The 576,716-nt window shown below is 36.3% G+C and overlaps 3 protein-coding genes, 1 long non-coding RNA gene and 1 pseudogene across 13 annotated transcripts; 4 read left to right on the top strand and 1 right to left on the bottom strand.

The window, feature by feature from the left end:
* Positions 1-39,567: 39,567 nt before the first annotated feature.
* Positions 39,568-127,185, top strand: SCN7A (sodium voltage-gated channel alpha subunit 7). Of its 2 annotated transcripts, XM_055123089.1 has the most exons (25): positions 39,568-39,916; positions 63,619-63,857; positions 67,658-67,770; positions 69,787-69,876; positions 71,480-71,608; positions 73,236-73,324; positions 76,962-77,168; positions 80,930-80,999; positions 83,077-83,218; positions 87,127-87,330; positions 93,682-93,784; positions 94,644-94,882; positions 97,309-97,482; positions 99,533-99,889; positions 101,141-101,578; positions 105,630-105,735; positions 107,585-107,739; positions 109,052-109,225; positions 112,766-112,873; positions 114,773-115,051; positions 116,082-116,135; positions 117,784-117,921; positions 119,290-119,394; positions 120,832-121,102; positions 123,975-127,185. In XM_055123089.1, exons 1-25 carry the CDS (start codon positions 39,907-39,909, stop codon positions 125,030-125,032), a joined length of 5,052 nt encoding a protein of 1,683 aa, XP_054979064.1. In that variant the 5' UTR covers positions 39,568-39,906; the 3' UTR covers positions 125,033-127,185. The 2 variants fall into 2 exon arrangements, with proteins under 2 accessions (XP_054979064.1, XP_054979063.1); XM_055123088.1 differs by lacking the exons at positions 39,568-39,916; positions 69,787-69,876 and having other exon boundaries at positions 63,722-63,857; positions 67,658-67,762.
* Positions 88,169-88,297, top strand: LOC129400274 (U1 spliceosomal RNA; annotated as a pseudogene).
* A 28,488-nt stretch (positions 127,186-155,673) lies between the features above and the next one.
* SCN9A (sodium voltage-gated channel alpha subunit 9) lies at positions 155,674-337,742 on the top strand. The gene is made up of 27 exons (XM_055120290.1): positions 155,674-155,815; positions 225,487-225,794; positions 231,258-231,376; positions 232,873-232,962; positions 233,468-233,596; positions 235,970-236,061; positions 237,054-237,266; positions 241,889-241,952; positions 242,984-243,125; positions 245,072-245,278; positions 247,253-247,540; positions 249,270-249,608; positions 253,113-253,242; positions 255,965-256,203; positions 272,041-272,214; positions 273,459-273,815; positions 277,338-277,811; positions 292,811-292,931; positions 305,175-305,329; positions 309,975-310,148; positions 312,703-312,825; positions 317,215-317,496; positions 318,589-318,642; positions 319,598-319,735; positions 327,328-327,432; positions 329,240-329,510; positions 333,066-337,742. Exons 2-27 carry the CDS (start codon positions 225,537-225,539, stop codon positions 334,256-334,258), a joined length of 5,931 nt encoding a protein of 1,976 aa, XP_054976265.1. The 5' UTR covers positions 155,674-155,815; positions 225,487-225,536; the 3' UTR covers positions 334,259-337,742.
* On the bottom strand, positions 240,221-389,391 carry LOC129399652 (uncharacterized). Of its 4 annotated transcripts, XR_008627219.1 has the most exons (12): positions 389,025-389,391; positions 333,112-333,291; positions 331,167-331,303; positions 294,408-294,544; positions 283,630-283,890; positions 273,551-273,710; positions 254,206-254,398; positions 251,566-251,741; positions 250,683-250,828; positions 247,227-247,355; positions 241,825-241,984; positions 240,221-241,006 (listed from the first exon to the last, which is right to left on the bottom strand). It is a non-coding gene; the product is annotated as an uncharacterized LOC129399652 (long non-coding RNA). The 4 variants fall into 4 exon arrangements; XR_008627218.1 differs by lacking the exons at positions 240,221-241,006; positions 241,825-241,984 and having other exon boundaries at positions 245,331-247,355; XR_008627220.1 differs by lacking the exons at positions 240,221-241,006; positions 241,825-241,984; positions 254,206-254,398 and having other exon boundaries at positions 245,331-247,355.
* A 34-nt stretch (positions 389,392-389,425) lies between these two features.
* On the top strand, positions 389,426-557,315 carry SCN1A (sodium voltage-gated channel alpha subunit 1). 6 transcript variants are annotated; one of them, XM_055119683.1, is made up of 28 exons: positions 417,910-418,155; positions 418,921-419,001; positions 472,592-472,904; positions 488,213-488,333; positions 490,736-490,823; positions 493,205-493,333; positions 495,741-495,832; positions 497,086-497,355; positions 505,219-505,282; positions 505,813-505,954; positions 506,594-506,800; positions 508,248-508,529; positions 511,215-511,595; positions 512,977-513,109; positions 513,968-514,206; positions 515,514-515,687; positions 516,590-516,946; positions 518,233-518,715; positions 526,881-527,001; positions 529,543-529,697; positions 531,256-531,429; positions 535,974-536,096; positions 543,515-543,796; positions 545,990-546,043; positions 547,702-547,839; positions 549,750-549,854; positions 551,306-551,576; positions 554,066-557,315. In XM_055119683.1, exons 3-28 carry the CDS (start codon positions 472,641-472,643, stop codon positions 555,241-555,243), a joined length of 6,027 nt encoding a protein of 2,008 aa, XP_054975658.1. In that variant the 5' UTR covers positions 417,910-418,155; positions 418,921-419,001; positions 472,592-472,640; the 3' UTR covers positions 555,244-557,315. The 6 variants fall into 6 exon arrangements, with proteins under 6 accessions (XP_054975657.1, XP_054975658.1, XP_054975660.1 ...); XM_055119682.1 differs by lacking the exons at positions 417,910-418,155; positions 418,921-419,001 and adding an exon at positions 389,426-389,553; XM_055119685.1 differs by lacking the exon at positions 418,921-419,001 and having other exon boundaries at positions 511,215-511,511.
* Positions 557,316-576,716: the final 19,401 nt, after the last annotated feature.

Below are 576,716 nucleotides of genomic sequence, written 5' to 3'. Positions count from 1 at the left end.
ATGAATACAGATGATGCTACTCATTAGACCATGACTGAGACTTCTCCAATACTCAGAATATTAAATTGCTAAGCTGTCATTATAAAGTTTTTGTATACAGATCAAATCAATAAATCCAAAGCTTTAAAGAAGGGAAATAAAGGCTTGGAGAAGTGATTCATGGAGACAAGTGCTATTGCAGACATGCTTATTCCAAAGCAAATGAGAAAAATTGTTAAGAATGACAACTGAAAAAGGACTAGATTCATGGGACTATCACTTCAAATGCAGTTCAGAAGACTATATCTAAGAGAACCTTAAAATAAAATAAGTATGGTGCTAATAATTCAGAGCAGAGGAGAAAGATAACCAAGAATAACAAGCACAGGGTTATGAAACACAAATACTTCCAAATAGCAGGTATGAAAAAATAGGTACTCACTGAAATTTTAAAATTAAGATAATTTTTAGTCTGCATGACATAAGTCAAAGAAAGGATTACAGTATTTCTTATTATGCAAAAAAAACACAGAAACACAGTCCATGGAAGAGTTTCACTAAAACAACAAGTAAAAACATAGTAAGTAAGTTCCAAGACAGATGTCAAATGACAGATTCAGGAAGTTTCTTTTATATCTAATATCAATACATAAAAAAGACAACTAAGGATGTAATTGAGAAATAATATCTAAAGAGGTGAGCTAAAAATATTCCAGTGAGATATAAATCTTCAGCTGGAACATATACATGGAACAACAAGCAGGCTAAATATAATTAATCACTGTATTAACACATTGCAGTGATAAAATGGTAGTAGTACAGTAATAAATAGAAATACTACATAATTGGCAAAATAATATATAATGAAAAATAATTTCACATTTATAACTATATTAGGGGTGACTTCCTACCAGTTTTAATAAATTCAAATGCTTACTATTCCCCTTTTAATATAAAGTGTTAAATAAAATATTCATAACTCCAAATATAAAACATGGAATACTGGGACAGTTTTTCTTTTCCTTTCTTTTCTGGGTTTTCATTTTAGATTTTTTTAATTGACAGCCACATCTAGCATTGCTTAGGAATTATTCTGAACTTGTGATGCTGTGCTCAAGGGCTGCTCAAGGCTGTATGCTCAGGGAACCATATGCAGTTCCAGAGATTAAATTAGGGTCAGCCACCTGTAAGGCAACCATATTAATATATGTTCCAGGTTCTTTTCTTTTCTTTTCCCTTCTTATTTTGCTTTTCTTTTGAACCTCAATTTTAAAGTATTGTTAATGACACTCTAAAATGATAAAGCACAAGGTCATCGTCCATCTCTGTCAGTCTTAGTTTTCCCTTTCTTTCATAATTACTATTCTAGCTCCTTCAACCCATAGTAAATGTACTTGATATATATCCCTAAGTATAACTTTATAAAATATGTAAGTGGAGTTAGAGAGGTCATACAGAGGTTAAGCCATTCACCTTTCAAGTAGCCAGCTCTGATTCTTCCCCATCACTGTAGCAGGGACTACCAAAAGCAATCCCTGACTGAAGAGTCAGGAATAAATTCAGCACAGCTTTGTAAATGTGCTCATCCCACTCACTCCCAAATCGATATGTAGTAGTGTATTTTTTGATGATTTCCAGTTAAACTACATGGTGTAAATCTCATTTTGTTTTCTACTTTTCCTGCCCTATGATTATAACTCTTTCAGTACAACTGGAGCATGCTTACTCCTGCTATTTCATAATGAACGTAAGTAAACATCCACCACAGTTAAACATCCATCACATCTCTTAATGAGAGGCACTGAAGTTGCCACCAGCTCTATTACCACAATACAACAAACAACATCCTTGTCCTCAGACGCTCAGATGAGTCACACCCCAAGGATCACTCATATCTGATTTTAATATTTAGATGACACTACTTTGACTTAGATTTAAATCTAAAAGGAGTGGAGTCCCCAGTCCCCCATTCCGCCTGTGTAACTAATAAATTTCACTTTACTTTCACTTTACTTTGATTACATTCGGAGGTGGGAGGGTGGGGGGAGGAGGTATACTGTGATTCTTGGCGGTGGAATATGTGCACTGGTGAAGGGATTGGTGTTCAAGCTTTGTATAACTGAGACTTAAACCTGAAAGCTTTGTAACTTTCCACATGGTGATTCAATAAAAGAATAAATTAAAAATAAATAAATAAATAAATAAATAAATAAGAGATAAATAAGAGAGTCTCTTGCCCGCATGCCTGGCTGTCTTCCCCAGGGCTCCTCGGAGGGGATAGGCTCCAGCTTCCCTCCCCACCCCGAGCAGAGCTCCTGGCGGCTGAATGTGGGGGTCCCATCCTGTTCAGCAGGGAGGACCCTTTGTGGGGCTAAGGAGGAGACACAGCAGAATGAATAGACACAGAGCCAGAAGGAGGAGGAGAGAGAGAGAGTTTATTCTACTGCAGTTATAGTACTTATACCTCTCTGCTGGGAGGAGGTGGTATAGAATGCATGCTTAGACCCCCATAAGAACAGTAGTAAAATGCAGATCAGGCATGGGTGTTGGCTAGTGAGAAACAAATGGCAAAATGATAAGATCAGTAAGGTCAGCAGTGGCGACCAACCTTGTTACAGGAATCGCAAGTAAGCCTCTGCTTGACTAGAAGATAAGAACCAAGCTTGTAAAATGGCTCCCTACAGCTGAAGACCACCAGAACCTAGCTACAGCCATGCTCAAGGGCTCTCTCTACACATTTGGACAAGCCTCATGCATGAAGGTACCAGCAGAGGAACCCAGGAGTGTTTACTGGGTTCCCATCAACTGCCAACATCCAGAGACTTAAAAGCAAGCTCCCAGAAGCGATATATTTAGCCTACTTCTCCCTATGGGAGAAACTGGCAAGCTTCTGAGAGTTTCCTGCCCACATGGGACAGCCTTGCAAGCTTCCCATGGTGTATTCATATGCAAAATCCAGTAACAAGCTGGATCTCATTCCCCTGACCCTGAAGAGACCCCAGTGCAACATCATTAGGAGGGCCAAGTCGAGATAGACTTCTAAGATCTCAAGGAAAGGACAAAATGAGATGTTACTGACCCCGCCCAAGAAATTAGTGATTAACGGGATTTCTTGATTCATGAAATAAATAAAAATAAAAGGAGTGGAGTGGTGCTGAAATAGTAAAAAAACAAAAAGTTTTTTGCTTATGACAGCACATGAATTTTGTGGGACCAGGAGTGGAATGTTATGGTCTGAATTGAGTGCCTCCATACCGAAAAGCCATATACCCTAATGTGAGAAAACTGGGATGAATTTCTCCTTAAGAAATAATTATACTTCAGTGGGATCATGGAGTGTGACCCTTATAACAGAACCCTTGGAAGGAGCACCTGAGAACTTCATGACAGTGGCTATAAGCAGCATCAAGTGAGATTGATGGACTTTGTGTTTAAACATCATTTCTAGATGTATTCTGAAAAGAGAGGTGTTAAGTACAGTTTCTGTGATGTCTCAGAAAATTATTCACAGCAATGAAATCTGGGATCATTGAATACTTGTCTTGTAAAGGCTGGTCTTAACATTGAAAGAAAGTTTGCCTGCAAGAACAAAATTCATCCTTTTGACAGAAAATGTCCAAACATTATAAAATGGTACTTTGAAGAATATGTATTGGTTGATCAAATTATTCTTGAAAATGAAAAGAGTAGGAATAAATTTTTTGTCTTTGATTCTAAAATAATCTCTGACAGACTTCAACAAAATTACCAAAATCAACACAATTCACTTTAGCACTGGAAACTTCTAAAAAACTAGCAAGCAGATGTCAGAATATGATGTATTTTAATGAAAAATATTAATCTTGACTTAATGGGGATTTTATGATTCAACTGTTTCTTATAGCTGGATATGAACAGTCACAGTGATTCCTTTGAAGGTGGGTGAGATTAATGGGAAAGAATCATTCAATGGTATTGGAGAACTCGTATAGCATTTATATCCTAAAACAGGCTGTGTATTTGTGCCTACTGATTTAAAGGAAATAAGCAATATGAGTCACATATTACTCTATGGGGTCCTAGAATGGAATTAGATAGTGTTTTACTAATGAAGGAAAAAAATGAAGCTTCTCAGGGGCCATGTCAGATGTGGGGATCAACCTTGCTGCTATGCTTGTACAAGGAAAGTGTCTTAATTGCTCTACTATCTTTCCAGTCCTAGTTTTGTTTTTTATATAAGATTTTTGAAAAGTTTTTTTTTTTTTGAAAACCAAGTCTAGGAAGGAGAACTGAAGAAGAACAATTTATAGATGAATTTTAGAAGATAACAAATCCCTTCAGACAATGTGATAATTCCTACCTTTAGCTAAAAATGAAAATTTTTAAGCAGCTCTTCATAAATGCACTGTTGTAGAACTATCGTCCCATTGTTCATCGATTTGCTCGAGCGGGCACAAGTACCATCTCCATTGTGAGACTTATTACTGTTTTTAGCATATAGACTACACCACGGGTATCTTGCCAGGCTCTGCCGTGTAGGCGGGATACTCTCAGTAGCTTGCCAGGTTCTCCGAGAGGGATGGAGAGATCGAACTTGGATTGGCCATGTGCAAGGCAAACGCCCTACCTGCTGTGCTACTGTTCCAGCCCTTTTATCATAAATAAATAAATAAAGCCGATAGATATATGCATTTAATGCCAAAAGCAGTGCTTCATGAGAAAGAATTAAATACTTTTCATGAGAAATAATATATTGAAAGATTCCTAAAACCATCAAAGAAGTGTGAAGCATCATGGAAACATCTATAATGAGAGAAATAAGCAGAATAAAGATGTATCTGTGGAATTTTATGCAACAACAATTAATATTTCTGGTAAGATTTACAACAGTTGTCAACTATTGAGGTAAGTGACTAACAATTTTCCTAAGACATTGATTTAATCTCATGAGATACATCCTTCGGCCCCAAGACCTCTAATCATTTGCTTCAAGTGATAAACTGCGAGGGTGGTCATGCAAGAGCACCAGCTTTCCTGAGGGTCTGCCATGCGATTGCACAGTGGGTAAGGTGTTAGATTGCACAGTGGGTAAGGTGTTAGCCTTGCACGAGGCTGGCCTGGTTTTGATTCCTCCGTCCCTCTTGGAGAGCCAGCAAGTTACCAAGAGTATACCACCGGCATGGCAGAGCCTGGTAAGCTACCCGTGGCATATTCAATATGCCAAAAACAGTAACAACAAGTCTCACAATGGAGATGTTACTGGTGCCCGCTCGAGCAAATCAATGAACAAAGGGATGACAGTGCTACAGTGCTACAGATACATCCTTCATATTTCCAGAGTGAACATCTTGAACAATTAAGGACTTCATTCTAAAATCTTAAATATTCAAGTTAATTGTATCTTTGGTACATATGCAGTTACTAATTTTCCTTACTGATATTTTTGTCACATAACATCACACTTTCAGTACTTTTTTGAAATTTTATTCGTTTATCTATTTATTTGGTGGTGGGAAGGCTTCACAGGTTTTCTCATGGGCCACTTTTGGTGATTCTCCTGGCCACTCCTGGCCAACCAGGATAGTAGTTCAATTTGAAGATACAATAATTTGGTGCTTCTTGGGCCCTGAAATGTGGAGGATTACTAAAGCTAGGCCAGGTGTTTTCAGGGGCCTCCAAGGCTGCACCTGATAATGCTTCAGGGACCGTGTGTTTATACCAGGGATTGAGCCACTATAGACCAGAACCCTGTAACTCTGCAGCTCCAAGTTGCACAACCTTTATACATAATTATAAAGTAAACATCTAAATCTTCTAAATTTCAGAAAGTGTGAGTTGCTAGAGGGCTAAGAATTTGGTGCAAATGGTAGGGCATATGACATGCATGAGTGAGGCCCTGAGTAGCCATCCTACCTCCTCAGCACCAGTGTTACCCCACTCTTTTCACATCTCTGACCCCACCCTAGGAATTCCGTCACAGTAAAAAGAGTTATCATCATTTTTTGGGATGACAGAGTATTTGTTTTAGGACTACTGAAACTTTAACACATAATTTCTTCCCTTAGAGAACAGTTGGAGTATTCAGTCCTAGAGTTGAAGCTTAGAATTATAACCACTCAAGAAACATATCATCTATTTCCCTTGCCAGAATACTTGAATTTTCTATATAGAGGAATATTTAACTTTAATTCTTTAAGCTTTTAAATTCTTCCACATTTGTGTTTGTGTAATAGATTTTGAAGTGTCAGATTCCCTTTGCCTATTTTATAACCAATCTGAATCAAATATTTTGTACATTTTTGGTTTGCATTCTATCTTCTGAGAAATATTGAGACGCAAACTAACAGATTAGTTAGTGACTTAAAAACTTTCAGTGATTAAAAACTTGAGTTCCTTTTTATTTACTTAAACTTTTTTTTGTGTACAGCAGTTATACTTGCCTTGCACATGACCAACTGAGGTTTGTTCTATCCCCACACTCCATACAGTTTCTTAAACATCACCAGGAATGATTCTGAAAACAGAGCTATGATTAAGCCCCTGAATACCGCCAAGTGTGCCTCCCCCCAAAAAAAAGAAAAAGAAAAATCTCTTCTCTGTATTCCTTTCATCTTTTAACTAACAGCAATATAATCAACAATGAAATGTCTTACATTTCAATTTATTTTATAACTTTTAAAGAAATATTAGAGATTAACATTTAAAATCACCTCTTATGTTTAGCATATGAGGATCAATAAAATGGCACAATTATGAAAGCAACCAGTTGATGTGGTGGCAGGAACAAAAAGACTGGCGTCTCGTTCTCGAAACATTAAATGAAATTTTAGCACCACCTAGTGTTGGATAGGAAGATTATGTCTTGGAAATGTGAAATGGTTCTTAGAGCCATAATTGCAGCAAAGCAGAAGACTGGATACTGTGTCATGGCCGAAGAGTCAAAGCCATGATTACTGGCCTGAAAAAAAATAGTTATATTAAAGAATTTACCCCCACAATCAAACAATTTATGAAAAAAACTTTAAAGTGCAAATAAATACAGTTTATCTGCTTTAAAATAGAAAAGAGTGAGCAGGAAAGAAGCTCAGTGGCTAGAGAATATGCTTTCCACAGAGAAGGTTTGACCCTGGCACTGTGTCATACCCTGAGCACTAGGTAATTCTCAGGGTGTCAAGTGTGAAACCCCAATTATTTTTAAACAAAAATAAATTTAACTAAGAAGAGGATAATTTGAGAGAAACCCTGATTTCAAAGAAATAAGAAAGGGATGATGATTTAAGTCACAATGACAGTAATGCTTTGGGAATGAAGTCCACGCAGAGGCCAGGAATGTGGTCCTGTTTTTGAGTCCTGGAAAAACAAACGAACTATGTTTCCGTTTATGTAACTGACTATGTTTCTGTTTCCGATAACTGACTAAGTTAATTTAAATATTCTGCCTATGTGGCTGAATTTCATTGGATATGATAATAAGCTAGCTAATAAAAGAGGCTGAACAGGCTGCAGTGGATCACAATACCAGAGAGAGTTTGTGATCCTCCGTGAATCATTAATTTCTTTTGCATGCATATCTCAGTGCTTCAGACGGCCTAACCAAATGTACAACATCTGGCGCCCAATGTGGGGCTTGAACCCAGAACCCTGAGATTAAGAGTCTCATGTTCTACCTACTGAGAACTGTATGAACGTGTGATGTGATTGAACAACAGAACATTTGCCTTGTATGTGTAAAACCCTGGTTTAATTTTTGGCACTACAAAACCAGAAACACAAAAAAAATAAAAATTAAAAAAAAACCCATAAGGTGAAAGGAGAATACTTTGTAACAGAATCTAAAGCATAATAAAAACACAAAATTGAGAAAAAAAAATTGTTCCCTCACATTATTCCATTATTAAGAAAAATGAAAAAATTTGCATTTTAAATTATTAGATAAAAAGAATATGTCTAAAAAATGAGGAAACAAATTAGTAAAAATTAAAAAGACAACTATTTTTAGTAAGACAAAAAAATATAAAAAAACACGTTTCTATTTGTATCTACTTGATGGATCAAAGTAAATTATCATTTTAGGTTCATCTAGAATAAGTCTTCAAGATCTGGCAAATCAGAGGATACTTAATATCTTTTCATTATCATTTTATTAGTACATCAATACTCTAATTTTGAATTTTTGTGCTTGTGAAAACTCGAGTTAGGCCCTTTTGGTGCTCACATGTTCTTGCACAAGCAATATGCTTTTTGAGCTAGATGGTATCTAGTTCAGTAACAATTTCTTGATTTTGCCATTATTTTTCTTACAAGAAACCATCAACTACATATAAATAAATAAGTGTTACTGTGTATATATATATATATATGTTTAAAGAAAAAAAGTTATTGCAGATGGCTTTGACTTCTGAATTGTGCTTTCTGAACATGGGTTAAAATTAAATAACAATTTCATCAAGTAAATAGGCACCATTGAGTTAACTGAACATATAAGCAAGTTTTATTAAAAATAAACTTATTCAGCTGAGAATAATAATGATATAAAAGTTTTCACACAATTATTATTATATATGTTATAATCTTTTTTTAAAAAATTATTATTTTTTTAAATTTTATTGAATCACCATGGGATAATTACAAGCTTTCATGTTTAGGTTACAATCACATAATGATCCCATCCCTCCACCAGTGCACATTCCGCACCACCAGTATCCCCGGTATACTCCCCCATTCCCACCCTCCCCCTGCCTCCATGGCAGACAATATTCCCCATACACTCTCTCTCTACTTGTGGGCATTATAGTTTGCAACATAGACACTGAGAGGTCATCATGTTTGGTCCATTATCTACTTTTGGCACACATCTCCCATCCCGACTGATTCCTCCAGCCATCATTTTCTTAGTGATCCCTTCTCTATTCCATCTGCTTCTCCCCTCTGCTCATGAAGCAGGCTTTCAGCTATGGGGCAATCCTCCTGGCCCTTGTATCTACTGTCGTTGGGTGTCAGCCTCATGTGCAGTCCTTCTATATCTGTCCCTCTCTTCTGACTCATTTCACTTAGCATGATACTCTCCATGTCTATCCATTTATAAGCAAATGTCATGACTGCATCTCTCCTAACAGCTACATAGTGTTCCATTGTGTAAATGTACCAAAGTTTCTTTAACCAGTCATCTGTTTTAGGGCACTCGGGTTGTTTCCAGATTTTGGCGATTGTGAACAGTGCTGCAATGAATATATAGGCACACATGTCATTTCTACTGTGCTTTTTTGCATCCTTAGGATATATTCCCAGAAGTGGTATTGCAGGGTGATATGGAAGCTCAATTTTTAGTTTTTGAAGGACTGTCCATATTATTTTCCAGAAAGCCTGGACCAGTCGGCATTCCCACCAACAGTGAAACCCACAGAATGGTAAAGAATATTTACCCAATACCGATCAGATAAGGTATTAATATCCAGGATATACAAGACACTAGTAGAACTGTGAATAAGAAAAAGTAGAATCCCAATCCCATCAAAAAAATGGGGACAAGAAATGAACAGAAGTTTCCTCAAAAAAGGAATACAAATGACCTGAAGACACATGAAAAAATTCTCCACATTGCTAGTCACCAGGAAGATGCAAACCAAAACAACAATGAGATATCATCTTACACCACAGAGACTGGCACACATTCAAAAGAAAAAAAGCAACCAGTGCTGGTGTGGATGTGGGGAAAAAGGGACACTCTTTCACTGTTGGTGGGAATGCCGACTGGTCCAGCCTTTCTGAAAAACTATATGGATAGTCCTTCAAACACTAGAAATTGAGCTTCCATATCACCCCACAATACCACTTCTGGGAATATATCCCGAGGATGAAATAAAGCACAGTAGAAATGACATCTGTACCTATATATTCATTGCAGCACTGTTCACAATATCCAAAATCTGGAAACAACCCGAGTGCCCTAAAACAGATGGCTGGTTAAAGAAGCTTTGATACATCTACACAATGGAATACTATGCAGCTGTTAGGAGAGATGCAGTCATGACATTTGCTTATAAATGGATAGACATGGAGAGTATCATGCTAAGTGAAATGAGTCAGAAAGAGAGGGACAGACATAGGAGGACTGTACTCATTTGTGGAATATAGAATATCATCACATGAGGCTGACATCCAACAACAGTACATACAAGGGCCAGGAGGATTGCCCCATAGTTGGAAGCCTGCTTCATGAGCAGAGGGGAGAAGGCAGATGGAATAGAGAAGGGATCACTAAGAAAATGATGGCTGGAGGAATCAGTCGGAATGGGAGATGCATGCTGAAAGTAGATAATGGACCAAACATGATGACCTCTCAGTGTCTGTGTTGCAAGCCATAATGCCCAAAAGTATAGAGAGAGAGTATGGGGAATATTGTCTGCCATGGAGGCAGGGGGAGGGTGGGAATGGGAGAGTATACCGGGGATATTGGTGGTGGGGTGTAAAAAACTACGCACGCTCTTAGCATGCATAAGGGTGTGTACACATGCGGGCTCTCCGGGCAGCTTTGTCTCACCACCCTCGTTCGTTGCTCTGGAACCACTGTGTATGGGCTGGATCAGGATGGCCGTTGGCCAAGGATAGACAAAGGAAGAATGAGGACCAAGCTGGTTGCTGATTAGTTACCATTTATTCAGTCTTCCATCTTTCTCCTCTCCTGCACTCCTTAGCTCGGTCCTCTCTCTGGATCTACCACAGCTCTGTATTCTCTTTCACTTGTCTCTCCCCTTACTTGTCTCTCCAACCTTGCCCTCTAAGCTACACACAGCCAGGTAGCAAAATCAACATAAGAAAGCTTTTCCTGAGGGCTGTCAGGTTCAAAGGAAACACAACCTAGGGGTGTTCCAAAGCCCTTCCAGACTGCCAGTAGGCAAATACCTCTTAAGGAGCTTTTCTCCTTTCCTTAGTCCAAACACTTATTAACATCTTAATACTAGGTGTTTTTTTTTTGTATGGACATAGCAAGAGATATATTGAGGCTTGCAAGGCAGCTCTCCTGGCAACATCTTGCCACAGACTCAGACCACAGCACTCAGGCCAGATTAATCATTCCTAACCCTAGCAGGATCCAAATCTAGTTATCACTGTTTGAATCATGACAGCATTTGTCCATGACCAAGCTCTTAACTTATAGTTAAGCATTAGGTACTTTGGTCAGGCCCATCTCGATGCCAGTTAGAACACAACTCTCCTCTTGCCCTGGGTCTGTCCTGTCCCTTGTCGGGACATTGCTTTTGGGCTTGCTAAGAAGTAAGGGCAGCTGAGGCTTAGGTCGAGAGAACAGATGCCCAGGAGGAAAATATCACATAGAGTCAAATGACTCCCAGGTTACAAAAGCATAGCATTTGCTAAGTCTTCCTGTGTCCATACAAAAAGGACATTTCTCTGAATAAGCTATTCAAAGGACTCAAGGAAAAGAGAAAAACAATATTTACAAATCAACAAAACACAAAGAAAGAAGTTATAAATAAACACAGAGGAATGGGAGCACTGTGATGGGAGTTACCCAATAAACCTAAACTATCAGAGGCTATGTTATCCTACAGTGGGGAATGTGCACTGGTGGAGGGATGGGTGTTTTATCATTGTGTGATTGTAATCCAAACAAATCATCTCACAATGATTCAATAAAATTTTAAAAAACAAATAAAATAAAGATGCTTTTAGCTTCAATGTCATGGAGAGTTCTGCCTACATTTTCCTCTATGTACCTTATAGATTCATATCTCATATTGAGGTCTTTAATCCACTTTGATCTGACTCTTGTGCCTGGCATTAGACAGCGATCAGAGTTCATTTTTTTTGCAGGACGTTATCCAGTTTTTCCAGTACCAGTACTTGTTGAAGAGGCTTTCCTTGTTCCGCTTCACATTTCTTGCTTCTTTTTCAAAGATTAAGTGGTCATATATTTGGGGGTCAGTGATAGGATACTCAACTCTGTTCCATTGGTGTGAAGGTTTGTTTCTAGCCCAATACAATGCCGTTTTAATTACTACTGCTTTTGTAGCAGAGTTTGAAGTTGGGGAAGGTGATGCCACCCATCTTCTTTTTCCCAAGAATTGCTTTAGCTATTTGTGGTGGTATATTGTTCCATATGAATTTCAGGAATGTTTTGTCAGATGTCATAATCTTAAGTCTTTGTATAGATGAGACACTCTGAACAGTGTTTTGGTGTAATTTCTAATTTAATGCCTATACCAGTCTTGTAAAATGGTGACATTGCACTTTCCTAGATGAGGCAATATTGTTTAAACACTTAAGGCACTGGAAACTGAATTATTCACAGTTCTAATTAAAAAGTGGCAGTCTGAAATTTAAATTCATATCTGTTGAGTCAAAGTTCCAAACAGTTTCATAGCTGTTGAGATAAAGCCGCCATACACCAGCATATGAGGGCACTATTTCTGGGTTCTGTCAGCTGCTGGCATGCCCTGAATCACATTACCATGAAGTTATGATGCAAGCATTGTCATGTAGACAGCATGGGTTCAGCTATCTTTAGTCCTTTTGAAAAGAACTGAATCCTGGTGTTAGAGTAAATTGCAACTGGCTCCTGAGTAGGTTCCAGGGACTATGTGTAAAGTTAGTGCACAGCTCCATATGTTTTCTTCTGCCTTCTCTTTAGGCACAAGTAAGGGGTTAAAGAGGAAATTACCTGACTAATGCCTTCTTTATGTCTTAATTCTTCCCTGCCCCTAGCTATTCCCGCTATGTGTTTGACTATACCACATGCACTGAAATGTTAAAGGACTAATTAGAATAACTAGATTACCTTGGGCTCCTCCTGACTCTCTCCCCATTTACTTCATAGTAACACAAACACAGCAAATACTTACCCATGCAAAATTCAAGCAATTAAGAAATTAGGGTCAGAGACTGAGATCTCAATTTCTAGGCTCAAAAAGTCCCTGCTACACTCTTCAGTCCAACTTTACGAGGAGCATTGTAAGTCTATTTTAATACTTTCTGGCACCATGTCTGAACTTCAATTGGTTAAATTACCAGTGATAGAAAGAGTGATTAATTAGGCATATTCAAAATTCCTGATAATTAGAAGCCATCTAAATTACAGTACATGCCTGAAGCTAACTTGAGAGTAAGTCCAGGTTGTTTCTAAAATGTTCTCATCTGTCTAGAGACCTAAAGGCAGGGTAATTGTAAAACCTGCTGAACTTCCCCTTACTTGACAGCTCCTTAAGAGAAGTTCTAAAATGATCGAGTATAATGAAGTCAATAGAAGACTAACAAATTACAGTATGATTGTGAAACAGGCTGGAACTGAGCCTAATGAAACAAAGTGAAATTGCAAAGAACTGTGAAATGAATCACAAGGGTCAATGCCAGTCACCACTTAAATGAATTGTTCCACATGATGAACTTCATCTACAACATGTGATGATGGATGCAACAATAAGTACATACAAGAAGGGGTAGTTACCAACTCTTCTCTGTTTTTCTAGAGTTCAAATGCACATTTTTAAGTAAGCACCTTTCAACCTAACCACAAAAGTAGATTCTTTAGCAAAAATAAAGAAAGAAAATAATGGTGGCAGGCCAGTAAGTTATTGAGAGAAGGGAAAAAATTCACTTATCCACATTTTAGTGTACATTTTAAACGTGTCCTTACTTCAGAGTTCCAATTCTAAAAGTCTTACATAAGCCTATGTACGTCTCAGGACACTAATCAGAATTCTGCTTCCAGTCAATCAGGTACAAATAGCAGATTCTCTTGGCATCATCTAGTGAGATCACAGCCTAACGGTTTGCCCTCTACAATTCTTATGAAAGCAAAACATGAGGTTGTGAGCATTCTCCCTGTGTAAGTTTAGGTGAGAGGGATGTATGGCAAATACATTTCTTTTCTGAGTAACTTTGTAAACAGAAACTTACAAATAACACATCACATTATAAATTCAATCATAAGATACTTTAGAAATGCTCTTGGCTTATCTGTTGCATCAGTTATATAGAGAGAAGATAGTCCTTTATACTAGTCTGATATATTTGAATATAGAATTTTATAAAGATGTTGATATGCCCTTTATATTAGTCTGATATATTTGAATATAGTTATATAAAGATGTCAATATGCCAAAAACAGTAGCAACAAGTCTCACAATGGATGTTACTGGTGCCCGCTCAAGCAAATCAATAAACAATGGGATGACAGTGCTACAGTATAAATATGTTAATCCTTTCTGCTATTATTTTTATTGTTTTATTTTGGAGACACATCAGGATACTCGGTGTCTATTCTCAGCAAACTAATCTGAGGTCATTTCCCACCGTGTTCAGGGGACCACGTGGTACTGTGTTTCAGGCTTTCTGTATGCAAAACATATACTTCTGCCCTTTTATCTATCTCCCCAGACCTTTATTATTATAGTGTACATTGCATCAGCCTCGGAAAAGTTTTGATCAGTAGGTAGCTAGATTAGATGTAAGACAAATGGAAAAATATGAATATATATTGATTGTACACAGAAAGAAAAGTATTTGTATTGTGCGTAAGATTGTACAATAGTGGAAAATATACAATGTAAAATGTGCGTTCTATTTTATGATATGGATAAAAGTAGCAATTAAAGCACAGTAAAATGTAAACTTAAAAAATTGCTGGGAAACATTGATTTGAACAATATAATTTCAAGATACCTTAGATAGATGTAATAAGGTTTATATATTAAACTATAATGTGCTTGAAAATATCATTAGCCCTCAGAAGCTATTCTTTACTTTCAATAATACTGTACAATGAAATAAAAAGGTACTTTAAAAATTAGGCAGCCTTCTAAATCAATGATAATATGTGTTTACAGTTTTATTTCCCCTGTTCCCTGCTCTTACAATGAATTTCTTACTCTTCCAGAATAGTTTCAAAACTCCTCTAGTTCTGAATAACAACAATATATTGAAGGCACTTAAGTCATCTCTCAAAATTTTTTTATTTTTTTAACTTTAGAGTGTTAAAAGAATTGCTTTTATTGCCTCTGTCCTAGGCAGAATCAAAATAATTGACTTTGCTATGAATTATGTATGAGTTACAACTATCCTTTTCCAGATATGTAAAGGGTAGTAAGAGAAAATATTTAAAAGTACTTCACATTTAAAAATTTATAAATTGTATCTTTTTTACCAGCTTCATAATTATATTCTAGTCTGAGTTCACTCCTTTATAGGTACACTTTTATAAGCGTAGTTTCTAGGGTTTTTTCTTTCAAGGTTGTCCTCTGCCATTTTCCTAAAAATTATTTTTCTTTACACATGACACATCAATCATTTTGTTACTTCAACCCCTTAAATCATGCCATTTTATGCAATAATACATCAGTTGATCAATTCTCTCTCATTAGTTCTCTGAACCAATATTTCATTGGCCATTTTCTGAAATTTATGGTAGACACCATGGGAAGGAGAGTAGATCCTAACCCATTATTTCCTAGTCCTTACTGTAAAGACTATCTAAAATATCTTGCATAATCTTTTTCTTCTTTAAGGATTATATCCAGACTATAAACTCCCATACCTAATACATATGAAGATAAAGCTGGAAAAGGGTGTATGGGATTTGCTTTGCGTAGGCAATTCTCTTAGGAAATAATTATGGAAATAAAAAAGAATCAGGAATGACCAAGCAGTATAAGGTCTAGTTAAAGTGAAAAAAAAAAAATTTTCAAGAATATCTCTTTGTAAGAAAATGAGCCTGTGCTTTAGGCTTTTTATAATAGAGTAGTGATTAAAAATCGCTTTTGTGGGGCTGTAGCAATAACACAGTGGGTAGGATGTTTGCCTTGCATGTGGCCTACTCGGGTTCGATTCTCAGCATCCCATCCTGAGCACCGCCAGGAGTCATTCCTGAGTACAGAGACAGGAGTAACCCCTGTGCATTGCCGGGCATGATGCAAAAAAGCAAAAGCAAAAAGAAACAGTCGCTTTTGTTTGTGTCAAAGTTGTTAAATAATATTTCTTCCTGCAATGAAGTTATTGGACTGGAGCAATAGCACAGCGGGTAGGCTGTTTGCCTTGACCCGGGTTTAATTCCTCCGTCCCTCTTGGAGAGCCGGCAAGCTACCGAGATTATCCCGCCCACATGGCAGAGCCTGGCAAGCTACCTGTGGGGTATTCGATATGCCAAAAACAGTAAAACAATGAGTCTCACAATGGAGACGTTACTTGTGCCGACTCAAGCAAATCCATGAACAATGGGTACAACAGTGCTATGACAGTGCTACAATGAAGTTATTAATGAACTAAAATCATGTTTGTGTCTTGAGTTAGGTGCTTCAAATAGTCATTTAAAAAAAAGTAATATATATATACCCGGTGTATTGGTGGTGGAGAATGAGCACTGGTGGAGGAATGGGTGTTTGATCATTTTGAGACTGTAACCCAAACATGAAAGCTTATAACTATCTCACAGTGATTCAATAAAATTTAAAAAGTTAAAAAAATAAAAAATAATAACAATAAAAAAGAAAGAAATGACTAAAAGCAATATTGTTAGAAACAAATTTGAAAGATACTGGTGTAATTTCCTGCAACTGTATTTTTTTAATCTATATGTAATTACAAAATGCTTAGTGTTAGTTATCATAATCTACGCGATCTGTGCCTGCTATTCTATTTTATAACTATTATAATATTAAATTGATAGTTCTTTAAAAAAATGTAATCTAGGCTCTGGCTGCATTGTTTTTATTCAAGAGGAATACAATCAGATATATTTATGGTAAATTATTAATGTTGCAGTTTCTGTAATTTTTTTTAAAGTTGAGGGACTTAAGAGATTCAAGATGGTTGGTAAAACTCTGAATCTTAAGGTTGATTAAGGGAGGGAGCATAAACCATGCTAGGAACCAAATAAGGGGTGTGGCTATAGCAACTTCCTGGTAATTGGAGTGAGAAGAGACTGGAGAGGCAGAAAGATATCACAACATGAAGGGCCGTCAAATAGTTCAACCTCTCCAATCTTTTAAAAGTATTACCTGTTTTTTTTAAAACTCTTCACCCCTTCCCTTTTTTTTTGTTGTTCATGACATTGTAGTAGTGCCTGAGGATCACACACATGACTATGGTATCTGCACACCGTAGGTTGGGGTGACCAGAGATCACACATATGGAGTCAGTGATCACAATGGCAATGCCTGAACTGGGGACCAAACTCTTGCTCTCACTTATGCAAGGCAGTTGCTCTGTCACTGAGCTATACCCCTTGGCCCCAGTCATTTGAATATCAATAATTATTTTAGTCCTTTTATTTAGGAGTAATTGATTGATATAATGAATTCTAGCATGAAAGTATTCTTTTTCCAAATAGTTCAAAATAGAAGAAGTTTTGTGGATTAATAATAAGTCATTGCATTAAGACTACTGGGAACTAATAGTAGGTACAAGTGAATATATGTGGATTGGAATGTATATGTACTGAGGCAGGAGATAGCACAGTTAGATTCCCAGTACTACATGGTTCCATAAGCTCTGCATAGTGTGGCCTGGGTCTTCCTGGCACAGCAGCGCCAGTATGGCATCCTCAAACCCTTGCATTGAACTGCTAACTCAGTTTACCAAGAATTGCTGGTGGGATCCCTGAGTCTCCTGAGCACCTCTTAGAATCCCTCTTTCCAAAAACAAGAACATGTGTTTATCACTAGAAAGATAGTTAAAAGGGTAGGGACACATGGTTTGCAGGCAGAAAGCCCAGTTAAATTCCCAGCATTGTTATGGTCCCTTTTGCACCTCAAAGATCGACCCCTGAGTCCCACAGAAAGAAACACCATACTGGGGGCAATCCCCGAGCACCTCTGGGTTCGGTTCAAAAAACAAAAGCAAACTAAATGTATTTAAAGGCCATTTATGAAACCTTCAACAGTCTCTGTAATAACAATGGAACAAATCTGAGGGTCAAGGATAGGAAAATGTTGGGATGACCTCTACATTTCAGGCTTGTTAGTAGTTGAATTGACAGCAAACTGTTTTTTTGAAAAGACTAGAAAAGTCTTTGGCATTGGAGTTTTTTTGTTTATTACAAATTTCCTTATGGAAGCAGAATTTATGTAAGCAAACTCATTAATCTAGAGATTAGCCAAAGTACTGATTAACTATGAGCATATAATATTGAAATTTTCTATTACCGGTCTGACTTGATTGTGGTTTAAAGAAAAAGTTGTTTGTTGTGATCAAAGACGAAGAAAAATTTTATATAGTTTTTCTCCTTTCTGTTTTTTGCTTGTTGACATTACATAGAAAATCTTCTTTGTCATTTTCAAACTAATTTGCTTATGAATTTGAAAAGAAGGATTTTCTCTGACTCAACGGGAGATAGTATTTTGGACGATCAGTACAAATATATAGAGTAATCTTTCTCAAAAAAGAAATCTGATTTTTCAAATTTCATACATTTTTAAAGTCTGGGATACGTATCACAATAGAACATGGTAGATAAATAATCCCAATTAATTAATTGCTAAAAATAACTTATGTATTAAATTTAGAATCGATTAATATGATTAGCATTAATAACCAAAAGGAATACTCAAAGTTGATAATTATCAGCTTTACCAAAGCTAATAGTTCTATCTGAACACATGTTTTTCATGTTTCTTTAGCACATGCTAGAGCACACTCCATTGCTAGCCTTTCTTAGTATACTAGAATTTTATAATTCTCGGGAGTTATAAAATTTTGTGATGATGTAAAGTGGATCCCTTTTATGTAATTGCAAATGAAATTTGCTACACTGTAAATTCTATTTAGAAATAAAAATAAATAAATAGAAAAAAACAATATACTAGTTTTACTAGTTGCTTAACACTCCGTTATTATCCAAGTCACCTGTGAAACTGGATATTATGTTATATAAGAGGTAACTACTTCCAATTCCTTTTAGCCTCTCTGTTTAATCATATTTAGGAAATGGATTAGAATTTAACTTGTCACTTATGGCTCTTTTAGTAAAGCTTGGAAAGAGATGCTTTCCAATGCTCTTCCCTCGGCAGTCCCAGTGGGGCTGTGAGAAGTATTATGTTCTTCTGCCTCTTGGCATAGTATTCTAAGAAGATGGCAGTGCTTAGCCGAAACAGTTACATTAGGAAAAATGAGTACTTGGAAGAAGCCAGCATTGCTCTTCTTGAGCAATATTGGAAGGGAGCCTCTGTTTTCAATACGGAAAACAGAGCAGCGCTGCAGGGGAGTCTAAGCCAGAGCTGAGCCATTATGCCTGCAGGAAGCTGGGGGTAGGAGACCAGGGCAGACTAAGTGAAAAACCTCACTCTCCCAACAGGAAAAAGCAAATAACTGACAAGGACACATGAAAAAAAAACTCTTACTGAAGACACATTTGCTGCCAAACTAGAATAGCACAGCACTTTAATATGTGTAAGTGTTTGTTTAAGTTGTGAAGTTAAAAATGCAGATGTCTACACCCCACTCCAAGTCTACTAGATTTGCAGTAAATTCTTCAAGCTATTTTTATGAAAGCTGGCCTGTGACAAATATAAACGGACTCGATCTAAAAAGAAGAGGCTATCCACTGTAGATTAAATGTATAGACCATGGTTATTGGAGATAGTACAGAAGGTAGTGTATAGGTCTGGCATGTACCAGCCGTGGTTGGATCCTTTACATGGTTCCTGGAGGACAGCCCGGTGCAACCCTAGAGCCCCCACACTCCCTAAACACCACTGGGTATGGCCCTAGAGACCTTAGAGCACTGCCATCGTGGCTCAGGTAATCCCTAGCAGTACATCTTTTCAGGCTCAACATTGATCCTCTGGCCTGGTTTGCAGCCCTGGACCACTTGAGCATCACTCCAGGTCCAAAAGGAGCACAGGACCAGTAAAAAATCCACCTAGACTAAATACTTAGATAGGGGTGATTTTCCTTATGAGCCCTTAGCTCAGAATATAGTGTGTGCTCAATGACTGCTAAAGGTGGCAGTAGTCAAGGCAAGACTCTATTTTCGGTGACTCTGGTCCTGTGTGCTGCCTTTTAATAAATGCGTTTATCCTTTCAGAATGCTCTGGAGGCTGCCCCTCCCTCACTGCCACCCTCTGGAGCCATAGTACTGCTAGTCTAAGAGGATTGCCTTGCACATTGTCAAAGCTGGCATGATCTTAGGGGAGGAGGAAGAAGAGGAAGAGGAAAAGGAAAGAAGATGAAGGTGAATTATTGTTTTGGTTTTAGTTTTTGGGCCACGCCCGAAGATTCTCGGGAGTTATTCCTGGTTCTGTATTCAGGAATGGCCTGGCAGTGTTCAGGGGACCATATGGGATGTCAGGGATCATCTCAGTTCAGCTGCATGCTAGGCAACTTTCCTATCAGCTATACTCTTGCTCCAGCCCCAGATTTTTTGTTAAATCTCTGCCAATCCGGGAAAAAAACATTGTACTTTGAGTCCTATTTGACACTGTATTGTGCAATTTTCACAGTCAGAAGAAACATAAAGTTTTAATGAAGGCATAAGGTTTGCCTTGTGCCTAACACAATATCTGAAGTATAGCAGGCATTCTGCAAATATATGTTTACAAAATTAATGAAGAAATTCTCTCTCTGCTTGCCCTTGAATAATAAAATGAAAAAGGTCTAAATCAGGAATGGAGAACATCTGATCCATGGGCTCATAGATCATATGATCTGGCCCTGGTACATGACTAGACAGACATGTATGCTTTTCATTCACTTTCTACATGCCATCTGCCTGTATTTATGGTCCAAATATTATATTTTAAATATGCAAATGGCCAAGGAAAGAAAACAGTTTCCCCATGCCTGCACGGTGGGCAAGCCACACACAGTTATATCATCAGCACTCTGTAACCTTGTTTCCTTATAAAATAACCATGAATTATACAATAATGAAGTTGAGCCACATACTCTTGAGAGACCATTATCATCTCTGAATATCTAAGAATATCTAAGAATCTGATTTCTTCTGTTCTGTTTGCTTGTTTTATTTTTGTTTGGGAGACACACCTGATAGTGCTCAGGATTTACTCCAGGCTCTGCACTTAGGAATCACTCCTGGTGAACTGAAGGAGATCATATGGGTTCCAGGAACTGAACCCTGGTAGGCCATGTGAGCGTCAGGAGCCCTACCCACTGTACTATCTCTCTGGCCTCTCCTCTGTTCTTTATAATTAATTTGGACTGGAAGGGCAAAAAGAAGCTAAATTAATAAATGACATATTTGGCAATCTACATGACTATGTACATAAGCTGATTAGTTAATGAGGTAATGAGAAACGAATTGTTGTAGATGAGGAGTGAAAGTAAAATAAAGAGAAGGCGCACATAGACTCTGAAAATTAGATTTTAAATAAGGATTATTTCGAACATAGCAATTAAATTGAAAAAAGGCATAATTATCCATATCACCAAAATCACAGATGGGATGGAAATACACCTATCTGAATTAGAGAACTGTATAGCATCATGTCTCAATAAGGAAAGGTTTAATGAAACAAAGGGGAATGTGTGGAAGCAAGTACACTTTAGAGCAGATATGACTGATTTGAACACAAGGGGGCAGTACAACATTTTCTTATTTAAAATGCTATTGAAGGGAAAAATTATTTTGACACATTTTCAGTAACATTAACTCAATGTTCACCATCTGAAAAGACCCTTGAAGAATGTGTTGGGGGAATTTCTTAAGTACAAATGCACACAGTTAGTAAACATTTAAAATGGAATAATTATATTAAGTCCATAATTGTTTTTTGTTTTTTGTTTATTTGTTTGTTTTGGGGTCACACCTGGCAATGCATAGGTGTTACTCCTGGATCTGCACTCAGGAGTTACCCCTGGTGGTGCTCAGAGGACCATATGGGATTCTGGGAATCGAACCGGGTCGGCCGCGTGCAAGGTAAATGCTCTACCCACTGTGTTATTGCTCCAGCCCCCAAACTCATAATTGGTTTTAAGCTAACCTTGAGTCACTAATTCCTCAATTTAAACTAAAGGAGCTAATACTTACATGTCATGCAACAGCAAGTTATGATTTTTAAAATTAATATATAATTAACAAATAATATTGATTTAGGTAAACATCAAAGATTTTAAATGTGTGTGTACATAATGTATAATATGAACTGATCACCCTGAACAAAAACATCACATGTAGTTATAATTCTTTTTCTTGTGAGGAAAACATTTGTTATCATTATTAGGAACGAGACCACAATTTATTTCTCTATTTTGTTGAATCATAATTTATAAATAATAATAATAATTTCATGGACTGGAGTGATAGCACAGCAGGTAGGGCATTTGCCTTGCACAAAGTCGACCCTGGTTCGATTCCTCTGTCCCTCTCGGAGAGCCCAGATAACTACCAACAGTATCCTGCCCATGCGGCAGAGCCTGGCAAGCTACCCGTGGCATATTTGATGTGCCAAAAACAGTAACAACAAGTCTCACAATGGAAACATTACGGCTGCCTGCTTGAGCAAATTGATGAGCAACAAGATGACAGTGACAGTGACAGTGGCAATACTTTTGTGTGTATGACAATTATATGTAGTTACAATTATATCCATTATCTCCCAATATCTTATTTCATAACTGGAAATCTGTGCTTTTTGATATCTTTAACATTTAAATTAATTTACCCCATCCCTATCAACCACCATTCTATTTTCTGTATCTATTTTCCGTACCTATTTTCTGTGTCTATTAACCACCAGTATATTTTCTGTCTTTATCTTCGTCGTCTATGCACCAACATCCAACTACGATGAAGAAGAAATTGAGAAGTTCTACATGGAGCTGGAGAAATTCTATAAGAAGACCACACCTTCTACAAGATCATTGTCTATGATTTCAATGCCAAGATAGGACCGAGAAGGTCGCACAAAAAACTCCACATTGGGACCCATGGCCTAGAATGGAACAAACAGGGTGAGAGACTGTCTGAGTTCATCATGTTGACCAAGACCATCCATGGTAACTCGCAGTTCCAGAAGGTCGAATCTAAACGTTGGACATGGGAGTCTCCTGTGGACAGTTCCACAATGAAGTTGACCACATCATATTCAAATGAAGGTTTTGCCTGACTGATGTTGCTATTGTCCCAATGTACCAAGCGGGATCAGACCACTGTCTCCTTCGTACAAAATTCTACTTCATAGAGCATAAAGAAAGGAGTGCAAAGTTTAAGTTTAAGAAGAGAACTCCTAGAATGACCACAAACTGGAGCTCTTTGGCACTATTGCAGCAACTTGGAAAGATGCCGTTGTTGACAACATCAACAAGGAATACGATTGACTCATTCAGCACCTCCATGACTGCTTGAGAAATACAGAGAGTGGGAAAGCCACAAACAAACGCCAGTTTTTGGAAACTCTCGAGCTCATTTGCCAACATGGTTTGGCACGAGTCTCAGGCAAACACAAGCTAACGTCTGAGCTCGCAAGGAAGATCTCAAAGATAGAAGAGTAGCAGTGTTGGCTCATGTGGCAGAAGCCGGGAAAAGTATTTGCAACGCTCGTCTCTCCTTCACCAACTACAAGATAAGATGACTGCCCTCCGACATCCTGATGGATCCAGCACATCTACCAAAAGGGCAATTGAGAGGATTATTCACAACTTCTACTCAGATCCTCAACAGCCACGTCCACCTGCCCACATACCAAATTCTGCAGGATGGATATGTTGTTCCCAACGTCCTCCTTTCCGAAACCTAACACTGTCCCAAAACTATTTCGTCGGTAAAGACATATGCAGCACCCAGTCCAGACAAGGTCAGATCCGAACCACTGAAGAATCTGCCGCCAGTCCTCATCAATACACTGGCTCTGCTTTTCACATGTTACCTGTCTGAATGCAAGGTTCCGTCCCAATGGAAAACCAGCAGGACTGTTGTGTTCAACAAGAAGGGAGACATCCATGACATCGGCAACTATAGCCCGATCTGCCTGTTGTCCCTCGTCTACAAGCTGTTCACTTGAGTCGTCCTGAAGAATAAGCAAAACACTAGATGAAGGACAACCATGTGAGCAAGCCAGGTTTTGAACAGGATTCAGAACAATTGACCATATACACACGGTTACCAAGCTCATTGAGGTCTCGAGAGAGTTCAAGATGCCACTCTGTCTAACATTCATTAATTTAAAGGACTTTAATTTTGTTGAGACTGAAGTGGTCATCGTAGTCCTAGCCAAATAGGGCATTCAAACTCACTACATCAGTATCCTCCGTGAGCTGTATTACGAATTCACCACCAGGATCTCACCATTCAGGAAGTGATGATTGATGTAAAGAGAGGGGTTTAGTAGGGTGATGTCATTTTACCTAAACTCTTCAGTGCCACCCTCGAGAATGTCATGTGATGACTGGAATGGGAAGAAATGGGAGTGAAGATAGACAGTTGGCAACTACACTACCTTGTTTCACTGATGACATCATCATCATTCTAATAACATCAAACAATAGCCAAGTGGTACAAATGCTGGCCGACTTTGACCTCGAGTATGGAAAGGTTGGACTGCAGCTGAATCTCAGAAAAACAATGTTCATGAAAAATGAACTAATCCCTGATGTTCCATTTGCTCTCAACAGAACGAACATCTCCGATTGCAGCTGCTATGCATACGTGGGTCGAGAACTCAACATGAAGAATGACTTGGTACCAAAACTGAGGATGAGGAAGAGAGCAGCGTGGAATGCCTTCAAGATCATTGAAGAAGTGGTTAAGAGGATGAAGAAACTCCAGCTCTGGGTACATTTTTTAGACTCCATCATTTTTCCTGTACTAACATACGCCTCAGAGACCTGGGCCCTATGCAAAAAGGATGAGAATGCTATTAGGGTCTCCCAAAGAGGAATCAAAAGAGCTATGGTTGGAGTACCACGTTTCACTCAAGTGAGAGGAAGAATCTGGAGTTCTGACCTCCATTGATGATCAAGAATCAGTGACTCTGTCTCATTTGCCAAGGCATCAAAAAATCAAATGGGCCAGACATGTAATGCGATTTAGAGACGAGCGCTGGACTAGAGCTGTTATCAACTGGATTCCACAGAATGTCAAAAGACCACGTGGCCGCCCACCTACAAGATGATCAGACTTCTTCGTCAAAACCCTGAATGAACGTTTTGAGGCTCTTCATGTTCCTGGAGCGAGCAGATACCATTGGACTACACTAGCACACAACAGGGACAAATGGAGACATTACTGGTTTTGGATTACTGATACTTTAGTAATTAAGTCCACAGAAATTTATGCCAGAAGTCGCATCACTCCAAGCTCGTACCTCCGCTTAGTGGGCTCCATAAGATGGTGGTTGCCACACCACTGGGAAATGAAAGAAAGGCCGAGAGAAAAAAACCTTTCCCCTCCCGGGAAGGCAGGGGTCATAGCTTAGTTCACAGTCTAGAGGCATTTCTGCAAGAAGCTGCTGGGTGCCGAAAGTAGTCATTAGGCCTCAGGATCATGGTCTTTTAGGAGTAGAGGAGCCGTTCATGTGCAGCCACTCTCGGGGTCTCGGTCTGGGTGGAGAGCGGGCCAGTAACAGCCCCCCATCGAGAGATCTCCCTCGCACCCCCGTTTTTTGCTTTGTTTTAGTGTTGGGTTTTGGGACCACAGCAGCTGTCCTCAGAGATTATTCCCAATCTGCACTCAGGAATCATTTCTGGTGTGGCTTGGAGGACAGCTGATGGTCGAACACATGTGGGCAATGGGCAAGGCAAGCACTGTACTATCTCTCTAGCCCCATTTAAATATATATATACATGTATAAATATATATGTTTAATATATATATGTTTAAAATATAAATATATATGTATAAAAATATATAAATATGTATAGATGTATATATTAAAATGTCTAACATTAATTACATTTCTACCAAGGGTGCAACTCTTTCTCCACATCCTTGCCAACACAGATATTTCTTGACTTTTACACAAGATGAGAGGTGACACATTGCTGTGGTTTGGTTCTACATTTTCCTCATGATTAAAGATGTTGAGCAGTTTTTCATAGACCTGCTAGTCATTGCTTCTAGCAATTCTCAGGGGAACATATGCATTTGGGGATTGAACTCCTGTTGACCATGTTCAGGACATATGCCCTACACGGAACTCTGTCTCTTTCTCACTGGACATGTCTTTCACCTCTTATTCCTAGTCATTTTATTCTTTTTGATGTTATAAATGAAGCTTTAACTAATTCTTCTTTCTAATTAGTGAATAATAGGACACCAAGAGTTTATTGATTTTATTTTCTAAATCTTTACTTAATTTCTAACAATATTTTGTGAACACTCTAGAATTTTATATTTATAATATCATGTACCCATAATAATGGCAGCATTACTTATTCCTGCACAAAATGGATGTCATTTACTTATTTTTCTTACATGTGTCTCTGACTAGTACATCAGGTATTTTGTGGAATGAAAGCAGCAAGAGTAGGATTCCTTGAATTGATCTCAGTGGCCAAGCATTTGACTTTTCACTGTGAGTATCTTATTTGCTCTAGAGTTATCTAATAAGTGTTAATTACATTGAGATAAGTTTCTTGGACACTAGAGATTTCAGTGATAAAAAAAAATTTGAATTTTATCAAAATTTGTCCAACATCTAAGTCTATGAGTTTCTCAAAAGAATTTTTTCCCTCATTGTATACTTTTATATATTTATATATACATATTTGTATTATGTATATTTGTATAGTAGGCATATTTGCATTTTGTATAATGCATAATTTTATATGCTTTTGTATATTTTTATTCCTTACTGTATACATCATATTGATTGATTTGCAGATGTTGAAACTTATTTATTTATTTATTTATTTATTTATTTGGGTTTTGTGGCCACACCTACAATAAAAGTAGGCTGGAGGCTTACTCATAGTTCTCTGTTTAGAGAATAACCTTTCTTGACCACATGTGGTCCAGGAGATCAAACCTGTGTTGCCCATATTCAAGGCAAATGCCCTACCTGCTATGCTGTCTCTCAGGTCTCTGAACCCTATTTAATGAATTTAAGTTCATTACCATACATTATTCTTTCAAGAATCAGTAAAATCCAGTCTGCTATCTTCAGTTAATAATATTCAAAACTAATATCATAGGGATGTTGACTTCTAATTTTCTTTTCATATATATTTTTGTCTAGTTTTGATACTAAGGTAATATAAGTTATAAAAAATTAAATTTATGAAAGTTCCTTATTCTATTTTTTGAAAAGTTTTAGAAACAGAGTTTTTATTTTTCTTTTGTTTCTACTTTATTTTCTTTTGCTTTGACCTTCATTATTTCCTTTTAGAAACTTTGTGTTTCTTTTGTGTGGTGGGTTTTATTTTCCTTTTTTGGGCCAGTGGGGGGATTTTGGAGCTATTTATCAAGAGTTTTTATGTTTCTTAAGGTAAGCATTTATTGTTATGAACTTCCCTCTTAGAAGTGCTTAAACTGTATTTTCTTGAATAACATTCTACTTCCTTTGTGCAACTACTACTGGATAGATGCCAATAACTAATTGAGTGCTAATTCTCCTCTCCAGTATTCACAGTTCTTTAAATTTGAGAAAGAAAAAAATGGGAGGGATTATGTTTTCAGGAAATCAGCATATTTATATGGAGGAATCTAATTAAAATTTTAAAGTTAAAAGGCAGGAAAAAGCATTGAAGCTAACCAGCCATTCTGACTTCTTTATTTTTGTGGATGAAGCAACTGAGAAACAAAAATTTCTTTCAAAGTCCACACTCTCCAGTGATAGCCACTAGCTACATGTCAACATTGGAATTTTAATGAATTACAATAAGTGAAATTTTATACTAAATATTAACAAACCCTGATATATTTAACTGTTAATAGCTACATATGACTATTGAATGCTATATTTAACAGGCTGATATGGCACATTTCCTAAATGCAAAAGTTCTTTGAGATAGCAGTAGACTACAGAGTTAGTATTCAATCAGATATCTTCAGATCATGTGCAAGAAAATTTGAATTAGAAAAGGATGGTATCTGATCCAGAGACTTACAAATGAATCTCGGAACCAAGCAACTCACTGCAGAAATGTCTCCGGAGCCTAATTATTTAAAATTTTAGAATTACAGGACATCTCATATGAATTTTTTTCTAACTTTTTTGTTAAATCACTGTGAGATAGACTCTTACAGACATCTCATACTATTCATAACAAGAAATACAAAATAAACTTTCTAGCATCTGCCTGTGAGGCAGGATTGAGTGGTGGGGGGAAAGTTCAAAATAATGGTGGTAGAAAGGTGTAATGGTGGTGAGATTGGTATTGGAATATTGAATGCAATCAATGGTTATGAACAACTTTATGAAAATAGAATTTAAAAATTTTAAAAAAGTAAAAGGATGGTACCAGTAAACCCAAGTAATTATAAATCCAAGTAATAATAATATAATAGATATTGTCACTGTCACAGTCACTGTCATCCAGTTGCTCATTGATTTGCTGGAGCAGGCACCAGTTATGTCTCCATCGTGAGACTTGTTACTCTTTTTGGCTTATTGAATACCCCATGGGTAGCTTACCAGAATCTGTGGTGAGGGAGGGATACTCTAGTAGCTTGCAGGGCTATCCAAGAGGGATGGAGGAATCGAACCCGGGTTGGCAGCATGCAAGGCAAATACCCTATCTGCTGTGCTTTTGCTCCAGTTAGAAGATAGAAATTTTGTGTCAATCAATTCTAACTTTAAGAACTCCCCCCCAACTAATTTCTAAAATACCCCCTAACTTCCAGATTTTTTTTTAGTTCTGCATTTGTTTTTGTTTGTTTGTTAGTTTGTTTTTAACTGCCCTCAGCTATGCCCAGGGTTTACTCCAGTCTCTGTTCCCCAGTCTACTGGTGAGGCTTGAGGGATCACATATGATGTGAGGGATCAAACCTGGGTCTCATGCAAGACAAACAATTGATCTGTTGTAGGTTACTTGTCTCTCCAGCTTCAACTACTTCCCAGGTCTTAATATAGTATTGTGTATTTTTAGAAATGAAAAATAATTGTAATCAATAAAATTGTTAGACTGATAAAATTTAGTATTAATCTTATTAAAATATCCAAGTATAATTTGTGCAGCACAAACTTTGACTAATCACAGTACTGTGGTTTAATATTCCTATGTAAGTTTATTTAATTAAGATCAAAAGAGCTATGCAAAAAGAGAATTAGTGCAGTACAAGTTTAATCATTTTGATATATTTGGTCTATAGCTAATCTTATATTATTATTTTTACTTTATCATGAATAAGCACAGAGGGTAGGGAGTTTGCCTTGAACTCGGCCAACTTGGGTTCGATTCCTCTGTCCCTCTCAGAGAGCCCAGCAAGCTACCGAGAATATCCTGCCTGCTCGGCAGAGCCTGGCAAGCTACCTGTGGCATATTCGATATGCCAAAAACAGTAACACGTCTCACAATGGAGACATTACTGGTGCCTGCTCAAGCAAATCGATGAGCAATGGCACGACAGTGCTACGGTGCTACATGAATAATTATTTTCTGGCTTTTTCCAATGTGTTTAGAGCCATTTTTGTACTTTCTATTAAGTTGTCAAGATTCCTAGGATACCTAATTAAAGGATAATCCCATTTGCTTTCACCTCTCTATATTTTACTCTAAAGTAGAAAATAGTATTGTATTTAGAAATAGTATTGTTGCTCTCTTGTTGTTCTGACTATTCCTAAATAATATATAGTAAATAGCCCAATAACAGTAAAATATGACAGTCTTAAATATAAGTAATTACCTTATTAAAAAGCCCTATATTCATGACATTATTTGGTAATCCCAATGACTTTAACTTAGATTTTTTTGGGGGGGTTTTGGGTCACACCTGATGATGCACAGGGGTTCCTCCTCACTCTGCACTCATGAATTACTGCTGGTGGTGCTCAGGGGACTATATGGGATGCTGGGATTCAAACCCTGGTCAGCTGCGTGCAAGGCAAACGCCCTACACGTTGTGCTATCGCTCCAGCCCCCAACTTAGGTATGTTTTACAGATAAACATATGGAATGATTCTTGAAACACCCAAGGTGATAATGAGACATAGGGACAGTATATTCTCCACTTACTTAGAATATAGATTCTTCAAAGAAGATACAAGGTAAGCAGCTACTGAAGTGATTAATAGCAATCACAATTATAGAAAGCCCATAGCTTGGACAATTAACAAGACACAGCAAATGGTTACCTAAAGATTTAAAAATATAAAGGACAAATGAAGGAGAAATAGCAAAAAGGCACAAATGATTGAGATCCAGTGGGAGAAGCTGCCTTGAAAGGAAAATAGTTATTTAATTTTTGTTTGTATTACAGCTAGAGAAAAATATCTATTTTGTCATTTACAAATATTTCAGAGAACTAAATAGATGGTTAGACATTTATTTTAGCTGATATTGGATGTGCAAATTAAAACTGCATCAAGATCAGAATCATCTTTCATTGCCCTTTTCATGAAAGTACTCTTCAGGGATGGTTGTATAGCACTGATTCAACCCACATCAGTTGTTTTTATATGGCCAAGGAGACCACTATAATCATATGTCCTGGCATGGATTTATTTCATTTTTCCTAGAGGCAATACTTGGATAAATTGTCTTATTTTTCAACTGTTGGCTAAGTATTCTAACACTGTTCAACATTCAGTAAAAATACCATATGTATTCCACCTCCAGTATGTAATGAGTTTTCTTGGAGCCTAGTGTGCCTCTTGCATTCTGGCACATTTGTTCATATCATTAGGAAATGTCTTTGCATTTTTCATATGTTGAAATCCTTTTTATTAAATGCCAGAAAATTTTCTACATTGTTTCCTCCTTAGACTGCTCATTTTTTCCAATAAGTCTTGAGTAAGAATGAAAAGTGCATGGAAAATACATGTTTTAGAAATTTAATATCTAATAGAACACTAAACTAGAGATTACTTTTTCCTAGAAATTTGAATAAATACTGCATTGCTTTGTGTACTTCAATCATGTTATTTTACAATAATTGGCTTGGAGCTGGAGAGACAATATAAGAGTAGGGTGCTTTTCTTCCAGGTTCAATTCCTTATACTCTATGTAGTCCCTGGGCCACACCAGGAGTGATTCCTGAGGGCAGAGCCAGAAGTAAACCCTGAGCATTGCTGAGTAGACCAAAAACAATCACACAAAAAAGTCATTTACCATTTATGGGTAGCCTTTTTTATTTTTTGAATCAATAGACATTATCTTAGTGTCACTAGTTTTACTCTCAAGATCATTTTCCTACTTCAGACTCTAATACAGAATTTCACATAATATCTAGTTTCTATTCTTAGTCTCCTATAATCATTATAATTCCTTGATCTTTATTTCTCTTAATAACTTTTGAAGAGTGTTAACTAGTTGTTTTGCAGAATAACTCTCAAATGGGGTTTATTTAATGTGTTCTTGATATTAAATTAGATGTGTATATTTGATAAAATACCACAGAATAGGGATTGATGTATTCTTAGTACTTTCCAGGAGAAGCAGAATATCTTATTATTGGTAATGATAATTTACTATGATCATTTAGTAATATGATGAAGGTACAAGAACAGTACTTGGGAGTACTAGGAAGTAAAACTAGTGACACAAAGATAACAGTAAATGATCATTGTGTTGGTTTTGATAAGATATTTTATTATATCATTTCCCCCTTTCAACTAATACTTGTTTTATAACCAAAATTATGTGATTGTGGGATATCCTTTTAGTCATATTTTATCCCCAAATTATAATTAGTTTAGAACATTTTATTAATAAACGTACTGATAGTTAATTTAGAAAATTCCCATATTACTCCCAACAGTTTTCCCTGATATAACCATCTTATATAAGCATACATTTCTTACACTAGCAAAGCAAAATCAACACATATAGATGACAAACTACTATAAACTTAGATTTTTTTAAATTTTTGTTTTCATTTTGTGGTCACATCCAAAGGTGCTCAGGGGCTATACCTGGCTTGTGGGTTGCTCCTGGCTTTGTTTGGGGGACTCAATGGTGCTGGGGATCAAACCTGGTATTTCCATATAAAACATATACTGTAGACCTCTGAGTCATTTCTATTTCAGATTTCTTTAGTTCTAGAATTTATTCTAGAATCCTTTTTCTATTCCTCTATCTCATCCAGCCTGAAACATTAATAGTCACTTGTTGCATTCTTAGTCTGCTTTTGGATAGGACATTTTTAGAATTTTCCTATTTTGATGTCCTAAACAGCTTTGAGAAATAGTGGTCAGATATATTGAAGTCTTCTTTTCTCTATTGAAATGAGTCTGGTGTTATTTTCTTAGCTGGGATGAAGGGCTGGTGCAGGATGATCACAGAAGTACAGGGTTGTTTTCAATTAAGTCATATCAATATTGCATACTATGCGCAAGATCTCAACTGTTGATGACATTGATCTCCAACTGAGACAATAACTTGTTGGCTTTCTGCAACTGAAAATATTCTTTTTCTCCCTTTCCTTATTGCATGTTTTGGAAGAAAGTCTCTGCTCAGTCCACACTTAAAAGAATAAGGAGTTATGATCACTCTCTTTTAGTGTGGAGAAACTACATAAATTATTTAGAATTCTTCTGCATGGGAGATTTGTCTCTTCTCCCACATTTATTAATTTATTAAATTATTTATTTATATCAGCTTGGACTCATAGATAATTTATACTTTAGGTTATAATCCAACAGCTGCTTTATTTTGTTGCTCAAATTGTTCCAGCTTTGGCCATTACTAATTTTTAAAGCTTATTTCCATGTCCCTTTGCTTTGACAAAGCCTCATTAGTGTGAATTTTTTTTAGCACTACATTATTTTCTGTAACTACAAAATCATTTAGACTCAACTCGTATTTTTTTCTAAAATAAGCCATTTCTCAAAGGAAACGAGGTTGAACTTTTCTTGAAGAATTATATTAGATTTGATATTTGAGCAGTAGATATGCTTAGCATTCCTGATTTTAACTTTTTTTTCTTTTCAGCAAACTTAAGAATTTAAGATTGTACCTTTAGCCTAGTCTTCTAAAACGGCATGATCTGTCGTTTTCTTTTACTTGACGGACTGTTTTTTTATCTAAACTGATTTACTTGTAGGGTCATTTAATTAAGAAACATCCTTTAGGGGCCGGAGCGATAGCACAGCGGGTAGGGCGTTTGCCTTGCACGCGGCCGACCGGAGTTCGATCCCCGGCATCCCATACGGTCCCCCAAGCACTTCCAGGAGTAATTCCTGAGTGCAAAGCCAGGAGTAACCCCTGAGCATCGCTGGGTGTGACCCAAAAAGCAAAAAAAAAAAAAAAAAGAAACATCCTTTAAATCTGATAATCTTCTAGTATTATTTATTTGACAATTTACTTTCACTGCTTCTCTATTCTCTAAATTTTCTCTCAGTTAAAGCATAGAGATTAAACTTTATTTTCTAATTTCATTTTTACTAGCATATTCCAAAGATTTGACCTTTCCTCCTACTTATTATTTCCACATTCATCTCTATCATCATCACCATCTTCATCATCATCATCATCATCATCATCATCATCATCATCATCAACATCATCAACATTATCATCACCTCACTATATCTATGAAAAATTAATATTCCCAGATATCTTTTCTCTACTATTTCTACCTTAAAATAGTTAATTCTGTTCCTGTACCTTGATATATTTGCTCTTATTTTTCACATTCATTATATTGTCTTATGATTGTCTTCTACGTCTTGCTGTCTCTATTTCCATAGAATTATTTCTTTCAATGCCTGGGTCATGCTGAAAATATTGTCAAGTGTCCAAAGGATTCTTATTTCGTGATCACTAAATAATCAGTTGGATATGTTATACATTTTTATAATTTGTATAATATGTTATACATTTTTCATATTGAATGTTGGGGAAGTAAATCTTGTGTACAAGATGACTTCAACTAAGTGATCAGGAAGTCCCAGTGTTTTGTTGATGACACTAAAATTTCAACAACAATGGATCTATCCTGTGAGATAGGTCAAGTTTTTCCAGAGAATCTTCTAATATTACTTTTGAAGTGGCTTCCAAAATCCTGAGAGCAACTAAAGAATTTGGAAGAAAGGGTAAAGACGAGTGAGTAATTCAGTAAACAAGATTTTTAAATGTTGTAGTTCTCAATCTCTCGTTTCTCCTCTGAGTTTAAAGTTCTTGTTTAAAGCCCCTATGATTCATATTTTCCAGAGAACATATCCCCTACTTATGTTGAGTTTGAAGGCAGTTATCAGGGTCGGCAATAGCTGAACCTCCGCTGACCTAAGTTGTTCTCAAACAATTTCCTGTTTTTGCTCTCTGGTTATCTTGCCCACTTGCAAATTTCTTCAATTCTTAGATTTTTCTAGATAGGATTAGCTTTACTATTATCACTCTTACTCTTTAGAGGTAAGTATGTATTTTTGCTTTACTTAAAATGTTTTGTATTATTTTTCCTGAAAAATTATGCAAATTTCATATATCCATTTCAAATGTTTCATAGTTTCACTGAAGGTATAGGTGGCAATTATCTATCTTTTATACATTCTTACTTGAAAATTTGGGAAAAGGGACCAGAGAGATAGTTTTACAGATAGGGAAATTGCCTTGCACTTGGCTAACCCAAGTTCAATTCCTGGCACCCCATATTATTCCTTGAGTGCTGCTAAGAGTGACAGCTGAGTACAGAGCCAGAAGTGAGACCTGAGCACAGCGGGGTGTGGCCAAAAAAAGGAAAGAAAAAAAGGAAAGGACAGGAGAAGGGACAGGTGGGAAGAGGTTAGAAAAGAAAGGAGAGGAAAGAGAGGAGAAGAGAGAAGAGGAGGGGAACAAAGAGGAGGGGAGGAGAGGAAGAGGAGAAAGAAATTCAGCTGATTGCATTCTTACAGGGTTTTTGCCCACTTTTAGGTAGAAGAGCCTGATCATTTTGTAGGAAGAGCCTACGGTCTGTTCTTTTATTTCAGAGAATCATTTAAGACAAGCTTTTAATTTTATTTCTCTGGCTATTCAACCACTCTTTCTTGTTCTAGTTACTGATTTAGATATTCAAATTTTTATAGTTATGAAACTTGGACAGACTGAAGATTATAGTAAGGTATTCTTATATCTGTTCTAAGGAACTTAAACATAAATAGAAGCATGGTTAGAGTCATTATATTATATAGTTAAGACTAATGTTTCTAATTCAAATTAAATTTTTTTCATAAAATACAGGATTTTTTAAAACAAATCTTTGCAAATTTAGAAATAGAAAATGTTTTAAAAAGAAAACAGAAAGAAAATAAATGGCATTGAAAGTTTGCATTGGCCACAATTGGAATAGTAGCTACTATGTCTTCTCGAAAGCTACTTGACACATGAAACTGCCAGGAAATCAGAGAATAAGGGCCACTGAATGACTCAGTATTTTAGAAATTTAATTATGGACCTTAACATTTCATGTGACTTATCCTTTAGAGAAAAAGAGGATTTCTGGAAAAAAAAAAAAGATTTTATGACTTGAAACTTTGTTTCTTTGAAACTTTACCAGAAAGTGGGCCACAGACATAGTATAGTGGGAAGGGTGCTTGTCTTGCATGTATTCGACCTGGGTTTGAACCCTGGCATCCAATATAGTCTCCCCTGAGCATCACCAGGAATAATTCCTGGGTGCAGGGCCAGGAGTAACCCCTGACTGAGCATCTCAGGGTGTTACCCCAAAAAAGTAAAACAAAACAAAACAAAAAAAAACTTCTTAACCACTTTACCAGAAGGACACAATTTTCTTAGATTGAGGATATTTAAAATAGAGGATGGGGTCATCTAAAGGGAAATAGAAAAGAGAAAGAGTAAAAGAAAGGAAAACCTTTCAATGTTGAAACAGTGACATATATGCAAGAATAAATTCCTTTGCAAATTTACAGATTAAATTGAACATTAGTTAATCCATCACAGAAAATACTTATACCTGTCACTGATTCAAAAATTTAATAACAGATATATTTGTTCTGAAGATAAGACTATTCAGATTTGACAACAGGTAATTATTTAATCCTTTCAGTTGTTTCTTGGAACAAGAAGAGAAAATAATAATGACCATTCTCTCTAAAATAAATAACATCTTATGCTCAAATATCCTTTATATAAAATAGTATCCCAATCTGTGAGTATGAAATCAAGTATCTTATTGCCAGAGACATTGAAAATATCATATGTAACACTTCCTCTTCAAGAGATTTTTCCAACAATCTTGGAATGAGAGTCACCTCTGAAAACAATTTAAAACTTTGGAAGTTGGAGTATATACCAGCATTATACATTTTGGTTTATGGCAAAAATTTCAAAAATAAATGCATTTATCAGGTATAGTATTTTTGATTATATTTAATGAATATAAATAAACTATTTTTAAAATGTGGCTTTATAATTAATACAGTAGATTATAAACTTTGGCTGATGAAAGCATAACTAAGATCACTTTACTCTCACTTCTGTCTTGTTAGTATATTAGTGTTTTATTACCTTCATGGCAAGAATTATATAGATATAGGTATCTCATACGAATAATAAAGTTTTTTGAAACTAGAAGATAAATTATTATCAAAATAATGTTCCTTAGTATTAAGCAAATGCATTTGGTGGAATTATTAATAATAAAAAATTAAATATATATGACAATTCTACAAACCTCAGAGTATACTGGATTATAGAATAAAGGGTATGTTCCAGATGCTGCAAACCATAATTTTATGATTCTTTTAAAAATTTAAATATCCTTTAGTTAAAAACTAAAATTAGGCCAAACTTTAATAAAGAGGAAAAAGATTTTGTAGCCAGGAAAATTGTTCATATCAATGAATTGCAGAAATATTAAGGTGTTTAAATGTCAGTGTTTACGAAGAATAAAAGCAAATCAACAATAATTTTCATGTGTTCTGCATTCATATCATATTCATGGTACATGTACTAGAATTCTCCTCAGTATACAGCACATTCTTCCAGGAAGCACCTAGATAGGTGGAAACCTGTCGGTCACATCTTCAGCAAATTTATTGAATACTTATTCTTTTGCCACCTCCATTCTAAACACTTCCTTATAACAAGAACTTTACAAATCTGTGTTGTCAATCATCATGTGTGCTAGTGAAACAAGACCCCCCCCCAAAAAAAGCAATTGGTATTCAAAAATGCTAAAGTAGTTACTAGCTATGGCCAAGTATAAATTTGGAAATTTACAGCTACAGAAAGAGAAAACTGGGCTTACTGGGTATTTCATCCAAATTATTATCTATAGTGAAACAGATAAGGAAGTTGTTTAAAACAATAATAAGGGTTAAGATGGAAGAGAATTGGGGGAGGAATGATAGTATAGTGGGTAAAGTGTTTGCCTTGCACATGGCCAACCTGGGTTTGATCCCCTGCATCCCATATGGTCCCCCCAGCATCAGCAGGAGTAATTCCTGAGTGCAGAGCCAGGAGGAATCCCTGAACATTGCTGGATGTGGTCCAAAACCCAACAACAACAACGACAAATAAAGGAAGATGTCAACCAGAAAAAAATTCTTAATAAGAGAATGTTCACAAAGTCAGAAGATAATTACTAGACTGCCATAAAAGAAAAAAAGAGTGACTCACACAGGGGATAAAGTTTCAAAGGAAAAGTTTTAACTTTATTTTATATTTGTAAAGACTTGTTCTCTTGTCTTTTTATTTTCTTCTTTTTCCTTCTGACAATGGTTTACCAAAGAAAGACGTGATGATGTGGAATAGGAATAAAAACAGGACTATTAGTTCTCCTGGCACGGACATTTTGAGGTTAGAGTAAAGCAGGGTACAAAGCAAAGTAATTCCCCCAGAGGACTAGCTGATTCAAGTGTACTTTAGGATACACAGATGTAGAGCTTCTACCCACCTGAATAAATACTTGGGAAATATGACTTTTAATAAGTGACTATACAGTTCTTAAAGCAAACCTGTGGAAAATGAACAGCAGCTGGGGCCTCCCACCACACACCCTTCCCCTTGATGAAACATTCAATGGGCTCAGTCAGATCACCTCATCATTATAAATTCAATAATTGCCATGATTAATCAAATCTAAACTAGTAATATTATCTTATAGTGGTAGGAAAATGTCATTCCTGAACATCATAAAATAGTTCACAAATCAGTAGACAAATACAGTATCACTGTTTCGATAATTGATTTGTATATCATAGGATTAGCTGTTCTATACACAGATATATTAATGATAATATATTATTTTAGCTTTAAATATTTTAATTCAATTTTTAAAACAGTTAACTAAATATTAGATTTGAAAGTACTGATCGATGCTCAGAATTTTACTGACAAGGACTAGATAAGACAGGTTGCTCCAGAAAGTTCTTTTTAAGTTTCACTAGGAACTTCACTTCTATTAACTTGACACCACAAAATGTGGGAAAGAGAAATAGATCATACATTTGTTGTCTATTAAAAATAATCCAAAGAGTTGCTTCGCGCTATGAAATGACTAAGTTTTTAGGGATCATCATGGTATTCAGTTTCACGTTTTAATTCAGAAACATATTATGATGAGTTTTTGGATAAAATAATGTCTTGACAATTTTTTAAATCAATCCCAGGTGGAAGGAAGAATATGAATAAAATTAAGCTGGCTACATTGTGACAGTAGTTGAGACTGAGTACATAGGGACTTATTATACTCTTGTGATTTTATTTATGCTTTAGAAAATTTCCATAACAATGTGTAATTTAAACAAAGAAAATCTATATGCCTATTCTGTGAATTATCAATGGAGCATGCTGTCCCTAACCTGGTTTGCATAGAAACAATATGAAGTCGGTCTGCTTTCCTCGTGTCTGCTCTATGTATACCTTCAAAAATAAAATTGAAATCTCATAAATAAACATGAATTTAAAAATCTAGTCTTAATGGGCTGGAAGAATCTTTTTAAAGGAAAACTACTTCTTTTGAGCAAGGTAGGGTTATTAAATGAATGTTCTATGTTGTGGCAAATTTTCCAAACTCCCTTAGAGGAAGAAAGCCCATTCCTTTTCCCTTCATCCACAAACTATACCGTTGTGAACCAAAAAATACATCATTAAATTGCCCTGTTTCTTGTGTTTCAAATCAGTAGAATGGAAATGAAATTAGTGGTTCCAGTCCATTCTTTGTTACACAACTGCACCCCTCCCCAACACACACACACACACATTTCCAGATTTAAATACTGCTTGCGGACAATTGCCCCTAATAAGCTCTACTGGGGTAGCTAGGCAGAGATCAAGCTACTGAAGAGGTAAAGCAGAGTTTGCTACTACCCCCGTCCCCGCTCTGGGGTCCTAATCACGTATCTTTTCCCTCTCCTCTTAACTACCCAGCTAACCCTTCCTCTCTTCTCTTTCACGCGCCCCTGCCGACCTCACTCGGCATCCCCCTCCTCACTGTTCTGGCTCCTCTGTCCCCCTCCCTGCCCGGGCCGCTGGTGGAGACACCGCAGCTGCCGCCGCTGCCGCCGCCGCAGCCCCGCCGTGGCTGGTCTCTGTCAACATCACCCCGCCCACGCCCGGTCTGGATGCCGAAGTCGCGCGCTGGCCGGGAGATGCGAGGGGGAAAGGGTGGCGCAGCTGGGAGCGGGGAGGGGGCTGGGAAGCACACAAAAACAGCTTGCTAGAGGCGGGCGCGGCTCCACTACGCATCTGGCAGGAAGGGTCTTCGGGTCAGTGGCTGGGCAGCTGCCCAGGGCCACGGTTTCTAGAGGGCAGTACGGTGGGGCGCGTTTTCTGCGGAGCCGTCCTGGTCTGGGTGGGATCAGCTGGTGAAGGCATACACCAGCCTAGCAACACCTCCTAAGCAACCAGAGAGATCAGCAAAGAAAGAGAAGCCCAGGAAGAGAAAAGGTCTCTAAGGAGCCCTGTTTCTCCGACTTCTTTCAGGTGCTGGTGGAGACCCTTCCCATGGTGGCAAGTAAGTATCTTTTTTCTTGATCTGCATCCAATCCCAGGATGGTGTCAGCAGTCATAAACTGGCTACCAGTCTATCCCACCACCTGGCCTACCCCTCCTCACACACTGTTTTAGGGCTCCCAGCAAAAGGTTAAGATTCTGGGCATGAATTAAGAGCTTCTTCGAGAGCATCAGTGGTCTGCGGATGTTTGCTCTGCCCCTATATGTGATCAGCTCTGTTTTCTCATTCCACCAGGTAAGCTCCTGAAGCCATGATGCTCTGTTTGAAAAATTGCTGAAAACCTTGCATGATAATGACTTTTAGATTACGTGACACAATGACAAACTACCAGGAATAAAAGTTTATGCAGGATGAGGTATACTCCTAGAAATCTTATCGGGTGATTTCAAGATTATGCTATTCTTGTAAAAACACTCAGAATAAAACTAGAGGCATGGATGTGATGGAAAACAGTGTTCTCGGTCTAATTTGCTGGGTGTTTTGGTTTTATCTCCATCAACAGGTTTGTTGTTGCTGTTGTTTGCATTGTTTGGCTTTGCTAAATGCATGCCACCTGGAGGTCTTCCTTGAAAAGTGACATGTATTTATTGTGATTATGGTTATAGGATGCTTCTAACATTGGTCAGCAGGATACATGATGCACTCATGTGTGCATGCAGAACAGAACCCTATATGATGAACAGGATGGATCCAAGTTTACATATTGGCCAGAAAAACCTCTTGAAGTAGGAAAAGCATAGGTAGTGCTTTTGGTGGAAAATTTTTCTTCCTCTTATTCAGGAGAGTAGTAGGACAGTAGACTCTGAAATAAACAGGGTCCTGGGCACCATACCTGCTGTGAGCAGCTCAATTTAAAGTTTCTATAGTCCACCTATATGTTTTATAAATAGAATCATTAAGGCCCATATAAAGAAATTTTATGACATAATTAATGATGAGCTAGAAGTCTAAAGAAGAAGATTTTGGTATTTAGAACAATCAAATTTTATTCATATTTTTGTAAAAATGAAGTAAATTATTTAACTTTTGATTAAGCTGTTTAATATTTGTGAGTAATTCATCTGAAACTTACATGTACTGATTAGGATAAGTGACAAGGATTACATAAAGGATTTTGTGAAGGTACTATATATAACTGTTGCTTGTATAAGCAGTTGTACTGTGTTTTTGTCCACTTATCTCTATTCTAGCTCTCATTTTAATTCCAGTTTCAGTATAAAAATAAAAGAGGCTTTGACAAGCCTCCTACATGACAGTAGAGAAAGTGAATTACTTTAGGTACATGACTCTCATCACTTTTATAATTTAGAGTCAATTCTACACTGTAAACCTCCATCATTCCCAAATTGCATTCTTTGGCTAAGGAGTCATATCTAAACATTGCATATTCTCAAAATATATTTTACTTTTTCTCTTTAGTTTTATATTTTCTCTAATGTTCTTGGTATTTTAGGGATGAAACCATCAGGATTATTGTATCTGCTTGAAATGTTTTAGCCCACTAATAAAGAAAAAGTCAAAATTTAGGCACAAATATTCTTGACTACTGGAATTCACTAAAATCCAGAATTCCAGATACAGGTACTTCTTTTCCAGTGATATTTTTCAAACAATAGGAGGAAAACCTGAAATTTGACATAGGTTGAGAAGAAGGGAGCAACAGTTCCCAGATAACATGAGAAAATCCCAGTCTCCACAGCTACATATCAGTGTCCCTTGTAGAGCAGGAGGGTGAGCAGAGAGGAACTGGGCCTTCTGTCACTGGGTTCCGCACTTAGAAGGAACTCTGGTAGGATAATCGATAGACAATCGAATGATTTTCCCAGGTGGCATGCATACAGGTCTAATGTTGAGAAATGAAAAAAAAAATTCAATTCTTCACCTAACACCCCTCAGTCCCAGATCCCCAGTCATCTACTATCATTCAACACTAATTTATATAAACAGAACTCATTTCCTCCTGAGTTGGTCCAGTTCTCTTCTTTTGGTGTAAACTAAGCCGAGCAAGCAAAGGCTCAACTCTGTAATACTGAAAATGAAAATCTTTTGCGGTAAAAAGAAACTTTTCATCCAAGGAATTTTAAGGATAGTTTTCAACTGCCTTATCTTTCTTGACCCAGCTGATTTAATGATTTCCATGTATTTGTTTAACATTGTTTTTTATGTACTGGGCTTAATCTGATTATAATTCTAGGCTTACAGGAAAGCCCCAGTGACCTCAGCAAGCAAACATCCTTGTTGAAGGCACAGCATCTCTGACTGGGTTGACTCAGTCTGCGGCTGGCTGGGGATAACTAGCTCTGTGGACAGGTTCTTTATGTTGACATCCAGGTGCCAGACAAACTGTATCCAGCATTAACAAAAGCTGGATGGAAATGCTGAGACTAAGACCCAGGGATAACCTAATTTTAAAAGTCTGAGATAAAGATATTTGGCATGTAATTGAAAAGTAATATATTAAGGGTGCTGATTTGGGAACCATCTTTCCTAATTAAATTCATGGTGTTGAGAGGAATATTTCTTCCGTTATGATTCAAATGCCAGAGCAAGATTCCTTACCCACTAGTCTTTCAATGTATTCCACTCTCCCCAGACATGGTGTGTGTGTGTGTGTGTGTGTGTGTGTGTTTGTGTGTGTGTGTGTGTGTGAGAGAGAGAGAGAGAGACAGAGAGATAGAGAGACAGAGAGACAGAGAAACAGAGAGACAGAGACAGAGAGACAGAGAAAGAAAGAGAGCACAAATGAGAGATTGTATCCACAGCCCCATACATGCAAGATAGGTTTACATTACTAAGCTCTGTCCCTGACCATTACCAACCTCTAAAATTCACTGAGTTCTAAAAAGTGTCTAAGCTCCTGAAGATAGGCTATAATCTTGGCTATGACCATATCTATCTAGTCTTACCTTAATAAGTCACAAGGCTTCCCTCTACTTGCTTTCTTATTTGAAAACAAGTTCAGTGCCAGTGATTTGAAAAGCTCCATTTGTAAAGCTAATTTTTAGGGTGAGAAAAAAACATAAACTAAGCAATCAGGAGCAAATGTAATTAGTTACAAGAAGCCTCTGGGAGGTCTACTACTATGTTCTGGGATGTTTGAAAAATAAAGTATTCCACACACCTGGTAGCATCTAAAACTATAAGTCCAAATGTCTCATCATTGCTGATGAACACTAAATTATCACACTTATGGGGTGAGGCGATATCTCACGGGGTTGGAGTTCATGTTATCATTGGTCTTGACTTCAAGTTTGATCCCTGGCACTACAAGGCTCTCTGAGCATCACTGGATGTAGTGCAAGAGGTTTCCTGCCGAGACCACTGGGGTGGTCATGATGGACACTGGCCCAAGTAACATCACATATTGGGCCTGAGCTTTGAACCACCCAGCTGTGGGAGAACCCCTGAGGCCCCCTGAGCATTGCTTGGGAGGTCCTCCCCATTACTTGCCCCCAAGAAAAAACAAAGAAAGAGAAGTTAAGTGGATAACAATCTCTCCTTTGTATTCCTCTAACAGGGGCAACAGTACATTCCTCCTCTTGAACTCTCAAATGGCCTCTGACCAGATTCTTCTAGTCTAGAGTGTGAGTAATTTAGCTAGAGTCACAAGAACATTTTGTTCTGGGAAGGTTCTGGCCTTTCCCGACTTTCTTGTTTTGGTGGACCAGATAGGCACAATTTGGAAGATGTTATAATGGCTATAGAAATATAAGACCCTGCTAGTGAACCATGAGATTGCCAGAGAGAAGATTAAAGTGGGCATACTGAAAACCCCGGCAGCTTTCTTTTATGTTACTGATACCCTTCCCCATACCATTGTCTCACCAGTCCTAAAGGTTCACACTGGTGAAATTTCTTTTCCCACAAAGACGTACTGTCCTGCATCCTATACGATACTCTAGTGTCTACTGAGTTTCCCTTAGATTCATTTTAAAAAGAGAATTTGAAATTTTCAAATATATGCTATATGTGCAAACATAGCACAGTCTTGAAACCATGTTTTAAGACTGTGCTATATAATGCTTTTGTACAGAATTCTTTCCTTCAGTATAAGTTGTACTACTAAATATTTGTGACCCAAAATTTTCCTCCCGGGAAATAAAAAAGATCTTAAGATGTCAACTCCTGATTATTTTCATGATGCAAAGTTACCAAATGTGTAGAACAGATAAGATTTTCCTCTTTCAGTCTTGTGGTTGCTTATTTATATGCCATTTGTTTTCCTACTCTTTGAATCCAACGAATACCTGGATTACTCTTTTTAAGAAATATAGGCAAATCAAAATGGCAGTTCACATGTAAGCTTTTGTGAGTTACTTATTTGCAATTTGCTCTGCAAGATGACATATTCTAGGAATGTGTTGGTTGAAATTATCAGAGTGAGGGACTTGAGTCCAAAATTAAGTTAACATATTGAAAGCCAAAATAGTCTGACCTGGGAGCACAGTACAGCTGCAGGCAGAATCCAGGCCCAAGGACAAAGGACAAAAAGTCAATTAGCCTGGCAAGATAAACTGCCTGAGAGAAGTTAACAAGTAGGAGTCAGATAATCAAATCTAAACAGGAAAGAAGTAAGCAACTCAAGTGGAAAATAATCCCAAAGCAGAAGTAGTTTGAATATGAAGGCAACAGACAGCTGCAGAACTCCAGGTGCCATTTTGGACAATCTGCCCTTTATTACCAAGCCTTCAGTTTGTATTCTTTCCATTTCTGGATTTTAGTGCTAGGCATATGCTGTAAATTATGCTTAAAGAGATAGAAATATTAAGCATAAATAAACAGAATTAACTTCCCAATACCATTGCAGTCTCTCTTTCTAGAGAGATTATAATTATTGAGAGGGAAATAATTATTCTTGCACTAGCATATATAACAATGTATGTAATCCATGCAGCACTGTAGCACTATCTTCCCATTGTTCATCAATTTGCTCAAGCGGGCACCAGTAACGTCTCCACTGTGAGACTTGTTGTTACTGTTTTTGGCATATTGAGTACGCCATGGGTAGCTTGCCGGGCTCAGTCATGCGAGCGGGATACTCTCGGTAGCTTCCCGGGCTCTCCGAGAGGGATGGAGGAATTGAACCCGGGTTGGCTGCATGCAAGGAAAACGCCCTACCTGCTGTGCTATAGCTCTTTTATTCTCAACTCTACAGCTTTTACTCAATAATTTATTTGGGAAGTCTTCCCATGAAAATACAGTCATATCTGTCTCATTATATTTTATTACTGAATAGAAATCTATGTAAACAACACAATTGGAATTTAGTGTATTAACTCAGAGTATAATGTTTTATTGATTCTAGGTTTTGAATTAAAAATATTTGTGATTAACATATTTATAAAAGTAGACTTTTGAAACTTCAATAAGAATATTTATGGGCAGTTTCACTAACGTGCCAGTAAATAGATGCAACTTTATTTTATAAACTATTGTTAAATAGATCTTGAGGATAAGAAAGAAAAGCTCACTAAAATATGTTTAGGGTACCTATTGCTTACATATTTCATCTACCAAGTTTTTATCTCACTGAGAAGAATCTCAATTATGTATCTAGATCTTTACTGTTAAATTATTTTCATCTTTCAGAATGCCATTAATTTTATTATTTTTTCATCACTGACTCCTTCCTAAAGAATATATTTTTGTATCCTCCAAAATAAAATAAACAATGTATCTAATATGATTTGAATTCCAAACCCAGAAGAAATAAATGTTACATATAGCTCTACAGGAAAATTTCCATCAGAGAATATAGCTGTGAGTCATTATGGAATGTGAGAAAGATGAAATATATGCTACCATATAGAAGTGTAGTTACTCAACAGTGAACAAAATTTTCTAAATTGGTCACTTCACTCTGGTATGTGTAGTTTCTTTATTCTCTATAATGCATTGGTCAGTTTGCTATAGTTGATATAGATTCAATATTCTCTATAATATATTTGATGAAGGGAAAAAAGCTGTCTTTCCTTCATTTTTGCATGTAGTACACTCCAGCTCCAAGTTAACTTGTTTATCAACCTTGGCATTACTCTCATTCCTTTATTTCCTTACCATTATATGAATGTCATTGTTACATTGAGTTGATAAATTGTTCTTTCCTGATAAAGACATAATTATTTTCAAGATAATTTGGAGAATAAGTGAATTTCTTCCCTTTTCTTTTCTTTTTTGCAATTGATAATGATTGTTTTTATTGAATCACCGTGAGATACAGTTACAAAGCTTTCATGTTTGAGTTTCAGTCATACAGTGATCAAACACCAATCCCTCTGCCAGTGCACATTTTCCGCCACCAATGTCCCCAGTAAACCCCCGCCCCCATCCCATCCCTCTCTCTGCCACTATGGCAGACAATTTCCCCCACACTCTCTCTCTACTTTGGGGCATTGTGGTTTGCAATATAGATACTGAGAGGCTATCATATTTGGTCCTTTATCGACTTTTAGTACACATCACCCATCTAGAATTATCCCTCCAACCATCATTGATTTAGTGATCCCTTCTTTATTCCAGCTGCATACTTCTCCTTCCCACCCCGGCTCATGAGGCAGGCATTCTTTATTTTCTATTCTCTGTTCAAAGTGAAGTTACATTTGCGATATTATCCTTAGTCTATAGATCCATGTTTCTATTTTTTGTTCCATTAAAATATAACTGCCCTCCATAATTGGGCTGGAGCGTTAGCATAGTGGTTGGGCATTCGCCTTTCACACGGTCAACCTGTGTTCAATTCCTCCACCCCTCCAAGATACCGAGAGTATTGAGCCCGCATGGCAGAGCATGGCAAGCTACCCGTGGATATCGGATATGCCAAAAACAGTAACAATAAGTCTATCAATGAGAGACATTACTGGTGCCCGCTCGAACAAATCGATGAGCAACGGGATGACCCTCCATAATTAGTTAAATATATTTGAAGAATAGATACTATTTTACATAAAGCAAGACATTTTATATTTTTTTATTCAAATCAAGTTATTCGTTTCTCATTCTTAAACTCTAAGTCCCCAGAAAACATAGAAGTTTATGATTTAGATGTTTTTCTCTAAGGTTTCAATTCCCTAAAGTAGGAGAAGAAATTATTTGAGGGGGTTGTGATTGCCCTGGCCAGCCACTTTCTTCCATGTGCAGAAGTTGTATCCACAGCCTGACTACATTACTGGCAGACCCTGCTCTGGGAATCAGACTGAGGAACAGGGGAAGCAATAGGGCGTGGGAGGAAGGAGAGAGGAACACTGCACTAACTGCTGTCCCCCCCTTCTTCCCTGTCCTTCATTTCTCTAAGAAGATGCAGCTGCAATTGCTGATACCGAATGCTATCTACACACAGCCTCTTCCCTTGGAACTAAGATACAGAGAAGCCAAACATTGGTTCACTGATTGGGTGGCCATGTCATTCATCATCTAAATCAGGATGTTTTTGAAAAATAAAGAGAATGTCATTAATAATCCTCTCAAACTGTTCCCAGAACTCATGATTTCTAGTCACGCTACTTAACTGTGAGAATGAATATGTTGGAACAAGAGAAAAGAAATGAAAGGAAAATACAGGTCCATAAAGTTGAAAGGAACTAGGAGCAACAAGACAAGGTGGACTTCTCAAATATTTCTTTGACTTTAAACTTTAAAGCTGTTTTGTATCAGGACCTCTGTTATACAATAGTAGCATCTGTAAGATCATTTCCAAATTGGCACATAAAGAATGAAGAAATTTTTGAACAGTGAGAGAGGGGGTGCCTATAGAAGTAATAGGAATGTGAATCTATCACAGGAAGGATGCCGTAAAGCAGTTATTTTCTTCAGAAATTCTATTATGTCCTCCATCTCTCATATAAAAGATATAAATAAATATGTATATGATATAAAAGTATCCTGACTTAGGATATAATGAAAATGCTACACACATATATAATTGTGTCTGCTTGCTTTATAAAAGGTGGTTAGAATACAATGAACTATCAGGCAGAAGAATTTTCTTGTGTGACATGCTGCATTTGACTCATCTCAAGAGATCTCAGCCCAAGATATTTTGAAATTGTCAGTCTGGATTCGCCCACTGCTACATTATTAGCACTGTAGCACTGTCGTCCCATTGTTCATCGATTTGCTCAAGTGGACACCAGTAACGTCTCCATTGTGAGGCTTGTTGTTACTGTTTTTGGCGTATCAAATATGCAGAGCTTGCCAGGCTCTACCATGCAGGCGGGATACTCTCTTTAGCTTGCCGGGCTATCCGAGAGAGCGGAGGAATCGAACCCAAGTCGACTGTGTGCAAGGCAAACACCCTGCCCTCTGTGCTATCGCTACATTATTAATTTTCGCTACATTATTAATTTTATATAGTTTAAAAATTCATTAAAAATCTTGCACATTCAACCAGGATACTTATATTATGCAGTCTACAGTTAGCATAGTTCAAATCTGCTGTACATTGAAAATTTTTTTGCCTTCAACTCTAAATACCAGGACATTGGTCAGAGGTCACTAATCCAGTCCACTTGCTCCTGCCACTCCACTTAGAGGCCAAGAATACTGAATTGCAGATTTGACATTGTCATAGGTAAGCAGCCACCTAGGCTCTGTTATATTATGTAAATATATGCCAATCCAATTTTTATCCAGAGTCAGAGTCAGACTAGGTGCTAAAGGTTCATAGCTGACTTTATAACATGATTGGCTCAGAACTCTTCCATATGGTTATAGATTTAGGAATCTGTGGTTTGTGCATCTAAGAATTTAGTTGTATAACTCAGAAGTTAGATGAAAATGAAGTTTCATGAAACCCAACAGGTGAATTGTTGGATTTCAACTGCAGATGAAGAGGAAGATCAGGGAGATAATCTGGATCTAAACGGTCCTCAATAGCACTAGGAAGAAGACTGGTTCAAGCATAATGTGAAATCAGATTTTTATTTTCAGTGGAGTCTGTTGCTCCAAGAACTCCACTCTAAGATTGAAGACCAATTCCAAAATCCCCCATTACAATCCTTTAGGATGTGGAAAAGGTATTTTCATTCACTTGTTCAGAGCTAATGTGACACTGGTCAGGAATTCTTGGCCAAGAATCTAAGAAAACAGCTCTACCAGAAAAACAATTCTAAGATATAATTGGCTCTTTAACAATGTGCTCATTTTGTTGGGTAATAAGAGGTAATTAGTAGTCCCAGAGCCAACTTCATAAAGTTGTAGGGGTTTTGAGAACATCTGGAGAAATTTGGTACATTGAGTGTTTTCAAATGTTGGATTAGAACACTTTCCCAGAATTATTGGAAAGGAACCAAATTTTGTTGTTTTGGAAGACTTAAGAAGAAATAAGAAAGAAACAGTTGTACTTCTGGCTGTACCACTGCCTATTACCGCCATCACTGTCACTGTTTTATCACTTTTATAATATTTTGCATATTTATATTATCATATATTTATATTATATAACCTTTTTATATTTATGTTATGTTCATTATCATCTGTAATTATGCAAATAATTATCACTATTTTGTTATATTAACTATGTTAATGTAGTTATTATAATTATTATTAACTTTTATTAATATTGTTAGATGGGCTGGGGGCTGGAGCGATAGCACAGCGGTTGGGCGTTCGCCTTTCACGCGGCTAACCCGAGTTTGATTCTTCTGCCCCTCTCGGAGAGCCCAGCAAGCGACCAAGAGTATTGAGCCCACGCGGCAGAGCCTGGCAAGCTACCCGTGCGTATTGGATAGGCCAAAAACAGTAACAACAAGTCTCTCAATGAGAGATGTTACTGGTGCTTGCTCGAACATATCAATGAGCAATGGGATGACAGTGAGAGTGACAGTGACAGGTGGGCTGGAGTGACAGCACAGCAGGCAGGGCGTTTGCCTTGCACTTGGCCGACCTGGGTTCGATTCCTCTGCTCCTCTCGGGAAGCCTGGCAAGCTACCAAGAGTATCTCACCCGCATGGTAGAGCCTGGCAAGCTACCCATGGCGTATCTGATATGCCAAAAACAGTAACAACAAGTCTCACATGATTACGTTACTGATGCCCACTCGAGCAAATTGATAAGCAACAGGATGACAGTGATACAGTGATACAGTGAATATTGTTAGATAGGATCCATTGGGATACTATTCCATGTACTCTGCATTCTTTTTTGGTGTTCTAGCTGTCACTAACTTTTCCTTCTTTTCAGTTTGCCAGCAAATTTGTAATTAGGTACGGATAGAGAGACTTTGTTATCTAACTCAGGTTATTGTTCTCTTCTTCTATTGTACATATTCTCTGTGTCATTCTGAAGATAAATATCCCAGATTCTTCCTCTCAAAAGATAGACAATAGCTATTCACAAGTTAGTGTAAAGTTTAACAAATGTTCAAAAATTAAGGTCTACCAGTATCTTGGACTGGAGCGATAGCACAGTGGGTACGGAGTTTGCCTTGCACGTGGCCGACACAGGTTTGAGTCCTACCCTAACTCCATCTCTCTCAGAGAGCCTGGCAAGCTACAAGAGTATCCCGCTCACACAGCAGAGCCTGGTAAGCTACCCGTGGCATACTTGATTTGCCAAAAACAGTAACAACATGTCTTACAATGGAGACGTTACTGGTGCCCACTCAAGCAAATCGATGAACAATGGGATGACAGTGCTACATTGCTACCAGTATTGTAGATTATTTTATTTTCAGTCTTTTATCTATGAAAATCTAATGGTTTTCATAGATAAAAGAAGTTTCCTGGTTCTTTGTTTTCCAGTCTGTCTTTAATTGTACTTAAATTGTGACTAAGTTAATATTTCTAGCACTACTGCTTGGTAGTGTTCTTGTCATTAAGCACATGTTCCACAAAGAATGCTTTTTTATTATTTTAATGAATGAATATCAAAACCAAACACCTTATTTAAAGTTGTTCTATATCACACAACACATTGTAAGAGCATTTTTTTCTGTTTGCTGGGGGATGGGGCACAGTTTACACCCAACAGTGCTCAGGGCTTACTCCTGACTCTCTGTGTACAGGGATCACTCCTGAGAGTGATCAGGGAACCATTTGTGGTCCTGAAGATTGAACCAGGACAGCAGCATATGAGGCAAGTGTCTTGACCTCTGTACTCAGTCCCTGTAGTAACAATATTAAAAAAAATTGCTATTAAAATGTCAAAATTACAAATAAAAGTTACTATACAGGGAATACAGGGAAGATAGTTCCAAGGGCTAACATGGGCGCTTTGCGTATCTGAGACATGAGCCCAGTCCCTAGTATTGCATGGCACCCAGAGCAGTGTTAGATGTGGCCCCCAAACAAAAGAAAAATAAAATAAACAGCTGACTATATGTGAATATATACATTTTAATATATTTCTTATTTTGTGTTTATAGTTTAAGTATATAATTACATATGCAATTATTGAGAGATTTATTTGCTATAATTTTTTTCTGCAAGATAACATATTCCAATAATGAACTCCAAGGAGTCTACAAATCAACTAAGGAAGGAGAGAGTTGAGCAATCAGGAAATCTAAAGTCGCCAAAAAGCCCAGAGCTGGGACTCAAAGTAGGTCAGTCCTGGGTCAGGCACACATATAGAAGAGTCTCAGCCAAAATTGACTGAACTCTGGGCAGGACACCGTTGAAGAGAATTTGAGGACAAATGCCATAAAGCAACAGTCATCTAAGTGAGGAAATAATAAAATAAACTCGAGAGAAAGAAAAAGGATTGGAATAAAGAAAGTGATAGCTTCATTAGAGTAATGTGATACAAATACAAGAAGAATCCAAGAATAAAAATTAGTTACACAACAAATGGGCTGTGAAGCTGAAAAGAGTTTTGGAGACTGAACTGAGTGTATTCATGAGAGTATGTGAACACTTTTATCAATAATTAGGTCTGTCCATTTGCCTGCATTTCAGTCAGACCTCCTACAAATAAATATTTTACACTTATGACATTTTTATATATAAATAAATCTATATAAAACAAAGCTCCGGAAGCTTTTTAGACCTCTTATAATCTAGCACACTGATGAGCCTAAAGCAGAAAACATGTGTTTGGTTTTAATATACTTGCTCATATTCTTTGATATACATTCTCCATCCTTCTTGGAGAGCCTGGCAAGCAACTGAGAGTATCCAGCCCGCACGGAAGAGCCTGGCAAGCTTTCCATGGCATATTCAATATGTCAAATACAGTAACAATAGCAGATCTCATTCCCCTGACCATGAAAGAGCCTCCAGTCTTTGGGAAAGATGGGAGAGGTTGCTAAAATCTCAGGGCTCGGACGAATGGAGACGTTACTGGTGCCTGCTTGAACAAATTGGTGAACAACGGGATGAGAGTGATACAGTGATACACTTATGACATAGGTCATTAAGAAATAATTGTGACATGCTTTGAAGTAGATTTATGATAAGAATTATAACACCTCTGTTGAAACCTGACCAGACAGATCTGAGACTCCCTGATAGATGTTTTGCCATATCTACTAAGGAGCAGTCATTATTCATTAATTTTGAGTCTCCAAACTATATCCCAGGAAAAGAAAGTAAAGCAAGTGGGGTCAAGAGATAGTACAAGGCCAGAGTGATAGTATGGAGGTAGGGCACTTGCCTTGCATTTGGCTGACCTGGGTTCAGTCTCTGGCATCGAATAAGGTTCATTGAGACCACCAGGAGTGATCACTAGGAGTGATCCCACCAGGAGTGATCTTCTGGTAGAGCCAGAAGTATGCACTGAACACTGCTGGTGTGGCTTAGAAACCAAAGGGGGGAAAGATAAAAGAAGAGATACTGTAGCAGGTAAAGCACTTTCATGTGACTGACACAGGTTTGATCCTCTACACTATTTATGATCCCTGGAGTATACCAGGCATGATCCCTAAGCACTAACTCATGAGAACCAGAAGTAATATTTAAGCACAGCTGAGTGTGTGACTCAAATCTCCTCCATCCAAAAGATAATGGGAAGAGGAATAGGTAAGTTTGAGTATTTTTCCAGCATTTTAATGAACATAAAATTTACAAGCCTTAAGGAAACCTCTCATTTCTCACAAATAAATACACATATGTGTACACTTACAGTCTACTCAACAGAACAAAGTTTCCATCAAAGACAAATCACATAAGTGATTGTAGTCCTTATATAAGGCCTAGGTTTGCTTAAATCTATACTCTATAACATTTTTGCAATGAGTTGTTAGGGATTATCTGACAATGCATTTCTCAGAATGCATCCCTGGCTTTAAGTGATGTATATAGAATTCATTCACTCTTAAAGAATTACAGAGTTGGGGTACTGAATTCACTCTCCCCAACTTCATTTCAAATATACTGATTTCAACCTGAATCTTTATGCATATACATATTTTGTATATCTATTAAGTACATATTATATATAAGCATATATATTTGTTTTATTCAGATAATAAACCAGAACAAAGTAAATGTTATTAAAATAAAAATATATATTAGTAATACTTGTCTATTTCTATAAAGCACACAGTTTGTCAGTATAAATATCCAAATCCATGTTTCAAACAAATTTTCTTTTTTTGCTTTTTGGGTCACACCCAGCGATGTTCAGGGGTTACTCCTGGCTTTGCACCCAGGAATTACTCCTGGCGGTGCTTGGGGGACCATATGGGATGCCGGGGATCGAACCCGGGTCGGCCGCATGCAAGGAAAATGCCCTACCCACTGTGCTATCGCTCCTTTCAGGGATCAAACAAATTCTTAAATTTTTACTTTTGAATTATCAAACTCCCAAAATACAAAGCATTCTATTTTCCCTCTACCTCTAAATTAATACTTATCCCAGATTTCATATTCTTTATATGGTGTAACAAATATATATTCAAAACCTTACAACCCTTACTGTCAGAATCTGTGACACATACATATTGGTCAGAATAAACTACTAAGCATTTTAAGAGATATTAATAAGTACATAATTTCCTAGGTAACAATCATTTCAATCTTTAAAAAGTATTACATGTATATACTTAAAATCCATTTGGTCAAGGAAGCATAAAAACTTAATAACATCTTTTATGAAGATGTACTACGTATATATTTTCTTATCTGCTACAGCTGAATACATGCTTAGTGCATCTATTTTTAGCTATAAAATGTTATTTTTAGGGGCCGGAGCGATAGCACAGCAGGTAGGGCGTTTGCCTTGCATGCAGCCTACCCAGGTTCAATCCCCGGCATCCCGTATGGTCCCCCAAGCATTGCCAGGAGTAATTTCTGAGTGCAAAGTCAGGAGTAACTCCTGAGCATCGCTGGGTGTGACCAAAAAAGCAAAAAAAATGAATAAATAAATAAATAAACAAGTTATCTTTAGCAATCTTTTGCACATAGATATAAGTAGTAAGTTTCTGTTGCTCAATTTACTATGGTTTTAATTTAGAAAAGTAGTGACAGATTTCCTTCTATAAAAATGACTACCAATTTACTCTAACAAAAAGTGTTTATTAGAAAAATTGTTTCCTCACATCATGGCGCTTAATTTTACTCATCTAAAATTTCTGTTTTAACTTATGAAATAAATTGATAAAATTTTTATTTTATACATCTTTGCTTGCTTTTCACATTTTAATTTTATCCATCATTTTAAAATTTAAGCCATCTAAAACATATTTGGATACAATAGTGTATTGAGAGGCTGGAGAGATATAGCTAGCACAGCAGGTAGGGTAGCTTCCCTTGCATGCAAGCATTCTGGGTACAATTCTGTTGGCACCCCATTTTGTCCCCTAAGTACTGCCAGGAGTAAAAACTGAGCACCACCCAGTGTGGCCCTAAAGCCCAAATCAAAACCAAACCGAAACAAATCAGACAAAAAGTGTTTGAAACCAAGAGTAATGGAAACTAGTGCATTCTGAATCTCTCTATAAATGCTTCATAAACAATACAGCACAAAAAGAAAAACTGGATAGAAAGAAAGTTCAATGCGCTGCAACATGGTATGCATGCAGAAAGATTGATTCCATCCCCAGGACCAGATTGACTCCTAACATCGCTGGGAACAATCCCTGATCCAGGAGAAGCCCCAGAACACCACCATTGGATCACAAAAATCAGAAAAGAAAAAACAAAAATAGGATCCAAACCCCACACTGTCATCTTAGCTGAAAGACAGAAGCTGCCCAGACTCAAAATGCCTCATAAAGTAAAGCCAAATCCATTTGCACTCTCTCTCATGCCCCAAAGGCTCTATGAAAAATAGGGTCTAAATTTGATTTTAAATGATTGAAAGAAAATGCTAACTCTAATGGCAAAAGTACTGGGGGTGGAGGATAACACTTTACACAAACTTCCTTGTAGCCATCATTTTGATTTAACCAGTATGATTTGAAATAAAGTACAAGCCCTTATGTAGATTCTATATTATGCCAATGTTTCAAATTGTGTGTAATAACAAGTAACAAGATATGCCTGTGGGAAATGAAGCCACATGGTAGGTTAGAAGTCAATGCTCAGTAATCCTCAATCTTGGCATTTACAGAATTAAAAAGGTGAGGGTGGGGGGGTAGGATATGGGGAAAGAGTACCAATTTGCAGACAAGACAATGTCATTTGTCATGGCTTACCCAGAGTGCATCCATAATATATCCAATTAACAACAACAAAATAGGACTGTCTTTCACACTGATATCATTGCTGTCATTGTTCTCAGAATTCCTGAATGACGAATGAAAACTGCCAAATTTTGTCTCCCTTGCAAAAATGGGTTATATACTTCTCTTATTTTTGTGTCACTGTATCACTGCATCACTGTCATCCTGTTGCTCAGAGATTTGCTCAAGCAGGCACCAGTAACATCTCCATTGTGAGACTTGTTGTTAATTATTTTGGCATATCGAATATGTTACAGGTAGCTTGCCAGGCTCTGCCGTGCAGGTGGGATACTCTTGGTAGCTTGCCAGGCTTTCCGGACAGAGGAATCAAACCCAGGTCAGCCACGTGCAAGGCAAACACCCTACCCGCTGTACTATCGCTCCAGCCATTAAATCCAAATTATAAATCTTGATTGATGATTTTGATTGGTTTAGCCAGTGTCATGAGTTCACTCCTAGGTCCATCAGGCCCTGGAATGGTGATTGTTTACCTTAGCTAGCCCTTTCTCCTCAGTTTCAGGGAACTTACCAACATGAGTCATGAGCTACACAATATAAAATATATCTATCTTTTTCTGTTTTTCTCTCTCTATTTATAAGATCATCATCCTGTGCAGCAGCATCTCCCAAAATTAATGTCAATTATGCTTGTTCACCTTCAGTTTTACAAAATATTTGATTTTAACAACTTTTTCATTAAACAAATTCCCAGACTCTTCCACCTGACATCAACCTGTCATTTGTATCACTGTCAGCAATTTAGTGATACAAATTTGTAGGTAAGTTATCCCTTTATTTCTTTGGTTTATGGATATCTAGAGTAGCCAGACTGAGGTAATATTTACATTTGTCTTAAAAAGTTACAAGTTAAAAGCCCTTTTCCCAATGCAGTTCAAAGTATCCAAATTTAGATTCAGATGCTCCTGAGCTAAGATCTGTTCTTATTATCCTATTATTAGTATTCAAAAATGTACAAGTCTGGAAACTTACCAATATGTTTCTTTATTAGTGAAATGGCAAGAAATATGAAAACTTGAGATAACAGAATTAGAAACTTCAGGTCCAAGATCTCATAAATAATAGTCACTTAAATATGACTTAATATAATTGCTATAATTATTTGAATAGTATTATTCATGTTCAGATGCTTGGCATTACTTTGAAACTATTTTTGTAACAATATACCTACTTTCTTTATGTTGATTCTGGGTCCACTACTTGCAACTGATATTCAAAAGAAACGGCTTGTTCTTTAATCAACAAAATAAAATATTAGTACTGCTGGAATTTGTTAGAGTCTAAGCCTAGTTGAGTTTGATGCAATTCCTGCCAAAATATTACTTTAGCTATTCAATTTTTTAGAAAGGCAGTCTAATGGACAGATTAACTATTAATCATTTTTTTTAATTTTTAGGTTTTAACTGTATTAAAATCACTCACTGGAAAGCATAGTGCATGAGCCATATTTTATAAATTCCCCCACATAAGTGCTTTTACTGAATTATTATTTAATGATTAATAATTTACATTCTGCACTCAGCCATCTAGAAGTAGGATGAAAGCCAGTCCCATCTGATAAATCCTTACATCTTCTTTGTCATAACTCAGAAAACAGTGTTGTCTATTCAGTCATTCACCTAGTCAACAACCCAGAGTACGTTCATTCAGCATCAGCATTACTAGAAACATTTTCTGGGTTTAATTAAATTGTGAAGAAAATTAACACTGACAAAGTCAATACTATAATGTAGGTTTTCTGTACTTGACTATTTTAATCTTTATGTCTTTATAAACTTGGGATATGCACGAACTCTTCTAAAATTTATGTAGGAGGAAACCTGGGCTCTATCTATGAGATCTAAAAAGTAGCAGAATGAGAAACCAAAGATTGTTGTTCTATGAAGTGACAACACTCACACACACGCCCCCCCCCACACACACACACAGACACACCCCAGATGATTATGCAACAAGAAGTCTGATTAGCAAATATAATTTTGAAGCTTCAGCATTAGGCATCTAAAAAATATTTTCATTAATGGCAGCATCTTTGCAGTAACTTTACAATTTTACTATATATCCAATGTTAAAAACTGTAATATTTGCATACATGTTTAATAATGTTTTAGCTATTGGAATGGAGCTCTAAAATATAAGATATGAGAAACACTTTTGTTGTGATCTGAAACTACATATGTAAAAATGTTCTTTATATTTTTAACATTGTATACATTTACCTTAGCTAATAATTCCCCCATTTGTTATGTCCTCTGATATTCTGCGAAATTAAGCCCAGAGGTTTAGACTGGGACATTCTAAAATTACAAGGTCTCAACCAATCAATATTTGGATCCACTAAAATAATTCTGTCAACTTTGTCAACAGGCTATGCTTCTCAATTGCTAGTTACAGGGAAGGAGTAATACCAAATCAATTGGTTTCATTTCTTGAAGGCTATTTGAAAAGTGATGTAGTGTATTTAGCCAAATCCTTTCTGACATCAGTTCATTGATTCTAGTTTTTATTTTAAATAATAGATAAGTCTAATTTTTCTTCCACCTGAGAATCACTCGAAGCCAATAGTGCTCTAATGTGCTTGAGTCTTACTGCTCTGCTTGCTCTCTGTGTACTATTCTCATTTCTTCTGAATTGATAAATAGATGTTGTGATTTTTTAAATCAATATTCTAATTATGTTTGAAGTTCCTCCAGTTTATGTGCATTTGTGGTGTGATTACTGATTGCTACAGAATAGAGAGGCACTATATCCTCCATATTCCGTCAATACAGATAAAAGTTATATTAGCTTTCTTGGCAGACTTCAATCAGTATTGATCTATATTGTAGTTGCTATTAAGTAAAACTCCTTGGCATTTTTCTCTGTTCAAAAACCTGTTTCTTTAGTGCACTTATACAGATGGGTGTCCAAATTGAAAATTCTTGCAGTCACTCCTACTATATATATATATTCTATTTGATTTGTCAATTCTAAGACAAAAATTTCTTGTCCCCGTGCCTTGCTGTCTTCACTGGGGGTGGGTTGAGTTTCTCTCCCTGCCCCCAGCAGAGCTCTGGCAGCCGAAGACCTCCGGAACCCAGCCATAGCCATGCTCAAGGCCCCTCTCCACACGTTCAAACCAGCCTCACACATGAAGGAACCCGCAGAGGAACCCAGGTGTGCGGGACTTGGGGCTGAGATCTCCAAGTCTGCAAGGATTGGGACTGGGCCTCCTTTACTTAGATCCCCCATTTTCCAGTAGCTAGGTGGCCACACCCAGAAACTGCCCCTGGCGCTGTGTAATCCCATCAACAGCCAACATCCAGAGACTATAAAGCTAAGATTTCCGGATGACCTCTTCTAGCCTAATTCTCCTTCTTGGAGAACCTGGCAAGCTACCGAGGGTTTTCCTGCCTGCACATGAGAGCCTGGCAAGCTCCCCATGGCATATTCACATGTCAAATACAGTAACAATGATGGGGCTCATACTCCTGACCCTGAAAGAGCCTCTAATGCGGCACCATTGGGAAGAATGAGTAAAGAGAGGCTGCTAAAATCTCAGGACTAGGATGAATGGAGACGTTACTGAGCCCACTCGAGCAAATCAAGGATCAACGGGATGATAGTGATAGTGAAAAATCTTTTTACAATTAAATTATATTTATCAACATATCATGTGCCAATTGCTATCCCAGAAACTTTTAACCATATTATTTTATCTTATCTGTATTTAACCCAAAGATGAACATTAATACTTTGTCTTGGCGGCTATACCCAGCATTGTATGGAGGCTACTTCAGACTGCTCAGGACTTGCTTTTGGCTGTAGTTGGAAATCACGTGGTGCATGGAATCAAATGCCGGGTTCCCACAGGTGAAGAATGCAGTCCAGATATTTGAGCTATCTCCCTCGTTCTTGAATAATAAATTTTATTATTGAAGGTTCAATATTGTTGACTCATTTCAGTGAGACCTCTCAGAACAGTAACTGAATGTAGAAGGCAATAAAAACGACCTTCTGTCGTTTTGTAATTTTGTTTTATTTGTACTAGTACAAATATGCCTTGCAATCTTATAAGTATTAACAATATTAATAATGTTAATTTTTTCAAATGGTATTTGGAACAATAGTTTATTTTTATGCCTTTATTCTGCGAAGAGAGCTGTAAGAAGATACATGCATATTTTCCCATTCCATATTTCTGTCTTTAAAATTGTTTCACACTCTATTCTTGAACATCCCTTGAGGGACTTGGTCATAAGTAACATTGCTATTTTGTAATGTCTCTCTCTGGTTACGACTGAACCAAGGAAAAAAATTGTTTGATGTTGAACAGTTTTTTTTATCTAAATAAAAGGCTACAAGTAATCAATTAGGACATAAATTTAAAAATCAAGTGAAGTTGAAGCTATTCTTATGAGTTACTGAAAAAAAATTCTGTAGATAGAATGTCATAGAAATGAAAAACTCAGAAAACTGCGATACCATGAAAAGCATAAAGGAATCATTCTTATACTTAATTTTCAATTTCTATTGAAATTTCAGAGCACAGAAAAGGACTCTGTTAAACCTCCTTTAATATATTTGATATTTCAGTTGGTATATTTTATATCAATATTAAATATGCATAATATGTTAAGTAAATAGTGTTTTACTTAAACTAGTGGCTAGAGTTAACTTTTTCAGTGGTTGGCATTAATTAATCTTATTTTGTCTTATTTTTCATTGGTAGTCATAAACCAATTTATTAAACAACCTAATTTTACCCAACATTGGAAAGTTCTGGGGTAGAATTTGTATGTGTGTGTTGGGGTGTGTGTGTGTGTGTGTGTGTGGTGTGGTGTGTGATATTTTTGTCTTAGAAACATATAAAAAGGAATTCAGGTAAATCCAGTAATATAAGAGAAGAAATATATATGTTAAAAATACCACAATATCAAGAGGCTGGAGAGATAGCACAGCAGGTAGGGCATTTGCCTTGCACACGATCGACCCGGGTTCGATTTCCAGCATTCCATATGGTCCCCTGAGCACCACCAGGAGTAATTCCTGAGAGCAAAGCCAGGAGTAACCCCTGTGCATCACCAGATATGACCCAAAAAGCAAAAAAAATACCACAATAACAAGCACAAAAAGCTTTAATCTTAATTGCAATAATCAATTTGCAAGGATATTTAAGGGAGACCAATAAAGGATAATCAGCCAATAATCAGGTAGTCACTGAGTGATATCAGTTAAGCAGGCCCTTACAGGATTAAGCTAGAGAGAATTAACAAAATAACTCTGGCTTATGAGATGTAATAACATGTTTTGCCAGTGGGAAATTGATGTATGCAACTATATTTAATGATGATTCAATTGAGTATCCTATAGAAGAATGCACATTTCACTATTTTGTAGAAAAAATAGGGCTAAAATTTCAGAAAGACCACCAGATCAATGCAGCTAGGGATCTTTAATGAACAATACTTTAATGTTGTTTGTAAGCAATAGAAATTATGGAGATACTTAGAATCTTGTTTATATTTTCCCATGACAATAGAAAATTTTGTTAGTAATTTTCAAGGTAATAAAATTTGCTATTATTTTTTATTATAATGGCTAGAAGGAAGGAGGTGAATTCTAACCTAGAAGTGTGTGTGTGGGTGGGGGAGGCAGTGATATATATTCTACTCTCAATAATAAATTGCTAACTTTGGTTAGATTAACATTAGGTGACAGGAAAGAGCACTTTGGGAAACACGTGGTACATATCTGTTTTTTGGTCGTTAAAATTCCATGTTTGCCTATGTATTTTTAAAAAGTGAATATAATAGAGGAGGAATACATAACTTTAAAAGATCATCATCATCATCATCATCCTGTAGATCGTTGAATTTCTCGAGTGGTTTCAGTAATGTCTCCCTTCATCCTAGCCCTGAGATTTTAGAAGCCTCTCTTTACTCATCCTTTCCAACAGTGCCATATTGGAGGCTCTTTCAGGGTCAGGGGAATGAGACCCATCATTGTTACTGGTTTGGGCATATGAATACACCATGGGTAGTTTTCGAGACTCTCCCATGTGGGCAGGAAACTCTCGGTAGCTTGTCAGGTTCTCCCAGAGGGAGTACCTTCATGCGTGAGGCTCATCGGAACATGTGGAGAGGGGCCTTGAGCATGGCTGTGACTAGGCTTTGGAGGTCTTTGGCCACAGGAGCTCTTGTTTCCTTTCAGTGCCAGGGTAGCTTACCTCTTGCCCTGGGTCCATCCAGTCTCTTCGTCCGGACCCTTCTTTTGGAGTGCTAGGAACTAAGGGCAACTTACAAATTAACAGAGTCTGATTAGGGGAAAAAGCTGATTAATTGGTTGGGCTGGTTAACTTTAAAAGGTAGCAAAGTTAAATTTTGAGAAGAATAATTGAGTCAAGAAATTAATCCGATGGGGCTGGAGCGATAGTACAGTGGGTAGGGCATTTGCCTTGCATGCGGCCAACCCTGGTTCAATTCCCAGCATCCCATATGGTCCCCCGAGCACTGCCAGGCGTAATTGCTGAGTGCAGAGCCAGGAGTAACCCCTGTGCATTGCCAGGTGTGACCCAAAAAGAAAAAAAAGAAATTAATCCGAGCTGTAAGAAGAGATCCAGGAAGACTGAGTTTGAGAAAGAAAAGCCTATTAAATAGTTAAATATAGCTGAGAATAAACTGGATCTATCACCTCAAAATCTGTAGTTCCTTAGAATTCTTTTCTTTTGTTTTTTATATTTTTATTAGTGAATCACCATGAAGTACAGTTACAGACTTACAAACTTCCACGCTTACATTTCAGTCATACAATGGTCATGTATCCATCCCTCCACCAGTGCCCATTTTCCACCACCAATGGTCCCAGCATCCCTCCCACCATCCCCACTCCGATCCCCCTCCCCTCACCCCACCTCTGTGGCAGGGCATTCCCTTTTGCTCTCTCTCTTTCCTTTTGGGTGTTGTGGTTTGCAATAGAGGTATTAAGTGGCCATTACATCCAGTCTATAGTCTCCTTTCAGGGTGCATCTCCCATTCTGAGCATATCCTCCTAGCACCATTTACTTGGTGAACCCTTCTCTAACCTAACTGCCTTTTTCCCCAGTATGTGAGGACAGCTTTTAAACTGTGGAGTAATCCTCCCAGTATTTATCTTTAATAGTCTTGGGAGTTAGTCTCCCATTCTGTTACTTTATATTCCACAAATGAGTGAAATTTTTCTAACTTGGTCCCTCTCTTTGACTCTTTTTGCTTAACATGATACTTTCCATGTTGATCTATCTATATGTGAATTCATGACTTCATCTTTTCTTACAGTTGCACAGTATTTCATTGTGTAGATGTACCAGAGTTTCTTTAGCCAGTCATCTGTTCTCGGGCACTCGGGTTTTTTCCAGATTCTGGCTATTGTAAACAGTGCTGCAATGAACATACAAGTGCAGATGTCATTTCTACTATATTTTTCTGCATCTCTGGGATATATTCCTAGAAGTGGTATTGCTGGGTCAAATGGGAGCTCAATTTCTAATCTGTTGAGAATCGTCCATATTGTTTTCCAAAACAGTTGAGTCAGTTGGCATTCCCATCAACAGTAAAAGAGAATCCCTTTCTCCCCACATCCACGCCAACACTGGTTGCTTTTGTTCTTTTGGATGTGCCAATCTCTGTGGTGTGAGGTGATATCTCATTGTTGTATCGATCTACCTCTCCCTGATGATTAGTGATGAAGAGTATTTTTTCATGTGCCTTTTGGCCATTCGGATTTCTTCTTGGAGAAAGTTTCTGTTCATTTCATGGCCCAATTTTCTGTTGGGGTTCGACGTTTTCTTTTTGTAGAGTTCACCCAGTGCCTTGTAAATCCTTGACATCAGCCCCTTATCAGATGGGTATTATAAAAGTAAAAATGAAAGACATATTTTAATTTTAAAAAAGAATTCATGGGTGACTAAAAGAATCAGAATAAGCTACTCAACTCAAATTTCTACAAATTTCATAAATGTTTTAGAATGCAATTATTATGTTACACACATACATATGGTCTTATTTGTATAATTTACATCTTTATGTACTTATTTTATATGAAACTGAAGAAAATATTTTTCTTGCAGGTAAAAATTTAGAAATGGCTTCTCCAGAACCCACGGCTCTTGTGCCCTTTACTAGAGAGTCTCTTGAACAGATTAAACAGCATATTGCTAAAAAACGTGGTGAGGAACACAAAGAAAATTTAAAGCCAAATGTCGACTTGGAAGTTGGAAAAATGCTTCCATTTGTTTATGGAACTCTTCCTCAAGAAATTATATCAGAGCCCTTGGAAGATGTAGATCCATACTACAAGAATAAAAAGGTAAAGATTAATTAATTGAACTTATTGGCAATGCATCTTATTTTATTTTCCAATCCTGAAAAATATGTAAATGCAATGGAATTTTTTTAAAAAAGAAAACAAGTGATACATTATATGTCTGTTTTAACTACAAAATTGGATAAGGAATCTCACACATATGAAGATTTTTATCAGAATTGATGACCTGGTAAGTTACTTTGTTTGGGTTTACTCTACTTTGTAAGAGTCTATACTCATATGCCTTAATGCAGATTGTTTTATAGAAACATCACCATTGGTTCACTGAAGTTATTGGTTTTAAAATTTCTATGATATGTACAGTAATTTCAAATGTTAAACTTGTTGAGTTAACACAGTACTTGAATAAACAAAGTCAACCTATATTTTATTATTCTTTTTATTTATTCATTCATTCACATCTACCCAGAGAATGAATTGAAAATCCTAATAAATATTTCAACAATTCAAGAACAATCACAGACTATTAAAAATAGAATAATTTGTTTCGAGAAAGGCAGAAATCTTTTTGGAAAGATAAAATCAGAAAAATTTTCATTAAATAAAAATTAAATTATGACTTACAAAGCATTTCATATTTTAACAACACAAAGGAAAGGTCTCCTATGAAGTCAATAGAAGGATTAATTCTAAAATAGGAAAAAGACAAGGCACTGACAAAACTCAAATCCTGCAATTGTGTTGCAAATTGTGTGAAGTAAAATGCTTAAAATTGTTTGGAAGAGACAGATTCAGAAAGTTAATAAGGAAGTGAGTAGACCAGTCTCAAGTTTAGAGGCCTAGATTATAGGATTTCTTGAGAGAGATACTAATTTCAGAAGAAAGAGCGAAACCTGAATACTGAGTAAAATGACAGTTTTTAGCCTGGAAGAATCGTGTTACTAACAAAACGGGTAGAGAGAAGCCTATTGTGGACAAAATGTAATTTGATACTATTGGAAAACATTCACTGTTATTAGGATATACATATATGTGTACATGGATACATATATATATATATGTACACATACACACATTAAGGATAACAGCTCCAGTATTTGTGAGCCTCCATGTGTAAAATGTAAGCTTAGTTATAACACACTGGAAAAATCTTTGCAATATTTTAGTGAAAATGTGGGTTTTGCAGTTATTTTGCAATTATTTCAGCGTCTAACTTTTGCAATACTTAACATATAGCTATTGATGCAGCACAGTAACCCTAGAGGTCACTCTAACAGAGCAGAGTTTGAGTTCTCTCATCTGTGTGAAAACATTCTGGATAACCTAGATTTGTTATTGAAGACAAACTAAGGATTCTAAAATGCAAATGGAAAACACTGCGGATAAAAAATATTCTTATTAAAGAAGAGATTTATACTGAATTTTGGAACTATATTTAATTTAATAGCTTTAAAATGATAGCTCTGTAACTCTGTCGTCCCATTATTCATAGATTTGCTCGAGTGGGCACCAGTAACATCTCCATTGTGAGTCTTGTTACTATTTTTGGCATATCAAATACACCACAGGTAGCTTGCCAGTCTCTGCCGTGTGGGCGGGATACTCTCGGTAGCTTGCTGGGTTCTCCGAGAGGGGCAGAGGAATTGAACCTGGTTCGGCCACATGCAAGGCAAATGCCCTACCTGCTCTGTTTTTGCTCCAGCCCCTATAAAATGTCATTTAAATTGTTTTGAAATTAAGTATTTTCAGCATTTACACACTAACAGAAAATTATCATATCTGGATTTATTCCTTATTTCCCAAGACATAGTAACTGTCTAGTTATACATATATTACATTTTGTGTGACATTTGAGATTGTTCTAGAAAATACACAGAAAGCACATTTTTAACTAAACAAATCCATTTTTATTGACCCTGCAAAATTTTTTCTTGGATTTAAAATGGAGAGAAAAATAACTATGATACAAACTAAAAATTCCAGATATTGTTAACTAGTTGTTACCCAATTAATAGTTAATTGAGGGAAATCACAGCATAGCTTCCTTTCCATTTGGGACATAATTGATAAAATATCTATGAATATGTATTTCGATATTGTCTGTAAAACTAATTGCTATCAGTTTATGTAATATAAATACCAAGTTATGAAATCCATTCTGTATCACTGTATCACTGTCATCCCGTTCATCGATTTGCTCGAGCAGTCTCCATTCGTCTGAGCCCTGTATTTTAGCAGTCTCTCCTTACTCGTCTTTCCCAAAGACTGGAGACTTGTTCAGGATCAGGGGAACGATACCTGCTATTGTTACTGTATTTGGCATATCAAATATGCCACGGGGAGCACGCTAGGCTCTTCTGTGCAGGCGGGATACTCTCGGTAGCTTGCCAGGCTCTCCGAGAGGGATGGACTATGTATATCAGAGAATACAAGCAAGTATGTTAAAACCAAACACATGTGTCCAGCTTTAGGCACATCAGTGTGCTAGACCATAAGAGGTCTAAAAAGCTTCCAGGAGCTTTGTTTTAAAAAGAATATATACACAACACTACAGTATAGATTAGAGTATGCTCATTATATTATCATGCTATAAAATACTGTATCATTGCATTATATAGTATATTAAATACTGCAAGTTATAACTTATAATATTGCTATATATTTATGCACATACAATAAGGGAATTTTAAAAATAGATATGTATGGATATGATAGTTATATGGATTTATGTATAAAGAAACACTGCACTATAGCACTGTAGCACTGTCTTCCCATTGTTCATCAATTTGCTCAAGTGGGCACCAGCAATATCTCCATTGTGAGACTTGTTGTTACTGTTTTTGGCATACCGAATACGCCACAGGTAGCCTGCTAGGCTCTGTTGTGTGGGTGGGATACTCTAGGTAGCTTGCTGGGCTCTCCGAGAGGGACAGAGGAATTGAACCTAGCTCGGCCATGTGCAAGGCAAACACCCTACCCGCTGTACTACAGCTCCAGTCTAAAGAAACACAGAGGGGCTGGAGCAATAGCACAGCGGGTAGGGCATTTGCCTTGCAAGCAGATGACCCAAGTTCGATTCCCAGCATCCCATATGGTCCCCTGAGCACTGCCAGCGGTGGTTCCTGAGTGCAGAGCCAGGAGCAACTCCTGTGCATCACCAGGTGTGACCCAAAAAGCAAAAAAAAAAAAAAAGAAGAAGAAGCACTGCTATATAAAAAAGTTATTTTTTGTTGTATGTATAGTATAGACATTAACAAATATAGTATATCTCTCATTTTAAGGTATTTCTGATCATTACTAGTTTCGTTGCATTTTATCCCAACATATTACTTTAACTATATATATATAAATTTAATATTTAGATATGTTAATGTAAAATATGTACAAGTGAGGTCCTAAAACAAAGATGACAACAAATGGTTAATGTAATATTTCAATGAATCACATTGGTTTTGCTATTATAATTCCACATTTTATTTGCTCTGATATAAATTTAAATTATTTTGAACATTGTTTTCTAATTTGATCTTATTAAATAAATCTTCACAAGTCATTTGGTTTCTTCCAATTGCATTATTTCTTCAGAAAGACTTGAGGATTGGTGTATGGCAAATGTTTTTCTTAGCACATTGGCCAAAAAAACATCCATGTTTTGACATCCATGTCTTAAATAGGGTGGAGAATTTTTTTCCATTTGATTTAGTCTATAAAAGTATGTCAGAATATAAGCAAAGCAAACATATCTGTCAGAATTCATAACTAAAATCATCTTTGGCAATAAGTTACCTAATTATGTTATTATAGCATTTAGTTCTAATTTCACTGATTTTTCCCTCTTGCAGATTTTCATGATTTTAAATAAAAAGAGAACAATCTTCAGATTCAATGCCACCTGGTGCACATTGTCTCCTTTCAGTTCACTTAGAAAAACAGCTATTAAGATTTTGGTACATCCATATCCTTTTCTTTTGTCATTAGACTATACAAATTAAATGCAATTATTCTGTTCAAGTATTGTCACAGTCTTTGTTTCTTTTTAATTTGTATCTTATTTTAGGTTTTTTTGAAATCTGAATTTAACTGCACTGTGTTACTATTTGAAAATCCATTTAAGATATGTATTTATTTACTGTACATGTGTCAGTAGTAAAAATTAACACTTTAGCAATAGTAACCTGTTTCTTATTTTACAAATATACAAGTTTGCATACTTTGAAAATAGTGTTTTACAGCAACATTTCTGTATATGGCACCTTATGTCCTTCCCTAATAACACATAAATATTGATTTACATCCCATTCACACAGTAATGTTGGCTCAGCAACACTAAACTAATCATCCAAACCAAAACATTTTGTCAAGGCAGTGTTTTATAGAGACATAGTTTTAATCAAAAGATAACTTAAGTGGTCTGAAGTGCAACTAAGTGTAAAAGCACTTTTCTTGCATGTGTGAAGTCCTGAGTTCAAGCTGTAGCACAGTAAATTAACAACAGCAACAACAATAATGATATTTTTTTAAAAAGGACTGTATAAGCATAGTATATACTTTTAAAAGGTAATTGTAGTATTTGCAAAGAATAGTTTTCCAGTGCTCCAGTTTGGGGTTAACTTATCTTGAGCCAAAATTGGGGATGGAGTCCCTCAACATAAATTAGGGAAGCAACACAGATTTTCAGAGCTTGAAGTTTTTCCTATTTCCCTAAGGACAACAATGACAATGAATAAAATGGGATTATTGGGACTATTTTTTTAACAGAATTTATACAATAAATTCAATAATGATCACTTGGAAAAGTTAAGGTAATTCTTTCCTGCTTCAGTCATTAAGGACCCTGGGTTTGATAAGAGGAGGACAGAAGGGAGGAAGAAAGGGAGGGAGGGAAAAGGAGGCAAGGAGGGATGAAGAGAGATAGAGATGTAGTTTCCAAATGAATTCCAGAAGTTGCATGTTCAGAATTTTTAAAATATCTTTAACATTTTAAATTTCTTGGTTTTATTCCTTGCAAGATTTACATAAATACACTGCTTTAAGGTCCTGGTACAACTTATTTGTACCTCTTGAGACAACATTTGCTATTCTCTTTTGGTTTTAGTGTTCCATTTTAATTGCCATATGATTTTTACCTTACTATGTGGATTTAAAGAATATGTGTTCTGAGATGTGACCTGTTTAATTATTTAGTCTTCTTGTCACTAAAGGCAAAACTCAAAGGCACAATTGTTCATTTAATTCATAGTTTAAATTGGGTTTATGAATATGTAAACTAGTTGTGTCCAGTATCTTAATAATAAGGACAATATTTTCTCTTTTTAAAAAAATTTATTTATTTGTTAATTAGTGAGTCACAGTGAGGGTACAGTTACAGATTCACACAATTGCATGCATGTTTTTAGTAAGGACAATATTTTCAACAAGCTTTGGAATGGTTAGGCTTTAATGCAATGATCACTGTGGTTGTGACATTCTTTCTACCAAGATCTGTTTTAGAGAATGTTTATGGTGTTGTTTGTACACCACTTGATACAATATGTATTTAGGACAAGTTGTTCTGACATAGCTTTTCCATAAGGAAAATGCATTGGACAATAAGATCTGTGCTAAAGCGGACAGAATTCCTCTACAAGAAACTGTTCCCATTGACCACACTGGTGTTTATAGTTGTATGAAAAAAATCATCAAGGAGCATGCATAGTATCTATGGTTGGTATAAATGAGCAGAGAATGTGATGTCTGTCTACAAAGGAAAGAAAACAGAACTATTTTCAGTAGTCACAACACTAAGATACTATAGTAGTGATTACTTTTTCTGAAAATACATTTGAAAAGTTAATTCTTCATCCTCATTTCCAAAGACAAGAACATTTATTTTTGATATTTTAGAAAGCATACAATCTGATGTGCATGTATAGACTATAGAAACATATTTCCAACATTATTTATTGTACACTAGTCCTTGACAAAATGTTACATTATTTCGACTATTCATTTTAATTAGCGTCCTCATTGACTGTACATTTATGACCATGACTACATTGCCAAACTGGGGATCAACATTACAGTAAGTTTTAAAAAATTGTCATTTGTAATCTCTTACAGAACTATATGTAATGTATTATAACATAATACTTTATATATAACATATTATGACACTGTCTTTTAATATTTACATATGTGCACATGTATTTAATATTTATATATGTATATGTACATTTGATGGGACTCCAAGCAGTGCTTAGGGTGTTCAAGGGCTATTTATAGCAGCACTCAGTGAGCTGAACAAGATGGTTCAAGCAATGCACCAAGATCCCTCTGAGACCACCGGGAGTGATCCCTGAGTGCAAAGTCAGGAGTTTGCCCTAAGCACTGCTAAGTGTGGTCCCAAAACAAACAAACCAAAAAATACACCCCAATAATGCAGTTCTATTTAGTCTCAGTGGTACTGGGGACCATCTGGGCCATACCCAATGGTGCTCAGGTGTCTCCAGGCTTCACTGTACAATGCTTGATATGCAAGGCCTGCGACTAAATCAGGACCCTTCTCTTGAAAATTTGCTGCCTAATTTACTGTGCCATCTCCTCAACCTCACTGTGTATATTTATATACAGTGTTCATACATACATTTTATATATACTGTAATTATGATTTATCAAATGACGACAAATATGCATATGCATATATGTCAATTAGTTCCTTTTAACAATTTTTCCCCCTTTCATTATTTATATTTGGATTTTTAATGACACTATTTTCCAACATGTCAAATAAACATGATGTAAATGGTATTTATGTCTATGACTTCCTGCAAGGCAATATATTATTTTATTTTTTGTTTATTTATTTTGTTCTATGGCCACACCCAGTTGTATCTAGGGATATCTCCTGTCTGCTCAGGGATCATTCCTGACAGTGCTGGGAGATCATATTTGGTGTAGGAGATTAAACCTAGGTCAGATGTGTACAGGCAAGTGCCATACCCACTGTACTATTCCTCATCTTCCCTAATAAATAAATATAATACTGTATCACCATAAGTCATTGTATATGCAAACCAAATTACTTCCCTCTTTCCCTCCTTCCCTCCCTCCCGCCTTCCCTCCCTCCCTTCTTACCTCCCTCCCTCCCTCCCTCCCTCCCTCCCTCCCTCCCTCCCTCCCTCCCTCCCTTCCTTCCTTCCTTCCTTCCTTCCTTCCTTCCTTCCTTCCTTCCTTCCTTCCTTCCTTCCTTCCTTCCTTCCTTCCTTCCTTCCTCTTTTTTGGGCTACACCCAGCTATTTATGTCTTACTCTTGAACCACTCCTCAGGTATCATTCCTGGCAGGCTTGGAGGACCACGTTGGTGCTAGGTTAGAACACAGGCAGCTGCATGCAAAGCAAGCGCCTTATCCACTGTATTATCTATCTGATTTCTTGGTTAGCACTTTTTGGGGAAAAAAAAATGTTCCTCAAATTTCATGGTTAGCACTTTTTGAAACTTTGCCATAAGATATGCCTATCTTAAAGGCCTATCTTATAGGTAAAATAAAACCCCATACTATTGGTCAAAAGACAAAAGCTTTTTAAATTGCTCTCCAGTTGCTTGGTTATTAGGTTATCAAATATATTGTATTTCAGTTAACAGTGTATTATCCTACAGCTAAAAATTTGTATGAAAAAATTTTGCAGGACTACTTTGCTTGGAATTTACACATTTGAAATAATTATAAAACTCTCTGCAAGAGGCATGGGGGTAGGATCTTTCTATTTCTTTGGTGATCCATGGAACTGGCTTGATTTCATCATAACTTTCATTGAGTAAGTATTTCCTTAAGCCATAAATATTAAATAACATTCTAAATATAGGGTTCTTTTGAAAAAACATTTAGAATGACAGTTTTCTTTAAGTCATAATTCTTCAAATAAGATTAAAAAAATTAAAAGTGATAGTTCTATAAGGCAGCAAGTACTGACTGAACTTGTTTTCAAACATATACTATAGGGGCTGGAGTGATAGCACAGCGGGTAGGGCGTTTGCCTTGCACGCGGCCGACCCGGGTTCGATTCCCAGCATCCCATATGGTCCCCTGAGCACCGCCAGGGGTAATTCCTGAGTGCAGAGCCAGGAGTGACCCTTGTGCATCGCCAGGTGTGACCCAAAAAGCAAAAAAAAAAAAAAAAAAACATATACTATAAAAATGAAAGTAGAATTTCTATTTTTTGCTGCCTACAAAAATATATAGCTTGAGTTTTTCATTTAAAAGTAATTATTTCAAAAGAGCAGTAAATTTCCTGAAGATTTAGGAGAGACTTCTAGCATATTTCTGTCTCCATTCATCTAAAACCAAATACAGAAGATATTAGAGTAAGGTATTTTAAAAACACACACACACACAAACACACATAAGTGTTGTATTAAATTTTAAGAATGTATAATTACTGTTCACAATTTCTATTTTATGTGTAATTTTTATGATTTAGCAAATGACCACTGGCATTAAGCTACTGTTAAAAATAATATTTTATGTACAGACTTTCAATCTCTTTTTTAAAAAGATAGACCCCTCATAAAGTGCACAATAATTGCCATATTAAACAACAGATATATTAGTTAATGCTTTGAAATTAGTATCACTATGACTTCTATAATATGGTTTCTGTTGTTATTAATTTATACCTATGGTGTCCTAAATATGGGTCTGTTGATTATTAATTTAAAATAAATCAACTTGTTTAATTCTTGCAGAACCTCAGAATTGGTAAGTATTATCTCCATCTCACTGGAAAACTGAGAAAAGAATGATGAAATAATTGTTCTATGTCACATAGTAAATAGCACAGGACTACCACACTGGCAGAAGGGGCAGAGTCTGAACTCTTAACTCCTATCTACACCTCCTGTACTATAATCGCCATCATTTTTCATCATTGCCATGATTGCTACTGACAAAATTACCATCAACTGAAGTTTAAATAGCTAAAATGAAGGTTATTCATTTGTTTAATCTATGTATTTTTTCTTACTTTATCTTGATAAAATACTTATGAGTATAATATAAATTAAAAATAATCAAAATTTTGATCATACTTAGGGGAAATATTTGATTGCTTTATGAGTAGGTTCTTAAGAATGTAGAGCCAGAAATAAATATTATAGACTTAATATGATTTATGGGGTTGGAGCGATAGCACAGTGGGAGGGCGTTCGCCTTTCACTCGGCCGACCTGTGTTCGATTCCTCCACCCCTCTTGGAGAGCCCAGCAAACCAACCGAGAGTATCGAGCCCCTGCGACAGAGCCTGGCAAGCTACCCGTGGCATATTGGATATGCCAAATCCAATGAGAGATGTCACTGGTGCCCGCTCAAACAAATTGATGAGCAATGGGATGACAGTGACAGTGACAGTGAATATGATTTCTAAATAATTTTAATTTTGTTTCACAGACTAGCAATATATTCATTTCAAGAATTCTTTACAATGTTTATAATTGTGAGAAATTTGAGAATTTTGAAAATCATTCCTTTAAACCAAGGTAAGAAGTAACAATTGATTTTATTTTGTTCATTTGGTTTTATGTACTTTTATGATTAATTAAACAGCCATTATTGTTTGCAGATATATTAAGTTGAACAAAGTTCTCCTGTGAAATCAGTGAATTATCTGAAATTCAAATATATTTTAGTCATTCCAGGAAACACGGGAAAAAATACAGCATTTAACTTTTTGATTTGAACTGTACTCAGTTGTCATGGCAACACAATTTAAAGAGAAATTAAAATATAGTTTCTAGTTTTATTATATTTCTTATATCTTAAATATGAACTTATAACATTTTCCTTAGACTTTTAATATAGTAGTCTAAAGATATATTTGTTTTTCTTTTCCTTATTGCTTTAATAAACCATATAAGCTGAACAAAGCAGTATAAAATAATTAATTCTACTTTGTTCTGAATTCTTGAATAAGATACATCCCACATGCCATATAATTCAAGAGGTTAGGTTGAATAAGGTAAAGCTTTGACCAGCTGACTAAAGATGATAGCTTATAGCTCCCATTCCAGAAGATACCCCACAGAAATCACCAACCTTGTTAACACTAAAAGGAATAATAAAAACTAATTCCACTTAGAGATTTTGGTGGGAAGAAGCTGCTTGGATTATGAAATACTTGGATCTGTAAACTCAGAAGCAAGCAAGTATGATAAATGCTAATACTAGATTCCTCAGGCAACTTTCATCTGTAGGATCTAAAGTCTCTCACATGGATAAAATAAGTTCATGCTGTACAAAAACCAATTTTCTTAATTACATATGAGCTCTAAAATTTAACATGTAATTATTTCCTGTTTATCTGCTAGGTAAAAGTACAATAAAATACTCAACACTGGGAAGATTTTTATATATCTATATATTTAATTCTTTTATTGATTCACCATGTGGAAAGTTACAAAGCTTTCAGGTTTAAGTCTCAGTTAACAGTGGGAAGATTTAACTTAAAAAATTAATCCCAATGAAGTGTCATGGCATAGGTAATTGTATGTTTAATTTTAAAAGAAAGTGCTAATTTTCCAAAGCAGTTGTATCATTTAACACTTTCACCTTTCACCCACATTATAACATATATATACATACATATACATATGTATACATATATATACATATATATATATATATATATATATATATATATAGGCTGGAGTAATAGCGCAGTGGTAGGGCGGTAGGGCATTAGCCTTGCACGTGGCAGACCCAGGTTTCATTCCTCCGCCCTCTTGGAAAGCTCTGCAAGCTACCAAGAGTATCTCGCCCACACAGCAGAGCCTGGCAAGCTACCCGTGGCATATATAATATGCCAAAAACAGTAATAAGTCTCACAATGTAGATGTTACTGGTGCCCGCTCAAGATGAGCAATGGAATAACAGTGACAGACAGTGAAGTCTGAAGTTAAATCAACAAAGCGTGAATTTCAAATTATTGTTCTTATTGGGTAGCCAAACAGTAGAAATATTATGAATTAGAAGTTTGCAGCAAAAATATCTGTGGGTTGTTTTTGAATGAGAAACATATTTTGTATTTTAAGAAAGCATTGTATTGATGCAAACTGTTTGTTTAAGAACCTGGTAATTCAAATATTAAAATGAAAGTTAACTTGGATGAGTTTGACAGCACAGATCTCCTTTCATTACTGCATGACAAATGCCAATTATAAATAAGGTCAGACATGCTCTGTTGGGCCCCTCCACTCCCTCTGTTCATGTCTTTATAAAGATTTGAGTTTATTATTCCTGTAAATCTTTAAATATAACACAGAATACACATATTAGAAGATTTTCCGCTGCAATATTTTATGTTCTATCTTCTCCCTATCAGAGTTTATGTTTTTCTAAATAAAACTATTGACTGCACATGCTACAACCTATAAGTAGATGTAGGTTTACAGGTGTAGCTAATAATGCAAATATTTTTTCTTAATTGGTAGCTCCTTTTTTTCATTGCTATAGAAGGGCTTTTTATCTGTGTTCTAGCTGTATATTATCCTAGATGTCATATTTTCTTTAATTTGGGGGTTTGGTGCCACACCCATCAATGTTCAGTGGATACTCCTGGCTCTGCACTCAGGAATTATTCCTGACAGTGCTCAGGGGACTATATGAGATGGTAGGGATAGAACCTTAGATTGGTTGCATGCAAGGCAACCACCGTACCCTCTACTATCTCTCCAGCCCCACTGAGTCACATTTTTCTAATCTCAAAAGTAACTTTATTTAAATTATATCCTGTTAGACACAAGTAAGACATTTGAAAAGGCCATTAAAATTAGATTCTAATTTCTGGTGTGTATGTGTGTGTGTGTGTGTGTGTGGTGTGTTTGTGTGAAGCAAGAAAGTATTTATTAAAACTTATTTAGAAAGATATGAGGAGAAAAAAAGGGAGAAGTACATGTTTTAAAGAGAACACAGTCTTCTCCAGAGTGGAAAAAGGCAAGCAAAATAACAGAGAAGCAAGCAAGAAACATGTTTACGAGAAACCATGGGCTTGAAGAGCAAGTCTAGAGTCTAGTTTTTTACTGTTTGAATTAGACACTATTGTCTGTGTATTTTAGACAACAAAATTGAGGCATAAAATGTTTAGAACTTGGTCAGTGTCACAGAACTAGTATCATCTTCCCCTTTTAAATAAGTAGCTAATAAGACATCAAATATAAACATATAGCACTGCACTGTTGTAGCACTCTTGTCCCATTGTTTATCAATTTGCTCAAGCAGGCACCAGTAGCGTCTCTATTGTGAGACTTGTTGTTACTGTTTTTAGCATATCGAATACACCATGGGTAGCTTGCCAGGCATTCCGAGAGGGATGGAGGAATCGTACCCCAGTCGGCTGCGTGCAAGGCAAACTCACTTCCTGCTGTGCTATTGCTCCAGTCCAAACAAACATATACCAGAATAAAAAAGGGAGGAAAAAAAAAGGGAAGGAGGAATGAAAGCCAACAGTTTAATTTATTAAAGGCATTTTTTCTATTTTTTATGTTGTCTGAATTGAACCAGAATATTCTATTTATTAATTACAAAACTAGGTGTACTTAAAGCTCTCCTTAAGAATGAATTTTCAATACATAAGTATTTTTCATATCATTAAAATATTCATATTTTAGCTTCAAAAATTGAATTATTAAAAATTGTGAAAGTAATAATAAAGAATACTGCTTATTAAAATAGAACTTTATTGCCATAGTGATGGTTCCACAGGTAGGGCATTTGCCTTGCACACAGCTGACCTGTGTTCCACTCCCTATATCCCATATATTCTCCTGAGCATTGCCAGGAGTAATTCCTTATTCAAAGCCAGGAGTAACCCGTGAGTTTAGCCAGATGTGGCCCCAAAACAAACAAGCAAGCAGACTAACAAAAAGAACTTTATTGGTTTACCACTGGTTTAAATTCTTTATAAGTTTCAAGAATATAGCTGCACACATGTATACACAAATAATAAATCTAAAATCTTGCATTAGTTTGGGTTTTTGTTTATTATCTAAATAATAATTATCTATTATTAACAAAAATCTATTGGTTTATCTAAAATATATATTTGCCATGGAAAAAATTTTACTAATTCTACTTTAGAAAAAGTTTTTAAAAATCAAAACAACTTATTTCTCTTTTCAGGTATTAAGTCTTTTGTAAAGATCCTGATCAAATGTGTGAGGAAACTTAGTGGTGTTATTATCTTAAATCTGCTCTTTCTGCAAGTATTTTCTATAATTGGGATGGAATTCTTCATGGGTAAACTTACACATAAATGTTTTCGGTGGCCTAAAGAAAATGAAACTGAAAGTCTGCACAATAAAACTGGAAACCCATTTTATATTCGAGGTAAGAATCACTTGTCGTTCTATGTCAAGTGAAACTCCTTTTTTTGTTTTTGTTTTGATTTGAGAGCCACATTTCGCAGTGCTCAGGACTTACTCCTGGCTTTGCACTCAGGCATCACTCTTGGGTCTGCTCAAGGGGCCATATGGGGGGTAGAGGATTGATCCCTGGGTTGGCCTTTTGTAAATACTGCCTGCTATACTACCTGCTGTACTAATTGTTCCAGCTCCCAAATGAAAATGTTTTAATGGTAGATTATTCTTTATAGAAATGTTGAGTAACAATCATGACAAGTTCAGAAAAATAATCACGGCATGTTGAGTAAAATCAGAAATTTTGAATTATAATTAACTATTGAAACCACCAGAAATGTTGACTATAATCACAAGTTCAGAAAAACAATCATGACAAGTTCAGAGTAACAGTCATGACAATTTCAGGGGAAAAATCATATTTTTTGATTATGCTCAAGTATTAAGTTAGATCAGTTTCATTTATCAGAAGGAAAAAGTCCCAATTTAGACAGCTAAGTCAAAGTTGTATCCTTTACAAAATAAATATGGCCACAATTTTATTTGTAGTTTCACCAGAGGATGACCTTTGTAATACTATCTTTAGTAAAGTGGTTTGTTTAAAATATAACATAAATGAAAGTTTATTCATAAGTAATTTTTGTGCATTAAACATGGTCTCCATTACAGAAATTCTTACTTTGATTTCTATTATACAACCCACTTTAAATGTGTTCAAATTTTATTTTGGTGATTATTAGGTTCAAAATAGTTTAGATTAATAGAAATAATGCTAGATAAATATTACTTAACCCCTTCTTCATAAGGTATATAGATGCCTGATCATGTATCTTCGCAATAATTGCACAGATGACACATAAGTAATCCTCATCTCAAACAAGAAAACAGAAAAGCAGAAAAGCAGTAAATATTTCAACATACAGCATCCACTTGGTGATAAAGCTAGAATTTTGAAAGTTCAATCTGCCTTTAAATCCCATTCCTAATAATAATTTTTTAGGATAGTTTATTTTTGGCTAGAAGTTTTTAGAATCATGAGCATGTCAGTTCCACACCTAGCTTGGAGACTTTTCTCTAAGAAATCTAGCAATGTCTTGATCATGGTGTCTTTGTATAGTGCCCATCTGTTTTTCCCGAGTAGATTTTAATAATCTTTTCTTTTATGTTCACTAATAATTTAATAATGATGTGTCTTGGTATAGGCATTTTTGTATTTTGAAATCTGGGTATCATATATACATATATATACATATATATATATGCATGTATATTCCCTAAACTTCTATGTCTAGTTTTTGTTTGTTTGGGTTTGCTAAGATCTCAAGTATAATTTCTTTAAATAGGTGCTCTATTCCCTGGCTACATTCGTGTATTTCCATTATCCTTTTTTTTAATGCCATAGGGATTTCTTTGTTTTTTTAACATTTATTTCTCCTAATCCATTTGAGTCATTAGTGGAATTTTATCTTCAATTTCATTTATTATTTATCTATGAGAATGAGCCTGCTTGTTATACTTTCCATAGATTTTCATTTCATTCATAATGTTTTTAAAATTCCTCATCTCTGTTTGAACTTATCCAATACCTCTAATCTCTTTGGAGATGGTCTCCCTCTGTTCCTACACTTACTTTTTTTGTTGTTGATGTTTTGCTCTTTGCTAATGTTTTCTTTGATGCATTTCATTGATTACCTACATAATAGTTGTTTTAAATTTATTGTCTATTAGACTCCCCAATTTAGCATACTCAGATTGTTGGAGAATTGAATTTCTTTTGGGAGCTCTCAAACAGTGCTGAGACTTGGGAAAACCCCTGACAATTCTTGACAAAGCGGTTCTGTGCTAGGGCCTGAGGATGTGACTTTGCTCAGGGCTCTGAGGTGCTATTGATTTCCTGAGCCACCCCAGAAATTTAGAGGCTGCCAGACCTATACCTTGCAGTTGTCAGGGGTCTCTGAGGCTGCACCTGGCAATGCTTAGGGGCCCCTGCCAAGAATCAAGTCTAGGTTGGTTGCATGCTAGGTTTTCATTCTAACTGCCCCGGGAATTTTATTTCTTATTTATTTTGTCACATAAATTAGAGGTTTTGTGGATTTTTTTGTGGGGTGATAGTGCCACACCCAGCATTGCTCAAGGTTTACCCACAGCTCTAATCCAGGGATTATTCCTGGTGAATCTCACTGGACCACATAAGCTTCAAGGGATTGATTGAACCCAGGTTGGCTACATGCAAGGCAGACATCCTCTATACTCCCTCTCTGACCCCAGGATTTATCTTTAAAAAAAAAAAAAACATTTTGTGTGTGTTTCCAGTGAGAGAAATTGTGGTTCTAGTTTTGGATATTGAGTCTGTTTTTCGGGGTATTAAGCAGGAGAGGGCTGTTTTGTCAGGGGCTTCCTTCAGTCACCACTCTGTGGGGAGTACCAGTCTGTCTAAAGCTTCTCTTCTCTGGGATGACTCATTTTTTGTCTGAACTCAAACACCTATGGTACCAAAATTTTCCTCTGAAGTTTTAGCCACAGGTATATGCTGCCATTGCTGACTTGCTCTGGATACATACTACCTTGAATTTTCCAGTGAGATGTGGGGAAATGGGGCCTCATACGGTTTCATTCTCGACTGCCGAAAACACTGCTATTCCTTATCTGTCCAGAGCCCTTCCTATGAGTGACTGCATGAATATGTCTTTCATCTGTGAATGGGTTCCCTGGGAGTCCTGGAGACTAGCATGTTTCCAAAGTTTGGGTGGTAATTGAAGTCATAAGGTGTGTGTGTGGGGGGGGGGGGGAGGTGAGGGGGGGTGGTGATGGGTCTGCTGCACTATACCTGCTAAAATTCCTGGGACTTTATCTTTATAGTACCCAGTCTAATGCCACATGGGACCTTACTTTATAGTAGAGTTCACTGGGGTCCTAGAGACTTGGGTGTCCTCACACTTCTGGCTCCTTTCCTGCTAGGATCACAGCCTGAAGGACTCAGTTTGGCTAAATTGTAGGATCTGGTTAAATACCAGAGGCTATTGGGCTTTATCTAAGACCTTGAATCTGCAAGTGAAAGAGGATTCAGCCTGCCTCCTAACACTGCTAAATGAGATTGAATTAGTTGACACTACTGATTTCAGGTGGAGACTACATCTTTACCTGCTTAGAAAAGAAGTGCCCTGGAGTTCTAGATGCTTTCCTGCTCCCAAAGCCCCATCTCTCCCCCTTTTTAGTATAATTCATTCAGTCTCAGCATTCTGTTTTACTGAGGTTTTTGACAAGATCTCTGTATGACCTTTTCTCCCCTGCAACCAACATAACAAGTTTTGACCTCTTACTTTCAGAAATAACCAGAGATTTGATTAGAGGATTGGTATATCAAACACCCTGTGGTGATAAGCTAATGCAAATTACAGTCTATTCTGTCCCATTTTAATGGCTTTTCCCAGAATATCTGATCTCTAATTTTAAATGGGCTTCTCGCCTTTCAGTGCTGAGCTTTTTCAATTTGGTGACTGTGGAGTAGGTAGGTGAATGCCCAGAGGTCTTTTGGCCTGTTTGTTGGATGCTAGTATAATTTCTAGATTGAAAAAAAGGAGAGAGAAAGGGAGAGAAAGAAAAAAATAGGTTATATGTTCTTTCCTTTTCACTGCAGTGAGGCATAATTATCTTTATGCCAATCTAAATAAATCATAGTTATATTTTCTTCTCACTATGGCCTAAAGAATATTATTCTTCCTTATTTTTCAGAAACAAACAATTTTTATTACATGGAGGGAGAAACGTCTGCTCTTCTTTGTGGTAACAGGTCAGATGCAAGGTATGTATATATATTTCCAATGTACTTCTACAAGTCCATTGATAATAACTTTACTTCCATAAAGTTATTATCAGTTATCAGTCAAATTTATTGAACTATTTTTTTTGCTTTTGCTGACAGTTTTTATTTGATTGCATTATTTAATCAAAACTGCCGAGAAATGTAATTAATTACAGGGCTAGTGAGAATTATCAAAAAACAAACATTGCATTCTTTTCATTGATTAGAAGACTTTGGAGAAAAGAATTTTAAAATACGCCTTATTTTACTTACTTTAATGGCTTTTGGGGGCATAGAAATGGTCTCCCTAGCAGTGCTCAGCATCCTTGGGAGCCATTCCTAGGTTGAAATGGAACCTGGGTTGGCAGCATGCAAAGCAAGTGCCTTATCCACTGTACTATCTCTCTGGCCCCATAAAGATAAATTAATAAAAATCTTATTAAAAAAAATTCTGACTGGAGCAATAGCACAGCGGGTAGGCCATTTGCCTTGCACATGACTGACCTGGGATTGATTCCTCTGTCCCTCTCCAAGAGCTCGGCAAGCTACCGAGGGTATCCCACCCACATGGCAGAACCTAGAAAGCTACCCGTGGCGTATTCGATATGACAAAAACAGTAACAACGAGTCTCACAGTGGAGACATTACTGGTGCCCGCTCAAGCAAATTGATGAACAATGGCACGACAGTGCTACAGTGCTACAGTGCTAAACAAAAAATCATGTTTATAAGTAACTCTTTAGAAAAATGACACAATTTTCATATGTTGTCTTATAGTTTCAGATGGAGATATGGGAAACTGGAAATAGGGTCATTAGCAATGTTGTGACTGTGTAATTGTTACATTTCTCAGCTAAGATGAGTTGATAGTTATTCATAACATCAGGCTTTTCTCCTTCTGGGGTGGACATTGGCAAAAAGGCAATTGAGGTGGGTATAAGGAAGAAGAGTATGAATTTTGCAGTTTAGTTGTATTAGTATAATTGACATTTGTCTCTTGCTCATCTCCTTTATAGCCAGTTAATACTAAGCTGTCAATCTATTCACAAGCCTAAATTGGAAATTCAGCCCAGTGTGACAGTCTTATGCCATGTCAACTTTTTATAAATGAACATCCAAAACTCATAATGAAGGAATCTGGTCAAGAATAGTCAAAATCCATGCATACTGAAGATAAGCTAGTCTGGTACAGTCAGAATCAAAATGATATATTCAAAGATCAGAAGAGAAAATCATATAATGTTTTAGCAGTAGACACCACAATTTGCTGCATAGCAAACTATCCCAAAAGTTAATGCCTAAAATAAAAATTCACTTAGTTTGATTCTGTGAGTCATCACTTTAGCAAACCTCAGTGCATAAATATTTTTATACTTCACATTGTCTCACACTTCTTACCCACAAATATATTTAAAACAAGACCCCCAAAATAATGTGGGCAGAACTGGTTAAGAGTATAAATAGTGCTCATAGTGCAGGTAGAAAAAAAAGAAAAAAAAAGAGTATAAATAGAGGGAAATAGAATTAATGAGCCAAAAAGCAATAACTGACCATCTTATAATGTCTCAGTAGAGGAAAGTGTGAGAGACCCATGAAAAAAATGAAAAAATATTTTATCCAATTTTTCTACCAAAATATAAGTACTGCTTATAAATTATTAATAAAGTAAAAGTGTTTTCTCACAAATAATGGGACTGAAAGATTTGAGATGAGAAAATTTGAAAATAAAACGCTTAACTACTGCTGCTTAATTTTTGTGAGTGATTTTTCCATCAGCTACACTTTCATCTTAGGAAAGTGAAGTATTGGTTAATAAAGAAATCTTAAGAAAGACTTGAAAATAACCACTTGTGAGGTCATTTTTTATTTTAGCTTAATTAGTCCATGTTCACTTACATGGACTTAAAAATCAGACACGTTTGCAGCTTTTCTACTAGGAATTGTTTGAGGAGTTACTCTTTGTGGAAGAAGAATCTATTCATTTATTATTCATGGGCAAATGGTCTGCATTTGTGGTTTACTCGGAATCTGAATGTATAAGAGTAAGCAGATTTTTTAATTTCTTTTTCTTATTTAGTCAGTGTCCTGAGGGATATGTGTGTGTCAGTGCTGGCATGAATCCTGACTTCGGATATACAAATTTTGACAATTTTGGGTGGGCCCTCCTTGCCCTATTTCGTTTAATGACACAAGATTTCCCTGAATCACTTTATCATCAGGTAAGAATATAGAAAATCTTCCCTGCACACAGAAATGGTGTCATAAGCCATTATTCTAAACTAATGGTCAAATGTAATATGTAATATATGTATGTATATATGTACATATAATGTTTTTTAAAGGAATTACTTGTTCATTCAAATATAAATGCAAAAATTAATGCTCTCCCAATTTTATGTTTAACTTTTTAATAACTCATAGTCTGTAAGGATAAATAGATGGACTCTTTGGTGGGCATTGCAATGTCTGCTTGTTATTTGATAAGTCTTACAATGTAGACATAATCATACTTGAAAAGCTAAACCTTGCATTTTTTTCTATGCATAAGTGACTTCATTTAAGTAAACTGTATGTTTTCCCACATTTCCCTAAGGCTTCTTAATCAAATGAGATATTCTTTTTTTTTTAATTAGTGAATCACCGTACGGGTACAGTTACAGATTTACATATTTTTATGCTTGTGTTTCAATCATATAATGCTCGAGAATCCATCCCTCCACCAGTGCCCGTTCTCCACCACTGATGATCCCAGTATTCCTCCCACCCCTTCCATCCTACTCCCCCACCCCACCCCGCCCTTTTGTTCTCTCTCTCCTTTTGGGTGTTGTGGTTTGCAATAGGGGTATTGAGTGGCCATCGTGTTCACTCTCTAGTCTACTTTCGGCATGCATCTCCCATCCCGAGCAGGTCCTCCAGCCATATTTTGCTTGGTGTTCCCTTCTCTATATGAGCTGCCTTTTCCCCCACGCATGTGAGGCCAGCTTCCAAATCATGTAGCAAACCTCCTGGTACTTATTTCTACTATTCTTGGGTGTTAGTCTCCTATTCTGTTATTTTATATGCCACAGATGAGTGCGATCTTTCTCTGTCTATCTCTCTTTTTCTGACTCATTTCACTAAGCATGATACTTTCCATGTTGATCCACTTGTAAGCAAAGTTCATGACTTCATCTTTTCTAACAGCTGCATAGTATTCCATTGTGTAGATGTACCTTTTTTTCCGGCACTTGGGTTTTTTTCCAGAATCTGGCTATTATAAACAGTGCTGCGATGAACAGATAAGTGCAGATGTCATTTCGTCTATACTTTTTTGCCTCTCCAGGATATATTCCCAGAAGTGGTATATATATATATATATATATATATATATACACATATATATGTACATATATATGTACATATATATATGTATATAAGGTTCAAATTCAAAAAATAGTATTCTGGGGACAGAGCGATAGCATAATGGGTAGGGCATTTGCCTTGCACGTGACTAACCCAGGTTTGATCACCGGCATCTCATATGGTTCCCTACATATCACCAGTAGTAATTTCTGAGCACAGAGTCAGAAGTAATCCCTGAGCATCACTGAGTATGACCCAAAAAAGCCGAATAAATAAATATGTTTTCAAAAATAAAAATAAATAATATTTCATCTTTCTACTCTTATGTTTTATTCTGAGATAATATTTTTTATATTTTTCCATTAATATAAATATCAAATGCTTACCCCAAATTAATTAAATTGCTAGATTCACTCTTTTTAAAAATATGATTTTGATCACCATGATTTACTATACTGTCAATGATATGGTTTCATGTATAAAATGTTCCAGTACAATTCTCTCAGCCAGACCAGTCCCCTCCACCATTGTCACAGGGATCTTCCCTCAATCACTACCCTCACACAATATCTCACCACTGTGATAGGCTTACCTCTATAGGTCAGTTCTCAGATTCTATTGATTTTGTCCGTCTTCTATTCCTTCATTATTCTTCTTTATATCTCACTTATAAGAGATTTCTTTCTGTATCTGTCCCTCTCCCTCTGATTTCACGTAAAATGGTACCATTCAATTCTATTCAAGTAGAGGCAAATTGCATTATTTTCTCTTTTCTTAGAGAAAATTCTTGGCTAAGTAGTATTCTATTGTGTGTGTAATGACATAGTTTCTTTATTAATTTATCTGTTCTTAGACATTTGGATTGTTTCCATATTTTGGTTATTGTTAATAATGTTGTAATGAACATAGGAGGATAAATTTATTTCTTAATAGTTTTTGAGTCATTGGGATAGATACCGTGAAGTGAAATTATTGATTCATATGGAAACTTAATTTTAAATGAGAAGTATTTTTTTCTTTGGGAAGTGTTCATATAGTTTTCCCAAAAACCTGAATCAATCAATGTGCCCAGCATCAGTGAATGAAGTTTCTTTTTCCCAAATATTCATACCAAAGTGGTCCCCTCCCACCTTGTTTATGTGTCTTACTGTGGTGAGTTAATGTCTCACTGTTTTGGTTGTGTTTCCCTGATGAGTAGAGATGCAGAACATTTTTAAAAAATATACTATTGTTCATCATAAGTCTTCTTTGAGGAAGTATCTGTTCATCTCATCTTCTCATTTTTGGATGTGATTGATTAATTTTATTTTTGTTGTTTTATAAGTGCTTTATGTTTTTTAGTTATTAATCCTTTGTCAGATGAATAGTAGACAGATATTTCCTTCCTGTTTCAGGGGTGTGTTTTCATTATTGTCATTTTTTATTTTGTGGTGCAGAAGTTTCTTATTTGGTATGTCCCATTTTTTCATTTTAACTTCCATTTGGTTGGCCAATGACATCAAATTTTTGAAGATACCTCTAGAATCAATATTATGTAGGGTTCTGTCTATGTTATTCCCACTGTAACTTATGAATTTAGGTGTATTATCAAGGTCTTTACTTTCATTATTGGCATATAGACTGCTATGGATTTCCTAGTGCTGATTTTGTAGCTGATCATATTACTGTGGAAGCTTTGTTTTCTAGGATTTTTTGTAGTCTTTAGGGCTTTCTAAAATGCTGTGTATTTGTGGTAAATTCAATGGATTTTTGTTTGTTTGTTTTTGGTCTTTGGGCCACACCCGGAGGTGCTTGAGGCTTACTCCTGATTTTGCAGTATGTCCTAAATCACTCCTGGTGAGATTTTATTTTTAACTTTTTTAATTGAATCACTGTGAGATAGACCCTTACAAACCTGTTCATGATTGGATTTAAGTCATACAGTATTCCAACACCCATCCCTCCACCAGTGTACATTTTCCAGATACTCCTGGTCAGATTTGGGATAGTTTACCACTCCACACCCTGAAGAAGCTTTCTGAGGGATTTAAATGCGCACTGTTCTTTCCATTCTTTTCCAGACCTATTCCAATAAATTTTGCTGTTTCTGTTTTACTGTTATGAGCTCTAGATATGGATTTAAGGTGATTTTTAATATCATTAGTCTCACCTCTCCTCTTGGTGTAATTTAGGATTTTATGGTTTCCTATTACCACCACAGCCTTTTGAGGAGTTTTTTGTGGGACAGGTGGATGGAAGTAGAAATGTTTCTATCACCATGAAGTGCATAAGGGCACCAAGGCTACACTTCGGTCCACAACTTCACTACAGGAAGTATATATATGTATGCCCTGTGAGGTCTGAGGTAGAGGCTTTAACACAGTTCTGGAAACCCTGGGAAATGATTCAACCAGCAGAGTTGAAGATGTAACATCTAGCCAGCCATGTATTGACTAAAGAGTTAGAATCCTTCAAAATCAAGGGAGGAGATGATGAGGAGGAAGCAATAGGAAGATGCAGGTCTCAGTACATGATCATTGGTCTATTGATGTGCAGCCACTAAGATATAGAGAGGAGATAAGCAGCTTTGGACAGCCAGGATACCATAGGTCAAATGTGGAGGGGGCTAAGCAAAGGTATTATCCCGTCAAGCTGGCATTTGTGAATCCAACTTCAAGTTGGCACAGAAAGGGGATGAGTGCATGAAAGGGTAGAGGCAGGGGGATGAGTTTATTTTTCAATTACAAAGGGATAATATAGGAAAAGAAAATTTTATTCTCTCTCTTTTTTTAATACTTACCCTTAGATCCTTTATGCTACTGGAAAGATCTACATGGTATTTTTCATCGTGGTAAGTTTTTGGTTTGCCTTTTATTTGGCAAGTTTGTACTTAGGCAAAATTGTTAAGGCCTATGAAGAGGAAAAGCAGACAACTGCTGAAAAAGTGAAGACGTCTGGAACACTTCATCAGACCATGAAAGATTGTCAAGAAGAAAATGAAGCCTCTGAGGTAAACATTTTTTAATTGCTTCTTAGCATCACAGAATTTGAGTTATCTTCACAGATTTGAGGTCTAATGCTTTCTACAAGATGTTCAGTAGCTGTAAGTACATAATTAGAGAATCAGAGAGATAGTATTTGTTACCTTCTATTACCTTTTCAATGTATCACTGTATCACTGTCATCCCGTTGTCCATCAATTTGCTGGAGCGGACACCAGTAATGTCTCCATTTGTCCCTGTCGCATGCTAGTGTAGCCCAGGCATGTTGGGGGCTCTTTCAGAATTAGGGAAATTAGGACCGTTGTTGTTACTGTTTTTGGCATAATGAGTATGCCATGGGTAGCTTGCCAGGCTCTGCTGTGCAGACAGGATACTGTTGGTAGTTTGCCGGGCTCTCCAAGTGGGATGAAGGCTTTGGGGGCAGCCTTTCCAGGTGTTCCCGGTCTACCCGAGTCTACGGAATACAAGCTTTTGGTGACTGGCATGTTGTAATGATCTGCACACTGACTAACATGCATCTGCCTGTCTCTGGGCAGCATCTCGGACATTAGTGGCCTCAGGTTGATTTCTTTGAGGTTGATGGAGTTGCTCTGAGGTCATTTCTTCTGCCTTTGACTCACTTTACTCAGCATGATACCTTCTACTTCCATCCACATAGCAAGGAACTTCAGGTTTATATTTGAGTAGTAATCCACCATTTATATAAATTTCACAGTATATTTATCCTTGTGCTAATTCCAGGTCTTGGCTATTGTGGATTGTGTTTCGGCTTTTTGAGGGTGGCACCCCGTACCCGTCCCTCAGAGTGGCTGTGCACATTAGGCCCCGCCCCCGAAGAGGTCCTTCTTACTTCCTGGCAGGGGAGACACCATGATCACGAAGGTGGTTTTCACAGGGCGAGTCTTATCATTTTACCCTGGGTGTGCTGACCCCTGCGATTTTCCCAAATGTGGGAAATTCAACTGCATAATTCTCAATGTAAAGTAGTAAAAATGACCAATATTATAAAGGTTTCTTTAATACATACTTTTTTGTTCTAAAATGTAAATTGCATTCTAACCATGAAGAATGCAGTTTTTTTTTTTAGTTTGAGTTTTCTTAATCAAGGTATAGTTTATTGATTCAGACTTGCTTTAAACAGAAAATCAGAATCAACTTTGAAGAATTTCTGTTCTGCTCAGGTGTGGGAGGATAATTTATTAATCATTTTTTTTAGTGAAGTAAGATAGTTTCTAACAGAATGAAACTTTGCTTAGAAAGATGTGAAAGGAGTGAAATAGGGAAAATATATGTTCAATAGAGAACATGCACTTCTCCAGATAGTACAAGTAAGCAAAGACACATAGAGAAAAGCAAGCAAAATTTACATTCGAGGGGCTTAAAGAGAAGCCAGGAGTACTCATAATTAAAAAGCCATGAAGTGTAAATACCAACAATGAAGGTAAAAGTCACTTTACTGACTTTATAACATTTTAAAGGAAAATGTACACTCATGATACAGGTTATTCTTTTATGCATGGAATAATTAAATTCCTGATTAATAGAATGCAATAAATTTTTTCTATAGTATTTTAAGAGATAGTACAGGGCTTCATACACTGTCCTTGCATTTGGCAGACCCCAGTTAGATCCTGGCATTATATTTGGTTCACTAAGCATCGGCAGGAATAATTTCTGAGCACAGAGCCAGAATTAAGTTCTGAGCACCACTTGGTGTGGCAAACACCACCTCCCTCCCTCAATTTTCACTCCTCAGAGTTTAATAAAAAACTAATATACTAGAGTGGAGCTAGTTAATTTACTTTCACTGTATTACTGTCATCACTGTCATCCATTTGCTTGACCAGGCACCAGTAACGTCTCCATTGTGAGACTTTTTGTTACTGTTTTTCGCACATTGAATATCTGCCGGGATATCTGTGTGGGAGAGATACTCTTGGTAGCTTGACAGGCTTTGTGAGGGGGTGGAGGAATCGAATCCGGGTCGGCTGCATGCAAAGCAAACTCCCTACCTTCTGTGCTATTGCAATTTTTATAGTGAAACAAAATCATTTCATTGAAAGAAATTTACTTAGAGAAGTATGAGAAGACAGGAAGGGAGAGAGAGATAGAGGTGTATAGGAGAGAACACAGGCTTTTCCAGTATGGGAAAAAGACCCTCTCAGTTTTTAAAATTATGTTTGTATTTGGATTTACTTTTATATGTTAGCCTAATAATAAATGATTTGGTCTAGCAAATTTAGAAGTGTGGACAAATATATCAATGAATAAATTGTAAAAATTTATTTTTAAAAATCTAATTATCCTCCTGAAAGGAAGAACAGAGCCCATGTAAATAGCCAAAAATAAGTTCTTACATACACAAGACCTATAAATCTTCTACCTGTTTCTCCAACTGTGAAATAAAATATTTGAGGGAGGAAAAGGGAAATAGGTAGGAAACTTTTAAATAAGAAAAGTGAAAAGAGATTGGGGTGGTTGGTAGTATAGGACCAAGATACAATGTTGCATTATTATCTCATAAATGGAAGGGTAACTAAAAGATCACTATTGCCAAAGGTCCCTTCTGAGTCAAAAAAAAAGTTAATTTTTCCTACCTAAATAATCATTTCATTAGGTTATTATTAAAGAAGAAGCTCTAGAAAAAATAAATTTTCCCAAAAGTGGGACCTGAATGACATAATGAAGTATCATATCAAATGACTAGTAGATACTTGTCTCTGTGAGACCCAGAACATGCATACCATTGAAACAAGAAGCAATTATAGGCTGCATGAAGAAAACATGCATAAAAAATAGTCTATTGAGTATAACCATTATATCATTCATGAGTAAGTCACAGAAAAACAAATCACAGAAGCTTTCTGTCTCTAGATATGAGTCTGGGGTCCTTCAGATTGAATGATTACAGTCTAAATAGTATGTGGAATGTGTAATTTGTTTTGAAGTGGCATTTCAAATTCCAAGGCTACACAAAATGTATCCAAGAGCACAATACTTCTCTTATCCCAAGATGAGATACCCTATTAATCCACTTATGAAGAACTTGGAATATTTCCTGATTTCCCAATATCTCCATTCATTTGAATACTCTGGAACACAAAAGGCCTCTCTCAATTTTTAATTTAAAAATCTCTCAATTTAAAATATTTCTTTTCCTGAGAGAGTACTAGAACATTTTGTCATGCAAAGGTTTTCTGAAAAGTGAGAATGAAAATTATCTTTTTTGTAAATATGTGAACAGACAAACACACAAAAAGAAACACCAGGATTCAGAAAATTTTTAAATGCAACCTAGTAAATACCTTTAAATGACTGATCTGACTTAAAACTAGTGAGATTCAAATTCCAATGTGGAATTTACTGAGAGATTTCCTTGAATATTTATGTTCTTGCAATATGAGAAAGCACAGTTCTGTAATCTGAGAAATGTAAATTTTAATTCATTCCAGGCACTCAAAAAGGATACATATTTGCCAAATCTATCAACATTTCTTTATGTTTTGTTTTGGGGCCATATCCAGTTGTGCTCAGGACTTATTCCTGGCTCTGCACTTAGACTCACTCCTGGCAGGCTTGTGGAACCATATGGGCTGCCGAGGATCAAACCTGGGTAGACCATATGCAAGGCAAGTGCCCCATCCACTATACTATCTTTCTGGCCCAGATTAGATCTTTAGTAGTAAATTTACTATAGATGATTATTTGTAACAATAAACACTTAAACCTATGTATTGTAATAAACCAAAGCTACTTCATTAATAATTTTAAAATAGAGCAATGATTAAAAATATCAAATATATTTTATTAATTGTGAGATAGATACTGGATCCCTACTGGTTCAATACAGTATTCTCTACCATAAAAAAGGCAAAGAAAATGCCATCAAATGTTATAAAAGAGAAAAGCATGGTATTTGTTTCTAAGAGCTTAGAAGAGGTGTTAAAAGAGATTTTGCTGAAGAAATGAGAGTTGAGCTGAGAGCTGTTGAAAGATTCCAAAGCTTTATAAGAAGAAAGTAACAGGGTGGGTCAGATAATTTTAAAGGTAAGTATGGCTGCAGTAGAGAAATCAAGCCTGGATCCAAGAAGACTACGTCATATTTTTATCTGAAAAGTCTTGGAAGTTGTTAGAAATGTGACTGTGCTTTTTCTGTTAGAGCAGTTAGATGAAGTTGATAAGAAAAGTTAGATGAAGGGCTGGGAAGATAACACTTTGGGTTTGGCATTTGTCTTGCACAGGCTGATCCGGATTTGAACTTCAGAAGCACATATGGCCTCTAGAGCTTAACAGGAGTGATTCCTGAGCACAGAGCCAGGAGTAATGCCTGAGAACAGTCATGAGTGTCGCCTAGCCGCCTCCCCTCAAAAAAGAATTAAAAAGTAGATGAAGAATCTTTATGTCCTTCCCCATTGTAATCATAACATTAGATTATGTAAAATTCAGTCATATACCTTTCTTAGCCTTTAAACTACACCAAAGGGGTTATTGTTATGATTTTCAGTTTGCGCAACAAAGAGATTTAAAGCTAACTTTTTATGTTGCAATATTTTAAATCTCAATTGGTCTACAAATTAGGCAAATGTGTGGTTCATTAGTTTTATATCCTAAAGTGTATCAATAGTTCAAGTCAGATTAATGGAGAATTGTGCATTGACTATATTAAAAAGTATATAATACTTGTTATATTACTCTCCCCACTACACCCTCATCCACTCTAAACACAATTTTCACAAAATTGCTATTTGGTGTGATAACAACAAACACTGTAAATATTAGACCCTATCTACTTTAAGAATACAATGAAGGGTATTATTTACTATATCAGAAAGTATCATTTTATAAATATATACATGAAAATTTATGTCATGTTTTAATAATCAGGAAATTATGCCTTTTTGGTTTTTAACTCATGGAAATTTGAAATTAGCGCTGCACTGTAGCACTGTCGTCCTGTTGCTCATCGATTTGTTCAAGCGGGCACCAGTAACATCTCCATTGTGAGACTTGTTTTTACTGTTTTTGGCATATCAAATACACCAAAGGTAGCTTGCTAGGCTCTGCTGTGCGGGCAGGATACTCTCAGTAGCTTGTCAGGCTCTCCGAAAGTGACAGAGGAATCAAACCCTGATCAGCCGCATGCAAGGCAAATGCCTTACCTGCTGTGCTATCACTCCAATTATATTATGCAAACTTGAAAGTCAGCTAAAAATCTTCTCTGGAGTAATCATGGACTAAGAAAATGCTAGGTTCACATACTGAGATTCAACCTTACTCAAAAAATAAAGTTACAGATATCTGTAAAAGCTACAGAATTTGCTGATGGAATTCAGTAGGTAGAATAGTTGCATTTTACCACCTCTCATTCCAGTATTTATGACACTGGGAACTTAACTGTTTCTCAGACCTAAATATCTATTTAAATTATTGAGATAATAGCATATACTCTGATCCTCACTGACCCTTAAGAGCTTAAATTCAAATTAAAAATTGTTACCTGTCACTAGAGACATTTGGGACTTTTCTTGGTGTATAGGTGTATAGAACATGTGCCATCAAAATCAGAGTTAGAATCTTAAAGTACTTTTCCAACACTGGGTTATTTTTCACTCTGTTTAGTAAAAAAGAACTCAACAAAACATGATTTCTTTAAAATAATTACTTAACATTTTGTTTTTGCGGTCTAGTAATGTATAATACTGCTACTGGTGGTTTCCAATGCATATAATTCCAACACCACAACTATCATCAGTATATCTACCTCCTTTCCCCACCCCAATACCCCTCCTTTTCATCTTCCCCTCCACTAACTCAATAAAACAATTATGAAAGAGATGTGAGAACAAAATTCTATTGCTTTATGTAATAATATATCTTATAATAAAAAATGTTAAAGAATCCATTTAATTGCCTAATACTCATCAATATTTACTTCATCATTACAAAATGGGAAAATTCTGATTTGAAGAATTTACAAAATATTGAAAATATCTTCAATAGAAAAATAAAAGGTATTAGAGAACTACTGTTGTTCAATAGCCTGTTTGCCAGTTCAATGTTTCATAATACTAAGCTATACATTACTAAGCTACGCATTAATCCTTTGTCAAATCGGAGTGATTCATTAATGTTTTTCAGCCTTTGTTTCTTTTATAGCTGTCCTCATAGTATACAATAATTTATATGCATTACAACTCATTTTTATTCATTTACCAAGTAATTCTAAGTCAATTTAAAAATGCCTCTAGTATATGGAACAGGTGATAGAGAATAGAAAGTCTCCTGGAGGTGAGAATTAGCATTTTTTTAAAGTTTGTAATCCTTTGGCATTAGAATCACACACAAAAATTTCTTCTTAGACCAAGACCACGCAAATAGAAATGAAGAAAAGATCACCAACTTCCATGGCCACCTCTTTGGATATGAGTAGCATGGATGATACTACTCTTCAACATGAAAAGGGTAAAGTAAAAGAATATATATATTTAGATACTGTGGAAAGTAGTACTTATAATATTCAAATTAAAACAAATTCTAGGAGTGTCTGAATTTCATATTATAATAACCAAGATTTAGGAAACAAGCAAAGAATTTTAGGATGAACAATGCATAAAAATTCCCATAGGCTTGCTGCCTTAGCATTGGAAGGGACACAAAAGAGTTCTAAAGGATTTGTTCATTTGTTTAACCTTGAAGTAACAGATGTGTTACAATTTAAAATGAAGAGACTGGAGATAGTACTGAGGGTAGGGAGCTAGCCTTGCACACAGTCAACCAAGTTTTCCAGTCCTTGGCAGAACCCACATGGTCTCCTGAGCCCCACCAGGAGTGATCTCTGAGTGCAGAGCCAGAGACAAGCCCAGAGGACCTCTGCATGTGGCACACGCGCACACACACACACACAGACACACACACACAAACACACACACAGATTGGAATATATGGTATTAATATAATTGTTTTGTTTCTACACTTGTCTATGCTTTTATGACACATAACTAGTAACTCATTGTATAGATAACATGGACTTTGTTTTATAAGTCATAATACTATAAATTAATTTCATACTTGTTTTCTTGAGATATACTTCTTGGTTTTGCTTCTCATATACAATTTTTTTATTTCTTTGTCTAACTCAGCAAGCAGCAATAAAATAGAGAAAACTTACTTTCCCTATTGTTTTTTAACAAAGGTATTTCAATTTACTAATCCCAAATAAGGATTCTAGTTTGACTTCTCTGTGCATGTTAACAGTTACAATTTTCTATTTGTTAGAACTAAATTAATGTTTTTCTAATGTTTTTCTGTTTTTACTTTTCAGAACTTAAAAAATCCAGAAAAAGGTTGCCATTGTGCTGGTATAAATTTGCCAAAACTTTCTTGATCTGGGACTGTTCTCCTTGTTGGTTAAAATTAAAAGAGTTTACCCATAAGATTATAATGAACCCATTTACTGATCTTTTCCTTGTCATATGTATAATTCTAAACATATATTTTTTGGCCTTGGAACATTATCCAATGAGTGGAGAAACCACCAGTCTACTCAGCATTGGAAACCTGGTAAGACTATATTTAATATTATTTTCATTTACAATTTTAATACTCTTGTTATCATTCCTGGAACAATTTTTAAAGTGAAACACGTTCAAATGTATTGTATGAGTACTGGATGAAGTATTGTATTCTTGCATCTCCACCACACCATGCTCTGAAAATTTTTGAAAACTTGATTTTTCATCCAAAATACTGTGATTCACACAAACACTGTGATTTACAAAGTTGTTCATTATACAGTTGTTTCTAGCCTGTTCCAACACCACCAGTGTGACCTTCCTTCCACCAGTGTTCTCAGCTTCCCTCCCAATCTTACCTGCACACTTAGGTACATAACAAATTTACTTTATATTGCTTATTTCAACAGAAATTTAAAAAATTGCAAATATAGTTATCAGAAAATAAATCAGTAAGTGCCAATTTGTGACCACTATATGATTTTGTAAATAAGAAAATTAAAACCACTTAATACAATATAATAGAATGCCTATTCTTATTCACATAGATAAGTTTCAACTCTGAGTTGCCACTAACATGCACAGAGAAGTCAAAATAGGGCAGAAGTAAAATAACAGACACAAGTTTTGCACTGATTTTTGATTCCTGACAGCTATACCTGACCCTTAAATCATCTGTTTCACCTTTGATTGAGAATTATAACTTTCATACTCTATCTTTGAAATTTATCTCAAACTTTCCCCATACATTTCAAAAGACAAAATGTACTTTGTTAAAAACAAAAGTGGGATGGGTAGATAACTCAAATGGGATAGTACACATGCTTTGCATATAGAAGGCTCGAGTTTGATCCTAGTTCCACATAGTTTTAAAAAAAAACTGCTAGGTATGATTCCAGATTATTGTTGTAACCCCTCAACTCTGATAAAAGTGACCCCCAAACCAAAAGAAATATAAAAACAATGGGTCATTCAAGCAAACCAGGTTAGTTTTATTTGCTTTTATTCTTGATGTTGTTTAGATGCTTAACACTATTACAAACTATTATAAATTTTAACTTGTATATTGATATAATACCAAAAAGTAATTTAGTCATTTTTGTCAGTGTTTTCCAAGATATAATATTTATAGGCTTTTATCCCTTATTATTGAGTTATGTACATATATGCACCTTAGCAGATTCTTTTATTTTTTTGGGGGGGTCACATCTGGCAATGCACAAGGGTTACTCCACACTCAGGAATTACCCCTGGCGCTGCTCAGGGAACCATATGGGATGCTGGGAATCGAACCCAGGTCAGCTGGCCACATGCAAAGCAAATGCCCTACCCACGGTGCTATTGCTCCAGCCCCTTAACTGATTCTTTTATAATAAAAAATATCTTCAAATACACTTCTTATCATAATGACTAATATTTAAGACAAAAAACTTTTAAAACTCAAAGTCTGGAAGATTGCTCAAGTGATATCCTAGCATGCGCAGAGTCTCATCTTCAATCCCTATCACTGCATTTGTCCTAAGCATATGGCAAACTGTAGTGTTGGTGGCCCCAAGCACTGCAATCTGAGCACCAAACTGGCAGCTGACATCACAGATGTCACAGTGTCCCTGAAAGTGCCCCAGGCACTCAGAACACTGCTGGGTATTGCTCCCATAATAAAGAAGATTTCAGTTCTCAATTGTTTAACATTGTTTAATATTTTATGGGGGCTGGTGGGGATTGGCTATACCCAGTGATACATGGGAGCTACACCTGGTGTAGTACTAGGGGGTTGCTAATTGATGAAATGAATAGATCTATACAGTGACAGAGAATGAATCTGAGCCTTTTGCACAAAGCATGAATTCAACCCATTGAGCTTTCTCTCTAGCCTCACTGTCACTGTCATCTCATCAATTTGCTCAAGCGGGCACCAGTAACATCTCTCATTGTGAGACTTATTGTTACTGTTTGTGGCATATCCAATACACCATGGGTAGCTTGCCAGGCTCTGCCAGGCGGGTGCGATACTCTCGGTAACTTGCTGGGCTCTCTGAGAGGGGCAGAGGAATCGAACACAGATCAGCCAGGTGAAAGGCTAACGCCCTACTGCTGTGCTATCGCTGCAGCCCTAACAAATTTTTTTAATTTAAAATGTATGAGAATGGGACGGCGCAATAGTACAGTGGGTTGTGCAGTTATCTTGCTGACCTGGGCTCAATCCTTAGCATTCCATAGCGTCTACTGAGAACTGCTGGGATTTATTCATGTGGGCAGAGCCAGGAATAACTCCTGAGCATCACTGGTTGTGGTCCCCACACTACCCCCCAACAAAAAATTTTATAAGACTCTCTTTATAACACAGATTAAAAAAATAATCATATCTTTAAAAGCAACTATGAAGAATGTGACAGTGAAGTAATGTAATTTGTGTAGAAGTTTCTGAAAGAAATATTGGAGTCATTCTCACTCGTGTGTTTTGCTTTTCTTTAGGTTTTTCTTGGTGTTTTCACAGCAGAAATGGTTTTTAAAATCATTGCCATGCATCCATATGGGTATTTCAAAGTTCACTGGAACATTTTTGATAGCCTTGTTGTGTTCCATGGTTTAACAGAACTTTATCTAGTAAATATTTATGATTTGACTTATTTTCGAACATTCAGGCTGGTAAGTAGGATCCAAGATATAAATTTTATTTACTGAAAATTTAACTCAGTTTTTCAGATTTGAGTGAGAATCAGTATGTGTCTGTATGTGGAGGTCGAAAAAACTAAAGAAAAATTCCATTACAAAGGCATTGATGAAAATGTAATGCATTGATACATAGAATGATGTCACATAATGAAAGAATTAAGAGCAACTAAATAAGTTTGATCTTATCCTACTAATTCTTCAGAAATTTGTCTTAATACATATCCATAGCTTTGTGTTACTTATTGTTATAAAATGTAGGGAAGATCCAAGATAGAAATGTTTTTCTTTTTTAAAAATTTTATTTTATTGAATCACCGTGAGATAGTTACAAGCTTTCATGTTTGGATTAGAATCACACAATGATCAAACACCCATCCCTCCACCAGTGCATATTCCCCACCTCCGATATCCCGGGTATAGCCCCCTTTTCCCACCCTCCCCCTGCCTCTGTGGCAGACAATATTCCCCATACTCTCTCTACTTTTGGGCATTACGGCTTGCAACACAGACACTGAGAAGTCATTGTATTTGTTCTATTATCTACTTTTGGCATGCATATCCCATCCCAACTGGTTCCTCCAGCCACAAGATAGAAAATTTTAAAAAGAATGTGATAAAGGATAATATCAAAGATATTAGATAAAAGATAATTAAGTTTTGTGTTTATAAGTTTTATTTTACCCTCAAGTTCAGAAAATAAATTATGTACTAAAAATGATTTACAAACATGTAGCATATATAAAATGACATATGACTTTTATTTCACTAAATTCACTTCCATATTAGCAGCTAAGAATGTTATGCATACTTTGTGCTATACTAGTACAAATTAGAAAACCAGTGCTAAGAAGAGATATAGTCAGACTAAGCCTAGAATGTTTTGTCTGGACTCTAATGGAATGTGCAGACATTCTCAATATCATACAACAGATGTGGGAAAATATTCAGTGTATTGTAAACAGCACAAAAATTGTAGATGGTTGCCCTAAGAAATATTAACAAGTAAAATTAGGATAGCTTTATTAATATAACATTGAATGGGAACTCACAGATCAATAGGAGGGAATGAGTATCAAATTGGTGTAAAAATATAAACTGTTTGTTTTCCATTCTGAGAATGAAGAGATATGAGGTCATGTGGCCACAATAGTGGCCGCAAGGTTTTGGATTTCTGTATTTTAGTATTTTAGTAACTAAGTCCAGAGAAATTTCTGCTAGAACAGGTCTGACTTAAGCGGGGCGGGGGGGGGGGACTTCAAACAATAATAGTAAGTTTTTTGTTGAAATATTGAATGTAATCAAAGTAAAGAGACAGTAAAGTGAAATTTATCAGCTACACAGGCAGGGTGGGGGGCTGGGGGTTGGGGGGTTGGGGAGGAGGTTTACTTTGGTTCTTGGTGGTGGAATATGTGCACTGGTGAAGGGATGGGTGTTCGAGCATTGTGTAACTGAGACTTAAGCCTTAAAGCTTTGTAACTTTCCACAGAGATATTCAATAATAAAAGAAAATAATAAAAAATATTTAAAAACAAAAACAAAAAAAAGGTAAATAAAAAATGTATATATAAACTGTTGGGGCTGGAGCAGTAGTACAGTGGGTAGAGCATTTGCCTTGCACACGTCTGATCCAGGTTCGATCCCCAGCATCTTATATGGTTCCCCTGAGCCAGGGGTAATTCTTGAGTGCAAAGCCAGGTGTAAACCCTGTGCATTGCTGGATATGACCCAAAAAGCAATATATATATATGTATATATATACACACATATATATGTGTTTGTGTATATATATATGTGTGTGTATGTATATATATATTGCTATCTTAAGTATTATAAATTAAATAAATTGTTATTAATGCTAATTTAGTAATTTAATAATGCTCAGAACTGGATATTTCATTCAATGCTGCATACATGAATGTGTTTATTATTGACAGAAATTTTAATAGTTACTGATTATAAGTAGTTATTAGTTAAAGTCTTCTAACATTGGTTTTTTACTCTTGTTTTTATATTTCTCTATTAGTTACGAATTTTCAAGGTGGGGAAATATTGGCCAACATTTCAGATCTTGATGTGGACTCTTAATAACTCATTGGTGGCCTTGAAAGACTTGGTTCTCCTATTACTTATGTTCATGTTCTTTTCTGCTGTGATTGGCCTGAAGTTCTTTGGTTCTAGTTATGAAAGTTATATCTGCAACATAGATGAAGACTGTCAACTCCCACGCTGGCACATGAATGACTTTTTCCACTCCTACCTGAATGTATTCCGAATTGTTTGTGGAGAGTGGATAGAGACTTTATGGGATTGCTTTAAGGTTGCAAACATACCTTTTTGCCTTTCTTTTTACATGATGGTAATTTTAATTGGAAACTTATTGGTAAGTAATTTATGCTTTTAAGTTTTCATTGAAACTTTGGTGTAAAATCGTCAAATATTGTTACGATTTGAATTTATGAGGTCCAGTGGTTTATGTTATCCATTCTGATGGCTCTTGCCACTTGTGAGTACAGATCAGTTGAAAGATCAGTGACCCAGTTTTATATGAGCCACACATTAATATACACTGGATTTAAAGCCTTGCTCTGTCAAATACAAATTATTTCATCAATAATTTTTATCTTGAACACATTTTAAAATAATAGTGGTTTACATATTATGAAAACATTAGTAAAACAAATTTCACCTGTTTTATTTATACATATGTGACATACACTTTTTTGTTTGGCTCACACTGCTTATAGCTTGACTACTCAAAGTATCATTGGTATCCTTTAGCAAATAGTTCTGATGTGACTTCAGACCTCATTCTTAACCTATAGAATAAAATCTAAATGTTAACCATATTTATAGATATAGTTTAACAGTTTTAACTTCTTTGAAAAACAACTTACATAAGAACATTTTTCTCAGATCAATAAAAGACTCAATATCTTTCCTTTACCTATGAGTCAAAGATAACAAGTTCATCTCCCAAAAGACATTTAAAGAGTATGGGATAGATTCCATCCTATTAGTGCCTTTCTTCATCACTTCTGTTTCACCTTGGGCCTACCCCTGTCATATACTTACCAAATTGGCATATATTTATTTTTTTAAAATATATCACGAACTGGAGCGACAGCAGGTAGGACGTTTGCTTTGCATGCAGCCAACCTGGGTTCAATTCCAAGCACCCCAAATGGTCCCCCGAGCTCACCAGGAATGATTCTTGTGCAGAGTCAGGAGTAATGTCGAGCCTTACTGGCTATGGCCCCAAAACAAAACAAACAAACAAACAAAAGAAAATAAATTTCAAAAGCAAGACAAACATTTATTCTAATGTATAAGCTTGATATTTGAAATTTGTATTTGACACATATATAAAATACCATATTTGACATCTATGCCTTTTTACCCCCAATGAAGAACTAAATTGTATTCCATGATATGCTTGTCCTTAAGACATATATTTGGCTATAAATGCCCAGTATAGCTCATGATCCAGGGTAAGTACTGAAGAACATTGTGGTCCATACAGCTCTCAGATGTCACATAAGCTCATTTTATGAAATTTTATTGTTTGAAAGAGAACAAAAATATATATTCAATGATAATCATATATATAAATTTTACTTACTTTCTCATTTAGCTACTTTACCTGTTTATGGCATTGGTGTGCTCATTTAGTTCATACAAGGCTGCAACAACTGAAGTCAATGATGAAACAAAAAATCTCCAAATTGCAATGGCAAAGATTAAGAAAGGAATAAACTCTGTGCTGTCCAAAATATTATGCAAAAATCAAAATGCTTCAAAGAAGAAAATGGACAATGTAAATGAGGTATATGTTAAAGAGAATATTTCTGACCATACACTTTCTGAATTGAGCAACACCCAATCTTTCCTCAAAGATAAGGAAAAAGGCAGTGATGCAGAGAAAAACACAATGACTGAAAATGAGAGTCAATCACTTATCCCCAGCCCTAGCATCTCAGAATCTGTACCAATTGCTTCAGGAGAATCTGATATAGAAAATCTGGACAATAAGGAGGTTCAAAGCAAGTCGGGTGATGGAAGCAGCAAAGAGGTAAGCTATCTTAATATTATGATTGTGTAGTTTTCTAGCATTGTTTTTAATTGCAGTGAGCCAGTGCTGAAGTCCCAGTGAGATCAACCATTTAATCCTAGCTATACCACATCTGATATTTGTTCCAGATCAAGTAATAAACTTCCCCAATTTCAGTTTTTTCATTTGTAGAGTGAAGACTAAATCTATTTCTTTGAAGGGACAGAAGGATTAAGAAATAATTCATTACCATAGAATAATGCCCACTTACAATTATTGTTGTAGAGTTTAATGACTTATAGAAGCAGGTAGTATGAATGTAAAAAGAACTAAAAATATCTAAATTTCTAAATCATGTATTTTGGGAGAAATCATTAAACTCTGTAGAATTTTTTCATCTTTAAAATCTGAGATTGACTAGAAGAATACTAAGATGCTTGCCTTGCTTGCTAACTTCCCAGATTTTTGTCAATTTATTCCTGCAGCATATTACAAAATCTAATGGAATTGGACTAAAGAAATAAAGAAAAGTCTCTAGTTTGAACTGTATATCACTTGCAGCAGGATAGATATTTGTTCCAAGTTTCTAAAACATGTTCTACTAAGTGCAATTTCATTTTTCAAATTTGCCAGCAGTATAAAGTTTTAGTAGGGGATATAATGGAATGAAAATCTGCATATTTGGAGGTCACTTTAGTGCCTTAGCTCCATATTGAAACTCATTAGAAAATTATCTCAGCTCTCAATGAGGAAAGACAGACAATGAACCTTTCCAGGTCCCCAAAGTCCCCTGTACTATTTTTTTATAGATGTTTAGGAATTTGGTAGCTTCTGTATGTATTAACTTCTTATACAGACCCCTAATAAGAGTTGAATTTCATCTATTCAATGTCGTTTCAACTCCAGTGAAAAATTTTTGTTTTATACAAACATATTCACTCTTCCTCATGCCCAGTGTTTTCAGGTTCATTTTCTTTTAGTTAATATTACTACCGTTAAAAAAAAAGAAAATTCTTCTGTGACATACTTTTGTGTGTCCACTTCTCTTCATCCATCTCTGGGTAAAAGAGCTATTTATTATAATATACCTTATCAAGATAATTAATAATTCTTACCAGTGTTTATAGAAAGTATAGATATGAAAATATGTACAAATGATTCAACTTCATATACCTCTAAATACCTGTAAATATTGAGTTTGCAGGAGTTGCTATTCACACTATCTGGTCCTGAGTTCCACTCAATACTTATTTATATGTAATTGTTTCTTGTTTCATGCTATACAGACTTTTAAAGTAGTCTCTGATGATCTTTTGAATTTCTTTGGTTTCTGTTGTGATGTCCCCCTTTTCATTTCTCAGATGGTTTATTAGGGTTCTCTCTCTTTCTTTCTTTGTGAGTCTTGCTAGTGATTTTGCAATCTTGTTTATTTTCTAAATAAATAACGGAGTGATAGCACAAGGGGGTAGGGCGTTTGCTTTGCACACGGCCAACCCAGGTTCAATACGTCCATCCTTCTCAGAGAGCCTGGCAAGCTACCTGTGGCGTATTCAATATACCAAAAACAGCAACAAGTCTCACAATGGATGTTACTGGTGCCTGCTCAAGCAAATTGATGAATACGGGGGTGACAGTGACAGATTTCATGCAATTTTCCTTTTTTTCTTTTTAAAATTTTTTTAAATTAAAAAAATTAAATGAAACATCATAGATAGAATTACAGACTTACACACTTCTGTGATTACATTTCAGTCATACCATGGTCGAATACTCATCCCTCCACCAGTGCCCATTCTCCACCACCAATGTAAATTCAAGTGAGAACATTTTTTTCAAGTAATGGTAAAACATGTCAGTAGTATTATTGCTGCATGTACAAAGTCATGATTAACTTATCCTACAGAGTTTAGAACTATAGTCAAGAGCAGACTGGAGAGATGTGGTAGTGTTATAAGGATAAAACAATAGACAAACAATGATTGCACTCATTGCAGCATATAAAGACTAGTATGTTAATAGTAGCTAAAGACAGTAGAAACAAGAGCCAAGAGGACTTGTCCATGGTAAAAACCTTGTCACCAAGGGGAAGAGGGAATGCCGTTAGGACAAGGAAGGGACTGCTAGGACAATGATAGTTGGAAATGATCACTCTGGACACAAACTGAGTGCTGAAAGGAGGTAAAGTGATATGCATGATACCCTTTCAGTAACAGTATTGCAAACCACAGTGCCTAAAAGGAAAATAAGAGAGAGAGAGAGAGAGAGAGAGAGAGAGAGAGAGAGAGAGAGAGAGACTGGCAAAGAGGCAGGCTGAGGCTGGTGAGGCAGGGGAAGGCAGGAGGGAAACCAGATATTTAGGAAATGTGCAATGTGCACTGATGATGGGATGGGTGTTGGAACATTTTACATTGCATTACTGGGACTTGATCATGAGCAACTTTGCAACTGTATGTCTCAGTGATTCAATTTTTCAAAAGAAAACAATAATATCAACATTATTGTAAACTATGATGCTTCAAAAGAAAAAGTAGTGAAGAATGGGAGAGAATATGAGTTCCTACAGCTTTACTCTTTCATTGACCTGGCATCACTTTTCCAGCCTATTCTAGGCCATATTTCTCATATCAGTTCTTCATTTCACTTCAAAATAACCTAAAATCAATCCTGTTCTATGATGATACACAAGAGTGTCTGGACTGATTGAACATTAAAACTATGTGTATTTTGTACTTGTGTCTGTCTACTTTTTAGCATCAAGTAATTATCCTGATAGTGCATATATATTTGAAATATTATGTAGAGAATCTTGTGAATAACTTCAAGAAAGCTTGAGAATCCAAATCCTTTTTGAAATTAAAAATAGTTTATATATCTTTTAGCATAAGTGTTACTCATTGTCACTGTCATCCCGTTGCACATTGATTTGCTCAAGCAGGCACCAGTAAAATCTCCATTGTGAGATGTGTTGTTACTGTTTTTGGCATATCAAATACGCCACAGGTAGATTGCCAGGCTCTGCTTGGCAGAGATACTCTTGGTAGCTTGCTGGACTCTCTGAGAGGGGCAGAGGAATCAAATCTGGGTTGGCCACTTGTAAGACAAATGCCCTACGCATTGTGCTATCGCTCCATCCAGGGCTGTTAGCTTAATAAATAAGCTAACAGTTATTATTAGCTAATACATTTTATCAGCTAATAATTTTAATTTTAATTACTCCATTTAAATTAGACATTTTATTTATTTATTTTTATTGAATCACCATGTGGAAAATTACAATGCTTTCAGGCTTAAGTCTCAGTTACACAATGCTGAATCAACCATCCCTTCACCAGTGCACATATTCCACCACCAAAAAAACCCCAGTATACCTCCCATCCCCCATCCATCCACCCCCAACTGTGTAACTGATAAATTTCACTTTCCTTTCTCTTTACTTTGGTTAGATTCAATATTTCAACAAAAAGCTCACTATTATTGTTAGGAGTTCCCCACTAGAGTCAGACCTGCTGTAAAGAAATATGAAGTCTCTTCAACCGAGGCCGTGCGGTTTTGGACTTCTGTATTTTAGCAACTAAGTCCAGGGAAATTTCTTCCAGAAATTGGGTCATTGCAAGCTTGTATCTCTCATTAGTGGTCCTCATAATATGGCGGTCATCACACCCTTCACCCCCACTCCCCTGCAACACCTGGCAAGGAAAAGGTGAGAGAGAAAAACCTTTCCCCTCCTGGGCAGGCATGGGGCCATGGCTTAATTCTCAGTCTAGAGACATATCTGCAAGGAGCTGCCGGTACCAAAAGTAGTTTAGCTGGCCTCTGGAATCATGCTAGTGCAGCTGTGGTGAGGCCACACATGTGTGGCCTCTGGGATCACATCTTGGCCTAAATTAGACATTTTAAACTAATTTTTGAACTTAAACTCTCAAGATTATATCTTAATATCAACTACTAAATTAGCCTGAAGTTTTTAATTCTATTGGTAAGTTTTATGTATTTTTCTTATTTCTAAAAATAATATTAAACTTTTCCAAAATGTTAGCAAAAGTTTTCTTTTTGGTTGGATTTTACTTTTCAGAAGGTAAAACAAACCAGCTCATCAGAGTGCAGTACAGTTGATATAATTCTCTCTGAAGAAGAAGAAATACTCAATGAGCATGAGTTAGCAAAGCGTCTTAAAAAAGGTCAGAAAAATATATTTCTTTGGCATTTAAATTCCTCTTATTATTTTCTGTATAGAAACCTCTTAATATTTTCTTTGGCTTTAAAGAATTTATTAACATGTCTTAGGAGTACAGATACACGAATAGACGTATATGTATAGACCTGTATTGACACATAGACTATATATCTTGGTAGAAACACAATAAATATCAAAGAGAAAAAGTTAACATTTCAAAAATAGGGAAAAAGTTTTCCCTTGGGAGTTTAATGCAGTAAAGATTGTTAACTCTATAACTCGACAGCATGTGTTTAAGCCCTAGTCTCCCATTTGCTCTTTCTCACTGTTTTCTTAATTATGTCTTAATATATAATATAAGAATATTAAACTTAATAACAATAAGACTTAATAAGAGCTAATAATAACTCATGTGATTTAAAAATATATTATGTATATATTTATAATCTGAAAATAGAAAGAAAACAAAAAGATTTTTTAATTATACTGAATTATAATAATCAGTATTTTTACCATCCTATTTCATTAATCTGATTTACAGAAAGATTGATTGATTTAGCCGATGAAGAAAACAACTATGGACAATGTTAGATACATTGAAGATATTAATAATATTGTTAGAAAATTATATTTTTCATGCTGTAATTAATATTGAGTAAATGATGCAAACATTCAGTGTTAACTTTTATATTTATAATTATGTGGCTGTGTGCAGAGGGATAGACTATGATGAATGAAAAGAAAACATAGTTAAAATAGAATTATAAAAATATAAAGCTTGAAGTGAGATAAATTTTTCTTATGACTCATGAAATGGAGGCAGTATTTAAAATGCTCATTTGAAAATATTCTCTAACTCACAGAGAAATATAAACCAAATAATTGTCATACTTGATATTATACATGAACATTAAGAGATGTGTTTATAATAAATAGACTTATTGTAAAAAAGCATACATTTTGCCCATGACATAAAGTTAATATTTAAATACTATCAAAGTTATAAACACTCAAATCACTGAAAATTTTTAAAGTGAAAATTGGAAAATGTTCAATTTTAGAAATTGTATGTCTATGGCATAGAAGAAAACATTTATTTTTTTAACCAAAGATGACTTTAGGCAAAAAATTCTAAAAAGAAATATGATTACCTTAAATTCTATATACTTCAATTTCTTTATTTTTTTACCTGTTAATAACTCCCTTCTGAAGTTTTAAATTATTCACGTTAATCTTCTCCAACTGAAGGTAATCTTTAAATAAATGTATACCACACCTACAAAGTAATCAATTACACTAGCTACTTCCTTAAATATCAGAGTTCTCAATCTATGGCAGTTTGATGATTGGGATTAATTTAATTAATTAAAAATACTATACCTCTTAATATCTGATATACTTTTGTGTTTTTAAATGGTAATGTTTATTGACTCTCAGGAGGTGAATTTTTCAGACATTTTACTAAATGCGATTTTGAGAAGGTTTTGTGTGTGTGTGTACATCATAGGACTGGGAAATTGTTCTATTTTCAGACTGTTTTTTCTATTTCAGATTCTGTGGGTGAGGTAACATTCTAAATCATCCCAAACTTTCTCGTTTCTTTTTCCCTCCTACTAATACTGTACTAAATTAAATTTTTTCTTTTTATTTTTTTCTGTATTAAATTAAAAATACTTTTGATTCCTCAATGATTTTAGTGCTGCTATAGGGGTAAAATAGCATGCCTATATATGAGACACTATAAGTATTAGACTCAAAACATAAGAATTACTACAGTATATGATAGAAAGACTGTGATAATTATTTTTATGAATTCCTTGGATTTTTATTCTTAATAAGTTCATTCTTGACAGGATATGGACAACAATCTTCATCAGATCAAATCAATAAAAAAACCAAGAAAGGAAAAATTTGGCAGAATATAAGGAAAACCTGTTGCAAGATAGTAGAAAATAGCTTTTTTAAGTGTTTCATTGGCATTATCACTCTGGTTAGCACAGGTACTCTGGTAAGTAAAAGTACTTAATAGTTTTATAGAGGAGTATATCAGAAGATTGTCTATTTATAAAGAAATCACCAGGCCAATTATTTACTCAAGAATTCTTATTATAACACCAAATTTCATGTGTATTTTAGTTGGAAGGTACAAATCACAATTCAAAAATCTGTAAATATTTCATTGAATATTAAATAAATGATATAATTTTTAAATATGTGAAGAACAATAAGAAAAAGTCTGTTAATAGATATTTAAGTCTTGTTTTAATGAAGTTTTAAAGTTTAATAATATGCTCATATAAATTGCACACAGCCGATGCAGGTTCAATTCCTTTGTCCCTCTCGGCTAGCCCAGCAAGCTACCGAGAATATCCCACCTGCACTGCGGAACCTGGCAAGCTACCTGTGGCATATTCGATATGCCAAAAACAGTAACAGCAATTCTCACAATGGAGACATTACTGGTGCCCGCTCGAGCAAATGGATGAACAACAGGACAACAGTGCTACAGTGCTATTATACTAGTACTTTTCTACCTACTAAGTAATAATATAATTGATGCATAAGTTTCAAACAAATTTTGAATCAGAAATGTGCTTAACCATTGACCTAACAATTTTAATCCTTGGAAATTATAAATATCTGCACATGTATTAAATATAATTCAAGGCTACCCACTGAAGATTTGTTTCTCATAGAATAAGAAAGAACCAAAAGAGTGGTATACTAACTCTGTACATTTATTTATATTTATAAATTGTATTATATTCTCCCAAATTGCATAGTATAAACAGCTGACTACAGTAGGCAGAGTCACTTTTTCATCTTATTGAGATAATTCATATATAATAGAATTAATATATTTAATGTAAAAAATGGGCTGGAGCGATTGCACCGAGGTAGGGTGTTCGCCTTTCACACGGCTGACCCGTGTTCCATTCCTCTGCCCCTCTCGGAGAGCCTGGCAAGCTATCGAGAGTATCGAGTCCGCATGGCAGAGCCTGGCAAGCTACCCGTGGCGTATTGGATATGCCACAAACAGTAACAATAAGTCTCACAATGAGAGACATTACTGGTGCCCACTCGAACAAATCGATGAGCAACGGGATGACAGTGAATGTAAAAAATAAATTCTGCCACTAACTAATGATATTTGCTATTGCATCGACTAAAAATAACTCACGATGGATTGTATGAATAAATTCAAGAACAATAAACCAGTAATTGAAACAATAACCTGTCACGGAGAGGAGATTTTATTCCTCCATGCCACCAGAATTATTGTATAAATTATATGTCTTTAACTTTTTTTTAATCCACAGGCTTTGGAAGATATATACATTGATCAGAGAAAGACCATTAAAATCTTACTAGAATATGCTGACATGATCTTCACTTACATCTTCATTTTGGAAATGCTTCTGAAGTGGATGGCATATGGCTTTAAAGCCTATTTCAAAAATGCGTGGTACAGACTCGACTTCCTGGTTGTTGTTGTATGTATTTTAAAAACTTTCTAAAAGGTTATTTAACATATTCCTCCTTATTTGTCCTTATTCTGTTACTTCTCTATTATCTTATTTCTTCCTTTTTTCCTCTATACTTGTCTAATCACCAACATCCCATGTTTCCTTCTTTTGCCAAGTTTAACATCTACTCTTACTTTTCTTTCTAAAATTTAAAGAACTTGAGCTCTTTATTACTGGATTATTTTAACAGTTACCTATGAACCCACATTTGCAAATAAATGCATTACACAGTATCTTGAAATGCATTCATCCTAAAGTCTTTAGATTATTTTGCCACAATTTTAAAGCATATATTTAAAATTAGATCTTGACCTTCACACTGATACAAGCCCTCCAGACTTCTCATTAGTATCACGACAAAAAGGTTTCATGTGAATGTCTGCTTCCAGCACTGCACATATTTGTTCTATTCCCAACATTCAACCAAACTTTAATGTAAAATAGAAGATACTCTTGTTATGTATCCTCCTGAAACCATTCAATAAGAACCACATTTTATGAGTGTAAAAGCTATAGACTCTAATCAAATGTCTACAAATATTTACATGATGTAATTTTACCACTTGAATCTCTCCATTCCCCCTATCCCTAGTCCCTCAACTGTACTACCAGCACCGGGCTTCTTAAGTTCAGATGAACAAGTTTACAACATCTCAGGGACTTTGCACTTATTTTTTCTTTCACTTGAAATTTTTTACTGCTCACTTCATTCATGTCTTTCATGAAATAAACTGTTGAAATTAGATCTTTTCTCACTACTCCATTAAACTGTAGCCACTCCAGTGTTTTCCTTCTAGAATCTATTATGCAAAATAATTTATTCATTTATTTTGGTTTTTGCCTGTCATCTACCACTAAAAGATAAATTTTATTAGGGAAGATTTTTTTTTCTCACTTAAATTTCCTACTTTACCCACTGTACCCGAATCAATTTTTTTCTCGTTTTTTTTTTATTTATTTTCCCCTTATACTTTATAGAAACACTGTGATTTCCAAAATTGTTCGTGATGGGCGCTGGAGCAATAGCACAGCGGGTAGGGAGTTTGCCTTGCACGCGGCCAACCCGGGTTTGATTCCCAGCATTCCATATGGTCCCCCGAGCACCGTCAGGAGTAATTCCTGAGTACATGAGCCAGGAGTAACCCCTGTGCATCGCTGGGTGTGACCCAACCCCCCCCAAAAAAAATCAAAATTGTTCGTGATGATTTGCTTCAGGCATTCAATATTCTAACACCAATCCCACCACTATCACACCTTCCCTCCACCATTGTCTCCAATTTTCCCAAACACCCCTTAAGCCTACCTCCATAGTAGGTCTTCAATAATTTATTTCATATTGCAATTTATCAATAATTTGTTAACAGAATGATCAAAAAAATGTTTCCTTCCAAGAAAGTTAGATTATTTCACCATGGAGTCATTAAGTCCTTGTTTAAGAGATTGCCAAAATGTTGTTACAGGTTAAGCCTTCTGTGTTTACACTTTCTTAATAGGGATTGGCTGCCTTCTATATTATATTCCATCCAATACAGTGTGCTACTCTTATTTATCAGTGTTGTAAAAGTTAACATGTCACACAGCTGCATTTGTGGCTGCAAATGTACAAAAATTGTAACAGGCCAAAACAATTCTTATCACATAGTAAGTATTGAGAATTTTTGAATGAACAAATAACTCTATTTAATAAGCAATGTTTCAATGTATATACATTTAATATATATTCAATATGCAATGACTTACAGTATTTGATCTCTATATTATAAATTAATTATTGAAAATTAACTCCTCTTGTAAACAAACTGGATGTTTTCTTCTTTTGCCAAGTCTAACATCCACCCTTTTACTTTTCTTTCTAGAATTTAAAAAACTTGACCTCTTTATTCCTGGATTATTTTGACAGTTACCTATGAACCCACATTTGCAAATAAATCCATTACACAATATCTTGAAATGCATTCATCCTAAAGTCTTTAGATTATTTATGACTACTATACCTAGAACCAACCATCCTATTTCCTTCTCATAGCTCTTTTGTGCTTAGGGTTTACTCCTGGCTCTTAGCTTCTCGTGGGACTCTGGGGACCCTATGGGGTGCTGGGAATCAAACCTGGGTCAGCTGCATGACAAGCAAACACCCAATCTACTGTACTCTCTCTATTGCCCTTGATCATTGTTCTTTCATATCTATATTCCTCTATGCTTATGTAAACAAAACCCACTTTAAAGCTCACTTCAAAACAATTTCTTCAGCATAAGGATTATAGAAAGTAGAAACTCTTCATTTGAAGGCTATTCATGAAGAGAAGGATCAAAGTTTTCATTTGGAGGAAATATGAAGGGACAATGAAATAAATGTCAATCACTTTGTTACATCTTCATTAACATTTCTTATAAATTTGAAATATTTTATGCACTTATCTATATTCTAAAAATTACTCCTTGATGTCTCTTCTGAAATCCTTAAAATTTTATTTTAGCAATAATTACACATGGTTGCATATATAAAGATATCCATATTTTGTTTTGATAAATAATCACTAAACTATTAACATACTGCAAATTATCTAAATTTGATCCTTATTTCTGACCGAAAAAATAATAATTAGGGGTGGGAGCAGTAGCACAGCAGGTAGGGTGCTTGCCTTTCATGCAGCCAACCCAGCTTCGATTCCCAGCATCCATATGGTCCCCCAAGCACCACCAGGAATGATTCCTGAGTGCAGAGCCAGGATTAACACCTGAGCATCGCCGGTGTGATCCAAAAAGCAAATAATAATAATAATAATAATAATAATAATAATGATAAGTGGCAGAGAGCTAGCATAGGAGTTATGATGCTTGCCTTTAAACTACAGACTATGATTTGATCACTGACACTGCATATGATTACCTGAACACTGCCTGGAGCGATCCCAGAGCAAGGGCAGCAGTAAGCCCTGAACACTGACAGTTATGGCTAACTCTCCCCCACACACCACACATGCAAAAAAAAAAAAAAGCACTGAGCATTGTTCCTTGCTCACAAGTAGTCTCAAAGTTTTTTATCTAATGTTTCTATTAATAGCAAAAGTTATTGTTTTGTCCTTTCATGATTGATTTTTTTAATTTATTTTTATTTATTTGTTGAGTTTGGGAACACACCTGTTAGTGCTCAGGGGCTATTCCTGGCTCTATACTCAGGAATTTTTCCTGGCAGATCTTGGGGGACCATATGGGAGGTTGGGGATCAAACCCTGGTCAGCCTCATGAAAAGCAAGTGCCTTACTTCCTGTACTCTCACCCCAGCTGCTATGATTGATTCTTCATATAAAATTCTTACATGTTTCTGTAGATTATTAAGATATAATGAAATGTGTATTAAAAGATTTTTCAAATATTTCATGACATATAATTTTTATTTTATATTTTTATAACTTATATTTTATAATTTATAAAATGCATTTGTAATTGTATTATTATGTTTAAAATTAAATTATATTTTCTCTTGTTTTGCATGTATGTATCTAGGTCTTTTGTCTTAGCTTAATAGGCAAAACTCGGGAAGACCTAAAGCCACTTGCTTCCATTAAATTTCTTCGAGCACTAAGAGTCCTATCTCAGTTTGAAAAAATGAAGGTAAAAAAGTCTTTAATTCATAACTTTATGTTTAGAATCCCTAAGTTTTTATAAATAAACAAGTTTTCTTGCTCTCAAAATTATATCTTAACAATTTAATGCTAAAATTTTACATCCTATTACTTTAAAACATGGAACTATTTATTAGCTTTGCTTATTAAGATTTGAGTTCTGTATTGCTCTTCAAAATAAAAATCAAAACAGATAAGCAAAATTCCCTAATAGTGAAGAGAAAAACATGCTTTCAAATGTATTTTTTTGCAATAATTTTGCAATGCATTTTATTATCAATCCATTATTTTATATACTAAAAACAGCAATGTTGTTTGACATTTGTATGTCAATTAAAAAGCAATGCCATTCTCAAGTCACATGAGTATATGTGATTATTAGTGTGTTCTAGAATATTTTTTATCACAAATCACGAATCACGAAATCCTGTTGGTCGCCGAATTTCTTGAATGGTCTCAGTAACCTTTCCATCTGTCCTATCCCTGAGATTTTAGAAGCCTCTCTCTACTCGGCTTTCCCAACGATGTCATATTGGAAGCTCTTTCAGGGTTAAGGGAATGAGATCCAGCTTGTTACTGGCTTTGGCATATGAATACACCATGGGAAGCTTGCGAGGTTGTCCCATGAGGGCAGGAAGCTCTCAGTAGCTTGCTAGTTTCTCCCAGAGGGAGATGTATGTAGATTATAAGATATTGCTTCTGGGAGTTCGTTTTTAAGTCTCTAGATGTTGGCCGTTGATGGGATTACACACACCTGGGTTCCTCTGTCGGTACCTTCCTGCTTGAGGCTTGTGTGAACGTGTGGAGGGGGGCCTTGAGCATGGCTGTGGCTAGGTTCCAGTGGTCTTCAGCCACCAGGAGCTCTGCTCAGGGCGGGGAGGGAAGCTGGAGCCCATCCCCTCCAGGGGGCCCTGGGGAAGACAGCCAGCTGTGCGGGCAAGAGACTCTTTTTAAAAACTGATAAAAAATGAAACTAATGAAATAAAATTGAATTTTAAGAGAAATTGATTTTATTAAAGGGCTCACATCACGCATTACAAATTTACCAATCTTCTTTCCTCATTTTAAAGCCCCTTCTGCACAGTCTGAGGTAAATTATTAGGATGAACTATAAAATTGGCTATGCTCAATCTTTGGAGACTATAGGTGAAATCCTATGTAGCTCAGACAAATTTCAAAATAAAAGTATAACTATTTAAAAATGGATTATAAAATTAAAGTTAGAAGAAAATTGAAGAAATAAAATATTGCTGTTTTAAACTTTAGATGACAGAGTCATTTCTCAAACTTTTCACTTTACAGTGGCTCATGATTGAGCAATAATGGCTCAATAAGAGGTTTGACAATTTGAGATGTATTCATAGGCTCATTTATTGTTTGTTTAAGCAATCCCCTGTCTTGACTTTATTGAGCTACCTCTTGAGGTCATTCTTTTATCTTCCCCTTTATTGTCTCCTCATATATTTACAATCTCCAAGATATACTTCTAGGTGCCATTTCCTCTTATTTTAGATGCATACCAGATAACCTCAAACATACATATACATGGATTCTTATCATTTCTGGCTCAATACAAAAAGTTGACCAACATGTTGATGCAGTGAAGAAATTATTCATTCTAATATTTATATTAATCTGCTTTGTTAGCTTTTAGTGAATTTGGTGTACACTTTTTGTGAATATCTATATTTTTAATCTGTATTTTTATCAAAATTTAGGTTTATTTAGTCATTTTAGTACCATAGGTTAATTAATATATCTTTTTTCCTACTTTAAGTTGTTAACTTTGTTAACATAACTATGACATCATATTAACTAGTATTTCCAATTTAAATAAGAGTTTTGCATTTCTTAATTAACATTTATATTTCTGTTTTTAATATACCAGGTGGTTGTGAGAGCTTTGCTGAAGACAGCTTTACCTACTTTGAATGTGTTTTTGGTTTGCCTAATGACTTGGCTAACTTTTAGCATCATGGGTGTTCAGTTATTTGCTGGCAAGTTCTATAAATGCATTGACCCAAAAAGTGGGAAAATATATCCTTCATCCAAAGTCATGAATAAAAGTGAATGTGAAAGCCTCACGTATAATGAGTCAATGTCATGGAAGAATGCAAAACTGAACTTTGATAATGTTGGGAATGGTTTTCTTTCACTGCTTCAAGTAGTAAGTATACTTTTGATATTTTAATAAATTATTTGTTCATCTCTATTGTAGGCAAGTGTAAAGGACAACATGTGAATAATTTATAGCTCTAATCATAAAAATATTTTAGAGATTTTTAGTATATACATGTTATGTACCCTGCTATAACAATCTTACTTGGAGATGGAAGTTATAGGTAGTCCTTACTGTGCAGAGACAAAAGGAAATAAAGAATGGAGTGTCAAAGGAAATGGTAGTTGCTGTCAAAATTTTTTGTCCCAATCACTGAGTAATTAATAGAGTTCCAGTTCTTTGATTCAAAAACACTAAGAAGTATACTATTTCTGTGTGTATGTGTATTTTTGGTTTTGTTGTCCTTGTTATTACTTTATTCTATATAGTGTTTGAGGATTTGCTCCTCAATACTCCATCATGAGAATCATTGTTATCTCCTCCTTCGTAAAGCACATGTATGGTAGGAACTGTTAGATTTGCAAGTATTTTTTTTATATCTACTTTCCCATTTATCTAATATCTTTTTTTAGCTTTTTTTTTAAAAAAACACCATGGATTGCAAATTCATGTTTGGGTTTTGGGCATACAATGTCCCAACACCAATCCCTTCACCAGTATCCTATTTACTTAATATCTTAAACTGTTTAAAGTCATTAAATAAAAGACTTTTCAAAGCCTAAAAGACAACATAAATTTAACAATTAAAATAGTAAAGATCTTGGGGCTGGAACAATAGCACAGCGGGTAGGGTGTTTGCATGCGGCTGACCTGGGTTCGATTCCCAGAATCCCATATGGTCCCCTAAGCACTGCCAGGAGTAATTTCTGAGTGCAGAGCCAGGAGTAACCCCTCTGCATCGCCAGGTGTGACCCAAAAAAAGCAAAAAAAAAAAAAGAAAAAAGTAAAGATCTCAATTACACATATATTGAAATGTAATCAGTCTTACTACATATGCCTTAGTGTATTAATAAATATTAATGTTTTCTTGTTCTATGAAACATATGTCCATAAGAGTTAAATACATCATTTTTTATAGGCAACATTTAATGGATGGCTTGACATTATGAATTCAGCAGTTGATTCCATTGGTGTAAGTATAATATAAAATTAGAGCCAGTGTTAAGATTTAAACTGTTATATTTTTCTTTTTTATCAGTTTTATTAAAAATTAATTGATTTCAATAATTTTAATTTTAAAGTATACAGCATAGTTGTTTGATGTATTTTATAACATTGTTTTGGTAAGTTTGTTAACATCATTTATATAGATAATTTTTGTTTTCCATTTTTTATTTTGGTGGAACACTTCCTAAGTGATGTTCAGAGACCCAGGTCACTTCCAGTGAAACTTAGCTAACCAGATTACCAATTTCCATGTGATGGCTTGCACCCAGTGGTGCTTAGGAGCATTAAGGGCTTTACCTGGTGATGCTTTGATGATGCTCTGGAAATAATTTAGGTCAGGATCAAACCCATATGCATGTGTTCATAGAAATTTTAGCAAATTCTTGCTAAAATTTAAGAAGAAAAACAATTTAAGAAGAAAAAAGGGAAAATTATTTTTATAATAACTGCTCTCAAGATCCCATCTTCCACATGTGTGTATAAATTTATATACTTATATATTTGTATATATACATATATACATATGTTCCATATATATATGGAATCCCAGCAGCGCTCCCAATAAAATATGGTGTAAGGACCTTGTGTATGCAAGATGTATGCTCTACCCTTTAAAAATCTCTCAGGTCCCTCAAGATTTACCCATTAACAATTTTTCTATTATCATATAGCAATGTTAGCTATGGATGTTGTATGTACATTATATCCCTAGTACTATTTACCTCATATCTAGAAATTTCTGCTTTTTGACCATTTCTCTCCGTTTCCCTCTTTTTTCACCTTCTGCCTCTAGTAACCATGTGTCTGATATTTATACTCAAGAGTTTAAGATTTTTTTTGCCTTGTGTTTTAGGTTTTACATATAAGTGAAATCATACAGTGTTTTACAACATCTGACTTGTTACTGGATTTATAGAACCTAACAAACCAATAGAAAAAGAAACAACAAACCAATAGAAAAAGAAACTTTAAAATCCAAATAAAGCAATGTTATTTCTTTATAAAATAACAAATCAGACACACTGAAAATTATCACAGCGTGAACAGTTTCTTATTGTTATTATTTTACTAATTTTATATTTAAAAATGCCAACATCAGTGTTTTTCCTACTTTGTGTTATTTCATATAAGCATATATTTTAAAAACTACTTTAGAGCGCTTCTGACATACAGAAAAATGATAGAAAGGTCATGAGATTCCTTTGTCCGTCTGCTCTGACACATGCATAACCTTCTCAAATTATTTTTATCACTCACTGACTCAGTAGAATTTCTTCGCCAAAATAAACCTACAGGGATCAGGAATGTGGCTCAGCAGTAGAGCACATGCTTTTTATGTGTGACACCTTGAGTTCTGCTATCAGCATCACAAAAATGTTTAAAAAATAAAAACAGTAAAGAAGAATCCTACATTAATGCATCACCGTGACCTAAGCACCATATTACCTCAGTATTTGCTTGATGCTGTGTATTTGATGTGTGGGTTTACATCGGAATGAATTAGGACAAATGTGTATTGTTTATCAAACTGTCATGTGGAGTATTTTAATTACCCTAGAAGAATGTCTATACTCTGACATTTTTGTGCTAATTTTTTAACTTAACATTTTTAGGTAAATATGCAGCCTATCTTTGAAGTCAACTTGTATATGTATTGTTACTTTATCATCTTCATTATTATTGGATTATTTTTCCCTCTGAGTATGCTGACTGGTGCTATTGTTGCTAATTTCAATAAGCTTAAAATAAAGATAAGTATATTTATTTTTTCACCAATTCTTGGAAAATAACCCATATTTGCTTAACATCTTGCTCTTAAAAGTTTTAGATTAACCTATTTTTATATTAATCTACAGAATAATTGATTTTATATTGATATATATTAGTTAAGTAATTGTATTTGCATGGTTTTATATTTCCAAATATATAAGACAAATATATAAGTTTATAAGTTGCAAATAATGATGTGGTTAGAAGTATTTAATATGTATATATTTACTTTGCTGAATAAAACATGTAGGTAGAGAATGTTTTTCATTCTTTTTTCTGATGTATATCAAAATTTGTATTTCAGATGTGGGAATGGGAATAATGGTGCTGCATTTACTGCATTAGAAAACTAAAAAGTAAAACTAATACTTTTTGACTATCTTCACAAATATGTAGAGTTTATGAAAATGAAATCTTTTACTTTTACTCTCCAATATATTCAACTTCCTCAAGGGTCAAGACAAACATAGGTATCTTTGTCATGAAGATAGCTTTTTTTTCAAAGTAGAGAATCATCAACCTGATTGGATGTTTAAATAGAGGTGCTTGAAATGATTATTAAAGAAATCAAAGGCAGAACTGAACAACCCCTATTTCTTTCCATCTTCATACAAAGACTCCCTTCAGGGCTTCTACAGTCGCAAATGATGACAGAGTTATATATATATATGCTTACTTATGTTGATAAGAACTTATGTTACTTATGTTGATACCTATTTTATTAGGTGTCAGGAAAGCTTTCTTTAATAAAAAGTCTAAGAAATGAATAGTCATCAGAATTTAGCCCTGTATAGAATCTGGTAAACAAACCCAACATAAGTTACCTCTAACCGGATGGATTTAGAGAGATCAGTGATCAAATATGTCTTCCACTATATGTTCACTTCCTAAATCACTTTATATATTCAGTAGAAGATACTGAAGTTAGCTGTAGAAACACAATGATGAATAAGTCTGAAGGTGCTGTGAAGAAGTCAATATGATAATAGTAGAAAAGTATTTGACAAATAAGGCAATATGTGAATAGATGTTATGCTACATTACATATATTAAAGAATTTAGCCATAAACAAGATAACATATCTCTATACAGAGTTAAAATCTATAAAGAAATACAAATATTTAAACAGTAAATTTTAATATTGTATTATTAAGTGATTTCCATTATCAGTTGTGTCACATATATTCTATGTGTGTGTTGTGTAGATTTTGGGGTAGAAAGTCAGATATGTCAAACAAGATTTAGTTCATTACTGCTAAGCCTTTTTTGAATCATGAAATACTTGCCAAATATCCAAAAGAACATGGTAGAATTTAGATTAAATTTGATTGCAATATCTTTTTCTTTACCAGGAAGACTCAAATATCTTCATAACAGTAGGACAGAAGAAACAATACCGTTCACTGAAGAAGCTGATTCATGAAGACCCCGAAAAACTAGTACCCCGCCCACGGGTAAGGAAACATCTAAGTTTATAACGTTCCAAACTCTATCCCTTCACCAGTGTATTATGTGACTGAAACCCAATCATGAACAACTTTGTAACTGTGCATCTTATTATGATTCAATTAAAATTTTTCTGATTTTAAATCAAGAACAAACTTTAAAAGGAAATTAAAAATTAAAGAAAACACCTGATTTTTTTTTTTTTTTTTTTTTTTTTTTGCTTTTTGGGTCAATCCCGGCGATGCACAGGGGTCACTCCTAGCTCTGCACCCAGGAATTACCCCTGGCGGTGCTCAGGGGACCATATGGGATGCTGGGAATCGAAGGTGCTCAGGGGACCATATGGGATGCTGGGAATCGAATCCGGGTCGGCTGCGTGCAAGGCAAATGCCCTACCCACTGTGCTATCACACCAGCCCTGATTTTTTTGTTTTTCAGTTTCAAAAATCATATACCTTTATGTATATATTATCTTTTAAAAATCAAATATACTTTTTTTTTTGCTTTTTATTTGGTCACACCCAGCGATGCACAGGGATTACTCCTGGCTCTGCACTCAGGAATTACCCCTAGTGGTGCTCAGGGGACCATATGGGATGCTGGGAATTGAACCCAGGTCAGCCACATGTAACGCAAACACCCTACCTGCTGTGCTATCGCACCAGCCCCCAAAATTAAATATACTTTAAAAATTCTTTTGGGGTGAGAGGGAAACCTTTACTGCAATGCCTTGAGATCCAGGAGGCCTTCCCATGAGGCTTAGACTGGCCAGCACTCCAGCACTGACGCTAGTGCTCCAACCTGGTGCTGCACTGGGCTCATCAGCTTCTGCAGTGCAGGGGTTTCTCAGGACCACATCCGGTGGGACTCAAGGACCAGTGAAGTGCAAGAGATAGAATTAAAATATACACTCCAACCCTTTACACAATCCCCCAGACTTTATTTTGAAAATGTCCTATAATAAATGCTTTAAAAAAAGAATTATTAAATGTGTTCCTGGCAAGGATTTTGATGGTATTTTTTGTTTATTTATTTTAACTGGAGCAATAGCACAACGGGTAGGGTGTTTGCCTTACACAAGGCCGACTTGGGTTCGATTCCTCCATCGCTCTCAGAGAGCCCGGCAAGCTACCGAGAGTATCCCGCCAGCACGGCAGACCCTGGCAAGCTACCTGTGGCATATTCGATATGCCAAAAACAGTAACAAGTCTCACAATGGAGAAGTTACTGTGCCCGCTGGAGCAAATCAATGAACAACAGGAGGACAGTGCTACAGTGCTACATAAGCTAATCGTTTTGGTTTCATTAAACTTAGGCAATCATTTATTCTCCTGTTTATGCAAGGGGTGGAAATAATAAATTTAAAGAATGAGCATATGTACATGTGCATATACATGTGCACTTAACTCCTACTAATATTATTATACCTTTCTTCTTCCCCACAGAACAAATTCCGAGGATTGATCTTTGACTTAGTAACAAGTCAAGCTTTTAATATCATCATTATGATTCTTATCTTTGTCTATGCAATAGTACCTATGATACAAAGTTATAAACAGAGTACAAAGATGGACCTTGCTGTACTGTGGATTAACTTGGTTTTTATTGTGTTATACACTGGGGAGTGTGTGCTGAAGCTCATTGCTTTCCAATGCTACTATTTCACTAGTAGATGGAACGTTTTTGACTTTATGGTGGTCATTCTCTCTATTATAGGTAAGATCTTGTTTAGTCAACTTTTCATTTATAGTAATATTAATTTATGCAAGCACTTACAGTAAATGTTTTCTGAGATAGTGTTTCTTTATAAAAAAAATACATACAAGGGGGACTAGTTTTATTTCCAATAGAATGTTTTGTATTTTTGCATTCAAACACATACATACACCTGACAAATTCAAAAATATTTCTTTAATTAAATACATGTAGCATTCAACATGTCACCACATAAATGTTAGTTATCCTTTCATCCTCTTATGAACATATCTCAAAAAATATATTATTTTTCTAGGATGACACTTAAAGTATCTTTCAAGCACACTGTAGTTCTTACTTTCTACCATTTTACAACCACGTTTACAACCTTCACCACACCAGAGTATTAGGCATTAATTAATTTGTTTTGTTTTGTTTTTTGGGGGGTCACACCTGGAAATGCACAGGGGTCACTCCTGGCTCTGCACTCAGGAATTACCCCTGGCAGTGCTCAGGAGACCATATGGGATTCTGGGAATCGAACCCGGATCAGCCACGTGCAAGGCAAACGCCCTACCACTGTGCTATCACTCCAGCCCCAGGATTAATTAATTTGTTGTTAACTTGCTTTTACACTGAAAAATCAGTATTTTATTTAACAAATTACTTGAATTGCCCTTTTTGTGAATAGATGCTATGCTATATATACATTATTAAAAAATTTAGTAGTAAACAAGGTATACATATTTCTATGTATAATTTATAATCTATTGAGAAATTCAAGTATTTTAACAGTAAATTTTAATATTGTGCTACTAAATTTATAATAAGGGGCAAATAACAAAGTACTGACCAGCCCAGCCCAAGAGAGTAATGATTTATATTATCAGCAAGTAAATGTGAGAAAAAAACATAGAAGATGCAAAATCTATATAAGGAGCTATTGATCAATAAAGTTGCCAAGTACATAATCTAAAATTCAAGTGATTCAGTCAAAGAGAAATTTGCATATTGTCTGCCTCAACATATACTAGAATATAAGCTAAAGAATGGTCCCAATATTGGGACAGTTGTATAGGATTAAGTACTATTCTCTGTCTTAAGTGTGAACAATAGAATCTGTGCCCAATTGTTCTTCCAGAAAAGGAGAGCAGGAAGGAGAGAACTTTTCAGTCAAAGAGAACGTTTTTGAAATTGCAATTTCAGATGAGTTTGAAATTTAGCCATAATGGTGTATGATCAAAGTAAAATAAAAATTATTTTAAAATAAGAAATCCAAGCACTAAGAGTTTGTTACTAGAATGTATTGTTGATGTTAGATGTTGAGATGGAAAGGGAACCAATGAACCAAGTACTAGTCTCTGATGAGTGGGAATAATTAGATCTTAGAGCCAACAAAGAGAGGAAGCTCTTGTAGCTGAGTGTCATGGTCCACAAAGTTCGGAATGTTTTTTCCTTATGAAAATGTTAGTAAGAAAAAGTGCTTGAGAATCACATTTCAAAAACATTTACATAACCTTTCCTTTTCTATCCTGAGAAATAGGGAGAGGGAAATAATGTGCTTAATAGTTTTACAAGTTTATCGGCAGATAACTTTTTAGATTAGAGTGGAGATAAAAAGATTACTGATGTGGATGTAGAAGAAGAAAATCTGCTATTAATTGAGCATGCTTCCATGTAACTTAAGAATTTGAAATGTTGAAGAGAAATGAAAATATTCTGAAAATGAAATTTCAGAATATAAATTTTACTGAGTCACTGTAGAAATATGAAATAGATAAATAGATCATCAGAGAGAATCATATAATTGACAGTCCCTTAGTTGGCAGACATGGACATGATCCCACCAGATGCAGCAAATTTATGCCACCTCATTTAGCACTTCACTTCACTGGAGTTCTCTCCTTTCCCATCTTTTTTTTTTTTTTTGGGTTTTTGGGTCACACCCAGCGATGCTCAGGGGTTACTCCTGGCTTTGCACTCAGGAATTACTCCTGGCGGTGCTCGGGGGACCATATGGGATGCCGGGGATTGAACCCGGGTCGGCCGCGTGCAAGGCAAAAGCCCTACCCACTGTGCTAGCGCTCCGGCCCCCTTTCCCATCTTTTGAAGTAAAAATAAACCTATTTAGGGGACCAAACCAGCGTTGGCCTCATGCAGAGCAAGCACCATACCTCTTATACTATTTTTCTGCCCCCCTTAATATTATTTTCCTAATTATAGTTTCATTTTGTTTTATAGTAAAATCTTTAACTCCCACAGTTCTCCTATCTACCCACCAGTAACAGACAAGTTAGTTTGCCCAACTCATGTTGAAGTTTCCTATGATTCCAAATACTACTTACAAAATAATCTGTAAATCACTGAATGTTAGATATTTTTGCAGTTATATTTCTCAAAGGATATGTCTGCCTTACATTATAATTCATTCAAATGTTTGCCTCTAATCTGGATTACTCTGACTTTATAAAGACACAAGATATGCTATTTATACTTGCATTAAAATATTATTTTATTTTATTTATTTCATTTTTTATTTATCTCTATATTATTATGTATATGGAGAATGTTGGATTGAAGTAAATTACTTGTCTAACTGCAATCACAACACATATGACTACTCTCATCTTGTAGATTAAAGTCACCTTTGACCCCAAAATTATTTGATCTATGATATGCTCGTGATGATATAAATAATTATCTTTTATTTTTGCTAGATACACTAAATATGAACAAAATTAATATTTGTCCATCTTAAATTTTCAATATGCAGCAAATGTTACATGCCAAGGTTAATAAAATAATCATAGCATATAAAATACAAAATAATTTATATTTTTTCTAAATGCAAAATATTTTAACAATTCTGTTCCTTTATTTTTTCTAATTCAAGATGTGTTCTTGGTAGAATACAACTCTGAGACCTATATAATTTTGGAACTGATACTTTTATCACGGATCATCCACTTCCTGCGTCCTTCTAAAGGTCCACGGGTTTTAAATGAGCTTCTGCATCCTTTGATACTATCCCTCCCTGCATTGTTGAACATCAGTCTTCTCATCTTCCTGGTCATGTTTGTTTATGCAATTTTTGGAATGTACAATTTTGCTTATGTTAAAAAGGAGGCTGGAATTAATGATGTGTCCAACTTCGAGACCTTTGGCAGTAGTATGCTCTGCCTTTTCCAAGTTACAATATTTGCTGGCTGGGATGGGATGCTCAATGCAATATTCAACAGTAAATGGTCTGACTGTGACCCTGACAAAATAAATCCAGGGACTCAAGTTAGAGGAGATTGTGTTAACCCCTTGATTGGTATTATTTATTTTGTCAGCTACATTCTTATATCATGGTTGATCATTGTAAACATGTACATTGTTTTCCTAATGGAGTTTTTAAATATTGATTCTAAAAAAAATGGCAAGACATTGAGTGAAAGCGATTTTAGGAGATTCTTTCAAGTATGGAAGAGATATGATCCTGATAGGACCCAGTACATAGACTCCAGCAAGCTTTCAGACTTTGCAGCTGCTCTTGATCCTCCTCTTTTTATGGCAAAACCAAACAAGGGCCAGCTGGTTGCCATGGATCTTCCCATGGCTGCTGGGGATAGAATTCATTGCCTTGATATCTTACTTGCTTTGACAAAGCGAGTCGTGGGTCAAGATGGGAGGATGGAAAAAGTTCTTTCAGATATAGAATCAGAGTTTATGTTAGCCCACCCTTTTAAGATCACATATGAGCCAATTACAACGACTCTGAAACGGAAACAAGAGGCGGTCTCAGCAACCATCATTCAGCGTGCTTATAAAAGTTACCGTCTGAGACAAAATGACAAGAATACATCAGATATTCACATGATAGATGATGACAGGAAAGTTCCAAATACCAAAGAAGATGCTTTTTTTGACAAAATTGAAGAAAATACAACTATTCAAAGTCAGATTTAGTCCCATTATCATACCTTCCTATGTTCAGAGCTCCCACAAATGTTAAATCTTTAAATCAGTAATAAAAGCAACATTAAGAAAGTAAAGATATTTAGTAAAATGCTAACAAGACATGGAAGTTAGACTTATTTATGACTCGGTGTCAAATTCATTTTTTATTTTTTTATACTTAGTCTAACCAAGACATAATCCCACCAAGACAACTCCTTAATCTCTGCAATGAGTCAGAGTAAAAATTGTTTATAGAAAATGCAATTCTTGCGTTTTCGGGCTTAGGTAGTTTGCTTTTCTGGAGGATGAGAAAGGTGGAAATATTACAAAGGGGGCTTCCATATATTCAAGTTATCGGTAATAAAAGTTAGTTACAAATAAACAAGCATTTTCCTAATGTGATACTATGTTTATAAAAAAAAAGTGTAATGCTATTAAGTCCTAACCTTGCTAAGAGAGATGCCAACTGGCAAAGAAGATGGGCAGTTATTAAAAAGTATCTGAGATCAGTCACAGAGTCTCTTGGGCCAATTCAAACCACGTCTGAAAATACTAGAATCTGTTTTGTTTTATTTTCCTTGTTTATATCTTGGAACTAGTGCTGTTTAACTGTCTTGTGTTTCTGATTTCACAACTCCTTGCCTTGTCTACACCTGTACAACAATTCTTCAACATAAAAAAATTAATGAAAAATAATTATGCTCTACATTTTACTCATTCTTTTCTCATTTACACATTTTATTTTAAAAATATTCATTTACTACAATTATATAATGCAGAATATGTTATAGATTGAACTTTTATCTAATCAAAAATTTGATATCGTTTAACCATTTAGCCAAATATCTTATTAAGTATGTACGTTCAGGCAAATGCATGTCATAGTATGATATACAAGAGTCTACAGTTTAGTCTAAGGATTTTCACATTGACCTGATTTCTGTTTGAGAAATTGGCCATTTAGTATGTATATTCACTGTATTCTAGGGCTCCACTGAGCATCACCAGGAGTGACCCCTGAGCTCAGAGCCAGTAGAAAGCTTTAGCACTGCCACATAGGGCCCCTATGTCCACCCCAAAAGAAAATTATCACTTAAGGTTGAAGAGACCTGGGTTTGATCTCTATTATCCCATATGGTCCCCCTGGGACCACCAGGAGTAATTACTGAATGCAGAATCAGGAGTAACACCAGGCATCACAGGTGTGGCAAAAAAATATATTAATTAAAAAAACCACTAAAACCGAGGGGCTGTGAATTAGTTAAAAATGTAAGCTTGTTCTTCTTGGTCTTTTATATCATGAATATGTATAAATTACATTTCATTTTCTTGCTTATCTTATTAAGAGTTTATTTGTTTTTATCTCATATGCTTGCTTTGTAATATTTGCTAATTTCAAGTTCTTATAAAGTTTGAAAGTCCTAAATATTACTTTTCACTATGGAAATTGTTTTTAAAAGGTAGACCCAGTTTTTTTTTTTAATTCTTTTATAAAGTACAGTCACTTACCCAAGTAGCTTGAAATTCTGGTGTTTATTCATCTGTATAATGATTTATTTTAATGTGCCTACAAAACCCTAAATTTTTCAGAAAAAAAATTGTACACTGTTGGCTTTAATGACAGCTTTAAATATGTTGTATGGTATTCATTGTCACTTACAGTACTTGTATTTTATTATGAATGCATGATACTGAGCCTTAACTATTATAATCTAACAATTTCTGCTCTTCAGAAATTTATTTACTTGACCAAGATGCCTTTGGGGAATTCCCTAAGAAAATTTTAATTCCAAATTTTATTTCTACAAGTGTTCCTTCCCTTTCTCCTCCAAGTCTCCATTAAACAATGTGGACCAGTGAGGAATCAGTGTTAACTTGGTGATGTGGCAACAGTTGGTGCTTTATTGAAGCTTCTGGTTTTCTATTTCTTGTAAATGCTTTAATGTGGAAACTGCTTCAGATATTTAAACTGATTAATAATTTGCTTCTGTAAATTCAATAAAGGCCATAAACAGATTTCAGTTGGAAATTATAGCTTTTACTTATAAACATTATTTGCAAACACATCCAAATATTGTGTAAAGAATTATTTTTAACAGTCTTACAATATATTATAGTTTTTAGATACTATAGAGAAAAATAAATATAACGTATTGACCACTTATTAATTGTTTTGCTTTTTCTTTGGTAAGTTAGATTGTCAACATTGCATAAGAGCTTTTAAAAATTAGTCTTATATGAAATCTTATTTACGTAGGACCAAAATAAAGCTAGAAATATTTGCACATCTTTTAGAGACACTGTATTTTGTGAAATTCATTTTATATATTTTACCAAAGACTCCTATAAAATCCTTACACACTGACATGTGGTAAGCTTTTGTAAAATGTCAATCATTAACTCCTCTCGTCTGTGAATACAGTTCTATCTTTATTAACTTTAAAATCACAGATTTTACACAAATATGATATTTTTCTAATGACATTTTCTTAAAATGTCATCTGCATACTGAAAAACAAGGAAAGTGGACAGAAGAATTCAATTCAAATCCTAAGACTTGAAAAGAAGGCAATCAGTGTTACCGCCGAGGACAAAGGCCAATGAAGAAAATGTAGGTCACTACTGTTAAGTTCCCTAGTACAAAGATTAAAGGTAATGAGAGATAAAGAGAACACACCACTATAAAAACTCCATATTCCACAGATGGGCCACTGAACACTACCAGGAGTGACCCTTGAGCACAGAGCTATTAGGGTCCACCAGGGATAGAATGATACTTGCCCACTTTGGTAAGTGCAATATTCTTTATTTAGTAAACCCACTTAAATAATCACGCTGAGAAAATAATATTCCACCATTTCTGTTGCCTCACTTCCACATCTCAACCCCTCTGCTTGTTCCTCCACCCTTCCAAGTGAAGTTAAATTCCTAGCTGTCATCTCTCAGGCCTTTTTGGAAAAAGAAAGATCCCCCTCCCTTCCATCTGGTTGCCAGTAGCCTCCACAGTTGCCCATTATCATTTCAGCAATCCCTCCTCCACTTCTCGTGACCATGTAGCAGTTTTCCTCATCACATCTCACACTGTTCATTTTTTTTCTCCTGGGCCCTATTTTTAATTTTTTTCAATTGAATTACCCAATTCTGGCTATTGTGAACAGTGCTGCAATTGAACATGCAGATGTCATTTCTACTGTGCTTTTTTCAGCCTCAGGATATATTCCCAGAAGTGGTATTGCTGGGTCATATGGAAGCTCAATTTCTAGTTTTTTTAAGCAATGCCCACATTGTTTTTCAAAAAGGGTGGACCAGTCGGCATTCCCAGCAACAATGAAAGAGAGTCACTTTCTCCCCACATCAGCGCCAGAACTGGCTGTTCTTGTTCTTTTTGATGTGTGCCAGTCTCTGTGGTCATACTGCACAGTTGGTACCTCCTGTCACTGAGTAAAGACAGGCAGTGAAAGTAAAGCACAACACTCATCCTAATCCCTCAGAGATTCCTAGTGAGGCTAATTACAAAGATTTAGCCCTAGCATAGCAGGAACACAGCAAACACAGTGGGAAAGACATGGAGAAGCCACTAAGCTCAAGGAGCAAAAATAATAAGCATGAAAGACTCTACAGTACCAAATTCTCTGAGCTCTGTAAACTCTCAAGGAATCACTTTAGTGACAGCATGTTGAGGATGTTAAATGAGCTCAAAGAAACAATAGGACAGTTGTCAAAAAAGCAAAAGAACATATGAAAAGGGAAATGAGAAGACTACAACTGGAAGTAGCAAAAATGAGTATAGTAGGTGATATTTTGAAAAATCAATAGAGTGTCTTGAGCAGTAGAATAAGAAAAACTGAGGAAGAGAGTGGCAAAGTACAAGATGAGATTCAGGAAACTTCTAGGAAACAGAACATGAAAAAAAAAATCTATAAAGAAATTAGAACCATCAGTGTCCCTAAAGAATAGGAAGGGGTTCAATTTATTTAACTAGCATTTCCATACTAGTTAAAGAAATCATAGAAAAGAATTTCCCAAAGGTGAGGCGTGCAAACACCAAAATTCAAAAAGACCTAGTTTTCTACTTTTAATATTATTGATTTATGCTCTTTATTATTTCTTCCTTTCTGCTCATCTTATGTCTATTTTACTTTGTGTTTTCTATTTTCTTGACATAGAGTTAGATTATGAGACATAGAGAGAGACACAGAGAGACACACAGAGGGAAACAGAGAGAGAAAGAGAAACAGAGGGACAGAAAGAGAGAGACACCGGAGGAAACCGGGGACATTGGTTTGATTGTGAGAAGTGTACACTGGTGAAAGAACAGGGGCACAGGTGTTGGGACTTTGAATGAATGACTGAAACCAAATCATGAACAAGTTTATAACTGTGTATCTCACTGTGATTCAACATAAAAGAAGTTAGATTATTTATGTGTGACTCTTATCTATTCCTAATGTGTCAAACCAAGAACAAATTAATATAAAATAATTAAAAGTAGTTTGTGTAATCACCAGGTGACTAGGAAACTTCCGCAGCTCTCTCTCACCGCCTGCGTTCTGTGATCTCCAGCTGCTTCCCCACCCTGGCCAACTGATGCCATGGGCAGCCTAAGGAGGAAATGAGGGCTACGCTGGTTGGCGATTGGTTGCCATTTATTCCATTCTCCCCACAAGCCTGTTCCAATCTCACTAACTCCCCATTCTAGTCTCACTGTTCCTCATTCCTGTCTCCACTTGTCTCTCCCACTCATCTCTCCCAGCTCCAACTCGCTGCCCTGGTCACTCTCTAGTCTCTCTCCAACTCCCTGCATTGGGGGTAGCCACCATACCCTATCCCATAGCACAATCAACTTATGAAAGCCCTTCTTCCACTCAACAACGGCAAAGTACCACTTAGGGGTGTTTCTCTTCTCCTTAGTTCAATAACTTAATTAACATCTTAATTCTACTTCTTAATATTATTTTGTATGGACAAAGTAAGAGATACATTAAGCTTGTAGGGTGGCTCTCCTGGGGACATCTCACTATAGTTCTCAGACTACAGTGCTCAGGGCAGATACTTTTTTCCTAACTCTAGCAGGGTCCTAATCCCTCTGTTACTTTTTGGATCATGAGAGAATTTGTCCATGACCATGCTCTTAACTTATAGTTAAGTATTATGGCGCTTTGACCTGACCCACTTCGATACCAGGGTAGCTCACAGCGTGCCCTGGGTCCATCCAGTCCCTCATCAGGACCCTGCTTTTGGGGATCTTGGAAGTAAGGGCAACCGAGCCTTAAGTGGAGAAAAGAGATGCCCAGGAGTGAATATCATTCGAAGTCAATTAACTCCCAGTTACAAAAGCATAGCATTAACTGTTTTCTTCTGTCTATACAAAAAGGATATTGCTCTGAATAAACTATGCAAAGGACTTAAGAAGAAGAGAAACACAATATTTGCAATTTAACAGAGTCTGATTAGGAGATAAAGGTGATAAAATGGTTGGAGAAGTAGAGCACAAAGAAAGAGGCTACAAATAAACACAGAGGAATGAGAGCACTGTGATGGGAGTAACCCAATAAGCCAAAAATTGTGGCAAGGTAGAAAGGACAAACCAATGTTATCCTACAGTAGTTAATGCTACAACTTACATTAATAATGAAAATAAAGATACCAAAAATACTAAATTGGTATCACCATAGAAATTGATCTGGTTTTTGATCACACACACAAGTTTGCACAATATTAAGGAAAATTATTTTCTTGTTTCAGTCCGCTTCTTCCTTTTCTATTTCAATTTCAAAATATTTTAATTTTTTGCTGAGAAAATAACTTATTTACTGACACAGTCCATCCTGATTCCTTGAAAATCTGTCTCAAGGACACTGAAATTTATCACTCCCCAAACTCCTGGCCTATCCTGCAGAAACAGTCCAAAAGCAATTTCTGCAGTTAACACCATTTAGTGGCTTGTGATAATTAAAATTACAGATAATTCAACTCAGTGCAAATGTTTGAAATATTGCCATTAATAAATGCAAAATCTTAATGAGATAAAGGTTTATATCCTATCTTGGTATCATCTGTAATATAATATGGAACTTAGTCCTATTCTAAGTTTTTCCACAGCTGGGGAGTTTTTCTCTCCTACTTTGAATAAACTTTTCTATTTCTTTTGTTTTGTTTTATTTTGTTTTGTTATGGGGCCACACCTGGCTGTGCTCAGGGCTTACTCCTGGGTCTGTACTCAGGACTCACTCCTTGAATATTCCTGAGGCCTTACTGGGTGCCAGTGATCAAACCCTGGTTGGATGTGTTCAAGGCAAGTGCTTACCCACTGCACTACCTCTCCCACCCCTAAACTTTTTGAAAGAAAGGATGGGACAAAAGAAAGAATGAAATAGAGAAAGAAAAGATAGAAAGATATAAATGAAGAAAGATAAAAAGCAAGAAAGGAAGGAAGAAAGCAAAAAGAAAGGAGGAAAGAAAAAAGAAAGAAGGAAGGAAGGAAGGAAGGAAGGAAGGAAGGAAGGAAGGAAGGAAGGAAGGAAGGAAGGAAGGAAGGAAGGAAGGAAGGAAGGAAGGAAGGGAGGGAGGGAGGGAGGGAGGGAAGGAGGGAGGGAGGGAGGGAGGGAAGAAGGGAAGGAAGAAAGAAAGAAAGAAAGGAAGGAAGGAAGAAAGAAAGAAAGAAAGAAAGAAAGAAAGAAAGAAAGAAAGAAAGAAAGAAAGAAAGAAAGAAAGAAAGAAAGAAAGAAAGAAAGAAAGAAAGAAAGAAAGAAAGAGAAGGAAGAAAGAAAGAAAGAAAGAAAGAAAGAAAGAAAGAAAGAAAGAAAGAAAGAAAGAAAGAAAGAAAGAAAGAAAGAAAGAAAGAAAGAAAGAAAGAGAAGGAAGAAAGAAAGAAAGAGAAGGAAGAAAGAAAGAGAAGGAAGGGGGAGGGAGGGAGGGAAGGAAGGGAGGAAGGGAGAGAAGGATAAGTAGATTCTGTACTGGGTAGAGACTGGTTTTCAGGCACAACAAATGTTCATACATAGGCATGATCCTTGAACACTTCTTGGGTGTACCCCAGCACCTTCTCCCCTATAAATCTAGAGAAAAAAAAGAAGACTGTGTTTCAAATGACTACTTGTTCTGTAAAATTTGTTCTCACATTCTTCTATAATAATCATATTTCTGACTCTTAGATGCATGCCCTCTGGAATAAATATTACACTCACAACCTCTTAATTCAGCTAAGGCTGACCATATTACTATATCATTTTAGAAAATGTTCTTCATTAGGACATGGATAGAGAGTGGGTAATATAGAAACAAGCTACTATATCAATGCCCAATAAGCTATAAAACAGAAAAACAGTGAAAGAAAAAATTGTCATCTAAATTAGGCTATTAAAAAATAGAAATCTTTGAATACACTAAGATGATTTTCAGCAAACATTGTTCTAGCAATCTCATATTCTCCAGTCTTTAAATCTGAATAATTATTAATACTGTTAAAACAGAGACTATCAAAAACTAATGGAATATCTCATTAATAGGCTCCTTATTAATCCTATGGGTATTACAGGCCGTAGTTTCCAATTCTGCATTGACTTTCCATTTTTGCTCAACAAAATTCTCACCAGTATTACTCAACAACAACTAAATTGAAATTAAACTATCATAATCTTATAGAAAAAAAAATCAATGTGAAGTCAGAGTGCCTTTTTGGTTTTTTGTTTGTTTGTTTGTTTTTCCAGAGAAATACTTATTCAGAATTACGGGAAAACAAAACATTAAAGCATAGAAATACATTGAACACAAGCATCTTGTTTGTTCAGAAATCTTGAAAAAAAAATCTTGTTTCTACTTACCTGAGGTAGATTTAGGTTGGCACTGTTTCAGGAAAAAAATCCTTCCAGAAGTGACCTTCTAGTTTTGGGGACAGGCTCCCCAGAGGGCCTGCCCAACCTCAGGCTATGCTATCTGAACACTGACACCTTCCCCCCATGCTGGAAGTCCTCATTTATTTTATATCCTAAGCTCTGTTTGAGGGATGGACCATTCTCAATTTAAAGATCAGAGACAACATGAAAACTTGTAACTATATCTCATGGTGATTCGATAATAACAAATTCAAAATAAGATTGGAGACAATTTCCAGACAGATTAGTTTTATCATGTGGCTAATTCCTACGATGTGGGAAAAGAAACAGTTGATACTACTGGAAGAGTGAGAGTGCCTTTTTGACATTGTAGATATCATGATGTTTCAGTATGTGAGAGAGCCATCTTTTCTACATAGGTATTTCTTTTTAACTGCTATATCAATAATGCTTAATTATCTTGGTGAAGAAAACCATTCTGTGAACTGAGTGAAACTTAAGGAAAGGCAATGCATATTTAGAACAAGCAAGAATCTGTAATTGTAAAATCAGTTTGTTCAAAGGAGATATATAGATATATAGATATATATACATATATAGAGATATATATAGATGGAGATATATATAAAATGAAAATATAATTTATTTTTATTTTCCATCATAGAACATAGATAAGAACCATGACTAAGATACACACTTTCTTCTGATCCTTAAATTATTAAATACTCATCATATCCTCGATTGCTTTCAGAACAAAGTGTTCCATCTCTCCAATGTGTGTATTTTCTACTGCAGTGCAACCTAAGCAAAACCAGACAAGTGTCTGCTGGGATCTCTGTTGCTTCAGCATTTGATGCACACAGGAAAAGTCTCATGAATAATGCATAGTCATAAACAGGTGGTCATATCAAGATCTCTTCACTTAATGCTTTTCCCAAACAAACTCTGAGGAAAGTAATTGGATACCTTCACTAACAATTGATCTGTACAGGAAGAAAGTATGATTAAAAGCCTTGCACGACATCGATTGCATGTGCATTAGCTTGCATTGATCTGCATTCATCTCTATGGAAAACCCAAGTAAATTGTAACAATAACCAGAAGGTTAATGCTAAACAGAAATATAAAACATTAGAAAGCCACAAGTATAAAAATCTAAAGCATTTTTTCCATTGCAAAAGGTGTGAAAAAGCAAATGCAACCAATGAGACCACTGCATAATAGGGTAGGTAAGCACTAGTGAGAAAGTATCAAGTGTGGATGTATTTGGGTTGGAAGAGCTTATAGGCTATGAATACACTCTAGTCTATCTTCTTAACCTCAGTGACCAGAAACATTAGAAGACTTCAATCACCTTCCTGGAATCGCCATCACTAATATTCAATATGATCACATTACCTTTGCATTATTTTAGATGAAAAAAAATGGGAGCCTTTTCGTCCCAGTCATGGACTACATATTAAACTCACAATATTTCAACCTTTGTCTATTTGTGTCATGTACCTAGAACAATCATTAAAATAGAATAAAGTTAGTTGCTACTATTGGTAGGGGACTAAATGGCCCCCTGGTTTTCATATACTGAAGATGTAAACCTCTTGCATCTTTCACGTAAATATTCTTTGACGCCATAAGAAATGGTACTATAATATGCTATCATAACTATTCATTAATTATCATATTTAAAAAATCATATTATAAAGCTACTGAGAGTATCTCGCCCACACGGCAGAGCCTGCAAGCTACCGATGGCATATTTGATATGCCAAAAACAGTAACAAGTCTCACAATGGAGACGTTACTAGTGCCCACTCAAGCAAATCGAAAAGCAGCAGGATGACAGTGAAACAGTTATCATAAAATATTAACTCTTAGATGGTAATATTATAGCATTTTATCTTTTCTATATTTTATTTTGATGAGTATTCTTAATAAATCCTCTATTAACTTTTTCTAGTTACTTTTTCTCTCAACTGCAAATAGAGGTATTTGTCTATATTCAACAGAAATTTTATATTTCTGATTGTATGTGTAAAGCTTTATTTATATCATATGGCTATGGTCTGAATATTTTAGTTATTTATTTATCTCTTCTTGTTTAACATGTGAAATTTTTATATGCAAATGTGGCAGAGAAATATAAATTTTTAAGCTATCATTATTGTGAAAACAAATCCTTATTGAAGATAACCTTAAGCTTGTTTAAAATTAAAGTTTTAGTCTTCTAATTTTCATTTAGGAAAGACTACTATAGAAATTGTTATCTCACTGCAAACTGCTAGAAACAACCACAAAATAAATAAAATGAAATTTTTTTAGACTTTACACAATAAAAGCATTTCACTGAAATCTGACAGATGAGGTCCTGGGCCAACTATATTGAAGATTAGCCAACTAATCTTTAACCTATGTCTTCAATTTGCCCTCAATCTGTGTCAAGATTTGATCACAAAGTACTTATTTATACCTGACAAGAGTCTAAATCACAAAAGATTTCACACTTACTATTTCCACTTACTGTTTTGTGTCTAAAAACATAAAACATATGTGGGATAGCCTTAAAAATTATGAGAAATCATGGTTGGATATTTGTCTTACACATGCAGACCTTGATTCTATTCCCAAGAGTTCATATGGTCCCATGAGCACCTCAGGAGCTATCTCTAAATGCAGCCATGAACACCACTGGGTGTGGCTCGAAACAAATAAACAAAAAAATGAGAAATCTGTCTGGTAGAACTGAACTGTCCAAAGTGACCTAGCTGAGACTGGTCTGTATCAGTTAAGATTAGGCAGAACCTAGTCAACTTCTAGATAAGTAAGGAAACACAACATAGATCAGCAATGCCACCTACCCAATTCAGTAAATTACTGACTCTGGATATAAATGCTAGTTATCATGTGCCAGTAAGAATATTACATATTATTTTAGTCAGGCTGGAGCGATAGCACAGTGGTTCAGGCATTTGCCTTGCACGAGGCCAACCCAGGTTTGATTCCTCCACCCCTCTTGGACAGCCCGGCAAGCTACCGAGAGTATCTTGCTGGCATGGCAGAGCCTGGCAAGCTACCTGTGGCATGTTCGATATGCCAAAAACAGGAACAACAAGTTTCACAATGGAGACGTTACTGGTACCCGCTTGAGCAAATTGATGAGCAACGGGATGACAGTGACAGTGACAGTGATTATTTTAGACAGAAACAACTAGCAAAATAAGAGATCAAGTCTCACTGAGTAAGAATGACCACTCTTCTCTTCCAGACACTATTCTAGATGCTATAGTGGTCTTCAAAAAAGAAAACATTCTTGTATCTTATTTTAATCTCTTCATGCAATCAAGGATATAAAATTGATAAAAATCAAAATTAAAATGGAGCATTGATGGAGGGCAGTGAACTCTGAAAAGGGGATTGGTTTTGAAACGTTGTATTGCTGAGGCCTAATCATGAATAACTTTGTAATTCACTGTGACTTAATAAAAGAAATTGAAAAGAATAATTTTAAAAAGATACACCAGTAAGTTGTCTGAGGATTAGGGAGATAGTAGGTGGTTTGGAAACAATATTGGGGAAGGCGAGTGGTGGGGTACAAAGGCAAAATGCGAAAGGAGACAAAGTCCTTGCTCTGCAGAGATTACACTTGACTGAGGGATACAGGCTAAATATATGTATGTATCTGATATGTGTGTGCATGTTTGTCTACAAGACATTTTTAGATAGTGAAACCTTCGTGAACAAAATCAAGCTAGATAATATATTAGAGGCTAATTGGGAAATGTATGTTAGGCATACAGTAGACAAAAGAGAAGGGGACACTTTGGTGAGATTTCAATAGAGATTTGGGAACAAAGTATTTGTGCTCACACTTGAGTAACAAGAATTACTATGTGAAAATCTAAAGGCATCTTTAGGAAACATAAACAACAGTCCTAAGTAAGACTCAAGGCTGGACTCATCTGTTGAACCATATTCTGTAAAGAGGGATGTTCAAGATCAAACCACCAATATATATACATCAGTGTATCACTATCATTCCCTTGTTCATAGATTTGAGTGGGCGCCAGTAACATCTCCATTCATCCCAGCACTGAGATTTTAATTAATTAATTTATTTATTTATTTTGGTTTTTGAGTCACACTTGGCGATTCACAGGGGTTACTCCTGGCTCATGCACTCAGGAGTTACTCCTAGCTATGGTCAGGGGATCATATGGGATGCTGGGAATCAAACCCAGGTCAGTTGTGTGCAAGGCAAAGGCTCTACCCACTGTGCTATCACTCCAGCCCCACCAGCACTGAGATTTTAGCAGCCTCTCCTTACTCGTCTTTCCCAGTGATTGGAGGCTCTTTCAGGGTCAGGGGAAATGAGACCTGTTATTGTTACTGCTTTTGGCAAATCAAATATGCCATAGGGAGCTTGCGAGGCTCTGCCATGTGGGCGGGATACTCTCCGTAGCTTACCAGGGTCTCCGAGAGGTTTTATATATATATTTATATATATATATGTATACATATATATATTTGATTTTATGGAAAATGGGTAGGAAGTGTCTTATGATGTGTCCACAGCATGGCCTGGAGTGTGGTTGGTAGTGGAAGTTAGCTGCCGGGGCTGGGTCCCTTGGGTCAGGGACGGCTTTCACTCGCTACCCTCTGGAGTGCCCCAAAGTGGAAATAGTCTCTGACACGGAGTTCAGTGGCATGGATATGAGACCCTCATTTTATGTTCCCTTCTGGGAGAAGGAGCCGTGAGTTCTATTTGTTCTATTTATATATACATATGTATATATATATGTATATATATATATACATCGTACATAACATTTCCATCGTGAGACTTGATGTTACTGTTTTTTGGCATATCGAATACGCCACGGGTAGCTTGCCAGACTTTGCCGTGTGGGTGGATTACTCTCGGTAGCTTGCCTGACTCTCCGAGAGGGATAGAGGAATAAAAAAAAACCTGGGTTGGCCGCATGTAAGACAAACGCCCTATCTGCTGTGCTATCACTCCAGCCTCTTGATGGATTTTTTTTAATCTGCAAGAAGGTAAAGAACTTTAATGTGGTAAGGAATACAAGTATAAATATAGTAAGAGATAGGAAGACGTTCCCATCATTTAGGGAAATAAGCTATTTTTGGTTATAAACGTAAAGAAAGATGGAAACTAAGCTGAAAGATATATAGATATAATACAATATATATGACATTACAAATATGGTCTTTGCAAATGCAATTAAATTGAAATGATACCATAATTGATATTGATTAGGGTGTGCATGTATAAAAGGTGCTGTGATAAGATGGACACTAAGGCACCACATAAAAAGCATAAATACACAGAGGAAGAACTCCATAAAAGATTGATACTAAGAGATTCGTGTATAAGCCAACCAATGAATGCTCAGAATTGTTGGGAACCACTGGAAGCCCAAGGAGAGGCATATAATAATAAGGTTTGTTCTCAGGAATCATCACAAGAGACCATTCCTTCATTTCACCTTGATTTCAGACTTCTGGCCTCAAAAATGAGGGTATATATTTATATTATTAAAAGTCCATTAACTTGTGTTACTTTGGTATGTCAATCTTCAGAAAAGCATACATATCAGAGCAAATTTGATGAATCTTTCTTTCTCTCTTTTTTTTTCTGCTTTTTGGGTTACACCCAGTAATGCAGGGGTCACTCCTAGCTCTGCACTCAGGAATTACCCCTGGCCGTGCTCAGGGGACCATATGGGATGCTAGGAATTGAACCCGGGTCGGCTGCATGCAAGGCAAACATCCTACCACCTGTGCTATCACTCCAGCCCCGTTTTTTCTTTTTATTTTCCTGCTGCTTGGGTCACACCCAAGCTATGCTCAGGGGTTACTTCTGGCTCTGCACTCAAGAATTACTCCTGGCAGTTCTTGGGGGACCATGTGGGATGCTGGAGATTGAGCACGGGTCAGCCACATGCAAGGCAAATGCCCTACCTGCTGTACTATCACTCCAGCCTCTTGATGAATTTTTCAATCTGAAAGAAGGTCAAAAATCTTTAATGTGATAAGGGGTACAAGTATAAATATGGTAAGATATAGGAAGATGTTCCCATCATTTATGGAAATAAGCTATGTTTGGTTATAAAGGTAAAGAAAGATGAAAACAGGGGCTGGAGCGATAGCACAGCGGGTAGGGTGTTTGCCTTGCACGCGGCCGACCCGGGTTCTAATCCCAGCATCCCATATGGTCCCCTGAGCACCGCCAGGGGTAATTCCTGAGTGAAGAGTCAGGAGTAACCCCTGTGCATCGCTGGGTGTGACCCAAAAACAAACAAACAAAAAAGATGAAAACAAAAAAAAGAAAGATTAAAACAAAGCTAAAAGAAAGAAGGTATAATTAAATCAAGAAAAATTTTAAGCAAGGTATCTATGACATGAATAATTTTTCTACTTGTTACAATTGGAAATTAGTTTTTTTCCCCTGAATTCTTTACCATTCAGTGCAGTTAGAAGTTCATGAATCAAAAAAAGTATGTATAAAATAATAGTAAAATAATAGATAATGTTCTGCCACCGAGATGTGATCCCGGAGGCCGCACGCGTGCAACCCCTCTGCAGCTGCACGAGCATGACTCCAGAGGCCAGCTAAACTACTTTTGGTATGGGCAGCTTCTTGCACAATGTCTCCAGACTGAGAACTAAGCCACGGCCCCATGCCTGCCCAGGAGGGGAAAGGTATTTCTCTCTCTTGCTTCTTCCTTGCCTGTGGTGAAGGGCATGGCAACTGCCATATTATGACGACCACGAATAAGAGTTACAAGCTTGCAATGATCCAATATCTGGAAGAAATCTCCCTGGACTTAGTTGCTAAAGTACAGAAATCCAAAACCAGACCTCATATCTCTTCACAACAGGTCTGACTCTAGTGGGGTACTCCTAACAATAATAGTGAGGTTTTTGTTGAAATATTGAATGTAACCAAAGTAAAGAGAAAGTAAAGTGAAATTTATCAGTTATGGGGGGGTGGGAGGGGGGCGGGATGGGAGGTGTACTGTTTTTTTTTTTAATGGTGGTAGAATATGGGCACTGGTGAAGGGATGGTTGTTTCAGCATTGTATAATAGACTTAAACCTGAAAGCATTGTAATTCTCCACATGGTGATTCAATAAAACAAAAGTTTTATCATTAAAAAAATAATAGATAATATCTAAGTTCCCTAGCATACTATACAAGTCTCTCCGTGACATGTTTCTGCTTATCTTTTTTGTTTCATTTTAATTCATTTCCTGTCTCACTTAAAAGTCATACATCAGAATGTTATTATCTTAACGTTATTTTATTTCTGACTTTCATATAAGTGCAAATTGTTTGATAGAATATGTCTCACCCCTCACCAGTCCCATATTTACTTGTTTATTTCATTTAGCACTGTAGCACTGTCATCCCATTGTTCATTGATTTGCTCTTGCAGGCACCAGTAATGTCTTCATTGTGAGACTTATTGTTACTGTTTTTGGCATATCGAGTATGCCACGGGTAGCTTACCAGGCTCTGCTGTGTGGGCGAGACACTCTTGGTAGCTTGCCAGGGTCTCTGAGAGGGATGGAGGAATTGAACCCGGGTCGGCCATGTGCAAGGCAAACACCCTACCCACTGTGCTATTGCTCCAGTCCAAGGTAAATAAGTATGGTTTATTAAAATTTTTAAGTTGTTTCTCCATGGAAGTCCTCCAGTCTTATATAAGAAGCTTGCCTTGGAGGAGATGGGGCTCTGGGACGACTGGGAGAGAAGGGGACACTTGTGAGGGGGTGCTGAGAGACCGTGAGATGCAGGAAACCTTGTCATTAGCAGTATTATAAACCATGGTTTATTTCATTAATAGTTGAATTTCTTTTACTAGCATTCATTATCATTAAGGAATAGTAACAATTAAATACAGTACCCATTTATGGAGCTTTGATTTAGTAGGCCAGATTGAAAATGATTACAGTAATAACTATTACATCATATCATGAAAGGGAAGTTCAGTGCATAAGGCAGGGAAAATTGTTGCAAAGAATTGACTTCAAATTGAGAGAAAATGGATTCAAAAGTTGGAAAAGGCAATAAAGTGGTTTTCCAATTAAAAAAAAGTTGCACTACCAAAGACCCTTGAAATGAACAAGAGTGTTTCATATTCAGATGACTTCAAGGAAACTTCACTTTTTCTCTCGCTCTTCCTATCTTTTCTATGTTTCCCTCTGCCCCAGTTCTCTTCCCCTTTCATCCTTTGTTTTTCTCTCCATTCTAAAAAATAATAATGCAGCATCATTTATTATGTTTGTCTTAATTAATTAATTATAATTTATTTAAGTCCCTGTATATTTGTCTATATATAGGAATAATAAAAATACCTAGTTCCTGGACTTCAATGAAAATATAATGTGATGGTGTGCCAATTTATTGAATGCAAACATTATGACTACAGAGCACATCTAGTTAGCTATTATCTCTATATTTTTCCTTAAGCATTATCTATATGAATTACTTTGCAACGCCAGTGTTACTGTTTTTATATAAATATGGCATTATGCACTCACATGGACTAATCTAATCAGACAAAGCAGGTATTATTGATTCCAACATAAGATAAGCAAGGTCTAGAGTAATTAAGTAACTTTCTAATATTAAAATATTTCTTATATTAAAATTTCTTATAATCAACAAGTTTCCTTGCCTTTACAGTTTTGACTTTATTATTTATTTATTTATTTATTTATTTATTTATTCATTTGGTTACACTAGCACGCTGACAGGGACAAATGGAGACATTACTGAAGCAATTTGATGAGCAACAGGATGACAAGTGATACAAGTGATTTATTTATTTTGCTTACAGAGAAGGTTTCATCAGCAATGCTCAGGGGTTGCTCCTGTCTCTATGATCAGGAGTGACTCTTGATACTGCTCAGGGAACCATATGTCACCCAAGAGAATCCATGTGAGGTGAACTACATGCAGAGCAAGAATCTTGCTCACGTACTGTATCTCTCTAGGCATAGCCTATGCATTTGACATATAAAACTACAGTGCATTTTATCCTTTCAAAAAGTTAGTGATTTGATCTTCTTTTACAAAGAGAAAGATGCTTTTTAATACACACAATGAATACATATTTTTTTGGGGGGTCACACCCAGCGATGCTCAGGAATTAGTCCTGGTGGTGCTCAGGGGACCATATGGGATGCTGGGAATCTAACCTGGGTCGGCCGCATGCAAGGCAAATGCCCTCCTCGCTGTGCTATTGCTCCAGCCTCATGAATACATTTTTTAAGCTTTGTTTAGTATAGGGATTTTCAATTAAAATGCAGAAAAGAATTAAAAATCACATTATTCTACAGCTTGTTACTAGTAATACTACAAAGTAAAATTACAAGAGAAAGAGAGAAGAACAAAGTGATTGAGAAAAGAATGTTAATGGAAATATATATGTCTGTCAAAATGCTGTCATCTTGTTTTCAATTACTTGGAACTATAACATCCTTGTCAACTGAGCTCAAAGATACACATCACTTCCAATATGTATAAAATGGGAGGCTTCCAAAACCTACAGGACAGGTCATCAAAAGTTGTAATTGCTAGTGAGCATCATTTCTGTCTCATATTGCCATTCACTTCCATCTCCAGTTCCCATAAGGCTAATGCAGATGGTAATACCTTTAAGTATGGGCCAAGAGCTTAAGAGGACAGGAAAAGCAATAGTCTCGATTGCAATTCCCTAGATGTCTTGTTCAGTACTTATTTTTTTTGGATTGTGCCTAAATCAGAATTCTTTTGGCTGGATGCATATATCCGAGTATACGTCCCACCTCCCTTTAGAAAAAATTGCTATTGAAGCGCAGAATGTGACCAGTTCTCTGATAAGAACCTGGAGTACAATGTATCTGTTCCTATTAAAATTAGATCTTTTGTATATTCTCTAAGTTACAGAACACTTCTTTTTTTCATCTTCTTACAATATCTATAAAAAACTATAATAGAAATTGAATCTCCACATAAATAGTCATCAGTGCTGGCTCATGATAGGCCTGTGATTGTTATAAGTCCTGAGTTTTGATCTGTCCTCAACTTCACTATAAAAGAGATCACCTCCTCCTGCCTACAACCTTATTATAAATACCCACCTGTCTTGAAGGTTTCTGGAGTCTCCACATCTTAAACATTTATTCTGTTCCTCCCTGCTCTCCAATTTATATATTCTTAGAATTTCAGGGAAAAGTTTGGAAGACTGTCAAATACTGGAAGCTGAAGAATATTTTCTTCAAATATAAATGGTTTTTCCAGGAAATTATGGGGAAATTGATTCCACTTCCCTGAACACTTGCATGCAATAACACCTTCTGAGACAGTAATTAGCAATAAGGATTTGTGTGAAATGTTTTAGGGAAGTATTCTTAGCAATCACAGCTGAGAGGAGGCAAGGGTAGCAGTGTGGGCCAGAAACTGAACTGTGATGCAAGCAATTACAAAAGCAGCCTCAATCAATTAATAATTAATAAATATTGATATCATAATTAGTATCCAGGCAGAGAGACTAGGCCTTATGACCTTACATAGTAAGTTACTGGTCCTTTTTGGAGGGGTAAAACCTTGAGTAAACCTGAACCACTTCATAACTTGACTCTTCAGGCAATCCTCTAACTCCTATATAGGATTATAGCTATAAACCATTTTAAGAAATTTGTCTATCAGTCCTGAAGGAAAACGTCTTCATAAATTGAGAACTGTTGAGATAGCTCCCATGATTTGACCACATGCTCACATCCTTTGCTGGGCTTAGCACCCAGCACCTCATGGTCCCCCCAAATTCAGCCAGGAGTGACTCATGGGCTCAAAACACAGGTGCTTGGGCCTTTTAGGCTGTACTTGATCTGGGGATCTAATGTTAGTCAGCCATCAGCTGGCTCCTTAACTTATAGCACATTCAGACAATAAATATTAATGCCAAACAAAATGAACTATCAACAACTTAAAAGACTTGGAGTAACTTAAATATTACTAAATAAAATAAACTATATGCAAATACTACATAAATATGATTCCAATAATATTAAATTTTATAATAGACAAAACAATACAATAAAGAGATCAGTGACTGATGGTAGGGAGATGAGAGATAAATGAGCAGAACTAGAAAATTTGTCGCAGCAAATACTCTACATGATAAAAATAATGAAAATTATTATACATTTGTAAAAAACCATAGGATATAAAATAGCAAGAGTGTACTCTAAGGTAAACTATAAACTCCGGTGATAATGATATATCAATGTAAAATTACCTTTGATAAAAATTGTGCCATTTTGGTGAGTGATATCGGAAAAGGAAAGGTTATGCATGTATGGGGGTACAGAATATATGAAGTAATCTCTTAGCCTCCTTCTTAATGTTATTATGAATCTAAAATTACTCTAAAAAGTGTATTCCATCCCCGCCCCAGGCCAAAAAATTGAAAAGAGAAAATGAGATTCTTAAGTGACTGTATAAAATAGTCCACTCACTTTGAACACCAGGTGGCAGTAGACGTTGCATTTTTCAAAATGAAATGAGGGAGAAGAATTTTTTTTTTTCTTCTTTGGTCTCACCCAGCGATGCACAGGGGTCACTCCTGGCTCTGCACTCAGGAATCACCCCTGGCGGTGCTCAGGGGACCATATGGGATGCTGGGAATTGAACCCAGATCGGCTGCGTGCAAGGCAAATGCCGTACCCACTGTGCTATCACTCCAGCCCCAGAGAAGAAATTTTTGAATTTTGAATTTTGTGTCCACAAATTAATGGTGTAGGTGTCCATAGTGCAGTACATTAGTTTATCCTGAGTATCCTGGAAAAAACAGACACTTTTGCAATGTGGTAAAGGTAACTTCATAGTTGTATCTATGGCTTCTATTTATTCAAGTTATCTTTCCTAGCTCGAATCAAAGACAGTAATTGGACATTTATGTGATACCCACCCAAAGTAAGTGGGCATCATACAGAGAACAGGTGAACAATGATCCCTCATTTAGGAATATGTTTCATTGTAGAATATCCTATTTTAATTTCACTTTAAATTTTTCATTACAAAAGTACAAAAGGTTAGGGGGCTGGAACGATAGTATAGCAGGTAGGGTGTTTGCCTTGCACGTGGCCAACCCAAGTTGGATTCCCAGCATCCCATATAGTCCCCCCAGCACCGCCAGGAGTGATTCCTGACTGCAGAGCCAGGAGTAACCTCTGAGCATTGCTCGGTGTGACGATAATAATAATAATAGTACAAAAGGTTAGAGAAGAAAGATCTTCAACGTAGTTTAGTGAAAAAGTTTGCTACTCATGGAGGAGCAAACTAAGTAACTAAAAATAAGGAGAAAGGGTAGCAATTGGTAGATCTGGCAATGATTTTCTGTGTTATTTTTACTATAACACAGTGCAATCAAACTTTTTTAGCATATTCAATTTCAGTTGACAAATTAATTCATGATTAAAGTAAACTACTCATGTTTTTATTATGTCTATTTTGTAGTTTTACTTTTACTAAATTTTGTTTTCAATTCATAATTATAGCACAGCCCTACCAATATTTTCTAACATGTGCACAGTACTTTTATGAGACATAGGAAGGATAGTCCCCTGTGGAGATAACATATCTTGGGACTGAAGCACACACCTTCCAGAACCGTATTAATAAGGCTGCCATGCTGGCTCTTCATATGCTAGCTGTTGGCCTTAGAAATTGTTGAATAACCCCCATTTAGTTGCACAAAAAGTGTGAATTACAATATTGCTTACTTTCATTACAATGTGTGGATTAAATTGATCAAATAATTCAAGATTTTTTTCTGTTTTTAATATAGTTCTATTTATTTTTTAATTTTTTTAATTCTAGTTTAGTTTATAGGATGACAGTGGTCAAGTTTCTGGTATTGATGTTATCGCACACGCCCACCACTGAAGTGCCCACAGATTCCCCAATCCTGTCACCACTGGTCCAAAGTTCACTGCCTCTCATCCCCTGCCTCCATTATTTGTTGACTGACAGTTACATTTTAGTGCACACTGTTACCACCTTAGTGACAACCATGAGCTCTAACCCTTCCACCTCTGTTCCTGTGTTACTTCTTGCTAACCCATTCATTCCTCTCATCCCCTCTCCCCAAACCTGGCACTCAGACCCGAATTCCTGTATCAGGGTTAACTATCTATTAATATTACCAAATATGCCAACGATAAGTGAGATAATACCATATCAAATGAGTTTCAAAAACTAAGACTGTGGACTGAAGTGATAAAACAGAGGAGAGTCTATTTGCCTTGCACATAGTTGACCGTGGTTTGATTTTTAGCAGCCCTTATCATTCACCTAGCACCATGAGTAGTAATCGCTGAGTGCACAGCCAGGAGTAAGCCCTAAGCACTGCTGGGTTTGGCCTCAAAGCCAAAATATATTTAAAAAAAAAGTTGACTGGTACATATTAAAACTTCAACAACTGCTGCTCAACAATAATCTCATGGATAAGGGCCCAAATAATTTCAAGTTAAACCAATCTACTCTTCTGGATTTTTTAAAATACAAACCAGTCATTCAAATATTTAATATTACTTATCAGTAAATCTGTTCTTACTACATTTCCGATAATTTTACATTCTCAGAATATCAATATGTTTTTGAAGATTGTATTTAATTTTTAGATTCCAAAAACAAATTGCAAATTTTAAGTTTACCCATAACCTACCTATCCACTATTATGTTTTCACATTCAGTTTTTAAGACATCTAATTTCTCTCATCTTTTCTCATTGCTACAAAATATTGAAGATTTTTACTAAATTACTTCAGGTCATTTTATTTTAAAAGATACCACAGGCATCTAATACAGAAATTTGAGAGTATGAGATTAGAAAGATAAATATTAACTGATTGTTATTTGCATGATAGAAAAGTCTCAGCAAGAGAATTTTAAAGTAACTTACTAATAAATACTTAAAATAGGAAGGGGGGGTGTCAGGTTTTATAAACATGTCCTTAGAAACTCATTCAAATGCCTTTAATCTCTGGACCTGTGCAAACCTCCACAGCCTGACCTATCCTGTAGGTCTCTACATCATTTCAAATATTTTTAGATTTGGCTTTTGGGCTACACTCTGCTGTGCTCAGAACTTACACCTGGAAGTGCTGGAGAAATATATGTGTACTAGAGATCCAACCAGTTCAGCCACATGCCAAGCAAGTATTTTACCCTGAACACTATTATAGTTCTATTACTGTTTCTGGTGTTCATTCAGAGAGATTTTGTTCACAAACTGGGTCCATTTATTTCCTAGTTGCTTTGTCTTCAGATGTTCTATTCCTAGTTTTGTTTCAACATCAATGTTGGAAAGGGAGTAATACAAATTATGTCTAGGCCCAAGTAGCACGGTCACACTGTTGTCCTGTTGTTCATCAATTTGCTCGAGTGGGCACTCCATGAAATAAAAGAGGACATGAGGAAATGGAAACATATCCCCTCCTCATGGATAGGGAGAATCAACATTGTCAAAATGGCAATACTCCCCAAAGCATTATACAGATTCAATGCAATCCCTATAAGGATACCCATGACATTCTTCAAAGAAATGGATCAAGCAATCTTGAAATTCATATGGAACAATAAACGCCCACGGATAGCTAAAACAATTCTTGGGAAAAAGATGATGGGAAACATCACCCTCTCCAACCTTAAACTTTACTACAAAGCGGTAACAATTAAAACAGCATGGTACTGGAACAAAGGCAGAACTGCAGACCAATGGAACAGAGCAGAATATCCCTACACACAACCCATTTGTGTATGATCATCTCATCTTTGATAGGGGGGCAAGAAATGTGAAGTGTAGCAAAGAAAGCCTCTTCAACAAATGGTGCTGGCATAACTGGACAACCACATGCAAAAGAATGGGCTTAGACCTTGACCTGACACCATGCACAAAAATCAGATCAAAATGGATTAAAGACCTCAACATCAGACCAGAACCATAAGGTATATTGAAGACAAGGTTGGCAAAACCTTCCACGATATTGAAGATAAAGGTATCTTCAAAGATGACATGCAACTGGCCAACAAAGTGGAAACAGAGATAAACAAATGGGACTACATTAAACTAAAAAGCTTCTGCACCGCAAAAGATACAGTGACCAGAATATAAAGACAATCTACAGAATGGGAAAGGATATTCACCCAATCCCCATCCGATAAGGGGTTGATATCAAGGGTATATAAGACACTGGTTGAACTCTACGAGAAGAAAACATCCAACCCCATCAGAAAATGGAGCTAAGAAATGAACAGAATCTTTCCCAAGGAAGAGATACGAATGGCCAAAAGGCACATGAAAAAGTGCTCTACATCACTAATCATCAGGGAGATGCAGATCAAAACAACCAAGAGATACCACCTCATACCACAGAGACTGGCACACATCCAAAAGAACAAAAGCAACCGCTGTTGGAGAGGATGTGGGGAGAAAGGGACCCTTCTACACTGCTGGTGGGAATGCCGACTGGTTCAGCCCTTTTGGAAAACAATATGGACGATTCTCAAAAAATTAGAAATTGAGCTTCCATTTGATTCAGCAATACCAGTACTGGGAATATATCCTGGAGAAACAAAAAAGTATAGTCGAAATGACATCTGCACTTATATGTTCATTGTGGTACTGTTTACAATACCCAGAATCTGGAAAAAACCTGAGTGCCTGAGAACAGATGACTGGTTAAAGAAAGTTTGGTACATCTATACAATGGAATACTGGAATACTATGCAGCTGTTAGAAAAGATGAAGTCATGAACTTTGCATATAAGTGGATCAACATGGAAAGTATCATGCTAAGTGAAATGAGCCAGAAAGAAAGGGACAGACATAGAAAGATTACACTCATCTGTGGAATATAAAATAACAGAGTAGAAGACTTACTTCCAAGATTAGTAGTATATAATGCCAGGAGGTTGGCTCCATAGCTTGGAAGCGTGCCTCACATGTTGGTGGAAAGTCATACCAGATAAAGAAGGGAACACCAAGTAAAACGTGATTGGAGATCTGGCGAGGGGAGGGAGATTTGTGCTGAAAATAGACTAGAGTCTGAACATGACGGTCACTCAATGCCCCTGTTGCAAACCACAATGCCCAAAAGGAGAGAGAGAACAAATTGGAATGCCCTGCCACAGAGGCGAGGTGGGGTGGAGGGATGGGATCAGGGAGTGGGTGGGATACTGGCTTCATTGGTGGTGGAGAATGTACACTGGTGGAGGGATGGTTCTCTCGAACATTGCATGAGGGAAAAACAAGCACGAAAAGATGTGAATCTGTAACAGTACCCTCACTGTGACTCACTAAAAAAAAATTTGCTCGAGCGGGCACCAGTAACATCTCCATTCTGAGACTTGTAGTTACTGTTTTTGGCATATTGAATATGTTACCAGTAGCTTGCCAGGAGGGATACTCTTAGTAGCTTGTCAGGCTCTCCGAGAGGGATGGAGGAATAGAACCTGGGTCAGCCATGTGCAAGGCAAATGCCCTACCCTCTGTGCTATTGCTCCAGCCTAAGTAAAATCTAGAAAAATTTTATCTTGGTGCTTTCCACTCTGCCCTGCTCTGGCTATGGCTATATCTTCTCATACAACTACATAACTGCATCCAGACCCTGAGGGCTTGTCTCTGCTTCTCTCTGACAATCCCTGGCACAGTGTGCCACAAATTCCTGCTGACTCTGCTTATCAACTCAGGAATCCTATTTATTTATTTATGTATATATATATTTTTTCAACTCAGGAATCTTAAAGGGCTCATTCCAGGCTTTCCCTTCCCTGTGTTGTCGCTGGGAAAGTGCTTTCACGTAGTAAACTGGAAACAGCAAGTATTGTCAGGGATGTGGTAAAATACACACAAACAAAAACTCTCTTGCACTGCTGGTGGAAATATTGTCTTGTCTAGCTTAGCCTCTATAGAAAATAGTATGGAGACTCTCAAAGAAGTGAGAGAAAGCTTCAGTGTGAGCCAGTGATTCATATTCTTGTCATCTACCCCAAACCTATATTCATTGCAGTACCTAGTATAATAGCTAAGATATGGAAATAACCCATATGTCCAAAAACAAAGTATTGAATAATGATCAAATCTGGGATGGCCAAACTGGGATGTGGCTTGGGGTAATGAGGATGAAGATGTAGTTTAGAAGTGACATGGGTTCATTTGTGAAAGGTCTTGGGCACTTTGGTGATGGTGAATATAATAACTGCACTTTGAATCATATACTATTATACATTTAAAATCTAAAATACAACAATAAAAAATACACTGAGGAAAACACAAGCATAATTCTCTGAGAATTGAAAACACCTCTGAGAATTGACAACATTCTTTAGGAATTGACAACACTTCTGGGTCCTCAGAAGTGTTGTGGTGATTTGACCCCAATGGTATCATTTGTATCACTTGTCATTCCATTGATCTTCAATTTACTGGAGCAGGCGCCAGTAAGGTCTCCAAAGAGCTATACTAGGAGTATCACATTTCACTAAAGTGAGAGAAGGAATCACCGTGAGGGTACAGTTACAGATTTATACATTTTTGTGCTCATGTTTCCCCCATACAAAGTTCGAGAACCCATCCCTTCACCATTGCCCATTCTCCACCACCAGTAAACCCAGCGTCCCTCCCACCCTCCCCAGTCCCGTCTCCCCCCACCCCAAACTGCCACTATGGCAGGGTATTCCCTTTTGTTCTCTCTCTCTGATTAGGTGTTGTGGTTTGCAATAAAGGTGTTGAGTGGCCATTGCGTTCAGTCTCTAGTCTACATTTGGCACGTGTCACCCCTCCCCCACATGACCTCCGACCACATTTTACTTGGTGTTCCCTTCTCTGAGTTGCCCAGAATGAGAGACCAGCCTCCAAGCCAATTCCATATTATTTTCATATCATTCTCAACTCATCCTGAATCTATTTCCATTTAGCATCATGCCTAACAATTAACAAGTCTAATGAGTTTACTGTATCAAAATAGTATTTTGATTTGTTACTGATCTGCCTCTTTAAAACTTTGAGTAGCAGATTAGTATAGTCATGCTAATAAATTTTTTACGTTACCTTTTCCCTTTTTGCCTCAATCAGCCAGCACTATACTCTAATTCATCCTCTTGTGGAAGAAATATAAACTTGAAATACTCTGGTTTTTCTAGTTGTTCTGGATGTCCTAATTATTATTCTCAGACAGAATGGAATCATGATTATTCCCAGATAGAATGGATTCAAAATCAGAGGTCGGATATTTGAGGCTGAGGAAACTGTTTTTCTTCTCAGTTAACTGTATATCAGACAATTGATGAAGGGGAATTTCAAGGTGGTAAGAAACAAAAATTGCATCAAAAAAAATGCTGGGGCCAGAGAGCTAGTAAGCGATTAAGGGACAAGCATGTGAAAGACCAGGGTTCAAGCTGCAGCACCACATGGTGCCCAAGTAATGTGCTCTGGTCGTCCCCACTACTATAGTATTGGGCCTGAGTAGGCCTGAGCAACACTTCATCCTCAGGCTTTAGCACTTACCTGTTTGCTCTGTTTGGTGGAGAAGAGCAAAGTGGCTCTTTCGCCCCCTAGGCACTGCTTGGCAGCCTCCCCTTCCCCAATAAAATAATCAAAAGGGCTATTCCTTCTAGTGAAGTTGGGTTCTTCTTCCTAATTCAGCAAACAGTCAGAAACAGATGGTTACTTGACTATGCTGTACTCACTGAGTTATCCTAGATGACCAATTTCACTGGTCAGTGGAAATCCTTAGAAATGAAAAGTTACTTCTGAGATAGAATAGCCACTGTAAATGTGGAATATAAGTGCCCTACTCGGGGAAGGAATCAGGAAGCCTTGCCTCTCAGGGAAAAATATTCCCCGGTGCATTCACTGTGGAGGCTAATAATTATAACATTCTGTTATTATGTTAAGCAAACATCTTTGTTTGTACAAGGACTAGTGACGGTTGTACACTGTCCTTTAACATGTCAACATCACACCCCTTTCCATTTCTGATCAGTTCCTGTCTTTGATCATGTCTCAATTACTATGGAAATATAATACAGGGAATCTTAATATTTTTTCCAAAATATTTGTGTTAATAGACGCAGAATATCTCTAAAGGTCAGAACAGTGTGTCCCTGACCTATTGCAGCCTAACATCAACTGGAACCAAGAAATTCAGACAGAGGACTAAATGACCTATGTATGACTTCCAGTTTTACTGAAATACATTTTCTTTCTTTTCTTTTTTTTTTTAAATTAAAAGTATATGACAAAATCCAACATCCATTCATGAAAAAATTTCTTGACATCATTCTTTATTATTATTTTACTTTTTATTGAATCACAGTGAGATACACAGTTATGAGGTTGTTCATATTGGGTTTCAGTTATATAATGTTCCAACAACCATTCTTTTGTCAGTGTACATCTCCCACCAGGGAAAGTGTATATCAGACAATTGATGAAGGGGAATTTCAAGGTGGCAAGAAACAATAATTGCATCTGATCAAAAAATGCTGGGGTTAGAGAGCTAGTTTACTATTACAACGGTAGTATAATACATTTTCTTTTTTTTTTGAAACAATTTTACTAATCACTGTGAGATTACAAAGCTGTTCATGATTGAATTTCAATCATACAATATTCCAATACCCAGGTATAATACATTTTCATAGTAAAATCTATACTTATATATACCATGACAGCTTATATTGCTATGGCAACTCCAGAAAGTGACCAAAAATGGTTAGAATATGATTGGCACTTTGACTCCTGAACAGTTTTGACTCCAAAACATCACTCTTCTTTGAAATGGCATAAATATTTTACTCCTTACTAATTTATTCTATTTAATACCTGTAGGATAACATAGATTTAGGTAGTTTAGGTTTATTGGGTTACTCCCTTACAGTGCTCCTATTCCTCTTTGTTTATTTGTAGCTTCTTTCTTAGTGTTCTGTTGACTTGTAAATGTTTTTCTCTTCTCCTTGAGTCCTTTGCATAGTTTATTCATAGCAAGTGCTTTTTGTATGGACACAGGAAGACTTAAAAAATGTTATGCTTTTGTAACCTGGGAGTCATTTGACTCTACATGATATTTTCCTCCAGGGCATCTGTTCTCTTGACCTAAGCCTCAGCTGCCCTTACTTCCTAGCATCCCCAAAGCAGGGTCCCTACGTGGGACGAGAAGGACACAGGGCAAGTGGTGAGTTGTGTGCTACCCTGGCATTGAGATGGCCTGACCAAAGTGCCTAATGCTTAACTATAAGTTAAGAGCTTGATCATGGACAAATGCTGTCATGATCCAAACAGTGATAACTAGATTTGGTCCCTGCTAGGGTGAGGAATGATTAATCTGGCCTGAGTGCTGTGGTCTGAGCCTGTGGCAAGATGTTGCCAGGAGAGCTGCCTTGTAAGCCTCAATGTATCCCTTGCCATGTCCATACAAAAATAACTAGTATTAAGATGTTAATAAGTTCCTGGACCAAGGAAAAGAAAAAAACCTTAAGAGTGAGGAAGGGCTTTGGAATGCCCTGCCCTTAGGAAGGGCTTTCTTATGTTGATTTTGCTACCTGGCTGTTTGTAGCCTAGAGGGCAAGGTGGGAGAGAGAAGTAGGAGGAGGTGAGAGAGAAGCCAGAAAGAGGCAGCAGTAGATTGAGAGAGAGGCCGGAACTGGGAGTGCGGGAGATGAGAAAGATTGAAGATTGAATAAACGGTAACTGATCGAGCAACCAGTCTGGCCTTCTTCCTTCCCGTCGCCTGCCTTTGACCGACAGCACACACAGCGGTTTTGGGGCACCGAACACGGGCGGTGAGACAGAGCCTCCCAGAGAGCCCCAGAGTGCACTCGCCCCTTGGCGAGCCTTAGTTTTTTACAAATACCTACAATTGGACTGGAGTGATAGCATAGCGGAGAGGGCATTTGCTTTGCACAAGGCCCAGGTTCGATTCCTCCGTCCCTCTCAGAGATCCCAGCAAGCTACCGAGAGTATCCCGCCCACATGGCAGAGCCTGGCAAGTTACCTGTGGTGTATTCCAAATATGCCAAAAACAGCAATGACAACTTTCACAATAGAGACATTACTGGTGTCCACTTGAGCAAATCGATGAACAACGGGAAGACAGTGCTATAGTGCAGTGCTAAAACCTACAATATCAGAAATTCGCCTAGAAATCTCTAAAATATGCCCATAGTGATCCTTTGAATACACTTGCTGCTTAAAGTGTGTCCTGTCCTCTAATAAACCCTTTACTGTATTTTATTTCTGTGATTTGTGTTTGAAATTTTTCCTGTGTGTATCAAATGGACCCGGTCCTTGGATCGGGGCCTAAAAGCTTTATCCACGCTTCTTCAAGACCACATTTTACACATTTTAAGAAGATAAGAAGGGATTTAGGGTCCAAAGCCCCAGGGATTCAGCTCTCAAACTCAGAGGATAGTGGGAAAAGTTATCCCTGGGGCTTCCAGTCTTGTTTTCACCATTTTCATTTCCACAATTCAAGAAGTGGAAGCAAATACAATAGCTGCGAAATCCTGTTCCCTCATTTTATTTGAAAAGCCTTTTGTTTTTGTGCCACACCCAGTAGTACTCAAGACCCTGGGATCACTCCTGGAAAGCTCCGAGACCATATGGGGATCAAATCCGGGTCCCCTTATTATCTCTGCCGGCCCCCACGGGATCTGTCCTTTGAAAAGTCTTAAATGCAGAAATTTTTATTTTTCCTTCTGGTGAAAATGTTCTGATTGTAAGAAACATGACCCCAACAGGCTGCAATAGAGAACAGGCATACTGCAATAGAACACAACACACACACACACACACAACACACACACACACACACACACACACACACACACACACACACACACACACATAGCAAGAAGGCGCTTCAAAACATTTCTTTTCCACAGTGCCTGCGACTCAGTTCTGAAACTCAAGAACCCCAGTGGTCTCTGGAGCATCCTAATGAGCAAGCCCGAGGCAGCAGTTCCTCCCCACCCCGTCACTCCCGACAGCCTCACTCCACCTTCGAAAGAACAAGCTTTCTTTGCCTGGAAGACTCGACAACCGGATCGACGTATTATACCAAGAAGGAAAAAAAAAATCCCCGCCTAGAGACGGCACTTGAGCGCCACCGCAGCAATCTCCTGGGGGAAAGCCCGGGAGGCAAGAACCGATTCTCAGTCCCAAGCCCTCTGAGCCCGGGTCTCAGGAGGCCCAGCCTCTGCCTGAGGTCTCCACCTCCCCTGCTCGGAGTTCTGCACCCGCTCCCCACCAAGCCACGCTAAGTGGCTTCTCGGAAATTGTTGGCAGATTCTGCTGAGCCAGGAAGCGAGGAAGGGGTGATGGGGCCGGGCGGAGATGAGCAAAGGGCTCTAGGAGACACATACACACCCCACCCGATGGCATCGCCCCAACAAGCCGGTGGTCGGGACCCCCTTCCTCCGCCTGCTCCAAGCGCTCGGTGGAAGCCCGCCGCCCCGCCACCTCGGGGCCCCTGGAGGGAGGCAGGTGGGAGGGTGGGGACCCGGCGCGAAGGGCGGAGTGCAGGGAGCACCCGGGGCTCCGCAGCGCCGGAGGGCGGAGCTCAGCATCCCTGGGCGCGCCCGGGAAGGAGGGGCTCAGGCTCGGTGCAGGCCGGCTCCCCGGCTCGCGCGTCCTGCGTCTGCTTTGGCCAACCGCGCCGGCTGCGCTGCCTGGGACTGAGCTCGCTGCGGTCGCGCGCGGCTGGGAGTGGCAGGCGGCCGTGGAGCAACAGGAGCTCCCAGGAAAGAGAGAGAAAGCTGCGGCCGAGTGAGAACGCCGCGGGAGAGAGAAGCCGGGAGAGAGGAAGGGGTCCGAGAAGCCCGCGCCCGTCCCCCGGGGCCGGATTGTGCGGGTGCGCGGGGTGGGCATGCACGGCGGGCAAGGCTGCAAGTAAGTGCCTTTTCTCTTTGCTGCCGGGCGGCGGCCACCCCAGAAGCCACCAGCGTGGCTCCAGCTCGCCCCGGCCGCGCCACACCCACCCAGGCTTTCACACCTGCAGGGTTTTTTTTTTGTTTTTTTTTTTTTTGCCTCACCCCGGAGTTCACGCCACTTGCAGAGTGGAGGGGGGCAATTTGGAGCAGGGACGGCTCCCTGATTCGTGCCAGAGAAGCTGCACAACCAACTCTTTCTATTGCAGGCCGGTCCTGGGAGGGCTGGGAAGGTGTGAGTTGGTTTGCTGCCAAGGTTCTGAAAATGTGGCTCGGGGAGGCTGCTGGATCTGATGGTTGACTGTCGATTCTTTCTGGCTAACGGGGCAGAGGTGTTGGAGAAGTCCTGGTCCTTTTTCTTGACTAGCAGAAAGCGCGTGGTGTGTTTGACAGCGGTAAAGCCGAGGGTGTGCCCGGGCAGACCTGAGACTACTCGTGGGCACCGCGAAGAAGCGCCGCGCCCCTAGGAGCACACGACATAAACAATTAAGGCTGCGGAGCAGCTTTTCTCTAGAAAGGTTTATTGTTTATTTATTATATTTTTTAAATGAGTAAAAATGTTAGGGTGAAATCGGTTCAGATTCAAAATCATGTGAACTTTTGACCGACTTCAACTGAAGACCATTTAGTCTTGGAGAAGCTATTTTCATTACCTGTAGAGTTAAAGATTTAAAGAGAAACACAGGGTCACCGCTAGACACTTGGGTGTCAACTTTTGTGACTATAATAAATATTAAAAAGTAAACATTTTGCTAATTTGTTTTGCTGTTTGTGGCTTTTAAATTTGCAGCATTAATAGCAATTTATATCTTCTCAGGAGCTAAGAGTAAATTTTATATGAAAAGCTTAAGGGAATTTTTTCAAGTTCTCCACAGTAAAGAGCAAATCAACATAAGCATGCATTTTTGTCTCTTATTGATGCTGATGTTCAGTTCTTAACAGAAACATATCTTTTCTATTCCCCCCTCCTCTGTGGGTAGAAAAATTTCTTCCTCCCTCCCTTCCTCCCTCCCTCCCTTCCTTCCTTCCTTCCTTCCTTCCTTCCTTCCTTCCTTCCTTCCTTCCTTCCTTCCTTCCTTCCTTCCTTCCTTCCTTCCTTCCTTCCCTCCTTTGTTTTTGAATTAAAAATGTTTTACAAGTTTTGCTTTAACATCAATAAGATACACGTTAACATATATATAATCTGCAATTCAAGTCTGTTATTTAATTGCATATTATGATAAAGTTTTTACATTCCTTTCCCAATAGTCTTTTAAATTTTAAAGTGTAATTCACTTCTTTTTAAACTATGGGAAGTAGAATTTTAAAAATCTATTTATTTGAAAGTCACTTTTAATTTTTATCTATACAAGTAATTATGGTTGCTAGAATAGCTTATTCATGACAAAATGCTAGGCAAAATATGACCTTTGCTATAATGGAGGATTTTTCCTCTAAACCACTGCTAATTATTTTGCGTAAGATAGTTTCTGATAGTTAACATTGTGCACATTTGAATCCTCTTTTGGATGATTCGTTCAGAAGTGCACCACTGCATCATGAGCTGGTTGTAAATTTTTTAGAGGAAGGTATACCATGTAGTAGGATTCCTATGTTGCAGGCAGTGCTCACTGGGTACCTAATGCTTCTGCAAGGGAAACATGAGTCAGGTCAGGCTTTCTGCCAAGAACATCCCCTCTTGCCTCTGGTGTCTTCCAGTGCTCAGAGAATCATGGGAGCTCTCCTGTGTTCTTTGCTACCTGTTGCTGATGAGCTTTGCCAGAAAAAAAAAAAAATCAGAGGTGGAATTAGTGTTGTCCTAGTTGTCCTATGATCAACACACTTTCTCTCGCCGGGTGAAGAGCAGGGGCACAGAATCTTGTGTTCCACATGAATAATAAGTGATGTTTACTTAATTTCTTCTCCTGGTATATATATATGAAAGAGCATGTAACTAAAAAGATTTATGTGGGTATTTTTCTAAGATAAGGCATGACCCTGTTAAGTAGTTTAAAGGTCTATGACTATAAATAGATCATCCTAAATGTCACAATGGTGATATGATGATTTCCCTCCCTCCCCAAAACTATCTCAAAATTCTTTGCCCCATCTTTGTCATTGAAATCAGTTTCATGTTTCTCACCTTGTTTCCTAACAATGACTTCCCCCAACCCCTGTCCTACCAACTGGCTCCTGATTTCCCTGATTTTTACCTATACCCCTGTTAGAATACCCAGAGGCCCTATAGCTGGCCATATGGGGAAATGCTGCTGTAAACTGATGTCTCTGCCATCCATCTAGTATTGATTGTGCTTTTCCTCTGGGTAGCATTTCATCTCTCTCCAGTTCCTATTTTGGCCTATAAGGGTTTTGTTGTTGCTGTTGTTGATGTTTTAATTTAAATTTTTATCGAGTCATCATGAGATACACAGTTACAAAAGTGTTCATGATTGAGTTTCAGTCCTACAGTGTTTTATCAACCAACCCTTTCACCAGTGTAGATTTTCTACCACCAGTGTCCCCATTTTTCTTCCTGCCCCACCCCACCAGTCTGCCTCTATGACATTTTTCTTGACTCACTTCCTCTCTCTCTCCTTCCCTTCCTCTCTCTTCCTGCCTCTTTGTCCGTCCTTCCCTCACTCTCTTCCTCCCTCTTTCCATTTTTTTACATTGAGGCAGTATTTTACAGTATTGTGGTTTGAAATACTGTTACTAAAGGACATCATTCATATATCACTTTACCTCCTTTGAGCACTCAGGTCTGTCTTGTTCAGAATGATTTCCAAACATCAGTGTCATAGTGGTCCCTTCTCTGTCCTAACTGCACTCTGTCCACCCCCACTCATGTTAAGCTTCTTACCATTGATAGGGCTATGAGTTCTATTACTCAAATGTATAACTATACAGTTGTATTTATCAGATATATGTCTTCTGTGCCTAAGAACATTTATTGTCTCATAATGACATAGGAAAAAAATAAAGAATCACTTAAGTGCAGCATTAATAATCCCTTTATCATAGAGCTCATTCTGATCTTGATCCTTTCTTATCACCTCACTGCACCACATCATGCCCTCATTTATACTCAGACCCTCAGGGTCTTTCGTTGCTGGCATTTATTTCAGTTCATTTTGCATTTCCACATGCTGCTCTCAGTGTAATGTTTGAATCGTTGCTTGCTTATGCTCAATCTTTTCTTCCAGAGAGACATCATTCTTGATCAACTGCTCAAAAGTAGGGTGTTACTTGTTAACCCCTATCTTGGTACTTCATTTGTTGTCTTCAGATTGATTGCTATTTCAGGCAGGTATTTGTGAATTTACATATAGAATGGAATAAGTGGAGAGTCGGCAACTTTAATGTTGACTCAGCCTGGCAAGAGTATTAAGTGGGCTACTAGCTATCTGTGGGATTAGTAAGGTAGAAAGTCAGGCTCTTTTTAATTAGTGGAGATATAATTGATTTTTAACTGGTATGCAGCATGATTACTCAGTATTTGTTCATGAGCTTATCACCACAGCGTCTAGTTAACATCTATTACCAATACATGATTTCTATTACTGTAAGAAAGAACATCGGCCCAGGAAATATATGTATTTTCTGATTCAGTTTGTTTTTTATATTTGTTGAGCATCTGGTTTATTTATAATCCTGGTTATATGATTTTGGTGAAATAAACTGAAATACATATTTAGTAGTGCAGGCAATGCTATGTTCAAAAGGAAATGCACAATAATTTATTCTTCTGTTTGAGAAAGCTCCATGGGCTGAGCACATTCTTTGCTTATGGACGTGACAGGTCCAAGTTCTATTCCCCAGAGTATAGAACTGAGAGTAGCCCCCAGCACCACTGAGAATGGCCACCAAAAACAAACAAACAAAAAAAGTGCTTCTTAGGAAGGTCACCAGAGCTGAATTATAAAACACAGTTTGGAATTAGAAGGCTGCAGAGATAGCTTAACTGACTAAATGCATGCTGTGCCTATTTGAGGCTCAAATTCAATCTCTGGCACTGCATGGTCCCCTGAATACTCCGGGTATGACCCCTAAGCACTGAGTAGAGAGTAGCCCCTGAACATTGCTGACTATGATCCTTAAACAAAAAAAACAAACCACAAAAATGCCGAACCTCTCCACAAAAATTAGAGTACATAGGCTACTTTGACTTTAGTAGGGGTGACTCTGAGTATGTAGGGGACTAGGGGTGGGTGGTGGAGGTGAATGATAGATCACACAGCACTGCTCAGAAGCTATTCCTGGCTCTGTGCATGGAGACCTTAAGCATGCCAGAGCTTGGACTGTGGTCTGATCAAGGCAAGTGGCTTATTTTATACTATCTCTCTGGCCCTTAGTAAGTCAGACTCAAAAGAAAGAAAATGCTATCTTAATCTTCAAATCTGTATATTTTACCAAGAATATACTTGAGGGTCACTCAGTAATGGCTAAGTTCACAGTATTGTTTTATAATAAATATGAACTTACTGAATTACCTCACAAAGAGTAGTCAGAGGAGACTGAAGTCATAGATCAGGTACCGTTATCGTTCAAATTAGCATTTACATCAAATTTAATGGGCAGTTATGTTTCAGACCCTAACTATCAACTGGCAAAGGCTCAGAAAGACACCTGACTAATTCAAGATATATTAATATTTTGGGTTCAGGGTGGGATGGACTCAAATTTTTCATCTGTTAATGATGATCTCATATTAATACTAGAATTTTTATGCACCTATATGTGTACTTTGTACAGCAATAGTGCCTCTTCTTTTAAACTACACTAAAGATAGCAAAAATTAGTAACTTCACTATTAACTTTTGATGGAAATTTAGCTTTCAGTTTGGCAAGGAGCTTCAATTAATAGTTTTTGTCAACTCGTTTTTTTTCACTAAGAATTGGCAATATGTTTCTCAAACTGTTTTATGAATTATTACATGAGACTCTGGTACATTTGCTACTAAGGTGACAGAATGGGTTCATTACTTTGTGGTAGGGTATAATCCATGAAATAATTGTACATCATTCTATTTTAACTTATTTTTCACAAATAGTTTATAGCTTTCTTCTTTAGGTGATGTCAGAATATCACTTAAGATGGCAACATGATAGAATGGATAGCATAAGTTTTTATAAAATAATTTTTGCATGAGGATTTATGTGTGAGCATTCACAGAATATGGATAGACTACTTGTGTAGAATATGAGAGAATATTTTTTGAGTCCTGCCATCTTGCAAAATGAAATTTATTCAATGAAGGTTTAACTTAACTCTTCCTCTCTGCTTATTGGAAGGAAATGACCATAGGCAATATGGTAAGCCATCAGCTCTTGGCAGCAAAAGGGGGAATGAAGTTAGGAAGGTGGTGAGGAAAAATGCCAGATCATGAAGAGGCAGAAAGAGGGAATGCCTTAAACCATACCAGTAAATGTAATCTGCCACAGACACATTGGAGTTGAAAATCTATATAGACTGGAACTATTCTATATCTTTTTAATTCTTCTGAGAGAAGAGTTATTTATTATTTAAATCAGTGGTACCTAAAATTATTATGCCCACCACCTTTATTTGCATCTGAGGCTACTTCTCATCACCTCTGGATCATTCTAGCATTATTGAAAAGGGCATTATTGCTCACTTTGGGAATGACTGTTTTAAAGTAACCAGTGTATTTTAAATAAAAATATAATATTATAGTTTCTCACTAAGAGATAACTTTGGATTTTTAAAGTTATATAAGAGGGATAAAAACACCATAAATTGTTGTTAAAATATCTCTACTTTGTTTCATTGCTACTCATTATGATTTCCTTTTGTTCAGTCATGTGTTTGAGAGATTGCCATTATTGATCATGACTTTCTTTGAAATGTTTCCTTGGGTTTTTCATAATGCTCTCTGAATCATTTATCAAAAATACAGTAATACTTTAATTGCATCTGTGATTGCTTGCTTAGAAATTTAGGAGTGAGTACATTTACTATATAGCATTCTTATCAGTGGACATTCCCTGTCTGCAATGAATGCCTCTTATTCTTTTCTTTTTTGCTCTCTTATACCACATTTCCTAAATATATCTACATATCTCCCTCTGTATATCTACATACATACCTATATATAGATATATATACACATATATGTGAATATATATCCATATTTATGTTTAGTGACAGTAATGCAAATTTTTTTCAACTATCAAATCAATCTGTTAGTACAATAATTGGAAAATTGAACCTCTTAAAAATTACTAAACTTAGGTAGATGAACTGAGACATTTCTATATAGATTTTTTAAAAAAGTTTATTATTGTTTTTATTTTATTAAAGCACACTGCTTTACAAAGGTATTCATAAGTTGAGTGTTAGGCACCAATCCCACCATCAGTGTCAACACCCCTCCACCAGTGTCCCCAGATTTCTGCCCACCCACTCTCCCCAGCCTGCCACTTTGACAGGCGCATTTTTAAGTTTGATTATTGAAGTTTGGATCTAATGTTCTGTTGATTCTGTGGTTTAGATATGTAGCTATACCTTTCCACTATAGCACCTCCATATAGATTTTAAAATGAGATCTAAATTAAATCTATATGTTCTATGCATAACTAGATTCCTTATATCATCTGGTATTTCTAAAAAATAGGGGTGACTTACTGGATGTAGTATCTGTAAACTTTCACAAGTACTATAAGCTATATGCCTTGTAAGATTAGACATTTTTTAAAAATAGTATTGCCTTGTAGGCTTGTAATTTAGATTTTTAAAAAAAAGAAGTAAAATGTAGATATTAAAATCTGTGCAGAGGGGCTGGAGTAATAGCACAGCGGGTAGGGCGTTTGCCTTGCACGTGGCCGATCCGGGTTCGAATCCCAGCATCCCATATGGTCCCCTGAGCACCGCCAGGGGTAATTCCTGAGTGCATGAGCCAGGAATGACCCCTGTGCATTGCTGGGTGTGACCCAAAAAGCAAAAAAAAAAAAAAAAATCTGTGCAGAAAGAGAAATCATGGTAGTAAAAGTTAAATGATAATGAAGTAGCTCCTTATATATTGATTTAAATTCCACTAAATGATTATTCTTTCTAACCAAATGGCTGGTACATGAGATTTTTATAATTTTGTAAATTTTAAGGACAACTTATGAACAATATGTACAGTTAAATAAGATAAATAGAATATTTTCTTGATTATTTTCTCTGTATGATGATGTTAAAAACAAAACAAAACATTTCTTTAAAATATTTTGGAACCAAACTATATTAAATAGATGATTATTCATCACCTCTTCTGTCCCTGAACATTATACATTTTCTTGTTGCCTGGGCACCTACGATCATGGTGATTCTGGGAAAGGGAAAGAAAGTGACATCTCAGGGGTAAGCTGGAAACAAGACTCCAGAATTCCCTGAGATCATCTGAAAGAATTTCAGGAAAGAATAATTTTGGAATGGCTATGCAAAGAAGCTCTTTTGAAAATGGATATGACATTACCTCAATATATAAAAATCATCCTAATATATTCTTGTTCAAAGAACAGAGGAACTGGTTTGTGTTTCCATTAGGGGAGTGGAAAATGTCTTTTCTAAATACATTTCTTTCTCAACAAGCTGTCTTGGTCAACACTTTAACTCCTAAAGTGCAATTTCATTATTTATAAAGGTGGTAGCATCTGCTTCTAAAGGTTCTTGTACAAATTAGGTTTAATATAGATATTCAAAACATTGACTTTAGTGTATCTCACATACTAAGGTTTTTGATAAAGTTGACTAGATATTCTAAAATGTAATCTTAACATAATCACAATGCACATTCTGATTATTTTTCGACTATATAAAAGGTATAGCATCTGAAATAATTATTACTTTAAATTCCACTCAGATGACTACTAATAATGCAGCTTCTTCTTTACTGTTTTTTTAAATTTTATTTTTATAAAGGTGTTCACAATAAATCATTACATTTAATATTCGAACACCAATCCCACCATCATTGCACCTTCCCACCACCATATTTCAAATGTTTTCACCCCAAATCCCAAATATGCCTCCCAAAGCAGAACTGAACTTAATTTTGTATTGCTTGTTATGAATAATCCACTAAAAATGGTCCAATAAAGTTTCCTTAGAGGGAAGTTTATGGAGATTGTTATATTTCATCCTGGAGCCATTAAGCCATTGTATAAGATATTATTAACATGTTGTTAAAGCCAATCAAATGTTATGGGCTACTCTTAGTACAACAATGGTATAGAGTATGAGAGATCATTTTAGGAATTCTAAACTTTAGAATATGATTATAGTGCAGATTCACTCATGGATGAGGCCTATGCTGCTCTCTTCTGGGAGTTTTATTTTTGAGTCTCTGAATCATGGCCATTGGTAAGATTATAAGGCACCAGGGGCAGTTTGTGGGCATGACAGCCAAGCTACTGGTAAACTTGGGAGATGGGGGGGAGGAGGCCCATTCTCGCTCCAATTGAGCTTGGAGATTTCAGTCACAAGTCTGGAATACCTGGGTTTTTCTGCAAATTCACTCATGGGTGTAGCTCATCTGAGCCTGTGAGAGCACATGTGAGCATGGCAGCTATTGGGTTCTGGAGGTTTTTGGATGCCAGTGCTCTCTGTTGGGGCTGGGAGGGAAACTTAACCCGCCCTGCGTCGAGTTGCCCCAGTCAAGACAGCCTGACACAGAGTCAGGATGTCGCTTCTTTAGTATTTTTAAAGATACAGTTATGCATCTTTAATTTAAAACCATCTATTTGAAATAAAATATTCAATTAGATGATTAAAAGTAGTTTCTATGAAGTGTATCTTAAACATTCATTGCAGGAAAACATGGAAAGTGTTTAAAAATCAGAAATTTGTTGATTTTTTTTCCCTAATATTTGGAACTTGATCTCTCCAAATTCTACATGAATGGGGAGAACTTCTGTAGACACACTCTCTTATAACAACTATTCTCCCTTTTCATAGAAAAATTTCAAAAAAGAGAATATTATGACAATTCTCTATTACATATAAAATCAGATTTTCTGTGATTAACTCATCAGAAGTTGAATGTTAGATTTTTCTGTAGGCAGATGTGATATATTCAAGCCTCAAAGAGGTATTTTCCAATATGTCCATTCACTTCTTCCATTGATGATAGGTTATCAAAAGAATTCTGTAGAGCAAATATTAAAATTAAGTATAATAAATGTTAAAATTAAGTATAATAAATGACGCATTTTACCTTATTGTTTTCTTTAGCAATTCACAAGCCTACCTTACTTAGAAAAACAAAGTAAGAGGTGGACCGGGTAGTATCATGAAAATAATAAATGGATATATAATAGGAATGCTGTCATAAGGAAAAAGATATAGATAGGAAATTTTATATTTTGTTGTATGTTCATAGTGTCAGTAATTTAATAACTTTATAGATAACAGCTCTCCATATCTAGTAGTACACATACTAAGGCCTTTGCAAATACTAATTTTATATTTCTTTGTTGTTCAATGCTGAAAATTGAACTGAGGGGCCAAATACAAGCAAGTCCAGTACTCGACTGCTTTGCAACACCCCAGGCCCTGCAAATACTCTGTTTAATTTCCTATAGCTAGGCCTAAAGATGGTACAAAGGTTAAAGCACTTGCCCGGGCACCTGGCTAACCTGGGTAGATCCCAAGCACTTAATACAGCTCTCAAAGTACTATCAGTGGCCTCTGAGCACAGAGCCAAAAGTCAACTCTGAGCACCATCTAATGTGCTCCCCAACCAAAAAAAAAAAATTACACAACCACCCTTTGGATAAGAAAACAAAGGCTGGGCTTGAGAAATAGTTCAAGAGACTGATCTGTATATGTGCTTTCTGTTTGGAAGGCTAGGGTTCATTCCTGGTACCCTTGAACCCCAAGCACAGGGAAGTAACTTCTGACCATTGCTGGGTATGGACCGAAAGACATAGAAAGAAAGCTTGAAAGTTAAAAAAGTCACTTAAGTTTAAAAGTTAGAAAGTTAAAAAAAGAAAGATTAGAGCTAAATTTTCAACTGACCTGTATTAGGTTGGCATTAAGACCTATTTGGTTTGCCTCCAAAATGTGTAGGTCAGGTATTGGCATCTAAATTGGCATCAGGCAAGTCATGTTTGTAGAGAGACAGGACTTGGCTGAGTTCCCAAGTGCAATGCAAAAGGGATGTTGAGTCGCTCCAGGTATCTGTTAGAACTTCAGCATTACTATTCTCATCAATTATGTTTCCTGAAACTTAATATTAACTCTTCGTCTTTCTTTATTCACACAGCAAGTATTTATTTGGTACGTAATTCACTTATTCAGACACTATTTGATACATTGTAGAAACAACACTAAATACAAAAGTCTGAATACCTGTGGAGAAAAGTCTGTTGAGCTCTTTCCATTTTTATGATGGGCTTGTTTTTGTTGTTTAAGATTTCGTTTGTTTGTTATGGTGGTTATTGTTGAGTCTTGTGAATGGCTATGTATTACTTAGGTATTAGCCCTTTGTCAGTTATATGGTGTGGGAATATTTTTTTTCTCATTTTCTAAGATTTTTTTTTTCTTTAAAGAGAGGTTCTTTTCAGTGTAAAAACATTTTAGTCTGATTTAAATCCACTCATATATATATATTTTTTTGCCAATGGAATCCGATCACTGAAGATATTACTGATACCAATATCATGAAGCATTTGTCCTCTGTTTTCCTTATTTCCTTAATGTACTTGTTTTGTATTCAGGTCTAACATCTGAACTGTTCATCTATGTTTAGTTAACTTGTGTGCATAGTGTGATAGTAATCCAATTTCAATCCTTAGCAGATTATTTTCTTAATTTGAAAAAGAATGCAGCTCTATCTAAAGGTTTATACAGTTGTACCAGTACTACAAGACTGGCAACAAAACAAAATTTGGGAAGAGATGAAGTATGCCCTTTCAAGAAACTCTTTTGTTCTGGACTTGCTTCTGGACATATAGTAAATGTTTAGGAACTCTTCCTAATTTCCATGCAAAGCTAACTTTTTGTTTTTTGAGGATTTTATGTAAATGTTTTATATTTTCTTTCCATCTGTGATGGATTATATTCTTAGAAGTCCTCATTACTATCTGAAAAAAAAACATATACAGAAGCTATAATTGGTTTTAACTGAGAATATCATAAATGTTTAAACTTCTTCGTTGAATTGTAAGTCTTTTTTTTTTGGTATTGTGGATCTTATCAAATGTGTGATTTAAAAATATTTTGTCTGCTCTCTAAGCTACTTTTCACTTTCTGATCATGAGCTCTGATGCACACACAGCAAAAAATTTAATTTGGGTGCCAGACAGATTGTACAGCTGGTAAGATGCTTGCCTTGCATGCAGCTGACCCAGATTCAGTCCCTGGCACCACATATGGTCCCCTGACCCCTGTCTGGAATGATCCTCAAGTGTAAAGACAGGTATAAGCCTTGCTGAGCACACTGGGTATGGTCCAAAAATAAAACATCCCCTCAAATAATTTAAGTTTGATGAAACCCAATTTATCAACTTTTTTTTCTTTTCTTTTCTTTGGCTTTTTGGGTCACATCCTGTGGTGCACAGGGGTTACTCCTGGCTTTGCACTCAGGAATTACTCCTGGCAGTGCTCAGGGGACCATATGGGATGCTGGGAATCAAATCCTGGTCGGCCGCTTGCAAGGCAAACGCCCTACCTACTGTGCTATCACTCCAGCTTTAACTTTTTTACCCACTGTACTATCACGCCAGCCCCAACTTTATTTTCTTTGGTAACATTTAAGATACCAAATTCAGCATCTTAATAAAGATTTTTTCCTCTTGTTTTCTTTTTATTGTTTGGCCACTGTCACTGTCACTGTAATCTCATTGCTCATCGATTTGTTCGAGCGGGCACCAGTAACGTCTCTCATTGAGAGACTTATTGTTTCTGTTTTTGGCATATCCAGTATGCACGGGTAGCTTGCCAGGCTCTCGAGAGGGGCGGAAGAATCGAATTCGGGTCGGCCACGTGAAAGGCGAACGCCCAACCGCTGTGCTATCTTTTTGATGTTTATGTTTAGGTCAAGCAATTGGTAATTCTTTCAAATCATCTAAACTTTGTAGCGTCTTAACTGTCTCCAACTTCCCTTTACTCATTGCTTCCAGAAATCTGGTATTCTACTCCAAAGTTTTCAAAGTTTTATTGCTCTCAACATTTACCTTCTTTTTTTTTTTTTTTTTTGCTTTTTGGATCACACCTGGCGATGCACAGGGGTTACTCCTGGCTCTGCACTGAGGAATCACTCCAGGCCGTGCTCAGGGGACCATGTGGAATGCTGGGAATCTAACCCAGTTGGCCGAGGGCAAGGCAAAGGCCCTACCCACTGTGCTATTGCTACAGCCCCTTACTGTAAAAAACTAAGGCTCGCCGAGGGGCCACTCTCGGGCTCTCAGGGCGGCTCTGTCTCACCATCCGAGTTCGGTGCTGTGGAACTGCAGTGTGTGGGCTGGATCGGGACAGTCGGCAGTCAAGGAAAGGCGAAGGAAGAACGAGGACCAAGCTAGTTGCTGATTAGTTACCGTTTATTCAATCTTCCATCCTTCTTATCTCCCGCACTCCCAGCTCCATCCTCTCTCTGGATCAACTGCTGCTTCTTTCTGGCTTCTCTGTCTCCTCCTCCTTCTCTCTCCCACCTTGTCTTCTAGGCTACACCCAGCCAGGTAGCAAAATCAACATAAGAAAGCCCTTCCTGAGGGCAGGGCATTCCAAAGCCCTTCCTCACTCTTAAGGTTTTTTTCTTTTCCTTAGTCCAGGAACTTATTAACATCTTAATACTAGTTATTTTTGTATGGACATAGCAAGGGATATATTGAGGCTTGCAAGGCAGCTCTCCTGGCAACATCTTGCCACAGGCTCAGACCACAGCACTCAGGCCAGATTAATCATTCCTCACCCTAGCAGGGTCCAAATCTAGTTATCACTGTTTGGATCATGACAGCATTTGTCCATGATCAAGCTCTTAACTTATAGTTAAGCATTAGGCACTTTGGTCAGGCCCATCTCAATGCCAGGGTAGCACACAACTCACCACTTGCCCTGGGTCCTTCTCATCCCACGTAGGGACCCTGCTTTGGGGATGCTAGGAAGTAAGGGCAGCTGAGGCTTAGGTCAAGAGAACAGATGCCCTGGAGGAAAATATCATGTAGAGTCAAATGACTCCCAGGTTACAAAAGCATAACATTTGTTAAGTCTTCCTATGTCCATACAAAAAGCACTTGCTATGAATAAACAATGCAAAGGACTCAAGGAGAAGAGAAAAACATTATTTACAAGTCAACAGAACACTAAGAAAGAAGCTACAAATAAACAAAGAGGAATAGGAGCACTGTAAGGGAGTAACCCAATAAACCTAAACTACCTGAGTCTATGTTATCCTACACATTACCTTCATTTTAAATTATCTTTATATAATTTCTTTTCTTGTATGCTGGGCTTCTTAAATTGTTGAAAGTGTGTATAAGCAATTAAGGTGATTCCTGTTGTACAAAGAATTTTATCTATTCACATTCTCCAGTTACCCAGTAGGGCTATTTATCCTTTTGAGTAATTCCGTTGAAAATCATTTGAGTTTAGTCCCTTCCTGTAAAGTTTAGGAGTCTGATTCTATGCTAGCTGTTTAATAGATTCAGAAACTCTCTATCGTTTGATCTCAGATGTAAGATGAGCTGACTAATTTAAGCAAGAATTCAGTCTTGCTACAGTTGTCTCTTCCTTCAGAGTAGCACAATATTTTACTTGGAGAATGCTTAAATGGGTAAACAAATGAGAAAAAAAAAAAGACTGCCTTACTCTTTAACTATCTAGTAAATCAAGGACTTTGACTTCTTAGACTCTATTAGTTTTTTAAAAACAAATTTTAAAAAACTCCCCTTCCTTTAATACTTAATGAAGCCACGGATTTTTTTAAAATCAATTTGTTAGGAGTATTTTTAGAAGAGCTTGCTATTGAGAACTGAAGTTTGAAGATTAAAGTTTGTGTCATAAATATTTCTTGTTCCATTAGATAGTCCTGTGGAGGCTAAGTCCCATCGGTAGTACCTTTCCCCTTGGGTAGCTACCGGTGGATGAAAACGGTGACTATTTATGGGAACTCAAGGTCACTGTGTATGGCTTATATTGTCATGAAAATACATGACACATTTTGTTAATAAATGGTACAATGTGATATCTGGAACCATAAGTAAAAGAAATAAAATCTGAAATCTACATTAAACACTTTTGTTATTGAATTAATATATAATCATTTTTGCTTAAGCCCTCCCTTTGTCTTGGAATCCAAGTTCCCTTCTTTCAGAAATTATCACCAAGAGCCACCAAAGAACCTTACTCTGAGAATGTGAAACTCGGTTTATTTCTTGGGGAACCCAACAGAGCTTGTGACTCCAAGGCGGGGTCCTGCACAAAGGCGAGAGTTGTGTTTTATAGAATATCTGGTGGGGGGCTGGGTCCTTTGCTGACAGCTGGCAGGTGGGTACAGAGGCAGAAAGTCCCGAGCATATTACTCTGCAAAGCAGGCTTTGGGCCACTTCAAGGACACTCTGAGCATCTGCTGTGGACATGGAGCAAGATTACGTCAAAGATGTTCTAAGTGCGTGTTGTAGTGCAGGTGCAACAATTTGTCTTCGGCAGCTCTTATTTCCATGGTTGTTCATGCTGGGAGGAGGCGAAACAGGGGTCTATTTACCCCGCCATCCTGATCAAACATTTTCTAGTATGTAAGTTCAAGGACGTTTATAAATTATTTTCTTTTTTCTTTCCATTTACTTGGAAGTCTGTGGTCACTAACCAATTTTGAATCTTTGCCACAATTGTCAGCTTATTTTTGTCCGCTATGAGATTCTAGAACGTTTGTCTCAAAATGGTACAAAATAAGAAATTATTCATTCGTTTTACAAATAGTTAGACCTTTCATTTTAAATATTTCAAAGCCACAACTTCAAAAAGAGAGAACATTTCAGTTTTATATGTTGTTTCATTATATTTTCAGATTAAGGTCAGAATTACTAAATACCTTAGCCAAAATGATAGTCCTTAACTCTGAGAGAAAGACATGCAACATAGGAAGTCTTTTTTTGCTATGAACATGTTTGTCTGCAAAGGCTTATTTTTGTTTTTGTTTTGGAGCCACATTAAGGGGTGTCAAGATTTATTCCTGGCTCTGCACTCAGGCATCACTCCTGACAGGCTTAGAGGACCATTTATGGTGCTGGGGAACCAACCCAGGTCAGCTGCAGGCAAGTCAAGTGTCTTATCTGCTGTACTGTTGCTCTGGTTCCCGCAAAGGCTTGTTTTTAAGGTCATGTAGTTTATTCCATAGAACTTTATCACCCCTACATGAGTTTTTACTTAAAAGCTTCTTTAAAACTTTTTTAAAAATGTAATTCAAGAATCGTGGTTCACAAAGTTATTGATAGTTGAGTTTTAGGCATACAGTATTCTAACCCCAACCCCACCACCAGTGTTAACTTCCCTTCACCAGTGTTTCCATATTCCATCTCCCCTACACGTGCCACCTTGACGGGCACATTATGATGTTTTGTGGTTGCAACTTTGATCTCATATTTTCAGTGTTGTTGAGCCTGTGCTTTGGATGTGTAGCTATACCACTATACCATATCACCACTGTAATCAAAGCCGTGACCCCTGTTCCTTCATTAATTCCCTTTATCATCTTCTTCCTTCCCTCCTTGATTTTTTTCCCTTTTCTTTCCTTCTCCTCCTTTCACTCTACCTTTTACTCTAGGGTCCAGTGTGATCTAGGCAGCCCACCTTTACTGCATTACATTTTCCATTCAGTTCTTTATACCACAGATAAGTGAAATCATCCTGTGTTTTCTTTCTTTTTCTGGCTTACTTCACTCAACTTGATATCTTATAGTTTCAACCAGGTTGCAGCAAATTGCATAATTTTATTCTTCATTGCAGCTGCATAGTATTCCACTTAATTTTTTTTAGGATCATGCACGGACACTTACACACACACACACACACACACACACACACACAATTTTCTTTTTGGCAGTATAAATTCTAAAAATATTTAACACCCAAATCTTAAAAGTAAATTACCACTTTACTCGGCAATGGCTACAAATATTCAAAAAGAACTTTTTGGCATGAAATAGGTTTCCATATTATTCCAAATTCTTTGGGGTTTTGTTTTGTTTTTGTTTGGGGACTTTACCTGGTTGTGCTTACCCCCAGCTCTGTTCTCAGGTATGTCTCCTGATATACTCTGAGGGCTATATATAGTGCCTGAGACTAAACTCTGGTCAGCCTCATGAAGGCACATCCTTGCTCTTAGTACAATCTGGCTGGCTCCCAATTGCTTTGTTTATAAAATCTTTAAAAACTTTATGTTTGTGTTTAACAAAGCTTCCCGGATTTATTATTTTATCACCATTTTAAAAACACCCTCCAGAATATCTCTGGGTCTGGCCCCCAAACCAAAACTAAAGCAAAACCAAACAACAACAAAAGCAATACATCCTTCATTCAGTGTGCTGTATGGACAAACAAGTTTTACGTTGGTACCAGCTAAAGCTTTGTGTGTGGCATATACTGCCATCTGTTGGTAGAAAGTAGTAGTGTAGTCTTGGTTTTGAAATGTTCACTTTTGTTTTAATCTCTAGGAATCTTAAACATGCAAAATAAATTTATAAAGAGATTGATCATTAGTAGTTAGTAATTAATAATTATCAATCATTAATAATAATTCTTATAACTTTTTGTTTTCCTATTCAGAAAGCCAGTTTTAGTGAGGTTTAACTCATGCAGGACATACTCTCAAATGTTGTAGAGATGGGATTTGAATCCAGGTAGCTCTTACTCTGCAGCCAGAAACTTAACTCTGTGTCTGTCTTTCTGCCTTTACCCTCCCCTCCCCTCCGCTCCTCTTCCCTCCCCTTCTCTCTTCCTCTTCTCTCTTCCCTTTCCTCCCTTCCTTGCCCTCCCCTCCATGCCCTGCCCCTCCTCCCCTCCTCTCTATCTTCCTCCTCTCCTTTCTCTTTTCCTCCCCTCTCCCCACCTCCTCTCCTTTCCTTTGTGTTTCCTTACCTAAAGGTGTTGGCCATACTCTATAGTGCTCAGGGTTTACTCCTGTCTCTATATGCTCTACATATGGTCTGGACTGAAGAAGTTCGGGGGACCATATGTAGTGCTCAGTCAGATGTGTGCAAGGCAGATGCCCAGCCTGCTGTAGTATCTTTCTAGCTCTGTTTTCCTATTTTCATACAAATCTGCATTTTAGGTTAAACACATGTGTATATTAGGGAAAAAATTAAAAACATGTACATATAGTCTCGATGTAATATTTTAGCGGAGTTTTACTTTTCTTTACCTCCAAATAGTTTGTCACTTGTGATTTGCAATATATATTTTGGGTAGTCCTGTAGGCACTGTCATCCCATTGTTCATCGATTTGCCCAAGTGGGCTCCAGTAGTGTCTCCATTGTGAGACTTGTTACTGTTTTTGGCATATCGAATACACCATGGGTAGCTTGCCAGGCTCTGCTATATGGGTGGGATACTCTCAGTAGCTTGTCGGGCTCTCTGAGAGGGACGGTGGAATAGAACCCAGGTCAGGTTGGCTGCATGCAAGGCAAATGCCCTACCTGCTGTGCTATGGGTAAGTGTATAATAATCTTTTTATTTATTTATTTTATTCATTTATTTTTTAAAATTAATAGTTTATTTTTAATTAGTGAGTCAACGTGAGGGTACAGTTACAGATTTATACATTTTTGTGCTCATGTTTCTCCCTTACAAAGTTTGATAACCCATCCCTTCACCAGTGCCCATTCTCCACCACCAGTAAACCCAACACCCAACATCCCTCCCCCCCTTCCCAGTCCCGTCTCCCCTCACCCCACACTGCCACTATGGCAGGGTATTCCCTTTTGTTCTCTCTCTCTGATTAGGTGTTGTGGTTTGCAATAAAGGTGTTGAGTGGCCATTGTTTTCAGTCTCTAGTCTATATAAGGCTCGCATCATCTTTCCCCCACATGACCTCCAACCACATTTTACTTGGTGTTCCCTTCTCTGAGTTGCCCAGAATGAGAGACCAGCCTCCAAGCCATGGAGACAACCTCCTGGTACTTATTTCTACTATTCTTGGGTATTAGTCTCATAGTCTATTATTCTATATTCCACAGATGAGTGCAATCTTTCTATGTCTGTCTCTCTCTTTCTGACTCATTTCACTTAGCATAATACTTTCCATGCTGATCCACTTATTTGCAAACATCATGACCTCATTCTTTCTAACAGCTGCATAGTATTCCATTGTATAGATGTACCAGAGTTTCTTCAACCAGTCATCTGTTCTAGGGCACTTGGGTTTTTTCCAGATTCTGGCTATTGTAAACAGTGCTGCGATGAACATATAAGTGCAGATATCATTTCGACTATACTTTTTTGGCTTCTCTGGGATATATTCCCAGCAGTGGTATTGCTGGGTCAAATGGGAGCTCAACCTCTAGTTTTTTGAGAATCGTCCATATTGTTTTCCAAAAGCGCTGAACTAGCCGGCATTCCCATCAGCAGTGTAGAAGGGTCTCATTCTCCCCACATCCTCTCCAACAGCGGTTGCTTTTGTTCTTTTGGATGTGTGCTAGCCTCTGTGGTGTGAGGTGGTATCTCATGGTTGTTTTGATCTGCATCTCTCTGATGATTAGTGATGTAGAGCACTTTTTCATGTGCCTTTTGGCCATTCGTATCTCTTCCTTGATAAAGTTTCTGTTCATTTCTTCGCCCCATTTTTTGATGCGGTTGGATGTTTTCTTCTTGTAGAGTTCAACCAGTGCTTTATGTAAATCTTGTTATTTATTTAGCCTAAGTACTGTTAAAGATACGTTACAGAACTGGTTTCTGTTCAATATGACATATGAGAGATTTTCATAGTGTCACAGAGCTAGTGATATCTTATAATCAGGGAATCCAACTTCCTGATATCAAAACTTTCATGCTCTTTAGCCTAATCTGTGTTAATATGTTATGGGAGATTGATAAATAAATATCAAAGAATGAAAAATGCAACACGAACAATACTTTTTAAAAACAGTGAAGGACCTCTTCTATGGCATACTTTAGTGACCCAGAGGCTATTTAAGTGTAATGGTTTTGTCCTCAAGAAGGGATTTTGTCCTCAAGAAATAGAGAGCAGATTTAAGAAATACTTTTTCCTTTTTCTTCATGCGTTATGTATAGAATAGAATGTATGCATTTTTTAAATTACAAAATGTAAACATGTTGAGGCCGGAGAGAGAGAGATTTCAGTGGTTAAGACACTGGCCTTGCATGTGACTGACCCGGGTTTGATCCTCGGCAACACATATAACCCCCTATACCTTACCAGGAGGATCCCAGAGCATGAGCTAGGAGTAAGCACTGAGCACAGCTGGATGTAGTCCAAACAGAAAAACGAAAAGATTTCTTAAAAAAAAATCATCGTGCTAGCAATCCTGATAATAATCCTCACCCCCAACAATACACTTTTTGATATTATAAACCTTAATTTTTATGAACTTGAGGAACATTATACCTTGTAAAGCCATGTTTTTTATAAATTATAGACAACTTTTATCTGAAAGATGTTTAAAGATATTTTTCCATAATGTGATTGAGGCTAGAGGGCATTATGTTAAAGTGAAATAAGTCAGAGGGAGGACAAGTATTGATATAAATGTGCTATATTAAGGAACAAAGATAGGGAATAGACACTATCTAATAATAACAAACCCTTGGACTTTGACTACAGAACTGAGGTTACTAAGAGGTAGGAGGAAAAATGGGAATGGTGAAGGATGAGGAGGATATCTAGAAGTTACTTAAGGACAGTGGAGGAAGAAAGGTCCTTGGCACTTAGGTAGTCATAGAGTAGAAGTAATTTTGTACACCAAAACCATTAATTTAGCATGAATTACCATGTTACTCAGAGTTGAAGAAAGAAAATACCTAGGCTGTAATTTCAGGGTTTATAAAAAGCTTATATTTTAGTATTTTCCCCTATCAATCCAAAAATATATTTTAACTACCTATCTGCTATTCTAAACTATAAAATTGTCATTTAAAACCATAAGATTTTTTGCATAATAGTTGCTCCAAAAATATTAACTTCTGTAAAAAGCTGAGTTTTAAATTTTGAAGTGATCCCTTTTGAAATAATTAGACTAGAGTTTGTAATCCCAAATTGTGCACCTTTGGAAATAGTAATCATTTTAAGAATGTATTGATATGACTAAATATGAAGGATGTAATGGTAAGATTTTAGTGATAAAGGACTTAATTTAGATATTGTTATAATATTTAGTTCATAAATTATATGTTTTATTTGTTCTGGGTAGAGCCGGCAAGCTACTGAGAGTATCCCGCCCTCACAGCAGAGCCTGGCAAGCTACCTGTGGCGTATTCGATATGCCAAAAATAGTAATAATAGGTCTCATTCCCCTGACTCTGAAAGAGCCTCCAATCCTTGGGAAAGACGAGTAAGGAGAGGCTACAAAAATCTCAGGGCTGAGTATAATAGAGACATTACTGGTGCCCGCTCAAGTAAATCGATGAACAATGGGATGACAGTGATACAATGATTTGTTTGGGGTCCACACCCAGTAGTCCTCAGAGGCTGATCCTGACGCTGAGTTCTAACAGTGCTCAGAGAACCAGAGACATAGGTGGGGATCAAACTGGAGATGGCTGCATGCAAGGTGCACTTACCGTGTCTCTGGCCCATAAATGATGCACTTAACATTAGGTTTCTAAATTGGGTAACCAAGTTAAATACATTTTTTTTTCTATAGGGATCACAAGTTCTGGGTGGGGGAAGCATGTGCCACAGGAAACCCGACTCATGTCCTCACACATGCTAAGCTTCTTCTCAACCATTAAGCTTATCTTTTTGACCCTCAGCCACATTAATGATGTACTTTGTTTTTATGATCTAGAGAAAAATACTTAAAAAGGAGTCATAATACATAAAGATGGCATTTCTTTTTAGTTTGACTCATAAATTTGCTACAATCCCAGTAAAAGTAAGATTCTGTCCTTTGACATTAGTTAACCTGTGTTTAATTATTTGGACATTATACATAAAGAAAGAATAATCTTTAGTATGGTATCTGTTCATTAGCTGAGTGTAAGATAACACAAAGTATAGAGGTAGGTATAATTTCATATGAGAATAATACCAAATAGGTACGAAGTTTCTAGTTAATGAGTGGTGTTCTTGGCATCCATTAACTCTGGATAAAGATCTAATCTAGATATTTATGTTACGACTTAATTCAGGCTGGATATGTTTCTGGTTGGTCACATGTTTAAAATATAAGTCACAAAGAATAAATATCGATGAAAACATATAGGGTTTTAAAATTTTAGTGGTGGCCACACTAGTGAGATTTTAGGGCCCCCAAGCTAAGCCCCTGGGTACTGGTAGTGAAGAGAGGGCCAAGTGGTGACTGGGATTGAACCCAGAGCATTGAATCAACTTGTACCACATCCATTACTAAAACTATATAAAGTTTCATTTTGATTTTTGTTTGGGGGGCTCTGCCTGACAGTGCTCAAGTGCTTCCGTCTAGCCCAGTGCTTGGAGGTTGTTCCTGGTAGACTTGGGAGACAGGTGTAGGGACTCAACCTAGGCCTCTTTATTCAAGACATGTCCTCCTTCGCTTTGAACTATCTCTTCCCAAATGTCAAATACATTTTTAAATATTGAATTAGATTTTTTCTTCCCCCAAAGGTGAAACAAAGTCCAATAGGCATTAGGGAAAGGATTACTGAAATAATTTAATAAAAAAGAAAATGCTTGAGGGGAAATATTCACCATATACCAAAAGAAATGCAAAAGAGCAAAAATATTTACATCCTATGCCACACAAGACTAAACGCATTATATTAAACTCCTAATTTAGTTGAGAAAAGACTAATAGCCCATTATAAAAATGGGCAAAGGCATTTTACAAAAACGAAAGCAAGCTCAAATGGTTTGTAAGTTTATGATAAGAATAAACTGCATCAGTCATAAGAGAAAATGCAAATTTAAATAATAGGAAGTTACTATTTTTCACTTTTAAAATGAAAAATATGAAAACAATTTTTTATAAATTTGTGTTGATGGTTTGCACAAACAAACCTGGACTTCCTTCATGTAGAACATGTGCTCAGTCAGAGCTCTCTGACCCAGGTAATACTCTTAAGTAACAGAGCATCTTGTAAAGCCAGTCTATTAGGTTATCTACGTGAAACAAACAAAAAAAAACTAATAAGTATGTGAGTGTTCATAATAAGTCAAGGGTGGGTACACAAGGAATTGACATCAGTATTTACTTCCAGATTAAGAATTTCCCAGTGTGATTGAGAAATGGGAACAAACTGCTTTTCATTGTCCATGTTTCTGTGTCTTCTCCCTGTATTCATTCTTCAAAAATAAATATGACTGCTACTGGAAGGGGGGGAATAATAAGCTTGCAGTTTTGATCCAATAGTTCAATGTAAAATTGTTCTGTTTTTATAGCACTAAGAAGTCAGAGGCAGATGATGATAATCAAATAAGGATCCCCAGTATGTCTGGAATAAATGTGACCAAATGCATGATGGCCATAAGAGTACTTTGCCAGTCATAATATAAAGTTCATGTTATAATTAGCCACATTCAGCTGAATTAAAATTTACTTCAGGGAATTCCAAGTGCATGAAAATTTGTTTGCATCCACAAAAATATTGACCCAGGGGCCGGAGCGATAGCACAGCGGGTAGGGCGTCTGCCTTGCACGCGGCCGACCCGGGTTCGATCCCCGGCATCCCATATGGTCCCCCAAGCACTGCCAGGAGTAATTCCTGAGTGCAAAGCCAGGAGTAACCCCTGAGCATTGCTGGGTGTGACCCAAAAAGCAAAAAAAAAAAAAAATATTGACCCAAATGCTGAGAAAAAAGGTAAAAGTTAAATTGGATAGTTCTATTTTGAGATAAAATAAGCAACTTCTCTTAGTCTCAGATAAGACCCTAGGAATAATGTGAATATTTTATTTATAGATCTACATTACCCCAAAATATATCTCCTCTTATTCTTATACAAAAACACTCCTTGTACACTAAGGGGAAAAATCTGTATGCACAAAAGTCTTGAATTTTAAATTAATGGTAACTGTAGTTCCTTTAAATAGAAATAACACTGATTAAAAAAAGTTTCCCAATGGGAAAAAAAAAGGTGACAACTGGCAAATGAATAAACAAACTTTTGTGAAGTGAATCACTGTTTAATACCAGATACAACCATAAAATTCCTTCTTTTTTAAAAAAAAATAGAATAAAGACCAATAAAATAAACATTTACTACAAAAGATTTCTAATGCAATTTAGAAATGTTCCATGGAATGAAATCTGGGGGGACGTATACCTGGTGGTGCTCAGGGGCTACTCCTGACAGTGCATGGGGGAACATGTGCCAGGATTGAACCAAGGCCTCCTGTAGGCAAAGCATGTGCTTCAGCCCTGGCCCTGGAGTACATATTCTATTTTTATTTTATTATGATTATTTTTTTGAAATGCACATGGAAAAATCTTCTAATGAGGTTGGGAAGCATTTTCAAAATGATGATAATAAATTCTAGCAGAGATGGTCATTGAAATGTTTATGCTTCTGTTGCTGAATGGAACATAAACTTTTATATTGTTTCTGAAATTATTTTGCCTGTTGTCATTGTCATTGTTATCCCATTGCTCATCTATTTGCTCGAGCAGGCACCAGTAGCATCTTCATTTTGAGACTTATTACTGTTTTGGCATATTGAATAAGCCACGGGTAGCTTGCCAGTCTCTGCCGTGCGGGCGGGATACTCTCGGTAGCTTGCCAGGCTCTCCGAGAGGGATGGAGGAATCAAACCCCGGTCGGCATTGTGCAAGGCAAATGCCCTACCACTGTGCTATCGCTCAAGCCCTATTTTGGCTATATGTATATTATATATATAATATATATATATGCACACCTATATATGTAGTAAAAGGCAAGGGAGATAGTTCAGGGGTTAGGATGATTGCCTTGTATGGGGCCCAGGCTTGACCGTGGCACCACATGATCTCTCAGATCATTGAGGTAGGCCTGAAGGGACCAGAGCATCACAGGCTTTAGCTGTAACACTGAATCACTGGCCTCGTGGGCTAAGAGTGTCCCTGGAGCACTCTGAGTACTTCTCTGAGTACCCCCAAAATACTAAAAATAAAATAAATATTTTAAAGTACCATAGGCAAGTTTTTGGAATATTTTCATTTAAAATAGGTATGGTTTTTAATATTGTCAAAATTTTCTCCACCGTAGCACTATCATCTTATTGTTCTTCGATTTGCTCCAGCGGGCACCAGTAACATTTCCATTGTGAGACTTGTTGTTACTGTTTTTGGCATATCGAATACACCAGGGGTAACTTGCCAGGCTCTGCCATGTGGGCAGGATACTCTTCGGTAACTTGTCTGGCTCTCTGAGAGGAATGGAGGAATTAAGCCCAGGTTGGCCGTGTGCAAGGCAAACACCTTATCCACTGTGCTGTCACTCCAGTATTTTTACTAAATACCAGTTCAGTCTGGTATTTAGTAAAAATACTAAATACCAGTTCAGTCTGGTATTTAGTAAAAACTAGAATTTTTTTCCCCATCATATTAAAGGTAATGGATAAAATATGAGGAAGATTTTAACATTCATTTGTAGTAATTTACTGCAGAGGAGGGATAAACATACTAGAGGGAGGCTTGGGATCAATCAATCTTCGGAACAAAATGATCCTCTGAATACTGTCAGGAGTGGTCCCTGAGCATCAGTAGATGTGGCCACCCCTCAAAAATATAGAGCAAGAGTCGGGGATGGGATGTGGTTTAAATGGATGTGGTTTAAAGCACATGTCTTACTCTAGCAGGGGAATGGGAGAAAAGTTGAATAGCAGGTGGACATAAAGTAACTTAAAAGTACCTGAGGATAGTACTGTACAGGGTTAAGCATATGCCTTGCACATGGCCAACCCTGATTCAATCTCAGACACTGACTGCACGGTCCCCCTTGAGTACAGAGCACTGAACACTGCCAGAGAGAAAATATAGTGGGTAAAGTGCTTGCCTTGCATGTGGTGAATGCAGAGTCATAACATGTCTAAAACACGGCAACCACAGTAGTTATTCTATAGTCTCAAAATACAAATGCTGTGCATTTACTGTTCAATTAATGGAGGGGTGGGTGGGGAGTGATAAGGCACCAAATTAGAGGCTTATTGGTATTTACAAAAAGATGCATTAAAATTGCATAAATGAAAGTGACAAGGGAAAGGTTAAGGATTATGCTCTGCTGAAGTTCCTTTGATATAGACTTACTTTATTAGAAGGATATGGTAACATCTCTTTTAAATGTGCATTTTCTTTGTCAAACAGATGTGCAGTTTTTATTAAATAAAGACCCAGCGTTTCATGCACGTGACATTTATCTTTTAGGTATCCATTTTATATTGGTATGTTATTAGAATGAAGATAGAAGCTATAGTAAAATGTTGCGCTTCAATAATTTAAGGTTTTTTTCCACCTAAAAATGTTGCATCTTTTAGCTTGGTCATGAAATACATATATAGTAGAGGTTTTATTATTCCCACATTCCACTTATTCATTCTCATGTAAACAAAATGAGAAGTTGTATCCCCAAGGGCTTTTCTAAAAATGGGTTTGGTTTTTGTTTGTTTGTTTGTTTCATCATAAAACCTTATTTTTTTTATATAGTGCACATCCTGTATGCACATCCTATATCCAATTGGGAAGTATAGGCTATTTATCTTTTTTAATGACCAAAAATGTATAACTTCTTATTTGTGAGTAATTCAGAGAACTCTTAAAAAAACTGAAGCCATCTACTTTTTCTTAACCCAAATGATAATTAAACCTACAGTATTTACAACTTTCTTAAATTTTTAATTTAAAACCAACAGTCTTTCTGCAAATGTAAACCTAGATAATTTTGGTCACATATTGCTAACATTTGTTGATCCTTTGTATGTACTTTGGATATATCTTGAGAGTAAAATTATCTCTCAATTAACTAATGGATTAATTTACTAAAGCACAGCTATATGTATTTTTGAATACATATTATGATTTTCAGACTTTTTAAAATTCATTTTTATTACATATATGCCATTGTATAGGGATTATGCCCTTTTGTAGTACAGAGTATATGCAAATGTCACTGTCACTGTCATCCCATTGCTCATCGATTTGCTCAAGCGGGCACCAGTAACGTCTCCATTTTGAGACTTCTTGTTACTCTTTTTGGCATGTCGAATATGCCACAGGTAGCTCACAAATGTTGAAAAGTAAAAGCACTTTACTTTGGCAATCATTTTTCAGATCACTTTTGGGGTGCTTGCTTCCTCTGCTTTCAATGCTTATTACAGCATTTTAGAGATCTGCAAGTCAAATAATGCCCCTCAAATTTTATTAGAAAGGTGAAGCTCACAATTACGTATTCACTCATATTTCTCTTTAGACTAGCATTGTAATGATTGTGACTTAATTTCCATCTCTGATCTAGGGATCACATTTTGCCCTACAGTTTCTAAGTGTTTTTCTATCTTTTGTGTTCTTTCATCAGAGGAATCTCAAATTTCAGTGTATTTATTGCCATCATTCCTATATTTACTGCTGAAGACTGTAACAATATGAAGATTTGTAAAATATTAAAATAGTTCATTAAAGATAATAAAATCTAAAAAGACAATTGCGTTGTTTAATTTGGGGCAAATTATGAAGTGTTTTTCCCTGAATCGTCATTTAATCTAGTAAATATTTAATAATTTTTATTTTGTGATACACTTCCTATAGTAAAATATATTTTATTACTTGAGTTTATAGAACTCTTTGTAGTTCATGTATTCCAATGTTCGCATTTTTACAAAATTGTGTATATTTTGTAGTCAGTGAGAAAACATAGGGAGATGATAATGTAAAAGATGATAATGAAAATAGCTTTGAAAAAGCTATTACAAAATACTTAAGTGAGAAAATGATACAGTTGTCCCCCCCATTCTTAGTCTTTGTACTTTTAAATAATGCATCCATTAATGTTACATTTTCTTTAAGAGCCCTTCTGCTCAGTTAATTGAACAGTAAAATTTTCTACTGATGCAAATTTTCTATTGTTATATCTGACCATATTAATGACCCTATGTCAGTTCTATGTACAACATCTTGCATATTTCTGTGTCACATGACTAATGTATCCATAAGCTTTAAACAAACAGCATTTTTTGTGCTTGTCTTTGGACCATATTCAGTGGTGTTCAGAGGCTTCTCCCAGCTCAGTGCTTCAGAATGTTGCTCAAGGAAGTGCTGGGAATCATATCTAGATCTCTAGCATGTAAAGCATGCATACTAGTCCTTTAAGCTGTCTTCCTGGCCCAATAAATAGCATTTTGGAGGACTTCTCAAACAGTGTTCGTGGGGCCTACCCATGTGTCTTGGCCACCTGGTAAGCAGTTCAAATCATTGGCCTGTAGATGCTTTGCTGGGCCACCCTGGTGTTTCTTGGAGGACCAAGTGGTGCTATAGGTCATAGCTTGGTCAGTTGCATGTGAAGTATACACCTTAACTCCTATACTATCTCACCAAGTCCCCACTATACAGCATTTTTTTAACTGCAGAGTTCAAAACTAACCAACAATTTAGTATTATATATAGCCTTTTTTTGTAGGGGTTATGACTTTTTTCTTTTGGTGTTTGGACTACTGCTCTTTGGAGTAACTCTTGGGGGGGTCAGGGACCGTAACAGTACTAGGAAGGAAATCTGGGTTTAGTATGTGCAACACAAGTGTCTTTCCACTGCTCTGTATCTCCGGCCTATATATAGCCTATTTTAAAAAAAATAGTTGATTATCACTTTTAAAAAAATTCTGACATTGGTGATTTTATCCTTAATCAAATATAGTTTAAATAAAATATTTGCAACTTTGGGATGGAAATGTACTGGTGATAATGGAAAAATGCTTCTACCACATTTTGGGCTTCTGTATTGACTAGTATATTTCAGAACGAGGAACTCTCGAAATTTATTTGAGTGTTGATCATCATATTGGTTACCCTTCACATTTTTTTTCTTATCAAGTTTTCAACTTGACTGTTAGTGACTGGTAGAAAGTTTTTATGATTCAATTCAAGTACAGAGGTAGTAATTTTTAATTGGCATCATTAAAATGGAAAACATGCTATAAAGGTAGGCATCTTTTATTTCTGTACCCCAGACTTTGTTCAAAATTTATATTTGCAATTTTAATAAGATGGGAATTTCTCAAAAATGGGAATACTTCAAAGATTTTTAAACGCTTCTCATGAAAATTCGGTGATGTTAAGTATTTAAAATACTTTCATCTATCCATTTTACCTTTCTCAACTTTTCACCGCTTATTATATGAAGAAACATGACTGTGTTTCCTATCTGCCATCTTCAAATATCAACTCCACCCTTCATCATCTTCTTTTTCTCTCATCTTCCTCGTCTGCTTTGGGAAACCACCTATTCCTCAATGCAGGTGTAATTTTCCTTTTTTGAGATGTCAAGGCTGAAGCCCAAGGCATCTCACATTCAAGAAACGTGTTCTGACTACTGAGCCACATACTTGGCTCCATACTTCAGCTACTCTTGAGTCTTAAAATTCTTTATCTCTTTCATTAGTCTTTACATCTGTCTTCATCAACAGTATTCTAAAATCTTTAAGAGCATGATGTCTGGCCCATAATAGAAATCTGCTAAATGTTTGCTGAATGAAGACTTTTACAGTCACAATCGCTTGAAAAAGCAAGCATTTTTTCCCCCAAGATGACATATGTGTCATAGTGACTGACATAAGCAGATTTTAATTACTAATTAATGAAATTGCTTAATTTTTAAAATATTTTGAGAGGGTCTTTAAATACTTAAAATCACTGAAAGTGATAGCTGAAAGTTTCTGGGAGAGGGACTATCATGAAGGGAAGAAGTCACAAAAGCACCTGATTGCCCTTGGAGAAATGAAATGTGGCTGAAGGCAGACTGATAATAGGGGAAGAAAAGTGACTGTCAGCATCAGGTTAGGAAAAGCTTTCTATGGCAGCTTTCCTGGCCAGCTATCTTCCTCAGAGGTCAGCGGTAGAGGGATTTTTTTAAGTGTCTTTGTCTTAGTGGGTCATCCAATTTCCCATCCTGAAAGCAAGGTTTTATATGCATGAAACAAATGCATGGAACAAATTCAAACTCTCTTGGTACTACAGCACTAGAACTTTTTGAGCATTTTCTATAGAACAGTTATTCTCACCCACCCCGACAAAAGAAACTTCAAACAAACAGAAAAGAATCCTTCTTAAAAACAAGCTGGCACTATCTCATAAGCCCTACCACTCTAGATTTAAAACCACCAGTGTGACTCATTTTATTGCACAAAAAGGATACCCCAGAATCGTTCCTTGTTTTATTTTGTTTTGTTTTGGGGAGATCACAACTGGTGGTGCTCAGGCTGACTCCCTGGCTTTGTGCTCAGGATCACTCTTAGCAGTGCTTGAGAAGGACCATGTGTGGTACTGAAGAGAAATTGGGTGGTCTTGTGCAAGGCTAGAGCCCTACTCTCTGGACTATCATCCTGGTCCTCCAAAAATCACTTTGTTTCATATAAAACTCTGAGTATCTTCTAAAAATTCTCTGAAGCAAAAGTATCTTTCTTACTCATTATAGATTATCTTAAAATGTTACTATGGGGGCTGGAGCGATAGCACAGCGGGTAGGCGTTTGCCTTGCACGCGGCCACCCGGGTTTGATTCCCAGCACCCCATATGGTCCCCTGAGCACTGCTAGGAGTAATTTCTGAGAGCATGAGCCAGAGTAACCCCTGTGCAACGCCGGGTGTGTGACTCAAAAAGCCAAAAAAAAAAAGTTACTATAACAAAAGAGGAAAAGTTAGAAATGAACATAGTATTTTAATGAATTCACCAGCATGCTAATAAAGACAAAACAAAAAGCAATGCATAAATTTTAGATGATAGTTTTTTGTGATGGATAAATATCCTTAATTTTTAAATTTAATATTCGTAAATATTAAATTTAAAATATTCTTAAATAATTAAGATAAATATTCTTTTTTTTGAGTTTTAAAAATTTTTTATTTAAAATTTTTTAAATTTATTTTTTAATTAGTGAGTCACAGTGAGGGTACAGTTACAGGTTCACACATTTGTTATTCCCTCATACAATGTTTGAGAGCCCATCCCTCCACCAGTGTCCATTTTCCACCACCAATGAACCCAGTATCCCTCCCACCCCCTCAGTCCCATCCCCCCACCCCACCCTGCCTCTGTGGCGGGGCATTCCAATTTGATATCTCTCTTCCCTTTTGGGTATTGTGGTTCCAAATAAGGGTATTGAGTGGTCATTCTGTTCAGTCTCTAGTCTACTTTCAGCACACATCTCTCTTCCCGCGCAGGATCTCCAATCACATATTACTTGGCGTTCCCCTCTCTATCTGGGATGACTTTCCCCCAGCGTGTGAAGCCAGCTTCCAAGCTATGGAGCCAACCTCCTTGTGTTATATACTACCATTCTTAGGTAAAGATAAATATTCTTAAATATTTCTGTTTATCAGTGTAGGATATAAAGCCTTTGCCAGTGTTTGGTTTCTTATTTTCATTCTTGGTGCACTCTTTTTGTTTGTTTGTTTATGTTTTGAACCCTAACTGGTAGGGCTCAGGGCTTTGCACGTGGTGCCAGAATCAAACCTAGATAGACTGCATGCAAAGTTAGCACCTTAACCTGTATACTATCTCTTCAACCCTACACTCTGCTTTTATGTTAAAATTTTTTAAAATATCTATCATTCATTTTTTCCATGGTGTTATGTGGTTTTTTTTTATTGTCATTTAGTTCACATTTTAAACACTTGTACTTCAGCAAAAACAATGCATAGGTCAATTAAATTACAATTATTTATGTAGAAAAAATTTCTGTATGTACTCATAAGTGCTCCGTAAATTAGTGTGAGTTCACCTATTTTAAATGTCCTAGCAAGTCATCAAAAGTAGGGCTGTGTAAAATGTCTCTACAATTAAGTGAAGAAAGGATATCATTCATATTACAAATTAGCATCATTTCTCCCCTCTTATGGATATGTGACTTATTTTTTTGTTTATAAACATATACTTAAGATTTGGTGGTATTGATACCACCAACACTTTTAAAGTGTTTCTGAATGGCAATTATTTAAAACTCCAGAATGATATTTGTTTACAGTCTAATAAAAAAGGCCTTTTAAAGAAACTCTCTTCTCTGATAAAGTTAAGCACAAGAGCTTCTCCCTTAAAGGTTTGACCCTTGTGGTTCTACTACCCGGCCCCCAGGCCTAATGACTTAATCTTGTAGCCTTCTGGTCCAAGTAAAGGCTGTTCCATCAGCCAGGGAATTCTCCACCTGCTTTCTGTCTCTGAAACCACAAAGTCAGGAAATGTAATGAGAGTGCTCAGCTCAACCAAAGCAAGAGCTTTCCTAATGGTAACAGTGACTTGAGAAATCACTTCCATTAGAAAAAGTTATTAAATATACATCAGTGCTTTGGCAAGGGAGCCAGGAAGATATTATAATAGAACACCATCATGTGACCTATCTCTTGTGCTTGAGAAACATGTTTTCGCTTTTGGCATGTATTATCTTTAAATTCCTCAGCTCATTTTTGGGGACACTTTTTCCCCCCAGTATTTATGCAGTTTATGATTTTTATTGGTGTGCCCTAAAATAATTGTGGATAAAATACAAATATTAAAAATATTTAAATGCTCTGACTTGCTCGCCTGCCTGTAGTTTTTGTTTTCTATTAATTTCCCTAATTTGGAGCATTTCCTAGTTTAAGTGATAAAAAAGAAAAGGCCAAACTTATCTTGGGAAATAGCACAGGGAGTAGGGGTGTATGCTTTGCATATGCTGACCCCCGTTTGATGCCAGGCACAATGGCCTTCCAACGTTTGTGTCTAGTTTCAAATAGTGTAGCTCTGGAGTCTCTGGTCACTTCTGAGTGTGGTTTCTGTGGTCCTGACACTGTAGGGCACAAGCCCTGATGACATCAGAGTTACTAGGCTTAGCATGGAATAGTCTGGGCCTCCTGAATATTGCTTGGGTACTTCCATTTCCCCTCATGACTCTCCCCAAAAAAACCCTCCTCCAATGGAAGCCTTTGTGCCCCCAAATTACTCTTTCACTAGATATACATAACTTAAATATATATACATTGTAGCACTGTAGCACTGTGTAGCACTGAATACCCATGGCTTATTCAATATGCCAAAGACAGTAACAACAAGTCTCACAATGGAGATGTTACTGGTGCTTGAGCAAATGGATGAACAATGGGATGACAGTGACAATGACAGGGACAGTGACAGTGACACTGTATCACTGTAGCACTGTTGTCCCTTTGTTCATCAATTTGCTCAAGCTGATACCAGTAATGTCTCCATTGTGAGACTTGTTGTTACTGTTTTTGGCATATCATATACACCATAGATAGCTTGCTAGGCTCTGCTGTGTGGGCAGGATACTCTTGGTAGCTTGCTGGGCTCTCCGAGAGGGACAAAGAAATTGAACCTGGGTTGGCTGCGTGCAAAGCAAACATCCTACCTGCTGTGCTATCACTCCAGTCCATAAGTATATATGTATAAATATATATATATATATAACAACTATAACAAATATATAGGAAAATGTATCTATGTATCGCATGTTAATTACTCATAACTTTCTTTGGTATTACACTTTTAAAAAGTTTAGTCATAAAGAAAAGCTTTCAGCAAATAGTAATTTTATGTAATTTTAAAATTACTGTTTCTCATCTTTTGATTTTTATCATCTTTTGAGTTATAGTCAACTTTTTATATAAAATATGCTGCTCATCATATATCCATATGCTGCTACAAACCCACTTGAGGTAATACATGAATTTCAAATATTCTTAAGGTAGAAATAACCTTCAGTTCCCCAGTTTCCCCCTTTATTCCCCATGAGCATTGCTTCAGTCCACCCACCCTGGTGAACATTGCTTCATCCCCATCCCCCACCCCTCCATCCCACCCACCTTGGTCACTGCTTGGGTACTCCTGTGCAATCAGCAAACAAGTGGATTATTATTGGCAATGCTATTATAATTATGGGATTACATATAACTACACTGAAATGGCCCTTAATTTTTTTTAGTTCTTTCCTGCTCCAGGATAATGAGAAGCAAATAAAGGTTTGAACATAATTATCATTTTAAAATATTTCATTGTTGAATTCCAAAGCACACTTCTAAATATTCTAATTCCTTACCCGAAAGTAAAAAATTTCCCCATGTAATTTAGTCTATAAATTCCCTAATTATTTGAGATGGACGATTAGAGATCTGATACTTTAGGGGGCTGCTGCTGCTGCTTTAATTTATGAAATGAAGGATGAAGAGAATGATCTTACAAGTAAATCTTAGATAAGAATGGTTACACATTTCCTAGAAGGCCATCTTCACTAGTCTGTTAATCTCCGTGTTTATGTAAAGCATTGAAGTTTACACTTAATTTATACCTGCAAGGAAAAGAATGTATCATAAAATTTTCATAAGAAAAGGACCTTACTGATCTGTCTTGTTGAAGCTACTCATTTTTGTAAATGTTCTTGGTGCCTAGAGATACTTTAGCACAGCCAAGTTGGAATCAAGTCCCCAAATCAATAGTATTAATGGCTTTCAACAGAAAATCTAGCTGACCAAGCATGTTAACTTGAAATATTTTTATGTCCATCATAACTTTAGTCTACTAATATATACTGCATCCAATATCTCCTTGAGATGTTTAGTAAAAGTTATGCCTTAACTTTAAATGCAGTGGAGATTGTAGTTTGCAGAGGTGACAATATTTGGTTTTGACTACTTAAAGTATTTATTATTGTATTATAAGATGAGAAGCAGTATTGTCAATAATTAAAATAGTGACTCAATGCAGAAACTGAAAGAAAGTAATTGTTTAGAAAATGAGAATAAATATAAGAGTAAAGTGGAGAACTTGTAATATAACTGATTAAGAGAAACAATTTCTTTTCTAGCATTGATGCCTTAATATGTAAGATTTTTTTCACCTTTTTGGGGGTTCCTTCTTTATGAAGTAAGGAATAGAGGGAGCAATGTATAACCATGTTGATTATCTACTCTTACTCCATTGAACTGAAAATTGGGAGTTAAAAGATGAATAAAATACCATAATTAGTGTAACTTCTTTGGAGATCTAAGAAAAGTGTTCTGAGTGAAATAGCCTTTAGACTGGCTCTGGAAGAATATATTGTAATGGTAGCCTTCTATGTGGGGGCCTGGACAACTGGGAGGGACTGAATCTCAGAAATGTGGCTGGAACCATTTAGGAAAGGCCTTTGTGGGTAATTCTGATAAACCCTGAGGGATCCATTGATGATTCTCAAATAGCGAAGTAGTGTTCACTATTTATCACTCTAATAATAGTGGACTCTATATAAGGAAAGAGACTGTAAATCTAGAAAGACAAAGCTGATACTTCAGATAAAAAAGATGTAAGGAAAGAAAAAAGAAAAGCTGTGGGTATGTAAAGAGAATGAACCCAGGGATGATTTAAAAAGAAAAGAATTTTTTGATCCATTATTGAGTTCTGATTCTTCAGGTATTGAAAGATATCTGTCATTTCTAGCATTGGCTACTGATTTAAATGAACAGGGTACTTGTGTTAATAAATATGTACAGTTTAGATACGAATTTGGTGATCCTGAATGACAGACATTGCACTGTACCACTGTCGTCCCGTTGTTCATCAATTTGCTCCCGTGGGCACCAGTAGCATCTCCATTGTGAGACTTGTTACTGTTTTTGGCATATCGAATATGCCATGGGTAGCTTGCTAGGCTCTCCAAGAGGGACGAAGAAATCGAACTCAGGTCGGCCACATGCAAGACAAATGCCCTACCTTCTGTGCTATTGCTCCACTCCAATGACAGACATATCAAGCTAAAATATAGCTGTTTCTCATTTCTACACAGAAAGACCTTTTTTTTTTAGTTTGTAGGGGAATCTATTAATCATCAATAGTTGCATCTGTATAGGTAATACATTAACTTACATTGTTTGGATCATGGATGGCTGTTGGATGGCTGTTCAGCGTCCTCTCAGAGTATCAGCTGGGAAGTGTGCAGTTTCTCTCCAGATGGTCTTCTGACTGCACAACCATTTTGAGTTTCCACTATCTTACTCCAAGAAAAAGGCCTAGTTCTTTTTGGAATATACTCATCAAAACTTACCATTTCCCAAGTAGGTCCTGAGTTTATCTTAAGCTTAAAGTCAGCTGATCATTCTGATTTAATGTGGTAATGTAAAAAATACTCATGCAGAAGGTTGTGTGTTCCCGGGCTCTCCAGGAGGCTCTTTCTCACTGCCCACGTTCGGTGCTCTCAAGCTGCTGTGTATGGACTGGGTTGGGATGGCTGTTGGCTATGGGCAGCTGAAGGAAGAACGAGGACCAAGCTGGTTGCTGATTAGTTACTGTTTATTCAATCTCTCATCTTTCCCATCTCACACACTCTTCCTTCCTAGCCCCTCATTCCTAGGTCCCAGCTCTGGGGATTCTCTAACTCTGACCTCTGGATTCTGACTGACTGCTTCTCTTCTCACTACTCCCTGACTTTCTTTTTCTGCCTCTCCCCCACTCATCTCTCCACCACTCACCCTCTGGGGCCACACCCAGTCTGGTAGCAAAATCAACATAATAAAGCCCTTCCTGACTGCCCACCAGGCTCCAGGGCAGAAACACCACCTAGGGGTATTCCTTTTCTCCTAGCATCTATATTGACATCTTAATATTAGTTATTTTTGTATGGATACAGTAAGAGATACATTGCGGTTTATAGGGCAGCTTTCCTGGAAATATCTTGCCACAGACTCAGACTACAGTTCTCAGGCCAGATTAATCATTCCTAACCTTAGTAGGGCCCCAATCTAGTTATTACTTTTTGGATCACGACAGAATTTGTACATGACCATGCTCTTAGCTTTTAGTTAAGCATTATGGCACTTTGGCCAGGTCCATCTCGATGCCAAGGTAGCACATAGCTCACTCACCGCTTGCCTTGGGTACATCCAGTCCCTCGTCAGGACTCTGCTTTGCGGGGGTTAGGAAGTAAGGGCAGCTGAGGCTTAAATTGAGAGAACAGATGCCCAGGAGGTAGATATAATTGAAAGTCAGTTATCCCATGTTATAAAAGCATAACATTTACTGTCTTCCTGTAAAAAGAACATTGCCCTGATAAACTATGCAAAGGACTTAAAGAGAAGAGGAAAACAATATTTACAAGTCAACAGAACACAAAGAAAGAAGTTACAAATAAACAGAGGAATGGGAGCACTGTGATGGAAGCAGCCCAAATAAACCTAAGCTCCCTGTGGCAAGGCAGAAAAGACAAACCAATCTCATCCTACATGGTAGTACTATTGTATCACTGTATCACTGTCATCCCGTTGTTCATCGATATACTTGAGCAGGCACTAGAAATGTCTCCATTCATCCCAGCCCTGAGATTTTAGCAGCCTCTCCTTACTTGTCTTTCCCAATGATTGTAGGCTCTTTCGGGGTCAGGGGAATGAGACTGTTATTGTTACTGTATGTGGCATAACGAATACACCATTGGGAGCTTGCCAGGCTCTTCCATGCAGGCAGGATTCTCTTGGTAGCTTGTGGGGCTCTCTGAGAGGTGTGTGTGTGTATATATATATATATATATATATATACACATATATATATTATATGTATACACACATATATGTATTTATATATGTATATATACACACACATATATATGCATATATATATATATATATATTTTTTTTTTTTTCCTTTCTGATGATGTGTCATGCGGCTGCAAAACAGCCAAAGCAGCTGCATGGTCCAGGAATTTGTTCACTCATACAGAGTTTCTTAGCCCTGAGCCTGGCTGTCTTCACTGGGCCTCTCAGAGAAGGTGGGTTGAGTTTCCCTCCCCGCCCCAAGCAGAGCACCTGCAGCTGAAGACCTCCGGAGCCCAGCCACAGGCATGCTAAAGGCCCCTCTCGACACGAGCCTCATGCTTGTAGGAACTGGCAGAGGAATCCAGGTGTGTGGGACCCGGGATTGAGATCTCCAAGCCTGCTCGTTTCGAGACTGGGCCTCTTACGCCCAGATTCCCCATTTTCCAGTAGTTAGGTGGTCACACCCAGAAGATGACCGTGGTCCCATGTAATCCCATCAACAGCCAACATCCAGAAACTATAAAACCAAGCTTCTGAAAGACATCTTATAGCCGAGTTCTCCCTCTCGGAGAACCTGGCTAGCTACTGAGAGATTCCTGCCCATATGGGAGAGCCTGGCAAACTCCCTGTGGCATATTCATATTCCCAAACCAGTAACAATTATGGGTCTCATTCCCCTGACCCTGAAAGAGCCTCCAATGCGGCACTATTGAGAAGGATGAATAAAGAGAGGCTTCTAAAATCTCAGGGCTAGGACAAATGGAGACGTTACTGAGAGTGCTTGAGAAAATCGACAATCAATGGGATGATGATGATGATGATGATGATGATGATGATGATGATGATGATGATGATGATGATGATGATGACAACGATGATGATGCATGAGGCTCAGCCTGAGCGTGTGGAAAGCGACTTGGAGCATGGTGGCGGTTGGGTAGTGGAAGTTGCTACTGGGGCTGGGTACTTGTGGTGGGGAGGGCTCTCACCCACCCCCCTCTGGTGCGCCCCAGTGAAAACAGCCTAATGAGGAGTCCAGTGGCATGCTTATGGGGGCCTCATTTTATGCTCCCTTCCAGGAGAAACAGCTGTAAGTTTTGGAGGGTGGCCCAGGGCAGCAGGTGGCTTATGGGTGTGACACCTGGGTCCCTGGAGACTGGGGGAAGCAGGCAGAGGATCCTGCTCCCGTGTCCTGTTGAGCCAGAGTATAAAATCACAAGGTTCCAAAGCATTACCTGTACTATTGTATGTTTCTCTTAAATGTATACATTTAAGAGAAACATTTGTGCCTGGTATCAAATAGTGTAGCTCTGGAGTCTCTGATTACTTCTGGTACATAAAAGCATACACAATAAAGTATACTTTTCTGTCTCCTCATGATTTTGAAACATGAACTCTTAGAATCGTACCAAACCCTTTACATTTCACATCATGAATCTTAGCATGAGATATTTGAGGGAAAGAGAAGATAATATTTCAGTCATTTCCAGGGACTTGAGACACTGATTATTGTATTGATTTTCAATGTTGTCATTTATTGATTACTTCATATAAAGCCCTAATGTGTTTATAACTCAAGAATAGCACTAAAAGTTTTGAAGGTGTGTTTAAACCATTGATTAGTTAATTATGAAGCATTTAGTGGAGAGGCATTGTAAATAGCACAGAACTCAAGATTTTCACCCCAATTGGGGGTCCACATGAATAGGACTTTAGTAAATCAGGAAAACAAACACAACTTGTAGTATATCACCTGTTAGGAATACTGAGCTCCCAGTGTGACTGATTACTTTAAGAAAAAAAATATATATATATCCCTTGGGTGCCAAAGACTTTCTAAGAGCAATGATTCATGAACCTGCTGGTTTTAGGACAATGTTGTGAAATTCTTTTCATCTGGTACTTGACAGGGCAAAAATATTCCCTGCTTTGGATCAGGAATTATAGGTATAGGTGGAAACAACAGTATACTCCAAAATGTAAGATTCTATACAAGATTAATAAATAAATAATAATAATGAGCAAGGAAAAGAGAAAATAGAGGCGTGGGTTCCAGTTACTAAAGATTTCAGATAAGCTGTCCATGTAAATACTTCTTGTTTATGTGCTATAAATGTCTTTCATAGCAATTCAGGATTACCATAGCATATAAAAATATATATATTTTTTTATTTGTTTAACTTTTATTTGCATAAAAGAAAACTCTCATTTCTGACAGTAGGTGATGAAAAGGAAAAATTTTGATTCACCTGGAAAGGAACTTTTACCCTAAAATTTGCCTTCTATTTTTTTTTAATAAATTTATTTATTTTTAATTAATGAATCACCATGAGGGTACAGTTACGGATTTATACACATCTAAAAATATTTTTTAAGAAGTAGACCAGGACAGGTATCAAAATTGAATGGAGAAATTTGGCAGACATATGGATGATGTAATCCCTGTCAATTCTCCATTTAATTATACATTTGCTCTTCAAGCAAATAGTTCTATGCAGTCTATGTGTCAAATTGATATAAATGATTTCCTCAAAACAGTTGTACAGATGACCAATTTTCTATGCTTTGTGGTTCTGTTTTTTTCTCCTATTTTTTCCATCTACTATTACAAATTAAATGCTTTATTTTATATATATGTTATTTATATACATACATGTATATATGATATGACCCTCGAGTGAGCTTAGTTCCCACTTAAACTTGTGTTTAAAGAGAACAATGATAGGTTTCTGTACACCTGCTCCATGTTTAGTAAGTTTCCAGTTCCTTTTGGTCTCAAACAATAGCAGGCATCTCTAGTCCCTTAGGTCACTAATGTGCTGCTTTTGTTGCCAAGGTAGCAGCTGAACTATATCTTTCACAAACAGGTGATAAATTTTTTTCCAGCTGGGCATAGCACCTCCCAGTCATTAGGAGAAATGCCCCAAGAGAACCATCCCTGTGGTTGTGACATGGCTTAAGCATTGTATATGCATTTAAAAAATCTTTTAAGTCTTCTCTTGCCCAGTATTGAATTGTCTTTAAACATAAAAATCTTAGTAATTCTCCCTTTGTGGAGATTAATTTGTGTTCAGCTTTCTGAGGCAAGACTAAAATGATCTTTGAAAAATGCCAAGTCATGATAGATTCATTTGGGGGAAAAAAGAAAACCTCATTCAAAAAGTTCATGCTCTTAGGTATTTTGGAACTTAATGTAAGACCTAAATTATAAGAAGATTTCCATGATGAGTGGCTTCATTTTTATATGTCTGATTGAGATCATGGCCTTTCGGAGAAATTGACTGAGGCAGGTCTAGGGGACCGATATCAGAACATACTGAATCTTCTTTCCTTGTTTGTTTGCAAGTGACAAGACAAATTACCTCCCAAAGCAGCTCAGGTTAAGCAAAAGGCTCAGAGGAGCAGAAGGAGGAGACACTCTTTCTTGATATTTGAGTACAGAGTTCTCCTCCATGTTGATGGTTCTGAAGCGGCTGACAAAACTTACTCAACCATCAAATCCCAGTCTACAGATTTAATGAATTTAACCATGTCTTCCATGGTGGCTATTTAAAATGCACAATGCTCTCAAGGCCTGTTTCTTGGTCCAGGTCTAATTGAGTTGTTGTGCCTGAGCTTCAGATACCAAATTGCGGAGAGACCAAGTCCACAAACGATAATGCAAAAACAAAGGAACTTTATTAGCCCGAGCCAGAGCTAGCTGGAGCAAGGGTCCAGTCTCATCCAACGCAGTGGAGTCTTGACAAGGACCCCGGCTCCAAATCACAAGTGGTTTATATAGGGTTCAGGTTAAGAAGTAATTTACATGCTGGTATTTTTAGCATTGGCCTTGTTAGATCAGTGGACAGCAACTAGACAATGATTAGTAACAGTTTCTAAGGAGGGTACAGTGACTCCACATGACAGGCCAGACCCAACTGCCCAATTCCTTATGTAGGCAAATTACTCAACTGGGAGTCTACCAGAAACTGCAAATTCTGCTTCAGGGAAATAGAAACTGAGGCCTAGCTGAGACTTAATATTGGCTGCAGCTTGTCATGGCATCAGTTTTGCCCTCACAGAGTGTTTGTTTTGAGGAGAATGCTGTTTCGTGCTCCACCTGGTGGTGCTCAGGGCTTACTCCTATCTCTGCAGTGAGGAATCACTCCTGATGGGGTACCAGGAATCAAACGGAGGTCTGTCACGTGCAAAGCAAGTGCCCTACTCGCTGTACTATTGCTCCGGCCACCTAGTTCTAGTTATTTTTCAGCAAAATAGTAGAAAGTGTAACTTATTTTGCCAGCATTGTGTTTATTTTTCTATTGTGCTATAAATTCTACTATTAAAAATGATCTTTTGAGGTGAAAAGTAAAAAGATGCAGAAGTAAAGATGTTTTATTTTGAAGGAGGTGGTAATAGAGAAGAACATAACTGACCATGTAATAGTCCTTTCTAATCCTGGGAGCTCAGAGAGATGAAAAACGACACATTTCTTCACCCTCAACCAGACCTTCTGGAATATATATTTGTTTGTCCAAATTCCCCTATTGATATGAAATACATTTTAATGTGGTATTTTCTTGTCACTTATATTCTTCTGCATTCTTATGTCAGTCACTTGTCCTCTTTTGCCTCTTTTCCCATAATTTTTCAAGAGGCTATTGGCCTCAACATAGTGAAAGCTTTTAGAATTTATCTATATTTTTCACATGCCTAGAGCATCCGCTCTTCTTTAGATGAAGGTTTTAAAAGGAAGAACTGAGTGCCCAGCATCCTTACAGTACCAAGTGAATATCTCGAAGTCTCTTTTTATTGGAATGGGGATAATAGTACATTTTTTGAAAGATTACATTTCTAAAGTAGCAGTTAACAAAGAGTAACCCCATTGTATTTATTCCTTTCTTTTATAGCAGAACACAAACCCACCTACTTTTAGAAATCATGCTCTCTTCTAAGGGCTCTTATGTTTTTGATAAAATTCCTTAGAACTAGCCATTTTTCATTTTTTTCTTTTTGGGTCACAGCCGGCCATGCACAGGGTTACTCCTGGCTCTGCACTCAGGAATTACTCCTGGCAGTGCTCAGGGGACCGTATGGGATGCTGGGATTTAAACCTGGGTTGGGTTGGCCGTGTGCAAGGAAAACACCTTACCTGCTGTGCTATCGCTCCAGCCCCAGAACTAGCCATTTTTTTTAAGCTGAACACACCACAACTCAGTACCAATTTTGTCATGAATGTCCTAAAGATTGCCCAAGAATTGGTTCTGCAAAAGAACACGAGGTATCACTAACTCAAGCTATGTTTTGAAAAGTAGTGGTTTACCTGGTCTTCTCAAAACAGATGAAAACTGAAGTCTCTGTGTAGGCCATTTCCGAATGCCAAAAACTTACATGCCGATTGTGATATTTTGGCTTGTGGAGTAATTGAGAGTAAATTTGCAAATACAGTCCTCTCAGATCTAATTTGTCAATATTATGAAGTCTGAAATATGGTCAAAGCCCTGGTTTGGTGCCTTGAGAGAAAGCTGCTTGCCAACATAACAAAGGACATGACTCAACTGCTTTCTGATTTGCACTTCTGCTTCACATCACAGACTGAGAATTTTATGTTTGGTGACCTTCTCCTCCCACATATTTTGGATTTCTCATCTAAAGGCACATCTGTGACATCAGTGGCCGAAATTTCCATCTGTGGATTGTTATCTTGATTCTTCCTGTGTTTGCACAAAGGATCTTAGGTGGCTTTTGACAAAGTACACACAAAAGACGATCTCTAAAAGGAATTTTAAAATAAATCACTTAGTGCTTGCAGTACAGAAAAAAAAGTATGCAACAGGAAATTTTGTTTCATCTTTCACACCACCTCTAAAACATATTGCTAGTATGATGATTACATAGTTCAGATACTATTTATTACTATTATTCTCTTGTTCTTTTTATGGGGGTGGGGATGGGGGTACACACCTGATGTACTCAGAGCTTACTCCTAGCTTCCTACTCTGGATTCACCTCTGATGGGGCAGGAATAACCCTGAGCACTGAACCATGAATAGCACTGGATATATTTCCCTTCTTACCCCCAAGAGAACTTGATGTTTTCATATATGAACACCTTATTATCTTATTTTCTTTCCAAAATAAAACATTGAAATCCAGATGTATAATTTTTTTTCTGTAAAATTCTCAGAGGTTATCACAATGTTTTTGTGTTCCCTTTTTACCACACTATGAAAAATAAGGCAATCTCTTTAATAAGACTTTCCATCGGCATTAAATTCCCAATTACATTTATAACACTGAGGCATATTAAATAGAACATGTTATACTTTATCATAATGATGAAAGAATGCTAAATTTAAGATCAAATGTATTATATGATCTGAAAGCATTTTGAATTATGAAAGTCGAAATGATGGCAACATGTTCTGCAGGAAAATTTTGGTAGTAAAGATGAGACCTGAGCTAAACTTGCCAAATAGATACATCATCTCTGGTCTCCAACTAGAATATTATGCCCACCTAATGAAGATGATGGAAGCTTAAAAAAAAAATCCCTTACATACGTTTTTGGGGTGTGTGTGTGTGTGTGTGTGTGTGTGTTATGTATAATAAAATAGTTTTACTGAGGTGCATACACATTCAAAGGAGAATTTGGGGTTTTTTAGAGTAAGAGAGAGAAAAGGGACAAAGGAAAAACAAATTAATCTCCCTAAAAGAAGGCACTGGCAATCCAAGGTCAAAAGGATATAAGTATTTAGGCATATTGACTAGTATAGAAGTTTTTAAAAAAATGAACAAATATTTAGTCTTTAATTTTCTGCTACTAAAATAACTCCTTGTAGGACTGGAGAGTTATAAAGACACAGAGTACAAAGGTCATAGCTTTGCATGAAGCTAATCTGGTTTGAGCCCCAGTACCACATATGTCCTCCTCAGCATCACCAGGAGTGACCCTTTGAGCACAGTTGCAGGACTAGTCCTGGAGCACTTCCAGATGAAGAGCTCATGATTTCTTGTCTTTGAATAACATATATAAACACTAAAATTACATAACTTGGAAGAAGTCCTGTGCGAAAATAATATGCATAGCAAAATTTCTAAAAGTGCATTTGCCCTTCTTTGTACTCTTTGTTTTCATTCATTTTTACCAAGAGGAGAGGTTTCCCATTGTTTCCACTTCTTAAAAAAAGCTGGTTTGTTATAGAACAAAATATTCAACTTCTTATAAGCTTAGCTTTGGGCCTGAGAGATAGTAGAGTGTAGAATATAGATACAGAGATAGCCTTGCACGTGACAGTGCACCTGAGTTCAAGTCCTACTACTACCAGAACCTGACTGTAGAAGTAAGAGTAAAAGTTGAGCACCCCAGATGAGACCCAAAACCAAAAGCAAAACCAAACAAAACAAAATAGTTCATGCCTTCTTATTAGTGACTTTCAAGATAAGCACTTGTAAAATGGTGTGTCTAGGAAGATAAATCACTTGATAGAGTTCATACTGTAGAAGATAATTAGTGTTTCTACCAATGATACTAGAGATTGTGATTTTTCTAAATTTACTATACTGTCTTTCTTGATGAGAAATGTCATAAAATATGACATACACTTGTATTCTGAACAAAGATTCTCAAGTTTTATAATCAAAAGATTTGGTTCATCTTGTTAAAATTGTTTTTAGAATATTTCTTTGCAATGGTTAGTTGGCAATTAATTCACATAATACTGAGACTGGAGAGATATTACAGTGGTTTAGATGCTTGCCTTGACCCTGGTTTGACTCCTGGCACCACTGCATATAGTGTCCCAAGTATCGCCAGCAGTCACTCATAAGTACAGAGCCAGGAATAGCCCTGGAGCATTGCTAATAGTGGCCCTCAAACTAAAGCAAAAACAAACAAACAAACAAAAAAACCTCAAAAATGACTTATCAAAGCAGTTTACTTAGATGCAAAGTTGACTTAATTGTTTTGGTTTTGTTTTTCATGTATTGCTTTTTATTATTTATTTATTTATTTATTTATTTATTTATTTATTTATTGCTTGCTTTATGGGTCACACCTGGCAATGCACAGGGGTTACTCCTGGCTCTGCAATCAGGAATCACCCCTGGCGGTGCTCAGAGGACTATATGGGATGCTGGGAATTGAACCTGGGTCAGCCATGTGCAATGCAAATGCCCTACCCGCTGTACTATTGCTCCAGCCCCAACATGTGCTGCTTTTTAATTTAAATATACTAGTTCATGCATTATCCAACAGCAGAATGTTTTAATTGAGCATGATTTGGTAGATTATTTGGGGGGATGGTGGTGGTCTGCAATTCATTATTGCTAATTACTTATATGAAAAAAATTTTTGGTGATTTTCAGATCCATTTCCCCCTCCCAGATAAGTTACCAAATCATTCCAAAAGGAGTGATCCACTTGCAGATAGGAAAATCTATAGAGACTTTGTATTAAATATATTGGGATGAAATAGAATAGATTTAAGAACCTTTTGCAACTTCATAAGTTAATTACATTTAGAAGTGTAGCTTTTAAAATTACAAGTTTTAAAAAATTTCCTCCTCTCTTCACTAACTTTTTTCACATTCATTAGTATTAAGTACAATCAGCTAAAAGTGACAAATTAAAAAAATTTTCAATTATGCTTCTCTCAATAAGAGCTTACTGCCTATTGAAGGATTCTCTTTTTATTTTCTTTTTTTTTTTTTCGAAGGATTCTCTTTGATGACACATTAAGCATCAGCGGCTTTTAAAAATTTCTTGTTCTTGTGTTTAAAATCAGTTAGAGCGGTCTTCCTATCATTTTAAATTTGACTTCCAAAGAACAGTGTTCCAAAATTAGCATAAGCACACCAACCAAGTGTGATTTCAGAGTGTTACTGATGGGCAAGCATGCTTCAATTAAGTTTCCAGGGATTGTTATATTCAATAACAATGGTAGTTTAGCAGATAAACTATGCACTGATTAAATTTCTAAGCTCAAGTCTGCTGAGCAAAGTCAAGTGAGTCATCAATTAAAAATTTTGCGACAGGTACAATGTCTGTCATATACTTTTGCATTTTGAACTTTAAAACACACAGACATCTTTGTACTAAAGGTATCTTTTGTTTTGTTTCTGGGCCACACCCAGCGGTGCTCACTACTAATTCCTGGCTCTGTGCTGAGGGATCAATCCTGACGGGGCATTCAAGTTCATATTGAGTGTCTGGGATTAAACCCGAATTGACTATGAGCAAGGCTAACACCCTACCTGCTGTACTACTGCTTCGACCTCAAGATATTTTTTGTTTTGTTTTTTTGCTACATTGGAATGGGAAAACTGCAGACCTTTCTCTTAGTTCTGACTCTGCAATCTTTTTTTTTCCCCCTAAGCTTTGTTATTTTAGAGAAAGCATCTAACCATGTAAATGACATGTTGATTTCCTTGTTTGGGAATTGAAAAGCCTGAGATTTTCTTCTAAACTGCAAACACTCTGGTGTTTTTAAATGGGATTAGTGAATCTCTCTCTCTCTCTCTCTCTCTCTCTCTCACACACACACACACACACACACACACACACAAACACACTATCTGAAATAATGAGAACACCAATGAGTACTGCTTCAAGTAAGAATAAATATTAATCTTGAAGTTGCATTCAGATGTAAGTGAATTTGTATCCCCAGCCAGTGTGACATGTATTTTGTATTGTGGGTCATAGTTTTAAAAAAGGTTAAAATAGTTATTTTAGAATCTTAATAAATAAATTTCCCCACTCTATTTATCCTGGTTGCTCTGCTAATGAAAATGTAACAAATAGCAACTGTTCCCTGTACAGAATTTTAATTGTCACAACCTTAGAAATACCATGTTGCAAACATAAAGACAGTAAACCAGGAAAACTTTTATCTGTGTTAGATGTTTTTTAGCTCTTTTTGAGTTTTAAAAATTATCTTCCTAAATTTAGTCACAGAAAAACAAAAAGTTTGCTTATAACAACAAATATACTTCACTCTATTAAAGGTGATGTTCGTTTTGAAGTGTTTGATGTATCCTTTGACCATCAATGATAATTGATGGTTAAATTTTAATGTTGACTCCTTTCAGAATGATGAGCCCAATAATTGCTGTCTGACAAAGGGCATAATAAATTGGATAATTTACAATTGTTGAACCTCATAATGGTGTAGTCTTCACACAGAATTTAAATGATCTTTTTACTTTGGGTTATGAAACAGATTTTTAATTGTAATAGAATTATAAAATCTTAATGATGAAGAATTGTTTATGACATATAATATGACTATTATATATGTATACTATTTGAACCAATGTCTGTATACCCTATAGCATATTACAGTCTTATTAAAATATTAACTTTGTATTTGTGAAATTCTCTTACCCATAAATCTAGTATTGTATGTTCTGGATTGTATTGAGTCAGCCATTTCTCTTGAATGAATCCTGAGATATTGTTGCTCTTTAATTTTGTTTTTTGAAAATAATGTAACTTATGGCATTAGAGATACTCACTTGTATGATTGTTTTTATAAGCCCTCAGCAGTTCATAAATTCTGTGCTTTTTGAGGGAATCAGTTTGTAACATGCCAGTTATAGAAGAAAGTGTTTCTTATAGAGATACTCGCTAAAACAAAATACAGTTGGTAAGTGTAAAATATCAAATATATAAATATATTTTAATGCTTGATATTATGGTACTAATGATAACTATTCTGAGTGAGTATAAAATAAACCAATATAATGACACAGTTTAATAGCTATTCAATTTTGTTTTTAGTGTTATTTTGAATTATATTCAGTTGGTAATAGTAAAACCTTGAACATAGTCATTTAAACCCCAGGTTCTTTGTTTCCATCTAATAGAAGCCCAAAATAGATGTTTGAGACTGGTAGAGTGGCTGCATGAAGCCACTGAGAACTCAGAGCCTTTAGCTTTCTGCTATTATGTCTGGCCTCTAGCCTGAAGACTGTGTTGTAGTCCAAGATGATTGTTGGAATGCAAAGCAACTTGGTTCTTCTTTTTCTGACATCTATATGTGGGTTCAAAAACAATCGCTCATTTTTGTAGTCAGAGATATTCAGACACCTACTCAGAGGGACACTTAGCTCTTTCAACAGGTATTACAATACATTACCCAGTATTCTATTGTAAAGAAAGAAGGGGAAAATAGGTAATATGTTTCCTCTTTTGTTCCATACAGTGGGCCAACTTTAGTTGTTTTTTTTAAATTCTATTCCTCAAAACACAGTTTTATTATAAATAATGCTGAAGGATGTGTTGAATCTATAGATATTCTATTTAGAACAAGTTAAATTCTGCTAGTATTACAAACTTATGAAATTTGTAGTGATTTAAGTTAAAGTTTTTTTTTGGGGGGGTCACACCGGGAGATGTTCAGGGGTTACTTCTGGCTTTGCATACAGGAATCACTCCTGGAGGTGCTCAGGGGACCATATGGGATGCTGGGAATCGAACCCAGGTTGGCCACATGCAAGGCAAACGCCCTACCCACTATGCTATTGCTCCAGCCCCTTAAGTTAAAGTTTTTTTTTTTTTGCTTTTTGGATCACACCCAGTGATGCTCAGGAGTTACTCCTGGCTTTGCACTCAGGAATTACTCCTGGCAGTACTTGGGGGACCATATGTGATGCCGGGGATCGAACCTGGGTTGGCCGCGTGCAAGGCAAACGCCCTAGCCGCTATGCTATCACTCCAGCCCCCAAGTTAAAGTTTTAAAACAGAACATCTCTTAAAATACTCTTCAAAGTTCTCATTTTTATTAGAAGTCATTTTAGGAGGTAACTGACACTAGAATAAACTAGGTGACCTCATCTCACAGGTGCAGAACCAGAACATGAATCTAGATTTCTGAGGTTCATACTCGTACTCTTATTTTTGTGTTATGAAGGTGTTTGTTAACTAAGTGATGCTGTATTGTGCCCTTCAATTTCTCTTTTAATTTTGCTGTGATGCTGAGAATAATTCTCAGGGCCTCACACTTGCAAGAGCATATACTATACCACTGAGTTACACCCATGGCCTGTCACATTGCTTTTAAAAGATTGTTAGAATAGAGGGACCAGAGTAATAGATCAGCAGGTATGGTACTTGCCTTGCATGCTCCTTAGAACTAAAGGTGATATTTATTAGAGGTATTACTAAGTCACATTTTTTATACTAACAATGATTCCTAAGAATTAGAGGATCAACTGTTGACAAACATCTGAGTTATGGTTTTCAAATCCACTGTTGGATGCTAAATTGAGTAGACAAGTGTTTGAGGAGAAAGGGATTTTCATAGTCAAATAGTTTCTCCCAAGATATTTAATAGCAAAGGCAGAGCCAGTTCTGAAAATTAGGTAGTGATTTTGTCTCATTTTCAGTTCTGGTTAATTGTGCTAAGGTTATATAAGAGCAAGGGGTCAGGAGGATTTATCTTGCTTCTTTTCTATATGCTTGGGATTTGTTCAAAATAAAACATAAAATGCTGCTTTGAGGAAATAAATAGATAAATATTTTTACTATAACGCTATTGTATCCTCTTTCTTTATGGGGAGCTACCTGCCTATGTGGGGTCCTAAAATGGACATAGCTCTAGGAGCTGCCTCAAATGAGGGCCAAGTATACTTGGCACAGCTCTCTGTCCCACCACCCCAAATAAGTGGAATGGCCATTGTGTCATCAAACTAAGCCCGTAGAGAAGCTAATAGTTCACTACTCAAAGTCTGCAAAGGATGTTAATAAGAAATAGATGTAATTTGATTCTACGGAAATTTAACCTACTGCATTTATGGGAAATAACAGAAGTAATAATATTTTTTTTGCATATTAATGATTTAGGAACAAGTTATTTTTCACTATACTATGTTCCTTACCTTTGTTATAATCAAAAGCATGTGCTCTTTGTAACAATCATGAATAACTATGAATGATGATCTTACCTGCCAATTTCCTGATAGAGATGTTATAAAAGGCTGCCTGAATAAAGATCACTGCTGCTATTCCATTAGAACTCAGCCCTCTCAACACTTGTATTGTCTCTTTAAGCCTCACCTTCCCTCTCGACCGGTTTGACTGTTGGCTGGCCCGGCATTTTATCATTGCCTATAATAGTAATTTCTATTCTAAATTGAATTTAAGGGATACTGAAGTAGAAGAAGAAAAATGATTCTTATTGGTAGACCCCATCTGAACTTGGAGAATTATAAAGACTGATGGACTTGTCTTACATTGAAGTTAATGTCATAAGTCATAAAAGTGGTCATGCCTCAGAATAGTTACAGGTGATATTAGGCCCTTGTGAAACGTTAAAGCTTTAACTGGGCTCACTCCCACATCTCTTCATTATGGACCTAGTCTTGTAATACTTCTGAGAATGTGCACTTATTGCTATGAAAATGACTGAAAATACTATAAGGGAAGGAAATCCATGTCACTACTATACTACTACTCTGCTGATCAGTTCTGGGGAGAGTTGCCAAGTTACACCAGAGACCTTTGGCCATTTCCTTAACTTGTTCAGTGTGTTTTGATGAGTTCATACATCTGTTTTTCTTTCTGTATCTTACTAATAGCCATGCATATATATTGAGATTTTACTGTTTCAGATATAGATCTGACATTAAAATTTAAGATTATATTGAATTTTCCAACATCCTTTCCTTACTGACTTTACATATGAGTGAATCATTAATTTAACTTAATCAAAGTGACAAAACTTTAAACTGTTGGAACCAAAATTAATCAGACGGTACCCTACCTAATTTATACCGTTGTGCATTTAAAAATCTCTATGTAACCACTTGTTTTGTAGAATACTTACCGATTTCTACTTTCTTGTGTCTCCAAGGCTCTTGGAAATATTTCCATTTAAACAATCTTAATCATACTTTGTATTATGTTTATTTCTGTGCAAGTCTTTCTTAAATGTATCCTTTTTAGAGGCTTTCTGGTAAATGTCAAATAGCAGGTGACTCTAAAGTCACTATTTACCAATGCAAGCTCATATTTTGAGTTCCAGACAGCACTGCTAATTATTGGAAAATATACACACATATAGTTATTGCATACTTTATATTCCCTGCAATATTAAACATGCTATGTCTCAAACTGGGCCCTTTATTTTTCTTCCCATATCAAGCCATATCCTTTTAGTTTTTTCTATCATAAAAAACTATGTGAGCATTTACTTGATTGACCCAAAGTAACCTTGGATTTTCATTTTTCTCTTGGTGTTTGTTCCACATTCAATCATCCATTTCAAACCTCTCATTATCTCTCAAATATGATAATACGTTTTCATATCGATTTGCAACTATATAAGCAGTATTTTTTTTTGAGGGGTGGACTTGATTTTGGAAGCGATACTCAGCTACTCCTTCTTCTGCACTCAGGGATAACTCCTGGTGGGATCAGGAGACTATTGAGTACCGGGGATAGGCCTGGGTTCGGCTGCATGCAAGGTGAGCACCTTACTACTGTACTATCACTCCAGCCCCTATTATCTCAGTCTCATTTACCTACTACACTGATCTCTCTCTGTATGTTTACTGTGGAAAAGAGAAATTTATAAAATACAGATTTGATCACTTTCCTTCTCTGATCCCTGTTTCTACTCAATTTTTTTATAAGTTTTCTTGATTTATAATACTGCCTGTGATAGGGTTTCATGCAGACAGTGTTTCCAAACCACATCCTCCACCAATGTTTCCTTTTCCCTCAATCATTATCCCACGGTTCCATCGCATCCACCCTTGGCTTCCTTGCCTTGTTAAGCTCAGTTGTGTACTTCTTCAAGGTTGTGTTTTCTTAAAAATGTGTGGAAATAGGAAGTAAATGTTTATTGAGTGAATTGGTGTCATTGCCCGTGGTCTACAATATAGCATAAATGCAGTCTTTTAGTGGAAAAATGCTTAATTTATATCATACTTGCTGTTGCTTAAGAGACATTCCAGCCTAGTGTTTGGGGGTTACTCCTGATTGTGCTAAGTGGGTGACTAAAGTATGGGATCTAAACCCAGCCTCCCATATGTAAATCATACTCTCAGCCCTTGGAACTATCTCTCTGGCCCAACAGGTGGTTCCTGAATGATGGGAGTCTAAGAGAAAGACAAACAACAAATGATCTCACTCATGTGACATATAAGGAAATGTAGTAAGGGACTAACTGCCATTGCTAACAAACCCTGAGAGTTGACCCAGAGAACTGGGTTCACTATGTGGAGTGAAGTAAGAGGGACGTAGGGACCTTAGTGGGTGGAAGCAAGTATTCTGGTGGTAGGTGTTTGGAGTGACATTTTATTCCTTAATCATTGACAGTATTTCAAATCATAGTGTGTTAAAAAAAATAAAAATAAAAATGGACTTTATAAAGAACCAAAGCTTGGACTGGAGAAAATAACAGTAGAAACATGATAGCTGAAAACAGTGAGTAGCCTTTGTGGATTTATTGACAGCTTACCTCTCCAGAGATAAAGAAATAAAAACTGAGCCATCCCCTCGGGGTGTTTACAGTGTAAACAGAGCAATTAGATCATGTAAACCAAGCAATTAGGGCCAAATTACCAAGTTAGCTCCTAAGTACCCTGGCCAGTGATAAATCAGAGTCCTTCCACATGAATTTGGGATCAGGGCCTCTGTTTCTTAATTCGGCAGCACTAATATATCCTTGCATTCTTTGATTTTACGGGATATTGCACAACTTTCCAGGCCAAGATCTTCCTACCAGTTGTGCCCTATTCTCTTGTTGAGCTAGAAACTAACCATAAAGATTTAAAATTCTTTTTGGTGGAGAAAACAAAATACAAATATGGTAGATTTTGGTGAACATTTGCTGAAGGTGTGATGCATATGGCTTCTATTTCTGGTGTAAATTGTGGCTTCTACTTCAAAGTAGAAACAAAGAGATGAGTTTCTGGTTAGCATTGTCTGTTTTTTTTCTGCCATTGTCTACATGATGATGCAAAGTATTAAGTATTCAATGTCCCATAATGTTGACAGTAGACTATTTGTTTCTGAAACTGTTCGCTTCTTTTTTTGGAAGAAATTTTGTTTTCTCTTCAAAATGAATGGTCAAAGTAGTTTTGCAGCTTTGCTTTCAATATTCTTCTATTCCCTCACTTTCTAAAAAAGTCAGGGGATGCGTGGGAAGGGAGATGCATGCTGAAAGTAGACTAGAGACTGAACAGGATGACCACTCAATACCCCTATTTCAAACCACAACACCCAAAAGGAAAGAGAGATATCAAATTGGAATGCCCCGCCACAGAGGCGGGGTAGGATGGGGGGATGGGACTGGGGGGGTGGGAGGAATACTGGGTTCATTGGTGGTGGAGAATGGACACTGGTGGAGGGATGGGCTCTTAAACATTGCATGAGGGAAAAACAAGAACAAAAATGTGTGAATCTGTAACTGTACCCTCACTGTGACTCACTAATTAAAAAAAAATTAAAAAAAAAAGAAAAATATGTGAAATTAAAAAAAAAAAAGATCAGGGGCTAACCAATGCAGTTGAGAGAAACCTCAGTATATTTGAATCACTTAAAGAATATATATAAGTAAAAGGCCCCCAATTTCTTGCTAAGTTTTTATATAACTATTGAATAAATCCTACTTATTTCTTGTTCATGGTTTTCAATATATCTTTTAAAATAGAATCAGCTATTTTAAAACTAAAAGGGAGTGATGGTGTTAATGAAGCACTCCATTGCATAAGAGGTGGTTAATGTATTAACAGAGAAACTAAGAACAATTGTGTTGAGTGTCAATATTTTTAAAAGTTTGACATTTTTTTGAAATTTTATCATATGTTTATAAATTTATTTATTTATTTTAGAAAGTATTTCTGAACTGGACTTCCTGGACTGGACTATGTATTTTAGAGGTACAATTTTACCCTAAAGTGTATGTTACCTCACCACAACCACCAAAAAAGTACCAGTATCTCATTACCACAGTCAATTGGATCCCCTTTGTACTTAGGTCCTCACTGAAGGCTGAAGGTCCTACCAGGAGATAATGGGGTTTGGGTGTACTATATTTGTGTGTATGAGTGTAATAATAGTTGGAAAGATATAATAATAATATTTAAAATGAATGTTAATGATTGATTTTAGTCCATAAAGATATTTTTCATTATTGGTTTTTTAGAAATACTTTAATATAATTAAGACCATCAAATCTTTGCTATAATCTGACATAATATGAAATTTATTCTGCAATGGCAGATTATATTATTGTTTCTCTTAAGTTACTACTTCTTTTTATTTTTAATTTTTTTACGTTTTGGGTCACCCCTGGCAATGCACAGGGGTTACTTCTAGCTTTACACTCAGGAATTACTCCTGGCAGTGCTCAGGGGAACATATGGGATGCTGGGAATTGAACTTGGGTTGGCTGCGTGCAAGACAAATGCCCTACCCGCTGTGCTATTGCTCCAGCCCCAAGTTACTACTTCTGAGGTTAATTATTTTTCTGGTATTTGGAGGAAATGATTTAATCACTCAGCGAATATGCTTTCTCTAAAATTACCTTGAGTCATAACCTAAGTTCCATGCAGTGAGGGAAACATATTTTCCCCATATTGAACAAGAATGCTAGTTGTAAGCAAGAGAAACAAACACTATTTCTGATCAAATGTAGGTTTATTGGAAAGCACTGGGTTCTTGGACTGGAGTGATAGCACAGCGGGTAGGGTGTTTGCCTTGCATGAAGCCGACCCGGGTTTGATTCCTCTGTCCCTCTCAGAGAGCCTGGCAAGCTACTGAAAGTATCCCGCCCCCATGGCAGAGCCTGGCAAGTTACCCATGGCGTATTCGATATGCCAGAAACAGTAACAAGTCTCACAATGGAGACATTACTGTGCCCACTCAAGCAAATCGATGAACAACAGGACTACAGTGCTCAGTGCTACTGGGTTCTTATTGAGTTATTAAAGTTTTTCAAATCAGGGTGAGCTGGACTAGAAATTCAGAAACCAAAAGGAAAATCAAAAACTGTCTGGTCTTCCAGTTCTTTATTGCTAATTCAAGAAAAGAAGAGTAAATAAAAGGACAAATTTGTTTCTTTCCAGACTATATGGTCATGTGTGCACATACATACCTATAATTTGGTTTTGTATTTAAAAAGAAAAAAATTAATATTTGATTATTTAAGATTAGCCACATATGTACAGGAGGACATAGAGTAACTGAATAGTTAAAATAGATATGCCTTATGCCCTTAAATTAAGGAAGGACATTGGGTAATTATGTCTTTTATTTAGGAAGACTTTTTTTTTACCTTAAGTACTCAAAATGTGAAATAAAATGTCATCTTATATTTGAACTTAAGTGCCAGTGGGTGGCACTGGATAGTTGCTCCCCATCTAGGTAGTAGGTAATTTGTAATTGTTTTCTATAACTTTTGAGTCTTTGGCTTAGAGAATTCCCAAGTGATTCAGATCCATCTATGTTGTTTTTTAATTTGAAAAGTGAATTATGGAGATAGGTGTATCAGAGAGAAAACTCAAATTTATATGGTAATGAACTAAAAAGTACTCTTTAAAAATGTTATTTTTAGGATGTTATGTTTTTGTCTTTTTATTTATTTATTATTTATTTATTTATTTATTTATTTTTTAAATTTTTATTAAATCACCATGTGGAAAGTTACAAAGTTCTCAGGTTTATATGTCAGTTATACAATATTCAAACACCCATTCCTTCACCAGTGCCCATATTCCACCACCAGAAACCCCAGTATACCCCCCGCCCCCACCCCCTACCCCCTACTGTATAACTAATGAATTTCACTTCATTTTTTCTTTACCTTGATTACATTCCATAATTCAACACAAAACACACTATAGTTGACATAACTCTCTCTCTCTCTCTTTTTTTTTTCTCTTTTTCCTTTCCCCCCTTTTTTTTTTTTTCTTTTTCCCCCTCATCCCCTTCCTGCGCCTCATAGTATGGTGTACGCCACGCCACGTCGGCCAGCGTGGGGCTTTTGCTTAGTTCACAGTCCAGAGGTGGCTGCTACATTAAAAACCTTCAATATTTTCAACAAAAACTTACTGTTATTATTTGGAGTTTCCCCCCCAAGTCAGACCTGTTCAAATGGAACCAATTCACATTGATGACAATTATAAATGTTAAGTCGCGCGGACGCTGTTGCGTCCGCGCGGTTTTGGATTTCTATATAAAGTCCAGGGAGAATTCTGCCAGAAATTACATAGCCCAGCTCACAGTCCCAGTGCATTGCTGTAAGAAGTCTCTGAATTCAAAGTCTTTAGGCGCAGAGGGTCCGATTCGCGCTCAGCGGCTCCGGGTTTATCTGGGCCGAGGGCGTGCCGGTTACGCCCCCTTCCCATGAGTTCCTGGGAGCCCCCAAAGTAAAATCCGAATACCTGTGGGTCTGGAATCAGAAGATGGCGCCTGCCACATGGTGCCGCCAGCCCGCCGCTTTCCATGCAGGAAGACAGGGTGGGGAGGAAAAAAAAATCCACCCCCAGCAGCACCGAGTTGTAGCCCAGTTTGGTGTCCCAGTGCATCGCTCTCGGGTGCTGCGCTGGATGCCCGAATGTGTTACATCTTTGGAGTCAAAGTCTTTAAGCGCCGCAGAGGGTCCGATTCGCGCTCAGCGGCTCCGGGTTTATCTGGGCCGAGGGCGTGTGTTTTTGTCTTTTTTTAAAAAAAAAAAAATCATTTAATTATCAAAACTTACACAGTCTATGGTTAAATTATTTATTGGTAATTTAAAAAAAAAGAGGAAATGAAAGAACAAATTTGTTTTTTTACCAGACTATATGGTTATATATACATACATATAAACATAAATAACAGACTTTTTGAAATGAAAATTAAATATTACTGCTTGTAAATCAGTATCTATTGATAACAAATAAAATATCTATTGATAACAAATCTCAATAGAATGCTCATGTTTTTTTTTTAGGTGAATTTTTCATTTGTTTGGTGGTATCAGAGTGAAACCAAGGCTTTATACGTATGAATTATATGTATACCACTCTACCACTGGTTTCATTCCCAACCCCCAAATGTATGTATATGTGCATGCACACACACATGTACACACGTATATATTAAATAAAAACAATTTGTGAGAGTTATTAAGACTGTATGGGCCAAACCATGGTTCAATCCCTGGCACCTCATATGGTTCCCTGAGCACCTCCAGGAATGATCTTTGATCAGATCAAAAAGTCTTAAGCACTACCCACCCAGTATTGTCCTCTGCCCAACAGAAAGAGACTGTATATTGTCTAAAACTCACTGAGCGAAGAATTCACAAGTCCATATGTAAAAAGTTATTAAACTCTAATATAAACACACAGATTATTACCTTACAAGAGAGTCATTGCATGCTTTTGGATTGGAGGGCAATATTATAAAATTATAAGTTCTTCATAAATTATTCAGTAAGTTTTAGTTGTAATTTTTGAAGTCATTGAAAACAGAAGAATAGATCATAATGTATCACTAAGTTAGATTCAAGAAAAGATGAAAGTATTTGTTTTGATGTGCACTGAGATATACTACATGAAATCTTTCTGAACCTCAAAGTGAAGACAGCTACGTTAAGCACTTTCCAAAATACTGAAAAAGGCAAACTAAAAGATACATGTTGAATGAAGAACATTACCACTAATAAATTAATAGAGATATTTGTGATCCTAAAATTGTGATACTAAAAACCTAGTATATGGAAGAAGTACCTGTCAATCAGTAATCAGTAATCAGTCAATAAAAGATAACAGTTACAACAGTTACAATTGGAATGGGATAAGAATATATAATTAAGAGGAAACCCAGAAAATTAACAGACATATGAAGAAGTACTCAACATCATTATAGATCTGAGCATTGCTAACTTAACAAATAAAGTGGTAGGCTTTTCAGTTCTTGGTCTACCAAAGTTAATAAAACAAATAATGTCATGTCTCGATAGGAATGTAGTTATATAGAACTAGAATCTACTCTCTTGAGACTGCAGCCAAATACTAATTCTGGAAAGGCATTTGGCACTGCTTAGACCTAAATATATATGCACACTAGAAGCCAGAAATTTTGTTCCTGGGAACAGATTACCAAGGAACTCTTATGCAATTCCATAAAGGCACACAAACAAAGTTGTTCGTGACAATATTATCTTTGGTGACCCAAGTTAAGTGTACGAAGTTGGTAATGAAGTTTAAACCAAGAAGAGATTAAATGTAAGTGTTCACATGGTTATACGCTATTGGTAAGATGTGTGTGTATATACGTGAAATATTATAGATAACTAAATTTTGAATAAACATTTTTGAATACCTTAACTTAAAAATTTTTATATTATATGGATAGGGATGTTGCACAAGTCCTAGAATATATGTTTTGAGGCCCCAAATTTGATTTCTGATACCTCTAGGTGTGTTCCCACAAGAAAATAACAACACAACACGACAAACATTAAAATAAGTAAAATTTTACATTATTGAATATGTGTTTATGCATCTCTATATTAAAAATCATTTTTATTTAACAATTTAAAGTACTCAAAGAAAATTAAGACAAAAAGTTAATGTGACAGAAAGTCTTGAAATCAGCATAAATTTACTTACCTTGAACAGTAAAATATAACAAAATGTTTTATTGTACTAGAAACGAAACTAAGAAACAAAATTTGATTTGAGGATGAGTTACATTAGAAGAATTGAATAGTTTTTTATGGGGCTGAAGCATAGTATAGCAGGTAGGGTGCTTTCTTTTCATGCAGCTGACTTGTGTTCAATTCCTGGCATCCCATATGGTCCCCAAACCCACAAGGAGTAATCCCTGGACTCAGAATCAGTAGTAATCCCTGAGTACTACCAGGTGTGCCCAATTCTCCCCACACCAAAAAAAAAAAAGTTCTTTTGATGTTTAGTACAGAAAAAAATTGTATGAATGTTAGAGAAAAACACTCAGGTTTATCATGAAGTAGTAAAATAATGTGAAATATCACAAAATTCATCTATAACTATATTTAGGACATTGATGACCAAGCTGTTTGTCATTAATAGAATATTAGCTGAGTTATTAAGTAAAATGAGTGTTGTCAGTTCACAGCACTGAAGATTAGCCTCGGACATCAAGGGCACTACTTTGATATCATACAGTTAATATTTGAAAGAATCTTAATGGGGATTTCTCCCAATTTGTCAATAATGTAAAATTTATGCTCTTTCAAGTAACAATTAGTGAAGCTCAAAGGAATTTGTTCAGCTCTGTTATAAATAACATGCACATTCCAATCACGTATGCTGAAGTCAAACCTCTCCTTCTCCATTATGAAATTGTTGTCCTGTGAAGAGACAGTCTAGGAGAATAAAGGTAAAAGGGAGAAAAGAGTTTTAAAAATATTCTAGGGAGTTAGTGAAATTTTGTAATTTGTAGTTAGCTTAAAATAGGAGAGTGACAGCTCAACTGGCTGAGCACATGCTTTACATGTAAAAGTCCCAGATTTAATCCCCAGCGTCACATTGTTCCCTGAGAACTGTAGGGAAGTGACCCTGAGTGCAGAAATGGGAACAAACTCTGGGTTAAATGCATTTTAATATACCTTGGAATAATATGTCATGGTTAGAATTTTAAGTTAGATGTATTAAAATAACATGGATGATTTTTTAAAGTGACGTGAAGAAATAAAGCACATAGAATAGCATTTATATAGAGTGAAAAGGCATGTATCCAAGGTAATGTTCAACTTTTAAAATATAATTAAAAACACAGTAAATCAATTATGATGGTTGATTTAAGTTGAGAATGGGGTGAATATAGAGTCACAAGTGAAGGAACATGGGACTAACAAAGGAAAAAATAATGAATTTTGCGTCAAATGATGACAATGTGAAATGAGTTTGAATATCTCAACATGAGGTTTAAACAGCACTGTAGAATGAAAGAAATTTTGTTGATATTATCTATAATATAGTTAAATTCTTATTTAATCTTTGCAAACTGTGTATGAACATTTGCACTTTTAAACTAAAGGAGCCTGACATTAGAAAAAAACAACAGAATATAAGAAGTTTAAATTTTCTGGAAAGACAATGTCAAACATGGTTTCTTTTTTCATTGTTTGGAAAAACTGAGAACAGTGAAGATGATTAAGTTTGGGAGAGGCCTTTAAAAGAACAAAGGCAGCTCCTGGAACGTAGCATCCACTTTATAAACAATTTTACATATGAAGTGGATCGAGGAAGTGGACTTATGATACCAGCAAGAGAGGTGACCTTCTACTCATCTTTCCTTCCTGCCCACAATCTTTCAAAGTCCAGGACCACTTCCTGTCTTGCATGTTCTCATTTTTTGCTCACTCCTGCCACATAGTCCTCTTTGTCTGTCTCTGTTCCCCACAGAACAGACTGTTGGCCCCAGAAGACTGATACGACTTCTGGACTGTTGGCCCCAGAAGACAGTGACACGACTATAGTTGCCTGCTTTATATTTCTGTCCCAGCATATGCTATTTTGTCAGACATTTACCAATCACTTTTAAGTTCCTTTATAAAAAAGAATTAGTGAAATAAACATGTTAAAGAATTACTGGTATCTCATGATTCTACGCATGTAGATATTTTGTCTTTGTTTTGTCTTATATTAGCTCTTTGGATAATCAGGAATAGATAATGTTTAGTTCTCCTTGGCTTAATATTTTGTAATTTAGTAAAGAAATATCCTCAAAACATATTCTTTAAATTCTGTGAGTAGGTTATGATATAGCTTTAAAAATTTTAATATAAACAATGACATTTTAAATAGTTTAACTGAAAGTTGATCATTTAAAATTCATTTTGTAAACACTTTTAATTATTTGAGGATTTTTTTTAAAGTAAGGCCACTTTAGGAAAATACTAATTTTAAATATAACAGTATATAATGATAAAAATTTTGGTGGTCCTGAAGGATAATACAAGGGTTATGGTGTTTGCCTTGCATGCAGCTGACCCTGGTTGGATCCCTAGTACCGCATAAGTTTCCCTGAGCACTGTCAGGAGTGATCCCTGAGTACAAAGTCAAGAGTAAGCCCTTAACACTGCCAATATTTTTTTTTAATTTTAGGTAACGAAACAAATAGTATCATAATGATTTAAATCTCTTAATATTGTGGATTATAACCACTAGTTTTATTGACCCCAGATCAGATATAGGGTAAGAGAAACAATAGAAGTAGAATAATTGCTAATTTAAAAAAATGTGTAAAATTTTATAGGTTGTACCAAAATTAGAATCACCTCTGCTAGAGTAGATTTTACTATTTATTTGATAAAAATATGAGCATTATTTTATTGATTTGTCACATTATAGTTTCATTTTCTACAGAAACTTCAGTAGTGCATATTAAAATATTAGTCAAGGGGCTTTATAAGCTGTTAATTATATACTAAATATAATTCAAGTGTTATTTAGATATGACCTATAGTATTTCCAATCCACAGTCTAAAGTTGAGGATCTCCAGTTATCTGAGTAGTCATTGGCACTAAGTTTCACTGGAATGTCATTTAAGCAAGGGACAGGATACCCGAAAGTAGCAATTTAAGTAGGATCAAATTTTTGAAGTTAAAGGGTAAAGTTGAACATAATTCTTTTAGTAGCGCTCTGCAGGCATAAAAATATGTCTTTAGAAAAGCACGGTAACTGTGGCTTTGCTTTAGTAATGAATGGTGACTGAGACAATATGTTTCAGGTCCTCCCATAAAAAAAAAAAAAAGGAAAGGTATTTCAAGGCAGTTCCAGGACGGTAGTTTCTATCTGGTAATTTCTTCAAAGATGACTAAAAGTAAGATGAACATATATTTAAAACTACCAAGAACACTGGGGATATTGGTTGTAGGGATGGGTGTTTGATCATTGTGTGATTGTAGCCCAAACTTGAAAGCTTGTAACTATCTCACGATAATTCAATAAAATTTAAAAAAATTGCCCGGAACAGACACATATAGCGTCTAGTTTCTTGGTGTCTGATATGACAAACCAATTATTCTTGACAAAATATTTTGGGTTTCAGCATAAATGCTGAGGTAGTTCTTCTATGGATAGAACCAATTTTTCAGTGTATCTCTTATGGCTAAGTTGGCTCTGACTTTCCTCCAGTGATATTTTCAGGTGTTCAGGTATCAGTAAAAATAAGAGTCATTGAGAAACTTTTTTGTATAACTTGGGAGGGGGGAGGCAGCAATGGTTTTGACAGAATGGGACTAACGTCTGGTTTAAAGAATAGTTTTCATATATTCTACAAGTTCAGTTCTCTAGCAATTTTCACTTTCTAACTTAAATAGAGCTACTGGGCAACTACACTTCTGTCTTTGAAAGTTTCAATTTTATTTGCTTTCCTGCTTACTTAGAGGAATGGGATTCTGATAGTTCTTTTTCGTACAGTTTGGTAGAACCGCGATGTGCCATTTGGTGCCAAGTACAGACAGTAGAGAACTTCCAGACATATATGGAAAGTTTTCCTTAATCATAGAAGAAAATTTATATCAAAATATTCCATACTGAAAGTTTTGCCTCTTGTGTCTCTCTTATTGATGTCTTTTACTTATGTTGTGGAGTATTAAATTTTATAAATAAGGAAGCTGTGAAGAGAGAATTATTAACCATGGCAGAGAAGGGGCTGGAGCGATAGCACAGCAGGGAGGGCCTTAGCCTTGTACAGCTGATTCGGTATCCCATTCAATCCCCAGCATCCCATATGGTCCCCCCACAGCATCGCCAGGAGTGATTTCTGAGTGCAGAGCAAGGAGGAACCCCAGATTATAACCGATTGTGACCCCAAAAGCCAAAAATTAAATAAAATAAAATAAATAAACATGGCAGGAAAATTTAAAATACCAAGTGCCAAAGAAACCTCTGTGGTTTTAAGAAATGATCAATTTATCCCTAACAACCAAGATGGAGCTGTCTGTTGCATTGTTTTGATAGATCAGGTATTCAGATGACAATAAAAAAATTTCTGAATCAAGTAGGATTCTTTTGTCTTAGTTCAACTCTAAAGTTCATAAAGTAACACAAAAAGCTCTTTTTGAGTTTCTTAAGTGTCATTACACATCATTAAGATAGACATATTATGAATTCTTTAAAAAATATTTAATATGCCTAGCCCTATCAAGTGAGTGAAACAATCCTTATTCTAAAAGAGTACACACATTACATCTCTTACTGAGATATATCTTAGCCAACTTAGTCATAATGACTCTCATCTATAATTAGGACCAGACATTGTGACTCCAGTCTAGTTATGTTTACACATTGTAAGCTCATTCTTTACCTAAGAAAACACATTCATAGAATATTATCTTTCAAAGCTTAATGACATTGAAAAATTGATCAGCTTTACTAATGGGTCTCTTATTGATCAAACATATTCCCTTGTATTATGTAATATTACTTAAAGTATTACTCATGACTGATTTTAATTAAAAGTAGGTAGGTCAGATTTATAGACATTTTTTGAAAAGTTTAGGTACATCATTGATAATATAGAAAATGACAATGCAGTTACTTGATTAAGTCAAATTTATTGAGTCATTTTAATTTTTTAAATTTTATTGAATCACCGTGAGATAGTTACAAGCTTTCATGTTTGTTTGCTTTTTGTTTTCATTTGATTTGTTTGTTTTAGGGCCACACCCAGGCCCATACTGGTGGAGGTGGGGTTGCTCCTTGAGGGACCATGTGTTTGTTGCTAAGGATCATATGAAAACGTCCTGTATGCATAGCATGCACTAAGGTTATTGAGCTATTTCTCTGGACTCTACTAAGACATTATTAAATTTTCATAATAAAACATTTTTCCTAGTCATGGTGTAATTATATCCCTGATTTCATTTTTTAAAATAAACTTTTATCTTGGTAGAGTTTTAGATTTTCAGAAAAATTATGCAGATAGTAAACAAAGAGCCCTAATATACCCTATGCCCAATTCCCCTTATTATTAGTATTTTATATTTTATTGCAAATAGAACCTTTTATTATTATTAAAATAATATTGCTTATTCAGATTTCCCACACTTTCTTTACTATCATTTTTATTTTCCTGTATCTTTACTCTCATGTCATTTTAGGCATCTCTAGGCTAGGGTTTTTCTCAGCCTTTCTTTGTTTTTGATGACCATGAGGAGTGTTATATAGGTATTTTGCAGAATTTGCTAAATTGCGATTTAAATTGTTTTCATGATTAGGTTAAAGTGAAGAGTTTGGGTAAGACTCACCTTTAATATAAAATAGTATTCTCATAATATCAATTTATGTATTGTCAACCTAAGTATTCCTGTTGCTTTTAGCTATGATTTATTTTTAAATGCCTTTTAAAAGCTTTTGTATGAATGTCATAGAACCTTGAGGATATGTTAAGAAACAAAACCACTACTTTTTATCTAATATCACCATTTCCAGAGAAGTGACATTTCAAAGGTATTTTTGTTAGATAGCAATGATCATTGATAAAACATTCTATTTTATTTATTTTTATGTTTGTGAATTTTCTTGAATTAACATGCTTCTGACATAATTTTGTAGGTCTGCAAAATGTTTTATTTAATCAATTTTATTTATTTATTTATTTATTTGTTTGTTTGTTTGTTTTTTGGGGGGTCACACCCAGCAATGCACAGGGGTTACTCCTGGCTTTGCACTCAGGAATCACTCCTGGCGGTGCTCAGAGGACCATATGGAATGCTGGGAATCGAACCTGCGTCAGCCGCGTGTAAGGCAAACTGTACTATCCCACTGTACTACCCACTGTACTATCGCTCCAGCCCCTCAATTTTATTTTTATCTTAATAGAATTTTTGATGTGCAGAGACTTGGTGGTGAAAGGTAAAAGAGATTCCAAGATTATGCCACAACTATGAGCATGTAATTTATTACAAGCTCCTGACCTTTGAGATTGGAAATATCAAGTCTTAATCCCTCTAATCACAATTAAAGAAACCAGAAATTCAGGTACCACTTACTGCCTATGAAAAGTTCAAAAGCTATTCATTGAGTGTTAAGAAATCCTATGGCAGACAGTTTAAAATAATGAACGATTCCATTCTTTAGTTATACACATCACAGATAAGCTAAAATGTGCTAATAATAATTGAAAAAGCACAATCCATATCACAAAAGTAAACGAGGTTAATATAAGCGCAGTCCTACCTGAACCAAATGAAGCTGAGATTCTGACACTAATATATCAACTGGGAATTGCTGTTTGAAGTTCATCTATTAGACACCTGCCATTTGCCAAGAAAAATTAGAGGCCACTGAGACCTCTGTCCGCATGATGTGTGAGTACACTACAAAGATGTAGTGATTTAGTTCAGAGTTACTGCTGGGGTTCACTTCAGTGATTTCTTCTTCTGGGAAATTGAATGGGGGTAGACCCAGCAGTGCTCAGGGCTTACTCCTGGTTCTGCACTCTGAATACTGGAGGTATTCAGAGAATCATATATGGTGTGAGGTGTCAAACTTGTGTGAGCCACATGAAAGATAAGTACTCTTCCCACTGTACAATCACTCGAGTCCTCACTTCAGTGATTTCTTGAGAGAATCAACTTGAGATGTATGTGTGTGGCAGGGAGGGTATGGGGGAGTGGTCCCCAGTGCAATGGTGAGCTCTCTGGGCTCTGAGTTCAACCTTTAGGACCTCCTGTTGTTGGGAATTGTACTAAGATCAGCGAGTGTCTTACCCCTGTACTATCTCTCAGGCAGCCTGTCACTATCACTATCATCCCATTGTTCATCGATTTGCTCGAGCAGACACCAGTAACATCTCCATTGTGTGACATGTTACTGTTTTTGGCATGTTGAATACGCCATGGGTAGCTTGCCAGGCTCTGCCACGTGGGCGAGATACTCTCACTAGCTTGCTGGGCTCTCTGAGAGGGCGGAGAAATCGAACCCCGGTCAGCCTCGTGCAAGGCGAACACCCTACCCGCTGCACTATCGCTCCAGCCCCTCAGGCAACCTATTCATTATTTTTATAATAGATTCCTTTTCAAATATTTCTGAGAACACTTATGTTAATCACTAAGTATTCCCTTACCTTAATTACTTTCTTTCTTCTGGAGCCAAGAGTTGATCTGCATCTTATTACTTCAGTTTTTTTGATTGGTACTCTTTGACTAACAATGTATCCTTGGTATCTGTTAGTATTTATGAATGAAATTTGTACATTGGTACTGGTCAGGTTTATTTCTGCCTTCATGTAGCAATTTCATAAAAAGGGAGAAATGACTATAATCTTGGTGTGTAGGTCTGACATACTGATAGACATTGATTTGGGTTTCCCTAATTCTAAGTGGTGCCACCAACCCTGTCTTTCTCTGGGAATTGTCTTTTAATTTCTTCTCCCTGGTTTTTGAAAAGGTTTTTAAGAAATTTTATTGTGTTGTTGATCTTTGTGAGAATTTTATATATACTGGTTGCACAATGTGATGTGTTGTATGCAAATACTTTTCCCATTATGTTAGCTATCACTTAGTTTTAGCCTATGTTTCTTCCATTATGCAGGCTTTCTTTAATTTGATGTAATCCCATTTCTTTATTTTCATTTCATCAACTTTGTCAGTGGTATCAAATCATTAAAGATACCTTTAAGGTTCATGGCTTTGGAACATTCTGCCTATGTTTTTTTCAATGTATTTTATAATTTCAAGTCAGATCTCAATGTCTTTGATTCACTTTGAATCAACTTTTGTGTAATGTATGAGGTATGGATTCAGCTTTAATTTTTTTACACTTGGTTTTCTGTTTATCCAAGCACCATTTGTAGAAGGGGATATCTGGACTCCATTTTGTGTTTTCAGCCCCTTTACTGAAAATTGATTGGAAATTTGCTTTTGGGATTCGATTCTGAGCCATTCTGAGCCTATGTTTATTCCAGTACCATGCAGACTTATCACTATTGCTTTATAGTAGAATTCCAAGTTAGGTAATTAGATACCTTCCAATTTCTCATTTTTCAGTATGGCTTTGACACTTTGGGATCTCTTTTGATTCCATACAAGCTTTATTACTAGCTTTTCTAGGCCCTCGAAAAATGTAGTCTGAATTTGTATGGGAATTGTATTAAATCTATATAATCATGTAGGTAGAATGGTCATTTATTTATTTATTTATTTTGCTTTTTTGGCCACACCTGGCGATGCACAGGGGTTACTCCTGGTTCTACACTCAGGAATTACTCCTGGTGTTGCTCAGGGGACCATATGGGATACTGGGATTCGAACCTGGGTCGGCCTCGTGCAAGGCAAATGCCCTACCCACTGTGCTATCGCTTCAGCCCTAGAATGGTCATGTTAACAGCATTGATTCTTCCAATACGTGAGCTTGGATTATTCTTCCATTTCCAAAGGTATTCTCTCTCTTAAGTGATTTAAAGTTTTCATGCTATAGATCTCCCGCATCTTTTAAAAAATTGATTCCTGGATACTTGATGTTTTGTACACTATTTTTAAATAGAATAGATTCCTTGATTGCTTTCTCCTCTTATTCATTTGTTGCATGTAAGAATGAGACTGAGATTTGTGTATTGACTTTGTAGCCAGTCACTTTACTGTATTGAAATATTTTTTCTAGGAGCCCCTTTGTGGAATTTTTAGGGTTGTATATGTATATTGCCGTGCTATCTGCAAATAGTGATAATTTGATTTCTTTTTCAATTTGCAGTCCTTTGATTTGTTTTGCCTATTTGCTGCAGCCAGGACTTCTAATACTATATTAAATAAAAGTGTAATCAGTGGACATTCTTTTCTTTTGCATGATCTTAAACGGAATGCTTTCAGTTTTTTACATAAAGAATACCAGCTGTAGGCTTGCTGTAGATGGACTTTACTCTCTTGAGGAAGGTTCCTTCGACTCCTATTTTGTTGTGATTTTAATTTTTTTAGGCACCATGTAATATTAAGTTATTCATAACTGAGTTTTAGATAGATATTATTGTAGCACCAACTCCACCATCAGTGTAAACTTCCCTCCATCAATGTTCTCAGGTTTCCTCCCCTATCACCCTTGAAGTTCTCATTCCCTACTCCCCACCCTGCCCAAGCCAGGACTCTTAATAGGCACCATTCTAAGTTTGGTTGTTAAAGTTTGAGTCTCTTGATATCAGTGTTTTTGACTCTCTGTTTTGGATATTTGGTTCTGTCATTCCTTAACACCACCTTTGTACCATAATCCCCTGACCTGGCCCCTGTTACTTCTCATTTCTCTCTTCTTCCCCTCCCCTCCACTATTTCTTTCATTCTCCTCCATATATCTCTGTGGCCAATGTTGATCTGGACATCTCCCCTTTAAAACATTGCATTCCTTCACTCACTTATTCTAAGTACCAAATATAAGTGATAAAATCCTGCATTTATTCTTCTTCTGGCTTCTTTTAACATGATGTCTTCCAGTTCCATCCATGTTGGAGCAAATTGCATGATTTTATTATTCTTTACAGCTGTGTATACATACACCAGCATGTATATATACCACATGTTCACGATCCATTTATCTATCATTGGACATCTAGATTGATTCCAAATCTTAGCTATTGTACTGGGTGCTGCAATAATAATGGTGTGCATACAATCTTTTGAATGATATTACATATGTTCTTTTTAATGGTTGTTTGTATCATGAATGGATGTTGGGTCTTGTTAAAGTATCCCTCTGCATCTATTGATATGATTATATTATGTGTTCCTTTTCTTTTACTAATGTGATGCATTATGTAACTGATTTTTGTTTGTTGAACTGTCCTTTTATTCTTGGGATGAATCCCATTTGATCAGGATGTATTTTTTTGATGTTACTGGATTTTGTTAGCTAGATTTTTTAAAAGGATTTTTTCATCAGTGTTCATTGGGGATATTGGCCTGTGATTTTAATTTCTGGAAGTGTCCCTGTCTGCTTTGACTATCACTGTAATGTTAGGAAAAATTCTGGTGTCTTCAATTATTTGGAAGAGTTTAAGGAGTAAGCACAGTAAATCTTCTCTGAAGGTTTTATAGATTTCACCAATGAACCCATCTAGACTGGGACTTTTGTTCTTAAGGATATTATTGATTATTGTTTCAGTTTCTTTATTTGTGATTTACTTGCGATATTCAGGCTCTCTGCTTACTCCTTGTTCAGCTTTGTAGATTACAAAACTCTAAGAATCTGTTTATTCTAGATCCTGCAGTTTAAGAACATAAATCTGTTAACACTAACTTCTTAATATGTTTTAAATTTCTGAAGAACCTGTTGTAATTTCTCCCCCTTTTGTCTCTAATTTGATTATTTATATAATGTTTCAAATTTAAAACATTTTTTCTGACTTATATTATGTAATTTATATTACACACACATGCACACGCATACACATTTTGTAAAACAACTTTCCACTAACTCATTTTACAGAGATCAACTTTTCCCCTAGAGAGAGGCAGAGGTTGTAAGTATGTTAAGAGAGCTAAGAGAGGATTAGATCGGTAGTTTGAGGTCAAAAGAAGAGCCAGGTAAGTAGAACTAACAAAATTACTGTTACAGAGTTTTAAAGAGCACCCCTGCATTAAGTTGAACTAAAGATGAATTCAGATGAGAAATAAAGGAACTTTTAAAATTCTTTATAAAACTATCTCTTTTGTACTTAAAAAATTTAAATCAAACTGGTTTGGGAGTATAGAAAGTAGTCTATAGAGTAGTCACTTAGTGTTTGTGATTTCACATGGTAATAATTCTGAGAATGCATTTACAGAATGATTGAGTCTAAATATTTCTTTATGACCATATCAGCAGTAGTATTTGTATTATTTAATGTGCCATGACTGGCTGGCAACATTTTAAGTCTTTATTTCTTTGTTTTCTTTTAGGCCTCTTATATAAGAAGCTGAAAGGGAAATAAAATATACAGGATGAAAAGATGGCAATGTTGCCTCCCCCAGGACCTCAAAGCTTTGTCTACTTCACAAAACAGTCTCTTGCTCTTATTGAACAGCGTATTGCTGAAGGAAAAACAAAAGAACCTAAGGAAGAAAAGAAAGATGAAGAAGAAGAAGGTCCAAAGCCAAGCAGTGACTTGGAAGCCGGCAAACAGCTGCCCTTCATCTATGGGGACATCCCTCCAGGCATGGTTTCAGAGCCCCTGGAGGACTTGGACCCCTACTATGCTGACAAAAAGGTGAGTTTTTCTGTACTTGGGATTTTGGAATCTCGGATTGCTTCTTTCTATATAGGACTGTCTTTTAAATCGAGACTGTTGAAATGAGTGGAAAGAAAAAGATTAATTTCAACTATATACACATGTAGATTATTCAAAATAGTAATTTTTCTACTTATCAAAACTATGTCTGATGTTAACACACTACTTTTGATGTCTTTAATCTATAATCAGTTTTGTATATAAAAATGAATGGCATCAGTGCATACTAGTAGATAGAATAATCATTTAACTAGAGAATTAAGATATGTTCATAATGTATTTGAGTGAAAGGGACAGTTAGATTCATGTAGTTCTGTAAGATTATTCACTACTCCTGCAGTTTAGAGAACCAAGTGATTAGTGTGTTGGAGAGAAAGAAGAATCTGAAATGGTCAGCAAAGTTTATTATACTTAAATCCTTGTCCAAAAATAAGGACAAGAGGACAATATCTCTAAATGGCTTATAAATTGGGGCTAGATTGAAGCTATTAGAAGAACTAGGATGATAAGTTTGATGCTTTTTTGTAAGCAATTTGTTTTGGGTGATGGGAATCAAAGCCAGGTAGGAATAGGGTAGCAGTACAGGCACGCAGAGACATGTAAGACATTTTCCACTTGAAAGATGGTCACTTGAGCAGATGGATAAATTGGAAAACTCTTAACATGCAGTAAAAATATGTTTAAAAGTGAAGAAATTTTTTTCTCATAGTGATAAATATAAATCATTGGAATAATGTTGTCAGTAGTTACTGATATTAACTGCAGCTTACAATTCAGAAAAGCAGCAATTTGGGTTTTATTTGCCTAATAAACTAGTTAACCAGTCATATGTTCTTGGACATTCGGGTTGTTTCCAGATTCTGGCTATTGTGAACAGTGCTGCAGTAAATATACACATCCAGATGTCATTTCTACTGTGATTTTTTGCACCCTTGGATATATTCCCAGAAGTGGTATTGCTGGGTTATATGGAAGCATAATTTCTAGTTTTCTAAGGGATGCCCATATTACTTTCCAAAAAGGATGGACCAGTTGACATTCCCACCAAAAATGAGAGTCTCTTTCTTCCCACATCCATGCCAGCTCTGGTTGTTCTTGTTCTGTTTGATGTGTGTCACTCTCTGTGGTGTGAGATGATATCTCATTGTTGTTTTGATTTGAATCTCCTTGGTGATTAGCAATGTAGAGCATTTTTTTCATGTGCCTTTTGGCCATTTGTATTTCTTTTTTGAGGAAGCATCTGTTCATTTTTTCTCACCACTTTTTTTTATGGGATTGGAGGTTTTTCTTGTACAGTTTTACTAATGTCTTGTATATCCTGGATATTAACACCTTATCTGATGAGTGTTGGGTGAAGAAACTTTGGTACATCTACACAATGGAATACTATGCAGCTGTTAGGAAAGATGAAGTCATGAAATTTGCTTATAAGTGGATGGTCATGGAGAGCATCAGGCTAAGTAAAATGAGTCAGAAAGAGAGGGACAGACATAGAATGACTAGACTACTTGTGGAATGTAAAATGACATAGTATGAGACTAGCATCTAAGGATAGTAGAGACAGGGCCAGGAAGCTTGCTTCACTGTTGAAAGCCTGCCTATGAGCTGGGGGAGAAGGCAGCTGGAATAAACAAGGAATCACTAAGTCAGTGATGGTTGGAAGGATCGTTGGGGATGGGAGATGTGTGCTGAGAGTAGATAAAGGACCAAACATCATGGCCTCTCAGTATCTGTACTGCAAACCATAATGCCCATAAGTATCGAGAGTAAGACAGAAATTGTCTGCCACAAAGGCAGGGAGATGGGTGGAATAGGTGGAGGGAGGGTTACTGGGATATTGATGATGGAAAATGTACACTGGTGGAGGGATGGGTGTTCGATCATTGTGTGATTGAAACTCAAACATGAGAGCTTTGTAAGTGTTGCTTAAGGTGATTCAATAAAGAAAAAAAAAAGAATGAAACTAGTTAAGGTGAAGAGATGGGTGTGGAATGCTTTATGACCTAAACCCATCATGAACAACTTTAAGACTGTGTATTTCATAGTGTGAAATAAGCTAGTTAAGGATATTGCCTGAGATATGAGGGGCAAATGTGAATATGAATTTAAGAATCCTAATCTGTAGGAAAAAATGTAGGCACATCTCAAGAAATGCTTGTTGAACAGTGCCAATCATTTCCATTTGAGAAAGAAATTGTCCTTGGAGAAGTCAATGATGAGATAGGCAGAAATGAGTAAATGCTGACTGAATTATAGAAATAGGAGAAAGTTTTAGACTGCTTTAAAGGTTAATCTATTGAGAAAAATGAGATGGGAATTGCAATAATTTCTTACACAACAACAGAAATAACCAGTCTAAAGATGATAAAGAACAGACAACAAAAAAGGCAAATCAGCAAGTTCCATAATGTTTCCAACAGTGCTTTGCTGATGACTTTTTTTCTAAACAATAAAGAATCACGTTCACTTAAAACAGTTTTTAATTATTGAGGTATAAAGATTTACTCCTGAATCATAGTTTTCTAAGCAAATGTTATCTTAATTTTCAATGTGGTTAAGATATAAATAAAAGTGAATATTTCTTGTTAAGAGATCTAGCAAATGAAAGAAAACATATTTAAAGGTTTTCAAGAACAAAACATTGAATAAAATTAATTTTTATTGTAGGAATACATGTCTCATGAATGTTTCTATCAATATCTAATATTTAATTCACTTTAAAACAAGGTAATATTATAGCAATCGATTACAAAGCATTTTAATGGGCCTTATACTGAAAGGGAAAATTCTGTATTGAGAAATGTAAGCATTCTGATAGAAATATGTATTTTTGGGGCTGGAGGGATAGCACAGCGGGTAGGGCATTTGCCTTGCACTCGGCCAACCCGGGTTTGAATCCTAGCATCCCATGTGGTCCCCTGAGTACTGCCAGGAGTAACCCCAGTGCATTGCCATGTGTGACCCAAAAAGAAAAAAAAATAAATATGTGTTTTTATCAGAAATAAGACTTTGTTCGAATTAACACAACTTTTGCAACACAATCATTGTAGTGAGATATGAAGCAATACCTGATTTTTAGATAGAAAACTGTATCTGTGGAAATTATCCAGCCATCGGCTGTTGGATCCTGGATATTGTGATTAGTGCTGCTATGAACATGGGAATGCAAATATTTTTTTCAGGATAGAGTTTTTGGCTCTTCTACCAAGAAGTAGAGCTGCTGGATCATATGAAATAATTCTTAGTTTTTTGGTCAAGTGTTCATTTTGTTTTCCTAAAAGGTTGAGCCAATCAACATTTCCAACACCAGTGGATGAGGATTTCTTCTTTCCCACAGCTACTTCAACACGGGTTGCTTTTACTCTTTTTTAATGACCCTTAATTTGACCTGGGTCCATATTTTAAACTATATTTGAGTAAAAGTATCAAATCTGTGATTAAGAATAGTTAATAAAAACAATAATAGATGTTAGGATGTCATTTTTAGGTGTGATGAGTATATAAATGCTTTTTGATAGTATTGCGAATACTGTTATTTGAAGGGAAATTTTTTATCTTTAAGAAATAAGAAACTGTTTTCCAGAAGGGCTGAACCAGTCGGCATTCCCACCAGCAGTGAAGAAGGGTCCCTTTCTCCCCACATCCTCTCCAACAGCGGTTGCTTTTGTTCTTTTGGATGTGTGCTAGTCTCTGTGGTGTGAGGTGGTATCTCAAAGTTGTTTTGATCTGCATCTCTCTGATTATTAGTGATGCAGAGCACTTTTTCATGTGCCTTTTGGCCATTCGTATTTCTTCCTTGGTAAAGTTTCTGTTCATTTCTTCGCCCCATTTTTTGATGGGGTTGGATGTTTTCTTCTTGTAGAGTTCAACCAGTGCTTTATATACCATTGATATCAACCCCTTATCTGATGGGTATTGTGTAAATATCCTTTCCCATTCTGTGGAGGAGGTCAAGAATTTTGTAGTCAAGTGGATGGGCATGAAAAGTTTCATGCTGAGTGAAATGAGTCAGAAAGAGAGAGACAGACATAGAAAGATTGCACTCATCTATGGTATATAGAATAACAGAGTGGGAGACTAACACCCAAGAACTGTAGAAATAAGTACCAGGAGGTTGACTCCATGGCTTCGAGGCTGGCCTCACGTTCCGGGGAAAGGTCAACTCAGAGAAGCGATCACCAACTACATTGTAGTCGAAGGCCATGTGGGGGAAGGGAGTTGCGGGCTGAATGAGGGCTAGAGACTGAGCACAGTGGCCACTGAACACCTTTATTGCAAACCACAACAGCTAATTAGAGAGAGAAAACAGAAGGGAATGCCTTGCCACAGTGGCAGGGTGGGGTGGGGGGAGATGGGATTGGGGAGGGTGGGAGGGACACTGGGTTTACGGGTGGTGGAGAATGGGCACTGGTGAAGGGATGGGTTCCCAAACTTTGTATGAGGGAAGTATAAGCACAAAAGTGTATAAATATGTAACTGTACCCTCACGGTGATTCTCTAATTAAAAATAAATAAATTTAAAAAAAAAATAGAAAAGAAATAAGAAACTACTTTTAAAAACAATAACTTACCATTCTCAGCTATGGGTATTAATTGGACAGGTGCTTTGTCTCATTGTCTTTATATCATTGATATCTGATATATTACTTACAGTATCAGAAGCTGCTCTACCATTTCCTATGAATTTAAATGTACCCAAAATTTGAAAATTTCTCATACTTTATGAACACTATTAAGCTACTAAATGCTTATCTATATTGATAATTGTGTTCTGTCGAACTTCAAAGCTTAGTTTTATAATTTATAACTTCAAACACCATAGTTTTATAATTATATAACATTATGTTCAATATATTATTATATAAATGAGAAAACTTAAAAGAATTTTCTAGTTTCAACATTTATGTGTTTGCACTATATTATGGCTCCGGCCCCTGAAAATGTTTTGTAAAAAAACGCATAATTAAGAACACTTACTACTAACCATGACAATAATCCATAAGTAATAAAACCTCAAGATGTTCTGATCAAAATCAGGGATAGATAGTTTATTTCAATTTGGTTGGCTTTATGTGCAATGTAATAAAAGAGAAGGTTGTTATATTTTTAAATAAATATTAGTGCCCACAACTTACTGTTAATGCTTTGGATATTGTGAGGTATGAAAAATAGAAGATATGGTGTTTTGGGGGTGCTGTAAGAAATTCATGCTCATAAGTACCTCATTTCTTAATTAATTGAGAGTAAATAGGCTAGAGCCCATTGTCCAATATGACTTATATAGCTGCATCAATAGTATTGGAGTTGTGTTATATGAGTCCGAGTCTGATAACAGTGTTTCTTTAGACAATACTACCAAATGGAGAGGTAAAGTGCTGATGTTGATGTGCTAGACTGAAATTTTAGATTCAATTTCCTATTGTTTTCTTTTTGCTCCTTTAGACTTTCATAGTCTTGAATAAAGGGAAAGCAATCTTTCGCTTCAATGCCACCCCTGCTTTGTACATGCTCTCTCCTTTCAGTACTCTAAGAAGACTGTCTATTAAGATTCTAGTACACTCATATCCTTTTCAAAATACTTATGAGAAGTGGTCCTTAAAATGTCATATTTTTCTTTATTAATAAAGTTTAATCCTTTTGTACCTGAAAAGACTCAAGTTTTAGTTTATAAATTCAATATAGTATGGGGTAGATCTCTGGAAAATGTGGTCAAATGGTAATTTTAACATTGTGATTTTAGCATGAAAATTACTTTTCATTCAAGGCAAAGAAGTTTATCAGTTCATTTTGCAATGAAAGGTTGTAGCATTTCAGAGACGTAAATAAATGTTGAAGGAGATGAACAAACTGCAAAGATGCCTCCAGACCCTGTACCAAGCTGAGTCACTTATACAGGGCATCCTGGTGGAAGGTGGGTGAGTCTACCACCCACACAGCCCGGACAGCTGAAAACTTCCCATAGTCCAATTGCTGCCTTGCTCATGGCCAAACTCCACAGGCTCGGCAAGAGCCTCATCCAGGAATGAATGTGTTGAAAAACTCAAATACCCTAGTTTTGTGATTGAAATCCCCAGGCTCTCCCAGAGTTGGGGATGGGTGACCTCCTGCCATCCCCGTGTTCTTCTTGGGAGTCTTACAGCCATGCCCATGAACCGCCTCTGGCACCATATAAGCTTATTAATGGGCCATGATCCAGAGACTTCTAAATAAATCTTGAAAGAGATAAGCAAGCTGAAGAGACGCTTCTGGATCCCAACTTCCCTATCCAGTTAAAAATTTAGCTCCAGTTATATCACCCCATTCAAAATTTTTGAATTCCCGGGGCTGGAGAGATAGCACAGCGGGTAGGGCGTTTGCCTTGCACGCGGCCGACCCGGGTTCAAATCCCAGCATCCCATATGGTCCCCTGAGCACAGCCAGGGGTAATTCCTGAGTGCAGAGCCAGGAGTAACCCCTGTGCCTTGCCAGGTGTGACCCAAAAAGCAAAAAAAAAAAAAAAAAAAAAAAATTTTTGAATTCCCGGGGTGCAACACCGTGAATACTCAACATCTCATACTCTACACCACTGATACACCAGGAGTATCATACCACATTGGATGGAATGTAAAGTAGAAGACAACTAATCTTGATTAAGAAAATTAAGAAAACATACAAGGCTTGACCTGTAACAACATGTTAGCAACCTCTTATACAAGGGCTTAATGGCTCCAGGTTGAGAGATAACAATCTTCACACATTTTTCTAAGGAAATCTTTTTTTGATCATTTTTAGTGAATTATTAATAATAAGCAATACAAAGTAAATTATTTAGGGCCTTCTTTGGGGGTAGGCTTGAGTGGTGGTTGGGGAAAATTGGAAATAATGGTGATGGGAAAGGTAATGGTGGTGGGAAGGGATTGGTGTTGGAATATTGAATGTAATAAGTCATCGTGAACAACTTTATAAAAATAAAATAAAAATTTTAAAAATGAAGTATTTCAACAAGGTTCTTAAGAAATATTTGAAAACATTTAAATGCTGTGGTTTAAAAAAATTATTTTCCTTGATTCTAATCTACCTTATTCAGCATGCTTATCATGTGTACTATTCTCACAAACTGCATATTTATGACCTTGTCTAGCCCTCCAGATTGGACAAAGAATGTAGAGTAAGTAGCTAAGTATATTATAATATTGTTTTGGTAAATTACTACATAGAAAACTTTTTTACTATGCTATATACTTATTTTTATTTAAATTATATTTCCTCTTATATTGTATTAACCCACTGTGCATTGAAATAGAGTAATTCCATGCTACATTATTTTCTAAAAGAATGCATTACCAGATGTACTGTCTTGTTCACATAGCAGCAAACAAAGGTGTATTACTTACCTTGGGTGTATTTCTGATAGAAATAATGTACAAATTTTGTGATCAGACTTACACCAATATTTTTAATTATTTTAAATATTTCAACTTTGTATAAAGATTTTTGACATAATTTAACCCTTTTCCTTGAAAAACTTTCATTGTATTTTATCCTAATGTAGTGGATTCATAAAGCAATAGACACAGTCCAATAGATGTATTCCTTCTATTAATTTTTTTAAATGCTGTATATAGTGCTGTAATTATTTCACTTTTAATATCACAATGGATTCTTGTATCTAGGTACACTTTTACTGGAATATATACCTTTGAATCACTTGTAAAAATCCTTGCAAGAGGCTTTTGTGTAGGAGAATTTACTTTCCTTCGTGACCCATGGAACTGGCTTGATTTTGTCGTCATTGTGTTTGCGTAAGTATTTTCAGTCTTTTGAAATCCCAGCTTCCTGGAAGTCTCAGACAGCTTAGTGTTCTAGTAAAAACAACTTGGGCCTGTCTTTTATGAATATAATGGTTACTTTAAAAGGATATTGTATAAAAGCCATTTGTTGATTGGCAAATACAATTTTTTTTCATAAAGAGGTACAGAAAGTCACTAAAATGGATAATCCTTATCTATGCTCAGTTATTGATTGGAGAAATTATGTATAGACATGCACATACATACCATATAAGTATATGCAATATAAGTATGTATGCATATAAATGTAAAGATATGCATAGACATGCATATATGTAGAGAGATAGAATTATGTTTATATTTTTCACAAATTCTTACATAAAAACTAATAGTACCTATAAGGATCACAGAATAAAACAAACAAAAAACCTCAAGCCTTAAATTGTATGTATAGTATCTTACTATTAACTGACATTATTTGAATGTAAATCTTTTGCTAAAGACTTTCACTGCTTACCAGGTCTAACATAGTGTAACACTGAAATATTATTTTAATTTATTCATACTGAGCCCTGCCTTCCTTTCCTGCCCACCGCCCCCAATCCCCAGCACTGCAGGGTATAGCCCTGATGGTCTCTGAGCACCCTAAGCTGTGCCTCTGGTGACCCTCAATGCAACTGGCCTGAGCAGTAGTTCATTGTGCATCATGTATTGTTGGTCCAAAGTCTGGGTCATAAAGTCACACAGCCTGGTTGAGCATCTCATATAGTGGCCCTGCCCTTCTTAAGCATCCTTAGGAGCCCTTCTTGTTCTGTCCCTCAATGGTATGTCTTTTGGAGACGTTTAGACAATATAGGATAATCTTATGGCACTACTCTCCAATTTCCTGGTCCTTCACTCACCTCCTTGTCCACCAGGCTTTCTCTTTCTATGGTAACATTTTTGTAGCAGTACTAACCCGCCCCCCCCCCCGCTGATAAGAAACAAAGAAAGGAAAGGAAAGGAAAAAAATAAGAAAGACAAAAACATAAAACATTATGTCAACAAAGGCCAGGTCTTTTGGAGGATTCTTTTGGGGGACTCGTTGAAGGGTGCTGGGGGACTCCTTGAAGGGTGCTCAGGGCTTACTCCTGGCTCTGTGCTCAGGGATCCTAGTGATAGTCAGGGATTCCATATGAGTTTCTGGGGAATGAAACTGAATATGCCATGTGCAAAGCAAGCACCATATTTGCTGTATTATCTTTTGATCACAATCATTTTTTAAGATATAATTTATATATATATTAAATTTACCATTTTAAAGCATACATAAAATTTATGTGCTATGGTATGTTCACAAACTTTATACTGCTATCACCACTACTAGAATTTTTGTTAATGTATTTATGCATTTGAAAGATAACTTAAACTTTGCAGTACTGTGTCGATTTCAGGGGTAGAGTTTCTCCTTCCAGCAACTGTATATGTGATAGCATACCCACCCCCAAAACTAGTCCTTATCCACCAGCATTCAGTCAACCTTGTTCACTTTATTTGTTCCCCCTACCTACTTCAGCTGGTAACCACTGCTCTATAGTCAGAGCCTAAGACTTTTTGAACCACAACTGACAATGCACAGGGCTTACTCCAGGCTTTAAACTCAGGAATTATTTGTGGCGGGGTTCAGGGGACCTTACAGGATACTGGGGATCTAACTCTGGTTAGATCAAGGCAAACTCTCTATCCGCTGTACTATCTCTCCAAATCCAAAAGTTTTGTTTTTGCTTTTTGCATTACTTCTTTATATCCACAGATGAGTGAAATCATATAATATTTGTCTTCTGACTAATTTCACTGAGTAAAATCTCTCAAAGATAGTGCAGGTCACTGCAAATGCTAATAATTTATTCCATTGTGACTGGAAATTATTTCATTCAGAATATTTTCATCAGCACAAAAAAGTCATCAGTTCCATTTTCTCTTCCCTCCTTTTCCTGGAAATGACTCATCTATAATTCCTCTCTATAGATTTGTCAACTCTAGACATTTCTCATATGAATGGAATTGTATAGTAAGTGGCCTTCTGGGTATTCTTTCAATTAGCATGCAGTTTTCAAAATTTGTTGCTGATGATTTACAGGATATCAGACATCTGTACTGACATAAATTGAAACATTTAATTGTTTTTTAAGGAATATTAAGTATATATATCAATCTGATAATATATATTTTGTGTTCACATCAAATGAGTCAAATCAAATCAAATTAATTATAATAGATTCAAAGATTTTATAGAGCTATACATTTAAAAAGCAATTCGAACCATAGAAAATACCTTGACTAGAGGCACAGGTAAGTATCATTAACTCTATCTAAATTCTGAATAACTCTGATTTAATTCTACAGGTATTTAACAGAATTTGTAAGCCTAGGCAATCTTTCAGCTCTTCGAACTTTCAGAGTGTTGAGAGCTTTGAAAACTATTTCTGTAATTCCAGGTAAGAAGAAATTGGTATGAAGCATTAGGCCACTCATAACTCCAACTATTTGGGAGTTGTTCTTTGTTTGTTTGTGTGTGTGTTGTCAATGTGTTTGTGTATAAACTCCCCTATTACAGATATGTGACAGAGTTTGTGGACCTGGGCAATGTCTCAGCGTTGAGAACATTCAGAGTTCTCCGAGCACTGAAAACAATTTCAGTCATTCCAGGTGAGAGTGGAGTTAAACACCGAGGCTGACTTTGATCTTTTGGAAGAAAGACAAAGAAAACGTTTTCTTTTAGAACTTCAGTTGAATTTGATTTCTTATATTCTTTATAGTCATGAAAAGTCAGCCTTTGAGTTTAATCAACTGCATGGGATTTAGAGGATAAAGATGGCCTCTTGGCTCACATCTCAACTTAAAATTTTTCCTCCTGTCTATACATTTTTCCATTTTGTTTATACAGGAATGAAAATTTCAAGTTGCTTTCATGTGTTTCATGCAGTTAAGAGAGAGATGATAAATATCAGCATGGGGGTATTGCATGACATAATTTTCAAATATTTCCTCAACAAACCGTTTCTCCACTGAAATTTTGTAAATTGTTATCACGTGCTATAAGTCAGTCTCTTTATTTTGGTGTACTCATAAGGAGATGGTTTGCTTGACAAACAGTTATCAAATTTGTAGTTTAAAAATTACCTTTATGAGTGTGGAATAGTTGGTGAAACCAAACTATTCATTTTGACAATGAGTATTATTTAAAATATTTTATAATTTTAATCACTTACTAAAATATAGAGCCAGATATTTATATGAAGCAGCAAATTCATCTTTTAGAGCTAGTAGGCTTTTGGGGAAATTGGATTATCTGACGCCATTGATATGAGAAAAAGCATGTATTTCTAGGACAGCTCTTGTTTTGTTTCTGTTTCTCATTCAGAGTCTATATTTCATTGTGAGTACTTCCCTTACTCCCTCATTCTCTCACCCTACTCCCCATATCTAGGCCTGAAGACCATCGTGGGGGCCCTGATACAGTCAGTGAAGAAGCTCTCAGATGTCATGATCCTGACCGTGTTCTGTCTGAGTGTGTTTGCGCTGATTGGGCTGCAGCTCTTCATGGGCGTCCTGAAGTATAAATGTGTGAAGGACCCACTTGATAATAATGAAACAATCGAGAGTATACTGGAGAGAAATATGGATGAAGAAGAATTGAAAAGTAACAACATTTCTGCAGTTATTAATGGGTTGAAAAAGTAAAAGCATTTCTGCAGTTATTAATAGGTTGAAATAAGGCTAAAAACACCACTGTTTTAGCAGTGAAATGTTGCCTTATTTTATTTTAAAGTAATTCAACAGATAGGAAGCTGTTATAGTAGGAATTTCTTCTGTGTCTAGTTCTAAGACATTAGAGATATTCTGGTATAGGAAATGTGATAGTTTAACAAGTCAATTCTTTTTAAAAAGTTATGTTGAAGTTATTTCTTTCTCTAGAGAAATAAATTCATTTATGAATTGATATTAGTCTTTACATTAAATAATATACACAATTTACCTACTAGATGATGATGTTTTATACTTATATCATTATTTGGCTATATATTATTATATTAATCACAGGTTGGTGATATGAACTATAACCTCTTGAAGTGTCTATGTTGGTGTTTCTAAAGGTTTGTAGAAAATAGAAAGCTTTACTCAGTTTGACCAGCACTATCTTTATATTGTAAGCAATGGTGAATTTTATAACTTTTCCTGTCAACTGCCCTCAATATAACATCACAAGAGTATTGAACTCAGTAGAACTGATTTTGTAGGTGATGTGTGTATAGTTTGAAAGATCTGCTTAATTTACATGTATATTTTAGACTTTTCTTGCAGAAACTGTGAGCTGCATGTTTTCTAGCCACTTATCCCCAGTTTCTTTCATCTGAATTGTTGATGATTATTGAGTGAAAATGAGATAAAAGCAAAACTGTCCCCTCTGTCTAACACAGAAGTGTGTCTGTGTGATTTTACAGGAGCACATAATCTGAATAGATATTCATTAAATTCAGAGCTGGGGTGGAAATCAGTAAACATTTCAAATGTCTATGTCTTTGACCAGAAAAATTTCAGGAAAAAAGATCAAGATTCTATTTAGATAATTAAGGGTTTTTGTTTTGTCTTGTTTTTTCACTTCACTGTCTATTTTTCTACTTACTGAGGGAAATAAAAGCAAGATACCTAGTAAGGAGAAAGCTATAAATAAAGGAAACAAAAACTAAGTCTACAATAAAAAAATTGAATATTTTCAAGTTTCTTAAATTTATATATTAAAATATTTGATATACACTTGTTTTTACCACCAACATTTGATAAGAATTTAGAATATCTTCCCTTACTTTTTATTTTTGCTCACTGTTCACATTTCTGTTTTTAATCCTTAATTTAGGTGCCATAAAAGTAATATATTTTATGATTTATTGTGACATTTAAAGTAAAAATTTAAGTTTCTCAAAGTGACTTTTATTGTTTTCACACATGAGTGAGTGACAGCTTAGCTATCATGTGAAGTTCCTTACACTCACACCCCCTCAGAAATGCTTTTCCCTTAAACAGACTATTGACTCCAAAAGCCCAAGCCAGATGTAATTGCTGCCAGCTGTCTGTCTGAGCCAAGTCAGATAAAACTAAACACAGATACTTCACCAATTATGTTTTACCTATCCCATTGGTTTTGAAATTAGGGAAAATGTCCTAATTAGCTTTACTCGATAGACCATCAGTTGCAGATATGTGTATTTTGGGTCCTGTCATTTTGTTTCTTTTCTTTCAAGTGCATTTCAGTATAAAATTGTAACTCATCTATCAAGGCCTTCAACACCTTTGCTGTTATACTGAATTGTATTTTAACAGCTTGATTAAACAATCCACATTAACCTCCTGCTTTCAAGGACTACAGTTTAGTATTTTAGTGTATTCTCAAGGTTGTATAGCCATCACTATTATTTAATTTTAGAATATTTTAATCTCACTCAAAAGAAAACACCTTATTTATAGTCATTCCCTGTAATCATCTACTCCAGTCTCTGCACCTGTTTATTTAATTTTGGTCTCTGAACTTACCTATTCTCAACATCTTACTAAATAAAATCATGTATTATGCATTACTTCTTTCACTTGGTAAGTTTTCAAGTTTCATCCATGGAACAGTACACTAAATAATATTCCATTGCATCTCTCTCTTTCTCTCTCTCTCTCTTTCTCTTATATACATGCACTATATTCTATTTACCTTTTGTTTGAGTTCATTAGTCAGTGGACATCTGGGTTGATTCTACTTTTGGTTATTATGAACAAAGCTATTATGAATAATTATATTTCTTTTTTGACATGTTTTGTTTCTTTTAGCATTACATTTCCTTTTACCTGTAAAACTGAATTCTCTTGAGGCTCATTATCCTAATCTTGACTGTCTCATCGATTAAGAATTATTTTAAAGTCCATTTCAAAACCATAACAAGCTGCTCTGTTGCTTTCCCTTTCATCAGACTTCAACTGCCTTGAGTGTTAGTCCTGAAATGTGCCAGGACAGACAATTCTTTGAGGATTGGTCATATAAACTAGTGTTACTTTAAAAGATAATTCTAAATTAATCCTCCACGGTAGAATATTCTGGAAGTTTATCCAGAAAAAACGTGCATCTTAACTTATGCTCATCTTCCCAAAGAAACAGAATTTTTTTAATCCAGAAAATCACTAAGACACATTTCCACCTTAGACTAATAGATTTTATACTATATGTATCTTGTGATATTTGTATTTTCTATGGCAAAATGGTGGTGTTTAAGTCCATCAATTAGTGTTGTCTGGAATTGTTAGATGACTTAATAATAATAGCTGCTGTATATGGAGCAGCTATGCAGATTAGAAAGAGTACTGTAGTAAATACATGTGATACCATATTTATTCTAAACACAACTCTACAGAGAGAGTATAGCTCTCTGTAAATGTGTGTCTATAAAACATATTTTATAGATGTAATAGCTATATTTTATTTATCATTACCTAAAATGGGGTAGAAATTTACCAAGTATATTAGCTACAAAATCAATCTTTTATAATTACTAAAATAAATCTAATAATTACATCTTTAATTATTTTATTTGGGCATAATAGGAAGTTTGTCCCTGATATTTAATATATGACATGTTTATATATTAGTCCTTTAAATCTATATAATGTGGCATGATCAGTCATCGGTCTTAAAATAGGTCTTAATAGTGAGTAAAGAAATAGATTATGAGATCCCGTACACTTGAAATTGGCACAAAATGTATAATTAAAGAGGAAATCATTTATTTTATAACCATGTCCTCAAATATCTAGAGTTAATAAGTTGAAATAAATATTCCTTGGAGAGTAAATTTTGAGAAATTTTAAAAAATGGTTTGTCCATTTAATTGTCCTGACTTGCTGACCCTTCTCTCCTAGAATATTTTGTACTATCTGGAGACTTCCATCTTTTCTCATCTCTTCTCTCACAACACATTCTCTCTAGGTTTGCTCTTCTAGTTTCATGACTTGAAACCAGTTTTTTTGATTATAACCCCTATCTTCATAGTTCCATTATTGAAAGTTATGTGAAGCTCAAGACTTTCTTATCTGAAGTTCTACTTTACATACATTTTTTAATTCCTAAAAGTTCATCTCAAACAGAGCATATCTAAGCAGAGCTCTCAAATTTTCTTCTAGTCATTTTTTCCTGTCTTCCTTTAAAAATAACTGTCACCCCCAACTGATTCAATCTTATGCTCCCTCATTTCCCTCCACATGCACCATCAGTAAATCCTGTTCATGTTATTTTCATTTCTTTCTCTTTAATCCATAGGTACTCTGGATTTGAAACAGTGCTTCTCACTGCAACTTCTGAACTGTTATCCTTGCTTTCACATTTGCTCTCCTTCATTCCAGTGTCTACAAATCAACCACAATAACATTTTAGAGTAGTAGTTACAATCTCTTATCTTTGTCTTTGTTACTTCTAATCAATCAAAATATAGTTGCTGTTGTTGTTTTTTTTTGTGGCATGCAATGACTTACTGTAAGTCTGCCAGTACTCACTTCTTATTCACTACACTGTAATCAGGTTGACCAGTTTACTGTTTCTTCAATATAGCAACAAATTTCATTTCTCCTGCAAGTACTTTTCTCTTACTCTTCCCCCTACCAAGATAGCTTTTTGAAAGACTATACTATTTATAGTATTTAGGTTTTAGTACTCATGTCATTTCCCTTTTTATTTTTCACTTTTGGAACAAACCTTCGGTGTTCGGGCCTACTTGCAACTCATCGCATTGTGGACATTGTTGACAGTGGTCAAAGGACCATGAAGTTCTAGAGAAGACATTTAGGGCTCTCACACACAAAGCATGTTTGCTGGGCCTTTGAGCTATCTCCTTGGTTCCTCAAATGCCATCTCCTTAAAGAAGACTTTATTACTCATTTTATCAAATTAAATCATGTTGGTTTTGTTTGGACTTTTAGAATTATCTGAAAATGCCTATTTATCTACCTAAGTGTCTTTCTCTAGTGCCAAATTCTATACTTGTCTAGACATGGAGAAAGAACAGTAAAACAAAAACTTTATCATATTTATCTTTGTCTTCACTGCCTGAACCATAGAGGTTGTGAATAAATATTTGAGGGAGAATATATAAAAATGTAATCAATGAGTACCTCTTGCCTGGAACTAGTCCTGAATATATGAATAATGTCTGTATTCATGAACTTACCTTCTGTGTCTGTTTTAAAGTTTACACTTTGTAATGTTATATTGTTTAATTTCCTCCTGAACAGAATATATTTATTACTTGGAAGGATCCAAAGATGCTCTTCTTTGTGGTTTAAGCACAGATTCAGGGTATGTAATTTCTATTTTTTTTAGTCTAAAAGCTGCAACAAAGAAGGAAAATTACACTCAATCAGTTTGTTAATATACACCTTTTATTTGATATTATGCTTTCAAAGGTAGCACTGTAGCACTGTACCACTGTTATCCCATTGTTCATTGATTTGCTCAAGCGGGCACATCTCAGAATACTGTATCTGTCTTGGTATTAATCCACCAATCTGCCGTTGTTTGAGAACTTAACACAATAGATGTATTTTTGACTTTGGGGATTATGGGGAATCTCAAGTGGAGCTGAGGGGCTCACTAGTGATTTACCGCCATTTAGATTGCAAGACTGGAGGATCTGAGACCATCCCAGTGTTGCTGGCGCCTCCGGGCTTGTGGTGCACAAGAGCCTTCAGTGATACACCAGATGATGTTAGAGGGACGATGTGATGTAGGGAATTAAACCCAGGCAGAATTAAAACCAAAGTACAACTAATTAATTACAAGTACAACCAATTAAACCAAGTACCTAGTACCACCTGGTCCTATTTTGACTAGTTTTGATTCTAACTTGCAGTTCTAACTTCAAGAATAATTTAGAAATACACAATTTTCGTAGATGTCTATAAGCTAATCATTATAAATAAAATTATTTTATGAAAGTTTCCCAGTTCAATATATTGGTCTTGATATTGTAATAGCAGCTTCTAATTATCAAATGCTCTCTGTGTGCAGGAGCAAGGCTATATAATTGAAACACATTTGCTTTTTAAGATTTTGATAAACATCTTCACCTTTTGAGGTAGTATTATTAGTATTCTGTATTCACAGAGGCAGGGAACTGTGCCTTACATGGTTTAAATAATTTGAAAGTCATCAACTCATGGAATAGTCGTGATAAAATTCAAGTCAAATTCTTTGACTCCATATAATGGGATTCATTATTCAAACATATTTCCTTAGAAGTGAGGTCTTGCAGTTTTAACTTTTCTGAGTTTAGGATGTTTAGCAAACATCCTGAAGACATTCTAACTTGTGATTTTTTTTTAATGTAGTCAGTGTCCAGAAGGATACAAATGTTCCAAAGCTGGCAGAAATCCTGATTATGGCTACACAAGCTTTGACACTTTTAGTTGGGCCTTCTTAGCCTTGTTTCGCCTTATGACTCAGGATTATTGGGAGAATCTCTACCAACAAGTAAGTGCTAACAAAAAGATTCATTTTATGTTCTCATGGATTAAAATTCTTATGTATGTTTCTTAGCAGTCTTTTAAGTGAGATGATTTGCTTAGTTTAGAATGAAGGAGATTCTAGTCTTTATACTGGTAAAATTAGCCATGTTTGCTTCTAGCTTTGTTAACAATGGTGTGTTTTTACATAATAAATTATTTTTTATTTTTTTAGACTTATTTTCTCTCTAGATATTTTTCCTCTTTATAAATGTAGAATCCCATTGAGTGCTAACATAAGTAATTGGAAAGATAAGGTAATATTCCCACACCTGTCCTATACAGGCATTAGTTTCCAACTTCTTGTTGGAATGCCCTAACATCTGGCTCTCCTATATTGATGATATTTTAGATTTTAACTCTTGTACTGTTAAATAATAATACTGTTAAATACTGTTAAATAATATACTGTTCATTATCTTCCCACAGATACATATGGTAAATCCCTAACTCTCAGTTCCTTAGAATTACTGTATTTGGAGTAAGGGCTTTTAAAGAGACAGACAGGTAAAACTAAGGCCTTATGGGTAGATACCAATCCAGTCTGACTCATGTCCTTATTAGAAGAGATTTAACTATGAATAAGAGAAAAACCAGAGATGAACACACTGGGGAAGGGCTGAATAGGTACTTAGAGAGAAGGTGGGCACCTGCAAGCCGTGGAGAGAGGTCTCAGGAGAAAACAAGTGTGCTATCTGTTGGCTCTTGGGCTTCTATCCTCTATAATGATAAACTAGATATCTGTTGCTCCAGCCAGTCTGTCTTCATATTTTGTTATGACAGCCCTAAGAAAACCCATGCCAGAATAAATGATAATTTATTTCACCGAATCTCTCCAGACTCAACTGTTTTTTATGCCTTTTGAGTATTATTTAGTTTATGGTGTCCACTATTTGTGCAACAATTACTAACTCAGATGGCATCTCCTTTTACTGAATGTGATACTCTTAGGCCTACAAAGAAAAAGTACATACATTTTTTCATTTATATATCCTTAGCTTCCAACTACAGGAGGCAGGATATATAAATATTATTATGTTAATAGGAAATATCACTTTTCTCAAAATTGAAGATGCTTCTTTTGGCCTATTTCATATTTATTTAATTTCTGAAAATACTAAATATTAATGTATAAATCATATACAAAAATATTCACCAGGAAAATTTTTTAAAAACTTAATATATGCAAAGAGATGGCCATTTTTACTAAAATAAAAGAAATGCAAATATAAACTACAGTAATATATGGTTTTTACCTGTCTGAAAAAGAACGATAAAAAATGAGGTCAAAAGAGATGGCATCTGACTGAGAATTGTGAAGGGAGAATCATTCATAATTTCTGGAAACTACTAGACAGTGTAAATGGGAATTTCTCTGAAAATTGAAAGAGTATACCCATTGACTTAACGATTTTATCATTATATTTTAATCTAAGAAAATGAATCAATAGTGACAATAATTGATGGACAAAAAGAGAATTGAGGAAGCAACAGGTAAAGGATGAACTTATTTTCACTTAATATCTCTTTACCATATATGACACTAAAATATTTTAGTGATGCTCATTTAAAATACATAAAGTGAAAGCAAAGTTTTTATAGTAAGGTTGTCTAACTAATATGAGTATAATACATCATCATGCATTTTGTTATTAAACATAAGATAACATGTCATCAGTATAATGCTGTACATAACATAAGAATATAGACATTTTCTAATACAAACAGAAAATGAGTGAAGTAAGCAGTTTTTGAGTGATTTTGAAATGATGGGAGAAGTTTCAGTTATTACACTTAACAATAATCAAGAATGAAATAAACTTTAGTATACCTGTAAGAGATTTAAATATTTGTACTGAAAATAATTGACAAAACAAACTGTGCTATTAAAAAGTTATTTCCATTTTTCACTAGACACTCCGTGCGGCTGGGAAAACCTACATGATCTTCTTTGTGGTGGTGATTTTCCTCGGCTCGTTTTATCTGATAAACTTAATCCTGGCTGTAGTTGCCATGGCCTATGAAGAACAGAACCAAGCAAACTTGGAAGAAGCTAGGCAGAAGGAGTTGGAATTTCAACAAATGTTAGAACGCCTTAAGAAAGAGCAAGAAGAAGCTGAGGTAATGTTATCTGTTATTTGATATAAGTCTAAATGGGGAGCAACCGATGTCCCCTATCCAAGCTCAGCAATACCCAGGGAGGCATTCCCTAATGAATTATTTTACATAAATCAATCCTACATTACGTTGTGGTTGAAGGAACTAATTCTGGATTGAACTACAGCTGACATCTGCCCCTTACCACATGCTATAATCAGCTTACTTATGCATCAGAAATGTTCTAGGGATGTTTCTCCTAAATCTGAGTATATTTGGCGTTATGCAAAGTCCCAGAGTATATGTTACAATTCCTCAAAGAATCAGTTGTACGCAGATTTGGGGTAAGCTTTTATTTATTTTTATGGGGGCCATTCCTGGCCATGTGCCAGAGGTGTGGGACTGCTGATTCAATGCACAGGGGCTACAGGGGTCACACTCTGCTCTGCTGGACAAGGGGTAAAAGCGGTGATGCAGTTCCCAGTATCAAACACAGGGCCCTGGATGTGCTAGGTAAGTGGTTCTCTACCTATTGAGCGCTCCCAACCCATAGGATACATCATTTTAATATTAAAGTAAAGGTACTCTGTGAAACAATGAACTCTATATTCTTTTTATTCATGTTGAAAGGATTTTTTAAAAAAATCAGATGTCAGTAAAATCATACCTATGTGATGTAAATTTCTGTAAGTTCCTTCTACCTTTTCCTTTCAAGGTATCTCAGCAGAAACATTTGAAAAGATTTGTATTAAGAGAACCAAAATTTTAGATATTCTTAGAGTCTTAAGACTCACTGAATTGCAACAAAAGATGAAAGACAACACTACTGGAGAACTGATTTACGCAACTGAGTTGGTGGGATAAATGAAGTTAAAAGGGGCTGGGACATTGGGATCCCTGAAGGAGGGAGTTGGATCCACTGTTGATGGTTTTGGTATTGGAATTATGTGAATTAGAAACCATCATTAACAATATAGCAAATCACAGAACTCAATAAAACGGAATAAATAACTTCCTTAATGTTTTGGCCAAGATTAGTTCTCTTCAACTACTCCAGTCTATTTAAGTACATATATCTAAAATGCAGATAGGTTTGACGCAGAAATAAATTTGGTGCAGTATTTTTGTGGGGGGCGGCAGTTCTGGACCACACCCAGTGGTGCTCAGATGTTACTTTCAGCTATCTTGAGTCACTCCCAGTAGTAATTTGGGGATCAAACTGCATGCAAGTTTAAGTACTTTTACCTGTCCTTTCATACTTTTGTCTCTATGACACTTAATATAATATTTCAATCATAATAAATGTCAGAAAGTATAGGGTAATCACAGGAAAATCTGTTGCTACATATTAAGTAGAAAGATATAAAACTGAGTGTAGGATACCAATATTTCAAATATACATAAAAATTAGAATAAATATTAACATAACTATCTGGGATGTAAGATTGTGAGTGATCTTTACGTTAATTAACAATGGATTTTATTTTCTACATCTTATAAGGATTGTTTTAATAATAAAAAAACTTTTTAAAGGCATAGCACTAAGATTACTTGGGGCTTGGGTGGATAACCCCTGGAAGTATCTTTTATTATATATTATTTTGTGATAAATAATTTAAATTCCCGACAACTCAATTTTTGTTAGAGTATCTGATTTAATTGGAAATATTGAGCTAATTACACAAATAACCGAATTATCTCACTAAGTCATTTCATGTCCCATTCTTAGTAAAACTTTCTCATATACTTAAAAAATGACTTTATTAAACATGTAGTAACAAGTTTATAATTTCATAGGAGAATGGGATTTTATTACAGTGTGGGAGAAGCAATAAATGAATTCTTTGTTAAGAGGTCTGGTCATTGAGCAAGGAAATAGCCATTTCTTTCATTTACAAGAGGCATAATAATATATAAGTGTAATTAAGTCCATGCTAGAGAGCTGCCTCCTCTCCAGTTCCCGATGACTTACTCTACCGTGACGGCTTGGTCCGACAGGCACTAGCGTTGGCAGCCGCGGAGTACACAAGCATCGGCAGAAGCAGACTGACGGGGCTGTCAGAGAGTTCTTCAGAAACATCTAAGCTGAGTTCCAAAAGTGCTAAAGAAAGAAGAAACAGAAGAAAGAAAAAGAATCAAAAGAAGCTCTCCAGTGGGGAAGAAAAGGGAGACAATGAGAAGTTGTCTAAATCGGAATCAGAGGAGAGTATCCGGAGAAAGAGCTTCCACCTCGGGGTTGAAGGGCACAGGCGGCCACATGAGAAGAGACTCTCAACCCCGAACCAGGTATCCCTGAAACTCTCACACGGGTGCTGCTGAAGGCGGGGTTTAGAGAAAACTCTTTTATTTTTTTTTAAAGATTAAAAATATTTTTATCAAGGCACCATTATTTACAAATTATTCATAGTTAGGTTCAGCCAAATAATGTTTCAACACCAATTCTATCATCAGTGTCAGTTTCCCTCACTGATGTCTCCAGTTTCTCTCCCACTCTCCAGTCTGCCTTCATTTTTAAGTTTGATTGTTGTAATTTTTAAAATTTTTTATTAGTGAATCACCATGAAGTACAGTTACAAACTTATGAACTTTTGTGTTTGCATTTCAGTCGTACAGTGATATTTTACCCATCCCTCCACCAGTGCCCATTCTCCTCCACCAATGATCCCAGTATCCCTCCCACCACCCCCATCCCATCCCCCACCATGCCACCCTGCCTCTGCCACAGGGCATTCCCTTTTGTTCTCTCTCCTGGGTGTTGTGCAAACTGTTTTATTAGAAGGGAAGGGGACCTCAACAGATTAGAGTGAGCAAATAATTGTTATGTCTTTAGGTTAAAAAAAAAAACCCACTTGGTTACTGATTACTATTGATACTGGTATATAGAGAGGATACAGATATAGTTAGCTTTCCATTTAAGTCGACAATTTTGAGGAGTCCTGGGGTTCAAACTCAGGACCTCATGAATAAAAGTTTGCATTGTAACACTAAGCTATGTTCCAGCCCTCTATGTGATACCATTAAGAAGATTATAATTTTGGAATTCTTATATCTTCTCTAGTAAACAAAATTTTTATGAGAAGACTTGTAGAAATAATAACATGTTATAGATTAATTCTTGACTTTTTAAAAATTAGTCTGCATTTAGTAATATTTTGATGCTTGAGGACTAATCTTAGACTAGTCTCTCTTCATTACCACTATTGATACAGTAATATAGTAGTAGTACAGCAAGTAGGGCGCTTGCATTGTACTGACCTGGGTTCCATCCCACACACCCCATATGGTCTCCTGAGCCCCTCCAGGAGTGATTGGCACAGACCCAGGAGTATGCCCTGAACAGAGCTGGGTGTGGTCCCCAAACAAGAACAGGACAAATTTCTAGTTAAAGTCTGGAAAGCCTGTCAGGTATGCACAAAAATAGTAGTTTTTGTCATCATTTATTTCATAATCTATTGGGGACAATAAGACCCCATTACATATGATAGCAATAAAAAGAAATATGTTAGGAATAGGCTGAACTAGTCTGAAGGCAAAAAACTTGTCATTAACATTTTCATTATTCCGAATGCCTGCCATTTTGTCTTTTGCATGGTAAATGTTAACATTTATTGAATTAGATACTTCCACAGAATATTCATTTAGTTTGACTTGTGGACATAATTTTATCTTGGGCAGGAGTCATATAAAAGGGACTTTTTACCTTCTTAACATTTCAACAACATTTCTTCCAACTTCTATTATTTTATGATGCTGTAAATTCACTGGAATTAAAGGTTCCTTATTAAACTATCAGTGTATAAAGTGATGATACATATAATGGAATGTACAGAAGCATGCCGTGTGGTCTCTAGCCTCCATGTTGCTTTTTTTGTAAATGTTTATTTTAAAGCAGTACAGAGCTACCTGCTGCCAGGCCATCGGTGTCAATAATGTGTGAATACACTTTTATTTTCAGTCGCTTTAACAGATTCATGTCACCTTTCTTTCTCTCTCTCTCTCTTTTTTTTTTCTGCAGTCACCACTCAGCCTACGTGGCTCCTTGCTTTCTGCAAGGCGTAGCAGCAGAACAAGTCTCTTCAGTTTCAGAGGTCGAGGAAAAGATATTGGATCTGAGACTGAATTTGCAGACGATGAGCACAGCATTTTTGGAGACATTGAGAGCAGAAGGGGCTCACTGTTTGTGCCCCACAGACCTCGGGAGCGGCGCAGCAGTAACATCAGCCAAGCCAGTAGGTCCCCCCCAATGCTGCCCGTGAACGGGAAGATGCACAGTGCCGTGGACTGCAATGGTGTGGTCTCCCTGGTGGATGGACCGTCAGCCCTCATGCTGCCCAACGGACAGCTTCTGCCAGAGGTGATAATAGATAAGGCAACTTCTGATGACAGCGTAAGGATGTTTTAAATAGCTCCAGCATGGCTGGTCCTCATTCTTGCATCAGTCAATCTCTGCGGGAGGGCCCTTGTCTCTGGTCCTGTGAATGGCGCTGCATTTTGCAATTATCTTTTCTCTATAAACACACATTTCATCCATTACTATGATCCTCTTACTCTAGGTTTCTAATGAAAGATATTTAAAATTCCCTTTAGAAAAGATTACTAATCTGTTGCTGTAATAAGGACTATAAATGATTCCTTCAGAAGTTTATTAAAGATATATATATATATATATATATATATATATATATATATATATCAGTGACCTGGGACATAGTTCAAAGGATAGAACTCACATATCTGAATGGCCTCCGAAGTATGGGTATGGACCAAGCATGTTGAATTCTGAACTCATCTGTCCTGAGCCCTAAACACTTAATTCCCATGTAGTCTGACTGAAGATTGCCAGGACTGATGTCCAGACAGACCTGAAACAGTACTGGTGTGGGCACTATTTTCATAAGTTAGAGATATTAGTACAGTAAAGATATTATTAGCAGGTTGAAAAGTTGTTATTAGGACCCATTTCTTCAGTTTGGAAATTCGGTTTATTTGGTAGCTCCTGTTCTATTTTCCCAGTTAATACTTGATATTTACCCTACTGCAAGTGTCTTATTCAAATTATCAATAATAATACCACTCATGGCAAACATGTTAACAATAGCCTTATGGGGTGATACAGTAGTATCTCTCTTTTACAACAGGGAACTGCTGAAGCACACAGAAAGAGCGGTTTACTATAGTCACTCCACTGATACACAGAGTCCTGGAATTCAAACAATGCCCTCTCCTTCAGTGTTTTTGCTCTCTTTTTGTTTTATTTTTTTTAAATAACAGATTTTATTTTGAAGTTTTGAGAAAGGAGGAGAGAGAGAGAGAGAGAAAATATAACATATAACGTGCTTCAGAGAAAACACAGGAGAGGGAGAGTGAGAGAGAGAGCGAGAGAGAGACCCCCAGTACTCATCCCAGTAGTAGATATGAAAGTACACACCTTAAGAGGGGAGATGCAGGTAAAACTGATCCACTGTACCACCTGCACTCAGCAGCATAACGTGTGCTCGAGCAGTATATGTGCCTCAGTGCTTCTGGTCTTAACCACTGTACATTGATCTCTCCAATGTGTGGCAGACATCTTAACTTAAAAGAAAAAAAAATATTATTTTCTCCCATACATAAATTTTTTTTTATTTAAAAGAAAACTTGTTGATCTAGATTCCATGAAAACTTCAGGATGCATATACTAACACAAATATACATAATAAAAGAAAAAGGCAAGAAAATTACTGGGGATATAGTAAAGGGTATAGCACTTCCTTGCATGCATGTAGCTAATTCTAGTTCATTTCCTCACATCATGTATGGTTCTCTGAGTAGCACCATAAGTGACCCCTTAGCACAAAGCAGTAATATCTCCTGAACTCTCCAGGTATTTTCAGGAAGGAATGAAGGAGGGAGAGGCGAGGGAAGGAGGAAGGAAGGGAAGGAAGGAAGGGAAGGAAGGAAGGGAAGGAAGGGAGGGAAGGAAGGGAGGGAGGGAGGGAGGGAGGGAAGGAAGGAAGGAAGGGAAGGGAGGGAGGGAGGGAAGGGAGGGAGGGAGGGAGGGAGGGAGGGAGGGAGGGAGGGAAGGAAGGAAGGAAGGAAGGAAGGAAGGAAGGAAGGAAGGAAGGAAGGAAGGAAGGAAGGAAGGAAGGAAGGAAGGAAGGAAGGAAGGAAGGAAGGAAGGAAGGAAGGAAGGAAGGAAGGAAGGAAGGAAGGAAGGAAGGAAGGAAGGAAGGAAGGAAGGAAGGAAGGAAGGAAGGAAGGAAGGAAGGAAGGAAGGAAGGAAGGAAGGAAGGACCAGTAAAGTTCCATCAAAGCCACGGCCACACACATACCTCATTGTGATTGAATGCATGTGCTTTTAGGTACCTTTCGACTTCTGTGCTTGCATGATATAGCTTCAGCTCTCTGTCAAGGGTTGTTTTTTTTCCCCCTTCATATATAACCAGCATGCTCAGTTTCTGTGGTATCTTATCTTTGTTATCTATTGCTTTTCAATGAAGTATATTATCTGTAATTTGCATCAAATTTAAAAGTAATTTTAAATAAAATATTTTTTATTTAATATTTTTTTACTACAGAAAACAGTATTACCACAACTAGTTTCCATTTTAAACCTTAAAACCAAAAATCTAGAGGAATTGGACTCAAAGCAAAACTAATACTGTGGCTAGTGTATAGTTCTAATTTTAAAAATTTCACAACAAGTAATGTAATAGGAAACTTGAGATATGGAGAATTTGTTTACGCATCAAATTCTAGTTTGACTTAGGGAGAAAGAAAACTCTGCTTGCAGAATATCAGTAATTTAGAGATTGGATCAGAGAAAATATGGTTATAGGCAGATCCATAAAAAAAATGCCCCCAGGTATGTATGTGTGTAACTTTGCACAAACATATATTTGTATAATACTTATATGCATAAACATAATTTATGCCTATGTGTGTTTTGTTATATACACATACAGAACTGTACCTAAACAGCTATACAACTTTATAGCTCTTTAATTATGCTGAAAAGTTGTGTGTATATGCACATGCATGCTGCATATAAGCAGACTGATGGGAGATAAATGATAAATGTAGAGTGGTATTGTTGTTTGTGTACATATATGTATATGAACATGTGTGTGTTATTGAGCTGCACTAAACCAGCACAGTGCTTGAATTTGTTGCCCAGATGAAGAAATAGAAAATTTCACCTAAAAATTAAAATACCTCATTAAGACAGCTCATAATCCTGCATGGCAACTATCCTTTAGAGCTAAACAGTGGTCACCTCTTTATGATGCATCTTACATTTTCCATTTAATACATTTACCATTAATCTTAATCATCCTTTCAAACTCAGCCGTTTATTATCGTGCACTTAGAAAAGTGAATGAGGTACTTCTTGGCAGTAAGTAACAATCATTACTGTCACCTCCATTAATGATGTAATCTCAACAAAGAATTATTAAGGAAATTGATCAGACAGTGCCACTGTGTACACATACACTCAAACACAACACTATTTAGCTCTTCTTACCTCAGACACAAACATAGCCAAAAGTATCCAAACAAATGTATGTGTGAAAAGATAATTTTGAGTGCAATTATGTCAATAAATTATCTCTTTACTTTTATATTTTATAATAACTTATTTAATGTCCATAGCAAAAATAAAAAGCAAATACTGTTATTATTACTATTTTAACAAATATGTACAGGAGAGGTTAAGTAATTCCCCTATGATTAAATAGTCAGTAAACAGTAAACTTGTGATTCAATCTCAGCAGTATATTCTATACTTTTAATTACTGACAACTTTATTATGCCTACAACTTACTATAATTTTGTCCTTAAAATGTATATGAGTGTTTTTCTTCTGTTTTTGTTTTAGGGTACAACAAATCAAATACACAAGAAAAGACGTTCTAGTTCTTTCATTTTTTCTGAGGATATGTTGAATGATCCTCATCTCAGACAAAGAGCAATGAGTAGAGCAAGCATATTAACAAACACTGTAGAAGGTATGTATTGATACCTCTATATTTTTAAAATAATATTATAGATATTCTGGTTAGCCTGAAATTAGTTCATGAAGAATATAAAATGTTCATTGACTATGGTTCGACTTATTGTTACCGAGAGTATCTCGTCCGCACAGCAGAGCCTGGCAAGCTACCCGTAGTGTATTCGATATGCTAAAAACAGTAACAAGTCTCACAATGGAGACATTACTGGTGCCCGCTTGAGCAAATCAATGAGCAACGTGATGACAGTGACAGGTGACAGTGATTGACTATGGTAAAGATAACCAATGGTAACTAATGGACTCTGTATATTTGATGTGCTTAAATTTTATACATGTATATATTAATATATACACATGTAAATATGTGTATATATTACCTGAAATTTAAAACAGGCATTAGTATCTCACTGTTGTTTTGGTTTGAATTTCCCAGTAGCTGCCAGTAAACACTCTGCTCATCTTTGTGGAACTGTCTCTTTGTGGAGGTGTCTCTTTATCTCCTCTCCCTATTTTTTAGGGGGTTACTGGTAATTTTGTTGTTGAGCTTTGTGAGTGTTTTATGTAATTTTGATATTTAAATGTTATCTCATGAATTTTATACAAAAATTTTCTCCTATTCAGTAGGGTGTTTAGCCCCAGTTTCTTTTGCCATGCAAAACAATTTTAGCTTGATATAGTCCCATTTGTTTTGTTTGGTTTTGGTATTTTTGTCAGTGGAATCACATCACTGAAAACACCTCTGAGGTCCATATACTGGAGAATCATGCTTATATTTTCTTCAGTGTACTCTATGGATTCTGGTTTGACTTTAAGGTATTTAATCAACTTTAAATTGACTTTTATGTATGGGGTGAGATAGAGATATGACACAGTGTCAGTTTTAGATATCTGTCCCCAAATTAAAAAACTTTAATTTGAAAAAAATATGTATGCACACCTTGTTCTTTGCATTACTTACTAGAGTAGAAGGACATTGAAATAGCTCAAATGACCGGGATAGATGAATGGATAAAGAAGTTGTGGTATATTAAAACAATGGAATATTATGCAGCCATAAAAATGATGGAATCTTGCAGTTCGCTGCAATATACGGAACTGGAGAGTATCATGTTAAGTGAAATAAGTCAGAGGGAGGACAGTGCCTCTTAACACTGTTGAGAGACAGAGAAAAAGTGAGTGAGCAAGAGAAAGAGAGAGAGATTGAGAGAGAGAGAGAGAGAGAGAGAGAGAGAGAGAGAGAGAGAGAGAACAGAACAGAGCAATAGATAGTGTTGACCAATGGCAAAATTTTGACCCTGGATTACACAACTGGGAACTATAAGTAGGGAAAAGAAACCAAAGGACAGGAATTTGGATGAAGAGGAGACCTAGAAGTGACATAGGTGGATTGTTGGAGGGTCTTGACTGCGTTGAGGTCATGAGGTGGGGTAACTGTGAATAACAAAACCACAAACATTAGCACTATTGTAAACATTAGACTTAACCTATAATAACTAAATTTAATAATAAAAATCAGGCACTAGATGATATGGTTTTTCAAAGCTAAATCACTTCATGGCTACTGATTAACCTATGCCAATGTGGTTTTCTCACTTTGTCATAACAGAAACTTTAACTTATCTTTCTAATTTCATTTTCTCTCTAATACGAGAATACAGTGCATACTTTCAGATAGCTGTAAGTATCTGAAACAACAACATATAGAGCATGTTCTATAAAACAGTATAATGATATATATGCTATGATACCTATTAAGATTATAATGAAAAGTTGGGCTGGAGCGATAGCACAGCGGGTAGGGTGTTTGCCTTGCATGCGGCCAACCCAGGTTCGATTCCTCCGCCCCTCTCTGAGAGCCCGGCAAACTACTGAGTATCTCGCCCGCAGGGCAGAGCCTGACAAGCTACCCGTGGCATATTAGTATGCCAAAAACAGTAACAACAAGTCTCACAATGGAGACATTACTGGTGTCCACTTGAGCAAATCGATGAGCAACGGGATGACAGTGATACAGTGATAAAGTGAATGAAAAGTCATTATAGAAAGAAACTTAGAGAATATAATGTGAGTAGTGATATGGTCTTGAGATATATTGGAGTGTCAGGAAAGGCAACATAAAAAGTGATGGTGCTCAGACCTCACTACCCTAGTTTTTACTACTGTGCACAGACTCAGGATAGGAGAATGTTTCACCTGCATCCTAAATTTATGGTGTGAATTAAATGGGCTAGTGATAAGAAATAGCTCCTATGTAACTCACTTCATAACTTATTTCTAGTCTTTCAGTTCTGGAATTTTTTCCAATAGCAAAAGATAGGAATTTATATTTTCTGGATAGGAAATTGCCTCATTGTTTCTATGGAATTATTATTATCCAAAGCAGGGGAAAAGCAGTTATATTTCTATATGGAAGATTCATTTTATCATTAAGGAAAAGTTGAGTTTCTTGCTTATTATCACATTTTTTTTTCTGAGTGAAGCCCAGAAATTACTTTCTGCCGTTAATTTCACTGCCTTTCTCTAATTTGGGTTTGAGTAAATGAACATGTAATAAAGTAACTTGATGTAATCCTCTGTGCTTTCATGGAAACAGTTTGTAGAATTTGCAAAGCCTAAACCAGACAGCTTGTTCCAACATTAAAGTGTACTGCTGATTCATATCCGGTTGGAAATATCAAGTGATTCCTAGCTTGTTATCTGTTGGTCTTTCCTCCCAGAACTTGAAGAGTCCAGACAGAAATGTCCTCCTTGGTGGTACAGATTTGCACACACATTTTTGATCTGGAATTGCTCTCCACATTGGATAAAATTCAAAAAGCTTATCCATATTATTGTAATGGATCCTTTTGTGGATCTTGCTATTACCATTTGCATAGTTTTAAACACATTGTTTATGGCTATGGAACATCACCCAATGACTGAAGAATTCAAAAATGTGCTCTCTGTGGGAAATTTGGTAAGTATCTTATTGTGTATTACATATTCATAGCTCCTCTGTTAGCATGGTCCTTCTTTTCTTTCTTCTTTCTTTCCCTCCCTCCCTCCTCAAGGCTTCAACTTATTATATCCCTTCCCTTCATTTTTATTCTTTTAATTCAGACAAATATGAAGCTGTCATATGTGTATCTAGAACTCACTGTATGAATCATTGTATAGATACAAGCTTTTGGTGATATATTTAATCCTTAAATAATTTTTCATGAGTGTTGAGATGTACAAATTATTTCTATTTCAGAATATCAGCATCTGGAAGTTGTAGTATTATTTTGTTTTATATTGTTTTCTACCAGCTTGTCTCTTAAGAGACAAAATGGAAAATTTGATACTTTATTATTTTATGAGTTTTTTTGGTCTTTGTGTTTCCTTCCTTCCTTTCTTTCTTCCTTCCTTTCTTTCTTCCTTCCTTCCTTCCTTCCTTCCTTCCTTCCTTCCTTCCTTCCTTCCTTCCTTCCTTTCTTTCTTTCTTTCTTTCTTTCTTTCTTTCTTTCTTTCTTTCTTTCTTTCTTTCTTTCTTTCTTTCTTTCTTTCTTTCTTTCTTTCTTCCCTTCTTTCTTGTGACTTCCTCGTGAGAAGAGCCTTTAAATAGGTTCAGAATAACATTGAAATCTCTGTCTTGGCCAAAAAGTGACGTTTCTGGAGTTCTATAGCTTTAGACTTTACTCCTCATTAGACCCCTTACTACTGATATTACCTTGAACAAATCTTTTTATATTTAATGGTATCATTTATAAAATAATAATACTTTATTTCTAAAATAGGCAAAATAATAAGACTTTATTCTTAAAATAGTTATACTATGATATTAACACTACACTGATCATAGTGTTGAGAGGAAAAAGTGCCTTTTTTAATGTATTAGCCTAGCATATAGAGTCAACTAATTAAACATTTTGTTGCCATCATGCCATTAATGAATAAGCAGAAAGATATCAAAGAAATGTAATACTGAGGGAAGAAAATGGTTGAGCTGGACACAGATGATCCAAGGGAAGATGAGACGTGATTCTTAGGTTTCAAGAAAATATAGTATTCTATAAGAAAATTGATGACAGAGTGATTATTTTCCTTGTGAGTTCCACTTTCTTTGTTCTTTTTTTCAAATGTATTGAGGTAACAGTGATTTATAAGAAAGTAATATTCATATGGTTTAAGGGTTTATATTATCATAAGACAGGGATCTAACTAAAGTACTTAGAATTTGCAGCCTTCATTGCACTCAAGTTTATTTAATTCTTTGTAACAAACAATAATGCTATATTGTGACAATACTCATGGAGAAGACAAAGGCACTCTCTCTGTCTTTCTGTCTCTATCTCTGTCTCTCTCTCCTGTCACTCTGTTTCTCTGTCTCTGTCTCTCTCACACACACACACTTACACACATGATTCTATCTTATAAATTCATAAGTCATTAAGAACTCTCAACATCTTTGTCACTTTGGCTATGGTCCAAAGCACATTGATCAAAAAGTTTGTTTCTGTGTTGGTTTTCTATTCTAAATTGCTTAAAGATATTTCCTGAATAGGAGTGGGAATCCTTTGGGGTATTTGTAAATCACACCGCATATTTCGGTATTTACGTATTTCCCCTTCCATTTCTCTTTGGAAAATAAAGGATCGTGCTATTTCTGTTTGTGGAGATCCAGAACTTGAAAATCAGAACTTTCTCACTGACAGAGTTGAATACATTGCTATGAATTGCAAATAAAGATTCATCATGTTTCTTGTTTAGTTTGTTTTGGAGCCACTTACTTCTGGCTCTAAGCTCATGGCTAACTCTTGACCTTGCTAGAAGGTAATTTTGTGATGCTTGGAATCAAACTGGTCAGCCTTATGCGTGGCAAGCACCCTACACAGTATACTATCTCTCTGGCCCTCATCATGTTTTTTTAAAATATCATTTCAAATAAAGTAACCATATTTTATGTTTTAGGAATAAGAAATAAAAATTTGTTTCATTGCATAATGCAACACAAATAGAAAAATAAAGAAAACCTTCAACAATACTACATGACAGTGATCTCTAGATAGTAGGGAAAGTACATAGCTCCAATTTCAGTTATTTTAATTTTCCACATTTTTACCTTTTCTGCAACAAACATATTTTGCTCTATTAGATAGAAAATCATTTCTTTTTTTTCTTTTTTTAAAATTTTTCTTAGTGAATCACCATGAGGTACAGTTACAAACTTATGAACTTTCATGTTTGTATTTGGTTTACAACCCTCTAACAGTGTCCATTATCCTTCACCAATGTTCCCAGTATCCCTCCCACCACTCCCACTTCAACCCCCACCACCCCACCCTGCCTCTGTGGCAGGGCATTTCCTTCTGTTCTCTCTCTTGTTCGATGTTGTAGTTTGCAATAGAGGTATAGAGTGGCCATTATGTTCAGTCTATAGTCTACTTTTGGTATGCAATTTTCAACCTGATTGGGTTCTCCCAACATTCTCTACTAGGTCTTCCCTTCTCTGTCTCTGCTGCCTTTCCCCCCATGTGAGGCCAGTTTCCAAGTTGTGGGGCAGACCTCCTGGTTCTTATCTCTACTAGTCTTGGGTGTTAGTGTCCCATTCTGCTACTTTATACTCCACATGACTGCGATCTTTCTATGTCTGTCTCTTCCTTTCTGACTCATTTCACTCAACATTATAGTTTCCATGTTCATCCACTTATATGAAATTTCATGACTTCATGCTTTCTAACAGCTTCATAGTATTCTATTGTGTAGATGTACTAAAGTTTCTTTAACCAGTCATCAGTTTTGGAAAACCCCAGTTTTTTTCCAGATTTTGGCTATTGTAAATAGTGCTGTAATGAACATACAAATTTAGATGTCATTTATACTATACCTTTTTGCCTCTCCAGGATATATTCCCAGGAGTGGTATACCTGGGTCAAATGGGAGCTCGATTTCTAATTTTTTGAGAATCGTCCATATTGTTTTGCAAACAGGCTGAACCAGTTGGCAATCCCACCATCATTGAAGGAGAGTCCTTTTCTCCCCACATCCGCGCCAACACTGGTTGCTTTCGTTTTCTTGGATGTGGGCCAGTCTCTGTGGAATGAGATGATATCTCCTTGTTTTGATCTGCATCTCCCTGATGATTAGTGATGTAGAGCATTTTCTCATGTGCCTTTCAGCCATTTGAATTTCTTATTTGGGAAAGTTTCTGTTCATTTTATCACCCCATTTTTTGATTGGATTGGCAATTTTCTTCTTGTGGAGTTCAACCAGTGCCTTGTATATCATTAATATCAACCCCTTATTGGAGGGGTATTGGGTAAATATCCTTTCCCATTCTGTAGGCTGTCTTTGTACTTTGGTCACTGTTTCTTTTGAGGTGCAGACACTTCTTAGTTTAAGATAGTCCCATTTAATTATCTCTGTTTTCACTTGCTTGGCCAGTGGCATGTCATCTTTGAAGATACCGTTGGCTTCAATGTCATGGAGGGTTTTGCCGACATTGTCTTCAACGTACCTTAGGGATTCTGGTTTGATGTTGAGGTCTTTTTTTAAAATTTTTTTTTTAATTAGTGAGTCACAGTGAGGGTACAGTTACAGATTCACATATTTTCGTGCTTGTTTTTCCCTCATGCAATGTTTAAGAGCCCATCCCTCCACCAGTGTCCATTCTCCACCACCTATGAACCCAGTATTCCTCCCACCCCCCCAGTCCCATCCCCCCACTCCACCCCGCCTCTGAGGTCTTTAATACATTTTGATCTAATTTTTGTACATGGTGATAGGTGGAGATCTGAGCCCATTTTTTTTTTTGCATGTACCTGTCCAGTTTTGCCAGCACAGTTTTTTAAAATGCTTTCCTTGCTCCACTTCACATTTCTTGCTCCCTTATCAAAGATTAAATAATCATATACTTGGGGGGGGGTATGTTCGAATTTTCAACCCAGTTCCATTGGTCTGCAGCTCTGCCTTTCTTCCAGTACCATGCTGTTTTAATTACTACCGCTTTGTAGTAGAAGTTGAAGTTGAGGAGACTGATTTCTCCCATTTTCTTTTCCCCAAGGATCACTTTATATATCCGTGGGGGCTTATTGTTACATATGAATTTCAGGAGTGCTTGCTCCATTTCTTTGAATAATGTCAAGGCTATACTTATAGGGATCACATTGAATTTGTACAATGCTTTGGGGAGTATTGCCGTTTTGACAGTATTGATTCTATCAGTCCATGAGCTGGGGATATCTTTCCATTTCCTTGTGTCCTCTTTTATTTACTGAAGTAGCGTTTTGTAGTTTTCTTTATACAAATTATTTACCTCTTTAGATAAGCTGATTCTGAGGTACTTGATCTTTTGAGGCACAGTTATGAACAGGATTGCTTTTATCATGTCACTTTTTTCTCTCAATATTTGTGTATTGGAAAGCCATGGACTTTTGGGTATTGATTTTATAGCCTGCAACTTTACTATACAACAAGTCTATTGTTTCTAAGATTTTCTTGGTAGAGGTTTTAGGGTTCTCTAAGTATAATATCATATCATCTGCGAATAGTGAGAGCTTGATTTTTTCCTTTCCTAACTGAATGCCCTTAATATCTTTTTCTTGCCAAATTGCTATTGCAAGTACTTCCAGTACTATATTGAACAGAAGTGGAGAGAGTGGGCATCCTTGTCTCAGAGGGAAGGCTTTTAGTTTTTCCATATTGAGGATGATGCTTGCCTTAGGCTTGTGTTCAATGGCTTTGGCTATATTGAGGAAAGTCACTTTTATACCTATTTTGGCAAGAGTTTTCATCATAACGGGTTCTGGATCTTGTCAAATGCTTTCTATGCATCTTTTGATATGATTATATTTTTTTTCTTTTGTTGATATGATGTATTATGTTGATTGATTTCCGAATGTTAAACCATCCTTGCATCCCCAGGATGAATCCCACTTGGTTGTGGTGTTTTATCTTTTTGATGAGTTGTTGAATTTTGTTTGCTAATATTTTGTTGAGAATCTTTGGATCTGTGTTCATCAGGAATATTGGCCTGTAGTTTTCTTTTTTTGTGGTGTCTTTGTTTGCTTTTGGTATAAGGAGATATTAACCTCATAGAAACTGTTTGGGAGGGTTTCTATTTCTTCAATTTCCTGGAAAAGCTTGAGAAGAACTGGCAATAGGTCCTCTTTAAATGTTTGGAAGAATTCACTAGTGAATCCGTCTGGTCCTGGGATTTTGTTTTTAGGAAGACTTTTGATTACAGTTTCAATTTCCTTGATATTAATAGGACTATTCAGGTATTCCAGGTCTTCTTGGTTCAGCCTTGGAAGATTATAGGAATCCAGGAATTTATCCATTTCTTCTAGGTTCTCTTGTTTCATGGCATACAGATTTTCAAAGTAGTCTCTGATGATCTTTTGAATTTCTCTGGTTTCTGTTGTGATATCTCACTTTTCATTTCTGATATGGTTTATAAGGGTTCTCTCTCTCTCTCTTTCTTTGTGAGTCTTACTTGTGGTTTATCAATCTTGTTTATTTTCTCAAAGAACCAGCTCTTTGTTTCATTGATATTTCTGATTGTCTTTTGGGTTTCCATGTCATTGATTTCTGCTCTAAGTTTTTTTTTTTTTATTTATTTTATTGAATCACCAAGTGGAAAGTTACAAAGTTCTCAGGCTTATATCTCAGTTACACAATGCTCAAACACCCATCCCTTCACCCGTTCCCATATTCCACCAACAATAAAAACAAAAACAAAAGCAAAAACAAAACAAACAAACAAACAAAAAACAGTATACATCCCACCCCTCACCCCCCAACCCACCCCGTACATGAGTGATAATTTCACTTCCTTTTCTCCTTACCTTGATTACATTCCAGATTTAAACACATAACTCACTATTGTTGTTAGAGTTTCAAAACAGACTCACTATTTTTGTTGGAATTTATCCCCTAAGAATACAGCTCTATTAACAGGGAAATATTTGATAATAAGTTTTCCACTGATGAGAATGAAGAGATAAAATGTCCGCGGCCACGCGGTTTACAATTTCTGTATTATAGTAATTAAGTCCGCGAAGATTTAAGTTTGAAAATGAATCATTTCCCTTCCTGGAACAGCATGTAGCTAAAGTTGGTTCACAGTCTCCATACATGGGTGCAAGCACTTGCTGGAACCCCAATTCCTAAAGCTGTCTCTGGTTCCCACTCATTCCACATCCACCGGCTCTGCAGAGGCATGGGCACCCGGCCCAAAAACCCGGCCGGCCGGAGCCGAGCACCGGCCCCGGCTGCTCTGCTCTAAGTTTTATTATTTCTTTCCTTTTGCCTGGTTTGGCTCATTTTTTGTTTTTTTTTTTCTAAAATCTTAAGCTGTGAGGTCATGTTATTTATGTGGGCCCTTTATTCCTTCTTGAGATATGCTTGCAGAGCTATAAATTTTCCCCTTAGCATGGCTTTAGCTGCATCCCACAGGGTCTGGTAGCTCGTGTCTTCATTTTCATTTGTTTTGAGGTACCTTTTGATTTCTTCCTTGATTTCCTTCCTGACGCACTCATTGTTCAACATCTAGTTGTTTAATTTCCAGGTGTTTGATTTGGTTTTCTGTGTCTGCACATGATTAACTTCTATCTTCAGTGCATAATGGTCTGAAAAGATAGCTGATACAATGTCTATCTTCCTGATTCTGTTGAGGTATGTTGTGTGGCCCAGCACATGGTCTATTCTGGAAAATGTTCCAGGTACACTGGAAAAGAATGTACATTCATTTTTTGGGGGATATAAAGCCCTATATAGATCTATTAGCACTCTCTCTTCTATATCATCCTTCAAAGCCAGTATTTCCTTGTTGAGTTTTAATATTTTTGATCTATCCAAAGGTGATATGGCAATGTTGAAGTCTCCAATTACTATTGTGTTGCTCCTGATGTCCTTCTTAAGGTCTGTTTGCAGTTGTTGTAGTATATAGCTGATCCCTCACTGGGTGTGTACATGTTTTGGAGTGTGATTTCTTCCTGCTGTACATATCCTTTGATTAATAAAAAATGGCCTTCCCTATCCCTTCTAATCTTTTTCAACCTGAAATCTATGTTGTCGATACTAGTAAGGCCACACCAGCTTTTCTGAGGGAGTTGTTTGCTTTCAGGATTGTTTTCCATTCTTTGACTTTGAGTCTGTGTTTGTTCTGGCTATTCAGATGTGTTTCTTGCAAGCAGCAGAATGTTGCGTTTAGTCTCTGAATCCGTTTTGCCACTCTGTGACTCTTAATTGGTGAATTTAGACCATTGACATTGAGAAAGAATATTGTGATAGGATTTTGTGCAATTTTTCTGTAAGGGTTTGTTGTGCTTGTAGGGGGTTTTCTTGTCTTACAGTAGCCCCTCTAGTCCTTCTTTTAGGTTTGGTTATGAGTCTATGAAGTTTCTGAGCTGTTGTTTATCCACAAAATATTGTATCATTCCTTCGAGTTTGAATGAGAGTTTGGCCGGATAAACTTTCTTGGTGAAGCGTTCCTTTCATTGAGTATTTTCACTATATCCCATCACTGCCTTTGAGCTTGGAGGGTTTCCTTTTATAGGTCTGCTGTGAATATAAGGGGTCCTCCTTTGTATGTGATTTTCTTCTTCGACCTTGCTGCTTGCAGTATTGTGTCTCTATCCATGACCTCCATCATTCTAACTATGATATGTCTTGGAGTTTTTCTTTTAAGGTCTCTTTTAGCTGGCATCCTCCTGGCTCCTTGAATCTGAATGTATGCATTCTCCAGCTCTGGAAACTTTTCAGCAATGATTTCTTTGACTGTGGCTTTTTCTTTGGGGCTGCTTTCCTGTCCTTCTAGTACTCCGATGATTCTAATGTTGTTCCTCTTAAATCATCCCCTAGGACTCTGACTAGCCCTAGAGCCATTTTGAGGTCTCTCCCCATTGTTTGTTGTTGCCTGTAGACTTCCTGCAGCTCATCTTCAAGCTCACTGATTCGTCTTCCCCTGTATTCATTCTATTGTTGAGGGCACCCACTGAATTTTTTAATTCATCTACCAAATTCTTTATTTGTGACATTTCTTTTTGTAGCTTTTTTATTTCTGGACTCATTTCTTTCCGTATTTTCTCGGCTGTCTGTTGTATTGTTTCTGGCAGGTCCTCCTTTAATTTAACAAATACCTTATCAATCTTTACATTGAGTTCATTGAACATCTTCAGGATTTCAACTCTGAATTCTTTATCGGAGAACTCAAGTTTGTAGGAAACTCATATTGACTCTTCTGGACTCTTTTCATCGTTCTCTTCTTGTGGTGGGTATTTGTGTTGTTTCTTCATGTTGTGGTGTTGGTATGGAAAAGAAACCTTCAAGCTCACTATCACTGTCCCTCTTGTGAAAAAGGATTTTGGATGGTCTCGATCAATGGTGGTCACTTTCTTATGTACATCCTTTAGAACATGTCCTTGTCTGATGTTCCTCTATTCTTCACTTTTTTAATATTTTTATTGAATCACCATGTGGAAAGTTTCAAGTTTTCAGACTTAAGTCTCAGTTACATAATGCTCGAACACCCATCCCTTCACCAATACATATATTCCACCACCAAGAACCATGGTAAACATCCCCCCCAACCCCCCGCCCCCAGCCACCCACCCTGTCTGTGTAGCTGATAAATTTCACTTTACCTTCTCTTTACTTTGATTACATACAAACAAAAAAGCTCACTATTATTGTTTGGAGTTTCCCCCCCTAGAGTTGGATCTGCTGGAAAGGAAGTATTTGATAATTAGTTTTCCATTGCTAAGAATGAAGAGATATGAGGTCATGTGGCCACAATAGCAGCCGTGTGGTTCTAGATTTCTGTATTTTAGTATTTTAGTGACTAAGCCCAGAGGGTTTTCTGCCAGAGGTTGCATCTGTGGAGAGCCTCCACAGGACCGGGTGCTTCATAAACAACACCTGTTCTTGTTAATTTCACCGTGCTTTAAAAAACAGAATGTCCTGTCACGCCCACAAGGTGTAAGAAAACAGGATGTCCTGTCACGCCCACAAGGTGTAACTAGCCTATCAGCTGCAGACACTTGGGCGTAAACAAGCAGCGAGAGGTATATAAGGAGGGAAGCTGCCTAGCTAGTGGGTTCTCCCTTGGTTCCTCTTCCTTCGTTCGTCTTTCCTCCAGTCTTCGTTCGTCCTCTTTTCCGTTTGCATGAGAAGGTTTCTTAATAAATCGCTGCAAGAAGAATCTCCGGGTTGCGTGTTACTTTACAGCTGGCGTCCCCGGGTGGGCCCGAATTACCGACTAAAGGTAAGAATAAGCGTTCGGTGCGCCCCACTCTAGAAGGTGAGCGGGAGATCAGGATTTTTGTGTGTGTGCTGCGGTTTAGAATCCTAGCAGCAATCCCCCACTAAGATGGGACAGATTCTGGGCCTTCCCAAGATCTTTCGTATTTTCTCGAGCCAGACTGAACAGGGCAAGTCATTTATGGATTTCATTCAGTCTCTCTCCCGCAGAATAGGAAACCCGGAACTCTACATTTCCAGAGACCAACTTCGGTCCTGCCTTAAAGTAGTTTATGAGATTAACCCATGGTTCCCAGACGAAGGAACTTTAGAAAGCAAGATTTGGAGACAAGTTAGGAAAAATGTCTATAAGGTATCTAAGAAAGGGACTGAGATCCCCGTGGAATTCTGGACTACATGGGAGATTGTTAATTCTATTCTCCTATTTTTGAATAGTGCAATTGATGTGGAGAACATTAGGAATAATACAGCCTCAGCTCCTCCCACACCTAAGTCTCGAAAGGGTTTTCATAGGAAAAATACTTCTGAGGCTGATGAATATAGCTCTACATCCAGTGTATTAGATGGAAGTGATGTGGGTTATGAGTCTATCACTTACTCAGATTCTGAGTCCGAGAGTGACTCAGCCAAGCTGCCTCCAGACCGCTCGGGACATGCTCCTAATCGCCCAGTCCAGGCAGAGAAGAAGCAGCATCCATCTTGTCGCAGGTTAAGGATGGATTCTCTCAGTCGTTTCAAACGGGCCTGTGTCTCGTACGGGCCTACATCTCCGTACTGTAGGGAGTATCTTGCATACTGGAGTAAAAAGGCCTACTGGGTACCTCAAGATTTTCACATGGTTGCTAAGACTTGCTTAAGCCGTTCTCAGTACTTGGAATGGAGAATGTGGCTCTATAATGAGGCCAAGGCAAAGCTTCAAGGCCTAGGCCATGCTGGACAAAACTTTTCAGGTATTCAGTTGACTTGTGAGATGTTAACTGGTGAAGGGAAATGGCGCGACCCAGAAAGGCAAGTCACCTTGCCTCATGCTGTTCTTGCTCATGTGCGTGAAATAGCCCTGCGTGCATGGGAGAAAGTTGATGCAGAAGCAGAATTTAAGGGAAGTTTTACAAAGATTTTCCAGAGAGCCTCAGAACCTTATGTAGATTTCATAGGAAGGTTGATGAAAGCCATTGAAATGCAGGTTAAAGATAAGGCAGCTCAGGAGCTGTTGACTAAACTATTAGCCTTTGAAAATGCTAATACGAATTGCCAGGCCATTCTGCTCCCTATTAAGGAGAAGGAAGACATATTCGGGTATTTGGAAGCGTGCAGGAATGTTGGCTCTGCTAAACATAAGGTACAGGTCTATGCCTTACAGAGAGAAGCTCAGAAAAGATGTTTTAATTGTGGAAAACCAGGCCATTTTCGTAGAGATTGCAATGCGCCCCCAAGCCGTGCTACGAGAGCACGTCCTGGGCCCTGTCCCAGGTGTAAGAAGGGAAATCATTGGGCCAGAGATTGTCGCTTTAATTTTGATGTAGTGGGTGACCCCAACTCAGGACATCTGCAAGGGGGCCAACCCCAGGCCCCGCAAAATCAGGAGATGTTCCCAGTTTCAGCCCCTTTCCCCAGTGTGGAGTTTCAGAGATCCACTCAGTATAATCGCTGCAGCCAGGGACGGCAGGAAGCGCAGCCTATTCCCTGCCCCGATAAAGTTACTACAACCCCTTTTCAGTATAGAACACTGCGGCCTTAAGCCCACCACCTCTGCATTTTCAGTGGACATATGGAATGTTAAATCAAATACAAAAAGGAGGTATTTTCTCAATTGAATGTAGCAGGAAAACTCCTCATTCGAGGAAAAGGCTATGCTTTTGTTTCAACAGATGATAACCCCGCTAAGAAACTTTGGATCCCTTTACGTCTCATCAGAGGTACACCTGATTTGGATTTCAGACCTCCAGTAGACCAAGATGTGCAAACTGGTGCTCAGCCTGATTCCTGTGAAGATATGAACTGAAGAAGCAGCTTTCTGGGCCATTGCTACAACATGGCCTGCTTTGACGCCTGTGCATAGATTATCCCCTTCCTTACCCATCTTGATAGAACCAGAGTAGAAGTCCCCTCCATTTTATCAAAGAGTGTGCGGGGGTGGGAGCAGTACTGTCCTTGTTGCTTCTCGCTGCTTTGGTTTTTGCCTGGTGTCTATATAAAATGCAGCAAGAACAACTACTTATAGGGCGTGGTATTTACGGGCATTTGCGGCCCTGGAAGCACGGCAATCCCCGCAGCTTTGGCTTAATCTCGCTTAGAACAATCAGGTCTAGCCAGATGTAGCAAAGGTATTATGCAGCTGAGAGCCCTTAACTGCAGGGGACCTCCTGTGTTTGAGGAGTTTGAAAGGGTGCACTATACCCCACCTGACTCTTGGACCAACCTAAGACAGGGACCTACAAGCGAGAAGGCTCCCAATGACGGGTAAGGCCAAGGGGGCCGAGGTTGCTATGCAGACTTGATGTTCTAAAACAAAAAGGGGGAACTGTGGAGAGCCTCCACAGGACCGGGTGCTTCATAAACAACACCTGTTCTTGTTAATTTCACCGTGCTTTGAAAAACAGAATGTCCTGTCACGCCCACAAGGTGTAAGAAAACAGGATGTCCTGTCACGCCCACAAGGTGTAACTAGCCTATCAGCTGCAGACACTTGGGCGTAAACAAGCAGCGAGAGGTATATAAGGAGGGAAGCTGCCTAGCTAGTGGGTTCTCCCTTGGTTCCTCTTCCTTCGTTCGTCTTTCCTCCAGTCTTCGTTCGTCCTCTTTTCCGTTTGCATGAGAAGGTTTCTTAATAAATCGCTGCAAGAAGAATCTCCGGGTTGCGTGTTACTTTACAGTTTTCCATTGCTAAGAATGAAGAGATATGAGGTCATGTGGCCACAATAGCAGCCGTGTGGTTCTAGATTTCTGTATTTTAGTATTTTAGTGACTAAGCCCAGAGGGTTTTCTGCCAGAGGTTGCATCATTGCTAGCTCGTATCTCTCTGCTACTTTATATTCAACATATGAGTGCAATCTTTTTGTGTCTGTCTCTTTCTTTCTGACTCATTTCACTCAACATGATACTTTCCATGTTGATCCACTTATATGCAAATTTCATGAATTCATCTTTTCTAACAGCTGCATAGTATTCCATTGTATAGATGTACCAAAGTTTCTTTAACCAGTCATCTGTTCTCGGGCATTCGTTTTTTTTTTTTCCAGATTCTGGCTATTGAAAACTGTGCTGCGATGAACATACACATGCAGATGTAATTTTGACTATACTTTTTTGCCTCTTCAGGGTATATTCCCAGGAGTGGTATTGCTGGGTCAAATGGGAGCTCGATTTCTAATTTTTTGAGAAGCGACCATATTGTTTTTGAAAAGGGCTGAACCAGTCGGCATTCCCACCAGCAGTGTAGGAGGGTTCCTTTCTCCCCACATCCACGCCAACAGCGGTTGTTTCTGTTCTTTTGGATGTGAGCCAGTCTCTGTGGTGTGAGGTGGTATCTCATAGTTGTTTTGATCTGCATCTACCTGATGATTAGTGATGAAGAGCATTTTTCATGTGCCTTTTAGCCATTTGTATTTCTTCCTTGAGAAAGTTTCTGTTCATTTCTTCGCCTCATTTTTTGATGGGGTTGGATGTTTTCTTTTTGTAGAGGTCAACCAGTCCCTTGTAGCCTTGATATCAACCCCATATTGGATGGGATTTGGGTGAATATCCTTTCCCATTCTCTAGATTGCCTTTGTATTCTGGTCACTGTGTCTTTTGCAGTGCAGAAGCTTCTTAGTTTAATATAGTCCCATTTGTTGATCTCTGTTTCCACTTGGTTGCCTAGTGGCATGTCATCTTTGAAGATACCGTTAGCTTCAATATCGTGGAGGGTTTTTCCAATCTTGTCTTCTAAGTCTCTTGTGGATTGTGGTCTGAATTTGAGGTCTTTAATCCATTTTGATCTGACTTTTGTGTATTGTGTTAGGTCAAAGTCTAAGCCCATTTTTTTTTGCATGTGGTTGTCCAGTTATGCCAGCACCATTTGTTGAAGGGGCTTTCCTTGTTCCACTTCACATTTCTTGCTCCATTATCAAGGATCAGATGATTATATATTTGGGGTGACAGGTAGGGATATTCCACCCTGTTCCATTGATCAGCGGCTCTGCCTTTGTTCCAGTACCATGTTGTTTTAATTGTTACTGCTTTGTAGTAAAGTTTGACGTCGGGGAGAATGATGATTCCCATTGTCTTTTTCCTAAGAATTGCTATAGCTATTCGTGGGTGTTTATTGTTCCATATGAATTTCAGGATTGCTTGATCCATTTCTTTGAAGAATTTCATGGGTATCCTTATAGGGATCGCATTGAATCTGTATAGTGCTTTGGGGAGTGTTGCCATTTTGACAATGTTAAGTCTTCCTATCCATGAGCAGGGAATATGTTTCCATTTTCTCATGTCCTCTTTTATTTCACTGAGTAGCGTTTTGCAGTTTTCCTTGTAGAGATCCTTCACTTCATTAGTTAGTCTGATTCCTAGGTACTTGATAAAAAAAAAAATCATACATCACGATCAAGTAGGATTCATCCCAGGGATGCAAGAATTGTTTAACATTTGGAAATCAATCAACATAATCCATCATATCAACAAAAGTGAAAATAAAAACCGTATGATCTGGGCCGGAGCGATAGCACAGCGGGTAGGGCATTTGCCTTGCATGTGGCCGATCCAAGTTCAATCCCTGGCATCCCATATGGTCTCCCAAGCACTGCCAGGATTAATTCCTGAGTGCAGAACCAGGAATAACCCCTGAGAATCGCTGGGTGTGACCCCCCGCCAAAAAAAGAAAAAAAAAAACATATGATCATTTCAGTAGATGCAAAGAAAGCATTTGACAAGATCCAACACCTATTTATGATGATAACTCTCACCAAAATAGGCTTAGAAGGAACTTTCTTCAAGATAGTTGAAGCCATCTACCACAAACCCATGGCAAGCATTATCCTCAATGGAGAAACACTAAAGGCCTTCCCTCTAAGATCAGGGACAAGACAAGGATGCCCACTCTCACCACTTCTGTTTAACATAGTACTGGAAATATTTGCAATAGCAATTAAGCAAGAAAAAGACATTAAGGGTATTCAGATAGGAAAGGAAGAAATCAAGCTTTCACTATTTGCAGATGACATGATTCTATACCTAGAGAATCCTCAAAATCTCCACTAAGAAACTACTAGAAACAATAGACTTGTACAGCAAAGTTGCAGCTATAAAATCAATACCCCAAAATCCATGGCCTTCCTATATGCAAATAGCGAGTCAGAGGAAAGTGATATTCCTCTATTCTTTAAGTGAGGCCTCAAGGATCCTTTTGGAGAATCTGCTCCTTTACCCTGGGCTTGTAGAGCTGCTTATATTCATTGGTACTTTGGAGAAATTGGAATAGACTAGCAGGCTATTGGTGAACTGTTTGGGGGATAGCTAGGATATTACTCAGGGACATAGGTGATGAAGATTGAGATGTAAAAACAAATTGCTTGGTATGAGGAAGTAACTTCGGCTCCAATAGGCCAAGCCCACTTCTACTGAGGCCACATCTACTTCTGTTGAGGCCACGCACACTACAACGATGTGGCTGGGGTGCCTTGTGGAGATGTAGCGGGGGGGTAATGGTGGTCCCATCTGGTTCACTCACCTGCCACAGGGAGCAAACCCGGTGACGTGCCACTGGAGGGTGGTGAAGGGGTGGATCAGTGGTTCTCAGGCAGGGTGGGAGCTCTGGGTCCAAAGAGGAAATGGTGGGAGCAAGGCACAGGGGAGATGGCGGCCCCTCTCCTGGCCCTCATAATGTTGCTTAACTCTCACTAGAACACAAATTTGGGTGCTCCTTTTTGATGCTGAATTATTTTAAAATTACTCACAAAATTATAATATTAATCACTTTCCTTTGAAACCACATTGGCAAGTTTCTTTGACTCAAATTGTACTCAATTCTTAAGTGAGTCCTTCACTGTTTTCTCTGAAGTTACTCCCTTGATACCAAGTTCATGAATTAATGATATTTTGTGATGCACTTTTCTGTCAAAGCTTTGGAACTCTTTAGTTGTCATTGTCTCGGTCAAAAAGCTTTTCCTGCTCTGCTGATAAATCTTTTAAAGAGTGAATCAGGGTGTTTTTTATTATTATTTTAACATGTTCTTTATAGTCTAAGAGTAGTCATAACAAAGTTAAAAACCTGGCAAAAATATTTAGCATTGGTTTGTTTCCTTATTTTTTTCTGAAAAACTAATTGGCCACTGTAAAATTTTTGTAAAGAATGTCTGTGTGGTTTGTCAAGATTTAATTTCCCTGGAATTATAATATGCTCTTCTAAAATGCTATGTGAAGATGATGAGAATTGACAGATAATTTAGTGTTTTTTTATCATTTCAATGCTTGTGCAAGAACTCTGGGAAAGTATTTATTTTTTTATATATTAAAAGACAGTATACATTGAAGCAGAGTAAATGCTTAGTAATCATTGTTACCATTATACTAATTCTATTGTGATTTTATTTAGGTCTTTACTGGGATCTTTACAGCTGAAATGGTCTTAAAACTAATTGCCATGGATCCATACGAGTATTTCCAAGTAGGATGGAATATTTTTGACAGCATTATTGTCACTTTAAGTTTAGTAGAGCTTTTTTTATCAAATGTGGAAGGATTGTCAGTTCTGCGTTCATTCAGACTGGTAAATTTAAATCAGTTATACAATTATACTTCTATAAAATGATATTTCTTTTGTTTTGCATTATCATTTAAAGCATTTGGAGATTTGAATGCAACAAAAAGATTAGGGCATAATAGTAAAATAATGCTCACTAAGTAGTAAATGCTCTTTGTTACTCAAATCAGAAAAAAATTCTAGGAGTATATTAACTTTAGGATCTTGAGCCTATTTATTCCTCTGTGAAACTATACTAACAGAGTAATAAAGACCAGAGAGATAATAAAACAGATAAGGCACTTGTCTTGTATGTGGCCTATCGGAGCTCCATCCCTGGCACTACATATGGTCCTCTGAGCCTTGCCAGGACTAAGTTCTGAGCACAGCCAGATGTGGCTCAGAAACAAAACAAACAAAATATAGGGTAATAATTTATTTCATAATAGAAAGCTTATGTTTTATAGAAACTCAAAAATATATTATTATTTCTTTGTGGATTAAAAAAACTAAGGACCAAATCACTGGCCCCAAAACAATTATTTGATATAAAAACTATTTAAAAAACTTTTTAAAGTCTTTTAACTTTTAAAAACTAAAGTTACATTGGTCTTTGACATTATATCTGTCACAAGTATCTGCTAGATCTTCTCTCTTCCCTTTTGCTAACCATTAATTATTCCAGAAGTTTATTATTGTTTGATTTCATTCATATGTTTGTTTTCTCTGTTAAGTATTTTTGTTTTCTTGGTGGGGAGTGGAGGGGTTCACTCTCAGCTGAGCTCAGAGCTTACTCCTGAGGGTACTCAGGGCATATGTGATGCCAAGGATTGAACCCAGGTCAACTATATTCAATGCAAGCAACATACCCACTATATTGTCTCTTCAGTCCCCATAAAGACTTTTCAATGCATTTTCTCTAACACATTGAACTTTATCCCTATGTCATTATGAAAGAATATATAAAAGTATCAGAAAATAAAATCAAAAATAAATTATTAGTTCTAGGTGGAATTATAGCTCTGATCTTAAGAACAAGCTTCTATAGTAATCCTCATTACAATTTTAGTTTCTTCAAAATAAGTCTGATACTTAGTTTGTGGCAGCTATGACAAGGTCACAGAGATATTCAGAATAGATGAAAATGGAAAGTAGAAATAATCCATTTTAGCTAGGAAATAATGGATACTAGAACGCAAAATTGCTCAAAAATGCAAACTTTTGAGAATGATTTTGTAATAATTAACACTAAGCTTTGTTTTTGGTTTTAGCTCCGAGTTTTCAAGTTGGCAAAATCTTGGCCAACTCTGAACATGCTGATAAAAATTATTGGAAACTCAGTGGGGGCTCTGGGAAACCTCACCTTGGTGTTGGCCATCATCGTCTTCATTTTTGCTGTGGTGGGCATGCAGCTCTTTGGTAAGAACTACAAGGAATGTGTCTGCAAGATCAATGAAGATTGTACGCTCCCACGCTGGCACATGAATGACTTCTTCCACTCCTTCCTGATTGTGTTCCGTGTGCTGTGTGGAGAGTGGATAGAGACCATGTGGGACTGTATGGAGGTTGCCGGTCAAGCTATGTGCCTGATTGTTTTCATGATGGTCATGGTCATTGGAAACCTAGTGGTATGTAATCAGATGTTCAGTCTTTACAATCTTCCATAAAACACTGTTATGTGATGATGTCATGAATTATTTTTGCAATTTTAGTCTTAGGGATAAAACCATTATAACAAAATATTGATCATTTAATACAGGAAAGAACAGAAAGTGAATAAAATTTGATTTTCTTAAGATTCCTAAGACAAAATTTCAACATAACTCATATTTATATTTTAAAGAGTGCCCATCTATTTTCATGGAAAATTTTCTATATTTTTTTCATTTTGGCAATTGTCTTAAGAAGTAAATCAGGGAATGGAGAGATTGTATAGCAGTAGGGTGCCTTACGTGCAGCCATCCCAGGTTTGATCTCTGGACACAGTGTGATCCCCCATACCCTGTCAAGAGTGATCCCTGGGTTTAGAGCCAGAATAATCCCTCAGCACCACCAGGTATGGCCCAAAACACAAAACAAGTACAAAAAGACATATATTTCCATGTCCTTTAAATTTCTTTTGAAATAATAAGTTTTACTAATAAAAAGGATTAATTATATTATCAGTAACTAAAAATGAAGTGATAATGAACAAGAAAATGAAAGAACTAGTATTACTGTATTATATTCACATATAAAATTAGCATCTTAAACAAAGATCAGAAACATACAGGCCAACCCAGAGCACTGTTGGTTTGTGTTTAACTCCACAACCCAAAAAAAGTTTCGATATTTAAAATAAAATCAAAACAAAAGTGTATTTTTTAGGATATGGAAATAACATCCAATTCAAATTTTTAGTTTCTAATGAGCAAAATTTTAATGCAACACCGTGTGACCATTCATTTACATATTATCTATGGTTAATTTATGAGAGCAGGGTTAAATAGAGGCTAATAGAGATTATCTCTTTATAAGGGCTAAGCTATATGTTATCTGACCTCTTTTCAGAAAAGAAAGTCTTGTCTACTACTTTCCAAAGCTTCTGTTGTACAAGTGATGTTTCTAATCATCTGCTTGTATTTTGTAGGCTTGTATTCTCCTGTTTAATTCATCCTTATGCCTAATGTTGAAAACCTTAGAGTTATTGTAGGAGAGAAATTGGGTTAAGATGTTCTTCTGTGACTCACTTTAATTTTCAAAGCCACCATGTTGGCTTGATCTAATTAGTTAGCTTGTTTTCAGACTTTTCATCAGATACCCCAGGAAGTAAGGTCTGATAACAGCTATATAGTGAGTTTCATCACTTCCCATAGCTTTAAAGAGAGGATGCTGATATTTTTTTGTCTTCATAGCATCTATGCCAAAAGTAATTCAGGGTGTAGGTCAGAAATCTCTATTTATCAAGTTACCTACTAGATGCATCTGCTTAGTGCCTTTAAATGACCAGACATACACAGGGAAGGTATGGTATGCAAAATTTGGACCCTCATTGCACAAAACATAGATATTATGTGTTAGAATTCTGTAATTGTTACTTTCAAGTTTAGTAACACATTTCCTAGTTTCATATAGGTTCACCCACACCCCCTTCTAATATGAAATAAAATGCACATTCTCTGATTAGTCTTCCTTTAATTGTAACTTTTGTATTCATAAACTCCCAGACATGGACTTGGTAGTATATTTCTTCTTGTAAAATGTCAGTAAATATGGAAAAATTAGCTCATTATAAATTAAAAATAGAGATCTAATAATTGCTTTCATTTGAAAGAGTTAAGCAATAAAGTGTGTCCTTGACTTCTTGTCAAAATTCTTATTGTTATAAACATGTACAAACATATTTACTAGTAAAATATATTTTTTCTGTGAGATAGATATATTGCCATTTTATCAGTGATACTATAAATGAAAATAAATTGTTTCTTTACTCCTTAGCAATTTACTAAAAATTGTTTTCTAGGATATTTTGTTTTTTTTATCTTTATCCATCAGAATTTTCTCCTAAACCAAAGATATTGGGATAGAACTTTTGATTTTTTTTTTGTTTCTTTTTGTTTTGGGCTGACATGACACCTGGTGGTGCTTACTCCTGACTGTCCTCAGGGATCCCTCCTGGCAAGGCTCAGGGAATACAAAGAAGGAACACATAGAGGGTGCATCTGGGTTGGGTGACGTGCAATGCAAGTGCCCTGTCTACAGTGCTGTCTTTCCAATCTTGAGGGATAGGATGTTCTGCTATTTTCTTTTCTCCTTACATCTCTGAGAACTTGTTTAGGTGTAACCAAAATTAGAGATGAATTCTTTCTCTTTAGTTCAGTCTAATATAGACTTTTTTTGATATGAAGTATATAGTTAGGTTCATGAAAAGACTTAAAAAGAAGAGTAATTCAATTTTCTGTTTGTATCCTATTTTAAATGTTAAAATGATGTTTTAAATAGAATTTGCATCTTTTGAGCCCTTTGTGGGATTTCCTTTTCTTCAAGGATAAGAGTTGTCAGGGCCTCTTTTAGGATGTCCTTGTGCACACATGATAATTGTCAATGAAGCTACCTGGTTATAATGTCATTATGTTATTTGAATTAGGTTCAGTGAAGAGATTCTTTTCTATACCTTGAATGCTTCATTAAGTTGCAAGATGACACAATTCTTGGACATAACATTTTATTATATAAAACTCATGGTGTCATATATTCCATTTGTTGCAACAAGTGACATTTATTTCTAGAAAATGTAGCCACAGATTTTGGCTTATGCTACTTTAGCACAACAGATACTGTAGCACTGAACTGTCACTGTCATCCTGTTGTTCATCAGTTTGCTTGAGCGGGCACCAGTAATGTCTCCATTGTGAGATTTGTTACTGTTTTTGGCATATTGAATATGCCACGGGTAGCTTGCCAGGCTCCGCCGTGCAGGCAGGATACTCTAGGTAGTTTTCTGGGCTCTCCAAGAGGGACAGAGGAATCGAACCCAGCCTGGCTGTGTGCAAGGCAAACACCCTACCCGCTGTGCTATCACTCCAGTCCACAACAGATACTAGTCACAATTATTGTGTTCAACTTATTTCCCACAAGAAACAAAATACTGATTCTAAATAAATGTTAGGAGGCTTTTAAGGACCACAGAAGGAAATTTGACCAGTGATTTCCCCCACACACACACTTTTTGGGTCACACCTCGTGATACTCAGCAGTTACTCCTGACTTTGCACTCAGGAAATACTCCTGGTGGTGCTCAGGGGAGTATATGAGATGTCAGATATCAAACCCAGGTTTGCTGCATGCAAGGCAAACATCTCCCTCTGTACCATCGCTCCAGTCCTGGCCAATGATTTTTGTTGTAGATGTAAGCTTTAAAATGACAGAATGATTATGGTGAGAGCATTTGTTTTGCTCCTTCTACTGCTTCATGGATATGGGTGACCTCTGCTCCCCAGGTTCATTGGATCTAGGCTACTCTCTACACTTCTGCTGCACCTTCTCATATATGTGTATAGAAGCATATGAATCACCATTGTTGGTTTGTGTATTGACCTGTATGTCTTAAAAGTATACCTTATTTTTCTTTCTAACATATTTCTCCACTCTTCATCTTCATCCTGATGCAGGTTCTGAACCTATTTCTGGCTTTATTATTGAGCTCATTTAGTTCTGACAATCTTACAGCACTCGATGAAGATACTGATGCAAACAACCTCCAAATAGCAGTGGCCAGAATAAAGAAGGGAATAAATTATGTGAAACAAACTTTACGTGAATTTATTCTGAAAGCATTTTCCAAAAAGCCAAAGATTTCCAAAGATAAAAAATCAAAAGATCAAAATAGTTTGAAGGAAAACTCTATCTCTAACCGCACACTTGCTGAAATGAACAAAGATTACAATTTCCACAAGGAAAAAGATAAAATGAGTGGTTTTGAAAGCAGCATGGACAAATATTTCATGGAAGAAAGTGATTGTCAATCATTTATACATAATCCCAGCCTCACGGTCACAGTACCAATTGCTCCTGGAGAATCTGATCTGGAAAATATAAATACTGAGGAACTTAGCAGTGATTCTGATAGTTATTACAGCAAAGGGGTAAGATCGCTTCATATACTTTGTTTCCTATTATAAATTTGTCATGACATGAATCAGAATTTCCAATATTTGCTATCGTTAATTCTCATATTGCATGCTGATAGGTAGATTTTGTCAGTGTTAGTTTACAAAACAGCTGCCTGAAGGTTTTTTTGGTAATGTTTTACCTATCATTTGTTATTGAACTAACGTTACTCTATTTGAAAGCACCCTATATCTTTCATTCTTCCCTTCCTTTATTCATCGTTTGTGGCCAATCATTAAGAGTCTACTCCCATACATATGCTAGAGTTACCAAACCCCTTCTTTGCCTTTACCTTTGATCTACCTCTTCATGACTGCACCATTCCAAGTGGAGATCCAAATAGTACCTGTCTCCATTTTCCATTTTCCTTACTCCACACACTTAAATAATTTTAGCCAGGTTACACCTTATCGAGTCACTCTTTGAAAGCATTTCTGGTCTCAGAATTGCTAAGTTTAGATAAGTCTTCACACTAACACATGGTCAGCTTTGGCCAGCTGTCTCTGTGCTCACCTCATGCCCTTTACCTATATAAGCCAATTTCCTTCTTAGCCACAATTGCTCACTATCTGTATGACTTTGCTTGAGGTTTACCTCTGTGATAAAAGTTTTATATTTTATATATATATATACATATACATATTATATGTATATATTTGCACATATGCACATCTATCTCTTAAGATAGAGAGCTTAGTTTCCTTTTGTGTACTGTGATTAGTCTTTTCACTAAGGGTTGGATGAGGGCTATATGAATTAACCCATGTAAAATACTTAGAACAGCATTCAGACTAATCAAAAGTGGTAGTTCTTATATCCTTCCATTTTTTTTCTCCAAACATACATGATTTGTTTTTATCCCAAACCCTATGTGATTGATTACATACCTTTTCCTGGAGTTATTATTCAGCCTCATATTTTAATTTTATAAATTATACTATGAATTCATTAAAAGTAAGAGTCCTTTACTTAAATTTTTTATAGTTTCTTCTGCCCAGCACATGGCTACATATATTTTTATTAATGTGGGATACCATTTTTGCTAATGAGGGATATAATAATCATAAGTGAGTTTTATGACATAATTTTATGGTTTCTCTTTAAACATTAAAGTTTTCATTTTTAATTTTTTTTCCTTTTTTGATTATATTTGAAAGTATTTGATCAGCATTCTACCAAATATCTTTGTTTACTCCAATTCTAAGACAATTTATAAATTTATAGTGGATTTTTAGAATAAAAATGTATGATTCCTTGGGCCAGAGAGACAGCATATCAGGTAAGGCACTTGCCTGCACATGACTAACCTGGGTTCAATTCCCACCACTACATATGGTTCCCTAAGCACTGCCAGGACTGATCCCTGAGGACTGATCCAGGAGTAATCCCTGAACACTGTTGGGTGTGACCCTCAAGAAACAAGTAAAAAAAAATCTACACAACTCTGTATTTTGTATTGGCCATGTGACAGTGTGAGGTACATTATAGGGTATAGTGTTCCATATATATTTACTAAGTAAGTGTAAATAAGTTATGAATGTGTATGGATATATAGATATATTTCTAAGAATTTGGTCATTCTGTATAAGATGACTATGTAGAGAATATGTAATTTAATTTTTCATCTTAAAATTTTTATGTGGAAGAAGTTGTATTCCCAGAATTCAAAAGGCAAGATTATTTCAGATTGATGATAGAAATGAAATTCTACAAATCCCTTTTTAGGAATATTGGTCAGTCAGTATTCGTCTCATATGGAAAGAATTAATTCATGCAAAATACTTTACCATGTTTCAGCACTACCTTCTCCTCCTGTTTGGTCTTCCCTCCACCATAGACCTTGCCCCTCCCTGTCCTATATATCTCTCAGCACCCTCAGATGCTATGTTACCTACTGAATTGCAGTTTTCATGTTCTTAGTTTCTGTTGTCTTGGGCATTTGTTATTGCCCCATTATGTTTCCTTATACTGCACATATGAGAAAGATCATTCTGTGTTGGTCTTTCTCCCTCTAATGAACTTCCCTCAGCATGATACTTTCCAAGTTTAAGTGTTTATTTCTTTCATTGTACCTTTTTTAATTGTTTTTATGCTTGAGATTTTTTTGAGACAATTCATATTCTTGAATTCCTTTCCCAATGAGACAAATAATAATTACCCAACAGAAAGTAAGGTCCAGTTAAACATATCTAGGTTACTCTTAAGCACTAAGTTGCAGTATAATTAAGAATGTAATCTTGGGACCAGAGAGGTAGTACTGGGATTAAGGTATTTTCTTCGCATGCTGCAGACCCTGATTCAATCTGCAACACCACATATGGTCAACAGCACTGCCAGGAGTGATCATTGATCACAGAAGTAGGAGTAAATCTTGAGCACCAGTGGGCACAACCCAACTGCCTCTCTCCTAGAAAAGAATGTGACCTCTGGAGACAGAATGATTGCCTTAAACTCTAGTTCTGATAAAGAAAATATAAACTCTGTGATAGCAATTTACACACATTTCGCTCTCCCTCTGCTATATACAAAAGAGAATTGTCATGAAGATCAATTTTTTTAGTCAAATAACCTAATAAGTGCCTATTGAAAAATAAGTGCGCTGTTATTAGCAGTTGAGAATTTATGTACGATTATGGGCATATCTTATAAATGGTTAACTGCTAACTACTAAATTTAAAATCGATAGTGTGACGTAGTTCATTGGCACACACTTTAGTATGTAAAGATACACGTAGGGAACTTGTTAAAAGAGTTTCCTCTGAACTAATACCTGAATTCTGTTCCTTCAGAATGTAACTTCAGAATCTTTACTGAAGTATTCCCAGTGGTCAGTGTGATGCTAGGATTGCTATGAGAAATGAATCTAAATATGCATTGATCCAGCTTTCTAAAATATTTTTTTCTGTTTAGGGCTGGGTTTCTAATAATATTTGAGCCTATTTAAGAATCTTTATGACGAACAGAAAAGAAAAGAGCCCTTTTGACCTTTGACTTCTCTCCTCTTTCTTACTCCCCTTCCCTAAAAGAACCATCTTTTATGACCTACAATTCTTTTTTATGAAAATAAGAAGCTTTTTCTGTGTCCTTATAGTATTGACTCTTAGTCTAGTTTCTCTGTCCTGATAAACATTTACGTATACGACCCAGAGTAAGGTGAAGATGTTTTATAGTAAAATACAACACCTAAAGAGAGATTAATTTAAGCAAGGGTAAAATAACCTTAAATGGTAGTGAAACGTAACCAGACAGGGCCTGATGTCTAGTGATAGGAATATTAAACATTGGGTGTGGAGAGACAGTACAGCAGTTAATGCACATGCCTTGCTTATTGTAGAACCCCATTCAATCCTTGTCACCAAGTATGGTCCTGAGCACTGTCAGTAGTAATACCTGAGCACAGTGGATGTAGCCAACAAAACAAAATGAAGGAATACTGAACACTGTCTCATCAGCTTTGCAAGAAAGGGAAGACTTCCTTGCAGTTTGAACTACGCTGAACTATGAACAATGCTCATTTCTTTTTGTCCCTTTGTTAAAATGGACAATTATATAGATAGGGGGGATTGAATTTCTAGTATTTCCTATAAAACAGGAGCATATTTGGGGACAAAAAGGATAAGGGCCATAGATCAAGGTTAAAGACTTTCTGTGCATTGCCTTCTTAACAGAATCTGTAACCGAATTTACAGTCCTAGTGCTTTTTCAGGGAATGAAAGCAGAGTCTATGTAGAGTGCGTAGGGATATCTGAGTGAGTTTGTGCTTATTCTGCAAAAGATCTATGAAATATTTACCATTTTTGCAAAGAAGTTCTTGCAAAACAAGGTGTGAAAGGGTTAATGTTTTGTCTACACCAATTTATTAATGTCAGGTAATCCTTTAGGGTCCTGGTCATTGTGTTAGTACTGAAAAAATAATTAGCAATAGAAGATCAGCATTTCTCTTTACATATAATCATAGTATCAGAGCATCTTCCTTTATGTTTTTGGATGTTTCCTGGATTCTAAGACACTATCCACAAAGGGTTCACTTGACTCATCAGAGGACTCCTGCTGTAGTGTCTCAGAATTTTTATAAAACTCATGACTCCTCTCAAAACCAGTTTCCTGGTTTAGGTAGTTTGTTCAAAAGGCCATAAAGGGCTGTCATTCATATTTTCCTACTGGACACTTGGGATTGTTTCCTGGCACCAAGTGATCCCTAAGCAATACGTAGAGTCATTTCCAGGCTGGGAGCCAGAAATAGTCTCAGAGCACTTCTTGGTCCATAACAAACAAAACAAAAAAAAATCCCAAAACCAGTTAATCCCCTTTAGAAGTGCATTATAGCCCTGTAGTCACACAACAATATTCATAGTATGCTGCACAGATTTTTCCCATTCACTATAAAGCTTTTTTGTGTGTGAATCTCAATCAGCAGGAAGGTTCCATTCTTTCAGTTAATAGTTACTGAGATCTAATATTCTCCAGACACTGTACAGAGTTACTTAGGAAAAGTGTTTTTCACTCAGCTGCAATTATTTAGTCTGATTTTTTTAGTTGGCAAAAGACGTCCCCCAAATAAGAAAAAATTTAAAAATAAAGACATTTAATTATGATGTTGATCTTGAAATATATGCAAATTGCAATGAAGTATTACACTTATGGATAATTTTCAGAAAAACATTTTTAAGTAACAGGTTTTTAATTTTGCTGCATAAACTCAACAGTTCTTAGAGGCTTCATTGTTCGATTGGGGTCTGGTCTCCAAAGTCTTCTTACTGTCCTTTGTAAATTAATTGACTAATCAAGATAGACTGAAGTGAATTTATTCACATTGTCTTTGTTCTCAGCAGAGCAAAACATTTTGTGTTAAATGTTTCTCATGAAAAGAGTCCTTATTTATTCCTCCTCAGGCTAAGTGCAGATCAGCCCTGGTCGGTGCCCGCAAGGCAAACAAACACCCTACCCACTGTGCTATTGCTCCAGGCAGATACTTTACTAAAATGTTTATTTATGTCAGAATTCTCTAAAACTAGCTAAGGTTTTGGTGAAGAGATAAAGAAAACCTCCAAATTTTACCTAAGCAAACTTTCTATCTTTGAGTGTCACTGCAAACACACACTAAACTCATGTTCTGTAAGGAAACAAAGTCCATATATAAGAAAGCAAAGTCCATATGAATGCCTCATAGCTTGAACATTATAAGATCATTTTCTATAAATTACTGCTGTTTGTGTTTTTGCCTCACAATTATTAATCTGCTTATGACCTTGTGTCATATTAGACTCAGAAAGAAAAGTATATGTGTGATAGATAATTTGGAGAGTATTGTTGACAACACCTAATACCTGTAAAAGTAAGGGTAGTAAGGAATTGAAATTCTCTATGCTTGATAACCTTGCAGACATCTCTTTCTGGTGCTAAGATGATCTTTTGGAGTAGAACCAGATTGAACCAAGGGGGTCAGGTCTTTCAGCCTAGACCCTACCATTTATTTGCTTCAGGGGTTCACTCCAGTCATTCAGATAAGGGGTGTGTAACCTTAGGTTACTTGATTGATCTCAAAAACAGGCCTAACTTGTTGCCTTAAGCATTCAGCTGCCAACATTCCCAAGAGCTGAAGACTGAGGCAAGGCATCTGAACATTGCCCCACAATACTGATGAAACTATGGGCATTGTAGAAATGGAGGAGGAAAGTGGTAGCTCAACTTTAGAGATGGGCACACAGAAGGAAAAGTACCAAAAAGACCAAGGAAAATCTGTATCTTAGCCCCTTTCATATATAACACACAGTTTTTCCTCCTCATTATTACCTGGTAAAGTAGCACTGGAGCACTGTCGTCCTGTTGTTCATCGTTTTGCTTGAGCGAGCACCAGTAATGTCTCCATTGTGAGACTTGATGTTATTGTTTTTGGCATATCAAATATGCCATGGGTAGCTTGCCAGGCTCTGCTGTACGGGCGGGATACTCTCGGTAGCTTGCCAGGCTTCCCGAGAGGGGCGGAGGAATTGAACCTGGGTCGACCACGTGCAAGGCAAATGCCCTACCCGCTGTCCTATCACTCCAGCTCACCTGGCAAAGTAGATATTACTAATCAGCACAGATAACTAAGACATTAAATGAAGACATGAGATGGGTTATTGGTTCTTAGAGTCTTCAAATTTTAAATCCAAACTTGAGTTACCATATGATAAAAGAGGGTAAAGCAAGGGAGTAAGTCGGGAAAAGTACCTTCCCTAACAGAGTAATAAGCCATTCTGTTTAGAATGCAGTGAGTTCTTGACTATATCAACATAGAATCACATGAATGGAGACACTAGTGGACTTGAACCAGACACTAATGTTAATGAACAATTCATTGAGTGCATATGGTGGAGAAGGAAATGCCAACAAAGAAACTAAACTTCATTTTCTTCCTGATCACTCAGTCATTTACCCATTCATCTGCTCGTCCATACAGTATTCAGTTTTCAAAGCAATCATCTCTGGAGAAATTTAAATGTACTCATTATGAAATGCATTTCTTTTATTGATTTGATGAAAAAAAACTTACATAGAGTGTTAATTAGACAATTCTGTTTTGCAGTTTGGCGTTAAACTATTTAAAATTTCTTCCATCTTTACTGTATTTTCATGTGTCTAAAAATAAAAATTTAGTCTGACATATTCAAATCAATGTTTCTTATTTTCTATATTTTGAAAAGTTGAAAACATTCCTTCAATCCTGTTTGAAATGTCAAATTAAATATAAGAGTAAATCAAGAAGTGTAAATTTAGCATAGTTTTTTAAGAAGATTTATTTTTACCTCACTCCAGTATTCAGTCATTTATTTTAAAATGTTAGTTCTGAAAAGCATATGGTATGCAAAAAACTGCATAAAATGTATCGCCTAATAACCAACATGTCATTTTTGCCAATAATTTTTTTAATCGATCTTGGATGATATTTAATCTTATTACAATGATGCAAATATATTGCTTTTCAATGATCATAATACTTGCATTTTAAAGCATATGACAAATTTACCTTACAGGTATGTGAATTTAATCTGTTAACTAAACTATTCTATTGTGCAGCTTTTTTAAACTTCAGTACCTAACCTTCTTACTTCTCACAGGGGTAAAAACAAACTGGATCTACCAAGGATGCAACTCTATGCTTTTAACCAGGCAGAGATATATATGACAACTTTTAAACAGGTTACCTAAAAAAAAAATCATACATATATGATATTTTTTTAGTGTTATGCATGCTGTTCAGCTACAAATTCTTTCTGCCTGACTCATTGCAATAAAGTAAAAACATACAGTTGTTTGACAGATGAATTGATATCACTACATGTCACTGGGTCAATTTCATCATCTTCTGTGATTCTCTTGATGACTCTCTTTGTCTGTATCTCATTCTTTTATGTGATTTTATGTGCATGATTTATCGTTTCTGATTGGGTGGCTCATAAAAATACAATATATTATGATAGAGAAGCCATTGAAGCAACATTCGAAAACCTCTCTGAATTTATTCTAATTTAATCAGTATATTTATATTTCAGTAGTACATTGGATTGTCACATTTACTGCCATCATAGCATAACTATAATGTTTTCACTTCAGCAATGATATCAAGAGAAATGGTAATTATGTGGGCTAAAGGACATTTTAACTAAGCTTATAGTAGTAAACATTTTGCAATACATGCATGTATCAAAACTCAGATCCTTAATATCTTATGTTTATGTCATGTATGTTTGTGTCATATCTCAATAAAACTAAAAAATACAATCATTTAAATTCAGGAAAATAAACTCTATTTGTAATTTTATAAAAGAAATATTTCAGTCATAAAGTCTCTAATTGTAAAGGACCAATTCTATTAACTGATAAGAAAATTAAGACTCATATAATTAAGCAGCTTTCTTATAATTAAGCCCCAACAGAGAAGAAGTTGGGGTGCTTAGTTTCTAGGGCAAGCTTGGACTGAGCTCATGTGTAAAAATCTTATGCACAGTGATCTGTTGATTATCACTAATTTTAGTTAATTTAAATATAGCTTGTTAAATCACTGAACTCTAATTTCTTGGGTGAGAATGGAATACATGTTTATGAGAATCTTACCCTTTTTATAGCCCTATCATATTTTTAAGTATTTCTGTCATTGTTGGAATATTTGTATTATTATCTTATTATGTGCATTGATGAAATCAAAACTGTATCTGAAATTGTTATACCCTAGGAATAATAATGCTAACACGTAGTGTTGAAATTTACTTGAAATTAATTTTAAAGGTAAAAGATATCAAAAAAACAGAAAGAACTGTTTTCCTCATTTTTTTAAAAGTGATTTATTTATTTATTTTTTATTTTTATTTATTTTTTTTACTTTTTGGGTCACACCCAGCAATGCTCAGGGGTTACTCCTGGCTTTGCACTCAGGCATTACTCCTGGCGGTGCTTGGGGGACCATATGGGATGCCGGGGATTGAACCCGGGTCGGCCGCGTGCAAGGCAAACGCCCTACCCGCTGTGCTATCGCTCCGGCCCCTGTTTTCCTCATTTTTAAATTTTTTAAAAAAATTTTTACCAAGTGACTGTTTTATATAAGACATGAGGTATATGCTAATGAAGTCATTTTCCTGATTTAAAAAGACAGTATTTTTATTTGTGAAGACTGGTTAGAAATATGACACTTATTTGGCAGAAAGTGCCTACATATCGCTAGGTTCTTTATCTGTACCAATCTTAATTTTACAGTTAATTTGAAATTTTGAATTTCTGTGTTTTAATTTTTTTCAAGCCTTGGCTCACTCATAGCCATATTCCTTATTGTAGGGGCTTATAGAAATTACTCAAATGTATAGGTAGTTCATTTTTAGTTGTCATTTAGATTATTTTATAACTAGTATTTCATGGGAGGCAGAGCCTGACAAGCTAAGTACCGTAGTGTACTCAATATGCCAAAAACAGTAACAACAATGGTCCTCATTCCTCTGACCCTGAAAGAGCTCCCAGTATGCCATTGGGCTACACTAGCATGGGACAGGGATGGATGGAGACATTACTGGCACCCTCTCAAGCAAATCGATGAACAATGGGATGACAGTGACAGTGACAGTATTTCATGAGCTTGAATCTTATAGTCTACAATATTCCTTTCTTTTTACATTATGCTTGCCCATGTTCCATCCTGTTTGCTCAGTGTCACAGTGTTCTAGCAGGTCTTAGTAATTAAACTTTAAATGTTTCTTTTAGTGGTTTAAGACTTTCTTATTCAACCCAGGGCATTCTGAGCATTTAAATATCCTCTGCATATTTCAGTTCTGTGTTAGAATGCTTTAAAACCCTTGGCTACTTTACATTCCAAGACTTCATTGGTGAATACTGCTTGGCTTTTGGTTAAAAATACACTTTATGATGACAGTGAGAGAGATAATGTGAACTCTCTATGTAGTTCAACTTTCTTATATAGCAAAACTTTGTCATCATTTTTTGTTGATTTGTTTTTATGTTTAAGATTTACTTACTCACATACTTTGTGATATTACATGGATAGGAAATTCCCTATGTAGATTATTCTGGAAAAATTGAGAACTCACTCTTTGCTTTATTTTGAATTTGCCTGTGTTGGTTGAGAAATTATATCTCTAATATCTAATATGGCATATGATGCTCACCTTGTGATTGAACTATTAAATAAATCTTGTAACTTTCTGAATGATTTTTTCCAAATAAACCACTGATAGCAATAAATAAAGAGCAAAAGGAAAGTGAGACTAACTTTTTTAAGCTATCATCTGAAAAATTCTAGAGTTTTATTTGCCCATAGATATAGTATGAGAAAATGTTTATTATAAGTAGTAAATAAGCACAATTTTACTCATAGTAAATGGAAGTAAAAGAAAATGCTATTATAATTTCTGTTGATGAAACATATCAGGAGTACTTTTATGTATTTATTTATTTATTTTAGTACTTTTATTTTTAATGAAAAATATTTTAATATATTGAGGCACTAGGAATTTCCAAAATTATTCATGACTTTTAGGGACACAATGTTCCAACATCAGTCCCTTCACCAGCGGACACTTTCTCAGGAGTATTTTTAAACATGGATCATACCTTCAAAAAAAAATGTAATGAGAGACCATAATTTCAAGTATAGTATGAAAGAACTAGATGAACCTTTAGAGGGAAGAGAAAGCTAAATCAAATAAAGAAACTAAATATTATTACACTTAAAATGGAAAATCACAAATGCTAGTATCAGAGAAGATAATCAGTTTTTATAAGGCAGTGTGTAAGAAGCTAATTTATTTTTCTACTGAAAGTAAAAAAAAAAAAGCAAAAAAGAAAAAGGTCAAATCCTCACAATGATAAGGAAGAAAAATGCATATTTTGCATTTCTAAAGTATCAAAGAATATTTCTAATTTAAATTGTTTATAATAATATAAATTTTGAAAATATGACATGTCTGCACAAAGCGTACTAGCTATCTTTGGAAATCCTCTCATTTAAAGCCCCTTCAGTTCTTTGTTTTGAGCTTTACTATTTTATCCTTAAATGATTTAGGGCCATCATTTTTTTTTTACAATCATAAATAGGCCATAAAAGTAAAAAGTGCAGGGCCAGAGCAATAGTATTGCAGGAAGGGCACTTGCCTTGCACAGTCTGATCTGAGTTCAAGGCCCGGAACCCTATATGTTTGCTTTACCCCTGCCAGAAGTGATCTTTGAGCACAGAGCCAGGAGTAAGCCCTGAGCACAGCCAGGTATGGCCTCAAATGAAACAAAAGCAAAACAAAATACAAAAAAAAAAAAAAGATTTAAGAAAGGATGATATTGACTTGGTGAATTTATTGATGGGTGGTAACTAATTTTAAAAAATCTTTCTTACATAACGGTTATCCGTGAAACCATGTTTTCCCATAACTGTTATATTCATATGCCCATCCCTTTCTTTTGACTTGCTTTTTTAGCCTTCTTGCTGTTTTGTGTGTCCTTTGATGTTTGAGTGAAATAGTGGAATAACTATTCTTGGCTTCATTCCTCAAATATCTTTTCTTGTGGACAGCACTCTCTTAGTATGTCTTCAAATGTAGCATTTCTTGGTGTCAGAGGGTAATACAACAGGCAGGGGACTTGCCCTGCATGGGACAACCTAGGTTTGATCCTCAACACCTCAGATGATCCCCCAGCCCTGCCAGAAGTAATCCCTGACCACCCCTGAGTGTGCCCCACCCCCCAAGGCCCCAAATAAACCAAGAATAATCAATGCAGTATTTCTTGTATGTTTTTGCCACCATCCATTCATATTAGATAAATGCATGTTTTTGCTGAATTCTATCTAAGTCTTTGACAGGGTTGCTAAATGTTCCTATATGCTGGATGGCTTTCTCTTTGTGAATGCCAAATTATCAGCTGACTAGAAAATCCTACTCTATGGGTTTCAAAAACAAGAGTGACAAGTTAATATTAAGCACCTCCCATAGTAGTGTGAAATAGCTTTACAAATGTGAATGACTATCTCAGGAGATTTTAGGATTCAATTTATGTAATCAGTTCAGGACAATTTCAGATATGACAGTGGTATTTCACAGTCTGTACCCATCTGCAGTGTTTAGAAAACACCTTCAAATTGATGAAAAGAAGAATGGTGAAAAACATAAAACATTTACTTGGGGAAGGAGGATCCTTCCAGTAATTCTCCTTCAATCAAACCAGTGTTTGGTATCAGAGGGTATAGTGCTCCTCAGCCCCTGTGGTACAGGCTCTGGTGCCTCTGGTGATACTGGTGATTCCGAATCAAACTGCGGTCAGCTGCATGAAAGTATTCTTTTCTCTCTCTCTCTGTCTCTCTCTCTCTCCCCCCCAAACCGAAATAAATAAATAACAGCAAAATAAACAAAAGCAAAAACTTTCAAAATTGTAAGAAAAGGAACTACTTAATAAATGACAGAGCTTACAGGGACAAAATAATAATAAAGCTGTATAATACGATACAAATGATTCACATCTACTAAAAAGACTAGAAGATTAGATACTAAAATTTAGCAAATCTACTTTGAAATTAAATTATTTTCCTTAAAAATCAAGCTTTTATTTTAGAATTAGTCTTTCTATTTAAAAGCATGCTTTTTTTGTAAACTATTGATGAAATTTCTATTTTACTCAGTATTGAGCTAAAATTTTCCCAGGAATATACTGAATTTGTGAACCAATTTAAACATTAATTTTTAAAAAGTTTCAATGATTTGACCCATGATAAAAATTATAGTTATGTTAATTTTTTTAACTTATGTGCTAGAGAGAAATAACATTAACTATAGTTATATTACATATCACCCAAAGTTTGGATTTAATTGATAAAAAATGTTATAAAGCTAATTTGAAAAGACAAGACATGCTTGATAATATCAACTTAACTTGTGTTGCTAACAAATTAATTTGTTATTAGTCTTCTTTGTTAATGCTTTTTAACAAAGAAGCAGGTATTGTTGAGAAAAACAATTATTGAGTTTGAAGATATTTCCTTTAATTTAGTCCAAGTCAGGATTTAGCATTGTAGAAACTTTTTAAAATTTCCTAATTTTTGATATCTTTATTAACAGCAAGAGCATGCTTTGTTTTTTTCTATCAGTATTTTCTCCCACTGCTTTGTTTCAAAATTTAGACTAATAATTCATTTTTCCAGGGGTGAAAGACGTGGTCCCATCTGTACAGAATTTTAGTCATATTACCTTGTCTTTCAATTCCCACTTACCATTTGGAAGTATTCAGGGAGCAGTGGGTGAAGGAGGGGCCCTGAGATAGTGATGGACAGAACAGAAAACACTGGAGTGGACATGATGTTGGAATATTGTGTGCGTGAAACTCTATTATTTCCCATTTATTGTAAAATTGTGAATCAGTGACTAAGATAAAATATGTCAAAAATAAACAAAACTGATAATGCAAGAATTAAAAAAAATGCATCAAAGCTTAAAAAAAAAGTAAGGGCATTAAATAATTGTAGTCTCTCAGTTACCATACTTAAAATTAATATTTATGGTTATTGAAACAATAGGATACATGATTAATTATAAGTTGTTCTATTCTTTCAAATACATATATTTGAGAGCCTGAGGTCTTGTAGAATTACGTTCCATTTTATAATCTACTTTTTCAAATTTTAAACTTCATTAAATTAATTTGCTCTTAATAATCTGCTTTTTAAGTGGAATTTTATCACTGATATTATAAAATGCTCTCATCTTGTGATAATAATTACTTTTTGTCAAAATTCTAGAGTAATTATTTTTATAAGTTATTCATAAATTACTATAATTATAAAATCTTTGCTTATACTATGCCTTAATAATAGAATCATAGATTAAACCTATAATATTAATGTAAATTTATGTCACTGTGACTGTTGTCCCATTCATCGATTTGCTCAAGTGGACACCAGTAACGTTTCCATTGTGAGACTTGTTACTGATTTTGGCATATCAAATACGCCAGGGGTAGCTTGTCAGGCTCTGCCACGCGGGTGGGATACTCTCAGTAGCTTGCCGGGCTCTCTGAGAGGAACAGAGGAATCAAACCCGGGTCGACTGCATGCAAATGCCCTACTCGTTGTGCTATTGCTCCAATCCAAACATGCATAAAGTTAACTGGAAGAGTGTTTCTTCATTTTAAAACTTGTATTCTAAATAATTAAGCTGTAATCTGAATAATTAAGGTGTAAACTGCCGACCAGGGTTCGATACCTCCATTTCTCTCGGAGATCCCAGCAAGCTACTGAGAGTATCTCGCCCACACAGCAGAGCCTGGCGAGCTACCCATGGCATATTCAATTTGCCAAAACCAGTAACAAGTCTCACAATGGAGACATTACTGGTGCCCTCTCAAGCAAATCGATGAACAAAAAGATGACAGTGATACAGTGATACATTCACATGTCATTTAGCAAATGAAAACAAAAATGACCTTTTCCATTGAGGTTCTGCTTTATACCTTATAAAACAATAGTAGGAAAATTTGGCAAAGTTTTGCTACAATTTCTGTATGTATTTTTTTCAAAAGTATTCTGTGTATTTGTATGTGTGTAAATGCTGTGTTTGATCATAAAGTTCTGCGTGGGAAAAAGTTTTGTCATATGATCAATTGCATGATCATAATGTGTTTGATCATAAAGTTCTGCGTGGGAAAAAGTTTTGTCATATGATCAATTGCATGATCATAATGTTCATTTTCTCATGTGTTAGTATGCCATTTAACTTCATTGAATATTTGTTTCAGACTTTACATGTGGTCCTCACTTCAGTAGCCACTATCTCTCAACATTAAAAATAATACTTGAATCTTTTTACTATATTCTGAAAGTATGTGGTTAAAATGGGTAGTGTTGAATGAGATAATTGCTATGATCTTTGACATTTGATTGTAATACATTATTTGACTTTCAGGCCTTATATCTATATTATCCTGTTGCATATTCTTGAATCCAAGACATAATGGATGAAATAAATTTGAATTTCATTTCATTCTGTTTTTCAAAGCTTTTCTGCCAGCCATCAGATCTGTTCTTAGTTGTTAATCTTTGGCATTTTGGCACCTGTGTATCATAATTGTGGCTGTTTTGGTTGTTATAAAATATTAAATATTTATACACACAAATTTATATAGAAAATTTAAGTGTCCGATACTTTGCTAATTCCATGGTTTTCATAATTATATCACTTTATGCTCATTTGATTAAATAATTGCTTGCTAGCATAATGTGATTAAACTATTTTTCACAGGATGTGTAGATAGAAAGATCAAGCATAGATATTGTCAGGTTACTTGACCTCAATGTGTATGCCTGTAATTTTGATGACCATCATATTGTGAGTCTTTTTCCATTATACTGTGCATGATTCTTCTTATTAAAAAAATCCATGTGCAAGATTTGAATGAATCCTAAATGAACTATTTAGTGTGGGCAGTGACTTCTTTTTTTTTTTTTTTTTAGAGACCCAACCGATCAAGTTCCTCTGAATGTAGCACTGTTGATAATCCTCTGCCAGGAGAAGGAGAAGAAGCAGAGGCCGAACCTGTAAATACAGATGAGCCAGAGGCCTGTTTTACAGATGGTAAGAGAAAAATTGAGACCGTATTTAACATGCATTTGCAAATTATTTGAACTTTGCCTTAAAACCCAATCCTTTCCATTGTTGTTTAGCAAAAAGAAGACCTTGCTATGCTTAATTCAGCCATAATTCCATAACTAAGAGATAGTTCCTAGAGCTATTAGCTTTAGTTTCTACATGTGTAAAAGTAATTTGCGATGTCAGTGTGTGATATTTTAAATGTCGCCATTGAAGAATGTTCATGTATCTCATTTTAGATTCTTAACGCATATACCAACTCCATAATATCATTAGAATGCAGCCTAATAGAATAGATACTATTACTCTACTTACCAAAATTTAAGCTACAAAAAAACTCTTGGGAAAAATTCTGATGTGCTATTCACCATTGTCAGTTCCAGAATTCATCCTTACCTTGGTTTCTGGACAATCATCTACATTTTTGCTTTTTGACATGCTTGAGAGTTCTGCATTTCTTAAACATCTCGAGTTTAAAGAGCTTAGAACAAACTTTAGTGGAATTTCCCCTATATCATCAATGACTTCCTCTATTCTTTATCTCATTTTCTGAAATCATGATCTTCCTCTCAACTCAAGTGAAACTTGAGTTAGTTGTATTAACTTCCTTTTGAGCCACATATTGACTATAAAACCCACAGATCAGTCATAATCCCTAGGGTGAACCACAAGACCTTCAGGGAATCTTTATGCACACTAAAATTCGAGAACCAATCGGTAGTCTCTAACTTGGTATAGAAAGTCCTGGGCACATGCTCTCAGTCTGTCCTATTCTAATGGCACCTTTTTATCATTGCTTTTTACTTTCTGCCTACTGGATTTCTTACTACTAGAGTTTTTCAGGAATTATTTTCAAAACTGACTTTGAAATTTACCTCCAAAAGTACACATACTTTTTGTTTTGCTTCGTTTTGTTTTGGAGCACACCTGGTGGTGCTCAGGAGTTACTTCTGGCTCTGTACTCTGAGATCACTCTTGGCAGATGCCAGGCACTTTATGAGGTGCTGAGGATCAACCTCGGTAAGCTGTATGCAGCACAAACACCCTGCTTGCTGTACTCTTGCTCTAGTCCCAGTTTACACCTTTGTCTAAAGATGTAATGTATCATCTAAATTAAAAACAAAAAACTAGAGTAAAGTAGCAGTTTAATATCATTTAGGTTATGGAGCTGAGAGGTGACTCAGTGTAGAGTACATATCTTAAATGTCTAAAGCCCTGGGTTTTACCTGCTATCAGCCCTCTCTGGGACCTTATATACATTTTGAAATCTTATAACTCGTCTCCTCTGTGAGATTTGAGAACCGTATAAATATATCATAGGAATATTGAGATCGAAAGAGGTTACACTTACAAATTAATTAGCACAGCACCCATCTTCATTCTTTTACTTTCTTTACTGCTTTTAAAGTCATTTGTCTATCTTATCTTGAAGCTATGACAGCACTTATGCTAATTACTCACTGTCTACTTCTGGGCTTGCCTTCAGATGCAGACGTTTTTGTCAAAATTATTGACTTTCTTTCATTTTTCGAGATTTTGTGCAGTCAGTCTTCTTTTTTATTCAGGCAGTAAACAAAATGGCTGGCAAATTGAGATATCTATAAAATAATATCAGCATATAAATGTTTTAAATATAAGAAAAATTGCATTAGATTAAATAAGCAAATCCTTGTATTTAATTGGTATAAATATTGTCTTTGCTAAAATTATTATCATATGCTAAAAAATTTTAGGTGTTGATATGAAAGAAATTTCAAAATTACAGTAGCCTTACCAAAATCTTTCCCAGTTTACTATTTAGAATCATGTAAACTTAAATCTCTACAATGCTACCAAGACTTCTCTATTCATCTTAGTAATAACTCTGTCCTATAAATCTCAGATAATTATAAGAAATTTAGCTTATTAGAAAATTCTATGGCTTCCTATTCCCAAAAAGACTTCTGAAAAATATAAACTATGTACAGAAAATATTAGTGCTGACTGTAGTTATTGTCTTACTGAGATGAAGCCTTACAGACTATTTTAATCTTAAAAAATCAATGATATTAATATAATAATTCTGAGATTATTCAGAATTTGTAAAATATAGTATAGAACCGATATTTTGGAAACATTTTAGTGAACGTTGCACCACTAAAAATTTTCTGAAGGCCAAAGAAATGAATAAGTTCTAGAGGTGTAATGTACAACATGACTACAGTTAACAATACCTTATTATCTACTTGAAATTTGAAAAGGTATATAGATCTTGCATGTTCTCAGCATGTATACACACATATAAAAGAAATTGGTGGTTATGTGAGATCATGTACATGCTAACTTAATTACAGTGATTATTTGACAATATACTTATACCACAGTATCGGATTATACACTTTAAATATGTATAGTATTTAATTATTAGTCATTCCTTAGTAAATCTGAGGAAAAGAAGAAACAAAAGTCAGCCAATAAAGATAGAAGTCAGACTGGTAGTTTCTTTCAGAGGTACAGATTAGAGAATGGCATGAGAATACTTTATGAATGGTAGAATATATATTCATGCACATAGTTTTATAGATGTAACTGTTACATGTTTATATACACAACTCTATTACATGTCTATCCATATGAGTAAATGCTATGCTATATGTACATTCTATTTCGATAAATTTTTTAATTTCGATAAATTTTTTAATTTAAAAGTAATTTGAAAAAATTTTACTGAGAACCTGCACCTTTGAATGGTATGACTTTGAGCAGCTGTAGTTCATTAGAGACTTCATACCTTTCAAACTTTCATTCATTAATCTTTAATTCAGATAATCTTCAAATACCTTCATATGCCAGGTTGAGGCTTATGCAACAAAAAGCAGCAATGTTTCTTGCTCAAACAAATTTGTAATTATATAGAAGGTCAGAAAAGTGATTCAGGTTGTGGAGAACTAAAAAGAAAAGGTAGATTCCAACCTTATGTCATATAAATGGAGTAGTCAGAGAAGACTTTTCTTTAAAAGTAACGAAGAAAAGTGAAATAGTGCATGCAAATACATGGAGGCAGAATATTTTAATCATAGTAAGGAAGGTTCATACTCTGGGGGTGGGATGTCTACCGTTTGAGGTAAATCTTGGGAGCAGTGTTAGTAGAATAGATTGAGAGATGGACAAGTGAAATCTGGAATCAGAGTCATAGTAGAGACTAGATCACAAGGGCTTTATTGATAACTTATTTAAAAGTCTGTAACATGTTATCTAAAAAGTAGATGCATGAATAGCAAGGACAGAAACCGGGAGACTTCTCGAATGTTGCCCCAGTAATCTAGGTAAAAAATGATGGGAGCTTTGGGGCTAGAGAGATAGTACAGCAGACTATCTTGCTTTGCATGCAGCGTACCCTACTTCAAGTTTGATTTCTGATAATCCATACTGTTCTCTGAGCCCCACCAGGAGTGATCAGTGAGAGCAAAGACAGGAGTAAGCATTGAGCACCACTAAATGTACTCTGCTCCCCTAACCCCGCCACCCACAAAAAAAAGAGATGGTGGGAACTTAGACTAGTGGTGTAGTACTGAGAATTCTGAAAATGTGAGATTCAGAGCATTTTGATGTTAAAACTGAAAATATTTGCCTATGGAGTGTTCTATGGTAGCCTGTGAAAGAGAAGTCTAAAATGAACCCAAATTTGGGGCCTCAGGAAGTATAAATTCATAGTTTTCTCATGAAGTATTCAAAAATGAGTGGGCTTATCTAGATAGGAGTGGAAAGCTTGATTTATTTCCATTGCTAATGGTGTTTTTTTCTCCCGTTCGTACTAAATCTATAAGTACCTACCTGGAACCACTGACAGTTTAGAGAGTATTTGGCTTCCAGAGATTTTTTGTTATCTGAAGATGAAATAAAATCAAAGGAAGCATTGATAGTTAATTCAGAGTAATTGTGCTTTTACTGCAGATGAATGCTGAAATGGTTGTTTACTATCTCAAGCACATTGATCCTTTTCAAATGTATAAATATCATTTTCCTCATGTGTTATTGGTTTCTTCCTTCTCTATCCTTTCTCTACCCTTTTAAGTCATATTTTTTATTTCTATTCAACTAGTGTTATCTCTCGAGACTTTAGACTTTTTTATTGATCTGACATTGCTTTCTACTCTCTTTAAAAATTCCAAATATCTTGGTAATCTCTAAAACTATGAATACAATATGACTCTTCGATTATTCTTGATTTATATTATTTTTGGATTCTGAATTATTAAATTACAAAATCAGGATTATCTTGTGAGAAGAATATCCTTCTTCTCTTAAAATAATGTACTATTTGCTAATTTGACAGGGAGAAGCAACGTCTCCCACAAAATGTCCTTGAGTTTATCAACTCAGTAAAAATAACAATTAATTTTAACTTAATGCTATAGCAAGCTCCTTTATAACTTCTATTGGTCATGTTAAAAAATTTTGCAGAAACCAAAATATCTGTTTTATGTTATTTAGAATTTTAAAAAATGAGTAATTTTTCAAAAAAATCTTAATTTAACTTATGTTGTTATATATTTTATTAATGAATGAAAGCTTCTTGGAAGAAGTAAATGCTTCATGTTTTAGAGCATCAGTGTAACATGATGAAACCAAGGACAAACTTTATGTAATGTATCACGAGAGCAAGTTACTGAAAACACCCCAAAGTAATAGTATTTACCCATGGGAACCCATTAAAATGTTTGAGAGGTTCTCTGTTTTGTTTACATTTAATTAACAGTTTTTAAAAAAGGTGTGATAACGTTGCTAACCAGGTAGGTAAGATATCTCTTGGGATATAGCTTTGCATAAAAGTCAGACAGGGATTGATTGAGCACTTTTGCCTTAAAGTAAGAGAAAAACCCTTTGAGGTTTGATAAATCATAAGGGCAATATTTATAAACCTATATTTCAGATCAAAATTTTACTTTTTAATTAGAATATATAATTATATTGTCTTAATCATAAAATTTAATTTTAAGACTGATAAATGGTGTTTGGAGTGAGTACAAGGGTTTTATTGCCTTGCATATAGCCAATCCCACATTAACATACGGTATCATGTGGTCCCCAAACATTTCCAGAAGTGACTCCAAAGCAAAGAGGCAGGGCCAGCCCTCTGAGCACCACTGGGTGTGACCCAAATGTCACTCCAAACACACACACACACACACACACACACACACACACACACACACGACTGACAAAAACAAACCCTAGCCAAAAGAATCTTAACCAAAATAATAACATTTTTTTTTCTGGTTGTTATATTTGAGGAGGGCAAATTCATTCTTGCATAAAATTTGTTTTTAAGATTAAAAAAAATTTAAAGTCGACTGAAGAGATAGTACAATGAGTATGATGCTTGTCTTGCATGTGGCCAACCTGGGTTTGATTCTTGATAGAATGAGGGTACCAGATATGGTTCCTGAACAATGGGAGGAGTGATTACTGAGTGCAGAGCCAGTTGTAAGCCCTTGAACATCATGTAGTTGGGCACAAACAAAAAAATTCTTAATATTCAAACTTTAATTAATTATTTTGGTTTGGGAGCCACACCTGGTGGTGCTCAAGTCTTACTCTTGTAACTGTGCTCAGGAACCACTCCTGATGGACTCGAGGAGCCATGTTGGATGCCGAGGATATAACCCCGGTCACCTGTGTATACGGCAAGCACCGTACTCTGTGTACTATCACTCCAGCCATCCTAAACTTAATTTAATGTGAAAATTGTTCTATGTTAAATTCTAAATTTTTCTACTTTTTATGTTGTTTTATGCTGACAGTCGATCTTATAGTCCATTTTTGCTCCTTGACTTTTATAAAATTTCATACCATTTCATAAAATTTTTCATCATACTAAATATACTTAGGAAACAATTATTTTAGAATAATAAATATAGATTAAATAGACCATGTTAACAAAACTTTGCTGTTATGTAAATAAAGCCATTTATTTATTATTGCTTAGTAAATTTTAGAGATTGTTTACAGAAAGTACTTCTGTTCTAAATCAATTCTGCATAGTATTTATTTATTTATTTATTTATTTTGATTTTGGATCAAGCTGGCAGAATTCAGGCCTTATTGCTGGCTCTCACTCAGGAATTACTCCAGGTGGTGCTTGGAGAACCATATGGAATGCCAGGGATTGAACCCGGGTCAGCAATATGCATGGCAAACACCCTATCTGCTGTACAATCACTCTGGTGCTCAAGCATTTTAAAGTGTGTCACTGTCACTGTCACTGTCATCCCATTGCTCATTGATTTGTTTGAGCAGGCACCAGTAACATCTCTCATTGAGAGACTTATTGTTACTGTTTTTGTAGAGGACTATTAAGAACTGCTAGCAGAAAGACAAAAGAGGTAAGGTTTTAGCCTTCTAGGAAGTTAGGAGATTCCAGAAAGAACAAGAACACATTAAATATACATAATGACAAAAACATTAAGATTTGAAAGTAAAGCATAGCTTATAAACCTTACTATAGAGTGCAAAATTAAAATGCTAGGCAATACCTTATATTAATAGGATCAATGAACTAAATTTTCTCCAAAGTGGAGAAGAAAGCCATAATGACATTGTCTAAAAGGTATAGTTTATCAAGACAAACCTAGTTTTGTTATTACAGGGTATATAGATTATGATGACCTGAAGTCACTTAACACAATTTCATATACAGAATTTAGCACATAGTCGTATACAGATATTTTTTTCCTTTTTGAGTCATACCCGGTGATGCACAGGGATCACTTCTGGCTCTGCACTCAGGAATTACCCCTGATGGTGCTCAGGGGACCATATGAGATGCTGCCTGCAATGTAAACCCGCTGTGCTATCACTCCAGCCCCCTATACAGATTTTGATATCTGAATCTATGACTGAAATATGTACAGTTTCATTAGCAATATTCTTCAATTTTGAAAAAAAATTTGTACCATAAGTTTAATAATAGCAATCAGAGTTCCAGAAAATGCCAAAGTGCTCTCCTACTTTCTCTCCAAGTGAGGTTTTTCATATAAAATTTTCAAAAGAAAAATGAACTGTAGTTCCTCTCTTGAAAGTCTTTTTTTTTTCCAAGTAATCTGATTGCTTATATTTAAAGAACTTTCAACATTTTAAATTTTAATTCTTTAAACTCTCACTTATCCTTCTGGCCTCTCTTGTTTATGCCTCAGCTCACCATTTATCCCCTGGCATCTGGCTTCAGCCTTCTCTACGTGGCATCAGGCTTCAGCCTTTCCAACTCCTTGCTCCTTTCAAAGTTTTCCTTCCATCTCTTTCAGTAAATGCCAGTAAATGTTTAACAATCAGTTCTCAAAAAAAATTATCATACAATTTTTAATGAATTTCACTGATATAAAGGATATGTGACACATACTTTATAAATAACATAAACAAATTTATCTGTTCTTTGTTCCTATAGCTCATTGATTCCTACAGGGCAACCGCTTCTTTTTAATGTTGCCAAAATTTTGTATTTGTGGACAGCCAATTATTGCAATTGAGAATAAGTATTGATATGATTGGTGGTTGGTATCACATGGTTGATATTTTCATTAATTTAATTGTTACTTTAAAGTGTCTACTATCAGTCAATTCTTCTTTTTGTACAAATTAATTTTTGTTATAGCTTAGATAAACATTGTTATGATAGTGTTGAAGTTTATGTTATTGGTGTACCTCACTACCACAGAGTACCCAAGTACTCAAGCTGCTCCACCATTGTCTCTTTATCACTTAGCAGTATGTGAAAAGGAAACAAAGAGGACATGTGTTATAACTTCGCTCATTCAACAATGACATGAACAAATTTTTGCTGAACCAGATATTTTAAATATTGAATAAAAATAGAATGGTTCCTAATACTTTAGCAATGACCGCGTGTCAATCACAGTGTATTGGCTACAAACATGACGGTTTTTACTGTTTTACTAATATTTCCTACATCACTGTCATAAATATACTCCAAAAGATCAACAAGCTGTGTCTTCAGCATTTGAATTTTGTAGTGTGACAATTCCCAACATGCTGAGAGGATGTGACTGAATGTGGAATTGGATATAGATTCATAGCATTGTAACTGCGTACATATCCTACACTTGTATATATCCACCATCCAAATAGAATTAGAAGCATACTCCAGAATATATATAATAGTAAATTTTGGCCACATGATTGGTACTTAGTATTTATCACCTTTTAAAAAGTGAATTAACTACGGTTCTATTGAATTTAAGTTAAGCACATCTACTCAATTTAAGTTAAACTCATTACCATTGATTATATGAATGGCCTGTATTCAGTCAGTTAAAGGCCTGATAGAATGAAGACTAACCTGTCCCAAATGTGAAGGAAATCTGCCTATAGACTGCCTTTATATGAAAACTACTACTCCTTGGAGTCTTCAACCTGCCAGCCTACCCTTTCAGAATTTAGACTGGCCAAGTAAACATAGCCAGTTGGTTAAGTAAATCAACTTAACCAATTCCTTTACTTTTTTTCCCCCCTGGCTTTGGATCACATCTGATGGTACTCAAGGGTTACTACTTGCTTTGTATACTCAAGAATTACTCTTGGCAGTGCTCATCCCTTATGGGATGCTGTTGGGCACATGCAAGGCAATCGCTGTACCCACCGTACTCTCTCTCCAGCCTTAATCAATTCTAAACCTCTCTCATATATACCCTCATATAAACACAAATAGACATACATGCTTTGTTTCTCTAGAGAATCCTGACTAAAACAAATGTAAGAAAAACATTGTTTATTGAATTTGAAAGATAGATCCATGGTTGTTCATTGTATGTATTTTTGAAATGATGCATGTGTTTTAAAATATTTATAGATGGTTGAGAAAGAACTTTAGAAACTTTTTGTTTGTTTGTTTTAATTTTGAAGTCATGCCTACCAGTGCTGGGAACCAAAGCTAGGATTCCTACATACACAGTATCCACTCCAGCCCTTTGAGATATCTCTAAGCACTAGAAAATTTCTTTTTAATTGTAGCATTAAACACTAAGCTTCACTTAATCTAGATCTAAAACAATAAGCAGCAAAATATATTGTATCACTTACATAGAAATAGGTCCTCATAAAACCGAAAATAAATTAATATGATTTTAAGTTTATATAGCTTATGTTTTCTAATGACTACTTTTAATAACAGGTCAGTGAAAGTAACCATAAATTACCAAGAGCCAGTCTGAGCTGCTTCCAGAATACCACTGAATTCTGTCCTTCAATATTCTGTTTGAGAATGTTCTAAACTTGATTTTCCCATCCTGAATCTAAGTACATTCTTTGTATAACCTCAAAAAATTCCTGATTTCACCTACCACACATATGATGATACATATAGAAATAATACATATTATTTTCTAGCCCAAATTTCCTTCACTGAGTTCTAGATTCACATCTCCAAGTATGTAAAGGATGTCTTTCTATGGAAGCTTCACAGGTATCTGAAACTTAAGACCTTCCAGTTAGCTCCTATTCAGTAGTCATTGTTTCATCACTGACATTCACCCAGCTGTTCTGGGCTTCTTTCTTATATGACACATCTAGTTAGTCACCAAATCCTTCTCATTTTACCTGTCACATTTGTCCTGATATTGTTATTGTTCTGGTTCTTCCAAAGTTGCCTTATCTCTCCCTTTCACTAGGGAGAATGAGCCAGAAAATGTTATGCTCTAATTCTATGTCTTTCTTCATTCCTTTTCTCTTCCAATTTATTTGCCACATGATGTTGGGTATATTAACAATAAACTGTCTCCGTCAGTCTCTCTTTATGATCCTTCACTTATTCTTCAGTGTGTATAGACTACTAACTAAAATTCTTAAGATAGGAGAAAATGTTTTCCATTTCTTTTTCTTCCTTTTCTTTTTCTCCATTTTTCACCTCTGATTCTTTATAAATATTTCCATCACAATTATGACCTGCTGGTAAGTAATTCCTTTACACAAAATATATTTCTGCCTATTTTCTTTGAATTCCACCCAAATCCTTTATTGGCTAAAAATTTAATTTAAACTTAGTCTCTCCTGTAATATTATTCTGCCTCCTTATCAAACTAAGTTATGTAACTTTTTCTACCACATTAATCCATGCATGGGTTATTTTAGTTGCTTTACGAAGTTATTCTCACTTGTTTGAAAATCTATCTTCGTAACCAAAAATAAGTCTCCCCAAAACCTGGTGTATGAACACAGCTGAGTGCATAGAAAATAGCATATTAAATAGAGAAATAAATGAATACATTATAAATGTTTTAACATAATATTCCTCAAGTTTACATATTGGCATATTTTAAACCAAGAATTCCAGTGAAGAAAATGCCTTACAGTTTTTTAAATAATTTTCTCTGCATATTCTAATAAATATTTTTTCTTTTTATTTTAAAGAGCTTTAACTAATCATAATATTATTTTATCTATTTTTCCAATCATGAATCACGAAAACCCCATTAATCACTGATTTCTCGGGCGGGCTCAGTAACCTCTCATTTTGTCCTTTCCCTGAGATCTTAGAAGGCTGTCTTGACTCAGTCCTCCCAAGGATGTCTCTGTCGCACTGGGGGCTCTTTCAGGGTCAGGGGAATGAGATACAGCTTGTTACTGGATTTACCATATGAATACTCCATGGGAAGCTTACAAGGCTGTCCCATGTGGGCAGGAAACTCTCAAAAGATTGCCAGTTTCTCCCAGAGGAAGAAGCAGGCTGCGCGGCCGCAAAGTGGCTGCGTGCTTCTGAGAGCTTGCTTTTAAGTCTCTCTCTGGATGTTGGCCATTGATGGGATTACACACACCTGGGTTCCTCTGCCGGTACCTTCATGCATGAGGCCTGTCCGAACGTGTGGAGAGGGGCCTCCAGCATGGCTGTAGCTAGGTTCCGGTGGACTTTTCCAAGGGACTTTGTAATATAGTGTAAGAATTATGAAATTATAGTGTAATTTCACATCAAAGAAAATTCATGAACAAAGAATGCCCTGAGTTGTGTTTTTTCTTCAGATTTTAGTTCATTTATTCATACATCAAATAATAATTGAATGTTCATCATTTAACAGCATGATGTTAAGAGAGCAATAATCAACCCATGGTAAAGCATATTCCTCACATGTATGAGACTCTAGGTTCAACCAAAACTGAAGATTGCAATAAAGAAAAAATAGTAGCTGGACAAAATTAGATAATAGCATTTTGATCCCTGCTCCCATCAAGAGTAATCCTTGAGCCAAGTGTCAAGATAAAAATCCTGATCACCACCCAAATACCAAGAAAACACAAGCAAAGTGATTTGAACAGTGTTACAAACACAAACAACCCCATCCAAAATATGGGTGAAAGATATCAACAGATATCAACAGAAACTTCCTCAAGGAAGATAGAGAGGGACTGGAGTGTTAGTACAGCAGGTAGAGAATTTTTCTTCCACACAGCTGACAAAGGTTAATTCCTGGCACCCTATATGGTGCCCCTGAGCCTCTCCTGGGGTGATCAAAGATGTACAAAATAGACTGTATCACTTATCACTTATCCTCAGGAAAGTGCAAATCAAAGCACCGGTGAGCTATCACCTCACACCAGTGAGACTGACACACATCACAGGAACAAATGCAACCAGTGTTGGCCTGAATGTGAGGGGAAAGGGACCCTCATTCACTGCTGGTGGGAATGTTGACTGGTTCAGCCTTTTTGAAAAGCTATATGACACACAGTGATCTCTCTCATATACCAGATGTGAAGAAACATAGTAGTGGAATAATTGAAAAAATGTCTAAAGTCACCAGAAATTGAGAACTGGTCTTCAGGAGGAAGACTATCACAGGGGTGGGGCTTGACAGGTGGGAGGATCGTACTAGAACACAGATAGAGGAACACCCTGGTAGAGTGTTGCTGGAATGTTTTATGTATAAAATCTTACCATTAACAGGTTTGTGAGCCAGAGTATCTGAAATAAAATTTCTTAAAATAGAATACAGTATGTTAAATAATAACCTGTCACCACTAAGAAAATACCATGAACACTTAGGAAAACCCAGAAGGTAACATTCAAATTGAATCTATTTGAAGATGTATGTGGAAGTTTGGGAAATTATTTGGTTGAAGGAACAGCATAGAAAATTTTTGGCTGAAGGAACGACATTCAACAATGCATCTAAGCACATTTTAAAATAAATATATTGATATTTATTCTGAATATCAATTTTATGTACATGTCTTTCTTGGCAGGTTGTGTTAGGAGGTTCCCATGCTGCCAAGTTAACATAGAATCAGGGAAAGGAAGAATCTGGTGGAACATCAGGAAAACGTGCTACAGAATAGTTGAACACAGTTGGTTTGAAAGTTTCATTGTTCTCATGATCCTGCTCAGCAGTGGTGCTCTGGTAAGTGATCTAACGCTAAGGCAATATGTTTATTAGGTTAGTATTTTAGGGATGAGTAGTAAATAAAAATATTACAACAAATCATTTTAACAAAAGTTCAATCTCTGTGGTTGAAATCAAGACATAGCAAATATTTAATGTACACTCCTACCTCTCAGTCATTCTTCTTGCTGCTCTGAAAAGATGGGAAAGACTTGAAGAAATTTAGAGACAACTAGGGGAGAAGTGTGTATTGATTATAGAATATGTATGCATTTATAAGTGCAAAATATGTTAGGGCTCCAGAGCAAGAACTCTTGCCTGCCTGGGGCTTCAGAAAGGAAGAAAGGTAGATGATGTTTTTACAAGATCTAGAAAGATTACTGGGAATTAAATAGGCAAAGTGGGTTGAGAGGAACAAGTTACAATGTAAAAACTTTAAAGGCTCTAGAATTTAAAAGGTAGTCAAAATTTTGAAAGTTTCCAAATGTGAATAGTTCATACCAAGTGGAAATGAAAAGAAACAATAGCCTCTGAGAAAATAACTAAGTTTACTTAAAGTTTAAAAGGGGGAGAAGCTGTATCACTGTATCACTGTCATCCCTTATCACTGTATGGCTGTTGGTCGGTCATCAATTTGCTTGAGCAGGCGCCAGGAACGTCTCCATTCATCCCTGTCACGTGCTGCTGTAGCCTGATGGCATATTGGGGGCTCTTTCAGGGTCAGGGGAATGAGAACCGTCATTGTTACTGTTTTGGGCATATCGAGTATGCCATGGGTAGCTTGCCAGGCTCTGCCATGGTACATGACTACTCGGGGAGAAGCATAAGGAAAACGTCTTATGGACTGTAGTGGAGGATTACTGACACTTTGGTGGTAGGCATGGAGTGGTAATATTGTACCCCAAAATATAAGAATGTTTATATTCTTCTTGTAAACTAATTTAAGCTCAGAAAATTAATAATTTTTCAACGTTGTCTTTTAAATTTTGAACTGTAGAATGTGGTGTGGAGAGAAAAGCAAATACAGGTGATGTGGTCAGAATATTGTGAAAAAGATAGGCAGTGTTATGAGCGTGTTGCATGTTGTCATAAGGGAAAATAGACACTAGTTTTAGGGTGAGAATGTGGTATCTTGTACATGTACTAACAACCTTCTATAAAGATTGAAGGAATAAAGAGTTATATTTACCCTGAACTTTTTCTTCTTTCTATTTTTTTTTCTGTTGACACTAAAGGAGAGGAGCTATTAGAAGTCCACTTCTAACTAAATGTCACTGAAAATTCCTTTATACTAAAAAACAACAAGCAAAAGAACTTTGTAAATTGTATCACAGTAATTTTTGGATTCATCAATAAGGGTCTGGGACTTGTTTTTACTTTACTTAAAATAGAACAGGTTGAAGCACATACTTTACATGGTGATGACCTGAATTTGACCCCTGGCACCTTATGTCCCCCTGAACTGTCAGGAGTAATACCCTGAGCATTGAATAGGTAGCCCCTGAACACTATTAGATGTGGCCTTGAAAAGCAAAGTAGCACTGCTCTGTAGCACTGTCGTCCCATTGTTCATCGATTTGCTGGAGCAGGCACCAGTAACGTCTCCACTGTGAGACTTTTTGTTACCGTTTTTGGCATACTGAATATGCCATGGATAGCTTGCTAGGTTTTTCTGTGGAAGCCAAAGTAAAAAAATAAAATAAGTTAGCCTGACACTGTTTCATGGAAGCTATGAAACCTCTGAGCCCAAGACATTGCTAATTATAGTGTGGAAGGCAGTATGGACTTTCACATATTTCTGTTGATTTTCCCTTATTTCCAAGACACAGATAGGCAGAGTATGAACCTAAAAGAATCCTACAGGATATTAGAATTACATTGAGTTAGGGCACTCAATACAAGCAGTAGCAACCTTGTTATTAATCTCGAAAAAAATCGCTATACCTCTTACTTCTACTTACAAAAGCTATACCAGAAAAATGGCCCCAAACATTGGCCTTACATTCTTGTTACACCTGACAAGAACATGTAGGGACACTCAGGACCCACTGTGGATTGCCAATCCTGACTAGTGTCTTCATTAAAAAGTAGAAGATACAATAAGAAAAATGCTACGTTTTCTATCCAGGGAATCTTGACACAGTTTTGTGAACATATACAATCAGTTTATTCCATGCTAAATCACATATATGACTGAGATTTTCATAAAGAAAAACAAAATAATTGAAGTTGTGTGTAATTCCTGTCCAAAATGTCTAAAAAGACAAATAATATTTGGAAGAAGGAGGACTTTTATTACTGAAATTGAAATATGAAGAATGAAAGGTCCTTCAAGAAACTGGCATTGGGGAGTTTGTCAAAGCAGCTGTTTTTAAAATGCCTATCTTTAAATAAAAAGCTTTATCTCTGATACAGTATATTCCGTGTTTCAAAATTTTCAGATAGATTTTCCTTTAACTTTTAAACAATAGAGTGACATCATGGTAGTTTTCTTATTATACCAATGAGATGGTAATTGCAGAGTTTAAAAGTTGCTTCAGGACACAAAAGGTAATGTGGCCACAACTGAGGTCTTAAGATTAAAGCCAATTATGCTAAGTGTCCTCAGAAACACAAGTATGTACAAGATAATCAATAAATGAGTAGTAACTAAAATGAGGAACACTACAGAATAAAACTTTATCCCAAATATGGAGGTATTGCATAATGATCTTTGTGACTCTTGCTCCCACATCCACAAAATTAGTTCCAGAATCCAGGAGTTCTGCAAGTTAAATTCTTTTTTCAATTTCTGTGACCAGTCAAAGCCAGGTATACTTAGAGGGGTGTTTGGGTCTTAGCACCAAGTCTTGCTATTTCTGCTATTGATTCCGGTTCGACCCTTCTTTGTAGTCAGGCCCCCTTTTTTGTCTTTGGATAATGGGGATGAAGCATTGCATGGTCTCAGTGTTCATTACCTTGCCTGGTTTCTCTGAAATTTGGAACCAGAAAACAGAAAAGTCCTGAAGGCTAGAAGAGTTCCCTTACATATCACTTTATTTATTTATTTATTTATTTTTTTTTTTGCTTTTTGGGTCATACCCGGCGATGCACAGGGGTCACTCCTGGCTCATGCACTCAGGAATCACCCCTGGCGGTGCTCAGGGGACCATATGGGATGCTGGGATTCAAACCCGGGTCGGCCGCGTGCAAGGCAAACGCCCTACCCGCTGTGCTATCACTCCAGCCCCTATCACTTTATTTTTTATTTTATTTTTTTTTGTTTGGGTCACACCCAGCGATGCACAGGTGTTACTCCTGGAATTACTCCTGGAGTTATACTCAGGAATTACTCCTGGAAGTGCTGGGGGACCATATGGGATGCTGGGAATCGAACCCAGGTCAGCTGCATGCAAGGCAAATACCCTACCCACTGTACTATCACTCCGGCCCCTACATATCACTTTAGTTGTCTTCCAGAAAGACTTTTAAGCATCTGAGTAGGTCTGTCCATTCTGTCTACCATTTTTTTCTTTTTTATTCAATAATAATAAGAGTTTAGAAAAAGTCATTCAGAGAATATTTATTTTTTGACTTCTGTAGTCATACTCGGTGATGCTTCCAGGTTACTCCTGGCTCTGCACTCAGTAATTTCTCCTTGCAGTACTAAGGGAGAATCTGGAATGCCAGGGATCAAAGCCGGGTTGGCCGCATGCAAGCCAAATGCCCTACCCACTGTACTATCTCTCTGACCTCAGGATGTTTTAATTTTTTTCAATATTTTAATTTTTAAAATATCAAAGAACTTAAAGTAATAATAAAATATACAGCACCCGTGACAAGTAGAAATATAAACCAGTAAGAATATAGATTCTCTTCTTTAATTTTTTTCTAATATGATGACTATTGCTTGAACATGAAAGAGAAAATGTTAGTAATTAATCTCTATTTAAATCCAGATCACTTTTAATATCTTCACTGGGCTCAGTTCCTTATAAGTACCCAAATGATTTTCAAGGTACTTGGGCTATAGCTACAGTATCCTTATCATTTACAGACATTCTTAGAGAGTATGAAAGATACCACATTTGTGGACTATAACAGTGATTCATGAATGTGAAGCTTAAATGAAAGAGAAAATATTAGTGTAAAATTCATTCTCTATATTTTATAGTACTAGACTGCACTCACCCACTCAGTAAACATTTTTGTGTCTTCTGCTGTATTCTGGTGAGATTACTGAATGGTGGAAATGCACAAGCCTTTAAGATCTGAAGGAGAGGATACAATTATTGCTGATGCGTACAAAGAAGGGGACTCAGTGAGAATGGTTTGTAAGATGGGATTACCCTGGAATTCATCTTATAAGGACTTTGCCATTTGGAGAGGAAAAGAGTCCTCTAAAGTTGAAAGCTTTGTAAGTCTCAGAGATCAGCTTCTTTCAGAGGCTTACAAATCATTTCACCTCTTGCACTCTCTTTCATTGGGTCCTGATGACCTATGGCATGCATAGCCAGAAGACTACAACTAAGTTTTTTATACAATTTAACCTTAATCCAGAAGAAAGTCAGCTAATAGTATTATATTACAGTGGATTCTCCAGTAGGAATTTTGTTTCTTATTTTATCAAGAATCACAAGCTTTAACTTATATATGGATTGACATTTAAGTATTATTTTCACAGGCTTTTGAAGATATATATATTGAAAAGAAAAAAACCATAAAGATTGTCTTGGAGTATGCTGACAAGATATTCACTTACATCTTTATTCTGGAAATGCTTCTGAAATGGATAGCATATGGTTATAAAACATACTTCACCAATGCCTGGTGTTGGCTGGATTTCTTGATTGTTGATGTAGGTACTTTTGAATAATTTTAGTTATGGTTTTTGTAGTATCAGCACTCTACTAACTTTTTAATGTTTCATTTTTAAATTAATTTTATTTGTTTTGTTTTGGGGCCATACCCAGAAATGCGTGCAGCTTACTCATGGCTCTGATCATACCTGGTATGCTCAGGATCTGAGGAATTGAACTCGGGTGTATAGCAAGCACCCTGCCCACTGAACTCTCTCTTATGGTCCACACATTTATGGTCTTGATGTATATAATTACTTCCTCACCTAATCATCATCAAAGTATCCAAGATCTCCTCACCCATACCTCTCTGTCATATCCCATCCACCTACATCCACCCAATTACAAGTTCTCAGTTTGTATTCCAGCACCACAAGTTTGTTATCAGATGATATTATCTGTTCTCTTGTTTTGTTATATATATATATATGTATACATGCATGTATACATATATATACATATACTATCTTCATGATTCAGTCATACACCAGTGGGAACCTCTATAATTTTAATTGGATAATTGTAAATAATACTGTGGTGGGCATTGTAATAGATATACCCATTAAAAAAAGTTTTATAATTGTAAAGTTAATAAATTTTTTTATGTTCTTTGGATATATACACAAATAAGATGGCTAAATAATATGGAAGATATACTTTTAGTTCCTGAAGAATACATACAATTTTTTCTAAAATAGCTATACCAATTTATGTTCCCAAAAACCGTACTGAAGAGTTCTTTTTGCTCCATATTGTGCCCAACATTTGTTATTATTATGTGTGTGGTATGTTATTTTGGTTTGCAGTTCCCTAATAATTGTTGATGATGTCAGCTTTGCATATGCCTGTTGTTCTTGTATATGTCCTCTTATGTTGAGATAGTGTTAAATGAAGTATGGCTTTTTAAAATATAACATTATTTTATTAAATTTAAAAGAATATTTTTTTCTTACTGGGAAGTTTTTTCTAAAGCCTCTAGTTATTGGAAATATACTTAGATATGTTTTGTATTTTTTTAAGGTCAGGGTCTTATGTTTTTAGTCATCTAATAGAAATATACGTGTGGGTATTAAATCCTCAACAAATATGAATCTATACCATTCTAACATTTATAATTTATTCTTTGATGTATTTTCTGCAATCAAAGAAGATGAGATTCTTTAAAATATATAAAAATTATTTGAGTATCATTTTTACTGAAACAGAAGCAAAGTGAAGGGCCAGAGAAATAGCATAGCAAGTAGGGCACTTACCTTGCATGCAGCCAACCCAGGTTTGACCTTCAGCTCAGAGCCAAGAGTAAGCTCTGAGCACTGCCAGATGTGACCCCAAAACGAAAAACTTCATGTAATAAATTCCAAGAGCTGTTGAATACTTGGATGATTGAAAATACATAATAACATTTCTGTTTGCTTTTTTTCTGCTTTTTTGGATCACACCTGGCAGTGCACAGGGGTTACTCCCAACTTTGCACTCGGGAATCACTCTGAATGATGCTCAGGGGACCATATGGGGTGCTGGGGATCAAATCCGGGTCGGCCGCATGCAAGGCGAATGCCCTACCTGCTGTGCCATCACTCCAGCCCCTGTTTACTATTATTTTTAACAAGGAAAAATAAATATATAGATCCCTTGTTGAAATAAGAAAGAGACCATGAAATAGTTTATGAAGTCAAGGCAACTGAAACAAATTAATGGGAAAGCATGCATTATCAATTCTTTCTTAGAGAACTCTACTTTTATACTTGATATGTAATTTATCTATTTATTTATTTATTTTTGCTTTTTGAGTCACACTTGGCGATGCACAGGTGTTACTCCTAGCTCTGCATTCAGGAATCACTCACTCCTGGCAGTGCTTAGGGAACCATATGGGATGCTGGGAATCAAACTCGGGTCGGCTGCCTGCAACGCAAATGCTATCGCTCCAGCTCCCATTGATATGTAATTTAATAACAAATAAAATGCTGTTACTATAATTTTTATTATTTAAAATGTTTGTGTTAACCATAACTTCACTTTCAGTATTATTGTCTAAAGAAGAATTATGTCCCTCAGCTTCAGAGCCACACTCTTTATTATGTCTTGTGTTTTAATTCAATAGAAATTTTGACAGTTTCTTTAAATAAATGTTTAGAAAAATAGGAAGTCCATAACAATTGTATTAAAAAGGGGGGGAATGTGGTTTTATTCAGATATTTAAATACCTGCTTTCCTTCTTTTTGTTGTTGTTGTTGTTGTTATTTTTCTGTTGTTATCACTGGATGGTGCTTGGGACTTACTCCCAGTGGGGCTCAGGGGCCCTGAGGGATGCTGAGGATTGAACCTCTGTTGACCACCTAAAAAGAAGCACCTTATGTGCTGTACTATCTCTCTAGCCCTTCATTCTGTATTTTTAATTAAACTTGGTTTGAAAGATTTTTTAAGTATCTTGACGTATGATATTCTCTTTTTTTTTTTTTGCTGAACTTCTCAGTGGTCTTTGAATTGACTTTTCCTTTTTATACTTTATTGTTTCATTAAAACAACTAATGAAAATTTTAAATTTTTTAGGTTTCCTTGGTTACTTTAGTTGCAAATACTCTTGGCTATTCAGATCTTGGCCCTATTAAATCCCTTCGGACACTGAGAGCTTTAAGACCTCTAAGAGCTTTATCTAGATTTGAAGGAATGAGGGTAAGAACATACTAACTTTCCTAATATTCTTACTGTTAATTAACTAGAAAACATGAAAAAAATGTGTAAAAATTATGGCATTTATATGTATGCATACATATGAATACTTACATATATTTGAAAGTTTGTGCAATTTTGTACATATACACACACTAATTTTCAATCAGTAATTCATAGCAAACACAAAATAACTTATTTAGGTATGTGCTTGGGGGCAGGTTTGGGTGGTGGGAAAATTCAAAATCATGATGGTGATGCTGTAAGGGTATCAGCATTGGCGGTGGTATATTCAAAAAAAAGTGGAAACTTTTTTAAAAACCATAAAGCTCCATACAAGTATATTCAACTATCTTAAATATAGTTTAAGATATATTTAATATCAAGCCTCCTCCACCCAGACTCCCCATTTCCAGTAGCTTGGCAGCCACACCCACAAACTAATCCCATCAATAGCCAAGATCTAGAAACTATAAAACAAGCTCCCAGACCTCATATAGCCTAGTTCTCCCTCTCAGAGAACCTGGCAAGGTACTGAGAGTGTCCTGCCCACATGGCAGAACCTGGCAAGCTCTCCGTGGTGTATTCGATATGCCAAATGCAGTAACAATGATGAGTCTCATTCCCCTTACCCTGAAAGAGCCTACAAAGCAGCACCACTGGGAAGGACGAGTGAAGAGAGGCTGCTAAAATCTCAGGGCTAGAATGAATGGAGACATTGCCAGCCTGCTCGAGCAAACCAATGATCAATGAATGGGATGACAGTGATACAGTGGTACACACACTAATTTAATGCATATTATTTAAAAATAATGAATCAATTATTATTAATAACATTTTCATATAGTATTTTCTATAGTGACACAGATAAGTGACTTTTCTCTTTTTAAAAGAAAATATTCCTTATGCCAGGGAGTTCAGGTTAAGGGGACATTATTAATATCAACACTATTAATATCAATACAAGTCATCAGGGACTTGCTTGCATCAGGTGCTTGAATATACATATATATGTATATAAATATAATTATTAAATGTATATTTTAGTAAGTATTCTGCATAGAGCATTAGATAGGGGGTTAAAGCAATATCAGATTGCTTTTAATTTCACCCTTAAAATAAGTGTCATTGAAATTATCTCCAAACTATTATTGGGAAGACTTAATCTCTGAGAATTTTCTTAATTTGCATTGTGCTTACATTATGCCTAAAGAGATTTGTTTTGCAGAGACAAACATGATGAGAATAATGACTTTCAACATCTTAGCTTTAAGAGCTATGTTAAATCAGTCATTACTTAATAAAAATAGGGAGAGGACAATAAGCTTATTTTTCCTAATTATGTTATATCATTGTGTGTTGTTTTCCTTTGTTTCTTTCCCAGATGTATCTGCTTTCCCATGTATCTGCTGTTCTCTTGCATAGGAATGCCCCTCTTTGTTCCATCTCAGCTCCAAAAATACAATAGACAAAATCGACCCTGTCTGTCCGCAAGGCATAATTGGATAGCCCCCTATGTACATACTTATATAGCAGACTGCTTCTCTATAAACTCTGGACAATTGGACATGCAAATTAGTTTGTTCACTAGTCATATTTAATATTGTGTACTGGCAGTAGAATCTAATAAACTTATTAGATATATGAATTCCCAGGCTCCTCCCAGACCTATTAAGTCATAAATTCTGGGACAGGATTTAGAAACCTGAAGTCTCAGGTGAATCTTAGATAGTTTAGTCTAGGACTCCCTCATTATCATTCCTGCTAACCTAATGGGCACATTTATTGCCTGGTAATTTATGTATAAAGAATCCAGATAAATAATGATCAGATGAAAAAATTCTGAAGTACAATTTAAATAATTTTTACCATACACAACGGAAAACTTACAAGTTTCAGTCTTATCCAGAAGGATAATATTGGAATTCATGGATATATGGATATTATTTATTTTTATGGTATTAGAATAATCTATTCAGAATTTAGGAATTATCCTGTGGATTCCAAAATATAGTATACTTAATTTTCATCAAGAAAGGATATGTACTTTCTTCTATAAATCCACTCCTTCTGTGATTAAATCGGTTCCATTATTTTACCCTATCTGTCTTTTGCTCTTTATCTAAAATATCAGTAAATTGAGTGCAGGACAAATACACCTACTTACAGTTCATTAAGAGAGAGGGAGGGAGAAAGAGAGTAAGAGAGAGAGAGAGAGAGAGAGAGAGAGAGACATCCATGCTGCAGTGGTGTTTTGAAGAACAATTGGTGCTTTGTTATTTTATAGTCAGTGATATTTAAGTCTTGAGGCTCCTGAGCTTCTTGACTTTCTCCAATGACAACTCATGAGAACTAGAGACCTCCCAAATGACTGACTCACAGTCTTTCAGCAAACATTCTAACCCCCACTTCCATGTCAGCTCTCGTTCTCTGAAGAGACAATGGTGATTAGGTCCTAATCCCTCAAGAGTGAGCAGGCACAAGGGTCCTGGTGAGAGAGACAGGGGAGCAGCAGTTGTTCTATGACATTTGTCACAGAGCAAATGCACAGTGTCACAGGAGCATGGCGGTGGGAGTGGCTGCCTAGTGATATCTGAGAAGGCTTCACCAGTTGCTGAACACTTGGCATTAAGACAGAAAAAGTTGCCTAGTGGGCAAATCAGAGACACCCAGTCAAGGCAGAGATGCTATGCGGTAGAGAAGCACATTGCTAAGTGTGTAAAGCTTGTTTGAGCAATGCCTACGACAATGTGCCAGCGTGATTTAAGCATTGTGGGGTGGGTAGCAGGAAGTGAGGAAATAAAAAATAGGTTGTAATAGATTTACCACTTTAATTTTAATTCTCTGATTTTGAATTTCCTAACTATTTACAGGTCATGTACATTCTAAGAATCTTATGAACAAATACATGAATGTATATATTGTATCTCCATATAGTATATCCATAGTATTTTTATATAATTTCACTTCACATAAAACCTCTATAGATCTATGGACCCCAGCATAATAACTATTGTACTGAACCAGGGGTCAGCAGACCAAAGTATACTGTTCCATTTTGTAAAGTGAAATTCCCAATAGATTTCTATCACTGTTGTGTCTGTTTTTTTATAAGAAATCTACTGTTATAATTGCAGAATTGAATAGTTTCTACAGAGATCAAATAACCCTCAAATTGTAAACGTTTAAGGAAGTGTTGGCCAGCACTCACTCCAGACAATCTTAGAGGTTCTTAGAGATCCTTAATGTCATTTTCAAGTGACTGAAGAGTTTGTTTTCATATTGGGGGAGAAAAGAGGGAACATAATGGTTTTTATTTAACAGATTAAATTAATTATTAACAGAGTTGCATTCAAATGGGAAATAGCCCTCAAATATATGATGCCCTGGTATAAGGATGGGATAGTTAAGAAAACTTTAAGTGATAAATTGAACAGTCAGTTCCAAAACTGGAGTGATAAGAGACTCAGGTGACCTGTGGAAGAGTAAATGCTAAATAGTATATGGACAAATATTAAGGCTAAATTATATTTCTTTTTTGTTTTAGCTGAGGCTATTGGAAATATATTTATCTAACACTATTGTATATAAAATAACTTTACAGTTAAGTAACATATTTCAAAAGATCGTTCTCATTTTGCAGGTGAGAAAACAAAGTGACAGAGTCTTGACTGAACTTTTGTATCCTAACAACTAGCAGAAGCAGTTAGTTCATATCATTAAAAAAATGCAATTAAAAAGTCTTGGGCTGGAAATATAGCACATGGGTAGGCACTTACCTGGAATATGACCAGGTTTGGTTTGCTTCTCACACTGTACAACCTTAGAACTGCCAAATGTGATCTACCCCTTATACACCAATACGAAAAAACTCCCAATTTTAATTCCAATGTATATACAATAGTAATTTCTCTATATGGCAGAACTTTTGACACTGGTAATTCTAATACTATGAAATTTTAAATGTATGTTTTTAATATTTATGTTTACATAAAAATCTCTTTCTTTTCTAGATCATGCAGATTTTCTGACTTCACCTTATACACACCAGGTTTTTGTTCGGATTTTATTTTTTTGTTCCTTTTGGTCATATCATCTTGCTATTTTGTTTCATATTTTTTGTGGATAATTTCACCATGGGTGTGCTCATCATGTATTTTTGTAAAGTTATTGCTCACAGTGGCTCCTGTCTCATTTGTTTGGCTCTGCACAGGGCAGAGCAGATAGTGGGCATTCAGCAAATACATGATGGTGAATTAAATGTCTTACAAGGGCTTTTCTAATTTCCTGAATTCTTTAATTCTATCAGTACTTTAAGTATGTTGCGCTTATGCTGCTTATTCAGGACTTTATAAGAGTCCTAATTATTCTTTTCTTTCTCTTGAACACTAGGTGGTTGTGAATGCACTCATAGGTGCAATTCCTTCCATCATGAATGTGCTGCTTGTGTGTCTTATATTCTGGCTAATATTTAGCATCATGGGAGTAAACTTATTTGCTGGCAAGTTCTATGAGTGCGTGAACACCACAGATGGGTCACGGTTCTCTGCAGATCAAGTTCAAAATCGTTCTGACTGTTTTGCACTTATAAATGTTAGTCATGATGTTCGATGGAAAAACTTAAAAGTGAACTTCGATAATGTCGGACTGGGCTACCTGTCTCTGCTACAAGTTGTAAGTGACCGCTTTTATGAAGCCTTGAGATTGTAATGGGCATACTGTATTGGAGAATGCAGAAGTGTATGGTAGAGGACATTGTATAAAGAATATATGAAGAATGTGATAAAACACAACCCTAACTCAGGCTGAGACCCTGAGTTTGATCCCTGGCACTGCATCCCCTTCTCCAAGGTGTATCTTTAGATACTCCCCAGCATCACCTGACATTGTGCAGGTGTTTTGGGCAACAGGGGGTGCTACCAAAAATATGAAAAAGAAAATTGATATGAAAAACAAAATTGCTGTTAGAGTAGGCAGTTATAAATATGATTTTAGAAGTTTAGATTCGATACACTTGAGTTATTCATCCATACCTGCCCTTAACTGCTGTCATTCCTCCCTGCAGACACTCCTGCTCATCAGTTCACCTTCTGACGCTTGCTCCACAAATGTGTAGTCATTTTCATACTGACATTTTTGTAAAACTATATAGGAATGAGAGACACTTCTCAGTAAAACCTTAAAATCCTTAATGGGGAAATGTTAGTTGATGCCTTATTTATAAAATGGCCTGGACCGATAGCACAGTGGGTAGGGCGTTTGCCTTGCACGATGCCAACCCGGGTTTGATTTCTCCGTCCCTCTGGGAGAGCCCAGCAAGCTACCGAGAGTATCCCACCTGCATAGCAGAGCCTGGCAAGCTACCCATGACATAATCGATATGCCAAAAATAGTAACAACAGATCTCACACTGGAGACATTACTGGTGCCCACTCGAGCAAATCGATGAACAACGGGAAGTCAGTGCTACTGCCACAGTGCTATAAAATTATTTCCCTTCTACTGGAAAAAATTAAAATTCATGTGCAAAATTTATAAGCACCTGTAGTAACCTGGAAATAATTTTCCAGGAGTAATATATGTAGTGTGACTTGGTTATGCATCCTTTTCATTCTTGTAAGCATATTCATATTCATTGGTATTTTGAATATGATAAAAATTGATAATTTTTATATTATATAACAGTTTTAACAGTAAGCAAGATATGTTTATAGTACTTTAAAATATGAGCTTTATACTCAGAATCTATAAATATTATATTTACAGGCTACTTTTAAGGGATGGATGGATATTATGTATGCAGCAGTTGATTCTGTTAATGTAAGTATTGGTCAGAGTACCACAAAACTCTGAAAAATTTATTTAACTCTTTCATTCAGTTTTCTAACAGTAGCTTCAAAAAGCCCTTGATATATATATTTATACATATGTATATGTACATACATATACATATGTATAAATATATATATTTTATAATTTTATAATTTAAATTTATAAATAATTAAAATTATAAATTTATAATTTAAATTATAAATTTAATTTATTATAATTAAATTTATAATAATAATTTCCACTTAATAACAGCCAAATTGTTATGTGTACATCATTTAGAGGTAGAACATTATGAAAATTCTGGTTTAGTCATAGCATAGAGGCTCTACAACCATTGAGCAAGTTTTCCTCTTTGAACCTTTTTTCAATAAGAAAAAAAATTTAGTACCCATCTAATATGTTTGTTTTGCATATCCTAAAAGAATGGCAAGTGGAGTTCTGTAAATATTTGCTTATATAAAATAAAAATGAAGTAATGGTTTACAGTTTTTATTATTTTTAATCTTAAAGTGCCTCAGAAGAGTTTGATTGAAATAAATTTCACACAAAAAAAGTTTGAACTCTACTGGCTAGGTCATATTATTCAACAATATAGTGAGTAATTTATGATGTTTTAAATTCAAATTTTTTAAAAATCATACAATGTATATCATATGGAATCATCTTTTATGCTTTTTTACAGGAAATAAAAACACATATTTTGCATCATTTATTTACTAAGATTTCCTATCTGAAAATATCAACTACATACTCCTATGTAGTCATTTGAACATTACATTTATGTACATAGTAAGCATGTAAAAGTTATTTATTTTGAGTAAACTTTGAAGAAAATAATATTTAGCCTCACCTGGCATAGCACTGTTTAAATTACTTTGTAAAATTGCATGAAAAACAAATGCTAAATGTTGTTATGAACATGTAATTTTTTTTAATTTAATAGGTAGACAAGCAGCCCATATATGAACACAGCCTCTACATGTATATTTATTTTGTCATCTTTATCATCTTTGGGTCATTCTTCACTTTGAACTTGTTCATTGGTGTCATCATAGATAATTTTAATCAACAGAAAAAGAAGATAAGTATTTCAACTTTTTTGATCAAAGAAAGAGCAATTATTTTCCCTGAATTATGTACAACTTAATTTTATATTAATTTATAAGTAGGTTCTTTAGAAAACTACTTATTCCCCAAATAAGTATCCAGTATATGTTTATAGATATGTTTAATCTTATTCATCACTTCACAGAAAATAATTATCTTCTAAATTATAACCATTAAACACTGTACAACTGTTTGCTCTTACCAATGTTCTCTATAGAATTGGAATGAGAAAATCAGTTCATTATTTGTTTTAAACACATTCCATTTATAGTTACCATATTCTGTTCTGAACTGCCATCTTGGGTGGTACCTATTGTGCTGGCTATCAAGAACAGTGTAAGATAAGATTCTGAGATCAGGAGTTAATATTATAGCAGAAAAAATTATATAGATATTGAAAATTAAGATTTGTTGTTGCATGTCAGCACTACCCTGTTATTTCTGGAAAATTAATCTTTAAATCAGCTTTGTTTCTGAAAACTGCCATAAGCAAATTCCACAATCTAGTTGCTTCAAACAACAGAAATTTATTCTGTCACAATTCTGCAGGCTGGAATCATAGCAGTTGCATCGTTTTCTCTAGCAGGTTCCTCCCTTCCTTCCTTCTTCCAACTTTTTTATCATTCAAGCATTACTTTGCCTGTAGTAGCAGGATTTTAGTCTCTGCATCTGTCACATGGTATTCTTTTTGTGTTTCTCCTCTTCTTATAAGTACACATATTAAATTAAGGACCTAACTTATTCTAATGTGATCTTAGTTTAGTTATTATAATTGTGAATACAGTATTTCCAAAGAAGATAATTTTGTGATATTAAAGCTTGGTATTTAAGCATATATTGTGGCAAGTATACAGTTTAATCCAGATGATCAACTATAATCAGCAATAGGAGCTCTCATCAGTATATATCAACCATCTGATTATTATAAATTTTGTCTTATAAATGATGGAAAACACAGAAATTAGATTATGTACTAGTAAATGATTAAGAGTTTGATAGTAGTGAATTCAGTGTATCCTGTAGAGATAAGGACTTTGACTATTCTATACCCTCAAATACTATACTATATGTTGGTAATAAAAACAATAACCAAAAAGAAAAATCATAAAAAAATAAAATGAAATTCAGAGGGAAAATAGATATGATTATGAGGAAGTTTTATGGTGTTAAGTGACAATTGAAAAGGATTTGTACCTGGATAACTTGTAGTAACAAATAAAAGTCTGAATAACTTACATAAAAGGGAGAGAATCCCATAAGTATGTGCAGTGGGATGGTAAGAGAAGCAGTAATTCAGCAAGAATAGCCACTGATCGATCCATCCATCCATACATCCAGTTAGAGTTTGAGAAAAGAAATAATCGAAGATGCATGTAGCAGTGTAGCACTGTTGTCCCCTTTTTCATTGATTTGCTCTCACGGGGACCAGTAACATCTCCATTGTGAGACTTGTTGCTACTGTTTTTGGCATATTGAATACTCCACAGGTAGCTTACCAGGCTCTGCTCTGCGGTTGAGATACTCTTGGTAGCTTGCTGGGCTCTCCAAGAGGGACGGAGGAATCAAACCCCAGTCGGCCGCATGCAAAGCAAGCACGCTACCCAGTGTGTTATCGCTCCAGTCCCAAAGTTGCATGTATCTCTTTAAATCAAGAGTTTTGTGTTCTTTAAGTAAATATCCAGACTGGGATAACTGGGCTATGTTTAATTCTATATTTAGTTCCCCAGAAATATCTGTACTACTTTCCATAATGTCTGCATCATTTATATTTCCTTTCTAGTGTTAAAGTGCTTTCCTTTTGTTACATCCTCTTCAGTTTGTCCTTGTGTTTCAGTAGATAGCCATTCTTACAGTTATGATGTAGTATTTTATTGTCAGTATGTCTGTGGGCCATCTATACTGGGATTATAAGGCATGTACTCCAGCCCTTTACACTATCTCTCAGGTTCTGTACTTTTAACATCTTTTATAAGAAAGATCCAGTAGTGAGCAACCTTTAGGCTTTATTTGTCAGGGAGAGGTTTTATTATTTTTGCAGAATAAAGTATTTTGGCTATGTTTATCTTTAAAAACATTGAATAGGCCATTCGATTTTCTCCCCAACGCTCTCTTTAGGGAGGGAGTGTTTTTATAAATTACCTGTTTTCCTCCCTTAGCTCCCTTTAATATTGTCTTGATAGTTTCACTAATACATGCCCTGTGTGTGGGTGTGTGTTTGTATTTAGATATTCCTGTTAATGGTATTGCACATTGAGTTCCTTTCCCAGGGTTGGGAAGTTGTGCATCAGTCTTTGACTCATTCACCTCTATTCATTTTCTAAGAGTTGTGATAATCCTTATGTTGCTTTTACTAGAGGAGCCATCATTCTGGTAGCATTTGTTTTGTCAGTAAGCTTGGCACCCAACAGCCCTGGGAATCGGGGCCATTTGCAGAGATTCTTATCCCAATAGTTGGGCCCAGAAGTGGAATGTGAGGTCCATGCAGGAGGTGGGGAGGAGGTTGGTATAGTCTGTGCAACCACTGGGAATGCTGCAGAGAGCATGGGGATCACTTTTAGCTCCCCACACATACTGGCTCTATGTGCCTACAATTTGGGCTATTTAAAAAAAGTCTCTCTTTAAATTTATTATGTGTCTCTTCTTCCAACTAGATTTCTTACCCAAAACTCAATAATTTTTCCTCTATTCAGTCTTTTGTTTCCATAGATTTTGTAGAACTGTTGATTTTATTTATTGAGTTTTTCACAGCTTGAATTAGTTTCCAATTTAACCATTTGCATTAGATTTGTCTCTGAGCTTCCTGAGCTTTTGTATAGCTGAGTGTCTTTATAATAGTTTTTGAATTCTTCAGTTTTTTAAAAACATATTCTTCAATTTTTCATTTTAGTTTATGCAGTTCTACTTTTGTGATGTCATGTTATTTGGAGCTCTCAAATTACCCCCGTGAACTCTTCTGCCTTTGTTTGAATCTGGATCAGAAATGCTGAAATGCCTTCTTAATATTTTGATTTTCCAGCAGGTGATGTTATAATAATTGCCATAAGTTGCTCAGGCCATGGATGGATACTGCTTTGTGGGCAGTGAGGGAGAGTCATGGAGGCTTCCAATCTCTTTCATGAATGTCTTGGGGAAAGATTTGATTCTTGTGGTGGTACTGAGATTAAACCTTCACTCTGAGATGTACTAAGACTCGGTTCTCTGTCTATCGTGATCATTCTTTACAGTTAGCAATGTAGAGAGGTCAGGAAGGGGAGCTTACTTAGTGTCACTTGCCAAGTTCTTGATCCACATGATACACCCAACTCCTCCACTTTGGGTTTTACTTGGGCCCGCAACATGTATCTCCACACTCTTTGCTCTCCCCTCCCTGATTTCACTGGTTGAGCTCTCAGCTCTGCTGTTTCAATACCCGCTGCTTCCTCTGTGTCTCTTTTGTCACAATAATATCGGGAGCTCCTTGGTGCTCTTTCCAGTGAGTCTGCATTACTCTAATATGCCAGAAATCCCCCCGCCTCATTACCATGCTGTGGAGTCCCCTCCTTGGAAAATTGTTTTTTGTCCCTCATAGGAGCATTGAATAAGAGGTCCTGTGTCAGTATCGTGATGATGTCAGTCCTTTAGTAAATATTATTTACAGTTTAGATCTGAGATTCACGTTAGGCTATCATTATCATATATTTATGCTTTTAGGAAGTGAATCTTGAATAATATAATTAATTTTGAAGACAATTTTATAAAGTATTTCTTTTTTCATTTGTTTTTCAATAGATATTATATATGCGTATGTGATAAGTAAGCACACATGTACAGTTTGCTGGCATTTTCTTTGTAGGATATATTGGATGTATCTAGAGAGAGCAGCATAAATATTGACAGGAGAATCATGGTTTTGATGTTTTAATCCTTTTTGTTCTCAAATGGTATCATTAAAAACAAGAACTGCCTCTGGAGGAAGAAAGTTGGGATGACTCGATAACATTATCATTACTGTCAGGCCAAAGTTACTAATTTAGAAGCACTGACAACTATTATTATCCCACACTGGTTTTTTTTCTGTATTTTATTTGCAATCTAATCATACCTTTTATTTTTACCCTTTTGTGAATGGTTTAGAGTTTCCACTCTAAGAGGAGAAAAAAAAATGGACACTTCAATTAGGTAACTACATACAAAATAGGAGGCTTTCTGCTTGATACAATCTATATATCTGAACTCAGCCACAGAAGACTCAAAAGTGGTATCTTTATAGAAATGTACAAACTTCAGCATTAGAGAGGATAAATATATCCTCTAATATATTTGTAGAAAAGTCTTAGTAGATATATATTTGTAGAAAAATCTTAGTAGAGGTGGATTCATGAGTAAATTCTAAGTAACATCAACCTTTTTTAGTAACTGAAATCTTAATAGGATGGTTAAGGACACAAATAAAAATAATTAGCATTTTTTGAGGATCTGCCTAGTACCTGGCATTATGCTGATTCTTTTGTATACATTATCTCAATTGATCTTTTCAACAAATAATGAGGCGGTTATTCTTACAATGATTTAGTCTATGACATCCTTTAAACAATTAAAAAAAACTTGTCCCAGGTCAACAGAGAGAACGTTTGAACAAAATGATCTGACACCAAGATGTATATCTTTTTTCTTTTGGTTTTTGGGTCACACCTGGCAATGCATAGGGGTTACTCCTGGCTCTGCACTTCAGGAACTACCTCTGGCAGTGCTCAGAGGACCATATGGGATGCTGGGAATCAAACCCGAGTCAGCCACATGCAAGGCAAATGTCCTACCCGCTGTGCTATTGCTCCAGCCCCTCAAGATGTATATCTTAATTGTGCACCTAGCCTTGGGCTTCTTAAACTTTTTCCACTAGCAACCCCTCTTCTCCAAAGAAAGGATTATGGTATAGTTTGATATTTTAAAAGGCTTTACAAATCAAATATTTACTGATAAAAAAATCATTAAATTATCTTAGACTAACTTTTTGTGACCTTCACAATGTTATGTGACCCAATAGGGGAATGAAACCGACATTTTACAAAACTTGAACACAGAGTGTAAAACAGAAAAAGAATAATCTGGTTTACAGGATATTTCTCTACTAGCTTTTAAAGGAATGACTTTTACTAAAATTTACATAGGCTTTAGTAAAACAAAACAGCATGAATTTAACAAGGGGACAATTTTGTAATATTTTCTTAGGTTTATTTTATCCTTCAGTATGCTGACAAGTAGCGTTGTCAACCAGAGAAGTCAAAACCTGTGACTTTAATTTTTACCTATAATTCGGAATTGTTTTGCCAATGGTTTCCTAACTTTTTTTGTTAATTTCTGTATACTATTATATACATTCCCATCAGTGAGTATAAAGGATCTGGGCTTTTTTTGACCCTAACATGAAGGCTTGTTCCAAGTTCTAGTATCAGTAAGAAGATATCACTGTATCACTGTCATCCCATTGCTCATCAATTTGCTCGAGTGGGCACTAGTAACGCCTCCATTGTGAAACTTGTTGTTACTGTTTATGTCATAACAGAAATGCTATGGGTAGCTTGCCAGGCTCAGCCGTGTGAGTGAGATACTCTCGGTAGTTTGCCAGGCTCTCTGAGAGGGGCGGAGGAATCAAACCGGGTCAGCCCCGTGCAAGGCAAACACCCTACTCGCTGTGCTATTGCTCCAGCCCAATACAAAGATAAAAATAATGTAAGGCTATCATTATAGTAAATTAATATATAAGGTCAAATATAAATATTTTAATAAATTTTATAGAAATAAAGACCAAATGACAAGTTTAAGAAAGGGGAATTTAAACACTCCAAAGTAAGCCTATTATAGGTAGAAAAAAGGGAGAAGTATAAGTAGAGGGTCTTTTAAAAGGTAGGTGTGGTAAGTATTGTACACATAGAAGTGTAAAATAAAACCCTGAAATTTCACATTGCAAATCAATAATACATCAATAAAGGGGGATATGGTTACCATTAGGTGTTTGAGAAGTTCCTAAAATGCAATGCAACAGAAAACTGAATATTTCCTGATCTGGGAAAATTGAACAAAACCATATCTTCTTTCCCTCTAGGACCCTTTATCTTTAGAATTTTAGCACTTGTTGCTGGGGAGATAGCATTGAACTCACAGTGAATCTTCTGACTATTTTGAGTGTTGTAGGGTGTAAACTTAGGGCCCCCTGAGTACTGCAAAATATTTCAGAGCTATAAATTCCTAATGAAATAAATTATACTAATTTATGACATAGTTGAAATGCTACTATTACAGATATATGTACAATATACATGCGTGAAAATTACAATTCTAAGAAATTAACAAAACCTAAAAGAACAGGTAATTCTAGAATCTTTTGTGAAAATTAGACTTTCGTGGTATTAAAGAATACAAAACATTTGCATATTTGTATATTTTAACTAATGAAATTTAAAGATTGCTAGTCACCGAGAGAGTTTGCCTGGTCAAAAACTCTGGGTTACTGATGATTTTCTCAAAATCTAGTACTGTTATGCAATGGTGGCACCTAACAAAATACTTGGATGCTGAAATTCTATTATTTCTTTATTAGGAATTAAAAAATTAAAGAAAAATAATAATAAATTCACACTTAAATGTATTATACATATAGTGATCATAAATCTACATAATAAAACATATGTAAATATATGTGGATATATGTTTTTATATATGTATATAGTAGGCTAAAGGAATAGCATAATAAATGGAATACAAACATAAAACTGCTTTTCTCCTCTTCATAAAGTTCTAAATATTAGTCATAGGAATATAGCAGGTAGTGCACTTGCCGTACACATGACTGACCTGGACTCAAACCCCAGCACCCAAAATGGTCCCTCAAGCATCCCCAGGAGTAATTTTTGAGTATTGAGCTCAGAGTAATCCCTGAGCATCACCTGGTGTGGCCCAAAATTATTTTAAAATTTTAAGATTAAAATCATTAACAGTGTGACCAAAAAATTAAATTAAAAATATTTTTAAAATTAAAAACTAATTTAAGATTAATTTTTTTAAATTAAGATAAAAAATAAACATTAGTCAAATTAGAAAGACTAGTTATAAAAGAATTTTTCTTATTCTTTCTAGTAGTGTTTATTATGTAGCAACAAAATGCATAAGTAGTAGTTAAAATGAAATATCAGTACATAGTTTACGTAGGTTAATCACACCAAAAATATAACTGAGCCAATCATTATTGTATATAATTCTTATGTCATATAGGTGCATTATATTATGAAGAGTAACATACTTCATATTTGAAATGTATTTCAATTCTATTTCTATGAGTCTTTTTTTTTTATTTGATTCTTGGGCCACAATAGTGGTGCTCAGGGATTATTTCTCGCTCTACACTGTTCAATCCTGGTGGACTCAGGGAACCATATGTGGTGATGGGGATGGAACCTGGGTCAGCCACGTTCAAGTGCCCAACACACTGAACTATCTCTCTGGCCCCTACATGAGTAGTTTTTAATCTGTCTTAAAGAAACATTTAGATGATTATTCTGGTTTTAACTAGATTTATTTTTATTTCTTTACCTTGGAGGTCAAGACATCTTTATGACAGAAGAACAGAAGAAATATTATAATGCAATGAAAAAGCTCGGATCTAAAAAACCACAAAAACCAATACCTCGGCCAGGGGTAAAATTAATCATCTTACTAATTGTTTGAAATTAATATTTGATCTATATCTATTTATTAAACATGAATGTTTTCATTTTAATTTGTTGAATAAGAGTCCTTATGAAACTGAATGTGTATTTTGAACATTTCATAATTAAAAAAATTAATTGCACTGTAATTTATGAAGTTACTCATAGTTGAATTTTATGCATACTATGTTCTAGCATCATTCCTACCACCAGTGTACCCAGGTTCTTTACCCCCAACCCCTACCCACCCCACCCCTGCCTGCCTCTCAACAAGCATATTTGTAAGTTGGTTGTTTTGTTTTGAATCTCCTGCTTTCATTGCTATTGACTCTGATGTTTGTACATACCACTTATGCCATTTTTGCTACATCACCAATGTACTTGAGACCATACATTTTCATAATTCCTAATAATCCATTTAAATTTTTCTTTAAAGATAGAATCAAGCTATGCATTTTCTTTAATATTAGCCAAATAATTACTTTCTATTACAGTGACTTAGAGAATCAAATAAAATGTATTTTGAATAAAATTTATCAAAATTTTATGATGTAGTAATTCTATCAGTACGGTAATATTAACATTTAGGTCTTTGATATTATAATATAGCAGAAAAAGTAGGTGGACTGGTTATGAATCTATATCACATAGTAGAAAAAACCACAGTAGGCTCACATGGAAATATTGAAACTTAGTAGTCAAAAATAGTTTGTCTTCTAATAAGTAAAAAATATTAGGAGCATTTAGTGTATTTCAGTCAAATATTTAACATAATACACATTAACAAAGAATCTTAGCTAGAAACAGGGTCATCCTAAAGAACACTGAATTAGTGCCAGTTGTCTTTCTGAGGTTTATTCAGCACCCAAGAATGGACCCATTTTAGCTCTCACCCTGTCCTACTGAAGTCACAAATTTCGAGGCCTGGTATTTATTTTTATGTGGAAGCGGCTCTCCCAAATAGTACTTAAGAGCCAAGGAGTTGACCCTTTCCATGATCTTCTACCAAACTGGCCATTAGTTCAATGCAAGGGCCTGAGGATGCTGTGCTAGGGTATTGGGGATTACTTGGGCCACCATGGTGGCACTCACGAACATTCACACCTGGTTTAACTCAGAAGCCTTCAATACAGCACCCATAGTTGCTTGAGAGACCACATGGATTCAGGAATCTAACTGGAATTGATCACATATGGGAAAGTACTGTAATCTTTATTTTATGTCTCCAGCCCCAGAAACCATGGTATTTAATTATTGAGCACCTCTTTGATCTTGATTAACAGAGCTTTAAAACTTTTCTATGGAACAATTAGAGGAATTTGTAAAGAACTTGCATTTCCTATAAAGTATAATATTTGCAGTGAGATTTTCAAAAAGGTGATATGTCAATATGGATATGTGTAGAAGTATATACTTTATTCATGGAAAATATAGTATAACGTTAATATCAATTTAAAACATTTCAAGGTTCTAACTGAACTATGATAAAGTAGAAATTTTATAACATGCCATTTCCATATTTTTAAATGCCCTCAGGTAATATAGTTGAAGTTTTCTTAGTAAAAATTACCTTGTGATCATAAAAATTTACATAGGTTATACTTATATAAATATATAGAGTGGATAGGTTCAAAATCATATGTTATACAATATAACTGAAATCTAACCAACTACATACTGAAATTCAATAATTTCAGCAAAAAAATTACTTTGGCTTATATTTAGCCCTTTCTTAATATTTTATAAGAAAATATGACCATATAAATTTAATCTCTATTCCATATTTTTTCTTACAGAACAAAGTCCAAGGATGTATATTTGACCTAGTAACAAACCAAGCTTTTGATATCACCATAATGGTTCTTATCTGCCTCAACATGGTAACCATGATGGTAGAAAAAGAAGGACAAAGTCAAGAAATGACTAATGTTTTATATTGGATAAATTTAGTTTTTATTATTCTTTTCACTGGTGAATTTGTGCTGAAGTTGGTCTCCCTCAGACACTACTACTTCACTGTAGGATGGAACATTTTTGATTTTGTGGTTGTGATTCTCTCCATTGTAGGTAAGACCATTTTAGTAAATAAATTTTAATTTTGAAGGATTTTTTTAATTAACTACTTTTATGTGAGGAGGCATTTCCAACAGTGCTCTGGCACCATTCTTGGTCACTCCTGCCAGTTTTGGGGGTACCATATACAGCATGGGGATCTACTTGGGCTTAATCACCTGCAATACTTGGGGCTAGAGCAATAGTACAGCGGGTAGGGCATTTGGTTTGCAAGTGGCTGACCTGGGTTCAATCTCGTATGATTCCTCAAGCAATGCCTGGAGTAATTCCTGACTGCAGAGCCAAGAGTAACCCCTGAGCATCACCAGGTGTGATCCAAAAAAAAAAATGCCTTATCCTCTGTACTATCTCTCCAGGATCCCAAATTTTAATTTTGAATCAATCTAAACTCCACATGTGATGAGACTGTCATAAGTTGTTAAGTTTTGATTATGAATAAAGAGATCTCAAAATCAAATAAAACAAAAACTTTGTTAGGATTGCTGGTTGTTCAATGAATGCTTGAAAATCAAGTGTTTTTTTCTGATGGAAACAATGCACCCATTGATATTATATATCTAAATATACTCTTCACAAAGGTAGCAACTGTGTCTATATGCATTTGGGTCTTAGAAAACCAAATCAAAAACTGAAATAGCTTTTAGGTTTATCAGACATGAAACTCCCCTCTGATTAATATTACTAATTGCCAAAATATTGGTGACTTTTTGAAAATTCTTCCTGAAGTTCAGATGCAAAAGAATGCCTACATAATTTGTTATGATTCATAGGGCCATATCTCTAAAAATTGCAATCATTTCTCAATCTACCTAGTCACATTTGTGAAGACAAATAATGATTTATATTTCTTCATTACTTCCATTGCTTCTCTCTTCCTTTTTAAAAATCATATGTGAATGCTTTACACAGTATTTGAGGATTGCATTTATTTGTAAAACTCTAATGTTATGTGGGAAGGAAAAGAATTATGAAGTTTATTTAATTCAAAATCAATTTTATGATGATGCAGACACTCCACAAAGGTTTAAGCTTATATAACCTAGAACTAGATTATCAAGTTCTATATAACTTAAAATGACATTTCAAAATCTTTCAGTCAAAAGTAATATTATTAGAGGTGACCTTAGAGTTAAGATATAAAAAATAAGTTAGGGTCAGAATGATAGTACAGAGAGTAGGTTGCTTGCCAAGCATGCTAAGACCCGGGTTCAGTCCTGGCATGTCATCCCTTTCAGTTCCCCTTATACCTGCCAGTACAGATCTCAGAGCACAAGCACAGGAGTAAGCCCTTGGACCTCTAGGTATAGCCAAATATGTACATGTATATATGAAAAGAAAATGACCTTAAATTCACATAGGAGTATTACAGTAATAGCAAACATAATAGTGGAGTTACTTTCCTTAAATTAGAAAGAAGAAAAGTGTTCCTATACCATCTAAGCTTTCAATAATTTTAAGCAATACAAGTCAGTGAAGAGATATCTATTTAAATAAGAGTGAAAATTGTATTCATTTGCAGATTTTGGTAGGGAAGTCATTAAAAATGAAACTAGAATCTGCTGAGAAATTAGAGTTTAGAGGTATATATCTTAAATTACAGGTACCACTATTAATAATTATTTTTATGTGTATAAATTAAAAAGTACTTACAGTGGGGCGGGAGCAATAGTACAGCAGGTAGGGTGTTTGCCTTGCATGAGACTGACCCTGGTTCGATTCCCAGCATCCCATATGGTCCTCTGAGCACCGCCAGGAGTGATTCCTGAGTGCAGAGCCAGGAGTAACCCCTGTGCATTGCCAGGTGTGACCCAAAAAGAAAAAAAAAAGAAGAAAAGAAAAAAAACGTACTTACAGAAAAATCTTGTTTACAATAAATGTTCGAAACTTCTATGAGAAAACTAGGACATAGGAAAAACTTAAATAAATTACAGTCTTGTACATGGTTAAACACTTCTCATAAGACCAGGGCTAATTTTCGTAAGAGAATATGTAAGTTCAGTGTTAACCCAAGAAAAATGTTAATGCATTTAGTGTGATAGAAGTCATAGACAATCTAAATCTAAATTATTATAAACTTATTTGGAAGCAAAATTAAAGAGGGATGACTTACATTAATTAAATTATTATAACATTGAAGTAAGGCAGTGTTTAGAAAAATGTTTACTAGATTCAGAATCTCAAGTTAAACCTCAGTTTGTGAAGAATACTAATTTGCTCTGTAAAAACTTCCCATGAATCAAAGATTAAAGTAGAAAAATCGATTATTATAAAAATAAATTATAACCATGAACTTGAATAATTCTTCTAGTCATTGATACTAACTCTCTGGAACAAAAAAAATATAGTTATGACTGACTTAATAAAAATAAAAATATTCTATTGGCGAAAACTTATTAACTCAAAAAAACGCCCTACAAAATATTTAAACCACATAAAAACCTTTTATATAACATTTGAGACAAAGAAGTACCTCCTAAGAAAAATACTACTCCTAAATCAATAAATAAATCAGATTTTCCCATTAGAAAAATTGCCAAGGGACCTCATTGAGTCAAAAACAGAAAGTTGAAAATAGCCAACAAACATACAAAATGTGCATTCAATAAGAAAAAATGGTAAAAATATAAATACAACTTTATTATGAGCATGTAATGCGTGAATATTTTTAGTTCTAGTACTTTACATAAATTTCTGGATCAAGGTTTGGCAATATATAACAAAAATTTAAATGTACTATTTGACCAAACTTCTAGACCTTTTGTAAAGGTCCTCATGGATAGGGACTAGGGATGGAGGACACAGTAGGATATTCATCTCAGCCAAAATGTTTATAAAAAACAGAATTCTTCAATGTATGGTTATTTTAACAGAATATTCTACTAATATAAGAACTTCCTTTGTTGTCATTTGGACAGAAATACCTCTTTCACATATGATTAAATAACTAAAACTGATTGCAAAAAGCCTCTGATACGTAATTATATCTTTGAATATATTTGCTCTACAAATGTCTGTAATAATAGTCAATAAAACATTAACAGTAATTTTGGTTCCTGACATTTGAGGTGAAATAAATCTCCTTTTGTGTTGAATTTTCTACATGAAATTAATATTTTTATAATTTAAGAAATTATTGTGGAAGGAAAAAAACAGTAAGGAAGTAAAAATTTGTAAGACCATTGTAAAAAACTCTGTAAGAAGGGATGGGCTGAGCTGGTAGGGCTATTGCTTTGCACGTGGCTGTCTCGATCGGATCTCTAGACCATGTATGGTCATCACAGCCTACCAGGACTTATGCCAGGAATAAACCCTGAGCACCGCGTGAAACCCCAAAACAAAACAATACAAAAAGTATTGTAATGCAGGAGAACTGTCACAGTGATAATTCTAATTAATTTCCTTTGACGTTGCTCGGTTCTTTATTATGAAATTGCTTTTGATCTAAAATGACAGTCAGAACATATAAAAGATGGCAAATAAAATTACAGCCACAATTTCCTATAGGATGGCTATTTATATACTTCCATTTGTTCCTTCCTTCCTCACTAGGTATGTTTCTAGCTGACATAATAGAAAAGTACTTTGTGTCTCCTACCCTATTCCGAGTCATCCGTCTCGCCAGGATTGGTCGAATCTTGCGTCTCATCAAAGGGGCCAAGGGGATCCGCACTCTGCTCTTTGCTCTGATGATGTCCCTCCCTGCCCTGTTCAACATTGGCCTCCTGCTCTTCCTGGTCATGTTCATCTATGCCATCTTTGGGATGTCCAACTTCGCCTATGTGAAGAAGGAAGCTGGAATTAATGACATGTTCAACTTTGAGACTTTTGGCAACAGCATGATTTGCCTGTTTCAGATCACCACCTCCGCCGGCTGGGACGGGTTGTTAGCCCCCATTCTCAACAGTGCGCCACCTGATTGTGATCCCAAAAAGTATCATCCGGGAAGTTCAGTTGAAGGAGACTGTGGGAACCCATCTGTTGGTATATTCTATTTTGTCAGTTACATCATCATATCATTTCTGGTTGTAGTGAACATGTACATTGCAGTTATCCTGGAGAACTTCAGTGTAGCGACTGAAGAAAGTACTGAACCCCTGAGTGAAGATGACTTTGAGATGTTCTATGAGGTTTGGGAGAAGTTTGATCCGGATGCCACCCAGTTTATTGAATATAGCAAACTCTCTGATTTTGCAGCTGCGCTGGATCCTCCTCTTCTCATAGCAAAACCGAACAAAGTCCAGCTCATTGCCATGGACCTGCCCATGGTCAGTGGAGATAGAATCCATTGTCTTGACATTTTATTTGCTTTTACAAAGCGTGTTTTGGGTGAGGGTGGAGAAATGGATTCTCTGCGTACACAGATGGAGGAAAGGTTCATGTCTGCAAATCCTTCTAAAGTATCCTATGAACCCATCACAACAACACTAAAACGAAAGCAAGAGGACGTATCTGCCACTATCATTCAACGAGCTTATAGACGTTACCGTTTACGGAAAAATGTAAAAAATATATCAAGTATATACATAAAAGATGGAGAAAGAGACGATGATTTGCCCAATAAAGAAGATATAGTTTTTGATAATGTTCATGAGAATTCAAGTCCAGAAAAAACAGATGCGACCCCATCTACCACCTCTCCACCTTCGTACGATAGTGTAACAAAGCCAGACAAGGAGAAATATGAAACAGACAAAACAGAAAAAGAAGACAAAGGTAAAGATGGCAAGGAAAGCGAAAAATAGAGCTTAAATTTTGATAAATTGTTTACAGCCTGAGAAGGTGATATATTTGTGTTAATCAGACTCTTTGAAGGAGGTCTATGCCAAAACTCTTTTTATCAAAATATTTTCAAAACAAGTGCAGTCGTGTACTCTGATTTCCTGAGATAGGTGGGCAGCATTTACAGATGGCTATTTTTGCATCGGTAAATAATTCTGTAGGAATTTTACTAATAGCACTAATGAGGTTATTAATTACAGTAAACAAAAGTGATTTTGCTTTATTTGCTTTAAATAAATCAGAGAACCATCAAGAAAATGTTCACATAAGTCTTGTCATCTCTTACAAGGATTATAACTATTCATCTTTCCCATGTAAACACATGAATACATCTAAAATATATATAAATATATGTAAGTATTTTGCATTGAATTTACAGTTAAATGCCTTAAGAAAAAGAGTGAATGTTAATAATGAATGTTTAGTTAAATCATACCTTTAATAGGGAACAAGACCCTAATTTAGGTATAGAAGTCATTCTATATTTTGAGGTGCTTAAGTTTCTTCTACAATGCATCAGAATCAGTTTATACATGACTATAATATACCAATGAAAACATATATAACTGTTTGTTTGAACAAGTACTTTTCATTCATCTTGACTCATGTACCAACCAGGATAAAATCTTACCTTTAGAGTATTGTACTTTACAGTCTTTTATTTTTAACACTTTTTGTGCACACAAACATGAAAATTTATTCAAAGTTATTTCACATTTATTTCAAAGTTGTTTCAAATTTATTTCACATTTCTCAAGAGATAATTAAGATAAGTAAAAACAGAAGCAACTAAAGGAAACATTAATATTTATACAATCCCACACTGAAATGTGCTGCCCAAAGTATATCAGGAATGACCAATTCTTAATCTCTGTGTCACATTCTTCTGCTTTCTCATGCAGTATTGTTTAGTCATCCTTTAGCACTAAGCAAAGTTGAAGATTCTCTGTGATGAAGCACTTTCTGATATACTGAGAGCTTTTTGATATTATGCTAGATATTTGAATAGATAAACACTTGGGCACAGTATTTACTGCATCGTCTGTATACCATCCTAAATGTGTATTGTAAGCTTTCACTTCATAATTTTTGGCATGTATTTTTTTTAAAAAAAGACCTGTGTTGAGTATAAATGGAAGAGCATTCAACTGGCATTCTTGCAACTTGCTTTCTGACCACTAACTTTCATTGCTAATTTGTACAAGTAATTTGTTTGGACTTGTATTTGTTAATGTATAAAGAGGAGGATGTATCTGTCTCCTTAAAATTATATCATCATTCAATAAAGAATTCTGAGTTAATAATTTACCAAACACATGTTACATTTTTTTAGCTATTCACCTTCAACCCATGATTCTTATTCTAATTTTAAAATATATTTGCTATAATAGCTTGATATGGCTATGATGCCCCAGAATGTGGCTCAGTGGTAAAGCATCAGTCTTGTATGTGTAATTCTCGGGGTTCAATTCCTGGCACTGCAGAAATTTATAAACAAATTACTTTTTTTAAAAAGAGAGATGGCCATGATGCATTTTTATTATTTTATTCCAGAAATATAAGATATACTATCAAGTTATTTATGTGAAATAATTGAGTTATAAAGTAGAAAGTTATTTTATTTAGATCTTGAGTACATTTTCAAAATTAAAATGTACAACATATTTCAGTCATTCTTTTGGTTAAAATTTTAGAAATCATGTTTTTGTATCTAACTGAAATATGTTTTTAACTTGTTAAAAATGAAGGAGATTTAGACATTCTATAGAGATGAAGAGTTATAAGTAGAGAATAAAAGTCTGAAGGGGGCGAGGGGTAGAGAGAGTAAAGTGTCTGAAAATCTTGCCTTGCCCTTGGCTGACCTGGATTCAATCTCAGACACTCTATTAGTATCCCCCCTCCCACAGCACCTGCAGACTCGTCCCTGAGCACAGAGCTGAGAGTAAGTCCTGAGCACCAGGGGCTGTGACAAATAAGTCTGAAAGAGGGAGAGATTTAAAAATCAGATAAAAAGACAAAAACAGTTACACTTCGCAGACTTTTTTAGAATGTTTAAAAATTGTGATGCATTTTACATCTCCCATGAGGGAGACAAATCACTTCTAAACATTTGTCCTACGTTTCATATAAAATTAAACCTAGAGCCAAAGATCTTTATATCTGTTTAGTTATCTCGGATTATTTGAGCCACTTATTTTAATATGAAAGATACCATGCAGTGTTTTCCTAGAGTATGTAGAGCATTTTATCACATACCTGCTAAGCCTGTTGAAAATAGGTTTCACAATTTAACTGGGAACCATATAAAATATATTACATTTTAAGGGCTTTTAAATATCAACTTAAATTTGTATCTTAAATGTGAATTCAGTTTGTTCTCATAATTTTAAACCCAAGTTAATATAAATACATTTTGCATTAATATCATATAGTGTGAAAGGAGTACAGTGGGTAGATTTATGTGAGATTTACTATTAATGTTTTTGTATTGCTTGATTTTATGTGTAAAATCAAAAATATTGGCAACCGGTTCTTCAACATAATTACTTAGCATTTCCAAAAAATTCAATTTTCTCCTAATTCATGCTGAACCTATTTCATGTTGAATTATAATTTTAAAATATATATAACATGTATATATGTTTTCCTGAGAATGTCTGGTTGTTACTTTTTATCCAATTAAAACAATATTTGGATATAAAATTTTATTTAATACAGTATAGGCTAAAGGTAAAATGAGACTTCTCTTTTCATGCAGATTACTGTTTGCTAATAGTTAAGTAATATCAACCTCCATAACACATAGTCATACTAATATTTAAAATACATTATCATGAATTTGTTTTACCTAATTATGTAGATTGACTGTGACACTAAAATTTAAATTAGACCAAAATGGAAGCAAACAAATCTGCATATGTAATTTGAATAATATGGGAGAATCTCATTTTTATCTTTTTGAGTGCTACATAGTTTGCAGAAGATAAACTGACATGTGAGCTATTTCTAAATGCTGATTGTTGAAAACCTCAACTAAAAACGTTCAGCATGATTTTATAGAATTTTGATAGCCCTATTTGAAAAAAGAATAGAGAAAATGCTTATGTAAATAAAGCAATTCTAAATAGTGATTTTGGAGAAATGTTAATGAAAGTAAGGAAAGGAGAGAGCCAGCTAAATTAGAAGGGCCATGTAATTTGCCTGGGCTTAGAATCTGTCTATAGAAGCAACCAACTTTTTATATATCTGTGATTAATTATACTCTTGAAGGCAAGTCAAGAATTGCTTCATAAGAATAAAGGAATAACCATGAATATAATAATGCTGTTTACATAGAATTCTTTGCAAATTTCATACGTCTATGAATGCTCAAAATGTTTGAATTTGTCATAAGTTGTATTGTAGTTATACTTAAAAGTTACACATTGTAATAATCTAAAAATAAAAGTCATCAAAAATAAATCACATTTGCATGTTTTCTATTTCTTTGAGAATAACATCTGTAATTCAACATATATGTAATGTCAGTATATCTATTATATTTATCAATAAACTGCAGCAACTGACAACTTTTTCATATAGAAAAATAAACAGTTTCAGATATCCTCCATAAGTATAGAATAATATGGAACAGAGAGTATCAAGTTCTAAAGAATTCATTAAAATTGACAACAAAGTTTGTGCAAGAAAATTGAAATAACGAGGAGGGGAAATGTGCAAATGTTTACATAGAGTGTACCCTTTCTATTATAACATTATGGATAGTATAGCAAACATAATAGGTAAGGGTTTGAGTTTTAACTAGGACTGTACTTTGACTTCAATTAAACCATGCCTTTGACTGTCCTGGATATATTTAAATTATCTCTGCCTCAGTTTTTTCACTTGTAAAATGAGAAAAATTATGCCACTTCACAATATGGCAATAAAGAATGGAGTGATGAAATCCATAGAAAGCAAATAGAACAATACCTTAAAATGCAGAATCAAGAATTTATAGCAGCAGCAATAGTAAAAGTAGTAGCAGTTCTAATGTGTCAGCAAATTGACCTTCAAAAATATAAGAATGTGGGCTATTTAGGTTACCTCTCTGCCTAATACAAACATAATGCATTCTCTATAAATGTTAAACGATTGGACTCCTCTATTTTTCTAATTGTATTAATTCATTCTATTGATATTAACTACATCTTTTTGAAGTTACGTAAATACAACTATTTCCAAATTGATTTTTTAATTTGTAAATTCAAACAACATACTGAAATAAATAAATGCATTTTAAAAAGTTTCATTTATTTTTTAAAAATTGGAGATTTGTATAAGCATGAACATATATTTGGTTAATTAATCAATTCAATTTTCTTTTAGTTGAGCACCCAATCCTGCATTTAGCTTGTTAATAAAATACACTAAAACAATTTCTGCTATGCTTGAACATAATTTCAACCTGTATTTTGTTATACTGATGTGTAAGAGCATTTAAGGTATTCTAGGAATTGTTGTTCTAGCACTTGTTTTGCGTTCTGCAAAATAGAATTTTAGTCACTTAAACATAACATTATCAATATCAATATAACAGATAGACCATCACATGAATTTCTACTGCAAGAGTTCAGTTATTAAATATAAGTAATACTATACCATAATCCAAGTAAATTGAGTTGCAGAATACAAGGTAATTTTGAGGGAAGGAAAAAATCGAATACTAGAGCAAAGGGAGCTTTTCAAGCAACAATGACAAGTATACACAGGAAAGAAATATAAATAACTGATTACTATAAAGAAGCAACAGAAAATACATAGTGTGTTTAAGTTAATTCCTTATCACACCACAAGTCACAATTAGAAACCTACACTAAAAATTTATCTAAGAAAAATATCCAAATTTAGGGGTTTGGAGGCATATGCAATTTATGTATTTAGCTTGTTGTATTTCAACATTTTTTGTTTGCTTTTGGGCCACACCCAACTGTGCCCAAGGTTTATGCCTGACTCTGCACTCAGGGCTCACTGTTGGCAGGATGGGAGGCCATATGGGGAGTTGGAGATCGAACCTAAATTGACCGCATTCAAGGTAAGCATCCTACGTGCTGTTCTTCTAGTCCCTGGATTTCCACATTTTTGTAACAGTGGAATGGCTTCGAGTTGGCAGATAAGCAGCTGAAAACCAGTGCTGCAGCTTAAGACTTATTTTATAAACATTTTTTTTTATTTTAAAAAAGATGCAAGAAAGTATTCTATAAAACAATGGGGAATAAGTATATTGCAAAGATTCAAAGTTTGTTAAACATCTTGAAAATATAGGTGGATATCACTGTCACTGTCATCCCATTGCTCATCTATTTGCTCGAGTGGGCACTAGTAATGTCTCCATTTTGAGACTTGTTGTTACTGGTTTTGGCATATCGAATATACCACCGGGAGCTTGCCAGTCTCTGCCTCGCAGGCAAGATACTCTTGGTAGCTTGCCAGGTTCTTCAAGAGGGGCAGAGGAATCAAACCCAGGTTGGCCACGTGTAAGGCAAACACCCTACCGCTGTGCTATCGCTCCAGCCCCTATATGTGGATGACAAAATATTATTCCCCTCCCAGATGTAATATTTACTCACCAGTCCTGTTTGGTCTTTATTTTTTACAAGACAAAATGTCTTCTATTTAGTTAACTTTTACCAAGTGATGAATGTTTTAGAATCTCTTTTCCAACAAATTAGAAAAATGAAGACAAAGATAAAAACTGTTCTACTGGGGACACTGGTACTGGAAAATTACCCTGGTGAAGGGATGGGTGTTGGATGATTGTATGACTGACAAACAATCATGAATAATTTTGTAATGCTCTATCTCAGAGTGATTCAATGAAAAAGGCAAAAAAAACCCAACAATATGAAAGATACATATTGTAAAATGAGCAGATAGTTCCAATAGAAATAGTTCCACTTAGTAAAAACTGGGAGAGAAGAAAAAAATGATATGTTTCGACTCAGAGTTCACTGAGCTTTCATAACCTTAAGTAATTTTAAGTAGAACAGGTTTTAAATATATTTGACCTCTAGTAAGACTGAAATAAACTGAAATAAACAGTACTAAAGAAAATCTCTTTCAGGTATTGAGGGGAGAAAATATAGTTCAAAGATATAGTTCTGAGAAAAACACTCGATAGGTTTAAACTATAGAAAAGTAGAGTTTTCCCTTGTTTGCTGTAAGGCTACTAAAATGCCATTTACTTTTGATCTTGCCATAGATTTTTAGAGGTACTAATGCCTTCACTTTCACCTCAAACTAAGAAAATCAGTTCATTTATTCAAATCTTTTCTAGGAGTCAAATCTATGAAAACTCAGTTTATTTAAAGAACTAAACATCACACAAATTAGTCATTTTTCATTCATTAAGTATCCACTGTGCGTCTTTAATCTGACAGCTCTATTTCAGAATAAAGAAAAATGTATTATATATTTTATTATAAAAAACAAAAATGATTATGCATAAATAATTATAAATCTAAGTAAGTATAATATTGCAGTGTGCATGTTGTAGCACTGTAGCAGTGTCGTCCCGTTGTTCATCAATTTGCTCTAGAGGGTACCAGTAACATCTCCATTGTGAGACTTTTTACTATTTTGGGCATATCAAATATGCCACGGGCCACAGGGATCTTACCAGGCTCTGCCATGCAGGCAGGATCTCCAAGAAGGAGAACTAGACAGTAAGAGGTCGCTTCCAGGAACTTTGTTTTGGAGTCTCTGGATCTTGGCCCTTGATGGGAGTACATGGCACCAGGGGCAGTTTGTGGGTGTGACCTGCCTAGCTACTGGAAAATGGGGAATCTGAGTGGAGGAGGCCCAGTCCCGATCCAAGCGGACTTGGAGATTTTAGCCCCAGGTCCTGCACACCTGGGTTCCTCTGCCGCTTCTTCATGCATGAAGCTCCTCCAAGCGTGTGGAGAGTAGCCTTGAGCATGGCTGTGGCTGGGTTCCAGAGGTCTTCAGCTGCCGAGGCTCTGCTCAGGGCAGGAAGGGAAACTCAACCCACCCCCCTCCGAGGGGCCCTGTGAAGACAGCCAAGCATGGGGGCAAGAGATTCTTTGTCGCTCTCTTCCAGGAGCTTTGTTTTATATTTCTTCATATAAGAAATAATTCTTCATAAATCACCCAAATATCAAACTTCTAAAAATGAACATATCATTTTAAATCATTAAAGAAAAACAGTGAAGATAAAATTCTTTCTAAAAAAACTCAGCATAAACTGAGATAGAGATGGGACCACTATGTAAAGGATACTTGGAGGGCTCGCTTGGGATGAGAGATGCATTCTGGGGTACTGATGGAGGGATTGGTACTCAATCATTCTATGACTGAAACGTAATCACAAAGGTTTGTAAGTCTGTAGTTTTATCTCATGGTGATTCATTTAAAAATTAAAATTTAAATAAAACCTCAGCATATACTGAATTGAGGAGATACTCCAGTGCTTAAGGTGCCTTGCTAAGGTGCCTTACATGTAGCCAACCTTGGTTTGATGCCCGTAACTGCATAAGTCCCCTGAATATTGCTAAAGGTGTTCCCTGAACACAGAGCCTGGAGTAAGCCCAAAAAGTTGGTTGTAGTCTACCCTCACCCCCCCAAGCATAAAAACAAAAGAAACAAAAATAATCCCAATAATCCTGATATATTAGCTTTTATTGGTGCCCTAAAAATATTAGCTCGATGGGGAGAGAGAGAGATAAGCTAGTACCCAAAGTGGTAAAGTACATGAGTGAAGCATTGAATTCAACATCCAGCACCAAATAGTGCTCCAGCATTACATTTATTACCAGTATAACATGCATCCACACCATCAGTGATGGGCTGGAACCACCAGTTCTACTAAAAGGAAACAGATATAGGGGAAGAGTTCTTCCATGTTTTATTTTGACGTTTTTTCTTTAATATATTTGTCATGGCCTAGAGTGATAGCACAGTGGGTAGGGCTTTCACCTTGCATGAAAGCCAACCCGGGTTCAATTCCTCTGCCCTTCTCGGAGAGTGTGGCAAGCTACCGAGAGTATCCCACCAGCACAGCAGAGTCTGGCAAGCTCCCTGTGGCCTATTTGATATGCCAAAAACAGTAAAATAAGTCTCACAATGGAGACGTTACTGGTGCCTGCTCGAGCAAGTCGATAAGCAATGGAATGATAGTGACAGGGACAGTAATACTTATCATACCTCATTTCTCCCGTAATTCTCTCCTTTTTTTTACCATTAGTAAGAGCAACTTTAAAAAAAAGTCAGTGTGAAATTAAGAAGTTATTCATGATTAGCATTTCAGGCACTGATTGTTTCAACATTTTACCAGTGCCTACTTCCCTCCACCAATTTCCCAGCTCCCCACATTTGCCTCCCATGCACCAATCTGACTCTGTGCACTTATTTTAAAAAAATGTAAATTTTTGCAATTGGCTTACTGTAGTATTGCTTAGTTTCAACATAAGACTTTATAACTTTTGAGCACCACCTCCTCTGCTATAATTCTAAAACAAATATTAACAAATGATTTTAAGCCATATTTTTGACAGTTTTCCAACCATTGCGTTGTTCCAACCTTGCTTATTTCCTTTGCCTCCTGCCCCATCCTACTGGTTGGCCCCCTATTATATGTTGTGGCCCTGCATTTATGTTTTTTTTCTATGTCCCCCTTATTATCATGTAATTAGACACTTGCAACCAGAGAAATGATATATTTTTTTCTCTAAAGAATCACATTGTCCATTTATTTATAGATAATGAGTCAACCTCCTATTGACTTGAGTCAGTATAACACAAAGAGAAAATTATGGCAGAAAAGGAACTGAAAGGGAGCCAAGGAGAATAGAAAAATCAATATATTTTAGCTTTGTAACACTAAGTTTAAAACCTATATTAGAAATATAATGATACCAATAAAAAATGTATGCTTATAGTCAAGTATATTTAAATTTTTCCCTTTGAAATAAAATTAAAATTTACTTTCATACATATGTCTATTAGTGGGCATGTTTGTCTTTTTCCAAAGAAACCAGTGCTTATACAGAAAAAATATTTTTATAGGAAAATCAAATGACATGAGATATTGAGAAATTATACACATTGAAGAATCATTCTAACATTATAATCTTTCTAACATTAATTCCTGTCCAGTTATTTCTTCACAGAGTAAAATAACACTTTTTCCACTACCATTTGGGACCTAAAACCAACACTAATAATACATCCCACTTTATAAAATAAGAAAAATAAATTTGACATGACATTGAAAGAATTTGAAGAGGCGACTTATGAGACTGTAATATTAAATCATGGCTTTAAGAACAGACAGTGTATTGAAGAGATATAGAAGTTAAATCACTTTCCCAGTTCAATCCTCAACAGAGTATATGGTCCCCCGAGCACTGACAGGAGTATTTCCTAAGCTCAGATCCAGGAGTAAGACCTGAGGACCCCTAGGTATGGCCTAACTCCTTGCCACTCTCCTAAAAAAGAGAACAAAAATATGCCCAATAGTATGACTAAGCAGGGAAACAACTGATTTTATCATCATCATCATCATCATCATCATCATCATAATCATCTTGTTGATCGTCCAATTTCTCGAGTGGTCTCAGTAACATCTCCATTCATCCAAGCCCTGAGATTTTGGAAGCCTCTCTCTACTCGTCCTTCCAGCAATGCCTTACTGGAGGCTCTTTCAGGGTCAGAGGAATGAAACCCAGCTTGTTACTGGTTTGGGCATATTAATACACCATGGAGACCTTGCCAGGCTCTCCCATGTGGGCAGGAAACTCCCAGTAGTTTGCCAGGTTCTCCCAGAGGGAGAAGTAAGCTATAAGATATTGCTCGGCCTCGAAGCGGGAGCTTGCTTTAAGTCTCTGGATGCTGGCCATTGACAGGATTACATGGCGCTGGGGGCAGTCCCTGAGTGTGACTGCCTAGCCACTGGGAGATGGGAAATCTGGGCAGAGGAGGCCCATCCTGATCCGAGCAGCCTTGGAGGTCTCAGCCCCGGGTCCCACACACCTGGGTTCCTCTGCCGGTTCCTTCATGCGTGAGGCTCGTCTGAACGTCCAAACGTGTGGAGAGTAGACTTGAGCCTGGCTGTGGCTAGGTTCTGGTGGTCTTCGGCTGTTGGAAGCTCTGCTCGGGGCAGGGAGGGAAGCTGGAGCCCATGCTCTCTGAGGAGGCTCCGGGGAAGACAGCCAGGCGCAAAGGCAACAGACTCTCTGCATCTCTCTCGCTCTCTTCCGGGAGCTGGCTTTTAAGTCTCTGGATGCTGGCCATTGACAGGATTACACAGTGCCGGGAGCAGTCCCTGAATGTGACCGCCTAGCTACTGGGAGATGGGAAATCTGGGCAGAGAAGGCCCAGTCCCGATCCGAGCAGCCTTGGAGGTCTCAACCCTGAGTCAAATAAAGAGCAAGAGAGTCTCTTGCCCGAGTGCCTGGCTGTCTTCCCCCGGGCCTCCTCAGAGGGGGTGGGCTCCAGCTTCCCTCCCACCCCAAGTAGAGCTTCCGGCAGCTGAAGACCACCAGAACCTAGCCACAGCCATGCTCAAGGCTCCTCTCCACACGTTCGGACAAGCCTCATGCGTGAAGGAACCGGCAGAGGAACCCAGGTGAACTGATTATATATATAGATATAAATATAAATATAAATACATATGATCTAAAGCTAACAGAACAGCTGATTATCTAAATGTAAAATTTACATTTTATCTAAGTGTAAAGACACACCAACACATATTGATGGAAAACTCAGGAGTCAAAGGCAAAGGAGATGAACAAGTGAGGGATTTGGGAACTGATAACATATTAGGGTACTCTCATCAGTCTATCCTTAAACTTCTCAGAAAAAAATTCTGTGGGTCAGGAGAGATAACATTAAAAATTCTTACAGATGAAAACTTCTTCACAAGAAAACTACAGTTGCCAAAACTGTATTTTAGAATCAAGGCTTTACCGAGACAATTAAAGAAATAAAGCCTTCCCAAGATAATTGAGAGCTTATGGAATTAGTTGCCAATGTTCTCAATAACAAAACTGTTGAAAGTCAGTCTCCCTAAACTGAAAAAGAAGATGAACCAAAAGTTGAAAAAAGTAAATCATCCAGAATGCAAAAAACAAAATGGCTTAGCAATTTTTAATGTCAAAAACAAGAACAAAAACAATAACATCTAAAACTTAAATATGCTAAATTTACCAATCAAGAGTCAACTGTAACTTCATGAATTAAAAAAAATCACATATAATTTCTGTATTATTCATTTATTTTCATCCAGAATATTTATACCAAAAAAAATCACAAATTTAAAGAGATATATGCACACTCATGTCAGTGCAGTATTATTTACTTTTTAGCCAACAAATTGAAACAGCCTAGATTGCCATCAAGAGAGTCTTGAAGAAAAAACATATGGAATATATATACAATGGGAAGATACGCAGATATAAAGAGATGATATCTAGCCATTTGCAACATGAATGAAACAAGAAGGTACTACACTTAGTGAAATAAGTCAGCCAGAAAAAAACAACACATTACTCATACAGTGGTAGCACTGTAGCACTGTAGCAGGGTTGTCCCATTGTTCATCGATTTGTTCGAGCGGGCACCAGTAGTGTCTCCATTGTGAGACTTGTTACTGTTTTTGGCATATCAACTACTCCACAGGTAGCTTGCCAGGCTCTGCTGTGTGAGCAGGATACTCTTGGTAGCTTGCCAGGCTCACAGAGAGGGACAGAGGAATCAAACCCGGGTAGTGGTAAAGAGAGAAAAAAAAAACCAAATAAATAGGACAATTATAATTTTCTATTAAATAGCCTCTAACACCAAATCAGCAGTTTTCAGAAGCAAAGGCTGCTTTACACGCAGCTATTCCCCAGTTGCAGCCCTGGAGTGGGGCATGGGAAGCCTGAGCAACACCACATCCTTAGGCCTTTGCATTGAGCCTCCAGCCCAGCAGAGTTGCCAAGAGGCCCACACACAGGGCTGCTAAGCACCACTTGGGAACTCAGCCCTCAAACCTCCTAAAAGAAGCTAGACACCAAGGATTATAGATCACATAATTTATATGATAAAAGACAAAACATTTCTGATAATGGAAGTGAGAAGAGTGATAATATTGGGTGGAGTTACTAATACACACTGAGTTCAGAATTCTAAGGTACCAGAAAAGTCTGACACCTTGATCCTAGTGGTGTTTACATGGGAGTATAAATACGTTCAAGCTCTACAATATTTTTATGCATTATATATTTATATATGTCTTTTTAAGGGTATTATTACATTTCTCTGGCAGATTTGGTGAAAGGAAGACTACTTGGGAGGTCTGAATTATTAGAATAACCTTTTATTAAATTATTCTCTGAGCTACAAGTGATTTATAAACATAAAATCACTTTGTGATCAGCTGGTATCTAGCAATTACATGGCCAAAGAGTCTGAAAAATAAAAATCTGATATAAAATGTCTGGTGGTGGTGGCTTAGCTCTACTAAACCAGTTTTACAATCCCATATGTCTGTCCTCTCTGGCCTCAGAGTCTGTGATCTTGTTCATCTCCACTCAGAATTCTCTCTGATGCAGTCCAAAGGCTTCATACTCGGAAATTTAGCTCAAATATTTCCTTCTTAAAGTGACCTTCACAATTAGCCTACCTAAAACATCACAGCCCCAATCATCTCTACTACTTTAAATATTTATTTTCATTGCTCCATTATATGATCTAAATATTAAAACATCTAAATATATAAAATTTTACTCTATTTATTTGCGATTTAAAAAAAAATGTTTTGGATCACACAGGTCTTACCCTGGCAAGCTCACAGAACCATACAGGGAGCCGGGGAATCAAACTCAGGTCAGCCACATGCAAGGCAAATGCCATACTTGCTTTTTGTGATTTTATGTCTATATTACATCTATATAGATTTTACCTCTATTATAATTTTATCTATTTGTCTACTTGTTTACGCTCAACTGATAAATATAACACCCTGATATATAAATATTAATTTATTCATATTCTATGCCTAGATTCTATCCCTAGAATCTTTAACATTCAATAGATCCTCAATAAGTATTATTTCCATGAATAATATTAGACCCCTAAACTCCTTTAACTTGTTTCGAATAAGAAAGTATCTAATAGATGACTATCATGAAAAGATCAGTGTCTTGGAGTTTTATGTTATCCTTTCTGCAGGTCTATGAATTTAAGAGAGAAGTCCTGATAACATCCAATGGAAAAAGGCTCAGAGATTGTTTTTTTAATTAGTGAATCATTGTGGGGTACCGTTATAGACTTGCAAACTTTCGTGCTTGCATTTCAGTCATACAATGATCAATTACCTATCCCTCCCTCCATCAGTGCCCATTTTCCACCACCAATGGTCTCAGCATCCCTCCGACCACCCCCACCCCAGTACCCCACCCCACCCTGCCTCTGTGGCAGGACATTCCCATTTGCTCTCTCTCTCCTTTTGGGTGTTGTGGTTTGCAGTAGAGGTATTAAGTGGCCATCATGTTCAATCTATAGTCTACTTTCAGCCCACATCTCCCATCCCGAGCGGGACCTCCTAGCACCGTTTACTTGTTGGTCCCTTCTCTATCTGAGCTGCCTTTTCTCCCAGCATTCGAGGCCAGCTTCTAAGCTGTGGAGTAATCCTCCTGGAATTTATCTCTGCTGATCTTGGATGTTAGTCTTCCATTCAAAGAAGATTTTTATTCTGGAATTCTTCCACTTATACTGCATGATTTGTGGCTATTTTTCTTGCTTCAGAAAAAAATAACAAATTTCCTCCTAAGTTAGTCCATCACGGGATAAACAATCACAGAAAAAAAAAATGACTACCAGCGGTGTGCTAGTGAATGTTTAACAATGATGCTCCTAGAGGGGGAAAAAAAATTTCTGTTTATGTAACTCCCATCAATTTTCATGGTGAAAATACTACAACCAAAGTCAGCTTCACAAAACAATATTTACTGAATATGGAGTTGGGAAGAAATGGGCACCATCTACCCTGATTGTTCATCCAAGCTGGGTCCAGCACAACACTGACTTACACCTAAAAAGAAAGTGAGAAATTGTTTTACATCATCCTCTTTTCTTATAAGTAATAACTGTTACTTCTGTGTTTAAAATGAAAGAATAAACATAGAAATTTACCCAAAGATATACATCATGAGAAAGGGAAAGGCAGAATTCAGATGTTTGATTCCACAGTTTTTTATTTCAAGTAGTAGTAGCAGTAGTCAAGAAGAAAAAAATAGCCACCAAAACAAGTTTGTTGGTCTATCTCTCAGTATCATAGCCTTTTTCTGAAAATCTGGATATCTGACAGATGATGCAACTTTTCTTGCTAGCATCAAGCATGCATGACGTATATAATTAGATGATTTGAGAACAAAAAAATAAGAGTTGGGTTCAGTGCAAAACCAAAATGTGTTCTACTTGTTCACTGTTTATAAGTAGAACTTGTAAAACTTGTAAAACCTTTTTCTACTCTGGTTTCTAGCGTTCTTTGCTTGCTCCTCTTTATGGAGCTCCTCTTGCCTCTAAACTTTAACATCCTCAGCATCGCAGGGGGATAGGGTGGGGGAGGGAGCCACTTAGAAAAAGCCACAAATTCTCAAAGAGACTTTGCCTATTTATTTAGCTATCAGGTAAAATAAAATTCCAGAATAATGTCATGAAGATTCTTTATTTAGAAGATGGAGCCACCAGCTACTATGATAAATAACATTTTCCATTTTCCAGGGATAAAGAAATTTACCATGATGGGGGGGGGGGAGCACCTAGACACTGAGGAGGGAAGAGAACTCTCTGGTGGAAGGTGTCATGTTGAACTGTTTTCTGCATGAAACCCTGCACTAATAAACAGGTTTGTAAACCATGGTGCCTAAAATAAAATTTTTTAAATATTGTCCAGAGATAAATCTGGGCTTTCCACACATCACCACATGTTAAAATCTCCAGAGATTGCAGCTGCACCACCAGATTTTGATTTAAGTTCATCTAGAAACTTGCATGTCTAACAAATTTCCGAGTGAAACTAAGGCTTTTAAAAAAAAGTTTAGTGAAGCCACTTAGTAGGGACATTTCAGCTGCCCAGTAATTTACATGTACACTAGAGTTGGGGAAGCACATGTCAAGATCCCTACTTTTTAAATTTTCCTGAAAATTGCTGTTCCTGGGGAATTTGAAATCTACATCAAAGTCCCACTCCACATGTGTATTATAACAGTATAATAATTACATATGTCAAAATAAATATGATATGTGCTTATGGTAATGATATGAATTCTTTTATAATTGATGTGGGCAGTCTGGACATCACACTCTATTTGAATGTGCCTGTTTAAAAACAGAAAAAGTTGTCCTGGATTTTTATCCTTAATTGCTATATCCTTTACAATTCTTAACACCCTATTGTAAAACTACCCCATCATAAACTGAAGTTGGAGTGTCAGCTGAGAGAGATCCAGTAGAGTAGTCCCTCACTTATGAGTTTGGAAGTTAAACTTTGGAATCCAGTCTCTGACTCTTACTGAATATGTACCTTTGTTTAATTGAACATGCTATTTAACTTACCTGTTTTTCCCTTGTTGTGGCTTAAGTATAAAAGAAATGAGAAAGTTCTTGGAAAAAAATGTCTAAGTTATAGTGGCTGACCCGGGTTCAATTCTTCCGTCCCTGCCGGAGAGTCTGGCAAGCTACCGAGAGTATCCCGCCTGCATTGCAGAGCCTGGCAAGCTACCCGTGGAATATTCGATATGCCAAAAACAGTAACAAGAAGTCTCATAATGGAGACATTACTATTGCCCGCTTGAGCAAATCAATGAACAACGGGATGACAGTGCTACAGTGCTACAGAGAGCATTATTATTAATTGCTATAACAGTGGTGCTTACATGTGAAGCATTTTGTATTTTATTTATTTTTTAAAATTTATTTATTTTTAATTAGTGAATCACCGTGAGGGTACAGTTACAGATTTATACACGTTTGTGCTTATACTTCCTTCATACAAAGTTTGGGAACCCATCCCTTCACTAGTGCCCATTCTCCACCACCAGTAAACCCAGCATCCCTCCCACCCTCCCCAATCCCATCTCCCCCCACCCCACCCTGCCACTGTGGCAGGGCATTCCCTTCTGTTCTCTCTCTCTCTATTTAGCTTCTACGGCCCGCAATAAAGGTGTTGAGTGGCCACTGTGCTCAGTCTCTAGCCCTCATTCAGCCCACAACTCCCTTTCCCCGCATGGCCTTCGACTACATTATAGTTGGTGATCCCTTCTCTGAGTTGCCCTTTCCCCAGAATGTGAGGCCAGCCTCCAAGCCGTGGAGTCAACCTCCTGGTATTTATTTCTATAGTTCTTGGGTGTTAGTCTCCCACTCTGTTATTCTATATACCATAGATGAGTGCAATCTTTCTATGTCTGTCTCTCTCTTTCTGACTCATTTCACTCAGCATGAAACTTTTCATGCCGATCCACTTAACTACAAAATTCATGACCTCCTTTTTTCTAACAGCTGCATAGTATTCCATTGTATAGATGTACCAAAGTTTCCTCAACCAGTCATCCGATTCTGGGGCATTCGGGTTTTTTCCAGATTCTGGCTATTGTAAACAGTGCTGCGATGAACATACAAGTGCAGATGTCGTTTCGATTATACTTTTTTGCCTCTCTGGGATATATTCCCAGCAGTGGTATTGCTGGGTCAAATGGGAGTTCAATATCTGATTTTTTGAGAATCGTCCATATTGTTTTCCAGAAGGGCCATGATTTGTTGTTGTCTATAAGCTTTCTGCAGCTCATCTTCCAGGTCGCTGATTCTGTCTTCAGCTGTAGTCATTCTACTGTTGAGGGCATCTAGTGAGATTTTTATTTCATCTACCGACTCCTTTATTTGTGAGACTTCCGTTTGTAGATTTGTAATTTCTGCTCTCATTTCTTCCTGGATTTTCTTGGTAGACCGTTCCAGCGCTTCATTCATCTCCTCCCTTAATTTATTGGATGTCTGTTCCATATTTGCTTGGAGTAGGTCGACTCTCCTCCAGATTTCCTCTCTGAATTGTTTATCTGAGAGGTCGTAGATGTTGAGGTTTCTGGTATCTTTTCTTCCCCCTCTCTTCACGGAGGGGATTTTCGCTGCTTCTTCATATTTTTACGGAAGTATAGAGTTGGAACTTTGTAGTTATTTATTCCTTTTCCTTCTTGTGGGAAGAAGGAGCTCCGATTGTGCTAAACTTCCCTTATTCACTGACAGCTTTTATACTGTCAGACTAAGCTAATGGCTATTTTGCGTAAGTGTTTGAGATCGCAAAAGTGAATTTTCAGGGGCTGGAGCGATAGCACAGCGGGTAGGGCGTTTGCCTTGCACGCTGCCGACCCCGGTTCTAATCCCAGCATCCCATATGGTCCCCTGAGCACCGCCAGGAATAATTCCTGAGTGAAGAGCCAGGAGTAACCCCTGTGCATCGCCGGGTGTGACCCAAAAACCAAAAAAAAAAAAAAAAAGTGAATTTTCAAAGAAATGCCCAGTACCGATTGAGCTGAGGTAGCAAAGAATAACTGCGGCCGCGTTAGCGTTGGCCGCTCCGACAGTAGGCCACGCTCACTTTGAGACCACGCCCACTAAGACACAGGCCACGCCTCCAGTGTCTTCCTGTTGAGGGGGGGACGGGAGGGCATGGCTGAGGGATGGTCCTAGTACCTGACGGACGTGCGCAGTTACAAAGCTGGTTCGGGAGACGGGGTGCACGGGGCGGGCGGGGAGCAGCTTCAGATGCATTTTGTATTTTAAAAAGTAGATCTCCTAATATTTAAGTATGTTCAAAATCTCTACGCTATAGAATATCACACAACACACACACACACACAATGTTTAAAAGTAGCAGCTCAAATGCTGCATGCTTCTTGAAGTTTTCGTGATAATACATGATTTTCTGCACATAACTCCTTTCCACGGTTATAAATGAGACAACACTCAACCTCTTCAGATTCTACATGTTTTAAGGTAAAAACATTCAAGAGAGATTTTTTTTAATTCCATTTTGGCTTTCAAGTTTAAAAAATTCTTTGTATTATGGCTCCATCTTGTGGTCAAAGCAATAAAAGTGTCCCAGATTCTGAAGAATACTTTGGTTTCCTGTTTCACAAACAAAAAACCTAGTCTAGTATGAGTTAAAGAATAAAGCAGTTTTTTTATTCAGAAACTGTATGGACTGAACTATTTCCTTTTGGTTGTTTTAGTTAATTAAGATAGTTTTTATTGAGTGAAATTTGCTTCGAAAATTGTGAGAGGAAAGAAAAAAGGGAAAATATGTCTTGAAGAGAGAACATAGGTTTCTTCAGGATGGGAATTAGCAAAGAAACAGAGACAAACAAGCAAGATACTTCAAGAGAGAACAGAAGCTTGAAGAACAAGTCTAAAGTAGACTACTTTACCTGATAGTTTAAGTTTACTTATTGTTTAACTGGCTCCTGATGCTTCTAGAGGTGTGAGTCAAATGCAAATAGTGCATGATCTATCTCATGACTTCTAGTGACACTTGTCATCACACCTCATTTTTTTAGTCTTGGTACTTGTCCCCTTAACACTCAGAGTTCTGCTGCTACCCCCAGACACTATCAGAATTAAGGTCTCCTTCTCTGTGTCCAATCTTTCATTCTAATTTTGGAGATATTTGTGAGATTTATTCTAAAATAAAAAGAAATTATGGATAGCTACTCCGCACGGCAGCTATAGTGACCCATGACAAATGTGTTTCCTAGATGAAATGAATGTGTAGTAGATAGATATTTCTTAGTATAGATAAGTATAAGAGTATAAGATCCAGTAAGTATAGGAGATCTTTGGGTGTTTGTGAGCTCAGCTTGGTGAGAATGAAAACCTACAGAAAAGCGAAATTAATTTTAAATAAATATAAATATATATACAAAATACCAGATACATACTATATAAGTGCAAATATTTTTATTACCAGATACTAAATAACCCATTTGTCAAATCTCTCAATCAATATTTATATAAAATCTCCCTTGTTTCTCTCCTCTTCCCACTTCACTTTCCTCATTTGTAGTAAGGAAATTGAACAGCAATCCAATTTCATTCTAACTAGCATAGTAGAAAGGAACTTTGTGGAGTTGAGGTGCTGATAGCTAGTATACTTCTGTTATAAACTCCATGAGCCTAAATCTCACTCTTCACTGCATGTTGTTATACATCCCTGAGCAGTAATCAGCTTCCTGTGGATTTAGTTTTACCTTAAGACAGTAGTTTTAATACTTAAAAAAGAAGCCACTTAACACTGAGAGATATACTTAAAGGAATCCCATGATTATGCCAGACCTATCATTAAAATAAAAGAACTGAAACTATGCAAAAGGTCTATGAAAAAACGCTCTACTTAACAACTTATTGTCAGGAAAATGCAAATCAAAATGACAATGAGACTGGCATGCATCACAAAGAACAAAACAACCAGTGCTGGTGTGGATGTTAAAGAAAAAGGTTTTGCTGGTGGGAATGTCAACTGGTCCAGAATTTTTCAAAACACTAAAGATAGTCTTCAAAATATCAGGAATAAAATTCCCATTTGAACTAGCAACTTCACTTCTGGGCATCTATTCCAAGAGCTCAAAAACTATTCAGAAAAGACATTTGCACTCCTATGCTCAGTGCAACACCGCTCACAATAGCCAAAATTTGAAAACTACCTGTGTTCACAAACAGATGACTGCAAGAAACTATGCGATATATGATCTCCTCAGCTTTAGAAATGATGAAACCATGCAATTTGCTGTTGTGTGGATGGATAGAGAGCATCATGCTAAATAAGTCAGTAAGAAAGGGTCAGAAACAGAATGATCTTTTTCATGAGACAAAAAGAAACAGTAGAATGTAGTAAATGCCCAAAGGTAAGAGAAACTGAGAACTGGTTTTCAGTAGGAAGTTTACCAGAAGGGAATCGGGTGGGGGTGTGGGAGGATTTTGAAAGTGAAGCTGGGGGCGGGGCATTTGAATAATGGTAAAGGAAAGTGGACAGTCTAGGCGACAGCCTGATGAAGGATTGTGTTGTGCATGAAGCTATGATCCTTAACAGTATTGTAAGCCAGGGTGCCTAAAGCAAAGGGGAAAAAGAAAGTCTTTTTAAAGGTAAAATATAGAACAAGCAAGCTAGAACATTGAGAAAACGAGGTCAGGAAAACCTCTGTAGACAATCTAAATTTATTTTATCTCACTGTAAAAGGTCCACTAAAAAATAGATAATAAGAAATAGATCTAGAAACTATTTGCCTTTGGACAATGAGCCATGACCTATATCCTAAGAGATATATTAGAATTATGATTTGGCCTTCAAAGATATAAAAGGTAATTGACCCACTAAACTCACTTTCTATGACACTGCACATAGTTCACTTTGTTTGTAGATAATTCTGGATGCTCCTCAGAAAGAATTGAAGAGTTTGAGGAGTTGCATCCATTCACTCATTATGTTCTGATTTTTAATTTTTGCATCACTTGCTGTTGGTCTTTTTTTTTGTGGGGATGATTTTAAACTACAAAAACATACACGTGTTATGTTATTTTCTTAAAATCTTGTATTCATTCCACAGCTTGCAAATGTAATTTGTCTTTTTTATATAAAAATCTTTTTTATATAAACAGGTAGGGTGTTGCCTTGATAGTACAGCGAGTAGGTTCAATTTCTCCTGTGAATTCCTGCTCTCTCGTTCTCTCTCTCACTCTCTTGTTTCCTCACTCTCTTGCTCTCTGGCCCTGGGTGCATGTGCACTGAGTATTTTCTCTCTTGGCAGTAAAGACATGGATGTTGATGTAGCCCACTGCCCAAGGCTACATATGGATATAATGCTATTGAAAGAGGAAGCCTCAGTTTACCCTTGTCAACAAGAGGGGAGCCCAAAGTTTCCCCTTGCCAACAGTTCCATTTCTCCCCATCAACCAACAATACTTCATCCCCATCTTTAACATTTCTGGAGTTCCCCAGGACCATAATACTCTGTCCCAGAACTGTGAGTCACAAGAGTAAATAATGAATACCCAAGGCAGGTGACTTGAAAGAAAAACCAGCCAGACCTGTGCATTCCCTACATTCTCTGCAATACTTGGTGATTGATACAAAGGGCCTTTTAAAAGGCCTACACAAAGCACTTCTAACTTAGTCCTTTACCGAGTTTCTCCCCATTTGGGGAGCTTCTTTTCTTTTCTAATCAACTTTCCAATAAAATTTTCTACTCTCCAAATCTGAATCTGAACATCTTTATTATTCAATACTTTTATTCTTGAATATGTTCTAGAACTTGGGAATCACAAACAAACATGGAGACTGCCACTGGTGCTTCTGTCTCACTTGAACTATTGAATCTAATTTATCTTACTGCAGGGGACAAGGGAATGAGTGCAGACTCTGTGTGTTGCTTCTTATCAATAGCAAAGACAAAAATTTATTATCCAGTCCTGTTTCTGATATTACTTCTGATATTACTAGCATACTAATATCAGAAGTAATATCTGTAATGTTCTCCTAGGACCGATGTTCCTAGATTTAAAATAAGTGTAGAAATGCAAGACTAATACAACTCTTTTATCTTGTAGAAGTACCCATTGAATTAAAAGTTTCATCATAAGAAGCATCTATATCCATTCACATGTTGTTTGATCAGAAAGAAAGTGTATGTGTATATATTTATTTTAGAACATTTCTCAAATGAAGCTTAAAAATACCACCACTTTTAAGATGGTGGTATTTAGGTGTGTTTTATCTGGAATTTAATAAATAATAAAATCCGTGGTATATTTAGCAATATGAAGTTTTTATACTATTTTCATTTTATTTCACTTTATTTTTGGTTTGGGGTAACATTTGGCAATCTCTAGGGGTTACTTCTGATTCAGTGCTTGTGGATCACTCTTGGAGGTACTCAGGAGACATTGCACTGGATTGAACTGGAGTTGACCTCATATACTATCTCTCTGATCCTCTATATTATTTTAAAACAAAATGAAAATCATACAAAGGTAAGTTCAGTAAATCATTTTGCCTAGAACTACTTGTGTCAATGCAGCTGGGTATTTAAGAGGATGAAAATACCAAACAGAAAAGAGCAAACAAAATTACAATGAATAAGAATGGACTGCCCTATTGTGTATCTGTTTGCCAAGTATTCCTGCTTGAAAACAATTGCAATGCAAAATGGAAAATGATAAGACATTTGTCTTTCTGAATGGCAGCTACATGAATAGCATTTTATTTTTCAAGACTTATTTCAGAGACTTAGGGCTGGAGCGATAGCACAACGGTTGGGCTTTTGCCTTTCACAGGGCCAACCCGAGTTCGATCCCTCCACCCCTCTCGGAGAGCCCAGCAAGCTACTGAGATTATGGAGCCCGCATGGCAGAGCCTGGCAAGCTACCCGTATTGGATATGCCAAAAACAGTAACAATAAGTCTCCCAATGAGAGACGTTACTGGTGCCCGCTCAAACAAATCGATGAGCAACGGGATGACAGTGACAGAGATTTCAGAGACTTACGTGTTTCTCTTACAGTTTTCTTGCTTCAGCCAGTGGATCTAGAAAGGCTTTCATCAAACTACAAAGCAACTAGATAAATAGTGTCCTACCCAGGGGGTGGAGCAATAGCACAGTGGGTAGGGCGTTTGTCTTGCATGCTGCTGACCCAGGTACAATTCCCATCATCCCATATGGTCACTCGAGCACTGCCAGTAGTAATTCCTGAGTGCAGAGCCAGAAGTAACCCCTGAGCATCGCTGGGTGTGACCCCCCACAAAAAAAGCAAAAAAAAAAATAGTGTCCTACCTGATTCATATCAAATTCCTGAAGATATCAGAAGAATTCCCCAAATAAACTTCTGAGATTTGTGTTCTTAATCATTAAAAAATAGAAACTGCCCTCTAAGTAGCAGGGTTTACAATAAAAAGCTTTAACCTATAATAAAACTGGAGAAAATATTTATATTTGAAAGAAATCTTTGGCAAATAAACTTTAGAATGTCAGCTATACTATTTATTTTACTGAAGGTTTTTGGACTATATACCCAGGGGCACTGAGAGCATACTCCTGGCCCTGTGTTCAGGGATCAATTCTGGCAATGCACAGAGGACCTCATTTATAGTGCTGACAATCAAATAGGGATTAGATGAGCATAAGGCAAGCATTTTGCCGACTCTACTATCTCCCTTACCTAAAAATGTCAGTTATTTCAATATTTCAGTGCTAGGTTTTTTTTCTCTACATTTTAATGTTTTGTTGAGATAAAACTGACACAAAAGTTTAAAATAATGTGATTATTTTACATATATACCTGTATTTCATTTGTTTAAATAACATTGATTGTAAATAATAGTATCCTGCCCACAAGGCAGAGCCTGTCAAGCTCCCTGTGGTGTATTCAATATGCCAAAAACAGTAACAATGATGGGTCTCATTCCCATGACCATGAAAGTGCCTCCAATGCGGCACCATTAGGAAGGACGAGTAAAGAGAAGCTGCTAAAATCTCAGGGCTAGAAAGAATGGAGACGTTACTGGCACCTGCTGAGGCAAATTGATGAACAACAGGATGACAGTGATACAGTGAACATCGATTATAACATTATATAGATTTAGGAGTGCATCATTAAAAGTTAACATCTATATGTTTTATTATGTTCACTGCTTAAAGTCCAATTTTTTCACCACACGATTAATACATTTAAGTAGATATATATATCATCCTCTCTTATCCTCCTCAATTGTTTATTTATTTATTTATTTATTTATTTATTCATTTTATTGAATCACCAAGTGGAAAGTTACAAAGCTTTCAGGCTTAAGCCTCAGTTATACAATGCTTGAACACCCATCCCTTCACCAGTACACATATTCTACCACCAAGAACCACAGTAAACCCCTTGCACCCCCCACCCTTCTAACCCCCCACCCCACCTGTGTAGCTAATAAATTTCACTTTACTTTACTTTGATTACATTCAATATTTCAACAACAAAACCACGATTATTGTTTGGAGTTTCCCCCACCCAAAGTCAGACCTGCTGGAAAAGAAACATTTGATAATTTGTTTTCCATTGCTGAGATTGAAGAAATATGAGGTCATGTGGCCAGAATAGCAGCCACAAGATTTTAGATTTTTAGTAAATAAGTCCAGAGAAATTTCTGCCAGAAGTTGTATCATTGCAAGCTCGTACCTCTCTGCTACTTTATATTCCACATATGAGTGCAATCTTTCTATGTATGTCTCATTCTTTCTGAGTCATTTCACTCAACATGATACTTTCCATGTTGATCCACTTATATGCAAATTTCATGAATTCATCTTTTCTAACAGCTGCATAGTATTCCATTGTGTAGATGTATCGATGCTTTTTTAACCAGTCATCTGTTTTTGGGCACTCCGGTTTTTTCCAGATTGTGGCTCTTGTAAACAGTTCTGTAATGAACATAGAAATGCAGAAGTCATTTCTACTATACCTTTTTGCCTCTCTGGGATATATTCCCAGGAGTGGTATTGCTGAGTCAAATGGGAGCTCAATTTCTAATTTTTTGAGAGTTGTTCATATTGTTTTCCAAAGGGGCTGAACCAGTCGGCATTCCCACCAGCAGTGAAGAAGAATCTCTTTCTCCCCACATCCGCGCCAATAGCGGTTGCTTTTTGTGTTTTTGGATGTCGGCCAGTTTCTGTGGTGTGAGATGATATCTCATTGTTGTTTTGATCTGCATCTCCCTGATGATTAGTGATGTAGAGCATTTTCTCATGTGCCTCTCAGCCATTCAAATTTCTTCATTGGGGAAGTTTCTGTTCATCACACCATTTTTTGATCGGGACGGCAGTATTCTTTTTGTGGAGTTCAACCAGTGCCTTGTATATCATTAATATCAACCCCTTATTGGAGGGGTATTGGGTAAATATCCTTTTCCATTCTGTAGGCTGTCTTTGTACTTTGGTCACTGTATCTTTTGAGGTGCAGAAGCTTCTTAGTTTAAGGTAGTCCCATTTATTTATCTCTGTTTTCACTTGCTTGGCCAGTGGCGCGTCAGCTTTGAAGATACCGTTGGCTACAATGTCATGGAGGGATTTGCCGACCTTGTCTTCAATGTACCTTAGGGATTCTAGTCTGATGTTGAGGTCTTTAATCCATTTTGACCTGTCTTTTGTACATGGTGATAGGTGGTGATCTGAGTCCATTTTTTGCATATAGCTGTCCAGTTTTGCCAGCACAATTTGTTAAACATGCTTTCCTTGCTCCACTTCACATTTTTTGCTCCCTTATCAAAGATTAGATGATCATATATTTGGGGGAGTGTGTCAGAATATTCAACCCTGTTCCATCGGTCTGCAGCTCTGCCTTTGTTCCAGTACCATGATGTTTTAATTATTACCACTTTGTAGTAGAGTTTGAAGTTTAGGAGGTTGATTCCTCCCATTTTCTTTTTCCCAAGAATTGACTTAGCTATTAGTGGGGGCTTATTGTTCCATATGAATTTTAGGAGCACTTGCTCCATTTCTTTGAAGAATGTCAAGGGTATCTTTATAGGGATCGCATTGAATTTGTACAATGCTTTGGGGAGTATTGCCATTTTGATAATATTAATTCTTCCAATCCAGGGGATATTTTTCCATTTCCTCGTGTCCTCTTTTATTTCCTGAAGTAGCATTTTGTAGTTTTCAATATACAAGTCCTTTACCTCCTTAGTTAAGTTGATTCTGAGGAATTTGATCGTTTGAGGCACAATTGTGAACGGGATTGCTTTTATCATGTCGCTTTCTTCTCCCTCATTATTCACATATAGAAAAGCCATGGACTTTTGGGTGTTAATTTATAGCCTGCAACTTTACTATACAAGTCTATTGTTTCTAAGAGTTTCTTGGTAGAGGTTTTAGGGTTCTCTAAGTATAGTATCATATCGTCTGCAAATAGTGAGAGCTTGATTTCTTCCTTTCCTACCTGAATGTCCTTAGTACCTTTTTCTTGCCTAACCGCTATTACAAGTACTTCCAGTACTATATTGAACAGGAGTGGAGAGAGTGGGCATCCTTGTCTCATCCATGATCTCAAAGGGAAGGCTTTTAGTTTTTCCCTATTAAGGATGATGCTTGCCATAGGCTTGTGGTAGATGGCTTTAACTATATTGAGGAAAGTCCCTTCTATACCCATTTTGGCGAGACTTTTCATCACAAATGGGTGCTGGATCTTGTCAAATGCTTTCTCTGCATCTATTGATATGATCATATGGTTCTTATCTTTTCTTTTGTTGATATGATGGATTATGTTGATTGATTTCTGAATGTTAAAACATCCTTGCATCCCCGGGATGAATCCCACTTGGTTGTGGTGTGTGATCTTTTTGATGAGTTGTTGAATTCTATTTGCTAATATTTTGTTGAGATCTTTGCATCCATGTTCATCAAAGATAACGGCCTGTAGTTTTCTTTTTTTGTGTGGTATCTTTGTTTGCTTTTGGTATTAGAGATATATAAGCATCGTAGAAACTGTTTGGGAGGGTTTCTGTTTTTTCAATTTCCTGGAAAAGCTTGAGAAGAACTGGCAACAGTTCCTCTCTAAATGTTTGGAAGAATTCGCTAGTGAATCCATCTGGACCTGGGCTTTTGTTTTTAGGAAGACTTTTGATTACAGTTTCAATTTCCTTGATATTAATAGGAATGTTCAGGTATTCCTGGTCTTCTTCGTTCATCCTTGGAAGATTGTAGGAATCCAGGAATTTATCCATTTCTTCTAGGTTCTCTTGTTTTGTGGCATACAGCTTTTCAAAGTAGTCTCTGATAATCTTTTGAATTTCTATGGTTTCTGTTGTGATGTCCCCCCTTTCATTTCTGATTCTGTTTATAAGGGTTCTCTCTCTCTATTTCTTTGTGAGTCTTGCTAAGGGTTTATCAATCTTGTTTACTTTATCAAAGAACCAGCTCTTGGTTTCGTTGATCTTTCAGATTGTCTTTTGGATTTCCATGTTGTTGATTTCTGCTCTATGTTTTATTATCTCTTTTATTCTGCCTGGTTTGGGCTTCTTTTGTTGGTCCTTTTCTAAGATCTTAAGCTGTGAAGTCAAGTTATTTAAGTTGGCCTTTTCTTCCTTCCTGAGGAATGCTTGCAGAGCTATAAATTTTCCCCTTACCATGGCTTTAGCTGCGTCCCACAGATTCTGGTAGTTCGTGTCTTCATTCTCATTTGTTTCCAGGTACCTTTTGATTTCTTCCTTGATTTCCTTTCTGATCCACTCATTGTTCAACATCTAGTTATTTAATTTCCAGGTGTTTGATTTGCTTCTCCTTGACTGTGCATGATTAACTTCTATCTTCAGTGCATCATGGTCTGACAAGATAGCTGATACAATGTCTATCTTCCTGATTCTGTTGAGGTATGTTGTGTGGCCCAGCACATAGTCTATTCTGAAAATGTTTCATGTACTCTGGAAAAGAATGTGTATTCCCTTTTTTGGGATATAAAGCCCTGTATAAATCTATTAGGCCTCTCTCTTCTATTTCTTCCTTCAAAGCCAGTATTTCCTTGGTGGGTTTTAATCTTCTTGTTCTATCCAGGGGTGATAGGGCGGTGTTGTAGTCTCCAATTACTATTGTGTTGCTCGTGATGTCCTTCTTAAGGTCTGTTAGCAGCTGTTGTAGGTATTTAGCTGGTCCGTCATTGGGTGTGTACACATTTAGGAGTGTTATTTCTTCCTGCTGTACATATCCATTGATTAATAAAAAATGGCCTTCCATATCATTTATAATCCTTTCAACCTGAAATCTATGTTGTGCGATACTAGTAAGGCCAGCCCAGCTTTTTTGAGGGAGTTGTTTGCTTGCAGGATTGTTTTCCATCCTTTGACTTTGAGTCTGTGTTTGTTCTGGTTATTCAGATGCGTTTCTTGTAGGCAGCAGAATGTTGGGTTCAGTCTCTGAATCCATTTTGCCACTCTGTGACTCTTAATTGGTGAATTTAGACCATTGACATTGAGAAAGAATATTGTGATGGGACTTTGCGCCCACCATCTTTCTGTAAGGATTTGTTGTGCTTGTAGTGGTTCCTCTTGTCTTACAATAGCCCCTTTAGTGCTTCTTTTAGGTTTGGTTTTGAGTCTATGAAGTTCCTGAGCTGTTGTTTATTCACAAAATAGTGTATCGTTCCTTCGAGTTTGAATGAGAGTTTAGCCAGATAAAGTATTCTTGGTGAAGCGTTCATTTCATTGAGTTTTTTCACTGTATCCCACCACTGCCTTTGGGCTTGGAGGGTTTCCTCTGGTAGGTCTGCTGTGAATATAAGGGGTGCTCCTTTATATGCGATTTCCTTCTTCGACCTTGCTGCTTGCAGTATTGTGTCTCTATCCATGAAGTCCATCATTCTAACTATGATATGTCTTGGGGTTTTTCTGTTAGCATCTCTTTTAGCTGGCCCCCTTCTGGTGCCTTGAATCTGAATGTCTGCATTCTCCAGCTCTGGGAACTTTTCAGCAATGATTTGTTTGATTGTGGCTTTTTCATTGGGGTCACTTCCCTGTCCTTCTGGTACTCCAATGATTCTAATGTTGTTCCTCTTGAAATCATCCATGAGGACTCTGAATCGCCCTAGAGCCATTTTGAGGTCTCTTCTCATTGTTTGTTGTTGCTTGTAGGCTTCTTGCAGCTCATCTTCAAGCTCACTGATTCTTTCTTCCATTGTTGTCATTCTATTGTTGAGGGCAACCACAGAGTTTTTTATTTCATCTCCCGAATCCTTCATTTCTTTTCGTAGGCTTTTATTTCTGCTCTCATTTCTTCCCGTAATTTCTCGGCTGTCTGTTGTATTGTTTCTGTCAGGTCCTCCTTAAACTTGTCAATTTTTCCATTGAGTTCATTGAACATCTTGAGGATTTCAATTCTGAATTCTTTATCAGAGAGTTCAAGTTTGCAGGAAACACCTATTGAGGTTTCTGAACTCCTTTCATAGTCCTCTCCTTGTGGTGGGAATTTGAGCTGTTTCTTAATGTTGTTGTGGTTGTATGGAAGAAGGACCTTCAAGGTCAGTATCCCTGTTCCATCTTGTTGCAACAAAGGATTCTGGATGGGCTTGGTCAATGGAGGTTGCTTTTATATTTTCCCCTTCTAGAACATGTCCTCCAACTCAGATGTTCCTCTCATCCTTATGTGAAGTCTTGTGTCTTATTGTCCTACTGTTTATGGATAGCTAGGATGTTATTCTTGAACGTATCATAGGTAATGAAGGCTGAGATGAAACAACATATTGATGGGTTTCATGAGAATATCTGTGGCCATGTTAGTGGCTGCCAGCCCAAAAAGAGGCCACGCCCACTTTGGTAGAGTCCATGCCCCTTCAGGATTAGGCCACACCACTTGTTGTACTATAGTTGAGTCCAAGACGCAGGCTGGGACTTGGGAAGGGCGGGTTGGGGGACGTCACACACCTGGGCTGGAAGAGAAAATGGCTTCGGTGCTAGGGATTGGGGTGCCGCCAGCTAGGTTGGCCATCTGGGGCTGAGAGGGTGGCAGGGAAGGTCTGGGTCCGAGATGCAGGCTGAGCTCAATTGTTTATTTTTATTATCATTTGTTCCATAGTGTTTCTGAAGTCTCATAGGTAAATTTCCAAGCTTCAGGAGTTGTTTTTGTTCATAAATGAATATAGAATTTCATAAATGTGTAGAAAGATAGAGGGAGGCACCATTTTGGTGAAATTATTATTATTACCTTTTTTATTGTAACAAAGTGATTTACTGTCATTGTCACTATCATCCCATTGCCTTCGATTTGCTCGATCAGGCACCAGTAATGTCTCCATCCTGAGACTTGTTACCATTTTTGGCATTATTGAATACACCACAAGGAGCTTGCCAGGCTTCACCTTGCTGGCGAGATACTCTCGGTAGCTTGCTGGGCTATCTGACAGGGGTGGAGGAATCGAACCTGGGTTGACCTGCATGCAAGGCAAACACCCTACCCACAGTGCTATTGCTCCAGCCACTAAACTGTTCATAATACAGTTGTTTCAGGCAGACAGTATGCCAACAATCCCACCACCAGTGTGACCTTCCCATTACCATGTCCCTCACCCTTCAAGACTGACCCTTTAGCAAGTACAGAACAACTTTACTTCAGATTGCTCGCTACCACAAAAACACAAGTGGCATCATCAGATAATAGATCAAGGAGAATCAGTTTGTGATAATTAAGTGTTTTAGCTCATAATGATGCTCCTAAAGTTATTGTCTGAGAATTTGCTGAGCTGGTTGGTGCTGGTTGAGTCTTCTGTGTTAATGTTTTGCCTCACTGAGTTTGGTGGGTTTCTAAGCAAGTTTCTCTTCAAATTTGTTATGCTTTTATTGGGCTGTCAATAAAATTATCAATAAATTATAAAATTATAAAATATAATAATTATCAATAAATTATAAAATTTAAGGGAAACCTACGGTACAGTTGCACACTGCAAGGGCTGGAAGCTGGGTCCATCAATATATCTCAAGTAGAAAAAAATTAGACTGGGAATGTGATTTGCCCAGTAGAGTACATTCCTTGCAATCATGAGGTCCTAGATTTAATCCTCAGCAATTTAAGCCTTTGCCTCCTTCTCAACTAGCACAGTTGGGAATGGCCCTGACTGCCTTGGGCACTACCAGACTCAAGAACCACAAGCTGTAGTCCATATTAGAAAACAAAAAGAGAAAAAAACAGTTTTTAAGGTTTAGACAATTTTTGCTAATTACTCTGGCTACTAGAAAACCTTTAAAAACTATGCATCTGAAGTCTACAGAACAATAGCACTGTAGCACTGTCGTCCCATTGTTCATCGATTAGCTCGAGCGAGCACCAGGGATAGCAAATGCCCTACCCGCTGTGCTATCTCTCCAGTCCACAGAACAATATTTGTTAATTTATTCTGCATAAGCACAGAACAATAGAAGTTATTTTTTGCTTTGGGTACTTTAGGATCCTCTTCTACGAGTCACGGATCCCTATATTTGTTGTAACCACTCTGCCAATATCCTCATCTATTTATATCTAAATTATTTAAGACTCTCCTGTTTTCAGTCTACTGACCATAACCATTTCAACTTAATCAACCACAACATGCTAAATAACTTTTTATCCTGTTTTCTCTATGATTCAATCTGTAACCCTAACCAGTCAGAGTTGCCTCTTGAATATTTCATACACATGTTCTGACCTAGACCTCTTTATGCATTGCCTGTGCTCTAAAAACTTGAGATCTCTTTCCATCACATTAGCCAACTCATGCCAGTTATATGAGTGCAATCTTTGAGAATAATAAAGAATAGAAGTTTGGCCTATTCCACAGGTGCTGCTAAAAGGACAATTTTATAGAGGGGAGAAGCCAATTGGAAGAAAGGCATGACCAGACAGACACTCCAAAATCAATATTGAAGAAAGGAGGCAATTTTCAACCTTCAAGTAAAGTGATCAAGAGATGATCAAGAGCTTTGAGATCAAATGAGATGCCAAGTCAGGCGATCAGAGCAAAGAGGAAATCTTTTCTGAAGCAAGAGTTGCATTGCAGGATACTAATGTTGTGGCATTGAGGTACTACAGAGTAGTTTTGGAATATTGTTAATGATATCTATGACTTTCCTTCAAGTGGAATGTTTTGCAGACTCTAGAGGATATCCTTAAATTAACAAAATTCTGCAGGATACCCATTTTCTCTGGACTATAATCCAATCTCTTCCAGATTTCTATGAAACATTCTTACATCATTTCAACACATTATCTTCTCACCTTGCTCTGGCAAAACAACATTCACTCTTTCCCTCATTTGTCAGTGAATCATATGATTGTCTTAGAACATCCCTTGTATTATAACTTTATTTTTATCTAACACTTATAGTTTAATTGAACTTTCTGGGTTGTTTCTTTCTCTTTTTTTTGTCTTTTTAGGTTACTCCCGGCGATGCACAGGGGTTACTCCTGGCTCATGTACTCAGGAATTACTCCTGGTGGTGCTTGGGTGACCATATGAGAAGCTGGGAAATGAACCCGGATCAGCTGCATGCAAGGCAAATGCCCTACCCATTGTGCTATCGCTCCAGCCCTCTGGGTTGTTTCTTTTAAAACCTCACTAGAATATATAACTAAAATATCATTTAGTATACATCTATGGATTTTTTTATATCTTATGTTCCCTTCTTAATCCAAAATTGAAATCTCTTCTTTACAGGCACTCAAACAATTGCTTACATGACCTAGAATATGATATGTAAATTTATTCTTTTTTTTAAATAGTCCTAAAATGCTACTAGGACTTTCTTTAAAAGCATTTCAAAAGCTGTCAAAGTTTATACAAATTATACTGTTAGATGTAATTTTTAAAAGCAACATATTTTAGCTATATATAAATCATATATATATACATGCCATATATAACGTATTTCAACATAGACACAATTCCAAAAGACAACATATTTCTGGTAGCTTCCTTCTGGATAACTTATTATTACAAGAATGTTTTATAATTCAAACTAGTCGTGAACAATAGTTTAAAGATCTCAGTATCTGGTTTATCAGGGTGTTGTTATCAAAATCAAAACATTCTAATCATATTCTCTACCCTTGTGTCCACAGCTCAAATTCTTGTCTTTAAACAGAGGAAAATCGAAAACCTTAGACTATCCTTGAGTTATTTGTTCTTCCTCTTACTCAACAGAGCACAAAAACTTTGTAAAAATTTTAAAAGAAATAATTTTCCCAGAGTAATCCTGACATTCTTAACTCTTTCAAAAAATAGAAAAAGATTGAAAACCAGGTTTCAAATGAAAAACAGCCACGAAAAACCTATGGATCTTATTTTTCAATAAATATCATTGAGAAATTTCATAGGTCAAGGTTTATTCTGGTGAATAAAATGTTATGATAAGTTTAGAATAAAACAGGTGGAATAAGCACAGGGTCAGGATTTATTTAAAATTTAATTACTAGGGGTAGTAGTACATATACTACTAGTACATGCACTACAAATGGTGCATTTGCCTTGCATGTGGCTGACTGGTGTTCAATCCCCTGCATCCCATATGGTCCCCCAAGCACCACCAGGAGTAATTCCTGAGTGTAGAGCCAGGAGTAACCCCTGAGTATCACTGGGTGTGACCCAAAAAGCAAAACAAAACAAAACAAAACAAAACTGAATTACTATACTTAGGTTTTAATCCTGAAGTAGACTTGGCCTAATAGTTTAATTGGAGCCTTTGTTCAGGAAGCACAATCAGGTTAATCATAAATGCAGAGACGGAATAGATGGTCAAAGGAGGGTGTTTTGGAAATCTGGGACTCAGTTTTCTTAGTTACTTCTCTTCGGTCATGTTGGTAATAATTCTAACTGGTCACATTGACTAGAATTTTTCTGTGAAAGATAGTTATTTTACAGTGAAAAGAAACTGAGAAAATCAACACAATCTAGCAATGGTACTTGTGGAGTGATTCCCTTGTCTCCAAGAGGCAACCAGGTTGCACAGAATTGTACTCAAGAAGACGGATGGAGAGTGAGATAAACTAGCTGCCTACTTATTTATGAGGCATATCCAAACAACAACAGAGGTTTTAGAAAAAAATACATTCAGTCTTTGGGCATACTGATAAAGTCAAAATTTTTACCAACAGTTTTACTTTAGAGAAAATGATACCTTGTGGCTGAGAATGATCAATTTGATTATAGGAAGTCTAAAAAATTAATATTTTCTGTACAATATGTGTTTTACATATTTGTGTTACTTAAGACTACTTCAATTGTAAAAAAAAAACTGAGTACAAAGGTTATTCTGTAGGAAGTTCCTAATTGCTTTATTCTTAATAGTGGGGCCTCAAAGTCTGTTATAAAAAATACAAACTCGAGGAAGGGGATTATGTTTGTGTGTTGTTCAAGGGCTCTCAGGGTGGCGCTCTCTCTCTCTCTCTCTCACCACTCGCTTTCGGTGCTCTCAAGCTGCTGTGTATGGACCGGATCAGGATGGCTCCTCCTTTGTGCTCCAATTCTGTGTATGCCTCTGTGCTCTCTTCTATCTGTCTATCTCTGATTCTGTCTCTGTAGTCTCTCTTCTGATCTCTTCTGACCTCTCTCTGTCTCTGTTGTCTCTTCTCTGACCTCTTCTGATCTGTTTCCCGATTTCTCTTTCCAGAACCCTTCTGCTTCTCTCTCTGGAGCCCCACTCACTCTCACTTCTGACTCTGACTCAATTCTCTCGCTCTCACTTCTGAATGTCTCTGACTCTGATTCTCACTCGCTTTGTGCTCTTTCTTCCCCTGCTTCTGGCTCCAATGACTCCCCGATTCTCTTTCGCTTTGTGCTCTGCTTCTATGTATTTTCCCATACTTCGCTTACAGTTTTAGTTTATATAGCAATCACATAGGATGGTAACACAATGGTGGGTTGAACATTAACAAATCAACAAAGAGGGGTAAGACCACTCCTCCAGGAGATTAACTCAAGGATAAAATCTCACCAAAGGAGATTACTCCAGAATACTAGGAGATCCACTTAAGGGTGGGATCCCACCCAGAATGTGTCACTTTCTTCTTTCCTCAGCTAGTAATCCACTAAATTAGTTGTAGTAAATCTACTTCTAATATTTCTAGCAATGTAATTCTGTATGAGCACAGTAAGGGATATATCAAATTTAAAGTTTGGTTCTTCTTGAGGACATCTCACTATATATTCCAGACCACAGTCCTCAGGTCTGGTTAGTCTTCCTAAACCCAGCAGGGCCCTAGCCTCGTTGTTAATTTTGGATCATGACAGCATTTGTCTATGACCATGTTCTCAACTTATAGTTGAGTATTGTGGTGCTTTGGCCTGGCACATTTCGATACCAAGGTACCTCACAGTTTGCCCTGGGTCCATTCACTCTGTCGGGACCCTGCTTGTTGGGTGCTAGGAACTAAGGGCAACTGAGTCAAGAAAGCAGATGCCCAAGAGTAAATAATATTGGAGTCAATCAGCTCCCAAGTTATAAAGCATAATATTAAATGTCTTCCTGTGTCCATACAGAAAGGACACTGCTTTAAGGTAAACTAAGTTCCCTGCAGTAAGGCTGAAAGGACAAACCCAACGTTATCCTACAGTCTGCCTTCTTCGGAAGAGAAAAATATTGTGAAAATCAGATTCCTTTAGGTGAAGAGCTACTCATAGCATCAACACATATTAAATAATTATTCAAGTTGCACAGATTGTCCAATTCCAGAAAGTCATCTTATTATACTAGTAACTTTATTATGTCTATGCAGAAAAGAAATGTGACAGGAACACAGAGAAGTAGGGGCAAGAAAAAATCAATAATTATGTTTTCTAACTATGTAGAATAGAACAAGAACCAGTGAGTGTTTGCTCAATACTTTTCGTATACTTGAGAGTAGAAAGAAAAAAATCAGTTGCAGTTTCATAGACAAATATAATACTTCAGTTAGAGATCAGACTCAATCTACTGGAGCTCAATTTGTGAAAATGATGCTCATATCTTTTAATTTATTGCTGATCAATACTTTTATATGTATTAAAACATTTCAGTTCTTAAGATCTTAATTAATTACATAGTAAGCAAAGGCAGTCTTCATATTTTATGGCATCACAAGGATTAGTAATGGAGAGAGATTCAAATCTACCCCTTCCTTTCTACCCGCTAGTCATAGAATAGAAGCAAATATCAAGTATGTGATTTGCTGCAAAGGGAAGTCTACTGAAGGGCATCTAAAACAGAAATAAAAGTATAAAGCACTTATGACATCAGAAAGTTCTGTCATCCCCACAATAGATATATTTAAATATTTTATCCAATATTCACAGAAAATACACTGTATTCAGTTCTCTTCTAAAATTACATCATAAGAAACACCAGGAAAAACATTGGTGAGAGGAGTCTAACCAATCTGAGACCTTGGATACAGTTAAGTTCAGGGATTAGAGGAAATCGGAACTCATTGGGTTAGAGGAACTTTACAAGTGGAATCATCTTTTCTAATAAGAGATGTCTCTGAGGAATCCATTAGTACTGATGAGAAACCCTGCAGAGTAGCTCACTCATGCGTATATCAATAGAGTTTCAAATTTTCTTATACTGAGAATACTTGCCTGTTACAGTAGTATGTAGGTTAGAAGTCCCATGGTGGGAGAATATGATAAGCAGATCTCTATTCTATGTTAACTTGCTTTTGTCTTTTAAGGCTGTCTGCTATCAGTCTTCATATTGAAAACTGAAGTTCTTCCTTTCCTCAAAAACATAAACAAAAAAAACAACAAATTGGTAAAATATTATACATGCAACATATTTACTGTTGAACATGAATTTACAGATATTGCCACACTGAAACCCAATTTAAACAATCCCAGAAAGTGTATTTTTAATTTTATAGATATACATTAAAATAAAGTAGAGGTTAACAGTTTTATTGAATGAATCTCCATAGAGCACTTTTTATTATATGAAAGCAAAGGAAGCATGTTATAAAAAAGTTCAGTGGGTATGTTGGTACCCTTGAAATTGGTAAATACTTACATTCTTGGATAAAAATGATATTTCAACAAATAAATAATAAAGATTCCATCCTGAACGAAAAAAAATAAAGACTTACTTTTTTCATATTTGACAAAAATCTAAATAGCTAGTGTCCTCTTTGAGGTAACAACTATTTTGTGTAAAAATTGAGTAAAGATTTTTTTTGTTATTGTTTTCTTGGGTGGGGGGGAAACGCACCCAGTGTGTTTAGTACTTATTTCTGGCTCTGTGACAAGAGATCACTCTTGGCAGTACTGGGGATTGAACCCTAGTCAGCTGCATGATAGGTAATACCCTACCTGCTCTACTATTTCTGTCTCCCACTTAAACTTTAAAAACAAAATCACTTAAAGTATATAAAATGTATGTACACAGATACTTTGGATATGCAAACATTCTAAAAACCTATGACGTTCCTACAGCCCCAGCCCCAATTCTTACTTTCTCTTTCAGATACAAAAATCTACTGTGTCTTGGTAAATGGATGCAAAGCTCTTTAGGATGGGCACAGTAATATATTCTTCCTATTCTCAGTCCCACCTACTTGAACTAGAACTGAGCCAGTTGGTTAGACTTTTTTTTTTTTAATTTTTAAATTTATTTATTTTTAATTAGAGAATCACCGTGAGGGTACAGTTACAGATTTATACACTTTTGTGCTTATACTTCCCTCATACAAAGTTCGGGAACCCATCCCTTCACCAGTGCCCATTCTCCACCACCCGTAAACCCAGTGTCCCTCCCACCCTCCCCAATCCCATCTCCCCCCCACCCCACCCTGCCACTGTGGCAAGGCATTCCCTTCTGTTCTCTCTCTCTAATTAGCTGTTGTGGTTTGCAATAAAGGTGTTGAGTGGCCGCTGTGCTCAGTCTCTAGCCCTCATTCAGCCCGCAACTCCCTTCTCCCACATGGCCTTCGACTACAATGTAGTTGGTGATCGCTTCTCTGAGTTGACCTTTCCCCGGAACGTGAGGCCAGCCTCGAAGCCATGGAGTCAACCTCCTGGTACTTATTTCTACAGTTCTTGGGTGTTAGTCTCCCACTCTGTTATTCTATATACCATAGATGAGTGCAATCTTTCTATGTCTGTCTCTCTCTTTCTGACTCATTTCACTCAGCATGAAACTTTTCATGCCCATCCACTTAACTACAAAATTCTTGACCTCCTTTAGGAAACTTTGGTACATCTATACAATGGAATACTATGCAGTTGGTTAGACTTTTAGTAATGGTTGTGAGTGTTTAGTCAGCCTAAAATTCACCAGGCATCCAGCCCTTTGGCCGTGGTCCTGGAAGCTCATTGCAATCCTCAGAGAGAAAGAACAGTAAAACTACTTTCTAGTTTAAAATTTATGTCAGTATTTAGGTAGTGATTTGTATGTATTTTTAGTTTGACCTACATGATCTCATTTAAAATCATTGCTAAACTTGAGTTTGAAGCCAATTTTCACTTAAGCTTGTTTCCCTTCTCTTCTGTCCAAAGGTACATATTTAGATCATCCTTGGTTTAAAATTCAGACTGTTCCACCTGTTATTAGACATTGCAGTGGTGTCAGCTGCAATCTTATAGCTCTACATCAGGCAAAATGATGGGATAATAATCAAATCAGTTCATATTTACTAATATGTCCTTTTTTCTATACTCAGAGGAAAAATAATATAGTCCTAAGATAAGGCTCTCCACATATTCAATAATGAAATCTGGAAGAAAAACTGGAAAAGACTAAACAGCATGTCCTTTTAAGTATTTTCTGTAAATACTACATCACTTCTAATGGTCAGAAAATAGAATCTGGGAGTTTCTGACAATGTTCTAAAGCATGAATATTCTGGAATAGTGGTTAAGAAAGTTATATGCCTTCAAAATAATGTAGAATGGAGGGCTGACATCATTTTGTAAGGGAGTTTAGCAAAGCTAAAACCATGGATATGGTTTTTTTCACACACCAGCCCTCTAATATTTTCACCCCCAACTCATGACTATTTATTTTACTGAGAATGAACATATAATTCTGTATATATATCCCACGAGTATCTTTAATGTCTCCAATAATTTTAAAAGGATAACTTTGTGACTTAATAAAATAAAATACTTTGTGATAATATGCTACATGTCAATATTTTTTCTTAATATCTAAACAAAAGATGTAATAATGGTAAATATGATGATATTATTATTTTGGGTATACTCTTTATTTTTATAAGTAATATAAAGATTACTTGTAAATTAAGAGTTAATGATGACTTCAAGGTTTTTGTTGTTGTTGTTGTTGTTGTTTGCTTTTTGGGTCACACCTGGCAATGCACAGGGGATACTCCTGGCTCTGCACTCAGGAATTACTCCTGGCGGTGCTCAGGGGACCATATAAGATGCTGGGAATCGAACCCGGGTTGGCCGCATGCAAGGCAAAGGCCCTACATGCTGTGCTATATCTCCAGCCCTAAGGCAGGTTTTTGGGATCAGGTATATTTTTATTTCAATAGAAGAAATTGAGATCTAAGTAAGGGAGTTAACCCTTGGATTGACAGTTGCTATTCCTGGTATTAAATAAAGAGATAATTGTTGTCGCTGTTCAGATCAAATAGCTAATAACTTCCCTTTTCTGAAGTATATTCCCATCTAAAGGAATGATTTCCTTCTCTAAAAACATAATATAAGTCTCATTGCATCCCTTGGAAAGAATTTAGTGCCTCAAAATGTGACTGTTTTAAAACATAAATTGACCTGCCTCTAACCTAACCTGTGTGGAACATAATTGGCATTGATAAAAATTTTTATTCTTTTAAATTTTATAGTACAAATTCTGGAGCTTTCTAATTCAATAACCCTTGTTGAGTCATTTAATTTCTTGAGTAACTTAATAACCACTCTAACAGGATTTGACCAGTTTTGATCCTTCATTTCCCAGACAGATCATTGTTGTGAACAACAAATGGAGAGCAGAGATTAGAAGGATAAAATTAGTATAACTAAGTTCTCACACTTACTCTAATTAGGTTTTTATGGAAGTTTAATTTTTAAAAACAATGTTAGCCTGAATTGAATTTTTGAACAACTTTTTTAAGGGATAGGTATTGTGGAATTTTTAAATACCTATATTTGGATGATGTACTTATGTATAAAGGATCTCCTCAACTGTAGAAGGACACAATTGAGAGCTGTTGTTGTGACACTATGAAAACTTCCTAAGTCCTTAACAGTGAGATTTTACACACACACACACACACACACACACACACACACACACATAATTCTTTCTAGTTGCTTTATGAGCAAAATATTGAAGTAGCATGACTCATGACTAGAGACAGAGAGAATAGTTTAGGATTGTTGCCAAAATCGAGGTACAAGAGGATGGTGGCTTAAACAAGGCGGTAAGGATAAGAATAGAGAGTCTAAAGTTGGATCTGAAAGATACTTAGAAAGAAGAAGGGGTAGGACTTGAGTAACGCCTAAAGACTCAAAAGGGAAATGTTTGACAAAATACTATATGAAAGAGTCCAATCTGTAACCCAGTGGTGCTTGGGTGACATGTTGGTGATTGACCCTAGGCCTCCTCAAACATGCAAAACATGTGCTCAGGCTATCTAGCTAACTCTCTGGCCCCTTAACTGCTGACTTTAAAGTGACTTTAAGAGACATGCATATAGAGAGATTACTGAAGAGCATATAGATATAAAGGCCTGGAAATCACAAGAAAGTCATTTATATGAGAGATAGAAATTTGAAGCCACTAGCAAAGAGAAGATATTTGTGGCCAACAAAATGAGCCATACAGCTCAGAAAGAAACAAAGGACTAAGATAAAAATAATGAGATTTATTTATATCTTTTTCATGAAGCATTCATTCAATTCCCAGACTGTGGTTTTAATGTGGGTAAAAGGAAAGGGAGAATAAAAGAGCAATATTTTCAACACATTTGATGTGCCATGAACATTATACCACTATCCTATGCAAATCTATGACTGTGAATTATTATAACCATTTAATAGACAAGAGCAAAGTCTCAAAAAATTTAATGTCCAAAATTCACAATTTTACTAACTTATTAGGAAAATTTCAATCCATATGTGCCTCATTATATTTTATTATGATTTTGACATTATATGTGACTAACTTCAAATTGTGTAATGCAGATTTATTATAAACTAGTTTCTCTGACCATATTCTCATTCTGATTTATATAAAATGTATATAATATGTCAAATGTAATATATTAACAATTTATTCTTAAAAAAATTAAATCTTCTTTTAGGTCTCCTATAGTCTCTAATCCTAAAGAAGATGTGTCATTTATTTTTATTCAAAAAGAAAAGGCAGAAAAAAGTAGCTTGATCTTTCATTAGTCACTTTGTAAAGGAAAACTTCGATTTATTCTGAAGGGAATTAAAAATGTATAGCAATGGGCATTTAGAGCAAAATTACCTCACAACAAAAAGTGTATGTACTATTAGTACTGATGTTATTTATTTATGTGTAGCTAGAATTACATGCTCACATTGGACTCAGGTTTATAAAAATATCTGACAGAGTTTCTCAGGGTTATGAGGAACTATCAAGAATTGTTTTTGAATAAAAGTCTCCCACAGACTTTCTTGCAACAGTTATGATAATCTCTGCCCTCCATCACCCACAGGTGTGATTTTTTTGATAGAGTTATGTTGGTGCTGTTAAATCAACAGTATGTACTGGTTGATATGTGCAATTATCATCTCTTTGTGGGGTTTTTATTTTTGTTCAAACAGTGATCTTAAAGATATGTTTAAGTGTATCTGGATGTAATGGAAGTTTCTACACTTACTAGCACATGTTAGTGATCTTCTGTGCCCCAGATTTATGCAAAGGAGGGTTCAAGTAAAAAGGCTACAGAGTAAAAGTTTGTTTGTATCCTCTTCATTTTATTTGTTTCGCTTTTATGTTATTTTAATCTACTTACATGTATTCCTGTGAATAAATTCTTGTTACATTAACCCTTTAAAAATTCCCATATTTACTACAGTACTGCATTGCCTTTTCTCATAATGATAGCAAATATAGGATGATAAAATTCTATTAATTCACATGTATTAAGGAAAAATGTTGTTACATGTTAGAAATTTTAAAGATACTGCAATCTTATGCTTAAAATTAACAACTTATCAATGGTTTAGGAAACTGCCTTCCTTTGTTCTTAAATATCATTCCTTTCGTGAGCTTTATCTTGTTTCCCTCATTTCTTTAAAAAAAAAGTCTTCTGTCATTCAAGATGCTAAATAAAATGCATTGACATAACCTAATAGGAAATAGAACTTGATGAATTCTCCAGGAGAATATTTTATGATGAAATCTTGGCAACTGTTTCTGTGATTAATCATGATAATGACAAACCCTCAGCTCAAGATAAACTAGCTTATTCCTTATTTTGGGAATATACTTATCCTTCTCCTTTTCTTTGAAGGAAGATTAACCACTAACTCTCCAAATTCTTCCCTGTGACATCCCCACCTCTGCTTCTTTATATAAATTCTACTTTGACCAAGAAGATATCCTAGACCACCTAAAGATCTAGAACTGCTGTTTTCTCTTGAATGCTAATGTACTGTACTTTCTATTTCCAGTACTTGTCACTAACCATAAAGTATAATGCAATATATAGTAATACATTCCCTTGATCTTCTTTCCTCTGAATAAAAATTGGGATATTTATTAAAAATAAAAAACAAAAAGGACACGCTGATTTATAATTTAGTTTAATCTGAAGTTATAATTGACAAAAATATAATATTCCTGTAATTGGGAAGGAATCAAAATTTCTCTCCTTATGACAACAGTATGTAGGTGGAATAGAAAAATCACCATTTTGCACCTATTACATGTGCAGTGCTAATATTTCTCCTCTATAATTTTCAGAAGCTCATGGAGAGAGCATCATTATTCCCTTACCATCATATAAAATTTTCCCTGAATGTATATAATCTATAATAATTATAGATAATAATAACAATTATTGCTATTATTATTACCTATATAATCTATTTCTCTATATCTTGGTCTTCATCCACAACAGAACCATTCTACCATTACCCTCCTTTGAGACAAGGTATAGATGTTGCCAAAGATTCCCTGGGAGACAAAATCACCTCCATTGATGAGCTACTGATTAAACTCTTCAAAGAAATAATCTCTTTAGTTCCTCCATACCTCTCGGAGAGCACTGCAAGCTACTGAGAGTATCCCACCCACACAGCAGAGCCTGGCAATGCCCTATTCGATATGCCAAAAATGAAAACAAGTCTCACAATGGATACATTACTGGTGCCCATTCAAGAGAATCAATGAACAACAGGAGGACAGTGTTAGAGTTGTACAGTTTTTCTTTAACCATGCTTTTCAATTAATTAGCCCCAAGCAGTTCTGCAAATCACCCCACCCAAAAGAAAACCTCCAGTTACCTAGTCTTACTTCCCCAGAAACATGAATTCCTCAGTATTCCCATAATCCTGCCCTAATAAAATGGTGATCTTATCAGTATGAGATAGAAGCTACTTATCTTGAAATAGTGGGAATTCTTCAGTAAAGTGTATACAAACATCAGTCTTATCTCCTAAAGACATTTTTTGGGGGTCCTGAGAGATGGGAAATAACTCAGTGGGTTGTGTACATGCTTTGTATAGAGGATGCCTGGTCCCATTCCAAACACCCCTGGAAATGACCCCCTAAGAACTGAAGCAGAAGTACCTCTGAAGACTGCTAGGTGTATCCTGAAAAAAACAAAAGATTTTTGTTGTTGTTTTTTTGGATTGGAGCGATAGCACAGCAGGTAGGGCGTTTGCTTTGCACGTGGCTGATCTGGGTTCTATTCCTCCATCCCTCTCGGCAAGCTGCCAAGAGTATCACGCTCGCATGGCAGAGCCTGGCAAGCTACTCATGGTGTCTTTGATATGCCATAAACAGTAACAACAAGTCTCACAATGGAGACGTTACTGGTGCCTTCTCAAGCAAATTGATGAACTACAGGACTACAATGCTACAGTATATAATCAAATTAGCCAGAGAATGTGACCAAGGTACTTTTGTGTGTTTTTAATATTTCTTCTGCCCTGTTTTATAAAATAAATTTATGTTAAAGATTTAAGCGGCTTGTTTTACTGAATGATGACAAACCCTGACTATTGGATAATAAAATTTACTAACAAACAGTAGCGGGAGAAGTTGAGGGGCTGAAGATCTAACCAGAGCTGAGATAAAAATAGTGGAACAATGAAGTAGTACTATGCAATAGCTTTGTATATCAAAACTACAAACTTTAACATTATTATAACCATATTGCTAACATAAATTTTTAAGTGAAACTGTTTTTGCATCTTAGCAATTATATATCAAATATTATTTATTAGAGACTACTAATTTATTAGGGATAAAAGTATAACTATTAATAAAGTGACTCTAAGACTGCCTTTAAGACTAAAGTAAGGAAATAATAGAATAAATTCTAGAAATATCTTTAGCAAATGTCACTAGGTAAAAGCACATTTTATCTTCTTCTTTATTTGCCTTGTTAGCCATATTAAGCAATGGCAAAACTGAAGTTTCCTCTGGCCTCCAAATACTAAATTGTTGCTATACCATAGAACTAGATGCAAGCTTTTTTACCTAACAGAACTTGCTGACAGAATACTTCTTTGAATGTGCAAAATTTGCTCGCTTTTGAAGCCCTATTGCCTCTCCTGCAAAAAGGGCAATGCTTTCAAATCTAAAGATATTTGCAGCTGTTCAGCTGGTTGACTAATCACTTTTGAGATTTTCTTCCTCAAAATAAAAATCATCTGGGCACTAATTGTTACTCAGCATAATAACAGAGCTTGGCAGTTCTGAGTATCTGTCCATCACTGGATTTCACAAGTCTGAGCACATTTCTGAAATCAAAAGCTTCTCTTGCAAAGGTTTCAGGGGAGCTCTGAGTGGTGGTAACAACAGTTCTCTGTAGCATGGTTGGTATTAGAACTGGGCTTCCCCTAATCATTTTCACTTTGCATCCATGTAGTCCCATACTTGATTAGTAAATCCCTACGGTGTGATGTGCTACAAAGAATACTCCCTGGAGAGTTCTACAACTTGGAATGCACCCTAAGTGCCCTCTCAGAGCTAAGAGTGAAGTGACTGCCTTACAGATTTTATAGAAATCTGGTAAGAACTTAAAACACTAGGTTATCTTGAAAGTGAAGCAAACATAAACAAATGGGACTACATAATACTAAGAAGCATCTGCACTTCAAAAGAAACAGTGACCAAAATACAGAAAGAGCCCACAGAATGGGAAAGAATATTTACCCAATACCCATCTGCTAAGGAATTAATATCCAGGATATACAAGAAACTAGTAGAATTGTACAAGAAAAAACCTCCAACCCCATCAAAAAAAATGGGAAGAAGAAATGAACAGAAGTTTCCTCAAAAAAGAAATACAAATGGCCAAAAGGCACGTAGAAAAATGCTCACATAGCTAGTCATCAGGGAGATGCAAATCAAAACAACAATAAGATATCATCTCACACCGCAGAGACGGGCACACATTCAAAAGAACAAAAGCAACAAGTGCTGGCATGGACGTGGGGAAAAAGGACCCTCTTTCACTGTTGGTGGGAATGCCGACTGGTCCAGCCTTTCTAGAAAACAATATGGACAGTCCTTCAAAAACTAGAAATTGAGCTTCCATATAACCCCGTAATACCACTTCTGGGAATATATCCTGAGGATGCAAAGAAGCACAGTAAAAATGACATCTGTACCTATATATTAATTGCAGCACTGTTCACAATAGCCAGAATCTGGAAACAACCCAAGTACCCTATAACAGATGAATGGTTAAAGAAACTTTGGCACATCTACACAATGGAATACTATGCAGCTGTTGGGAGAGATGAAGTCATGAAATTTGCTTATAAATGGATAGACCTGGAGAGTATCATGCTGAGTGAAATGAGTCAGAAAGAGAGGGACAGACACAGAAGAACTACACTCATTTGTGGAGTATAGAGTAACATCACATAAGGCTGACAACCAAGGACAATATATACAAGGGCCAGGAGGATTGCCTCATAGCTGGAAGCCTGCTTCATGAGCGGAGGGGAGAAGGCAGATGGAATAGAGAAGGGATCACTAAGAAAATGATGGCTGGAGGAATCAGTTGGAATGGGAGATGCGTGCTGAAAGTAGATAATGGACCAAACATCATGACCTCTCAGTGTCTGTGGTGCAAGCCATAATGCCCAAATTTAGAGAGAGAGTATGGGGAATATTGTCTGCCATGGAGGCAGGGGGAGGATGGGAAAGGGGGAATATATATTGGTGGTCAGGAATGTGTCCTGGTGGAGGGATGAGTGTTTGATCATTGTGTGATTGTAACCCAAATATGAAAGCTTGTACCTATCTCATGGCGATTCAATAATTAAAAAAATGAGGCTTTTTTACGAATAAAGGTGTAACTTCAGTAATGTTTGTACCTCTGTGCATAATTATTAAAATCCATTTAAAGAGTTTTGAGATTATATAAGCTCTGCCATGATATATCACGGTGATTCAATAAAATTTTTAAAAAGTCACAAAAATAAATAAACAAGCAACAAAAACCACTAGGGTATCAACATAAAAATCTGCATTGTATAGTGTCAACCATGTTCATATAGTTATAAATTATAATTAATGTTTATGGCCTATGCTCTAATCAACTGCTTTAGTTGAAAAGAACAAGGGGAGGTTTAGTATATAAAATATCATGATGGTAAATTTTCAGAAGTTTTTCTTAAAGGAATACATTTCAAAAATTTTATAATTCAGCTACACTGACAAAATAATCTTGGCTGCATATTATATACGTATTTGATTTTGTATTTTACTGATCCTTGTCAAGAAAGCCTTGTTTATTGACCCAGACCCATGTACAAACAGGCAACAAAGCTATGTGGTTTTAGACTAGTTTTCTAATGTTTCCAATTTTATTTCAAAGTGAAAATATGAGGTAGGGGGTAAGGGGGAAAAAACAAGAGGGTGTGGCCCACCCAGCTCAGCATCTACAGTCTTAATTCTCTGTCTTCAGTAGAACTCTGGATTAATACAGCTGAAGTTCTGTGGATAAGAGTTCCCTGTAGTACAGATTTTCACATCAAAATGAATTGTCACGACTTGCTACTTGAGGACATTTCTAAATCTTAGTTATAAATAAAATTGCTTAATTTAGATCTCTGAATAAAAATTCCTCAGAGTTTGCAGAAAAACAGAATAACATACAAAAAATTGTTGACTGATTTGCTGATATGTTAAATATTCTACTGAGCACATTTAGAGATCCTTTTTAAGAGAAAAAGGAGGAAATATAATACTTTGAAAATTAAATTATTTAGAGAGAAAATATCACCAACTTAACTGTAAGATACTGGTAAAATCATAAGTAGTTTTACTCCATTTATTGTTTTTGGTTGTTTGCTGTTTGGGGGAAGAGAGGTCACACCAGGCGATGCTCTGGACTATTCCTAGCACTGTATTTAGAAATTGCTTCTGGTGGTTCTCAGAGGACCAGAGGACCAGAGAGGATGCCAGGGTTCAAACCCAGATAAACCACATGCAAGTCAAGTGCCCAACCTGCTGTATTATTTACCAGCCCCTCCATCTATACTTGTTTAAGCTAAAAAAATGTAGTAATAGGTGGTGAAATAAATTTTACAACTCCACAGGATTATTATGAGAACCAAATAAAAAAGCAAATATTAGATTTAAATAAAATTGAAGAAATTTTACTTTATCAGGGCAAAAATATTAAAAGTTTTAATTCTGGGCGCTGGAGCAATAGCACAGAGGGTAAGGCATTTGCCTTGAACATGGCCAACTCAGATTCGATTCCCAGCATCCCATATGGTCCCCTGAGCACTGCCAGGAGTAATTCCTGAGTGCAGAGTCAGGAGTAACCCCTGAGCATTTTCAGGTGTGATTCAAAAAAGCCAAACAACAAAACAAAACAAAAAAACCCAAATTTTTAATTATGTTAAAAGTAGGCACAATTCTAGAAGATCCGGAGCTGCTGCTTATGAAACAGACCTTCTGCTCCTAAAGACTATGATCCAAGAGGTCTCCTAACCCATTTTGGCACCCAGAGCGGCTTCTTACAGAAATGCATCTAGACTGTGAGCTACACTACAACTATGTGCCGCCAGGGGAGGGATTTTCCCTCTCCACCCTGTTTTTCTGCTCAAAAAATGGCGGCAGCAACATCATCCACGTGTCGAGAGCCACCCCCTATGACTTCCACCCAGAGGTAGGAACTTTGCAATGTTGTGGCTCATAGGCGATCACGGGAAGGGGGTGGTACCGGCACGCCCTCGGCCTAGATAAGATCTGGAGCTGCTGCTCACGAAACAGACCCTCGCTCCTAAAGACTATGATCCAAGAGGTCTTCTAACCCATTTTGGCACCCAGAGTGGCTTCTTACAGAAATGCATCTAGACTGTGAACTGAACTAAAATATCAGAAATCCAAAACCACGTGGCTGCGACAACTCATAGAATCTTCATTCTCAGCAATGAAAAGAAATTATTAAATGATGCCTTTTCAGCAAGCCTGACTGTTGGGGGAAAATTCCAAACAATAATAGTGAGTTCTCTATTGAAATATTGAATGTATTCAAAGTATAGAGAATAAAATGAAGATCATTAGCTACTTATGTGGGGGCTGGGTGCAAGGGGGCATATTCGGGTTCTTGGTGGTGGAACATGTGCACGGGTGAAGGGAGGGGGCTTCAATCATTATATGACTGAGACTTAAATCTGAAAGCTTTGTATTTTTTTCACGGTGATTCAATATAATAAAATAAAATAAAATAAATAAAAAATAAAATAGGTACAATTCTACATATTTTAGAGTGTTCTTTTCAGATATTTAACCAATGGTGAACTCCTACAAGGGAGAAGTATTTCAGTTCTCACAACTGGATTTAATAAACTATATCCAAAAGTGTCAAACAGAGCTGCTGCTAAAAATAGATTAAAATTTGAATTTAAAAAAATCAGTAATTTCTTGCAATTTTGTTTTTAAAGCATATAGAATTTTTAAGAAATAAAGTTTTCCCCACAGAAATAATAGCATAAAAATTATTAAGTTATATTTATTTTCCATTTGGGGAGTCACATAGAGTGGTGCTGTGGGTTACTCCCCACTCTGTTATAGAGTGATTCCAAGCAATACTTGGGGGACCACATGGTGCCATGAGTCAAACCCCGTCAGCTGCATGCAGGGCAAGCAACTCCTATATCACTTCTTTGGTTTTAAATGACATTTTCAAAGAAAATGTGTAATGTGACTATCTACAAAGAAAAGCATTATTTAATTAAAAGTGCATTATTTCTACTATATAAGCTTTAATAAAACTCCACATAAAGTTAGGAAAGAGACTACTGTAAGAACCAGTTGCTTCTTCAGATCATTTCTACATAAACTAAGTGAATCTCATCCTTGTCAATTCCAACATAGACTTCAGGACACTAATTATAAACGTAGCTGCTACAGGTATGTAATGTATATTTTAGACCAAGTCTCTGTTTCCTCTCATTTCTAGTTTACTTCTCCTTTGTCTAGAATAGCTTTTGTATTTCAACTCTTTGGAATTCATCTCAGAACTTACTGGAAAATTTTTTTTTCAAGAGTTCACATTTTGTCTGTACTGTCTCCATTTAAAAATATATCTAACTGGGCTGGAGCAATAGCACAGCGATTAGGGCATTTGCTTTGTACGCAGTTGACTCGGGTTCAATTCCCAGCATCCCATATGGTCCTGTGAGCACCCCCAGGAGGAATTCCTGAGTGCAGAGCCAGGAGTAACCCTTGTGCATCACAGAGTGTGACCCCCAAGGCAAAAAAAAAATAATAAAATAAATAAATAAATAAAACTGTATGTAATTATTTTTACTAAATTTCATATTTTCTCTCTTTCCCTATTGCTCCCCCCACCCCTCCTTTTCTCTTTTTCTTCCTCTCCTCCTCTGCCTCCTTTTGCATCCATACCTCACAGTGCTATTAAGTCCTGTGGAAAATGTAAAACAATTTATCACTTCAGGTTGGTGAGTTTGGCTATTAATGTTTAAGACATTTTGTTTTTCTTTTCCAATTGATTAAGATATTGAAATATATTCTACTTTTATTTTTATTTTGGGGTCTCTGAGCCATACTGGCAATACTTGGGGTAATTTCCAGTTCTATATGCCTGCGGGGGGTCACACCCAGAAGTGCTTGGGGAACATGTGGTGCCAGGGATTCAACCACATTAAGTACATACAAAGGTATGTGTCTTATCCCCTATACTATCTCTCCCATACTGAGATGTCTCTTATTTATATTTGAAAGCTATCTGTCCCCGCTGTCATTCTCTCTTGTTCATATGAGTGAATATAAATAATTTTGGCCAATAAGACATAGGAAGAACTCTACTGACAATTTCCAAGAAACTTGCTTTCCTAATACCAGTTCTAACCATTCTGTTATCCCTTCTTATTTCCTGCTTGAAATCCAGAAGTTGTTCCTCTGAAACTACCACAATGCTACTTTCAAAATGAGTTCGTAAACTATGCTTTCAGGATTTATATAGATCAGGCATGTTTCTCGGAGCAGATGCAACTTCTGCAATCTAGAAAACATTCTTTCTTTTTAAAAAACATCTTAAATTCCACACACTATAGTGTAAAAATGTGAGAATCCATGCATAGTTTCTATGCATGGAAAAAAAGGAAGTAACCTCAATTTCAAGTGGTAAATATAATCACCCATATCATCAACACTAAGAGATACTCTACATATACATGGGCACATGTTCTCTAATTTAATCTTGGTATTCTCTAATTTAATCTTAGAAAGTCATAATTGACAAAGGTAATAATTTTTTTTTAATTTTTCAAATGCACAGATAAAAGGCAGAGATATTATGGTGACCACAGTTATTTATGCTCCTGTCTAAGAAATAGCCATCCAACCAGTCACAGCATCCTTCCATTGTGTTTAGGCAGAACTATTAGAATGTTTCTAACCATTTAAATACATCAGTCATGGGTGGGTGTCACTTCTCGACACAATTTTATCTGTAGTCCTCATGATCTCTTTCTTGGTTGTTACCTGACTCAGTACTTAGAAACAAGTGGATCAATTCAGGAGTCATGAATGATCTCACAGAAGGCCACCACCAATTACAGACAAAAACTTTGCATGAATACAAAGCTCTACCCCATTATGCAAAGTCACCAAGACTTTGGAGTCTATTTGTTGCTGAAGGAAGTGTTATTCTAATTAATACTAAGGCAAAAATAAAAACCTCACATCTTAATGAGTCAATTAAACTGAGATGACCGAAAAAACAATAAGGTGATTGAACCGACCCAGAAACAATTAAATTTTATGTGATTTTAGACACAATTAGAACATTAAAATAGAAATCAAATTAATTATGGTAAAATAAAGAAAATTCATTTTTTCTCTCCCATGAGGTTGCAACTATACAACACATACCTAACAGTTACTAAATATATTTTGGATTGTTTTCAATTAGGCTAAGTGCAGACTGCAAAGAATCTCCTCTATTTTTTCCTATAAAAGAAGTAGAGTAAATAATGGCTTCCATATGGCTTTATAGTGAGGTAGAGGCTAAGGAAATATTCAATATTTTTCTGAGTAGGTAACTTTAAAGATTGTGATTTGGTCCAAAGTCAACCTTTTCCAAGTCAAAGTTAGATTAATAGAAACTAAGAACGTCATGACTTCTTCCTTAAAATTTAGAAAGATTATATCCAGTTTGCCATTAAGGCTTTAGTTTGAGGGCTTATTTTGTTTTATAGCCTTTAAAATATATTAAGAGAGGGAGGTTATGGTTTACTTGTCAGAGGCATAGGGCTTTGCCTTACTGGAGACCCAGGTTTATCACATACCATCTATACCCCAGCACTCCAGGTTGGCCATGGGAGCCCCCAGCATGACTGTGCCTAAATATTGAACTACTCAGCACAGTTCTATTATTGCTGGGAGTGGTCCTGACCCCCCAGAGAACTGTTTTTGGGTCTAAAATAGAATAAAGAAAATACATAACTTTTATTCTTAGTTCCAGCTTCTGTTTTAGAGTGGCATTCTTATTTTTGACTGGAGATATCATATAAAACCCTTTTGGAGCCCAGCAGGAGCCACATGCATTTCACACTAGCTGATTCCAGCAAGACAACAAACAAAACTAGAAAGAAAGCCTCTTGTTCAAATTAATGAGGCCTCATTTACTTAGCAATTGCAGCAAGTCAAGGATGAAGAGTAGTTCATTTATTTTTTCCACAAGAATCTTTTAAGAAAGAAATCACTGTATGTTTCATCATTTTTGTTGGTGTTAGTTGTTTGTTGGGGGGGGGCACACCTGACTGTACTCAGAGCTTATTTCTAGCTGTGCATTCAGGAACATTGATAGTGGGCTCGAGGGACCATACGGGTGCCAGGGATCAAACCCTGGTCAACTGAGTGCTAGGCAAGTGTCTTACCCACTGTCCTATCTCTATGACCCCCAAAGAAACAACCTCAAACATCTTTATTTGGGAGGTAAAAATTATTTTCCTTTTTCATTCTGACAGCTTTCATCTACAATTTTCTTTTTGCGTCCCTTTGACTACAGTGTAGATTTAACCCATCTGTTATCAAATCAGTATTCTATTCCAAAATGGTAATTACTTTTTCTTATTGAAGATATGTATATAAAAGTAAGTAGAATGGATATTAGATAAGTAAACCAAATATGCCTTTAAAAAAATACCAGGTTAACTGAGGGTGGCAAAGAGACTCAGTTAAAATCACAATTATAGAATTTGTCTTGTACATGGGGTGACATTTTTCACCCTTCTCATTGATGTCTATCCATAAGATATAATTCAAAGTCTCTGGGAGATTTTCTGGGAAGCTCTTAGCTAAAGAGCTGATTCAGCTGGCAATGCCTTTTGCCTTTAGCACTTCCTGTCCTCCTGCCTGGAATGTGGTCAGGATGCTGGAGGTGAGGTAGTAGTTTTAGACCACAAGGCAACAAATAAAATGAAAGCCACATGCTAAGGATGACTGAGGGGATGGAAAAATTAGCATAACTCCCTGAAGACAACTGGTCTGTCAGAACTGGGGGCTCCTACCTAAGGTCATTTGACCTTAATGTCACTTGATTTGACTTAAAATCACTGGAGATATTTGATTAAAGATAGCAAAAGTTTAATTTTTTTTCTTGTAAATTGATGAACTAGACCGAGTTGACCCAATTAGATTCAAGAAGATGCTTTAAAAGTTTTTTTAAATGAAATGGTTTACAAATAAGTATTTCAGAAGTATTCACTTACTTTGGTAATTATTTTGCTGATGTATTCATAAATCATTTTAGTACTTTCCTTAAACTAACTTTTCTAAATTTAAGTATAATCCTTAAGTGATTATTCTAAGCAATGACGCATACAATTCCCATATGTGGATCATTACAAATGCATTTCACCTCTCTAATAATTCACTTGGCAAACATTTGTTGGTAGAGTCTGATAAAGACTGGACTGGAGAAATCAATGTAAGGACGAAAAACAAATGTCAGACAAGAATCTCAGCATATATAAAAGTATTGTATTTTTCTTTAAATTAATTTATAATTAATTGTTCTAATGTATAGTTTCTTCGTCACATAACTGTCAAAGTTCCCAAGACCCTCCACCAATGTCCTTTTGTTACTTTCAATACACCTTGTCACTTCCCCCACATACATGCAGCCCTGCCATACCAACTCCCCTGTTTATGTGGTATTCTTGGTACTTTAATCCAGGGGGGTTGTTTTTCATCCAGTTTTTGCTTCCTATAGGTTATTTATTTAATATACATCAGCTTTCCAAGACAGGTAATCTTAGGTCCACAATCACTGTAGCAAAATTAAAAATAATCTGAATCACCTATAATTTACCCATGATTTTAGTTCAGACGACTGTTGCACATTATTTGAACATTTAATTTAGTGTTATACCAAAATGATCATTTCAAAGGTTAAGAAATACTTGTATAATATTTATCATTAAGTCCACTCTAGATCTTCTTTTTCTACAGGTACTGCCAAAATCCAATATTTAGTGCTGTTCTGTTTTGTTTTTTCATTTCTATAAAATATACATATCATATATGTATATAATATATAACATATATTAAAGTCTTGGATAACCATATCAAAGGACTATTATTCATTGTAGTAGGTATGGTAGGCAAAATACCAATGTCAGGAAAACCATTTACAGTCATATCTTCCTCTTAGGCACATAAGTTAACTTTTCTCTACCTCAGTTTCTATAAATATTAAATGATTGGGTGAAACTGGATCTTTGTGTTGTTTTATAGAGCCATAATTCTCGTTTTCCTTCTCTATTGTTTATGTGATACATCAGTCAACTTTCTCAGGTGAGAGTAGCATGTAAAGATTATTTGTAAATGATGCATAGCCTCTTCCCTGTTTCTCTTACGTTGGGAATATATTTTAGCCCACATCTCCTATCAAACCACACTTTTACCTATAATTAAACAATGAGCTACTATACATATTAATAATACTGTATCACTCTGCGCAGGATCAGAATATAGGACTGATTATTATTCTAGCTTTTAAGGGCATGACTTGTATTGCACACATTTGAGATAATGGAATGCAAATTAGATAATGAACACATTGTTTTTAATACGCTCTTTAAAAGTATCCCCCAGACATGTTGAAGTAAGTTTTACAAAGCTTATTGCAAATGCATGATTCTATTGCCCCATTGTGAGAATTTGCTTTCAGAGTCTAAAAACAGATTTGTTATATTCAAAATCTGAACGCTAAAATTTAGATCTTACATTTTATCATAGACAATAGAAGTAACTGATTAACATTCTGGTACTTGTCTGTAAGCCACCACAAAACACTTTCCTTGAGTACTTTCATGAAAATATATAAACTGAAATACACTAAGCACAACTAGTTTAACCTGGTTTATTCTGAATTTGACATACAAGATTAAAACTGCTTGTAACAGGATGTTTAAGAAACATGAATCTCTCTACTAATCCTTTTGCTATCATCCTGCAGAACAACCTATAATTTCAGCTATACTCTTGTTATACATACATGTATTCCCCTGTACTTACCACAATGAGTTAAAGGTAGACAAAGCTCTCATGGCAGTCTTTGAGTGATGACTTTGCTTTAGCATTGCCTTCATTTTAGGTGTCATGGCACAGTACTTTATAAACAGAAATTTATTCTGTCTCATTTACAGCAAACACCAAAAGCAGTATCTTGCGTTTGCTGGAAGATTTTACTTTTATGCTTCTGGTCATTCTTCCCCCCCAAAAAAAGAAGAACAAGAGTAGTTTCCAAGCTATTCTTAATTCTCCTTCCAAAAAATTTCAAAAGGTAAGACAAGAAAGACTTTATGATTTCCAAGCAAACTCCCAGCCTTCCCGCCTGCCTGCTGCTGCCAATACTTCTTACTCTTGCTGGTGATGACATTCAGCGAGCTCCCCAGCCCCGATGCTTCGTTATGTAAGACTGTCTAGGTCAAGTGTAGGAGACACACTGCTGGCCTGGGAAAACTCATGGAACTGTTCCTTCAGATTAACACTTCAGGGGCTATGGAAGCTGGAAGAAGCTGAGCTTTTTCTACATCTTTTGGGGGTAAATATTTTTGCATGATTCAGTAGTTTATGTGCTATAGACTTGGCTGATGCCTGTCAGCCACGCTGAGAGGTACAGGGAGAAATTACTAAGAGATTCAAATTTTGTCAGCAAGCTTGAATAAGCATGTTAAACCTAAAAATCCTAGGTTTAAAAGTCCTAAGGAGCAACTAAATCATAAATTAGGATTTGCTTATCAAGCATCATCTCTAACCTTCCAGGAATGAATGTTGATTAGAATGTTTAAAGTCTGAATACCATCCTTTTACTCAGAGGTGCTATACGGAAAGCATTGTTAGAGCTAAGAGATTTACTGCAGTTCTTGACTGTTACGTTTGCCCTTGTCGGATAACAAATTTGCTTCCCTTGTAAATGAGCTATTTGCTTTCCTGCATTTGTCTTCTGTTGTGATTGTGATGAGAATGGAGACCTAACAACCTCACAGTTTGTGACTTCAACAAATAATAAATGCTACCTACTTAGTTCCAAGGTGAATACTGCAGTAAGAGCTGCATTTGATATTAGCAAAGAACAATGTTAGGTTAACTGCATTGGTTCAAACTGTGCTGTGTTTAGGGAACTTGGAGGTAGGATCTTAGGTTTGACATGCACGGTTATTCACTCTGTGGATAAAAGTTGAAAAAATATAGCATGGATTCTGTCTTAAGCTCTCACACTGTATCTTGGTATGGGAATTAGTTAAAATAGGTTCTTGCTGAATGCTGCAGAAAAACCATGGTGAGATTGCAGCAGCACTGTGATATTGGCAAGGAATTTTAATAAGGTTTAACCAGAGATAATGATATAACAGATGGCACCTAATTTAAAAGATAGGTGGATATTTAAAAAGTTTAAGACAGATGCAGCCCATACGAGAGGGTCTGGCTCCAGTGTGTTTTTGGAAAGTGAATTTCATTCCTTTGGACAAGATGTCATGAGTTAGGAAAATAAAGAGCTACATAAACTGTCTTCATGAAAGTTGAATGTTTAGTCATGGAGTGTCTCTAAATGAGGACTGACTGAGGTAGGTTAATTAGGGCACACACTTGCTTAACTGATAGCTTTAAAGTGTCTGAAACTTCTTGAATTTCTGAAATTAAATAAGTAAAATTGAGTGCTACTGAATTAATTTCTTTTGAAATACGTTTCACTCTGTTAATCACAATTAACAGTAGCACATTTATTGTTTATAATGTAAATATACTGCTTATAGTTTTATGCTATATTTAATTGATTAAAAATGTTCATGCTTTGCAAATAATTTGCAAAGACAGTTATGGCCCCTCTGGGCCTAAGTTTGTATTACTGAGTCAATAAGGCATTTTCTCCCATGTACTTAGCTTGGTATAAGATCCCCATCAAACGAGGTTTTACTTAGTTTGGACGTTTAGAATATTTACTGTAAAAAAAATGTTAAGAAAATAGCATGCCAACACTAAATTATAATTAGAATTGGTGATATTATATTTTTTCATAATGTCGGTGCTCAAATTGTCTAAAATTATTTTTATTTAAAGTACTGTTTCACTGGTGACAGATAAAGGGGGTTCATTTTCTGCTGGTGATATTCAAAAGTTATATCAATGTTTTTGTTTCTTCAGTAAGGTATTTGAATTAAATGAGGTTTAAGGCTAGTTTGAGTTCTGCCATCTGTAGGTTTTATTCCTCTAAGGATGAGTTGGCATTAATTAATCCACACTAAAGTGAGATTGTGTTGTTTGGTGAGATTGAATTTTTAAACACTTAGGTGAACTTTCACTGATTACTAGCCAAATGCTACCAAATGCTAGGAGATTGATTCTCGGGGTGTACCAACCAGGAATTTGTTAGAAATGCAGATTCTCAGGCATGACTCTGAACCAAATGAGTCAGAATCTCGGGCTAGAGTGGGCTCTCTCTCTCCCCCCCCTCTCTGTTTTGGCAGTATGTCTTTTAACTAGCCGTATTGATAAATATGGAACACAATGACATCTCTGAACCATTTTGTTGGGCTACATATGAAAATTGCTTTTACAACATACAAGCAAATATGCGTTACATAATTTAACTCTATTTTCCTGGTGGCCCAGATTTTCCAGTGTAAGTACAACTCTGTTTTCAAGATTCATGCAGTTATTTAGTACATCTGCAACCTAAAGTTTGTCTATGAGGAAAATAATACCTATTATCCAACAGTTACATTTTTAGCCGTCAGAAGTTACTTAGTGTGATGGGGAAAATACTAAAGGGCCTGTCTCTTCTGCTCTCACTGTGTGACTTGGCAAGCATCACTGAACCTCTCTGATAGTCCATTTCTCATCTGTAAAACGAGAGTTTGGCCTAAGTCAGGGTTTTTCAGCTCAGCACTTATTGACATTTGGATCAGAATATGCTTTACTGAGGAATTTGTCTTGTAAATCGTAATTGTTTAGCAGCACCCTCCCCCACCTCTATTTAGACAGTGCCAGGAGCAACCTTCAGTTGCAACAATCAAAAATATTTCCAGACATTAGCATGTGTCCCCTGAGGGAAAATATTGATCCCTTCATCCCTTCACACCTTTCTTATTGCCTTTGTATATTTGAGAACCTCTGGTCTAGGTTAGGTCTACCTATAAAAAGTATGTAAGATAATACAAAATGCTTTGTCTCTCCACGTAGAAACTGGCAGATTTAAAAATACAAATAAATTACTTTATGTCTCACTGGTGCAACCCATGTATAAACAGGGAATTCTTTGCCAGCAACCCTGCCTTTTGAATATTGTGGAAGAAGAATTTCCTCAAAAATGTTTACATTTCCAATCTGTGGAAGTTCGAGACTCTTCTGCAACTTTTCAGAACTAAACGTTTTTTTGTGTGTGTGTTTTTTGTTTGTTTGTTTTTGCTTTTTGGGTCACACCCACTGATGCACAGGGGTTATTCCTGGTTTTGCACTCAGGAATTACTCCTGGCGGTGCTCAGGGAACCATCTGGGATGCTGGGTATCGAACCCAGGTCAGCTGCGTGCAAGGCAAATGCCCTACCCGCTGTGCTATCACGCCAGCCCCGACTAAACGTTTTATATCATCTGCTGTGCCCTAGCATTCTGGTTCCATGTATACTACTTCATCACTCTAAAATAGTGACCCAAATTCCACCTGTCTCCAATTTCTACCAGGGATGTATTTATTCTAGAACGTTTTGGTATAACTGATTCCATTAAGAATTCAAACCCTAGTATTTAGAGAGAAAGAGAAGGAAAGATATCAAGGCAGGGAGGAGCGGGTACAGAGGAGAATGAGAAATAACGGGTGGACAGGCATTAGGGCTTCAGTTATACTGGTGATATGGGTAAGTGGTATAGCCATAGATCCAAAACGAAGACTCAACAACACTGACAACAAGAGATCTAAGCTGCAACCACTGAAACTTTGCAGTGTGCTTGACAAGTTGATAGACAGGTATGGGCCAGGGGTTGGGACTAAGAGGGAATATGGAAACACTGCCAGAGGGACGTTGACGTTGGTGGTGGGATTGATGTTGAAATTTTATACACCTAAAACTCAGCTATCAGTAACTAAATCACAGATCTTTAATAAAAAATTAGAAAAACAAAAATTTAGTTTCTCCCCCTTGTTCTTTCTCTTCCCTTTCTATTCTCTGCTTCTCACTCCTTTCTGTTGTATACTCTGAGCCTCCAAGTATGCAAAGTAGTCCAGCTTTCCACCCCTATTCTATTTAAGATGTGAAAGTTCAAACCCATAAAGATGTTCAGACAATAAAGGAATTCAGTTTAGGAGCATCTCCCTTCACAGAAGACAGCTGAAATTCTATAATTATAAATGACAAAGTCATTGAACTGAAATGGATAGTGAGCTTATTTTCCAGTCTTTAACATGACACTGAATGATAACTGTTTTATCTTAAAATTACGCATGGTACATACTAAAACCCCAATGTTTAAAATTTTATCTGCCTGTGAAATTTTACCTCAGTCGTTCTGCAATTCAGTCCTGATATTTTATGGAGCTGTCAGTCATGATGGAAAATGATAAGCCTAAAAAATGTGCATGTACGTCCTTGTGGGTGCACACATACATATAAGCACATGCAAACACACATTTTATTTTTATTATAAATTAAAAATTATTTTTATTATCAAATGTTAGCAAATTCCCTAAAAGTTAGAAAATTAGAACTACTTTTTAGAACATCATACTGTAAATTAAGTTCCATGTTTATCCAAGCACAGGAAGGAAGGAAGGAAGGAAGGAAGGAAGGAAGGAAGGAAGGAAGGAAGGAAGGAAGGAAGGAAGGAAGGAAGGAAGAAAGGAAGGAAGAAAGGGAGGGATGGAAGGAGGGAGGAAGGAAGGAAGGGAGAGGAAGAGAGGGAGAGGAAAGGAGGGAGGGAAGGAGAGTGAGAGGGAGGGAGAGAGGGAGGAAGGAGAGAAAGAGACAGAGGGAGGAGAGAGAAAAAGAGAGAGGAAGAAGAAAAAGAGTAGGAATAAGCAATGTACTAGTTATCTATATTTTAATTAACTAAAATAAAAATAACTTGTACAATATCACCTTTGTGATAGTCTGAATTATGACATTTAGCTTTTTATAAAATACTTACCTTAGTACTTTTTTTTACTAGCCAAAATCTAAGAGAACTTTACGGAAAATATCAGAAAGCAAATCTAACAGCTATAATTAAGGCAGATGCCCCAAGACTGTGATTGGCACTACCAAGATACTTACAAAAGAACTCCTTTATTTTATTTTTTTCTTTTATATTTTAGGGCCACACCCATCATACTCAGGACTTACTCCTGGCTCTGTGTTCAGGGATCATTCCTGGCAAGACTCAGGGGACCATATGTGCTGGTGCGCATAGAACCTTGGAGGGGCATTGCCTTACCCTCGGTACTATCTCTGCAGTCTAAGGGAACTCCATTATACAGGTTGTGTGTATATCATATCATCACTGCTTTTGCTAAATCAGAGGTTTTTTTGGTTTTTTTTTGTTTTTTTTTTTGCTTTTTGGGTCACACCTGTCGATGCACAGGGGTTACTCCTGGCTCTGCACTCAGGAATTACTCCTGGCGGTGCTCAGGGAACCATATGGGATGCTGGGATTCGAACCCGGGTCGGCCGCATGCAAGGCAAATGCCCTACCCACTGTGCTATTGCTCCAGCCCCCAAAATCAGAGTATTATTTTGGATTCTTTTGGTAGGTTGTTGAGGGGGGATGGTGTTGGAACACTATAAAATTCTTCAGATAAACTAATTTTAGCTAATGAAAGGTAAAAAATATATATAGGAATGTTCTCTGCCTTGGAGAGGAAGAGACTGTGTATTTGAATGATTATATCTGTACTGTCAAGTAATTTCATAAACATGAGACTTTCTGATGCCCACAACAGCCCTATGAGATAGGTCCCTTCATTCTCTTCATTTTACAGATAAGAAAAGCTTAAGATATTCAAATGTCAAATCTACTGCTCTATCAACTATTCTACAATCAATAGTTTGAACACATTGAATATGATTTCTAAGTGCTTTGTTGACAAGGACCAATTTTAAGAATCTTCAGGATCTATAGTTGCTCAGATATTGCAAGGGTTAATATGTCAACAAATTTATGTTTTAGTTGTTATAATTAATACATTTCCCTGATTTTTCATATATTTCATCATCATCATCATCATCATCCCATTGATCATCGAATTTCTCGAGCAGTCTCAGTAACGTCTCCATTCATCCAAGCCCTGAGATTTTAGAAGCCTCTCTCTAATCATCCTCCCAATGATGCCATACTGGAGGCTCTTTCAGGGTCGGGGAAATGAGACCCAACCTGTTACTGGTTTGGGTATATGAATACACCAAGGGGAGCTTGCCAGGCTCTCCCATGTGGGCAGGAAACTCCCTGTAGTTTGCCAGGCTCTCCCAGAGGGAGTAGTAGGCTCTGAGATATCGCTTCCAGGAGCTGGCTTTTAAGACTCTGGATGCTGGCCATTGGCAGGATTAAATGGCGCTGGGGGCAGTCCCTGGGTGTGACTGCCTAGCTACTGGGAGATGGGAAATCTGGGCAGTGCAGGCCCAGTCCCGATCCCAGCAGCCTTGGAGGTCTCAGCTCCAGGTCCCACACAGCTGGGTTTCTATTCCGGTTCCTTCATGCGTGAGGCTAGTCCGAATGTTTGAACGTGTGGAGAGGGGTCTTGAGCTTGGCTGTGGCTAGGCTCCGGAGGTCTTTGGCCACCGGGAGCTCTGCTCGGGGTGGGGAGGGAAGCTGGAGCCCATCCCCTCTGAGGGATGACAGCCAGGCATGCGGGCAAGATAATCTCCGCCTCATATATTTATTTACATAATAATGCTTCATTATCTTTATTTAGGTCAGTGTTTCTGGAATGATTTCAACTCACTATTTACTAGACATAGTCATTCCCATTTATGTCATTCACATGTATTATGTGTCTTCAAATATTCCAAAATTAAGATATGATACTGAATTCAATTTAACCTAAACTTGAGTTTCTACATCAGCCCCGGCATTTTTAAGTCATCATGAGACAAAGCAATAGATCACTTAATTTTCTACCACAACTGGTACCTGGAAGTGTTTGGTATAAGCTGTTTTCATTGAGCAAATGTTTAAAATTTGTCATCCCTATCTAGTTCCTTTATTTTTTGACTGCAGGTAATAGTATTCATCCAGTGGTTTAAATTGCAACTTGCAGAGGAGTTCTAAAAGGAAAACTAAAATCTAAAGGAAGAGGTAGACTCATTGATGGCTGTAGTGATATATTTGCAATACTCAATCATTTGTGCTATTTTATTTAACTTGAGAATATTTTATAGAGATTTTCTCAGACTTAAATATCGAAAAAATTATTTTTATCATCAAATCTAAGTTTGTCTCTTAAAAATTAGCTTTCCAATCCAAGGACCACATAGTAACTTCTAACTTTATTTGATCTTAAAGAAAATATTCCAGAGGAACTTGAAATATCTTTAATTTTGCTCTAAAATATTCACTCACGGAAAATGTATTCAATAACAGTTGCTGATTTAAACACATTAAATACAATGAATTTCAAATGAACAAGTATGTAGGATAACATTGGATTTGTCCTTTCAGCCTTGCCACAGGGAACTTAGGTTTATTAGGTTACACCTATCACAGTGCTCCTGAGTCACTCCCATTTCTTTGTTTATCTGTAAACTCTTCTCTGTGCTCTCCTCCCCAACCAGTTAATTATCTTTTCCCTAATCAGATTCTGTTAGCTTGTAAGATCAGATCCTTCTAAGAACACTGAACTTGTATTATAAGTTATGTCTTTTGCATAGTATACCTTAAAGCAATGTCCTTTCTATATGGACACAGGAAAACAGTTAATATTATGCTTTTGTAACTTGGGAGTTGATTGACTCCAATAATATTTACTCTTGGGCATCTTCTTTCTTGATTCAGTTGCCCTTAGTTTCTAGCACCCCAAAAGCCGGGTCCCTATTCGGGAGTGAATGAACCCAGGGCAAGTTTTGAGCTACCTTGGCATCGAAATATGCCAGGCTAAAATGCCACAATACGCAACTATAAGTTGAGAGCATGGTCATGGACAAATGCTTTCATGATCTAAAAGTAATGACGAGATTAGTACCTTCCTGGGTATAGGAAGACTAACCTGGCCTGAGGACTGTGGTCTGGAATATATAGTGGGATGCCCTCACGAAGAACCAAACTTTAAATTTGATATATCTCTTACTTGCTCATACAGAAGGACATTGCTAGAAATATTAGAAGTAAATTTAGTATAACTATTTAAGTGGATTACTAGCCGAGGAAAGAAGAAATTGACACACCCTGGATGGGATCTCACCCTTAAACGGACCTCCTAGTAATCTGGAGTAATCTCCTTAGGTGAAATTTTATTCTTGAGTTTATTTCCTGGAGGTAAATAGAGCCCTTTTCTCTCTTTGTTAATTTGTTAGTTTTCAACCCCACCTTTGTATCACCACCCTATGTGATTGCTATAATTGCTATATAAACTAAGACTGTAAGATCAGAGGGGGCGAGTGAGAATCAGGGGGTAGAGTCAGAATCAAGATCCAGGGAAGAAGAAGCAAAGAACGGGAATAAAGAGAGGCAGAAAAAGAGAGTCAGGGAGTCATCCGAGAGAGGAGTCAGAGTCAGAATCCGGGAATTTGGGATCTAGGAATGAGAGGCTAGGAAGGAAGAGTGTGTGAGATGGGAGACATGAGAGATTGAATTAATGGCAACTAATCAGCAACCAGCTTGGTCCTCATTCTTCTTTCGCCTGCCCATCGCCAACAACCATCCTGATCAAGTCCATACACACCGGCTCAAGGGCACCAAACTCGGGTGGCAAGAGAAAGCCATCCTGGAGAGCCAGAGAACAATATACATCCCTTCCATGTACGTGTGAATTTTATACAGAAGTACTATGCATTAATTTCTTAAAAAAAAAACATGATTCATCTTATTATTAGAGAACTCTGTTCAAGGTGGCCATTCTCAACTTACATTCTAAACCACAAAAGTAAGGAATACACAGTTATGGTTAAAACAATTCCTTTCCTCACTACTGGTTAGCTTGAGGGCAGCAGTGGAGGTGGGGGAGATGCTGGAGAGATAGTACAGCTTGTAGGGTGTTGTCTTGCATGTGATTGAAATGAATCCCATCCCGATCGATCCTCATATGGTTCTTTGAGCCCCTCCAACAGTGATCCTGAGTATTGAGGTAGGAGTAAGTCCTGAGCATCACCGTGAGCGGCTCCCTTAGTGGGGGGAGGAGGGAATTAGTTCTTTGCTATAGACAATTATTCAATCTCTTTGAAAAATATGTTATTTCAACTACCATATGAGAACTATATTATCTCCTTGTACAAATTTTAAAAAGATCATGTACGTCAACTGTGTTATAGTGCTGTTCAGATGCTAAAAATGTTCAGGAAACAGTAGTTTATAATAATATTTGGCAGCACACACTCTCAAATATATCAGACTGTCTCAAAGAGTTCTGGTATCTTTTGAGCAACTAAAACATTTATGTCAATATCAAAATGTCGGACTCAAAAGATTCAGGATTCAAAGATGATGCTCCGAAGAACCAGTGTATACAAATTGTCATTTAATAGGCTAATTGAGCATGGTTGAATGCTGAGACTCATTCAATCTTTTAAAAATGCAATATTCTAAGATAACTAGCCAGTTGTAAGTTCATTTTTTTCCCTAAAAATGTCATATCCTGTTCTTAAAACATTACATTATCTGGATAAATTATCCATTGAGAGATCTGAAAAGTCTAAGAAATGTAAAAAATTTTCTTTTTTATATAATAAAAAGCTGTTGAGGAAAGGAAGTTTAAAGTATATTAGCCTAGAGGCTGGAGCAATAGCACAGTGGGTAGGGCATTTGCCTTGAACTCGGCCTACCCGGGTTCGATTCCCAGCATCCCATATAGTCCCCTGAGCACTGTCAGGAGTGATTCCTGAGTGCAAAGCTAGGAGTAACCCCTGTGCATTGCCGGGTATGACCCAAAAAGAAAGAAAAAAGTATATTAGCCTAATTTATTTTGAAAAACAATTTTCACTTATAGATGATTATTCAAATATTGATCTTAAACAAGATTATCAGACTTAAAATAACCATTTAAAGTACTCATTGATAAAGAAAAATAAGCAACTCTTATATTTTCAATATTTTTTTGAAGATGTATATTTGGTTATTTTTTTTCTAATATGAAAATTGTTTAACTATTTTTTAATAATTTGTGAGGGATAAGTTTCATGAAATGTTAATTTTCCTCTTCTAAAACAGAATTATAGTTGTCTGATAAAGTTATATTATAGTCATTTCTATGTCCAAGTAGTAGCACTGCACTGTAGCACTGTATTCCCATTGTTCATCCATTTGCTTGAGTGGGCACCAGTAACGTTTCCATTGTGAGATTTATTACTGTTTTTAGCATATCGAATATACCACGGGTAGCTTGCCAGTCTCTGCTGCGGCAGGATACTCTCAGTAGTTTGCAGGATTCTCTGAGAGGAACGGAGGAATCGAACCCAGAGAGCTGCATGCAAGGCAAACGCCCTACCCACTGTGCTATGTCCAGCCCATGTCCAAGTAGTATAGGAGTGAAATGAAATATCTACAACAGTTGTCAATGTTGTCTTGTGACTGTCTCATTTTCGGATGTATGGAAAATACAACAGGTACCAATCACCCATATAAAATTTCCTAAAGAATATTATGTATTTACATATAAAAACATTATATTATTCCTACAGAATAGACTGATATTAGGATAAATAAAAGTGGTGATATATTGAGTATTTAGGCCTTAAATATGATTTTTATAATAAATGCTTTAGAGTAAACTCTATAAGCATAATAGGTTGATCAGAAAGAAGTTTTGGTCTCCATAAAGGAGTAAGTAAACGTACTTCTGACAGTTTGCCAACACTCCCATACCTTCATTCACTAGTCAATAGTAGGTTTTAACTGTAAAAGCAAAATTCTAGGGACATGAATATGATGTCTTCAGGTACTGACAGGAAATAGATATTTCCTTTGATTAGTCCAAAGAAAAAGAAAAATATCTGGCTTTCACATCTAAATAGCATTTTCTCTTGGATTCCTGTGAATTTGATTCTGTCTTTACTTTTGTAGCTTGCTATTTTGCCTTTTGACCAAGTTATGCCAACTTTAGCCTTGCTCAAGAGCCAGCTTGACTATACTCCAGGTCTGTAATTCTTTGCATGCACTTTCCTCTCTTTCCAATTAATCCTTGAGCTTCCCTAGTAAAGGCCTATAGGAAATTCCTAGGTGAAGTCAAGACTTAGGCTGCATTCCTCTTCCCAGTTAGCATAGGAGAATGTTCAGTAGAAATTACTACAGAAGGCAAAGATATGGGAAGTCTATACTTGTTTGGTTTTGTTCTGTTTGATTTTGTTTTTGGCTTTCCAAAGTCTGCTCAGGAGGCCTCAAAGCCCCTTCTGGCACAACACAGTCAACTGGACTGGGGATGAAGTGTTGCTGGATTTTGTGATACTGGGAATTACTCAAACCACTCCCAGTTCCTATGATGCTACTCAGGAAAATGTGAAACCAGGAATAAAACCTAGGTTGGTCAAAAGTAAGGTGTGTTCCTTAGCCCTTTTTCATTTCCTCTGGCCCTGGAAGACATATGTTATGTGTTGTTGAAGTATAAAATGGTGCAGTACCTTCAGAGACTAACCTATGAATATCTATCACACTTAAAGGGCACATACCTTCCCCTCAGCTCGTCCATTTCCTGAGTATGAATGGTACAGAATAATTTATACAAATAGGAACATGTTTGTAAGTGTTTTTTTTTCTGTGTTTATACAGGAATTGTTTTAAATAGCATCAATTACAACAGCAAAATGCCTGTTAATTGTATTCATAGAGACTTATTAGATACATTTTCCCATATATTCATTTATTTTCACACCAAAATGCTTCTTATGTAAAACAATGAAATATGTTTGAGATAAATAATGTAAATCAAAGAAGGCATACATCTATCTATCGTGATGCATTTTTGAGAAAAACATAAAATGATGCATTTCAGATCATTAAATAAAAAAATGGAATTTGAGGAAATGTGTACATTTGGGTTTTCTAGGGAGGTTATGTTGGGGAAGCTTTACCAAGCTTATTCAAGCATTGCTACTGGTTCTGCACTCAAGGAGGTACTTGGAGGAAAATATTTGGTTCCGGGGACAGAATCTTGGTTGGCTGCATGCAAGGCAAGCACCCTACTTACTGTACTATATTTCCAGCCCTATTTTCAGGGGGCGGGGTTTCAACCACACCTGAGAGTTCTTGGGGCTAATTCCTGCCTCTGTGTGCTTGGACTGATTCCGAAGGTTTCTGGTGGGGGGGGGGGGGTTATGGAGTTTGAAGGATTGAACTGAGGTTTTAAATTTTAATTTTCTTCCTTTTTTTTGTGGTGGTGTGGGAATTTAAACCAAGCATCACAGTAAGTCAAATGCTCTACCACTGAGCCACTTGACCAGTCAGCAGAAAAATAATTTTTTAAAGTTTTTATTATAGCCAGGCAATTTTATTATTGCCTCTGCAGAATGGGCTGGGAAAAGAGAAACTGGAAAGTGACTTTTAAGAGGCCATACTGGGTAAGTTACTTAATCCAGTGATTAGTTTGCTTAGTGGAAGATGGGCAGGGGACTTGTTTCAGTGTTTGTCAGAGTGACTTCTAAAGTGGCCAGGAGCTTTGGAAATCATGAGAAAGAGAGAGGCTGATCTGAGTCTGGATCTGATTGTGCACTTCCACAATCAGAGGAAGTGCTTAATGTGCTAAGGTTTCAGTGAAGGTCATGACCGACATACTCTACAGCTCTGCTTCTTTAACTGTAATAAGCATGGGAATCACCAGGGACTAGTGATAAAATGTAAATTCTCCGTTAGCAGCTAGAAGTGGATCCCAGTCCACAATTGCCACAAACTGTTAAGGTAAACAACATCAGGTCTTTGCTACACTTTGAGAAGCAAGGCTTTAACATGTAGAAATCGCCTTCTTGTGTGACTTGTGTCTTTGAAAATATGAAGTAGAGCCAAAAATCCCTTGTTTTCAGGTATTGAGCTGAGATTAAAAAAGAAAAAAAAAACCTTACTGAGTTTGATGTATGCAACATAAAGCTTTGTCAAATAGTCGTATTAGCAGTTCAAAGGTGGTGGCAGTCGCCATTTTTTTGTCCCATAATTTTTAGCAAGAAGTTTCAGGAAATGAAATATTGCCAGATTTAGGCAAGTTTCTTCCTCCCTTTCTCATGTATTTAGTTTACTTGTTGATTTCGTATTTCCAAACATAGTTACATTCTTTCAAATTTTGTGGAATATTGAATATGTCAGCACAAGTGCAGAGGAAGACTACCATCTGCCACCTCTCCTCCTGCCATACATGTCCCCAATTCGTTTGGCACAAGTCCAGGCTGTAGATCTATCCTACACCTCAAAATTGTCTGGAGTTGGCCAGATGCAAAAATGCACATCGTCCATTGCATCCCATGTGAGTGCAGTGTGATGTCAGCCAGCCCTCTGAAGAGTAAGCTGTGTCAGCTTCTGTTTATTTGCCTTTGACATCTAGAGACTTACCAACGTGCAATATAATGCTGTTATATTTCAGAGTATTTTACATATGATAAAACAATATTAACCAATGGTAATATTAGATACTTTGGAGACATATTATTAGTATAAAATCCACATATAGGGTCAGTGATATATACTATAGATGGCAACTTCTGCCTTGTACTCGGCCTACCAGGGTTTGATCACCTGCTTTCCATATGATACTCGGAGCCCACCAGGAGTGATCCTTGAATGCAGAGGCAGGAATAAACTCTGAGCTCTGTTGGATGTGAACCAGAAAAAATAAAATAAAACAAAGTAAAATCCACATTTAGTCATCTCCTTATGTGTGACCTTGGCCCAATTTTGCAACTAATCTTCATCTCCACAATCATGATAATTATAACAGTATCTATGCAAAGCCATTACTGTGATATTTTTAAAGTCCCAGCATATATTAAGTTTTATCACTCTTAATACATTGTTAGACTTGATTTAAAAGTGGTGATTTTTGAATATGGCTGATATACTTCTGAGTACCTACTGTGTATAAGGTACTATGCTAAGGGTTAAAGTTATAAAAAGACTTAAATAATTGATTTCTGATTTTGTGTTTTAAGCAAAGAGAAATAAATATTTCTAGAGCTAAGATAGAATTCCTTGTTGTTGTTGTTTTTCCCCCAGTACCAATGCTCACCTCTCCTCTCCCTTCTTCACAGCTGGTGGAACTTACAAATCATCCTCCCTATGCCTGTGGATAAGTGGGAGTTTTTATCAGGAAGAGTGTGATGAAGACACTTTACACAGAGCAGAATTGAGGGAGGCAAACAGAATGATGAGTTCTATGGACATGAACTATAGAGAGGACCCTATGGCCACAGGGAGGAATTAGTGTTTCTGGAACCCAAGAAAGAGCTGCAATCACAGAAAACAGTCTTGGCAGAAGTTACGACTACAAATTTTGGAAAGGGAGTGGGTGGAGTGATGTAGTGTTACGTCTTGGAAAAGGTCAGAGGAAAGACTCAATAACTCAATCCACAAAGGCCACTTTTTATAGCTAGTAATAATCTGGAACATCCAGATTATTATTTGGGGTTATTATTATTATTATTATTTAGCCCAAGGAAACTGAAAGATTACCTGCCCCTTGCCACCCCCATTGTTTTTTTTACCTTAAAGAAGTGGCCCATTTTTTCTTCCCTGATAAACACCATGTGTTATCTTCCAAAACTCCAGCTCTCATTAGCATCTAGACCCACTGACTCCTCATCTTGTTCACTAAGACTTTGGAGAACACTAGCTCCAACCAGCCTAACCTATTTTACATACCATTTCTCAGTGAAATTTATTTTCAATTTAGCCTCTTTTGCATAACCTCTATTTCATCTGATCATGACTGACTCAGAGGTACAACTTTAAATTAATGAATGTTTCATGAAAAAATAGCTTTTAATGATAACCTAGAGATATCCAATGCAGAGAGGTTATAAATGATGACACTGCTATCTTCGGGGCACGGGGGAGTGAGTCAGGAGCACAGAAAAGAAGAGCTTGAATACATACAAACAGCTGAATGCTAATTTAAGACATGATACATACATCCATGTTTATTATGTATTATATACTAAAATCAACATGTATATTACATATCTATATACACACACACATACATATCTGCGTGAGGAGGGTGAGTGTGTGTGTGTAGGTATGTGGGTGAGTATGTGTGCGTATCTTAGAAGCAGTTACCAGAAGTAGGGCAAATCATTTCTGAAGTTCATCATTGCTAGGGTCATGGAAAGATCCAGTCTCTGTATATGGTTACTTTTAAAATTATGAAGAGGATTTGAAATGTAAATAGTAGCATCATTTATGTGTTAATTAAAGAAATACAGACCCAGTGGAGTCCTTTCCTTTTTATTCAACCTGCTCTAAACTACAGAGAAGTGGTATAATGCAAGGAACTTAAATAGAGTAACAACAAGAGTGTTAAAAATATTCAGCTGGTGAGATAATACAGTGAGTAAGGTACTTGCCTTGCATTCAGGTGTTGGAGGTTCAATTTCTGGCTTCCCATATGACCCCTGAACACTACCAGGAGTCCTGAGCACAGAGCCAGGGATAACCTTTGAGCACCCTTGAGGGTAGTAACCAAATAAAAAAAAAACAATAAAAAATCTCTCAAAGATGTCAAGTGAAGAAAAGAAACAAAGAACATGTATTATTCCTCAAATGTCCTTATTTATCAAGTGCCATGGGAAAATAATTGAGATGTGGTTCTATCATTTAAACTTCCTACAATGAATAAAAATCAGTTTCTCTTTTGTTTGACTGCAGATGATTGTATATAGGAAGTTGCTCATAAGCATGGGAGTATAGTTTTATAGCCTGTTCTTCTATACGAGGACCCAAGTCATCCTAGGTTTGGGTAAGACATCCAGATACTCAGCTGTTTGTCAGAAAGAAGTAATTCAGTACATGGAAACAAAACTTTCCAAGGCTCTCTAGGTAAAAATAGGGTAACTGATTATCTGCCTTTTCTCTCCTACTCACTGGTAAAAAATGTGAAACCTTCCATTAGAGAACCTAAGCGCAATAGTATAGCAAGTAGGGTATTTCCCTTGCATGTAGAAAATCTGGGTTTGATCCCTGACACCCCAGATGGTCCCTCAAGCACAAAAGGAGTGATTCCTGAGTACAGAACCAGGAGTGAGCCCTGAACATTGCCCCATGTTGTGTAGCCCAAAAACAAGAAGAGGAAGAGAAAAAGAAGAAAGAAAGAAAGAAAGAAAGAAAGAAAGAAAGAAAGAAAGAAAGAAAGAAAGAAAGAAAGAAAGAAGAAAGAAAGAAAGAAAGAAAGAAAGAAGGAAGGAAGGAAGGAAGGAAGAAGGAAGAAAGAAAGAAAGAAAGAAAGAAAGAAAGAAAGAAAGAAAGAAAGAAAGAAAGAAAAGAAAGAAGAGGAAGGAAGGAAGGAAGGAAGGAAGGAAGGAAGGAAGGAAGGAAGGAAGGAAGGAAGGAAGGAAGGAAGGAAGGAAGGAGGAAAGAAAGAAAGAAAGAAAGAAAGAAAGAAAGAAAGAAAGAAAGAAAGAAAGAAGAAGAAGGAAGGAAGGAAGGAAGGAAGGAAGGAAGGAAGAAGGAAGGAGGAAGGAAGGAAGAAGGAAGGAAGGAAGGAAGAAGAAGGAAGGAAGGAGGAAGGAAGGAAGGAAGGAAGGAAGGAAGGAAGGAAGGAAGGAAGGAAGGAAGGAAGGAAGGAAGGAAGGAAGGAAGGAAGGAAGGAAAGTCTGCAAGTAGGACCTGAAAGGCCTCTGCCCATTTAGAATTTTTGCTTTCCCTAGGAAAGAAAGAATATATTTATAATCACTTTATTTATATGAGTTTTTTAATGAATTTGCAAAAATGGAAAAACTACTTAGAGATGTATAGAAGCTGTTAATCTGCCTGAAAAAAAATGGCAGCACCCAATTCTAGTGATGTATGTACACTTTATGGATAGCTTTTTTGTTCAATAATATCAGTGGCTTTCTTTCTTTGAACAAAAGGAAAAAGATGATGGTAAGAATTCTGTAGGAGATCACAGTCTGTGTGTTGTATATACTGTTATGGCAAAGTTCAATTTTATTCTGTAAATAAAATGTCTTCATAAATATCAGCTATTTCCTTTAGGGCAAATGAAGTACTTTTTATTAAAAATTTAACTGAAGCTCTTTGATAAATGTTCAAGTAATGTAATTCATTAATTTATATTGAGGTTAAAATGACAAACTGGTGTTTGGGTACTGTAAGTAGTCAATCATATTTTTCTTAGTGCTAGTTTTAACAGACTCCTCTTTGCAAAAGGAAAGAAATTGCTATCTGAAATATGAGGCAAAACTCTACAGCATAGTATTTAACTGATATACGGGCAGAGAAAAAGGGCTGGAGAAAGAGTACAGTGGCTAAGGTACTTACTTTGCACATGGATGACAGGGTTTAATCACTGGCACACATATGGTCTCCCAGTAGCTGCCAAGAGTGATTCTAGAGAGTGGAGTCAGTACTAAACCATGACTAAAAGAGTATGGGGAAAAAGTGAACCATATGTAAGCCCAGAATGCAACCTAGGACAGTAGTTTAGATTTTTTTAAATGATTCTTTGCGATAGCACAGCAGGTAGGGTGTTTGCCTTGCATGTGGCTGACCCGGGATCAATCCTTTGCCCCTCTTGGAGAGCCCCGGCAAGCTACCGAGTAGAGTTTATCGCCTGAACAGCAGAGCCTGGCAAGCTACCCATAGCGTATTCAATATGCCAAAAACAGTAACAACAAATCTCACAATGGAGATGTTACTGATGCCCACTTGAGCAAATCAATGAACAATGGGACGACAGTGATGATGATGATGGCAGTAAATGATTCTTAATGCACCTTCTTTGTCTCATTTGTGTCTCTCTCTTACCATCTTCTCATATTTCGCTTACATCTTCCATACTTTGAGCTATACATAAACTATAATGTGCCATTATAGTTCATGCACCAAACATGAACTTTAATGTCTCCTTTGGCATTATAGTTCAACATTATACTTTAGATATTATGATGTATTGAGATTTTGGTTTTAGAGCTTTTATATTTTAAAAAGCAGACATGAAGTTACAGATGTAAAACTTTAATCTTGCTTCCAAATATAAAAATGATTGTCATAAAATGGTATATTAGCCTAAAAAAACAGAAAAATATATTTTAACATTATATTTTAGCTTTTCAAAGACATTTTAAAGTTTTAAGTCTATTCACTTTTTGGATAATTTCCTGGGGCCCGCTGTTATGCTATAAGTACCTGGAGCTCTTGCCCTTGAGCTGAACATTTTTTGGCTAATGTTTAAGATCAGTGTGTGGAACTGGAGTGAAGGACAGGCACTTTCTTTATCCTTTGCTAATACCCATGTTGGTTAGTTGTCACCTCTTAAATAGTAACTGCAACCATACAGTCCATCATATCCATCTGTCTGTCAAACCATGAGTGAAAATCAATTGTGGTGTATCTAGAAATATTCATTTCTACTTTCTTCTTATGTGCTGATGCGCCTACTCAATATTAATTTCCTTCATAGTTAGATGGTAGAAGAAAATTGAATGGACCTTTATGGTATAAAACTAACTATGTGACCTTGGACTAGTCCCAGCCCTTTGCCTGGTCATCATTCTTTATAACCAAATGGCATCCTCCCTCATCACCAAATAAATACCCTTGTTTGCATGGCACTGTGAATATTCCAGCTCCTAATTCTTTTATGATTATCAAAACTGCCATCTCTATAAAGCAGTTGTAAATATAGATGCCAAGTGACTTTTTTATGAGGAAGGCAGTTTTTAATTGAATAAAATTTACTTAGGAAGAGGTAAGAGGAGGAAAAAAAGGGAAATACGTTCTCAACACAGAGGGTGGATTTCTTTAGGTGGAAATAAACCAGCAAAGATATATAGAGACAAGCATGTGACATAAGTGTTCAAGGGAAAACATGGACTTAAATAGCAACCCCTGACATTATTTTTTATCATGTTTTAGCAGTTATTTGGATCCTGACTTGTGAATTTTATTCTGGAATTTTCATTCACCAAAACCCAGAAGTTGCTCTTAGTCCAGCTTCAGATAATTTCTTAATTCAGATACTGAAACTGGGCTATGTTTGGAAATAAAATAATAGGTGAAACATTGCTTATGGTCTCAAATAGGTTGAGAAATTGGGCCAGGGAATAGTTAGAAGGTACACCAAGAGAGGGGAGAAAGAGATGTAAACTGTAACATTTTCTCAAAGAGAAGGCAAAGGAAGCAAAGTATGGAATATGTAACTTCTGGCTCACATATTTGTATTTATTTACTTTTAAGGTTTGGGGTCACATTCAGGAATACTCAGGGCATGGTCCTGGCTCTGTGCTCAGAGCTCACTCCTGACAGTCTTGAAGGCCCTTCTGGGGTGCTATGAATCAAATCCAGGTCAGCATCATATAAAGCAAGCAAATTATACTCTGTATAATCTCGCCAACCCCTCACCTGGTTTATACAGAAAAAGGAAAAATAAAATTTATGAAAAGTTGCATCGAAGTTATTCTCATGAAATACCAATGATATATGCTTACACTTTATTTTTTTTATTTTATAAGTTAGTTCACAGTATTTAATTGCATTTAATATTCAAACACCCATCCCACCACCATTACACCTTCCTACCACCAAATTCAGGATGTTTCCATTCCAAGCCCCAATCCCTGTCCCAAAACACAACCAAATGAATTTATTTCATATTGTCTGTTATGAAGAACTGCTGAACATGCTTACAAAAAAGTGCTCATGTAGGAAACAGTGTGAAAATTGTTCTTTTTTGACAGGAGCCATTAAGACATTCTATAGGCTATCACTAACATGTTGTTAAAGTTTGGGCGATGTGAGCTTTGGTGTGTATAAATATATATGTATGTATATATATAGGAAAATACGTATATATACATATATACATGTATATATTTCTTTCTACCCTTTGTTGCCTACTATCTGAACCCCATCAAATGTGGTGTGGTAACTGTGAAGAATGGGTAGGGAGTGTATTATAATGTGTTCTGCGGCCGCGCAGTCCAGGAATATGTTTACTCATATGTGAGGCTTGGTGCAAGCATGTGCGAAGTGGCATTGAATGTGGTGGCAGTTGGGTTCTAGTGATTTTTGGCTGCTGGAGCTGGGTCCCTTCGGGCATGGTAGGCTCTCACCCTGCTCTCTCTGGGGCGCTCCATGTGAAACAGCCTGGCACAGAGCCCGATGGCATGGTTATGGGGGCCTCATGTTATGCTCCCTTCCAGGAGAAGCAACCATGGGATTTGGCAGTGGCCGATGGCGAGAGTATCTGGCAGGAGGTGGCTTATGGGCATGACACCCTGGGTCCCCGGAGACTGGGGGAAGCAGGCAGAGGATCTCCTCTCCTGGTCCCATTGAGCCCAGAGTCCAAGGTCACAAGGTTCCATATGCTTACACTTTAACTGAGAACTAAAGACAAAAATAAATCAGGTTTCCAGCCCAAATAATGACAGATTTAAAATAGCTATTTTACAAAGAACATTAGATTAAATTTTAAATATATTATTGATATTGTGAAAGGGTGAAAAAGATAATATTGTAGACAGTAATAACAAAGCAATCTTGCAATTTAGTATCCATTTTGGATCAACATTGCAAAACTGTTATTATAAGATGCTTTATACTCATTCATATATTCAATTCCCTTTTTGAGAAAACAGGTCAATGTATTCCTATTCCTTGTTCATAAAACATATTTAGTTGGTTTTAGAATACCATTATTTACTTCTCCAACACCAAAGGCTGCCTATATAATTGAATAAAATGGCAGTGAATCCTCAATCAAGAAGTAATTGCAACCATGGAAGTGATCATATATGGGTTTTGGTCAAGATCTGACTTTTGTATTAACTGGATTGGCAGGGGACAAAAACAAGCAGGGGAGAAACCTGGAGGATCCAGTTATCTCCACAATTAGTTGGAAATCTAGATCCTTCTCTCAGCTGAAAACACGGTATTGTGGTGAAGCAAGAACTTCCCCCTTCATTCTCCTCCACCACCAGAAAGAGACAGAATTGAGAGCAATTTTAATGATTCTAAATGTTTAAAAAATATTAAAACTACTAATATCAAGCATTTGATATCATGTTTGAAAAACAGTAATTGATCTATGTGAGGGTAAAGAGGAGGAGGGTAGAAAATGCACAATCTTTTTGTTGTGGTTGTTTTGGGGTCACAGCTGGCAGTGTTCAGGGCTTACTCCTGGCTCTGCCCTCAGAGATCACTCCTGGTGGTGCTCATTGGAATATGTGGGCTCCCAGAATTTGAACCTGGACTAGCAGTGTATATGCAAATGTCCAGAGGCCCCTGGAGAAAGTGTAATCTTTACTACAGTTTCAGATAGTTGCTTTGTAATGCCTGCAAGACATTCTGAAATCAGTAAGCCTCTGTCACTATCCCTGTCACTGTCATCCCGTTGCTCATTGATTTGCTCGAGCGGACACCAGTAACGTCTCCATTGTAAGACTTGTTGTTACTGTTTTTGGCATATCGAATACGCCATGGGTAGCTTGCCAGGCTCAGCCATACAGGGGAGATACTCACGGTAGCTTGCAGGGCTCTTCAAGAGGGACAGAGGAATCAATCTGCATTGGACGCATGCAAGACAAATACCCTACCTGCTGTGCTATCACTCCAGCCCAAGCCTCTGCACTATCAAGAAATTATAATTTTTAAACTCTCAGAAAAACAGTTGGTTCTAGTAATAAGATTTGAGCTTTAATAACATTTTATGCATTTACTTATATAGCAGCAGGTAAATTCTACATTTATATTTGGCTCATTTTCAAAAGGACAAATTAAACTTGAAAGTAAAAACAAGAGTTCATTATTTTCTGCCAGGAAATAGTTTCTATTTCTAAAACAGTGACTAAAAAGACACAGTGTTAGTAAATGCTTGAAGGAAAACAAATAGTTGATAGTAAGTGCAGCTTTCTCTATATGCTTAACAAGCAAAAATATGGTGCTGGGAAAGTGTCATATCTACACATGAAAATATCTTCAACTGGTACATATAATATGCTTCTTATAGGAGCCTATCAGAACCATGTTTTAACTGAGTTATATTTACCAGTCTCAAGGGCCAAAATCAAGACTTGAAGCCTAATAATTATATAGTGACCCTGTGGTTTGAGAATCAAAAGATCGAATTCAAATTCTTCTCTGGAATATACTGTCCATGATGGGATATCTCAATGTTCTGCCAGAAGATCTCCTATCACACTGTGAGTGACATTGCCATTATATTCTCTGGTGCACAATCCCCAAATAAGATCATTCATGCCCAAGTTAAACTCCAGTCATCACTGCACTCATTTGTGGAGTATAGAATAACATCACATGAGGCTGACACCCAAGGACAATAGATACAAGGGCCAGGAAGATTGCCCCATAGCTGGAAGCCTGCTTCATGAGTGGAGGATAGAAAGCAGATGGAATAGAGAAGGGATCACTAAGAAAATGACGACTGGAGGAACCAGTTGGGATGGGAGATGCATGCCGAAACTAGATAATGGACCAAACATGATGACCTCTCAGTGTCTGTGTTGCAAGCCATAATGCCCAAAAGTAGAGAGAGAGTATGGGGAATATTGTCTGCCATGGAGGCAGGGGGAGGGTGGGAAAGGGGGGGTTATACCAGGGATATTGGTGGTGGAGAATGTGCACTGGTGTATGGATAGGTGTTTGATCATTGTGAGATTGTAACCCAAACATGAAAGTTTGTAACTATCTCAGTGATTCGATAAAATTTAAAAAAAACAACATCCAGTCATCATAGACTAGTGAGATGTTCAATGAACTAAAGCAAATACTTGCAAGTGAAGGCCTAGGTTTGATCTCCAGTGCTGCATAGTTCACCGAGCACTGCCAGGAACTACCCAAAGTACTGAACTGGGATTGTTCCTGAAAACCATGAGATGTAACCCTTAAACAAAGTAACAACAAAAATATAAACAGACAAATACCTCAGGAAACCAGTACTCTGACCCCCCCCCGCTTTTTTTTTCAGGGAGAATTCAACTTCCAGATGCCTTACCCTGTACACTCAAATTACAGTAGAATCTAAAAACATATTCTGCTTTAAAACTTTAACTTACAACTCCAATCAAGGGAATCATTAGCTCAAATAAATTTGGAAACCATTACATTACTTTGGAAAATTTTTGGCCAAAGATCAAGAATAATTTTCTTCCCAAGCCAGGCCTCAAGTTAATTAATAAAATGTTTTTATATGACTTCTGGAAGAAAAGTTCAAACTCCAACAAATAAGCATCAGGCAATATGTTTTGATAACAAATTTTGTCATTATTTCTGCAAGAAAATATTAAAGAGAATTCATATGTTAATGCACCAGTTCTTCAGTCTTCTGTTGCATATTTTTTTGTGAATTCTTTTAAAGTTCTAATCACAATAGAAAATTACCATGTCTGCCTTAGAACTGGCAGAACTAGTGCAGATTTGACCCTTTGAGTGTCCTCTCTTTCTTTTCATACCCAAGATTTACTGACATTGGTAATGTTCCATTGTAATATTCCCTTTATTTTTTGGGTATCCAGCAGTGAACTGCTGATGTCAGCCTCTAAAGAGTTACATGCCAAACAAAAGTAAAAGTCCAATTCTCATGACAGAGAGGGATATGCAAAGACGATAGGACATCTTATGCCTTCATTATTATAGTTGTATTAGAAACTCTTCCTTTAGAAAGGCACAGCTCGAATATTTAAGCCAGTTAACTCAGTCCTTGCATTAACAGTCATAGAAGTACTGTTGGCTGGAGCGATAGCACAGCGGGTAGGGCATTTGTTTGCCTTGCATGTGGCCGACCCGGGTTTGATTTCTTCGTCCCTCTCAGAGAGCCCAGCAAGCTACTGAGAGTATTCCGCCAGCACGGCGGGATACTGGCAAGCTACCTGTGGCATATTTGATATGCCAAACACAGTAACAACAAGTCTCACAATGCAGATGTTACTGGTGCCCGCTTGAGCAAATTGATGAGCAACGGGATAACAGTGCTACAGTGCTACAGAAATATTGTCATGTATAAGTGCCAGCTAGGATTGATAGCTATGTACATTCTACCTTCTGAGACAGGATAGTAGCAGGCCTCCAGGAATGGCTAGTATGAAGAGTAGGAGAAAAAGAATGCTAAGTTATCTTTTCATTTTTTGAAGGTGGAAACATGAGAGTGAAAAGAAAGTTATATGTTAATAAATTGTTCTGTCAAACAAATCTAAACACTAGAGGGTTTGTTCTATTGGGAATTTGGAAGAGGTGAAGAAGATAAGAAAAAACTTAAGATTCTCAGCACAAGGTCAAAAGAGACAAGTGCGATAGCTTTAATAGGGAGCACTGGTGGTTTCATTTTAATTGATCCTTTTCCAACTTTTATGAACATGTGATCTAAGTGTATACTACACTAATAAAAATTTCCTGGTTTGCTTTTCTGCCAGGCTTTACATGAGGAGTATTTAAATTTACCAGTGTAGTTAAACTGATTCAGTGCTAATAAAATGCCTTGTGGACAAATGCTGAGCTGTTCATTAAACTTACTCATTCCAAAATGGATAGGGTGCTGGACTCCCTTTTGCCCCATTGTCTATCAAAGTACTGCCATTTACTCTCTCAAATTTAACAAGTTTAACTTAGCTTTCAACTTAAGTTAAGTTGAACTTTAGCTTTCAACTTAACAAGTAACCATATTCCTCAAAACTAAACATGAAGTTGTTCTGTAATTAAAAGGGGAAAAAAAGACTGTTCATTAAGAAAATAAATATGGTCTAAGAGAGGGAATATTTCCCTAAAGCCTGTGTAGAACTTATCAGTTTTCAAGAGGGAAGTTCTGCCAAGAGTAGGGAAGACTGTGGATAAAGATACTGAAATGGAAGGATGATATGTGATTTGAAGTGGAAGGATGATATGGTGATTTAAAAGCAATCAATGTGCCCTCCCATTTATCTGACATATCACTGCAAAATGAGAAGGATTTTTTCTGTTTCATTCACTCTTCAGAATCTGGACAAGTGCCTGGAATAGAACAGATGCTTGAAGAAATGAATAAATGAAATATTAGATGCCCAGAATATGAGCAGTACTTGATAGCTTCCAAGACCTAGGGTAATGAGGGTTCCTGCTATAAGGGAATTGGTTAGCACACTCTATAATAACAGAAACAGTGGTCGAATAAGCAGATAGAGAGTTTACTTGCGTATGGCATGGAATTCTAGATCGTGGGAAGGACTGCAACTCCAAAAGGGAAAATAATGTGAGTTTTATGCTTTTCTTTTGTCATGACTTCTATTCCTGCAAGACGTCTTCTGGAGTCTGCATTGCAAGGCAAGACTAGCTCCCACAACTGTCTATTAAATGACAGTAGTTGCTGTCTTTGGTAGGACAGCTTTCCCCTCTACTCTGGCTCTCTGTAGCCAGGAGAGTGGTTTCAGCTCTGTAGGTAGGAAGGGAGAATTATTGAGAGGACGCTTTTGAAAAGACACATAAAATAGGTTGACTCTTATAAGCAATAAGAAGGCATTAAGATCAGGTACTCATCTTTTATATCCTATGCGTTAATAGTATTCTTCATAGGGAATATGTTTGTCTAAAGTTTTTTAAACACTACTTTTCAGTTAACATATTTCTGGTTTATTCTACATCCATAACATCCTGGTATTATTTCCAGATTTACTATGTCTTCAACTCCCTTTATCTGGGTTTGCCCTTTTTATTTGGAAGGGGCTATTACCACATAGTACTGAGGGTGCTGGGAACCACCCATAAAGATGATTTTTCGGGATGAATGTTCAGTACTCTGGCTCAATGATGAGGTACTACTCAGGCCAAAAGTGATGGGGTCTCCTGGAACAAGCCTATTAGTGCCCATGGGGTCATGTGGTACTGGAGATCAAACTTAGGTCCTTGCACATGATGCACCTCTTCTTTTTCAACATTGTAAGGCATTAAGATTTACAATACTGCTAATGACAGTTTCATGCACATAATATTTCTCTCAATGAGAGTATAAGCTCAGTTGTGTAACCAATTCTCACATTCTGATGCCTTGGTCATTTGCTATTTCCTCACTAGATTTCTTATGTGCATATGAGGGAGGTCATTCTGTTCCTATCCTTTTGACTTCATTTAGCATGATGCTCTCCAGATCTGTCATATACTATGAGCATGTTTTGTATTTTCTTATGGTCAAGTAGTATCCCAGTAATCTGTTATTGGACACTTGGGTCATTTCTGGATTTTGGATACTGGATGTTGTGAATAGTGCTACAATTAACATGGGAATGAAAATGTCTTTTCAGAAGAGTTTAATGTCTCTTCAGAATAGAGCCTTTGGGGTAGATACCTAGAAAAGGAATTGCTGGATCTCAGAAAAGCTCAGTTCTTAGTTTTCTGTTGTATTCATAATGTTTTCCAAAAAAGGCTTGACCAGTTACTATTCCCACAGCAGTGGATGAGGGTTGTTTTTTTATATATATATCCACATTGAAACTGATTGATTTTGATCCTTTATATGCAAAACATGCACTGAACCCGGCTCTCTGAATCTCCAACCTTTTGACATTTTCTTGACTACCAGAATCTGCACCACACCATTGACCAGACATTAATTAATGCATTAATGTTATCCTGACTGTCTTTTATGAAATAGGATACTTTGTGTGTGTGTCAGGGGGTGGGTTTAGTTGAGTCACATAATGGAGTTCAGAGCTTACTTCTCCAGCCTCAAAAGCATAGGATTTTCATGTTGGAACAGGAAGTTATCTTATTCAATTTCTTTCCTCCAAGGATGAGAACATGCATTCATCAGTAGCATATATATATCAGGACTAGAAAATGTTTAGTGAGTACAGAGTCAAAAGTTTCTATGACAGGGTTTGGGGTAATAGAGCCCGGCAAGCTACGAGAGTATCCCGCCAGTATGGCAGAGGCTGGCAAGCTACCCATGGCGTATTCGATATGCCAAAAACAGTAACAAGTCTCACAATGGAGACGTTACTGGTATCCACCCAAGCAAATCAATGAACAACGGGAAGGCTACAGTGCTACCCCAGGTAGAGCACTTGCCTTGAACAGAGCAAGGGTTTTATCCCAGGCACTACATATGGTCCCCTCAGTGCTTCTAGGAGTCATCCCTGAGCACACAACCAGAGGAAGTCCTGGATGGACACCACTGGATGGGGGCACAGGGTGGGGGAACACCAAAATTTCTGTGAGTCCAGACCAAGAGAAGAAAGGTAAATTAGAAGGGTATGGTGCAAAGAATATTGGATTTCAGAACAGCTTGGCTTTTTTATTTCTTTGCAAGCTATGTATGGTTGTGAATAAATCTCAAGGAAAGTTGAGAAAGTCTCAGTACTCTCAACAATACAACTACAATATTTATAATAATGTTCATGGCATATATAGGACCCATAATATCTATAGAAAAAAATTTAGAAGAAGATGTCACTTAGTAAATGAAAGGCACATATAATGACTGTTATCGAAATAGATGTATTTCATAAAAAAATAGAATAAAATACTCATGAATAACTAATCTATACATAGCAAATTATAAATTTATGTAATGCCAAATCTGAAACACTGTCAGTTTTAAAGGTCAAGCAGTATATAAAATAGAAAGTTTGGGAGCTGGAGTGATAGCACAGCGGGTAGGGTGTTTGCCTTGCACTCGGCTGACCTGGGTTTGATTCCCCGCATCCCATATGGTCCCCGAGTCTGAGCACCGCCGGGAGTAATTCCAGAGTGCAGGGCCAGGAGTTAACCTCTATGCATCGTTGGGTGTGACCCAAAAAGCAAAAATGCAAAAAAAAAAACCGTTATATTCTCGATTATTAGAGTTATAAATATAGATTCTCCATTGTCTTAGAGAAACACAATCGTATCCACAATTGATCCAAAAGCTGATTTGGATCCAAAACATATATATACAAATAGAAACAAAATGTTATTATAATTAACTCTTGGGGTTTTGTTCACAAAATAGCAAAAACACATTGTACTAAAAATAATAAAATCATAGTTTTTTATAGTGGGAAAATAACATTTTTTTTAACTCGAGTTTTAGTAGAAAATGAGAAAATGTAGGCTTTCATGTAAGAGTTCGAGAACTTATCTGAGCCATATTCTTGTTTTCATTAATGCTGAACTTTTGAGATATTTCAGAACTTAGATCTCACCCTGGGTCCTACTATTAAAACAACATTTAAAATAGAATTTTCAATCAAAGACATATGTCTGTAATAAAGATGGATTGATTTTTTTAGTGGAATGAAAGTCAAAGTTGATTACAAATTCTGTAACTTGTAAAGATAACAGCAATAAATACAGGACAAAAACAGAAATTAAAGAATAATTGGAAAACAATATAGGAGGTATTTGCTCTCTTTGATAGCTACATCTTGTTTGAAAGTTTTTCACCTCTGCAACGTTTGGTGTTTGATATGATAGAACATTTGGGTGTGAAGGAGAAGCAAGAGGAAGCCATAGTACAAGAGGCAAAGGGAAGCAGGAAAAGGAGGTTGAGAGGAAAAAAGAGGCTGAGAACACAAATCCTGGGGGTGAGAAAACATTTAATATTTGGCCACTAGATGGCGGTGGAATGTAAGGTGCTTTCTCGATTTTTTTTTTTTTTTTAACAAGCTATTTGCTGATTTGTATTAGGTACCATAGAGTGAGGCGAGGATGAAGCCGAGAGGATACTGCAGAGGTCTCTGGTGTATGTGTGGATGTGTGCGTGTGTGTGTGTTTGGGTACGTGTGTCCTGCCCCAGTGAGACTGCAGCCCTTGTAAATATTCTTCACCTTTGGCGAGAAGGAATCTGATCAATTGCAACCGAAGGCACGTTTGTTATCCTCTGGTCTTTGGGAGATGCTGTTCCTCATTGCAGATGGGTAATTTTCCTTTTTATCAGGTAAGCCCTCTGGTTGTTTCGTCGCGATTTGAGGCATATTCGTTCCAGTTATTCCTTTGGAAAAGGGGCCCGTAGATGGACAGTTTGGGCAGAGCAGGAAGTCCTTTTTTTTTTTTTGTATGAGAATTCGAACCAACTATCCCCCTCCTCCCTCTTCTCCTCCCTTTCTCCTCCCCTCCCCATCCCCCCTCCTCTCAACCTTCCACGAACTGAAATCAGGTTTGTTTTTGCAGTTCAGCATTTTGATACAAGATGGGTTTCTTTGGCCAGAAATAGCTTGGAAGCTGGCCAGCTCTTGCCTTTGCTTGCCTTCATCCTATTCGAGGTCTCCTTTTGAAGCCCCCTGGTTCGCCGAGTGCTTTGGAACTTGAACGAGCTAGCGGTGAATAGAGGTCATATTGTTCCGAGGGATGGAGCAAAAATTAGATCTCAGTGTTAACCCCACAGGAAGGAGGAAGGCAGCGGGACCGCTGCTGGAGCCTAGCAATGCAGGGGTGTTCAGCCTCCCCTGGCTGAGGCTGGGCTTTAGGGAGAAATGCTTCAAGCTTGGAGCAAGAAAGGGACGAAGATTGATTTCCCCCAACTCTCACCCAATCACACTGAAAAAAGGAGCTTGAAGGAAGTGGGAAAGAATCCCCCCCCCCCTCCGTGGGATGCCAGAAAGGAAAGATTGAGTAAGTTTTAAATAGACAGAGGTCACTACCGGCAATGATACTGCAGGGGTTGTTAGCTTTCCAGTGTGAACCGTTTTGCTTTTCCAAACAGCACAAGAAATGGGTGGCTGTGAGGCTTGTTCAAATGTCTGTGGTCTTTGCTCTCATAGATTCTCTCTCCTACCTGTTTGAGGTATGTGTATAAAGCCCCTCTTCCCCCAACGTTTGCTTCTCATATTTTTTTTTTGTTCTCTTCAGTTACTTACTGACAATTGTCACTCCTTTTCCATGAATCAGTCCAAATAGAGTGGTAGAGCAGTGATGGGTGCTTTTTTGGGTGTCTGATGAAGCTACCCAAGCCAAAGAGGGCTCTTATTCTGTCCATATGTGCATGTGACTGAATATTTCTGAGCTGCAGTAGCAAACTTGCAAATTGCCAAACGCTGTTGCTGTCACACCTAACAAATGTGGCTGCTTCATCTATGGATTTACAGGTTCACATGGTATTTCCGATGTCCTAGTAGAGTGAGAGAACATATTTCTTCCAAAGATACTTTAAATTATCCCAAGAAAATGATGCCCAACAGAAATAGGAAAATTCCATGCTGAGGTTATGATGCCTGCTTTAGTTTTTTTCTGCCCAGAGGGTAGCTTACCTCTCCTATTTGCTGCAGGACCTTGGCAGGCCTGGATGATGTAACTTGGACAATCCACACATTCACGGGTATCTGACACTTTCCTTACCCTTCCTCTGTGCATTTTGGAAGCAGGGTAATTATGGTGGATAGAATCCTCTAGACCCCTCATTTATGGTTGTCTTTTTCAATCCCTGGCATCCTTTTTACAGGAGCAGTACTGCAATTTAGGCCTTCCTCCACAAAGCTCCTTGAAGAGATTTTTAGATGGTGTCTATTTTAGGAACATAATGTGTAGACAGGAATGGGTGGCCACAGAGATTTACCGGAAAACAATTTCGTGGAGAGGGTGAGGTAACATTATAAACCACGAGAATAGAGCACAAGTAGCTGGTTATAGCACTCGAACCCAGCAATAGAATTAGTTTTCATTAAACTCTTTGCAACTGCTTTTTATGGCTTGTTCCCTTCTTGGCTCACATGGTCTTCCCCCCCCCCCATTTTTCTTTGGGTAGCTGTACATTTCAATGCTCATGCTGGTTAAAACAACAAACAAATACTCATATCCATTTCTACTGCCTATACAAATGGTCCTGTTTACGTAGTCATCTCTTGCTGGGAGATTTGGTACCCAGAGCCTTGTTTATTAGGGCAATTTCCCTTTAAGGCATGGTCTAGAGGGTTTCTCAAGCCCTAGGAGGGGAAAGGAAGGCACAATTGGAGGCCTAATTAATTATACAGTATCCAAGAAGGCACTGGGGATCTCAGCCAGTATTCTGCATTACCAACCAGAGATATCAGAGGCAAAGGGGCAAAGGGGTAGACCAGAGACCCAGAAGTTAATTTGCGTTTCACTTGCCATTAAAATAGGGTATGGAAATTCCAGAATCTCTGACGGATCCTGTTGGAAACCCTCTTGCTCCTAGTACTAAGGGTTCTATGAAGGTACCAGAGAATAATTCAGAGAGGGGAAATGTTAGAGTGCCTTCTCTTGGTGTTGCAGATAAAGAAGGGGGAAAAGTGGGGTTAATGGGGCTACGGTGGATTTGTTTGGTCCTGCGGGTACAGCATTACATTTCATCCTCATGGGTTGTCAGAGGCTTACTACCTGTAAATACCTGGAGTTTAAGGCCTCAGCCTCCCAGTGTGCTTAGAAGGGGGAGGGGAAGAGAAAGAGATTTTAGGGGAGGGTGGAGAATCTGCAATTTGATGCTTTTGTAGTCTTCCACCTCTGGGTCAGTGGGGTTTTGTATTGTGCAGCAATTACTTTGCTTTGAAAGTCTGATTAGTCAATTCAGCATGTTTCACAGCTCAGTGCAGATTTTGCTGGTTTAAAGTAGAGGTGGGGTAGAGCTTTATTCTATGGCAATTGTAGCCAGAAAAAAAAAATTGAGCCATTTTAAAATTGTCCTAAATTGTGCTTTCCTAACTTTTCCTTTTGTTTCTGGGGCCTCATTTCTTATTTTATTTAACAGTGATTCATTGCATTCACTCTGTCTGTTATTATTCTAAGCAGTATTTTATATTTTCTTATATAATTTTGTGTGGTTGGTTCTGTTGTGAATCACCAATCAGTGGATTGAACACAGTGATGTGAAGTTTACTTGTCCTTGAATAGGCAGGAAATGGCAGCGCTTAAACTTGATACCAGGAAGCACGATTTTGGGTTCCTGACCATACTTGTGTGATTACAAAGCCAAGGTGTAGCCCACAAAGTCAGGTCTTAGGGTAGTATGATATGTACAAGGCAATCTACCCATTTGGTTGCACCAATCTTAGCATCTGTATATCATTGATTAGTTTTCTTGCATGTCCATATATGAAAATACTTTGGTTCAGGATGATTTCCTAAATCTATTTATTCATTGGGGCAAGAAAGATAGTATAGATATTAAGGAGCTTGCCTTGCATGTAGCTGACCATACATGATCACCAAGTCACTCCAGGAGTGACCCTTGAGCACAGAGACAGGAAAAAGCCCTGAGCACTGCCATGTGCAAACCCCCCACAAATATATCCATTGGAAATGTATGTCTTCCTTTCACTAGGTGACCAGATGTGAAAAATTAAACAATGTTCTTCCCTACATGGTGCTTTCTGTCTAATGAAGAAGTTAGACTGTGAATATGTTAGTTGCAATAACATTGTACAGAGGGAAGTCTGGTTGGTTCTGGTGAGAAGGAATTCTGATTCCCTGTGTATCTTTGTCTCCTCTTTGTCAGGCTATTCCACAAAAGTACATGCATGTTTTCTGATGAAAACTAAATCAGGAAAAAGAGAGAGTGAGGATTATTGGCATCAGCAGGGTAAAGCTGATGCTAAGGAGATGTAGAAAGATTGCTGAACAGAGAGAGAGAGAGAGAGGGAGGGAGAGAGAGAGAGACCACAAGTCCCAGAACATTCAATGAGGAATTAGGTATGAGGAATGAGCCCTGCCAGGGAACCATCCTGAGAGAACTGGAAAGAAGCAGGTCATAGATAGATCTGTAGAGCACTTGGACTCTAATAGTCCCTGGTTTTGATTAAAAAAAAAACCTGCAAAAATAATGTCAAATAAAGTTAAATTTAATGTGACAGATTACTAGATTTAAAAAGACTATTCATTTTCACACGAATTTTTTTAACAGTTTGTAAAGTTCTGTTAAAAATGCTTTAGTTCCTAGAATGCAGTATAATTGACTCAAAAATATTCAAAAGATGCAATTTGATGGAAAAGAGTATGCCTGAGTAAGATTGTTAGGCTTTTTGCATACTATTAGTTAAAATTAAAAACTAGCTCCACTCCCCCAGTCCTTCTTGTGTGTACGTAAGGACTTTCCTCTGACTAAATTGAGGAGGTGCAGGCAGAAAGCTGACATTCAAGATAGAAAAAGTTTTTACATTCCCTAGCAAGGTCAGGATACAGTAGGTACTCAATATTTCAGGAGATCATTTTTGGGGGCAGGTGAATAAATCTGAATGTGATTTCATATTAAATAGTAAAATATAAACATTTTACTATGTTTCTGTTCTCATCTGTCGTAAACTGCTTTTACATTTTAAAATTTTCATCCTAAAGTTTGATTTGTTGATTTCCTGGCTGATTGCTCTCACTCTCTCTTAATTACCGACCTACAATGTAGTTTTCAAGCAAATCTGAGTTTCTTTTTCAACTTAAAATAATATTTTCTTCTTAGATTATCCCTATGATTTGTCAAGATTCCTTGTCCTCTCATAGAGCTTCTTCCTGTGGTGAGCTATCTGTAGCCTTGACTTGCAATCTGATGAACTAGCTAAAACTTTTAGTTTTATTTTTTCTTTTGTCAGTTATGTTTTTGATGTCATATATAAGATGTCGGACATCACTGTCTAACTGAAGTCTATCAACATTTTTTTCTTTTTTTCTTTTGCTTCTAAGCAATATGGAAAAAGATGAAAAGATTCTAATCTTATATTTAGGCGTATAATCCATACCCATCAATTTTTATATATAATGTGAGGTAGGGAGTCTAGCTTCCTTCTTTTTCACGTTGGCTTCAACTTGCCTCAGCATTGTGTGTTGAAATGGCTGTTACTTTCACCATTTAATTTATCTTGCTCATCTTGTTTGTCATGTCATAGTTATATGGATCTATGTTTTTAGTCTCAAGTGTTTCATACACTGTGTGTTAGAGATGACATTTTTCTTTAAGAATAAAGGGGCTGACAGTTACTCTTCTAGAGAATTCCATATGACTTGAATGTCTAAGAAAATTGGGCCACGTAACTGTTAAACCATTTTTAAACCTAATTTCATGCCACAATTTTTATTATTATTAAAAGCATATTCATCTGTGACTTACTACGAATTTAAAAAGATAATAATGATAATGTAATGAGATTCTATTTGGTGATAATTAGTTATTTTTAATAAATCTCTCTACTATAATACATGGACTGGAGCGATGGCACAGCAGGTAAGGTGTTTGCCTTGCACGAAACCAACCCGGGTTCGATTCCTCCGTCCCTCTCGGAGAACCCGGCAAGCTAGGAGAGTATCCCGCCCGCACGGCAGAGCCTGGCAAGCTACCCGTGGGGAATTCAATATGACAAAAACAGTAACAAGTCTCACAATGGAGATGTTACTGGTGCCCTCTCAAGCAAATCGATGATCAACAGGATGACAGTGACAGTGACAGTGACAGTTCTTTATTTTGCTAGTCTGCTTTTGTCTCAGAAAGCCTATTGGTGGTAGAGGCTGGGGGAATGTTAAATTTGAGACTAAGGTGTGCCATTCAGAAGGATTGAGATATTAGACATTGAATCCAGCAACCTAAACAGGAATTTATTTCTCACAGTTCTTGGAGGCTATAAATACAAGATCACGGTATCTACAGGTCTATTTCTTTCTCCTGCTGACGGGTCCATGGTTGCCTTCTTACTGTATCCTTGCATTATTCTTCCTCTTTGTCTATGCATCCTTGGTGTCTCCTATTGAAATTTCCTCTTTGTATAAGGACATTAGGCAGATTATAGTGACCACACTGACAGTCTCATTTTAACTTAACTCCTTCAATGGCTTGTCTCCAAGTGCAATCACATTCTAGGTAGGTACTTACAGAGTTTAGTTAGGGTTTCATTATGAAAATTCTGAAAGTGTCACATCAGCCCAAAGCCCTTTTGTTCAGTTACACAAATGAGTACTAAAGTGGGAAACAAAGAAGACTGAAATGGATAAATTAGTTTTTGTTGGTGCTTAAAGTGTTGCTGTCATACTAATGGTGAAATTTCATTTTTCCTGCTTTCCTCTCACTGGATATTAAGAAGTTATCTGTATATTTGTTACTAGCCCAATAAAGTCAATTATGTATGTATGTAAAAAGAAAATAACATGAAACAAAATGATGACCATCCTTTATTCATGCATGCAAATTATGTCAATAAACTGATGGAGTAGGGAAAATTGGGTATAAAAATTTTGCTTTGGTAAATTATTTAATACAGCTCACAGAAATTAAAAGTTGCTCTCAAACCTAAAGGAGAAAAGATAATCAGATAGTTTAGACATTAGTTTTCTGTTTACTTTATTATTATTATTTTTTTATGAAACTAGTAACCTAGTATGGATCCTATTTTTCAAGTTTGACTTTTGTTATTGTTATGGTGGGGGTGTTTTTTATTTTTGTTCCTCGGTCATTTTTATTTAAGTTTAGATTTCTAGGAAGTGAGTAACTTCTTGAGTTTGAGTTAGGAATCTGATCCCTTTAATTAAAGATGGATTAGACTTTTGACTTCACAGTATTTGGATAGGAATAATTTGATGCTATTCCTTGTTTAAGAATAGTAATTACATATGAGGATGATGTTTAAGTGATCCATGATCAATGCAAATAATGAGATATTATAGTTTTATTAGGTATAATGTCTCAAAAAATAATGAAAACAACAGAAAAAGAAAAGACAAAAGGGCCTTTCCTTAAGAACAAAGCAGAAAGAATCTGATAGTTATTTCTGGCATATAAAGCATTATTTCTATTTCCCTCTTCATAAATTTTCTTTTAAAAATCCAGGATATTGAATGCTATTTTTCTTATAACAAAAATAATAGTTTCTAATATCAAAACTAAAAGTGAAGTATTAAGGAAGTGAAGTACTAAGGAATAAAGATAATAATGATTCCTACAGCTATACAAAAGTATAAATCAGTAGTATTGCTTATTTATTTACAAATTTTTCAAAGTAAGTATGTATTGACTTATAAAAAGAAGTAGGTGTTGGGGTAGACCCAAAATATCAGAACCAGAACTAGCATAAATTATTTTTAATGCAATAGTGTAAATTTGTTTCGTATGAAATATTTATTGTATCTAAAATCAAATAGTTAATACAATGGAAAGTTATTGAGGAAAGAGTAAATGTTAGAAAATGTTGAAAACTCATAAGCTCTCTATAATAAAATTATAGTGATTTAAAAGTTACATAACTATAAAAGAAACTTTAGGAAGGGATCTAAGTACATTTAGTTTTGAACTGTTGAAGGGATACCATTCTAAAAATTGTGTAACTTGGCAATATAACTTCTTCAGAATTCAGCAAAATGCTAAAATAAAAAATTCATATTTTTATTGTCTACTACTTGCAATGGATCGTTTAGATTGTTCAGATCCTCAAATTGAGAAACTAAATCCCAAAACAATGTAAATTCTGACATAATAAATGTCAGAAAGTAATATAAAATAAGTTTTATTTTAACAATTGACAATACAGGTCACCAAGTTAGCAATAATCAAGTTATTAGATTATCCTAAGAAATGATGACAATAGTAGATTAACAATGTTTTCTATTCAGCAGTGGTGGAGCGGTGATGTTGTCATTAATGTTGCTTTGGGGGTGTTAAATAATACAAATTGAGCATGTAGTGAGGAACCGGCATGAAGAAACACAGATGATTAATGATAAGTCTAAGATAAAATCATGTAGGCTATTTTAAGCAAATATTATTAATTAGAAAATTTTAGAGAAATACCGAGTAAAGAAATTAGAGCATAGGGTTTCCAATTATATATTCATAGAGGAGGGAATGCTAATAGAATTGTTACCTAAAATATTTCAATCATAAAAATTCAGTGGATTTGAAAATCCTGGAAGGAGTTGCTTTGAGACTTGACAAATACTACCAGGCAGCAGTTTGGATATTACCCTGGAATGTGATATGCCATTTTAAAAGGCCAGTGGTATTTTAGGCTATGAATGTGTTGGTACAAAACCAAAGAGGCAACAGATTGGTTTCAGGTCTAGAATGCTATAGTTTCAGTGAAATGTGGGTTTGACGTTTCAAATTTCTAGTGATTTGAGTAGTCTAGACTGTAGAAAATTGCATACCACTGCGTAAGGCATTTAGAGGATTATAGATCAACTTGTATGAATGAAGATTGCTGTTTGAAGAAATTCTATAAATGAAATTTTAACATATTTAAAAGTTAAATAGAAGACAGTGAGCAAAAAATTTATACAGTAATAAATAAAAACTCCATAATTTTTTTGGGGGGGTGCTGGAGCAATATCTCAGTGGATAAGGAGTTTGCCTTGCATGCAGCCAACCTGGGTTCGGTTCCTCTGCCTCTCTTGGAGAGCTGGCAAGCTACGAGAGTATCCCGCCTGCACGGCAGAGCCTGGCAAGCTACCCTTGGTGTATTCTATATGCCCAAAACAGTAACAACCAGTCTCACAATGGAGACATTGCTGGTGCCCACTCAAACAAATTGTTGAGATCTATGAGCAAGGGATGACAGCGGTGACAGCAGTGAATAAAGAATGGAATGTCAGTTCTCTTCTCTCTTGGTCAACTTTATTTTCCTTAATTCACACTTTTGTCATTCATTTTAATTTTATCCCTTTTGTGCTTTAATCATAATCCCTCCTTCACTCAGTGAATTATATGTAAATATGTCCAGCATCTTTTTCATAGTCTTTGTCATATATCTGTCACTGTCACTGTCACTGTCATCCTGTTGATCATTGATTTGCTCGAGCGGGCACCAGTAACGTCTCCATTGTGAGACTTGTTACTGTTTATGGCATATCGAATATGCCATGGGGAGCTTGCCAGGCTCTGCCATATGGGCGAGATATATAAGAATTCCAATCTGAAAAGCAGAAAATTTATTGATATGATTTCAGTAATAGTTTTTATAATGTGTTGACAGACATTCTTTACAATCTTTCAGGGAGTCCATTTGCTCAGAGCTTTTTGCACAATAATATATATTTTCAGTCTTCTTTGCTGACTTGATATCTTGCCCTGATGAGGCAAGATCAAGATGCCTATTTTTGACACATCAGAATAGTGACTTCAAACTATATTGGTAAACATTATATTCCTCACTACCATTCACTCCCAGCAAAATGAAGTAAATAAATAAAAGTAGTAGCCAGTTTTACTAAGAAAATGTGTTTGGTAAAACACTAAGAGTCTTATATTTCATATAGACACAAAAGCATTCTTTTTAACATTTGTGGACAGATATGGGAAGTATACAGAAAGAAAATCTGCCACTTGTCAATGTATGATGATGGTTAACCAAAAAATAAAAAAAACATATTTAGTATTGAATAGCAAACTGAATTATCAGCTTTTTCCCATTGTATACCATTTTTGCTTGCAAGAATGAAAAAGTTGTGGTTATTGAGACTTAGATATCTGGCAGATGATCTTTTGAAAACAAATGAAGTGAGCATGTTGTTTCAAGAAAAATAACTGACAATATTTGTGCCCACTGACAACATTTGAATTTTCAAGAGAGAATTAGAATATTGGAAAACTTGTATCTGCTACCATGAGATCAACAGCTTGCTCAAAACTTAGAACAATTTTCTGATGTGATTAGTAGTGATGTTAACAGATGGGTAATGAAATGTTTCAATATTTCAATGATCTGAATAATTTTGTCAATGAATATTTTACAAATAAAAAGTTGGTAGTGATTGATACAAAATTATGCATGGAAAATAAATTCATTTAAATTGCAAAATCAGACAGTAGATTTTACTGTTTCATTGTACAAGAATTTCTTTGAGATAATTTCATATTTTACTTGTTGAGTTTCAGTAGATTATCAATGAAGAATATTCACAATGTGAAAAAAGGCTATTAAGGTTTTCTAAGTACATATTTGCATATTCATGAAAGACCATATTTTGATAGCCAAAATATGGCTGATAACATACAGATGAAAATTTAAGAATGTCGACACTAAGCTAGGTACTAAAAATATTTATAAGTTTATAAAATAGTCATGGAAAAATTTTTTTTTAATTTTATTTAAAATTTATTGAATGTAGACAAAAGCCACAACTGTTGATACAGTTCTAGTTGAAATTGATTGTTTAACAAGGCTCCAATATTAAAATCAATGAGTCTATAAAAATAAATTTTTATAGGAGCATTGTTATATCTAATCATGTGGTTGGTAAGTCCTTATCTAAGAATTTCTAAGCTATTTGTTGCTAGTTAAATCTTCTGTGTTCTTGCTTTTGTTTGTTGATTGTATTTGACTTATGTGTTACTTTCCCATCTATTTTGGTGTGCTCCTACTAGAATTTCGGTATGAGGTCCAGAGATTTGAGGAGACTTGGTTTGGGCCAAAGAGTTGATATGGCAGCAGATATGGGAGGTGGGAGTAGCTTCTGGGGTTTTTAGAATTCTTCGGCATGTGGGAAGCTATCCACCTGGATTCTGAGAAACCAAAACTCTCAGCATTGGCACCCACTTGGGGTAACTGAAATTATTCACAGTTTGGCCCCTCTGCAGAAAATATTCCTGAAGCTGAGAAGTTGGGCCCTTGGCGTGGCCGCAGTGGGGGCAGTGGGTGTGGATGTGACTTTCAGACTATTGGAGGGCAGGTATTTGGCCCGCCTCTCTCACAGAGGGCATGCCGGAGTTTTCAGCCATGTGGATGAGTGTTTCCATGAATTTTAGCTGCTTGGTGTGCATCTAATGGGAGATTTAGTCGTGAATCCTCCACAGAGCAGGGGCGGGTGAGTCAACATGGTATAGCTGTGGGAGGTGGGTGTGGCTGTCAAGGTTTGAAAATACTGGGTGTTGTGGGGGGAACAAATTTTTTAGACTGATAGTTTATTCATCCACGACATGACTTTATTAATATACCATTGTCTAATTATCATTTATAAATTAATAAACATTCATATTTATTATGTTTATATTTTAATTTCAATAACTATAACCCACATAAAGTATGCTTTGGGGAATCTTAAATAATATTAATATAAATAGTTCTGATACAAAAAATTTGTATGACAAGGATGAAATCAATAATTTATCAAGTTCCACATTCATTTATGTCTCCTATGCTGCAGATTATGTATTTGGTGAGATTATTATTATAATGCCAGTAACTATCCTTAGCGATATGCTGGATAGAGACAATATTTGTATATCATTCAAGCATGATTTTTTTTTTTTTGCCTTTTGGGTCACACTCAGCAATGCACAGGGGTCACTCCTGGCTCATGCACTCAGGAATCACCCCTGGCGGTGCTCAGGGGACCATATGGGATGCTGGGATTTGAACCCGGGTCGGTCGCATGCAAGGCAAACGCCCTACCCGCTGTGCTATCGCTCCAGCCCCTCGAGCATGATTTTTTTTTTAATGTAGGAGCACTGCTATTTATAAGCTGATTGAATTGGGCATGAACTCCACTTTACATTTAAAAAAATTTTTAATTTTATAAGTTAGTTCACAATGATTAATTACCTTCAATATTCAAACACCAATGCCACCACCATTACACCTTCCCACCATGAAATTCAGGATGTTTCCATCCCAAGCCCCAATCTCTGACCCAAAACACAACCGAAATAGTATATTTTGTGTTATCTGTTATGAAGAACTGCTGAACGCATGATTTTTATTACTACAATATAACCTGAATGTATCATCAGTTTGGTTCAGTAAGTTCTAGTAAAAGGAAGACAAAAAGTGTTGTGAAGCAAATCAGAGATTTCAAAAGATAAGTGTTCTATTACTCTTGTTTGGACTTTCATCAAGCAAGGCAGGAATTTTCTAATAGTCTTTATTTTTTTCCTCAAATACTACCTCTCCCACTTAGAATCTTCCCTCCACGGTATCATTATTTGATGTGCACTTTCTAACTGGTACATCAGATCTTCACTGCCTAAAACTAAATTCTGCCTTTGGGATGAAAAGGACAATTTCTTTGGGGTGGCTGGTTTCTATGAGAAGTCTAGTTTAACTCTTCCTTGTGGCCTAAGACACCCTACCATTAGTGCTGCAGAATTAATTGCATTTCTGTGAATATCTGAAGCTGTTTCTGTCTCCAAGTCCTTGCTACTGCTTCTTACTCTATTTGAGAAGCTATGATCTCTACCCAAGAATGCTTCATTTCCCTTCTGTGCTGTGGCTGTGCCTAGTATAGACTTCTGTCATACCACTTTGCTATGCTAATTCCTTGTCACCCTCTGATACTTTACTTTTTTGCAGTACAGTGGACTTGTCTGATGTGACTGGGTATCAGCTTTGCTGCCTTGTGCAGTTTTGAGGACATAAATGCTGGGTAGATGTTAATTAAATAAAGCAAAACAGAAACAATTTTTGGATACCATTTAACACTTGAAAATTCTATCCTTTTTAAAGAGGGTTTTGCAAATACCACTTTTATTAAAATATATTTAAGTATTACATTTAATATTTGTCTTATTTCCTATGTAAATTCCAAACTCTTATCATTGAGTCCATATATAATTATTAGACAAAGGCAAATGCTACTTTTTGGAGTTATTTTGAACATCCTTTAATATAATGTTACCTTTACCATTGTGAGTTATTCAGTGTCTGAGAAATTTTGTAATTTCCTTTATAGTCACTTACAGTATACTAGTGAAGTACAAAGAGGAATTATACTCATAATTTCACAATGCTTTGCTATTTTCTCCCATAATATCAATAAGTATTGCTTTTAAGATATTTTCATTCTAAAATATGCTCATTTTGTATCTATAGAATCAGAAGCTGTCACTCTCAGTGTCACTGTCATCCCGGTGCTCATCGATTTGTTCGAGCGGGTACCAGTAACGTCTCTCATTGTGAGACATTGTTACTGTTTTTGTCATATCCAATACACCACGGGTAACTTGCCACGCTCTGCCGTGCGGGCTCAATACTCTCAGTAGCTTGCCGGGCTCTCCGAGAGGGGCGGAGGAATTGAACACGGGTCAGCCACATGAAAGGTGAATGCCCTACCGCTGTGCTATCACTCCAGGCCAGAATCAGAAGCTATTAGAAGTAATTTAAACATATAATTTTAAGAGCTCCAAAATAGTCTATAACAGAACAATATTTTTAAAATAAAGAACTGTGATTTACAAAATTATTGACAGTTACTTTTTAGGAATATAATCCTTCAACATCAACTCCACCACCAGTGTCAGCTTCCCTCCACCCACCAGTCTTCTCCTATTCCCTCCCCTCTCCAATTCCATTCCCCCTGTCAATTTGACCATTATATTGCAAAGTTTCAGTGGTTGCAGCTTAGATCTCCTATTTTCAGTTTTGTTGAGTCTTTTTGGATGTATGGCTATTCCACTTTCCCATACCACCAGTATAAAATGAAACCCTGATTTCTGTCTACCCATTGACTTCCCTTTATCTTGTTCCCCCTTTGATTTCTTTCCTTTTCTATCCTTCTCCTTTTTAAATACTGGAGTCAAGGGCGACCTAGTCATGTCCCTTTTACTACATTACATTTCCTAATTCTGTACAAAGAATCTTGTTGTTTTAGTTATTTCTAGCTTCTATTGTTCTGTATCATATTTATATTTAGCATATGGGATGATTGCTTGATCTCATGGATAACCAAGAAGAGCCATTGTCCAATGGCATAGTTTTAGTGTTATTATAGAACTCAGTTATTGGATTGAAGTGTCAAGAAATTACACTAATTCAGCAACTGAATAAAGTGCCTTGCATAGTTTAATGCAGAATCCAAGGATGGTTGCTACTTTCAATATGCTCATAGACATGGAACATATTTGTAAGTATTTATAGTAGGGGGTATAAGTCAGCAAGTAACACAAAAGTTGCAGTTAAATAATATTGGGATTTCAAGGATGACTTGCTATTTGCTTTGGAAAGATGCCAGTGAGTGAAGAAATTATAATCTATGTGGCAGCAAATTTTAGTGCATATTCACTTATGAAATAAAGGGATTGAAAGGAGAATAAGTATACCTGATTAATGAACATAGATAAAATATATAGATTGTAAAAAGTATGGCCATTGATAAAAATATTATGAATTCTAATATTCATTACTACATTAATAATGTTCCTGCTAATAGTTTATTTTCTCATGACTTCACTGGAAGTTCACACTTTAGTACCCCAAAGCCACCATGCCTGGGATGTCTCAAGCATCAGTCCTCTAGTGTGAGCATGATACTAAGCTTGGTCAGTAGAGGGCACTGAAGAGACATTACAGAAGAAAGGAGCATCCTTCCATATTAATTTTTATTTCACTTGTTCCTTTTGTATAGTCCACAGAGGGGTGGTGTGTGTGTGTGTGTGTGTGTGTGTGTGTGTGTGTTGTGAACATAGGATGATATACTCCTCAAGCTTTATGACCAGTTGAATGTCTTCACAGACCTGATAAAGGGCCCATTGACCACCTGCACAGCTCTCCCAACACAGACAACACACAGTCCTGGGTTCAAGTCCACAGCTATGCCCCTGCAGATCTATCAGCCAGCCTTGGCTAACCTGAGGCTTGGAAGCTTGCTCCTGATTTATTTACAACTGTAGCCAAACGTTGGTTAGATATCCCAGGAACTTAGAATACATAGTCACACAAGAAGGACTTCAACCTTTTAAACACAGCCTTTTAAACACAGTCTGACCTCCAGCAGTAGTTTAGCATCCTTCCACATTTATGCTCCATCTCAGCCTTAAAACACTCTAAAGACTTTTTTGCATCTTAATAAATACTTTTATTGAAAAGTTTTCCATGTAAGATTTCCAGTGCATATTTTCTGTTTCCTCATTAGCTCTATTGCTATAAATTTCTTTGCTCAGTTCATATCGTCTATCTTAAAGTCTTTTAGTTTATAATGTTACAAGCTTCAATTCATGTCACTATCCACAGAAAAATGTTGAACAGGTGTGCTATTTAATCTCCTCACTTGGTCTTTCACTAGTGAATATGGTATAGTCTAGCATTTCTATTCAGACATAAAAGTTATTCATTGACTAAGTGCCATATGCTTGATCTATTTCCAATTTAAACATTTGATTGGTTTGTACTAAATGGGACTGGAGCGATAGCACAGCCTGTAGGGCGTTTGCTGTGCACGAGGCCAACCCAGGTTCAATTCCTCCGTCCCTCTTAAAGAGCCTGGCAAGCTACCGCAAATATACCGCCCTCACGGCAGAGCCTGGCAAACTACCAGTGGTGTATTTGATATGCCAAAAACAGTAACAACAAGTCTCATAATGGAGACATTACTGGTGCCCTCTGGAGCAAATCGATGAACAATGGGATGACAGTGCTACAGTGACAGTGCAGTGATATTGAATAAGCGTTATAATAGATTTTGTAGGATTTTTATTTTTTGCTAAGCTAAACTGATTTAAACTATTTTCATATGGTCATATGTGATGGTTATTTTAATTCTAAGTGTTCAATAAAGTGTAAATATAAACTTTTTAAGATACAAGAGGTCTGAAGTTCACTGAATCATTGGTTATTAGTGAGTTGTTTTTTTGTTAATGTCAGACTTGATTTACATTCAGACACGGTATTAGTCATGTTATTAGCTAAATTTTGGCCTCTCATTTTTGGATCAGTGAGGGACCTCCCAAATGCTACACAGGAGGTCCATGGGTCTTTACCACATTTCTCTGGTACTTGATGGTGATGCTTGCTGGCCTTCATTGATTAACCTTGCCATTCTCAGGGGACCGTCTGATGCCAGAGATTAGACTGGGTTTGGTACACATGCAAGTCAAGTGCCTTCACCCTGTACTGTCTTTCTGACCCCTTGTCCCTCATTTTTAACTGTATAAGAAATTTTAGATATGACTTTTTTTTTTACAATTTGTGATTATTTCTTTGGTGTGGAAGTCACAATGACTACACTAGAGGCCCAACTCCTGATTCAGTGTTTTGGGGTCACTTGATTGTGCTTGGGTAACCATGAATTGCTAGAGATCAAACCTGGACTCTAGCAGTCGAAGCCTGCAATCCAGAACATTGAACTGTCTCTCTGAATCTATGATTGACTTTTTGGTTTTTAAATTTCACAAATGGTGATTTTAGTTCACAAAAACTATAATGTAATACAGATCCACTGACCTTGGAATATTTTTAAAGTGAAAATACTTTTCATTTTCTAAAGACTTCCATTGCATAGCAGCAAGGCATATCAAGCAAATGTATGTAAGACGTTAAATTAAGAAAACTTGCATGTTCTTGAAGAGTGTAATGCTCAGTGAAATGAACCAGAAAAAAGAGGGACAGATATAGAATGACTGCCTCATTTGTGGCATATGAAAAACAAAGTATGAGACTAATATCCAAGGGCAGAGAAAATGGGCCAGGACTGACCCACTATACTTGGAAGCTTGCCACAAGCATGAGGGGGGTGGGTGGGTGGAGGACAGTTAGGATAGAGAAGGGGGCCGTATAATAATAATAGTTGAAAATGATAACTCTGGACAAAAACTGAATGCTAAAAGTAGTAAAGGGATATGAATGATAAATGTTCAGTATCTGTATTGCAAGTCATAATGCCTCAAAGGAAAAAGAGATAGATAAAGAGAAAAAAGTGCCTGCCATAAATACAGGCAATACAGGCAGGTGTGTGTGTGTGTGTGTGTGTGTGTGTGTGTGTGTGTGTGTGTGTGTGTGTGTGTGTGTGGCGGGGGCTGGTGGTGGTGGTAACTGGGGACACTGGTAGTGGGAAATGTACACTGCTGAAGGGACAGCATTGGAACACTGTGTGAATGAAACCCAATCATGAATATCTTTGTAACTGAGTATCTCATGGTGATTTAATTTAAAAAATAAATTGAAAAAGTAATAATCAATTGGAGATTGGTTCCCTTAAAAAGAAGAAAGAAAGAAAGAAACTTTTCATGCTCTTTTCTTTTTATTAGCACAGGGGGAGGATTAGGCCACATCTGAGTGTGCTCAGGGTCTGTTCCTGGTTCCTGGAATAAAGCCTGGCCCTGGCGGTACTCAGGGGACCATGTGTGGTGCCCAGTATCAAATCAGCATCCAGAACTGCAGTGAAAGTGATCATATGCAAGCCAGCTTCCTTACCATCTATACTATCTCTCCAACTTTTTGTCCTTTCCTTTATAGCAAAAATCCTAAGCAAGATGATATAAAATGTTCACTTTAGGAGTTAACTGAGGGCCTCTGAAACATATCAGAAATAAACTATGAAATTATTTAATTTCCTTTTAGAAGTGCTTACCCACAGATAAAATATTTTCTGTTATTTTCGTTCCCTTGGGAAGTGCTTTCTCAGGAATATAATATTAATGCAGCTCTGCACTTTCTTACAAGCAGCGTACTTGGCAAGACAGAGTGTCCAATTCATTTCAAAGATGATGCAACTTTTGTTATGAGTTGTTTACTAATAAATAACAGTTGAAGATTTCATACATAGAATATATATTAATTTTCTTTTAAAATGGCCTATTCTGGGACTGAAGAGTTAGTACAGCAGGCAGGGCACTTGCCTTGCATGCAGCCAACCTGGGTTTGATCCCCAGAATCCCACATGGTCCCCCTGTGTATTTCCTTAGCACACAGCCAGGAATAACACCTGAGTATCTCCAGTGTGACCCTAAAACAGTAAGTAAGTAACTAAGAAACTAACTAACTAAATAAAAGAGTCTATTCCAAGAGGAAGAATTGTACAATATTAAAAGGGTAGGTATCTAACTGGAACTTAAAAATGATCTGATCTAGCCTCTTATTTTATGGAACTCTGATGACCCTTCAAGTTTAATGTCACATTTTTTTAGATAAAGAAGAGATCACAAGTGTTAAAGTGAATATCTCTGATCAGCAAAATAAGGATCTGAGTTTTAAACCATTTATTTTCCTTCTTTGTAAGCCTTCTAGTTCCTCTGTTGTCTCAACATCTACCTTCCTAGTAGATTCTTTCTATTAACCGTTATTTCCCTCCTGCATGTAATATGCCATTCCCTTGGCCAAACTCTCCTGCACCTTCTGGCTATAATTATACCCTGCCCTCCTATCACTGTCAAGCTCTATGAAGAGTGATTTTTTTTTAAATTTATTTATTTTTAATTAGAGAATCACCGTGAGGGTACAGTTACAGATTTATACACTTTTGTGCTTATACTTCCCTCATACAAAGTTTGGGAACCCATCCCTTCACCAGTGCCCATTCTCCACCACCCGTAAACCCAGTGTCCCTCCCACCCTCCCCAATCCCATCTCCCCCCCACCCCACCATTTGCTTGTTGGTATAAACTACCAACAGAAGCTCAGTAACCACTCTTAGAAATGCTTGATCTAGTGTGCTGTGCCTGATGGTTCGGTTCTGAGATGGGGAGTACGGTACTGCTTCCTGAATTTTTAGTGCAGGGGGAGCCACGCAATCTCAGAGATCAAACTCAAGGGCCCAGTGTATAAAAGGCATTGACTCCTGCCCTTTGAGCTGACTTCCTAGCTCAAATGGCATGAGTATTTTTTTCATGGTACAGGGGCTTGAACACAGGACCTCACACATACAAAGCAAGTGCTCAACCACTGTGCCACATCCCCTACCCTGTCTTTTATGTTTAAAAGTACATCACCTAAACTTTTATATAGTTTCACAGTTGATTATCAATTACTATAAAGAAAATATAATCAGACTTCTTTAAAATTTAATTTTATTTTTAAATTTGTTCACAATAATTCATTACATTTAAAACTCCAACATCAATCCCACCATCATTACATCCTCCCACCACCATATTTTGAATGTTTCCATCCCGACCCCCAAAATCTGCCCCCAAAGCAGGAACTAAATAATTTATTTTGTATTGCTTATTATGAAAGTTCTGCTAAAAGTGATCCAAAAAGTTTCCTTACAAGAAAGTGTGTGAAGTGTTTGAAGATTGGAGCCATTAAGTCCTTGTCTACATCACATCAGTGGTGTAGAGTATGAGATGTTGCTCCAGGAATTCTAAACTTTTAAATACATTGATTCAGTTGAGGTTAATTAAAATTTTTTAACTGGATATGACTTTTGGGGTCCGGAGGCATCTTTGTCGCATGTTGCTTGTGTTACTTTCTTCTGAGAGATTTATTTCTGAGTCTCTGGCTCATGGCCATTAATGAGCTTACATGGCGCCAGAGACAGTTTGTAGGCATGATGTAATCAGACTTTTAATCTAAACTTTACTACTATTAAAGATAAATTTAAAACAGGTTATTTAATTTTTTTCCTCTAGCACTGCAAAATATTTTATGTTCACTAAAGTATTCAAGGACAACCATGCTAGCAGTTTAGTGGGACTCTTTTCTTTTCTAACCTACTGAATTATGCTGAAACTATTAGTCAATGTTAATCTTTTTCCTTTTTGCTATTCTTTCCCCTAGTTTCCTCTTTTAGAAAAAGGGAATTACTTCTTTCATATTTTGTAAAGGTTAATATTTGACTTTTAAGAATAAAATCTTCTCTTTGGACTAATATATGCTTTTATATTTTTCTTTAGAAATCTCTTGTCTTTGTTCTCAGTTCTCTTCCCAACTATCTGTAAATAGCACTGTCACACTGTTGTCCAGTTGTTCATCAATTTTGCTTGAACGGGCACCAGTAACATCTCAATTGTGAGATTTATTGTTATTGTTTTTGGCATATTGAATACACCACAGGTAGCTTGCCAGACTCTGCCATGCAGGTTGGATAGCTTGCCGGGCTCTCTGAGAGGGGTGGATGAATCGTACCCTGGTCAGCCTCATGCAAGGCAAATGCCCTACCCTCTGTGCCATCCGTAAATATCACCAATAAATTTAACTGACTAAATTGAGTTCAATAGCAAATCATTCACTCATCCTTTCACTCAGTAGAGATATTTTTAAGCATAGTACCAGGCACTATGCCATGATCAGAGATACGCTTCCAGCAAATATGACACAGCAGAAGTGCCTAGGGCTGGAGTTCAATAAATTAATATTCATAACCCAGCATTAGATATATATTGAATCACTTTGACTAATTTATACTTATTTCCTGGTTGTTGTGTTCTTATACGTGTAAAACATTGATAGCCTATATTTCAAAGTAAGATGGTAAGGTCTAAAGTTATTGCATTTGGAGTATATAGTATGATGGGTGACACAGAGTAAATAGTTTTAGTACGTGTTTTTAATTTCTAATGGTCTTATCTGGTGGGGCTCAGAGGTTCTTGTGGCCACCAGGGCTACTTCCAGAGTTGTTGGCGATCAAACCAGAGACCTTGCATATGCACTCTACCACATGAATCACGTTCCCAGCTTTTGAGTAAATGCTTTTACACTGTTATTCTGTTCTACTGTTTTTTTTCTAGGTGATCAATAGGGGTACATGACATTTGTATGCTTTGTATATCTTCAGCCATTTTCCTTTGCATTCCTGTAAAATTTCATTTCATTTCAAAAAATGTGCTTTTATTCTCACTTAGGAAGCTTCTCCTAGTAATAACACTATTCCTACCAAAAACATCCCTCTTGGTCCTTTTTTATTTCTTGTGTCTCACAGTAACATGCTTATTCTTATTGCAGGATAAATATTACAGGGTAGCCCTTTTGATAGACTGCTTCTGAAAGTAACCCATGTATTTTATACACCAATTCTAAATCAGATTTAGAACTTTTTACCAAATAAATAATAACTTATTCTGAAGTAAATCAAATACTGCCCCAAGAAGTCTTCAATTACATATGAATGGCATCAAAAATTACTGAAGCTTGGATTGGAAAGATAGTATAGGGGTTGAGGTACTTGCCTTACATGCAGCTGACTCTGGTTTGTTCCCCAGCATCACATCACTCCTTGAGCACCAGGGGGAGTAATTCCTAGGGACAGGACCAGGCATAGGCTCTGAACACTGCCAGAGGTTGCCTAACATCCCCTACACCCCATTACTGAGCATTATTTGTTGAATAATATTCTCTAGAAATAACATAGCAAAATATTCAAACTCCTCCTTCTTTTTTTCCTTTTTGGGTAACACCCGGTTCTTCCAGTGTAAAGGGAATGAGACCCATCATTGTTACTGTATTTGGCATATCGAAGATGCCACAGAGAGCTTGCCAGGCTCTGCCATGCGGGCAGGATGCTCTCCATACCTCGCCAGTTTCTCTAAGAGGGAGAACTAGGCTATAAGAGGTTGCCTGGCCTCGCAGGTGGCCACACGCTTCCAGGAGTGTTGTTTTATAGTCTCTGGATCTTGGCTGTTGATGGAATTACACGGTGCTGGGGGAAATTTGTGGGTGTGGCTGCCAAGCTACTGGAAAATGGGGGGGTCTGGGTGGGGGAGGTCCAGTCCTGATCCAAGCAGGCTTGGAGATCTCAGCCCCAGGTCCCACACACCTGGGTTCCTCTGCTGATTCCTTCATGTAGGGGGCTCGTCTGAATGTGTGGAGAGGGGCCTTGAGCATGGCTATGACTGGGTTCCAGAGTTCTTCGACTGCGAGGGCTCTGCTCGGGGCAGTGAAGACAGCCAGGCGCAGGGGCAATATCACATAGCTGCTAATATTTAAGTGATTCAAGAAGATTAACAATGATTCTGCTATATCTTGGGAAAAGATAGCAATCATACTCTAATCAAATCCATCTAGAGACTACTACTCATTTTTCCTATTGTGGAATCAGCAGATACCAATTAAATGATATTTTTAAGAGTTTCAAATAGAAAATGAAACAATATTAACTGATTATATACTAATCTATTAACTATCATAATCTAATCTTGAGTGTTTTCCTTCTTATTCTCTATTATTGCTTCATTCAAGGAAATTGATTCATTTAGATGTCATATAGTTCCCTTTATACTTCATTTATTATTTTTTTAAAAATCATAGTTTCAAATTCTCTTATATTTGAATATTTGAAAATCTGAGCTTTAAATGTTGAAGTTTATGAAAGAATTTTGTGGAGATCATTAGGGTAAGGCGCTTGCCTTGTGCATGGCTGAGCTGGGTTCAATCCCTGACATCCTACATATTCAATCCCAGTTCATCCCTGAGCACTTCCAGGAGTAATTACTAAGTGGAAGTCAGGAGTGACCCCTGAGCATTGCTGGGTGTGACCCTTCATAAAAAGAATTTTTTTTCTATTTTTATGTGCAGTATATAATATATAACACTACTGAATTATTTTCATGTAGCTTATTACATATGTAGCAGTGCTTGTGGAAATAAGGCAGGTTTCATTTAGCGTCACGTTTGTAGATCTGTAGGTTTAAAAATTAATGTGGATAGTTTATGTTAATACATAATTTTAACATTAGCATGAAATAGGTAAGTGTTACAAATTGTACAAATACAAAATTTAGTAAGAATAAGTAGAGGAATGTTAAAAATCAAAAGCTCGCATAGAAATACAAAAGTGTAATATATCCTGAAAAGGGAATATAGAATTTATGTTAGAAAATATAGATGATGCTTAAGTATCTCCATTAATAAGTAAAAGACTCTAATATAAATCTCTGTAGATGCAACAAACTCAACTGATAGAACATTCAGTACAAATGAAATGTTAAATCATTATTTAAAAGGTATAATATCCCTTAACAAGCTAGGAATAAGCACATATTTTTAAATCTAGTAGTGAGTAATAATAAGTACCATGAGTGAATGTTATACTCTATGGCAAAGTGCTGAGATGTTTATCTAACTTTTAAAGAAGCTCCTTTAGTGCTTCTTGCAGAACTGGTTCTAAGGCTATTACTTTCCTAAGCTGTTGCCTGTCTGTGAAGCTCTGGTTGTTCCTTCAAATCAGAAAAAATAATCTATCTTGGTTGAGTATCTTTGGTGAGGTGTTTATTTCATTGACCTGTTTTCTTGTTTGCTTTTTAACTATACCCCACTATTCTCTTCTGGCTCATAGAGTCACATTTGGTAGACTTGCTTTGAACCTTATGGGCTTTCCTTTGTATGAAAATCCTTCCTTCCTTCCTGTCTTCCTTCCTTCCTGTATTCCTTCCTTCCTTCCTCTCTTCCTTCCTTCCTTCCTTCCTTCCTTCCTTCCTTCCTTCCTTCCTTCCTTCCTTCCTTCCTTCCTTCCTGTCTTCCTTGCTTGCTTCCTTCCTTCCTTCCTTCCTTCCTTCCTTCCTTCCTTCCTTCCTTCCTTCCTTCCTTCCTTCCTTCCTTCCTTCTTGTCTTCCTTCCTTCCTTTCTTCCTTTCCTCCCTCCCTCCTTCTCTCTCTCTCTCTTTCTTTCTTTCTTTCTTTCTTTCTTTCTTTCTTTCTTTCTTTCTTTCTTTCTTTCTTTCTTTCTTTCTTTCTTTCTTTCTTTCTTTCTTTCTTTCCTTCCTGTCTTCCTTCCTTCCTTCCTTCCTTCCTTCCTTCCTTCCTTCCTTCCTTCCTTCCTTCTTGTCTTCCTTCCGTCCTTTCTTCCTTTCCTCCCTCCCTCCTTCTCTCTTTCTTTCTTTCTTTCTTTCTTTCTTTCTTTCTTTCTTTCTTTCTTTCTTTCTTTCTTTCTTTCTTTCTTTCTTTCTTTCTTTCTTTCTTTCTTTCTTTCTTTCTTTCTTTCTTTCTTTCTTTCTTTCTTTCTCCTGTCTCTGTCTTTGGCTTTGTCTGAGATGTTTCTTATATTGTTCCTCTTGACACAGTGCTGTAGTTCTCTGATGCAATGTTTATTTCCTTTAGGATCAGCCCGCCTCCCTTCCCCACCACCACCGCCGCTGCATGATCACCACCACCAACAACAACCACTGTCCTCTTGTTTTGTATAGATTTCTTGAAACTCATCTTGGAGTTCTTGGTTTTTTTTTTCTGGGCTGCTTGTATTATGCTGCTCAGACCTTGTATTGAGTTTGTATTTTTCAGTCACCTACTATACCTTTCATTTCTATCACCTCTGAGTGTAGCTTTCTTATTTCTCCCCTTATGCTTTCTTGTGCTTTGTTATCAGTGCCATCATTTCTTTGAGCTTATTAGAAAAGCTCAACTAGGTGTCACTAAAATTATTCTCTGAGAATTTATAGAGCTTGCTGGTACTGGTAGACCCTTCCCTGTTATTATTTTAACTCATTGAGCTTCAGGGATTTCTATTCACTGTCCTCAATTGTGTTTGCTGTGTTCCTGCTGTGTCGAGCGTGAATCTTTTTAGTTAGCCTCACTGTGAGTCTCTGATGAATTAGACTGCATATGTCTCTTTTCCTTCGCTACCTTTCTTCACAGTGAGAGGAAATGTAAGTGTAAAATATTTGATATTTAATGGAAAGATCTGTAGTTCAGAAGCTTATGTGGCCATGAAGTTCAGGAGATGTGGAGGTGGCAGCTGAAAAGATGCCCAGTGAGGTTGGGTGTGGAGGCTGCCAGGAACCAACTGAAAGAGGGAGAGAATCCACTTCTGGGTGGTAAAAGTCCCTGGAATGTTAACCTCACCTGGAAGATTGAAGGCGTAAGCAGAGCTTCTGAAAATGTCCAGAAACTATTATTCTTTATCAAATTTTCATTGATCTTGATTTTGTTGTAGAGAATTTAAACTTGCCATACAATAAATGATAATAACAACTCTGAGTTATAGGGATAAGAAAGAGAATAACTTTGAAATCTTTGGAAACTGGTGTATTAGGGCAAGACTCTAGTATTAAGTTTAGCCAGAGTGTAGAACCTTTCTTGTTTTGTTTTGGGTCATGTCTAGTGGTACTCAGGGATTACTCCTGGCTATTTGCCCAGAGATCACTTCTTAAGGTGCTTGGAGGACCATACAGGGTACTGGAAATTGGATCCAGGTCAGCAGAGGGCAAGTCAAGCAGTTTACCTACTGTACTGTCTCTGTGGTCCTATAGTGTACTTTAAATCCAGAACAAGTTATACAAATAACATGATGTGGAAAAGCTAATTATTTGCAAGTTGGTGGAAACAAGGTCTTTGTGTTCAACAGGAACTCAAATATTTGTTGTTTCTGATTAATAGCAGGAAGAATCAAAGGATCATAGTATATTTTTATACTTAAAGATCAATTTTACTGTCTCAACCTTTTTTTAAAATGTCAGATTGATTTGTCAAAAGATATAGGCTAAACGAAAAAGGATATTCTATTAACAAACTGTGATGTGTATTTTATTGCCATTATTCTGTCACTGTCTAAGTAGATCAGCAAATTGAAGTAGAAATTTTAGAGGGAATCAGCAATGCAAGTAATTCCGTAATATCCATGATAAAGAGTTAAAACAAATATTTTGAATATGAAAAAGAGAAAACTAAAAGGAGATATTCAATCGTCTTCCACTATATTTGTCATAAGGAGAATTCAGAATTTAATTGTAATCTTTGTGGATATGAACATAAACTGTAGTAAGGAGAGCTTCATTTGTGTGTGTGTGTGTGTGTGTGTGTTTGCTTTTGGGTCACACCAAAAAAAGCACAGGGGTTACTCCTGACTCATGCACTCAGGAATTACTCCTGGCACTCAGGGGACTATGTGGGATGCTGGGAATCGAACCCAGATCAGCCATGCACAAGACAAATGCTCTAGCCGCTGTGCTATCGCTCCAGCCAATTTTTTAAAATTTTTTATACATTTTGTTTTTATAAAGTAGTTCACAATAGTTCATTGCAGATAATATTCAAACACCAATCCCACCACCAAGCACCTTCCCACCACAATAAGAGGGAAGTGTGTGAAGGTTGTTGTATTTGATTGTGGAGCCATTTAAACCATATAAAAGAGAATACAAGTAAGTAAGTTAAAAACCAAACAAATGTGTGCTAATTTTGGCACTTAACTAAGCTAGAGTATAAGAGGTTGTGCATGATCCAGGAAATTCTGTGTCACTCTCTTCAGGGGGCTTTAGTTTATAGTCTCTGGGTCTTGACTGTTGATGAGATTATATGGCACCAGAGGCGTTTGTGGGGGTGACTGCCAAGCTACTGGAAAACTGGGGAGCTGGGGGGAGGAGCCCCAGTTCCGATCCGAGCAGGTTTGGAGGTCTCAGTCATGGAGCCTGTATACCTGGATTTTTCTGCAGGTTCCCACGTGGGTGAAGCTCGTCCTAGCATATGGAGGGTGGCCTTGAGCATGGTGGCATTTGGTTTCTGGAGGTTTTCAGCTGTGGGAGGTCAGCTTGGGGCAGGGAGGGAAACCCAACCCACCCCCTCGGAGCCACTGATTCATTTGTTTATACATTTTAAATAGTCAACAATGATCTTATTATTGTTATCATTGGATATATGATTGGTTACTTATATAGATCCTGTTGTTTACACAGAATAGTTATTAAAGGAGATTATTTAACAGATATCTGTTAGCCATATGTCTTCTAATAGTTACTGAGTAGATTTATGATTTAATAGTTTCTTTGCTGATGGATTGATTGGTTGATGGGTATATGTCCATGATTTTTGGTTGAATTCAGTTTTGTTATACCTAGCAACTGTATGCCTCTTTCAACTAAGTAAAATTTCTGGTATATATATATTTTTTTTTATCAGACTCAATTTATTTTCTACATTTGATAAGTCTTTAAAACATCTAAAGTACTAATATATTTTTATACTAAGATTCTTTGAACTTTGAGATGCAATATTCTGAATGTTGTCCTTTTTATGCAGAAAAGTAATAATTGCATAAAACTATGACTTTGTGTGGAATATAAATTTGGTTCTGTTTGTTATTCTGGGCAAACAGTGTCAACTGCACTAAAAATTGTTCTTTCTGGCAGATCTTTACAAAGTCTAAATATTTGAAAGAACATTTTGAACCACTCAGCTCTTTAATAGTCTTGGCTATTCCATTTGCAGGTAGTCCATTCTAACAGATCATGCCAGATATATCTCCTCAAAAACGTCATTCTTCAAGAATAATTTTTTTAAAAATATGTTTATAATGTAATGATAATGGTTGTCTTATTTTCTGACCAAAATTATTATTGTTCTTATGTGTTTGATTAAAATATCAGTTCTTGCCTGGATTTCTAGTTTTAAAATAAAATCAGTGTACTGTGAAACAATACACCTAGATTCAAATCTCAAACTTCCTACCAACTATCTCACTGGGTCTAGTTATTCCGTTACCTGTGATATTTTACTTTGTTGAACCTTCATTTTTTCTCTTCTATAAGGTAGGGGGCTGAACTAAAATTTAAAGAATATGTTATTTGCAGAGTGGTCTTACATTTTTTTTTGAATAAGGAAAAGTTGTTTTCAGGGATTAAAAAGCATTTAAAGTTGTATAAGTAAAACGGATCATTTTTTTGAAATTCTACAAACCGAACCAGAGCTAAGCCATAGAGACAGAACTGAAACTGACAAATCAGAAACCAAATCAAAATGACTCACCCTTTCTCGATGGCAATATGCTTTTTCTCCTTTTTTGTTTGAGGGAGGGAGTGTTGGGGTCACAACTAGCAGTGCTGAGGAATTGCTGCCAGCAGTGCTTGGGGAGCTATATGTGATGCTGGGGATTGAGCAGGGGTGAGCTGTGTGAAAGGCAATTGTTTTCATTTTTATACTATCTGTCTGGCCCCTTTTTCTCCTTTATTTGTGCTTCCTTTAATTTTTACTTTGATTGGTTTTCTTTTCTCAGGGATCGAATCCAGGGCCTCACACATTAGCGACATATGCTCTACCATTAAAATACAGCCCCAGTCCTAGTTGGTTGTCAAGTCCGACTTCCTTTGTTACCATCACCTTCCCTACCCTTGAGCACTCAAGATATTGCTCCCACACCAATCTGACTTCTGACTCAGTCAGCCTAAGTTCAACATAGCCATTCTTCAGAGAATCATTTTGTTTCATTTAAACTTATGAATTAGGTTCCCATGTGATCACGTTCCTTTATCCCACAGAGAAAAAGTGAAAGCCAGAAGGTCCAAAGCATGCTGGTCTGTTTCATCATTCAGCATGAGTTACACATGTGCACACATAAAAAAAAATAAGGCAATGCATTTGCCTAATAATAAGTGATGATGGACATTTTATAAAATATATCTATTCACCACACATCTGCATTTTTATTTATTTCTCCCATTTTTATAGGGTTTGTGGATTTTTAATAGGTTTTTAAAATTTTCTTTTGTTATGGATCTTTATGAGTGCATTGTATATCTTGGATATTAATCCTTTTCTAATTTTGAGTGTTGAGTGTATTCTTAGCCTGTGTTTCTTTGGCTATGCAAAAGCTTCAGTCTGATGAAGTTTCATTCTTTATTTCTGTTTCTGTTGCCTTTGCCAATGGAACTATATGAACTAAAATAACTACAGAGGCAACCATACTGTAAACATGAAATGCAAACTGCAACAACTAAACTTAAAAATGCACCTGTCAAGGAGGCATGTTGGGGAGTGGAAGGAAACCTGAAGACATGGTGGAAGTCACCTTATGTGGAATGGGAAGTCACCTTGGAACACTATATGTTTAAAATTCAACTATGAGTAACTATAAAAAAATCATGTGTCTGAATATTATTAAATTTAATTTAAATCATAAAATTTTTTATCTATAACATCAAAGGAATGAGAACTGGGTAAGCACTTAAGGTGAGTGCTGTAAGCATTAGTGGCATTTTATAAATAATAGGGCTAAGACAGAGGTTAGTAAATGAAACACTTTTTTCTTTTGCTTTTTGGGGGAATGTGAAGCAGTGCTACTCTGGCTCCGTGATCACCATTCACTCCTGGCAGTGGTTGGGGGAACATATGTGATGCTAGGTATTGAACCAGGATTGGCAACACCTTAAACCCTTTGCTATTTCTCCAGCCCCAGGAAAACAATTTGATGTCTTAATTTTACTAAGAAGTAGAACCAAAATTTGAACTTATATATTCTCATTCTAACACCAGTGATTTTACCATGACATTTTCTTGGTCAAGAAAATTAATTACCAGCAAGTAATCATCCTCTTGACATTTAAATTATCATACATGGATATAGGTAAATTGGTTACTAATCAGTAACCAATACTTGAATACTTTAATTCAAACCTATAGGTATCAAATTTTTTATTTTTATTTTTTTATTTGATTTTTGTAAATAATGCATTACAGAGTCCTTTCTCCTATGCTGAAAGTTCTCAAAACCTATTTATTGATCAAGTATAGAACTTAGCTTCTAAGCATCAGGACAAGGGTCTAAATATAGATTCTGTCCCCAAATAATGAAAATGTTGGGTGGTTCTTTGAACTGCATGTTTTCAAAGAGCTCCCTTTATGGTTTTTACGAACGCACTGGTTTATGGTCTCAAAATAAAGTATTTATTATGTAAATAAAAAGCTGTTTTATTTGTTTTGCTTCTTCACAAATTAAACAATCACTTAATAAAAATTTAATATTACATTCTCAAATTTCACAGGAAAAATTTTATATCTGAGTGAAGCTCTGAAAATGTCATGGTTGAATGTTTGAGTCTCTTTTTTTTTTGGTGGGTGAGGGACACACTTGGATGTGATCAGGGAAAGGAAAGAGATGAGGGAGAAGGACATGAATATTGGCCTTCTTGAGACTGTTCGCTGAGTTGATGGTCTAGGATAAGCCATTGATTAAAAATTCATTTATTGTGTGGTTCATTTAAAAAAAAAAAACAACTCACTCAAATGAGTGCAGCTCATGTTTTGGTTCTCCTATCTGTCAGATAGTATAAGTATGCTTATTTTTCAGAAGGAGCTAGAAAACACAGGACTCAGAGATTTAGTTGATTTTGTTTTTGATGGAAGTTTGCACAATTTGTCTTTTTTCTCGAGCTGGAGCGATAGCACAACGGGTAGGGCATTTGCCTTGCATGCGGCCAACCCAGGTTCAATTCCTCTGCCCCTCTTGGAGAGCCCGGCAAGATACTGAGAGTATCCTGCATGGCAGAGCCTGGCAAACTACCCGTGTTGTATTCGATATGCCGAAAACAATAACAAGTCTCACAGTAGAGATGTTACTGGTGTCTGCTCTAGCAAATCGATGAGCAACGGATGACAAGTGACAAGTGATCTTTTTTCTCACTGCTGAAGAGTGTTTTCTGCTTTCTCTTGGCAGAAAAACAACTGAATAATGGGACCAAACCTTGAATCATCTATGCACCTAGAAAAATGTATCAGTTTATGAATATGCTCAGTATTATGTAATTTCTGCCAACAACAGTTCCCTCTATGCTCCCAGTCAATATCCTCTACCAGTAATATCTAATCCCTGATGTCTTTATAACCCTGTTTCTAAGTGCAAAACAGATCTCAAACTATATAAATCGTATAATGAATTTGATTAGTTTTCTTTATCCAAATAGTCTAAGTCCCTCTTGTAATGACCCTTTCTCTCTTCCTGTCTCTCTCTCTTTATATGTATACTTATATATATATACACACATATGTATATATAGAATTACATATAATTAAAGTCTATAGGTATTAAATGGTTGATATTATATAAAGAGAAGCAAAGCATATCTGTCACTGTCATCCGTTGCTCATCGATTTGCTCGAGTGGGCACCAGTAATGTCTCCATTGTAAGACTTGTTGTTGCTGTTTTTGGAATATCAAATACACTCCGGGTAGCTTACCAGTATTAAATGGTTGATATTATATGAAAAGAAGCAAAGCATATATGTCTACATATTTAAAAACAGACATAATTATATATATATAGACATTTACATATATTTATACTTAAGCATCGACATATAATATATATATATATTCCATTTCTAAAAGTTGATAAACAATTTTTTTAAGATAAATACCTCTTCTGGTATCCAATGTTATAGATAAGTTGTGTGGATTTTTTAAAAACTAAGAAATAATAAGAGACTAAGAAAAGAGAAAGGAAAATAGAAGGAAAAGAAATGCCATCTCAGCTAAAATCAAGCAAGCTGTGCTTCTCAAAAAAGAAATGATTTTGTTTGCAGCCTCCCTGCAGCATCTCGATGTTGCATTAGTGTATTGCTGCAAAGATGTGCATTGTGTAACATCCCCTGCAAGTCAGTCAGCTCTTCAGCTCTTTCCTACAAATGTCATTGTTCAAAAGGAGACAAAAAATTACAAATACAGTGCAGGTTAGTTCATTATGTACTGACATCTGCTAGTGACTGAAATAGAATGTAATTGTAGTTTGAATTAATTCTTCACAAATTGTGTTATTTTAAAACCCAAAACAGAAAGATGAAATTTTAAACTTGGATCCTTTGGTTAGGAGCAACAAGCATTGACATGAGCAAACTGATAAATAGTATAAAATGTAAGATTGTTTGGCTTTAGAATTTGAAGAATTTTTCACTTTAAAATGGAAATTTTGATGAACAGATGCATAATTGCAGCTGACCTGGGTTCAGTCCTGGGCACAGCATATGGTCCCCTGAGCCCCACCAGGAGTAGTTCCTGAACACAGCCAGGAGTAAGCCTTGAGCACAGCTGGGTGTCACAGGAAAACCAACAATCAAACAAACACAATTGTATAATTAACCCAAAAATTTGAGGGCCTGTTAAAATACACGTTACCCTTCCAATGTTATGAAAGACTAGATGAAGGGGATGAAACGTAGTGGATTTACATTATGAGGAGATATCTGGTTCAGGCTGTAGACAACTTAGCAGTTGTCTTGCATGTATGAGACCCTATTGAAGGAAAGAAGGAGAAAGGAGAGAAGAGAAAAGCAGAAAAGAGAAAAGAAAGAAAAGAAAAAGAGAAAGAGAAAAAGATCTGATTTGTGCTCATTTAATGTCAAAGACAATAGACTATGGGTAATAGACACTCGGGAAGACTTCCTGGCCTGATTATGCAGAAGAGCTAAACATGGCCAAATCCCTATACATCCCTTTGCTTTTCTAGGAATTTATTACATCACCTATTCAATTGAAGGGAATGCACAACTGTTTTTGTTCTTAAAAGTTTATATGTTGATCAATCAATTACTCAAATGTTTAAAAGCATTTTTCTCCTTGTTAATATTATCACATTTATCAGTTTCGTCCTTAGTGATTTTAGTTTCCTTCTCTTTACTTGTGAAGTTGACATGTATAGGACCTACTGAGTCACGGGTGAAATGATAATTGTAGTAAAAGACAAAATTGATCTGGAAAAAGGCACAACCTAAACCTATGAGGATAATCTCACATCATGAGTAGTTAGAACAAAAGAAACCCAACAGTGTATATCACATAGACAGATATCATCGATCTCAGAGCTGGACTTTTAAACCAGCTAATGGAGATTTTTATTAAAAAAATGGAACTCAGTATTATTAATCTAAATATCACTTTTAGACATATTAAAATGAATATGAAACTAGTTGGTCAGATTTGTACTGCCATTTAAATTTTTCTTTCCTCGTCATGCCCTCAAAGAATGAACAGTGGTTTTCATTGTTGTTTCAATTGTCAGTTGGTAGGTTAAGACCAGACAACAACACATATTCCTAAATAGTTCCATATATCTGATTATCTGTCCATTCATCCTTTCAACTTGGGCCAGAAGCTATACTGAATATTTTTTAATTTGTTTAGGAAATCACAGTGGCTTATTTGACTTCAGAGATGAGTTCATTGAATTTTAACTGAATCCACGTACCTTCTAGGATACACAAAAGCAAAGCCTTAAATGCTGAAATAAATTCACAGGTTTTATCTGAGAATCCTGATTAAGTTTACAGTGAGGTTCAGAGGAAGCATTGTTCATCGTTACCAACAAGTTTGTTGTTACATCAGGTAAATGTTTTCTTTCCATAGACTTTTCTTTTTATTGTGCTTTTAATCCATCAGATGTGGGTTTGTGAAAGCCACGGGTTTAATCTGTTCTATGGTAACAGACTGAGTCCCCACCTGTAAGCAATCATCTGGATAATGTGTGTATACATTAGCAAAATCTGTCTTCATGACTTGGAAAGATAATTCTTCAACTGAAATGACATTTCCTCCTGTGATTGCATGGCCTAGTCACAAGACATACCAATATAGTGTTTTACTTCTTTCTAATATTATTTTTCTATAAAAATGCAAAATAATTCTTGATTTACTCAAGTGAATTTTGTTCTTGTTGTTTTGGGACCACAGCTGGTAATATACAGTGCTTACAATGTCAGTGCTACAGACATCATTTCTCGTGGGGCTCTAGAGACCATGTCGGGTGCTGAGATTGATCTCAGGTCAGCTGAATGCAAAGCAAGCACTCTACCCACTGGCCCAGGTTCCATTAGTTATTGATTGGAATAAACAATAATTACTTATTCTCTAAAGAAAATCATCCTCTTTGAAATTTAAAATACAAAGTTAGTAGTTCTCTCTAGGTTATTATGATATTTTCACCATTTTGCGAAAATTTGTTACTAGTTTTATATTTCCCACTTTCCACTTTTCAAAGACAAATTCCATTACCCATTTCATCATTAAATTAAGAATTGTGGGGCTGGAGCAATAGCACAGCAGGTAGGGCGTTTGCCTTGCACTCGGCTAACCCAGGTTCGATTCCCAGCATCCCATATGGTCCCCTGAGCACCGCCAGGAGTAATTCCTGAATGCAGAGCCAGGAGTAACCCCTGTGCATCACCAGGTGTGACCCAAAAAGCAAAAAAAAATAAATTAATTAATTAAGAATTGTTTTCAAGAGTCTGTAATAGGCATGCCTACTTTTAATCCATTCTTGTGTATAGCCTGTCTCTGACATTTATATAATTCTATCAGAGCTAGCCTACTAAAAATAGTCCATCTATAACTCCATTGAAATAAACAGTTCTAACCCCACCTGACATTCTGACCTCTTTTCACCCCTAAAATAAAGAAACAAACTAAAAACTTTCCTAGTCTACAGTCTGACTATTTTGTTCCATTTTAGTACTAAAAAATCTGTTGGGCTTTGATGAAGAAGCAGATTTTTTCATTATGTCATAGTAATGCATGCACAACAACTTTTCAAAGTTGTCTTTCAAAAGAAAGACTTTTAAAAGGAAAAACTTTTTAGTTGAAATAAAAATGCTAATTTTCAGGCAACAGTAGATGAAATTTTTAAGACTTTTTTCTTATTTATATTTTCATTATCAAATCAAACTATTAATTCCCAATTACATGGCAATTTCAGATTAACAATTAACTTTTTAAAATATAATTATATATACCTCAGCTATATCGTATGCTTATACTGGAAAATAATTTCCTGTTCATCTAAAATCCAAACATAAATGTCTGTTATATATATTTTTAACAACCCAATTCAGATTTCTTAAATTATCATGGTGATTGTTAAGCTTCTTGGCACTAAGCCTGCCCTGGCTCTCTCGACCTCCAGTCACTGAGACAGCCCCAGGTGATGTTAGGTGCATCATAGTGTTTGGATATTATTCTGTTTCTTCCATCCAAAAACCCAGAAAAGAACATCAATTGTTGCAATTAATCAAGCAATTTTTCAGCCAACTCTTACAATTTTTTTAAAAATAAAAATGCTTCGCTCATAGGCTTTGTGGCTTTACTTAAGCGTAGGGAAGGAGTAGCATGTGAGAAGTATTTGATGATTTGGTCAAAAGGAAAAATAATTTCAGTATACACTATAGTTAAATTTCATAGTATTTAAATTATTTATAAGGCTTTAACAAAGCATACAATTGAACAACGTTAGCTGTCTCCTGCCACCGAGGATAACAAAAAGGAAATTTTTCTCAGTACATAAAAATGTTAGAAAACATATTGAGGAAAAAAAATGATATGGATCCCAAATGTATGCAGTTAAATTTAGGAATTCTTGTTTTCATTCTCTTTTCCAGTTCTCTGTCACTGTCACCTAAAAAAGGTATTGGCATGAAAACCACAAAAATGGTTAAAAGGAAAAAAACAATAGGACATACATTGAGCCTTATGTTTTGTGGCCTCACACATTTATTTATGTTTATTGTTTTATGCACTAAAAATGCCATTAATGAAATAGAAATCTAGATTAGAAAAATATTCAGTAATCATTTTAGCCTAATAATTTTGTGTGAGATTTGATAAGGATGACATGGCTATTACTAAATAATTAAAACGTGATTAAAACATGATTGTTAATAATAATTTAGACTGGTGACTGAGTTTATAACTTATAGTCCTCCTCATGCACACACATATATACACATATACACTTACTTGATTTGTGTGCTTGAGAGATGTCTATCAGTACTTCAATACTTCGATATTCAAGTTTCATTTTACCCACTGTAGGACTAACAAAGTGAATCCATTAAGGGCACTAAGGCCTGAGTGATAGTACAACAGGTAAGCATATGGTTGACCCGAAATTATCCGTATCACTGAATATGGTCCCCTGAGCACCACCAGAGATGACCAGTGAGCACAGAATTAGGAGTAAACCCTTAACACAGCTGGATGTGTCTCCAAAACAAAAAAGATATAAAAGGAGTATATATGGGGTCAGACCTATAATATAGCAGGTAGGGCATTTACCTTGCATGCGGGTGACCTGGGTTTGAACCCCAGCATCCCATATGGACCCCAGCAGGGTATGGACTCTACACCAGAGTAATTCCTTAGTGTAGAGCCAGGAGTGACCAAACAAACAAAAACAATTTGAAAAAAAGAAGCAGATATACCTAATTCTCCAACTCTTGTGCAAGTGATCTAAAGTTTATTTTATAATGTAAACTGTAAAATGAATCTATTTGCATCCCAGTACTTACAATGTTTTTTCTTGTCATCTCTCAGTTTTACAGCTCTGACTAGTGTTCCACCCATGATATGCATTCAATAAATACATGATGAGTAAAACTATTTGAATTTACCACGTGCCTCACACTAACAGAAATATAGCTGGCCGGGGCTCTTCTGTGATGCATATCCATGCTAAGCATCTGCTCTTTGTTCACTGTTTACAAACTTATGATGACCATCAGCTGATATACACTCATTCTAGATAAAACTATAGCAGTATCTAGAGGATCACTTTAGCTCCAACTATATACCACAAAAGCATGTAGTAGAATCACTGAGTTTACATAGACTAAAAGATAAACCAAGTAATGAGTTTAGTTGTGTAAAAATAAGTAGAATCTTGCAGCACAAGAGAGTTTTATTCGAACAGGAAATTAACTCTACATAATGCTTTGAGTTTGTTTAGTTTACTCCATATCAATTAGGTTCTTTGGAGAAGAGTTTATGTTAATAAATGCAGACCATATTATTTCTTTCCACATAATTTTTCTGTGTTAGATAAGCTACAAAATCTTTACCAATTGTATTTCTGAAGCTTTGGTACTTTTTAATTTCAACTTCTTATACCTCAGAGAGCTTTCTTTCATCTTCAGGGCATTCTGTAGCGTAGAAGTGTCAGACTGCAGATACTCAGCTCGTAAGACTGGATCAGATGTGTCCATATCCTCCTATCCTCCTCTGCCATCATTTTTATTAATTTCTTCATCATTCTACCAGTCTTTATTCAGTGATCTCATTGCTCTCTGCTATATTTCCCTGTTCAGTTGTGCCCTAGGCAAGTTCTGCTTTGTGTTGAGGTGGTTTTGGAGGGATGCCTTTAAGCTGGAAGAACAAATTCCAATTGCGGTTTTACTAAAGGTGGCCATTAGGATCAGAGTTCCACACTTCAGGATGTTTCTGTATATCACCACAAACATCCATCTGGCTGCAGCAGCTGAAGAACTAAACTATTTCACACTCTAAGTTGTCCAGGCAATGCTCATAAAAGTGAAGACTGAAAGTCATAAAAATATAAAAATAGAAGTAATCATGAGTTCGTAAGAACAAATCCCCCCGACATTCAGTAAAGATCCTATCAAAGAGCTATAATATGTTCTTTTCAGGAACAGAGCCTATAAATGCGAAGAATTGTGAAAGTAAATCTATCAGAGTGATTGAAGATAATGCACTGTATTACTAAAATGGTTATCAAGACAGATAATTGCAGTGAAGAGCTATGAACATTTTTACTTTCCTAACACCTGTATTAAAATGCTAGTGCTGCCTTATTTTTACCTTCAGTTAGCATTGTACACAAAATTCAGCAGTTTTTCCCCTCTGTTATTCCCATATCAATAAAAAGATATATATTGACCAGAGCTTTATGTCCCCTGAATGCTACTTATTGCTACATAATGCCCACCTTTGGCGATCCCATTGTCACAAATTATTGGAAGTGCCAGAGAGAGAGCAACAGAATAATGGCAATGATTCTGTTTGTATTTTTGTTTTGTGTTTTGTATTAAGCTACTTCCAGACTATAGTTTTCAAATAAACTTGAATGGGCCTGTGACACTTCTACAAACAAGGGGAGTGAAAGGTAGGAAAGTTGAGCAACAAAAGTGATATAGGAACTGAGGAAAAAGATGGGAATGGAGATTTAAGGAAAGCTGGGAGAGAAAAGATGAGAAAGAGAGGATGAGCAGACACAATATTGAAGCAATCCATTTTGTTCAGAAATCTACCAAATATAGCCTGGATTTAGGCTGTCCCTCCCCCATTCCCATCAGGCATGGGATGGCCCAGTTAGGCTTTTAGTGCCTTTCTGCTTACACTGGATATCTCAAACTCTGTAACCCCAGACACAGTCCTGAGGGATTAAGATTTCACTCAGGAGTCCTCCCAAATCTCTATGACAATATCACTCATCCACCACACCGAGACATTCTTTATTTCCTAACATAAAATATTCTTTTCTGAAGAATTTAACATAATTAATTTGTTTATAATTAAGGTCACTGATGTTTTCTTGATGAGAGCCCCACAATTTCTCAAAAGAAATACCTTGAGTTTTTCTGAGTATTATTATCCAGAAGAGACCCTGAATTTCATAAAGTTTATACCCACCTCCTAACTTCTATGAATTTAATTTCTCTGAAAGAGAAAAAGCAGGACAGAATCTTAAAATTATATTAGACACAATTGTGCAGGACAGAACTGTGTTTTAAAGATACTATGTATTTTCTGATCATTTGTTTAGCCAGTATAGTAATTTGCTCACCGATGAGTAACTTGTGCTGGTAGATTTGATTGCTTGGGTCTGATGAACAGCGTGAAGTCTCAAAGGTTTAAAAACTTGTCTGTGTTTCTGGTTGGCTCTGGTAGTTTTGCATCATGTAGCTTCCTACTTCTGGGACCTTAATGAGGGAATAACTCTGTTTATGACAGGCCATCCTCAGGACAGAAGAAGAGAGTACCAGAAGGCTAGATAGGACTACCAACATCGTCTTGAAATCTTCTGTTAAATTAAAGACTATTTGTTTTCAAAGCACATCACTTGGCCAAAGGGTCTACAGGGCAAGGAAATACAGTCTGGGAACATCACTTGCCAGGATAGCCTGTAAGTCACATGGCAATTGGTAATGTGTAATCCCCAAGTAGAGTGAATGACTGAGTGTACATCATAGTTGAATGCCACAGAGATGCATGTCTCTGTTTCATGTCTTCATGTCCATAAAACAAGCCCTGTGTGCCTTGTTCAGTATAGAGGAGTCTTTGGCAAGATTAAGACTTCCCCTAACAAGGAAGTAGCTCTTTAGCTTTCCCTCAGAATTTTATTACTCGCCCAGAGTCCTGCCATCTCTTCCCTGTCTAGAAACTCTAAGTAGTCACCTATGTAACTCTCTTGCCTCTCCCATCTTCTGGGGTATCTAACCTCATACTTGAAATGAATTCAAGATTTTACCCAGAAATAAAAGTATGTACTTCAAACAGCTTCTGTTCACAAGCCAGTTGAAATTCTTGATGTGATGAAAGCCTCATAATTTCATTTTCTTGAAATGGTAGAAGATAAAATATAAGTAGAACTTACAGAGATGTATAATTCAATAAATTATATCACTATGAAATAACTTCTTATGACCAAGACACTCAGTGAAGAATTAGGACACAGACATTTCTGCTCTTCATACTTGCAAAGCATATTTGTACTCAGGAGATATTAAATGCAAGATATGGATTTGTACAGTGTGGTGGTAGAATTTATATCATCATAGGCATAGTATTGAAGTAGCAATGGCTTTTTATTTTTATTTTTATTTATTTATTTATTTTTTGCTTTTTGGGTCACACCTGGCAATGCGCAGGGGTTACTCCTGGCTCTGCACTCAGGAATCAGCCCAGGCGGTGCTCAGGGGACCATATGGGATGCTGGGAATCGAACCCGGGTCTCCCGCTTGCAAGGCAAACGCCCTACCCGCTGTGCTATTGCTCCAGCCCCAGCAATGGCTTTTTAAATGGAACCACCCACCAAATTAAGACAATAGGGCAAATAAAAACATAACAATATCAATTAGAGCTAAATTTGAGTAGAAACATTTTCTATGAGCCTGAGTATAAGCTAGAGGGCTATAAGTTCTTGAATAATCAGAACTTTATAAGAAATGCTTTGAAAAAACTACAATACATTTTTATTTATCAAATATGCTTCAAACATATTGTCAAGCTAAGGTTAGATTTAAAAGTAATCTCAATTTATGGGGACAAAATATTAAATCCTAATTTTCTATAATAATTTTATGAAGTTAATTACATAGTAAGTAAAAAAATGCCCTATGGTTTCAGAGTTTAGTTAATAAAAATGATTTACTAGTTATTTGTTGCTTGAAAATGTGCCTAGAGTGCAGTGTTTTAGTTCAATTTAACTTATAGAAGCACTTTTTGTTTTGTTTGGGGCCACACCCTGCAGTTCTCAAGGCTTCATCCTGATTCTGAGCTCAGGGATCACTCCTGGAGGGCTCAGGGGACCACATGGGGTACTGGGGATCAAATATGGGTCTGCCATATACAAATCAAATGCCCTACCAGTATTATCTCTCTGGCCCCACATATAGCACTTTTTAATCACACTATTTGTGTTAAGTTTATATTAGTATCTGAAGTAAACATACCACAAAGTGTTACACAAAGTATTAAGTAATAGTCACTTAGGACAAAGTCATATACTGGTAATGGGTCAACAAATATACTATGAGATTTAGTCAGCTTTGTAGTTTGTAGCTTAATATTTATTCTAATATTAGAATGTTGGGAACACTCTTGAAACAGATAGAAGCAGTTGTAGATATATGTGGGATATATGGCCTTATTTAAAACATAATCTACAAATAAAGACAAAATTTAAGGTGGATTTTATGGACTTTAGGGAATGTAAACATTTTTATAATGCTAAAATGTATATTATTAAAACAAAATGATAAAGACTTTTATTATACACATACCAAAACAGTTACTTCTAGAAAAGATAAAACATTATTTCCTAGGCTTGTGAAATTCTATGTAAAGAGCAATTTCTTTCTTGGGTGTTAAAAAAATAGTTATGTGAGATCACAACTGTAAGAATAACATTTTACCTAGTTATTTTTATTATTATTGGCAGCAACACTCTTTTGTAAAGTGGGTGGCAGAAACACCACAAAATCAACTGAAACACTTCCTCACGAATTGCAGTGCCCAGATGGTTTATGTACCCAGAATAGTACAAGGAGCTCTACAAGGAGCTGGCAGTCATTTTGGCAGAAATCTGTTTGATTTCTTCTCAGCATGAAAATCAAACCACTCTAAAGACAGAATTGCAGTTACATGAATTTTAGCCACCTCAAATTATATAGTGTTGTATGTTATATTAAGCATAAATGTTATATAATTACAACTTTAGATTTTGAAAATATAAAAGTATGACAGATTAATTATATAATGATCTTCTCAGTTAATAAAAATAATCAGATTTATCAAAGCTCAGGAAAGTTGTAGGTATAAAATATAAATAGTCCACAGAAATATCATTCACCAATTTTCAAATCTGCGTAATGTGATTTCTAAATTTAAATACTGCAATCAACTTTTTGGTGTCTCCTACTTTTCAGATATTTGAAGATAATGTTTATTTTTTCCAGAATAGTTAATTTACCAGATTTATTTTGTTTTTTCTCCAAGAAATGAAATTTAGTGAATGAATAATATTTTTAAATGGTCACTTGTACTCTATGTGTGCACATTTTGTTTCAGTTTAACATCCTATAAATACTTGAAAAATATACAATAGCTGTTAGAAACTGTTGTACTCTCGTCTAGCAGTCAGGAAATGAAATTTCTATTTTCTATTTTATCATAACTCAGTTCTACAACCCTGCGCAGTTCACATTTACCATGAAAGTGGTATGCAAACACATTCTAAGCAAAATGAGAGTTGAATTTGAATACTGTTTTTCAACCTTTTCCCAACCATAGCCACTGGCTGAGCTTATTCTTTCTCTGTAGCACCCCTGTCCTACTGGTTGGTCTTCTATCCATGTTCTGTTGCCCTATTTATGCAATTTTCACTGGTAGGCCCGAGAACATGTATTACATTTCTGTATATACTACATGTAGTTTATGCTTGATATTTACTCAATGTAAATGTACTCTGATAACATGTACTTATTGACATTGAAATACTGTTAATTTAGGGGTTACATAGTCTTGTATGTAGGGAAAAATTGAAAAATGAAAGCTTAAGAAAACATAAATCTCTATGGTTAGTTCACTTCTCAATTGAGGAGTTGATTCTTTCATTGTATAGTCAAGTATAGCTTTATAAGTACGACTTTTTATATAAAAGAATGAAACTCCCTTTTAAGCATAAAAAAGACTCATGATTATTTCTATATTTAATTATTCAAAATAATCAGAACATTTTTCATAATAACTGACAAAATAGTAATACTTAATTGTATTTTGCAATGACTAGTTTATTACATGCCTGTATGATCAATTACAATTGTTAAATATGTCTTATCCTTATAATTCAAGCAAAATAGGTTTATTTTCAGATTGTATTTGAATATAGAGTCTACTTAAGAGATTAAGAAACACTTTCATTAACCTCAGTGTGATATCATTATAATATGGTTAAATTACTCACATATAAATGCAATTCTAATGTATGAACTAATTTATAATTATAACACATTTGAAGTAATCATTTTCTTTAGTGTAGAATACTTTTCTTTACTGATTGTTTACTTCTTGAAACAGTTGGAATCCACACCCACTGATCAAAGATTACTGCTTGGAGTGTTTATTTCGGGGAGTTTTCTCAAATGCAATGATTTTGGAGAATAAGAAAGAGTTTAGTAATTATTTCTGTTTTGTCCACACAGTTTCATGGGCAATGATCTCTAATGTGGTGCTCCTTATGCAAAGCATCGATTGGCCAAAATGGTCATATATGTTTAATATATACCTACATATGAAATTTAACCATACATATATTAAGGGAAGTAAAAAAATCAGTGAATAGAAGAGGATGGAACCACATCACTTGGCAAGGACATACCAGATGAATGCAAATGAGAGAAAAGAATATAAAATCAGACAAGGTTTTTCTTATGAGAGAAAAAAAAAAAAGTAAAGTAAGATGAGTACTATTTATAGTGGTAAATAGTTCAATTCACTCCAGGGATCTGATCATACAGGATCTACACACTAAATAATATATCATTTCATACAATAAAAATCACAAGAACTAAATGAGTAAATATACTTTATAATGTTCCGACACCTGCCCCTTCACTAGTGTACATTTTCCACCAGTGTCCTGTTTCCCTTCTCCTCCACCTGCCCCCTTCCCTTTCTCTCTCTCTCTCTCTCTCTCTCTCTCTCTCTCTCTCTCTCTCTCCTTCTCTCTCCACCCTCCCTCTCTCATTTGGGGCACTATGGTTTGCAATACAGAAAAGTTATGTATATCCCTTACCTATTTTAAACACGTGGTTCTTGTCCAGAATGATAATTTCTAACTATTAGCACAGCAGGTTGGGCATTTGCCTTGCATGTGTCTCACACGCGTTCGATTCCTCCATCTCTCTCAGAGACCCTGGCAAGCTACCGAAAGTATCCAGCCCACACGGAAGAGGCTGGCAAGCTACCCAAGGTGTATTCGATATGCCAAAAACAGTAACAACAAGTCTCACAATGGAGACATTACTGGTGCCCGCTCGAGCAATTGATGAACAATGATGGGATGACAGTGCTACAGTGCTACAGTGCTATTATCATACTGGTCCCTTCTCTATCCTAACTGCCCTTTGGCCCCCACACATACTTGTGGCAAGTTTCCAACCATTAACCAGTCCTTCGGGCCCCTGTTTTTTCTGAAACCTGATCGTGAACAACTTTGTGGCTGTGTATCTCACTGTGATTGAATTTTTAAAAAATTTAAAATAAAATAATATGAAACACCTTTTCAAACATTAAAAAATAAACATGTTCGGAGCACCCCCTCCCCGCCGGGCAGGTCCCAGTCATTCGCCCACCGCGCCTGATCCCGCCCTCCCGTGTCCGACAGGTATATTGGCTCTTCCCCTTGGAGACCCTGTGCCACCTGGAAAAGCGCCCCCTGCGTCCCGTGCCCGCCCGCGGCAGCGGGACAGCTCGGAGCACCCCCTCCCCGCCGGGCAGGTCCCAGTCATTCGCCCACCGCGCCTGATCCCGCCCTCCCGTGTCCGACAGGTATATTGGCTCTTCCCCTTGGAGACCCTGTGCCACCTGGAAAAGCACCCCCTGCGTCCCGTGCCCGCCCGCGGCAGCGGGACAGCTCGGAGCACCCCCTCCCCGCCGGGCAGGTCCCAGTCATTCGCCCACCGCGCCTGATCCCGCCCTCCCGTGTCCGACAGGTATATTGGCTCTTCCCCTTGGAGACCCTGTGCCACCTGGAAAAGCACCCCCTGCGTCCCGTGCCCGCCCGCGGCAGCGGGACAGCTCGGAGCACCCCCTCCCCGCCGGGCAGGTCCCAGTCATTCGCCCACCGCGCCTGATCCCGCCCTCCCGTGTCCGACAGGTATATTGGCTCTTCCCCTTGGAGACCCTGTGCCACCTGGAAAAGCGCCCCCTGCGTCCCGTGCCCGCCCGCGGCAGCGGGACAGCTCGGAGCACCCCCTCCCCGCCGGGCAGGTCCCAGTCATTCGCCCACCGCGCCTGATCCCGCCCTCCCGTGTCCGACAGGTATATTGGCTCTTCCCCTTGGAGACCCTGTGCCACCTGGAAAAGCGCCCCCTGCGTCCCGTGCCCGCCCGCGGCAGCGGGACAGCTCGGAGCACCCCCTCCCCGCCGGGCAGGTCCCAGTCATTCGCCCACCGCGCCTGATCCCGCCCTCCCGTGTCCGAAAAGGTTAGGGGCGTGTCCTGTCATGTGGGCGTGGCCTTAAAGTGGGCGTGGCCTGTTTCCAGAGCGGCGGCCGCTAACGCGGCCGCAGATATTTTTCTTACCATTCCACGCATTGTCCTTTGGCTACAATTTATTGAACTCATTTCTCCGAAGAACTCCCTCATCATCTTAGTTACTATATTTTGATACTCAACTAACCTAGCCTATCCTAACTTCACAAAAACTGTCAATGAACACATCAACTTGCACGGAAAAGTACTTTGTCAAAAGAGCATAACCAAAAATCTTTAGTCGAGGTTCCTCCCAAGTTAACGAGAGCTCCAGATAGTAAAGCCCATAACAACATGAAGAAACTGAGAAAATCCCCACCACTAGGAGAGAGCCAAGAAAATATCTCACTAACCTCAGCAGCGACCTCCCAGAAATACACCCTCCTCTCAGATAGAGAATTCAGAGAGGAAATTGTGAGGATGATTCATGAACTCAACACAACTATGGAACGAACATCCAATAAATTAAGGGAGGATATGGATGCCGCGTTGGAATGCTCCACCAAGATAATCCAGGAAGAAATGAGAGCAGAAATTTCAAAGCTACGAACAGAAGTCACACAACTAAAAGAATCAGTAGATGAAATGAAAATCTCCGTAGGAGCCCTCAATAGTAGAATGACTACAGCCGAAGACAGAATCAGTGAGCTTGAAGATGAGCTGCACAAAGCATATAGGCAACAACAAATAATGGCAAAAGACCTCAAAATGGCTCTAGAGCGAGTTAGAGTCCTAGGGGATGACCTCAGGAGAAACAACATAAGAATCATGGGAGTGCCGGAACCACACGGAACCAATCCCAATGAAAAAAACACCATTAAAGACATCATTGCTAAAAAATTCCCAGAGCTAGAGAATTCAGACATCCAGATACAAGGAGTCCGAAGGGTGCCAGCTAAAAGGGACCCAAATAGAAAATCCCCAAGGCATATCATAGTCAGAATGATGGATGCCGTGGATAGAGACACAATACTGCAAGCAGCAAGATCAAAGAAGGAGATCATATACAAAGGCGCACCCCTTAGATTCACAGCAGACCTATCAGAAGAAACCCTCCAAGCCCGAAGACAATGGTGGGATATAGTGAAAAAACTTCATGAAATGAATGCCTCACCAAGAATACTCTACCCGGCTAAACTCTCAGTTAAACTTGAAGGAACCATACATTATTTCATGGACAAGCAACAGCTCAGGAACTTCATAGACTCAAGACCAAATTTAAAAGAAGGACTCAAAGGGCTACTATAAGACAAGGAAAAAGACCTATAAGAACAACAAACCCTACAAAAAAATGGCACAAAATCCAATGACAATAATCTCTCTTAATGTTAACGGGCTAAATGCACCAATCAAGAGGCATAGAGTGGCAAAATGGATTCGGAAACTAAACCCAACCTTCTGCTGCCTACAAGAAACACATCTGAATAGCCGGAACAAACACAGACTAAAAATCAAAGGATGGAAAACAATCCTGCAAGCAAACAGCCCCCTCAAAAAAAAAGCAGGTGTGGCCATACTAGTATCCGATAGCATTGATTTCAGGCTGAAAAAGATCAGAAGGGACAGCAAAGGTCATTTTATATTCATCAAGGGATATGTGCAACAGGAAGAAATCACACTCCTAAATGTATACGCACCTAATGAACGACCAGCGAAATACTTAAAAGAACTCCTAACAGAATTTAAGGAGGACATAACTAGCACCACGATAGTAGTTGGAGATTTCAACACTGCCTTATCACCTCTGGATAGATCGACAAGAACAACACTCAGCAAGGAAACGAAGGCCCTGAAGGAAGAAATGGAGGAGACAGGGCTAATAGACCTATACAGGGCTATATACCCCCAAAAGAAAGAGTACACATTCTTTTCCAGTGCACACGGAACATTTTCCAAAATAGACCATGTTCTGGGCCACAAGTTATACCTTAATAGAATTGGAAAGATAGAAATTGTATCAACTATCTTTTCAGACCATGATGCACTGAAGATGGAAGTTAATCATGCACAGACTCGGAGAACCAAATCAAACACTTGGAAATTAAACAACTCACTATTGAACAATGAGTGGGTCACGGAGGAAATCAAGAAAGAAATTAAGAGATACCTCGAAACAAATGAGAATGAAGACACAAGCTACCAGAACCTATGGGACGCAGCTAAAGCTGTGTTAAGGGGAAAATTTATAGCTCTGCAAGCCTTCCTCAGAAAGGAAGAAAGGGCCTATGTAGATAGTTTGACTTCGCAGCTCAAGATCTTAGAAGAGGACCAGCAAAAGGAACCCAAACCAGATCGAAGGAAAGAAATAATAAAACTTAGAGCAGAAATTAACGATATGGAAACCCGAAAAACAATCCATAAGATCAATGAAACAAAGAGCTGGTTCTTCGAGAAAATAAATAAGATTGATAAACCGCTAGCAAGACTCACAAAGCAAGAAAGAGAGAAAACCCTAATAAACCGAATCAGAAATGAAAAGGGGGACATCACAACAGAAACCAAGGAGATTCAAAGGATCATCAGAGACTACTTTGAAAGTCTGTATGCCACAAAACAAGAGAACCTAAAAGAAATGGATGAATTCCTTGACTCCTACAACCTCGCAAGACTGAGCCAAGAAGACGTGAAATACCTGAATAGGCCCATAAATATCAAGGAAATCGAAACGGTAATCAAAAGTCTCCCCAAAAACAAAAGCCCAGGTCCAGACGGATTCACTGGCGAATTCTTCCAAACATTCAAAGAAGACTTGTTGCCAGTTCTCCTTAAGCTTTTCCAGGAAATCGAAAAGACAGGAACCCTTCCAAACAGTTTCTATGAGGCACATATCTCCCTAATACCAAAAGCAAACAAAGACACCACTAACAAAGAAAACTATAGACCAATATCCTTGATGAATACCGATGCGAAGATTCTCAACAAAATACTAGCAAATAGAATCCAACAACTCATCAAAAAGATCATACACCATGACCAAGTGGGATTCATCCCAGGGATGCAAGGATGGTTTAACATTCGGAAATCAATCAACATAATCCATCACATCAACAAAAGTAAAGATAAAAACCATATGATCATATCCATAGATGCAGAAAAAGCATTTGACAAGATCCAACACCCATTCATGATAAAAACTCTCACCAAAATGGGTTTTGGAGGAACTTTTCTCAAGATAGTCAAAGCCATCTACCATGAACCTATGGCGAGCATTATCATCAATGGAGAAAAACTAAGGGCTTTTCCTCTGAGATCGGGGACAAGACAAGGATGTCCACTCTCACCACTTCTCTTTAATATAGTACTGGAAGTATTAGCAATAGCCATCAGGCAAGAAAAAGATATTAAGGGGATTCAGATTGGAAAGGAAGAAATCAAGCTCTCACTATTCGCAGACGATATGATACTATACCTAGAGAAACCTAAAAGCTCTAGTAAGAAACTCTTAGAAACAATTGACCTATACAGTAAAGTCGCAGGCTATAAAATCAATACCCAAAAATCCATGGCCTTCCTATATGCAAACAATGAGACAGAGGAAAGGGACATGAAAAAAGCAATCCCATTCACAATTGTGCCCCAGAAAATCAAATACCTTGGAATCAGCTTAACTAAAGAAGTAAAGGACCTCTACAAAGAAAACTATAAAACGCTACTTCATGAAATAAAAGAGGACATGAGGAAATGGAAAAATATCCCCTGCTCATGGATAGGGAGAATAAACATTGTCAAAATGGCAATACTCCCCAAAGCATTATACAGATTTAACGCGATCCCTATGGGGATACCCATGGCATTCTTCAAAGAAGCGGAGCAAGCAATCCTGAAATTTATATGGAACAATAAACGCCCACGGATAGCTAAAACAATTCTTGGGAAAAAGATGATGGGAGGCATCACCCTTCCCAACCTTAAACTCTACTACAAAGCGGTAACAATTAAAACAGCATGGTACTGGAACAAAAGCAGAACTGCAGACCAATGGAACAGGGTGGAATATCCCCACACACAACCTCAAATGTATGATCATCTAATCTTTGATAAAGGTGCAAGAGATGTGAAGTGGAGCAAGGAAAGTCTCTTTAACAAATGGTGCTGGCACAACTGGACAACCACATGCAAAAAAATGGGCTTAGAACTCGATCTGTCACCATGCACAAAAGTCAGATCAAAATGGATTAAAGACCTCAACATCAGACCACAAACCATAAGGTACATTGAAGACAAGGTAGGCAAAACCCTCCAGGATATTGAAGATAAAGGTATCTTCAAAGATGACACGGAACTAAGCAATCTAGTAAAAACAGAGATCAACAAATGGGACTACATTAAACTAAAAAGCTTCTGCACCGCAAGAGATACAGTGACCAGAATACAAAGACTATCCACAGAATGGGAAAGGATATTTACACAATACCCATCAGATAAGGGGTTGATATCAAGGGTATATAAAGCACTGGTTGAACTCTACAAGAAGAAAACATCCAACCCCATCAAAAAATGGGGTGAAGAAATGAACAGAAACTTTACCAAGGAAGAGATACGAATGGCCAAAAGACACATGAAAAAGTGCTCTACATCATTAATCGTCAGAGAGATGCAGATCAAAACAACCATGAGATACCACCTCACACCACAGAGGCTAGCACACATCCAAAAGAACAAAAGCAACCGCTGTTGGAGAGGATGTGGGGAAAAAGGGACCCTTCTACACTGCTGGTGGGAATGCCGGCTAGTTCAGCCCTTTTGGAAAACAGTATGGACGATTCTCAAAAAACTTGAGGTTGAGCTCCCATTTGACCCAGCAATACCACTGCTGGGAATATATCCCAGAAAAGCCAAAAAGTATAGTCGAAGTGACATATGCACTTATATGTTCACCGCAGCACTGTTTACAATAGGCAGAATCTGGAAAAAACCCGAGTGCCCTAGAACAGATGACTGGTTGAAGAAACTCTGGTACATATATACAATGGAATACTATGCAGCTGTTAGAAAAAATGAGGTCATGACGTTTGCATATAAGTGGATCTACATGGAAAGTATCATGCTAAGTGAAATGAGTCAGAAAGAGAGAGACAGACATAGAAAGATTGCACTCATCTGTGGAATATAGAATAATAGACTATAAGACGAACACCCAAGAATAGTAGAAATAAGTACCAGGAGGTTGTCACCATGGCTTGGAGGCTGTCCTCTCATTCTGGGCAACTCAGAGAAGGGAACAGCAAGTAAAATGTGGTTGTTGGTCATGTGGGGGAAAGATGATGCGGGCCAAATATAGACTAGAGACTGAACGCAATGGCCACTCAACACCTTTATTGCAAACCACAACACCTAACCAGAGAGAGAGAACAAAAGGGAATTCCCTGCCATAGTGGCAGGGTGGGGTGGGGGGAGACGGGACTGGGAAGGGGGGGTGGGATGTTGGGTTTACTGGTGGTGGAGAATGGGCACTGGTGAAGGGATGGGTTATCAAACTTTGTAAGGGAGAAACATGAGCACAAAAATGTATAAATCTGTAACTGTACCCTCACGTTGACTCACTAATTAAAAATAAACTATTAATAAACAAAAAAAATAAAAAAAAAAAAAATAAAAAGTGATGCTATTTTGATAATTTTTAGCGCATTGAAGCACATTTGACAGATGATAAACTAGTTTAAACTAAAGATTTTTATCTCCATTTTAAAGACTGCAAAGAGGGATAGAATGCAGACCATAGAAAAGTTTGATGCACTGTTTTTTAACTTATAAAAGCAATGGGAACGCAAATGCATTTAAAGCATCTTGTCTGTGAGAATAAATATGAAACAGAATAGTAATTAGTTTCTCTGATCACCTGAAAAATAGGCTATCAAGCACAATAAGTAGCTTCTTTTGAAAATAATGGTTTCCTGCCTTGAAAATCTTTTCTGAAACTTGTAGCAATGGATATCATTTTCCCCTAAGTTCTTTTGGATACACGCTCATATGTGCATGCTATCATTCTTTCCTCTACATCATAATCTAAATTAAAAATTTCTGATGTGTTAAAAAAAAATAATAAAATAAAATAAACATGTTAAAACATACATTTGATTGCCCCTCAATTCATAACCAAGCAAAATAACGATAAGTGAAGATACAAAGTTTAAATTTAAAAATTGTAAATTTAATTGGTCTACATACAATAAATCACTATTGTTTTGTTTTTTAAATATAAACAGTTGGGGGCCACAGGCAGCAGTGGGTATGAAGGATCACATGCGTTGCTTGAGACCAAACCTGAGTGAGCCATGTGCAAGGCATGTTCTCTCCCCAGCCCTATAAATCTATTGCTGTATAACAAAGAATAAAATTTTTTCCTGTGTTCTTGGAAGAGTAATTTTAAAAAATAACTTTAAGAAATAATTATTAAAGAAAGCTTGTATTAGAAGAAAAATATCTATAAATTCTAAGGAAACAATAATACAAATTGGATTATAATGTTACACAAAGTAAATATCAATTAAAATGAGGGTCAATTCATCATTTGTAAATTTTAAACAGCCTTTTGCCTGGTAATTACCGTAAGGGGAATTTTGAAACCAAAGTTCCCCTTCACATTTTCCTGGTTATTTTTTCTTGTATAGCTTTTTTGTATAAAGTTTAAAGTAATTTTGTGTAATTTTTGTTGATTTTTGTGAGTGACTGCATTTAATTTTTATCCATTACAATCAATATAGGAAGCAACCAGTGGAGCCGTGTTACAATGATATGAGCACCGTATCATATGGAATATGATCAGTGATCATTGGAAAGAACTCTGGATAAGAATAGCATGCTCAAAGTGGATAAAGGAACAAACATGATAACGTCTCACTATCTGTATTGCAAACCATAATGCCGAAAAGAAAGAGAAAGAGAGAGAGAGAGAGAGAGAGAGAGAGAGAGAGAGAGAGAGAGAGAGAGAGAGGAATCAAAGTGTCTGCAATAGATATAAGCTGAGACGGGTGGTAGTAGGGAAAATGGGGTCATTGATGGTGGAAAATATATACTGATGGAGGGATGGTTTTGGAACATAGTATGACTGAAACCCAATCATAAACAGCTTTGTAATTGTGGATTTCACAGTGAGTCAAATATATATATATGTATACGTATATATATACACGTATATACATACATATATAATTGGATCCATGGTAATGGTTACTTCTGAAAAGAAAAATTAAATGCTATAGTGCACAGTAGAAAAAAGAATTTGTGCTGTTTCCAATGTTTCAATTTTTAAAAAATTCTATTTTTGAGTTTGAGTTACACCCAGTGATGCTCAGGATTTATTCCTGGTCTGTGCACAGGAATATCTCCTAACAGTTTTGTACCAGAAACCATATGGGATGGTGGGGATCAAACCCAGGTAGGCCACATGTAAGGCAAGCACCCTCCCTGCTCTACTATCTCTTCAGCTCTAATTTTTGTTTGTTTGTTTTTTGTTTATGGGCCACACCCCAGTGATGCTCAGGGCTTACTCCTGGCTCTTGATTCAGAGCTCACTCCTGATGTGCTTAGGGAACCTTATGCCATGCCGGGAATCAAACCTGGTGTGGCTATGTGCAAGGTAATATATCCAATTCCCCAGTATTTCAAATTTATGTCATTTGTATATTTTTCATGAAGTGCCTAATTAGTTAAAAAATAAAATCATCCATATATCTATGCCATCCCTTATTAGGAAAAGTAGCCTATTAGTTATCCCTATACTTATATTTCCAAATAAATAGCAGTGTTTTCCTATTCACGATCACAAAATCCCGTTGACCGTTGCTCAAGCAGTTTCAGTAACCTCTACATTCATCCTATCCCTGAGATTTTAGAAGCCTCTCTCTTCTCGGCCTTCCCAACAACACCATATTGGAGGCTCTTTCAGGGTCAGGGGAATGAGATTCAACTGGTTACTGGCTTTGGCATATAGATACACCATGGGAAGCTTGCGAGGCTGTCCCATGTGGGCAGGAGGCTCTCAGTAGCTTGCAAGTTTCTCCCAGAAGAAAAAAATAGGTTATAAGATATCTCACAGCCAAGTAGGTTATAAGATATCGCACTTCTGGGAGCTTGCTTTTAAGTTTCTGGATGTTGGCCGTTGATCAGATTACACACACCTGGGTTCCTCTGCCAGTACTTTCATGCGTGAAGCCTATCCGAACGTGTGGAGAGGGGTCTTGAGCATGGCTGTGGCTAGGTTCCGGAGGTCTTCAGCTGCCGGGAGTTCTGCTTGGGGTGGGGAGGGAAACTGGAGCCCATCCCCTCCGAGGGACCCCAGGGAAGACAGCCAGCATGCGGGCAAGAGACTCAGTTTTCCTATTATGGGAAAAAAAATTTTAAGATAAAATGATGTTTTCCCACTGCTTTAAACATGGTGGTACAGCTTTCATATTCTTGCAGACTTTAAACTGCATGTCAAAGCCAAGAACAGCAGAAAGGTTTGTTAGTTCATTCAATAGACCATTGGAAGGCCAGATCAACAGTAAAGTGGCTGTAAGGCATTTGCCTCACGCGTAACTGACCTTACATCACTGGCATCCCATATGGTCCCCTGAACCAGCCAGGAGTGATTCCTGAATGAAGAGCCAGGAGTAACCCCTGATCACTCCCTGCTGTGGCCCCAAAATAAAACAACAAAAAATAGACTGAGGATTAAAATTCAGTTTTAATTCCCCTTATGTTAGGGTTACTCATGGGGGGAAAATACTTCAAAAATGTCTCAGCAGTGGGAATCTTCTTCATTAAAAATTAAGGCATCCTTGTTATTGCTGTAATTTTATTATTGCAGTTCACGTACAAAGAGTGAGCTGTAATTAACTGTATTGTAGTTTGCTGCCCTTAATGAGTTATTACAGTATCCAAATAAAGCTCATGGCCAGTGGTAGCTTAGGCTCTGGGAAGTTTTGGCTAAGTAATTTCTGTGAAATTTGAGCTCATATTAAATATGCCTTAAAATAATACATTTGGGATTTGGCTCTGGCATTAGGTCAGGTCTGACTCTGCTATAAAGAGTTGGGAGTTTTGCCTCAGGTCTTTTTAATGTTTAGTGTTATGTTTAGCACTATTGCACTATCGACTCAGCAGAATATCAGAAAAAAATTAAACTTATAGCACTCTATCCTCTTCCTGTTTTGTTCTGTTTTGTTTTCTCCTGGACTAGAAGAATCCTCCTACCTTGAGACCTAAAGCTCTCTTCTCCCACCTGGACCCTATCTAGACATTTTCTTCAGGTTTCTTCTTTCTCTCAATTTTTAGTTATACCTATGGCATTAACCTAATGATACCGTTTCTTCCTGTATATGTCGAAGTAAGCCAACTCTCGGATGACTATTGCTATGACAGTTCAGCCTGGCAATATTGATGAAGAGCAGTAAGGAAACATGACTACCTGTGTGGTTTATACCATAGATGCTGGCACGCACCACCTATGGCAAATTTGAATTGGGTTTAATTAAGATAAATGGCAAGGCCAGCATTAACTATTTTTTTTTTGCATTTTTTGGTCACACCCGGCAATGCACAGGGGTTTCTCCTGGCTCTGCACTCAGGAGTTACCCCTGGCAGTGCTCAGGGGACTATATGGGATGCTGGGAATCGAACTTGGGTCAGCTGCATGCAAGGCAAATGCCTTTTCTATTGCTCCAGCCCCACCAGCATTAATTTTTTAAAGCTGCCCACAGCATGCTGTTCTGACTAACCTGACCAGTAGCCACTTAAAAAGATTAGAAGGATATATATTACATTTTTACAGAGACAATTCTCTTCCCAGTTTATCCTTTTAGAGAGATAACCATTGTCTCCATAGAGATAGGCTCTCATCTTCTGGGTGACTCAAGAGTAAACAGCCAATTAGGGACATGGTGATATTTTGCTTACTGTACTTTAATTAAGATTATTCTTGAACCAGGTTTTAATTTGTGCCATATTTACTGAACAGGCAAAGCACTATATAAAAATAAAATAGGGCAAGTACCAAGAGCATGTGTGTTAAACTAAACCTGTAGAAACCGAAAGCAGAATGGTGATAGGCAGAACCCAGAGGCAGGGAAATGGAAGTTACTATTTGATTGGCAGAAACTTTCAGTTATGCAAGATGAATAATACCTGCTACACAACATTGTGCCTATACTTAAGAGTAATTGTCTTGTATATTTAAAACATGTGTTTAAAAGGGTAGATATCATATTAAAATATCTTAGTGCAAAAATAATGTGTATGTGGAATTTGCATTTTAATTTAATTGAAAAGAGAAATTTCAGTCATCTATTCCATGTCCCACTGTAAGTGATTTTTAAATACTAATGTCTTTCTTAATTTTCTTAAAATTTCCACATCCTCTCCTTATTTTTTCTTTCAGGAATTTCATATGCAGAGTAAATGGTAATTAAAATGTGCAGGATGACAAGATGGAGCAAACAGTGCTTGTACCACCAGGACCTGACAGCTTCAACTTCTTCACTAGAGAATCTCTTGCAGCTATTGAAAGACGCATTGCAGAAGAAAAGGCAAAGAATCCCAAACCAGACAAAAAAGATGATGATGAAAATGGCCCAAAGCCAAATAGTGACTTGGAAGCTGGAAAGAATCTTCCCTTTATCTATGGAGACATACCTCCAGGGATGGTGTCAGAGCCACTGGAGGACCTGGACCCCTACTATGTCAACAAAAAAGTGAGTGATTGCCTTCTCAGGCATATTTTCCTGCTAATTTCCTGCTGCATACCTTTGAATGTCATAACACCAACAGTCTTAAAAGTCTCTGCTTAAGAAAAAAAACACATTTGTGTCTATTTTATGCATATACATGAGAAATAATTTGATCGTTCATAACAGATGGAATTTTCCCAAATGTAACATTTTAGACACATAAAATAAATGTTGTAGGCTGATAATTTAATGAATTAAAATATTCTCCCATATATTGGATTTACTATGGTTCTGTGGTATTGAAACTTCAAATATCATCACAAGTTATATAATTTCAAAACTAATTATTTCTCCTGGAAATATCTCAACCATTTCCAATTTGTAAAGCATGCTATAAATAATAATAACTATTTAAACAGTAGTAAAATGGTTATTTTTCTTTACTTTTGTTTTTTGGGGGGCCACACCCTGCAGTATTCAGGGGATTACTTCTCGAAGTCTCTGGGGATCATATGGGATGCTGGGGATTGAACCACTGTTGATTGTGTACAAGGCATTTGCCCTACTCGCTGTATTGTAACTCCAGCCCCTCAATAATTATCTTTTATATACCCACATCTGAAATGAATAAATATTAAACACCTGAACTTTCATTGCCACCACTTTCACTGAACCATGGGAAAAAGCACTGGGGAAAAAAAAGTAAAAAAAGTTATATTGACTTCAGATTAAATTTGAAACTTGTTCATTTACAAGCATCTTTTAACATCTTTTAATCTTTCAGTTAAAAGATTGTCAGTTTAAGAATAATATACACTCACCTTTTTTCAAATTGTTTATTAATTTTACAGAAAAAGAATATATAAGTCATTGTTTTTCATAAATTTCTCTTATTTAGCTATTCTTTTTAACTTGACATTGTCAAATCTCAGCTGGGAAAATTTAGTAGACTATCTATTTGGTAACTATTTAGCTTGAGAAAATTTGCACTTACTAATTAAATTAGTTCACTAGAAGTAAATTTAACTTAATAGCCTGAAACGCTAAACCAAAAATGAAGCAAAATATGTATGATTTATTGCATAAGGAAAATAAAAGTATAAATAATGAAGTTGTTCGAACACTGAAGTTATTTAAAAATTTTTAATTATTAGTATTATGACTGGTATACATTAGACAGAAATTGACTGATGTGATAAAGCCTATTTTTTATTGAAAGACATTGGACATATCCAGTTTACATAATTCAGTTTATGTAAACAGTTTGCATATCCAGTTTACATATCCCATGGGTTAGTGACTCTATTATCAGCAGACATTTTGCTATCCCCAGACTTCCAATTTTTACAACTCTTGTAATCACTATTTAAAACTGTCCAGTCTACCCCCTCATCAAACAAATCACATCTAATATCCTAGTTTGTAGCTAAAACCTATGAAACAATACAGTAATAGTTTGAGAAAGACCAAATTAATGCATGTTAGTCATTAAGTGTGAAATACCAACTCTACTGGAATGACATGTCAGCCTGAAAATTGTGCTGATGTAACACTTTCAAAACTTTGTAGTTCACATTAAAATTTACCTTTAACATCTTGTATCCTTATCTTCAAATACATATTATGTGCAGATTGAAAAACATTTGGACCCTTTGGAACAAATCACAGTGTGCAAGTAGAGCATGCTGATAAGAGGAATATTGTTATCAGAAAAGAGTTTTTCCCAAAGTAAGGCACATTCACACTGAATGCTTCCACAGTGGGATGACATAAAGCAAGTCTTTGAGTAAATCATTCAAAAATAACACAAATGAAACTTTCAGGATTGAATTCTTATAAAACACCTTGGCATAATTAGGACTCATTATTGAGTTAAATCTTGAAATTTCCTTCTTCAGCATTTTCATGTTTTAAAACTTTCTATAATTTGCCTATACACTGTTTTCTAATTTTAAGTTTTCTTTTATGGTTATATTTGGCATTGAGAAGTAGCCTTATGTTCTAAACCACTATGTTCTAGTTAACGTTCAGATGTTTAAAGAAATCTTATATTTTTATAAAGTAATGACTTTTTATATTTGCAGACAACATTTATCTCCGTGTCTTGAATATCTGAGATTGACAGGGTAATATTAAAACAATGCAGTAAGCATACAGCACACTTGGCATAGCTCAAGAATCTAATGGTAGAAATGTCACTAGGGAAAATGCTTCTCAGGACAACTTTTCCCACTATTATAGATACTGGGAATATGGAATTTATTGCTGAGTGAGTCAGTATATGCAAACATCAGTGAGGCTAGTGGTTCCCTAGGGTTATATTAAAGTGCAATAATTAATGTGCCAATTGTATCTATGTACAAAGCCTCTATTTTTAATAATGTAGAGAGTATAAACAAGCTTCAACAGAAAAATGAACTTTATCGGAGTCTATTCTTCACTGTAGTTGCATACATATTGGACATTTATGCAAATAAGAATGATGCCAATTTTAGAGACTAAAAGTTCCTGTGTTCTTCTACAAAGACAATGTCAGTGAACTTCTGGAATGTCATTGCTGATGTATATTTTTAGATGGTTTTACATCCACACATTTTCATTTTCTTTACCCCGATTATAAAAGTACAAGTGATATAACATTCAAAAATCCTATTAAAATTATTAAAGTAGTTTAATCCAAAACCAGTGTAAGAGTAATCAAAGTAAGAGTGACAACTGTCTCATGGGTATTCCTGAGACATAGAAGTATTAGTGCATTTCCAGACCCTCAGATGTTTTAAGCTTTAAGACATTCAAATAGGAACTAAGGAATAAAATAAGTGTCACCAGAGTACAATCAGAAGTTTTCATGCCCATTAGCTCTTTCAAACTTAATTTCATGATAGATAACTTTATTTATTTGTTTAGCTGTGTGGCAAGGCAAGCTTGTGGACATAATTTTTCCCCCATATGGGTTTTTTCCCCTCCACAGTTTCCTTTCATAACTTGAGTTGACTTTGCACTAGTTGGCTATACATTCAAATTCTTCACCCACTCCTTATTGCAGAAAACTTCTTCTTTCTCATGTTCTTAAAATTACAGATGACTCATTAGTACCATAGAGGGAAATATTCTTTTGACAGTGTCACAATGTACTGAAAAAGCATGAGGTATTTTAGATCTGTAGTGAAAATGGATGTTAATTATGGAATGCAGAAATGTATTTATTTTAAAAATGTGCTCTTTCCTTGATTGTCCTGTGGATCATTTAAAAACAGCTATTCTTTCATTTGATCGTTTATTCCTTAAAGAGATTTGTACTCCTCTTTCTTTGATTTTTTTTTTCTTTTTGGGTCGCACCTGGCGATGCACAGGAGTCACTCCTGGCTCAGCACTCAGGAATTACCCCTGGGGGTGCTCAGGGGACGATATGCGATGCTGGGAATGGAACCCAGGTTGGCCACGTGGAAGGCAAATGCCCTATCTGCTGTGCTATCTCTCCAGCCCCTCCTCTTTCTTTGAAATGACATAAAGGATCATAGAGAAATTTGTGATTTCAAATCCATGTCTGGTCTGTCTGTCTTCACTACAGGAGATTCTGGATTGTTATGCTGTGTTTAGTTATTATGTTCACTTGTTATTTTTGACATTGGGGTTTTTTCCCAAGAAAATAAAATAACCTATGACAATACATAGAATATAGCAAGACTATAGTATGTAAGAAAAGATTAAGATGAGATTGAGAAGCTGAGCCTGGCTCTAGATAAAAAGGACCTTTTAGTAGCTCTTAAAAGAGTTTGATGTTTAAAGGCAAAATTAAACCTCAAAGACTTTGGGAAGATAATGACATGATCCACTTATATTAAAGATCCACTTAAAGATCATTTTAAAGTGGGAGTCTATTCTTTGGGGATTGACCTAGTTTTATGACATGCATATTGAGTATAATGGATGGAATCAGAATTTATTTTGGATGTGTGATAACTAAGTATCAAATGAGAATATGCTAAGGACAATATTTTTTTGAATATGAGGTTTAAGGAGAAAGAAAGGTACTAAACAGTACCTTTGAATGTGAAATTTGTTAGTGCTTTTGAATACATAAGAACTTGTAAGCATAGCTACTTAAAAACAAGATGACACAAAATTTTAATATTTTTTTAATTTTTGAGGTACCATTGATTTTTAAAAGAATACATGTGTCTATATCTATTTATCTATCTTTCTACATGTTTATTTACCTATTACCTATTAAAATGTTACCACTACACTGTGAACAAAATGCCATACTCCTCCACCATAGTTCATAGTACCACTCTCACCACTTCCACACTTGGTAAACTTACTTCTTTTTATGTGTTTTTTTAATCACTGTGAGATATAGTTACAAAGTTTTCATGTTTGAGTTTCAGTCATACAGTGATTGAACACCCATTCCTCCACCAGTGCACATTTTCCACCACCAATATCCCCAGTATTCCCCCCCCCCCACTTTCCCAACCTTCCCCCTGCCTCTATGGCAGACAATTTCCTCCATACTCGCTCTACTTTTGGGCTTTATGGTTTGCAATATAGATACTAAGAGACTATCACATTTGGTCCTTTATCTACTTTCAGCAACCATCTCCCATCCCGAACGATTCCTCCAACCATCATTGACTTAGTGATCCCTTCTCTATTCCAGTTGCCCTGTCCCCCAGGTCATGAGGGAGTCTTCCAACTATGGATCAGTATTCCTGGCCCTTATGTCTACTGTCCCTGGTTGTCAGTCTCATATTATGTTATAAACTCATTTCTTTCATTAGAGTCTAAGGTCTTTTACATTGGACACTCATTTCCCTTGCCTTGTTTCTTTTTCTACCATTAATGACTAAAATAATCCATTATTTGTCTTTGTCCTCTTGACTTGCTTTGTTATAATGATCTCCTCCACTTCTATTCATGTTATAATGAGGAAAAACCTCACTTTTTAGTAGCTAATTAGTACTTCAGTGTGTATGTAGACCACATCTCATCGATCGGTCATTGCACGCTTTTTTCCAGATCTTGACTATTGTAAGTAGTACCACAATGAACATAGATAGGCATATATTAAAAAAAGATACATTTGTGCTTTTGTGTACTTGGAATAACTGCCAAGAAGTGGACTCATTGATTAATATAGTAGTCCTATTTTTAATTTTTTGAAGTGGTTTCCATACTGTTTTCTAGAGAGGTTCAACTAGTTTACATTCCCACTACAGTGAGGGTTTCTTTTTTTCTTTTTCTTTTTTTGTGGTTTCTTTTTTTCACTTCATACCCCCAGCACTGAGTGTTTCCAGACTTTTTGATATTAGCCATTTTGCTGGTGTGATGTGATATCTCACTGTTGATTGATTTGCACTTCCATCATGAGAAATGATGATGAAAACTGTTTTCTTACTCTTATTGGTCATCTGCACGTCTTCATTGAGGGAAGTTTCTTTATCCCCTCTCCCATTTATTGTGGCTTAGGACTTCTAATGCTATATTGAATAATACTGTTTAGAGTGGGCATCCATGTCTTATGTCTTTTCTATGAAGAAAAGTTAATTTTGCCAATGAGTATGATTTTTGCTATTGATTTGTTGTGCATGGCCTTAACTATGTTCTGAGGTATGTCATTTTATCCCCATTGTTGAAATTATTATAAATAGATGCTAAACTATCCAAAGCTTTATCTGCATATGTTACTAAGATTATATGATTTTTAATCTTTCCTTTTATGATTAGCATAAATTAAATTATATTTGCATCTCTGAAATAACTTATACGTGGTCAAGATCTGCAGTTTTTAAAATAAAAGTATGAATTCAGTTCACTAAGATTTTGATGAGGATCTCTGCAGTTATGTTTATCAGGGTATTGTTCTGTAGTTTTCTTTATGATATCTCTGGTTTTACAAGCAGGTCATGTTGAATCTGGAAGAATCCCCATTGCTTCAATTTTTTGAAAGAATTTGAGAAGGATAGAGTCTAGGTCATCTTTGAAAATTTGATAAAATTCCAAACTGAAGCCATCTGGACCTGGGCTTTTGCTTTATAGAACATTTTTTTTATTATTGTTTTAATTTCTTTGCTTGAATTGGACTGTTTCTCTTTCCTCCAGTTTCAGTTCAGGGGCAGTTATATGATTCTAAAATTTAACATTTATCTGCTTCTTCTAGAAACTTCTAGATTCCCCAATGTAATGGCATAAAGTTGTCATAGTCAGTGTACAGATCCTTTATACTTTTGTGGTATATGTTGGAACTTACATGCTTTAGTTTCTGGTTATGTTTGTTAGGGTTTTTCCTCTCTTTTTCTTCATGTACCTCACTTGTGGTTTAGCAATCTTTTTTATTCCTTTAATTATTTGTTTTGTTTGATGTTCATTAGTCTTTGTTTATTCCTTTAAATATTTGTTTTGTTTGATGTACACTAGTCTTTTGTGACTTTGAAATACTTTCATTTATTTTGATTATATTTTATTATCTTATTCTTAGCTGACTTATATTTCATTTTTCTTAGTTCTTTAATATGTGAAAATTGTTTGCTTGAACACTTTTGTTTGTTTCTTGGTTTAAGCCTCACTGTTACAAATGTCCACTACAGTCCTGTTTTTACTATGTCCCATAAATTCCTGTAGTTTTTCAGGAATTTTTTTTTAATATTTTTTATTTCTAGGAAATTTTCATCTGTTGTTTGGGCATCCGCATTCTGTTCCTAGTTTTTCTGTGCTTCAGGAAGATTTTTGTGACTAATCTAAGTTTTGAGCATATTTTACATTCATCACAGGAGGATGCTGACACGGTTTCTTCCTGTTCTGCCATTTTGGCATCCACCCATTTTAATATCTTAAGTTGTGTATATATATGCCATTTTGGAATTTATTGAGGGTACTCACCATATTTCATTTCTTCTCAAAATGAAAGAAAATTAAAAAAAAATACCCTGCGGTTAATACTTTTATCATCTCATCCTTTTAGGTGTATTAATTGACATAGAATAATTTTAATGATACTACATTGCAAGTATTTAATAAAAATTGGGCCTCAATATTTTTTCTAATGATAAATGAATTGATTCATCATTATCATCATCATCATCATCATCATATTCATATTGTTCATCATCATATTATATTGATCATCATCATCATCATATTGTCGAATTTCTTGAGCGGTCTCAGTAACATCTCCATTCATCCTAGCCCTGAGATTTTAGAATCCTCTCTTTACTCATCCTTTCCAATGGTGCTCTTTCAGGGTGAGGGGAATGAGACCCATCATTTTTACTGATTTTGGCATATGAATACACCATGGGGAGTTTGCAAGGCTCTCCCACGTGCGCAGGAAACTCTTGGTAGCTTGCCAGGTTTTCCCAGAGGGACAACGAGGCGGTAAAATGTCGATTCTGGGAGCTTGGTTTTATAGTCTCTGGATGTTGGCCGTTGGTGAGATTACACGGTGCTGGGGGCAGTCACTGGTTGTGAATGCCTAACTACTGGAAAATGGGGAATCTGGGCAAAAGAGGCCCAGTCTTGATTCGAGCAGGCTTGGAGGTCTCAGCCCCAGGTCCCATGCTCCTGGGCTGGAGCAATAGTGCAGCGAGTAGGGCATTCGTCTTGCACACAGCCGACACAGGTTTGGTTCCTCTGCCCCTCTCAGAGAGTCCAGCAAGCTACCAAGAGTATCTCGCCTGCATGGCAGAGCCTGGCAAGCTACCTGTGGTGTATTTGATATGGCAAAAACAGTAACAAAAAGTCTCACAATGGAGATATTACTTGTGCCCGCTGGAGCAAATCGATGAATAATAGGATGACTGTGATGACATCGATGAACTAATTATGTCATAATATAAAATACCTGTGGGATTAACTGAAGCTATAAGGATAAGAACTACTTGAGTCACAGGTCTTATCCTTTTATTTTCTCTTATATGTCTGAGGTTAAGACAGAGATACATGCATACCTAGTGAGCAGAGCCCTCTTAGACACCTTCTAAGTTTCATCTCTTACAGTGACCCTCCCTCCTCTTTTCTATCATGCAAAGGTCTAGATACAAACAGTTCAATCAATTCATCTCTAGGGAGAATGTATTCTTTGCTTGAACCCAAAAGATACCAAAATCTGATTGTAAGGCATCAAGCCTACAGACATATTTGGTTTGACTCATATACTATTGTTTAAAATTTTGCCTTAGTTTTGTGTTACCAGTAAAGGACATTGAACACATGTACACACATAATAATGCATGCTTAGGATTTCTCTTAAAATATCAGATCTGACAACACTGACGTGTATAACAACATTGGCAGATATGATGTGGGCAGCCATTTTGGTTTAATAAATTTTTAACAAATCACTGACTTAAAGCCCATACATGTAATTTGGTGAAGATTGAGTACTAAAGCTTAGTGAAGAACAGTCAAATGCCATTTATAGTTCTTGTGGTTAGTCAGAATAGTATGTTGTTATTAGCTATTTCATTATAAAAAGAATTAGTATTTTAGGCTAGTTCCTAATCTGAAGTGAAAACTAGAATGAGACCAAGTGGGAATTTAAAAAAATAGCATGTCACTTTAGAATCAGATGAAATGCATCTTCTCCAGGAAAAGAAAACTTTCTATCCCCAGTGAGCTCAAAAAAGAGGGAAGTCTTGACCTGAATCCAAAGTCTGTAACACTTGCAGGGAATTAAGTGAAGCCAGTTAGAGAGTAGACCAGGAAAAAACAAAGAGAAAAGAATTAGATAGCATAGAAGATAACCCAAATGAGGAATCTATTAGTACAGATGTGTACTAATAGAATCTCAAGCCAATGATGTGTTTTTATACCCAAACCTTTGAAATATCTCTCTTTGGAACATAGGATTCATTCTGACCCTTCCTTCTGGAATCTCTTCTCAAGTCAGTAGCTTAGTGATAGAATGCTATTGGCCCCATTTCCAGCAGAAGATACAAAAACCAAGAAATTTTCCTGGAAGACCTTCTGGGCAACCCCAAAAGGAGAGAGGTGTACCTTGCAGCAGCCCACCCTAGAACTTTGCTGTCAATTTTAGAATCACATTCTTAAATATGGTGACAAAATTCCACAGTGCATTAGTAAAACCTGTCATTAACATAGGCTTTTGTGTATTTAATAGCACTGTCTGTAGCACTGTCATCCCATTCTTCATCATTCGCTTGAGCGGGCACCAGTAACGTCTCCATTGTGAGACTTGTTACTGTTTTTGGCATATCAAATATGCCACAGATAGCTTGCCAGGCTCTGCCATGCGGTCAAGATACACTCGGTAGCTTGCTGGGCTCTCTGAGAAGGATGGAGGAATCCAACCTGGGTCGGCTGCATGCAAGGCAAATACCCTACCTGCTGTGCTACCGCTCTAATCCTTGGATATATAATAGAATATATAAACACACACCCACCCACCCACATACACACGTGTAGGTTTTTGTGTGTAGCCTACATATAATCCCATGCTCAGGGGTTACTCCTGGTTCCATATACAGCAGTTCCTCCTATTAGTGTTCAGAGTATCATACAGAATGTCAGGGATCTAACCCAGGTAGGCCACAAGCAAAGCAAGCACCCTACCTGCTGCACTCTCTCTCTGACCCCTATATACATATTTTTTCATTATGTTAGTTTAAGTTGAAAACTACCTATTTTAGATGAGATGAAGAAGTAAGTTATACAGGTTAGTCTACATTTTTACATTGTTCATGAATATTGCAAACCACCATTTTTTTTCCCCTTTTGTTGGTATACTTTAGAAGCAAAAGTTGGAAATTTGGGATTAGTCCTGTCATCTGCCTATTTTTTTCCAGATAAACACAAAGTTGGACATAAGTTTAAATTATGAACTATAAAAAGCATGCTCTTTAGGTTAAAAAAATTTAAAATTATAGGCATATTTAGTAATGGAACTTGGAAACTCCGACTGGTTGAGATTAATGTTCAGCATAAAAAAATTATAAACAAAATCATTTCCTAAAACCTGAGAGAAAAAACATTTCTAGATGATAACTAGCATCAATTATTAAATAGCAATTTCTTCCAAATGACTACACATAATTACTTCCACACCAACTATACAGTTAGATTAGGGAAGGATTATATAGAGAGAAGAACTGAAACTTGGTCTCAGTTTCAGCAAAGGAAAAACAAAGGGGAAAAGTCAGGAAACAAACCCAAGGACTCCAGTTGCCCAGGGTGAGGAACTTTTTTTAGTAGTGAAGTTCTGGTTGGTGGGAAGTTTAGCTAATGTGATTGGCTAAATTTCAAGACTGGGAGCTATTTAGCTTGTGCACATACTTTCATTCTAATCTCTCGTCTCGTGTGGTTTATGATGTACATGGGGCCCAAACCTCAACAGCTTCTGGACTCTGGTTTTTATATGAATTTTGATAGGAGTTGTGATTTTTCTTTTGTATGTTACTTATCCAATTTAAAATCGCATGAATTTATCATTAATTATTTGAGGTATTGGGGCTGGAGCAGTAGTATAGTGGGTAGGAATTTGCCTTGCACGTGGCCGACCTGGGTTCAGTCCCCAGCATCCCATTATCCCCTAAGCACTGCCAGAAGTAATTCCTGAGTGCAGAACCAGGAGTAATCCCTGAGCATCACTGGGTGTAATGCAAAAAAAAAAATGATTTGAGGTCTTTAAAAAACAATTAATAAACACTGATACAAAGCCCTGCTATTCCATTATTTCCAGGGTTATTTACTAAAAATTCAGAATTTTAGTCTCAGTGTCCACTGCTTCCTAGGTTGCTTTCAAGGTTAAGATGTTGATTATAAGAAATATTTAACTGTGTTTCTTAGTTTGCTTTTAGACCCAGAAATGATTTTTACCAAATAAGTCTTGCTGAGACAGTATGGCCTTGAAAAACAACAAATGAATTGCATCTATGTCTGTACTCCCCATGCAATAAAAATCAGCCATGTGTGACTACACATTGTGCTTGAAATATGGGAGTACATACTTTGAAAAAGCAAAATTGTATTGAAAAGTTATGAAATAATCCAATAATTTTAAATGTTTCTTTTATATGTAAATGATGCTACATGTTGGGTATATTGGATAAAAGGAAACATTGTGAAATTAATTTTACTTGCTTCATTATACTCATTTAAAATAAGGTTGTTTCAATAGTTAAGATTGTATATATGGTTTATATATGGCACAGATTTGTAGTTCACTTATTATTGCTATTGGACTGTTGTGCTCTATATAAGCCTACTTTGATCTTTCTAGCTTTTCTTTCATTAGTGTTGTAGTTGAATGTTCACAGATTTGGATTTGTAACCTTCTTGGAGATTACTATATAAGAATCATTATTTTCCCTATAAATTATAGCTCAGAGCTTTGCAAACTGCAAATAGTTGATTCATGTCATTTGACTTAGATCAATTAAACTAACAATTACATAGAAATATAGTTCCTGGATGCTCCTTTTCAGAATCTGTAATGCTCAAACATATTAATAGTTTATATATATGTATATATATATATAGGCTCAATAAATACTACTTATATTTGGTCACTGTGTTAGAAGAGATGTTGACAATCTTGATCAACTATTACTATTTCAAGGGATTAATCCCTACAAATATATTTTTAAATGGTTTATTATGTAATTCATATGCAGAGCCTCATTACCAGTAGAGTAAAACACATATTTTGCAATTTGTTCTGACATATAAAATAGCTTACATGTTAAAATGACTTTTTTCTCCCTTACCCCTTTATATATTACCTGTTAAAGAGACATTTATTTTAAGCTAGGTGTTATTAGAATCAACCATTTTACTGCCACCATAAATTGTGAATTATTTTTGCATTGAGTTAACTTAATGCAATAAAAATAATCCTATGAATCTGTGTTAATGAAATTTTTATTGAGCTAAATTAAATTTAAAAGATGCTAGTGTTTAGCTATAATAAGCTCTTCGATACTTTCTTTTTAAAAAGGCCTCTCTGAAGTCCAGAGAGTTAATACAGCAGGCTCAGTGCTTGCCTTGCACCTGGCTGACCCTGGTTCCATTCTTGGCATACCAAGTGGTTCTGAGCTCTGCCAGGAGTGATCTCTGAGTGCAGATCAGGAATAAGCCCTGAATACTGCCAGATCTGGCTTTCCCCTACCACCGCGCCCACTCCCCACCAAAAAAAAGTTGGAGTGCCAGGGATAGAAACCAGGTTGGCTGTGTGCAAGGCAAGTACCCTATCCACTGTACTATCTCTCCGGCCCCAAGTCTTGATCTTTTTAAACTAAGCAGCTCTTGGTAGTTTAAGACTGTATTATGTTGACTAGACTTAAAATTCATTTCTTTTCAAGTTATTTCTTATCTGTAAAAATAGAAAAGGCTTATATCTCTGTTTAAAATTTCTAAAGTTACTTCACTACTTGTAAATGAACAATGCTTCCTGCCAACTCTATAAACAACCCATATGAACAATTTTCCCTTCACTAACATCAGTAGTATTATATGGTCCTTACAGAACATATACCAAACTGTCATCACAAAGTTGTCTACTTTCAGGGAAGTTTCAACAGAACTTAGCAAACCATGTGTCCTGTGAAAAATGAAAGCCGAACATGAATTACTACAGAATAAACCCTAGGCAATTCTATTTATAAATTTGAGCATCAAGCATTTACATCTTGTACACATAAATCTTGTAACATATTAAAAGTCAGTTCTCTTCCACATGTTCATTATGTTTCTAAATCTAAAATAAAGCATATTGTATAACTAGTAGTTTAATATAAGTCTTTCAAAATTGAGAATTATGGGGGCTGGAGCAATCGGACAGCAGGTAGGGCGTTTGCCTTGCACGCATCAGACCCAGGTTCAATTTCCAGCATCCCGTATGGTCCCCCGAGCACTGCCAGGAGTAATTCCTGAGTGCTGATCCAGGAGTAACCCCTGTATATTGCCAGGTGTGACCCAAACACAAAACCAAAAAAATTAAAAATTGAGAATTATGTCGATTCATTTTCATATTTGTGCAAGAATATTAACTTTTCCATGTCAAATGGATACTACTCGATATGCCAAAAACAGTAACAAGTCTCATGATGGAGACGTTACTGGTGCCCCCTCGAGCAAATCGATGAGCAACAGGATGACAGTGACAGTGACAGATTTAAAGTAACCTACCTACCACAGAAATGTATACATTTTCATTCAATTCAACTCATTAAATTAGAATTCCCAGATCTTTTCTGCCCTCTTTTTTCCTTAAAAAGTTTTTTATTAAATGATCATGAGATAAATAATTACAAAGTTGTCCATGATTGGGATTGGATTTCAGACATACAATGTACCAACACTTCTCCCTTCACCAGTGTACATTTATCACCATAAATGTCCCAAATTACTCTCCTTTCACCTCCAACCTTAGTCTGCTGTAGAGGCGGACACTTTTCTGCTCATAATTTGGACCACATAACCAGTGCTACAGGTAATGTCTTCTGTGTGTGGTCCCATATTTTTAGAATGAGTCTAGTTAATTTCTTTTTCACTGAACTACAATCAGTACCTTATCATTGCCCTGACCATCACATCCTTGTCATAGATCCCTTGTGAACTATATCTCCTTCCTCAGTTATCTCTTTGAATCACTAGTATATATATTTAATTTATCATGCAAAAATTGCAAAATATTCAACTACTTGAAAGGGGGTTATTATTATATTTATAATACATTTATGCTAGGTTATCTTTTTATTTTCTCTCTCATTCTTAGGCCCTAGTATTTCTACCAGTTCTTACTCAGCATATTTTTGGAAAAAGGAAGCCTATGCAGTTGGTAAGCGAGGAAAACTATATTCAGTCCTGAGTTAGCTTACATTGGACCTCTATGTCCTTATATGTGTGCTTTCACTAGGGCAAAAACATAAATACATTGTATGAGTACTACAAAATTAATTAAAAATGCATATATATTAAGTAGTATACATGATATGCAAATATAAAATTTCTAGAAAGTTAAAATGATGAAGAACAGATCATAATGTACCTCTCTTTTATTAGATTTAACAGATATTAAGTTAGTTTGTCAAATTGTCTTACAAGTTCCTAAACCTCTAATATCTTATCCCAGCGCACAAATTAGACGCACACTGGTTAGGCACTTATACATAAAACAGAAGTGCTATTTTCAAGTAATAACTCAACAGACATTTTGGAGTGGTTACTCTACTTAAATTTAGAAAGGCTCAGAGTGGAGGGGAAAAGAAATAGAATAAATGACCCAAATTCAAAATATAGAAAACAAGAGAGCATTATAGACTCTTAGTTAGGATGTTAGCATAAAGGTAATGTTTGCCATCATAATATGATCAGCACATTGTATGACTAAAAAGTAGAAATTTTAAAGAATGGATAAATTTAAATGAAAAGGAATTGAAGATCTCTCCCAGGACATATTCTTCACAGAGAAAAACTTCTGCTCACCCCTGTATCTGTCTGAATATAAGTAAACATCTTAAAAACTAAGTACAAATCCTTAATGTAATATTTCATATTGCGATTTTATTTTTCTCTGTACATTGCTCATTTTCTCTTATATATTTATAATTTTGGACTGCAATTTTGTTAACTCCCCTAAATTCTAGGTTCTGCAGATGCTCTGAGCTTTTCTTTTGTGCCTCAGAAAGCACTGCTACAGATAGGCAATCACATGGAATTAGAATTCAGCTTGTCAGCTAACTCAGAATTCCCAATACAGAAGTTAGCACTCCTGAGTACAGATGCTCCCAAGGGAATGTGGCCTCATAAATCAATTTTTGGATTACATCCATCAAACTCAAGAGGGGGTTTGATGTCGACTATTCTTTATTTTCTATCAAAATCAAGTGGTAATGTTTATTTTATAAGCATTAATAAATATTTATTTCAAAAATAACATTAATACTACTTAATGACTTTATGTTTTATAAGATAAATGTTTCAACATTTGAATTGGGAAAGCTGAAATATTGTAAAAAAAAGTGTAGTGTTTTACAATTTTTAGAATAAAATGAAATGTGCACCTATTTAGGTTTTCACATAGCTCAGAAGTTTAAAATATTAAGAAAAAAAATAAATTATCCTCCCTAAATGTCCTAGGTAAGATAATATTTTAGGTAAGTATCAGGGAAAAGGTAAGTAACAACAAAGATAATTGGATATTCTTTAGTTAAAAAAAAGAAACCTAGTCACAGTTTGTGTTCATGGTATAAACCAAAAGTCGCAACACTGAAATAATTGAAAATAATTTCTTATGATAAATACAGAAACTAGGCAATAGAATATAAATGGCTCATGCTTTCATACTTCTATGTTGTGTTCCTATCTTGCAGACTTTTATAGTATTGAATAAAGGGAAGGCCATCTTCCGGTTCAGTGCCACCTCTGCCCTGTACATTTTAACTCCCTTCAATCCTCTTAGGAAAGTAGCTATTAAGATTTTGGTACATTCATATCCTTTTCAAGTGATCAATATTAACTATTTGTACATAATCTATAAGTGTTTTGTAGCTAAATATAAAATTAAGTTGGTAAATAGCCACGTATTACAGCTTTTATAATTCCTATTTTGTATCTTTTGTCATATAAGTCTTATTCACAGTTTATTAATTGTATAGATATCACTGAAGCTTAGAATTTTAAACATTATATGTATATTATATATTTCAAATACATATTTTCTTATCAAAGCTATAGACCTTATTGTACCATAGACTATACAATATGCTCATTATGTGCATTTCAAACATTATATTAAAATATACATAAATATTTCTAAAAATAGTATATGTATGGAGCCCTACATATTTAGTATAAAGTATTCATTTTTACTTTTGCCTTTTTTTGTACAATTTTTTTAATTTCTAAAATATTTTAGTGAACAGTAACATACCAACAAAGAAATCTACTCTAGAGCCATGTTTAAAGCAAATATGTAGTATAAAATATATTGTATATTTTAGAATAAACCTTTATATATTTCCACAGAAGAATCAGTGGCTTAATTAATACTTAGCTATTCTTGAATTTTACCAAAGAAATAAGGATTAAGTAATGGAATATTGGCTGAATTTCAATCTTGTCATTAAATTATGATCCTATTGTGCAAAACTCATTGCTTAGTAAAGACTGCAAGTTAATAAAAGAAGATGAGATTATATTTCTAAACAGTCTTTAGGGATTTAGCTTTGTGATTCCTGATGGTGTTTTCTTTTTCAAATGGACTCTTTCATCGAATTCATTCTGTTCATATCCGTAAAAAATTTTCATTTCAGATTGTCATTTCAGTTAGTGGACTTGGCAATAGGAAATATGTTGTGGGGCTGGAGAGATAGTATAATGGTTAGGTTACAAACTGCCAACCTGGGTTTAAACCCTGGCACATTATATTATCCCTCGAGCACATCAGGAGTGACCCTGAGTGCAGAGCCAGGAACAAGTCCTAAGCACTGCTGGGAGGAGATGGCTGAAAAAACTAAACAAACAAAAGATGTATGTTGCAGTGATCATAGAAACACACTGATCTTTTAAAAGGGATTCTAAAATGTAGAAGGTCATTCTATTTTTAAACTGATAGAGCTTTCTCAATGGTATAAATATCTCTATTAAAATGAAGCATTTGAAATATATAAACCATTAGTTCAGGGGTTTCCTAATCCTACTTTGTGTTCTTAGTGCCATCATGTGGTGATTTAGAGGAAACTTTCTCTTTATCTATGGAAAATTTTTATTTTGGCAGTGTGTTAGAAAGAATACTGGAAATCTCAGTCCTTGGTAATGTTCTCTAACTTCTTCCAAGCTTATGTTTTGTTTATTTATGAAATATAATAAATAGGCTAGTTGCTTTTTAGAATCTTTTTCAGCTCCAAAAGTCTGGTTTGTCTTGTTAATTTAACACTTAGATCACATTTACTAAAGCTGTTGTACGTACTTTACAATATACATGTCAGTTCTAAGTACCTCACATAAACTGATTTATTGAACTGCCTCTCAAACTGATAAGTCATGCACCTAATTCATTCCTTTGTATCAAAGTGAGTAGAGTCAGAAGAAGTTTCAGTGGCACAGAGAGGTTAAACTTGCCCATGATTACTTTATGTTGAGTTTGATTATATTTACCTCATGCTAATTACTGTCCTTCAAAAATATTTACTTTCAGTCTCATGTAATGTTTCTGCAAGTACCTGTCTGACAAAATTATTAATGTTGCACACTATTTTTAGAACATCAGTTTTTTAAAAAACCAGTTGAAAAATACTGTGTGATCTGCAATTAAAAAATATAATTAAAAACTAGATATGTATTTCCATAAACATTTTTTTACGGGGAGGGCGGCATTGGACCTCAAACCTGTAGTACTCAGGGCTTATTCCTGGCAGGACTTGGGGGACCATATGGAGTGCCAGGAATTAAACTCAGTTTTGTTACATGTAAGACAAGTGCCCTACTCACTGTCCTATTTCTCCAGCTCAACAATTTACTGTTTCAACCACCAGTATTAGCCATGTCGCCGCTTTCAGCTCAAAGACTATACAACTCTAGCTTGCACAGTTTTCCCACAAGTTTCATTGGGATATAAATCTATTGGTTTAATGATAGTGGCAAAAGCAACACATTTTACTTACACAAAATTTTCTCATTATCTTATCTAATATATTCAGCTTTTCCAGATGATAGTACTTTACTCATATTTTATAAATTGAATTGAAATTTAAGGAGCCTAGATGATTTGTTCACAATGAATTTTCCAATGAATACTGGCTAAACTGTAGTTTGAGATTTCAGTGTTTGTTTTATATAATATAATAGGGGGAATCTGGCTTTTCTTTTGTGTATTCCTTAACGATAACCTACATTATTCAGCATGCTAATTATGTGCACTATTTTGACAAACTGTGTGTTTATGACCATGAGTAACCCTCCCGAATGGACAAAGAATGTAGAGTAAGTTCAACTTATATTTTAAACCACCAACTATGTGAGTATACGTGTTTATATGTATATATAAAGATAGGTATACATATAGACATATATCTATCTACCTGTCTTAGGATTTTTTAACTAATATGTCTTAATGTACATTAAAATGGAAGTGTTTTTATCATTCCATTTCTAGATACAATCCCACAGCCCTCATTCTCAAGCTATTGAATTTAATATTTCTTTTTTTTTTTTTTGCTTTATTTTGGGTCACACCCGGCGATGCACAGGGGTCATTCCTGGCTCTACACTCAGGAATTACCCCTGGCGGTGCTCAGGGGACCATATGGGATGCTGGGAGTCGAACCCGGGTCGGCCGCGTGCAAGGCAAGCGCCCTACCTGCTGTGCTATCGCTCCAGCCCCTGAATTTAATATTTCATCTTCATTTGTAACTGGTAGTTACCAGAAATCCCTCATTCTTTAAAAGGGGAGATGGCAGTGCTCAGGGGCCTCCTGAGTTTACCTGTTGTTGCTTTTGGACCTCCAGAACTGTACCTAGAGGTGCTTTGAGAACCATGTGGTGTTGGGGATTGAACTGGGGTGCGCTACATACAAGTCATCTGTCTTAAACTCTGTATTTCCTCTCTGGCTACAAAGTCATTCTTAAACACCAATGTCCCTTTAATATCAACATTTAAGACCAACATCTTTGACAAAGCATGTGTCATGAAAGCAATTGCAGGAAAGTTTCACTATGGTAGATGTTGATTCCAATTGATTGAAAATTAATTCATTAAGTTAGACTTCAACAAGGGTAGTTTATATGTGCTATAAAAACACAAGGTTGTATCTGAAAACGTTTTAATTGCCATCAGAATTACCTACTTCATGTCATGCTTATATTTCAGATGTGTTCACCAAATAATGGCTTTTTAAAATCCTTAAGCTTTGTATTTTATGTATTTGGGGGAAGTGTTTAGAATTTTTTTTATGATAGTAAAGTAAGGTATGATCAGTTCATGGTATTGGTATGCAAAATTGCTGCACACCATCACCACCAAGGTGACCAGGACTCACCATCACTGTCCTCATGAATTTTGGAATAAATAAATTGAAATGAAAGTTAGGGAAGTATTTTCAGTAGAATTAGAAACTTCCTTGATGAGGCAAGCTCTGTGACAGCTCTGAGGGCACAGGGCAGCTTCATAATCTGGGACTGCACTAACAATGGCTACTGCATCTGTCCCAACCACCCACTTTTGTTCAGTGGTTGTTGACTCTTTTTTTTTGTTTTGTTTTTGGGTCACACCTGGCGATGCACAGGGGTTACTCCTGGCTCTTCACTTAGGAATTACCCCTGGCGGTGCTCAGGGGACCATATGGGATGCTGGGATTAGAACCCGGGTCGGCCGCGTGCAAGGCAAACGCCCTACCCGCTGTGCTATCGCTCCAGCCCGGGTTGTTGACTCTTAAAACAAACAACCACCATGATATTCCCCAAAGCCTTTTCACTTCCTGGATACTTCCAGGTTAGAGACAGTCAGAAAAGAGACATTGATTCTGGCAAAAGTAAAAACCTTTCTGTGATAAGAATTTCTATAACACTAAAGTTAATATGTGAAGTTCCATATGTGCACTAGCACACAACACAGTTTTGTAATTTTTGTTCTTCAACTTCTGAGAAGAAAATTAAAACTTGGAAACATCTAAATTTTAATTTAGGAACATCTAAATATCACTCATTTTGAGTAGACAATTTAAACTTTGAGTAAAAATAACAGTTTTATCTAAATGAAAAGTTTACTTATGACCCTAGAATTACCTACTATGTTAGATTTTTAAAAATCCCATTTTTAATTGAGTTAACCTCAATTATCTTGTAGAAATATCGCATAGAAAATGAAAACATAAGACTTTTTCATTTGCACATGTTCTCTCATTCTTAAAGCATGATTGGAATTTACTTTGCTTTTTATTAATTTTATTGTACAAAGGAAGATCAACTTCTGTTTCTGTATTATTTTTATGACTTTTTCATAAATTGTATGAACTGTATATTTATCAGTATAATTAGATAATTCAGGATAATTCTGGAAACATTCAGAAATGAGTCTTTCTTCATTTATGTTGATACCAACACATTTTAGATAGCAACTAGATAAACTTTATACTGCATGCATTTAGGACACTTTAAAAACTCTTAGGACCCTTTAAAAACAACTCTTCATGTGTCAGACGGTTGAATATAAATTTACAGCTGTTCAATTTTTTTCCATACAATGTTCTTAACCTGCTTAGATTCTTTATTTCTTTATTCCTTTATTCCACTTATAAGGTGATAGGTTTTATTCAGTATGAAAGAAAATTACTCGTTTATCAATTCCTTTTGAATGCTTGTCTCCAGGTATACCTTCACAGGAATATATACTTTTGAATCACTCATAAAAATTATTGCAAGAGGCTTTTGTTTAGAAGATTTTACTTTCCTTCGGGATCCATGGAACTGGCTGGACTTTACTGTCATAACATTTGCGTAAGTGACTTTTTTGTAAACTTCAAAAGTGACTGCAGTTTAAATATTTTGAATGTTTCTGCTTTTAGGTATATTCTTGCTTCATATGGATGATGTTTTGTTGTAATCTATACAGTTAAGCCACAGATTTTAACAGAGGACAAAATACCATTTTTTAAAATAAAGCAATCACAGTAGTTTAAATAAGTTTTCACATATAACAAGCCTATTTCGTCAAGTTTCACGTGTCACTTTTTCAACATATTCCTCTCTCTTTCTCTCTCTCTCTCTCACACACATACACACAAGTAGAGAAGCACAAGAAAATGTATATTTTATCTCTGAAATGTATTATTTTTTATTGTAGCTGCATTTCAGTCACAAATGCTCATGGCTTTACATTCTTCTGTAGAATTTTTATTACACTACTAGAAAATGAGCATCAATTAGCATCAGCACTTTCTAACCTGCAAAGAAAAGCTATTTTGTAAGTTATGTATTAAGTATACTAAATTATTGTCTTATTGGTGAATTGATTTTTAAAGATATATACAGAATCACTGCCTCTTCAGAAATTTCTTTATTTATCCTTTCTTTCTTATTTCCCTCTATGATTTTCTTGAACTCTTTCTTAACTCTCAATATAAACTTTCTTCTTGAAATGAAAAATATGATCTTTTTTTTTTTTGCTTTCTTGGGCCACTCCCGACAATGCTCAGGGGTTACTTCTGGCTCTACACCCAGGAATTACACCTGGCGGTGCCCAGGGGACCATATGGGATGCTGGGAATAGAACCAGGGTCTGCCTCGTGCAAAGCAAACGCCCTACCCACTGTGCTATTGCTCCAGCCCCAATATGATGAAATTTTAATCCATTCATTAAAATCTGGGTCCTATAAGTCTGAATAAGAAAGTATCAAAATGTAGTGCCATTCGTGACATGATTTATACACATACTATTCCATTTCTTTTTGTTTGTTTGTTTTGGGGGGCACATCCAGTAGTTTTCAGGGTTTACCCAATACTCTGTGCTTGGAGATCAGTAATGGGAGGCTCAGTGGATAATATGGGATACTGAAGATCAAACCCAGGTCAGCCACACACAAAGCAATTGCCTTGCTCTCTGGTCCCTATGCTACCTTTTTTTTTATGAAACTCTCCATACACAAAGTTGTTCTATTCCTTTTCCAAGAGGATCAATTTTTCATTAATCCGTGGTATCACTGTCATTCCATTGCTCATCGATTTGCTCAAGTGAGCACCAGTAATGTTTCCATTGTGAGACTTGTTGTTACTGTTTTTGGCATATTGAATACACCACGTGTAGCTTTCCAGGCTCTGCCATGAATCACTGGTATACAACACAGTTCCCCCTCTAATGGAAAAGTTGACCACCATTTCATGAGCATTATCTTTAACAAATTGGCAGTCCAAAGTAACCTCTCTGTCCCATGATGTGAAGCCCAGTCCCTTAATATCACGGAATTACCTGTTAACAAATACCTTCCTATCCTTCTCTCCCATCAATATTTGATCACAATTTCTACAGTTTCTGTACTGTTTTTTTTTTCTTCCTAGTGGTAAACTTTCCCAAGGAACAAAGAGAATCAGAAAAGTAATGGGAGACTATTGAGAAGTAGGTGAAAGTAGGGTGCAAAGGAAGGAAGACCAATACCACTGGTCCTCATCCTTCCTTTTGAAGCTCAATTTCTACTTTTTGCCTCTTACAGGTAAAACAAGATGGAGAGGTGTAGAAGTGGCTCCAAGTACTGCCTGTTTCATCTTAAATCTGTATCTAATTATTAAGTTAACTCTTTATTATTCCCTCTGTCCACAGTTCCAAAGAATGCATATTGTGATGACTGTTTATGAGGAAAAAGTAGCAGTATGGCAGGGGCAAGTGTTAGACGCTATAAAACATTGTTCTTAATTTGCCTAATTTTCACCTAAGAGTTAATACCCAAACCAATATCCAAGAAACATTTTCTTTTGAGTTAGTTCTAAATTACACATAATATTAATTGTATTGTTTTCCAAAATGTGTATTTTATGAAGTTTACAATTAATTATAGACTTAAATTATGTGAATAAAGGAATCCATAGTGACATATTCTTATTTCTAACCTGTTACAATATTTTTCTTTAAAACCAGCAATGCGATAAAAATACACAGGAAAATAATAAAAGCTGCATAATTCTAAAATAACTGTGTTTTAATTCTATAGGCATATAACAGAATTTGTAAACCTAGGGAAGTTTTGAGGTCTTTGCAGTTTCAGAGTCTTGAAAGATTTGAAAATTATTTCTATATTTTCAGATGAGAAATTATTAGTATTAAGCACAGTCTCTTTATACCCACAATGCTCTCTCTCTCACTCTGTCTCTCCTTGTATCCCATTATTGTTTGTCTGTGAACTCCCTTTTACAGATATGTGACAGAATTTGTGGACCTGGGCAATGTCTCAGCATTGAGAACATTCAGAGTTCTCCGAGCACTGAAAACCATTTCAGTCATTCCAGGTAAGAAATAGATTATACACTGACACTGATTTATCATGTTTGGTAATCAAGTTTCTTTGTCTTTCAACGTTATAAAATTGGGATAATTTAAAGAATCAAAATCACAATATTCAACATTATATATTTCATCGAACATGATTTGTCTTACTTAGGGGTAGATTTTGTTTCACATTTTTTGATTCTTGGAGTTCTGGTCTTTGCTTGAGATCCTGTATCATACAGTTTGTGGAGTTTTGTTTTTTGGTCTACTCCAGCAATGATCAGGACTTACTCTTGGCTCTGTGCTTGGGAATCATTCCTTGGCGGGCTTTGGGGACCATATGAAGTGCTGGGGATAAAACCCAGGTGACCTATGTGCAAGGCAAATGCCCTACCTGCTGTACTATGACTTCTGTCCCCAGTTTGTGGAACTTGAATTTAGATATCTTAGGTTTTCCTTCCTGCATGTCCATTGCACCAAGAATTTGTTTCCTATTAAATATATCAAACTGTAATTTCTTCTTTATTGTAAGTGCTGATACCTATGTACATACAAAATCAATTTATATATTATTTAGTAAAATAAGAGAATAAGATAATATATAATAGTTAAGTATATTTTGGATTTTGGGCCATACCCAGCAATGCTTAGGCTTTACTCCTGGTTTTGCACTAAGGAATTACTCCTGGTAGTGTGCAGAGGATCATCTGGGATGTCAAGGATCGAACCCTGGTTATCAGGGTGCAAAACAAGCACGCTACCTACTATACTATCGCCCTGGCCCAATACTAGCTAAATTTTAATGAAATATTTATTAAAGTAAAATTGTACTTCAACACCATGTCTAGTTTTATAGCAAAAGGCTTTCCATCTCATATGTAAGAATTCATAAATACTTATGCGGGTAATTTGTTATAAATCTAACAATTTACCCTAGTGATTGTATAGGGCATTGTCCTCCTGTAGAAGATCCTTTTCTTTACATAGATTTCATGAAAATCAGGTGCAGCCCACTAGCTTCTCTCAGTGTAACAAACTTTGGATCTTCCTTTTCTTACTTGGATCATTTCATTTCTGCAATTCATCTCCATAATATCCCAAAACACTTCCATGAAGTGTTGGAGAATAGAAGCCCCCCATGACGTGCTCCTTCTATGAGCATCACAATCATTTGCAGACTTGCACATATAATCTGTGTTTTGCATAAAAGTGTGTGCAATTTTTGTTATTTCAGCCATTATAAGTGTTTTCAGTGATAGCCCTTTTTCTTCAGGCTTGAAAACCATCGTGGGGGCCCTGATTCAGTCCGTGAAGAAGCTCTCAGATGTCATGATCCTGACCGTGTTCTGTCTGAGCGTGTTTGCGCTGATTGGACTACAGCTCTTCATGGGAAACCTGCGCAATAAATGTGTCCAGTGGCCTCCCACAAATGCCTCGCTGGAGGAGCACAGTATAGAGAAGAATATAACTGTGAATTATAATGGCACACTTGTAAATGAAACTCTCTATGAATTTGACTGGAAATCATATGTTCAAGATTCAAGTAAGAATTACTGTCATATATAGTTTTTTTCCCCCTCTGTTGATTTGCCTTCCATGGAAGCTTGAAAAAAAATTTAATGATTACATCAGGGTGTGATCTCTTAATCACTTTATCAGTGGTTTGCACATGCATTTCATTATTTCATTCTCAATAATTTAACTCTGAACTATCATTTTATAATACATCATAATCTGGAATGTTGAAGAACTTAGAATGAAGTTCTCTAAGGACTTTGGTTGTTATACATCTTTCTCATGGTGATTGAGATAATAGAATGACACAAAATATATGAAAGACTTTTTAAAATATAGTGCCTGCAAATATAAACCATCAAACACATTGATTTTGGAATGCTTCTACACACCAGAATGTACCTTTTGTGGGTTATGTAACTCTATGTACCACTATGTACCTCTATTTGCCCAACAGGATGTTGGGAAAATATTGTTTATGATGCATGACTTAAGGATACTTAATATCTATAGGTTATTTTTATTATCATTCTCTGAAAATCAAGTAATCATAACAAATATTGTTATATTTGAAAAGTAGAATTACATCAAAGATAAAAAAAATTGGTGTCTTAAAGTTTAAGAGTAATCAAAACAACTAAATTGGTGACATCATAAAAATTAGTAAATTTGGACTTCAAGAGTCCAGAAAATATAGTTGAATATTTAGTTTACTCTAGGAGAATAGAAAATAATAATTCTATTATTTCTCTTTTTAAAATCACAAAAGTAAGTTGTTTATTCCAGTCTAGATAGAAAATTTGTATCCTAGTAATCTCTTTTTAAAGTGGTGAAAAAGTATGATTTTTTTCTTATCTTTAAGCAGCTGACAATCTCAATATTTCAAAAGAGATTTAAGACATGATTCAAGAAGGAAGGGAATATCTTTTAAAAATACAAATATGAAATATGCAAAACAAACTCAGAGTGCTTGCTTTGTTTATATATAGCTACACCTTTACTATTTTAAGGTAATGAGTAATGAGTAATACTCAGAAAGAAATCAAAGAAAGAAAAACCTCAGTGATTGGTTATGTAGAAAATTTGGATTACTACAAAAGGTTTACTAGTGATTGTAGAATTCTTAAAGCAATGATAGCATGATTTTTTAAAAAACTAATCAATGTCTTTTTTAACTTGTAGATCTGGAAGATACCTTGGGTTAATACAAATAAACTCTTGCATAATACTAATGAGGTGATATGCCAGCAGATATTATTATTGTACATCTCTAGGTAAAAAAAGAAATCTTTGAGGCTAGAGAGATAGTTGTGGGGTAGATGCTTGTCTTGGCACCTGACTGACCTGGGTACTATCCCCAGCAGTACATATGGTCCCTAAGCAGCGACAGTAGTTGCCCCTAAGTATAGAGCCAAGAGTAAGTCGTGAGCTCCACTGAGTGTACTGTTTCAGAAGAGGAGAGAAAAGTGCCAGAAAAGTACTTGAAATGCCCCATTTTAGCTTAAAATTCTATAAAATTTTCATATATATAACATAAAAGCACATTCAATTTCATCACCAGCCAACTTTTTTTAGAATTTATTATACACAGTAAAAATCTATACTTAAAGTAAATGGGAAAACAAAATTATCAGAGATAATTTTCACCTCCAAAAGCATTTATTGTCATTTGCCTAAAATGTTTTATTTCTTGGAACAGATTATTTTAAATAAGGTAAAGTGATTTTCTTTGAAAGTAATAGAAAATTTATATAAAAATAAACATTGAATAAGTTATATTTTCTTCAGATTATTTATGTATCTTTGAATTAAATGAACAAAACTTTATTTATAAACAACTTATGTCAAAAGTTACACCAGAAATTATCATATACATTCTACTTGGTTGTTTACTTTTAATTAAAAGTTAAGAAATCTTGCCTATGTCTATGTTCAAAATAGTTAGGATTTTAAGAATGGAAATATATTATGAGCTTTGTATCCATTACAGAACTATGCATAAGAATTATTTTATATTAAAAGTAACATTTAGAAAATATTCTTATTACAAAATCTAATCTAATTTTCCATTACATGTATTATTCGTTTTGTCATTGATTTGCTTACTCATTCATAAATTTTATTTAAAAGTGCTAGATACCACAGAAAATTAACTGTATAATAACTATGCTTCCCTCCAGAAGAAACAATATTTATAAACACAGAATTACAGTATAGGATGAGTATTATAATAATGGAAATATGGAAGTTTTTACATGTCTATGCATGTTAGTAGAAACACAGTGAAAAGCATTCTTAAACCTATCAGTCTTTTTTTTTAATAGACACAAGCTATTTCTTTATTTAAAAGGATACAAGTTCCACTTGGATATATATATTATAATCATAAAAATTAAGGTTTTATGCAAGCAAACCCTAGACTTCATTACTGAACATTTTAACTGGTAGTATTTAAAACCATCATTTTCTTTTTGGCAAGCACAATTTTACAGTTTTTTTTTTAAATTCTTTTATTAATTCACCATGTGGAAAGTTACAAAGCGTTCAGGTTAAAGTCTCAGTTATACAATGCTCAAACACCCATCCCTTCACCAGTGCACATATTCCACCACCAAGAATCACGATATACCTCCCCCCTTCCCCCCACCTCCCCAGCCCCCCACCCCGCATGTATAACTGGTAAATTTCACTTTACTTTCACTTTACTTTGATTACATTCAATATTTAAACAAAAAAAATTCACTATTATTGATTTGGAGTTTCTCCCCCCTAAAGTCGATCTGCGATCTGCTGAAAAGAAAGCATTTGGTAATTTGTTTTCCATTGCTGAGAATGAAGAGATATGAAGTCAGGAAGCCGCACTAGCAGCAGGGTAGTTTTGGATTTCTGTAGTTTAGTATTTAGTAATTAAGTCCAGAGAAATGTCTGCCAGGAATTGCAACATTGTAAGCTTGTACCTCTCAGCTACTTTATATTCCATATATAAGTGCGATCTTTCTATGTCTGTCTCTTTCTTTCTGACTCATTTCACTCAGCATGATACTTTCCATGTTGATCCACTTATATGCAAATTTCATGACTTCATGTTTTCTGACAGCTACGTAGTATTCCATTGCCTATCAGTCTTATCTAGCTACCTGGTATCTAGGAATCAGTCTTTCTCTTTCCTTTTATATTTTTTTTTGTTCCAATTTTGGTTCACACCAGGCTGTGCTGAAGACTTCCTCAGGGCTCAGGGTTTGGCTCATTTCTGGCACACATTGAGGGGCCACATGTGGTGCCAGAAACTCATCAGGGTGGATCTGCCACTGCCAAAACCAATAACCTTCCAGATCTGGCCCCTAAATCGTGCTTACATAAATAGTTTCTTAAGTAAGAAAGAAGTAGATAATATCAACGAATAATTAATAGTAGTGTTGCTTCTACTAGACATTGAGAAAGTTTTGCCATAATTTAATTTTCACCTCATAATTATTATAGCTTTAATATTTAAATTATTTTGTTTAGTGTTTTAATGCTTGGTGTGATATAAGGGCCCTTTAATATAAGCTGAAAGGACATATTCTAAAATTGACAATATATAAGGGATAATTATAATACATTGAAGGGGAAGACTGAAGCAGGCAAAAGGGTTCATAAATGGTGGTACAGAGAATACTTTGGAGGAGGTGTAGTGGTAACATATTGAGGAGTTAGTTATACAAACCCCTTATGCAGTCTTGTAGAGCAACATTACTTCAATTTAAATTATGAATAAATATTAAAAATGGAATTATACACAAGAATAAAAACACAGTTTTTAATTTTAAGTATATGGTGTTATTGAGAATGGTTCAATCGATGGTTCACTGCCTTATTGTGGTGAGGGGGTAGCAATGGTGCCAATCTCGAAGAATGAACCAACATGCCACCCGCACAGCAGAGCCTGGCAAGCTGCCCATGGCGTATTGGATATGCCAAAAACAATAAACAAAAATGGGCCTCATTCCCCTGACCCTGGAAGAGCCCCCAATATGGCAGCGTTGAGAAAGTCAAGCAAGGAGAGGCTGATAGTATCCCAGGGCCGAACTAGGTTGCCAAAACAAAGGAATAAAATGACTGTTTGCACTTTTTTTTTTATAGATGATTGCTTTATTTATTTATTTATTTTTGCTTTTTGGGTCACACCCAGCGATGCTCAGGGGTTACTCCTGGCTTTGCACTCAGGAATTACTCCTGGCGGTGCTTGGGGGACCACATGGGATGCCGGGGATCGAACCCGGGTCGGCCGCGTGCAAGGCAAACGCCCTACCCGCTGTGCTATCGCTCCGGCCCCGACTGTTTGCACTTTTAACGCACAATGACTGTTTGCACTTTTAACGCACATATGCTGGCATCGGAAGCATTCATCGAGGACCTGATGGTGCAAGCACAGAAGATCAAGTGCTATGTCATTGGATTGACCGAGATGAGAAGGCATTGTTCATATCACGCTGTTTTCGACACTGGAGAGAAACTGTTCCTCAGAATATGCGACAGTAGAGGCGTCAGTGTTGTTGGTGTTCTCATCAACACGAACTTGGCCATAAGCCCTGATTTGTTCAAATACATAACAAACCGAGTCAGATGCTTACTTTTGAATAGATGTGGCTCATTGCTGGCAGTTTCTATCTTCATCCTCTACGCATCAACACCCAACTATGACAAAGAAGAAATTGAGAACTTCTACATGGAGCTGGAGAAGTTCTATAAAGAAGACCACACCTTCTACAAGGTCATAGTCAGTGATTTTAATACCAAGATAAAAACCAAGAAGGTCACCCGAAGAACTCCACATTGGATCCCATGGTCTAGAATGAGACAGGGTGAGAGACTGTCTGAGTTCATCATGTCGACCAAGACCATCCATGGTAACTCACAGTTCCAGTAGGCCAAATCTAAACACTGGACATGGGAGTCTCCACAGTGAAATTGACCACATCATATTCAATCGACAGTTTTGCCTGACAGATGTCGCTGTTGTCCCAAAATTCTAAACTGGATCAGACCACCATCTCCTTCAAGCAAAATTTTACTTCATGGAGCGGGGAGAAAGGGCTGCAAAGATTAAGAAGAGAACTCCCAGAATGACCACCAACTGGGAGCTCTTTGGCACTATTGCAGCAATATGGGAAGATGCTACTGTTGAAAACATCGATGAAGAATACTATTGACTGGTTCAGCACCTCCATGATTGTGCGAGGAACGCTGAGTGTAAGAAAGCCAGAAAAGGATGCTTGTCTTTGAAAACTCTCGAGCTTATTCGACAACGTGGTTTGGCATGAGCCTCAGGCAATCACCAGCTAGTGTCCGAGCTCGAAAAGCTGTGCAGAGAAGCAATAAAGGAAGACCTCAAAGAGAGAAGAGCAGCAGTGTTGGCTAATCTGGCAGAAGCCAGGAAAAGTATTGGCAATGCCCACCCGTCCTTCACCAACTATAAGATCAAGATGACTGCCCTCCAATGTCCTGATGGATCTATCACATCTTTCAGAAGGGCAATGGAAAAGGTTATCCATGAATTCTACTCAAATCTCTTTGTTAGCCACATCCACCTGCCCACATACCAAATTCCAAAGGATGGATATGTCATTCCCAGCGTTCTCCCTTCCAAAATCTGACATGCCATTTCATCGGTAAAGAAACATACGGCACCCAGTCCAGACCAGGTCAGACCCAAACACCTGAAGAATCTGCCACCAGTACTCATCAATACACCGGCTCGGCTCTTCACATGCTACCTGTCTGAATGCACGGTTCCATACCAATGGAAAACCACCAGGACTGTCCTTTTGTAGAAGAAGGGAGACAGCCACAACATCGGCAACTATCGCTCAATCTTCCTGTTGTCTGTTGTCTCTAAGTTGTTCACTCGAGTCATCCTGAACAGGATTAGCAGAACACTAGGTGAAGCACAACCATGTGAGTAAGCCAGGTTCCAAAAAGGATTCAGCAGCATCAACCATATATACACAGTGAACAGGCTCATTGAGTTTTCATGAGAGTTCAAGATGCCACTCTGTCTAACATTCATTGATTTAAAGAAGGCCTTTGATTCTGTTGAGACTGAGGCCATCATCGAAGCCCTAGCCAAACAGGGCATTCAAACTCAGTACATCAGGATACTTTGTGAGCTGTATTACGGATTCACCACCGGGATCTCACCATTCTACAAGGAAGTCATCACTGACATTAAGACAGGGGTTTGGGGGCTGGAGTGATAGCACTGCTGGTAGGGCATTTGCCTTGCACACGGCTGGATGATTCCCAGCATCCCATATGGTTCCCTGAGCACCGCCAGAAGTAATTTCTGAGTGCAAAGCCAGAAGTAACCCCTGTGCATTGCTGGGTGTGACTCAAAAAGAAAAGAGAGAGGGGGGGGGGGTTCGGCAGGGTGACACCAATTCACTGAAACTCTTCAGTGCCACCCTTGAGAATGTCATGTGATGACTGACTGAAATGGGAGAGAATGGGAGTGAATAAAGACAGTCAGCAACTACATTACCTTCGCTTTGCTGATGACATCGTTTTCATAACACCAAATATCAGCCAAGCAGCATGAATGCTGGCCGACTTGGAACATGAGTGTGGAAGGGTCTGACTGCAGCTGAATCTCATGAAGACAATGTTCATGAGAAACAGACTAGTTCCTGACATTCCATTTGCTCTCAATGGAACAAACATCTCTGAATGCAGCAGTTATGTGTACTTGGGTCGAGAACTCAACATGACGAATGACCTGGCTACCTGAGCCACGCAGGAGGAAGAGAGCAATGCCTTCAAGAGTGTTGAAGAAGTGGTTAAGAGGATGAAGACCCTCCGGCTCTGGGCACATCTTTTCGACTCCACCATTCTTCCTGCACAAACATACACCTCAGAGACCTGGGCCTATGAAAACAGAATAAGAATGCTATTTGGGTCACCCAAAGAGGAATCGAAAGAGCTATGCTTGAAGTTTCACGTTTCACTCAAGTGAGAGAAGGAATCTAGAGTTCCTACCTATGTCAACAACTGAGAATCAGGGATGCTGTCTTGTCTGCCAAGGCACCGAAAATCAGATGGGCCGGACACGTAATGCGATTTGGAGACAACCAGTGGACTAGAGCTTTTTCTGACTGGATTCCACCGGACATCAAAAGAATGCATGGCCACCCACCTACAAGATGGTCGGACTTCTTTGTCAAGACCTTGTATGAACGGTCTGAGGCTCTTTGTGTTCCTGGAGTGAGCAGATGCCATTGAGCTACACTAGCACGAGACAAGGACAAATGGAGATGTTACTGGTGCCCACTCGTGCAAATCCATGAGCAATGGGATTACAAGAGATACAAGTTATTGAGAATGCAAGCAAATATCTGCTGTTCTCAAATTTTACAGAATGAAATTTATTTTGTTATTTATGTTTGGTTTGGAGGCCACACCTGGCAAGGCTCAGGGGTTACTCTTGGCTCTGCAGTCAGGAGTCAGTCCTGTTTCTCCAGGGACTATATGGTATGCCAGAGATTGAATCCTGGTGGGTCACATGCAATGTACTACATCTCTGTACCTTACCCACTGAATTATATATCAGGTCCCTGAAACTTTTATTTTAATGGTGATAGTAGAAAACCATTGATGCCTTTTCAAAAATATTGTATTAGTACCTGTGACTATTACTGACTTTACAGTCATAATGAATAAGTTTTTTGTACTATTAGGCATTCATTTTTCTTAATACAGTATCTGGTATTTGGAAGAAGAAGGAGCAATTACTTATATATTTAAGTGAATTAATTTAAAAATTACTCCATGAAACCTGAATTTAAAGCCTGATCTTCTTGTTCTCATTTGCAAAGTAATACAAATGTTCACCACCTGATTCTATTTTTTTAAACAGGATATCATTATTTCTTGGAGGGTTTTTTAGATGCACTACTATGTGGAAATAGTTCAGATGCAGGGTAAGTCAATATGTTTGTTATATTTGTATGAGTATATACACATGTATGTTTTTAATGTTTTTATAGAAACATATAAATAAAAACAAACTAATTTTATTCATACCAATTATTTATAATTGAGATTTTATAAGGTAAGGGATTATTTAAAGGTTGAATAGCCTTTTATATTTTGTAATTCAAGATACAATACTTCAATGCTATTTCTTTACTTTGTTGTGTATATGTGTTAAAGGTTAACACCAGAGGCTCACTAACAGAGAAAATAAACTAGAGATGTTAAAATGATAATTATCAATAGAAAATAGTTTAAATTAATATTAGGAATGTTGTGTAATATTTTAATGATTACTTCAAGTGACCACTAAAATTATATTAAGCAAAAAATTTGGAATTACATTACTTATTTTTCGTGTTGTAAGTCTTTAAAATAGTAACTTCAGCTGTCTAGACAATATTAAAAGTATAATATGTTGCTAAAATAAAAATAATAGCTAAATGTCCTTTAATACTTTCTTTTGCCCCACTTACAGTCAATGCCCAGAAGGATATATATGTGTAAAAGCTGGTAGAAATCCCAATTATGGTTACACAAGTTTTGATACCTTCAGCTGGGCATTTTTGTCCCTGTTTAGACTGATGACTCAGGACTTCTGGGAGAATCTTTACCAACTGGTAAGAGCTGAAGAGAAACATACTGCATTTTAAATAAAACTATATATTTCAAACCAACCTACTTTTGAAATCCATAGCAGAGAATAGTGAAAAGAACAGAACTTGAAATCAGGAAATTGGAGTTCTTCTAATGTATTGATTATACCTCAATAAGCATTTTGGTATTGAGATAGCAATTTTCTCACATTTCTGCTCAAACTAAAAAGTATTTGATGTGTTTTCTCAAACACAAATAATCCCAGACCAAAGGGTCATTTTTCCTTTGCCCTATCTACTACTTCAAGTTTTATCTTAGAGGGCTGATGATAAAAATGAAGAAACAGTTGTAAAAATATAACTGTGGTGTCTTCTTCAACCTTTATCAAAGGCTCAATTCTTTGATGGAGGTCCCCACTCTGTTTCATTGACTCCATTTTATTCTTGGTGAATCCAAGAGTTACTTCCTATTAATCAGATTTTGAATTATGAGTTATGAGAATGGGATGAGGATGACACTAACGGGAAAATTATTGACAAAGGACAGGATCTGTTCAATATAAATATTATTTGTACCAGACTCCTGTATGGTACATAATAAATTAGAAGTTGCAACCATCTGTTAGTAAAACAAAAGAGTAATTCTGATTTTTTTGTTTCTAGACATTACGTGCAGCTGGTAAAACATACATGATATTTTTTGTGCTGGTGATTTTCCTGGGATCATTCTATCTTATAAACTTGATCCTGGCGGTAGTAGCCATGGCCTATGAGGAACAAAACCAGGCTACCTTAGAAGAGGCAGAACAGAAAGAAGCTGAATTTCAGCAGATGCTTGAGCAGCTTAAAAAGCAACAGGAGGCAGCCCAGGTAAATACACTCAGTTAAACATGTCCTGCCTCATGGTATAATGCTTTTTCATTATTTTGTTTAAAAAACATTGAAAAGTGAGAGGCAGAAATTTTATACCAACTTAAGTGGCAATATAAGAAACTTTTCTATATATGTTTTGTTCATTAGTCAACCCAATTAGTTACCCTCTTCTGTTGATAATACTGGCTATAATAGAACTCTTTCGTGTTAGTCTTATCATGGCAAGAGTCAACATGAAAGGGAAAGTGTGAGTTCTGAGTCTTCTTAAGTAGGAGACTTCTACTGAATGAGAGTGTGGGTCCTAGAAGAAAGTTTTAAGAAATCATATTGTAGAAAAATATGTAATATTTATTCTATTAAAATGTATTTTTCTGAATAGTAGAGGTTTTATTTCTTTTTTTAGAAGTCTTCTTTCTTTTACCAAAAATGTGTTGCATTCCCCAAATGTATGAGGAAGTGATCAAATAATGTGTTCTTTGAAAAAGGGGTTTTCAACAGACTTGAAAGTGACCAATTGCTCATGAGAGTGACCAATCTTACAGAGATCAGATAACAATAGCTTGTTCTTATAGTAAAGTATCAGTAGTTTCAGTTCAATAAATTATAAAATGCTTTTCTGTCACTTCCATCTTCGTTCCTCTTGTTAAAAATACAATTATATTGTATTTCCTTAAAAATTTAGTTTGGAATAACAATTTATTTGCAAGAGTCCCTGTATTGAAGGTGCTCTTAAAATAATACAAGTCAGAAAGTACCAATTTCATACCAATACAAGCTTGATCAAAAAGCATTGTTTTTATTCCATGCCCACGTGGTCAGCAAGAACAAGTGGTAAGTCGAAGAAGGTGGGGACGTTTTTTGGAAAAGCAAGTGTCTTGCCTTGCTTAGTAGAAAATGTTGATCCTTGCTTCTCCGATCTACTGGAAAGTTTCTGTAGATGAATGAAGAAGGGATTTTATCACCTTCCATAAAATTGATTGATAGAATTGTGAAAATATTTGACAGCCCAATTTCATTAATGAAAGGGAGGACCTTATATCTTAATTCAATTTCCAGTTGGGCTTGTCCTCATCTGTTTTCCTTCTCAGATTCATTTTCTTTTTCAGAGAAAAGAAGAAGAACCTAATGAAGTGTCAGTTTTTAGAGTTAATAAAATCTATTAAAAAGTAATATGAATTTATATTCTTGTTGATATCTGATTGATTTTTAATGCATTTTCTGTAAAACATCACACAAATTAGTACAGAGAAAACCAAATTGACTTTGAAACCTTTATTCCATGGAAAGAGAAAAAAATCCCTCTTATACTTGGTAGAGCTATTTCTATGTAAGCTCAGCTTGAATTGACTAAATTGACTTTTGAATGCCATACAAATACTTGAACAATTTATTTGAAGGATTGTCTTCTCTAGTGCCAGGTTAAAATGATTTCTCCTCAATGTAGCAAACAGCTGTTACTGCCTCTGAGCATTCTAGAGAGCCCAGTGCAGCAGGCGGCCTCTCTGACAGCTCATCGGAAGCCTCGAAGTTGAGCTCTAAGAGTGCCAAGGAAAGAAGAAACCGGAGAAAGAAAAGGAAACAGAAGGAGCAGTCTGGTGGAGAAGAGAAAGATGAGGATGAGTTCCACAAATCTGAATCTGAAGACAGCATCAGGAGGAAAGGATTTCGTTTCTCTATCGAAGGGAATAGATTAACGTATGAAAAGAGGTACTCCTCTCCACACCAGGTATGGCACTGCTGAGTTTGATGATAAACGGATGAAAATTAAAACATCAGCCAGAAAAAAAGTAGTTTGGCAAATTGTTATTCACTTCTTTTTTTTCTCTTTGAGTCACACCTGGCAATGCACAGGGGTTACTCCTGGCTCTGCACTCAGGAATTACTCCTGGCAGTGCTCAGGGGAACATATGGGATGCTGGGAATCGAACCCGGGTCGGATGCGTTGCAAGGCAAATGCCCTACCTGCTATGCTATTGCTCCAGCCCCTGTTATTCACTTCATTGGCTGCTTCTTCTATTGTCTTAACCCTTCTTTATGTAGTTGTGAGAAAACTTTATTCTATGAATATGTAAGTCTATATCTCAGTGTAGATAAAATAACTCTGGATTGAAAGTCAAGAGAACTGGATTTCCATCCTATTTTCTGTTGGTACTTATTTCTAACAAATGCCACTTAATATTTCTGATTCTTAGCTTTTTAATGAAAAATAAAAGTAATTATGAGGATACTGATCAGTTAAAAAATGACTATGAGGCTAATGATCAGTAAAAGCATTAAAATGTTTTAATGCTTTGTTTCTCCAGATTCGTTATTTTTCCCAAAATTTATTTTAATAAAGTAATTCATTTACAAAGTTATTCATAGTTGGGTTTTAGACATGAAATGTTCCATCGCTGATCCCATCACAGTGTCCATTTCCTTCTATCAGTGTTCACAGGTTTCCTGTCCTCCCGCCATCCCAGACAACCATCTTCACAGGCACCTTTTAAAGCTTGTATGTTCAAGTTTGGATCTCATGATTTTGGTGTTGTTGACTCTGTGGTTTGAAAATTTAGCTCTATCTTTTCTTAACAACATGGATGTACCTTAATCCTTGTGTCTGTTGCTTCTCTTCTCTTCTCCCTCCACCCACCACCCTCCACTCACTATCCTTCCTTCTCTTCCCTATACTTTGAGATCAGGGGTCATCTAGGCATTCCCCCATTTGAACCATTGCATTTCCTAATCAAGTTACTCCAACTACAACTTATAAGGATATAATCCTGTATTTATCTTTCTCATTTCACTCACCATATCTTCCAGTACTATGTATGTTGCAGCAAATTGTGTGGTTTCATCATTTATTATAGTTGCATACTATTCCATTGTGTGTGTATACCACATCTTTATAACCCACTGATCTGTTATTGGACATCTAGGTTGTTCCCAATCTTAGCTGTTGTACTGAGTGCTTCAATGAATAATGGTGTACATACATTCTTTTGAATGAGTCTTTTCCTGTCCCACAAATAGGCACCCGAAAGTGGAATACTTGGGTTATATGGGAGCTCAATTTTAAGTCTTGAGACCCTCCATACAGTTTTCTGTAATGACTGAACCAGACAACATTCCTACCAACAGTGAATGAGAGCTCCTTTTCCACCACATCTCTAGCAATACAGTGTTGCCATTATTTTTTTATATATTCCATCCTCAATGGTGTAAGATGGCATCACACTGTTGTTTTGATTTAAATTTTCCTAAAAATAATAAATTTTGGTGAGCAATTTTTCAAATGTTTTATGGGCATGTGGACCATCCATTGGTCTTCTTCAGAAATGTCCCTGTTCATTTCCTCTCCCAATTCTTTTGGCTTTTTTGAGTCACACCTGCAATGCTCAGGGGTTAGTCCTGGCTCTGCTCTAAGGAATTGCTCTTGGCATTGCTCAGGTGACCATATGGGATGCCAGGGATCAGACCCAGGTTGGTCATGTGCAAGACGAACGCCCTCCCCTCTATACTATTGCTCCAACTCCACCTCCATTTTTTAATGAGATTTTTGGATAATTTTTGTTTCTGATCTTTGTGAGCACTTTATATATCCTGGGTATCAACTCTTTATCTGATGTGCTGACTGCAAATATTTTCTCCCAATCAGTTAGCTATCTTCTAATTTTAGCCTGTGTTTCTTTTGCCAGCTAGAAACTCTTTTATTTGGTGTAGTCACATTTATTTTTAACTCTGTCACAGTTGCAGTAGCATTGTTATCACTGAAGACACCTTTGAGGTCCAGATCTTGAAGCGTTCTGTCCTTATTTTCCTCAATATATTTTACAAATCCTGATCTCATCTCAGGGTCTTTGGTCTACTTTGAGTTGACTTTTGTAAGTTGTGAGTCCCCAGATTCCTTATAAATTGCATGAATACTCATCAAGTGACATATTATCAAAAGTTCATTACTCTAAATCTCAGAAGTTCTAACTTTAAGTTCCAAGAATATTATCCCTTAAGGATGAAAGAGTAATGATTATTTAAGGGAATTTTCCAACATGGACTATAAACAATATCTGAAAAATGTTAGCCTTCCTTGGAAGGAAAGAGCAATAAATATAAATGTGGTTATTTTTGGATCTTTTTTCCAATGCTTATAGACTGTTTAGAAAATCTGTATTAATATACAAAATACATTACTTTTGAGCATTCGTGAAAAATGGAGGCTCAGGGTTTTGTTTTATAAGTATCTTTAAATTGACCTCTCTCCATCCATTCATTTTTCTCGTGGACAAGAAGCCACTTAATCTGAATGCTTGTCGAAAGAGTATGTTAACCAAAAGAAATGAGTCTCCTTTTTTTTAATGAATGTTGAAAACTTGCAAAATAAAAGCAGTGTTAATGGTTATGTTAAAATAATTTTTTTATTTCAAATTTTTAGTCTTTGTTGAGCATCCGTGGCTCCCTATTTTCTCCAAGGCGAAATAGCAGAACAAGCCTTTTCAGTTTTAGAGGGCGTGCAAAAGATGTGGGATCAGAGAATGACTTTGCTGATGATGAGCACAGCACCTTTGAAGATAATGAGAGCCGGCGAGACTCCTTGTTTGTGCCCCGACGACACGGAGAGCGACGCAACAGTAATCTAAGTCAGACCAGTAGGTCCTCCCGGATGCTGGCAGTGTTTCCAGCCAATGGGAAGATGCACAGCACTGTGGATTGCAATGGTGTGGTTTCCTTGGTTGGTGGACCTTCAGTTCCTACATCGCCTGTTGGACAGCTTCTGCCAGAGGTGATAATAGATAAGCCAGCTACTGATGACAATGTAAGGAAGTTTTAAATAGCTCAGGCATGGCTGGCCTATTACTGCTGCACCAGCCAGTGTTTCTACAGAATGGAACCCCTTGAGAATGATTCTTGGTTGGTTAAGCTGTGAATGCAACTGCATCTTGTAATACCTTTAACAGACAAACCAACTAAACCTTATAGCCTCAATACTTTTGCATAAACATTAATGCATTTAGTTGTTCGACCTGCTAAGTATATATTAGACACAATACTAAATTTTTGTCTCCAGTTGGAGGATTTTCTATAGTGCTCACTTTGGCAGCACATATACTAAAATTGGAGGATTTGCTATATACCCATGTTGAACTTAAATAGTGGGATGTTTAAAGCCCTGGCATAAAAGTAAATGAATGACTCAAATGTTTAAGTGTAAAGGGTATATAATAAATCTTTCTAACAGATTCTTCAACATAGCTCTGCTTTAGTTTAGATGTCCGAGAACACTGTGCCTAAATAGATATCTTCATTATTAAAATTTCTACTACTCATATTTGTCTTAATAAGAAAAATGCTGATATAGGTCTTCTCAAAGTAAACTAAATGAAGAAAAACATATTATTAATACAGGCAGAGAAATTGTCTGTATACAAAGGTATGTTATGTGTTTGCAAATACATACATGGGAGAGGAATTTCTAAACACATGCTGCCTCTTACTAGACTGTTAACTCACTTGGAAATATATCAGCATGATGAGGCATGACATCAGGATAGATGACTTATTGCTTTGATACCCTGGATGAAACTGTTGTCCATGTAGCATGTGTGTTTTTTGTTTTTCGTTTTTTTAACATTACAATTGTGTTGTCAATGACCATCTATGTGTTGTGTCCAGAAAATGAGATGGCAGCTACAGGTGTTGTGATCATTCAAATTTCTTTCAAAATTAATGGCTACCTTCTCATAATAAAATGTCCTAATATTTATCTAAATTTTCAAGTTATTTCTGAATGACTAGTAAAAAGTGAATAAGGATAGCTATTAAATATGTCTTGCGATGTATTAGAGACAAATAATATTTGCACCATGTCTCATAAAATTTTAAATTAGAGGGCTGAAAATTTTTACATTTTTCCTGGGATGTGGTCAGTGGTAAAGCACATGCCTTACATGTGAAGGACTTAGGTTCCATCCCTGACACCACACAAAAAAAAAAAGTCAGTTTTTGCTCTATGATTAAATGGTTAACAGTTTTTACATTCCAGGTTAATGATACAATAAGTCAGAAATATCTGCCATCACCAATTAAATATGAAGGTGCATGATGCATGTATTTCATGAAAATCATTATCACATTTGCTTGTTTGCTGACCATATTGCTCAGATTAATCATTTAATATGTAAGCATTTTATTTACAGGGAACCACCACTGAAACTGAAATGAGAAAGAGAAGATCAAGTTCTTTCCATGTTTCTATGGACTTTCTAGAAGATCCTTCCCAAAGACAAAGAGCAATGAGCATAGCCAGCATTTTAACAAACACTGTAGAAGGTTTGTACAAAGTTCACTCTTTCACTCATTTCCACTGAGCTTATTGTATCTCATTTGACACAAATATTTCTAAGTGGGACATGGAAACAGCACTTCTGAAGAGAATGTGATATTATTATTGGTGACTTATCATGACCGAGGTTTTGTAAAAACTACTACAGGGATGTAGCTCAGTAGCAGAGCACATTGTGAGGTCCTGGATTGAGTCCCTAATACTGAGAAATAAAAATTGGTCTCAATTTAATGATTTTGGAATGTCATCCTTTGTGTGGAAATTCTTGCAAATGCAGAATTTCTTTTTGAGTTTCAAATATCAGCCATAGTGATCCTCTCTTCTTCTCCACTTAGTTTATGACTTCCAGAACTATTCTAGATACTTTCTTGATTTCAGTGTGGGGTTAGGTTATTTCCACACATACCAGATTGAAAAGATTATTGTTATTGATGTACATTGATTCCTACCTTATCCCTAATAGCCCAAGGATGACAGCATAGCCAGAAAACAGAATCAAGCATATGCACTCCTCCAGCCCTTTTCTTTCTAGGGCTTCTTTTAAAAATACTTTCTTTTTCCTATTATTTTAAGGGCAAGTGTGCAAGATTGATATAGGGCATTAGTGCATAAGAGGAGGAAACAATTCTTTGCTCTCCCACTTTGTGACTATTTCTGAAGAAATTATTTAGGAATTGGATGTATTCTGTGTATTTTAAAAAGATCTTGACTCTGACAAACACAAATATGTTGATTACTAACTAGAAAAAGTTCTAGTAGATCTGAAATTAGTGACATTATGTGTCTGTATAAAATGTATGATACGTTGTTGGTTCTTGTCTTATTTTGTTTTGTTATTAATTTAGAACTTGAAGAATCCAGGCAGAAATGCCCACCTTGTTGGTATAAATTTTCCAACATATTCTTAATATGGGACTGTTCACCATATTGGTTAAAAGTAAAACATATTGTCAACCTGGTTGTGATGGACCCATTTGTTGACCTAGCCATCACCATTTGTATTGTCCTAAATACTCTTTTCATGGCCATGGAGCACTATCCGATGACGGATCATTTCAATAATGTGCTTGCAGTAGGAAACTTGGTAAGCATATTGGAAGGTAAATGTGTTCAGTCTTCAAAATTTCCATTTGAAAACGCTTTACTTTTAATAAATTATAGATTTTGCCCCTCTATTCTTCTACCTATTAGCCTATGTAAGATGGGTCTGTGTCTAGTTGAATCTACTATCCTTTTTTTGCCAAAAAATAATAGCCTTTAAAGTTGAAGCACAAACTTAGAGAGTAATAGGCATAGATATACTAAAAAGCTAATATTGATGATGTTTATTAATTTTTCAAGATACATAAGCAGCTCAGAGTTTCAGGGCACACTTTTTGAGTTGATATTACCACAACTTCTCTACATACCAAAGGCTAAAATTAAATCGTAGAATTTTTTATCTTGCTTAGTCATCCTTATGCTAAGCTATAATTTAACAACTTAAAAATTTCTCCATCTTTTTTATTGCCAAGATCTAGGTAGTACATGAATTGTTTTATCTCTCTCTTCTATATCAAAGCTTCAAAATTCTGAAAACACCCAAAACATTTTGTATATTATATGATAAACAAGGTTATTTTTTGAGGTTTGCCATTCACTTTTAATACTCATCCATAAAAATAAAAATTAATATATCTGCCAGCTGACTCAGATTAAGAATACTAGCTTTTGTTTGCTAAAAGAGGTCTCTAAAGTAATATATGCATTTTCTATACTTGTTTTGAAACAATGTTTCATGGTAAAAAATATATATGTGAAACCTCTCACATGATAATAGTTACATTGTTAAAGCTCCATTATTTCCTCTATGGAATAAATTTCTTTTAAAATGTGCATAGCAAAGTGATAATTAGTGATGTGCATCTCATAATAACAGACACAAATGTATAACTGATTCATAAAAATCGAGGAAAACTTACAGGTATATAAAACCATTAGAAAGTTTTTGCCATAGTTCGGCTTCATGAAATCTCAAGAAATCAATCTAATAAAATGAACACTAAAGTAAAAGGAGATTTATACTTAAATCCTGGTTTTGTGATTCCATTTTCTAGTTTTAAGATTCCAGGATAATTATTACACTCACTTGAGTGAAATAGTTCACTCAATGAACTTATTTCTCGTTTGTAATTATTTTGTTATCTGCATTAACTCTTAATAGAAATTTTTATTAAAAAATAATGAAATATCATCTGAAATCTTTTCATCAACTGTAAATTACTATACAAATGTAAACTTGCAATAGTTCTTTCTGGGGGAAAGTCACATGAGTGACTTGTTCTGAGAACAAATATGTCATGTTGTCTTATTTATATTTGATGGAATTAGAATAATTTGTTTTGATCTTAGGTTTTCACTGGGATCTTTACAGCGGAAATGTTTCTGAAAATTATTGCCATGGATCCTTACTATTATTTCCAAGCAGGCTGGAATATCTTTGATGGTTTTATTGTGACACTTAGTCTGGTAGAACTTGGTCTTGCTGATGTGGAAGGATTATCAGTTCTTCGTTCATTCCGACTGGTAAACTAAAAAAAAAAACAAAAACAATCTTTCCAATGGCTATAGTTTTTTATAGTACTGTTATATATTTTTCCACTCATTTTTTTAATTTTATGTAACACTTGCTTTGCTAAAAATTGTCCCTAAAGGAAAAAAATCCTAGACATTCCCATTTAGAAAAACATTTATTCCAAAGTGTAATATATTAATTGGTTGCTGATTATTGCTTTTATAAGTGTCTACATTTAGTATTACAAAATTTATGAAAATGTTTTAAATTAGATATAAACATGTTTTTTCTTAGTGGTGTATGATGGGCATATGCATGTCGTACATGCAGAAGTACTTCCTAGTCTATGTCTAAATAATAAGGTCATTCCAAAATCAGAGAACAGAATCTAATAGTGTGCACATGTGGAATAATGTACCTACTATTTACATATATATTTTTTTCTAATTGGGAAAATAAGTATAAAGTAATGGGAAATATTCAAAGTTTTTTAGGGCAGGCACATATATGAGAATCCTGAAGAAACATTTTCTACAGGTGTAGCAGGGCTCAAAATGTTGCTTTCAGAATGATTGTCAAATCAACATCTTTTAGCAGAGATCATTGCAACCCAAAGTCAATATTGCAACTAAACCTGGGGTGTTTTTGAGCCCATCCTAAAACAAATTAAGGACAATTGGGTCCTAAGTAATTCACTCCAAAGGAAAGTATTTACAGGGCTAAAATATGACAGAATCATAATTATCCTGTTGTGGTTATGGGGATCTGGAGGGCCTTGCAGAAATTACCATGAGCCTAATAAGGTTTCAGGACAGAATGATGTTTCCACACTAGTCATCATTTCTGGGTAAACCTCAGCACTTGGGATTATTTTATAGATAATACTAATGTAAAATTCTGTTTTGTTTTCTAGCTTCGAGTTTTCAAGTTGGCAAAATCCTGGCCAACTTTAAATATGCTAATAAAGATCATTGGCAATTCAGTGGGGGCTCTGGGAAATTTAACCTTGGTGTTGGCCATCATTGTCTTCATTTTCGCTGTGGTCGGCATGCAGCTCTTTGGTAAAAGCTACAAAGACTGTGTCTGCAAGATCTCCAGTGATTGTAAGCTCCCACGATGGCACATGAATGACTTTTTCCACTCCTTCCTGATTGTGTTCCGTGTGCTGTGTGGAGAGTGGATAGAGACCATGTGGGACTGTATGGAGGTTGCTGGACAAGCCATGTGCCTTACTGTGTTCATGATGGTGATGGTGATTGGAAACCTGGTGGTATGTACTTATTAAAAAATGTATATGTTAGAAACTGATTAAAGCATTATAGAGTAGTGACCATGCTGTACCAAGAATAAAACAGCAAAACTGCAATTATGATAGTCAGTCGATCTGTAAACATGTTTATTGTATGAAAGTCAATAGAGTATCATATTTAAAATAGGCTTAAAAAGAATTGCTGGCAATATTTTACAAATTCAGAGTCATGGAAGGAAAAACAACTGATAGAGAGTTTAAACAAAGTTCAACTTTACTTGCAGCATATGACTGAATCGTGATGCCCTTAAGGCTTTGTAGTGAATTTGCCATGGCTTGGCCCTTTCATGGATATAGAATTTAATTTCTGCATGTCATATGACAGGTGCATTCACCAATATGAATTTGTTAATTTTCAGTAACTTTGAGTCAAAACGAGGTATAACTAATGATGTCTATGACTGCCCAATTGGAATAAGTGATCAAAATTTCTTTCTCTTGGGCTGGTAGATAGGTAGGTAGGTAGCACAGCAGGTAGGTCATTTGCCTTGCACACGGCCGATCTTCGTTCAATTCCCAACATCCCATGTGGTCCCCTGAGCACTGCCAGTGGTAACTTCTGAGTGCAGAGCCAGGAGTAACGACTGTGCATAGCCGTGTGTGACCCAAAAAGCAAAAAATGATAATAATAATAATAAATTTCTTTCTCTTAACTTCGGAACATAAGTGTTTGTTTATGTTGGAGAATGATATGCATTAATGCACCAATCTTATGAAAATATTGCGTGTCACTTAGAAATAGTTAGAATTAGTAGTGAAATATGCATGATATAATAGTATAAAAAAATAAGTACCAATGATGTGTTAAGTTCTAGTTATCAAATTGGATCATACATACTTGCTATTTTTAACTAGCATACAATTCAGCATCTGTGTTTATCAGAATAGAACTATAGAGTCTATAATTTAAAATTTTTAAATTTTTAAGTTTAGAACAGTATAGAATTCCTATCAAATATACTTCCTTATAATGTTGGAACCATTTACTTAGTTAATAATTATGTCTTCATATTTATACATGTGAGAATTTGAAACTGAACTTGCCATGGACCTATAGTGAAATGTAGCTACTGAGCCAGATCGCAAAATTAGATCATTCAACTTCTGATCAGAAAATATTATTTTTTTTTCCTTCTTACTAAGTTGTTAGCACTTAAGTATCCTACCAGAGAAATAAGTTATCTGAATAAGTTATCTGACTCTTCCTTTCTTGGGATGAAATTATAACTGTTTGTATTATTTTTAAGGTCCTGAACCTCTTCCTTGCCTTGCTTCTGAGCTCATTTAGTGCAGACAACCTTGCAGCCACTGATGATGATAATGAAATGAACAATCTCCAAATTGCGGTGGAGAGGATGCATAAAGGAATAGCATATGTGAAAAGAAAAATTTATGAATTTATTCAGCAATCCTTCGTTAGAAAACAAAAGATATTAGATGAAATTAAACCACTTGATGATCTAAACAATAAAAAAGACAGTTGCATGTCCAATCATACAACAGAAATTGGGAAGGATCTTGACTACCTTAAAGATGTAAATGGAACCACAAGTGGAATAGGAACTGGCAGCAGTGTGGAAAAATACATCATCGATGAAAGTGACTACATGTCATTTATAAACAATCCTAGTCTTACTGTGACTGTACCAATTGCTGTCGGAGAGTCTGACTTTGAAAATTTGAACACTGAGGACTTCAGTAGTGAGTCAGATCTGGAAGAAAGTAAAGAGGTAAGATTTTACACATGTAGATAGGTAAAAATTTATTTGTATCACTGTATCACTGTCATTCTGTTATTCATTGATTTGCTCGAGTGGGTGCCAGTAACATCTTCATTTGATCTGTTGCATGTTAGTGTAGCCCAATGATGTCTGCTCACTCCAGGAACAGGAAGAGCATGTTGTTCTTACTGTTACTGTGTTTAGCATATCAAATATGTCACGGGTAGCTTGCCAGGATCTGCTGTGTGGGCGGGATATCCTTGGTAGCTTGCTAGGCTCTCCAAGAGGGACGGAGGCTTTTGGGGTAGTCTCTAATCATCCTTACGGGTCCTGATGGGCTCCAGGAAAAATTCTGTCGCTCTTTTCCTGGAGTTTTGTTTTATAGTCTCTGGATCTTGGCTGTTGATGAGATTACATGGCTTGGGGAGGGGATGTGGTGAATTTATGGGTGTGACTGCCAAGATACTGGAAAACTGGGGATCTGGATGGAGGAGGTCCAGTCCCAATCAGAGCAGGCTTGGAGATCTCAACCATGGGTCCTGCATACCTGGGTTCCTCTGGGTTCTGTGGGACTTCACTCATGCATGAGTTTAAGCCCGAGCATGTGGAAAGTGGCCTGGAGTGTGACAGCAGTTGGGTTGTGGAGGTCAGCTGCCAGGGCTGGGTCCCATGGGAGCAGGGAGGGCTCTCACCCACCACTCTCTGGGGCATCCCTGAAAACAGCGTGGCATGGAGTATGGTATCTAAGGTATCTAAGGTATTATATAAGTTATAGTATATTACGTATAAGGTATTAATATGGTATTATATAAGTTGTTTTTATAAGCATGCTTTTTCCATATGTGTATTTGCCATTATTCAAAATTTATTTCACTAAAGAATCAAATACTTAAACCTTGAGATAGTTAATAAATTAAAGAATAATACATGTGTGACTTTTTAGCCTTATTTTTTGATAGATATATTAGTTGACTTAAACAACTGAAATGTAATTTTCAAATTTTTCAACACTTAATCTGAAGTCTAAGATCAAGGTGTTAACAGGGTCAGTATCTCTTGTGAAAACTCTCTTATTGGATTGCGTATATCAACCTTCTCTCTGTGTCCCCCAGTGGCCTTTACTCAGGGTGGGAAGAAAAGGTTCTGGAACTACCCTTTTTTTAATAACACCAGCCCTGAGCTGGAGAGACCGTATAAAAGGTAAAAGTTCTTGCCTTGCACAGGATACCACATGGTTTCTCAGCACAGAATAAGGATAGGAGAGGGAGAAAAAAACCACCAGCTCTATATTTAATTAGGACACTACCCTTATCACTTCTTTTAACATTTATCATTACCTCATAATCCTTATTCTCAAATATTCAGATGAGTGTTTCAAACTATTAAAGTAAGGCAACATGTTCTGTAACAAATTACTCAGCAGTTTTAAGCCATCTTAAGAATCTTAGAGGTTTTAAGCACTAATTGCTGAAATGATAAATTTAAAATAACTATAGAACAAAGCACTTTCACTGTGTGTGTGTGTGTGTGTGTGTGTGTGTGTGGTCTCTGTGTATATCTCTTCATAGATTACCATTTTGTCCTGGATTCTGACACTTTTCTTCACTATTATTTCTTCTTGATCAGAAATAAATCCATATAAAATTGTTTATTCTCATTACTTCTTTAGTCTCATATTGTACTCTCTTAATCATAGTAAGGTGTAACTTACAAGGTGCTCTTATTTAGTAGAATCAAGCTAACAGAAGATCCTCTAAAATATTTTTTTATATTAAGAGTGATTTTATATTAGAAATATAACCTGTTGGGGCAGGAGAGATAATTCATTGGGTAAGGCACTTGCTTTGCATGTAGTTGAACTGGGTTCTATCCTCAGCATTCCCTAAGCATGACCAGCAGTGATCCCTGAGTACTAACTCAGGAGTAAGCCCTGAACATTGCTGGATGTTGCTCAAATTACCATGCCCCAAAACAAACAAAAGAGAAATATAACCTATAGCATACTAATGTCTGGGGCAATAGCACAGTGGGTAGGGCGTTTGCCTTGCACTCGGCCAACCCGAGTTCAATTCCTCTGTCCCTCTCCAGAGCCCGCAAGCTACCGAGAGTATCCCGCCCGCACGGCAGAACCTGGCAAGCTCCCCATGGCATATTCGATTTGCCAAAAACAGTAACAACAAGTCTCATAATGGAGATGTTACTGGTGCCTGCTCGAATAAATCAATGAACAACAGGAGGACAGTGCTACAGTGCTACATACTAATGTCATCATTTTGACTCTTTACTATATCTTTACTCATTGCATTCACTGATTTAGCACCTACCCTGCGCCAGTGAAATTACTGATACTAATAACTGCTTTAGAAAGATGATTTTATATGTCTATATATATATACACACATATAATTTTATTTTAGAAATATGTCTATCTTCTTTAAATACAAATTTTCATATAGAGATATGTTTTGTTATTTCAAAACACTCCCTGTCATGACCTCTATTAGACCTGTGCTATTTGAATATACTAGTGTTTCAGTTTCTGAATTTCAATGTGTTTTATCTAACAGGAATTATTTATGATTTTCAGGTATTAAATTGTATTAATGCCGTAGTTAAAATTGAAAGTATTCATAGTTCATTATCCATTATCTAAGCATTTGTTATAGCCATGTGGAGCTACAATTTTAATGTATATGGATCATTATCTGAGGCCAAATATTGGATTATATAATTCCATTATGATCGCTTACTGTGCAACTTTTCCTGACTTCACTTCCAACTATTAAAAATGGCGATAACATTACCTGCATGATATTTTTTACAGTATTTTTGAGGTACTATGTGGGAAATACTTAATACATTATCTACTTAAAATAACTATTTAATAAGTTCTACTATTTTTAATAGTAACATTCCCAGCATCATGTTCCCCAGGAAGGAAATACAGGGTGTATTTATATTCCTATTAATACAGTGTGTACTATATTCCTCCACCTTCATCCTAACTTAGGTGTTCGATGGCACTGTATTTTACAATTAATTGCATACAATTAATATACAGTAAATGTGAATAATGTGTTGAAGACTAATCTTCCAACTACATCTTGATGAAGAGATCATATGGGTTTTAGGGATATGTGGAAATTAATAAGTTAATGTTTGGCTAATTTAGCTCCTCTGAAACTGCTAAATCTCAGCACAGTGTGTTTTCCTTTGATAATATTTTGTTGTTGTGTTGAGAATTTTTAATAGATTTCATTTTAATTTTTAATATGCTTAGTGTATACTAGAAATATTTACTAATACATAATGTACACAATTAAATATTAATGGTAATATTTTAGAACTGTAAAACATCTCACTTATATATTATTTTAAATGTATGTATATATTAAAAACATATGCATATATTTAAATAGCAAACTCTTATTAAGCTCTATTGGAGATCCTTGGATAAAACTAAATGTAAGTAAAAGAATAAACATTTTATAGTCAAACCAGAGAACAAGAAAATAAGAACTTTCAATCACGTATCAAAGAAATGTTAGAGAGTATTTTATTTGCTTTGCTTTGTTTTGCTTCGCCCTCAAGGTCAAAATCATTTGCTATAATAGAGAACATTTCTCTTTTAAGCTAGAAATGTTACATAAATCTACTGAGAAAGAAAAATGCTCTTACCATCAGGGCTGGAGTTATTAAGTGATTATTGAATGCCCTGGTGTACATTGCTAAGTGGGTGCTTCAGATAGATGTGATCCCTTCATTCTCTTGCCTCACTCATTAAATCAGCCTTCCAAAGAGTCTTGGACAATACAAGTCAGTGCATAATTTAGCTTCTGAGACTTCTGTGTGAAAATATACATATTTTCAAGTGAACTAAATCTTTTTGGAAATTAGTGAGTGAAAGTTAATAAATGGCTTAACCAAACATTAAAATGTGTTTTTTAAATAGTCCATTAATATAAAAAACAGTGAGACCCAGTTAATTTATTATGCAAGTAGCAAATTTCAAGGCAAAATTATTTTCCTTTTTAAGAGCAAAAGAGAAAAAAATAATTGTTCTCATTGGCTTTTAAATCAATGAAAGTGCTTATTTGATTTTTTAGGTAGCTCTCAGCAGCTTCTTTAGTATTTTATCTAAGTTCATATCTCATGCTAATATAAAGAAACTCTCCACACATCTACAGATCTTTTTCTAACCCTTTTAATTCAGTGTTATTGCCCAATCAAATGAATTCAGAATTACAGAATGTTATCACTAATTTTTTTTAAAAAACCCTCAAACAATAGTAATGTAAATTATAAGAATGTACAAATGAAAATATTCTGATTATGATGGTTTTTGACTTAATTTTTAATTGAGGTAACATGGTTTTCAATAGCATTTTTGTTTTAGTCTTACAATGTTATTTACCACACTCACCTTCAAAGTGCTTTATCCCTCTCCATTGTTCCTAGGTTTTTTTTTTTTGTTTTCTTTTTCTTTTTGGGTCACACCTGGCGATGCACAGGGCTTACTCCTGGCTCTGCACTCAGAAATCACCCCTGGGGATGCTCAGGGGACCATATGGGATGCTGGGAATGGAACCCGGGTTGGGAATCGAACCCATGTTGGCCACGTGAAAGGCAAACACCCTACCCGCTATGCTATTGCTCCAGCCCTTCCTAGGTTTATTTTTACAAGCCCGTTTCTCTCCCCTGTTTCTTCACCTCGCTTGGAAAACTCAGTTCTCTTTGCTGTCAGAGTCCAAGGATTTGTTTTCATTGGCCATTGTGTATGCCATTGTTTTGTTTATTCATATTCCATACATGAGATCATCTGTTATTTGTTTTTCTCCTTTGACTTATTTTTCTTACCATGACACCCTTTACTTTCACCCATGCTGTAGCAAAAATTCAAGGTTTTATCTTTTCTTATAGCTGAGGAATATTTAATTCTGTATATATACCACAATTTCTCTATCCACATATTTGTTGTTGGACATGTGCGTTATTTTCATATGTTGCCTATTTTAAATAGTGTCAAAATGAACATAGATATGCCTTTATATTTCTTGAATTAGTGTTTTTATTTCTCTTGGGATATATGCCAAGAAATGGATTCACTGGGTTATATGGTAGTCCTATTTTTTAAATTTTTAAAGAAATTTTTGTACTGTTTTCTATAGTGGCTAACCTGATTTACATTCCCATTAGTGAATTCAATACATTTCCTTCAACACTGGTCATTTCCAGAATATTTATATAGATCATTTTCACTGGCCTGAAGGGTACATTATGGATTGATTTGTGTTTCCTTGATCATTTTTGATGGTGCACTTAAGCCCACTGGTCATCTGTGTGCCTTTTTTTTTTTTTTTGAGGGAGTATGTGTGCAGTTCCTTTCTCCATATTTGATGAGGCTGTTCATTTTATTGTTGTGTTTTGGTATTTTTCCTTTGAGTTATATGTTTTACTTTTTGTTGTTGCTGTTTGTTTTGGGACCACACCCAGAGATGCTCAGGGCTTACACCTGGATCTGCTTCGGTGTTCAAGGATCTTTTTTGATGGTACTAAAGGGACCATATGAGGTTCCCGGGATTAAACCTGAGTTTGCCACTTGCAAGGCGAGCACCTTACCTGCTATACTGTCACTCCAGTCCCTGATTTTTTTGCTTTACATTTGTGAGATCCTTATCTTAGATGTTAGGACTTGGTTAGATCAACAGAATTGTTAATTCATATAGTCTCATTTGTTCATATTTACTTTTACTTTGCTTACTAAGGGAGTTGGATCAGTGAGTACACCTCTGCAGAAAATATCTAGGGGAGTTTGGAAGTTTGGTCTGTGCTTTCTGCAATATATTTTTGAAATTTGGGTCTAACATCAAGATCATCCATTCACTTGAGGTTTTGTTTTGTTTTAAATGTTCATTTATTTAAATTTTACTCAAGGCAATGGTTTGCAATAGAGGTAATTATAAAATTTTAAGCAAAACAAATCTCAAGGCCACATCCGGCCACACCTTCCATCAGTGGTCGCACTTCGCCGTTGTCTCAGTGACTCCTTGTTCCCCAGCCTTTTGCTATTGACCAGTTATCATATTTCTATAATTCTATGGACCAGTTCTCATATTCTGTTGCCTTTGGCCATTTTTTTATTTCCCCATTATATTTCTTTCCCTTGCTATTTATTTACAAAAATCTAAGTAATCACTTGCCTAGACAGAATTTTCCAAAAGCATAGATTCCACTGATTGCTAATAATAAGCATTTTATAATTTTAAAATCATATAAAACATTCTGAATGTAAGTTTTGGCTTGGAATGATAGTTTAGGAGACTAGATTACAGATCTTCAATGCACAAGAACCTAAGTTCAGTCCTGGCACCACATGACCTCTTGAGTACTGCCAAGTGTAACCCTAGAGGCTCCCAGAATCTCTGATTCATCCTGTCTTGTCAGTCGCAGGATGGTTCATAGGGAGTGATTCCCAGCTTCCTGAATAGGAGGAAATATAGGTTATTTCCCAACTCTATGAATTAAAGAGAAATTACACACAGGGACACATTTGGGTTATAAACCAAAAATGATAATTTTAAAGAATATACTATTTTAGGCAATGTAGTTTACAAAATTGCTAATGGTAGTTTTATGAATAGAACATCCAGCACCAATCTCTACACAAGAGTGTGCACTTCCTTCCATTTTGACCTATTATCTCTCCTCGATACTCCCCACCATTTCCCCTTTGTTGTAAATTCAGTATTCTAGACAATTTCTCAGATTGTATTTCCATTGGATATTTATTATTCACCTTCTATGTTTCTGTATATCGAAGATATGAGAGGCATGATTCTAAGACTAAGCCCTGAGTGCGACCAGATGTGCTCCCCCAAAACATACACACACAGAGACACACACACACTACAAATAAATAGAAGAACTATTGTTTTGAGTTATGAAATTATTAAGAAGTAACTTTATACATTATAAAGTAATTGGTTTATCTTATAATAATTCAGGCAAGTTATAACGGGGGAAAAAGATATTTAAGGGTATAATTCATTAGGCACAAGATAAAATTAACTTCATATTGTTTTGGCTTCTTTCTTTTTTATTGGTAATCAAAATAAAGAACAGAAACTAAAATCTAGATTGCAAATAATTATATTAGTAATGTATACTCTTATATGTAGAACTTGATATTGGCACCATCTGTGAAAAATTTTGCTAAGCAAAAGCAGAATTTTTCAAAATTTAAAAGAGCTTTGCATATTTGCATGTTGTATGTTTTTTTTAGTTTCCCTGTACATTAAATACTATACTAAAGGGTTTTATTATTGCTTGCCCATAAATTGCTATTATGACTTTGCTTAATAGCAAGTATATAATTAGGTTGGCAGAATGACTATAAGCAAAAATTAAATAAAACTCAATTCTATAACTCCTTTAAATTGTGCTTATTTCAGCTAATAAAAAAATTTATGATTTCTCCTTTTTTCAGTTTTTGTAATGTATAGTGATTTGTCTCTCATTTCAAGGTTAGATTGTAGTTCTTTTTCTTATCTTGACTTTTTCCTATAGATTATTTTTATACTTTTAAATTGAGAAAGAATTATAAGTACGTAAATCTGCTTATTATTTTGTTTTAGAAACAAGATTCTTGCATAGAAGTGGGCCTAGACTTAGGTTCAGGAATAATTGTCTAAAATCTTGACTTTCTCACTTACAAGAATTGTGATATTGACATTATTTAAGCTGCCTGAGCCTTGGTCTCATCATTTGAAAAATGAGAACAGTAGCACAGACTGTTCTTACCTTCCTTACCTTACCTTACCTTACCTTACCTTACCTTACACAGATTCTCTTACCTTCCCCCTCCCTGAGGGACTTCTCTATCTCATAGGGCAGTATTTTACTTAGTATTTGTGACTGATGGCCATTGGTAATTTCATAATACAGTAATCTGATTTTATACTTATAGTATGAAGCCAAGGAAAGGAGTTATCTAATGATGTCCTTATTTCCTTTTTCCATTTCCGTTTTTAAATTCAAATCTGCTTTAACCTTGAAATCACTTTAAGCAGAACCCCAAATCAGCTCATAATACTATAATCAAGTCTCCCTTGATTGGCTCTTTATTAGTTTCCAAAATTAAAATGGTGTGCTTTTTATGCCTGTCTCACACACAGAAGCTTAATGAAAGCAGTAGCTCTTCTGAAGGCAGCACAGTAGACATCGGTGCACCTGCAGAAGAACAACCTGTGGTGGAACCTGAGGAAACTCTGGAACCTGAAGCCTGTTTCACTGAAGGTATGGAAACTGATTCTCATGAGAATGCCCTCCTTCTTGAGTACAACATTTTTAACACTGTTGATTACAAAGGAAGACATTTTGTTTGATATATCTATTTCAATTACTACTAATAGTCTGATGTCCAGCTTCTTAAGCCATAGGGTGTAACCCCTTATGAGATTGTACACATTTTTTTAAATTTCATTTTAAAATGAATTTCTTTATGGTTTATTAGCAGTAAGCAATTTGTGTGTCTATTTTGTGTATCTGTATTCCCATTTTTGCATAAATTTTTTTCCGACAAAAAGGAATCACAAATTAAAAAGAATCACAAATGTAAAAAGTGGCCCTGATAAAAGAATTTAAAACCTATTTCTATGTCTGGGTTTTTTCTTCCTACTGTATGGAAGGGTTCATAAAATTAAAGTAAAAGTATATTGCATTGGATCAAAACTAGAGGTAAATAGGAATATTTTAAAATTGTAGTTTCAACAGTAAGTTGATATCCTAAACACTATCATAAAAAGTCTCATACATAGAATTCACCTCAAAAATTATCTTTGGGTAGAGTCAGAGAAACGTAAAAAGGCCAAGTCTCTTGCCTTGCATGTTGCTGACCTGGATTTGATCTCTAACATTCTTATAGTGCCCTAGGCTCTGCCAAGAGTGATCCCTGAACACAGAGCTAGGAGTAAACTTGTTGGGTGTGAGCCCCAGCCCATCCACCCTCTCACCCAAAAAGAGTTACCTTTGGGGCCAGGGAAACAGCTCAAAGAGGCTGAGTGCAATGTTTTGCATGCAGGAGGCCCAGTTCAATCCCTGAGACTATTTGTTCCGATGAGCATGGATTAGAGTGACATCAAGACAGAGCTGGGAGTAGCCCCTGAGCACCACCAAAAACAACACAAAATTTAGTAGTAACTTTCTGACAATCAAGTAAGTTGCAGATGCTTAATTTTGGGTAAAATTTACATTTTCCAATGCTTAATTAATAAAATTAGAAATAAATATGAAACAAATACTGCTCTCTATACCCAATATTTAAACAGTCTCTATGACGCCTAGTACCCTTTGAGCAATCAGTTCTAAATACTTGTATATTTGAACTTTAAAAATGAATATAGTTGCATTACCTGTAGTTAGTGATTCCATCCATGCCCCTGATCATTTTCCTTTTTTTTTTTTTTTTTTTTTTGCTGTGTAAATTTGTACATCACTCGAACTTCCCAAGATCTATTTGGATTTATTAAATGATTTACAAATCAGGCAGTATCCTTTCTGGAAAGTTGAGGCTCTTCCAGAAAGAGATTATTGAGGCTGTAGAGAGGGCTGAGGTGATAAAGTCCATGTGAAGCTCTGAGACTGACACTACAAGCATTTACCTCCCAGAATTGGCCGGGTTTGGGGGCTGGAGCAATGGCACAATGGGTAGGGTGTTTGCCTTGCATTCGGCCTAATGAGTTTGATTCCTAGCATCCCATATGATCCCGAGCACCGCCAGGGATAACTCCTGAGTGCAGAGCCAGGAGTAACCCCTGTGCATCTCCAGGTGTGACCCAAAACGGAAAAAAAAAGAAAAGAAAAATAATTGCCAGATTTAAGCCCCGTGTCCAGAAAGAATTCAAGAATCAGGCCTGTGCTACCAGAGGGATATTGTTGAAAGTAGATCCCCCGATCCCAAAGGAGAATTTTGTTTCTCTTAGAAGTTATAGTAAACATTTTCACTTATTTTAACTGATTACTAATCACAGGTTATCCTATGAAGCTGTTTTCCTTCATTTTAAACGATTAGGTGAATCTTAACTAGCCTTCTTCTTGCCTCTTCCTTCTCTCCTTTCCCTCCTTTCTTTGTCCTTTTTCTTCTTTTATTTTGGGGAGGGTCACGCCCAGTGATGCACAGAGGTTACACCTCGCTCTGCATTGAGGAATTACTCCTGGTGGTGCTCAGGGGACTTATGGGATGCTGGGGTTCAAACCCGGGTTAGCCGCGTGCAAAGCAAACGCCCTACCCACTGTGCTATCGCTCCAGCCCCTCTTTGTCCTTTTTCTATCAGCACATCTGATGTTTTTTGAGTCAGGATATCTGTTGATTTTAATTTTGTGTTTGAGTGAAAACAAAAACAGGAATACAATAGCAAGTCAAAGCACGACCATGAACAGCACATTTTAGAGAAATTGATTATTATTTTTTAAAATTTTTGTAAGTTCTTTTCTAGGAGCATCTAAAGAATACCTACCCACAACAAACCCAGAAAGGTTGGGAAAGATCTATATTGCTGTTCCTTATTCTCGTGGAAAGAGAAGTTTTCTGATTATTGTAAATTTCCATTTTAACTTCATTTTTCTAGAGTGACTTCAACAAAATACTCCTGGATAAGATAGCACAAAGCAATGCTGATTTACATTTGTTTGTACTTTACTAAATCTTTCTTCGATATTAACACAGGTCTAGTAAAATAGAGATGGCAATAATAGTTATATAAATCAGAGCAGGCTGGAGGATGTTTTGGAAACTGCATGTTATTTTATGTACTCCTATTTGAATTATTATATTTGTAGGTTGCGTACGGAGATTCAAATGTTGTCAAGTCAGTGTGGAAGAAGGGAGAGGAAAGCAGTGGTGGAACCTGAGAAGAACTTGTTTCCGAATAGTAGAACATAATTGGTTTGAGACCTTCATTGTTTTCATGATTCTCCTTAGTAGTGGTGCTCTGGTGAGTAAATATTAAGCATAAGTGCTACAATATTGTTTTAGAAATATCCATTACTGATCATTTATTTGCTCAAGCGGGCACCAGTCACGTCTCCACTATGAGACTTGTTGTTAATGTTTTTGGAATATCGAATATGGCACAGGTAGCTTGCCAGCTATTATATTATTATAATATAATAATATACTATATTACATATATTACATAAAATATAATCCTTTTCCTATCCATCATCTATTGTTTGGGACTTGACTTAATTCCAGATCTTGGTCATTGTAAATAGTGCTGCAATAAACATAGCTGAGCATATATTTTAATGAATTAATGGTTTTGTATTCCTGGGATAAATGCTAAAAAAGTGAAATTGCTGGTTATAGTGTAGCTGTATTTTTAGATTTTTAAACAAATTTATATAAACAGAAGTATATATTTTTCTCAGTTTCTCTGATAAACTTTTTTCTACATATCTCTTTAAATAATTAATAGTCTTAACCACTGAAAAGAACATATATGAGATGTAAAATACCAATAAAGGTTTATATTTTAGCCATACATACTGTGATCAAAATGAGAATTTATTTCATCATCATTGTCATACCATCTCTCTGCTTACAAATGTAAAAAATCAATTAAAATAAAGGAGGGATGACTAAACAGTAAGTGAGTGAGGCATTTGCCTTGAACATGGCCAGCTCTGGTATGAATCCTAGTATCTGATATGGTACCCTGAGCCCAGCAAGAATGGTCCATTTAAGCCATGAGCACAGCAGGAGGTAGTTCTCAAACCAAAAAAAAATGTTTAATTTAAAAAATTTTTAAGGGGATGGATCGATAGCACAGCAGTAGGGCATTTGCCTTACACTCGGTCAACCTGGGTTTGATTCCCAGCATCCCATATGGTCCCCCGAGCATCTCCAGGAGTAATTCCTGAGTGCAGAGCCAAGTGTAACCCCTGTGCATTGCTGGGTGTGACCCAAAAAGAAAAAAAAAGTAAAAATATTTGAAAACAGGAGAAAGGTAAAAATGAACCTAACTACGTATAAAATTGAATAATGTGCTAATCATTCTTATACACCTTCATTTTTTTAATTTCTTCAACCTTTCTTCTAAGAACAGCCAAGAGAAAGAAGTATAAATAGTAATACAAAAGAAATAAGTACAGAAAATAAGAAATAAGGAAGAAATAAATGTCAGAATATGACATCAATTGTTATAGTCTAAATATATTTAATTAATTATATTATGCTTTTACTTTTTTCATCTGCCTATAATGTCAGTTGAGAATATAACTCACTCCCTGGTTAATTCAAATATTCAATAATCCCTGACTAATTCAAATAATGAGAGAAAAAAACAATCCGGGAAGAGTTACTGTAAATCTGTTGTTTCAACAGATGAATGTCATATATATGTTATGATGTATATGTAAGATAATGTATATTAAATAGATTTATATGTCCATATGTATACATGTAATAAATATATACAGAGAAAAACAGAAAATCTGAAAAGGTTTCAGAGTATAATGATTTTGAAAGCTAAATATATCTTTTATTCACAGGCATTTGAAGATATATATATTGATCAGAGAAAGACAATTAAGACAATGTTGGAATATGCTGACAAGGTTTTTACTTACATTTTCATTTTGGAAATGCTTCTAAAATGGGTGGCATATGGCTATCAAACATATTTCACCAATGCTTGGTGTTGGTTGGACTTCTTAATTGTTGATGTAAGTATCTTTTATATCTTTATCTAAATTTAAGGTAGTTTATCTTATAAACATACTTATTATGAAACAGTGAATCTTTGACCACTGTGGTATAGAGAGGACATGCTACTTAACAAACACTAATGGGTCCTCTGAATGATAGTGTTGTTTTATAAGCAAAAGGTGAATATGTTACTGTTTTAGCATTGACGTTGTGGGATTTACAGTGGTTGAAAAGCTGGAGAGACATCAATAGTTTTTACAGAGTGGTGAAAGGTATATATTTCTTAAATATTTTAGATAGTGAAACAAATAGACTTGAGTTTGAATCTGTGACCCATAAATGATAGATTGTGTACCACTAAGTTAATTGGATTTTACCCTGTAAAATGACAACTAGGATATTGGAGCGAGTCACATTTTTAGATTCTTTCCAGTATGTGCAGTTTTTAAAGACAAATTCAATGAGTAGATTACATATATTGCAATTCCACTCAAAGAGTTAACATGGGGTGAGAGAGGTAAGATTCTTGCCTTGTATGCATGTGTCTGATCCATTTGAATCCGTAGGTCCACAAATGTCTGAGTACCACCAGGAGTGATCCCTGAGCACTGAGCCACAAGCAACTAACTCTGAGCACTGCTTTGAAGTCCCAACCACTCCCAAACCACAAAAAAATAAAGAAGGTGTACAGATTTTTGTAAGAGAATATTCTATTCCATGCAGTGGAAAGGTTTTCTGAAAAGCGTGGAGTGGAGTGAGCCCATAATACAACAAGAACACTTCTCATAATATATTCATATACTATAAGCAAGGGGATGCATTCAAGATTTGTTAGAATTAAACCATCATATATCAAATTAGTCATTTGGCATAATTTCCCCTTTAAGTACATCCAAAACATCAAAGACTTTGTAGACTTCAGTTTTGTGCCCAAATAAAAATAATCCAATAGTCAGGTTTCCTGTCAAAAGTAATTTTGAGTCATGCAAAACTATTTGAAGAGTTTAATAATCTTAGTGTGAAATGAGTGAATTAAAAGGAAACACATGAAACTAATTTCATTACAGTATAGGACAAAATACAGTATAAGATAAAATGTGAGTCTCATGCATAAGTGAATATATTCCTGGACCGCATGGCCTATATGACTCTCGGAGATCCTGGCAAGCTACCAAGAGGATCCTGCTCACACAGAAGAGCCAAGCAAGCTCCTTGTGGCATATTAGATATGGCAAATACAATAACAATAACAGGTCTAACAGGTCTCATTCCCTGACCCTGAAAAGAACTTCCAATCGTTGGGAAAAATGAGTAAGGAGAGGTTGCTAAAATCTCAGGGCTGGGGCAAATGGAGACATTACTGGCACCCGTTCTAGTAAATCAATGAACAACAGGATGATAGCGATACAGTGATAAGATAAAATATTTCTAATATTGATATTTCAAGTATTGGAAATTATATTTATATATATGTATTTTTTCTTGTTTTTTGGGTCACACCAGGCGATGCACAGGGGTTACTCCTGGCTCTGCACTCAGGAATTACTCCTGGCCGTGGTCAGAGCACCATATGGGATACTTGGAATTGAACCTGGGTTGACTGAATTCAAGGCAAACACCCTACCCACTATGCTATTGCTCCAGCCCCTAGAAATTATATTTTAACTCCTCAAAACTTTACACAAGAATTTATCATATTTAATTTTTGACTGTCTTGAAAATTAGTTTGTGCTTTTCTCTATTATGCCTATTACATGTTTGAAATTTTTAGTGGGAGAAAATCATTTTATTTACCACAAGTTAATTTTAAGTACCATTTCTGAAATAGCTTAGAAAATAATTCTAGGGAGAATTTTGAAGTTTTGCAATAGTGACAACTTTTAATGTTCCAGTTTTATTTCATGTGGGTCAATCTTTACAAAAGGATATGAGCAAATATAACACACCTGAAATAATTTAAAATATATTTTAAATACAAAGCAACCTAAAGCATTCAAAAATAGAACATTTTCAAGAGTTTCAAAAGAATCATATTTCAGTGAATATTCTGCAGTATAAATCTTTTGAAACTGAGTTTGCCAGGATAGCCACTTTAATTTTTCTTTTTGGAAGTCCACACCTAACAATGATTCCTGGGTTATTCCTGGCTCTGTATTTAGGAATTACTCTTGGCAATGCAGGGGGCACAATTCAGTGCCAGGGATCCAACACTAGTGTACATTGCGGGCAATATAAGTGCCTTAGCCCCTGTATTATCTTTTCAAACCCTTTAAACCAAAGAAATTATAACATCTTGGATATTGAGTTTCAGGAGATTTGATGTAGGAAATTAGATGCCAATGAATTTTTATTTCTTGGTCATTACACACTTCATATAATTAAGATGAATTAATTAATATATTTGTTGATTGGCCACGGGGCTGGAGTGCTAGTGCAATGGATAGAGTGTTTGCCTTGCACGCAGCCAACCCAGGTTCGAGTCCTCCGCCCCTCTCGGAAAGCGCAGCAAGCTACCGAGAGTATTTTGCCTACACAGCAGAGCCTGGCAAGCTACTCGTGGTGTATTCTATATGCCAAAAAACAGTAAAAATAAGTCTCACAATGGAGACATTACTGGTGCCCACTCGAGCAAATCGATGAGCAACGTGATGACAGTGCCAGTGCCAGTGCCAGTTGATTGGCCATTTTGGATCAAGTGCTGTGGTCCAAAATGTGTAAATCAGCATAGAAAAAGTTGAGGAAGTTTCATGGTGGAGTTTTTGGATTTGGGGCAAGGAACAGTTGGCTTTCTAGGTCTGTGCGTCTTTAAGGGCTGTTGCTGATTCTGTGCTGATTCTGTGCTGGAGACCGTGCAGTGTCAGAATTGAAACCCAGTTCCAGCCCATGGTGCCATGTTTTGATGTTACATTATTTTACCTAAAAATACACTTTAAACAAGTGAGAGATATAAGTTAGTAATAGAAACACAAACAAAAGTCATCTTTAAAGCATATTTAGTATATTCATTTCTGAGTATTCTGATTATAATTAATTGTATATAGCAACATAGGAATTTTTGTTGCAACATGTTATTTTATAGCAACAAAATAGACTTTGTCTTTTTTTGATATAATCTAGTCCATTGCTATCAACGCAATGACTTTACCTGCTGTACTATCTCCCTGGCCCCACCGAGCACAGTACAATCTTGAAGACTAACATGTTTCTTAGTGCTACAAGCTCCCCAGATGATGACTAACTGGCAGGGGGAAATAATACATATTAAGAGTGAGAAAATTGTCAGTTTAAAAACTGAGAGCTTAAAAACATTAAAAACTGTGCTCAAAATATAACAAGGAATCTCTGAATGTACCTAGAATATTCCTAAATCACTTATTAAGTGACATATTAAGGCATAACCTCCTGCCCCACGCCAGATTGTTTTCACTGGAGCCCCCTTGGAAGGGGGTAGGTTGAGTCTTCCTCCCACCCCAAGCAGAACCCCAGCAGCTGAAAATCCCCAGAACCTACCCAACCACAGCCATACTCAAGGCCACTCTTCACACGCTTGGACAAGCCTCATGCATGGGAACTGGTGGAGGAACCCAAGTATGCGGGACCTGTGGCTGAGATCTCCAAGCCTGCTCGGATCAGGACTGTACCTCCTCCACCCAGATCCCCATTTTTCCAGTAGCTTGGCAGCCACACCCACAAACTGCCCCAGGCACCATGTAATCTAATCAACAGCCAAGATTCAGAGACTATAAAACAAAACTCCCAGAAAAGAGCGATGCAGAATCTCACATGGCAGAGCCTGGCAAGCTACCCGTGGCATATTCGACGTGCTAAAAACAGTAATAATAAGGGCCTCATTCCCCTGACCCTGAATGCAACAGGGACAAATGGAGATGTTACTGGCGCCCACTCAAGCAAACCAGTGAACAAAGGGACAACAGTGATACAGTGATACAGAATATCAGTTTTTATATTTTATTGCTAGACATAAGCACACCCCTTGATTGGGAATTATACTACTAAAATAAATATAATGTGTTTTTTAGACCCAAATTTCTTCTTTTACTGTATTTTAAAATTGTTCTAGTAATTTTAAAATTGTTCTAGCAATAAGTTAGTGAAACAATTGAAAATTATGTGGCATTTAGGTTGTTTTTTAGAAAAAAAGGAATACTTTTAATTTAATTAAATTAATTAATTAATTAATTTATTATTAGTGAATCACCGTGGGGGTAACCATTACAGACTTACAAACATCCGTGGTTGCATTTCAGTCATACAATGATCGAGTACCCATCCCTCCACCAGTGCCCATTTTCCACCACCAATGGTTCAAGAATTCTGTGACTTTGTAGTTAACATCTTAACTTTTTGAAGCAAATTGAATTTTTTTAACTTTTAAAAGTTTACTAAAAATATATAGCCATTTGTCTTCTGAACGATTGCAAGCAGAAGCTATATTTATTGTACTTACTAGAAACTATAAGTGAGTGCAAACAATTTCTTTTAATTATTTGTTATTTTATTTTATTTATTTACATATATGTATGTATTATATTTTATGCAGGTTTCATTGGTCAGTTTAACAGCAAATGCCTTGGGTTATTCAGAACTTGGTGCCATCAAATCTCTCAGGACACTAAGAGCTCTGAGACCTCTGAGAGCCTTATCACGATTTGAAGGGATGAGGGTAAGGAACATGAAGGAATCCGAAGAATTTTACTAAGACAAAATTTTATTAAATTAAATTATAAAATGAAAAACTCCATGCATGCAAAAGGGAATGGCAAATTCTTGCAAAATTGCTACTTTATATTTTTTCTGTTGCATATTTACTTCTAGGTGATATGCAAGAGAATTTAGGCCTCTTTTGAAATGATTTATCATTTATCTGCTGTGATCCTTAAAATAACTGCATATTTTAATCCATCTTGGGAGTTTCATTGCGAACATGTATATATATATGAAGCAATTACATATTAAATTGCTATGTTTCATGAAGAATTAATAATAAAATAAAGATAATTCTATATAAAGTATCATTTATTATCTAAACATAACATAATTTTAATGAGTTTATTGAAAATGTCAACCATATATAAAAATGAATAGAAAGGAAACAATTCAAATTGCTAAAAATTTTGTCTATATAATGCCAAAGCTCAGATTTGAAATATGCTAAGGTTAAATTACAAATATTGTTTACATCTTAAACATTTCTAAAAGTTGTTATTTTAATAGGTTATGCTAGTAACCTCAATTTTAAACCAGATGTATATTCTTTTTTTTTTTTCTTTTTGGGTCACACCCAGTGATGCTCAGGGGTTACTCCTGGCTTTGCACTCAGGAATTACTCCTGGCGGTGCTTGGGGGACCATATGGGATGCCGGGGATCGAACCCGGTCGGCCGCGTGCAAGGCAAATGCCCTACCCACTGTGCTATCTCTCCGGCCCCCAGATGTATATTCTTAATTATATGAATAATTGACTTATTTAAATGTTATACTTAAATTGTCATATTTTTATGACAGTGAAGTAAAACCATAACAATGAAGATAAATTTAATTATGACTCATTATCATGGATGACTCAAATTAACCATAACACATATCATCTATCCAAGTGATGTAAAATTTTGTTTTTCTTTTAAGGAAATAATTCAACTATTCTCTGATTCATAACAAAGTAGAAATTGTCATTATTGACTTATTAACAATGCCTTTTTTGGGGAGAGTCACTACCAGCGGTGCTCAGGGGTTACTCCTGACTCTGCACTCAGGAATTACTCCTGGGAGTCCTAAGGGGACCATATGGGATGCCTGGGATTGAACCCAGGTCAGCTGCTTCTAAGGCAAAGGCCCTACCTGCTGTACTATCGCTCCAGCCCCAGCAATGCCTTTTTTAGAAGCACAAAACATTCATTTATAAATGACATATATTTGCTCTACTTTTTAAAAAATGGAATTTTTTTAAACAAAGCTGCTAAGTTGTGATTTTTATAAACAAACAATGCTCATTTGCTATCTCATAACTTAACTCTTGGTTATGTTTATAAAAGCTGCACCATAGTATACACCTTTGAATACATAGTATTCTATATGCAGTTGATAGCCTTATATAGCTCCTTGAACCAAAGACTTATTATAATTGCAGCTTTTGAGAATCATAAGATTTGTATTCAAATATTTTTCATTAAAAACTATTCAATATAATAAAAGGCAAGTAGTTCTGTTTATTTTTCCCAGAGATCTTTTTCACTAAAGTTTTACTAAAAAATATTCTCTCTAGGAGATCTGATGATGGTTAATTTTTCAAATAAAACATAACTTTCTTCTGTTTCAAACTGACAATTTCAGTTCTGGAGGAAAATATATATGATTTTTGAATTCACTCTACTCAAAAATGGGCTGGAGTGACAGCAGTAGAACATTTGCCTTGTATGCAACTGACCCGGGTTCGATTCTTCTGCCACTCATGGTGATCCTGACAAGCGACCGAGAGTATTTTGCCTACACAGCAGAGCCTGGCAAGCTTTCCATGGCGTATTCAGTATGTCAAAAAACAGTAACAACAATTCTCAAAATGGAGACGTTACTGGTGCCCGCTCGAGCAAATCAATGAGCAACGGGATGATAGTGATACAGTGACAGTGATACCCAAAAATATTAAAATAAAAGTCAAACACATGAAGAGTTTTCTAAAACTTGCTAAGTATCATGTTAGTATAAATATTTCACACTTTATTGTTTGAAAGTTTATTAAATCTGTAACTTCAACTGACAAGGTAGTCTCATATATAAAATATATATCTATTACAATATTGGTGTTATGGCCTCCTGTTTTCAGTAAACCAGCTATAATTATATTAGTAATAATTTATTCTGTGTCTTCTTTCGTGTCATAAAAAGAAGTTAATTTTGGAAGCTTGGAATTTTGGAAACATAAAATTGATAATGCTGGTAGGAGATGAATTAATCAGTTCAAGTATCAGATTCCGTAATATGGTTCTTTGTCTTATGGCAGCATATTAAACACAAAGCAGAGTGATCATTTCAGCATCTAGTTGGCATTATAAAGACAAAAGAAACTGAGTGCTGGTTCCATTTCTTGTGTTTGGATTTTATGATTTTATAAAAAATATAATGTAAAGTATGGAAACAATAATTGATGATAAGTAGAAAGTGAGATTTAAATATATTCAGAAACTCTCATTGAATCATTTTTCTAGTAGCATAAAATCATATTAGCTGTGCCAAAGTCTAAAGAGGCACTCATTTTGTTTTTGTTTTGTCACCTTTTTCAAAGCATGTGCTTTTATGCAGCATAACTAAATAGAGCATGTTGTACAGTGCTTGGTAAGAGATTAGAAAGTAATAAGTTATCATCACGTTGCACTTTATGTTTTGCATGTTTGGTGCACATTTCTGGCTGACAGCTTTTAAACATTTATTGTATTTCAAATTTCCAGTCCAAATTTTTCAGCTTGTAAAATTAAACTGAGTGAATTGGTGTCGTGAATATATAGAGTAAAATTAAATTCTTGTTTAAATTTGTATTTTTAATTTCCTAATCTAGGAAATCTTAAATACCTTCTTTTTCAAAAGAACTCAGGTCTTAATTGACAGGAAAACAGACACTGAGAACATCATATACAAGAAAAAAATAAAATAACACCATATGTTCTGTCATATCAGATTTCTACCTAATAACAAACTATATATTTCTATTTTATATAGGATAATCTTGCTCCAACTTGGATGGGGTGGAGCGCTGGTTCCTCCCCTCAGCCCTTAATTATGGGTACTGTATTACCCCTTTTGCTACCTTTCATCCTTTCACTGTGACTTTGTGTAGTGGGATGAGGGAGGGGTTGGGAAGGATACTACTGTACCACAGTAGGAAAGTACAGTATTTACATTCTAGTCCCCTATATTCATGTCTTAAATTTCTTTTGAAAAGAATACCTTTGTGAATTTATCTTCTGTGGATTTTAACCCCAACTGTTGCTGATATCTTTATTTCGTTGAATATGGTTTAGTTATGTGTGTGTTGACTTATCCACTTATGGGAAGGTAATCTGACTGGTGAGGGTGGGAGACCCAGGTGTAGAATGGCTATGTAAAAATTTTATGGTCAAGTTCATGGTATTGTTTTGAGGCATTAAACCCCTGCCACTTGCAATGTTAGTGTGGGTACTAAGAACTGCCTTGAAAAGAAAAGCAGTCGATATCTTATTTTGTTGATATGTATGAGTACACACTGGGACATAACATTCTAGGTTTCTTAAGATGGCATTGTGTGACCATTCTCATTTTTTCTTAAGTACAAGTTTATAGGGATTATTTTCAAAACATAGAGTGGCAAAATATATTAAGGAACAGTTAAGTAAGCAAAATGTTTCAAACAAAAAAGAAGTGTAAAGGCATGCACTTATTTGTATTATAGAACAAACTAGCTTACCTAGAAAGTACCCCAAAACATCAGGTGCTTCAAGATAGAGTTTAATGCGTTATTTCTTAGAACTTGTCACTCTTAGAGAACTACTTATCATAGTAGACATCTCAATGAAAACATAAATGATTCTTCATTTTCTTTATTCTTGAACTTGAAGAATATTGTGCATGAGTTTTTATTTTTGAAAAAAAATGGGATGTATTTTTTGTAAAAATTCTTTATTAAACCCCATCATACAAATATATTAATTATATTTCAAAATATTCTATCAGCCTTCATATTTGAAAATGTGATTTCTCTTTGTCTACTTTCAATTTATATATATATTTTTTCCTGTATGAAGAAGAAATAGAATTCATGAGTGGTATTGATTTGAAGTTCAGGGCAGTTCACTCCCAAGTGCTTCTGCATGTATAAAAATCCCTCACATTAATTTGTATATTTAATTTCAATCTCCCAATTAGTGTTTATTTAATGAAATGTTGATAATGAACCAAAGACATAAAGAGTTTCTTTAAGGACCAAGTTGTGCTAGAATAGAAAAATTCTACTTGATGATATCTAGCAAAAATCTTGTGCAAAGAAACATCCTCTAGTATTCATTAAGATAGCTCCTTTCATAGATATTTCTTTTTAGGCAGTCTAAAAACCACAGGCTGTGCTTTGCAATTTATTCAGGCCAGTTCAGTCTAGTTCCTTTGTCACATGGGAACCAATTACTGTAGTTCCCTAGAGCCAGCAAAAAGCTAATATGTCTCCCTCCGTGCTGAACCAACTCCTGGGAAAAGGCAATACTCTCTCTCATTGTGTAATTTAATGAAATGACAAATATGAATGGAGCTCTGTATAACAAATTCCCCAGTATTATGCAGAACGTTTTCCAAGATACAATTCTTTATATCTTTGTTTAATTAAAAATACTTTGGAGGGGAGGGATCAAGGATTGGCAAATATTGCAAATCATGTCCCGAATATCACTGCTTCTGACTGCTGACTTACATCAGAAGTTCCATAGGAGTTAATGCAAAACTGACCTAATTTCAATGGAAACATCTTAGGCTTTGTAGCTAACCCTAAACTTACTGTTGTGTCAAGCTCTTTATTGTTGTCTCACACCCAAAAATAACATTGAAAGTTTTGTTTTGATCAAGACATGCTAAACTAACCTTTATTGCATTCTTTTTTTAAAAATTTACCACTTTTGTATTTATTTATTCAAAATACTCAATTTTATTCCCATGATTAAGGCACTCAAGGTCTTGGGAAATTCATGAGTATACTTTTGCTTTTTAAATTAAAAATAAGCAAACCATCTACCATTTGTTATTTTCCAGTTAAGTGAGAACAAATCTAAGGAGAATAATCCTAAGGAGAATTGAGTGTTACTTCTAGTCTAATCTCTGAACTTAACTTTTTTTCCCATATACTAAATGGCCACACAATATCAAAGTATTTCTCTGATCTTGTTCTGGAATTATAATTAATGAATTCAGGAGGAAATACTCACTTTATTTTGATAGTTAGATGGGGATGATTGCATGAAAGAATCATTTGAAAAGAAAAGGGATTTCAGGAGTAGAAATATTGCACAAGGAATTTCAAAGGAAATGACATCTCAATTCTCTTAAGATTGTATTTAACATGTGATAACCATAACAGTTGGCTTGACATGAAAGTTTAGACTAGGGAAGTTAAAATTGGAAATGCAGATTGTAGCACAATTCAAGTCTCAAGGAATGGATAGAATTTCATAATCAGTTGGGATCCATTAAATAATTTCAATGTGAGATTTAAAAAAGATTGACTCATCTTACATGGATAAAAAGAAGTTTTACAATGTGCAAATATAGGTTAACAGATGTCAGGACTGAAATGGAGATGGTGAAATGGGGAAAAAAAGTAGGAAAGGTGAGAAAGTTTTGAAAAAGATTTATGTGAGAAAAAATCCAATATATAGGTACAACTAACCAGTGGTGAAGGAACAGAAAGAAAGAAAGACTGAAGGAAGGAAGAGAGGGAGGGAGGGAAGAAGGGAGGAAGGTAAGCCAGGAATTGAATCCAGGTCAGTCATGTGTAAAGCAAAGCACCCTACCTACTGGACTATCTCTCTGATACCCTCTGCCCCCACAAATGTGCCTTTTTAACATACATTTAATGTGTGCACAACAGATATATTTTCTTAAATCAAGGTGATAGGTAAAATATTCTGAAAAATAGGGAATAACAATAACATGACTTCAAATTTCATATATTTAATACAAAAGAAACAAAGCCACACCTTTGAAATAAAAAGTATAATTAAGAATTTATTTATTCCATTGTGTAAATGAAGTCAGCAAAATGAGACAGTGGTGCCATGTTAAGCTTACTAAACAAACTCATCTGATTCTGCCTGCATAGCTTGGTTAACTTTTTTTTTATGCACATTACTTCACCTTTGTCATTGTTTTACAATTTCCTTTGACCTACTTAAATAGTACTGCTTTTAACTAAAGAAGGTCAAGGGTTCTTTAGAGACTTTAAACAGGGTTGCAGATGATTAAGAACTGGCTCCTGTATTTTTTTTTCTCATATAAACTATTTGAGTGTTCCAAGATATACTGGCATCAAAAGAAAGACAGAAGACATTTTGATACATGTCTTTTGCTTTGGATAAGATTGATCAGAATAATAGAGATTACAGGAAAAATTCAAGTCTGTAGCATCACCTATGACTTAAGAACATTCTAGCGTCTGTCTATTCTTTACCTCCTAGCTACTTTTATGCTGCTCCAGTGGGAACTGTGTATGGAAAAGGAATCAAGGGCAGTTATCTGTACAGTTACAAATATAAAGTCTATATATTAATTTGTGATTCAGAAATACAAATAAGAGGGGAAAATGCTTCCACTGGAAAAAATAAGTAGATAATTGTTTAGTTCAGAATTTTATAATATCTTACCAGATTTTATAATTATCACCTCTAATAAGGTATCCCTCCTTATTTTTCTAATAAACTGATTTCAATTAGGTTTCATTTAAAATAATTTTATTGAATTAAACTCAGTAAATGAAACAACTGACATGACTGGAGCTTGAAATAAACGATGTGATGATCTAATGAAATACATAATGCTAAATTGTCTTGCTTATGCAAAAATTATTAGTCATAGAAATGCATGAATAATTAAGGTTAAAATTATATTAGGTGCTTAATAATAACTTCATATTTATACATATGAAATTTAAATTAAATTATATTAGTTAAATAAATCATGTCCAAATAGTGATGTTCCTTAATATGTTGCTTTTTTTTTAATGAGTTCATTTTTAGTATTAGGATTTTCTACTTTATTTTTTTTCTAGTTAAATAAAGAAATATTCTTACTTCATATGGAAACAAATTCCTCTAGTTTTGCTTTTACTTTAGCTTTTTGACAACTCCCTCTCTCTCTTTGAAATTCTTTTTTGTTTATTTGTTACATTGTCTATATTTGTTTCCCTAATTGTATTGCTTATGAAATAACGGATTTTATTTAAAATTTTTACTTTGTTTTAAATATTCTAGAATAGACCTGGTATTTGAAAAAATTAGAAATGCCAAAGATTATGATTGCCTTTCTTTTTTATCCAACAAGAATTCTGACTTTTCTTTTTCTTCCATTTGTGTACTAGGTGGTTGTGAATGCCCTTTTAGGAGCAATTCCATCCATCATGAATGTGCTTCTGGTTTGTCTTATATTCTGGCTAATTTTCAGCATCATGGGCGTAAATTTGTTTGCTGGAAAATTCTACCACTGTGTTAACACTACAACTGGTGACATGTTTACAATCACCGAAGTGAATAATCGTAGTGATTGCATAAAGCTAATGGACAGAAATGAGACTGCCCGATGGAAAAATGTGAAAGTAAACTTTGATAATGTAGGATTTGGGTATCTCTCTTTGCTTCAAGTTGTAAGTAGCCATTCTTTTCTCAATTTTTTTTTGGAATAATAACAAAGCTTTTGAACAATTTATTACTTAGTTATAAGAAAATAGATTATAACATTTCTTCTTTTTTCTAGTTTGATTATATAGTTACTAAGAAAATAGTTTTTAACATTTTGTTTCTTCTAATTTGATTTTTGGTATGAGTTTTTAAGCCCAGATGTATAGAAGAAACCAGTACATATAAGTAGTGCAGGATATAGAGATCGAACAGTTCATTCCACAGGTTGTTCTCTCCATTTTGTTCTTCCTTCTCATTTGAAAAAGTGTTTGCTCCTGTTTTTCTACTGTAATCAGAAGCTTGTCTCTGTGGTAGGTCACCCTCTCAAAATTCATACTTAGCCCACCTGAATGGATTGCAACTAATTGAATTGTAATTAATTGGTGGGATGTACAGTTTGGATTAAAGACTAAGCAATGATTTTTTAAAAATTTTTTTTATGGAATCACCATTAGATACAATTACATACTTACAAACTTTCATGATTACATTTCAGTCATACAGTGATCCAATGCCCACCCCTCCCCCAGTACCAACTCTCCACCACCAGTGTTCCCAGTATCCCTCCCACCAACCCCACCCCTTCCCACCCCTGCCTCTGTGGCAGGCACATTCTCTCTTACTCTCTCCTTTTGGATGTTATGGTTTGCAATACAGATACTAAGAGTAGAGGCTATCATGCTTGGTCCATAGTCTACTTTCAGCACATATCTCCCATCCTGAGGGATTCTTCCAATAATAATTTACTTAGTGGTCCCTTTTCTATCCCAGCTGCCTTTTGACCAACATTTTAAGTCATTTTCCTAGCTATGATGCGATCCTCCTGGCCCTTATCTCTACTGTCCTTTGGTGTTAGTCTCCTATTATGTTCTCCTACTGTCCTTAGGTGTTAGTCTCCTATTATTCCACAAATGAGTGCAGTCATCATATGTCTGTTCCTCGCTTTCTGACTAATTTTACTTAGCATGATATAGGCAATGATTTTTAAGTTTTATGATTAGATCCTCAGAGTGAGGTGGGAAAATATGTGACACTGCCGAAATGCTAAATAGAAATAAAACACAGGTTCTGTTGTCTCAGCTCAAATGGTTTTTTGGTACAACTACGTAAGTCAATTTTAACTATTGTAATGTTTGCTCTACTGGGATTTTAAGTTACACAAAAGAAAAATAGTTGGGGCTGGATCGATAGTACAGCGGGTAGGGCTTTACATGTGGCCAACCTGAGTTCAATCCCCAGTATCCCATATGGTCCCCCAAGCACCGCCAGGAGTAATTCCTGAGTGCAGAGCCAGGAGTAACCCCCGAGCATAGCTGGGTGTGACACAAAAAGCAAAAGAAAAAAGAAAAAAAAAGAAAAATAGTTCACAGTTTCTTTGATATTAAAAGAAAGCACTCATATTTTCTAAGAATCATTACTTCCTTTTTAAATCTGTAAATGCAGGGGACTGGAGAGATTATACCACAGGATAGTGCAGCTGACTTGGGTTTAATTCCTGGGCATTGCCAGGAGTGAGCCCTGAGCACAGAGCCAGGAGTAAGTCCTGAGCATCACCAGGTGGGACCAAAAAACAAACAAACAAAAAACAATAAATCGGAAAATGTCTACTGTATTACTTCCACTTTTCTACCCATACTAACTCATTTCATCAAAATTGCAGAGAAGTAAAATACAGGTTTATTTGGCAATGTTGTGGTTCAAAATTCTTACAGTGAGAGTCTACAAGTCTGACTTTGTGTTTATTTGTGTTTGAACTGGGGAATGTTACAATCAAGAAATCTTATAGTTTCAGTTACTTTGATGACCTTGCAGATAAATATCAATTATAAAAATCTAAGTTATAATTATTTTTCTATTACAGACATTGCCAAACATTTTGGAATATTTTTTAAAATATCCCATACTTTTTGAAAATATTCTACTAAATTCTGATTGCACTTGAAATTAAACAATACGTCATTACCTCTGAAAAATTAAGAACTATTCATGAGTTGGTAACCTAACAACAAATATATCAAGATGTTGTGATGATCCAAAATCTATTTTGAAATGCTTTCCAATATGTACATTTCAAATATATATGTGTGTGAATTATCATTAAAAATCAAGTCTCAATTAGTTTTACTTAAAAATAAAAATATTCATATTCTTTATAATAGGCCACATTTAAGGGATGGATGGATATAATGTATGCAGCAGTTGATTCTAGAAATGTAAGTACTTCTCATAGCCTGCTAATATTAATTCAACAGAGCACAAAGCTGAATAGAATAATACAGATTATTAAAAGCAGAAAAATATGACTCATTACTTTTTAAAAATAATAACATCAGAAAAATTACACTAAAATAAAACAAATTAATTTGAAATTCAAGCAAAAATAACACTGCATATATTTAATAACAAATATTCTCATAGTAAATTTTTTTTATTTAATACATTTGGTGTACTGAAGCAAGTATTAAGAACTACATGATTTTCATAAGTATTTGGAATGTATATTTATTTTTCATTTTAGTATGTAAAGCTAAGGATTTCAGCTATGCAGCCTCAGAGATCTGTAATCATCCCTTTCACATTCATTTTTTATGGGGTGATTTCAGATCCATACATCAGTTTCTGGAGCTTTTATCAAGGCTATTATCACTTCCGAAGTCAATAGTTTCCTTTATGTTTGTGTCACCAAAGTAACAATCCACTATATTTACACTTTCCCATGAGAGTCTCCTTTAGGTTTCAAGAAGAAAAGGAAATCCATGTTTGTTTTGACTGTATTCTTCACAACTTTGTAAAATACAGTGTTTTCTCTAGGCCTTCATCTTTTCATTCTAAGTTTCATCTATGTAATCTCTCAGTGCAAAGAATAACCTCTGTTTTGGAAGACCAGGAGACAGATAGCTCTAATGGCCATAATTTCTGCTTCGTCTGCAGAAGCCCCAGATTTGATCTCCAGCATCACATGGTCTCATGAGCACCTTGCCGGAGTCACCCCAGGCCTCTTCTCCCCAATCAGTACCACAGGGTGTGACATCCAAACAAAACAAAACAAGCCAACCCCTTGCAAAAATAACAATCCCTATTGTTTTTATCTTTAAACTGACCCAGCAAAGTTCACTTTTATCTTTCTTGATATGCACTTCTCACAACGGCTTTAGATTTTATGTTGGGTTCATTTCTGAAACCCACAAGAGTTTTGCTATTTCACTTTCTTGTGATTTTGTTTTGTAGGTTTAGTTGGTTTTAACTCATTGTCTGGAAGAACATGAACCTATTTGGGAATTGTTAATAGTGACTCTTTATTCATAAGTGATCTGATAGATCAATGTTAATTTTCTGAGAGTACAACCTAAAGATTAAATTATAATTGAAGATTTTAGATGGGGTGTTCTGTTATGTCTATGTCATATGAAAAATCCAATGAACCTTGTAATGTTAACAGTATAGTAATCAACCTTTTACTGAATATCCAATTCTTGCTTGCTGGAGAAATTCATGTACATATGAATGGCTATTTCTAATTATATAGCCATTATATATTGCTGATAATTTTTCACTAATTTTACTGATAAATTTTCACTAATTATTTTTCAAAGTTTAAAAATCCAACACCTAAATAGTCAAATTAAGCACATTGCTGTCCAACCGGCAATATTTTAAACTAAACATAGTGTTTCATAATATTATTTTTATATTAGAGCATTCCTAAAGTTTAATTTCAGAGGGTGTTTTTTAAAGTCACTCTTTTAGAAGGTAAAAAGAAAAACACTAGTTTATGCATTACTAGAAATTTTCTTTTCACATGAAAAAGTTCAATGACTTATATACCATCAAAATACATTATAATATTTTATAAAATACTCTTCTTTGATAGGTGGAACTCCAGCCTAAATATGAAGAAAGTCTATATATGTATCTTTACTTTGTTATTTTCATCATCTTTGGGTCCTTTTTCACCTTGAATCTGTTTATTGGTGTGATCATAGATAATTTCAATCAACAAAAAAAGAAGATAAGTATTTCTAATATTTTTCTTCTAAGTAAATTTATTTGTGATATTCTCTCTGCCAAATAAATATTGATTTGAAGAACCCAATGATACCAATATATCCACATTATGTATTTGTCTATCTTTGTATAACCACCCTCCCCCACCACTCATCTCTTTCAGGGTAATGAAAGTCAAAAATAACTATGCTTTACCTTGCTTTGCTTAGGTTTACAATACTTCCCTCCTTTTTTATTTTTTTTATTTTAATCTAGTAAAATATTCTTTTTTGCTCATGCTTCACATATGTATTGGGCATATATTCTTTTTTAATCAATCTTTTATTGGAGTTATCAGTTTACCACAGTACTGAAATTATTACTTTATACTTACAGTAACTACCACTCACATTTTGCTTTTCTCCTCAAACACTTTCTTCACATATTTGTTAATAAGATTATTTGTAACTATAAATTTTTTTACTTTATGTGTTTTTTATTTTATCAAGTTTTTTATTTTATTAAGTTTTTATTACATGTGTTATTAAATTTTACTCAATTCTTTACCAAGATTGATGTTTTTTTTTCATGATTTTGATTTGCATGGATATTTTTTCTCAGAGAAGATAGCATTTATCATTTCCAGTTGCTTTTCACCTTTAATAATTTAAATACTGCCTAATTACATGTCTTTTCAACAAAAATGAGTCTTTAATTATATTTTTAAGGTTAATTCCAAGAGCAAGTTAGTTTACTTTTTAAAATAATATATAACATATCCACTCATGTTCACAGATTGCATGAACATTCTTAGATTACTTACTTCTAATTTTTAATTACTTTATATATTTGATAAATAAAATTATTTTTAATTTATCTGTATGTCTTATTGTAAGTACTGATCTATTTTAAAGTGCTTTTTAGATATTGGTAAATTTTTTGTGTACTGCTTCCTCGTGTCATTTGCTTAGCATGTTTTCTTGTTATTTAACTTATACTTTTGTTATATGAGACTCTCATAACATTCCTGACCGTTTTACCTTTTATTTGGCTAATATTATTCTGTACTCAACATCAGGTTCCTTCATTTAACTTATTTACCTGAATTCCACTTCTCTTTACTTACTGGACTGTTACATTCTTGCCAAATTTATGGTGTGACTTACCCTGTAATTGTACTTATCTTTCAGCTTTCTATCCCTTTGCACCAACCAGTCCTTGCCAAAGAGAAAGTGACTTCTACGATAAACTCTAAAACATCTTGGAATATATATACCGTAGCTCTTTGCTACATTTAAATAAAACAATCATTGTCTTTAACTTCAGAAAGGCAGCATATATAGAATAAGGAGAAAAACACTTAATATTTTGGCAAATCAAATATTACCACTCACCTCAAGTATATAGTCTTGAGTAAAATGCTAAGCCTCTCAGAATTTCACTTTTTTTTCTCATGATGATGATGATGATGATGATGATGATGATGATGATGATGATGATGATGATGATGATGATAAGAGAGGCCAGAGAGATAATACAGTGGGTAAAGCACTGACCTTGCAGCAGGCCGACCTGGTTTTGATCTTCACTATCCTATATATGGTCCCCCAAACACCAACAGGAGTGACTCCTGAGTGCAGAACCAGAAGTAATCCCTGATCATCGTCAGGTGTAGCCCCAAAACTAATGACAATAATAATAATAATAATAATTGTAGTAGTAGTAGTAGAGTAAAATTTGGATGATTTCAGAACTAAATGAAATTATATGAACTAAAGTACTTTCCATTTCTTTAAAATTAAAACTCTAGTATAATGATGTGAATGTATTGAACTTTGCATGTCCCTTTTTAACTGTCCTTTCCTATTTTAAATTTATCATGAGACAAGTATAAGAGGACACAGTTATAATCAGTTTTGTTTTTCCTTTCTATACTTTGGAGGTCAAGACATCTTTATGACAGAAGAACAGAAGAAATACTATAATGCGATGAAAAAATTAGGATCAAAAAAGCCACAAAAGCCTATACCTCGACCAGGAGTAAGAAATATTAAGTTATATGGGGAATATAATTGGTTTTCTCATGAAAATATAGCAGCTAAGGGGCCGGAGCGATAGCACAGCGGGTAGGGCGTTTGCCTTGCACGCGACCGACCCGGGTTCGATCCCTGGCATCCCATATGGTCCCCCGAGCACTGCCAGGAGTAATTCCTGAGTGCAGAACCAGCAGTAACCCCTGAGCATCGCTGGGTGTGACCCAAAAAGCAAATATATATATATATATATATATATATACATATATAGCAGCTAATATTTCCAGGGCAAAATTTCCTTCTAGTTTTAGAGCACTGCTAACCTATCACTTTGATAGCAGTAGTTAAAGCTTTCCAAAATGTCAGAGACCACACAGCAATAGTACAGTGGGTAGGGTATTTTTGCCTTGCATGTGACTGACCTGGGTTCAATCCCTGGCATTCATATGGTCCCCTGAACCCACCAGGAGTAGAAGTGATCTCTGAGCTAAGAGCCTGGAGTAAGTTATAATAAGCTATAAGCATTACCAGGTGTGGCCCAAAAATGAGAGAGATAGAGAGACAAAGAAACAGAGATAAAGACAGAGAGAGAGAGATAGAGAGAGGGAGTGGGAGAGAGACAGAGAGAGTAGAGGACCACAAAGAACAAACAGAAAATGTGCCCTTACCTTCATGGGATTTAGAATTACATGAGTAATCCAAACTAAAACTAAAATATACATAAGTAATGTTAAAAATATGTAACTGTTAACATAACTCAAGAATTGTGAAGAAATGTTAAGGAAAAGAATAAGGTTTTGGTTTTGAAAACATGTATGGTTTTGCCATATAAAGAATTTGATGAGGTCTCGAGTGACACAATAACTTACTTTCATTTTATTTTTTCAGTGTAGTTCTAACTATCGTGGTGGAGAAAAAAATTCTGGATCTACTATTCATTTCTATGACCATATAGTTAGAATTCGCTAATGTCTATAAAAGTTGGCCAATAATAAAAGATATTAATAATATTTTATTAACAATATTTTCATTTTTCAATGATGAATCAAGCTATTGCTGTGAAACAAGGAGTCTTTATCCCACATTGTATTGACCTCTATAATCATGATCTAAGGTCAAAATAATTTGGGAGCATACTGGGTGACAAAATATAGTTGCATTCAACACATATTTTGTGTTTCAGAGAAATATATGATTACAAAACTTCTTATAAAAATTTCCTTTTAAAGACTAACTCCCTATTGTTAGTCATTAGACTACTCATTGGGAAATAGTAGTTTAAAATAATGACTAAGTAACTATGTGCTAAAGATGATCTTTTCTAAAAACCAAGGTCAATGGCTACTATGTACAAATATAGAAAGTTAATATGTACAGAAAGTAGTTATGTGGATGCTAAAGTCTATAAAACAAACAACAACAATACCTCTCACTAACAGAATATCTTTTTCTTAACAGAATAAATTTCAAGGAATGGTATTTGACTTTGTGACCAGACAAGTTTTTGACATAAGCATCATGATTCTCATCTGTCTGAACATGGTCACAATGATGGTAGAAACAGATGACCAGAGTGATTATGTCACTACCATTTTGTCACGTATCAACCTAGTTTTCATTGTGCTATTCACGGGAGAGTGTGTACTGAAGCTCATCTCGCTGCGCCATTATTATTTCACCATAGGCTGGAATATTTTTGACTTTGTGGTTGTTATTCTCTCCATTGTAGGTAAGAAGTATTTAAAGTCTCCTAAGTTCATATCAATAAAAGTAAGAGTCAAATATAGACTCCAGGTCTTCCCAACACATAGAGATGCCGCCTATGACTTTTGGTTCATTTCCACATGTGTTGTTTTATTACAAAATGAGGCTTCTGCTGTATTTACACTATCATAGCTTAGTCTACCTACTTTCAATACTTATCATTTACCAACATAGTAGTCTTACTCATTTAAACTAGAAATGTGATGTAAAGTTTAAAAAAAAAATTGTCAGGAAAAAGAGAAGCACTGAGTGCAAAGAGAATAAGAAAAAGTAGAATGGGCTGAACAGTCATCCATTTTCTCTTTTTTTTTACATTGGAATTGAGAATATATGACTTTTGGTGCTTTAAAACCTCCAGATGTGTTTGTAATATACTAAGTGCCTGAGATCATATATTGCGGAGCACTAACTATACTCCTGAGCATCATATCTTTCTCAAAATTTGATATGACAGAACCAAGAGCAAAGGGAATATGCATATTCCTACAGAAATTGTGATTCCATGAAAGATCTTTTATATTGCATTTAATTTAATTTAATTTTTATTAATTTTAATTTAATTCTATATTTGTATCTCATTATGATAAAATTCATGCCTTACCTGGCTTTAATAAACCTTTTACAGATATTCCTTTTAAAGTAATTTGTGCCAATATATTTTGGAGTTTACTTGAAATAGGTAAGGCCTACGTTCAATGAAAGATTCCCAGCATCCCATATGGTCCCCTGAGTACTGCCAGGGGTAGTTCCTGAGTGCAAAGCCAGGAATAACCTTGAACATCGAGGGGTATGACCCAGAAAGCAAAAAAAAAAAAAAAAGAAAGAAAGAAACAATCAAAATGTTAAGTGTTATTGGGACATAAAGAATTTCTTTTAGTTGATGTTCATAGATGCAATATAAAATGTGAGTATTTGGGTTAAGAAATAGCTTGTTTTGATAAATAAGCAATTAACAAGTCCTCACAGGAGGTGAGGATGGGGATCAAAGCTTTAGTAAATGTGCATGATAGGTCTTTTCAAGGTATTATAGATTATTTTGGAATGGGATAATAGTAATGATGCAGAAAGTAAGTGAGCTGACTTAAGATATCTTTTCAGTAGTCATACACTTCAAAGCCTGGAACACAGAGCAGGAGAGGCCTTATAAGCAATAGCTCATATCTTTTAAAATATAACTACCCCAGCTCCACGGAAGAAAGACGTCTCTGTGTGAACTGGATATATACAGTCTAAAACAGATGACTAATTGGGATTGGTCTATATTTTACCATGTATTATGGGTCATCTCTGTTGGCCATATTTTCATGCCATTCCTCCCTCTAGAGATGTTGACCTTCTATCCAACTTATGTGTTGTCTGTAGCCATTGATTCTGTATTTCCTGCCACATACCTCCTCTCTCTCTCTCTGATCTCTCTCTGGTCTCTTTCTCTCTTTCTCTCTCTCTCTCCACCCCCAAACACACCCCTCATGTTTTTTAAACTTATCCTTTACTAAGTTATGTAACTTGAAGGTACATGATTTATTGATCTCTCTCTTACTTATAATTATTTTTTCATTAAAAGATAAATGGAAAAGAAAATTTCAAGGGAGGGGACAGAAAAATGTTTAACCAATGTTAAACAAGAGAGAATCTATCTTTGATCCCTCTGGAAATATGCAAGAACATATACAAATATATAGGAATAGAAAAGCTGAAATTTAGAGAAACATCAAATTCACAGAGAAATGAAAATAGCATCAAAAACAGACATTTTAGTCAGATAAGGGCACAAAATAGGCTATGTATCTTGGCAATTTTAGAAAAAAAAAGTATATTCATATAAATTTTAACCCGCTGAAATTTACATAGACTTGAGAATTTTTAATTCATTTTTGAGATTTGATTTTGAAGTCTTATGTAAGCTAAAAATAACTATAAATTGCCTTCAAAATCATAAAGCACGGTAAAATCCTTTTTTTATCGTGAATAACATCTTAGTTATTGAATTACATCTTAGTACATCTTAAGATTGAATAACATCTTAGTTCAGATGTACATTACAAGAACCAGAGTGGCTGCCTAAAGAGCAGAAACAAATTTTCTCACATATCTATAGGCTGGGAGACCGAGATCACACATCACCATGACAAGTTTCTAGTAACCCTTTCTTCTTGTCTGGTAGGCAGCACTCTTCATGTGCACAGTGAAGAGACAGTGTGAAATCTCTCTGAAGTTCTGCTGATAAAGTTACTAATAATATCATGAGAATTCATTTGTCCATAGCAAATACGGAATTGAATTTTATGCTTAAATGTCAAAATTCACATTTGTTTATGATATCTTATATGTATGTGAAACTTAAGCATGTGTACATAAGTTTCCGTGTTCTGAATTTTATTTAGGAGCCTTTACAGAAAGTAAAGTGTTTGATAACTTCTTCACTGGTTGGTTGTCTACTCTTTTCCCCCCCAGGTATGTTTCTGGCTGAGCTGATAGAAAAGTACTTTGTGTCTCCTACCCTATTCCGAGTCATCCGTCTCGCCAGGATTGGTCGAATCTTGCGTCTCATCAAAGGGGCCAAGGGGATCCGCACTCTGCTCTTTGCTCTGATGATGTCCCTCCCTGCCCTGTTCAACATCGGCCTCCTGCTCTTCCTGGTCATGTTCATCTATGCCATCTTTGGGATGTCCAACTTCGCCTATGTGAAGAGAGAAGTTGGAATTGATGACATGTTCAACTTTGAAACCTTCGGCAATAGCATGATCTGCCTGTTTCAGATCACCACCTCCGCCGGCTGGGACGGATTGTTAGCACCGATTCTTAACAGTGGACCTCCAGACTGTGACCCTAACAAAAATAACCCGGGGAGCTCAGTGAAAGGAGACTGTGGGAACCCATCTGTTGGGATTTTCTTCTTTGTCAGTTACATCATCATATCATTTCTGGTTGTGGTGAACATGTACATCGCTGTCATCCTGGAGAACTTCAGTGTTGCGACTGAAGAAAGTGCAGAGCCCCTGAGTGAGGATGACTTTGAGATGTTCTATGAGGTCTGGGAGAAGTTTGACCCGGATGCCACCCAGTTCATGGAGTTTGAAAAACTATCTCAGTTTGCAGCCGCTCTTGAACCCCCACTCAATTTGCCGCAACCGAACAAACTCCAGCTCATCGCCATGGATTTGCCCATGGTCAGTGGTGACCGGATCCACTGTCTCGATATCTTATTTGCTTTTACGAAGCGTGTCTTAGGGGAGAGTGGAGAGATGGATGCTCTTCGAGTCCAAATGGAAGAGCGATTCATGGCTTCCAACCCATCGAAGGTCTCCTATCAGCCAATTACGACAACTTTAAAACGAAAACAAGAGGAGGTATCCGCTGTTATTATTCAGCGTGCTTACAGGCGCCACCTTCTAAAGAGAACTGTAAAACAAGCTTCATTTACCTATAATAAAAATAAACTCAAAGGTGGGGCTAATCTGCTTTTAAAAGAAGACATGATAATTGACAGAATAAATGAAAACTCTATTACAGAAAAAACTGATCTGACCATGTCCACAGCAGCTTGCCCACCCTCCTATGATCGGGTAACAAAGCCAATCGTAGAAAAACATGAGCAGGAAGGTAAAGATGAAAAAGCCAAAGGGAAATAAAATTTTTAAAAGGTGACAAATTGTTTACAGCCTGTGAAAGGTGATGTATTTTTGTCAACAGGACTCCTTTAGGAGGTCAATGCCAAACTGACTGTTTTTACACAAATCTACTTAAGGTCAGTGCCTACAATAAGACAGTGACCCCTTGTCAGAAGACTGTGACTCTGTAAGGGGAGATGACCTTGACAGGAGGTTACTGTTCTCACTACCAGCTGACACTGCTGAAGACAAGAGACTAAATGGCTACTCAGACTGTAGGGACCAGTTCAAAGGGGTGCAAACATATAATTTGGGGGTTGTTTAACATGAAAAACTTTAGTGTAGTAATTTTAATCCACTCTTTGCATTTCAACTGCCACATTTGTCACATTTTTACAAAATCGGTTAGTGGATTCATCTTTTTTTTAATCCATATGCTGTTTATTATATGTGACTATTTTTGTAAATGGGGTTTCTGTTGAGAAATAGACTAAAGGACCTCTTTAACAGGTTTGTCATCCAGGTAAGAGAAATCACATGGCCCTCCCATTTGCACAAAGAAGTGGTTTGCATGAGGGCATGCTATACTTAGAGACCGTGCATGAAAAAAGTCACAAGGAATACAATGAGTTCTTAAATTCCATCCATGTTTCTGGGAGGGATAATTCGGTGATAGTTGGAGGTGCTTTGCTATTTTTATTTTGCCAACCCAGTCCCTAGATAAGGTAGGTCTTTTCTTTTTTAAGGGTAGGCCATTCAATCTTAGCAGGTACAAACTTCATTCAAATGTCAAGATTCATAAATGTTGTTTCTGTTTAATATATTTAAAAAATCAAGACAAAAATACAAAAAAAAAAGGAATAATGAGCATTGCTTCTCCCCTGAGGACTGAATTGAACAAAAGAACAACCCTTAATAAATTTCTGCTTAATCTGCACTTTGTTTAGCCATCTTCAGCTCAGCAAGGTTGATAATGTATATGTTAATGAAATGCTATTTATTATGTAAATAGTCATTTTACCCTGTGGTGCACGTTTGGGCAAACAAATAATGATCTAAGCACACTATTTATTGCATCAAATATGTACCACAAGAAATGTAGAGTGCAAGCTTTACACAGGTAATATAATGTATTCTGTACCATTATAGATAGTTTGGATGCTATCAATGCATGTTTATATTATCATGCTGCTGAATCTGGTTTCTCCCACTGCTAAGAATCTCATTTATGAGAAGCCATATGTCAGTGGTAAAATCAAAGAAATTGTTCAACGGATCTCATTTCTTTAAGTCATTAAGCAATAGTTTGCAGCACTTTAACAGCTTTTTGGTTCTTTTAAATTTTAAGTGGATAACATATGGCGAATAGTCAGATTGTACAGACATGTTTAAAAAAACACCGCTTAACCTGTTAAAAATGTGTTTAGAATTTTATAAGCAAATATAAATACTGTAAAAAAAAGTCATTTTATTTTATTTTTCAGCATTATGTACATAAATATGAAAAGGAAATTATCTTCAGGTTGATATCACACTCACTTTTCTTACTTTCTGTCCATAGTACTTTTTCATGGAAGAAATTTGCTAAGAAATGAAAATATGACTGGGTAGTTGTAGATTTATGCTTTTTAAATTATATTTATTAATATTAGATTATTCATAATTTTAGGGGCAATATAGATTCACAACTCACATCCATATTATGCCTTGCAATTGGAAAAGGGTATCAAATTTTATTTACTCATTTTGGTAGTAGCACATTTGATTTAAATAGAACTTTTTTCACTTTTGTCCCTTTATTTTCTTAAATTGGTTATGTATTTATTTTTTGGTGTTATGCTGCTCTAGACTGCTCTAAATATGATGTGGGTTTCACCTTTTTTTTCCACAGTAACAAGAGTAGTGAACTTCAGTAGTCAATTACATCAGACATTTGTGTTCTTACAGAGGCAAATCATAGGTTCCACTTTTTCTTAAAACTACTTAGATAAATTGTATTGGTCAACTGCATGCCGGAAAATGCTATTATCCTAAATGATGCTAACCAACATTAAAAATGTGCAAAAATAATAAAGATTACATTTTTTATTTTATTGCTTGCTCAGTTACTTCTTATTAGCAGCATTTTATAAAATGAGGATGTCTTTGTCTACAAACTGGGGTATAGGAGAGCTGCAACACACATACACATACATGTATCTGGACCAAGAACAAGAAAACCTGGAATAAAAAAGAAACAGGGTAGAGGTAAGAAAATTAGATCCAAGACTCCAAGGAGGCAGCTGTATTCTACTAGGAAAAGGATCTCTGTTATTGCCAAAAGTTAAACCGGTGACTTCAGGTAGAAAAATATGGGAACCATAACAAGGATGGATGGCTGGGTTCAAAGTGATGCCTTTCAACCTGGATTTTACAAGGTTAAGTTGATAAGTGTGCGTGAGTGAGATGTTTGGTTTACACCTCTCAAATTGCCCATGCTTCAATCTCACTAAGGGGGCATTGCCTTAATAGACTCTTACCTTCCAACTCCTAATTGATTTGGCAAATAGAAAGCCCCCACTCCCAGCCCCACCCGGAGTGAAAGCAACAATGGGACAAGAGCGAAACCAGGTGTTTACTCTCAAGTTCCTTGTTTTGTTCTTCTTCTCCCTTGGCATAGCTGCATTCATCAATAGGAAATCATCCATCCAGTCAAACTTCTCTGAGAGCTCCCGGACCTGAGCTCTCCTTGCCACTGCACCTCTTGTTCCTTTAGTCCTAGGGATAGACTTAAAGTACTCAGTTTGTCTCAGTTTCCACTAATCTACCACACCCATATTTAAATGGCCTGTTTGTGTAAATGTTGTTGCCTTATTTTTGTCTCCGGTCTAGATAATAATACACAGAGAAATTATTATCAGGTAACATTACCAAATGGCTGATGTTAAAATGGAGAAGATACAAAGTTATACATTGGATTAGCTTGATGGTTTGATCTCACTGGTTTGGTAGAAAATTCAAAGAAATCATAAAAAAATGGTAACTGGACTGATCCAGACAGCAAGATTGCTAGCTTGTAAAAACAAACAACAGCAACAATAAAAACACTACTATTTATGCTGCAGGAGAAACAGCACCACAAGAAGGAGATTGTCTTGCATGCAGCTGGACCATCTGGTAGCCCCTATGGTCCCCTGAGCCTGCTAGGGGTGATCTTGATTGCAGAGCCATGAGTAAGCGTTGCGCACGCCCAGGTCTGGCAAAAAAAATTAAAAAACTACTAGTCTGAGGGGGAAGGCCCTCACTTGTTACCAAAGTAACTCAGCCTTAAAGACAGAAGCCAGAAACAGGCTTGAAAGGGGAGAGGGAAAAAAAAAAGACACTGTGTGCTTCTCCCAACCTATTACTTACTGACCTGTCTCTTCAAAACAGCATTTGGATATAACAACATGGCAATTAATTCTAATTTAGCAGTGGCTGGAAAGAATGTCTCCCTTTCCACCAGCACAAACAAGGTCAGCTAGATAATTCCCAGAGAATTGTTTGTACTCCACACTCACACCAGCACTCACTGGTGCTTCTCCAAACACAAAGGGACACAATGTAATTGTATATATTGCTAGATTCATTGTAGTGTTATTTTGCATCCGATTTGTTGCACCAAAAGTAATTTAAAGCTCAGGGAATGAGTCATGATGATAGAATACAGGAACAAATGTGAAGGATGTTCCCATAAGGCCTGAAGGGTAATTTGAACTCTAAAATAAATAAGTTACAAATCATGGATCAAAATGGGTATCCAAAAGTTTCCAAAATTTAAAATAAATTTAGATTAAGATGCTCATTTTAAAAATAATTATAAGAATAAATTATAGTGATTTGTTTAATATTTTATTTGAATAAATTGATATCATTCAGGGACACCCAGAAGTTTCTGGAAGCCTCAAGAATTCCACCAGAGTTGCTTGAGGGGCAATGTAGTACCATGGGTCTAATTGGCGTCCCATACATACAAAACATGCTCCCCTGCTCACTATGTTCTTGCCAGCCCCGCTTGTTTCTACTCTTTGATGTGTGCCAGTCTCACTGGTGTGTGATAATCTCTCATTGATGCTTAAATTTCCACATTTCCATAATGATTAAATGATGACATTTTTTTTAAAAAAATTAGGCTAAATCCCGCAATTCTGAAGGGTTACTCCTGACTCAGCACACAGGAATTAATCTTAATGGGCTCCGGACCATATGGGATAACAAGGACCAAACCTTGGCTGGCTGCATGGGCTCTGTGCAAGGCAAATCCCCTGCCTGCTGGACTATTGCTCTGGCCCTGAAAAGCAGTTTTTAGCACCTATCTGGACATCTGTATGCCATTCTTGAGGAAGTGTCTGTCCAAAAAACTATTCCCTTTTTGTGATGAATTTTCATTAGTTTTTCAACTACTTTATACAACTAGTTATTTTTTGAAGTTACTTTTCATTATTAGATGCCTTAATTGTAGTTATTTACCAAAGGACTGATGATATTTAAAAAGTACATAAAGTCATGAAACATCACAAAAGTTATAAGTGAAATATGATTTAGTAAATAATTGTAAAACTGGATGTAGGCAATAAACATTTAAATGGACAATTCTACATCCATAAGACTTTTCTACATTCATTTCCATATATACCACCTCTATTACCTATAAAAATATATACATATATCACTAATGTATCTGAGGCCCAGTGGTATTACTATATATACAAAACACAAAACCGGCAACCACTGGAAACACAAGATCCAAAATACAACAACCAAACCTAAAAATGTGCCTGTCAAGGAGGCAGGCTGGGGTGGGAGGGAAACTGTGCACTGGGGTGGAGGGAATTGACACTGGCGGGAGAATTGGTACTTTATATAGTATGTCAAAACTCAACTATGGGGACTAGAGTGATAGCACAGTGGGTAGGGCGTTTGCCTTGCATGTGGCCAACTCGGGTTCGATTCCAGCATCCCATATTGTCCCCTGAGCACTGCCAGGGGTAACACCCGAGTGCAGAGCCAGGAGTGACCCCTGTGCATCGCTGGGTGTGACCCAAAAAGAAAAAAAGAACTCAACTATGAACAACTTTGTAAATTACAGTACTTTAATGTCTTGTTTTGTTTTTTAAAAAAGAAACACGATAAGAGGAAAAAAAAAAGTGGCCAAAGTCATCAGAACTGGAGATTCTGTCTACAACACTGATTTTACATGGAAAGAGTCTGGAGGGCATCTTTGAGACACCAGTAGATGAAGGCTAGCACTCTGGTGACGCGTGTGCTCTTGGGATGGTATACGCAGAAAAAGTATAAAAGTATAATAAACAAGATTGTACATCTCAATACTTCAATAAAAATGGTTAAAACATTTTTGAAATCATTTAAAATAAAGATGAAAATCTTGATAAAAATATTTATACATACAGATATATTTAGAATTAGGTATTGATATAGAATAGTTAAATACTTCTAAGTAGAAGGAACCGTCAATTGTTGTTTTTAAATCTTTAGAACTTAAGGCTTATATAATAATCACCTCATGTTTGCTAGAGTGGAACTATTGAGTTTGCCATTTTAAATTTATTCATCTAAAAGGAATTTCCCTTTAGCAATACTTGGCCTGATTGTTATCTGCATTATTAATGTTCAACTTTCATCAAGGATGGTGAAAAATATCTTGTTCAGCAGTATTTCTTGCAGTCATAGAAAACACAAATTTTTAAAGGCTAACAGATTTTGCCTTTGATAAACTTCAGTCAAAAGGGAAGCCATTTGTCCTGCTTAGGAAAAATGTCTACTGAGTTTTACTGACTGATAATCTAAACATGTGAAACACAAAAGCAAATATATTAAGTATAAGACCACAAATGTATAAATATGTCAGAAGTGGAGAACAGGATATACAGAAAATAGTTGAATTAGCTCCTTCTCTCACTTGAGTGAGACGTGATACTCCTAGCATACTCTTTCTATTCCTCTTTGGGATAACCGAATAGCGTTCTCCTCCTGTCTTCGTAGGGTCCAGGTCTCTGAGGCATATGTTAGTTCAGGAAGAACGGTGGAGTCTAAAAGATGTGCCTGGAGCCGGAGCTTCTTTGTCCTCTTAAACACTTCTTCGATGCTCCTGAAGGCGTTCCATGTGGCTCTCTTCCTCCTGTGCAGTTCTGTCGCCAAGTCAAATGAGAGAAGGAATCCAGAGTTCCGACCTCCATTGACGGTCAAGAATCAGGGATGCTGTCTCATTTGCTAAGGTGTCAAAAATTAGATGGGTCAGACACGTAATGCGATTCAGAGATGACAGCTGGACTAGAGCTGTTACCGACTGGATTCCACGGGATGTCAAAAGACCGCATGGCTGCCCACCTACAAGATGGTCAGACTTCTTCGTCAAAATCCTGAAAGAACAGTTTGAAGCTCTTTGTGTTCCTGGAACGAGCAGATACCATTGCGCTACACTAGCACACGACAGGGACTAATGGAGACATTACTGGTGCCCACTCAAGCAAATCAAAGATCAACGGGATGACAAGTGATACAAGGGATATAAATTGAATTAGTACTTAGAATTTTTGTCTTTCAGACAAGAGTGAAAGAGAACTTTATTCAAATACAGGAGAGTTTGATCTATTTGTCATATTATGACTTGCTAAGAATAAAACTCCTTAGGCTGTTAATTATCTGGAATGCAGTATGAAACTAGCTTGATTGTCTTAAAATTTTGTGACTTTCTTCTTTCCCCACACCAAAACTTAGGTTTTTCTATGTCTTTCTCCCTGGACTATGATTTACATGTCCAAATTGTGGAGTAAATAGCTAAGAATAAACTGGAGACACAGTGCAGAAAGTTAGGCACTTATTTTGCATACAGTCAACCATATTTTAATATCCAGTATCACATATAGTCCCAAGAGAACAGCTAGGAGTGACCCAAGTACTGAGCAAGGAGTATAATCAGGTGTGACCCAACCCCCTCACCACTGCCCCAAGTAAGTATCTAAAGTCAATATCAATAAGGTAGACGTCAAGACTCTATTCCCATTATATTATATCTATTGCACTGTAGCACTGTCTGAATGATGAATGATATTGTTCATCGATTTGCTCCAGCAGGCACCAGTAACATCTCCATTGTGAAACTCATTGTTACCGTTTTTGGCATATCAAATACGCCACAGGTAGCTTGCCAGGTTCTGCTGTGCAGGCGAGATACTCTCAGTAGCTTGCCAAGCTCTCCGAGAGGGACGAACAAATCGAGCCCAGGTCTACGCATGCAAGGCAAATGCTCTACCCACTATGCTATCGCTCCAGCCCTAAAAGCAAAACTAAATTTTTAAATCAAAAAGTTGGGTTGGGTAGACAGTACCAAGGGTAAGGCAGTTGCCTCACATGCAGTCAATCCAGGTTCAATCGACCCCAGCACCACATATGGTCCCTTGAGTACCACCGAGATTGATCCCTGACCACAGAGTCAGGAGTAAGCCCTGAACACAGCTAGGTATGTCCTCCTTCTCTCCTGCCTGCTAAAAAAGAAAAAAAAAAGAGTCAAGGTAAATATAATTGATAATTGAAAACGTCAAGAATGTGGGAATCTTTTAACAGATCATAGTTAAATTATCCAACCTAATGGTAAAGCGCTTTTAAATGAAAGCCAGTTTACTTTGCTACTGGAAGGAAAAATTCATCACATTAAAGTCACATCTTTTAATTACTAATTCCAGTTTTGCAGTGTCCAAATCTTGAAAACAAAGTTACTGCTATGAACTCTGAGATTGATTGTAATTTTTACTTTCAGAAAACATTTTTATTTATTTATTTATTTTTCCTGAGAAGCACCATTTTATTTTTTTTTTAATTTTTTATTGAGTCACCATGTGGAAAGTTACAAAGTTTTCAGGTTTAAATCTCAGTTATACAATGCTCGAATACCCATCCCTTCACCAGTGCTCATATTCCACCACCAAGAATCCCAGTATAGCTCCACCCCGCCCCCTCACACCCCTAACCCCCCCCCACGCCCCTAGCCCCCCTACCCTTAGCCCCCCCCCCGTGTAACTAATAAATTTCACTTTACTTTCACTTTGATTGCATACAATATTTCAACAAAACTCACTATTATTGTTTGGAGAGTCTCTCCCCTAAAGTCAGACTTGCTGAAAAGGAAGCATTAGATAATTTGTTTTCCATTGCTGAGGATGAAGAGGTATGAGGTCGAGTGACCACACTTAGCGGCCTCTCAGTTTTGGGTTTCTGTAATTTAGTATTTTAGTAACTAAGTCCAGAGAGATATCTGCCAGAAGTTGCATCGTTGCCAACTTGTACTTCTCAGTTACATTATATTCCACATATGAGTCCAATCTTTCTATGTCTGTCTCTTTCTTTCTGACTCATTTCACTCAACATGATACTTTCCATGTTGATCCATTTATATGCAAATTTCATGACTTCATGTTTTCTGACAGCTACATAGTATTCCATTGTGTAGATGTACCAGAGTTTCTTTAACCAGTCATCTGTTTTGGGGCACTCTGGTTTTTCAGAAAACATTTTTAGATAATAGAAAATTTATACCTATTAACGAGAGAATGGTACAATTTCAAAAAAGCATAATTAATGGGCTATCTATTCTTGTACTTTATTTTAAAAAACCCTATGAGAACCTTATGAGAACATAGTATTTATTCACTATCATTTTTACATATGAAAACCTTCCAAAAGGTAAGAGAAATATAAATCAGGTAAAGAAAGTGGACTCTCTTTTTGAAATCTCAATAATTTTGACCAAATCCAAAATCAAAAGTAGCCAAGTAGGTTTAAGAAGGCACTCAGAGGCCAGGAATTATTATTGAAAGGTAATAGACATAAGATTTTTTCTATCTATTACCTTTCAATAATAATTGAGATGTTTTAAAATCTCTTTTAATTCTTAGAAACATACTGGACAATAGTTACAATTAATTGTTCTAAGTTGTACCTTAAATTAAATCAGAATTTCCAAGAAAAAAAATGCCTTATACTGTCATACTTAGGAGAAAGCTATACAAAATTCCTCTGGAGATTTTTATGATCAGGTAAGTCTGAAAAGCCCTGACTTAATAGAAAGAAGCTTTGAAAGGTATAAGAGCTTTAGGAACTCATTCTTTTATCATAATACTTAACAAAATATTAAAATATTAGAATATATTGTCATCAAGTAGCAGCCCATTTATAGAACTTTATTCAGTATAATACTGTTTTGTGCCCTAAGATTCCTGAGGAAAATTGCTGAATAGACAAAGAAAAATACCTTAATTTTTAAAATATTTGACTTACATTTTTGAAAGACAATATAGTCTAACATCAGGGACACATTAATTCACACACGGATTTATAAAAAATAGAAAAACAAACCTTTTAATCTTTTGGTAGAAAATGTTGTGCAGTGGACTGAAAATATTTATGCATGAACTGAATTTCAGCTGTCAACTTTGTGCAAGAGAACTTAAATAATTAAATAGACAACTTAAGTAATCACATTTTGCTATAAATTACAAATTACAAAATGCCCACAGAGAAAAGATAACTTTCAGGTCAATGATGTAATGTTTAAAGGTCTAAAAATCTTTTTTTCCAATTAGACAAAAAGATGATAACCAACATAAGAATTAAAAAAATCTATGACAAGAAACGAAATCAGGACTCATCAGTCTGTAAATGTTAAGGTTGGCCATTGTTTTGTAGTTGCTGGGTTACAAAGTTCATGCTAATTATCTAAGAATATTGTAAAGCATGATAGAAAAATATATAATGTTATAATCCTACTCTCCTTTTAGAAAATCTTGAGCAATTGTTTAGTTATTGCTTCATACAAATGCAGAAATATTATTATAAAAATAAGATAATTTATGATTTTTAAAACTTGACCTTTCAACTAAAATGTATTGGATATGTTTCTATTTGGCACTCACACTGATCCTCATTCAAATGGTGCAAAGTGTTTCATTCTATAGATTTAATTAACCTCTATTTGAGGATATTTACATTTTTCTAGTTTTTTTTGTATACTATCAAGACTCAGATGAATATTTTCTCAGTATTTTGATACATTCATGGGTATTTTTTTGTAACATTGGATATACCAGGTCAAAGCTCACATTGTCTATTTTTATATTAGATAGTAGGAGTCTGTATAGTAGCATAGCCTTATAGCAGGGCTAATAAGAAAATCAATTCTTTACTTTTTTTTGTCTCCCAAAATTTATTCTATGACAAATAGAAATACAGCCATGATATTTCTATAAGCATGAATTGTATTCCTCTGACATGGTATAGACTGGTGGCTGCCTGGTATTGTTTTAACTATTGAACAACTTGGTGTTGTAATCTACACTGAAAGTATCCTTAACAATATCTTTAAATTTAGAATTAGAAACAAAGGTAAGGGCCCTTTTGGACCCGTCTGTGGAGTGAGCATGATGGAGGGGCCCGAGGGAGCGCCCTCGGACTCCAAGCAGCCCACTGAACTAATTCCGGCATGGGACCAGAGACCCCACGGCACGCTGAAGCAGTGGGACCCGGGCATCCCCCAATTCTTTTAACCTGTCTCTCTCTCAACTCCTTCCTCCTGAGCACAGCGCAGGGGCCGCGGTTTTCCTGAGCGCAAAATGGAGACGCCGAGCCTCTCTCTAGGTTTCTCCATCTTATGAGCACCATAAAAGGGTAAAAGTTTGTAGTGATGTTATTTCTGGTTGTACTTTCCCTGGACTTTATACAGAAACCCAAAACCGCGCGGCCGCTGCCGCGGCCGCGCGACTTAATGTCATCTTAGCATGAGCAATATGTAATGGTTCCTTTCTAATGGGGCGGACTTTTGTGGGAGATCCTAATAGTAAGTCTGTTGCTGAAATATTGAGGGCAATCAAAGTGGTAGCCATCTCTCTAGACTGAACTAAGCTATATCCCCATGCCGGCTGAGAAGAAATACCCTTCTTTCTCGGGAAGAAACGCGGCGTGGTGTCAAACATAGTGTGATGTCCATTAAGCAAACAGACCTGGTGGCGTGGGAATGGGATATAAGGGGAAAATTATGTACATGGAACAGTGGGACGCTGGTGGAATCTCGAGCCGGAGCCGATACCAGCGCAAGACCTTCAGTTCCAGAGATTGCTTGCAGATACTCTACGAGTCTATCAACTAAGCCAGAGCCCCACGCCTGCTGATGACGGGAAATAACCATCCTTTTCGGGTTTTTTTCCCTTGTCAGGCAGCGTGGCGATTACTAAAACAGGCGTGAACTCGGTGGCGCGGGGCAAGGGGGAAAAAGAAAAGTTATGTAACAAACAACGGGACTTAATATCTCTATATTCTTAGCAATGGAGAACTATCAAATGCCTCCTTGGCAATAGGACTGCTTTTCTTTTTTGGGGGAAACCCCAACAACGGTAGTGAGTTGTGTGTTGAAACATGGAATGTAATCGAAATAAGGCGTAAACGAAGTGAAACGTATCATGTGCAAGGGTTGGGACTGGGGAGGTGGGAGGGGGCAGCAGGTATACTGGGGGGGTTGGTGATGGAAGATGGGCACTGGTGAAGGGAAGGGTGGTTGAGAATTGTATAACCGACATAATCCTGAGAACTATGTAACCTTCCACATGGTGATTCAATAAAATTAAAAAAAAAAAAAAAAAAGAAACAAAGGTAAGGAACAAACAGGACAACCTCTCAGTGCCAGTAGTGCAGACCATAATTCCCAAAAGAGGAGGGAGGAAACTGGGCACATTGGTAGCAGAAAATGTACACTGGTGAAGGGATGGGTGTTAGACCCTTGTATGACTGAAACCCAGCCACGAACAGCTTTGTAACTTTGCATCTCATAGTAATTCAATGAAATCATAATAATAATAAAACTAAAGAAGGAATAATAAAAAAGAAACAAAGTTAAGAGCACCTTTACTTTCTCTGCAAACTAACAATACAGTCTGCACAACAGAATCATCCTTCAGATGGTAGTAGCTGAACAACTTTATATTATTCAGAAAAATTACTAACTTAAAAATGAAAGAACAGTATGGAAAGTACTTTTAGTCCATCTCATGCTTCTCAATTGCTATAAATCATACATACAATTAAAAAAGAGTATAAAACTTGGGGCTAAGCTAAACTCAGTGATAAAGTGCCGGCTTTCCATGTATGTGGCTTTACATTTGATCCCTAATACCTCTCCATATGCACAAACCACAATCTAGAAGCACTGTTATTTGGGATCTTCAGTTCCGAAATAATGTTTTATTCCACTAAACACTGCAAATTAGAGTGCTAGAACACCATTACTACAGAGCATAACTCCCAGCAAGCACATGTGCTAACACTGCATGGACCAACTAAGCATTGACACTAAGTGAACGGACCAAATTATTCCAGCAACAATCAAAACTAGGAGGGGAGGATAAGGAATGAAAATAACTTTTTTTTTTTTTTTTTGCTTTTTGGGTCACACCCGGCGATGCACAGGGGTCACTCCTGGCTCATGCACTCAGGAATCAACCCTGGCGGTGCTCAGGGGACCATATGGGATGCTGGGATTCGAACCCGGGTCGGCCGCGTGCAAGGCAAACGCCCTACCCGCTGTGCTATCGCTCCAGCCCCAAGGAATGAAAATAACTTTTTAAAGAGACAAATTAAATTAATTATCTATGCTTAAAATAGCTAGTAACATTTGTTAATACAGGTTTTGTCTTAAAATTTTAAAAAAAACACAATATTTGTTTATGAATAAATTTTTATTATGCTATCAAAACATGATTATTGTAACAAAATAAAAATTTATATAGTTGGCAATATGAAGCACAAAGATCAACACTGCTGGGGAATAAGAGATACGTATATCTTGCTTGTAGAAGATTCCAGTTTGATCTCAGCATCACCTTGTCCCCTCCGAACACCGTTGGGTACAATCCAAGAGGGCTCGTACCCCAGTACCACCTGCATGATCTGGGGAATCCTCAGCACTTCAGGGCCTAAAAAGAATCCTCCTACCCTCATACTGGACTGCCAGTTCACTTGGCAGAGAATTGACAGACCAGGCAGCTGGGATCTCTTGAGCACAGCTTTGGGAAGCCTCCCTAAATATATAAGTGACTAAACTTGGTTTATGGTTTTCCACGTGTTTTTACTACATGTGGAAAGAGTGCATATTTTTACTTCATTTCAAAACTATTTCTCAGTCATTCTTCCATAGACTGGAAATCTGCTCTGATAAAATCTGTAACACGTTGTTTTTATGCTTAATGTTCATGAACTTTGTGTTCTCTATACTAACTGAATGTATTTGCAGGGTCCATTCTAGTGTTAAAGCATTAATTTTCTGAGTATAATACCAATTTCTACAGGCACAAATCAATAAATCACAAAAATTTACCTAGTAAATCAAGTAAACCTCATAACCAATCTTCTCAATTTATAACACGATGTACAAAATATTTGTGATTATAAGATATTTCTACTATCTCTAGATTCCAGTAAAATAAACATTTGAGGGGGGAAAATAGCAAGATTTGGGGCTGGAGAGATAGCACAGCAGCTAGGGTGTTTGCCTTGCACGCGGCCAACCCAGGTTCAAATCCCAGCATCCCATATGGTCCCCTGAGCACAGCCAGGGGTAATTCCTGAGTGCAGAGCCAGGAGTAGCCCCTGTGCATCGCCAGGTGTGACCCAAAAAGCAAAAAAAAAAAAAAAGAAAGAAAAATAGCAAGATTAATCATAGGTTTTTCAGAAGCTGTGAAATATTATCTCTGTAAGACTTTATATTTTTTATGTAGCTCTTATTCCAGCTGTAACACACTTTACAATTAAACTTAATTCTGGATTTCATGTATTTTCCTTGATGTTGTCTAAACTACAATATGGAAATGAGTTATTAGGTTTAGAGACCTATGACATTTGGGTATACATTTTCTAAACCAATGGTATAAAGATCAAGTTCTACAGATTTAGTCTCAGGAACTATGAAGTTTGTTCATCTTAAACACCATCTGTGTGCCCACTCACTGTATTGATGAGCACTCTGAGCAAAGACTAATTAGAAACTATGTCTTTCTACGTACTTTTGCTATTGACACCTCCAAATGGCATAATAATACAAAACCAGACTAAATTACCTATAAGGGCAGTACTTTTCTATGTGTTCATGTGCAGTAGTTTTCTATGTGTCCAGGTTCAATACCCTACTGAGGAAGCAAGTTTGGTCAGAACATTGTTCAATGTCATATTTTTACATTTTTACCAAATCAGTGTGTTGAGGGCCTAGTCCTCAAAGGAGCAACACCTGCATCACTTGGGAATGTGTTTTAAGTTCAGATTGAACTATACTGGATTAGGATCTGTGCCAGTGGCAGTCCAGAGATCTAAGGTTTGATAAGACGTCTGGGTGATCCTGTTCTATGTTAAAGTTTGACAAACATTTCTCTAAAGAAAATTTTGTTTCTGCATGATTGTTCCAGACAATCTCTTCATTGGCCACCGTCCAGAACTCACGGCTGCTTCTCCCAGAAGGGAGCATAAAATGAGGCCCCGATAACCATGCCTCTGGACTCCACACCAGGCGGTTTTCATTTGGGGCACCCCAGAAGGGAGCGGGTGGGATGAGAGCCCTCACTGCCCAAGGGACCCAGCCCCGGCAACTGAACTCCACAACGCAACTGCTGCCACACTCCAGGCCTTTTTCCACATGCTCGGGCCAAATCTCACACATGAATGAACATATTCCTAAACCGCACTGCTGCTTTCGAGGTTGCGTGACACATCATAAGACACTCCCTACTCATTTTCCATAATTACCACACCATATTTAATTGGAGGCAAGATGGCGCTGATGCCACCCGAACTCTTGGTGCTCTCCCAAACCCGGCTCACCATCTCGCCTTAGACAACATGCGGCTCAGCATGCCAGGCGTGGAACTCTACGTGTGATCCCTGCTGGAACTCTACGTGTGATTCCTGATGGACATCGCCAGCTATTTTACAAGATTTGGACAGAATGGCATCATCGGGGCACAGAGAAACCACGGCAGCAGCTGCCATGTTGCCACCTGCCCTGGCCAGGCCAAATTGCAGCACCATCTGACATAAAGCTATGGCAGCAATGCGCACAGTGGCTCATCCACTCTGGGGTGCTGTCAGCCAACCACCGGGTGACCTGGGACTCAGCGAAGGTGTTTGATCTGGCACAGACCCTCCGTGATAGAGTCCTGCACTGCCAGCTGCTCACCAACTTCTGGGCTCACTCTATCAACCTCAGGGAGATCAAAGCTGAGGCCACAGATGTCCCAGATGCTGCCCAGAGACGCGGGCAGGTACATGTTTGTCAATGTGCAGATTGTTACAACATGCCAGTCGACCAAAAGCTTACATTCAGTAGACTGGGAACACCTGTAAAGGTGATTAGAGGCTGTCTCAAAAGCCTCCGTCCCTCTCTGGAAGCAAGACAAGCTGCCTAGAGTGTCCCGCCAGCATGGCAGAGCCTGGCAAGCTACCCGTGGCGTACTCCAATGCCAGAAACAGTAACAACAATGGTCCTCATTTCCCTGATCCTGAAAGAGCCCCTAATATGCCATCGAGCTACACTAGCACACCACAGGACAAATGGAGACGTTGCTCGCACCCGCTCAAGCAAATCGATGAACAGTGGGATGATAGTGATACAATGATGAGGCAACAATATCTACCCTGATGACCAAAAGCACATACAAGATTGATAATCACATAGACAAACTTCATACACACATATACACTCTATTTAAAGTAATTACCAGAGATAACTTCTGCTAATTGTTATTGTTATTGTTACTGGGAATACTCCCATAAGTGATGGGTATAAGGAGTATGTGGTACTGGAGATAAAACTTGGCAGTCTGAGCCGTATTTCTAACCCATGCTTCACTATTTTGGGGGTGGGTTTCAAACTCAGTTACAAAATTCATGTGTGTAAGAAGTTTCTATTATTTAAAAAATCTAATACATTCCAAACCTGAACATCTCCCAATGAATTGTCAGCAAATTAACTTTGAGCCATTATGCCATCATCCTCTACCAATACTCCTCCCAAATCCAAAAGACTAATCTGGTATTTAGTGAGTGGAAGAGGTTTCTTAGCTCTTCCATCCATTAAAGATTCAGATATAGCCTTACTATCTAAGCTAGCATGGATCACTGAGGCCAGTATCCAAAACTCAGCTCTACTGGGCACTTTAGGCAAATAGTAATCAAAGTTTTTGTCTTCTGGTTATGCCTACAAACCAGGGGTGGATTCCTAAAGATTATAGGACTCTACAGGCTTAAATCCATTTCTCTGTTCTGAAAAGTGCTTTCCACCTCTTATCTCGGAGGTACTTCTTCTACCAACCAAGAAACCCATATTTTATATTTTCTATGGGATATTTTATATAATATCCAGTCATTTTAAATGCTATAAATAGAATTTTCTGAAATAATGCAAATGTCCTCTACTTGTGTTCCAGTACAATAACCACTAGCCACATATGTCTACTTAGCATTAGAAATATGGCTAATGCAACTGATGAATTTAATTCCTGATTTTGATTAATAGTACTGTAAATTTAAACAGTCCTATATGAATAGTGGCTTCCTTTTGAAACAGTTCAAATCTAAAGGTTTTTGCTTCAGTAGAATTCTAACAGGTTGTCAATTCACTTGAAATAAGGAGAAGGAAATATGGAGAATAATACAAAAAATTTTCTTAGAATTAGTTTGGGTTTTCCATTGTTCTTTTAAACATTTTGTATGTTTTTTAATTATCATAAGGAAAAATTGTCCATAAAACACACAAAACAACAAATTAAAGCCCAATTACAAATGAATTTGTTCCCAGTTTGCCCCAGTGCAAACTGTAGCACTTTTCATTTAATCCAATCATACAAACAGTAGTGTCTAATGAGTATTTAGGGCATGAGAACCCAAAAATAGGATATGAAAAGAGAGAGCCTGGAAACTTTGAGATAGGAAGGGGAAAAATTCTCCTCAGCTATTAGTGGGAAATTGGACTTTTGCTTCCTCTCTTGCTCCGAATAGGAAGAGATGTCTTCCTGCGGGAGATGGAACTAGATGCCTTCAAGGTGAAAGGAATGTTACATGTATCTCTGTGAAATGTCCAGCTTCTGGCCTGCTTTCTATCAGATAAATAAGTCGAGCTGACACACTGAGTGGTTATTTTGGGAAAACCTGTTAGAAAGACAAGCTGACAAGAGGCAACCTGGCAGAGGAGAAGTCACTACAGAGTTAACATACTGACACTGATGTGGGTGTAGGGAAGGGAGGAACTGAAGGAATGGAAAGAGACAGGAAACCCCAGAGAGAAACTCTCTATTTGACATTCTCAAAGAAGATCACACCAGAGCATCCTGCATAAACTCAGGTCCACTGTGCACAGAATTGCTGTTTTCTCATTTATTTTACAAGTGTGTATTGTCTCTGAGGACTGTTGGTAGTCACTTGGAAACGTTGCCATAAACAAAGCTAAGAAGAGTCTAACACTTAGAAAGCTATAACGTTAGCCTGTTCTCAACCTGCAGATAAAAATTAGAGCACAGCTCTGATGATCACACATTCAAAAAATAATAGGGTGTCTAGGAAGATTGCAGAGTTAATTTGATCTTAAATAAGATTATTTTCAGATGTGAACTGGGACTTCAGTTAGTAAAATTTAAAATAATGTTCTGTCTAAATGTCACACCAAGCAGAGTGGGAGTCTTTGTACTTATTCTATCAACCAAAAAAAGAATTTTTAAAGGAGTAAAAGAAAAAGCAGATGGCATCTTGTCAAAATGTTCTGTATATCATAATTGTAAACATTTAAATAATTCATTATTTCTATTGTAGATTACCAGACTGTTTTAAAATGCATTTTTCTGTGTCTATTTTCTTCTATTTTGTGTTGATAAGATGTCAAGAAACGGCCCAGAAAGGCAAGGAAAATAATAACTCTTTAAACCTCTATTTTGGTATTTGAGGGCTGGAGAGAGCATACAAGAAACAAAGCACAAGTCTTGAATGTGGTGGATCTTGGTTTGATCCCCAGCACCCACACGATCTTCTGAAAACTGTCATGAGTGATCTCTGAGAGTAATCTGGCAGTAAACTCTGATCTACATCTGGGAGTAAGTCCTGACCCCTATTGCATGTGAACCCTCTCGTGCCCTAAAAAAAGACTTTGTCTTGATATTTGAGTCAAAATATTTACTGTGAATGATCATTTCAGTGAAGTAAATTTCCTGTACTTAGTTCTTCACCCTCAAGTATCTGAGATGCTCAGATATTTTAAAGAGAAACAAGCATAACACAGAAGTTTAAAGCAGTTCATTGTAGGAATTGTCAGAACTTTAACACTATAATTATCACCAAGACACAGGCCTTAGAAATAACTTTTTAGCCACTTATTCTAATAATGGGTGCTAAGATAGACATTAGCAAGAATGTAAGTGATATGAGGACAGGGAATTTGCTGCAGAATTAACACAATGTTAACATTAATGATTGCTTTATAGATATGTTCAGACTTAAAGATGAAGTGGCTTAAAGGGGTAAAATGTGTAATTAAAAAATATATATGCCACACATTCAAAAGAACAAAAGCAACCAGTGCTGGCGTGGATATGGGGGAAAAGGAATGCTCTTTTGCTGTTGGTGGGAATGCTGACTGGTCCAGCCTTTTTGGAAAACAATATGGAATTACTTAAAAAACTAGAAATTGAGCTTCCATATGACCCCGCAATACCACTTCTGGGAATATATTCCAAGGGTGCAAAAAAACACAGTAGAAATGACATCTGCACGTGCATGCTCATTGCAGCACTGTTTATAACAGCCAGAATCTAGAAACAATCCAAGTGCCTAAGAACAGATGGCTGGCTAAAGAAACTTTGGTACATGTACACAATGGAATACTATGCATCTGTTAGGAGAGATGAAATCATGAAATTTGCTTATAAGTGGATGGACATGGAGAGTATCAGGCTAAGTGAAATGAGTCTGAAAGAGTGGGGCAGACATAGAATGACTGCACTCGCATATGGAATATATTATAACAAAATGTGAGACTGACACCCAAGGACTGTAGACACAAGGGCCAGGAATATTGCCCCATAGTTTGAAGCCTGCCTCATGAGCTGGGGGAGAAGGCAACTGGGACAGTGAAGGGATAACTGAGACAATGATGGTTAGAGGAATTGTTCAAGCTGGGAGATGTGTACTAAAAGTAGATAAAGGACCAATTGTGATAATCTCTCAGTATCTGTATTGAAAACCATAATGCCCCAAAGTAGAGAAACAGTATGGGGGGAAATTGTCTGCCATGGAGGCAGGGGGAGGGTTGGGAAGGTGAGAGGGGTATACTGAGGATATTGGTGGTGGAGAATGTGCACTGGTGGAGGGATGGGTGTTTGATCATAGTATGACTGAAACTCAAACACGAAAGCTTTGTTAACTGTATCTCATGGTGATTCAATATATATAGTATATTCACATATAATGTGTTACATATATATGCCAAAGAGGAAAATTTCTACAAACAAGGGAAGTTAAAAATAGAGAAACTTTCCCCAAAAAAGAGTGGAAAGATTTTGTAGATTATAAGACGTGATATGTCAGTTCTTTCTTGATAAAATAATTCCTAAAGCTGGGCAAAAAACATTCAGCTTAGTCTCATGTTCAATTCCAGGTCCTAAAACAGCTACTACTTTCAAACATTAAACTCTAGTACTGGTAGGAACAAGAATTCTTTTCTCTGCACTAATAAATACTTTGTAAATGAATGAAAGATGAAATAACTTCAGTCAGAATTGAGATCACTTTCTTAACTTTCTCCATGGTGCCATTTAGTTATAGAAACTTGAAATCAATTAACCAACAACTACCACTACCATCTTTCTAATTTAAACAAACAAATCGCGGAATTTTAAAGTGATGAATTATGGTAGTCATCTTACTTTTTTCATTAACAGATATTTTGCTTCACACAACTCAAAAGTGTATTAGGGTCTGTAGTGATAGCATGGTGGGTAGGAAATTTGCCTTGTATATGGCCAATCCACATTCGAACCCTGCACCTCATATGGTCCTTGGAGGTTACCAGAAGAGATTCCTTGAGTGCAGACCCAGGAGTAACACCTGAATGCGGGTGGGTGTGGTCCAAAACAGTTAAACAAAGTGCATTAGTTTTAGTATATTGTTACTGGAAAAAGAAAAGAGCACTAGAAAGCCAATGGATCCTAATCTCAGAGACGTCAAATGACTCATCAGTTAAGGAACTTTCTTGTAACTGCTGAGTTCTAGCAAATGTTCTATAAACTTTGACACAATGTTTTGCAACTTTTGAAATACTTGCACCTAACCTTATTTAGTTGATACATTGATAAAGCAAATATCACAGCCCTACTTCCAATTTGCTTGTTACAAATGTAGTAAAGTAAAGTGGAAAAGAAGTAATGACTTGCTCAAAGGTGCAAAGCCATTTAGGGACAGAAACTTATCTCAAATTTAGTAATTATGATTTCAGTGAACTTTTATGTTTTTCATAATGGTATCCATGAGAATAATTTAGTAGGCTTATTCAGGTTTCATATACTTTTAACTTATCTCTTTTCCCAACTTAATACAAGAAAACACAAGAAAAATTCTTTATCTTGGACTGGAGCAATAAAGTACAGAGGGTGGGGCACTTGTCTTGCACTCTGTTGACTTGGGTTCAATCCCTGGCACCACATACAGTCCCCTGAGCACTTCCAGGAGCGATCCCTGAGCACAGAGCTAGATGTATTTCCTGAGTACAACCAGGTATGATTCTGAAATAAAATATTTTTTAAAATAATACTTCATTTTACAATTCTTCATAATGATTTCAAAGCTAAGTTGCGAGTTGAAACTTCGTGGCTTTGACTAAATTATCTTATATCTTTGCACTTCATTTCACTCCTTCAAACAAAGAGGTTGGACAAAGCATATAAGATCTTTTCAACTCCTAAATTTAATTATGACTAGTTTTTTATATTTACCTGCTTTATTTTATCTATTTCCTTTCACTTTTCTTCAGCATAACTACTTTTTCTCTGTGTTGCTTCTTATTTCTTTAGTATGTGATGAAATAACATAGGAACAACTGTTTCAGTATAAGAAATGTAGAGAAGCTAGAGACACAATTGAAGGATACTGATAGTTCTGTACAATTCCTTACATTAATATTGAATAAATATCAAACTCCAAGGTTGGAGTATCTGTAGCTACAGATAATTATAGGTTGTGATTAGTAAAAGAATACAATATACTTAATATAGCTCTGTACATTAAGTATTCACTCTATCTTCTTACAATTTCCTAGTATATTAGTTTCACTCTCAAGTTGAAGCACAGGAATGTTATTGTTCCAACTACACAGCTAGTGAGAGGGAGGGGACTGGTGTTCAATATCAGAATTTAATATCTAACTTTTCTCCAGAGATTAAGTCATT

The sequence above is a fragment of the Sorex araneus genome, chromosome X (assembly GCF_027595985.1).
Source record: "Sorex araneus isolate mSorAra2 chromosome X, mSorAra2.pri, whole genome shotgun sequence".
NCBI classification, from domain to species: domain Eukaryota; kingdom Metazoa; phylum Chordata; class Mammalia; order Eulipotyphla; family Soricidae; genus Sorex; species Sorex araneus.
Note: the sequence above shows the minus strand (reverse complement) of the source record. Positions and strands in the feature narration are given on the sequence as shown.

What these genes read in the sequence shown, in the direction of transcription:
- SCN9A (XM_055120290.1), top strand. Translation starts at nt 225,537, where the DNA reads ATGGCAATGTTGCCTCCCCCAGGACCTCAAAGCTTTGTCTACTTCACA. An exon ending in ACCTGTCTCTGCTACAAGTT is followed by an intron (nt 317,497 to 318,588) that starts GTAAGTGACCGC and finishes TTATATTTACAG; the next exon opens with GCTACTTTTAAGGGATGGAT. An exon ending in CAGCAGTTGATTCTGTTAAT is followed by an intron (nt 318,643 to 319,597) that starts GTAAGTATTGGT and finishes TTAATTTAATAG; the next exon opens with GTAGACAAGCAGCCCATATA.
- SCN7A (XM_055123089.1), top strand. An exon ending in CTGAATCACTTTATCATCAG is followed by an intron (nt 83,219 to 87,126) that starts GTAAGAATATAG and finishes ACTTACCCTTAG; the next exon opens with ATCCTTTATGCTACTGGAAA. An exon ending in GTGATGGAAGCAGCAAAGAG is followed by an intron (nt 101,579 to 105,629) that starts GTAAGCTATCTT and finishes TTTACTTTTCAG; the next exon opens with AAGGTAAAACAAACCAGCTC.
- SCN1A (XM_055119682.1), top strand. Translation starts at nt 472,641, where the DNA reads ATGGAGCAAACAGTGCTTGTACCACCAGGACCTGACAGCTTCAACTTC. An exon ending in GGTACTCCTCTCCACACCAG is followed by an intron (nt 508,530 to 511,214) that starts GTATGGCACTGC and finishes TCAAATTTTTAG; the next exon opens with TCTTTGTTGAGCATCCGTGG. An exon ending in ATCTGGAAGAAAGTAAAGAG is followed by an intron (nt 518,716 to 526,880) that starts GTAAGATTTTAC and finishes TCTCACACACAG; the next exon opens with AAGCTTAATGAAAGCAGTAG.